General features: G+C 45.6%; 1 protein-coding gene and 1 long non-coding RNA gene across 4 annotated transcripts; one reads left to right on the top strand and one right to left on the bottom strand.

Moving 5' to 3' along the window:
- Nucleotides 1-160,141: 160,141 nt before the first annotated feature.
- On the bottom strand, nt 160,142-572,513 carry JPH4 (junctophilin 4). 3 transcript variants are annotated; one of them, XM_086923699.1, is made up of 6 exons: nt 572,486-572,513; nt 548,513-549,511; nt 459,806-460,604; nt 308,875-308,993; nt 286,335-287,128; nt 160,142-163,845 (listed from the first exon to the last, which is right to left on the bottom strand). In XM_086923699.1, the coding sequence occupies exons 2-6, from the start codon at nt 548,889-548,891 to the stop codon at nt 163,762-163,764; spliced, it is 2,175 nt and encodes a 724-aa protein (XP_086779825.1). In that variant the 5' UTR covers nt 548,892-549,511; nt 572,486-572,513; the 3' UTR covers nt 160,142-163,761. The 3 variants fall into 3 exon arrangements, with proteins under 3 accessions (XP_086779825.1, XP_086779826.1, XP_086779824.1); XM_086923700.1 differs by lacking the exon at nt 572,486-572,513 and adding an exon at nt 570,593-571,042 and having other exon boundaries at nt 160,142-163,842; XM_086923698.1 differs by lacking the exon at nt 572,486-572,513 and adding an exon at nt 570,593-571,041.
- On the top strand, nt 528,808-529,225 carry LOC147716754 (uncharacterized). Its single transcript, XR_015296043.1, has 3 exons — nt 528,808-528,861; nt 528,953-529,018; nt 529,114-529,225. It is a non-coding gene; the product is annotated as an uncharacterized LOC147716754 (long non-coding RNA).
- Nucleotides 572,514-576,716: the final 4,203 nt, after the last annotated feature.

Raw genomic sequence — 576,716 nt, 5'->3', positions numbered from 1 at the left:
AAAATGCAGGCATACAGTGTTTTAAATACAAAAATATACACCTCAAATATTCAATCTGTGCTGACGGTAGTCTCTTATATTTGCCTTCTCTTCATTCCTCATTAAAACCCTTTTTAGACACAGTATCAGAATATGTAATACTTTCCTGTTATAAACTTAATGCTGATAAACGTGATTTTCTTCCACTTAATAACTAATGTTTTAAACATGATTTTTCAACCTCAAAGTTTTTATGGTTTCCAAATAAAATAGGTAGGACTCTTGTTCACTACTACTATTAAAGACACCGTCTCAACGCTACTGCCCTAATTTCAACCCTAACTACCCATACAACAAGATGGAAGTCACTATTTCTTTCATTGTGGGGTAGGCTGGATTCTATTAAGATGAATGAATGAATGAAAATTGCACTTGTATAGCGCTAAACTACCCGGAGGCCTCGTAGCGCTTGTTACTGAATTTGCTTAAGATGGTATTAGTTCCTATAATCCTCTTTTATATCTCTACAATTCGAATCCAAATCCCAGTTTCTGTTTTTAAAAAGTTGTATTCTATTTTAAGTTTTCATATGGAATAATGAAAAATCTTGTATGTCTCAGCAGGAGCATCAACATAATAAATAAATAGGAGGTTTAGATGTCCAAGCTTACCATGCAGCCTTCTTTTGGAAACACTCAACTCATTACTATAATGATCATACTACACATGAAAAAACCTTATGGACGGACATAGAATTAGCATTTATCCAACCATGTTCTTTTTCAGAGTTTTTGTCTTTTACAGATAGACCTTCATTCTTGGCAATTCCTATCCTCAAAAACACATATAGATTATTACAGCCTGTCTTTATTTCAAATCTCTATTCTATATCAGTTTCTTCTATCTGGCATAATGAACATATCTAAATTTATAATAAGCCTATCTTTTGGAAAGGCGGGAAAAGGTTTGTTATGGGTTCCTCAACTATTCCACATAACCATTCCTCCATTGGGGGGCGTGGCCAAAGAGCATGGCCGGCAGAACGTGAGCTCTACCAGCTCCCGTCTGGCGGACCCGCAAAATCCTTCAATTACATCCTGCCCGGGCTCTGCAGTCCTAAAACGAGTGTGCCGAGACTTTGTGGTGGCCGGGGGACCCTCCGGCACGAAAAACGGCCGACGGACTCGGCGGCTCCGCGGGTGTGAGGTCCTGGTGTCCGGAGAGCGGCTGCTGTGTCAGGCGAGCCCGCGGTCTGGGCCTAGGTGCGGGAGAACGGACCTCTCCTGGGGAGGCCCGGAGCGCCACCGGGAAGAAGAAGCGGGGAGGTAGAGGCCCCCTATAGCTGGTTGATTGTCCCCCGGCACGGGGCTGTGGATTGAGGACCCAGGGGGCGGCGCCGGATGCCCGGAGCCACGGCATGGGGTGCCGCGGATCGGAGCTTCAACAAGCCTCGGTGAGAGGGGAGGGGCCTGTACGGCCGTGTGGGCGCTCCGGGGCTGGACTCCTTTGGCCCCCGGCCCGGACACATTGCCCCTGGAGTGGATGCGGGGTTGCCCGTGTCCAGAGGAGGAGAGGCGGGGTGCCCGGTTTCCGAGTGCGCCCCTCCCCCACTGGGCCACCATCTTGAGGCCTGAATTCCGGCGGGGGAAGGCCGGGCCTGCGGGACGGCGTGGGGAGGCCCTGGAGCTGCGGTGGCAGGAGCCAAATAGCACACACGCCGACAGTCCGGAGTGGTGGCCCTGGGGGGCTCTGGTGGTGAATACCTGGTCATCGGGCCCTGGGCTGCGGATGCGGGGCCGGCCCTTGTGAGACCCGGGCCTTTCCACAGCTGGCAGCACAGAGAGTTGGACTGACTCGCCTGGGGGCCCTGGCCCTGTGGCCACGGAGTGGGACACGGCGCCCTTGTGGATCCTTTTGTATTCAGAGACAGGTGGGTGCTCCCCGCGGTCCTGGGACCCCCCCGCCGCACCACAGCTGAGGTTGGTGATCAGTCTGGAGTGATTACTCACGGGGAAGGGCCGAGTACCTTCTTGAGGCCGACGACCCGGGGCGGAGGGGCCCCGCAACTGCCCGGAGGGGTCCTGAAGGAGTGGCTGACGGCCTTGGGGACCTGAGGGTGTTCTGCAGCACGACTGATAGCGTGGGGGAGCCGGCCTACTTCATTGGTCCAAGACACTTCCTTGTGCCAGATGCCAGGCGGCTGCCTGGCGGACGAGTTGGCGGAACCAGAGGGACCGAACGCCCACAGGTGGGGGACGGAGTAAAGGTGCTGCATGGAACTGCCTGAGACCGGGGCCCAGTCGGGGTCGGCCTGCCGCTGCGCCATTGGCGGGCTGTTGAATTGCTGGGGGCACACCGGCGATGCGTAAGGATAGGATGTCCCGTTCGACCCAGCCCAACACGATCACGCAATATACCACGCAAAGGCTACCGTCCCAGAGGATTACCCGCCAAACGGGCCACGACGGGGAGCCGGAGGACACTGGTGAACCCTCGCGGGCGGAGTTGCTGAAGGCAATCCAGGGCTCCCACTCAGCACTGGAAAGACAAATAGAGACGGTCTCCATTGACGTTAACCTCCTGCGGACGGACCGTCTGGAAGGTGGCGGACAAGGTCACGGATGCGGGGGGGAATATTGAACAACTACAGGGGGAGGTGGCCTCCCTCAAGAAGACAGTCACACACCTTACGGCTGCGACGAGTGCCCTGGAACGGAGAGCGGAGGATGCAGAATGGAGGGCGTGTCGCAGTAACATCAGGGTCCTGGGGGTTCCGGAGAGGCTGGAGGCTGGCAACCCTGAACGCTTCCTAGAAACGTGGATCAAAACGAAGCTGTGCCCACGAGATCACTCGGAGGTCTTTGTCATTGAACGAGCGCACCGAGCCCTGGTCCCTTCGCCGCGCCCGGGGGCTCCCCCACGAGCACTGATCGCCAAAATTTTGAATTATAGGGACCGAGACTGCATCCTTCGGGCGGCTAGGGAAACACCGAACCTAACCATTGAGAACAGTCGGATATCTATATACCCAGACTATACGCATCAAGTTCAGGAGAAGAGGAAGTCCTTTCTGGGGGTTAAGCAGAAACTCCGTGCGATGGAACTGCAATACATGCTGCTGTATCCTGCCAAACTCAAGGTGCTCGCACAGGGGAAGGCGCACTTCTTCGAATCTCCCGAGGAGGTGTGGGAATGGCTGGAGGTCCGAGGAGACGGCGTCCCGCTGGGAGAACGTGGAGGGCCCAAGGAGATGTGGGGGACCCGGTCCCGGAGGCGGCACCGGAGTAGGCGGAGACGCAGTTGGGGGTACTTGCAGGAGGTGCTCCGGGGAGTTGGATTGGGGCCCGTATTTTGCAAATGGATCGAGTTACTGTATAAGTCGCCTCGAGCTAGGGTTAAACTGGGGGCCGCACGCTCGGCCGATTGGGCATTGGGGAGGGGCACCCGCCAGGGGTGTCCCCTCTCGCCACTCCTGTTTGCCTTGGCGATTGAACCGCTGGCGGTTGCCGTCCGTACCACGATGTCTCAGTGGGGGATCAAAGTGGGGGACACTGTACACACGGTCTCCCTGTACGCCGACGATGCGTTATTTTATTTGACTTCCCCGCAAGACTCGCTGCCGGTGTTACTACAGTTGCTGGACCGCTTTGGCTCGGCCTCAGGCCTGCGCATTAACGCAGAGAAGTCCCTGATCTTCCCATTGGCGGGATTTGGGGTGGAAACACATGGGGACCTCCCACACCTGGGACTAAGATGGGAACTAGAGGCTTTCCGCTACTTGGGGATCCAAGTGGCCCCATCTGATGAGCAATTACTGGCCCGTAATGCGGACCGGGTGGTTAACGCCATACGACAGTCTGTGTCTTTTTGGAACACATTGCCTCTCTCGTTGATGGGACGCCTAGCGGTAACTAAAATGGTGATGCTACCGAGGATGCTCTTCGTCCTGCAAAATTCCCTATGTCCGCTTCCACCACGGATCTTTCGCACCCTTAATATGCTCCTTACGTCCTTATTGTGGGCGGGCAGGCGTATTAGAGTTGCCCTACACACGGTTGTCCGGAGCTGGGAGGAAGGGGGGCTGGAGGCGCCGAGATTCGACCTATACTACTACGCGGCCCAATTATTGCCAGCGGCCAGGTGGTTCGCCGACTCGGACGATTGGGAGATGCAACTCCTGGCGGGTAGAGCCGACGAGAGGACGGTACAATTGGCCCTGATGCATGGGAGGGGGGCGGATGGGGCACTGCTGTATATAGTGCGCCACACCGCGGCCATATGGCAGCGATTTGTGGAAATAATCTTACAGAGGGCCCCCTTTCATAGGGAGCTGCCACTATGGATTCTGGCCCCAGTGGTGGCCATGGAGGAACACATGTCATTCTGTGAATGGAGAGCGGGTGGCTGTGAGTTGTTGGAGGACCTCTACCCGGATGACGTTTTTGTGTCCGTGGAACGGGCTACGGAGACCTTTGGGCTAAGTGGGGGCCAGTATTTACAGTATGGGGGCCTTCATGAAATGGCACGAGATACTTGGCCACAATTTCCCGAGGCATCACCGACGTCCCGCACACTCAATATCAGCCTCTCCTGCGGTAGGGGTAAGAGGCTGATAACTTTATTGTACTCCGCCATGCGGCAGGACTCCATTCCACCAGTCCCACCGGCCTGGGCGGCATGGGAGGCTGACCTGGGGATGGCATTAGAACCAGAAAAGCGCAAACGAGTGGGCACCCTTACCCGGAAAGTATCGTGTAATGCGCGATTTAAATTAACTCATTTCAACTTTATGCATCGTACGTATGTGACCCCGGTTTCTCTGAGGTGTATTTCCCCGGAAAAGAGGGACAACTGTCCTCGGTGTGGTGCGAGAGGTGCAACCTTCCTCCATCTGGCCTGGGACTTCCCATTAGTTCAGGCCTTCTGGCGATCGGTGGTGGAGCACATTTGCACTATTACCGAGATCCGGATGGAGCTGACTCCCCTCCACTGTTTGTTGGCCTTGGTCCCCAAACCTAGGAAGTGTAAGCTCCCGTATAAAATGTTGCAACTGTTGTTGGTGTTAGCACGGAGAAGGGTCGCAATCACATGGATGGGGCAGAGGGCTCCGGAGGTTACACAATGGCTTCGGGATGTGGGAGAATGGTCCCTGGCAGAGGAAACTTTCATGCAGAGTGTGCGTAGGGATGAGAAACTGCAGGACGACCTCCTTGCGTGGAGAAGGACGAGAGTGCTGGGGGCGTCTGTCGTGGACTCAGATGGCACGAGTGCGGAGCTATTTACCCCTGAGGACTCGGGGTCTGACAGCGAGGGTGGGGGGAGGGGGGAGGGGGCCCTGATCTGGGGTAGGGCCTAGCCTGACACGCACATAAATGTTCCACCATGATAGTCATTGAGATATGTTGCCTAGAAGTTTCTCTCTTTTTCAGTATTGTCGCGTATTACTGTCGTATCTGTCCCTGGGAGTGCCATAATGAGGTGAACGGACTGTGTACACGTGTTCTTATTTCATGATGCCAAGTTGGGGGGGAGGTCTATCGGGGAGTTGGGGGGAAATAATAGGGGGAGAAAAGCCAAAAGCAGATCAGACATCCTGCCGTACAGAAGCCTGAGGATATCCTTCCTCAGATTGGATACGATGCCACCTTCTGCCGCCCGGCCCTCGGGATGTGGGCTGATGGGCAGTGTAAATAATGCTTATAGAACTGTTGAGTATAAGGATCAATAATGGAACTGTCGGCACAATTGTATGTTTACTATATGAATCTGCGACAAAAATAAAGTTATAAAAAAAAAACAAAAAAAAAACATTCCTCCCCTACTTTCTCATAAGCCCAATCATTATTTCGGTTTCCTAATTCATATAAATTGAAATGCCAATTTTTAAGCGCCGTAATCTCTGAAGCCTATTCTTCTTTATGTACTACTACCGTCTCATCACATTCTCTGTTACTAACATCTCCTTCTGCTTCTAAAATATATTCTCAACTTACTCCCATTTCGGAACCCAGACAAAAGACACCGCTGGAATTACTTTGGGAAGCAGACTTACAAATTTCTTTGTCAATTCCTTTATGGAATAAAATTTGGCTTAAAATCTGCAGAACCTTTTGTGCTGCAAATGCTACTCAAACACTGTTTTTCATCAATAACCACTTAATGATTACGAAGAGCGCTCTGCCTAAATTTAAAACCAGCATGTCGTCAACTTGTTGGTCTTGTCACCTCTCCAACTCCACTTTAAAACATACGCTCTTTGAGTGACCAAATAAATACCAATTTTGGCTTCAAGTCTGGTCACATATTACTCATATCTTTCAAACACATATCCTTTTTTCTGTACCACACCTCTTTCTAGGTAGCATCGCAGATGCCGGGAATAATTGTAACTTTAATATTAGGCATGGTGGTATGACATTTACTACAATCATAGATTGGAGAGAGACTATGGGCCATATGCATTAACACATTTTCCCATAGACACAGAATGAGTAAAACCCTTTGATGCATCTGGCCCCATGGGCCTTATTACGATGGCAATCAGTCAGACTGCCATCGTTTCGGGCAGGAACTGTCTGACAATGAGTCAGCAGTCCTACCCATCCCATTAGGATAGGACCGCCATGCAGGCGTTTGTAAAAAGCCTTTTTTCTACTGAGGCTTGTGCTGCAGCCCAGGAAAAGGTCTGCAGCACAAGCAGCAGTAGAAAAATGCACTATGTGCACATCCATGCATCGTGTGCCAGGCCCAATGTGGTATCTAGCACACTATGCATGGATTTGTGGGGGCCCAACATGTGCCCCCCGGCCCCTTAGCAGTGGCGGATGAGTGCCCAGCTTGGGGCCCCCCCAAGTCTGTTTCAGTCTGCCTTTTTATTGCGGTCGGACAGCCATGAAAAGTCAGTTGGAAAGGGACATCTAATCCCTACTAATCCCTACGGTGGTGCCTACGTAGGCACCGCCTCCATTGTAGGGATAGGAGTCAGACCGCTGCCCTGATGGGATCTTGGATCCTGTCGAAGACAGCAGTCTCCCCCCAACATTATTGCTCCAACTGCCTGCATCGTAGTGCCACAGTCAGACTGATGCCCTGTATGTCGGGCGACCTGCCACCAATGGCCTGTCGTCACAGTGAGGACCCATGTCCCCTCAATTTCCCTAGCAGTTATGAGGGAGCTTCTTTGGTCACCTGCAACATTTATGGACTCCTCTGCTTCGATGGCTAATTTGCATCACCCTCTTACTTTAGAGGTTTCAAAACCACTTTAGGCTTTCCATTTGTATTTAATTAGGCACATTTTCATAGTAATCATACATTTTCACTTACTTTTGTGCTATAATATTACATTTCTGTGCATTCTTTATTTCACTTTTATTGTATTGTTATTCAACTTGACGACGTTTTTCTGTATTTTCCCCCTTTCCCTTTTTTCTTTCTATAGGTTTCATATAAAGTTAAATAATCTTGTAGAGTATATTAAGTATAGTTATTTATAAAACTGTTCTATTGTACTGTAAAAAGTATTATTGTTTTATGTTTATTTGCTTTCAGTAACGCTTATTTATAAACTTAAAAATCCTTCTTTCCTAGTCGTATGGTCTTTCCCACCCCTGACCCTCTTAATATGATCCTGCCGAAGAAGGTTGTTGGAAAGATTCTAAACTGGTCAGTTGAGCGAACCGAGGGATCTGGCACAGGCAAGCTTTTGTTCTACTGTTGGGTTCCCCTAGCATCACAGTAGAACTGTCGGCTGCATTTCACGAGCTCTCTTAAAGACTCTGTCTACTGAATGTCAGGCCACCTTATCTGCTTATCATTCCAATGCCCCATTCAGTTGTCTCAGTTTATTTCCTGGATGGCATATTTAAAGGAGCTGCTATTTGGAAATGGGGTACCAGCACCATTTTCCTTTTGACTACTCGCTTGAATCATTTCCTGTTTGCTCACGAGTCACTCCCCCATCAGTTAAGGAAGGTTCCGCCTACTGAACTGTTCTATGTCTATATTGAGGAGCTTCATCTAGGTACTATTTGGAAATCTTGATATTCAGGAAGCCACTGTTATAAGTATATGTTTATCCTTGAGCTCTAGCTAGTGGCAGTTTGGTGGTAGTGTTGATCACCACCTTTGTGACTTCTCTCATTAGTTTGGCAGTATGGCTGTATGGCTGCTGCCTGTATGTCGCAACCACTCTCTTCTCAGTAAAGCTGGGGAGCATATAGTGATTTGTGAGGAGCGGATTAAATAATTTCAATCTTATCTTATTGTGATATGTGGTGAGAAATTTAGTACCCCCAGAACACAACGTTCTTCTTCATAACGTGGGATTCAAAGGCAGGTACATTTATGAGACCTGGTCAATGATACAGGAATTGGAGGCAAACCCCAATTGGATATGTAACCATCCATGCAACAAAATTTGAGGACCACTTGGAAGACAAGGTGTGGATGTGGTTTTGGAGAGACACATTCTTTGGCAAAGAGCAATGATGCTCTATGCAGGAAATGTGAGACAAGGACACATTTCATCAGATTATGCATGGGTATGCAGAAGAATGTTAATGAGATTGATGCTGTGGTAGAATAAAATAAGAATATTGTACTAAAGATTAAAGCTATGCAATCCACTGTACAGTAGCAGTGATGAGATTTCATTAGATGGGGAGATGGTACAAGTCTTTCTGGATTCCTGTTCCCCTTTCACATTGATAGAGATATTTATTTTATGGCAAATATAATATGTCATAGACGAGGCAGATATCAATCCATGGGTACACTAAAGACCGCATCCCCTTTGTGGGAGTAGTTTGAATGAAAATGTAATTCAAGGTTGACAAAGTATATTTTGGAAAAAAGGGTCTGAATATCTTAGGGGGGAGACATGAAAAAGAATTGGAGATCATATTGAATCCTAGTGCAATTGAATCTGTACTGTTGGTAAACTTTTCTTTATGCAGGAGAAGGGGTATGCAAAAATCCCCCGAAGTCTTCACTGATAAGTTAAGACTTTTATTTGACCTTCAATCCAAAATTAGACTTAAGTCATATACCACAACATTAGTGATTTAAGTTCGTCATGACCCGTACATGATGAAAGAGCCTTTAAGAAAGGAGTTTGACTGGCTTTTAAACCGGAAAATTATTAAACCAATAGAAAGTTCTCTCTGTGTGGCTCCCTTTATCACTTCCATGGTGGGAGAGAAAGCGTGTGTGTGTCGATTAGGAGAAGCTAGTAGCTTTACTGTACTGGACATATCTCCAGCATACCACGAGATAGGGTTATACTCAAATTCATGAGCCCTCCCTTTCTACATAATGCCTTATTAGGCTTTCCAATTGTGTTGCAAGCCATTTGGGTTGGCCTTTGTTGCTGCTTTCCAACGCATATTGCAGCAGGTATTGGAGGGCATCCCAAATGTAATTTGCCTTCAAGACAACATTTTAACCTACGGTAAGTATGGCAAGCTCCTATTCCACAAAATAAGGGCCAACCAAGATCCTTTCTGGGCCTTGCTTAGTATTATTATAAATCTGTGAAAAGCTTTGCCACCAAAGTTGAATCAAGTAGCACCTTTTTTTTTTTTTTTTGGTAGACCTTTATTGCACATAAAACATATACACAGCGGTGTGCCTACAACCCACTGGGAGGGCCGGCCACAACCAGTATAATCTCCAATGTTACTGAACTCGTAAGTAATAATCATTAGCAAGAGTACATAACATGGACAATTCTACCAAGTCATTAAGAGTCAGCGTTCTGGGTTCATTGTAATACTGCAGCCGTAACACCCTTATGGAATCCCGGTCTCATTTCATATTTTTTTAAACAATTTCAAATAACAGTAACCCCCAACTCCCACCCGGTCTTTCCTGGCTCCTGGTCACAGTGAGTATTCCGTGTCTTTAAGGCAGAATGGTAAAGATACACTCAACCCTTCGAGTGGCAAGAAAGCGAGCAAACAGGCCATACAGTCCTTCCTATCTATTCCCATCATCTTTCAAGAAACATCAGCTGTACAAATGGAATGTCTACTGTGAAAAATATTCAAGGCCTATGAGACCTTAATCAAGTAGCACCTTAGTCAAGAAAGGGACACCTTTTCTAGGTACTCATGAATACAATGAGGCTTTTTCAGATCATAAAAAAGTATTATTGAGGCACTGTCCTTAGCCAATTTTCATACACACCTCCAAACTGTTTTAATCACTGATGCCAGTACTAAAGGTTTAGGGGCTACACTGGCACAGTTTGACCGAGGTAAGGAAACAATGATAGCGTTTGTCTCACGCATGCTCACTTGTTCCAAAAATAAAAACTCTACTGTGGAAAAAGAAACCCTGACCCACTATTGCTCTGTTGGATATATTACTATGCTATTTATTCCCTTACAGAGAGGTTACCCAGCAGTCCTCTCTAGTTGTCACAATAAAAGTTACAAAGTTCAAAAAATGTCTATCATTATTCAGTTTCATGGAGTATATATTGTTTCACAATAGTTAACATCACTTATGCCAACAATACATTACTCACAGGGTGCTCCATGCACAGTGACAGTAGTGCTCATGCAGCGTGTGACTGTGTATAGTGGAAATATATCTAATTTAACAAACAATCATAATAATTTAAGTTAGGGTTTGGTCACAGAGACTCCAAATTAATTCAGCTGTGCAGGCAACATTATCACACAATTTGCATTCCAATGTAATGATGTGGCGACAGCCTGTTATAATCTGTCGACGTATCAACCCGTTAAAATGTATACTGTGCTATAAATACATCCCTTTGGGTCTGTATGACTACATCAGACCTTGTGTGTCAATAGTAATGACTAAACATGTTTACTCAGTGGGTAACAACTTACCCAATTGTTCTAGTGTGACTGGCAAATAATTCCTGTTTCTCTATTATCTTCTTATGGTTCGAAAGGTTTCAATGGATAGTCTCTGAAAGTAGACCAAAATGACTTCAGTGTACAACCAGACAGTGTCTGAGTTGGTAACAGAAAACCCTTAGGGGATACTCAACCTTGTATTTCTGGTGAATAGCAATTGAGAACCTTTGGACTTCTTATGCCTGTTCCCAACAGTCGCCTTGTCATAGTAATCCGTACCCCAATGCTATGAAACAGATGCACTTCATTCGTTTTTAATTTGCTCGAAGTTGCATCCTAAAGTGCAAAATAAAGGAAATGTGTATTAGCCCTGGAAGCATTTCATGTATATGTAGAAACAATGGAAAAATCGAGCGGTAGGGCTGTATGCACCCTGGTGTCCCTGACAGTGAAAAGATCAAGTTCTGGTCAGGGACGGACTCGAAAAATACTTATCAATGAGCAACAGCTCATCTGCTTGCACACTGATGGCTGAGGACTTCATCATGGTAACTATTGTGAAACGATATATACTAAATGAAATTGAATAATGATTGACTACTGTGTTGAATTTTGTAACTTTTATTAATACAACTAAAGAGGATTGCTGGGTAATCCCTATGTACGGATATGAATGTCATAGTAATATAGCAGACAAAACCGTATATATTGTGATAGGCCCACAGGGTAAGGCCATATATTGTTACGCTGACCTGCTATTGGGCAATAAAACGTTTCCTTTTGTTTGTTGGATATTCATTCCATTTACAATAAAAACAGCTCACGGGGTGGGAAAAAAAACTGCTCACAAACCCTGGGTTTTGGCCTCATCCTGTGGAGCGCGCTACTCCCCCAGAATTTCCTGACGTTATTAGAGCTGTAAGGTTATCATTTGAAGAAGGAATACGTTTCATGCTCACGTAGTCGTGTTGCTGAAGTGTTTATTCTGGCTACCCATTAAGAGTAATGATGTAAATGAGCAGCTGGATGATATTGCTCTGACCATATAATTAGAGGGATTTGACGAGGAAGAATGGGAAGAACGTAAGGAAGACGAGGAAACTTAACATTTCAAAAACTTTCCTGAAGGGTTGTGTACCTGAACAAGTAAAGGGATTTTGAGAAGTCAGGAATGAACTCTGTCTGATGGGCAATATGGCATTGCAAGCTATGAACACCGTTTCCCACCCAAGTCTACTACAAGATAAAACTGTAGACTTAGCACATGAGGTTCATATGGGCAGGAGTTTATCCAAGAAAGTTTTTTCACATTTCTGGTGGCCCAGGATGGAACAAAACATAAAACATAACACATTAGGGGTTGTACTGCAAGTGAAAAGTACAAATGCATCAGGAATATTACCTTAGGTGAAAGTACGGTTCAAACCCTGGACCAAGTTGGTTATGGATATCAAAGGCACTGTTCAGCAACCAAAGTTCAGAGGTAGATATGCAATTGAACTAGTAGACTACTACATCCCACGAGGGATCTCAGCAACCTTCTTGGAAGAGTTTTACTGAGAGACGGTACAACTAAAACTAATTGCTGACAAAGGAGTACAATTTACGCCAGAAATTATGCAGAGTTTTCTGCACAAATCATCAGTGGAACATCTCAGAATTGTGCTTTTTTTCCTTGGAGCAAATGGACTTGTAGAAAGAGTCAACTAAATGGTCAAGGGATATATATTTTTAGCTTGTACTTTGGATACACAGATTGATGCTGATACTTACAAGAAATGTGGTGCTCATACCGCCTAACAACTAATAGTGTCACTGGGTTGGCTCTCTTTGTGTCTTTGAATAAATAGACTACCTGGTACCAAATTGGTTCCCACATGGTATCTGAGAGCGTTGGAATGAGTGAGAATATAGAATGTGAAGTTATAATGGACAAAATATCATAATCAGCCAAATACAGAGTAAGATACCACAGAATGCATTCTGTTAAGCATCCTAACTGGAGTGTACAAGAGTATGTGAGGACAAAGAAGCCAGTTTTAAGGAAAAACAAAGTGTCTTCCTTCTCTCATATCTTAAAAATAGTGAAAGTGAGATGTAATGTAGTCAAATTGGAGAATGGTCAACTGTGGATGTTGGTCAAACGTTTTGAAGTTACTCTTGACACTTTACAGGAGACAAAGGACACAAAATTCAGTGATACTCTTAGTAGATTGAATCTTGACAAAAGAACAACGAGGGCTATACTTTCACCTATATGGCTTAAAGAATATTTGTTGAAATAAGTTTGTCCGTATGTTAAGTAGTTCTTACATCTAGTTCCTTAGATATAGTATTTCACATTTAAAATTCTTTCTTATTCCGCTCCTTCACAAGATGTGTTATGATGAATTCAGATTGTGGATTGTTATGGTCTTTTCCACGCCGTCCTTCATAGTATTGTCCTTCCATAGAAGGTTGTTGGAAATATACTAAACTGGTCAGTTGATATGACTAAGGATGCTGGCATAGGCACGCTTCTGTTTTAGTGTTGGGTTCTGGTGTTGGATAAATAAAGAAGGCATTCATCCCATCAACCTCATGTAATGTGGTTATATTACATGGCTCTATTTTGTAACACTTTTGTTTATATCAACCAACCTGTCCTATTTACACTTAAAACAGACGACCTTCTCTCACCTTCCCTCCTCCTTGATATCCTCTAAGCTGGATATGATATATTATCATGGACACAAGGTTAGGAAGGGTAACAGGATTCCCATAATTCTGATGAATGCACCTGACAATGAGGGTACCACAAGGGCAAAACAAGTCGCTGTACAGGGTAGAGATACAATGACTGGAAGGGTCCCAGCAGCCTGTAGTCCTCTTTTTAACCTTATTTTATGTAGACATCAAATAATTTCATGATCTACCACTACACTATTTTATTTCCTAGGAGACCTCCTAAAACGTACACATATTTTTTTTTGATAATCATGTTTATTGATTTTTAAAGGAACCACAAATTTACATTGGCAGCAAAAACATGCACAGTAACTGAATAATATGCAATTATAAGGACAATGGCAGAGACCTGTAAATAAATCTTCAGGAAGGATTCTCGCATGAAGGTACCATGACGCTTAAAAACACACATACACCCCTCACTACAGTAGATTGAACCATTTACCCAAAATCTTTTGGTATAGTTCAGGGCAACCCCGGGCCTCAAAGAGGGGTTCCTCCAGAGTTCCGCGTCAGTCCACCCCTGTCTCCACAGCCGTATACTAGTGCCGCTATGTCATGTTTCGCCACCGCCACAGCAGTCCCAAGGAAGCGTTTATCGACCCGAGAGCCATCCAGGCCATCAAACACACCCAGAATCAGATGTATTGGGTCATGGGGAACCATCCACCCTAGGGTCTGTGTTAGTTCCAGTTCCAACACCCCCGTCCAGAATGGTGCAAGGACTGGACTTAACCAGATAATGTGATGAAAATCGTTTGGGGCTTGGTTGCGTCGTGTACAGGTCGGGGAGGGCCGCAGTTGGGCCGCAGTTGGGCTCTATATAGACACGCAGGGGTTAGATATGCCATGAGTAAGTAGTAGAGCTGGGCTAGACGCAATTTGGAGGAGGTTGTTAAGGTCTTAGTAGCCATAAGAGCTTCCCTCCAGTCCGCATCCTCTAAGGGGCCCAGCCAACCCTCCCAGGGGGCACACAATGGATCTAGGGTAGCAGAGCCATTGTTCACGATGGAGCGATAAATCCGTAACCCCCCCACCCCCACCAACACAGGTTCCCCATCATCACTTGGGCCTCGAGGGGACTAAATTCAGGGAGGGAGGTGGGAGACGGAATATGCACCTTGAGGGTATGTCGAAGCTGCAGATATTTATAAAATTGGGAGGAATGGAGGGAGTAGCGCTGCTGCAAGTCAGCAAAGGTTCTGATGTGATGACGCCCCCAAGAAGTGAGATCCCAATGTGGTCCCACCGAAGAAAGTCCCAGAGAGTCGAGTCCTCTCACAGCCAAGTACCATGCCACAGGGGTGTCTGCTTGGTTAGTTTCTCATCCCATTTTGTGTGGCGCAGAGCAGTGCGCCAAGCCAGTAGGACCGTCCTAGTGATGGGGGGGAGGACCCGTGGTATAGGAGCCCCATACAAATAGGTTTGGAGCTCAACCCGGCCCTGGAGTCTTTTCGGAATTCAGGAGCGAAATGGCCCCATGTATCTCCTCCGGGGTGAGGGGGAGGTCCAGATTCTCTGAAATCGTCTGGGGAAGACAGGGCAATTGGGTTCCCATCTCCGACAACAGAGCAGCAAGGGAGGCTTCGAGAGGCCGGATCGCATAAAGGTTAGCATAATAGCCCGCAAAGGTTTGGGCGATTGCCCGAGAGGTGAAGTGGTGAGCGCCGACTGTATCGCGGACCTCGGGGATTATGCATTTGGCTTTGGGGTAAGAGACTAGGTTATGGTGTAGTTCGCAGTTTTTGCCATCCCAGCTGTATACACGTGCCACTGAGGAGCGCCATAGCATTTTAGCGGATTCCAGGGAGATCTGACAGATCTCTTCATAGAGCATTGCGAGCTGTCGGATGGAGTCAACACTTACGGTAAAAGCCTGGGCTGACTCCAACTGTGCAGCATGGGCCTCCAGCTGTACAAGGCAGGTGGACTGAGCTGTGCGCTTCGCATGTACCAAGCCTCTAACCACACCTCGTATAGTGGCCTTGCCAGCCTCCCACAATGTACCCGGCAAGGGAACCGATCCCGTATTGATCGAAAAGTATTGCCGCAATTCTTGCCCGAGGGCTTTGACGAAGTCAGTATCTTTGCAGAAACCAAGCGTTCATCCGCCAGGTCGTACGGACTCCAACTGGGGAACTCCCGAGACAGAGGGAGACAGGGAAGTGGTCTGAGATACCTCGAGGCAGGATATTGACCCTGGACATCAATTGACATTCGGGGGCCGGCAGCAAGAACATGTCAACGCGGGAATATGTATGGTGAGCCGCCGAAGTATGAGTATACTGTTCTCGGCAGGGGTTCCACACCCTCCAGTCGTCGCAGAGACCCAGGGTGGAGGACCAATCAGAAAGGCGCTCAGCAGAGGCAAGGCGGGACGCAGAGGGAGCATCCGTTGCATCGCGAGGAGGTTGCATAACAGCATTGAAGTTGCCCTGATGATCGTCAGACCCTGAGGGAAGGTGGAGACCACTAGCGTAAGGCGTCAAAGGGCAGAGGGCATTGTGGCAGGGGGAATGTATACACGCAGAAGATTTAGAGGAGGACCCTCAATCTTTCCAGTCAAGGCCACATGTCTGTCCTGCTCATCAGTCTCAGCCTGTATCAAGGTGAAGGGGAGACCCCTGGGAATCAGAATGGCCACACCCCGGGAGCCCCGTGTGAAACTGGCATGCCAGACCCTGTCAAACCCATAACAGGCGAGAAAGGTGCAGTGAGTTCCCAGAAGATGTGTTTCTTGTAAAAGGAGGATATCAGGCGCTTGGCGTTGGGCACTGCGAAGGACTGTGGTTTGTTTTATTCGGTCTAGTAGGCAATTGAAGTTCCATGACAAAATATGGAGGGGCCTATTAAGGGTGGACGTCATCAGAGTGGGCAATGTGCGTGAGGAACAATGCGGATAGACTCGAGTCCCAAGTGGGATAGCCTCCTACATCCGGGGTTGGGGGATAGAGCCCATGTGATCTGGTAGGTCTCAAGCCGTCCGTGGTGACGTATGTGCCTAAAATGCTGCCATGAAAAACAAGAAACAGGTGCCCGAAAGCGGCCTGAAACAATAAACAAATGGGAGACAACGGTCTTCCCACCCGCCCTTGCCCCCAACATCCCCCACCCTACACTTCTGGAAAGGAAGCATCTGCCGCCCTGAAAAAGAAAACAACAAAATAGAAATACAATGCAGTTGAGTGCTAAGCTAAAACGGTTAGCTGAACATGAGCGTGTCAGAGACGGACTCCTCCATGTAGAAGGATATGATAATCGTTAACAGCTGCAAGAGCAATTAATTAGCAGATCCAAGGACCTAAAGCAGGTGGGCTCAAAGAGTCAGACTCAGTCATCTTCTCCAGACCCCTGAAGCGCGGGGCTCCTTGACAAGTCAGAATCAGAGATGGCAGGGCGTAGTGTCTCAGAGGGGTTTGGGATCTGGCTTAGGTCAATCAGGGAACCAGTCAGGCTGAAGGTTCCAGTCAGCCAAGGTGTCTCGGAGGCAACAAGCAATTGGAACACTGCAGTTGGCGATCGGAAGACCCCGTCACGCCGGCTGCCCCCCCTGCCGGACCCCGCACAACGTCGCTGTGGCTTGGGGAGGGTCGGATGAGGATGCGTGGGTATTCGTCAACCAGAGGGGGAGGCAGGACGGGTCCGGAGAGGGCGCTCCTCCGTGAGCCAAGTCCAGGCCACCTGGACTTGGCCTGTCGAAAAATAGTGTCTTGCCCTAAAACACAACTCGGAGTCGGGCTGGAAAGAGGAGGCCATAGTGGAGATCCCAGGTTACAGAGCTTTTGTTTGACATCATCATAAGTTTGTTGTTGGACCTGTACCTCCTTAGTGTAGTCCAGGAAAAACATAACCTTGGTATTTTGATAAAGCACTGGACCGTGTGTTCTCACCGCTCTAAGGATGGTTTCTCTATCCTGGAAGTTGAGGACCTCAGGATGATGGTCCGGGGCGAAGCCCCCAGCGGAGGCTGCGGGGTCAGGGAGGGATGGGCATGCTCGACTGCGAACCATGGGGATAGGGACTCCTTGGGCATCCAGGATCTCACCCAGGTCTCCACAAATGTTTTGGTTTGACCCTGTTCGCCCCCCTCGGGAAATCCTATGAAGCGCAGGTCGTTCCTCCTTGACTTATTTTCGGCGTCTTCGGCCCGACGGTGGAGCTCCGAGGTCTGAGTTTGGAGATGGGCTACCTGGGTCTTAAGCTGGCTTATATCATCCTCGGCCGTGGAGATGCGCGACTCCGCCTCTGAGATCTGGGCCATGGCGTTGCGCAGGTGACGACGAATGAGGGCCAAGTCCACCCTCACCTTGCCAATCTTGTTCTCCACCGAGGCCTTCGACACGCCAATCGCCTGGAGGATAGTGGAGGTCTCCTCCCACAGGGCAGGTGTGTTAGACGCCCCCCCTCCCGAGTCCCGGTCACTGGTGGTATACTGGTCTATTTTCGTTTGTGTCTGTGGGGCATTTGACTTCGGGGCACAGTCCCTGCCCATCACTCCCAAGAGTGGGGTGGACGAGCCGCCAATCAGGTGAGTGAGACAGTCAAAGGTCCCAAGAGTGGAGAGGCCGGCACCCAGACCGTCAATTCTCAAGCCCGGATGTCCAGGCCAGATCCCCCAGGTCCCCGTGGGCCCCGGGGTTGGTCAATACGAGTTCACAAACCCCTTCTCCACCCCATCTGATGCGACGGTCGACACTGGGTGACACAACCGCTCAGTCACAGGATAGGCCACAGCGAGTTAAGGATGAGGGGGTCCCGGGAAGCCAGTCTGCTATTCTACCTGTATGTGGACAAAGCCCAGTCCTGAGCAGGAGCTCGGTGTTAGTCGCCGGAGGCGCCCTAGGGCGAACCGCAGGCCCCAAGCACCAGGGTATAGGTAGGATCAGGAGTTTAGACACTGCACAGAGATTCCCCTCTCCCCAGGCAAGCGGTGGTAAAGGGACCCGGAGCTGGGCCCCCCCAGAAGCAGCGGGTCGCCGCCAGCAGAAGAGGGAGAGGGGACAAGGCACCAAAGAAGGGGGACCAGGGGGCGCCGGGTGCATTCCCCCGCACCGCCGCCCAATACGGCAGCCGATCCTCACCCCCTATTCCACTCACCGGGAGCGCGCAGGCGAAGGTCAATAGGGCCTCTCATTGTCCCCAAAGGCCAGCAATGCCAAGGAGCCTGGGTGGATCCCCTGCTCCATCTTTTTCAGCGAAGGGCATAGGGGGGAGTCCAGACAGGGCCAGGTATGACCTCAGAGCAGCTATAGGGGTGTGCCGGCAAGTTGCGGGGTAAAGGCAGCCCCAGCGATTGAAAGCCCCACCAGGGGCTGAGTCCGCTGTTTCCTCCCCCCCCCGGAACTGGCCCAGCTCGACGTCCAGAAGGCAAAAGCGACCCTCCGCCTCCAAGCCCAGCAGATGGGTCACCCGGGCACAGATCTGGGGACACAAATGCAGTTCGGGGGAAAAGGAGCCAATGTCCGGCCCCCCAGGCCACCACCCGACAATGGTGGCCGGATCTGCAGGGCTTCACTCACCAGGCAGATGCAGTCATGCCAATCAGGGGCCAAGCCTCACCGGGAACAGCAGACGGATGCACAGCTCTCTGCGGGGCCAGGATGGAGTCTTCCGGACGATTGGGCCACGCTCGCTCCTCGGCTCACACCCCAGGCCGCGAAGCAAGTCCTCAGGCGCAGCCCCAGGCACTGCAGGTAAGTGCTGATGCTGCTTCAGGCGGGGGGGAGACAGGCGGGCCCCAGCCAGGCATCTCCATCGATCCACAATAGCCAGGAGGAGGCCAGGCAGTGGCCTCAGGGCCGCGTGTGAAGCGCAACGGAGGCAGCCATTTTGCAGGATCCAGGCCCCCGTGAGGTGAGAATTCGGATCAAAGCGGTGGGAGTCCAAATCTGCCAGCATTTGGGACCACAACGATGCAGGAAGGACAGGGAACCTCTGTAGATGGCCTACAGGGTCTGATGGCAGCTGTTGACGGGCAGATGTAAGGCAGATGACGGAAGGGATCCAGAGCACTCTCAGAGTGCGACCGCCATCTAAATGCCTCAGCCACTCCCCCAAAACGTACACATATTTTTACCTCGGATTTCATCAGTACTATCCACCAACTACTCTCCCAAATCCCAAAACACTCAGAAGAGCTCATTGATATCCCACCCTGCAGCATTTGTTGCTCGTGGGGAGCCAACCTCTGTGTTGAAGACTTCCTACTGATTGTGGGTATGAGAATTTTGTGTCATAAACTACCCATAGACACTAGTACAGAAATGGTACTAAAATGGTATCTAAAGTCCCTTCTTTTCTTCATAACCTTCAAAACTAAAAGTACGGTTACAGTACTTTTCAATATCAGGCAAGGTATACTGAAAACCCTACACCATCTTTCACTCCCCTTTGTTAGTCACATTATTGCATCCCTTTCCAGAGCTTTTGTCAGTAATGGGAGATTTGAAATGGGTCAGAGGGTTCAATTCAATGTATTAATTATGGATACCTAATGACTCTGGGATTAATCATGAGAGATGACATCAGGGTGATTAGTTTACACATCCTAATTTTCAAAGTATTTTAATCTTTGATTTTTTGGGGGGAATTTCCAATGTAGTTCCCATCTATAAAGGGTGATGGAGCTGATCCAAGCTGAAGATGGCAATCGACGGATGATCCGGAGCTCTGTACCCACCACAGGGGAACTGGCACCATCCTGGCCCAATCCTGTGCACCTCAGCCTGTGGGCTGGTGGGTCCTAGACGCCTGGCAGAAGTGGCAAAATGGCAGTTGAAAGGCCCGTGAAAACATTAGAAACTTGCGCACCTGACAGATGAGTCGAGCTGGGGCGTGGTACCTAGGCAAATGGGAAATCAGAGGTCACTTTGCACTTCTGTTAATACGCGTCAGAAGTAGGGTGGTCTTCCGCTAAATGTTTTGCCTATTCCTCCCCTATGTTTCTGAATTAAGTTTTGTTGGATTTAGGACGCACTGTACTTTACCACTGCTAAATCGTGCTAAAGTGCTTGTGCTCACTCCCTAAAACATGGTGACATTTTTGTACACCTCATTAGCATATTTAATTTACTTTTAAGTCTCTAGTAAAGTAGTACACCATATGTCCAGGGCTTACAAATTGAATGCTACTTGTGGGCCTGCAGCACGTATTGTGCCACCCACTTAAGTAGTCTCTTAAACATTACTCAGGCCTGCCATTTGCAGCCTGTCTGCAGTTTTAAACTGCCAGCTTGACTTGGCAAATAAACCGCTTGCCAGGTTTAAATCTCCGCTTTTATTACATATGTCACCTCTAAGGTAGTCTCTAAACAGTTCATAGGGCAGGGTGCATTGTATTTAAATAGTTGGTCATGTACTTTAAAGTTTTACAAGTCCTGGTAGTTAAAAACTCCTACATTTGTTTTTTTTCACTACTGTGAGGTCTACCTTTCACATAGGCTCACATTGGGGTACCTCATTACATTTAATAAGTGATAACTTTTGTTTGAGAGTAGGTAGAAATGTAATGTGTGGTGTCTAGGGAATTGTAATTTAAAATACCCTGTAAAGGTAAAATTGGATTTAAAGTCACAAATCTGAAAATGCCACTTTTTATAATGGCATTTTCTTTTCCTAACCATTTAGTCCCTGCAGCCTGCTCCCTGGATCAAATGACTAGGTGTAGTTGCCAGTTGGCCTTTGTGTATTCCTCCCAGAAAGCCACACAAAAGAGGGACTGACTGTTAGCAGGGTGGGCCATCCAAAGCAGGAGGGGGGGCAGAGCTGTACACAGCCCTACTTTTACTTCAAAGACACTGCCTCAGCTTACATGTAAAATACTTCACACTAGCCTACTATGACTGTGGACAGACTGGGCCCAGGGCAGGGAGGCAGGACATTCCAGAGACTTATTTGGAGGGAAAACTCCAGAAGTTTCTTCCACTCCAAAGCTGGCACCAGGTATAAAAATAGGACCATCAGACCCTCTCTTCAGTCCACTACTGGACCTGTGGAGAGTCTCGGAGGACTAACCTGCTTCCTGTGGTCTGATATGCACTTCAGTGTACTGCCTTGATGCCTGTCGCCTGCCCTGGGCTCTCAAATGCATATGCTCCTGCTTGTATTGTATAGCGTTTTAGGACCTTAGTGTAATTTTCCCGATTCATGCCCTTATATAGGTACAATTCATATTGCCCTTATATAGGCATAGAAATCATAGAAATCATACCCATATTTAGACATAGCCCATCAAGTCCAAATACAGGCATGGCTACTTCCACTAGTTCTAAAAAGCCACAACGATTTCTTGGAAAACTCGGCTTCGGCAGCTAGGGACTTCCCCTTGCTTGAATATTGATTTGTCCTAGAAATCGTGGCGTTTTCAAAGAACGATTGTTTGGTGACGTTATAAAGTCCAACTTTACGTCAAACCAGGCACCTTCAAGGTATAAATATGCCTACACTTGCACTAGCAAACACACGGTGGTTCAGGAGCAGCTCGACTATCTCCTTGCCCGACACAGCTCGCTACAGCAAGTGCCAAAGGAAGCCGACCCTCCAGCTGACGCACTGACAGAGAGGCTGCCTTTCTCTCGCAGAAAATCCAGCTCCAGTGTACCCAAGCTCCCCTTGCGGGGTGTTGAGAAATCGAGTCCGAGAGAGACAGAGACACCAGACCTCCTTCATTCTAAAACCAAGGTACGGAGCTGATTTATTTATTTGCGGGTTTATAACGCGCTTGAATCGACTCCTTACAGAGTATCTCTGCGCCCAAAACACCAGAAGCATGGTCAAGCAGTCAGTGAATAGCAAATTAGTTCTGCAACAAGAATGTTTTGAGCTTCTTCCTGAAGCTCAGATGTTCAGAACATTGCCTCAGCTCAAGAGGAAGTTTGTTCCATAGAGTCGGGTCAACTACAGATAAGGCCTTGCCACCCTGTCTGGCCCTTCTCACAGCTGGCACTCTCAGGAGAAGCTGGTTACTGGACCTAAGAGACCGAACCGGGTTGTAAAGAATGAATTTATCTTTCCAGTGTAAGGGCCCTAGTCCATTTAGGCTCTTGTGTATTAAACAGCAGATCTTAAATTTTACCCTGTTACGGACTGAGAGCCAATGCAATTTCTCCAAGAGAGGTTTAGATGATGTTCTAGGGGGGCGTTTAATACCAGCCTGGCCGCAGTATTATGAATCATCTGGAGTTTGGCTAGTACTCCATCGTTGGCCGATAACAGGAGGCCATTGCAATATTCAAAACGACTAAGTATCAGAGCTTGCACAAAGGTTTTCCTGGTGAAGTCCGGTAACAGGGGAAAGATCTTTCGCAACAAGCCAATGACATGAAAGCAGGAACCCACAATGATGTTACAATGCTGCTTGAAAGAAAGTTCACGATCCAAGCGCACTCCTAGATTTTTCACAACCACTTTGGGGTCTGAGACCGGGCCAAGGTCTTGCGGCCACCAGTCCGGAGTCCACAGGATCTTTGCTTCCCCAAAGAGCACAACCTCCGTTTTGCCTACGTTGCATTGGAGGCAATTGGAAGTCATCCAATTTGCTACCGCCTTCATGCCATTGGAAAAAGATGTTTTCACTTCGTCGGTAAGAGTTTTGAAAGGAAACAGGATTAGGCCCTAAGAGAAACTGTGGATAGATTCTTGGCTTAAACAAACTAAACCTATGCTACACCATGCATACTTCTTCTCCCGTACTAGACCTAGGTTAGGTACATCGGGGTAGGCGTATTTTAGAAGCACCCGTTGAGTACTTTTAGTCTTTGTTATTTATGTATGTATTTTATGGCTTAGAAACCATACCTTGCTTTTACAGTATTATTTCATAATACTCTTTTTACTGTACGCATTATACTTTGCAACCAGTATTACGATTGTAGCAGTTCATTTTACTTGCAAGAGAAAGAAGACTGTTCAATAAATACTTTTATTGAAAACGCCCATCCCTCTATTTCGCAGCAACTCTGTTGAAACGAAGCATGCACGATTGACTGAGTGAAATATCTATCTATTGTTTCTGCGACTCTAGAGATACTTTTTATTCTTGGGAAACAAAGTTGTCATGTTTATGCGGTTGTCAGAAACGAATCCCTTCTTGTTTATTCGAGAAAAGTTTCTAGTGACCTCTGAGCTAGCTGGCACTCACAATTAAGTCTAGTATATTCGATAGAGACCTAGTCGGCCTAAGTCATACGTCAAATCTATAGGATATATTATTCCAATGCGCAGAGCCTATTGGGAATATAGGAACTACACTACAGTGCGCCCAACGTTTGGTAAGGCACTCATTTAACGCTAGATACTAGAGTAACTCAGTCGTGCTTTTCACAGAGACCTCTTTTTCCCGTAAAATACTCCAATAGACATCTGGAGTGGGTAAAGGGATATAATATCCGCCATAACTGAGTTGGACAAAAATCCTATGTATTAGTTTTTGGTTTGTTCAACGTTGAAGGATACAGTGTTCCAAAATATTGTGCACCTTATCTTTGTTTCCTTGAAACTTGCTCTACAAACTTTCATTAAACAATGTCGGATAACGGCGACAATAACGCAACCGGGGGAACTGCAGCTGCAGCCCGACCGGGTTTTGACACAACAGGTTTCTAAGAAACATCAATGCAATAATCATCCCGAAAAAATTTAAGGAAAACTATCACTATAAAGCTTATAATAAATGTCCTATCACCAAGAGGTGGTAGGGTAATCTTTGTCATAGAGGCTCACGAATATCGGCAGACAGAGGTATTCTATTCATGGATTGTCTTCTGGAGTTCTGGACTTTTTTTGGTTCCGTCCAGAGGTGTCAGGGTACAACACCCAAAGACCCCGGAGTCCCACCTGCCTTGGTGCACAAATGAACAGAAACACGGGCTTCTCGATGGTGGCGTCAAAGACCAAAGGTTTATTACTGCAGGGACACAGAAATCACAGAATCTACACACGGGCAGAATCTAGGAGACTGTTCGATTTGTACAAAGTGGGTTGCTCCTTATATACTAAAAATTGTGCTCTAGGCAAATATTTCACATGTCGGTACATTCCCAAACCTTTGTGTCTCTAAACAATAAATATTTGGCGTTACACAGGAACTGTCGATAATATCTGATGCCAAACATCACGAAGAGGGGTTCCCACCAGTCCATCACAATCCCTTGTCAATATTGCATTCAAGACCCGGACCGCCTCATCGTAAAGTTCGTTACCTCCCCCTAATAAAGGCCCAGAAGGAAAGGAGCAGAGCCAGGTGCAGAAGATAGAAAAGCGGGATAAGAGATGTTTGTGGGTTGTAAATGGGCAAGGCTACCGGCTTCGGCCGCCTAATCATGATCAGGTACAATGGACAGGAAAACCAGTTCAGGTGGGCTGGCCTCGGGCAGAGGAGGCAGCCTTTGTCGAGTCATGCAGCTTCAGCGTGATCTGGTTTAAGGTGCACGTGTCATGTAAGAGGTGAATCTCCGGCTAAGGCTACGTGTCCTTAATCAAAGTGAAGTGAATGAAATGATCAGAGGCTATTGCATATGTGAGGGCAAGGAACCACAAAATGGCGGCCATGATCTTAAGATGGATGCCGTGTGTATATCAGAAATGTGTCAGTGGAAGGAGTGCTCTTGCTCGTAGCGTAGCGAAAACACTAGGATATACTAAATGGATCATTTGCGGTTCGCTGATACTAATTTTATGTATTTCCGACAAACTTGAAAACACGGGTTCAAGTCGTCACGGAACCGTCACGGAACCTCAGACCCTCCTTTTGCCCTTACATAGGCAATTACTCAATCTATGTCTGAATCTAGTTCTATGCTCATCAGGTCAGTGACATGCTGTTGTATCATCATCCTTTCTCGTGTCTTTTCTCCAAATGCAGGTGGTTTCCTAAAACAGGTTGTAGCACAAAGACTACACAGAGCAGGACCACACTGGATAATCAGACAACATGAGAATAGTAATATTAAGATGACACCAATGACCATTAGAACCTTCCATCCCCACGCTGAGATCAGAGTCCAAACCCACTCCATAAAGGACCAGTTTCCCTCATCTACATGTATGGAGTCCGAAATCTTGTGCAACTTAGAGATCGCCTCGTAAACTGTTGGAGCATTATTAGGAATAAAGACACAGCAGCTCGATTGGATCATTCTGCATACCCCACCTCGATCTGCAAGTATAACATCTAGAACCATACGGTTCTGCAATGTCATGAGCCTATCCGCCTGAAGCTCAGCTGTCAGATTGCTAAGGGCACCAGCAGTTTCGGTAATAGTAGATTCAACTACCCGTGTTAGCTGACGTATGTTTCTACTATTGGCCATAGGCCCCCAGAACGGAAGGAAGCCTTTGAAGAAGTCTCCAGCTTCCTGACCAGCTGTATCTTCCTTGCTGAAGACACCTCTCGCTACTCTTGTTCTGTGGTAATCAGGTGAAGCAGTGTATGTCGGAGGCAATAATCGAGCAATATAACATGATCCTGAGAAGTCGGCAGGCAACCATGTATAAGCTCTGTCTCGACAAATGAAATAGGTACCCCTAGCAGTAAGAAAGGCAGGGGAAGAGTTAGCCGGAAACACATAAGTCTCTACGCACTCACTCCTCCCTAGCTGAGCTCTCGGATTTCTCCCATTACCTTGCAAACAGACCTGACCTCGGTGAGGTACGACCCAGATTGGAGTTGAGCTTTTACGCTTGCTTTCTCCTAAACTAAGGCGATACTCTGAAGTATTCCAACTTAAATATACTCGCAATTCGTCTCTAGGGTAAGATGGAGTATTATTGACGTCTTTGACCATGTCAATAATTCCCTGGACTAAAGCTTTGTTGGCAGAGTTATATTTAGTGGAACGTGGTGGACGTGGAGGATAGGTCTCAAGAGCATAAGCAAAGATGGTTTGAAGGGCCTGAAATGATCCATTGTAGCTGAAAGGCAAAACCAGATAGGGAATACCTTTATCCATAGTGTGAGGTATCAAGCCACACACCCAGCAGTCTGTCGTGTTAACTACCAGTTGGTGTTGATGCAAGAGCTGTACAAAAGTATTATTAATGAATTCTGAGCGTCGAGCTTGCTCATGTTCCGGAAACGAGTGAAAAGAGTGTATAGAAGAAACAGTAGAAATAGCAGGATCAAGGGGAGGTACTGTAGATACTGGCACAAAAATCAAATTTATGCTAAAGACAATTCCACCCACCAGTGTTGCTAAAACAATCAAAAATGTAATGGCACATTGCATCAAGAAACATTTGCTATGAAGAATTCTATTTAGTCTGTTTCTGCGAACGTAAATCACATTCTTTCGTTGCAGCGCAGGAAGCTCCATCTTCTACAATCCGCTCGCGACCACTGATGATGTGTACGTAGATGAAAATGCCTCTGTCAGCCCTGGGAGTTCCCAGTACTAACAGAAAGATCGACCTTGTGTCAGACCCCTGCAAATTCAAACTAGGCACACAGCCACGACCCTACGGCTACCCAGACGGCAAGGCAATTTATTAAAAACAATAAACAATAGCAAACTTCCTGGCTGAAAAGCAAAAAAGTCCAATGTATATAAATATCAAAATCACAATATGCAGTTGCCTGCTTTATTTGTCCTTTTTATGGCTTCTAAGGTTGTATTTCTGCTTCGCTGGTACTGTCTGATCGGAAAATAGTGTATCACTAGCAGCTGTTGCAGAGTTTACGTTCGCAGATGGCAAAGTTTCTTCTGATGCTGGAGACAAATGTTCAATGTTCAAAGTAGTCTTTTCAGGAGGAGAGTCACGTTTCAAAGTGTCAGAAATCAAATCGGCATCGCTGAAAGGGACAAATTTTGGAGTTATTTCAGATTCGGAGGCACCAATTCCCTTCTTCACCCAGTCGTCGTAGGGCAGCGGCAGTGGAACACGCTTTACGTGAGAAGCGTGGATCCAGTTCTTCCGGCCAGCAACACGTACAGCTGTCCTCGTTGCCAGTAGGATTTGGAAGGGGCCGATGTAGCGAGGCTGAAGATTCTTTGTCCTCGCGAAGTTTCTGACCACCACGTGGTCGCCGGGTTTCAGCTGATGCCCTGGACTCTCCGGAGGTTTTGGCAAAGCATCAAAGACCTGTTGATGAATAAGACTTAATTTAGCAGTCAAGTCGTAAAGATAGTCTATCAACATAGGATATTCAATGGAGCAGAATTGTTTAGGCCTTGGCACACCCCAGATATTTGCCGGGCGGCCAAATACAATCTCATATGGAGAAAGCCCTATTCTAGAATGCACTGTTGCTCTCGTTGATAACAAGGCCAAAGGAAGTGCGTCTGGCCAAGCCAAACCTGTGGATGCTTGAATTTTGGCTATTTTAAGCTTGAGGGTGCCATTGTAACCCTCAACTAAACCAGCAGACTGGGGATGGTTCGCACTATGAAATTTTTGTTTCAATCCTAGACCAGCACACACACTCTGCATAACTTTCCCTATAAACTCACTTCCGTTATCTGACCATACAATCCGTGGCATTCCAAACCTAGGGAAAAATTCTTTGAGAAGAATTTTGGCAGTTGATAAAGCAGTGTTGTCCTTTAGTGGGTATGCTTCTATCCACCTGGAAAAAGCACAAACCACCACCAGGACGTATTTTAAATTGTTGCAGCGTTCCATGTGAATGAAGTCTAACTGTATTACTTCAAAGGGACAGGAAGGAGGAACAAAATGACCAGCTGGAGTTGGAGTTCCCTTGCCAGGATTATGCATCAAGCACACCATACAATTTTTCACCACTCTCTCTGCACACTTACTGATTCCCTCATTCTTCCAGACCGGAGCTAACATCTTACATATCCCTTTAGAACTTATGTGCGCCACTCCATGCGCCATCGTCACTACTGCAAGCACATATGCATCAGGCAACATCCAACGCTGCTGTTCTGTCAAATCGATCCAACATCCATTCGAGTCCAATTTGCCCGTACTTTCTCTCCATACGCGTTTCTCTTCCTCAGTCGCTTCTTTCTGAATCTCTTTCACACTTTCCATTGTGTCCTCACACATTCCAGACTCAGCAATCCATCTTGCAGACGTAGCAACATACATTCTACTCATCATGTCTCTAGCTGTCTGTTTAGCGGTTTCATCAGCAAAGGCATTTCCCCGACCAACATCATCCGTGATTGCTTTATGAGCACTGCACTTCACAATCGCAACTTCAGTCGGTAAGGTTAGAGATTCTAACAAGTCGTTAACTAGCTGACCATGTTGAATCTTAGTCCCATGGGACGTAATGAAACCCCTTTCTCTCCACAACCGGCCAAAACTATGGGCCACGCCAAATGCGTACTGACTATCTGTAAACACATTCACTCTCTTTCCCTCAGCTAAAACACACGCTCTCGTAAGAGCTATTAACTCTGCAGCTTGGGCAGAATTCTGACTCACTCTTGCAGTCTCCACAATCATCTTCAAAGTCGTTACCGCGTAGGCAGCAGTCACATCACCATTCTCCAATTTAAAACATGACCCGTCCACATACAGCGTACCATCTGGGTCGGATAGAGGAGTATCCCTCAAGTCGATACGACCTTTTGTCTCTTCCTCCGTTTTGAAATAACAGTCATGTGGCTCAGAATCACTCGACTCTTGATCAGTCGGCAACAATGTTGCTGGGTTCAATACATTGCATCTTTTGATCTGAATATGACTCGCTAATAACGTCAGCTCGTAACCAGATAATCTCGCACTAGTAAGGTGTTGTGTCTTCGTTCGGTTCATGAGTGTGTCCACTGCATGAGGAACCATGACCACTAGCATATTGTTCATCACCAAACCAGCAGATTGTCGAATGGAAGCTGCAGCTGCCGCTGTAGCCCTCAAACAACTAGGCAATGCTCTAGCTACCGGATCTAATGTTGATGAGAAATACGCACAAGGGCGTTGTTTATCACCAAACTTCTGTGTCAAGACACTCAACGCGCAACCTTCTCTTTCGTGAACGTAGAGCGTGAATGGCTTACTGTAATCAGGTGTGCCCAATACAGGAGCTGAACACAAAGCTTTTCGTAATTCAGCAAAACTCTCTTGACATTCATCAGACCATGGCACCGGACTCGGAACATTTTTCCCAGTCAAAGCTACCAACGGTTTTGCTAAAAGTGAAAAATTTGGAATCCACTGCCTACAGTAGGAGGTAATACCTAGAAAGGCACGTACTTCCCTCTGTGTGCGTGGAACACTCATTTGCATAATTGCTTTTATTCTTTCTGGGGTCAACTTCCTTCCCTCCTTTGATAAGAGGTGACCTAGGTAGGTTACTTCTTGGCAGCAATATTGCATTTTGGAAGGTGACACCTTATGATTCAAATTAGACAAATGATGCAATAGTGAAATTGTAGCTGCTTTGCAAGTTTCCTTGTCATCGGCAGCCACCAAAAGATCATCTACGTATTGTACTAGGGCAGAACCTGGAGGAAGGACAAAAGAATCTAACTGGCTTTTTAAAGCTTGACTGTAAATAGATGGACTTTCACAGTAGCCTTGTGGAGCGCGTTTAAATCTGAAACTGCGACCTCCTAAACAGAAGCCAAAAATATCTCTGCTTTCCTCGGCTATCGGAATGCTGAAAAAGGCATTCTTCAAGTCGATGACTGAGAACCATGTAGCTGTAGCAGGAATCAATGTTAACAAAGCAGTAATGTCTGGCACTACAGGAAACTGCGGAATTACAATCTTATTAACTTCTCTAAGGTCTATGACAAACCTATAGACTGGAGGCTTTGTAGGATCTGTTCGTTTCAAAATCGGCAATACAGGACTATTACAAACATTTCCTCGCGTTTCTTCAACCACACCTTTTTTAATCAAATCTTGCACAATCAATAAGAGTGCACGCTCACCTTCATTCGATATTTTATATTGAGGAATTCTTGGAAATTTCACATTCGCTTTCAAAGTTACTACATACGGTGGAATCTCTAGTAGACCTACATCATTGGGACCAGTCGCCCAAAGAGAATCAGGGAGTGAACGTAGCTCCGGCGGGAGTTTGTCCATTGACAAGTACATCGGAGAGGTGAGTCTTTTACCCAAAGTAAGCTGTACTCCTTCCGGAGAACAGTACAATGTCGCATATAGTCGTTTTAACAAATCTAAACCAAGCAGATTTTCATTACAACCTGTCGTCAAAATTAAGGGTGCTTTCAATTGACACGGTCCAACAGAAATAGACAAAGGACCAGATATCGGGTTGTACACAGGGGCGCCTGAAAAACCTACGGAAACATTTGTTGAGCCAGACAAAGGTGCGCCAGGGAGTTTCGCATGCATGATAGAACTTTTTGCGGCACCAGTATCCAACAGAAACGGTTCGACTACACCTGATGTTGCTACTGCGACATAAGGCCCACTCTGATCCACTGGAACTGATACTACTCCCTCTCTCTGTCTATGGCTGTCCTAGTACCCATTTTGTTGAAAACCCTCTTCAACTTCACAATAATCCTCAACAAGATATTGCTGAGATCTATTCTGTTGAGCTGACTGTACATTTCGCTGATCAAAGTGATTAGAAGGACGATCATTAGTTTGTGGAGGCATAGCACCTCGTCCCCGACCTCTAGAATTCTGTGCAAAACCACCACGACCTCTCTGAGCTGCTGCCGCATTATTTTGCGCTAAAATCTGACAATCATTTTTATAGTGACCCTCTTTCTTACAGTACGCACACTGATTCCACTGGTATTGAGGCCTGGTCGAATTATAATCTGTCTTTTGATACGAATTCTGTTGCATATTAGTCTGATTCGTGCGAGGCGGATACGCCTGCTGTAAAAGAACTTTAGTCTTTAAATCTTTCGTTTTCTTCTCTGATTTCTCCTTTTCCTCTTTATCCCTATTTTCATAGTACTGTGCAGTCGCAAGTATTTGCGCTGTCGTAGATACAGCCCACGCACTTTCTGAGTCTTTCAATTTATTGCATAATTCGGGTAACAAATTATGCACAAATTTATCGACAAACAATCTCTGTCCTCCTTCAGTGCTCATATCCTGACCACTATGGTCTACAAAAGTCTCTTCGAACCTCGTGAAGAAGTCGGAGACACTTTCGTCTTTCTTCTGCTTGCATGCGGATAATTTATCCCAATTAACACGCAATGCTGGCATCAGAGTCTTCATTAAATCTATTATTCTACCAGGAAGATTAGCAATTAGGGGTTCGGGTTTCGCACCACCTATTTGTTGAGCATCTGCTGCAGTGATAGCTGCCCAATCACCACCTAAAGCAGCCTGATGATCCTCTCTACGAATTTTAGCCCACACTGGTTGTGGAACTACATTACCAAACAACATATCAATGTCGGCTAAGTTCATTATACAAGCCTCAACTGTCTGTGTCAATTCCTTGTAATATCCGGCTGGATTCTTACGTGGATCTGGCAAGGCCTGTTTCACTGCTAACACTTCTGCTCGCTTCCACGGAATATGTATCCATACTCTTTGGAACTGTGCTGGAGCAGCTGCAATACCCGCATTATCATCACGTTGTACTGCTTCGCGCCAAATTGGAGGAACTTCCCTCATAGGATATTGGCGACTTAGCTTCATTCTACCTTTCTCTAAATCTCTCGGCGAACGAAGAGATGGATCATTCCTAAAACTCAAAATGAGTTCCATCGCTTCCTTTATATTATCGCCCACTATCATTCCAGCAGCAAACTCTTTTTGAATCTTAATTAAATCTTCCAAATCTGATTCGACATCGTCTTCTTCTATTTCCTCACGCAACAACGAGCACATCTCGTCGAAGACGTATCGCTGTGTTGGCTCTCCCCATTGCATAAATGTCTCTAACACATCTTTCGTACTATATCTTCTAACTTTTGTAATCCATCTGAGAGCTGTGGAGTCTAAAACTCCCCGTTCCTCAGTACTTGGAAGCTGACTCCGTCTCTGAACAGAGTCAGGAGTAGGAGTCTTAATCAAGGTTTTATATATAGGAGACAGCATATTAGTAACAGAATCAGTAATTCTTCGACGAACAGAAAGTGGAGTTAGTACACTCGCAGACATAGAGAACGCAGTAGAGGTAGGAATAGATGACGAAACAGTAGGAGTATCGAGGAAAATAGTTTGAGGACCAATAGGTACAGTGGTAGGTATAGGAGCGGGCAGTGCGGGAAGAGGAGGAGCTGTAGGAACATTTACATTCACCACAGGAGGTATAAGAACTTGATTCTGAGGAACAAGAACACCAGGTTGTCCAGCAACCGGCAATTGAACATCCGGTATAAGTGGAGCCGCAGCACCTTGTGCATACGGTGGAGGCGACCGTAACAGATAAGATAGCAGAGGATCGTTTTCGGAATCCTCCAGTATCTTAGCCATTTTCGATGGCAAGGCAGGATAGCACTTGTCAATCGCTAAGTTACGCTCTCTAATGGCTACATCTATGGCTTTCGCACACTCGTTAGCCTGCAACTGCTTAGTCGCTTGCTCTAGAGTTAACTCTTCTAGTTCTTTTTGCTCTTTTTTCAACCTTTTCATTTCTCTCTGTTTGGATTCTTTCCGCCAATAACGAAAAGAGTCAAACATTGCCGGCCGGGCTTTCTTCCTAAACAATTTCGCTTCTAAATTGTCGAGAATCTCTTGTTCAAAACTACCATGCAGTGGCCAACTAAGGACACCATCCTTCTTACAATAACGGACCCATATCTCATTATAAGATATAGGACCCACACCATACTTGCAATATAAATCATAAAGGGGAGTCCCAATCGGAGGAACCAGACAAGAGTCCTCTAATTGTGAGTCACTGTTGCAACTAAAACAAGACAACATTTTCCGACTTACCATTCTCAGTCCGGAACACAAAACAAACAAAACACGAAACAAATTGTGCACTTGAACCAAGAACTTAGGCCTACCAAAACGAACTGATGTATCGATACCCAAAACTGAACCAAATAGATTATCGTAACCAGAACAACTAGTGATAATCTTACAAAACCAAACCAAACCAAGAACCGATCAAGGATTTTTAACAATCCTCACAAAAGTAACCAGCTAGCTATCACTAAATACTTAACTGAGGTACTGAAGACGTCACCAAGGAGAAACCCGTCACGTTTCGCCGTACTAAGGACTGCACCACTTCGGGTCCAAGACAGGGCGACGGTCAAGGCAACGGCCCACTGCAGCCGTCCTGAACGGGAACCCTCGTGGAAGAGAACTTCAGGGCCACTTTTGCGATATGCCGGGATCGATGAAGTGGGGCGCCTCCCTCAGGAATCTTCACACGAAGCTTCTCGAACTCTTCAGGCTTTTGGACCGGTACCGAATGACGTCGCCCCACGTTGGGCGCCAATTGGAGTTCTGGACTTTTTTTGGTTCCGTCCAGAGGTGTCAGGGTACAACACCCAAAGACCCCGGAGTCCCACCTGCCTTGGTGCACAAATGAACAGAAACACGGGCTTCTCGATGGTGGCGTCAAAGACCAAAGGTTTATTACTGCAGGGACACAGAAATCACAGAATCTACACACGGGCAGAATCTAGGAGACTGTTCGATTTGTACAAAGTGGGTTGCTCCTTATATACTAAAAATTGTGCTCTAGGCAAATATTTCACATGTCGGTACATTCCCAAACCTTTGTGTCTCTAAACAATAAATATTTGGCGTTACACAGGAACTGTCGATAATATCTGATGCCAAACATCACGAAGAGGGGTTCCCACCAGTCCATCACAATCCCTTGTCAATATTGCATTCAAGACCCGGACCGCCTCATCGTAAAGTTCGTTACCTCCCCCTAATAAAGGCCCAGAAGGAAAGGAGCAGAGCCAGGTGCAGAAGATAGAAAAGCGGGATAAGAGATGTTTGTGGGTTGTAAATGGGCAAGGCTACCGGCTTCGGCCGCCTAATCATGATCAGGTACAATGGACAGGAAAACCAGTTCAGGTGGGCTGGCCTCGGGCAGAGGAGGCAGCCTTTGTCGAGTCATGCAGCTTCAGCGTGATCTGGTTTAAGGTGCACGTGTCATGTAAGAGGTGAATCTCCGGCTAAGGCTACGTGTCCTTAATCAAAGTGAAGTGAATGAAATGATCAGAGGCTATTGCATATGTGAGGGCAAGGAACCACAAAATGGCGGCCATGATCTTAAGATGGATGCCGTGTGTATATCAGAAATGTGTCAGTGGAAGGAGTGCTCTTGCTCGTAGCGTAGCGAAAACACTAGGATATACTAAATGGATCATTTGCGGTTCGCTGATACTAATTTTATGTATTTCCGACAAACTTGAAAACACGGGTTCAAGTCGTCACGGAACCGTCACGGAACCTCACTTCCCTGAAGCAAATCCAAGAAAACATGTGTTTCACTTCTACAAAGAAGAAGAAACTCCAGCGGAATACACTCCTTTCGAGGATGTTGAATTTCAATTAACATACTAAGAACACCAGCTCTGGTTTAAAGGCGCCCTACATCATCAAAATCACATTACCAGACTAGGTCCACTAGGTAGACCAGGAGCAACATGGTCGGTACTAGCCAGCTATACACCACATCCTGACATTAAGGAAATGTCAAATGCTGAACTATTAGTTCAGCTCAAACAATTAAAATTGGTTCAATATGTCATGCGGACTCTAACAGTCCAACCTCCTATAAGGATTCCACAACAAACACCTCACCAGGGGAACACAAATAAAATTACACCATAGACTATACAATCAGTCATTGGTAAATTGCCCGCAAAAAGGGAACAAATTTCATTCTGAATAGCTAAAAAAATTACTCAAATAGAGGCAGTATTTCCAGATAGTACACCTCATGAGAAACACAGGATTCGAACAATCAGTTTACCAATGGGGATCGCACTGTATCTGGAGGACTGCGACACTTGGGGTACAGTCTTTGCTGCAATCTACACAAAAACACATGGTGTTCTGTCCATGGCGGTAATACCAGACATCCTGAAACAGATTCAAAATGAATACGGGGCAGAGCCTACTTTGAATCTAGGTATGAAATTACTGAAAGATTTCAAACAGGTCTCAGCTATAATATTAGCTAATATTAAAGGTGAGGCAGCATCCGTGGCGATCCGCCAAAAACTAAAAGAACTTGATGTAACTGAGCAACCATATGAACTAGCCAGAATAATAGAAAAATCCAATGAAGAACTAGGTAGAGATATTTTGGGTGGGAAACCGGTTAAGCCCCAACTAACAGAGAGTCCTGAAAAGGTCTTTATTAAAAACACTCTCACTATTCCCTACTCCTAAAAAGAAGTGGGACAATAGTAAAGAAACTTCTAAAGAGAAGTGTTCTCAGTCCCGGAGTAGGTCTACTCAAAAGGAGCCCTTTGAAAAGAGGTATAACCTCAGGAACAGGGATAATTTGAGACAACCTGACAGATATCAAGAGACTGATACACGTTCCTCTCGTACCTTTCAGACTTCCTCACAGAAATCGGAAAGAAGAGGACGATCAGAACAGAAAGAAGAACGCGTGAAGTCCAAAGACGATCAACGTCCTAAAAAATAAGAAAACCCAATTCACCATAAAGAAGGTAGCAGGTCTAAAAATTTGACATGCTGAGGATCTTGAGGACACAACTCAAGAACGGGGAGTGGGCCCAGACAATGCTGGACAGCGCAGCAGAAGCTACCATAGCTCGCAAGATCCTGAAGGATCATCTAGAGACAGTGGACTTAAATGAGTACATTCAAGTTGAAACTGCGGACACCAGGGTTAGCGTACCCCATAGGTTATATGAAAAAACACTCAGGATAGAGGGGGACATAACTAGGAAAATAAGAGCACTCTGTTGGGAGAAGCTCTCAATTCTTCTAGCTGAAAAAAATGGGCCACCTGAATTTGTCAGGGAGTGCTCACATGGCGAAAACATCATTATGCCAGGATTCTCCAATCATATTCCAATTCACTTAAAATACACCTATGCCAGAAAATGGGCTGTAGCCCAGGCTCCAGCATTATATAAAAATCATGTGGGATGGGATGAGGATTCTCCTTGCCATAAAATCCAGTTAAAAACACAACCAACTGCCCAGAGGCAGTATCCAGTTAAGCAAGAAGCTAAAAAACAGGTCAGGGAGTTCTTAGATCAACTTGAATACCAAGGGGTGATTGAAACATGCACCTCGTCAATGAACAATCCTTTGTTTCCTGTCTCCAAACCAGACAATACATATTGTCTAGTTTTGGATTACAGACATTTAAACTCTTGTTGCAAAACCTTTGCAGTACAAAATGCACACAGTGCAGCACTAATGAATAATATTGTGCCTAAAAAATATAAAACTACATTAGATATTTCTACTGGTTTCTTCTGTCAAAATATTGCACCTGAAAGTAGGTACTTGACTGCTTTCTTAATTATGAGGACACAGCGTCACTTCTGTCGTCTCGCCCAGGGATTCAAGAATAGTTCAGGGTTATTTTCAGCCAGAGTAACAGAGTTACTACTAATGTATGATGATGAGTCATTATCTTATGTCGATGACATCTATCTAACAGACGATGACTTGGACAGGCACTTGAACAGAGTGAACACCATAATACTTGGCTTCGCTTCTGAAGGGTACAAATTCAACTTTAAAAAATCAAGAATTGCCCACCTCAATGTCCTTTTTCTAGGATACGAGTTGTCAAGTGAAGGCAAAAGCCTGGCAGCAAACTTTTTAGAAAAGTGTGCGCTGCTCCAACCTCCAAAAACGCTGAAAATTTTTCAGTCATTTCTACGTTTCCTGAATTTCGGATAAACTTACATTCTAAATTATGCAGAAAGGGTAAAACCTCTCTACGAATTAATCAAACCTGATTTCAAACAAAACTAATTGGGCTCAAAAACACACAGAAATTTTGCGTTCAGTGCAAAGATATGTTAGCAACAAAACATTTACAAACAAGCATCAACGTACGCTACATTGTAATCCGAATCATCCCAGGAAGATGCGGATTCACGTACTTAACCTTTAATGAAGGAGAAAAAGTATCCATAGCTTATAAATTACACTTGTACACACAAGCTGAAATGAAATTCACTTCAACAGAAAAAATTCTGACGGCGGTTAAAACTGCAGTAGCAAAAGAGAGAGGGTAGACGCATAATGGTCGTTACACCTGTACCTGCCTTAGAGGCAGTGACAAAAGCGAGCATTCCAAATGCAAAGGCTTTACATCCGAGATGGATACAATGGGTTAATTCTCTTGCTGCAACAGACGTTGAATACGTTTTTGACCACTACTTGAAAACACAAGAATTTCTCCAATACGAACAAGAATGTCCTCTGCCCACTGAGATTCTGCCTCTGGAACAGTCCGAATGTATAATCTATACAGACGGATCAGCACAGCCTGCAATTGGGGGTAAACAAGCTTATAGTGCTGCGTGCGCCATTGTTAAAGGTCACTGGTGCAATCGTATTATTGCGTTTAGTCTTACAATGAATACTTGCAGAACTGGGTTCAAACCGGTTTCAAAGATGCAAAAGGTGGCACAATCAAGCATAAGTTGCTTTGGAAACAAATAGTTCTATTACAGAAAGAACTACAAAAGACTCACGTGATTCATACACTGAGTCATCAGCGTGATGGCGTTCACGTTGCAGGGAATTCATTGGCTTATAAAGCCGCAAAGGCAGCTGTGTAAACGGCTTCCGTAGCTACAATCACTTGTTCTAAAACAAAAGTAGATGGTGAAACAATGCTAGCTGTCAATGCCACAAGCAAAAACAGCGGTGCAGCGTTACCTCTAAAATATCCACTCGAATATTCATACATAATTGACGCCAACTCCGTTCCTTTTGCTCGAATCCCTGGAGTGGGGGATAGGGTAATTCCAAACAGCAGACAGAGAGGTGCTTTGATACAAGAAGCACATATGACAGAGGGTCTGATACATCAAGGGATCTCTAAATGCATACTAGAATTAAAAGAGACGTACTGGTGGCCAGGGATGAATGCCCACATTCACGAATTTGCAATTAACTGCCATGACTGCAACAGAGATCGCAGCATAGAACGCCACCAGATACCTGTCTACAGTGTAGCCAGCCCAGTACAGACACCATTGTCAGACAGCATTAGACTGTCTACACGCAGACGTCACTATAGATGAATACGGTCCCACAACTATTAGGACAGAGTCATTTGGATGTGGCCTCAGTGCTCGGCTGACGCTCAAACTGTTATAAAAGATTTGCAAGTCTTTATCGGCACATACGCAATCGGCACGCTACATTCTGACCAGGGTCCTGTGTTTAGCTCTCGAGCATACAAGGAGGCTATGGCCAATTTGGGCGTTGCATTGCGGTTTTCAAGTCCATTCCATCCTGAGGGAAATTCGGTTGTTGAGAGAAAAAACCGGGACATTAAGCAATCTATAACAGCTAGGGTATTAGGCTCGGGTGACGGGTGGGTCAAACATCTAATAAGTCTCCAACGTAGTTTAAACAATCTGCCAAGAAATTCTCTGGGTGGGATCACTCCATATGAAATCCTTTTTGGTACTAGAATGCTTTTCGAGGACCCTGATCGTCACACTTTAGTGGTAGAAGAAAACACTTTGATATCAAAGACCGTTTGCCTGTTTCCCAGGACTTAAATGAAACAAGAAGTCGTCTAAGCAACACATTGCAGAAGCCAACGACCAATGAAGGGGAACCACCCGTCTCAGCAAGGCCTGTATGGATTCCAAAGATTGGGGATCTAGTCAGAGAAAAGATTGCGGATAAGAAGGAATTTGGGCCTTCTTACAGAAAACCAGTACCTGAGCTAGCAATCCGCGGATCAAGAACAGTGTTACTGCCGCCACTTGCTGGAAGAAAGAAAACCAGGTTCGTATCCATCGATCTGGTAAAACCACATAATGTGGCCGATAATAAGTAGTAGGCCGAGGGGACTACAAAGATGTAGCAGAAGACCAAATCTTGCTACTATCCAAGAGGTTCAAACTGAGAGACTCATCACCTTTGAAGAATCTGCAGTGCGAAAAGAAGGACTATGCAACAAAGCCATGGAACTTGTGCCTCCTGAGACCCAAATAACAGTTCGTCAAGAAACTCCTGCCTGCAATGATATAGCATCTGACTATACAAATATGGCAAGGGATAAGCAGCTCCAGTGATTTCCAGTAATTCTGATGCAATACCAACAATTGACAGAACTGCCTCTGGCTATTTCATCAACTTTGATATGTTTTCTGAGGATCCAAGTGAGCTTGAAATAACGCCAGCAAATAAAAGTTTTAAAGTCCAAGTAACAGCACTTTTCCATCAACTAGAAAAGACTTATCTAGTTTCACCATGGGTTGAACTTTGGATTGGGCTAGGTGTGTTTTTTCTCCTACTTTGGCTAATCCTTGTATAAAGTTTGGGAATGCTAATAAATGGAAAATATAGTAAAATGGACACAGCAAGTAAGAACATCATCTTACTCCTCAAGCCACACAAATCATCTCATTGTGAACAAAGAGACTTAACATCAGTGAACATCACAGCCGTTCCTTTACCTGGTGGTATAGCATGGGACAGAACTGATTACGACATGTATGGCCCTGCAGAGCTGTTGAAGATTCCACATCAATTCAAGGTTTCTCTGAGTGACTTTGTTTCACCCAGCCCATTTTCTGATGATTGAGACTTTGAAACTTATAATAATATGATGTCAGATTTGAGAATCAGAAGGCCCTGCTTTTTCAACCAAGATTTCTTCAGGAGGGTGCGGCTTAGGAACATGGAGGAGGCAGGCTAACGGCTGTCGCGGAGCCCTCCGCCTGAGCACATTTGGAGAAGCAGTTTTTATGCCCCTTACAGAGATCCTTACGAAACGAGGTTTTCTTTCTTTCTCCCTTATGTGCTAAACGAATGAGCTAATCTAACGAGCGGAGCTGAGGCGGGGTCGGCGCTAGGACCATGGACCCAGTGAGATGTCTAGAGTAAACGCATGCCGGAATGACGTGGAGGGGCTGCCGCATGTCATGAGACACGGAGCTGCAGATTCAGAAGCCGCGGGCGAGGAGTTCGAGGAGTTCGCGAGGCAGACAAGCAAAACGAAGATAAGTTTAAATCAGAGGCTGTGGAGTGGAGTCCGGGGGGGGGGGTTAACTGGAAGTGGGAAACTTGGCTGTGCACAAAAGGTGTTTACTCTCTACAACATTACAGAGGTCCGGTCTGCTGGGGGCATTTTTCAGTCAATAGATATCTATCCCCAGCTACCCCAGCTACTCCTGTTAAAGGAAAAGTTCGCATGGAGGCAGTCCTGTCTGTAGGAGCACCAGTTTTGTCGCGTCAGAGTGTAGTAAGCTCAGATATCCTACCTGATACTTTAACGCCAGCAGAAATACATTCGGCTACAGGAGTTTCAGAGCTTAAGGGGAAAGACGGGGCAAGTGGTAAGCAAGCCAAAAGTCGAGGGGAGGTGGTAAAAAATAGATACCAGTTGAGATCAAAACAAGAACTTAAGCAGCAGGGGGTTTTAGACTCAGCTGAATTGGGCGAGAAGGTAAGACTCTCACCTCTTATACCACACAAAAGTAAGAGGAAGTGGAGTTCTAAGAAAAATATTAGCAGTAAGCTCCCTCAGCAGATTTCAACACAAAAAAATACTCCCTCTCTTAAAAGCTATTTTAAAGTGGTTGAGAAAATGAATTCCCAAAAAGAGGGAGCCAATACGGACAAGGTCCAGCAGCCTACTCAGATTATTCATATTTACAACAAGGGGTGGTGAGGGACAGAGTCTCTGAATTAAGCAGAAAACTCTCACCCAGTCAAGAGATCAGGGCTAGATCCAACACCGTTTTTTAGCTCACTGCACCATCCCAGTTTCAGAACCTGGCTGTATGCAAATTAGTCTGTTCCTGTCCCAGTGCATGATGGGAACAGGGCAAACCAAACTACAAAAGCCAATTCTTACACTGGGAAGGAAACAAGCTCCCGGGGACCGGTTTCTGGCATTACAGCCGTCTTCGGCCCGGTTTGCTTGAATCCTGATGGTGCAATGAGCAAGGGACTCACATCTGAGTATACCCTTCCACGCTTAGGGTGGACAAAAATATTTACAACAAGGGGTGGTGAGGGACAGAGTGCATTTTTCTACTGCTGCTTGTGCTGCAGACCGTTTCCTGGGCTGCAGCACAAGCCTCAGGATTCAAGCAAGCCGGGCCGACGACGGCTGAAATGCCAGAAACCGGTCCCCGGTAGCTTGTCTCCTTTCTGGTAAAGAATTGGCTTGGTAGTTTAGTCTGCCCTGTTCCCATGATGCACTGGGCCAGGGACAGACTGATTTGCATATAGCCAGGTTCTGAGCTGGGATGGGGCAGTGAGATAAATAACGGTGATGGATCAAGCCCTGATCTTTGGACTGGGTAAGAGTGGTCTGCTCAATTCAGACACTCTGTTCATCACCACCCCCTTTTGTAAATCGATTTTGGCCACTATAGGTGTGGCAGGGTATACTCAGACATGAGTCCCTTTCTCACTGCTCCATCAGGATTCAAGCAAGCCGGGCCGAAGAGGCTGAAATGCCAGAAACCGGTCCCCGGTAGCTTGTCTCCTTTCTGGTAAAGAATTGGCTTGGTAGTTTAGTCTGCCCTGTTCCCATGATGCACTGGGCCAGGGACAGACTGATTTGCATATAGCCAGGTTCTGAGCTGGGATGGGGCAGTGAGATAAATAACGGTGATGGATCAAGCCCTGATCTTTGGACTGGGTAAGAGTGGTCTGCTCAATTCAGACACTCTGTTCATCACCACCCCCTTTTGTAAATCGATTTTGGCCACTATAGGTGTGGCAGGGTATACTCAGACATGAGTCCCTTTCTCACTGCTCCATCAGGATTCAAGCAAGCCGGGCCGAAGAGGCTGAAATGCCAGAAACCGGTCCCCGGTAGCTTGTCTCCTTTCTGGTAAAGAATTGGATTGGTAGTTTAGTCTGCCCTGTTCCCATGATGCACTGGGCCAGGGACAGACTGATTTGCATATAGCCAGGTTCTGAGCTGGGATGGGGCAGTGAGATAAATAACGGTGATGGATCAAGCCCTGATCTTTGGACTGGGTAAGAGTGGTCTGCTCAATTCAGACACTCTGTTCATCACCACCCCCTTTTGTAAATCTACTCAGATTATTCAGCTGCCCTCTTTACCTGCTTTAGCCCTGGATAACAGGTACTCCCCACTAGCTGAAACACAAGCCGAGGAGGTGTTAGAGGACTTAGAGAGTCCAGTTAACCCAGACAATGATATTCCAATATGCTGTAGCAATAGTAATATCAATAATCTCTCTGATAATCCTCTATCCCATCAAGACTCTACAAGTATACAGACACTAGAGGCCGCAGCATGCAGCCTCACGGAGACCGTGGACACCCCAAACAACGCAATCGCTCCAGCTTCTAAAACCCATGTCAGATCAGAAAACGATACCGGTCAGATCTCTACTCTTCCCCAGGAGCGTGATAATATTGGGCTCCTATTTCACTCATTGAGGAGTAACTTGCTGGAGAAATTTGAAATTTCCGAGACAAACCAAAAAAGACTACATGACAGGTTTGATCTTTTTGAAACTAGATTGGAAGGGATAGAGGCCCGGACAGTTAGCCTGGAAAAAAAGGTCTCTACCCTCTCAGCTACCACTGCAGAAAACAGCGAGGACCTCAGTACCTTAAAGAAACAAAATAAGGCCTTAATGATGGACATGGAAAGGTTGGAGACTCACTCAAGACGGAATAATCTCCGCATTTTAAAGATACCGGAGGTGGAAGAGGTAGGAGACATAAAAGCCTTTGTTTGTAGACTCCTTAGAGAGGGTGTTTTGAAAGATCGCTTAGATATAGATCTAGAAGCGGAGATACAGAGAGTACACAGAGAGTACACAGAGACCCTTTCAGACTACACTCGGATCGTAAGGGGCCCAGGAAAATGTTGGTCTATTTCCAGACCTACAACGTCAAAGAGCTAATACTGAGTAGAGCTTTAGCAAGTGCCTCTCTTCATTATCGGGCTAACCCATATCAAATCAGGTCAGACATAGGAGGAAGAACAGCTCAGAGACAATGGGAATTGGGTTCAAGAATGCCGGAACTTAGATCATTGGGAGCGAAAGTACAGATGAAGTTTCCAGCTCTGCTTAAAGTTATGTGGAATACCAAAACGTATACTTGTAACCAGCCGGAAGAGGTTGACGAACTATTACGGAATATGAGGGAGTAGGTTCTGTTGGAAGTATTTAGCTTCAAGTACTGAGCATACTGCGCATACTTAAACCTAACCTCTACTTGCACCTACTGATTATGATATATGGAAAATGGGGGAGAAAAAAGAGTCCAATTTAGTATTCTGAGACATAGATTAACTACACTAAGTTAAAAGAAAATCAAAAAGGGGGGGTTGTACAGCACACTTAAAAATAAAAAAAATAAAAAAAGGGGAAGGAAGAAAGGAGAAGGAAGGGGAAGGGGAGAAATTTACACTAATTCACACCGATAGCAGTCAACAGGGTTAAGGGATAAGATAGATAGGGTGCTGAGAGACGGAGAGCTCCATAGGGGCAAGACAACGCTCAAGATGAAGGGAGGGTTCCTTGGAGGAGGGAGCGGGAGGGGGGGGAAGGGGAAAAAAAGAAAAAAGTCCTCATTTGACCATAGAAATTCAAACAATCACATACACAGACAAATACAAACATATAAACACATACATAGACATGTAGACAATGCTTTCACTCTGGAGATAAGTTGGGAGGGCAATAACTGGTTATGGCGGTAAACCCTCACACAAGTAGTAAGATTATTTCCTGGAATCTCAATGGAATAGGAAGCTTTAGGAAACAACAGAGGGTATGTGACTTTCTAAAGAATCTAGAGGCCAGTATATATCTATTGCAGGAGACCCATCTGGAGGAAAAAGAGTGTAAGAAGGTCTTCGAGAAAAGGCGTTGGGTACAGGACATTTTATGCTTGAGGCAAAAGGGAATATCTAGAGGAGTTGCAATAATCACTAGGGCAAACAAGGGAATTAAAGTACAGAGCTGGGATACTGACCAGTCAGGGAGGTGGCTGGTAGCAGTGCTTTTAATTGCTAGCTTACCATATACATTTGCAGTGTTTTATGGCCCAAATGAGGATAATGAAATCTTTCTTCGTAAACTTGAGAGGGTTTTAATTCTTCGCTAAGCACCTCTCATTCTAGGGGGGGACTTCAATCTCATTTTAGACACTCAATTTGATCGAACCTCCAGAGCAAAATATATCTTGCCTAAAAGGTCTCTTTCAGTTCTCAAGAACATAATGAAAGAACATAACCTGCTAGATGCTTGGAGAACCAAGAATGGTAACCTAAGAGAATATTCCTTTTATAGTAAAAAATACAAACAATTCTCAAGAATTGATTTCTTTCTGGTAGATCATTCCTTCGAGCCAGTTTTAACTTCAGTCATTCATATCCCAGTGGGCCTTTCGGATCATTCAGTGGTACAACTAAGCATCAATTTTAAAAATATAGCCACTGAACGAAGATGGACCCTAGACAAAACTATCCTTCTAGATGATAATATTGGAGTTAAAATCAAGAGCAGCATAACAGAGTACTTCTTATTCAACGTGGGTTCAGCTTCAGAACAAACTGTCTGGGAGTCGTTCAAGGCCTTTCTTAGAGGTTTATTGGGCTACCATATGAGACAAAAAAGAAAAGAGATAAAAGATAGAGAAATTAAAGATTTGGACTCTATTAAGAAGAAAGAGCAGGAGCTTCAGCGAGCAGCCTTGGAGGAAAGAGACAAGATTCCAGAATTAGAAAAGGAGCTTCTAGAGCTGCAGCTGAGTCTCAAAGCTAAAGCTGGTAAACAGATCCATGATAGATGGGAGACTAGTAAATGAAAAAACTTTGAATATAGGGAGAAGTGTGGGGCACTTTTAGCATGGAAGGCCAGATCTGACAGGACTAGAAATAATATTGACACCTTGTCCTAAAGAACCTCGGGAGATCAGTTGACTAAAGATGAAGAAATCAGGGATGAAGCTAGGGGTTTCATGGAAGAGTTATACCGGGAAAACAATAAGACTGGAACAGAAGACTTGGAGAAGTGGTGGAACCAAAGGGCATTACCCCAATTGAATGAGGAAGATAAAAAGACCCTGTCGGGGGACATTACTGTTGGAAAAATTAGAGTACAGTTAAAAAAGATGAGTAGGAATAAAGCCCCAGGCCCAGATGGCCTACCAACGGAGATCTACAAAGATAATGAGGAAGAGATTCTTCCACACTTGTTGTCCCTCTTCAACAATATCTATCAGCAAACAGGGGGTATTCCACCCTCTTGGTTTGAGGCCACCATCACTTTAATAGCTAAACCTAACAAAGACCCAACGAAAATAGAGTCATATAGACCTATCTCCCTTCTAAATTCTGATCTTAAAATATTTTCGGGGATTTTGGCTGAGAGACTATCCAAAGTCGTTAAAACTATCATTCACCCAGACCAAAGGGGTTTTATCCCAAGGCGACAATTGAACGAGTTGACCTTTCAGGTCATTGGAGCAATTGATTATGTCGAAGAAAAGGGACTGCTACTTACCATCGTGTCAATAGATGCCGCGAAGGCTTTTGATCAAGTTAACTGGGTGTTTCTTTGGGACACTTTAACAAGGTTTGGCTTTCCATCACCCTTTATTCAGGCTGTTAAAAACCTCTATGGGAACCCACTAGCAAAAGTTCTAATTAATGGCTGCATGATGGACTGGTTCGAGATATCGAGAGGGACGAGGCAGGGTTGTCCCCTGTCTCCGCTCCTTTTCGATTTATATATCGAGTCTTTTGTGTCAGTGATATGATCAGACCCAACAATTACTCCCTTTAAAATGGGTGGGCAGGAGTTAAAGACCGCATTGTATGCCGATGATCTGTTGCTATACACTATCAATCCATTAGAGGCTATTCCGAAGCTATTTAAATTAGCAGAGGAATATGGAGTAGTCTCAGGTTATAGCATCATTAAGAACAAAACAGACATAATGAGTTGGAACAATCCGGTCCACATACCAGATACAAAAACAAAGATCAGGTACCTAGGTATACATATTACTCAAAAATTGCTAGACATACCCAAAATAAGTTGGCAGATAGTTGTCAAAGAGATAACTAAACTCCTTCAAAGATGGCCAGGTCTACCTCTCACTATATACGGTAGAGTCAATTTAATTAAAATGGTAGTATTGCCCAAAGTGACTTTCCTATTCAACAGTATTCCGTTGACATTTCAAAATAAAGACATTGCAAGCCTTCAGGGAAAGATAGGCTCATTTATCTGCGCCACCAAGTCACCAAGAATTGCTTGGAGAAAATTGAGGAGGGGGTTAAAAATAGGTGGACTAGCCCTCCCAGATTTGCTTTTCTACTGTTACGCATTTAAGTTAAAAAACTTTAGACTGCTGGCCAACAAGTTAGACTCGTCGTCACATGGTCGTTTGTTTCTAGCATTGCTATCCGACCTCCCTAAAGGTCTTGAATTTTTTTTGTTTTAATTAGGCGCCCAAAATTTTTACAAAAAAGTCCGCCTAAAAATCCTACTAACAGCCCTTAAATTGTGGCAAGCAGTTTGTAAAATCTAAAGAATTCCCTACTATAACTCCCTGGCACCAATCTGGGACTCCCCCGGAACACCGGAATGCCTATTAGATCGTCTCTCTTTTCCCTTGAGAGAGGCAGGCTTTACACGATGGGGAGATCTGCAGGTTAATTTTGAACTCCTAGACTGGGTATCCATATCTAACATGACAGGAAGATCCCTCACAAGGTTCAAATATTATCAATTATCATCTTGGTGGGGAAGTCAAAATTGAGCGTTAGAAATAGCGGACAGGGAATTCCTAGAATTAGCCAATAGACAAGAAGGATGGAAGGGTGAGGTTTCTGCATGGTATAATACACTAATAGGGGCTAAGGACAGACAGGAAGAAGAAATCTCGAAACTTTGGGGGGATATAATAAGAGATGGTACGGAAAAACAATTGGAGGTTTGGACAGACTCATTCATAATATCTCAAAAAACAATAAAACCTGCTAAACTCAGAAGAAATCATCTATACACAGCATACATGGTCTATTGGACTCCCTCAAAACTGTCAAAATGATCGGGAGTACTACATTCTTGTCCTAGATGTAAATATTCAGCGGCAGATGACCTACACATTTTTGCAGATTGTACAGAAATTAAAAACTACTGGTCATCGGTCTGCACTTTTCTAGAGGAGGTACTGTCTAGACCAGTCACCTGTAGTCCTAGACTGATTCTTATGGGCTTTTTAGAGGAATACGATATTAGAGATAGTACCACTCAGCTTATATTTTATGTGATTGTCATCGCCAGGAAGGAGATATGCAGAGAATGGAAATCTCCAACCCCCCTAGGCTTGCAGACAGCTTAAAAAATATCATGGCTATAAGTAAAACAGATTTGATGTGTGGGGGAGAGGATGCGGCAAAGATCTGGGCTCCGTTGATGAAATGGTCGGATAGTTAGACAACAAAAGTCCAATGATTATGCCAGGGGTTTGTGGTCTGGTCCTCCCCGGGATAAGGTACATTGACATCGAATAGGGGAGTTGGACTAATAGAAAGCCCACCTCTGGGAGATCTCTCAAAAGACTCCAGGGCGCACAGTTAGGTATTGTGTTGGTAGATTTGAGAGTTTCCATCTAGAGTCATTTCATCTGGTGGCATATATAGGGACAAAAAAAAAATATGATGTCAGATTTAGAAATGTCTGCAAAATTTATAAAACATGAGTACTTAGAAGGTTCATCAGATTATGAACAAATGTACTGTTATTATCATTATGGTCATCATTATTTGCACAGATCTGCAAATCCTAGAAATGTTTATACTTATAATTAATGGGAACATAGTCCAACGCCACCAAAGGGTAGCTCAAAAACATTTTATGAAAAATGTCCATACTTCTCAGGTTTCAATACCACAAATCCAGAAACATTTTACTTTAGAAATGTTAAACAGACAGGAATGAAAAGTATGTTGACCAATACAAAGCAAATTTATTCTGCAAACTTTTATGTCGAACTGTCCTCGTTAGGTTTCGACTTCTGGAGTGACAACATAGAAACAAAAACTGTCTGGGGCACAAAAGACTGGCAAGTACAGGGAATAGAAGCTTCATTTCAAGCCTGTATCATTCCTGAACAAATAGTGTTTTTGAATGACACTGTTGAACTGACATCCTGTCTTGGCCTAGCCAAGATAAAAGATTTGAACAAACCGTCCATATCCACACCTACATCTGCTAATAGAAGCATTTCAGAGGGAGGGGACGATGTAAAATTACTTTTACTTAAAAACAGAACTGATCCTGATTGGAAAAAATGGTTAATCTGGCCCACAGACACGAATAACTGTCAAGATAGATTCCTGAACAAGACACAAGGGTTTACAGTAACTCGGCCAGATCCAAGATATATCCAGAGACAACATCCACGGATAGTAACAACATACGTTGTAGGAAAACTGTGCCTTGAATGGCTACAAAAATGTACACTCACTGAGGTAAAACAACACTTAACTTTACTTAAAGATGGCGTTGATTTGAGAGACTTCCTACTAGGGCCTCATAAACCATGTCAGAAACGTTTCATATACGCCGGTATTTATGCTGCTTATATGAAGCATGGAAAATCACGCAAATGTAAACTGCAGACAGAATACAAGAAATTTATCGTATTAATTTAGAGAAAACTCTCTCTGTAGTTGACAATGGGTTAACCACTCTGTCATCCAGAACGTATTCTTTGGAAAGCATAGTATCCTTTGACATAGACATAATCGAACAGGACTTGCTCATGCTACAACATGGACAGTCACAATTACGTTCCATAATGCTGCTAGGCTGGACGTTACAAAATCTTCGTTCAGGCTATTTGCCTTGGCGTCTAATCAACACCACATCATTGTTTACTGGGTTTAACCTTACAGATAAACCAATCTCTTGGGCACAAAGGGTAGCAGACTATATGGTGCTGAGCATAGAAAAACTGGAAAGATTAACATTGACCGTTTCTGAGAAACCAGCAATAAGCTAAAAAACAGGTCAGTAAGACTTTAGATCAACTTGAATACCAAGGAATGATCGAAACATGCACCTCGTGAATGAACAATCCTTTGTTTCCTGTCTCCAAACCAGACAATACATATTGTCTAGTTTTGGACTACAGACATTTAAACTCTTGTTGCAAAACCTTTGCAGTACAAAATGCACACAGTGCAGCACTAATGAATAACATTGTGCGTAAAAAATATAAAACTACATTAGATATTTCTAATGGTTTCTTCTGTCAAAACATTGCACCTGAAAGCAGGTACTTGATCGCTTTCTCAATTATGGGGACACAGCGTCACTTCTGTCGTCTCCCCCAGGGATTCAAGAGTGGTCCAGGGATATTTTTAGCCAGAGTAACAGAGTTACTACAAATGTATGATGATGAGTCATTATCTAATGTCGATGACATCTATCTAACAGACGATGATTTGGACAGGCACTTGAACTGAGTGAACACCATAATACTTGGCTTCGCATCTGAAGGGTACAAATTCAATTTTAAACAATCAAGAATTGCCCACCTCAATGTCCTTTTTCTAGGATACGAGTTGTCAAGTGAAGGCAAAAGCCTGGCAGCCAACTTTTTAGAAAAGTGTGCGCTGCTCCAACCTCCAAAAACGCAGAAAAACTTACAGTCAATTCTAGGTTTCCTGAATTTTGGAAGAACTTACATTCTAAATTACGCAGAAAGGGTAAAACCTCTCTACGAATTAATCAAACCTGATTTATAACAAAACTAATTGGACTCAAAAACACACAGAAATTTTGCGTTCAGTGCAAACAGACATGTTAGCAACAAAACATTTACAAACAAGCATCAACGTACGCTACATTGTAATCCGAATCATCCCAGGAAGATGCGGATTCACGTTCTTAACCTTTAATGAAGGAGAAAAAGTACCCATAGCTTATAAATCACACTTGTACACACAAGCTGAAATAAAATTCACTTCAACAGAAAAAATTCTGACGGCGGTTAAAACTGCAGTAGCGAAAGAGAGAGCTCTCACACAGGGTAGACGGATAATGGTCGTTACTCCTGTACCTGCCTTAGAGGCAGTGACAAAAGCGAGCATTCCAAATGCAAAGGCTTTACATCCGAGATGGATACAATGGGTTAATTCTCTTGCTGCATCAGACGTTGAATACGTTTTTGACCACTACTTGAAAACACAAGAATTTCTCAAATACGAACAAGAATGTTCTCTGCCCACTGAGATTCTGCCTCTGGAATAGTACGAATGTATAATCTATACAGACAGATCAGCACAGCCCGCAATTGGGGGTAAACAAGCTTATAGTGCTGCGTGCGCCATTGTTAAAGGTCGCTGGTGCAATGGTAAATTCCGACCTATGGTCACAAAAACAAAATCTCTAGTAGATTGTGCAGCTCAGCGAGCTGAACTACAAGCTTTCAAGATGGTGCTTGAAAATACCGATCGCGAATTCCCCACACTCATAGTGTACGATTCGTATTATTGCGTTCAGTCTTACAATGAATACTTGCAGAACTGGGTTCAAAACGGTTTCAAGGAGCAAAAGGTGGCACAATCAAGCATAGATTGCTTTGGGAACAAGTAGTTCTATTACAGAAAGAATTACAAAAGACTCACGTGATTCATACACTGAGTCATCAGCGTGATGGCGTTCACGTTGCAGGGAATTCATTGGCTGATGAAGCCGCATAGGCAGCTGCGCAAACGGCTTCCGTATCTACAATCACTCGTTCTAAAGCAAAAATAGATGGTGAAACAATGCTAGCTGTCAATGCCACAAGCAAAAACAGAGGTGCAGCTTTTCCTCTAAAATATCCACTCGAATATTCATACATAGTTGACGCCAACTCCGTTCCTTTTTCTCGAATCCCTGGAGTGGGGGATAGGGTAATTCCAAACAGGAGACGGAGAGGTGCTTTGATACAAGAAGCACACATGAGAGAGGGTCTGATACATCAAGGGATCTCTAAATCCATACTAGAATTAAAAGAGACTTACTGGTGGCCAGGGATGAATGCCCACATTCACAAATTTGCAATTAACTGCCATGACTGCAACAGAGATCGCAGCATAGAACACCGTCAGATACCTGTCTACAGTGTAGCCAGCCCAGTACAGACACCATTGTTAGACAGCATTAGACTGTCTACACGCAGACGTCACTATAGATGAATGCGGTCCCACAACTATTAGGACAGAGTCATTTGGATGTGGCCTCAGCGTTCGGCTGACGCTCGAACTGTTATGAAAGATTTGCGAATCTATCGGCACATATGCAATCGGCATGCTACATTCTGACCAGGGTCCTGAGTTTAGCTCTCGAGCATACAAGGCGGCTATGGCCAATTTGGGCGCTGCGTTGCGGTTTTCGAGTCCATTCCATCCTGAGGGAAATTCGGTTGTTGAAAGAAAAAATGGGACATAAAGCAATCTATAACAGCTAGGGTATTAGGCTCGGGTGATGGGTGGGTCAAACATCTAATAAGTGTCCAACGTAGTTTAAACCATCTGCCAAGAAATTCTCCGGGTGGAATCACTCCATATGAAATCCTTTTTGGTACTAGAATGCTTATCGAGGACCTCGATCTTCACACTTTAGTGGTAGAACAAAAACCCTTTGATATCAAAGACCGTTTGCCTGTTTTGCAGGACTTAAATGAAACAAGAAGAAGTCTAAGCAACACATTGCAGACGCCAAGGACCCCTGAAGGGGAACCACCCGTCCCAGCAAGGCCTGTCTGGATTCCAAAGATTGGGGATCTAGTCAGAGAAAAGATCACGGATAAGAAGGCATTTGGGCCTTCTTACAGAAAAGCAGTATCTGTGCTAGCAATCCACGGATCAAGAACAGTGTAACTGCCGCCCCTTGCTGGAAGAAAGGAAACCAGGTTCGTATCCATCGATCTGGTAAAACTTCATAATGTGGCCGATAATAAGTAGTAGGCCGAGTGGACTACAAAGATGTAGCAGAAGACCAAATCTTGCTACTATCCAAAAGGTTCAAACTGAGAGACTCATCACCTTTGAAGAATCTGCAGTGCAAAAAGGACTATGCAACAAAGCCATGTCTCTTGAGACCCAAATAACAGTTCGTCAAGAAACTCATGTCTACAATGATATAGCCTCTGACTATACAAATATGACAAGGGATAAAGCAGCTCCAGCTATTTCCAGTTATCCTGATGCAATAGCAACAATTGACAGAACTGCCTCTGGCTATTTTATCAACTTTGATACGTTTTCTGAGGATCCAAGTGAGCCTAAAATAACACCTGCAAATAAAAGTCTTAAAGTCCAAGTAACAGAACTTTTCCATCAACTAGAAAATACTTATCTAGTTTCACCATGGGTTGAACTTTGGATTAAGCTTGGTGTGTTTTTTCTCCTACTTTGGCTAATCCTTGTATTAAGTTTGGGAATGCTAATAAATGGAAAATATAGTACAATGGACACAGCAAGTAAGAACAGCAACTTACTCATCAAGCCACACAAATCATTTCATCGTGAACGAAGAGACTTAACATCAGTGAACATCACAGCCGTTCCTATACCTGGCGGTATAGCATGGGACAGAACTGATTACGACATTTATGGCCCTGCAGAGCTGTTGAAGATTCCACATCAATTCAAGGTTTCTCTGAGTGACTTTGTTTCACCCAGCACATTTTCTGATGATTGAGACTTTGAAACGGTTAATAATATGATGTCAGATTTAGAAATGTCTGCAAAATTTACAAAACATGAGTACTTAAAAGGTTCATCAGATTATGAACAAATGTACTGTTATTATCATTATGGTCATCATTATTTGCATAAATCTGCAAATCCTAGAAATGTTTATAGTTATAATCAAAGGGAACATTGTCCAACGCCACCAAAGAGTAGCTCAAAAACATTTTATGAAAAATGTCCATACTTCTCAGGTTTCAATACCACAAATCCAGAAACATTTTACTTTAGAAATGTTAATAAGACAGGAATGAAAAGTATGTTGACCAATACAAAGCAAATTTATTCTTCAAACTTTTATGCCCAACTGTCCTTGTTAGGTTTCGACTTCTGGAGTGACAACATAGAAACAAAAACTGTCTGGGGCACAAAAGACTGGCAAGTACAGGGAATAGAAGCTTTATTTCGAGCCTGTATCATTCCTGAACAAATAGTGTTTTTGAATGACACTAGTCAACAGACATCCTGTCTTGGCCTAGCCAAGATAAAAGATTTGAACAAACCGTCCATACCCACACCTACATCTGATAATAGAAGCATTTCAGAGGGAGGGGTTGGTGTAAAATCACTTTTACTTAAAAAAAGAACTGATTGGAAAAAATGGTTAATCTGGCCCACAGACACGAATAACTGTCAAGATAGATTCCAGAACAAGACACAAGGGTTTACAGTAACTCGGCCAGATCCAAGATATATCCAGAGACAACATCCATGGATAGTAACAACATACAGTGTAGGAAAACTGTGCCTCGAATGGCTACAAAAATCTACACTCACTGAGGTAAAACAACTAAGTATGGGCGAATTTTGCGAATCTCGCGTTCGCAAATTTTGCGGATTTGCGAACTCGTAATCCGCAAAAATCCGCGAATTCTTGCGAATTTGCGGATTTTTTTTTTGTGTTCGCAAGGATTTCTGCCAGTTCGCGAGGGTTTCGTACCAGTTCGCAATTGCAAACTTACATTTTGGCGCGCAACGGTCGCAAATTATGTTGTTTCTACGTCTGGTTCATCATCACAGGTTCCCAGCACCCTCTGTTTCACCACTGCAACCCTCTGTTACATCAATGCCACCCTCTGGTTCATCATTACTGTAGATTATGGGGGGGGGAAAGCAAGCACACCAGCCCTGCTTCAACTGAGATGAATTAATTTGGGGTTAGTTTATTAATGTGTCACTGTTTTAAAATTCCAGTCTGGCACCTGCTTCCTTATCTGTAATTTTGCTTTCTGTTGCAGTGCATTTTTTTTCCCCAGGACCTTTGTGGCCTACTTGTAGCTATTCTATGAGCCTGCTGTGAGGGTCAGAGCAGGGTCATACAATTGTTGCAACTAGCAACTGAATTCTGGAGGGGCCCCAGTCAGGAAGCACTACCGGGAATTGTTACTAATGATAAGTTTGAACTCTTGCCCCTGCCGAGTGCTTTCAGTTTTGAAAAACTCGTTTTTCTGCAATTTCGCGGGGTTCGCGGGGCGCGAACACGCGCGAGATCGGATTCGGAAGCCGCAAATTCATGCGAATATGCAATTAGTTTTTTTTGCGGCGTGTCAGTTGGCAAGGTTTTGTGCGTTTTTGCGAGCCGCTCGTAGCGCAAGGCGCGAAGTTACCCTCACGGTCGTTCAAGGGCGCAGCCATCTTGTTTGCCTGACATATTTCCGTTTCCGGGCGCGAAGTGTTCGCAAGGAAAATCTCGCGCGAACTTACCCGCGCGGTCGTGAACGGGCGCGGCCATCTTGTTTCTCATTCATTGCTATGGTTCTGGGCATGGTCTTTGTATCCTCTGTCAATCTCTGCCATCCTTTGCTTGTTTGAAGTTTTTTTTGATCTATTTTACTTATTATCTATCCCTCTATTTTTCTAGCCCTATATTTTTGTGTTTACTGCTACTTTTGGTTAATTTTAAACTACTTTTGTAAACTCTTTTCTTTTCTTCTCTTCCCTATTCTATTTTCTTTATTCCTTTCCGCCCAGACCATGGTGAAGGGAGCCGGGAAGCATCCCGAGAAGGGGAAGGGTCCCGCACCCCGTGTCCGGCTCCCGTGCGGGCGTTTGAGGGGGGAGCTAGTGATGCCACGGGAGATCTTTACCCCGGAGGAGGTGGCCCAACTCGTTTTTTATGTTCAGCGCCGCCTCCCCAGGACCATCATGGGAGGCGGCAAAATCAGTGCCGGGTACGGGGCCCGGGAGCGCCGGAAGCGGTGGGAGAAGGTGTGCCAGGCCATTTACCACCACTCTCGGGTCTGGCGCACCTACAACCAGGCCACCCACCGCTGGACGGATGTCCTGACCCGTGAGCGAGATCTGCTCGACCTCCTTGGCCTTGAGATCCCCGGGCTTGGTGAGTGGTAGTAGCTATGTCTTTACTACTATGTTTTCTCCTGATGTGTTATTATATTGCAAATTTTTGTTTTTTACCAAGAGCAATAATGCTGCTCATTACATTGTAGGTAAATTTTATTCCAAAATCTTCTGTGCATTTCAGGAACACTGCTCTCCTTCTTCTCAGTAGTGTTGCTACTATGCTTATTTGTTTTAGATTTTGTGTTCATTTCATTGGCCTGTGAAATTATGTATGAGTGTAGTTGAAAGAACTGCGTAATGCTACACACTAAGGTTCAGATTTTTAATTACCCGCGCATCCCTGCAAAGTTGCAGGGATGCGCCAGTAATTGTGCGTCACACCACCATCACCCATGGTGCGCCGTATTTACAATGCGGCGCGCCATGGGCCCAAAACGTCACCAAAGCGTTACGCATCTGTGCCGTAAAGGCGGCGCATTGCTGGAGTTGCGTCGCAACGATGGTGCAGCTCCATCAATGTTCTGGGGTGCCCTATCTCCCCAATGCTGCATCAAGCCGTACGTTTGCTTCAAGCAGGCGCAGGGTTTGAGTCACGCATCATTGTCCTCAAAGTGACTGATTGAAATCTTGTAGATTTCCCTCAGCCACTTTTAGGATGCGTTCCTGCACAGGAACGCCCTCCCTTGCGCCGGAACGCCCCCTATTGGCGCAGGGCTTTACAACGTGATGCATCTCCCATATGCGTCACGTTGTTAATATACGCCGCACCATTGCGCCTCTTTTGTGCTGTCGCTGCATCACAAAAGTCATGCAACAATGGAGCAAAAGAGCCGCAAGGGCCTTCTAAATCAGCCCCTACAGACTCAAGTCCAGTCCTTCCTTTGTACACATGGCGATAAGAAGAAATAGTGGTGGTGGATTAATAGTTTGAGTATTTTAATGACTGGTTAATGTAGTAGGAAACTTTAGTGTTGTCGCTGATCTTCAATCACGATGGACTTTGGCTGTCACTTTGCGTGCTGCGGACTGCTGCCTGCCAATCCTAGGCAAACCTTTTTAGTACTTTGTTTAGTGAGTTACATAGGGTAGTTTCCAATTCGACGGTCCGCAAATCAAGCAATACTAAAGTAATGACGTAGTCGACCACATGAGATTGGTCAATAATATATCCCGTGGAGTCGTTCCCTATTTGCTATTTTGCAAAAATATTTTGTTACTTTGTTAGTTCTTTTGAAATGTTTGATTTGGTTGAGAAATATCATCCATGTTTTCTGTTTTTCTTTCTTTCATGTTGTACATCAGCTTCCCCCAGGGGCAAGAGGAGGACACAGGAGGAGGAGGAGGGTGCTGTTGACGATGCAGGCCAGGACCGGGCAGTCGAGGGCTCCTTTGCTGGCCCCAGTAAGTTTTAATTTTAATATAGAGTACTTATTTTTTCCTAGCGTTCCTCATTCGATTTTTTCTAAATCGTCTTTGATCTTCTTGTAGACAGGATCTAAATTCTTATCCTGCCTCGACTATGACTCCGTGTGGTATTACTAGATTATTCTTATTAGTCTGTCTGTGTAGCTAACTAAGATTGCACATTTGCCATTTCCATTGGACTCCCATTCTAGTCAGCAATAGCTCTATGCACTGAGTGCAGTCCTCTGGGATTGTCCATAATGTCTTTTCAAGTATTCTAAATGTTTATGCTTTGACCATTGCCAACAATAAAAAGGTGAATGACCACCACCAAGAAAGAATAAGATACTACTTTACTTTTGGTTTGGATAGGAGGACAATCCATTCTACTACTGTTGCAGGGACAAATCTGCACAAACAGAACTATGGACACTAAATAATGCATCGCTTAGCTTATCAATTATAATAGGTGCTGTAACTGTTAGACTTTCCACATACCTCAGTGATAACAGACTTTGTAGTTGAACCCCCAATCTCCTTACTGACTAGATAGTGTGCAAGAGTCATTTAGCTCCCAAAGTCACCGATGGCAGAGGCACGGACTCATGCTTGCAAAAATTTGAAAACCTTTAGCTCATCCACTCTAGTCTGGAGGACCAAAAACCACAGAGTCTATTTAAGTTTAAAAGCTTTATTAAAAGTAAACACATTTATTAAATTCAAGTTTGTCATAAAAGTGAACGTGTAACTGAAAATGGAAAAGTGCTTAGTGCTGACGATTAATTGGACACATTTCTTGTGGTCGAGCCGAGCTCTCACCTGGTTTGAAATTGATCCTGCTCGTGTTCTTAGAAGTCAAGGATCTGTCTGTAAGGAGAAAAAGTGGTGCGTGTTAAAAAGTAAAAAGCAAACATTCATCAGTTGTGCCAAAAAGTGCAGCAAGACAACAGCCTTCCCTGGAAAAAGGGAATTTTTACTCTAGAGTACACAGTCATAAATTATTAAATTGTACACTTTTTTCACATTTCTTTCTTCCTCCTAGACCAAATAATATATAGTAGTGAGTGGTGTATTCTAACATTATTAAATGTACTTTGTAGGTGGAACATCTGGAGACGGGGCCAGCGCGGAGGTGGTGGTGGCATTGGACGAGGAGGACAACTCTGGGGAGGAGGCGGTGCAAGTGCCGGACAAGGACATGCCTGTGAGGGTTCACACGGTGGTGGCGGGCAGAGGTAAGCTATACATTCCTTAGTCATTGAGATTGAAGACTGCAGAGTGTGCTTTCTGCACGGGTGTATTATAAAAAAAGCAGGTAGTAGCCTCCTCTAAATGTACTTTGACTTAGCTGTGAAGTTTTTGGCGAGAAGAATCCCAATCAGATCTGAGGTGAACTTGATGGATGGGATGAACGAAAAGCGAAAGAAGGGTGTAAGTAAGTGTGGAAGCACGAGAAATGTAATGATGACTGGCAAAGAAGAATGATATGTGTTTGCTTGGTCCCCGAGGTGGCTGGGAAGGTAAGAAAATGGTATGGTGCATGGCTGGGTGAATGATGAAGCAAGGATGGGTGGAAGGAGCACAGCCTGGGTGGGTGAGACAGAAACTGTATGTGTGCAATATACTTTGAATGGATGGATGCTTGGATCATTCATGGTACTATCTGACTCTTAGATAGCATATGTGTATCTAGAGAGAGTAGACGGTCACTGGATGAACTAAGTGTTACTTTGAAGAGCATGTAACACCGCACCCGCACGTCCGTTCCAGTGTAGGAAAGGCAAGGAAAAGAAGTTGTAACGTTGTCCAAAGACTACCATGAATAGTAGCAGTAGTTTGTATTGCAACTGCAAGCACAGCATATATCCGGTTATTACGGTGGACACTCCCTACCTCCCTTAATAACTTTAGTTTAGTAGTAGTACGTCATTCATGTGTGGGGGTATCACTGTTCACTCAATAATAAGCAAAGCACCTAAAGTCATCCCATATGTCATCAAATACATCCCATGTGAAGTGATAGATAATCAGATAATTTAGCTTCTTCATTTTCCTTTTCTAATACTCATTTGCACTGTAGGGTGAAAGCTAAATTAATTAAGCAGTAGCCCTTTTAACAGAGTATTCTCAGTGCCACCCGTAATAGAAAAGTAAGAGCTTCACCACCTGCATGTACTGGACCGGTACAGTAACGCAAGTCTGTCTCACTCACCATGGTGTGCGTCTGGTTTTCTCGGGTGCAAGTTCACTGTGCTGGCATTATGCCGGCTTGCATAAGATAACGTACCAATTTTCCTAAACAAGAGAGAAGAAGAAGAATAAGACTGGTGTACTGTCATAGTCGACTGTAATAGAAGTCCATAGTGCTTGTAGAATTTGTTCCTTAAACTCCCACTAATGTTAGAGCAAGGATGAAGAAGTCGGAGGTTACATAGATACTGTCCTCAATAGTTATGTACTGTGCTTTCAATTTGCTACTTGTACTGTGACAACTTTCTGCTCAATCATTTTGTGTTAATCTTAAGGAGCATTGGTTACAGACTATGTCTTTCTTTTTTCATGTAGTTGCTCCTTCCAAATCCAAGACACCATCAAGGAGGAAGGAGCTGGCTCGAATGGCCCGGCAACGGAGGCTGGATGCCACTGTCGCTGAACATCAGCGGCTGGTGGCCATTTAGGAGGAGGAGACGCAGTCTGGTACAACAACAACGTCCACTGGGACGGAGCCGGGCTACAAAAGCCAAACGCCACCGCCCAGCAGCAAAGAAAGCAGCTGCCCCTCACAGGATTTGCAAGGCACACCGGCGCCGCTTATCCCTCAGACTGTCCTACCTGGAGCAGGAGGTCCATAACTATAAGAACGTGGTGGAGGGCCTCCGCTTCGAACTTGCCACCCTCCGCAAGGAGCATGATGCCCTGGCTGCTAATTCCAACAGCACCCTGCCATAGTGTCCCTTGCCCCTTTTTTAGAGACTTTTGGGGGGTGTGAATTGGGATTTTTGGGGACTTTTGAAGGACAATCGTTGGGGTTAGGGAGGGTCTTGCGGGAGATTCTTTTGTTAGGGCTATAAAAATATACTTTTTGAAACTTTATCTGACCATACCTGTTTTTTACTGCTTTTGAGTCTGGTGGGTGGGGGTTTAACATAACAGTAAGTTTGTTTTCCTGAATAGTCCTAGGACTTTAGTAGTACTACCGTCAATCAAATCTCTCATGTCTCCTAATACTCCATTATACTACCTCCAACCAAACGCCTATCTTACCTGTAATTTCTGTTTGCAAGTAGGGCTAGGCCCAGGGCTGGCTCCACGGGAAACAGCAAATAAGGTTGGCAATCCTGGGCGGATAAAATTTCCTCATAGCGGTGGTACTAGTGGTGTGACACAGTGGCAGTTGCTTGCCTATGAAAAAAAAGAAAATGAAATCTGGTTTGTCCTCCTGAGCAATACAACGGTACAATAGAGAATATAGCAGGTGACAGAAGTACACTAGAACAGTGCCACATTGTAGCCTAACAAATGTTAAAGTATAACTAATTCGGTTGAAGTTCTTTGACATTAGCCATGGGTCTTTGTCAAGCAGAGTAAGAATATATCCTCGGATTTCTTCACCAGCCTGTTGCTATCACCTTATCCTCCCCAGCAAGTGTGTGGATTTAATGCTGTAATTTAGTCACACATCAATCAAAACCACACAGCCCGGGGGAAGAGGGTTAGGGTTTGAAAAATGGATGGGTACGGGGGTTTTTGGGAAAGGTTTTGGGAGACAAGAAAAAATAGCACAGCATGGACAAACAATTGTGAACATAAACAAATCTTTGGGTACAAACCTATCCATCAATCTTTGAAAGTGCATGCACTACTGGCTACTGCATGCATGTCAGTGAAAAGTAAGTAGTACTTTCGACAACTGTGGAAGAAAGAATGCGACAGTACAGGGCGTGGGTGGAAATATTGATAACTATATTCAACATAAGGTCTCTGTAGCCAGATACCTGAGAGCCTTGCTGGTCACTATAAATCCATTCACAACAACACTCAATGGGGTTTGTCTGGAAGGTATAGTAGATAGAAAAGGAGAAATTGCTTTTTTTCTAGGTGTCCCCTCACTCACCAGGGTTGCCCCTTGATGACATGCTTCATCATTGGGGCCATCCCAGTCCTCTACGGGCTGGGGCGTGCTGCGACTTGCGAATTACGTAGGAGCACTTACAAATGACTATGTGTGGTGCAGATGTGATAGTGGAGTGGACTAAGTGATGTGTTAAGGGATCAATTTAGAAGCAGAGAGAGATCCAAGAAATGCAGTCACAGTCAGAGAAAAAGGCAAGGGATACTGTATCTATGTTGTTGTAGTTGTCCTGTTGGAAGTGGTAAGTAAGTTGCCTGCAGAAAAAAAATCCTCTTATTAGCGGCACTCCTCCATTGCAGCCGACGCTTCGTCCATCGATGTTGGTCACCAGAAGACACCCTGTAAAAAAAGCACAGCATAGACAAACAATTGAACATAAACAATTCTTTGGGTACAAACTTATCCATCAATCTTTGAAAGTGCATGCACTACTGGCTACTGCATGCATGTCAGTGAGAAGTAAGTAGTACTTTCGACAACTGTGGAAGAAAGAAAGCGACAGTACAGGGCGTGTGTGGAATTATTGATAACTATATTCAACATAAGGTCTCTGTAGCCAGATACCTGAGAGCCTTGCTGGTCACTATAAATCCATTCACAACAACACTCAATGGGGTTGGTCTGGAAGGTATAGTAGATAGAAAAGGAGAAATTGCTTTTTTTCTAGGTGTCCCCTCACTCACCAGGGTTGCCCCCTGGTGACATGCTTCATCATTGGGGCCATCCCAGTCCTCTACGGGCTGGGGCGTGCTGCGACTTGCGAATTACGTAGGAGCACTTACAAATGACTATGTGTGGTGCAGATGTGATAGTGGAGTGGACTAAGTGATGTGTTAAGGGATCAATTTAGAAGCAGAGAGAGATCCAAGAAATGCAGTCACAGTCAGAGAAAAAGGCAAGGGATACTGTATCTATGTTGTTGTAGTTGTCCTGTTGGAAGTGGTAAGTAAGTTGCCTGCAGAAAAAAAATCCTCTTATTAGCGGCACTCCTCCATTGCAGCCGACGCTTCGTCCATCGATGTTGGTCACCAGAAGACACCCTGTCCACTGCCTGCCTGATGCTGAATTGGGGCTCGCTAATGTGAAGCCTGACTCCATCCTTTTTTCCCCATTGCAGAGACTGAAACCCGGCCTGTAATTATTCAACGAAAAACAGGAAGTGATATAATATTACAACACCACTGATAAATAAATATAAGGTATGTAGGCTGTGGAGTGCAAAAAGTCACAATTTGATTTTCCTAGTAGACAGTACAATATTTTTGAAAGTGAGTCTGAGTCACCTTTTGAAGGATAAATAAGTAGGGGCAAATTAATGTAGCGGATCTTTCCCCTCAAGCTAGGTGTACTGTAAACTGTGTTTTAGAACAAAATTAGATCTTCCTAGCAGTGCTCCCACCCAGACCCTTACTAAAGCCAGTCGCAAAAATGTAGAAGACTCCCAATCAAATCTCAAAAAACGAGGCCTAGCAGAAAACTGGTGACAAAACTTACTTTGAAAGTAAAAGTAGGCCGAAGTACCCCCTTACTAATTACCCCTTACCCACCGTGGATTGCATTCAAACCACTTGCAAGCAACCAAGCAAAAGTATCCATAGCCAGCATCGCTCCAAGACTCGAAATCCCCCCCACTCAAACACATGCAATAGAAATACTGCTAACCCTAACAAACCCTAAGTTAAGAATAGTGGCAAAGGCTTTCTTTAACTATGCCAAATCCCCCCTTTCCCACCATGGATTTTCTTCAAATGACTTGCAACCAAAATTACACATTCTCACGAGTGCTCTAAGACCCCAGAACTCAGTTGCAAAAATCTAGAACACCCCGAAACACATGCAATCCTGCTGCTAGGGCTAACCCTAACGAACCCTAAGTTACAAAAAGTGCCAAAAGGCTTTTCCGCGAGGATTTTGTCCCAACCACTTCTACCCGGTATTAGACCTTCCCAGGAATGCCACAAGACCCGCCAACCCACCCGCCAAGAAGCATAACACCCCCAAACAGGCCAAAAGCAAAATCTCATACTTGGAATATTTCTCGGCCTTCGGTCCAAACGCGCTGCGTAGCTTGGCCATAAGTCGGGGTTGCCACCACGGATTTCCTGAAAAGCAAATGCAATCAAGATTAGAGTGTCAAAGTCAAAGTCAAAACATACTTTATTCGATTAAATAAAAATCATAAAAGTATACTATGCAAATACATAAAAACATCATACAGAGCTGTTAAGAGTGTCCCAGCAGTGCTCCCAGACCACGAAACTCACCCACAAACAGACGGAACCCCCCCTAAAAGCACCTCAAAGGCAAGCAAGTCAGCAAAAACACTTTTATCCGGTATTAGAGCTTCCCAACAATGGTCCCAGAGCCGTCAACTCACCTGCAAAGAGGTAGAACAACACCCCCACAAGTGCTGAGTCTTTCTTCATTGGGCGTAAACCAGCCCTCTGGTTTGATGGAAATAGGAGTCTGGAGGGGGAGGATAGAGGAGCATGTTCTTCTGAACTTGTGAACCTGAGGAATGCAGACTGCGGCAACTTCAAATCAATTAGCAAACCAGTGAAGACAGTTCTGCTGATGGGCTTGTTTTTGTGATTATCTGATTAAAGTTTGAAATATATTAACTGTGCACAACAAAGAAAGACAGACACACAGGAATAAAAGTGAATAAGGACGAAAAAGAAAGTTATTGATTCGTTGTCTCATTTTCAGGGCTCGGTATCACGGTCCAGGAATGAGAATAAGGCTTCGTCATCATACTCTGCGAATTCAGGCAGGGTGAGCTCAGTGTCACCTGACAGAGTAGAAATTCCCTCATCTATGTTGCTGGCCACCTCCTCTTCATCCGGCACGCTTTCTCGTACTCTGAAATCTGGTGGTATGAGGTGCTGATTCATCTTGATCATTGTTAACCTCTCCACATTTTTGGGCGAGAGGCGGCTCCGTTTGGGAGTTACAATGCCACCAGCAGCACTGAAAACCCGTTCAGAAGACACGCTTGCGAGTGGGCAAGACAAGTAGTTTAAAGCCAGGTTGGTGAGCTGTGGCCACAATTCTTTTTTCCCATGCCAATACGCCAATGGGTCAGAATTAACATAGACCTCTGTTGAGTCATTCAGATAGTCCTTCACCATCGACTCAAGGTCCTCATCCACGGTTCCTCCACTTTGCTTAGCTCTTGCTGTGCCTCTGACCTTTTGAGAACCAAACCCACGCAGAGCTAGCCATCCTCTTCAGCCTCCAATGTTTCTGTTGTGTCTCGTGCAGATGATCCGGTTGCCGGTGTCTTTAACGGCTGAGAGGTCACTTGTGCCACAGCCACAGGTGCAGAAGTGGATTGTTTTGACTGGGGATGGCCTGCTGATGTACTGCCATTTCCTTCAATTTCCAGCCGTTCTCTTTCAAACCTCTTGGCTGACAAGGCTAGCCAATGTTTGTACTTTGGAACATGTTCATCATCAAAAGGAAAGAATGCTTGGCCTGCCAGCGCCTTTTTGTAGCGTGGACCCAGAATAGTAGCACAAATGTAATGCTCTTCTGAGTGGATTTTTTTAAGACGTTCATCACCTTGTAGGAGCTCTAATAATTTCTCAGCCAGAAGAAAAGAGTCTTGGTTTTTTACATCTTTTTCAAACACAGAACACACCTCCTTCAGTTGGTCCTCCAGCATGTACAACAATGGGATAGCTTTTCCCAAATTACAGTCCTCCTTGCTGACTGCACGCGTGAAGAACTCAAAAGGACGAAGCATGCGTGTCAGGCTTTGAACTATGTTCCATTGCGCCGCACCCATCCTCAGCTCCTCTGTACCCTCTGTAAGGAAATATTGATCGAGTTCCTTATACTGCTCATACAGACGCTCAAGCATGTAGAAGGTTGAGTTCCAACGTGTTACCACCTCCTGGATGAGTGCTTTCACTGGCATTTTACGTTGATATAGCAGGCTCCTCAGCTGCTTCCGCGCCTTAAAAGAATGGCTGAAATGCTTGCACATTTTTTGGCAGGTGTCCAATACACTGTACGCTGCACTGCCTTTATCACCCAAGAATTTTTGGACAACCAGGTTTATACAGTGCGCCAAACACGGCACTCTGAAATAGTTACCGTCCCTCATGGCCTTAACTATATTGGCGCCATTGTCCGTGGAAACATAACCAACCTGGCGTTTTAGTGGGGACAGCCAGTTAAGGACCTTTGTGTTAAAGACATCCAAAATGTTTTCTGCTGTGTGACGTTTCTCCAAACCAAACATGGCTAGTGTTGCATATTTCCGAGCAGCTTTAAAAACAATGTCCGTGTCAACACCTGTGTTTAGCTTTGCTTTAGCCCCTGAAAAAGAGACCCAGTGTGCAGTGATGCACATGTAATCAGCGCCTGCGCCACTGGTCCACATGTCTGTTGTCATATGTATAGTGTGAACAGCACTCTTCTGCAAAGCTGCCCCAATCACCTTCAGAACATCTTCATGTAGTGCTGGAACCGCAACTCGGGCAAAATAGAACCGGCTAGGAACCTTCCATTTAGGGCAGAGCGCTGCCACTAATTCTAGAAAACCAACCCCTTCTACAAAAGAAAAAGGGAGAAGGTCCAGAGCTAGCATTTTAGCCAGCTTAGTGTTATACAGACGCGTCAGTGGGTGGTTGCGTTCATATTGCGCTTCTGTAAACAACATCTTTTTAATGTTTTCCTGGACCAAGGATTTACGGGATGATGATGATATCTTCGACCCAGTTACGCTCGCTGATGAACTTTTCCGCATTGATGTCTCACTCTCTCCCACACTCTTAGTGTGCCTCACATGGGGTGTGCTGCTGACAGGGGTACTGGGTGTAAGTGAAGTGTTTGAATCGTCTTCTTCCTCCTCATCATCATCAGATGAAAAATCAACGTTTTCATTACGTGCAATTCCGGCTTCCTTGACCGCCTCTAGGTGCGGAAACAATTGGACAGGGTGCGCTCTCCTAAGATGACCTCTCTGGCCTCCGGTACCATAGTTAGAACCAAGCTTACCACGACTAACTCGAAGCTTACAAATGCTACAAATGGCTATGTTTTCCATTTTTGGGCAAACACTAAAGAAGTCCCAAACTGGAGACTTGAAATGTCTTTGGGGGCCGGAGGAGGCGGCGATACTGGTGGTGGTGATCCTGCTGCTAATGCCAGATGAAGTGAAGGATGTGGATTGCCGAACTTCAGTACGTTTTGCACTTTCACCACCACAAATTGAGGTGGAGGTGGGTACCTTCTTGCGAGGAAGAAAGATGGAAGCGGTAGGTGTTGGTGTACTAGTTAACTCCAAATCTAATGATTGTTGTGTTTCCATTTCCATTGCCTCCTCGTCGACATCATCATCACGCTCAGCAACTTCTCGGGATAGGGTCAAAATGTCTCTTTGCTGCATGGCCGCTGGGGCTGCAGTGACCTTTGTGATGACTGGCTCGTCGTCATCGTGAGAGGCTTCATCACCAGCAGTATCTGTCACTTCTTGTTGAGCCTCATCACACTCCATAGCTATGAGTTTTTCGACGACCTTCCTTTTACGCTTAGGTACCTTTGTCAGATCATGGTGTGCCTCACTCTTAGACCGCAGTGGTGGTTCCCAAGCTTGATCTGTATCATCAGAAGGAGGTGGGCTTGAAGAAGATGTAGACACCCCCCTTGATCTTTTCCTTGCTAGGGATGTGGAAGACAATGAATGATCATCAGGAGGAGTGGCTTCCAATGATACCTCGGCTTCATTGTCGATTTCCTGATGTGCCCCTACTTCGGGAGGAACAACTATTGTGGGCACTTGTGACCCTCCATGCACCTCTGCTTGCGCATCTCCTTTTGCTGCCTCTCCTTCCACATGTACTTGGGCGTGTACTTGCACATGGTGTTGTTGTTGCGGCTGTGGTTGTTCAACACTTGTCAGATGAGTTACAACAATCTGTGTTGATTCAGGGACATTGCTGCTACTTTCTTGCGATGAGCCAACATCACTGGTCGATGGTGATTGGAGAAGTACACTGACTGCCTCTGAAGCACTCAAGGGCTTTGACTTAAGTTGGCGTGGTGGTGGAGGCACTGAACCCAATGGAGCAGGGGTGCTGCTCCCAGCTTGGTCCCCAGCAGATCCTGCTGCTGCTGCAGGTGTACTTTTTTTTTTGCTCCCAAAAAACGTGGCAGTTGGCACACCAGCCTCCTTGGTAACTTGCTTCTTCTGCTCCTTACTAGCAACTTTCTTGCTAGAGGAGCTACGGAGAACTTTTTTGGGGGCCATCTTCTTCAGAGCAGGTCAGACAGCAGGCCGCAGTTGCACGAATTGTAGAGTTGTCTGAGGCCAGACGTGACGTCGCGTGACGTTATGCTGCACACACACACCGCTGCAGGACTTCATCCTGGCACTGGTGGTTCTCTTGAGTCTTGTGCACCTAAAAACAATGGAAGACAGAGGAACATCAGTTCAGTTATACACCACAAAAAAATCGGAAAAAAAACAGAAAAACAGCACAATCCCATTCCATCCATGCCCTCCATGATGTTTAAGTTCAAGACAGCCCACAGAAAGACTAGGCCCATGCTAGACTCAAATACCCCTGGTGAAAAGGCCACAAGTACAGCCCCAAAAAACGAAAATCACTGAAAAATCAGCACAATCCCAATCCATCCATGCCCTCCATGATGTTTAAATTAAAGACAACCCACAGAAAGACTAGGCCCATGCTAGACTCACTACCCCTGGGCATAAAGGTTGAAAAGTAGGCAAAATGGTTGAAGGCCTAACAACAAAGCCTGCATTCAAAATGGCCACTTGCCTCCCAGCACATAGCCAGTGCCTGTAGCAGCACTCAAAATGGCCCCCAGCCACATGGCCTGTCCCTCCCCATGAACACCCCCAAAAATCGAAAATCACTGAAAAATCAGCACAATCCCAATCCATCCATGCCCTCCATGATGTTTAAGTTCAAGACAGCCCACAGAAAGACTAGGCCCATGCTAGACTCAAATACCCCTGGTGAAAAGGCCACAAGTACAGCCCCAAAAAACGAAAATCACTGAAAAATCAGCACAATCCCAATCCATCCATGCCCTCCATGATGTTTAAATTCAAGACAACCCACAGAAAGACTAGGCCCATGCAAGACTCACTACCCCCGGGCATAAAGGTTGAAAAGTAGGCAAAATGGTTGCAGGCCTAACAACAAAGCCTGCATTCAAAATGGCCACTTGCCTCCCAGCACATGGCCAGTGCCTGTAGCAGCACTCAAAATGGCCACCAGCCACATGGCGTGTCCCTCCCCATGAACACCCCCAAAAATCGAAAAACACTGCAAAATCAGCACAATCCCATTCCATCCATGCCTCCATGATGTTTAAGTTCAAGACAGCCCACAGAAAGACTAGGCCCATGCTAGACTCAAATACCCCTGGTGAAAAGGCCACAAGTACAGCCCCAAAAAACGAAAATCACTGAAAAATCAGCACAATCCCAATCCATCCATGCCCTCCATGATGTTTAAATTCAAGACAACCCACAGAAAGACTAGGCCCATGCTAGACTCAAATACCCCTGGTGAAAAGGCCACAAGTACAGCCCCAAAAAACGAAAATCACTGAAAAATCAGCACAATCCCAATCCATCCATGCCCTCCATGATGTTTAAATTCAAGACAACCCACAGAAAGACTAGGCCCATGCAAGACTCACTACCCCTGGGCATAAAGGTTGAAAAGTAGGCAAAATGGTTGCAGGCCTAACAACAAAGCCTGCATTCAAAATGGCCACTTGCCTCCCAGCACATGGCCAGTGCCTGTAGCAGCACTCAAAATGGCCACCAGCCACATGGCCTGTCCCTCCCCATGAACACCCCCAAAAATCGAAAAACACTGCAAAATCAGCACAATCCCATTCCATCCATGCCCTCCATGATGTTTACGTTCAAGACAGCCCACAGAAAGACTAGGCCCATGCTAGACTCAAATACCCCTGATGAAAAGGCCACAAGTACAGCCCCAAAAAACGAAAATCACTGAAAAATCAGCACAATCCCAATCCATCCATGCCCTCCATGATGTTTAAATTCAAGACAACCCACAGAAAGAGTAGGCCCATGCAAGACTCACTACCCCTGGGCATAAAGGTTGAAAAGTAGGCAAAATGGTTGCAGGCCTAACAACAAAGCCTGCATTCAAAATGGCCACTTGCCTCCCAGCACATGGCCAGTGCCTGTAGCAGCACTCAAAATGGCCACCAGCCACATGGCCTGTCCCTCCCCATGAACACCCCCAAAAATCGAAAAACACTGCATAATCAGCACAATCCCATTCCATCCATGCCCTCCATGATGTTTAAGTTCAAGACAGCCCACAGAAAGACTAGGCCCATGCAAGACTCACTACCCCTGGGCATAAAGGTTGAAAAGTAGGCAAAATGGTTGCAGGCCTAACAACAAAGCCTGCATTCAAAATGGCCACTTGCCTCCCAGCACATGGCCAGTGCCTGTAGCAGCACTCAAAATGGCCACCAGCCACATGGCCTGTCCCTCCCCATGAACCCCCCCAAAAATCGAAAAACACTGCAAAATCAGCACAATCCCATTCCATCCATGCCCTCCATGATGTTTAAGTTCAAGACAGCCCACAGAAAGACTAGGCCCATGCTAGACTCAAATACCCCTGGTGAAAAGGCCACAAGTACAGCCCCAAAAAACGAAAATCACTGAAAAATCAGCACAATCCCAATCCATCCATGCCCTCCATGATGTTTAAATTCAAGACAACCCACAGAAAGACTAGGCCCATGCAAGACTCACTACCCCTGGGCATAAAGGTTGAAAAGTAGGCAAAATGGTTGCAGGCCTAACAACAAAGCCTGCATTCAAAATGGCCACTTGCCTCCCAGCACATGGCCAGTGCCTGTAGCAGCACTCAAAATGGCCACCAGCCACATGGCCTGTCCCTCCCCATGAACACCCCCAAAAATCGAAAAACACGGCATAATCAGCACAATCCCATTCCATCCATGCCCTCCATGATGTTTAAGTTCAAGACAGCCCACAGAAAGACTAGGTACATGCAAGACTCACTACCCCTGGGCATAAAGGTTGAAAAGTAGGCAAAATGGTTGCAGGCCTAACAACAAAGCCTGCATTCAAAATGGCCACTTGCCTCCCAGCACATGGCCAGTGCCTGTAGAAGCACTCAAAATGGCCACCAGCCACATGGCCTGTCCCTCCCCATGAACACCCCCAAAAATCGAAAAACACTGCAAAATCAGCACAATCCCATTCCATCCATGCCCTCCATGATGTTTAAGTTCAAGACAGCCCACAGAAAGACTAGGCCCATGCTAGACTCAAATACCCCTGGTGAAAAGGCCACAAGTACAGCCCCAAAAACGAAAATCACTGAAAAATCAGCACAATCCCAATCCATCCATGCCCTCCATGGTGTTTAAATACAAGACAACCCACAGAAAGACTAGGCCCATGCTAGACTCAAATACCCCTGGTGAAAAGGCCACAAGTACAGCCCCAAAAAACGAAAATCACTGAAAAATCAGCACAATCCCAATCCATCCATGCCCTCCATGATGTTTAAATTCAAGACAACCCACAGAAAGACTAGGCCCATGCTAGACTCAAATACCCCTGGTGAAAAGGCCACAAGTACAGCCCCAAAAAACGAAAATCACTGAAAAATCAGCACAATCCCAATCCATCCATGCCCTCCATGATGTTGAAGTTCAAGACAACCCACAGAAAGACTCAGTCCCCCCACCACTGAGTACCCCTGGGCAAAAGGCCCCAAAACAGCCCAAAAATCGAAAATTCCAAAATTTTAGTTGCAGCAACTGTAATGCCCCAAACAAACTTACTTGTAAAATTTCTAATCCAACAGTGATCCAAGGAAAGTCAAAAAGGCCTCAAATCCAAATATCCAGCAGCATCCACAAAAAGTAATCCTTCCAGCTCCAGATCCAAATGAAAAGTGACCAGGAGATGGACAAAGCACTGGGAGGAGCCTGCTGGACAGGAACAGGAAGTTGAAGACTGTGGGGTACTTCCTTCCTCCCACCCCCCTCCCCCCCTCCCCAAAATGGACTCCTCGCTAAAAAAGTGCAGGCAAATGTCAACCTAAGGAGTTATTCACATAAAAATCATCATTTCAAGAAGGTTTATGCTGCTTGCTGGTGGATTTCTTGTGCAGAATTGCATATTTGATATTTTCGCTTCTGCGAGATTGTTGCTGCTCGCCGCATCTCAAATCTCGCAATTGCGAAGTACCGCGAGACGTGATCTCGCCGTACTCGCGTTGACAAACTCTCGCTGTGCAAGTTGGCAAGCCGCGATGACGTAATCGCGCTCGCCAAATTCCCGCGGGATCACACAGCAAGATCCAAAATGGCGCAGCACTCGCAAAATATCGAGAAAAACAACTCGGCAAACGATGATAAACGCCGCGCGCCGCAAAAATTGTATCACCAACGACGCGAGCCGCAAAAAAAATCCGCTGCGTGCGAATTTGTGGATTTTGCGGGAAATTCGCAAATCTCGCGGATTGCGAATTTCCCAAAAATCCGCAAAATCCGCAAGCGTAACGGATTTTCCGCCCATGCTTAAAAACAACACTTAACTTTACTTAAAGATGGTGTTGATTTGAGAGACTTCCTACTAGGTCATACGCCGGTATTTATGCTGCTTATAATGAAGCATGGAAAATCACTCAAATGGAAACTGCAGAAAGAATACGAGAAATGTATCGTATTAATTTAGAGAAAGCTCTCTCTGTAGTTGACAATGGGTTAACAACTCTGTAGAATGTATTCTTTGGACAGCATAGTATCCTCTGCCATAGACATAATGGAACAGGACTTGCTCATGCTACAGCATGGACAGTCACAATTACGTTCTATAATGCTGCTAGGCTGGACGTTACAAAATCTTCGTTCAGGCTATGTGCATTGGCATCTAATCAACACCACGTCATTGTTTACTGGGTTTAACCTTACAGATAAACAAATCTCTTTGGCACAAAGGGGAGCAGACTATACGGTGCTGAGCATAGAAAAACTTGAAAGATTACCATTGACCGTTTCTGAGAAACCAGCAATAGAATGGATAATACATGGCACCATTACGTTGCCTGTGACGATTTTCCAGTTTCAATATTGCTTGAAACACATATCAGTAGGCCTGTATGAAAGGTTGGGTAAGGAATTGTCGGAAGGAAACCAGCGAGCATGAGGCGAAAGCAACACACCTACCGCCTTACAATGAGGGAATCACCTGGGAGAGAGAGGCACCATTCAAACACCTGGGTAATTCATGGTCCGGGTCTCTGTTACAGGACGTGAGAGGCGGAACCAAGAGACGCAACCAATCCGGAGACAGCCCAGAAGAAGAAAAGGCAGGACAGGACGCCAACGACGCCGTCGAGGAACCCGTAAGAGAAGAGGAAGGAGGAGCAGCGCGAGGACGCAGAGAAACGGGAACCGAAGAAGGACCAGAGCAAGACGCGAAGCTGGAGGTCTTTACGGACGAAAGCGGTGAAGCTGACGAGTGGTCCGAGGAGTGGTGGATACCATCCTCCCCCCAGGAGGGCGCAACTACCGCCGTGACTCAGGAGAGTTACGGCTCGGACGATGAGTGGCTTTGTACACGGGGCAGACCTGAGTAGTTGGGAGGGAAGCGGGAGGACTGACTAGGGAGCGGGGAGGTCCGGAGAGGGGTAAAAGCACTGCTGTAAATGCCTCCTCTGAAGCACCATCCCTCTCTTGCCTTTCTACCTATTGGTCACATGTTTTCCCTGCATATCCACTAAACGCTTGTGCACTTATCAAGTAGTAACCAAAGCAAGTACTATACGTTGTGAGCACGACCTGTCTTTGAGCACGACCCGACTTTGAGACTCTGAAATACTGCCACCTGACTTAGAAGCCCGAGCACTAGGTTGGTTTATCCACTATTTCCCTTAGCCGCCTTACTGGTCTACAACGCTCTCCTACACCGGGTGTGGTGATGGTTTTTTTCCCTTCTAACGACCAGAACATATCATAGAGACCAAATCACTTACCATCCTTTTTGTTCTCTTTTTATTCTGAGCATCCTGGGGGTTGAAGGACACACCAGAATACCAACAGCTCCAAAGAAGACGACAATGATTTTGCATACCACCTGCAACATTCCCTGGATAGTGTTCTTTTGAAATAAACACCACAATTGATAACCTACTAAAGCCTCCTAGTTTCTTTTTCCGCCCATCCCTCCCACAGGTGGTGTCAGAAGTGGATTAGGGGGAAATGGAGGCTGTTATGAAGAAAATGGCGGACAATCAGGAACAGTTAGGAAAGATTATGGAAAAATTTCTGGCAGTTACGGAAGAAGACTGCGATAAATTACATCGCACACTCACGGCCCAGAGTACCGCGCAGGAAACTGTTATTGGCAAGCTAGCAGAAACACTTGGCCAACCCAGACCACAAACCACCCTGCCTTCCGTAGTAATGCAAAAAATATGTAGCAGGGGAAGACCCGGACTTCTATTTTTCTAATTTTGAGCGCATGGCCAGGGCGGCCGCTTGGCCACAGGGCAAATGGGGGTAATACTTAGGCCCGCTACTTTCTGGCAACCTACAGGCAGCTTATCAGGCAGCGAATCCACTGGGACTTACTCCTTATGACGACATAAAAAGAAGTATTCTCGAATGTATGGGAATAGACACTGAAACTTATAGGATTCGATTCAGACGGATCAAGGAAGGGCCCGAGGAAACCCCAAGGGCCTTGTATTATAGAGTAAGAGATATAGCAGATAGATGGCTCAAACCAGCAAGTGCAACAAAGGAGGAGATTATGGAGAAGGTGTATCTTGAACAATTCCTAACCTCCTTATATCCACTTATCCAGAAATGGGTCAGGCAACACACACAACTAACCCTGGAAAATGCAGTTGAAATAGCTAACGCGTTTAACCGGGCACAAGAAAGTCAAAAAGGAAGAGAAGATGTTTCATGGAAACACCACCCAGACCGGGGCACTTCTACTCGAGCGGTTAGACCTTTGCCTCCCAAGAAACCTGAAACCGTGACCCTTACACCCGGACCTTTACCTGTTGTACCGAGACCACATATTCCCCAAGGACCTCAGTGCTACCACTGTGGAACGAATGGTCACATTGCACGACATTGTCCCCAAATAGAAGAACCAATAGAGATAGGGCTAACTCAATCATATCTCTGTCAGACCGAGGAAGACGACCCACTACCCTATCACCGACAAGTGTCTGTCAATGGAGAACCCCGAGATGCCCTAATAGATACAGGATGTCTCCAAACGGTGATACAACCCCAAACTCTTCCTGGAGGTGTTACAGAACCACAGGGCACTGTGAACATTATTTGTGTACACGGCGATCAAAAACTATACCCCACCACCAAGGTTACGGTACAACACAATCCCCAAATAGACCCTGTACAGATGGATGTAGGACTCATACCTAAGTTACCTGAACCCTTTATACTAGGAAGGGATTACCCATATCTAGACGATATCTTGAAAGAGGGGAAAACCAGCGAAGATGAGTGGAGAGAAACGGCACCTTTTTCCTTCCTGACAGATCAGGAATGGCCAGCTACGAAACAGAAGAAAAGCAAAAATCAAAAAAAGAAGGAAAAACATGAATGGACACATGTAGCATTGACAAAAAAAGGCAATGACTGTCTCTGGGAACGTGACCCGCAATTCCATGTAGCCCAGAGAGAAGACCCCACGTTACGAGAAGCATGGAACAAAGCAGTGGAAGTTGAGGACCCCCAAAAAGTAGGTCCACAATTTTTGAAAATAAAAGGTTTATTGTACAGGAAAGGAGGAAGAGACCAGAAACCCCAGTTATTGGTACCCCAACCCTTTAGGGAGAAAATCCTCTTTTTAGCCCACAGCCATCTTTTAGGGGGACACTTTGGCGGGGGGAAAACTGAAAGCACTATCCTAGCCCAGTTCTACTGGCCAGGAATATACCATCAAGTTAGGAAATATTGTCAGGAATGCCCCATTTGCCAGACAAACAGTAGATATAAACCCCCACCAGCCCCTCTTCAACCTCTCCTAATAATCGATGACCTTTTTTCCCCGAGTTGGGATGGACCTCATCGGTCCTCTACTACCCTCTCGCAGTGGTTACAGATACGTGTTGGTCATTGTTGACTATGCAACCAGATTCCCAGATGCCTTTCCGTTACGTCACCCTAATACCACCCAAACTGCCAAAGCAATGATTTCCTTATTCTCAAGGGTTGGATTTCCCAAGGAGGTTATCACAGACCAAGGGACGCCCTTTGTCTCCAAAATTATGAGACAGCTCCAGATCAAACAAATCCGCACTGCGGCCTATCATCCGCAAACGGATGGACTGGTGGAAAGATATAATGCCACACTCAAAATGACCTTAAAAAAGCTGTTAGATCTAGAATATCGGAAATGGGAGGACATGTTACCTTTGGCACTTTTCGCAATACGCTGTCAACCCCAGAAAAGCACAGGGTATTCCCCCTTTGAGCTTCTGTATGGCAGACAATCTCGTACTTTATTGGATATGGTCCGAGAAGATTGGGAAGAAGAGGAGAATGGAGCTTAAGGTTTAACAGAGTACGTTTGGACTCTAAAGACTCATTTAGCACAAGTCAGAAACATAGACCGAAATCACATGGAAAAGGCACAGGACAGTCAGAAAAGACAGTACGACAAAAAGGACTCAGAGAGAACCTTGAAAATAGGTGATATGGTCCTACTCATGATGCCTAGTTCTGAACATAAGTTAATAGGACAATGGCAAGGACCTTTCAAAGTCATAGAGAGGGTAACACCGGTCACATATCGCTTAGAATTAGATCCCAAAAACAAAAGGAACACCCAGATTTACCATGTAAATCTACTAAAAAAATGGTTAGGTCCTGTTCCTACTTTAGTAGCTAAAGCAGAGAACACCCTTCCGTTGTTCCATCAGAGCATAGATAGTGACCTATCCCCAGGACTATGGCAGGACCTTTGTGACAAACTCTCTTCCCTACAGGAGGTGTTTTCCCTAACTCCCGGGAAGACCTCTTTGGTACAGCATGAAATCCACACAATACCTGGGAAAAGAGTCCGGTTACGTCCTTATCGGTTACGGGAAGCAAGACGAGAAGCCATAGAACAAGAAGTCCAACAAATGCTCAAAATGGGGATCATTGAACCATCTCATAGTGAGTGGAACTCCCCCATAGTGATAGTACCAAAACCTGACAGGTCAATCCGTTTTTGCATTGACTTCCGCGAGGTTAATAAGATATCCAGATTTGATGCATACCCTCTCCCCAGAGTTGATAAGATGGTGGAAAAATTGGGTAGAGCACAATATATCAGCACGTTAGATCTGTGTAAGGGTTACTGGCAGGTCCCTCTTAGAGAGCAGGATAGGGAGAAGACGGCCTTCTCCACTCCTGGTGGTTTGTATCACTTCTTGGTTTTGCCTTTCGGCTTACATGGGGCCCCGGCCACCTTTCAGAGATTAATGAATCAAGTTCTCAGACCCTGTAGCAGTTTTGCAGCTGCCTATCTGGATGGTATCATCATGTACAGTAATTCTTGGGAAGAACATCTTCAGAAAGTGATACAGGCTCTCAGAGAGGGGGATTGACTATCAATCCAGCGAAAAGTCATCTAGCTGGAAGGTCAGTTAAATATCTTGCATACCTACTAGGAGAGGGGTACATCAGACCACAGGAAGAAAAAGTAGCTGCCATTGCCCAGTTACCTTTTCCACGCACAAAAAAGACCTAAGAGCCTTTCTCTGTATTTTAGGATATTACCGGAGGTTCATTCCTTCTTTTTCCTAGACAGCAACACCCCTCACAGATCTCCTTAGAAAGGACAGGAGAACTGAAAGAGAGCTACAGAACCCTTCAAGAGAAATGCAACAAGCATTTCAGACGTTGAAACAGTAGAACTATTCTTAGAGAACAAGAATTTTTTGACACACTTCCAAATGACGATATTTGATCTTGTCTACAACCTGAACAGTAATTATATATTCTGTCATGGAATGGTCTCAACCTTTTTTCTTCAGTATTTCAGAGCCATTTCATTCATGTTATTTCATGATTCATTCTGATAGCATTTCAAATTTCATACTATATGCTTTGAATAGTTCAAGTTCAAGTTCAAAAATTATATAGCGCACTACTCACCCAGAGGGTCTCAAGGCGCTTGAGGGAGGGGGGTGCTTTACTTATCGAATATCCAAGTTTTTAGTTGCGTTCTGAAGGAAAGGTGGTTCTGTGTAAGGCGGAGGTGGGTGGGGAGAGAATTCCAGGGTTTGGCCGCTAAGTAGGAGAAGGATCTTCCCCCCATGGTGGATCTATGGATGCGCGGAATTGCGGCGAGGGCTTGATTGGATGATCGTAGTTGGCGGGAGGGGGTGTAGAAGGACATTCACGTGTTGAGGCATTCTGGTCCTAGGTCGTAGAGGGCTTTGTGTGCGTGGGTGAGGAGACGGAACGTTATTCTCTTGTTGACAGGGAGCCAATGGAGGTCTTTCAGGTGGCCGGAAATGTGAGCTTGCCGAGGGATGTCCAATATGAGTCTGGCTGAGTCGTTATGGATGCGTTGGAGTTTTTTCTGTAGTTTGGCTGTGGTTCCGGCGTAAAGGGTGTTTACGTAATCCAGTCGGCTGGTGACCAGTGTGTGAGTGACCGTCTTTCTTGTTTCGGTGGGGATCCAGCGAAAGAGTTTTTTGAGCATGCGTAGGATGTTGAAGCAAGATGATGAGATGGCGTTGGCTTGTCTGGTCATCGAGAGAGAGGAGTCCAGGATGAAGCCCAGGTTACGTGCGTGGTCCGTAGGTATGGGTGCGGTTACTAGGGCCGGAGGCCACCATGAGTCGTCCCAGGCAGAGGGGGATGATCCTAAGATGAGGACTTCCGTTTTGTCCGAGTTTAGTTTTAAACGGCTGTTCTTCATCCACTCGGCTACTTCTTTCATTCCTTCGTGTAAGTTGGTTTTGGCGGTGTTTAGGTCTTTGGTGAGGGAGAGGATCAGCTGGGGGTCGTCTGCATAGGAGATGATGTTGAGGTTGTGTTGGCGCGCGATGGATGCGAGGGGGCTCATGTATACGTTGAAGAGAGTTGGGCTGAGTGATGATCCTTGTGGTACGCCGCTGATGACTTCGGTGGCTTCTGATCTAAAAGGGGGGAGGCGGACTCTTTGGGTTCTTCCGGCGAGGAACGAGATGATCCAGTCCAATGCTTTACCTTGTATTCCGACGTAGCTGAGGCGTTGTATGAGGGTGCTATGACAGACTGTGTCGAAGGCTGCGGAAAGGTAAAGTAGGATCAGGGCAGCTGTTTCTCCATTGTCCAGTAGGGTTCGAATGTCGTCTGTTGCTGCGATGAGGGCGGTTTCGGTGCTGTGTTTGGCTCGGAAGCCGGACTGTGAGGGGTCGAGGGACTTGTTGGATTCAAGGAAGGCGGTGAGCTGACTATTGACAGCTTTCTCAATGACTTTGGCAGGGAATGGGAGGAGCGAGATGGGGCGGTAGTTCTTAAGTTCAGTGGGGTCTGCTGTGGGTTTTTTCAGAAGGGCGCTGAGTTCGGCATGTTTCCAGCTTTCCGGGAAGGTAGCGGAGTTGAAGGAACAGTTGATGACATCGCGGAGATAGGGTGCGATGATGGAGTCTGCTTTGTTGAAAATGTGGTGGGGACATGGGTCGGTTGGCAATCCTGAGTGGATGGAGTTCATCAGGCGGATGGTGTCTTCGGTGGTGATTGGGTTCCAGGCGCAAAGGTTGTTAGAGTGCGGTTTTGGTTCGGAGGTGGGTGGAGTGGACTGGTCTTCGGACTGGTTTTCAAAGCTGTTGTGTATTTCGGCGATTTTGTTGTGGAAGAATGAAGATAGAGAGTCGCAGAGGTCTTGGGAGGGAGTGATGTCGTTTGTGCCGGCGGTGGGGTTGGTAAATTCTTTGACGATGTTGAATAGTTCCTTGCTGTTGTGGGCGTTGTTGTCGAGTCGATCCTTGAATGCTGATTTCTCGGTGGATCGGATCAGTTGGTGGTGTTTGCGGGTGGCGTTCTTGAAGGTGGCCAGGTTGTCAGTGCTTGGGTTTTTCTCCAGGCTTTCTCGAGAGTACGACAGAGCTTCTTGGATTTCTTAAGGTCATCGTTGAACCAGGGGGCTTTTTTGCTACCTTGCTTGATTAGATGGTTTTTCAAGGGTGCTAGTTCGTCGGCGCTGTGGGTGATCCATTGTGTGAGGTTGGTGGCTGCTTGGTTTGGGTCCGATGATTTGGCCGGGGGGTTTTGGTGAAGCGAAGTGAAGAGCTGGTCGGTGGTGATTTTGTTCCAATTTCTTCGAGGAATAGGTTGTGGGGGGTTGTGGGTCATGGTCTTTTTGTAGTTGAAGTGAACGCAGCTGTGGTCCGTTCAGTGGAGAGCTGTGGTGTGATCGAAGGAGATGTGCTTGCTGGAGGTGAAGATAGGGTCGAGCGTGTGTCCGGCTAAGTGAGTGGGGGTGTCAACAAGTTGTTTGAGTCCGAGATTGGCCAGGTTGTCCAGAAGGGTGGTGGTGTTTCTGTTGTTTTTCTTTTCCAGGTGGAAGTTGAGGTCTCCCAGTAGAATGTAGTTCTCGGAGGGGAGGGCATGTGGGCTGATGAAGTCAGTGATGTCTTTGCTGAATTGTGTGCGGGGTCCTGGAGGTCTGTAAATGAGGGTGCCTCTGAGTGTGGTTTTGGGGTCGGTGTGGATCTGGAAGTGAAGGTGTTCGGCGGTAGCGAGGTTATCGTCGGAGCTGGTCGTGATGCGGATGGTGTTCTTATGGACGATGGCGATGCCTCCTCCTGTTTGGTTGGTGCGATCTTTTTGGATGATCTTGTAGGCGTCCGGGATGGCTATGGCGATGTCGGGCGCTGATGAGGCGTTCATCCATGTTTCTGTAAGGAAGGCGACATCCGGCGATGTAGTGTCGAGTAGGTTCCAGAGTTCAATGGAGTGTCTGTGGACCGAGCGGGTGTTGAGCAGGATGCACTTTAGGTGGTTAGTGTCGGAGCTCTGTTTGAAGTTTGAGGATTTGGTGTGGGTCCTGATGCAGTCGAACTTGCAGGAGTGGCAGGTGAAGGGTCCATGTGTGTGTCCTGGGACCGCTTGGTAGCATTGTGGTGTGCGGCCGGGATTAAGGGCTGAGAGGGTTGCGGCGTCGTATGATATGCGGGTGGGAAGGGATTTGCGGGGGCCAAGGGGTCTGGCGCTGGGCGCGGTCCAGGTGCGGACGGGCATAGACGGGCTTACCTTTGGCGCGCATGGGGCGCGACCACTGCGCGTGAACGCTGCGCGCAAAAGCATCTGTCATAAGTGGATAGTGGAGGGGGGTGGGGCGAAGGAGGAGCAGCTGAGAGGCGGGAGCGGGGTGGAAAGACGGGCTGCGAGGCACAACAACAACAAAATGGCAGCAACAAAAAGAAAGCGAAACAGGGCGAGACTGGGGTACAATCTGAGGTGACTCCTAGGTATGGGCAGAGGCACAATCGGGCATAAATTACTTTCAAATTCAATGCGAGCAGAGCAATGCGAGCACTACAATGACAATACAGGCAATGGCAGCAATGCAGAGGAAATATAGTGCTAGGAAATCCCCAACAATCATAGCAGCAGAGCGAGCGGTGGTCTAAATTAGCCTGAAAGCGCTACGATACCACAGAGCCTCGGGAGCAGCTTGAAAGCGCTACGATACCACAGTGCCTTGGGAGCAGTTTGAAGCGCTACGATGCCACATAGCCTTGGGAGCGTGGGGAGCGACCTCTTCTGAGTGGGTCAGGAGAGTCACAGCGCAGGGATTACGGGCCGGTGTACAACTATCTGTGGGAGGGAGGAGCAGCTGGGAGGCGGGAGCGGGGTGGAGAGACGGGCTGTGAGGCACAACAACAAAAAATGGCAGCAACAAAAAGAAAGCGAAACAGGGCGAGACTGGGGCACAATCTGAGGTGACTCCTAGGTATGGGCAGAGGCACAATCGGGCATAAATTACTTTCAAATTCAATGCGAGCAGAGCAATGCGAGCACTACAATGACAATACAGGCAATGGCAGCAATGCAGAGGAAATATAATGCTAGGAAATCCCCATCAATCATGGCAGCAGAGCGAGCGGTGGTCTAAATTAGCCTGAAAGCACTACGATACCACAGAGCCTCGGGAGCAGCTTGAAAGCGCTACGATACCACAGTGCCTTGGGAGCAGCTTGAAGCGCTACGATGCCACAGAGCCTTGGGAGCGTGGGGAGCGACCTCTTCTGAGCGGGTCTGGAGAGTCACAGCGCGGGGATAGACGGGCCCGTGTACAACTATCTGTGGGAGGGAGGAGCAGCTGGGAGGCGGGAGCGGGATGGAGAGACGGGCTGTGAGGCACAACAACAACAAAATGGCAGCAACAAAAAGAAAGCGAAACAGGGCGAGACTGGGGCACAATCTGAGGTGACTCCTAGGTATGGGCAAAGGCACAATCGGGCATAAATTACTTTCAAATTCAATGCGAGCAGAGCAATGCGAGCACTACAATGGCAATACAGGCAATGGCAGCAATGCAGAGGAAATATAGTGCTAGGAAATCCCCAACAATTACACTGAGATAGCGCTACAGATAATGGCAGCAGAGCGAGCGGTGGTCTAAATTAGCCTGAAAGCGCTACGATACCACAGAGCCTCTGGAGCAGCTTGAAAGCGCTACGATACCACAGTGCCTTGGGAGCAGCTTGAAGCGCTACGATGCCACAGAGCCTTGGGAGCGTGGGGAGCGACCTCTTCTGAGCGGGTCAGGAGAGTCAAAGCGCGGGGATAAACGGGCTTAACTTTGGCGCACCTTTGGCGCGCATGGGGCGCGACCGCTGCGCGTGAACGCTGCCCGCAAAAGCATCTGTCATAAGTGGATAGTGGAGGGGGGTGGGGCGAAGGAGGAGCAGCTGAGAGGCGGGAGCGGGGTGGAGAGACGGGCTGCGAGGCACAACAACAACAAAATGGCAGCAACAAAAAGAAAGCGAAACAGGGCGAGACTGGGGTACAATCTGAGGTGACTCCTAGGTATGGGCAGAGGCACAATCGGGCATAAATTACTTTCAAATTCAATGCGAGCAGAGCAATGCGAGCACTACAATGACAATACAGGCAATGGCAGCAATGCAGAGGAAATATAGTGCTAGGAAATCCCCAACAATCATAGCAGCAGAGCGAGCGGTGGTCTAAATTAGCCTGAAAGCGCTACGATACCACAGAGCCTCGGGAGCAGCTTGAAAGTGCTACGATACCACAGTGCCTTGGGAGCAGTTTGAAGCGCTACGATGCCACATAGCCTTGGGAGCGTGGGGAGCGACCTCTTCTGAGTGGGTCAGGAGAGTCACAGCGCAGGGATAGACGGGCCGGTGTACAACTATCTGTGGGAGGGAGGAGCAGCTGGGAGGCGGGAGCGGGGTGGAGAGACGGGCTGTGAGGCACAACAACAAAAAATGGCAGCAACAAAAAGAAAGCGAAACAGGGCGAGACTGGGGCACAATCTGAGGTGACTCCTAGGTATGGGCAGAGGCACAATCGGGCATAAATTACTTTCAAATTCAATGCGAGCAGAGCAATGCGAGCACTACAATGACAATACAGGCAATGGCAGCAATGCAGAGGAAATATAATGCTAGGAAATCCCCGTCAATCATGGCAGCAGAGCGAGCGGTGGTCTAAATTAGCCTGAAAGCACTACGATACCACAGAGCCTCGGGAGCTGCTTGAAAGCGCTACGATACCACAGTGCCTTGGGAGCAGCTTGAAGCGCTACGATGCCACAGAGCCTTGGGAGCGTGGGGAGCGACCTCTTCTGAGCGGGTCTGGAGAGTCACAGCGCGGGGATAGACGGGCCCGTGTACAACTATCTGTGGGAGGGAGGAGCAGCTGGGAGGCGGGAGCGGGGTGGAGAGACGGGCTGTGAGGCACAACAACAACAAAATGGCAGCAACAAAAAGAAAGCGAAACAGGGCGAGACTGGGGCACAATCTGAGGTGACTCCTAGGTATGGGCAAAGGCACAATCGGGCATAAATTACTTTCAAATTCAATGCGAGCAGAGCAATGCGAGCACTACAATGGCAATACAGGCAATGGCAGCAATGCAGAGGAAATATAGTGCTAGGAAATCCCCAACAATTACACTGAGATAGCGCTACAGATAATGGCAGCAGAGCGAGCGGTGGTCTAAATTAGCCTGAAAGCGCTACGATACCACAGAGCCTCTGGAGCAGCTTGAAAGCGCTACGATACCACAGTGCCTTGGGAGCAGTTAGAAGCGCTACGATGCCACAGAGCCTTGGGAGCGTGGGGAGCGACCTCTTCTGAGCGGGTCAGGAGAGTCACAGCGCGGGGATAAACGGGCTTAACTTTGGCGCACCTTTGGCGCGCATGGGGCGCGACCGCTGCGCGTGAACGCTGCCCGCAAAAGCATCTGTCATAAGTGGATAGTGGAGGGGGGTGGGGCGAGGGAGGAGCAGCTGGGAGGCGGGAGCGGGGTGGAGAGACGGGCTGTGAGGCACAACAACAACAAAATGGCAGCAACAAAAAGAAAGTGAAACAGGGCGAGACTGGGGCACAATCTGAGGTGACTCCTAGGTATGGGCAGAGGCACAATCGGGCATAAATTACTTTCAAATTCAAAGCGAGCAGAGCAATGCGAGCACTACAATGACAATACAGCCAATGGCAGCAATGCAGAGGAAATATAGTGCTAGGAAATCCCCAACAATCATAGCAGCAGAGCGAGCAGTGGTCTAAATTAGCCTGAAAGCGCTACGATACCACAGAGCCTCGGGAGCAGCTTGAAAGCGCTACAATACCACAGTGCCTTGGGAGCAGCTTGAAGCGCTACGATGCCACAGAGCCTTGGGAGCGTGGGGAGCGACCTCTTCTGAGCGGGTCAGGAGAGTCACAGCGCGGGGATAGACGGGCCGGTATACAACTATCTGTGGGAGGGAGGAGCAGCTGGGAGGCGGGAGCGGGGTGGAGAGACAACAACAACAAAATGGCAGCAACAAAAAGAAAGCGAAACAGGGCGAGACTTTGCTTTAAAATGTGTACAGCACTAATGCTAATTTTCGGTACAACCTTTTCGAATGCATTTTATGTATTTTGGGAGGGATTGTTACACATCATGCTTTAGATATGTTTACAAATGCTTAGTATGTTGTAATGTCGAACATAATAAAGTGGAGCGGTTGTTGTATAGCGTTTTAGGACCGTAGTGTAATTTTCCCGATTCATGCCCTTATATAGGTACAATTCATATTGCCCTTATATAGGCATAGAAATCATACCCATATGTAGACATAGCCCATCCAGCCCAAATACAGGCATGGCTACTTCCACTAGTTCCAAAAAGCCACAACGATTTCTTGGAAAACTCGGCTTCAACAGTTAGGGACTTCCACTTGCTTGAATATTGATTTGTCCTAGAAATCATGGCGTTTTCAAAGAACGACCATTCCCTTGGGGTTCTTTGGTGATGTTATTATCTTCAACTTTACGTCAAACCAGGCACCTTCAAGGTATAAATATGCCTACTCTTGCCCTAGCAAGCACACGGTGGTTTAGGAGCAGGTCGACTATCTACTTGCCCGGATCACTGACACAACATCGACAGTCAAAATATCGACTGCAAAAATATCGACTTCCTATCTTCAAACAGGTAAGTACAAAAATATCGACTCCAAAATATCGAGTTTAAAAATATAGACTGTCAAAATATCGAATTTTTTAAATGTCTTAAAAGTAAATTAAAAGTAAAATAATAATACATTAAATTCATTTAAACATATTTAAAATACTTAAATAAACGTAAAATTGAGAAATAATTAATGTAACAAGAAAAATATATATATTTTAAATACATATATATATATATATTATTTACAAAACATATACAATATTGTTATCGTAGGATAGCAAAGGGTTAAATTTACTGTAACGACTCCAGTAAGTGCAACAGTAGGGAAAGCATAGGATAGCGTAGGGGTAAAAATGTACTATTCCCACTCCAGCGAGTGCAACAGTAGGGAAAGCGTTGGATAGCGTAGGGGTAAAAATTACTATTCCCACTCCAGAGAGTGCAACAGTAGGGAAAACATTGGATAGCGTAGGGGTAAAAATTACTATTCTCACTCCAGAGAGTGCAACAGTAGGGAAAGCGTTGGATAGCATAGAGGTAAAAATTACTATTCCCACTCCAGAGAGTGCAAAAGTAGGGAAAGCGTTGGATAGCGTAGGGGTAAAAATTACTATTCCCACTCCAGCGAGTGCAACAGTAGGGAAAACATTGGATAGCGTAGGGGTAAAAATTACTATTACCACTCCAGAGAGTGCAATAGTAGGGAAAGCGTTGCATAGCGTAGGGGTAAAAATTACTATTCCCACTCCAGCGAGTGCAACAGTAGGGAAAACATTGGATAGCGTAGGGGTAAAAATTTCTATTCCCACTCCAGAGAGTGCAACAGTAGGGAAAGCGTTGGTTAGCGTAGGGGTAAAAATTACTATTCCCACTCCAGTGAATGCAACAGTAGGGAAAGCGTTGGATAGCGTAGAGGTTTAAAATACTATTCCCACTCCAGTGAGTGTAACAGTAGGGTAAGCGTTGGATAGCGTAGGGATAAAAATTACTATTCCAACTCCAGAGAGTGCAACAGTAGGGAAAACATTGGATAGCGTAGGGGTAAAAATTACTATTACCACTCCAGAGAGTACAACAGTAGGGAAGCGTTGGATAGCGTAGGGGTTAAAATTACTATTCCCACTCCAGTGAGTGCAACAGTAGGGAGAGCGTTGGATAGCGTAGGGGTTTAAATTAGTATATCAACTCCAGTGAGTGTAACAGTAGGGTAAGCGTTGAATAGCGTGGGGGTAAAAATTACTATTCCCACTCCAGAGAATGGAACAGTAGGGAAAGCGTTGGATAGCGTAGGGGTAAAAATTACTATTCCCACTCCAGTGAGTGCAACAGTAGGGAAAGCGTTGGACAGTGTAGGGGTAAAAATTACTATTCCAACTCCAGTGAGTGCAAAAGTAGGGAAAGCGTTGGATAGCGTAGGGGTAAAATTACTATTCCAACTACAGTGAGTGCAATAGTAGAGCAAGTAAATACTTCTTATTTACATTTAAATAATATAAATAGTAACACCAATTACAAATTAATTAAAACATTTCACAATTGTGTTAAATATATTAAATAATCAATTTAAAATACAAATAAAAATTATTTAATAATACAAATTACCTACTAATACTAATTATTTACCTATTAATAATAAAATAATTAGCAATTTAAAAGTATTTTGAAAAATTAACTCAATAAACTTTTTATTCAAAAATGTAATTACTTACAGTTATATTACTTCACAAGCTATTCCCCTAAAAACACACAACCCACTACAGAAATTAATTTAATAAAAGTAACATAATTATCAATTAATCAATTACAAAATATATTTTAATTAATTACAAATTAATAATTAATTTACAATTAATTCTAAATAAATACCAATAACTAAAATAACATATTTAAATAATTATAATGAAATTACTTCCCACCCTATTCCCCTATAAACCCACAACCCACTACAGAAAATAAATTACTAAAATTAACATATTTATCAATTCTTCAATTAAATTTAATTACCAATTATATTTTAATTAAATGCCAATCAATAATTAATTATCAATTAAGACTAAATAAATACCCACAAATTAAATTACATATTTAATTAATTATAATAAAATTACTTCCCACCCTATTCCCCTATAAACCCACAACCCGCTACAGAAAAAAAATTCATAACATTAACATATTTATCAATTAATCAATTAAAATTAATTACCAATTATATTTTAATGAATTGCCAATTAATAATTATTTAACAATTAATTGTAAACAAATACCAATAAATAAAATAACATATTTAATTATTCATAATTAAATTACATCGCACCCTATTCCCCTATAAACCCACAACCCGCTACAATAAATAAATTACTGAAAATAAAATATTTATCAATTAATCAATTACAAATATTTAGCAATTATATTTTAATTAATTACCAATTAATAATAATTTAACAATCAATTCTAAATAAATACCAATAAATAAAATAACATATTTAGTTAATTATAATTAAATTACTTCCCACCCTTTTCCCCTATAAACCCACAACCCGCTACAGAATTATATTACACAAAAATTAATTATTTATATTAACTTAACTTAAATTCGATATTTTTGTTGTCTATATTCTGTTTAGTCGATATTATGTCCATTCTATATTTTTGATTCGATATTATTGCTATTCTAGTCGATATTAATTTTTTCTAGTTAATATTTTTGTAGTCTATATTATGTCTAGTCGATATTATGTCTATTCTATATTTTTTACTCGATATTATGTCTAGTCGAAATTAAAAACTCAATATTTTGACTAGTTACCCTACTTGCCCGACACAGCTCACTACAGCAAATGCCGAAGGAAGCCGACCCTCCAGCTGACACACTGACGGAGAGGCAGTCTTTCTCTCGCTGAGAATCCAGCTCCAGTGTTTCTGAGCTCCCTTTGCGGGGTGTTGGGAAATCGAGTCAGAGAGTGACAGAGATACCAGACCTCCTTCATTCTAAAACCAAGGTACGGAGCTGATTAGACCCTAAGAGAAATCTTGGATAGATTCTTGGCTTAAACAAACTAAACCTATGCTACACCATACTTACTTCTTCTCTCGTAGTAGACCTAGGTTAGGTACATCGGGGTAGGTGTATTTTAGAAGCACCAGTTCAGTACTTTCAGTTTTTGTTATTTATGTATGTATTTTATGGCTTAGAAACCATACCATGCTTTTACAGTATTATTTTATAATACTCGTCTTACTATACACATTATACTTTGCAACCAGTATTAAGATTGTAGCAGTTCACTTAACTTGCAAGAGAAAGAAGATTGTTCAATAAATACTTTTATTGAAAATGCCAGTCTCTCTATTTCTCTGCAACTCTGTTGAAACGAAGCATGCACGATAGACTGAGTGAAATATCTATCTATTGTTTCCGCGACTCTAGAGATACTTCTTATTCTTGGGAAACAACGTTGTCATGTTTATGTGGTTGTCAGAAACTAATCCCTTCTTGTTTATTCGAGAAAGTTTCTAGTGGCCTCTGAGCTAGCTGGCACTCACAATTAAGTCTAGTATATTCGCTAGAGACCTAGTCGACCTAAGTCCTACGTCAAATTTATAGGATATATTATTCCAATGCGCAGAGACTATTGGGAATATAGGAACTACACTACACTTGAGGCCTGCTTTTCTGCTTGAACCATGGATTTCCAAAGTGACTCCAAGGGTTGGTTGGCTGGCCTCCTCATCAGAATCTCAGGGGCTGAAAGGGCTTCAACCATCTTGAAACAGCTTCTGGAGTCAGTCTGAGTAAGTCTCGACCTTCCAAGTGGCGCCTCTCCAGTCTTAGGTCCTTAAAAGTGGTTCAATAGGTGCCTAGATAGTCTGAATCCAAAACTTGGTACTTATAACATTTTCTGCTAAAAAGTGCTTGAGATACAAAAGGAGGCTGGGAACGACCTGCTCACCGAGCCACCCAAGGTGCATCTCAGGTCTGCCTGCCTTCACGACAGCTCCTGCTAAGTTCTTCTCTGTATTCAAAACCACAGGAGAAACCTGTAGTCCCAGTAGAGACCTGAGTAGATATAATATCATGCAGCAATGTCTTAACGGGACTCAATGAGGGGAGAATGTTTTTTTATGAGTAAATTAATTACAATAGAAAAAAATAATAAGTAGTCCCAATATCAACATTGAATTCAATTATATTGTCAGCAAAAATATACAAATTAGATGCAAATGTGAAACTTTGTGCTCATGAAGAAATATTTAAAACGGCACAAGTGAAAAAATGAATACTACTACAGTGTGTTGGAGAAGAATTCAAAGAGAACTTATTCATGAGAAAATTCATAGGCGTGTCATAATTCATAGGCCAAATTTTGCTAGTACAAGTGAATGGCCTTTCAACCTTCATGTCTGGAGGTCATCATCAGGGCAAAGATATCACAACATAGGATGATTACTGCCTAATGGGTGAAATGAAAAATTATGTAAAGGTACAAAGAATAGCTCAGGGACTAGTAAAAATGTACCTGGAAGGTTTTGTAAGCACCTGTAGGAAGACAAAAAGAAAGACTAGCATTAGCCACTGCTTCCAAAAACAGGATTTTTCTCCTTAACCAGGTGTCCAGGTGGGGTAGGTTACTCATATTGGAGGATTCTGTCAGTGGATGAGATCATAGCTCACCGGCTAGCGTCCACAGAGATAAGACTATCCTCAATGGGTCAATTTCCACAGGAATATGAGCCACGAGATTGGCTCTGAGATAAGCTCCACCCGTAGGGGTGCACATATGTAGGTAAGTAGGTGCCCAAGGTACAAGGAATGAATCCATAATGTTAAGAAATTTGTTATTAGTGTGATCACGCTTTTATGAAAACGTTAGAGTGGAGGGAGTATCAAAAGGAACATACTAATCTTTTCGGGGAAATCCAGATCTCGAGCCACATAGCTCAAATGTAAATGTAAATGTAGGTATACTTATATAGCGCAACCTGTCACCACAAGGGTATCCTGGCGCTTGCCTAGGGAACCCGTCCTGATATTCCCCTGTGAGAAGCCCCGACAGGGTGTCCACAGGGTGAAAGTCAGGCATCCCGCCGCGAGGGGCCGTTGTGGAGATTAAGCAAGCTATTGCCCAGAGTCGCAGAGTGTGAACCCGAGAGTTGAGGAAGCACCGGGACGAGAATTATCGAGTCCGTGGAATTTTTAGCCCAAGACCCGCCGGGGCGGGGAATTGAACCCTGGTCCAGGACCGATCTCAGATTCCGGGTCTGCCGCCTCTAACCCCTGAGCCACACTTCTCCACTCAGCAACGTGTAAGCTCGGGCGGGGCCGTAACTCAATTACCAAAGACAAGACTCTGGGAGTGGGCGAAGAGGAAATCCGTTCTGGTTTGCGACTGCGGGAGAAACGAGTGCCGGGCTACTCTTATCAACTTCATGTATGTAGAGTTGAAATGCTGGGGTGGGCCGTGCAGCAAAGTCACGCGGCCACCGAAAGCCTGCAGCAAAGCCAGACATTATTGGTTAGGTCGAGACAGGAAGACATATTAACGTCTGCACAAGTGCATCCAGTGTGAAACACTGTCTGAAGGAGGTGCATAGGTCTGAAGCATCAACCCTGACTAAATCACGTATGAGGCTTCAATGTGAGCGGTATTGGATCGCTTAATGGGGCAGGAAAGCTGTTACAGGCGACAATCCTAACGTGGCTGTGTAATTTAATTGCATTTATTCTTGATATTGGTACTACTTGTTATTATTTTTTCTATTGAAATTAATTTGCTCATACAAAACATATCCCCCACATTGATTCCCATTGAGACACTGTTGCATGATATTAGGTCTTCTCTGCAGCAGCAAATCCTGTTCAGCAGCATCTCGCAGAAGGGGTATCCGGCCTTGTAGAGCCCTCATCGGCCGCGGCCTGCAGCTTTGTCCCAATGGAGATTTTTGACTTCCAAAAAGTCTGAACGCAAAAATTTTCCCTGTGACTTTGTCAGGTGTTCCCGATGCCACGCCTCCTTCTTGGACACCCCTGGCTGGCTTGCCGCGTTAAACTTTACCTTCCCAGACATTTTTCTTGGAAAAGTCTTCTATGTCCAAAGGTTAGCGGAGACCGGGCCCAATCCACTTCGTGTATCCACCACACTGTATTGCAGCTGGCCATAACTTTCGACTTTGCCTTGGTCTTGCGTGACTAGATGACCACAGTTTGCACATTGATGTTTTAGGTTTTATTTTACACTTTAAAAACTCATAATTGGTTCTTCTTATTGGATTTTTTGTCATTTTGGTGTCAAATAATTTATTAAAATGTACTCAATTCTTCTAAATTGGTGTGGGATTTTTCTTGTGTTGTGATTTCCCATTATTACTGTGTAAGTGCTGCATAATTACTTCACACATTGCCTCTAAGTTAAGCTTGACTCCTTTTGTGCCAAGCTACCAGAGGGTTAAGCACAGGTTAAATTGATGATTTTTGCCATTCACCCTGACAAGGATTGCAGTTGTTGCATGAGAAGAGCTCACACTCCCCTGCAACCAATAACCCAATTTCTCACAGCTCCTAACTTGTAGAGAAACAGGACCATTCCTGGAATAGGAAGACAGTGATGGGGTGCAGTGGACTCGGTAGAGATTTGGCTTTAGTTTTACTCCTGGGCCTTGCCCGGTGGTGTGGTAATTTGAAACCTGTATTGCCTCCAGTGAAGAAGTGCCCATGAAGCCTCTGATCATGTACAGAGGGGAAGACTGGGCACCAGTTTGAGGTTGGTGCCTGAGGGAGGGGCCTGCTGCCCTACAAGCAGCAGATGGAGACAATGAGACCAGACAGATGGGGCAGAGAACATTAGGAAGATAAAGAATACTGTTCATGATCCCAGAAGGTAGACTCCAGTGATTTAACCCTTTGCGTGCTTCGGATGGCCGCCGGCCGTCCGACGTCACGGTGGGCATGTGCGGAGGACGGCCAGGGGCCGTCCGAACCACGCCCAGTCATAAATCACCCGCACCACGGCAGAATGCGTGCTGCGGTGAAAAGGTTAACAGTTTCAGTGGCCTAGATTCCACCTTTGGAGGTGGGTTAAGGCCTAACTACTCAATACAAACAGAAGGATTGAGGGTTGTCCAGGGAGCATATAATGGGCCGTATAAACAGGGAACCCCTGCAGGGCCATTGTGGGCAAGTCTGCATAGGTGGTTCAAGCTGCCTACTCCAGATACGGGCCATGGCGGGGGATATGAGGGCACTAACTGCCTGCTGAGGAGTGCCAGTATAACTAATATTTCAGTATCTGGGTGGGGGTAACATAGGCCTGCTTTTGCATCGGGTTCGATTAGGACAAATGTATTCTGTATTTATAATGCTGAATTTAGACCCCACCATCCGTTCATCACCACCCCCTTTTGTACCACTTTTAGAAGTGGGCATTTCTGTGTGCTTATGACTCTTTGCGTCCTGCTTGGTTGTGTATACACTGTCTGGTTTTGGAGTGACAGGGACTGGGGATGTGCATTCACTGTAGAACATCACAAGGGGGTTAAGGTGTGTCCTGCCTTTACTGGGCACCTCATAGTTGGACTGAATAGGCCTAGTCTGGATTTAGAGTGGTGGGAGGAGTTTTGCTAGCACTGGAATAAGGCTGTGCCTGCCTTTCACAATTCTGTCTCCGCCCCTCTGTAGTGTGTCTTGAGCCAGGGCGAATGATTGAATGGGGGTGTTGTGCACTTCTAATGTTGTTTGAAGTGCCCCCAGAACAAAGTCTTTGTGGGCATAAGTGCAGGGGCTGTGACCCCAGGATTTTAGACACTGCCCCTGACTCTACAGACTACACCAGAGGATTGCTATGCATCAGGAGGAACCACCATTTGGAGTGCTTGCCTTGTTGGGCTGGTCTGCTGCCTACTGATTGTTGGGCTGCAGAAGTGACTGCCACTTTGCAAATGGTTGCCTTATGTGCTGGCCTGCTGCCGCCCTCTGCCTAAGCCTCCCAGTGCTCTCCAAGAGCCCTATGGCTCTTGCTACCTCAGCATTTGGTGAGCGCTTACTTTTGGTACTTAATGAAAGTCCCACACTTCCCACAGGCAAGCTGGGCTCAGCTGAATCAATTTCTTGTTTTGATTTGTGGTGTTCCCGGGAGTGGTTGTCCTGTGTGGTGAGCACTTTATTGACTGGAAGTCCCCTGTGTTTTACGTGAGGGGAAACTCCCCTAAGCACTTGGTTTTCAATCACTACAAAAGGCTCTGGGGGAGAAGAAGATGCATCAGCGCCTCCCACCACAGCCCAGCAAGAGAAAGGTTGCTTACAACCTTCGGTATGGAGAGCTGCCCTGCTTGATCCACCGGAGAATGCAGAAGCTAACTTGGGACTTCTGCAGCTGGTAGAGGCCTGTCGACATTGCAGCTCGGAGCTGCCAAAGCTGCCAGGGCTCCAGGGAGCGAATGGTGCTCCAGCGTGTCTGTTGGCTCCCCTCAGGTGCCGGCAGCCCTGAACCAGGATAAGGCAGTCAGTAAGCAACGAGGCTGCCGTGAGATGCTGCAGCCACCACCGCCACAAGAAAACTCTGACAGACCTGGGAGCAAGGACTCTCGTCGGACAGAAGGAGGCCGGAGATGGTCCTTGGCCCCTCTGCCTCCAGCACAGTAAGACCGGCAGCCCTCGAGGGCTCGGGCTGGCAAACACCCCGGGGACTGGGGGAGGGCCCTTCCCCACCCCTTGGTTAGTACCTCGCGCTGCAGAGAGGGGGCAGCTGCGCTTTCACCTATTGTTGAGCTCCTTGTTCTTGCCTCACGGAGAAGACCTCACCGAAGGACCTCAGTTGTGTTTTACAAAGGCTTTTCGAAATTACAGTAGGGAACTGACTAGGAGCCCAGGTATTCTGTTCCCTACGTTCTCAGGGTGATTTATGTTTTTCACCCCAATTGCCTGCCTTACGTGCACTGAAGTTATTACAGATTTGGTGCTGAGTCTTGCGCTTTCAGGATTTGCATATTTTTGCTCCGCACTGATGATTCAGGTATTTGTACTGTATAATCTGTTGCACTTATGCCCTGATATTATGATATATTTAAAAAAATAAAATTTGTAAAATTTTTATTTTGCATAGAACAAAAGGAAACACAGGAAAGGAGCACTGAGGTGCCGCACAGTTCCCCACGCAGGGGGAGCAATTCAAATCAAGAGGATGGCATTGTCACACCGCAGAGACAAGTCTAGTCCGGCCACACTGGATACCAGCAGGGAGAAGGAAATCACTAGTTCAAGCAATCAACCATCGGTGCTATACAGTGTAGACAAATTAAGTTCCAAAGCGAGCAGGCCCACGAGCCTGTGTAGCCAAGTCTGATGCACTTACTGACATTGTCGTGCACCTCAGTAGCCCAAAAAGAAAAAATAAGGAAGATAAATAAGGAAAATACAACTCCCATTCTCCCCCCCCCATGACGGTGACACACGCATACCACACTCATTCATAGAGCCGCACTAAACTTGGAAGAGGTGTAGAGATCTCAAAGATGCTGGGCACACAGCCGATGGCAAGACCTTAGATAGAAAGTTAACCAAGGGTCCCCATATGAGCGTGAAATTCTTATAATTACTGAGGAAGATGTCTGCCACTCTTTCCAAGCTCAAGAGCTTCCACAGTCGAGCGTGCCACAGAGAGATTGCTGGTGCCTCCCTCTGCTTCCATGCCGCCGCTAACGTGAGTTTGGCCGCCCCCAGGCAAAACCACAGAATTTTTTTGTCAGCTCGCGTTTGATGTTCAAGGCCAGGAACTCGCAGGCCCAACAGTACAGAAGCTATAGAGTCCTCTATAGGATATTGGAGGATATCCTTGATATGTGAGAGGATTTCCTCCCAATAGGGCGGGATCACTGGGCAGTCCCACCAGATATGGCGAAAGTCCCCTAGGAGTCCACATCCTCTCCAGCATTTATCAGAAGTCGCTGGGTAAATGCGGTGAAGCCTGGTCGGGCATAGGTACCATTGCGTGAGAGTTTTTAGGTGTGCCTCCCTCAGATGGAGCGAGTGATTAAATTGGGTCATATCCCGCCAAAGCGCCGACCATTCATTATCCGTGACATCTCTTCCCACCATCTCTTCCCACTGTTCCATATAGCGTGGCCTAGGCGACATTTCAGATTTAAGCAACAATTGATAGAGGAAGGAGATAACGCCCTTCATGGTAGATGTCCGCAGCAAAAAAGCTTCGAACGGCGTGGGGGGTCTCGTAGCTGCCTCCAGCATCCCCGGCGATGTGGCCCAGTGCAACAACTGTGTGTGCCGATACTGATCGGATTGCGGTACCTGATAGTCCCGCACACAGTTAGCGAAAGTTAGGGGGTCTGGACCATGAAACAGGTGGGTCAATGCCCTACAGCCACCCTCCCTCCAGGCGTCAAAGGCCCCTTCTCTAAGCGCTGGTGGAAAGGCCGGATTGAAATGCAAGGGTGTAAACGGAGAGGGGAATGTCGTCCACCGCTCATCAGCGGCCAAGGTATCCCAGACCTTCAATGTGGTACCCGTGGGGGTACTGATATAAGCGTTCAAGGGACGGTCCCTCTTCGGCTTCCAGGCCAGGTCCCATATCGACCGGCCAGCCACACTCCGGTCCATATGCAGCCAGTGTTTTTCTGATAGTTGCTGCGACCATTCCACCAGAACCCTCAATTGGGCTGCCTTGTAGTAAAGTTGCAGGTCCGGAAGTCCCACTCCGCCCTCCAATGTAGGCCGGCATAATACTGCAAAAGATAGGCGAGCTCGGCCCCCCTGCCAAATAAATCGCTATATTTGCGTCTTAAGTTGCCGAAAGTAATTGCTGTCTAGCGGTATGGGTAAGGCCTGGAATAAATACAGATATTTAGGGAGAAGAACCATCTTAATTGCGTGTATCCTGCCCAGCCATGATAGGAATTTGGGTTTCCATCTCTCCAATTCAGCTCGGGTCTTCGCCAGGAGGGGTGGAAAGTTGGCCGAGAACAATTTGCCCACTGTCGGTGTCAAGTGGACTCCCAAGTAAACAATTGACCCAGTGGCCCAGGCTAGAGGTGTCAGTGTCCATATGCGGTCCACTTCCGCCTGCGAGAGAGTCAGATTCAGAATGTATGATTTGCTATAATTCACCTTGAATCCCGCCACTTCTTCATATTCTAGTAGGAGCTCCCTAACGCAGGGCAAAGAATGTTCCGGGTCCGCTACAGAAAACAAGATGTCGTCCGCGAATAGCGTGATCTTATGTTGCTCTCCTGTAAACGGTAGGCCTCGCACCCCCTCATGTTCTCTCACCGCCATCGCTAAAGGTTCAATGCTGAGCGCGAACAGCAAGGGAGAAAGGGGGCAGCCCTGTCTGGTGCCCCTCGAGTGCGGGAAGAAGGCCGACATCTGGCCATTCACCACAACTCCCGAGCTGGGACTGCAAAAATTTGCCCTCACCATAGTGATGAATGTTTCTGAGAAGCCAAAAGCCGACAGCGTGTTAAACAGGAAGCCCCAGTCCACCCGGTCAAAGGCCTTTTCTGCGTCCAGACCCACAAGCACCGCCGGGATGCGGAACCTGTCCGCTTTTTCAATTAAGTGAACCACTCTGCGAGTGTTATCGTGGGTCTGGCGTCCTTTGATAAAACCGGATTGATCAGGGTGTATGATCGCCGGCATCAAATCCTGTAACCGGGACGCCAGGATCGCTGAATACAATTTAGCGTCAATGTTGAGTAGTGCTATGGGACGAAAAGACGCACAGTGCGCGAGATCCTTCCCCGGCTTCGGCAGGACCGTGATCCCCGCGTCCGCCAGAGATCCTGCAGAAGACCCGGACATTGCCATATCGTTAAAAAGGGACACCAGGAAGTCACATATCTCGGCAGCATACGATTTATAAAAAACAGCGGTATAACCATCCGGTCCGGGTGCCTTGTGTAACTTCAAGTTCTTAATGGCTGCAAGGACCTCCTCCCTAGAGATTGGCACCTCCAACAACTCATTCCACTCCTTAGATATCTGGGGTAGGGGCAGGCGTTGCAAATACTCCTTTTGGGCTTCTGCTCCCAGACTATCTCCCGTATAAAGGTCTGCATAGTAGTGTCCAAAAATGTCCGCCTTCGTTTTGTCCCGATGTTGCAGTACACCCGTTGCATCTCTAATGCCTCCTATATACTCTCGTTCCCTCCTATCGCATAATTGACGCGCCAGATGCCTGCCCACCTTGTTCCCACAAGAATAGGATTGTCGCCCCAGTCTCAAGAGCGTGAGTTCGGCCCTATTGGTGTAGTGGGCCCTCAAATTCCCCCTCACCGCCGTCAATGGTCGGAGGGTCACTCTCGAGGTGTTGTGCTTGTGGGCCCGTTCGAGCTCGACCACCTCAGCCTCTAGGGCCTCGCGGTCCTTCCTTCGCAGACTGTTGAGTTGCGAGTTGAGACCCAGACACGTGCCCCTGATTGAGGCCTTAAAGGCGTCCCACGTGTTCGAGAAAGGGGTATCCGACGGAGGATTAAGCTCAAAGAATTCCTTAATGGCAAGCTGCAACGCTTTATTGGAGGTATCGTCCCTGATCACCGATGCCGGGAAGTACCACTTCCGCTGTCCTGTACCGGACGACGAACAACGGAGGTTAAGCACCAGCAAGCTGTGGTTCGAAACGGATATTGGAAGAATGGCGGCATCCACGATATCCCCGCGCAGTGATTGGCCGAGAAAAATGTGATCTAAGCGGGAGTAGGAGTGGTGTACATGGGAGAAAAATGTGTAGTCCTTTGTGGTAGGATGAAAAAATCGCCACCCATCAATCAGTCCCAGCTCCCCCACCACCTGCTGCGTTGGAGTAGAGAACACTCCCGTACCTGCCCTGGGACCCCCCGTGCTGTCCATCTCCTTATCCCATACCAAATTAAAGTCCCCCAATAGAAACAGGTTCCCCTCAGCAAAATCCCCAATTTTTTGCAACAGGCTTTGTAAATATTTATTCTGACCAGAGTTGGGGAGATATACTACCACAAAGGTGCACAGCCGTCCCTGAACGAGCCCCTTAACCATCAACCAACGGCCATCCTTATCATTGCGCACCTCTACAGGTTGGAAGTGGAGTGCAGCGCGGAAAATGAGGGCCACACCTCTATGTTTCGTGGCAGTAGAGGATCTATAGATAATGGGATACGCCCTATGCCGCAGGCGCAACTCATCTTTCCGTGCCAAATTAGTTTCTTGCAACCCCACAATGTCCAGCTGGTGATCAACCACATACTTCCATACCTTCTGCCTCTTTTGCGGTGAATTCATACCCTTGACGTTCCAAGTCCCTATGCTAACCGGCATAATACATAAGAACCCCGGGACTCTCAGCTGCCATCTCATGAGTTCCCTCCCCCGTACTCAGGAGCCCTCCATTCAGAGGCAACGTCAGTGGGCCAACCATGTCTCCTCCAATGTATCCCCTAGCCCTCCACCAGCCTGCAGCAGTCGTGACTGCAACTCCACCCAGACCACACCCACCCAGAGCATTCACACACAACAACATCCAACCATTCAACAGACCCCCCTTGTCACCATCATGGAGCCCCCCCACACCCTGCACCCCAAACCCCCCAACTCCCGACCCACCCTGTAAAGGGAAAAACAACAGGAAGAAAAAACTCAAAGCATTAAAGTTGAAGAGAATACTCATCAGTTCCAGTAGTCCAAAGTTTGTGAAGGGCCTTCCAAACTGGAGGTGGGATAGGGGGACCAACTTGGTGACCCCCATGGCCATGGTCCGGGGTGTCTCCTCCAAAAGTACATCCATACCCCCAGACCGAAGGGCCGACGCCCCTCCAGCGCCGATCCGCCTTTAGATCAGGTGTCATGCCGCTCTGGAGCTTTGTTGTGAATCAGCCAAAGTTGCCGAGGCCACCGAAGCCACCGCGTTGCCCCTTTCCTGCAAACTAGTATTGCGATCCGGCCGCTGCCGGTCCGGGGATGCTCCCACTCTGTGCCAGGGGGAAGATCGGCGGCGCCTCCGAGATGGGGATGTGCTCGGTCCCTGAGAAGGTGGTACGTCATTCAGGCCCAAGATGTCCTTCGCTACTTGGAGAGAGCGAATCTGTGCCAGCCGATTCTGCCATCTGAAGATGATCCTGAAGGGATGACCCCATGAGTAGGCGATGTTACGTTCCCGCAAGAAGGAAGTCACTGGGCGGAACTCCCTTCTTTTCTGTAGCGTAGAAGCTGCTAATTCCTGATAAAGCTGAGGGCGGTGGTCCCTGAATTGCAGTGATGTGATGGCCCTGGCTTTGCGGAGGATGCGTTCTTTCACTTGGAAATCATGCACACAGACGAGGATATCAGGAGGGGGACCCCCTCCCCGCCTGGGCAACCCCACTCTATGTACTCTGTCCATCTTAATTTCCCGCACATCCTCCTCGTCCAAAATCTGCAAAAACAATTCCTGAACGTAGCCACGCAGGTCGCCCGCCTCACCATCCCACGGCACTGCCCGAATGCGGATGTTGTTCCTTCGGGAACGGTTTTCCAAGTCCTCCGCGTGTGTCTGCAAGTCCAAGTTCTGTTCTGTGAGACGGATGATATCTTGCTGTAGCAGGTGTACATCATTGGCCACACTCAAATCATGGTCCTCTAGGGTCGCCACCCTCTCGCCAATTCCATCCACATCTCTCCGTACTTCCCGTAGGTCAGACGCTAATTGTGCGCGGAGCTCAGAGATATCTTCCTTGATGGAGGCAAAAAGCTCAGACATAAAAGCCTTGGTCACAGGTGCCTCATCGTCCGACTGCTTCGACGAGCCACTGGCCCCTGGGGATGGCGGTTGCTGTGAGGACTTCGATGCGCCATCCTTCCCCAGACGCCCCTTGCGTAGCGTATTGGACATCGTGGCGGGCAGCACTCAGTCCGGATGATCTGCCCCCCTCAAACACTCAAGATCAAGGTGCTACGGGACCACCGGGTCCGCAACGTTCCCCACCGATCAGTTCAAGCGTGGAAGGGCAATGCAGCCGCCGTCCACCCACGCGCTGGCGATAGTCAACCAGTTACACCAAGAGGCCAAACAAAATGGCCCCGCGACGGTCTCTGCCGGGGTGCGCTCCTAGAACAGACGGGGCAGGGCTCGAGCGACAGAAGCTTACTCCACCTCCGACCCAAAGTTGGGGTCCGCGTTCTCAATGTCCCATCAACGCGTCTTCCAGGCCGCAATCTGTACTTCGAGGCGCTTCCGGCCAGCTCACGCGGCCCACCCGGCAGCACAGGCGCCCAGCCTCCACGTGCCTGTATGCTTTATGCTTCCCAATGGCCGGCGTAAGTAGCACCACATGTAACTGCAGACTTAGGCTGGACGGTCAAGGTTGCTGCAGCCATCACGCAGGCCGCGTCCACGATGCGTGCAAAGCCGTGCTCGGCTTAGCCCTCTCCGCCGACACCGGCTCCACACGCCTCCTCCAGTCCATTACGGGGCCCCCACTAGTCGTCGACTCACCCCAGCGGCCCTCGGCGTGCGCAGCTCCTCTAGCACCCAGGCGTCTCCAGGCGCCCCCTCGGGCGGACCCCGCGGTGTTTCTTTGCTCCGTCGCCTCCGGGTCCCTCTCCCCGCCTCAGGCCAGCACCACCGATCTCCCCCGGGGCGCACCGGCGACCAGATCCGCCACTTCGCTGGCAAAAGGCGTTCCTCCTCTCTCGGCCGGCGCAGGGGGGATCGTAGGCGGGCCCTTCCCCCTCAACAGCGGGCGCCGCGGTCCTCTGTGCCGGCCCCTGATCCACGTGAGGCCGGGGCTTCTTAGGCCTCAAAGCTCGGCTGCTCCTGCGACCGCTACAAATGCCGCTCCGCTCCACCGATGGCACCGGACCACTCCGCTATGCAAAGGGGACCTTCGCCACACTTTTGAAGCCAGTCCGCTCCCCCAGGATCGTGCTATAAGAAGCTACGTCGGATCGGCGCCGGAGAGGCTCGGAGAAGCGTCCTACTCCGACGCCATCTTGGCCACGCCCCGATATATATAATTTTGATTTGCAGTATCAAGATGAGAATAATTATTTCAGGATGTTGCATTGATGTGCACAGTGATGGTGTAGGGTGTTGCTTTTCATGATGCTTCATGACAAGCGCGCTCATAAGTGTTTACATTACGCACTACTTGTGATTATTCCCAGCTTCCATTGATCCCTCCAACCTAGCACATTAACACCTTTCTTTGCCATGTACAATTCAATAAACACTGTCCTGCTTCTGAAGGAAACATCTGAAGCCACATAACCCACAAGTTCTATTATAGAACCATCAAAACCTTATGCTATTGCATCTGAGGCACACAAATCCCTGAGTTAAAGTTCCATCAAAGTTCTCCTGGAAATAATTTTCAGTGATAATTGACCTTCGGCACCCTGAGTCAGCCATAAGTTCTAAGTCTTCCTCTAAGAACTGAACAGTACATTTAGGGGGTTTCTAAACTTCACTCTCCCCAGCACAGTATTTTTCAACAAACAACACAATCCCTGTCTTTTAGAAATAAAGAAGAAACTTTGCTGAAGTAAGTAGGTACGTTTATTTGACCGTCCACTCTCCTTACTGGCAGAAATGCCAACATTCCAAGGTAAGCTTCAGAGGGGTGAACCAAAGGGGAAAGCAGGAGAGGGGGAGAAAACTGGAATGTACCATTTAATATAACAGAGAATGTAACACATCTCCTTCCCTATGAGAACAGAAGCACACAGAGAATAAAGACATGCCAAAGCAATGCAACATCAGTAATATATATATATATATATAATGGAAATTAGGGAGGAACAATATCAAGGGACTCATAACATGTATGATTTTACGATTTTGCCACAGCTCCACCATTGTCCATTGTCAAGCTGTACAACGTTTTTTAAAGCCTTAACTATCCTGCATGGAGGGTAGAATTTACTTTGACTAGGTCCATCATTTACTTCTCCTCACTTGCACCACATCACCTGCTTCAAAGTTATAGACTTTTACACCGTTCTTTTGATCATACCACTGTTTATATCTGTTTTTTCACAACCTCAAAATCATTCTTATTCAACAGCATGAATGGGGAACAAGAGTGTGCAAACATAGTTATGTTTTTGTTATCTATTAAAACATCACATTTTGGATATATAGTATTCAAAGAATTAGTATTGTCTTTAAGTTGTAACACATACTTCTCTCCATTGGACACTATACATTTTATTTCCTTGTTAGGGATCCTTCCTACCTCTCTCTCACCATCTTTGTGGTGTGGATCACCTTCCCTGCATCCCCTTGCGAAATGTCCTCTTCTATTGCATTTCTTGCAGGTAACTGACCTTGCAGGACATTGGAAGTAATTTGCAAAATGATTATTGCTTCCGCATCTATAACACTTAAAACTCTTTTCTGGGTTAGTTATTTTCTTGCTCACATTCTCTTTATGTCTTACTTTGTACACATCACCTTTTTCCTCCTCTTCTTTAATTCTGACAACCACCTCAACATTTGGTTTCATTTCCTTTATGCATTTAGCTGTGAGCTCTACAGATTGTGCAATCTCTACTGCTTCTCTTAACCCAGGGTTCTTAGCTAAAAGTTTTTCCTGGATGCAAGGATTATTGGTGCAACGCACAAGTTGATCTCTTATAAGAGAGTCAGTGAGATTGCCAAATTCACATAACTGCGTAAGGCCCCATAATGCAGCAATGTAATTGGGAACCGATTCATGTTTCCCTTGGACTCTATCAAAACATTTGTGGCGTTCTAATACAACATTTACTTTATCACCAAAGTGTTTCTCTAACTTTCCCAAGGTCCGTGCAAACACATCTACCCCTTCCCCAATTTCTTCCTCCTTTTCTTGTTCTGGTAAAGTTGCATACATTTTACGTCCCTGCACCCACAAATTGTGGAGAAGAATGTGCTGTTTGTGCACGGAACAAAAGTGCTCCCCACCAATGGCTATGAGGTAAGATTCGAAAAGCTTCACCCACTACTTCCAACAAATTACAGGTTCGCCAATTTCATTAAAAAAGGGAGGCGGTTGGCTCATTCCTGCTACTGCCATGCCAGGAGGAGGGGGTAGCAGAGAGGTGGAACGGGAGTATGGAAATAATAAAATACAATGTCAGCTCACTAAGAAATGTACATGAATTCCTTGAGAAATAACAAGTGCTGTCCAACAGGCTAAACACATGTAAGTAGCATGTACATATCTATGTATAAGCAAATGCACAGAGAGTCCAGAAAGTCTAACAGCACATTTTTATGGATGTAATAAGGACGTATCCTAAAAGAAAGACCAGCCTACCGCTAAAGTTAATATCTCCCACCAGCTGAAATAGAGGTGGTAAGTCCCCAGGGGTAGAAGGAAAGGAAGAAGTGTGAGACTGGAACAGTGGAAAAGCTGAATTACAAATCGGGGGTTGCTCACCAGTGGAAATAAAAGATACTAATTCCGTTTATGCGCCTGACTGGGAAATGTCAGTACCCATCAACGTTTCTGTGACATCAAAAATACTGTCCGCCTGAGGGAAAAGAGGGCTGAATATCAGTGTGACTAAATAGCACCAGCAATTTCAGAAGAAAATCGGCCCTTTGAGGATGGTGCGCCGGACACGTACTGACAGGAACTGCAGTGCTGTTCTTATGAGGAGGGCGTCGTAAATTCCGGAGAAGAGAACAGCTGAAGGAACTGCAGCGCGGTCCTTCCTAGGAGTGCGTTGTCAATTTCAGAGAAAAGAACTGCCCTTAAAGGATGCTGCGCCGGGCACAGCTGGCAGGAACTGGAAACCGAATTTGTTGAAGGTGCGCAGAAGAATCTCTTACAATACACTTACAAGAAGAGACGGCCCAAAGAGGTTGATGCCCCAGGCACACTTTGGAGCTCTGAACTGAGGGAAAGGTGCGCGGGAGGGTCAAGTTGCACACCACATGGAGGAAGGTGTACAACGGTGTCATTCCACAACACTGCTCCCGACGTACTGCTTTTGCCTATGCTCTGCACCAGAGAGTCCTTAAGAGTCGAAGGTTCTTCCGATAGTTTGAAATAATCTCTGGTACATCCAAGGCAGGAAACCACATCGGACAGACGGCAATGAACTGTGGAAGCAGAAGGTACTTTTTCTCCGCCAGGACTTCACTACCTTTTCTGAACAGGAATCCGAATGTAGGCTGGATTAGACGGGAGAGAGCACTCAAAGGGGAGACGGTCAACTGCCCCCTGTGCAGAATCGTCGCCAGTGTTAGAAATAAAGAAGAAACTTTGCTGCAGTAAGTAGGTATGTTAATTTGACCGTCCACTCTCCTCACTGGCAGGAATGCCAACATTTCAAGGTAAGTTTCAGAGGGGTGAACCAAAGGGGAAAGCAGGGGAGGGGGGAAAACTGGAATGTACCATTTAATATAACAGAGAATGTAACACTGTCTCTTTCGTGGATACATTCTCTTGTTCACAAGCACATCTCACACATGAGACTTCATTAGTTGTGAAATTAACTATTCACAGCACAGCGCTTATAATGATCGCCGCGCTGATGTGAAACAAAGTTCCCCTCATTCATGGGAAACAAGGAAGTAGTCCCTAAATGACTACATAACACCGAGCAGCGGAACTAAACTGTAGTTAGTCAGTGCTGCTTCCTGAATAAGGGAAGCAAAACGGAAGTGACTCATCGGATTCCAAGCCAACGATAAGCCTGCTAACAAAAATGCCAGAGTTAAGAAATGGCAAGTGGCAGGAGAAACTACTGGCAATAGGCGGAGTTTAAACCACAATTACATGGTCCTTCGTAGAGGCAGTGCATGCGCAGCTCTATGCGAGACCTAATGAGAAGAATATAGACGAAGTGTGGGTGGTAACTTCTTCCCGCAGGTATTCCCAACCAAAGGAAGAGAACTGACAAAAATATCAGCTGTTGCAGATGTGATAGCTTTAACCATGTAACGTCAGAATGCATTAAATGTGGTAGGATAGGTCATTTTGCCCAAGTATGCAAGGATGATAAAAAGAAGGTAGTCACCAGGGGGAAGACTGCTCCTATCAGAACTAAAGAAGTCTCATGTGTGAGATGTGCGTGTGACCAAGACAATGTATCCACGAAAGAGACAGGGATTGTGTTGTCTGTTGATGAACTCTGTGCTGGGAAAAGTGAAGTTAAGAAATCCCCTAAATTTACTGTTCAGTTCTTAGAGAAATACTTAGGGGCTTATTTACACTTGCATGTCTTTTTTAACCCCTTCCACGCGGGCTAGTTTCCCCGCGGTACAGGGGGAGGGGGGCCGCACGCGGCGCCGAGTTGCTCGTGACGAGCTCAGCTCGTCATGCTGCACAGGGGAGCTGTGTTCTTGACGAGCTGAGCTCGTCATGACTCCACCCACTCAATGCCAACGCCGAAGACCCGCCAAAGAGCTGCCCGTCTGCGCCCGTCCGCGACAGGACGGGGCATAGGGGCCAGGGACTCTGCTCCCTCCATCTTGCCACGACTAGGTATGTGTCCACATCGTATCACCTACACAACCCACGCTCTACTAGACTTAAAACCACAGACTGCATGTGGTACTAAAATACCATGGCACACCATAGAAGGAGCCTTCTCATGTTTCGAATGTCATCACCGACTGCTCAGTAATAACGTCCCGCCTAAAGCAGTAGCCCCTGTTACAGGGTTGAAGGCCTTCCTCCTAAATGTAGGATCCCTGCCTAAACACCAGCATGAGGTATGGGACCTGGTAAACTCTATCCAACCAGACATATGTTTCATCACTGAAACTTGGATGAAGCCACACACCATCACAGCTGTAACAATGGGGATCCCAATCGGATACAAACTGAAACATCTAGATAGAGAAGGGAAGACAGGTGGTGGTCTAGCAATCATACACAAGGATGATTTAAAGGTCACCATATTTTCACAACACCAAGTCTACAACTATAAATAATGTTTTTTAAAATTGTCCTCACTAGCCATACTTTCTGGAAAGGAGCCCTTGTCTACCGCCCCCCAGGACCAAACCCTGATTTTTCCCTCCTTCTCCAAGAACTGCTAGCTCCCCAATTCAAATCCAATGAAGACTTTATTCTTCTAGGGGATTTTAATATTCATGTAGACATACCAACTTTATCTGAATCATATTCCCTAATCACTGACCTGTCAAACGTAGGTCTAGAGATAAAAAATACTGGACCCACGCACAATGGTGGCCACACGCTAGACCTTGTTCTCTCCAACTGTTCCATGGTCACTTGTCTCCCAGCTAGAGAGATTTTATGGACAGACCACTTCCTTCTAGAAATTATACTCTCCACTCCCAAAAGACCGGTAAATAAAGGACCCTCCCTTCCTACTTGGCGCCGTCAATGGCACAAAATTTCCCTAAACAATTTACAGGAAATTTGGGTACAACCCACCATATTAGCAGAAGATACAGTAGATGTAGCACTGGCAAAACTAACAGGCTCAATCAAGCTAGCCATTGACACTTTGGCCCCTCTAAAACTATACAAAGAGTATCCCGCCTCCAAACAAGAAAGCTGGTACACTCAGGAGTTGAGGGAGGAAAAACAAAAATGTAGGCAAGCGGAAAAAAAAAAAAAAAAAAAAAATGGAGGAAATATAAGACCGAGGAAACAAGAGCGGTCTTCCATCATGCTCAATCTCAATACTATAAAAACATCAGACAGGCTAGAAAAAATCGTCTTCTGCAACAATTAGAAGAAGCCACTAACTGTCCTAAGGAGCTTTTCAAAATCCTCCAAAACTTTATCAAACCCGCCGCATGTGAAAGCTCGGAGGAGTTCTCACAGACCCTATGCGACGAGATATCGTCCTTCTTTGAAAGTAAAATTAATACTATATATGAAAAAATAGTGGCTGCCAATAACGGTACGAATGGCACTAACAGGATCACACCTCTAAACCTCTAAAGACAAAAACAGTGCAAGTCCCATTTCACATCTTCCCCTCATTGAAAGTGCAGATCTCCCTCATCTCGTTACTTACATCAAATCAGGGTCTCCAAACGACCTCCTCCCTGCTAAGATGGTTCCCCCCCTGATTCCTCTCCTGGGCCCCTTCATACAGAAAGTCATTAATATATCTCTCACCAAAGGACAAGTCCCAGCAGACTAGAAGAGGGCGGTGGTAAACCCAATACGCAAGAAAGCTGCTTCCCCATGGACCGACCTTTCCAACCTGCGTCCCATTTCACTCTTACCATACATCAGTAAGATAGCCGAGAAGCATGTGAACACCTACCTGTCAAAACATCTTGAAGCGATGGAGGGCCTAGACTATTCCCAATCTGGTTTCAGGCCAAACCACAGCACCGAATCTGCCCTCCAAACAGTGACCAATAACATCAGAATGGCACTGGATGGGGGCAACTCTATGATTCTGGTGCTGCTGGATCTCTCCGCCGCTTTCGATACGGTGTCTCACAAAGTGCTTCTTGAGCGACTAAAAGACGTAGGTCTGGAGGGTACGGCACTGGCATGGATGGAAAGCTTTCTGTCAGGACGCTCTCAAGAGGTTAGGCTGGGCTCCCACAAATCCATCCACAGGGAGCTCAATAAGGGAGTGCCACAGGGCTCCTGCTTAAGCCCTACACTCTTCAACGTGTATGTGGCCCCCCTAGCCAACCTAGCTAGATCATTTGGGTTTACACCAGTGTCGTACGCTGACGACACCCAACTCCTCTTCCCTTTTAAAGAACTGACACCTGCGATAAAAAAATCTTTCGCAGAGGGAATGAGAGCAATATCTGCTTGGATGTCAGCAAACTGTCTCCAATGCAATATAGGAAAAACGGAGGTCATGCTGTTTGGACAAGCAGTAACCCATTGGACACCGGATTGGTGGCCTCTGGAATTAGGTCCTGTTCCTAGTCCCAAAAACACAGTGAGAAACTTAGGAGTGTTAATAGACCAAACACTTACTTACAAAGACCACGTAAACCAGGTGGCGAGCACCTGCTTCCGAGCCATCGGAATGCTAAGGAGAGTGTTTCCCTACCTGCCAGACTGCCATAGAAAAACACTGGTGCAGGCATTAGTAATCAGCAGAGTGGATTACTGCAATGGCCTTCTTTTGGGAGCAAATGAAGGGCAGCTAAAAAAGCTGCAGGTAATTCAAAACACGGCAGCAAGGATAGTCCTCAACGCCCCCCCCAGGACCCCCTCCCTCCCACTGCTGACCAAACTTCATTGGTTACCAGTGAGGAAGCGAGTGCATTTTAAGACCTTATGCACAATCCACAAAAGTGTGATAGGCAAAGGCCCCAAATATCTAACCAACATCTTCCTGCCTTACGCCCCCGAGCGAACCCTGTGCTCTGGTAACCAGCAGCTTCTGCAGGTGCCTAGAATAAAAAAGGCCAGACAAGGTGGGCGAGCTCTGGCCCATCTTGGACCAAAGCTCTGGAATTCCCTACCCCTTGAGATGAGAACACTGACTAACCATCTGACCTTTCGTAAGGTCCTAAAAACACATCTATTCCCCAGTAACTGATCCCCCTCTCTCAAAACGCTCCATTCACCTCTTCATTACCATCTGAGGATATTCTCACTGGCAAAGCGCGGAGATACCCCTTCGGGGGTCTATTCATGCGCTATAGAAGAATATAAAATAAAAAAATAAATAAATGGAACGACCCGCACAGGATGGAAATTAGCCCCGCGTGGGCGTTCCACGGCTGTTATGACGAGCGCAGCTCGTCATGAGCACAGCTCCACTGTGCCTCATGATGAGCTGAGCTCGTCATGAGCGTCGAAGGGGTTAACATGGGAAAAGTGAGGTACGGGTGAAGCAAGGGGCATGTAAATAAGCCCCTCAGAACTTATAGCTGACTCGGGGTCACCAAGGTTAATTATCACCGAAAAATATTTCAACGAGAAGTTTGATGGAACTTTAACTCAAAGGGCCCGATGTAGGAGCCTTAATACCGGTCGGAAACGGCTGATTTCGGCCGTTTCCGACCGGTAAATGGCCATTTGGTATGTAGGTGCCCGTTTCCAAGGGCATATGTAGGTAACTACACATTTACCGAATCGGTAAAATTACCTAATCGGTAAAATACCGATTCGGTAATTCTACCGATTCGGTAAATTCCTAATGTAGGTGGGACTCTTCTGAGTCCCACAGGTGTTACCGAATCGGTATTTTACCATGAAATACAACTTCATGGTAAAATACCGATTCCGGTGTGCATGCACATGTGTGCATGCACACCTATGCCATGTGGCAGGCAGACCTGCCCCTAGGGCATGTATGCCTGCCACATGGCACCCAAGCCTGTATTGGGGGTGCTAGGGGGTGTCAAAGTGACACCCCCTGCACCCTTGCAGAAATCGGTAATTTCCGAATCGGTAAATACCGATTCGGTAATGCCCTTTGATTCCTATGGGCTTCAAGGCCCATAGGAATCAATGGGGGATACCGATTCGGTATTTACAGAATCGGTAAATACCGAATCTTACAGATTCGGTATTTACCGATTCTGAAATACCCACATCTCCCCCCCTCCAATTTACCACTTCTCAAATACCGAATCGGTATGATTCGGTATTTGATAAGTGGTAAATTGGAGTTTACCTACATCGGGCCCAAAGTGATTTGTGTGTCCCAGATGTAATAGCACACATTTTTGATGGTTCTATAATAGGTCTTATGAGTTATGTGGCTTCAGATGTTTCCTTCAAAAGCAGGGCAGCGTTTATTAAATTGTACGTGGCAAACAAGGGTGTTAATGTGCTAGGTTGGAGAGATCAAAAGAAGCTGGGAATAATACTCAACCCCGTAGCAAAGAAACTGTGTTGGTACTAGAAGACAAAAATAGTGAAGCAGAAATTGAGTTTGAGTTTCCAGACGTCTTTGCTGAGAATTTAGGAAGACTCAAGGGTTTTGCTCATGTGATCAAGCTCAAACAAGGTGCACAAACTGTTAAGCAAAAACTGAGTAATATTCCTATCAATGTAAATGTAAATGTAAATGTGTGTGTCTTGTAAAGCGCACTGCTACCCGTAGGAGTCCTGGCGCTATAGACCGCTGGGGAACCCGTCCTGGCTTTCCCTGTGAGATGTTCCCTCCTGGGTATCTCCAAGGTGAAACCAGGCATCCCCAGCGTTAGTGGGGGGCCGTTGTGGAGATAAGGCAAGCTCATGCCCAGAGTTGCCGAGTGTGATCCCTGGTTAGATTAGGCACCAAGGCGAGAATTATCGAGTCCGCTGACCCTGGTTCACGACCCTGCCGCGTCAGGAATTGAACCCTGGTCTCGGGCCGTCCTCTGCTTCCGGGTCTGCCGCCTCTAACCAGTGAGCCACACCACTCCACCAATGTGAGAGGTGAACTGGGAGATGTTTTGAAGGAGATGTTGGATGGAGGAGTCATAGGAGAAGTAGAATGCTGTCACATGACAGCACTCATCACTCCACAGGGTTTATTCCAATTTAGGAGGATGCTGTTTGGTCTCCCATCAGTGGGGTCCATCTTCCAAAGGGCGAGGTACCATATCTTCAAAGGTATGGAAAGTTCTGTCAAATGTTTTCAGGACGGCATTCTTATATTTTCTCGCGACAATGCTGAACATTCTAGCCATCTGAGGAAAGTGCGCAATGTGTTGAGGGAACATGGATTGACTCTAAAGAAGAATAAATTAAATTTATACTGCGATTCTGTGGAATATTTGGGACACATATTGTCAAGGGAGGAAGTTGTAACAAAAAAATCTCTTGTTGATGCGATTTTGAAGGCTCCAGCTCCAGATTCAAGAAATAAACTACTCTCCTTCCCAGGACTCTGTGAATATTACAACCCTTGAGGGTATTGACAAGGAAGAATGCTGAATTCGTGCGGGGAGAAAGACAGCAACAGGCTTTGGAAAGCATCAGAGCTGAAATGGTGACGGCTCCTACTTTAAAACCTTTTTGTGTTAATATGAACTGCATTATAACAGTAGATGCTAGTTTGTATGGTTTGTGGGGGAGTTTTTTCATAACATGCTGGTAATGAAGAGTGGAACGTAGTGTTCCCTTCTCGCACTCCTAATGAAATTGAGATGCTATGTTGTCATTGAAAGAGAGTTACTTCCTTGTGTATGGGCAGTGGTACATTTCTGCAATTATGTTTTGGGGGGCTCGTTTTGTTTTAAGGATGGACCACAAGCTGTTGGTAGCCTTCTTGTCCCTGTGCGGTGGACAGGGAGCGACTGCATGCATAGCACGGTTAATATCCTGGATGCAGGAGTATAATTTCCAAGTGGAATATGTGCCAGGAAGAATTAATCTGATAGGGGGATTGTCTCTCTAGGTGGCCATGTGACATAGGTAATGAGAGGAGCGATGAAGAGGTTGTAGTCAGAATTGAGGAAGTGGTGTCAGGTAGATTTGGAACTATTACTGAGGGAATGTGGAGAGATGCCATGAAGGATGATCAATTGCTTGGTCAAGTGACAGAGTATGCTAGAGAAGGCTGGCCATCTAAGGGAGAGGTTACTGCAGATTTACTTCCTTTTTGTAAAGTCTCAGGGAAATTGGAAATGGAAGGAGATTTGATTTTCGGGCAAGGGTAGTGCATATCTCCCGTATCTCTTTGTGATCATATTTTCTCTGTGGCTCATGAGGGGCATCTGGGTATGTCCTCCATGAAGAGACTAATGAGAACTGTGTTCCGGTGACCAGGTTTGGATGGATTTGTAGATAGAGTAGTCAGGGAATATTATGATTGTGCTAGTAGTGAAAATATGCTGAAGGTCAGCCCTGCTCCTTTAGTGCCTGTATTAAGAAGCTGGTTTTCTGTTGCAGTAACCCCCCCTTTTTGCCAGAGTACTGATACACTTTGACTTGATGTGCCCTGGGTCCCCTGCCAATCAGGTTCCCAGGGCCTGTGTTCTTTCCCAAAAACTGTACCTTGTACCCCCAATTGGCACCTCTCTGGCCACAAGTCAGTCCCGCATAAAAGGTACAATGGGTATAAATGGCACTGTGGCCAGGGAAGGCCTCTAAATGCTGCAGCTCTTATTGTGCACCGTTAGAGGCCATTTACCCTCACAAACACACACTGCCATTGCAGGCTGTGTGTTTGGGAACCGAACACAGTTAATAGTCGACATGGCACACATCTCTGTGTATAAATCACAAAAGAGAATGTGACCCTCTGCACACCAATTTAAACCTTATATTAATTGTACAGGCTTTCTACTTAATCTTAGTACAAAAAGCGGTGCTTGCCACTCAAACTGACTGGCTCAGGTCAGTGCCAAACTAAACAAACAAACAGATACTGTTTGAGAGTGGCGCACTGTTCACATGCCCCCGTAGGGTGCAAATGTTAAACACTCCGTAATACTGTTACACATTTACAGTCTACAAAATGATAACCAGAATTTTTCTTTCAAATTCAATATCCATACAACAGTATGTTATATCCACAAAAACAAAAATTCAGTTCCTTGAAGACGTCATATTTTAATGACAATTTTCTTTCTTGATTTTTTTCTTTGCACATTACATCATGTACATATGTTCGTCACAGCATCATATTCAGTCAATCCCAATGCATTTCGGTATAGAAATACCTTCGTCAGGGGAATACTGTAATTGAAACCAACAAAACAAAAATTATCTAAACCTGGAAATCGGGATGTCCTAGAACCAACCCTTTGTACATGCAAACATTGTGTAATTTTGTCATAACAAGGCCCGAATCAAAATAGGTGCTCATATCTCCGTGCTCCTATCATGCAGTCACTGTGTTGTGCAATTAACTGCTAACCTGCCCAGTGTAACAAAATAACCTCATACCGGTCGATGCCACATGTGTTCATACCTGAACAACTGAGCCGTGTGAGTGCCGCTATATTCAATATACTTGGATTCCTGTCTGAAAAACGAAATGATGTCAATATGTCGTCGTCCTGAAAGCAACTGCCGTTTCCTTAGTTAACCTTGCTATCAGTGTTCCGCCTACCTGTTAACCACTAGTCGAGCCCAATGCCACTGGATGTCTCGATCGCCCTGCTTCCTCATGTTCACTCGCCGCTAGTCATTCTGAACTCTATAACCAGAGAGACGACATTATAGCCTACTCTAAGACGCCTGAATTCTACTGGACGCTCAGTGCAATAACGCGACAGCCGCCGCTTACCTAACTTCACCAACTCCGACCGGCCTCACTCCGTCTCTCACTCTCTGTTGAAAACTTCCTGCTTCCTATATGTTGCCACCTCCCTCACTCTGAACACTAAAAATGGACTCCTAGTCTAATCTTATGGCGGGCGCAATCTTGGAATAAATTGGTCGAAAATACCCGAATATTTCCACCATAACAGTGCTAACTTCAGGAAAAATATCTTAAAGGAACTGGTGTATATTAAACCACTAGGGGAATTATAAGGATAGACTCGACCCCCTGTAATGATAGTTCTATGTGGTGTTGCGTGTGTCTGACTGGCCCATAGTAATAGGTACTGCTGATGGCTCTGTATGATGTTATGTGTGTATCTAACTGGCACATTTTGATTGGTACTGATTTTGACAAAGTTACCATACATGACAAAATACAATATCTAAATTGTACACATTACATCATATAACAAATCATAAAAAGCACGTAAATTCAATTTTATCATTAAGACCACATGGTTCAAGCGTATTCAAACTCCGAATCCAATACGTTTCTCTTTGAGACAATTGGCGATTGGCATCAACATGTAACTTTTCATCAATGCTCTCCAACACAGTAAATCGCAATTGTGGTATAGTGTGCTGTCTCCCTTTCCAGTGCATTGCCAAATTGGACTTGTGGTTACAGGTTCTAATCATGCTTTTGTGCTCCGTGATACGGACTTTTACCTTCCTTGTGGTTTTCCCCACGTATACCAGCCCACAGGGGCATTTGATGGCATACACTACCATGCTGAGGTTGCAGTCTGCCGTGTGCCTCAATCGAATTTGTTTGCCTGTGTGTGGATGTGGGAAGACGTCCCCTACCATGACGTTGCCGCAATGGCCACAGTTGTGGCATTTCACCATTCCTTTGTATTGAGCTTTACCCTTTCTAGTGTGTTGTAGCTTCAATATTTCTTTCAGATTCTTTGATCTAGTATGGGCAAACATAGGTTTGCCTGAGAATACTGTTTTGAAATTTGCTTCCTGTTCAATGACCTCCCATCTATTTAAGACACAATTCTTGAATGATCTGCATGCCGTTGAGTATTTGATAACAAACACCTCCCTTTTTAGTGGTTCTTTGATGGTTTTGAACAGTAGTTCTTGTCTATCTTTAAGACTAGCTTTTTGCATGGCTTGCTTTAGTACCTCTTCCGGATACCCTCTGTCTCTGTATGCCTGTGCCATAGTCTTCATCTCTTGAAGACCTTGTGTCTCTTGAGAACAAATTCTGCGAGCCCGCAAGAACTGAGAGAAAGGTAAATGATTCTTCAAAGACATGGTGTGAAAACTGCTATAGTGCAATGCACTATTACGGTCTGTTGCTTTCTTGTACACTCTTGTGTGTAGTTCCTGACCCTGTTTTTCTATAAGAATGTCTAGGTAATTCATGGCTCTGGAGTGAATGGAATAGGTTATCTTAATCTGATCATGACACTCATTTAACTCAATCAAAAGGTTCACCAAATCGTCATGGGGACCGTTCCACACTATTAGAATATCGTCAATGTAAAGTTTTAAGTGTTGTGTCCAACGGTGGTTCTGCAAAATGTTTGTCTCCTCATACTTTGCCATAAATATATTGGCAAAAGTCTGTTCCCCAGTAAAACCCAATGGGTATAAATGGCACTGTGGCCAGGGAAGGCCTCTAAATGCTGCAGCTCTTATTGTGCACCGTTAGAGTCCCTTTACCCTCACAAACACACACTGCCACTGCAGGCTGCGTGTTTGGGAACCGAACACAGTGAAGAGTCGACATGGCACACATCTCTGTGTGCCATGCCTACAACACACTGCCCCTGCACAGGTCAGCTACCCCTCTAGCTGGGTGCACTATACCAGTGGTAACATTGTGACATTGTAAGTGCAGTAATGCCATTAAGAGTATATGGTGCTGGGAGTTTGTCATTACGTACGCCACAGCAAGATAATAGCTTTACTGAAAACTGGGAAACCCACACTGATGCCAGTGTGGATTTAATGAAAAATGCACTCAGAGCGCATCTTCGAGATGCCCCCTGAAACACGACCAGCCTCTGGTGGGTTCCTTGACTGGTACAAACCAGCCTGCCACCACAAGACATGTTTCTGGACCCCTGGGGTTGGAGCCTTTGCTCCCTGAGCCCAGAAAGCAAGCCTTTCCTGGGAGGAGGTGGCCACACCTACCCCAGGCCAGGAAGAGCCATCTGTGGCAGGGGAGCCTCAAAGGCCTTGCAGCCTTTGTAATGCGACTCTTAGCCTCTCCTGCTATCAGGAGCAGGCCCCCTTCCTGTCTCCCCTCCTTTTCAGCGGGAAGACTGACGGGAAAAATTAGCCAGCCCAGAAGGTGTGCCCACCTCTGCCAACCCCACTCTTCAGGTGGGAGAGGCGAGGCGAAGCCCACTCTTCAGTGCCCGCCATCTTGCAGATGGCAGGCACTCCCCAATCAGGAGTAGGGATTGAGCTCACTCCTCCACGTGGGGTAAGCACACCAAGGGTGTAGTCACCCTAAGGTCAGTAGCCCATTGGCTACTGACCTTGAGACCCCTAAAACGCCCCCTAAATACATTATTTAGGGGGCAGCCCTGAACCAAGAATACCGACAACGCACAATGCAAGTTCTTAGGGCGACTCAAACATAATATGCAACATGACAATGATCATTTCCAACGTAAGGAGGGACAAAACAGACTATGTCTAATGCAAAATACAAAATGTATTTTTATTAAAACAAGTAGATAATAAATCTATATACATATCACACGTAAAACAATTCACAGTCAAACCACAACCGTATCATCATTCACTCTTGTTGCACACTAATCTTTTCCGACAGACATCATAAATGGACAAATACAGTGTGAGACTGATGTTCATAAGTTTCTTGTTTATAAAATCAGGTCGTCTCTTTGATGATTTATGATTTGGTCATCAATAACAAGGAGCCTGATGCTCCTAAGCCGTAGATTCAGACTGATGAATAGGTTTGAAAATCGTGTCTTTATCAATGAGTGGCTGCAACCCAGATTCTATCTGAGTCTGACGACTCTGCACCCCTTGCCCACAGTTGGAGTGACCCAACTCCACGAGGTAGTTTCCCTGGCGATCCTGATCTGAGATCCAGTGATCCCTGACCCGCTTCATGCCTCCAGCCAACGCCTGCAGCCTCTATCCCGAGAGTCCCTCCAACTGCGACCAGGAGCTGCTAAGAAGATCCAACCCTAAAAAACACCCCTGCACCTGATGCCCCACGGCCTTGGGTGACCCAACCAAGGGTATCCAACCAACTCCCAGCATCCCAACTTACCTCTCCAAGTGGTGGTCGCTCCCATAAGACCTTCATCCAGAGGCTGCAGTGTGTTTGCAAACTGGAGAATCCCCACTGAAATAAACAGGGTACCCAACGCCAAAACAGCACCCTGCACCTGGCCGCACTAGTGCTGCTGTGGGGGCACCTTTGGTGCTTACTTGAACCTCCATTTGCCCTGAGATAAAGTCAAGGAGCTTAGTTCCCACAACCTTGTGGCCTGCCCGTGAGCAGCCACCAATAGGGGGCCCCCTATCCCCCATTGATAACATTGGACCTCAGCACTCTGCACCCGGCTGCCCTAGTGCCGCTGAGGGTGTTTTGAGAGGGCATCCTTGACCCTGGGAGACCCCTGTGTCTAACCCCAGAAAACCAACTCCTACAACAAAGTACTTACCTGTTAACCCAATAACTATTTCCTCTCTTAGGATAAGATTGACTGTTTTCTATAAAAAAGTTTCTAAGTGTGGAGTTGGAAAATCTATAGAAGTCTATACAATTGTGTACAAATAACTAAAACACATTTACTTACAATTATACATGAAATGTCCCAGTGTAGTATCCAGGTATCCTACACTGTGTAAGAAAAGTAATCCACAAAGCAATATACATGACCTACAACTGAAAGGTCATTACAAAGTACATGTACAATATTTCAAGGTACTGCATTTCTATTAACTTTACTGTAACCAAAACAAAGTATAAATACACAACTGCAATTCAAACTGTATTGTTACTGCAAAGTATAAACCACGTACCTGTGCCAGGCTTGCTTGGTTCTAAGAAATAAATATAACTAATATTTTTATACAAAGCAAATTGGTCTGAGTTCAGTGTTTGAGTGTGTGCAATCATTTTCTGATTGAGTGGGTACAAGAAATGCTTAACACTACCCTCTGATAAAGCCTTACTGCTCGCCAGACTACCACAAATGGAGAGTAAGTTGCTATGTACTTTTACCTCTGCCTACCTTTGCGGTACTCTGTGCACACTATACCTCATTTTGGTATAGTATATACAGAGCCATTTTCCCACATTGGTGGATCAGCGATGGGATATACAACTTTGCATTTGTTGGACTAACATGGTTACCACCTGATCACACAACAGAACTCTTAAATTGTCTTTAGAATTATGATTTTTGAATTGACAATTTTTTAAGTCCCTTCAGAATTTTAGAAACATAAAAGTTCACTTTAGCTAGGATAAGAGAGGTTAGAATTTTTTTTTAACAATGTCTCTTAACAAGAACCCAGCTGTGTGAAGATAACAGAGGAATAGGTTGAGGAGCTTGATCTCACCCCTTACCTCCACTTAGCTTTTAAGGAGTTAAGGTCCCTATGCAACATTAAAAATATAACCATGGTGTCCCATCCCACCAAACAAAAGCTCCAGGATCTGTTGGCTGGGTATGCTAAGGACCATCCCTCTGAGAATGGTGAAGACCTCTCAGATGAGGAAGAAGATAGAGGGGAGACGGATACCATCCACCCCCCTCCCACCACACACTTCATAGGGAGAGAAGGGGCCCAGTGGCCCTGGCTCGAAGAATAAACCTCTCAGCACCTAGAGTCCATACAGGTGGATCAGGTGCTAGTGAGGACATTGAGGACAGCCTCAATGAGGACGATAACCTGCTAGCAAGGTTGACCAAAAATAAATTGGATCTAGAGACCAGACTGGCGGCTCTAGAGAAAGAGAGAGCAGAGATGGGCCTAGCACCCATCAATGGTGGCAGTAATTTACTTAATAAGGATAACAAGCAATCTTATGATCCTAAAATCCCCGAAGCGAGTGTCCCTAAATATGAGGAGAGTGATACTATCTCAAAATGGTTCACAGCCTTTCAGAGGGCCTGTGAACTTAGAAAAGTGAAGAAGTCACACTGGGGGGCACTCCTGTTGAACTGTTCTCTGGTAACTGCAGGGACAGACTCCTGACCCTTACAGGGGTAGATGTTGGGTCTTATGACCTCATGAAGAGAAATTTGATTGAGGGCTTTGGACTCACAACTGAGGAATACAGAATTAGATTTAGGGGGGCTCACAAAACCCAAAATCAATCCAGAAGTGACTTCAACTACTCAGTTAAAACACTACATGTTGATTTACTGGACATGAAGTGCAAGATTATGATGGTCTTTGTAATTTGTTCATGAAAGAACACATATTAAGTAATTTCATTGATGAACAGTTGCATCAGTATCTGGAAGACCTAGGTTCAATTTCTCCCCAAGAATTGGAAAATAAGGCGGACCACTTGGTTAAGACAAGGGTGACCAGGAGGTCCACTGGGGGTGACCTAAAGAAAGAGGTTACAAAACCTCCCCAGAGAAAAGACAGTGAGATAAAAGTAAGGAGTCTCAGATAGCCCCCCAAAATCCTGTCCAGGAGGGTGGGCCCAAAGACAACTCACAAACTAAAACTGGGTATGAAGGTAAGAGTTGGGATCCCAATAAGGTTTGGTGCCACAACACCATACGAAGGATCCTAGCTGTCCTAAAAATACAGCCCCTAGTGTAGCTTCAGGAGTTGCCAGTGTAGCTTTGGAGGTTGATTCCCGGATGAGGAAGTCCTCTTAGCCTTCAACTAGAAGATGGTTCCAAAAGGTGAGTTGTAGATTCCAGAGGGGAGTAGACACTTTCACCACCTACCAGTGAATGGAATCCCAGCCACTGCCCTGAGAGAACGTGTGCCAGTCATACTGTGGGGCATGACAGGTTGGTACTCTCAAATCAGTATGTCCCAGGGAAAACAAAAACAGGATGTCACTTTTAGGCCTGTGGCAGTAGTGCCCCAAGAAATATTTGGGTCCCTTAGTTGAAGAAAGGTGGTAGTCAATAAAGACCTCCCCCTTGATTGCCTCCTTCGGAATGATTAACCACCCAGAGGTTGGTCTGAGCCAAAGAGAGGTACTGGTCCAGTGTCAGACCTCATCCAAGGAACCTGGGGGGTGGGCTGAACCTGGAGTTAGTGCAGCTAAGACCCAAAAGAGAAAGAAAAGATAGGGTAGGAAAGGTGGACAACTGTTAGCCACAGTTCCAGTGGGCCAGGGAGATTCTGTCTCAGTAAGGGAGAACTCCAAAATTGGAACTGATAAAGTCCCCCTTAGCCAACAAAAAGACCTGACTAATTAGGCAACTGTCCAACCTGAGTTGGTGGCTCCTCAGCTGACAGAACAGAGGGTGGAAGAAGGGTGATCACTGCCAAGTGTAGTGACCCCTTACCCTAAAACAGCAGACAGGCCACCACAACCCAAATCCTGCAAGTTAGCCACTTCACCTACCAGTGAAGAGATAAAGGTGTGGTTCTGGGCACTGACAGCTGTCAGTAGCCCCTGCTGGGTGTTAGCCTTCATGCAGCACTGTCCTTAGCATTGTGGCCTAGCCCCCTGCCAACCAGCAAGTTAGGCCCCCTGCCCCTATTTTCCATGTTGGGGTTACTCAAGCTGTAGGTAACCTCTGGAGGTAAGCTGAGTTTTTAGCTAGCTAAGTTATAATTTGCAGAGGTAGGCTACTGGTGCATGAGCCCTGTACCCCTACAGTGTCTAGACCAATTCCTAAATATTGTAAATGCAGTAATGCTATTAAGAGTATATGGTGCTGGGAGTTTGTCATTATGAACTCCACAGCACCATAATGACTTTACTGAAATCTGGGAAGTTTGGTACCAAACATCTCAGCACATTAAACCCACACTGATGAAAGTGTGGGATTTAAAGATAAATGCACTCAGAGGGCATCTTAGAGATACCCCCTGAAAAATGACTAGCCTCTGGTGGGTTCCCTGACTGGTACACACGAGCCTGCCACCATGAGACAAGTTTCTGGACTCCTGGGGTGGGAGCCTTCGCTTCCCGAGCTCAGGCAGAACAATCTGTGGCAGGGGAGCTTCAAAGGCCTTGCAGCCTTTATAATGGGACCCCCAGCCTCTCATTCTATTAGGAGCAAGACCCCTTCCTGTCTCTCCTCCTTTTCGGCGGGAAGACTGGTGGGAAAAACTAGCCAGCCCAGAAGGCGTGCCCACCTTTGTCAACCTCACCCTTCAGGTGGGGGAGGCAAGGTGAAGCCCACTCTTCAGTGCTCGCCATCTTGCAAATGGCAGGCACTCTCCAATCGGGATTAGGGATTGTGCTCACTCCCCCACGTGGGGTGAGCACACCAAGGGTGTAGTCACCCTAAGGTCAGTAGTCAAATGGCTACTGACCTGGAGACCCCTAACCCCCCTAAATACAGTATTTAGGGGACAGCCCTGAACCAGGAATACAGACAAGCAACAACCAAGAAGAAAAGAAGAAGGACCAAATAGCCGTGCCAAAACTAAGAAGAGGAGGACACTCACTGACCTGTCCCCAGCCCTACCCGCCTGTCCCCACCTCGAACCTGCAGAAGCGAAACTCCAGTGTGTCCTGTAGCCAGCAACTTCAAGAACCACAAGGACCTGCCCTTCCTTCCAAAGAAAAGACTTTGTCTCCTGTGAACACCGGATTTGTTCACCCAAGACACCAGCTCCGGCAAAATAAGCGAGTCTGCACCGCTGTGCACCCGTCTCCCACGGCCTAAGTTCAAGTGGCTCAACACCACGAAGAGGTTTCCCCGGCAATCCTGACCGAAATACAGTGATCCCTGACCTGCCTCAAGCCTCCAGCTGACGTCTGCAGCCTCAATCCGGTGGGTCCCCAACCGTGACCAGGAGCTGGTAAGAAGATCGGATACTAAAAGAAACCCCTGCACCCGACCCCGCACAGCCTTGGGTGACCCAACCAACGGTGTCCAACAAACCCCCAGCATCCCAACATACCGCTCTAAGTGGTGGTAGCTCCCAGAAGACCTTAGTACCGAGCCTGCAATGTGTTTGCAAACCGGAGAATCCCCATTGAAAGTAACAGGGCACCCGACGCCAAAACAGCACCCTGCACCCGGTCGCCCTAGTGCCGCTGTGGGTGTACCTTTGGTGCTTACTTGAACTCTCATTTGCCCTGAGCTAAAGTCCAGGAACTTAGCTCCCACAACCTTGCGGCCTGCCCGTTAGCAGCCGCCAACCGGAGGAGTGCGGAGTTGGAAAATCTATAGAAGACTATACAACTGTATAAATAACCAAAACATATTTACTTACCTTTATACAGGAAAGGTCCCAGTGCAGTATCCATGTATACTACATGGTGTAAGAAAAGTAATCTGCAACATAATATACATGACCTACTACTGAAAAGTCAATACAAAGTATATGTACAATATTTCAAGGTATTGCATTCCCAGTAACTTTACTGTAACCAAAACAAAATATATATACAACTGCAATTCAAACTGTATTGTTACTGCAAAGTATAAACCACTTACCTGTGCCAGGCTTGCTTTGTTCTAAGAAATATGACTAAATAATATTTTTATACAAAGGAAATTGGTCTGAGTTCAGTATTTGAGTGTGTGCAATTATTTGCTGATTGAGTAGGTAAAACAAATGCTTAACACAACCCTCTGATAAAGCCTTTCTGCTCGCCAACACTACAACAAATAGAGAGTAAGGTGCTATCTACTCTTACCTCTGCCTCCCTTTGGCATTCCACTGGACTCTGTGCACACTATACCTCATTTTGGTATAGTATATACAGAGCCATCTTCCTACACCTGTGGAGTGGCCTGAAGTTCCATGGGAAAAGGTGGAGTTTGATATCTCAGGGCCATTTAATTTTTTGCCTCACGATTGCAGGGTTGCTTTGGTAAGGGTTGATAAGCACTCAAAGTGGCCTGAAGTAAAAGTCTTGCCACAAGTTACTACATCTAATGCTATTGAATTTTTTAAAGAACTATTCGCTAGAGAGAGGTATCCTGAGGTACTCATTACAGACAATGGAGTGCAAATGAAGTCCCAGGAGATGGAAGATTTTCTTGCGTATTTTAACATTTGGCACATCACTACTGCCTTGTATGAGCCCCAAGGTAATAGTCAAGTAGAGAGGTATAACGGTTTTGAAAAAGGACATTCTATGGGCACGTGGTTTTGGAGTGGAATGGAAGGACGAATTAAAAGAAATTGTGGCTGTACCGCTTAACTCCTCGAATCACCACTGAGGTCAGTTTTTTTAACCTATTGAAAGTAAGGGAACCTATGTCCAAGCTGTGCCCGTGGTGGTTTTAAAAAAAACCAAAGTGAAACACCCTGTGGAAGAATTAGGGAAGAGGTAGCGGTAAGAGTGAAGAAAAAACAACGAAAATGTAAACATTGTTATGATGTCAGGATGAAAGTGAAGCAACCTCATTTTACTGTAGGGGATTAGGTCAGGATACGCAAACCTGGTATTTTGTTTAAAGGAGAGTCAAAATTTGGGAAACCCATCAAAGTAATAAAGGTCAATCTCAATAATGTTGTCACACAGGACGGTGTAGTGAGGATTGTCAGGAGAGTGGCTGTAGTGTAGTTCCTATATTCCCAATAGGCTCTGCGCATTGGAATAACATAAACAGCAGTTTAGACGTAGGACTGAGGTCGACTAGGTCTCTACTGAATATGTTCGACTTAATTAGGTATGCCAGCTAGCTCAGAGGTCCCTAGAAACTTTCTCGAATGAACAGGGAGGAGTTAACTTCCCTGATAAGACAAGAAGGGATTAGCTTCTGACAACCGCATAAACATGACAACTTTGCTCCCTCCATAATAAGGAGTATATCTCCAGAGTCGTGTGAAAACAATAGATAGCTATTTCACTCTGTCAATCGTGCATACTTAGTTTCACCAGAGTGCAGAGAAATAGAGAGACGGGCGTTTTCAATAAAAGGTGCCACTCATAGTCGCGGTTTGTGACCCAAGAGGTGTTCTGCTGCTTCCCTGCTCCCGTGGATTTGGACCTGCACATTGAGGCTGATTGCTGGGGGAAATTGAACAGAGCGGGACTGCGAGTCCCAGTAGTGACTGCGGCGCTCCACGGGCCGCACCTGGAGACTCTTCCCGCCTCCTCCTATTTAACCACGCCCACACCCGCGTTCGTGGGACGCGCGCGGGCAGCGCCGGGCGAAGCCCGGGCCAAGGGCGGGCCCGTTCTAGCCCGTTACAGACCGGGTAAGACCGGACCGGGCTACCCCTCTTGGCTCTTCCACTGGATCAATATTTGTCAACGTTCTCAATACCCACTGGTTTGCCGCTGCTGATCTCTCACACACCTAAGAACAATGACAGTGCGTGAAACGAGAAGTAAAGCCACAGCATCGACCACTATGGTTACAGGTACTTTGGATAACTTTTTAGTGAGAGCGAACTCCATCTTGAACAATGAAATTTTGACTGTAGAAGGGCGTCTTTCGCAGGGGATTGAAAACCTCAGAATATCATCACTGGGACTAATTTCAAATGCCAAAACCCCGGTGAAGGACGGGGCTCTACCTACTTCTATTCTAGACAGTATAGACCAAACAATTGACAGTGTGCTTCAGGATCTTAGGTCAACTCCTGAAAGGCACAAACAGACTTTATCGGTCATTGCTGAGATTAACCCTGTACCCCCAAATATGATTTGTGTGTCTCCTGAAGTAGTACATGAGGCTGCTACCCCTCAGTCACGTGGAACTAGGGAGGGCGCTGTCCCCAAGAGCAAAAGAGAGACCCAGGATAGGGGTGGTAAAAGGGCAAAAGTTATTCATGCCCCGATTACTGCGGCCCCTGAACCTTTTGGTTCAGTGGCAACCGGGGCGAGTATCTCCTTGCCTATGGGAACTAGAAACGTATCTTCCCAATCCCACCCTGTGATGCAGAACGAGGCAATTACACCTGGGGTACTTGTGACCATTAGGGATAACTATCTTGTCCAATCCTTGGAAAAAATTATGAAAAGGATGATTAATCCCCTAGTTACTAGACTTGATTGTATTGACCGTAGACTCAACAATATAGAAACGGTTACTGGGGGTTGGGAAGAGCAGCTGAAAGCAACAAATATCACCCAGAAGAACCCAGGAACGAGGAGTGGGGGCTCTGATCCATCTAAATTCCCTACTATAGCGATTACCTCTGCTTTGACAAACCCTCCTCTCACAGCACAGAGCTCTGAGAATGGTGCAGTGGCTATTAATACCGGGGCGAGTTCAGTGATGTGCCTGACCCACTGTCATGCATCCCGGGACGATGTATGGCTCAATGGTGCATGACAGCGGAGATAGCCGCAGCAACCCGGCATCGGCGGGCGGACATGGAACTACATAAACCAGCATGCATAGCGTGACTAGTGCGCACCCGGAAATGAGTATATAAGACGCACAGGACGACGGGACATCGTCGGATATTTTGAATACTTGCCGGCCTCCTTGCTTCGAGCAAGTTCCAGCGTTTTCCTTAGGAGCCCTACCTGAGCTGCTCACGGAAGGAAACGGAACCACAGTTCAAGGTTGGAGAATCACTGAAGGAGAGCAAACGAGCGGTGGCTCGTCTCGTTACAGATATTCAGGAGTCTTGGTCGAGTGTGGTTTATACACTCCCAGGACGGATTTGGGGCAGAGACGCACACCGAGGGAGGTGTTTGCCGCGTCTCTGCTTGGGCTTTGTTATTCATTACCGTAGGGAAAAGAAACCCGAAGGGTGTGATTAAAGGTAGAGCGGCTGCTCCCTCCCTGGTACCCCTCGGTAGAGTGCCCGGCCGGGCATTCCCGAAGGTACCAAGGCACAGCGCAGGGTCACCATCACCGCGCTGTTCTGCAGAGATCTTAATCTGCCCCATCAGCCGTCTTCGAACGGCATTTTCGGCCGTTACTTTGCACAGTGTCCTCTGTTGGATTAATATCGGGACCGGTATTATTGCAGAGGACGGTTGGAACTCAGCGCTTCTACGACCCCTTGGAACAGGTAAACAAGCATTGGAAATGCAATAGGTCTCGCATCATTAGAGTTAGTGCTTTTAGAATTGTTTATGGGTTTTTTTTGTAAATCTTTAGCATTTTTGTTTCCTGTAGCCAATGCAAAAGAATTACAAATAAAAAAAGCCATAAACATTTCTAAAAGCTCTAACTGAAATGGTCTGAGACCTATTGCACTGTGTGAGGGTGAAGGGTTGAGGGTGAGTGAGGTTGAGAGTGAGGGTGGGTGAGGGTGAGTGAGGGTGAGGGGTTGAAGGTGAGTGAGGGTGAGTGAGGGTGAGGGGTTGAGGGTGAGTGAGAGTGAGGGTGAGTGAGGGTGAGTGAGGGTGAGGGGTTGAGGTTGAGGGGTTGAGGGTGAGTAAGGGGTTGAGGGTGAGTGAGGGTGAGTTAGGGTGAGGGGTTGAGGGTGAGTGAGGGTGAGGGGTTGAGGGTGAGTGAGGGTGAGTGAGAGTGAGGGTGAGTGAGGGTGAGTGAGGGTGAGTGATGGTGAGGGTGAGGGGTTGAGGGTGAGGGTGAGGGGTTGAGGGTGAGTGAGGGTGAGGGGGTGAGTGAGGGTGAGGGGGTGAGTAAGGGTGAGGGTGAGTGAGGGTGAGGGTGAGTGAGGGTGAGGGTGAGTGAGGGTGAGTGAGGGTGAGAGGTTGAGGGTGAGTGAGGGTGAGGGTGAGTGAGGGTGAGTGAGGGTGAGGGTGAGTGAGGGTGAGTGAGGGTGAGGGGTTGAGGGTGAGTGAGGGTGAGTGAGGGTGAGTGAGGGTGAGTGAGGGTGAGGGGTTGAGGGTGAGTGAGGGTGAGGGGTTGAGGGTGAGTGAGGGTGAGGGTGAGGGTGAGTGAGGGTGAGTGAGGGTGAGGGGTTGAGGGTGAGGGGTTGAGGGTGAGTGAGGGTGAGTGAGGGTGAGGGGTTGAGTGAGGGTGAGGGTTTGAGGGTGAGTGAGGGTGAGGGGTTGAGGGTGAGTGAGGGTGAGGGGTTGAGGGTGAGTGAGGATGAGTGAGAGTGAGGGTGAGTGAGGGGTTGAGGGTGAGTGAGGGGTTGAGGGTGAGGGGTTGAGGGTGAGTGAGGGTGAGGGGTTGAGGGTGAGTGAGGGTGAGGGGTTGAGGGTGAGTGAGGGTGAGGGGTTGAGGGTGAGTGAGGGTGAGTGAGGGTGAGTGAGGGTGAGGGGTTGAGGGTGAGTGAGGGTGAGTGAGGTGAGTGAGGGTGAGGGTGAGTGAGGGTGAGGGGTTGAGGGTGAGTGAGGGTGAGTGAGGGTGAGTGAGGGTGAGGGTGAGTGAGGGTGAGGGTGATGGGTTGAGGGTGAGTGAGTGAGGGTGAGTGAGTGAGGGTGAGTGAAGGTGAGGGTGAGTGAGGGTGAGTGAGGGTGAGGGGTTGAGGGTGAGTGAGGGTGAGGGGTTGAGGGTGAGTGAGGGTGAGGGTGAGTAAGGGTGAGGGGTTGAGGGTGAGTGAGGGTGAGGGTGAGTGAGTGTGAGGGGTTTGAGGGTGAGGGTGAGTGAGGGTGAGTGAGGGTGAGGGGTTGAGGGTGAGTGAGGGTGAGGGGTTGAGGGTGAGCGAGGATGAGTGAGAGTGAGGGTGAGTGAGGGTTTGAGGGTGAGGGGTTGAGGGTGAGTGAGGGTGAGGGGTTGAGGGTGGGTGAGGGGTTGAGGGTGAGTGAGGGTGAGGGCATGCATGGCTCCCTCGGAAGCGCTCCAAAAGAACCTCGCGTCACAGAAAACCATATAAACTTCCACATACCTCGACAGTAAAAATAATTGCCGGAGACGGAGACAGGCCGGGGGCGAGTCCAGGAAACAAGTTGTGAGACCGAAAAGATGACCGTTTTCAGAGAAATAGAGGGCGTGCCTTCAAAGGGAAGGTTGTGGATTCACAAACACGGCTCACAGGTTGTGGGGGAAAGAGACGGAATTCAAGGGGCGTGGCCCACTTGTTTTCTGAGGGAAATGGGGTTTCAATTGGATCCCCGGAGTCTGATAAGTTGTGTTGATTTGTCTTGTGGCCAGGAACTGGAGCTGACGTCTTAGGAATGATGACACTGTTTGTTGCACAAGGCAAAACGTGCGGAACTGTGTGATCTCGGAAGAGCCAGTTAACGTCTTTTGTGAAGAAATTGTTGTGGTTCAGCGTAGCGTGCAGCGGGGATTACGCCTCGTCACATGAGTGCGCAGCGTGGCTAATGAGAAGGGATCGGGCTGGCTTCTGTTTTGAAAACAAAACCGAGCCCAGCACAAGGCATGCGGAATGGCACGGCCGGTGCGTCCTTGTCTGCTTTAAGAAATAGAGGGCGTGCCTTCAAAGGGAAGGTTGTGGATTCACAAACACGGCTCACAGGTTGTGGGGGAAAGAGACGGAATTCAAGTGGCGTGGCCCACTTGTTTTCTGAGGGAAATGGGGTTTCAATTGGATCCCCGGAGTCTGATAAGTTGTGTTGATTTGTCTTGTGGCCAGGAACTGGAGCTGACGTCTTAGGAATGATGACACTGTTTGTTGCACAAGGCAAAACGTGCGGAACTGTGTGATCTCGGAAGAGCCAGTTAACGTCTTTTGTGAAGAAATTGTTGTGGTTCAGCGTAGCGTGCAGCGGGGATTACGCCTCGTCACATGAGTGCGCAGCGTGGCTTATGACAAGGGATCGGGCTGGCTTCTGTTTTGAAAACAAAACCGAGCCCAGCACAAGGCATGCGGAATGGCACGGCCGGTGCGTCCTTGTCTGCTTTAAGAAATAGAGGGCGTGCCTTCAAAGGGAAGGTTGTGGATTCACAAACACGGCTCACAGGTTGTGGGGGAAAGAGACGGAATTCAAGGGGCGTGGCCCACTTGTTTTCTGAGGGAAATGGGGTTTCAATTGGATCCCCGGAGTCTGATAAGTTGTGTTGATTTGTCTTGTGGCCAGGAACTGGAGCTGACGTCTTAGGAATGATGACACTGTTTGTTGCACAAGGCAAAACGTGCGGAACTGTGTGATCTCGGAAGAGCCAGTTAACGTCTTTTGTGAAGAAATTGTTGTGGTTCAGCGTAGCGTGCAGCGGGGATTACGCCTCGTCACATGAGTGCGCAGCGTGGCTAATGAGAAGGGATCGGGCTGGCTTCTGTTTTGAAAACAAAACCGAGCCCAGCACAAGGCATGCGGAATGGCACGGCCGGTGCGTCCTTGTCTGCTTTAAAAGTACAAATGAGTTCACGCTTGCGCTTGGAATGCGATAAGAGGGGGCGGAGCGGGGAGAGGGAACAGACGGAGGGAAGGCCAGATAAGGGGAGGGGGGAGGAGAAATGCGACACGGCGGGCAGGGGAGGGGGCGGAGCGGGGAGAGGGAACAGACGAAGGGAAGACAGCTAAGGGGAGGGGGGAGGAGAAATGCGACACGGCGGGCAGGGGAGGGGGCGAGGAGTAATGCGACGTGCGGATGAGGGAACTGATGTGCACGCGCTTTTAAGCTCAATGCGCATGCGCATTGAGCTTAAAAGTCACGGGCACTGCAAGGAACCGCCACGATTCCTTGCAAGTTGGACAAAGAGTGGATAAGCCCCCATAGTCTCGCTTGCTCGATGCGCATGCGCATCGACAGGCGAGACCTAAAAAGGCCCGGGTCTACACGAAGGTTGACCTCAAAGGGGCATACCATCTTGTACGTATGCGGGACGGCGACGAGTGGAAGACGGCGTTTAAAACCAGGTTCGGCCTCTTCGAATACCTCGTCATGCCGTTCGGGCTCTGCAATGCCCCTGCAGCCTTCCAGTACTTCCTAAACTAAGTATTTCGCGACATCATGGATGAGTACGTGGTGGTGTACATTGACGATATTCTTGTTTACTCGAACACAGAGGAGGAACATGTACGACATGTAGACACAGTACTCCAGAAACTCAGAGACAACCTGCTGTTTTGCAAGCTCAGCAAATGCAACTTCCACGTCACGTCAGTGGAGTTTCTGGGGCTGATGTTGAGCCCCGATGGCAAGGAGATGCCAGAGCGCAAGGTCAGAGCGGTGGAAGAGTTGCCAATACCACAGGGGGTGAAGGAAGTGCAGTGCTTCATCGGGTTTGCCAATTTCTATTGCCGCTTTATCGAGGGGTTTTCGGGGTTGGTGGCCCCGATTACTCAACTGTTGAGAAAAGCGCAACCCTTCGTTTGGAATACGGATGCTGAGGCCGCCTTTGTGGCATTGAAGAAGGCGTTTGTTTCTGCACCCATCCTGCCTCATCCCAATCCGGATTTACCGTATGTAGTGGAGGCGGATGCTTCTGAAGTCACAGTGGGGGCCATTTTATCACAGAAACAACAGCACTCTGGAGCATTGCATCCCGTGGCCTTCATGTCCAGGAAGTTGAACACTGCAGAACGAAACTACCATATAGCGGAGAAGGAACTATTGGCCATAAAGGACGCATTCGCGGAATGGAGACATTGGTTGATGGGAGCCAGGCATGTTGTGACGGTGTTCACTGATCACCGCAACCTGCAGTTCATGACGGCGGCAAGACACCTTTCGCCTAGGCAGATGCGGTGGATGTTCTTCTTTTCAGGGTTTCACTTTCACATCCCCTACAGGCCTGGCACTGAAAACAGGAAAGCAGTCGCACTTTCACGTCAGTCATCGGTTCTGGCTCCCTCGCCTGCACCAGTACACTCCATCATACCACCGGGGGCGGTGTTGGGAGTGATCCAGCCGGATTCTTTTCTTAAGGGTATCCAGAGGGGGATACAAACCTTTGCCTGGAGGAGATGGCTCAGGAGTCACAAAGAATGGCAGGTGAAGGACGGTATTCCAGTGAATGGTTGTCGTCTGCTGGTAGCTACTCCAAGGCTTAGGAAACAAGCCTTTGCTTGGTGCCACGAGTCGCCATGTGCGGGCCATCTGGGGTTCGAGAAAACCGGGTCCGCCCTGGGGAGACAGTTCTGGTGGCCGTCTTTGCGTACGGATGTCCGGAGATGGGGAGATGACTGCTCTGTCTGTGCTGCCATGAAATCGGACCATCGGCGCCCACAGGGCCTGCTTCGGCCTCTTCCAAAGCCCAGCAGGCCATGGGAGAACATATCCCTGGATTTTATCGTGGGGTTGCCGGTGGATCAGGGCTGTACGTCAATCCTGGTTGTGGTGGACTACCTCACGAAGATGGGACATTTCATAGCCTGTAAACAGGTTCCCTCGGCGGGCCAGCTAGCCTTGCTCCTTCTGAAGAACGTGGTACGTCTGCATGGGCTACCCAGCCTGATCGTATCGGACAGGGGATCGCAGTTCACGGCCCAGTTCTGGAGGAAATGGTGTTCGGCGTTGCATGTCACATCTGCTTTGTCAACGAGCTATCACCCTCAGACGGACGGCCAGACGGAACGCCTTAACCAGTCCCTCAAGCAATACCTGCGCTGCTTTGTGAATCAGGGAACTGAGGAATGGGTGGATCTTCTTTGGCTCGCGGAAGTTGCGTACAACAACGCCACGCATAGCTCCACCAAAAACTCTCCGTTTTACAGCAACTATGGTCAACACCCCAGGTTTCTTCCATTCGTACATCCCATCAGGGACCTTAGGGTGCTGGAAGCAGCCAAGAGGGTGGCGCACATCAAGGACATGCTTATTCAGACCAAGTCGTTCCTGGAGAAGGCCAAGGCGGCGTACAAAACGGCGGCAGACAAGAAACGGCGACCTGGCCCTGTGTATGCTGTTGGGGATTTGTTCTGGGTATACACCAAGAACATGCGGTTCCGCAAACACAGCGTGTTTCATCCAAGGTACATCGGACCTTATCGCATCGTCAAGTGCATCAGCCCTGTGAACGTACGGCTAAGTTTGCCTGGACACCTGCAATCCGTCCGGTGTTCCACGTATCACTGTTGAAGCCCTCTGCTGCTGGCCGGCGGGCGCCGCCTGTGCCCATGTCAGTGGACGCCGATGTGGAATACGAGGTGGCCGGGATTTTGGATTCCAAGTGGCAGGGTACCAAGTTATGTTATCTCGTGGATTGGAAAGGGTATGGCCCGGAGGAGCAATCGTGGGAGCCCGCGTCGGGTGTTCACGCCCCTAGGTTGGTGTCCTCATTCCACAAGAAGCATCCTGCCCGCGCAGGCCCATGAGAAGGGGCTGATGGGAGGAGGATGTACTGTCAGGTATCCCGGGACGATGTATGGCTCAATGGTGCATTACAGCGGAGATAGCCGCAGCAACCCAGCATCGGCGGGCGGACATGGAACTACATAAACCAGCATGCATAGCGCGACTAGTGCACACCCGGAAATGAGTATTTAAGACGCACAGGACGACGGGACATCGTTGGATATTTTGAATACTTGCGGCCTCCTTGCTTCGAGCAAGTCCCAGCGTTTTCCTTAGGAGCCCTACCTGAGCTGCTCACGGAAGGAAACGGAACCACAGTCCATGGTTGGAGAATCACTGAAGGAGAGCAAACGAGCGGTGGCTCGTCTCGTTACAGATATTCAGGAGTCTTGGTCGAGTGTGGTTTATACACTCCCAGGACAGATTTGGGGCAGAGACGCACACCGAGGGAGGTGTTTGCCGCGTCTCTGCTTGGACTTTGTTATTCATTACCCTAGGGAAAAGAAACCGGAAGGGTGTGATTAAAGGTAGAGCGGCTGCTCCCTCCCTGATACTACGGTATCCCTCGGTAAAGTGACCGGCCGGGCATTCCCAAAGGTACCAAGACACAGCACAGGGTCACCATCACCGCGCTGTTCTGCAGAGATCTTAATCTGCCCCATCAGCCGTCTTCGAACGGCATTTTCGGCCGTTACTTTGCACAGTGTCCTCTGTTGGATTAATACCGGGACCGGTATTATTGCAGAGGACGGTTGGAACTCAGCCCTTCTACGAACCAGGGCGACGGCTGATGGGTATCATATACTTTCTATTTACTTTTACGGTGGATGTAAACATTCTCACCAGAGCGTGACAGTAAAGCTAACACTGCATCCCTTTGTTTCCTTTTATACTGTGTTTATTAAACAGTTGCTTTGTTGGCAAACATCACGCCAAGGCTTGTCGTGTATCTTTTAAGTCGTCCCGATCCCGAGATAATCGGAAGATTACACCCACCAGGCTACTGCTGCTGAGGGAAACAGACCAAAGACCCGTAAGGTAGTTAACTTACCCCCTGAAGCAGCTCCTTATGCAGTTGTTTTAGCAGGTGTGCCCGAGCTTAAAGATTCGACAGTAGAAACCTTTTATTCCTTGAAAAATAAGGCAGTAAATTGGCTGAATACGCATAGACCACTTCCCTCTCACATCACAAGTGAAATTATAATGGTCAGAAGAGTTCCATGGGTGGGATACATTCCCCAAAAAATTAAGGGGGACTGCATTTTGGTAAATTTTAGGAACACTGGAATTGTGTCCCATATCTGTAGCTGGGTGGGCGGAACGGCCGGCACTGTAATACAGGCACTCCCACTGGCCTTCTTTTACCCACCCCCAAACTCTCACACTGAACCAGTCTTTGAAGAGGGATGGACAAGGGTTGGACATGGGAATCCCTATAGGATTTACAGGAACAACTTCTATGATCACACTGTCGCCCAAGACTATACCCACACAAATACATATAGTTGCCACTTTCCTAGCTGATATGTCCACCTTTGGTCTTCAACTTCTGGTGAAGTCACCCACTCATGAAGGGGGCCATATATTGGATGGCATTTTTACTAATTTAGTGGGCTTACAAGTCACCCAAATTCTTCCCCTTATCTGGTCAGATCATCATGCCATCCTGGCGTCACTGGCTATTCATGACTCCGCCGCCTCTATGTCACGCCCCAATTCTCACCAGCCATATCTGGCGTGGGGTGACATCGATAGCTCCAGTTTGGAAACACTTCTGACAAACTCCACTCCTCTTCTATCAGCTGACCCTAATACTGCGACTACACAATTTTATGAGTGGGTGGGCTCTGCGACCACCGAACTGGTCCAGGTCAAACAACGATCTCGCAACAGATCTGCCCCGTCGGCCCCTTGGTATTCAGAGGTGTTACATATCCACAAACAACAGTGTAGGAACAAAGAGAGGCATTGGTGAAAAGATTATTCAGAAGAAGCCAAAACCAAGTACAAAGAAACGGTGGCTAAATATAAAACTCTAATTAGTGAGGCTAAGAAAAAGTACTACTGTGAGAGAATTGAATCAGTAAAAAATTCTAATAAAGCACTATATGAAACCACCAAGCAGTTAGCAGGATATTCCCCCAACTTGACACCTCCCCCCTCCCAATCGCTCTGTGACGCTCTAGCCGATTTCTTTTTTAGTAAAGTTGAAGACATTTATCGGGTCTTCGCTAATAACACCAATACCTTTACTAAACCACCTGCCTCCTGCACTGGTCCCATTTTTTCGCAGTTTGCAGATGTCTCCAGTTCCCAGATTCGGAACATCATATCCTCCATCAAATCGGGCTCTGCACTAGACCCATGCCCCCTGAAAGTCTTTCTTTCGGTCATTGAAGTGGTTCTCCCGGGTATCACTGCAATTTGTAATTCTATGTTTAGTACAGGCATATATCCAGATGTCCTAAAAAAGACCCTTATTAAACCGTTGCTCAAAAAACCAAACCTCGACATGGAAGAATTAAAAAGTTATCGTCTTATCGCTAGCCTCCCAGCATTGGCGAAAATAGCCGAAAAAGTTCTGAATCTTCAACTATCAGCCTTCATCGAGGAACATAATCTACTTGATGAATCTCAGTTTGGCTTTCGCCAATACCACGGAATGGAGATGGCCTTGGTTAAAGCGGCGGACGATATCAGATCCATCCGTGATGTTGGAGGAACAGCAGTCTTGATACTGCTTGACTTATCGGCGGCTTTCGACACGGTCGACCACACCATCTTGATCGATCGTGTCGAAAGCATGGGTATCCAACAAAATGCCAAGAAACTTCTAGCATCCTTTCTGGCGGACAGGTCCCAGGTGGTCACTATTGGATCTTTTCACTCATCCTCCTTGTCACTGCCATGTGGAGTCCCTCAAGGCTCATCCCTTAGTCCGACACTATTTAACATTTATGTGTCGGACCTTGCCAAGGTCATTCGTGCACATGGGATGAGCCTCACATCCTATGCAGATGACACCCAGCTGGTCCTCGCCGTCAGGAACGATGGCCATAAAATAGCAAATAACTTCAATCTGGGCATGCTGGCAATAGGGAATTGGATGGCCTCCAATTGTCTGAAATTAAATTCCGACAAGTCGGAAGTGGTCATTTTCGGACATCTGACCCCGGAATGGTCCTCCCTTTGGTGGCCGCTATCACTGGGTCCTCCGCCGGTACCGGTCAGTAAGGTGAGGAATCTGGGAGTCATGTTCGACGATCGTCTTACTTTCCTTCCTCACGCAAATCAGATCTCCTCTTCTGCCTTTCACAAACTACGGTTGATCAAAAAAATGTTGCCATTCCCTCCTGAGACAGCTGGAAAAACCTTGGTGAGCTCCTTGGTACTGTCTACATTAGATTATTGTAACGCACTGTTTCTAAATGCCCAAGAAAGAGTACTAAATAAAATGCAAATTATCCAAAACGCAGCCGCCAGGCTCCTTGGAAGAATCCCTAAACATCAATCTGCGTCAGAAACCATCAGAAAGTTACATTGGCTTCCAATTAGAAACAGAATCAAATTCAAGGGCCTCTGTATAGTGTACAAGGCTCTACTCGACGTGGGACCAGCCTTTTTCACCCCAAATCTTATTCCCTACAGTCCCTCTAGAACACTACGCTCCTCTAGTTCACATGAACTTGTGGTACTCCGTACCAAATCTGTTTTATGGGGAGACAGAAGATTTCTTGTAGCAGCGCCCAAACTATGGAACACCCTGCTGCACTCGATGAAAACAAGCCCCTCACTTTGGTCTTTTCGAAAACAACTTAAGACCTGGCTTTTTAATCTGTAAACTCAGGCTCCCCTTCTATGGTCAAATACTGCAGATATTTTTCAGCGCCGAGATGCCCATGGGCCTTCGTTCGCGCTCTATAAATGCTGTTAATAAATAAATAAATAAATAGACCAGGTGGATTGACCACTACATGAAATCGGACTAAGGCCACGATTGGAGGCCGATCCACATCGGTGCAGCGTTCTGGAATCAACTAGAAATAAGATTATTCACCCAGAGTCCCCATCCACTGCTCTACTAGGGTGTACTGGCAAATCCCCTGGTGAAGCTCAAGAGGTAATGAATGACTTGTCTTTCCCTCCTTCTGCTGAGGATCTCGTCCCACTAATTAAATGCTCCCAAACAGTTAGTACCGGATTAAAAATTCTTTCCTGGAATGTGGCGGGTTTAAACAACAAACTGGAGTGCTCCGGCTGGGGCTCCTTTATAGATAAGACCGATATATGCCTCTTCCAGGAAACTTGGGCAAGGGAAGAACAATTTAGAGTCTGCTTTGCTTCCTATTCAGTCCTTGCAAAATGGGGTGGGAGAGGAAGACGTTCTGGGGGGCTCACAATCTGGGTAGCTGTCCACTTGGGTTGCAGTGCCAGGGTCTTGCACACAGCATCGGAGGATGTGCAATGTGTTGTCCTAGAATGGCTCAAAACTCGCCGTGGTTAACATCTACTCCAGACCTGTGAGTATTACCTCGGAGTCGAGAGCTATAGAAGATCTGTCAGTCTTCCTTAATGAGATCCCAGAAGGAGTTACCTATATAATAGGTGGAGATCTTAACTCTCATTTTGAGCCACTGGAGGACCTCCTGGACGGTACATTCCCTGAAGACAAACACTGGAAAATCCCCCTGTGGATAGCCCCCCTGTCAGGTCATGGGCTCCTTTATCAGTACAAATTATGACCTTGACTTTGAGATATTCAATCAGGGCCTGTAACGGACGCTTAAAATCGGATATGCCCTCTAGGTGCACCTTTAATAAGCCCGGCCTCGAATCACGATTGGACTACATTTTTGTAGAAACACGTGTATGCCATAAGATTCTGGACTTCAAAGTGGTACCCAGAGGAGAAAGTGACCATAACGCACTGATCCTGGACTTCCAACACTCTAACATGCCTAAATCTTTTCCCAAAGAGCAACAGGGTGGTCCTCTCTAGTAATAGAAGGAGACTTAGATGGGACAAATTGGTCACATATCCGAAACTCTTGGCGGAGTTATATGCTCTAGTAATACCAGCACTGGAAACGGCTAATGTACTAGACCTCCAGTATCCTACCCCTGACGTACACTCTAGATTGGGTAAACTTAATCAGGATTTAACTAATGATCTTGCGCTGGTCTTAAACCCTCCACGCTCCAAAGTGAGAAACACTAAGCCCACCTGGTATAACAGGGCTTGCAAAGTAGCGAAATTGCAGCTCCTCGAGGCCCTGAAACATAACAACAACAGGGAACTTATTAAAGAAAGATCAGCTTATAGGCAACTAATTCACCATGCAAAGTTGGAGTGGGGGACCGAGAATTGGGAAAAGCTAACCACCGCACTGGCAACTACAGAAGTTCGGAAGTTCTGGCAGATTCTGACCACAGGCTCGGTTGACGATGTCCCAGGCATTCTGCCTAATATCGCCTCAGAGGTCTGGGAAGTGCATTTCCATACCTTGTATTCTAGCGAGGATTCCTCGGAGGACCCAGCTTCACTAGGAGCACCACATGGCTGTTTCGCTGACACGTCCACCTTTGACTTTTCAGAGGGTGAAGTCAGGGCAGCTATTGCCAGACTCCCCCCTGGTAAAGCTCCTGGGCTCGATGGTGTCCCTGGTCACCTTTTTAAACACGAGCCACAGGTGTGGGTGCCCTATTTACAGCTTACATTTAATGCAGTCCTGGGCGGCATGGCGGTCCCTATTACTTGGCTGGGAGCAGAGATAGTACCCATCTTCAAGAAGGGGTCACCCCTGCTCCCAGCCAACTATAGGCCAATTAGCTTCATTGATGTGTCCCAGAAGCTCTTCGCGAGGCTAATATTAGACCGTCTCTTAGACTGGATGGAGGATTCTGACATCTTGAGTCCCTATCAAGCCGGATTTAGGAAGATGGTATCCACCACCGACCAGATTTTTAGATTAAACATGCTCTTTTGGAAAACTGTGGAAATCGAGGTGGGCTCCTTATATACAGTTTGTGTCGACTTGCGAGCCGCCTTCGATTTAGTTCCCTGTCGGAAATTGTGGTGTGTCCTATCAGAAATGGGTATTCCTCTTCCGCTTCTGGGCATATTAGTACGCCTGCATTCTGGAAACTATGCGCAGGTGAGAAGCGGTAAGGAAGGCCTATTATCATCAAGATTCCCCGTTGGCCGAGGGGTAAGACAGGGTTGTGTATTGGCGCCTACCCTGTTTTGCCTCTACGTCAACGGGGTAATCGCGCACCTGAATGCGGTTCCCAATACCGACGCTCCAAAGCTTGCTGGTTCTAGGATCTCTGCGATCATGTTCGCGGACGATACCTTACTATTATCTAAGCCCCTATGGGCATCCAACGAGTGCTTGATGGTTTTGTGTCCTTTTGTGAGGATAGGGGACTAGAAATCAATACCCTAAAAACGAAATATATGATTTTTAACCCCCTACTACAACACGCCCGAGTCCAGTGATAGACAGAGTCTGACTCGAAAGAGTCAAGACATTCGTGTATTTGGGTCTAAACCTGAATGAAAATATGACTTGGGTTCAACACCAAAGATATTGTCAAGTGAAGTTAGCCCAAAAAGCGGGTGCCATCTTAAAGTTATATAACAAATCCATAGTTAAACCTGTAGGCCCACCCCTGGAAATATACAAACTGCAGGCCCGAGGTGCGGTTATATATGGGGGTGAACTGTGGGGCTACAATTGTGTGTCTACGATTTCCGTCGCAGAGAATAATTTTTTAAGACAACTGGCATCACTTCCTCCCACAACACCACTACTGCCACTTAGGATGGATCTGGGTCTCTAACCGATAAGTGAGGAATTAGGCACTAAACCCTTGATCTTTTGGAGGAGGCTGTGGGAAACTCCCGAACTCAAGCATTACAGTCAGGAGTTGCTAGAGGTGCTTAGCCTCCCTAATGCGCGAAACATCAGATGGTTTAAATATGTCAAAAAGGAATTTGACACACTAGGTCTTCCTTTAATGTGGTCTGAGCCAGAATGCGCTTGTTCTACCATCTCGCGCAAGCACATTCTTAACTTATATCATCAGAAGACTCCCAGTACCTCTGTATCAAATGCTAATGTGGGATCACTTTCTGGGTTGTTTTTAATGACAAGGACTTTTTTAAATTCGAAAGTGTATTAGACAATGTTAGTCCAGTCCTTTTAAGGAAATTATTCCTCCAATGGAGATATGGCTACCTACCGATTAGAGCATTCACGAGTAAATGGTGTGTACCTACACTGAAAAACTGCCCTGCTTGCACATCAGACCTCGAAAATGAATTGCACATTCTGTTTTTTTGTCCCGCCTATCACTTAACTCGAAAGAAGTGGATCGTCCCCATTTGTAGAAGCTAGGGGTTTAGCCGCTGCAACCAAACTTATAGAATACTAAAAACTGATCTCTCTCCCCTAATTGTTTTTCGCAGTATCTAAATTTCTGGCAGCAATGTGGAACATAAGGAGGAAACTTGAGAACCCTAGGGGAAGTGGTAATCCCTGATAACTGTGTTGAGTTTCTGAATGTCTCTCTTTTACCTAGTTTTAGCTGCTAGGGATTATTCCTTTAGTAAATGTATAATGACTATGTATTTATACCAATGACCGAAATGTCCACGATGATATACTCTGTTTTAGCTGGTTAATTTTTAATGATTATGTTTCATATTGTAAATCTTATTATATGTGGGCGGGCGGGGCTAAGCATGTAGAGGGAGGCGAGCCCCGGAGCTCCTCCGCGGTCGCCCTCCATAAACATCGATCCTGGCCAGCAATCCTGGAACCCAGCGCCACAGTCTGCGCATGAAGGTCCGGTGCCCCTTTTAAGAGGGTCGACGGAGCCTAGAAGGGCCGAAAATTGGGGTTCTTACCTCTCTCCCTGCTCGTGAGATCTGCAGGCGACAAGATGGCGCCCGCGACTGTCGAGGCTGGCGTCAGGCAGTAAGGGGACCCTTCGAGGCTGGCGGCAGCACTGGGAAAGCTGGAACCCAGCCGCTGGGACCGGAAGAAAGATTGCTGCTCCCGTTCACGATAGCGGTGAGGAGGTATCGCATGCCAGGGGGCGGGGGCCACCCAGCGACATCTGTATCCCCCCAGCTGCCTGACCCTAAGATGGCGGCGCCCGGGACAGGACGGACTTTTGCCATTTAGCGCGAAATCTCCTGCTGAGGGCCCTACGAGATCCCCACTTAGGACGGCGGAGCCCCCCGCATCGCCCTGGACCCAGCACCAAGAGCAGAACGAGGTCAGAAATGGGAAAAGCAGCCGAACCAACACGGACCCAGACGAACATCATTCTGCCTGACCCCCAAATGGCGCCCAAGTTGGGTCTCCACACTGAAAAAACATCTCTGTATTCCCTATCTGCCTGGGAGATAGAGGGGTTTAAAGCACACATCCTCCCTCCACAGGACTTACAGGGTTAACCAATCCTGCTATTTCCACGCATTAGAATTAAGATGGAAAAATTGTGCTGGGGGAATTTATGGCCTTGAGAAAATCTTTCAAAACAACGAGGTTTCCTGAAGTTTGTCACGTGACATGACCAGTGCGAGCCACCTAAATCCATAATACTAGACTATCATCAAGCGCGGAGAGAAACTTGGAGACAGAGAGCTTACTTGTTTGCTGCTGGGATTGAGACCTCCGTCATGACTTCAAACAAAGTAGTTGTAAAGGGACAGCTGAAATTCCAGGAGCCTAGTCCCGACAGGTCGACGATTTCGAAGGGCTGGAAGAGGTCCCCCGCTACACGGTGGAGGAGGGCACTGGACATTCCAGGAGCCTAGTCCCGACAGCTCGACGACTTCGGAGGGCTTGAAGTGGTCCCCCGCTACACGGCGGAGGAGGGCACTGGACATCGAATGCTGTCTTATTTAAAGCGCTTTGATAACCTATTCGGTTCAAGTTACTGAAATGTGCAACGTAACTGATTCTATGTAAACTGCTGTGTTAACATGTAACGAAACTTGTGCTATGTAAAGCGCTCTGATAACCTAATCGGTTCAAGTTCGCGCTATAGAAAACTCTAAAAATAAAAATAAATAAATAAACTCTTTTATGACATTATTGTCGAAATAAAGAAGATAATGAATGAATGTTATTTATTGAGCAGTCCTCTTTCACCTTGCAAGAGAAGTGAATTGCCACAATTGCAATACTTGTCATAAAGGAAAGTGCGTACAGTAAAAGGAGTATTATAAAATAATACTGTAAAAGCATTGATATGGTTTCTGAGCCATATGATACTTAAAACGGATAAAATATATACAATTACATACAATGATAAAAGTTGACTAAACGTACTCAACTGGTGCTTCTAAATACGCCTACCCCGGTGTACCTAACCTAAGCCTAGTACGTGGGAAGGAGTAAGGGAGTGGCAAAGTGTGAGAGTGCCATTTCACAACAGATTAATTATTTGATATGATCATTCTCATTTATGGAATTCTATTTTCCTATGTATTTTTGTAGGGAAGTTTTGTGGGAAGACTTGTTTTCTTATTTTATTTAGGAGGGGAAATATGTTGCATTTGCGCATAATTATCCCTTGCCCCTTTCCCTTTAAGATTTTGTATATCTTTGATCCTTGCTCATGTCAGCTAGGGGGTGGGGTTCTAAACAGAACAGAACTCTGCCAGATGACTTGACTGCTAGCTGCTGTAGGGTACTGGGCCATTGAAGATGAAACTTCTTCCAACTAACTTTAACTCCGCTTATCATTTTGGAAATTTTACAAGTTCTCACAATATTCGGCCCCCATAAACTTGTTCACAGCTAGCCAGTTAACTTGCAGGCATACTGATTCCACCATGAGTGGAGGGACATAGGAAATATCTTGAACAGCCAATAAGAAAATCGCAGTATAGTGTCTTAAATTATCAAAGGCCCATGGCGTAGATACATTCTAAGCACACTTTTATAAAAAAGCTGTACCCTTGTTAGTAGATGACTGAAATGATCTTGAGGGCCATCCTAACCTAATTATGATAAAGGCCTATATCAATCGTGGTTCGTAAACAGACCCAACAAAGTGGCAAATATATAGACCCATCTCACTTCTTTATCTGGATGTGAAATTATTTGCCAAAATACTGCCAATGAGACTTGACAGATTACTACCAGACATGATCCATTCTAATCAAACAAGCAACATGACTGTGATGGAACTAGGAGACAGTACAAAAATACAAAGAAAATACTGCATATTATAGATGTGGCATGAAGAGTAGACAAATCTAAGGTCTGGTTGTTACTGAATGCTGAAAAGCATTTGAGCAGGTAGGCCAGACCTTTCTGACAGAGGTCATTTGAATAGGTCCCCATTTTATCTGGGGAAACATTGTGCAGTATTGAAACCCGAGTGCCAAATCATGGTGAATGTCTGGCTTATTGAGAGAATCAATCTAAAAAGAAGAATGAGACCAGGGTGTCCCCTGTTCCCCCTATTGTTGCATTGATTGTTTATCCATTCCAACAGTGAGTGTGGGACATCAGGGAAGTGAAACTGGAGCCTGATCATTTTAAAGGGACGACCGTTGTTGATAATGTATTGCTCATCTTGACACCAGAGAGGTCTGTTCCAGCACTGCTGACATAACTATGGGAATTCCAGATGGTATTAGGATTCAAGATTAACCTGACAAAGTCAGAGGGTCTAAATGTTAATGACCATACAGTGACAATACAAACCTTACAGACTAAAACTAGTTTTAAATGGATGAGGAGAGACCTGGAATGTCTCCAGGTATAGTGATTGCCAGAACCTTAGCGGGGAATCTGAACATGGTGAAGACAGAATTGATGTCATCACAGGTTTCTTGGGTGAGTTTAATGGCAGGGTATGGATGCCAATCTTACTGAAAATACCTACCTGGTCTGTGCTTTCTTACAGAAAGTCTTAAGCAGTCATATACAAGCACCACAAGCCCGCATATGAACTACATATGGCAAGGTGAGAGGGAGAGATAGGGCGAGAACGGAAACTGTTTTACTGTGATGTGGAATTGGGTATTACAAATGCCCTTAAATACTACCAAGCCCCCCATTTACAATGCTGAAATGATCACACATAGAAACGCAAAAAAATGATATTATTACAACTGCACACTCTCAGACAGATCTATGCAGAAGGTTGCATGGTTGACAAAAATACAGAGTGAATCCCCCGCTTTACATGCCATTGGCGATTAAATCCACACTGAAGATCTGGTGCAAACTGGGAGCTAGGGGAGCCCCGACATCCTGTCCAACATTGTTTATTCACCTGTTGTACAACACTGATTTCACCCCAGGTAGGAGCGACAATGGCAGGCTTTAGGGCAGTGCGACTGGTGCCACGGCACCCGATCGGGGGGAGGGGGGGGGGCTATTAAGTTTTGAGATATCGTATGAGGTTAAAAGCACCTGCTGCAGAGTTCGTTGTGTGTACAGCAATTTTCAGACAATAATAAAAATATCAAGATAATCTCTGGTGTTTAATGTTCCTGCTGGGGAGAGATGTGAGTTTTATCTAGTGGCAGTTTTGACTTATCGTAAAGTTGTGTAGTAATATACCTGCTGCAAAGCATGGGTACTATGCAGAGCACAGAATAGTATTTTATGTAGATAGCTCAGTTGGTTACTGCTTTTGTCGGAGAGATCCTCTTGTTAATTGCAGTTCATAAGTTACACCCAAGTGTAGCCTAGTAAACTATGAACTGCCATCAAACAGCTGCATACAGCTAGCATGATAAGGGTTAGAATTTAGTTTTTCCTGTCTTTAATGTTCCAAATGTTGCTAATAAAGGGTTTGTTTGGGTAGCAATACAGTTTTATCGGGCGTGGTCAAGCGCCGCAGCATATGCGGCTCCAGCAATTCAGCAAAGCGCCGCAGCATGATGGCGGCTTTCGGCTGAGCTCCGCATGGACGCGGAGCTCTTTTCCGATTTACAGCCTCTTCCTCATCGTCGGAGTGCGGAGAAAGTCGTCCCGATGCCTCCGAATTGCTGGAGCGGATATGGAGCCTGTCTTACTCCGTTTCCTGCCTTGTATGGCCCGGCATCAGCGGCGTTGAATTTCCTCCCAGTGGTTGCGAGCGCCCGCGATTTTGTGCCTGCCGCTCGCTGCATTTGACCTCCTGCTGAGGTAAAACCGGCGTTTTGCTTTTAAAAGTGCAGCAATCTTTTTTTTTTAACCTTTTTCTTCACATCCAAGACCAGTGTTATTATGGCTGTATCATCTTTCATCAGTTTGGCTTTGCCTATTTCACAAGGCGCTTTTTGACTTATTTAGCCTTCATCTACAGCCTAACTCATGAGGGTGCCTTATGTTTTAGCATTTTATTATCGCATGGACTCCCCCTACTACGAAGGAGTGGAAGGGAGGGGAATTAATTTTTTTTCTCTCTCCCTTTCCATCTTTCCACATATCGGCTGACTAACTTTTTTCATAAACCAAGAGGGGATGTGATGATGCTTTTCCTTAGTTGATCTGCATTTTTTTTTTCAGCGGGCCATGCGCGCTTTCACACACTGTGAATTTTGTTTATTTTTAAAAAGCTATATGACATACACAGCAGTACGCCTACAACCCTGAGGCCGGCTGCACTAGCACTTAAGGCACATCTCAAAACAGCACTTCCCACATCCCGGAGGCTGGTCAACGCTGTACATATAATTGCAGTGCCAGTCAATTTAGTAAGCAAAATCGTTGCATGTCAATGATATCATATGTATCTCAATAACATTTAAAAAAAAAAAAAAAAAAAAACAGTGAGGTTGCAAGTCCGACATGCAACATTAGGACTCCAACACATATGCATTATCACATCTATGAGACTCTAACTCTGTCTTCGACCCCCTCCAGCTCCCCCCACCCATCCTCGTCCTGCTCCCCCTTTGTGGACTCTACATTCCTGCACCACTGCCAAACTGAACTCTGCGTTCCCCTCCCCCCCCCCACCCCACCCCCACCCTCCACCCCTCAAGTATGTAAAAGTTCTTCGGCCTGCACCTCCGAGGGAGTAGTTCACTAAAGTTTTCTGATTGTGTGCAGCAATAAAGGACGTCGCGTGACGATTGCGGTATAGTGAGTAAGGGTCCTCTCAGCCAACACATAGCTACACTGGGTTCTGCTTTGCCATCAGCAGCCCCATATCCACCAGTCTGCGAGCAGAATTCGGCAGCTTCCTAGAGTAGCCCAGGAGCGCTACCACCGGGTCAGGGTGGATGTCCAGCTCCACTATCGTGCTTATCTCCCGAAATATGTTTTCCCAGAATTTAAAAACTCCAGGACATCCCCACGCTAAATGGATAAAGTCCGCCGTTGGGAAGCGGCCTCTTTCACAAGCTCCGTCCTCTCGAAGGCCATACCTGTGCAGTCTCTCTGGTGTGTAATACACTCTATTAATATATTTAAAATGTATCAATCTATGTCTGCCACGAAGAGAGATGCGCTTCGTATTGGTGCAGCAATATGACCACATATCATCATCTATCGTGATGTCCAAGTCTCGCTGCCAGGCTAGTCTGGCTTTAGTGTACTGGTTGGCTCACTGGGTTATAGCCAATTTATATAGATTGGAGACTAGTTTGTGGGGGGATTTCGATTTGATGGGATACGTCAGCTCTCGGACCTCAGGAGGTTCATCCATGTCCTCCCATTGCATTGCGCTGTGTACTCTGTGAAACTGGAAGCTTTGCAGTAGCGTGGTAGTATCTGCCAAACTGCCGACTTCTTTCCACTTTTTAGCAACACCGTCCGAGAACAGGTACCCCATTTTGTGGATGCCCAGCGTACGCAGCGCCTGCACCACCCCCCTGTCACTGCAGGGGGCCAACCAGATTGCCCAGTCTATAGGCATTTCCGGAGAGTATGACAGTGCTCTCGCTATTTGCTGCAGTATGCAGTGCCACACATGCCGAGTCACGTTCAGAGAGTCTAGAATCCCTGTCCTTTGGTCAACCGGCTCAAAAATAACAGCCGGGAGAGGGAGAGTCTGCAAACAACTTCAGAATCGGGGAAGAACTACCATCTTCATGATGGAGACTCATCCGATTAGAGATAGTGGGAGGCCAATCCATGTTTCCACGTCATCCTCCAGCTTGTCTACCACTGTCCCATAATTTTCTCAGAAAACTATTTCCGAATCCGTGTGTAACCTGATACCGAGGTATCTAACTGAGTCATCGGACCACTGCAATGGGAACTCCATCTCAAATGGAGAAGTGGATTGGGTGAGCGGGAAGGCAATGGACTTCGCCCAATTAACCTTCAACCCAGAAAGTGCCCCAAAGTGCACCACCTCTCGGAGGACCAGGGTTAAATTGTTTTTGGAGTCCCTCACATATAGCCTGGTGTCGTCGGCGTATGTGGAGACTACAATTTCATAGGTGGGGAATCTGACTCCCCTATGGCCGTGGTACTCCCTGAGAGCACATGCCAAGGGTTCGGCAATCAGTGCGTATAGCGTCACTGACAAAGGGCAGCCTTGGCGCCTCCCCCTTGATATGGGAATTGCATCAGTGACCAGGTCCCCCAACTGGATTCGTGCACTAGGAGTGTTATATAACACTCCAATCATTTGCAAAAAGATAGGGCCTAGTCCCATTCTGGTCAGCACGTGCCGCATAAAGAGCCACTTTACCGAGCAGAAGGCCTTCTCCATATCCAAAAAGACTGCAATTGCTTTTGTGTCCTGTCGAACATATTGCATTGTGCCAAAAACCGTACGCAGGTTTATAGGTAAGGTTTCTATCGGGGACAAACCCGGCCTGCTCAGGGGCTACAAACTCGGGGGCCAATAGAGCCAGATGCGTAGCCAAAATTTTCGCAAACAACTTAGCATTCACGTTTAGCAGGGAAAGCGGACGGTAAGATCCGCATTCCTCCAGGTTTTTGCCCGGCTTGGGAATGGTGACCAAAATGACTTCCCTCATCGACTGTGGCATCTCTCCCTTAATACACATATCATCGAACAACTCCAATATATACGGGAGCAGAAGGTCTATAAAAGTCTTATAAAAGTTCACTGTAAGACAGTCTGACCGAGGGGCGCTGTTAGCCTTCATTCCCGACAGTGCCTCTAAAATCTCATCCCTTTCTATGGGGAGTGATAAAAATTCCCTATGTGTGATAGAAAGGGTAATCTAATGTGCTCCAAATACGTTAGGATTTCATCACCAATATCTAACTGCTGTGAGGCGTAGAGATCAGAATAAAATCTCTGAAACCTATGAGCAATATCCGCTTCTTCCATGAGAAAGTCACCGTCTTCTGAGCGGATCGCGGTAACGGAGGTCTTACCCCGACTAGCTTTCAGGATATTAGCCAGCACTGACCCCGGCCTGTCGCCCTCCCCATACGCGGGTACTGTAGCGTATTTTCCCAGATGCTGCACTTCGCTCTCCGCCGCTTCATGATATTCCTCTAGCAAAGACTTCATTACCTCTGTGGTGTCCCCGTCCAGTCCTGACTGCTGACTGGCCTCCCCCCTGTCGAATTCCCGGCAGCAAACAATAGTGCTTAGACATAGCCACCCCCTTAATGTACACCTTAAACACCTCCCACACCGTCTGAAAACTATCCACCGATCCTACATTGGTAGCCAAAAACGTTTCTATCGCCTCCGCAATTGTTTCTTTAAAAAGGGGGTGCAGCAGAGAGTAAGGGGGGAATCGCCATGTGAATGGGGGAATAGTCTTCTTAGGAGTGGACAAGAACAGAGGGACCGGCGACTGGTCCGACAGAGTTCGCGGTAGTATCTGAGATGAACAGATCTGGGACATAAGGGGTGTTGCTATTAGCCAATAATCAATACGTGTGTGCAGGTTATAGTAAGCCGAGTAGTGTGTAAACCCGCCCTCCTCCGGATGAGTTTCCCTCCATACATCCGCGAGGTCCTTGCTAAGCATTGCCCTTTCCAGAGCTCTGACAGCCGACCCTGGTCCTCTCAATGGTCCACCCGACCTGTCCAGGCACGGATTCCTGATCAGGTTAAGGTCGTCACCGCAGAGCCTTCACGCAGTCCCATGACTGCTCACAGTCATAGTTGGGGCCATAGATGTTCAACAGTAGCAAGTCGAGTCCCTTACTCTGACATCTGGAGATCACAAATCTGCCACCTGTATCTGAATCAGTAGCTGCAGTTTATAGTCAGGGGTTGACCCATGTCATGACTCCCCCATGCGTGGGTCGTGAAGCCTGCTGCGTTAACGTTCCCCACCAAAACCTCAGGAACGTATCATTGGGCTTTGCAGTGGGAGGTGCATCTCCTGTAGGAAGGCAATGTCTACTTTATGTCTATTGAGGTAGTTCCGTACTTTGCGCAATTTGCAGTGGTCATTAAGGCCCCTCACGTTCCACGTTAATGCTCTAAGAGAATCAACTGGCCCCTGCCCAGTAGACTCTCTAACCATCACCATCCTGCCCGTCGAATGTCCTATAGTGTTGTTCGTCCAGTAAACAACTAATGTGCTGTACAATATTTACCTTTGTTGCTGACCTCACAAAACTCCCAAAAAAACAACGAATCACAACTCTACTGCCCCCACCCACTGCGGACCACTCACAACTCGGCTGCGCTGTATCCCATAAAGAGACTTCCTACACCTCCCGCCGCCCACCCCCAACATAAGCATCTGTAGTGGTGGTTTTCACTTGCGGGCGGAGGTCGCTCTATTCGCTATCACAAATGCAATGCCTATTTATTCCAAGTCCCGACCTCCATGCACAGACCACTATTATCACCCTCACCCCACTTTCACATTCCGTTGCAACACACCTCGAGCACAGCTCCCTAGTCCTGTGTCGCACACTGTCTACACAGTCGCGCTTTCTATTGAGCCTCACCCATGGCCCTACTCGGCTTTCCACCTGAGACTCCTGGTCACTGTACCACCATTGAATACCTAATGACCCCATTTAGTCTCTGAGAAGACATGTACAGCAGTGCGCCCACGATCAATCAAGCCAGCACAGCATTAGACATAGAATACCGTCACCCTACCCATCTCCCCCTTGCCCCCCAACACAAAGAATACTTATCAAGTGTCCGCTACTGAACCGGCCTCAGTCCTGGTCCTCCAATGATCCCCCAGTGGCTTTGTTCAAAGGCTGCCACTCCGTGCTCTTCTGCTGGTCTCTGTTCCAGTCTTTAAGTGCCTTCTGCAGAGCCTTAGGGTCTGTAAAGATGTGGGATCTTCCCTGCCTGTTTACTCGCAGATTGGCCGTGTACAGAATAGCATAGTCGAGACCCAGCTCCCGCAACTGCTTCTTAATGGGGACAAATTGCCAACGAGCCTCCTGAACTCGGGCGGTGAAATCCGGGTAAAGCGATAAGTTCGACCCCTCCTATTGCAGCACTTGTTTGTCCCTTGCCGCTCTCAGTGCCGCGTCTCTATCACAATAGTTCAATAGTTTAGCGATGATGGGGCGTGGCGGAGCGCCCGGCTGGGGTCGGGGTCCCAAGGAGCGGTGTGCTCTTTCCACCACAAACATATTCGAGAACACCTCTGTCCCCAATAGGTCAGTCAGGTGTTTCTCCACAAAGCGTTCCATGTTTCCCGTTTGGGTCATCTCTGGCAGGCCCGTGATTCTGATGTTGCAGCGTCTCGAGCGTGCTTCGAGGTCCTCTGTTTTGTCCTGTAGCACCTGCATAACCCCTTTATAGTACGTATCCAACGGCATCCGCGCTTCTTCCATTTCCGTTAGTCGTCGTTCGGACATATCGAGCCTCTCCGCATGCTTGTCAAGCCGTTCCCCCATTCTGTACATCCTGTACGACAGAGCGTCGATTTTGTTACCCAGAGCCAAGATGCCACTCTGCAACCCCTTTTCCATTGACATCAGTAAGCTTTGGATATCTCGCTCGGCTTCTAACGGGGTGGTCTGGTTTCCTTCCCCGAGGCAGGGTCGTGGGACTTAGAACGCTTCTGTTCAAAGGTCAGCTTGGACTGAGTCCTGTCCGCTTTGCCCATCTTCTTCTCTTATGTGGGACGGTGATGCTGAAGTAGGTATTGAAGACCCCTCCTGGTGGTTGCAATCAAGAGCTCAACTGCAGGGCCCCCCTTGAGATGTAGGTCGCAGAACCCTCAAACCTTGAGGATGTTTCCAAGAGAGAGCCGACTTGGCGTACAGCAACTCCGGCACAGGGGACACAACCCGGCGCCACCCGCCGCACTGACCAGAATCGAGCCTCTTCCTTCCCTGAGGCTGCACGCCGGCCTACTTCACCTCTCGCTGCAGAATTGCACAACCCGGACAATCCTGTGGATCACTCTGTGCCACTCAGTGTCCTGCACTCCCACCCTGTAGGTGCTCAGACAAGATGGCGTTCCGTCTTCTCAGCGCATCGGTGTGTCTGTAGAAAGTCCGACTGCCGGCAGGGGCCTCCTCCCAGTCTCTCACCTTTGCCTAGCCCGGCTTAGTTCTCTAGGGGCCACCGCAGCCTCACCGCTGCGCCGGAGTGCTCTTCTCCCCCTATTGACAGCAGTGGTCCCAAAACGCGTGTTCCATTTAGATCTGTCCCACTCAGGTCCACAAGGCTCTCACATAGCGCAGCATCTAGAGTCAGCCAACGCACCTATAACAATGGAGTGCTCATCAGCTGCCGGCTCTGGTCGTGCTGCATCCCCTGCTTGTACTCGCAGTTAGCTAATTCCTACAGAGCCGATATTTCAGCAGCCTGGGGCCCCTGCCACTCAGCTCTCTTCTGTGCAAGGCATAGAGATTTTGGCACAGGCTGCCCAAAGCCTTTAAATCATTGCCCTTGTATGGCGCTCTCTGGCACCTCCCCTCCAAAATTGACAGCTCACACTGTGCACTGTGCAATCCAAGGGTGTGCGCCCCACAGCAACCCTCTGAATGTCCGGTGCCCAATGGTCACCCGGCTACACACAAAATGGCGGCTCCGCCTTCCCCTTCAGCCCTATCTCTGCCTGCAAAGCAGCAAAGGCCAACTTGCTCCTCCTGGGACAGCACTATAACTCCAGTTCATTGCCCGCTAATCCATTACGGGCATACCACGGGGGTTGCAGATGCTCCGGCCACTCTGCTCTCGAGGGGGGGGGGTGGTCGCGAGCCCTTATGCTGGCTCCGACGCTCCCTCAGCGCCCCCTCCCACCGCTTTGATGTCAGGCTTGGGCTCTCCTGTCCGGTCCGCAGCAGCTTCTCCCCCGATTCCAGTGGTCCAGGCTGTATTCCGCTCCGGTACTGGGTCCTAGACTAAGGAGACTGGTGCGTCAGCCGCACTCCTCGCTGCCCACTCTTACGTCGCTCTGCTCCGCCCCACTTTCACTTTGTACTCGGGGATCGGCGGCCTGCTGTTCCGCAGTTGATGGAGCCTGTAACTTCGCCAAGGGAGGGGCCAGGATGTCCGGGGTCTTTCGCAACCAATGCGGCGACTTTCCGACGGCAGTGTAGCTGTCCTCTGCCATGATGTCTGTGGTGGGAGGGAGGATTATTGAAGGATTAGTTCTCCGTGCTGTGGAGCTCTAGGCTCAGGCAGCCATTACAGTCGCGAGCCAAGCTCCGCCCCAGGGTTGATCTGCATTTTCTCTGCTTCACTGTCCGCTTTTGCAGTGTGCTTAATTAATATGTGGGGAGGTTGTGACCTCCTTTAATTTGCATCAACGGTCTGTTATACCGTGGTCTCTACTATCGGTCCAACATTGTCCTCGTGCTGGTAACAACTTATGCTTTGTACCTGTTGCGCGCATTTTCAAGTCTTCTGTTGAGAGAGGCTGTGTGTTTTTCACCTCATATGGGCAGACTGAGATCTCCATTAAAAGTTGTATATTGTCCAGTCCCACGTTCCAAGATGGCTAGTGACATTTCTCCGCCTGTCAGAGCTTCATCATCTGGTACAAAACCCAACAAAGTTAAAAATAACCTCCCTCATCCATTTTGTCATCGCATAATCCTGCCCTTGATACTATTCTTGATGAGGTGAGGGGGTCTGAACTCTTTTATGTCCTCTACGAAGGAGAAGCTTCAACAAATTGAAGATAGGTGAATACCTATGGAGGTGAAGGTTTTTGATAGGGAACAGCACATCAGTGATTTACATGATGTCTCCACTAAAATTCCTATACTGGAAAAGGAAATTCAATGTCTTAAACTTCACACTGAGGATCTTGAAAACCGTACTAGAAGTAATAATCTTCGTCTTTATGGCTTTCCGGAAAATTTGGAGGGTCCAGACCTTCTTTTTCTTAAGAGGTTCCCACCTGAGCTCCATGATCTTCCATCTGAGCCATCATTAAACATCCAACGTGCTCATCGCCTTGGACGTATTCAAACAAACTCTATCAGACCTGGAGGTATTATTATGTTATTTCTGGAGTTTACAGACCTTATGCATGTACTTCAAGCAGCAAAAGTAAAGCGTCGCCTTGTATCGTCAGGTCAAAAAATATATCCGTCACAGGATATCTCCAATGCTACCAATGCCAGAAGGAAGGAATTTCTGGCCCTTCGCCCTCAGATGAGACAGTTAAATATTCGCTATGGCATTTTGCACCATTGTCTGTGTAAAATTACTCACAATGGTTTCTCTCGTTCATTCGATGATCCTGCTATATTGAGGTCTTTTCTCCACAGTCTCTCTCCGACTTCTGTGGATAATTCTATTCAATGTCTCTAACTTTTTTTATTTTCTTCTTTCTTCCATTTTTCTAGCAGATTTCGTATGGCTGTTCTTTTTCATACTTCCTATTATCTCTTCCGCTGCAGTTTCGTTTGTTCTCCGTGCTGTTGTGTCCCATGATCACTTTGTTTCCTTTTTTATAGATCTGGATCTCTTTGCTTGATCTACCTTTTTTTCTTCTTATTTTCTTCTCTTTATCTATTCTCTTTTGATTGTTCTTTCTATTTGACAATATTTATTATGATGCATTTGCTTTTTGTTGTTATCTGTTGTTACATATGTTGTTTTTCGTATTCATAATAAGTGATGTTTTTCTGTTTCCAGCTGTTCTCCTGAAGTGTTTCATCTCCATTCATGTATTACCTACCCCTTCTTCCAATATGTGTAATGTTGTTACGTGGAATGTTCGTGGTCTTGGACACCCCGTCAAAAGATAAAAGGTATTTTCTCATTTGTCTAAACTAAATTGTCATGTTTCGTTCATTCAAGAAATTCATTGTACTTATATTGAATCACTTAAGCTAAAAAGACAGTGGGTGGGTCAAGCTGTCTATTCTCCAGTCTCCAATCGGAAAGGTGGTGTTGCTATATTATTTCATAAGTCATTACATGTGCAAATTGTATCTACACAATGCAATACCGATGGACGTTGGGTAATGGCTAAGGTTGTTATACACAATAAACAACTTGTTTTATTGAACATTTAGGGTCCTGTCAAACCAGATCCTGACTTTTGGAATAATATCAAGATCTAACTTTCCTCTATTGATGATTGCAATATTATTGTTGCTGGTGATCCCTTCTCTGATATACAGTCTAAATGCAAATTTAATCCAGATAAATCTCATAGATTAATTCAATCTGCCATTGCTCCCCGTCCACTATTTGATGTTTGGAAGACTTGTAACCCCGATTCCCATGAATTTATATTTTTTTGCAATGTCCATCATACCCGTTCTAGAATTGATTATATTTTAGTTAGTAAACCCTTACTTCCAACTATTCACTCCTCTGAGATTGGATCTATTTTTATTTCTGATCATGCTCCTGTCCTCTTTGCACTTGATCTCTCCCTGAGTTCTCCAAAGTTTGTTCGCTGGAAATGTAATCATTTTTTGTTGATAGATACTGTTTTAATTTCTGAAGCAACTGCTTTTATTAACACGTTTTTTACTATTAATAATCCTTCCGATACTTCCATTGTCAATAATTGGGTTGCCTTTAAGGCCTCCTTTCATGCTTTCACTTTTTTCATATTCAGCAAGAAAGAAGAAAAACGCAAACGCCAAGTACACACCTTTATTACAACATCTCAAACTGCTGGAACACTATTACTTTACTTCTAGACCTTCCTCTGTTCTTCATGAATGAATTAAAGCCAAATCTGATCATAACAAACTTGCTACAGTTGATGCTTGTAATGTCCTTCTTAAAATTAAGTCTAAATATCATGGGGGTCAAAATAAAGGCGGCAAGATGCTGGGCAATTACTTAAAAATTAAATCTGAACGTAAAAGTATTGGTCCTATTCTAAATGAATTTACTAATAATTTAGCGTCCTCTTAAGAAGATATTGCTACTGCATTTCATGATTATTACCAATCATTATATTCTGAGGACAAGAATCCCTCTAATCAAAATTTACACACCTTTTTTTCGGGTCTCACTAAACCCCCTTCACTTCCTGATGAATTTGAATTACTAGAAAAAGAGGTTACTCTTTAAGAGATAACAGATGTCATTAAAGCCTTAAAAAATCGAAAGCACCAGGCCCTGGCGGTCTTTCTGTTAAATTCTTTTTCCTCTATTTTTGCTTCTGGCCCTTTTTAACGGATTTCTTGTTGATTCTAAAGCTTCTGGTTCCTTTATGAAGGCCTTGATTGTCCTTATTTCCAAACCTGATAAAAATCATTCCCTCTGTAAAAACTATCGTCCCATTTCATTAATTAATTATGATTGTAAGATATTTGCTAAAATCCTTGCCTCTCGACTCGAAAATATTATTCCACTATTGGTCAAAACTTATCAAGCAGGTTTTGTTAAAGGCAGATTGGCTGCGGATAATGCTTGTATATTTGCTAACGTTATCTCCTTCGGGAGGAAGTACAAGTCTCCACTTGCAGCACTGTTCTTAGATGCCAAAAAGATTTTTGATCGTATAAATTGGCAATTTATGTAAAATACACTTCAATGGTTTGGTTTTGGTCCAAATTGTATTTCTTATGTTAACCTGTTAAATTTTTTTCCTCGTGCTAGTATTTTTGTGAATAATCGTTTTTCTAAATTCTTTCCCTTATATAGGGGTACACACCAGGGTTGTCCCCTTTCCCCTTGTAATTTGCCTTTCTTGAGCGCATTCGTGTTAATACACTTATTTCTGGCTTTACACATAATTCTATAGAAACTAAATTGTCAGCATATGCTGATGACATTCTGGTCTATATGTCTAATCTCAATACCTCCATCTCTCCCTTTCTGGATGAGGTTCAGTTGTATTCCAGTATTTCTGGGTATAAGTTGAACTTTTCTAAAACAGAAGTCTTACCCTTGAACTCTCTCTGCTATCAATATATGTTTAATAATACTAATTTTACCTGGTGTCCCACAAAAATCAAATACCTTGGTATTTGGTTCTCCTCTACTTTATCTACCACAATTAGTTATACATTTAATGCACTAATCACCAAAATACAATCACTTCTTCTTTCTTGGTCCCCTCTTTATTAGTCATGGTGGGGTAGATTAGATACTATTAAAATGATGATTGTGCCCCATGTTCTTTATACATTATCCATGCTATCTTTTCGGATCCAGGTCTTATATTTTTCTAAAATTAATTCTATTTGTACAAAATTTTATGGAATTACAAACACCCCGGCATTGCTCTTATGAAACTCGAAATGTCCCAAAACAGAAGGCGGTGTGCATTTTCCTGACTTTAAATCTTATCATTCTGCATTTTTATTTTGTCAATTTTTTGCCCCAACTTATGATTTTGCTGATACCCCTATCCCTCGACGGATTGTTTTTGAGCGTTCCTTTTAAAGGTTTTTCTTTTCGAAACATAATCTATGTGTCTAATTGTACATTCATATCAGATAATCCTATTTTAAAATATTCCCAACATTTATTATATAATATTTTGTCCGATGGTCTAGATCAATATCAATGTTTTTTGTCCTCCATTGTCTGGTATAATAAATTTATCAAATATAAACATAAATCATTTTATTACAAACATTGGAAGGAGAAGGGAATTTCTTTTTATTCACCAATTCATTCAACATAATTCTGTTATTCCCTTCCATGAGTTACAATTACATTATAATTGACCTGATTAATTACTTAATGAGTACCTTTTAATATCAACAGCTTTGCAGTCCGATTTACCTTCCAACAATTTTCCTTCAGCTTTTTACTCACTTATTCCACCCACACCGTCATATTGTGTTTCTCAGGAACAGAGGCCTAAGGCTGCTTCTATTTATGAGATGTTGTTATCGCCTGTTACTGAACGACCCAAATCCCATACAGAATTACTCTGGGAGCAGACTTATCTTTATCGCTTTCTATCTCCCCTTGGGATAAGTTATTTAAAACTTCTATTTCCTCCCGTATTACTGAATCCCTATACTTTATTTAAAGTAAAGCTGTTATTACTCCTGTTTGTATATCCAAGTTTCCCCTACTTCCTCGTCCCTTTGTTGGTCCGGTTCCAATGAGATTTTAATTAATCAACTTTATAATTATTCTCATGTATTGAAGTTTTGGCAATCTATTTGGTCTAAATGTATGAAAATATTTCAATGTAATATTTTATTATCCATGCAAAATATTTTTCCAGGTTCCTCTTCACCTGTTTTGGATGTTTCTACTCCTGTTTCTTTGTTGTTTGATCTATTTATTGCTCTAGCATTTAAAGTGATTTTGTACTGCTGGATAGGTAACTCTCAATTTTCATTGTTACCTTGGTGGAACTATATTTGTGATGAACATAGAATTTCTAATGTTTCTTCTCTCACTCTTTCTCAGAAAATTAAATCTGATCTACTCTGGCTACCCTTTACTTCTTATCTTTCTACATATGCACCTGTGTCCGAATTTCTAAGTTCCTTTTAACCTTTCTATTTTCATACATCCTTCATATATATATATATATATATATATATATATATATATATATATATATATATATATATATATGCATGCTCGCTCCTACTCCCTTTTTTTTCCACAAAGAGTTGAAGCACTCACAGGTAGAGTTTTCAGATGTTGTTTTTATTATCACAACAAGTAGACAAAAGCGTTTCGGTATTCCTTCTTCAGTGTCTACCATCAACACTGTTTACGGCCAACGGTGTAAAGATCAGGATCTTAGAACATCAATGTGCCATCGCAAATAAAGATTTTAATTACCAAGTGGCCAGACACTTCGCTATAAAACATAAAAGCAACAGGGACCTGATGCAATATTTGGCCGTAGACCATGTACCAGCTAACCCCAGGGGTGGGGGCCAGGTACAAAATTGCGGCTACTGGAGTCTCGTTATATAATTGATCTAGGGACAAAAACACCCAATGGATTCAATAAAAGCGAGGAATTGTGAGTACATCTGGGTAAATAGATACAGCATTTATATTTTCATATATTTGACTTGTTCCAGAGTGTCAACAATTTAAAGTGAATGAAATGTGCCAATACATGGCAAGATATTAGAAATAGGATACAGTGACAAATGCCGATCCACGTCTTAATAATGTAACCTGCTTGGGGAGGTCTCGCGAGACTTGATGAGTACCGCAAATGTTGTATTTATGTGTTTAACGAGATGGTATACTCCCATGAGGTCTTGTATCATATTTAAATTTTAGAATTCAGAATTAGGGCATTTTATCTGCCCAAAATGGGAGTAACAACGAATGTTTGAAACTATGTGGAAATATGTTTTAATCAATGCGGAATAACCCAAGCATACTCAGAATATACCTGATATGAGCGAATTAATTAAATTTGATAATGAAATATTGCTTTTAAAGTATTTGACTATTTAAAGTTGGTGGAAAGTCACTGTAACCTAATAAGCCTCTTGTCTATGTTCATGAAAGGTGATGTCACACTCTTTAAAATGGCCGTAAACAGTGTCGATGGTAGACACTGAAGAAGGAATACCAAAACGCATTTGCCTACTTGTTGTGATAATAAAAACAACATCTGAAAACTCTCCCCGTGAGTGCTTCAACTCTGTGGAAAATAAACGGAGTAGGAGCGATAATATTACATGGGGCACCGCCACGCATAGCACCCGTCCAGGAGTGATCCGGTCTTGGTGTAATCTTGGAGCGAGTATATATATATATATATATATATATATATATATATATATATATATATATATATATATATATATTGAAGGATGTAGATGTATATATTTATATATGCATATGTATTTATGTATGTTTTATATCAATTATTTAATTGATATATTTGCGGATATTTGCACAATATAGAATTTTATAATGCGGATGAACATAATAAGAGGTTGTAAATATAGTATTTTAATAATTTTGTGATAACAGAAATGTGGGCTGTTATGCGAATGCCTATAACAACTTTGTTTTTCAAAAGTACAATTTAAAATATGGCGAAAGTCTGTTTTTTATGTCAGGTGACTTGCACATGCACTTTATAGGGGGTGGCTTAATTTACAATGTCATGTGATCAAGGGCTCGAGGGCCCGAAACGCGCCATGGCGGTGATTGTGTTGCACATGGAATAAATATTGCAAACTACCTGAGCAGGTCCGTGTTCGTTTTTCCTGGCAAAATCTGGAAGGTGTAAACAGAGTTCTTTGGATATATATATATATATATATATATATATATATATATATATATATATATATATATATATATATATATATATAGTATTCTTCCAAACTCTGTTCGGTTTCTCCCTGCACTGCAGCGCTCCTCAGCGGTGCGTTCTCCTGCGGCAGAACCATGCCGCTTCACATTACAACATTTTCCCTCTTCGAAGGAAAAATGGCCCGCACTCCAGAAGTGAGATTTAACACTTTCTTTTATTCTTTACATAGATTTAAGGGGATGATAGCGTATTTGATCAACGCGTTTGGGTGTTCCACCACACCTTGTTCACGATCAATAAGCCCCCCCATTGGCTCACATTTTAAAACATATACAAAGTTCATGACATCATTTCCTGTCATCTGTTCAGCCTCAGGAATTATGGTCCTTGTAGTTCTGTTTTATCTTTATGATTGCAACTCGGACTTTAAGCAACTTGCGATTCATTCATTGTTTAATTAATTGATCTTAAACAAGAATCTACCTTATTTCACGAGCATTTCATGCCCACCTTTAATTTTCTATCCACATTACTTCCCTTCAGTGGGACTACTCCAAATAGGGGTCAATCGAGTATTTTAATATACCAAGGGAGTAGTCCCACTGGAGGGAAGTAATGTGGATAGAAAATTAAAGGTGGGCATGAAATGTTCGTGAAATAAGGTAGATTCTTGTTTAAGATCAATTAATTAAACAATGAATGAATCGAAAGTTGCTTAAAGTCCGAGTTGCAATCATAAAGATAAAACAGAACTACAAGGACCATAATTCCTGAGGCTGAACTGATGACAGGAAATGATGTCATGAACTTTGTAAATGTTTTAAAATGTGAGCCAATGGGGGGGGCTTATTGATCGTGAACAAGGTGTGGTGGAACTCCGAAACGCGTTGATCAGATACGCTATCAGCCCCTTAAATCTATGTAAAGAATAAAAGAAAGTGTTAAATCTCACTTCGGGAGTGCGACCCATTTTCCCTTCAAAGAGGGAAAGTGTTGTAATATATATATATATATATATCGTTTTTCTCTTTTTCTCTCTTTTCTACCTTTCTTCTCTATCTCTTTCTATCCCCTTTTTTCTTTTTTCTTTCCCCTTTCTCTTAAATTATAAACTCATGTTTTTCCTTTATATATTAATTGCTATATCTTTCATTCACAATGTGTCTATTTGCTTGATATTGTCTTTCTTTTTCTGAAAACTTAATAAAAAATTATTAAACAAAAAAAGAAATACATTTTTATTATTAAAGCCACAGTGTTATGTTTTCAATCCTGCTTTGTGTTTCTTCAGACCAAGCACTCTTAAAATATACTGCCCAGCAATATGAGTGACTCGTACACTTTGTAGCCCTTATTGTCTTATGTAACATTGCCTACACTCGTATGATTGTTTACCTTTGTACAATGTGTGGATGATGTAAAGTGCTCTGACACCTTACACTGGTAAGAGTAGCACTATAAAACAAATGACATACTTGAGAGAGGAATTATGGAGAGATGAGGGGCATTATTGGAGGGTAATAGTGAGGGGATCTGTGAAGAAGGTCTTTGTAGGGAAGGGGAGTGCACCACCAGAGATTGTCACACCAGGCACCACCAGCGATCTAGCCGGCCCTGTGAGTGATTGGCTTTATGAGCTGGAGAGAGAATGGCTGTGTTACAATGGGTGAAATGTTTTACAGGGTGGGACCAAGACTTTCCAACAGCTTAAGCAAGAATATGGGCTACAGGAGAAAGATACTTGTAAGCGACACACTAATTTATGCAACATCAGATTTGAAAGGTGCTAAGTGTCAAAACATAAAGGAAGAACAATCCCAGTAATCTTGGGAGACTTGCGGAAAGGGATTAATATGAATATAAATGTGGATAATTTGTAGTGGGTCCAATGAGAGGGATGGATTTAAGTTTATTACTATTAGAGAAGATGCTTCAGTTACAAATGCCAGTAGAAAGACTGAAACTACAATGGGGGAGACATCTGGAGACCTCTTTCCTTAATATCCATTCACTCTATGGTTTACTTTTCTCCCTTCTCCACACCATACCACAACCTTTGACATGACCCTTTTCTGTACTACTTCTCATTTTCCTGTCAAATTCTGTGCAATTCTGGAGACCACATGATGTGCCTTTCAGCAAGCCTAAACTGGTGTATTATGTCATTTTAAGGAGATCCTATTTAATGCATGCTGTACAGGTTTGGTGACCCAATCTAGAGTGTTGTCCAGTCTTGGAGGCCTAACATCTAAAAAGGACACAGACAGCTAGGAGATAATCCAGAAAAGTTTGAACAAAAGTGGCCACGATTTGCCTCATAAATTATCTGAGGAGTGGATAGATGCTTGAGATTAACGTAAAACTATTACAAGAGAGGTTTCCAACCTCAATGTTTACAAAAACATTGAGGTTGGGAACAGAGTGATGGGGAATCTATAGCTGTGAAAAGGAACTAGTCAGACACCAATAAGACACTAGGCCAAATTCTGTAAAGACACTTTATTAGGAAAATTCAAAGGTACCCCTGACAGAAACAGGAAATAAAAAGTCAATCTGCTGTTATTAATTGTCCTCATGCCTTATGTTACCTCAGTCCTCTGCCAACTTACTTGCTCCTAACACTTTTGCTTGCACTCTCTCTCTTCCCGCTCTGTCCACTGTGTTCTCTCCTTTCCCGTTTGCTAGCAGCTTCTACCTTTTGACAGTTTTCGCTCTCTTATGCGCGTTCCACCTTCCAACCCTTTCCACCTATGCATATCTCTCGTATGCCTGTTCTCTGCTCTCCCCTATGTCAACTGCTACTCTTCTCTGGCTGACCTCTTCACTCTACTTACTCTCTCTTCTCTACTATGCCTACTCGCTCTCCTCTGCCTCTTTGCTTACTTCTCACTTCTGGCCAGTCTAGCTTCTGTCTCCTCTCTCCTCTTCTTTCTGCCTACTCACAACTATCTCTCTCTCCATTGACCACCACGCTTTACTGCTCCTACTTCCCCCTCTGTCTACTCTCATCTCTTTGCTCACTCTATCTTCTCTATTTTCTGCTCCCTCTGCTTCATCTTACTTCTACTCTTGCTGGTCTCATCTGTCCTCTGCACTTCCAGTCTGTTCCCTCTCCTCACAGACTGTTGAATCTACTCACCACCTTGACTTTCTCCAATCAATCTCAATTCTCCCCCTTCACCTCTCTACTTTCACATCACCCCTCTCCCCACAGCTTTCAGCACCGTATATCTTCATCAATGTTATATCAGTTCTCATCTCCGACTAGTACTCTGCTCTATCTCACACCATGTGCCTTCTTCCACCACTCTACTTCTTTTCACCTTTGACCATGTCTCCCTGTGTTTCCTGTTTTGTCAGTGTGTGGTTCACATCTTTTTGATGGGAGACACCAGGCTCTCCCCTCACAAGCCAATACATGCAGATCACAAACAAATTTCAGCCAGTTTTTTTTTTTACTTTTTTACAATTACTTAAGAATTTAAACCATTCAAAATCCATTTTTTAAATATTTTAGAGTATTTTTAAACATTTTTTTAAAATAATTTTTCTTAGAAAAAATGCATTTATTTTCAACGCAAGCCTTTGAGACGCAGCAGTTAAGAAACCAAAAGCAAATTTCTTTTTTTGTAAATTCACAAGAGACAAAGGTAAAAATTCATAACATAAACCATCAATCAAATCAGGAAAAGTGGAAAAACACAAAATAATCAAGAATTTAGTTGTTTTCCGCGTGAAACATACACAGAACATTCCAGAAGTCAAGAGTTTTTTGCTTGGATTTGAGGATTTCATGTCATGCGGGAGAAGTGGGTGCAGACAAGGATATTGGGGAGATCCCAGCCGCTGACTGTGGTGTGGGTGCAGGGCGTGCAAGAGCTTGTAATGGGGGAGTGAAATTGGACAATAATAGAAATTTAGATGTCAATAAATATTTTCCCCTTAGTTATGGGATATATTTTCTTCTAGGACATGAAGGATTAATCATGTACTACTATATTTACTGTCTCGTATAGCAATAGTACCGTCTCAGTGGAAAATATCTTCTGTAATAAAGAACTCATCTTCCAATAGAATATTTTCTACTAGAATAAACAATTTATATTTTAATAGAATAACTAATATTGTATTCTAATATAAGTATTTTCTCTATGAATAAAAGGCTCCTCTCTCAGGCACATCCATAGTTTTGTTTTTGCAATAGGATTCCTGCCCCAAGGGAATTCATATTTTCCCCTAATGTAAAAGTATTGATTGCCAATAACCATTTTCCCTTGTAGCATAGATTCCAATAGATTTAATAATATAGGCATGGAAAATTATTCAGATTCTGTAAAAATAGGATATTGAAGGATAAGGGAAAGGTGTTCACATGCATTCTATATAACATTTTTAGAAATAGTGGATCCCATCTGTCTCCAGGTGATTGAACTGTATCTAGGAATAAAGGCTTCATCCTCCAGTAGCTGTTATAAACAACCTGTAGTGTAAGCAAGGGGGTTGTGAGTTATGGTCAGCCTGACTTTTGCTGGCCCTATTTTACTTCAAGGGAATGGAATGTCCTACTTTGCACATAAAAATGGCAATAATTTGATAGACCATGGTCTACAAATAGGCACCGTTTCTTTTTGTATTTGAACATGAACAATGTGAGTAAGTGTGTGTGGCATTGGCAAGCAGATGCCTGTGGGGAAAAGAATGTGGCAGAAATAGAACCAAGGGTGTGCATTTCCTGGTAAAGAAAAAAAAAACAAGCACGCTACCGATCAATTTACAGTGCACCACCGATATAGGCCTCGATAACCGTGATGGCCAATGTAAGATGGTGGCGTTTAATAAGGTAATACCAGAGGTTCCACCTCCATCACACAAGTTCCCCAATGGAGGTCACTTCAGCGGCTGGGATAGTCCCCGAAGAGTTTCCGCTTACATTACCAGGCAATCATAGGCAGCATTTCATTCCAGGGTCTTTAGGGTGGAAAGAGGGTGGAGGTGATAAGGGAAAATACGTTCCCCTTGGTGATATTTTTTGAGTTTCAGTTGTTTTTCATAGTTTGAGTCCTTCTCTGTCCTCTTCGTTCCACTGAAGGCATGTTAAATTGCAGCATTCTCCACGCAAATCGCAGGAAGGCGCTATAACCACCATCTGATGTGCTCAGTCTGCAGGAAGTTGGGAAAGGGTCAGAAAGAAATATGAAAGGGGGTAGAGAATGAAAGGGGGTGTAAAGTAAGGAAAGTCTTAAAGGCCACAGATTGGGGGCTGAAGACAGATAGGGGGTCGAAAGAGGGGCACTTTCGGTCAAGGGGGTGGGGGTGTAAGGAGTGAGTTCTACCTCATTTGCATCAGAATTTGCACTTGGGAATATTGGGAGGTTACATAAAAATTGTTGGTAGGGGAGGAAGAGTTCTCCAACACCCAAAAAAGCCAGTAGGTCTGTGCAACGTCAGGTCTCACCCAGCTACCACACTAAACCCATGGGCACATCCTCCTGTCGTGATCATGATAATATCCCTTCAAACAATGCCTCCACCCAAGTGAAACTGCCCCTACCCATCCGTTCTGGTGAAAGCATTCCATCCTGTTGTGCTACTCCACCCTTAACAGACACCTGCCATTCTACCCCACCTTGTGAGCAGTTTCTGCTGTTAGTGCACCTTAACTTGGTGAGGGGACCAATGATGTCAGCAGTCTAATCGGATTAGAATACCCTGAGCTGCCTGCATTTCATTCTGGTGAAAGCAGCCTCTTCCGTCAATGTCGCCTGCCTTCATGAGAGTTCCCACGGCTGTGCTACCCTGGTGACAGCAACCCCACCATACTCAGTATGCTTTGTCGGGGACATGGACCGAGATAATATTCCCTGGCGCCCCCCTCCCCTACCTTCCTCCAGTGTTAATGCCTAACAGAACATTATTTTTAAAAAAAGGAAAAAATCCCCAAATATATCAGGGTTTTTTCACATTCCAGAGATCAAAATCTCTGATAAAGAGCCCTTCATATGTAAACAGTCTAGAGTAGAGAGAGGGGCAGGGGAAAGGGAAAGAGAGGGGGAAAGGTTGGAGAGAGGTTTAAGAGGGGAAGAGAAGGTGTTGTCTTCCTCACATCAAGTCAGAAAGTGGGAGAAGAGGCAGGTTAGGCCGATGTTGACGAACAGCACAGCAGCAACCACCAGGGGACTGGCCACCTGCTAAGAGAGAAGATGAGAAAGCAGAAAGATACATTGTTATAGTTTGTCTATGAAATGTCCAAGTGCTAATCTCTGCTGGTCCCAACAAAAATGAGACCGAACACAGCGGAAAAGAAAATAATAACAAGCATTTACATTTGAGCTATTGGTGTTGCATTATTTAGCAATGCCAATAGCTCAAACTTTAATAATGTGAGACCTATTGCATTAAAAATGCTTGTTTATTATGGTCGTTCAGTTGTATATAATACTTTCGTGGTCATATATAAGGTAACAAAAATGCTTCTGACAGTTCTTTATTATTACTTTTTAGCATGCTGCAGACGTCTGTACAGCACAGCTTAAAGACATAGGCAAAGTCAATATCACTTGCTAAACACGTACAAGGTCCCAAAGGTGAGACCTATTGGCTATGCCAATGCTTGTTTAAATGGTTCACGCGCTCTTGTAAAACTCTCAGCCCCCTTCCTGGCAGTCCCATCTATCTCTACATCAACCCCCCACCCCTCTTCCGCTGCCATACATCAGCCCCTCCCCCACTCTCCTCCCCCAGCAAACAAGGTGGCATCAGCACAATGGAGCTCATCTGAGAGTCAGGTGAGTTGGAGGGGGGGGGGGGGGGGGGGGGGGGTGAAGGTGTTTGTGCTCAGACGCCAGTCACTGCTGTTCTTAGCACTCAAAAGTGCCCCCCCCCCCTGCCTCATTCTATTCAGCAGCTGAGGTGCCACATATGTGTCCGCCCAGGGCGCTATCCGAGCAAGGGGCGGCCCAGCCTCCTCGTGATATGAGCCGAGACCCCCAGAGCCCTCTCTTCATAACTTCTCCTTTCGAGGCAAACCCTTCGCAAACATCTCAGGAATGATTAGAGCCCGAGGCGCGGGCCCCAGAGACAGGCGCGCTCATCACAGCCCTGTCTGCTCATAAGATGCTGTTATTAGCAGCAGCCTCCACCGGGCGCGAGGATGCGCGAGGCTGCGCGCGCTCCCAGGTAAACGGGGCAATTACTGCACGTGGGACACTATCACTTCTGGTCCGTGGGCACTTCGCATTTAAATTCAACAATTACTCCCAAGTCCTAACCCGCCCCCGGGTCCCCGTCTGGGTCCAATCAGAGCGGAGGGCTCGTTCAGGAGTGTTTGCTTTGGAACAAAATCAGTTTGAATTATTAAACTTAAACTGTATTTACCAATATTGCCGCTCCCTGCTGCTCATGACGTATAAGTATTGCTGGCATTTCCCAAACATCTGGCTAAGTAATATGCAATGTTGGATTCAGATGCAGGAGTGGCAGTGTACAGACCAATCAGTAAATTACTCAGGAGACTCGAGGCGCTACCTAATCTGTCTGCTGCCAAATAAATAATTACACGCACCGCATTTGAGGTTTTTGTCCAGGCTTGTTGTGACTATGTGATTGGTCAGTCCGAGATGTTCTTTTCCTGCCCTCGTCTGTGATTGGTCAGCATTCACGATGTTTCACCTGTACTGTGTCACTGACCAGTGGCGGCTGGTGACATTTGAAAGTGGTGTGCCGGCAAATTATTGCCGGCTCGCATGGCAGCAAGCGAGCGTAGAAAGTGAGCCTGTACAACCTCCGGGGCCTCGGGGGAGAACATATTGAAACGAGAGAGCTTTCAAAGTTTACAAATTCCAAATTATTAACAAAGCGGAAATAGGACTCCAAAAAGGAAAACATTATGGAATCCCTAAAGGCAAAAAGACTAATATTGCATTGCGAATTCGAGGGTGCCTACCGCTGTTGCCCCCAAAAGAAATCACCGCCGCAGCCCTGCTCCGTGAAAACCGGAAGTCAGGCACTTTTGGCCGAGACGGGGGCGGGGCCTGTAATCCAGCAGGAAGTTCCGCCCGCCGCCGCCGAGGAAGCAGTGAAGCCGGCCGACTCCGACCAGCGCTGCAGAGGAGACACGCTGAAAGAGCCCGGTGAGTGGGAGGGGAGGGTGGTGTACGCGTGTGTGTCTGTTCGAATGTGTGTGCGCGTGGGTCTGCGTGTGTGTATGCAGTGTGTGTGGCTGGGTATGTGCGCATGCGTGACTGTGGAGTGTGTTTGCGCAAGGGAATGAGACACGAGAGGGGCAAGGCGACGTGCGCGCCCACGAGGTGAAATCCGCGTCTGCGCTCGTGCCCCTCTCGTGTCCACTCTCTCAAATACGGGCAACATTAGTTGTCTTCGCTGACAGCTTGCAATGCTTCGCATTGCAAGCTACGTCAGCTCGCCCTAAAAACTATAATTTCTCCAACTCTGTATGAACTATCGTTCAAAGAGTAGCTTAAATATGTTTTGGATTTTCGGTCATTTTGTTTTCAAATACGAGCATATTAAAATCCTCCTACACTATACAAGTTGAGTTCGACCTTCACTATAGTAAATTATTCTGTAATCTGCAATTCCTACATGCCCTGACCCCCCTGCAACATGGGACTGGAGAACTCATCCAAATTTCACCCCCTGAAAGCAAAATTGCTAGATGGGGCTTTGGGGGACCACAGAGTATCACCATTATACTGCACGATAATACACCATACTCCCGACACATTTGGGGCCCTCCGCTCAGCCTGGACGAGGGCTGACCTGTGACACCGAACATGGGACATGGATTCAACAGCCTCCCTTGACTACTTTTGTTGCCTAATCCCCTGTGGGGACTTACCCCATACAACCAGGAGCTGCCCCAAGATAGCCCTTCTGGAACCAGGTGATTTCATGCCTAAGTGGGGGTGCAGGGATGGCACGGACCACTGAATCCCAAACTCACCATCATACACATCAACACAACCATGGGCTGGAATAAACACAAACGATCACTCCTCTGGCTGGACTCACAGTGGTCAAGCGAGACATTGCCCGTAACGGAGAACATTTAATTGGCTGGGGAATGGATTTTTGTATGAGCATGTGAAGGGGAGTCTACGAAGCTTGAGGATGGCCCAAGAAATACATTACAATATGGGGACCATGGGTAGACTATCGAGGGATCACAATTACTCATACCGATTCCCTTGACATAGAGATACACAAATATAAGGGACAACCATCTCAGCCAAGTCTTACTAACTGGAGGTAGGACGCGCACGGTGAAACACATACTGGACATACAGGGTATGGGGACACAGTGGAGATATGCCGAGGTGCATCTACATTCCTATGGTTTCCGTTCTTTTGTTTATGCTCACTGTAGCGACATCTATTATGACTGCTACTGAAATTCAAAACTCAATATAATGTGTAATACAAAATATGAGCATATTGGTTTCTCAGAAAACATTTTTCTATAAAATATGCAGTTTCTGTTTTGGATTAACACACTTTGGGTTAACACACTCAAAAGAAGTCTTGTCCTTGAAAAGTGAGCCTCTTGAATATGAATAGCGTAGACCCTCTGAATTAGGCACTGTGCTGGGCTGCAATTCAGAGAGCTACTTTCAGGGCACTGGCAAGCTACCAGTAGCGCCTGAGCTGCCTGTCTGGAGACCCCTGTTCTAGACACAGACATAACAACCTATGAAACTGGTGTGGAAATCTCACACAACTGTGAGCATAACTTTTGGATGACACACAAGTACATCTTTATCTTAGTAAAATACACATCATTTTTAAGGCCAATGAAATAATGCAATATGTGGCCAGTCCATATTCCCTTTCATTACACTTGCCACCACTTGCCCCATATATCACAAATTTCCCCCTAACCCCAAAGAAATCCAGCTGCTGACACACAAAGCCTTGCACACAGGGGAACCAGAATACCTGGCCTCCAAACTCAAGAAAGCCGGACAGACAAGAAACCTCAGGAGTTCCAACACCATGCTACTCATCCACATGAAAACACGCAAACAAAAAACTGCTGCACGGTCTTTTGCGGGAAACTCACCAAAAATCTGGAACTCCATCCCAGCCGATATCAGAACTATCACTTCCTTTTATAACATTCAAAAGACTCCTAAAAGTCCTCTACCTCAACCGTGTCTTCCCAAACCAAGAGCCGCAGCCGAAACGCACAAACTTGCACTCCACAGCCCCAGGATAATGTCCACCTCTATCCTCCTCCTCAGGCACCCTACAACCCCTTGACAATGCTCAACCTCATTCTACCGCTTCCTTCTTCCCCGATCCCCCCCTTGTTACCTCCTCCCGGAATGAGGCTGAGCCCAGGTCAATGTGCGCTCATCGAGGCTATCTCAGGACTTCCTCACCTCAATGACACACAGCTCACTGGGTTCTCTGAACATTTATGTGGGACTATGCATTTCTTATGTGATTACAGCTCAATTTCTGTTGTAAAGCCCCCCGATACCCCCGGGTCTGGCTAGCGCTATATAAAACTTCTAAATAAATGGTTCAAATATTATTAAAATGGTGCACAAAGAATGCAGTCAACTGGTAATGTTTCAGTTTTTGGTCGCCTAATTCGCACAATGAAGATGTGTGCATTTTCCCCGATGCTATTAATATCTGCAGCTGATAGACTGAGGAGGGGTTTTATCTGCCACATGACATAACAACCTTACATAGTTAAACGTGATTTAAACAGTATGGATAGAAGGTTTTCTTTGTCATGAAATGTTTAACTTCTCAAGCAAATACCTGTTTACATCACAGACACTGTTATCAAAGTAGGAGTTAATTCAAGAGGGCACTCTGAGTTTTGAAGAATGCTAAACATTATGTATTTTTATAATCATTGCCTTTAATTTGAAAGGGCTTTCTAATAAGATGTTTTTAAATATGTAACTTACAGTATTCTTCTGCAAGTCTGTTTCTTGACAGAAATACAAGCTTCAAGGAGCCTTGTGACCTGAATACAGATTACACTTAAACCAAAGACGGGTTTTAAAACACAACGTGGACACGCTGAATAAGATATTTGCCTATAGTGTTAAAAGAACAGTTTGTAACATCCTATATGACTTAAACAACATATTTTATTCTGACGGGTAAGAAAGACAGTGCTAATAGAAATGCATTCCTTGGGTTTCATGCAAGAGAACATAATTAATGGTTGGTGAACAACAATTTGAATGTGTATATATTTCTTTATTAGGGAACCTATGTATTTATGTAGTATAGGGCTACAGGGTGTACTCCTTAATTTGGCCCTAATCGCATAATATGTACCATACTTTGCCTTTCTGTGAAGCATACTTACTGTTTCACAATTCCAGTGACCCTTATGATAGTTTGTCAGTATATGCAAAATGCAACCTGACTCACCTCGTAAAAAATGAAAACGACTTTATAAAAAAATATATTTTAATATTAAGGCTGTGAATGTATTCTAAATAGTAAGACTTCATAGCATTTTGCTAAGCTCTCATGAAGGAGATGGCAGTCTCCTAGTAATAAATAAAACAGGCATACTGGTAACCTGAACAGCGAAGACGTACTGGCTTTTATGTGATGCACAAATTTCATTCTAACTGATGGGTGGAACAAATTCAAACTAAAAACAAATATGCTACAATTAGTAGCATTATAGAATAATGTTGAAATACCACTGGAATGCCACGAGGAAAAACATCAGTTTAACAAAAAATGTCCAAGTAGACAACCTCCACACAATCTGGAGGTAAGTTATTGGTTGAGGTGTATGATTTCTGAGGCTAAGTTGATAAATTGAGCTACGCTACTTCTCAGTAGAGTGTCTTTACGTTCATCATGCAGAGAAAGGCAGGTCTCAGCGACAGCCCTTTTGAAAGGAGGTTCAACTATCTGCAGAGACCCACAAAAAAAGATAGTATGGTCATGCTGAAAGAATTGTCTTGTATAGAAGAGTGAAAAGCTGAAAAGTCAGAAAAAGTGTCTCTGACCAACCACCCAAGAGAACATTTCCTAGAATCATTTTTTGAAGTACCTTTGATACAAAGTATTAGTATTTTGGCAAAAAAGATTGCTGTTTTGTTTGGTACAGTTGGAAGCAGATTTCACAGATCCTCATTCAGGAATAACTGGGAAATGTGGAGAGTTTGAGATGGGAAAGTGTGATACATGTGTGACGTTTCAGTGGGTCTGGGGTCCAGAACCTTTTTGGTTCTGTATCAAAGGTGCAGCTCATAATCAATAGGCCATATACTAAGGGGGAACACAAAATACAGTATTTGGTGTGACGATAGCTGCATAAAAAAGTACAGATCTGGCCTTTTGTTTTATTATTTAAAAACATAGTGCAGCAGGAAAGCGGGAGTGACTCACAATGGATGGTGCAAAGAGCTGCAGATGCCCTCTGTTGGGTTCTGTGATATCTTTGACTGCAACTTGGCTGCTTCTACTTCTGGAATCTGGATTGTGGATTCCAAGAAGGAGAACTGGAGACAGCTGCTGAGGATCAGGAATTTAAGGGGTCATTATAAGGAGCTGAATAAACCTTCTTCAAATCTCATGCCCTTTGTGTTGTCATCTGTAAATTGGCGATGAGGATAGGATCCTGAAAGAAGAGAATACCTTGGAGAAGAAGGACTTGTTCAAAAAGTCTCTTGTGAGCAACTGAGCCATGAGACGAAAAGTCCTGAGTCCATGTGTGAGAATGTCCTTGACAAGTTACAACCTTCGTGACAAGTTGTTGCAGGTATGGACAATTTGGTGTGAACATAAAGGAGTTTGCACCAAATCACTGGGGCAGGCGCAAGCTCTACACCATTTGCAGCTCAAGGAAGCCTGTGTGCTTGGAAATATGTTGCCTTAGTGCAGAGCGTGATTTGGCATGTGCATTTTTTGATTGCAAGTGGTGCGGGGACTACAAAGTGCATACATTTCAAAGGAAGTGTGCGGCTGCACTCTGTGATCTGGCTTGCCAGGAGGTCTGAGGCAGAAATAGAGCCTCGGGAAGCAGTCACAAGTGGGAGCGCATGCCTTTGCGGAGTTTCACTGGCGTAACAAAAAGTGAGGGGCCTCCCTGCACAGTACTTAGAGGGGCCCCCTCCGGGCTCAATCAGGAGCTCTCTGGCCACAGTGCAGTGCCGAGGGGGCCCCTTGAAGCTAGAGGCCCCTCGCACCACCGGGGCTGCGTGGGCCTGTGTTACGCCCCTGCAGTGTTTATAACATGCGAGGACCCTCATGTGGTGCCAGCCGAGTGGGTTGGCAAAGATCTTTGGTGAGGTGTAAAGTGCAATCTACATTTGAAGAGTGCGGCTCTCTGAAGACGAAGCCATGGTTAGCCAAGTTTTAGCAGTGCAGCTGCATGAGGCAGCATTTGTGGTGCGTTTCTTTTCCTCTTTAGGGGCCCAAAGATATTAAGGCGTGTATTCAGCCTCAAGTGTAAGGTAGTGCATTTGTGACTGGTGGCGCATTTTAACTTTATCATGCCTCAAGTGTGTAAGGCGCATTTATTTGTAACTGGTGGTGGATTTTTACTGGACTCAACGGTGTAAGGTGGGGAATTTGAATTTACAACGTATTGTAACTTCACCTCAAGCTTGGCTGAAATCCTTGATTGAAGTCCTCACTCGAAGTGGAGAGTTTGCTGGGAGTTGATGGAGCAAATTCCATTGGACGAGCTGTTACTCCGCCTTTTCTTTTTCCAAGCGGAGAACTTCATTGGTTAGCTGAACTGAGTTCAGTGATGTTAGCCGGGAAATTGTGGGCGACTGTAATGCTAGCCCGAGGGTTGGTTTCACATTGTTTTGGGCTAAGTATTTTGGATGTAAGCTATAGAAGTATAACAAACAGTACTTGCAGGGAAATTTGTGTTTTTCCCTCTCAGTATTGGAAACCCAATTTATACCTGCACCTCCATCATTAGAAGAACTGGGGCATCCATATGTGGGGTGGGAGGACTGGAAGGAGACATTTCAGGCATACGTGGAAGCTATAGGATGGGATGTTTTCATTGCTAAAAAGAATTTAGCCATTTTAAAGCACAGTTTGGGTGTGGAAGGCAGGAAAGATGTGGGGTCGGAGGCCCAGGAAGATGATGAATCTGAATGCGCTTTAAAGGCATTAGAAGAGAAGTATGGGAGAAAAGTGAGCATTGTGGTCGAAAGACACAAATTATTGTCTTGCATACAAATGCAAGGGGAGACCGTAGAACAAGAGGTTAGCTATTTCATGCAAATTCAGGGTCCTCCGCAGTGAAATCATAAGGGATCAATAGAACAAGTAATCTGAAAATCCAGGTGAAATTGTTAGGACTGAAAGACTCCACATTAGAAAAAACTATAGATGTTGGTAAACATATGGAGAACACCTCTCCCTATGTTAAAGAATTAGGAGGCACAACATACAAAGGTGGTGTGGAGCGAAGAAGCGTTTGTGATGCGAATGTTGTGAATAAATCCACACGGAGAATTAGTGATGCGGAGAAGAAGGGGGTGAAAGGATGGGTGGAGGGAAGCTATTTTGGAAGATCCTGTGTTAGTGTTGTGATAGAAGCATTGCCATGTGTGCAGGGGTTGAAAATGTCAGAGGTGTTAGAGGTTTTCAAGAGTGTATGGGAAGAGATGTCAGTGGTGGATGGTCGTGTGAGAAGGAGTGACAGGATGGTTGTTTTGAGTAACCTGCAGCAAAGACTATTGAGGTTGCTACTCCAAGGTCATGGGTGAATGTTGGCGATTGGCGAGGAGAGCCCAAATTGACTTTAGGTGGCTGGTCATTTTCTCCCAACAGTCAACTTGGTAAACTAACAATAACATCATTGTACAAGGAGGAACTGAGTATGAGTGAAGAAGATGAAGTGTTAGTGGTGTGTGGTGTCCAGCCACAGCTTAGGGACCATTCTAATGGGATAGGTGATTTATATTACCCTCCAAAGAGCCCAGTCAGGAAGGATGGTAAGGAGTACAAGCTTCACGCTGATAGACAAATCCAAATGATAAGGTTTTAACGAATGCAAATTATGTCCCACAGACTTAGAGCCCAAATGGTATTGCGGAAAGAAGCTGCCAGTTTTGGGATAGTCCTTGGTGGAGTTGGAATTTCAGGATAGGAAAGCAAAGGGAAAAATGTATGTGGTCGAGAAGGGAATGACTCTGTTAGGATGAAAGGCGAAATGTTCGTTGGGGATGATCTTGGACTCAAATCATCCTAGCAGGTACTGCTAACAGCTTCCCATGTAAAGGATGAATGGGTCGCCATGTTTCCAAACTAATTTAACATTTAGGTGGTTTGAAGAAAATTTAACACCAAATTGTGCTAAAGAGGTGCACAAGAAGCGAAACATTCCTCTTCAGCCTGATGGGATTGTTAAGGGAGGAACTGCAACAGTTATGTAAGGAGGATTCAATCGACCTGGTAGAGGCCTCATAATGGTTGTCATCACTAAAAAGTCCAATGGCAGCATACGCATGTGCCTTGACCTAAGGGATTTGAATGAATGCATAGGGATAGAACGCCATCCTCTTCCCAGAATAAAGGAAATAATGATGTGTGTGATTGGCGGCAGGTGTTTTACTACCCTAGACTTGTCCAGTGCTTGCCTCGGGTATGGTTGCCCTCTGAGTCCAGGCATTTGACGTCTCTCAAAACACCCGAGGGGGGGGATGGGTACCAATTAATTTATCTGCACTTCGGTCTGGCCTCTGCATCAGCAGTGTTCCCGATGGTAATGCAGGATGTTTTGCAAGAATTGTCAAATTTACTGGTGTTCGAGGATGATGTATTAGTCTGGCTAGTGAGCAAGGAATTACACTATGTCATATTATGGATGGTGTTGCAAAGAATGGAAAAGGCAGGGCTTGCCATTGATCTGGAGCAGTGCAAGTTTGGCATGGAGGAGGCAGAGTACTTGGGTCACACTTTGACTCATGAAGGTGTTAAGCCCAAACTCAGCTTGGTGGAAGCGATTGAATAAGCACCTTCTCCTCAGGATGAGGAACAGTTAAGATCATTTTTGGCCCTTGAGGAGTATTACTCTAAGTATGTGCATCATTTTGGTGAGAGAGTTCATGGGTTACAGGCTTTAATGAAACAAGGTGTAAAGTTTCATTGGACGACAGTGTGTCAACATGCATTTGAGGTAGTGAAGGATTTAATCATTAAAGCTATCGCTTTGAAGCCACGTGACCCAAATGATGAAACCATCATTGTAACGGACACAGGTAATTATGGGCTAGGAACAGTGTTGGTACAGGTGCACAAGGGATGAGAGAAAGTGATTGCATTTGCTTTGCGTACTCTGACAGGAGCAGAAATCACATACTCCACTGTAGAAAAAGAGGCGTTGGCTTGCAGGTGGGGAGTGAAGCATTTACGAATTTTTGTGTGGGGAGTAAAATTTGAGATACCCACTGATGGTAGACCATTGGTGGACTTGTTCTCCACAGGAAGGGACAGTAAACCTACTCCACGCATAGCTACGTGGCTTTACAGTCTCCAGGAGTGCATGTTCTCCATCACGAGAAATGTCACTGCGGATTGCTTATCGAGATTGCCCCTAATTATTGATACCTGTGTTGAGGAGGATGAATGTATGGAAGCGGACTTCACTGAAGTATGTGAAGCTATTGGAGAAGATGAGTGGAGAGAAACTATTTTTGAAGATCCTGTGTTAGTGGAATTGAGAGAAGCATTGCCGCATGTGCAGGGGTGGAAAATGTCAGAGAAATTAGAGGTGTTCAAGAGTGTGTGGGATATGATGTCAGTGGTGGATGGCATTGTGAGAAGGAGTGAATGGTTGGTTGTGCAGAACACGAAACCCTAGACCAACAAAAACCAAAATCTATACAATACAACTTTTGTCAGTGAATTCTTATATATTGTACCTATGCAGAAGGACCTCTGTCCCGTAATTATGTATATACACATGTATTATTTTTCACAATCTTGCTTAATACGCTCTGAGTAGGTACTAGTATAGTTTACAGACAATGCAATTTTATATTTAAAACAATTACATTTACTGTAAACTATACTAGTAACTACAGAGATGTTTTGGACATTCAAGCTTGTTTTGACAAATGTATACATTGTTTGAATTGATAAAGTACGATTGGGATTTGATTGTGTGTTTTGATTTGAGTCGGTCTGGGGTGGTGGTGCAGTTGTCTCTGAGAGAAGCACTGCATGTTTATTTTGCAGATTCTGTTTCGTTGTGTTCACCATTTACCTAGAATATATGTCACAAATACATATTCATGTGAAGTATGATTCAACTTATGTTAAACAAAAATACTTGGAGAAAAAGAAACTCTATTTACAATAGATTACTGTTCTTTTAATAATATATATGTAGTTGAATGGGTTACTAAACAATATGGCTCTAATGTGATTGTGAAATATTCCGAGATGAACAAGTTATACCACTGGGTAATCAGTAGAGTAGGCAGGCTGTAATGTTATTATTCTGCAGGACCTTGGCCAATGAGTATCCGACTTCAAGAGGACGTTGTTGGATAGAGCTTTGCATTGCACGAGGATTTCGAAAAAAAAAACCTGGGACATGATTCCACTTTGAGAGTTTGTTTTTGTCAAACAAATTCTTTGGAAAAATGTAGTGAACAGCCATTAAAACCGATATAGTTTCAAAAGAATGAATCAAGTCAGTTTTTCAAATAATTCAGTTTAGGAAATGCCAAGATGCATACGTAACTCTTGTAAATCAAAGTTATCTATCTCATATTAAAATTCGAATGTGCTCTCAGTGAAGAAGAAAGAAGTGTTACGGTAGGATGGGGGTGATAAGGTAAGTGTGGAATGGCGGGATACAGATCCACCATCAGGGCCTGACTATCCTAGCGACCCGTACAGGCGGATTGATAACGCCCCCTATGAGAATAATAATATTTCAGACGACATTCAGAAGAACCAGGAGATTGATACTCGGTTCCATCCAGACCCCACCTCAACTAACCGAGCAATGGAGGAGCTAGTGTAAAGTCCAATACAGACGGTCATTGAGAGGAAGTTCTTCAATGTGCTCCTATATAACTTCGTCCTGATGAAGACTCTAGAATGAGGCACAAACAGCCCTTTAATCGAGCGGAGTCGAAACGTAGACTGACTACACTGCTGTCTCACATTATAGGACCCACATATATCGAGATATCCATCCTATATGTGAAGAGACATAAGGAACTATGGATCGTATTAGACTGTAAAGGTCTTTTCCTAACGATTTTGTGATTGTGTTAATGTCACACCACCTTTACCCAGTCCCACACTTACCATATCACCCCCATCCTACCCTAACACTTATTTCGTCTTCAATGAGAGCACGTTCGAATTTTAATATGAGATAGATAACTTTGATTTACAAGAGTTACTTATGCATCTTGGCATTTCCTAAACTGAATTGTTTGAAAAACTGACTTGATTCATTCTTTTGAAAACAATATAATTGCTTTGTTGATTCTCCAGAAAAAAATATTTTTGTCTATTAAATATGAAATGTGATGTAGCATTGTGGTGAACTTTAGAAATTTGTGTTTTTTGCTAATTTTGTTACATTTGACAATGCTTAAACACTGACCCATACCCAACCTACTTACTCTCAGACCCAGGTCAGGCAGTTTTTAGGGTATACCCCGTTGAAACTCAACATTAAAAACAATAACAGCCGTCCACCAAACATTTTGTACATTGAAAAGAACCACTAAGAATGGGTTCCTCTCAATGTACAGAGATGACTGCTGGCCCAACAGTCATCTCCTAAATTTGACGGATGATAGTGCATCGGGAAGGCAGAGGTTATGGCAGTAGTCAGAGGGGAGTCTGTCAAACTATAAATCAGGCCAAAAGCCAGAAGGTAAAAACTTTGACTGGGACGACCACTTGGTCTATCTGACCTCAACTCTACCATGGTCGGCCTGAAGTCACACCTAGGTTCTGGCCAAACAGGAACAGTGACTACTGATTGGCATTGTACTATTCTTTGGTCCATTTTTGATATAACTTTAAAAATTCATATCTCTAGTTTCCCTTGTTGGAGTTTAATAATTTTTGTGACATTTATCTTATTTAAATGTACTTGATTCTTAGAAATTGGTTGAAAGATTTGTATTGTGTTGTGTTTTGACTTTTAACTGTATTGGTATTGTTAAATGCCTAAGTTAAACTTTCTACTCTATGCCATGGCTAGCATGGGTTCAGCCAGGGTTTAAATTATTGAAACCGTGCGTTCAACTTGTCAGGATTTCGGACTTGCATTGCTAAAAGTAACACATTCAGGTAACCGAAGTAGATGCCGAACCAGAAAGACCACAGGTTTCCATGACAACCATTACTCAACTTTGGCTGGAGGAAACAAGATAGCAAAATTATATCTAAGCTCAAGTTTCTAGCATGCAAATGATATTTCCCTAGTTAGATCCTGAGAAGTAGAACTTTAAATCTTTCCAATTACCTGAGCAGAAAGAGAAAGAAACAGAACTGGAAATTAGGGCTGATATATTCTTAACATTTGAGTGGTAACTGGATATACCCATGGTATGAAACATGTTCATCTGTCATTCAGACAAAAATGACATTGCTTTTCAGATGCCCAAAAAAGACCTGAAGGAAGGACTTAAATGCCAATTGGACTCATCAAGGAATGCATAGGCGTTTATTCTTTCCTAATTGTCATTTGGAGGAAGGAGAACGGCAATGTGAGATTGTTTTTTTGGTACCACCAACACTACAGTAGAACTGTGCATGGTCAGTTCACAACTCCTAGAACTGATGAAATCTTAGACTGCTTAACAGAACGAAAACTTTTTTCTACAACTCACGAGAAGTCTAAAGTGAGATCCTCAATGGTTCACACAATAAGGAGAAGACCTCATTCATTTGTCTACTAGATTTTGCAAATTCAGACAAATGCCACAGGGGATATCAGGAACAGCAACATTTTCCTGTGTGATGGCAAAGACTATTAATAACATGAATATTTTGGAAGTTGTTGTGTATCTTGATGGCATCACTGTGATTGGTAGGATATTAATAACACACAAGAGATAGTTGAAGGTGCTGGTTTCTAGTTAGACTGAAACAACATACACTAAAAATTGCCTAAAAAGTGCAAAGTATATTTGCTATAACATATTAGTAGAAGGCAAATGTCTTGATCCTGCCAAAGTGGAAGCACCTCAGGCAAATACCTTGAAGGATAGTATTGAAGAATTTTATCAGAATTTGCAAAGATATGAAAACTGCTGACAGACCATACAAAAGGATATCCACCTGCAAGAAAGGATGAGATCTGAAAAGAAATCTGAAATACCTTACCAGAAGGTGTAGCAAATGTTTGCTTTTAGGTGGATTAGAAAGCATTCAGAATGAGTATCAACAATCTTGCACCATGCCTAATATTAACTTTCACTGATACAGTTACTGTACATTTCCTATGTTGAAAAATACATCATAACATCAAGCAGATGGGCAAGATGGCATCTGAGTGAGGCCACCACTCACCTCCCTCCACTCCTGGCGGAAATCTTCCTGAATTACGGAGAGGGTCATGTGCTGGAGCTGTGGCCGGTTCAGGAATCTTCAATAGATGATTCCGGCTGGTTGGAGAGTCGAGTACTGGGCGTGCTCTCGCTGTGGGGGGATCGGATTTAGCTGTGGTTGTTGGGAGGCTCTCACAAGGCTTCTACTGACTGCAGCGGCGAAGGCTGCGCATGACTGTGGTCCGCCCTGGATGTGTGCAGACAGTGATTGCTCGCAGGGAGAAGGACACCCCTACACACCAGTCTGGTGGTGGAAACAGCAACTAGTGACCTCTGTTTTCCTGATAGGCTTTCGGATATGCCAATTGATAAGGAGGTCGATTTGACACCAGATTTAGCAAGTGGTGACAGACCCTGTGCGTCAAGGGGAGCTGAAATTGAAAGAAAACCACTGATGCAGGATGTTTGTCCCTGGATTCTCTCGCAATGTTTTTTCTAGAGGTGTCCGATACAAGTCTATCTGCTATAAGCAAAGGCGGGCCTCCCCATCAAGCAACAGTAGCCTGCAAGAGAAGGTTGTCATTCCCAAGAAGCCCAATGGGATATCAGGGAGAAAAGCCCACAAAAAGAGCCTGTGTGGTATGCAGTCTTATGGTAATGAGTCTTTGGAAGCACTGGGGTGGGACTATTCAACTACACAATTGTTACCCCCCAGAAACTGTAAGTGAAAAGGAGAAGCTATCAATTGGGAATCCGGGGGGCGATGCAGAGCTATCAAATTGGCAGGACCTTCGCTATCTTTAATACTACAATCCCTGCGATAATTTCAGGAGGATGTTAAGTCCAATAATCAACAGGCACGGTTGGCTTACAAAAAACCCCAAGGGTCCTTACGGAAGATCGGGAAAATATGCACTGAGAACATGGTTGAAACGCTAGCCGAAGCACTTGAAAATGGAGTTGAAATGCTCAAAGTTCAGGCTACATTACAGGAGGTTATTATAAAAGATGTTATGTGGAAACTTGAGGATTATGAAAACCGCCAGCGCCTTAACAATTTAAGACTGCTTAGGGTCCCTGAGAACTGTGAGGGTAGCGATATAATGACATTTGTAATGAATATGTTGAAATGTTCCCTCCCCAAACTATCCATTTGGGATTGGGATATTGAAGTCCAACGTGTCCATCGATTAAATCTGTCATTGTCAAGGCAGGCATCCAGCGAGCTGGCATGACCTCGTGCTATACAGATTTATTTTAGGTAATTTTTTATTGCGTCAGGCAGTTTATGATTTAGCCAGACCTAATGCCAAAAGAAGCTTTGAGGGATTCTCATTCTCCTCTAGACCAGATTTTGCACATGCCACTGTGGAGAGGAGATGGAGGCTTAGACAGCTTATAACTCCTCTTTACTCTGCAGGAGCAGTAGTATTTTTACAAAAGCAGTTTATCATGGTCAGAATTTTAGTTTCACATCTGAAATTCAAACCCAGACGCTCCGAGATGATATTCTAGCAAGGGCCCTTGGGGGCAAAAAATAAGTTTGAATATGTGTAGGCCTCATGTTGAAAGGCTTTATGAGGAGATAGCATCTGTTACTGACTATTAGAGGTTAAAAAGAAAAAAAGAAGAAAATGATGGGGCAGAGAGTGGGGAGGGAGGTGGAGGGAGAGGAGGAAAAGGTCCAGACGTCCTCACGCAGGCTCATGATTGAGCCAGGTTGCCAAGGTTTTGGTGGCAGGGGGGAGGGGGGAAGAGAATGTGGAGGGAGGGGACCCTAAGACGAGTGACAAAAACAAATGGTTTATTGTGTTCTATTTCACTTTTTTATATGTGGGTGTATTTGGGGGGGAATGGTTGTCAGAGTCAGGTTAATAGGTATAGGTAGACTTATAGTGGTCACTTTTAACATTTGTGGTCTAAACGACGCTAAGAAAATACAGAAGGGTGCGGAGGGGCTATAAATGTTTGGTGCAAATATTATATGTATCTAGGAAACACATATTGAAGGGTCGAAATTGCATTTATTAAAATCATTGGAATAGAGGTTAATCAGTGCAACAACACAGGGGCTAGGATTAGGGGTGTAGCCATTTTGGCCAAAGGAAGTGGGATTCAATTTACAAGATCATGTTCTGAAAAGTATGGCGGGTGGGTCATTACTGAGTGTCAATTAAGTTTGGGAGAGAAACTGACACTATGTACTCTGTATGAGAGTAATAGTGACAACCTCTGTGTCCTTGACACCATTTCTATTGAACTTGCCCATTGGCCACTACTACATATTTTATGTGGGGACTGTAATATTAATTTACCTTGTGATTGGTCGCTGTAGGAAGGTTAGCAGTATACGGGTAGGAAACCAAAGGTGTTTCAGGCATTGAAAAATTTGTGCCAGCTTCATGGTCCGATTGATTGCTAGCATATGTTAAAACCGAACAATTTAGGATCTACTTATTTTTCTAATCCGCATATGACCCCGCCAGACTTGATTATATGTTTGTGTCTAATACATTAAGATCAAAATGCAACATAGAAGCTACCACAGGTTTTATCAGACTGAGAGAACGTTGCTAGTAAATGAAGAATATTATACACATATGAGGCCATGGACCCCTATGTTTCTGGGGGATAATCTGGGGAATACATCCATTGAGACAGTGTGGGACGCCTTTAAAGTGGGTATCCGGGGGGAAACATTGAGATACTCCCTGAATCATATCAAACATGCTAAGCAAACAATGAAGCATATACAGGAAAATTTGGTGGCGGCTGATGAGGGTCTAGTGAGGGCTCTTCATGGGGAAGGGATTCAGAGGTAGAACAACGATGGGTGATGAATGCCAAAACCGTTATTGTCAATATCTTGGTGGATAAGGCAATGAGCAAATTGACAACTCAAAAAGAAGCAGCGCACAAGCTCAGTGAACAAATCTGTCATCATCTGGCAATACGGACCAGGCAACAAATAATGTCTAACCTAATCTGAGATATTAAAGGCCCGGTTTTAGGACAGATTACCGATCCAGATCTGATCAGGGCTGCATTTAGGAGGTATTACCAAACCCTATATATGGCCTGCACTGGGACTGAATGGAGTGATATTATGAAATATCTCGACTTAGCTCCATATTCAAAATTCTCCTAAAGAGGATCTGGAAAGTCTAGACAACTCTCCACAATGAATTGAGATTGTATTGTCCATAAATAGCTTAGCAAAGGGAAAGCATCCAGTACAGATGGTATCCCAACAAAAATGTTATCTCATTTTTTCCCCTCAGTTAAGAGGAATTATAACTGAATGATTCTTACATATCTTTAATGGTGGACGACCCCCTTGTTCATGGTCCTCAGCTAAAATTGTGTTTAAAAAAAACATGCTTGCATGATTACCCTTATAAATGGTGACTCAAAAATGTATTCCGAGATGTTGGCTATGGGACTTGCACCAATAATTTATAAGACTATTTCGGTACGCCAACATGGGTTCATTCTCGGGAGGTCTACAAATGATCATATCCGGAGAGTTATATCACTTTTTGATGTTACCAATGTTGCAGGAGACCCTATGGCTCTCATCCTATTGGATGTAGGGAAAGCCTTTGATAGGTCTCTTGTCAATACCTCTGGATAGCAATGTCTAGAATCGGTATTAGGGATGGGTTTATACAAGCCGTTAAAATGCTATATGTCGACTCCAAGGCGGCGGTGATGGTAAATAGTATTCTCTCCGAAAAATGTTTTATCTCCCGTGGAACCACGCAGGGTTGTCCTTGCTCTCCTCTTTTATTTGTGTTTTTATCAATCCATTTAACCCAAGTTTAGAAAGCAATAATCAAATTCCGGCAATATGGTTGCAAAATTGGGCAACTAAAACACTGACCTATGAGGATGAAATTGTTCTTGTAACATCAGATCCAAGCTCTGCCATAGTGACAAATGAGGAAGAGGCTGATCGCTTTGGGTGTATTTCCGGTTATGCTCTGAATAGAGATAACAAAAGAGACACAATTGATGGACGGAATGCAGAACAAATCAAAACATTCATCCCCAGTCAAGAGATCTGGGTGAAATCCATCATTCTTTTGATCACCATGACACCCCAGTTTAGACCTGGCCATAAGCAAATCAGTCTTGACATTGTGCTTCATGGGAACAGTTCAGCCCGAACAGAAACGGGTCGTAGGATGCTTGTTTCCAGTCCAGTAAGGACCTGGCCTCGCAGTTCAGGCTGGACTGTTCCCATTGGGCGCAGGCTCAAGACTGATTTGCATGTGGCTGGGTTCAAACTGGAATGGCATGGTGAGCAAAAAAAACAATGTATTTAGGTCCAGATCTCTGTACTGGGGTGAATGTATGACATAGTTCTGCATTCTATTTGCCAATTGTTCTTTTAGCATTTGTCACCCCGAGTGGGACGGGTATGCCCAGACGTGGTTGCCGAGCTCTCCATGCCACTGGAGTTAAGCTATCTGATGAGGGGTGAAACCCCGAAACCGGTCACAGGATGCTTGTTTCCAGTCCAGAAAAGACCTGGCCTTGCAGTTCGGGTTGGACTGTTCCCATTGGGTACAGGCTCAAGACTGATTTGCATGTGGCTTGGTTCAAACAGAAATGGCATAGTGAGCAAAAACACTATGGATTTAGGCCCAGATCTCTGTACTGGGGTTTCACATAAGACATTGATGGCACAGTTCCAGCTTCTATTAAGGAATGGCTAAGGCTAGGTGTGCCTGGGAGCCCTCTACGCTTCTCTGAGGTGTTTTTGCTCACCTGCGCACACTTTAAGAAAACTACTTTGGGCGGAAGGGCACTTTCTGTTATGATACCACAGATCTGGAATGGTCTTTTGGAAGGTTTAGGGAAAGAAACTACTCTCCTTCCCTTGCGGAAGAGACTGACAACTTTCCTGTTTAAACAAGCTTTCAGAAGAGATTCATACTTCTCATCTTATCAATATCGGTAGTAGCATGTTATCATAACCCTTGGCCAAACTTCAGAGACCAGTGGAATTTGTGCGCTACATAAGTGTTATTAACATAACGTAACTGGCTCTATTATACCATCATTCAGGAGTTTTCTAGTTCATTGTTTTTTTCTTCCCTCACTCATAGGTAAGTTCTATCTTTTATCCACTTTTGGTGCAGCTCCCTCCTTTAGCACAATTTTATGGGGAAATCCCTTAAGATTACTAATCTTCCCAGAAAATATATTTGGAAACTCTGGCAAGAAAACTTTCCACACTACATCCCCTTCATCCAGCACCATTGCTTGTTCTGGGCTATTCAGGTTCAGAATAATACTCAAGGCTCTTTTATCAATCCACCCAAGCACCGATGGGCCTTCCTCTGCAACATAATGTTTTCCATATGCTTGTGTGTTTTTAACTCAAATGAAACCTTTCTTTAACCCACCATTGTGATAGGTTCACCATTGAAACTTTCTGGTTAGACATATGGTGGTAATAACTATTCACGTAAAACTTTCACAAACTTGACCTTCCAGGTACATATATTAACAATGGCATACGTGGACTCCGAATACACAACAATCAACATCTCCATGCGCCCCAATTAAATTTTACAAACTGGTTTGTTCCTAGACTTAATGCTCAGTTCATGCACTTTTCCATTATCACTCTGGGAATGCAGTCATTATTAGATTCAGAATCTGTACTTCCCATCTCAGAGTCAGAAGGCAGTTTATGCTCTTTTACTACTATCACCTTGCCCTGATTACTCCACCAAAAACTAGCAAAATGACCTATAATTCCATAAAATTAACCTTTCTATTTTTTAGCAAGGTATGATTTAGCATAAACTAAGTGTTCCTTACTTCCACATCTGTATAAAATGTTTCCGTCTCCTTTTTGTAATTCTATTTCCGTTTCCTTTTCGTAATTCTTTATCCTTCCTTTGACTGAGTATTTGCTTAGACTCACATTGTATTTTTATCACTTCCTTATGCTTACATACTCTTTTTATGTCCAACTTTCCCAACAACTTTTTTTTAGCATTAATAACAGCTTTTGCACATTTGCTTTTTAATTCAGCTACTCCATAAATCCATAACCTCTATTGAACAGCTTCATGATTAACATGCATAATCTAGCCTCATGAACGTTTTCATGTAAATTACCGGATCTACAGGTAGGGGCTAATTTTTTAAGCGCAGATACGTAATCCTTTGTGCTTTATTAACCTTCTTGTTTCCTATGAAAGAAGTTATGCATATGTATAGCGCTACACACATGGCGAAAAATAATCGTCTACGTCTAACAAAGCATGAGAAAATACATCCCTGTCACTCCTTGTTTTTTCCATGCAATTATACATTTTAAAATCTTCTGGGCCCAATGAATGTAATAGGGTCTTTTTCTTCTTAGGTGAAATATCCTCTTCATCTATTGCCTCAATGTAATTCATAAAGTATCCCTTCCCCTCTGGCCACTTATGGGTCAGCCGTCGTTGGCATAAATGATAATGGAAGAGTCAGTGAAAATGTCTGTACAGCACACATGTCTGAGGTTAGGTAAGGGAGTAGTGGATAGGATGACCAACCGTCGTTAGTTTTCATGGGCGGTCCTTACATTAGCCCTAATGTCTTTTGTCCGTGATAAATGTCAACGGATGGCATCTGTCCATAGTTTTAGCCTCTCCACTAACAGACATAAGTTATTTCCCACACTTGTGATTCCCCAGTTGAAGTGGAAGAGAGTGGATTTCTTGTGCTGCATTCTAGAGGGATGGGCAGACAAATAAAAAGAAAAAAGCCTTTTTACCAAAGTGTCTGGTTCCCCAGAGAATTGCGCATGTGTACAATCAGCAAATGTAAAGGCTGCCCTAGAGCTGGTATAGCCTTGAATAGATGGAGTCACTTAAAGCTTCCTGATAACAAAATATTTTCTTTTTGAGCGGTACTGTAAGGGTGTGCCAAGCTGAGCGGCTGAGTGCATGCTTTAATTTACAGTTATAAAAAAAAATTCCAAGAGCTATAATCTGTATATTACTGAAATTTATAAGTTAAAAGTACTTTTTATCTTTAACCTAAATTTCTATGTGCATTTAATGCAACCTATATTATACTGGGTGTAATGCACGTTTAAAATAATGACTTGATACATTCACAGTGCTTTCAGGGATCTCCTAGCACTAAAAATACACAAGTCCCTGTTCCATGCTGCACCAAACAGTATTTAATTCTGCGGACCTCTGGTTGCATATATATACATCTGTATACGCATTAACCAATAGAAGTTTCATAATATACATTAGAACATTTTCCACTGATTAGTTTAACTTTTATTTATTTTTCAGTTACAGTGCGCATTATTTTATATGAGAGTTACCTGATGGTGAGGGATCAACAAAATAGTTACAAAATATTTTGCTCTCTTTATCCATACCTTTGATTCCACTTCCAATCTCACTGAACCTGTCCAGAAGGCAGTAGCAATACCTTTTTTTTAATGTACTTCATCTGCTGCATTGAATAGCTTTGAGGTGGGCGAGCCAACAAATTAACAAGGTGAGCCAAGCCATGGGTCTGGCTTGGATCTTACAGCCCATGCACGAGCCAAGCCCTGATATTTTTGCTATGTAAATCATCTAACAAACATCATGTAAAATATGATAAAATTCACGGGAAGTATATTTCTTCAACACGTGAAGCATTGACGTTAATACATCATATTAAAGCATATTACATCAAACACAATAGGTTTTTGTACAACTGGTATTCAGAACTCATGTTTTTAAAAGTGCTTTCATACGCATTAATGGATAAAATGTTGGTGAAGTAAAATATTTGCCTTGGATTAAACAATGTAAGTAGGGAAGCCATGAATTGTCCCAGTTTTCTAATTTAACTTTGTAAAATCTGCCAAGAAATGGGTATTTGTCTTTTCTTATGTTAAGGCTTTGTTTTTACTCCTTTGTGCATTTTTCTGCAGTTTTTATACAGCGTGAACTTGACCCAAAGCTTTTGGAGCACTTCACATTAGCACCACTTACATTAGACAAGGTCACATACATAGTTTATAGGGAGATTAAGTGGTTTGCACAGAATCACAGGATGTTGAGCCACTGCTGAGATTCAACCTTGGTTTCCCAGATCCAAAATCAGCAGCCCTGGCCCTAACACCACACCCTGGGTAGAGGGAAGTTGGCACGAAGAAGTCACCTGAAATCTCAGCTTGTTATGAGCTTAAGGTTCCAACAGGAACTTGAGCTGGGCTTCATGCTCAAACCTGGCTCAACATTTCAGTGTTTCACCACATCTAGAATAGCTCTATAATGTCTAAAAAGTCAGTGATATTAGCATATGAAATACTGCCTTCCCTTACTTTCATTATGGACCTTTTTTTTAAGATATTGTGTCCGATTAGTGTGCGATCTGTATTTATTTAACACAGTATTTTCTTCATCTTACAGAATTGTTCAAAACACTATCTTTTGGTTTTAAAGTGGATTGAGAAAAATAAATTAATCTAGTCAGTAACTTAAGTGAACTATGTATTGCCAGGAAGCATGGGTTCAAATCCCCGATTTCCTGCATGGCTAAGTTGTGTGATCTTAGTCAAATCAATTTACGTCACGTGTCAGTCAGTCAGTAAATACCTTTTATGATTAATTAAAATCATTACAATGTCAGTGCAAATTCTCTAAACAGAAGCAATACATGAAACGTGGATAAAAAAGCAATATCTGAGTATGTTTCTAATGTACTTGATTGTGACATTTGAGAGCACTTTCAAGTAATTCAGTTTAAGATGGACTGTGTACAAAAAATCACTTGAATGTTTTATTAACCGGGAATGTTCTACCATCTAGAACAATAACATTGGCGACGATGTAAGGGACACCAGATAATTGTTTCACTTTGTTCAATCCTGGTTTAGTCAATAGGAAGGATTAGTGAATGTTTTAAAGTTCATGCCTAGAAACTTTCAGTTCAAATAAATCGCAATGCAATGTTGTGATCTAATGCACTAAAACTGACACACTACCAAATGTTTTTTTTAAGATGTTATTGTTGTATGTCAAAAGAGACTACATAGCATGATAGTAGCCAGGTATGTAGCAACAGATTCCATCAAACAATTACAGAAGATGGGTGCTGGGCAATTTATGAATAGCTAGCACACAATTTTAAACATTTTCTTTGTAACAAACTGAACATAATACATAGTCCATCCCCACCCCCATGCTGAGTTGCCGCTGATTGAACTATTAGCATAAGGAAGCAGAGCAAGGAACCCTGTGGTGCTTAGAAGAAAGTGTGCTAGAGGGAAATCATCACACTGTGTCAGAGATAGATGCCCTTGAACTGCCTTTGAGTAGTTGTCTAAGTGTGGCAAGAACAACTACTATATACAAACAAAGAGTGCATGTGTCGGGGTGGATTATGGTAGGCGAGTATCATCCTTGGTGGAGTCCTTAAAGCTCCACCCTGTGTAACAGGATGCTCACAGAGTGAGTCCTTGTTCCAACTTGTGATAACCAGAAGAAGGGAATCTTTCCAGAGCAGTGTAATGTTGCATTTTGCTAGTAGAAGAGCCAGGTCGAGGGTTTTGTGAACTTAAGGTGGGGGAATACGCCCAACAGGGCTGTTTCTGGATAATTTGTTAGTACACGGCCCATCATGGACAACAGCACCTCCAGAACTCTCCGCTAGTATGCAAGGAGTGTGAGGCAAGACCAAAGAATATGGAACAAACTGGCATCAAATTGCATACAGCGAGGACATGCAGAAATGACTCACTGGTATATTTTGTTCATTCTGGCAGATGTAAGTTAGGCATATTTCAGAACATTAAATTGAATGTACTTAACACGGGGCTGTGAGATACTTTGTGGGGATACTTCAATATTTTAGCCCTTTCCATATCATGCATAGGTTTGGTCATGTCAATCTCCCAAATAGTATGGCAAGAAGATCTATAGTGGTTCCCATGTTGCAGGAAAGCTCAGTACACCCATATTATCAATTTACCACCAGTTCCTCTGGTGTAGAGCGTCTAGTACACTTCATGTGGGGGGGTGGGAGCAGATATGAAATTTGGGCATTTAATGATAGTTTAAGGTGTTCGTAAGAAATGAGTTGACCTGGGTGAAGATTCTAGTCTGCCAAAATTGTTTGGAAATCTAGTAGCTAACTGTCAATAAACAAATCCCCCAACTTTGAGAGGCTTGCAGCATGCCACTGATGGTGCTGCCCTGAGCAAATCCATCCTGTGTGAGTGGGGAGGCCTAGCAAAGGTATTGGAGCAGCCTAATGTTTTTCGTGTTAGTGAGTTTACAGGTTCTAGTAAGGCAAGGGAAAGCTGTGTGGGATAACCCCAGGTGGCATTGTGTAGAACGGTCGGTAGGAAACAATGAGTGGTGCAGTAAGCCCTCCTTAAAGTCTATACAGGTAAACTTTTTTTATGCAGGGGGCGGCCAGACAGTCAGCGAGCCATCAAAGGAGCTTTGCAGCTCCATAACAGCATTCTAAGTCTGGAAGGGCTAATCCACCAGCAGTCACAGATAGCTTTTGAGTGGTAAGAGCTACCCGGCGGCTCCCTGGTCCCCAAATCAGATGTGGGATGTGTCACAGTGTCTGAAGAAGGAACGAGGGATGAGCAGGTGAAGGTTTTCAAAATAATACAATACTGGGGTAGCACCACCATCTTCACTAGTGCCACATGGCTCATTACTGAAAGTGGAAGAGAAGATCAGAAAGCAAACTGGGCTAGGTATTGAAAGGTAACTGATTCCTGTTCAATCTGGGGTCTAGTTGTACAGAAAGGGAAAAACACTACCATATGTTAAAGAAACACTTCTTACAATTTAAAATCTTTATCATGTTCCTAAATATTTCTTTTATAACTTACATCTCAAATATTTTGAAAATTCTGCATCTTCTTTATTATTTAAGGATGAGCCAGATCATTAGTTTGGCCTTGACTCGACTGCAGAATCATTTGAAGACATAGAGATAGTGGCCAATTGGCCAGCACAACCTTCCGTGAGGTCTGGTCCCAGCTCATCCGTCACAAGCACAATCAGCAGCTCATTGCAACAGCAGAGTTTGCTGGGGTGGGTGTTGCTTGTTCCTTGTTTTCTGCTGAGACAAATTCCCAGATACACAATACTTTTCGACACTCATGGCGGGCTCCTCTAGTCTGAATTTAGGAATTGTCCCACCTTATTCTTTTCTTCCTTATGCCTTCAGTTCTTAGCAAGAATCAGTAGCTGTGGATCTCCCTTCTAATCTCAATTCTGGATTCTCAGTTCTGAGCTAAATATAGTATCACACACTCTATTGCTATGACACTACTGACAAGTTGTGTGTATTAGGTGTGAGAGTGTCGCCCACATTATCTGCTCTGCCTCTTTAATTTCGTTTTACAGTTTGTTGACTGACGATTAAGGTGAGGCAGATGTTTTTGTTCAACTTATCTAACCTATCAGATGGTCACTTACCTTAATTTTTCCCCAACTATTGGCCATAGTTTTTAAAATGTTTATAAACATCGAAATTTGCAATTTTGCTGTTGCTTTCGCTCCAAGAAAGTTTGGGTAAATCTGGATAGGGGCGAAGTACTTAATGCCATACTCAAGGGCATTCATTTACTATTGAACAAGGACATAATGTAGCACCTGAATGTAGCATACCTAGAGGCAATCACCTAAGGACCATAGCATATTGAATATATAGTGCTATGTAGAAAACAGTAAATACATGCACTGATAAAATAGTGTGCATTCAAAATGCACACTCTTAGGTATCCTAGCTTTAATATGGCTGCCGAGTGACAGAACAACTAAATGCCTGTTTAAAGATGGCCCCTACACACGAGCGTAATGCATCATTTACGTGCATACATCATCAAATGCAGGCTTTCATACACACGCTACCTAATGACAGCAAATTGAGAGCTCGTGTGTGTCTCCCAAAATCACAGAGTGGTCCTACGATGACCCCGATCATCGATCACAGGCTTCTCATGAAATCCCATCTGTGTTGATCCAAAGCTGGTAGTGCACAGTTGACCCAAAGAACAACTGAAGTTTCTGACTGACCAGAGCAGCAGAAACTGGTCACCCTCCTCAAGCACAATGTACTCTAGGTCTGTCAAATTCCTATCTGCCGGGTGCAACACTTCTCCTCATCGCCAAATTTTGTACTGATGCTCATCCGAGCAGCCCTAACAAGTACCACACATCGTGTGTTAGACTAATGCATTTCAGTGTGATGGTCCGCATCACTGCACTAAAATGCAAAGTCATGCATATTAGTGTCTCTTCAGCTGTGCCTGTCAAGCTCTGCGGCCTGGAGAGTGCTGGCTGCTTAATTAATTATCATAACCTGCTGGAGAGTCAAGTGTGGCAGGCAGTATACGCACTGCAGCTCGCCAGACTTCAGGGCTGGCTGAGCTCGCAACATAAAAAAGATGTGTGCCTAGCCTTGAGAGGCATAAACATTCAGTTGCAGGCTGCATTAGGGTAATGCTAAGAAATCTGCACGCTGCGCACACATGATGCCACACTCACAACACGTGCATTGCCTACAATTGCTGCAAAAAAGTAGGTGTGCCACCATAGACCTAAAGTTAAGTGAGGGGCATATTCTTTCAGTTGCCAGAGGAATTACAGGGTATAGATGCAGCGCTTTAGGTTGCAAATGAGCACAATGCCGCACTCACATCGTGAGCAGTGCCAGTCACATGAATACTAGTGCTCTCTGCTACAGCAAACAGATGGCACAGTGGACCTCTCTCCGGTGTGAGAATGTGCATGATCTCTACATGTAGCCTTCTATTATTTAGGGCATGATGAAAGGAGCGGTGGTCGGACCCAGAGTAGTAATTTTTAGGTTGAGCATTCGAGCTCTCTTGTACAAACTTTAGAATTTACTTTTTGTGGACTCTGGAGATCAGCCCTAGGACTTGTATGCTTCCGCTTAGGGACTTTTTTTTCTGTTCAACTGCCTCTATTTAACTGTCTTGATAGAGAATGACCAGCAGAGGTCAGTAAAACACCAGAATTTCTATCTGCTGAGGGACTTTCTATTTTTTATTTTTAAGGCAACTGCCTCTATTTAACTTTCTTGATAGAAAAAAACCAGCAGAGGTCAGTAAAATACCTGATCCACTTTAGCATTCTCTAGATTCCAGTCCATAGAAATTGTCTTCCACGAGCACCCGTAGACAATAATCTTTTTTTCAAATCTTGAATTTTCAGTGATATGAGGACCGAACAGTGCTATGGACCATACCATTTCCCGCTGAAAGGTAATATTTCTCTCCATGTGTTCGGTGCGTCACGCAGTTTGGTGCTTACTTTCCCTCCATGTTAAAGAACAGTAGATGTTTCAGCATCCAGGCTAATGTGCTGCATAGCTTAATACATATAAGGTTCCATAGGCGAGACCAATTGCATTACAAATGCTTGTTCTAGAAAGTTGAAACCGTTAAGTTTATTCAAAGTTTGTGTCACCTCTGTCTGCAAAGCCAGCATCAGCCACGTCGCATGTCTGCAGAGAGAGTGGGGCTTTTAAGATGCGCATAACGCGCAATAGATGAAATGAACAAACCTGTAGTTTTGTTTAGAACAACTACATAATATGCCTCAGCCTCCCTCTCCTGAGGCTTGCCCAATGCTCGGTGCAGTCTGCGGCGGCTCGAGCGAGTCCGAGTCAGCTGACTGTTGTTGACAGACTATTAACTTATGTCATGATTAGGCCGGCTGAACCCGTGTTGCCGAGGCAGCCACTACGCCGTCTAATTGCTAATTGCACTTTGAAATGTCTTTGCCTTTTAATGAAGCGTGTCCTTCACAGCTTGTCACATGTGAGAATACACCTGATAAGAAACAAGACCCACAGAACCATTGTTCTAACTCTTATGTCATGACCTGAATCCGGATTTGGGCACAAAGAGTTTTAGGCCTGTAATATATACTATATTTCTCCTGAGACTTATCACATTACAGAATACTCCTCTTTGTCTAGAGTCCTGCATACCCCAAATCAGAACACGCAGTTCTTCTTCAGAAGCCCTGGTTATCCAGCAGCAGAACACTCCATAAGGACAACAAAACCAAGTGCCAGGATGTGCCTAAACATTCGGAAGAGAGGCCATTTCAAGACCTGCCCAAAAGCACTTCATTGGCTCCTGGTGAAGAGGAGAATCAAACTAAAGGTTCTCTGTAACGTGCATACCGCACATTGGCCCCTGGCAAGAAACCTGCTCCCCGCAATGACCCAGACTCTGTGATCCACAGCCGCATACTTGATCGGTCATTCAGCCGCTGAAAAACAAAGGACTGCGTGGTCCTAAGTTGTGGACTGCCCTTCGTAAAATCCTTAGCTCAGAACCAAACTGTATGCGTTTCAGAAATAATTTAAAAACAACTTTTCTAGCTAGCCCACAACTGAGAGGATGTGGTCTTACGACTAGAGTGCTGACTTTGGAGCTGGGAAACCAAGGTTTGAGCCTCTGGGTTTTTATTTATTTAATTATATATATTATATTAATGCAATTTTATATAGCGCGAACGTTACCCGAAGGTGTCAGAGCGCTTTACAAAAGAACCAGTTGCAAAACATAAGGATTACATGAGTTACATAAAAGATACAAACAGAAAAAATTGCAAATGTACAAGATGTAAAGTCGCACAAGGAAGAGATACAAACAGAAAGAAAAATGGCAAATGTACAAATAGTAAAGCCACTCAAGGAAGAGATACACATGGATATACTCTAAGAGTCACATAGGAATGGTAGAGAGTACAAAGGTCAACTGCATATACTAGTGATTAGAGTTATCTCTATATAAATATATATATACACATAGTAGATTTTCTCAGGTCATGACCCAAAAAAAAACCAAAACAGAAGAGCAGAGTTCCATTAAGTGGGGCCGGAGGGGGGACGCAGTCACAGCACCAAGGGAGGGTGGGAGGGATACAAGGGTATGGAGAAAAGGCAAATCAGAAAAGGGAAGAAACATTTGAGGATCGTCAAGGGGGAAACGAGGGAAACGGGTTAAAGGACGAAGGAATGGACAAGATACTGATTCTGGGCAAATCGCTTGTTATGTTCTCTTCCATGGGGGTTTACAGTAATGAGGCAAACTCAGTTGATGGGGGAAAGACAGCTTTATTCCAAGTTCTGTGCAGAAAGAGCGCCGAGCGTCTCGCTTTGCCGGCACTCACGGAGCTCTCGCACATGCGCGTTCGCTCCCGGAAATGGCGTCTTTGCGCGTTGCGTGGTGACGCAACCCGCGAAGACTAGAGCGCGACTCTACATATCTCCCCTTTTTATACATATTCAAAGAGTCCATTTGGGACTTAACATCCCCCCAGTTCAAAGTCTCTGAAACGATGGGGTGTGACTACCACTCTGCCCACGCGTGTGCGTCTTACCGAAGCGGAGGCTTCTCGGGTGCAGTTTTCCGCAGGACTCACCATCCTGTCTCTCTGATGGCTCTGCTCCTCTCTACTGGGTGTCATACTCTTCTCTCTCTGCATTTCCTCTACGCCTTGCATTTCCTGATCTCCCCCGTCCTCATAAGATCTCACTTCCTCCTGGCGTTCCTCTCCTGCGGATATACTCCCTTCACGTTCCCTTAGCCCTTGATCTTGTTGAGATCTCTCTTCCTCCACAGGCCACTGTAAGATCTTGTTGATTTTTGCCATGCGGTCTTGGGACCATACGTTCCCGTCGCTAAGTAATGCCGCTCTGTCATATACTTCTTCCACTTGCAGGGGCGGGCTATACTTGCTCTCTCCCTTCCTTTTCAGCACTGCCAACTTGACTCTCACCCACTCCCCTCTTTCAAGAGCTGTCTCTCTCACATTTCTTCTTCGATTATAGTGTTCCATATATACTTCTGAGCTTTCTCCAGGTTGTGCTGTACGACTGCTGGAGACCATTTGCTAGTGATGGTCTTTTCTCTCCAGACGACGTTGTCTTTGGTAAAGGGGTGTCTGCCCATTAGGATTTGGAATGGGCTATACCCTGTTGATGTGGGGGTAATCCGGTAAGCCCATATCATATTCATGATTTCCTTTTCCCAGTCCTTGCCTTTCAGGATGGCCGCTTGGATGGACCCCATAATGACCCGATTAAATCTTTCCACCTGTCCATTGCTCGCTGGGTGGTATACGGAAGCGTTTTTGGTTTTGATCCCATTTTTTCCGCATACTTATACCATTTCTCGGAGGTAAATTGTGGGCCATTGTCACTCAGGATCGTTCTCGGGATCCCTTCGCTTAGGAAAACCGATGTGAGGAACTTTATCACAGTTTCAGAGTCCATTTCTTCTTGGATGTGGACTTCCGGGTACTTCGAGTATTTGTCCACCAGGACACATACGTATTTGTGCACTCCTTGATTGTCTAACACTGGTCCTAGAATGTCAACCGAGACATCTTCCCATGGCTAGTGCGGCTGGTCAAATTTTCCCAAGGCTGGCCTCAGGGGTTTCAATATCTTGTCCGCTCCTTGGCATTGATCGCAGTCTCTCACATGCCTTTCCACTTGTATGTTTAGTCCAGGCCACCAGTACATTTGCTTCACTCTCATTTTGGTTTTTACGATGCCAAGGTGTCCCTCATGCAATTGTTTCAGCAGGCATGGAATCAGCCTCGTGGGAGGTACCACTTTGTCTCCTCGGTATAGAAATAATCTGGAGTCACTCACAGACAGTTCCTCGCGGACTTCAGAAAATTTCCGGAGCACCTCCTTCATTCTCTTCTTTTCAGGCCACCCACTGACTATGTGTTTCTTGACTTCACAAATCTCTTCATCTTCCTCATATGCCACCGCCCATTCTTGCCTGCTTATCACTTTTTCTGAGTCCTCCATTGCCGCTATCATCTCGTCACTCTCAGCCGAGAGGTCTGGGGCTTCTTCCATGGGCTCTGCTCTGCTGAGGTAGTCAGCTACCTTGTTGCGTGTCCCCGGTATATATTCCACGTCATACCTGTGCTCCAATAGTTTCAGCATCATCTTGGCTATGCGTGGAGTGGCGGTCGCGTGTCCACTGGAAGTTAAGACTTTGACTAGTGGTTTGTGGTCCGTCTGCAATCGAATTCTCGTACCCCACAGGAATTGCCTGAACTTCCCCATGGCCTAAACTGCCGCCAGCACTTCCTTCTCAATCACACTGAACTTCTGTTCTGTAGGTGATAGAGCTCTTGATGGAAAGCTGAGGGTCTCCACTGTTCCGTCTGCTCGCTCCTGCGCGAGGACTGCCCCCAGTCCTTTCTCACTGGCATCTGTCGTCAGTATGGTCCGCCCTAGGGGATCATATCCTTGCAATGGTACCGCTTGACTTATGTCCCTTTTCAACTCTTCAAATTCTCTTTGTGCCTCCTCATTCCACTTGAACATAGTCTTATCAACTGCCTCAGGTGATGTGTTTTGGTGGCAAAGTGCTGGACGAACTTACTATAATACTCGGCCATGCCCAGGAAGGTTCTCACTTCTTCTTTGCTCTTGGGGGCTCTGGCTTCACAGATCGCCTTCACATTCTCTGTCTTCGGAGTTATTCCGTGCCCTCCTATCTCATGTCCGAGATACGTGACCGATGTCATTCCCAGCCGACATTTCTCCCATTCTGCTGTCAGGCCTTTTTCTTGGAGTATGCCCAGCACCTCGTACATTTTCCTGTCGTGGTCTTTCCTGTCCATCCCCCTAACCAAGATGTCATCTTGAAAGTATTGGATGCCTTCAATGTCTTTGAATAGACGGTGCATTAGCTTTTGGAACACCGCAGCAGCCGAGGCAAGACCAAAGGGCATCCTGCGGATCTGATAGAATCCAGAGGGCGTTATAAAGGATGTGAGTGTCCAGCTTGTAGGGTGCAGGTCTATTTGGTGATAGGCAGAAGTGAGGTCGATAGTGGAAAATCACCTTACTCCTCTCAATTCAATTCAATATTTATTTATGATTTTGGAACTCACATGAGATCCACATAAAAGAATAACATAAAAGATAAATACAGTTACATTCAAATACGGAAGAGAAACAAAGAAGCAATTTCATGTCCACTTATATATATCTAAAAAGCTTTTTAAAAAGTTAAAAAATTTGTAGCAAAACATTTCATTAGGCGGATTATAAATGGCATCCATTAAAGAGCTGGCAGTCAAAATACTTAATTTTAAGCAAATTGGTCTCAACCACTTTCGTCGGTATAACAGAAGGGCCGGGCATACAAAAAGAACATGAGCAATGTCCTGGATCGAATTATTGCACTGATTGCACATTGCTGAGGAACCATACCATCTGGATAATAAATTGTTCAAAGGGAGAAAGTCCTGCCTCAAAAGGAACCAAAAACGCTGTATACCATGAGGAAGGTTCCAAGAAACATAAGGTTGCATGTTTCTAATTAGATAGGAATCAATGACCGGAGAAACACCTTTCTTTAGGATAAGGGTATCCCTATCCATCCCAAAACTTACATTCCATTTGGCCAGTTTTAGGGTGGACTTCAACTGGTGTGTAGATAGCGTAAAGAGAGTTGATTCTTCCAATTGCAATAGAGCAACAGCCCTTCTAAAATTGTTTACGATTAGAGAATGCTCTTTTAGGGATCCCAATAGTTCTTTTTGTATAAGGTATCTTAAAGTATCCGGTCTTCCCTTTGCCAGACATGAGACCCTTACTCCTCTCGTTTTAGCATCTCCTCTATGCGGGGCAACGGGAATTTCTCCACAATCAGACATTTATTGAGTTCTTTAAGGTCTACGCATAGACGCACCTTGCCATTTGGTTTTCTTACCACGACTAAGGGCGCCAGCCACTCCGAGCTGTCTATGGGTTTGATTATTCCTTGATCTTCCAGTCTACGCAATTCTTGTTGTACTGCTTCCTTCACTGCTAGGGGCACGTTCCTGACCTTGTGGGATACAGGATGTGAGTTCTCTTTGAGCAGGATTTTGTGTGAGAATTTTTCCCCCGAACACTTTTGGGAAGTCTTGCTTCATTTTCTCCAGGTCCGGCCAGTTCTCAGGGGCGGTCATCAACACTTGATTTATTCCTCCCGGGTCCAGTTTTAATCCTAGGTCACTCTGATCTATCCAACCTAGAACAGATGGGCCCTTTTCTGCCACGTACAGCTTGCACTCCGCTGTCTTCCCTCTGAATTCAAACGTTAGAGGTCAGTAACCAACTATGGGAATAGGTTGGCTTGTGTACGCCACTGGTCGTATGTCTGGTGGTGCCAATCTGGGTCCTAGGCTGGGCTGAAATTCTTCCTCCTATACTGATCTTTGGACTATGGTGTACGGGGATCCCGAGTCTATTACAATTTTGATCTTCACCCCTCCAATCATCATGTCACATTGTGGTTTGCGGGACCGCTTGCCATCTATTCCCAAGACCTTCTCTTCTATACATAGGATGTGGTCATCCTCTTCCAGCTCATCTTCCTCTCCTTCCAGTTGGTCTAGTGACATGTACTTCACTACAGGTCTCTTTATTTTCCTGGGACATACTTTTTCATAATGGCCTATTAGGCCACAGAACATACATTTCGCCCGGAACGCCGGACAACGTTTATCCTGGGCAGCATGGGCCGGGCTTCCGCACCTGTAGCACGTGGATTTGCTTTCCACCGACTGCTTCCCTGGCTGTCCCGATTTTTTCGCCCATTTGTGTGTTCCTTTACTTTCTCAGAGCGCCGTTCTATTTCTTCCTGGAGGATCCACGTCTCCCACCCTGTTCACCATGGTCTTCTGGGCAGTTTCCCTTTTTGCTGCTTCGGCACACCGTTTCAATAACTCTGCTTTCTTTACCATCGCTATGACTTCTTTCAGCGTCGCTTCTCCATGTGCCCATAACCAATCTTGTACAGTCTTGTTGGTGGTGTGCATGACGATTTGATCTTTTATAAATTCGTCATGGAGGGCCCCGTACTTGCACGTCATCGCCAGCCTTCTTAGCGCAGCAACGTAATAGTCTATGGATTCTCCTGCTTCTTGTTTCCTTTGCTGGAAATTGTAACGATCAATGGAGACACATACCGCTGGGCGGTAGTGATTGTCCAGATCCTCTGTGGCATGCTTAAAGACGTCGGTGTCTGCTTGTGGTCTGGTCCTAGGCACTAAGTTCGTGAACACTCTTATCCCTTCCGGGCCAAGGTTGGGAAGACTTCTCCGTTTTCATCTTCCAGGGCCTCGAGATAAATCTTGAAGTATTCCCTTCAGTCTTCCCATTTCATCTGGGGTGCTCCTGTTTTGGGCAAGAACGGGATCGGCGCTGTGAGCGATGACGCCTGCGTGCTCATTCTGGCCTGCTCTTCCGGTTCTGCTCCCTGGTTTCTCGGACTGCCTGGCGCGTTTGTGTTCCCACCTTGTGTCGGATCCTGTCGGGGTTCTCCTGTTCCCGCATCTCTGCGGTCTTCCAGTTCCGCCAGGGCCTCTGTGGAGTTGTATCCTCCCCTTGCCACGCTTATCTTCTTGGTTGCCGCCTTCTGGCACTGGTGCACGTGGTGGGTGCTCGCTGCTCTTTTGCGCCTCTGCCGCGCTATCCCTGCTCTTTTCCAGCACCTTTATTAATGTTGCTTTCCTCCAGCGTCGTCCCCCTTCAAGGCAGGCCACTGTGGGAGTGTGTTTTCCTAGCCTTGTGTTGTTCCTCCGTTTTTTTTCTTTTTTCTTTTTTTTGATGGTGTCTCCTTCTTCTTTTTTTCTATGGGGGATCCCACTCCTCGTCGCCACTGTTATGTTCTCTTTTATGGGGGTTTACAGTAATGAGGCAAACTCAGTTGATGGGAGAAAGATAGCTTTATTCCAAGTTATGTGCAGAAAGAGCGCCGAGCGTCTCGCTTTGCCGGCGCTCACGGAGCTCTCGCGCATGCGCGAGAGCTCCCGGAAATGGCATCTTCGCGCGTTGCGTGGTGACGCAACCCGCGAAGACTAGAGCGCGACTCTACATCGCTTAATCTCCCTCTACCTACACAAAAACATAAATGTGTCCTTGTGTCACGGAGCAGATGCTCATGTAAAGCGCTCCAATACCGGCTTTGGGTCGAGTCCGTGCTATATAAATCTGCAAAAATAAAAATAAAAACTCTCTCGAGGGTTTAAACACAATATCAGAATGAGGCATCTCCTTCGGTGATTTGGGTGTTGTCTTCTTTCTACTCCATTTAATTTTGTTTCTGTCCCAGCCTTGGCGCTCCGAAGTAACCAGACGATTAAAGCGTGCTTTACAAAATTCCTTAATAATTAATTTACGCTGATCACCAAAATCTTTCTAGACACGTCTATGCCACTTTATAATAATTTAAAGAGCAGTTTTGCAGATAGCCACAAAGTGGCGCTATATACATGCACGAGAAACTGAAAGCTTCGCCACAGACGTGGAAAACATGTACATAGACTGGTGTTGTAGTGGAAGTACAGCACAGCAGTGTAGGGGCATCATTGGTAGTATATTTCCCCGCAAAGGCGAAGCAGCGTTTTTTGCCTTCTAACTTTGTTATGGGGGACATCTGTTGTGTGCGCAAGCGGTGTTACGGGGCTAGTGGCCCTAGAAAGCCATGTAGGAGTAAATTACTTTTCAGTTCTCAGAGGGGCCGGTGGAATATAGTTCTCATCCTATGAGCACGTATGACAGGGGAATGGTGTGCAGCCCGAAAACGCCGCACTGACCCGGCCCAGCAATCTTTCTGTCACCACGTGTAGTCCTTTACAAAGAAGTGTAGGAGAATCCCTCTCAGTTCAGCGACACTACGTTTATTAGCAGCTTTATAAAGTACTGCATGCATGTCACCACGTTTCAGTTAGTTCAGAGCACTCAACTAAAAGAAAGTACTGCTGGTTGACTGGGTTGGAAGTTGGAGTCCAGGCAGAAAAAAAAAAAACGGTGTCTGTTGGGTTGACCTAGGCCTGTCTCACGACAATGAGGTCTGCTTAAACCTGGAGGGTCGCACCAGGGCTGGATTGGGATTGAAATTAGGCTCGGGTAGTCCGAGAAAAAGTGACCCACATTTGTGGATCAGGTCTCATCGGGCTCATTTTTAGAGAAATCTTTGGTAACCTATGTATTTTAAAGCCTATAAAGACAGTAAGATTGGTAAAAAGTAGAAGCACTGTATTTTTGCCAGGTGGACTAGGAGAAATAAAATGGCCCGAGTGCCACAACACCTGATCTGGCTTGGGTTGCCATCAGGACATTTTCTTTAATCAATAGGATTAGTATTTTAATATTCTGTTCTGTACAAAAATCAAATAATTCACCAAAAGTCTGTATTTTTTGCTCTGATCACTATGTATTTTAAACATCCAAGGTAAGGTGAGAGTCCTTTAAAATGTGTTCTAAAGCTGCTTTACTCATTCGTGAGTAATAGTTAAACAAAGACAGAAAAGCCATGTTCATTTTAAAAAAGAATATGGATATTTTTAAGGGGAAACATCCTTAACGACGACATTTTAATAACGATACCTGAACAACGAATCTTGTACAACGACCAATCCTTAACAACGACCATTTTAAACCACCACTTTCCTTAACCACGGGTCCCTCCCCTCCACTCCTCCTAACGTGACACGATCTTCGCCCCATGGCATTGCCTCGGCAAAGCTATCATCAGGAAGACGGGCTGCGCACGGGGAAGCAGCCAGCCTCATCCTGCCTGCCAGCCTGGTAATGCGTGGCACTATATCCGTTCGTGTAACCAGCATCTTAAAAAACATCTCAAGGGTGTTCCTGTCATCGGAGCGAAAAAGATCATTAGCCTTTGAAGTGCACGGAGATAGAGAGCAGGAGGGCAAAGGCCGCTCTTGCCTTTCTGGTATTACAGATAACAGGGGAAGACAAATCAATCACTTTGTCATAGAACTGCATCACATTAAGAATTAGTAAAAAATTAAAACATGTCGATGATTACAAGTTTGAACTACTTTAGCTGCTGCCATCCATTCAGTTTGGGACCAGGATCAGACGGGCATATTGGGAAAACGAGCAGTGCCAGATGGGACAGTCTGTGGTCAGATTTATAGAAGTGTGTGGGCTGCATTCTCAGATGGTCATTTTGCGTCACACACAGGTAATTGTTATTACAATACTGCCATCTATTGGCCAGTCACGAGATGTCGTTTTTCGTGGTTAAGGGACTCGTTGTAAAAAATCTAGTGGTTTGGCATTCCTTGTTGTTTAGCCTTCGTGGTTGAGGAATTCGTGGTTCAAGCGGTCGTTATTTAGTCATACATCCATTTTTAAGAGTGCTCTCGAATTATGCTCTGGCCCTTACAGAATATTATAACATGAATAAATGTTTCTTTTCTTAAATTAAAAAAAAAAATAGTTTTACATTGGGTGAACTCGGCGCTAGGGCATTGGAGCAATTTACATATGGACCAGTTACACCACACAAGGCCAAATTCATTTGTACTTTAGGTCATGGGAGATTAAGTGATTTGCCCAGAATCACTGGATCTTGAGCAGACACTGGGAATGGAACCTGGTATCCCACTTCCAAAGTCAGTAGGTTTGGCTGTAACACCACCTCCTCCCTAGTTTATTAAAACTTAATAAAGGTTGCCTCACAGCGAGATTTATGCAGGTACACATGCCCCACAGGAAGAATTCTCTTCAGGGGAGGGGACAAGAAAAAGGACACAGCTGGGCGTATTGAGGGCGAGGGGCGTTTGTTGAGATGTGTGTGGCCCATAGCCAGAAAATCACCTGGCAGGGCAGGAATGAAGCAGAGGCCTTTTAAAAAAAACGGCCCACGTCACCCGATCGCCCAATGCCCAACTTCCCAATCCGACTCTGCCTTGATCTGGAGTTAAGTGACATGAGCGCGGTGGTATGTTTGGTAGAATCACTAATACGTACAGGCCTTTTTAGGTCTGGAGTTAGCCACGATCTTTTGTCTTTTTAAAAATAAGAATCTTAAAAATATAACATACATAGAGGGGCCATAGGCAAGTGGTTCTCACCTATTTGTCTGTTAAACTGTCATTTGCATTGTGCCTCCACCCACCACAGTCTACATGGGACAGTGGGCCTGCCCACTCCCGTCACTGAATCTTCTCACTGTGAGTGACAGCATTTCGCTTGTGCATATGTTCTACATTTCTCCCTCTCTCAAAGATTTGGCCTATGGCACAATAGTAGTGTGCGAAGTTCTCATATGTCTGGTCTCGAGTTCGATTCTGATATCCTCTGTGACTTTTTTTCTTCTTAAATATTACTAAGTGCCCTTCTCTTAATGTCTACCTTTGCACCAATTCTTTTTTTTTTTTAATAGTTGTGCGTGAAGCATACTGTGCTTGCATACTTCCTATCGACGTTTTAGTTGCCTCGAACTCAGTCATTCCACTGAAGTCAAGGCGCGGGTCTAATACCCGAGCACTTCATTCTTTTCTTCTCGTATTTCGTACTCTAGGGTCCTCCGAATCCAGCTCTTTTCACTGCTGTGCAAGTTTGTCTCGGAATTATGGATTTATTGAAATCACACCCTAATTTATTTCCTTCATCATCAGATCGTGCGTGCACTGGTGTTTTCCATTTAGCATTGTATCGCTTTCTATGGCCACAGTGTCGCATTTTGGCCTTTTAAATAGCCGCTTTGTCATATTTCTATATAGTTACGAAACGCTTTGTCGATACATATCTTTTAATCGGAATACTAATGTTTTACAGATCAAAATCCTGAATATAAATGTACAAAATGAGAAAGAATTTCTTTAGAAAAAATATACCCAACATCCTAGAGTCCTGCTCAGTGATGCAGTTTATAAAAAAAGACTATGTGGTCTTCCATTAAGCAGTCAGCAAAAAAACCCTAGCTAATGGGCTTCTCCAATAAAAAAATAAAGAAATAAACATATCCAAAAGTGCAGAAAGGATCCTTGGGACATTGAATGGTCGGTGTTGTTTTATTGCAAAATTGAAGGGATGACTTTGTGTCATTTCCAGAAATTTCAAGCATCTAATTTAGCAGACAATTCAGTACTTAATTTGTAGAGATTGCTTGATTCTAAAGATGTAAACATTTTCACAATTATTTTTGTGGATATTTCCTGGCAGTAATGTTGCAAAAATGTATTATTGGGTTTAAAGAGAAAACATATGCATGTAGTCATTCCACCCATATGATTTAATTGATCATCCTACCTCCTTTGGCAAAATATATGTAACAACTGGGAAGCAATTGATTATTTTTAGAGAATTGGTAGTGTAAGGTTGTCGACTCTTACTGGTTGTTGCTAGCTTTGCATAGACATTCAGTCAAGCATGCCATCTTAAAGAAATGTGTGAATTTATTTTAGACCTCCCTACTTTGAGAATACTGTATGTCATGCCTCCTGGAAATAGCATGCCCAAAGTTGTAGAAATATATTTATTTCTCCACACAGGTCATATGTTGCATGTGTGCTGCATTGTATAGCACATACCGAATGTGTTTTACAAATTGTCTAGAGATAGAATGTTGTACTGGAGGGCTATGCTTCCAGTACATAACATATGCTAGACCATGCAGTCCCCTCTGTACCATGGTGTAAAGCTGTGTGCTAGGCAGCCTGTTTGTGCACAAGTGCAGGTTGAAGAGAGCAGCAGCAGGCCATGTTTTGTAAAGATGACTGTGTTAGTACACTTCTGCTCACTGTTCAGAAATGGACAGTGTACTAGAACAAGCCTATTTACTGTTTGGTGAGGTCCATGGTTCATACATAAAGTAACTGGAAACAGATGCACCATGCGTTCAGACATGCTGTTTCAGGTTGGCCCTATGTTGCTTCTCAGTTCACTAATGTTAGCTGAAAGTTTAGCCGATAAGATTGCTGTAACTTCTGTTATAGGGATTATATTTTGTCTCCATTTTAGTTTTTCCTTTTTAACTTAGCATCATTTTAAGATGGTGGTTCGCACATGGTTTACACTAACATGAGAGAATGCCACATATGCATTTATTTTTAATAGAGATTGTAGTCTGCACTGTTAGTTCCAAAAACACACATACTAGAACGCAATCTCCTTGCTTCATTATGTGCTTGTAGGAGACATCTCTTGGTTGTATGACTAAACAACTATCACTTAAACAACGAATGCCTGAACCACGAAGGCTAAAGCAGTACCAAAGCCAAACCACTACTTTCTGTACAACGAATGCCTAAACCACGAAAATAATCATTTTTCATATATCCTGAATTTACCACTACGTTTTAAAAATCGCATGTTTGATTCATGGATAACTTACACATTTTTATTTTGATAATCTTTAAATGTTCAATCTAATAATCGTTTTTTACATGTGCTGTTCAAGCATGCTTGCCCCCACCAAGTGATTGTCCTAAAGGTCAGCCAGCGATTCCAAGCATACTGCAAACTTCTCCCTTATAGAGATCAATAACGATTATTAGTCATGTGGCCAAGAGACTCGCACCCCGTTATGTTATGTCAGGAGCGTTTTCAAACTTGTTTAAGACTTTAAACATCAGATCCAGGGGACGCTATATAATAATAGTTAATTAAGAAACAGTTGTAAACTCATGATTGAACTTTGGTGGGTAAATGTATTTTTAGGTGCAACTGAAAACATGTTTTGTTTTAATCAGATTTGTATAACTCCAGCGGCCATTTCACAAAATGTCTCTTAGAACATTGTTATTTTTTTTAATCGATTGCACTACAGAGTTTTTTGTTTTTTTAACTAATTCACATAAATTAAACATAGAAAAAAACGCACATCCACCGTTTTGTAACTTTTTCAATTTTTACAAGCAGAGATAAGTCGCATCGTGCACTGTTCTTAAAGCACATCACTGTAAAACTAACCAACACTGCCATCTATTGGCCTAACACGTCAAATTCTAACAAACTAATATTTCTACATCGTAATTAAAATCCTGAAATGCACAAATGAATCTTACACCTTCCTAAATTATTAAAAATAGAAGTCGTGGTTCAGGTGGCCGTTGATAATGTACAGTAGTTGTTAATGAGTTTGTGGTTCTGGTAAAGGTCGTGGTTAAGAATTTGTTGTTTAATACACTTGTTGTTAAGGATTCGTAATTCAGGCTGCTTCCCTATTTAAACATCCACTGTTTTGAATTCAGTGAGAGGCACTGCACATCGGAGGTATCATGAATGTTGCAGAGAGCTGTGAATGAGATACAGCCCCACCGCCCATCATTCATCATAAGAAGGAAGATAGCTACACAAGCAAAGATATGTGTAGGTGTTGGACTTGGCCCTTTGTGGCTAAAGTTCCTTAAACCTTTTTGCCTTCCTCCTAGACTTTTTTCTGACATTATGTTGCTGACTTAGATGCTTTGAAAAAAATTGGTACTGAAGGGGTCAATCCACTTTTATTTCTCAAACAAGAAACAATTAATTTTCTTGTGAGTAGCAAATTAAATCAAAGAAGCATATCTATAAGTTCATATATACATATATGGGCGGGCAGCCAGAGAGGCACAACAGACAACAATTTATATACAACACATCACATGTACATTCTATACAAATTTACAACATATATAATATCAAAAACACTTTTATGTACCCTAAGGAAAAAAATATATAAGTACAAATGTATATATATACACCAATTTACATATGTATCTCCTCTTACGATCTAATGGAGTATACAAAAAAGGTAGTCCCAACAGACAGGCACCAGGGGGTTAACACATATACCCAACCTATATTTGTGTAGGTGCATCAATGAATAAATCAAATCTTTGTTGTATTAAACTAAGGGACTCCGTTCAAAGCCAAAGGTGTTGACGCAGTCGCGGTCGCATTTCAGCCAGATGATATAGGCTTCATCAGGACATGGGTACTCTAATAACAACAAACACATATATTATTTTATCCTCTTTCTTACCAAAACAAGGAAACACATTACATTACAGCTGCAAAAATTCAGGTAGAACAATCTATCTCCCCCACGAGTGTGGAAATGCAGTGTCACTAGAGGACTCTATCAAAACAAGAAAAGAAAGAGATCTAACCAGAACAAGTGCACCAGACTAAATCAGAGATCACTTCAACATCAGAAATGATATTCAAGAGAAAAACCAAAATCAAACAAGGGGAGGGTTGAGAAACAAGAAACCACACCCACACCTAGAAAGGGTGCATCACACAACTATGTGATAAGGTCAAACCAAAAAGATACAATAGGTATTTTTCCTTTATATCCCAGAGTGTACAGAAACATGCGCAGATCAAGAAATCCATCACATCTCTAAAGTAAGAAATAAATACCTCATTTGCACGGCCCTGTCCAAATCTAGGGCAAATATACTCGGTCAACCCACAACCCACCCAGAAGGGTGGGGTAGGTGCCACCGTCTCGGCTCAAGTCTCGAGAAATCTGCACGTGCCAATCACAAGAACAAGCAAATCAATCATACGAGCACGTCCAAAGTCACAAGTGTATTCATACTATAGAAGATAGTAGAGTACCATTACTTTAGAGATCACCACCTCCGCAAATGGAGGTGGTGATTTTACCTTTGTGGTTGAGGCTCACGAAGTATATAAATGCAAATTTTTGTATTCCTGGGTTACTTTTCCTGCAGTTGATGCAAATTCACCTACATTTCACACATATGATGAGGCTGCTTTACCAGCAGCATGTAGACCTTATGAGTACTGATAAATACCATTAAGTTACCAGGAACATCACAACTGGTTCAAAGGCACCTTCCCACATACACATCAGAATGTAAAACTGAGCCCTCTCAGTAATGAAGGGGCTACCTGTCCGGTCTTGAAAGGCTTTACACCTTTTCTGGAAGCAAATGTATTAATACAGTGAGAGAGGCTTTCTCTCTTGCACCATTCGTTAAACTGCATCAATATCTGATACAGTACATTAAATACTGCCCCAGAAAGGGCTCCTCAAGTTGCACAGGTGCAGGTGGCTGTGCCTGCAATTAGTCAATCACCATTAATGCCATTATGGGTAAGATCCCAGCCAAACGTGACGAGATTGCATGTTGGATAGCACACCAAACAAATAAGCTTGAGGCAGTTTTTCCCATATGGGACTCCAAAATAAATTCAGAATTCTCACTATGTGTCTTCCACTTGGTATGGTTCCCCCAGCTGAGGAGTGTAATACCTAGGGAACTGTATTTGCTTCTCTCTATACTATTACTCATGAAACTCCTTCAACTGCTGTTTTGCCTGAAGTGCCTAAACAGGTTCAAACTGAACATTGAGCAGCTCCTGCCCTAGATTTGGGGATGAAACATATTGATCACTTTTCCACAGTGTCCTCAATTATTTCAAGTAATATCAGAGGGGAGACAGCTTCTCTGACAATATGTCAAAGGCTCGCTTTAGTTCCTGCTGTGGATCAGGAATGTGAGCTACCTAAAATAATCTTTGAAACCTGTACATCTATAAGTTAGTTATAGTTTGGGAACCAGATCTAATAAGCCACAAATTGAAGGCAAGTCAGAAGCAGATACAACCAAGCAGGAACTCTAGTCTTTTAAAAACGCTGGAATAAAAATAAAGACCGGGACTATAACATGCAATAGATCTCCGCAATCGCAGTCTTCTGGGAACCGTTATATTGTATGTAACCATGATAAAATTACAACTTATAGCTATCAGTATTCCTATACATGTCTCTCTCATTTCCTTGCAGGACTCTCCAGACAAGCGGTGAGAGAGAGGGGGTTGAGGCGATTGCAGACAGGAGGAGTATGTGAAACCAAAGGCGGATTCACAATTCTCCTCTGACATCTTTATAAAATAGGAAGAGAAATGTCCACAACAAAAAGCACTGTTTAATAAGAAGATAGTAACAGGTATTTCCACTAAAATGCCATAAATGCTCAGAACTCTTCTTCAGAACAAGACAGCAGCGAGAACACTTCTTAACAGCGCAGCAGAGGTCACAATAGTTCACTGGACTCTCAGACTCCTAGAAAATTCTTGGTGGTGAGACCGACTCAATATGTACAATTGTACAATATGTACAGGTTGAAAGTCCAGATCAGCGGTTTAGCCCTACAGATAGAAATTATAATTTGGACATTCAAATTGAAGGCGATATACTGCATACTATTTAAAAAAAAAAATCAAACTCTTTTTATTGAAACAATGCTTATCATACAGTACATATAATCACAACATCTGCTATGCCATTGTACATACATGGCTGTCAGATATACACCGTACTAATAAATTAACATTGTGGCAGACTTTAACCACTGAATATGACATTCACTTGGCTGAGACTAAGTGGCAGCCGGAGTTTGTTAAAAATGTTTTACAAAGGGAAGATGTAATGATACCTTCCTTTTCAATTCATATTCATAATAGGTTTCCATCCAACCGCTGTATTATGATACTATTCAGAAAAGGGGGTGGTGATGGACAGAGTATTCTGAATTAAGCAGAACACTCCTACCCAGTCCAAAGATCAGGGCTTGATCCATCACACTTTTTTAGCTCACTGCACCATCCCAGCTCAGAACCTGGCTACATGCAAATTAGTCTGTCCCTGGCCCAGGGCATCATGGGAACAGGGCAGACCACACTACCAAGCCAATTCTTTCACTGGAAAGGAAACAAGCTTCCGGGGACCAGTTTCTGGCATTTCAGCCGTCTTCGGCCTGGCTTGCTTGAATCCTGATGGTGCAGTGAGCAAGGGACTCACATCTGAGTATACCCTTCCACGCTTATGGTGGACAAAACGATTCTGAAAAGGGGGTGGTGATGGACAGAGTATTCTGAATTAAGCAGAACACTCCTACCCAGTCCAAAGATCAGGGCTTGATCCATCACCGTTTTTTAGCTCACTGCACCATCCCAGCTCAGAACCTGGCTACATGCAAATTAGTCTGTCCCTGGCCCAGTGCATCATGGGAACAGGGCAGACCAAACTACCAAGCCAATTCTTTCACTGGAAAGGAAACAAGCTTCCGGGGACCGGTTTCTGGCATTTCAGCCGTCTTCGGCCCGGCTTGCTTGAATCCTGATGGTGCAGTGAGCAAGGGACTCACATCTGAGTATACCCTTCCACGCTTATGGTGGACAAAACGATTCAGAAAAGGGGGTGGTGATGGACAGAGTATTCTGAATTAAGCAGAACACTCCTACCCAGTCCAAAGATCAGGGCTTGATCCATCACCGTTTTTTAGCTCACTGCACCATCCCAGCTCAGAACCTGGCTACATGCAAATTAGTCTGTCCCTGGCCCAGTGCATCATGGGAACAGGGCAGACCAAACTACCAAGCCAATTTTTTCACTGGAAAGGAAACAAGCTTCCCGGGACCAGTTTCTGGCATTTCAGCCGTCTTCGGCCCGGCTTGCTTGAATCCTGATGGTGCAGTGAGCAAGGGACTCACATCTGAGTATACCCTTCCACGCTTATGGTGGACAAAACGATTCAGAAAAGGGGGTGGTGATGGACAGAGTATTCTGAATTAAGCAGAACACTCCTATCCAGTCCAAAGATCAGGGCTTGATCCATAACCGTTTTTTAGCTCACTGCACCATCCCAGCTCAGAACCTGGCTACATGCAAATTAGTCTGTCCCTGGCCCAGTGCATCATGGGAACAGGGCAGACCAAACTACCAAGCCAATTCTTTCACTGGAAAGGAAACAAGCTTCCGGGACCGGTTTCTGGCATTTCAGCCGTCTTCGGCCCGGCTTGCTTGAATCCTGATGGTGCAGTGAGCAAGGGACTCACATCTGAGTATACCCTTCCAGGCTTATGGTGGACAAAACGATTCAGAAAAGGGGGTGGTGATGGACAGAGTATTCTGAATTAAGCAGAACACTCTTACCCAGTCCAAAGATCAGGGCTTGATCCATCACCGTTCTTTAGCTCACTGCACCATCCCAGCTCAGAACCTGGCTACATGCAAACTAGTCTGTCCCTGGCCCAGTGCATCATGGGAACAGGGCAGACCAAACTACCAAGCCAATTCTTTCACTGGAAAAGGAAACAAGCTTCCGGGGACCGGTTTCTGGCATTTCAGCCGTCTTCGGCCCGGCTTGCTTGAATCCTGATGGTGCAGTGAGCAAGGGACTCACATCTGAGTATACCCTTCCACGCTTATGGTGGACAAAACGATTCAGAAAAGGGGGGTGGTGATGGACAGAGTATTCTGAATTAAGCAGAACACTCCTACCAAGTCAACAGATCAGGGCTTGATCCATCACCGTTTTTTAGCTCAATGCACCATCCCAGCTCAGAACCTGGCTACATGCAAATTAGTCTGTCCCTGGCCCGGTGCATCATGGGAACAGGGCAGACCAAACTACCAAGCCAATTCTTTCACTGGAAAGGAAACAAGCTTCCGGAGACCGGTTTCTGGCATTTCAGCCGTCTTCGGCCTGGCTTGCTTGAATCCTGATGGTGCAGTGAGCAAGGGACTCACATCTGAGTATACTCTTCCACGCTTATGGTGGACAAAACGATTCAGAAAAGGGGGGTGGTGATGGACAGAGTATTCTGAATCAAGCAGAACACTCCTACCCAGTCAACAGATAACAGCTTGATCCATCACCGTTTTTTAGCTCAATGCACCATCCCAGCTCAGAACCTGGCTACATGCAAATTAGTCTGTCCCTGGCCCGGTGCATCATGGGAACAGGGCAGACCAAACTACCAAGCCAATTCTTTTACGGGAAAGGAAACAAGCTTCCGGGGACCGGTTTCTGGCATTACAGCCGTCATCGGACCGGCTTGCTTGAATCCTGATGGTGCAGTGAGCAAGGGACTCATGTTTGAGCATACCCTTCCACGCTTATGGTGGACAAAACGATTCAGAAAAGGGGGTGGTGATGGACAGAGTATCTGAATTAAGCAGAACACTCCTACCCAGTCAACAGATCAGGGCTTGATCCATCACCGTTTTTTAGCTCAATGCACCATCCCAGCTCAGAACCTGGCTACATGCAAATTAGTCTGTCCCTGGCCCGGTGCATCATGGGAACAGGGCAGACCAACCTACCAAGCCAATTCTTTTACTGGAAAGGAAACAAGCTTCCGGGGACCGGTTTTCTGGCATTACAGCGCCTGTCGGGGGGGCGAGCGGAATTGTAATCTTAAAATGGCAGTGGAGCCAGGCTTGGCTGCGCTGTTGGGATCAAGATGTCGATTTCTGCCTGTCTTTTCATGGCGGTCTGCCCGCCATGAAAAGGTAGGCAGAAAGTAACTTTAGGGGTCCCTAGAAGGGCCCATTCCCTCCTGGCCCTCCGCTATGGGGCTTGGGGGGCACCTAAACATCCCTGCGCCATGGTGCCTGCCACAAATGTAAATGTGGTATACTTGTAAAGCGCACAGCTGCCCACACCAGGGCGTCCCAGCGCTGTATACCGCTGGGGAACCTGTCCTGGCTTCCCCTGTGAGATGGTCCCTTCTGGGCACCGCCAAGGTGAGACCAGGCATCCCCAGCGTTGAAGGGGCCGTTGTGAAGATTAAGCAAGCTATTGCCCAGAGTTGCAGAGTGGAGCCCAGGGTTAGAGTAGGCGCCGAGGCGAGAATTATTGAGCCCGCTGACATTTTGACCCAAGACCCTGCCGCGTTGGGAATCGAACCCTGGTCCCAGGACGATCTCAGCTTCCAGGTCTGCCGCCTCTAACCATTGAGCCACACTTCTCCACAAGGTGAAGGGATGTTTGAAAACATCCTTGTTTCTAGTGCAGCTTGTACCGTTGCTCTTTGCTGGCCGCTGCACATGCTGCAATAGAAAAATGTATGATTCTGACTGCCCATAGGGTGGGTGGAACCGCCGATTAATAATCGGGCGGTTCCATTCCCGCTACGGCGTCCAACTGACATTCTAATAGGTTCCTAAATTTGTAAAAAAAATACAAAACATCATTGGACAAGGCAAATTTTGACCGATTTCTCGCCATTAGGAGTCCAACGTAGGTTCTGTTGACTCCCACAAGAATATAAGAACAGTCCAGGGCTGTTTGCAGCTAGAGTGATGTCAGTTTTACAAGAAATTTTCTCAGAAGTTTGTCTTATGTTGATGATATTTACATCATGGACGATGATTTAAACACACATTTGGCCAGAGTGGATCATATTAATCTAGGATTCACTGACCATGGCTATAAATTGAATTTTTCCAACTCTAAAATTGCCTTTCTCAGTGTCTTATTTTTAGGGTATGAATTATTGAACTAAATAAAAAGTCTGGCACCACATTTCTCAGAGAAATGTGCTATTGCAACCACCAAATGGCTTAAAAAAGCTTCAATCGGTTTTAGGATTTCTACATTTTGATAGAACATACATACTAGATTACGCACAACGGGTTAGACAGTTGTACGATTTAATTCATCCTGACTTTTCTAATAAATATTGGACTTCTGAAAATACTAATATTCTTCAGAATTTACAGGCAGACATGCTTGAATCTAAAACTTACATACCAGTGTTAACTCTGTTATTTCAGTGATCGCCATAATTGCAGGTTCTAGAGGGTACACATATGTTTTATTTAATGTAGGAGAAACAATGCCGATTGCTTATAAATTGCATTTATATTCCAATGCGGAAATGCGTTTTGCATTGACAGAAATGATTTTGACTGCAGTTCAAACATCTGTACTGATGGAAACTCCATTGGCACAAGGGAGACGTATAATTGTAGCATCTCTAGTTCTGACCTTAGAAGCCATCATCAAGGCCAGTGTCCCAAAATGCGAAAGCCTTATATCCTAGATCTAGTGGGCCTCTCCTTTGACCCAAATATAAGAACATATGAATATCTCAAGTATAAACAGAATACCCCATGTCTAATGACATTTTGCCTCTAGATCAGCATTCTTTCATAATCTCTACTGATGGTTCAGCCCAGCCTATGATGGGTACAAAGTATAAGTACTCAGCTGCATGTGCTGCGGTTAAAAGTGTCGCACAAGATGGAGTATTTCAGGCACTAACACACATAAACAAAACTTTAGGTAACTGTACCACTCAGCTGGCTGAATTGAAAGTGTTGGTTCTGGTTTTACAGAATAAGGATTCACAATTTCTCACACTTATAGTGTGTGATTCTTATTACTATGTGCAGGCCTTTAATGATCATTTACCATATTGGTGCTTGAATGGATTCAGAGATTCTAAAGGAAATGATGTAAAGCATAAACTTCTCTGAGGAAATGTGGTTGCTCTAAAAGATGCTTTGCCACAGGTTCATGTGATTCATGTATTGAGCCATAAACATGTTGGTATACACTTTGCAGGGAATTAATTGACTTCTGAATCTTCCAGGTGGCTGTTAAGACTGTATATGTGGCTGTGTTTACTCGTTCACATATGAGACTAGATGATGGCAATGGCTGCAGTTCCTGCTTCGGGTGATGGCGAGCCTTTACGTAAAGGCTATTTAGCTAAGAATCCTATCTATTGAGTCCTCAAAATGTTCCCTTTGTCTGCATTCCCTGGGTATGTGATAAAGTGCTACCCAACCGATCACAGGTTAGAGGTAATAACTGAAGCTCGTGGGGGATTAGTATCTGCCCATGCAGATTTGGCGGCTACAGTTTTTTAATTACAGAAACTATATTGGTGGCAGGGCCTTTTTTAGCAGACCAGAAAGGTTGTACTTTGTTGTGACATTTGTCAACAAATTAAAGGCTCCACCGTTTCTCGCCCACCGCATACACCACTTTTAGTTTCAAATAAGCCATTACAATGTGCCTATTTAGATTACTGCGGACCACGCTATACGGATGATGCCTTCAAATATATCTTGGTGGATGTTAATTCTTCTTCTTGTTTTCTATGTTTATGGCCAGAGTGATTGGCTGATGGTCAAACTGTCATTAAAGATTTGCAAATCGTTTTTGGCACATATGCAGTGGCAGCATTTCACTCTGAACAGGGCCCGTATTTCGCCTCTAAGGCTTACTAGGACGCTATGGGCACTGTGGGTGTTGCTGTGCATTATTCCGCTCCCTATCATCCTGAGGGAAATTTGATAGTGGAACAGAAGAACCATGACTTAAAACAGTCCTAGTTGTTATGTTATTTTGATTTGTATAGTGCACTAATCACCTGAGAGGGTATCCAGGCACTTGGGCAGATGTGTAGCTTTGTGGTCCCCAAGCTGCTTATACGTAAAGCCAGGTCTCCAGCTTCTTGCCAAACTCAAGAAGTGAGGAGGAGGCTCTGATGTTTTGAGGGAGGTCGTACCATATCTTGGGTATAATGTAGGAGAATCACTCATCTCCTATATTGTATACAAAGAGCTTCAGATAATCTGCCTAGGCGAATGTTGGGTGGTTGGACTCCATATGAAATAATATTTGGGGTTCCAATGGGGTTACAAGATCTTGATACCTCTGTTGCAATGGTAGAGGATGCACCCTTTGACATCAATTAACATTTTACTGACTTACAGGTATTACAGAACTTCCCAGATGAGCACTCAAATTTAACTTCTAAACAATCTGCAACAGACAAGGTGAAGGTACAACCAGTGGTTTCTGGCTGGATTCCTAAAGTCGGGCATATACTCCAAGAGAAGATTGCAGATAAAAAAGATTATGCTGTCCTATCATGCACTGGTGCCAGTCCTTGACATCCAAGATACTAGAATTGTGATTCTGCCAATGCTTGCTGGTTGTAAACAAAAACAGCAAGTTTCAATTGTTTGATCAAGCTACACCATGTGGGCAGCCCTTCATAGTAGGCCACAAAGGTTTCTGGGTAGTTTGTTGGCACCTCTCCCCACCCTGCAAGAGATCCCTCTACCTGCAATAAGTAGTTTGAATATTGCTGCCCCACAGCTTGGCTTTTCGGATGCTGAACTTTCGATTCTTCAGGTTGATGATGGAAACACAGGGTGTGTTTCTGACATGAGTTTGCCGTTTTCTACTGCTGCTCCTTGCACTGGGTTGTGTATTATGACCCGCCTTTGGAGGCGTCAGCTGTATGTATTTTCTCATGCTGAGATCCCTGTTTTTTCTCACACTAATACTGTGGGTGGAACCACCGACTAATAGTCTATGATTGCATTGTATGGGATAAAGTTCCCTATAATATTTTTGGTCCCTCAGAAACATTGCAAATTCTGTATATGTTTCAAGTTACTATGGATGATATAATTACCCCAAGTTCCATTTCCGATGAATGGGATGTCATAACTGTAACTAGTATGCTATCTGAATTAGAATCATACACAGTATTTGAAAAAGAGAATTTGCATTGGAATTCTGCAAATTATGGTGAAAAGTTTGTTACCATCATTATGCTCATCACTTTTTACACAGAGCTAGTACTCCACATGCTGTTTTTCATTATATGCAGTGGAAACACTGTTTTACATCACTTGTGGGTAGTTCTAATGCATATTTGAAGAAGTTCCCTTATTTTATTAGTCATGTTCCTATAGACCTGGTTTTATATTATTACCAGCTTATGCCTTCCCCACCGAAAAAGAACATACTCACGCACACAAAGATGATTTATTCTGACTCGTTAATTTCACAACTTTCCTAAGGAGTTAATGAGTTTTGGAAAGATAATATTGAACTTAAATCAATTTGGGGAACATGCTATTGGCAGGTTCAAGGTGCTGACGCTTTATTTAGGGCATGTCGTAATCCCTCGACAAATGATTTTTTTAAACAAAACAGTACACCATACTACATTTCTTGGATTTTGCGGTGTTAAAATGTAAATACACCAAGCATTCCCTCTATTGCCTGGTTTCATAACTGGCAGCAGTTGGTTAATTTCACAAACAAAACAGCTTAATGAAGTGGTGAAGAATAGAACATACAACTCTTCACTTTCTGGTTCAGATGGGTGGTTATTATGGCCAGTTGATACAAATGGCTGTAATGCTCGTTTTTTTAACTCCTCAAAAGGGGTTAAGGCAAGCAAGCCATACCCCCGGTATATTCAGCCATTACACCCAGGGGATCTCACTATATACAGTGTGAGTAAGCTATGCCAGCAATGGTTAGAACACTCAACATTGTCAGCAGTTAAAAACCACTTATCCCTTTTTTAATGGTCTGAAGTCTCCTTATTGTAAACATTTTTTATATGGCAGTTTTAATAAAATTTGAAAATTTCTCAACAAAAAGAAGCTGAACGTTTAAGGCAAATTGATAAGGGCAATTTAGAGATGGCTTTGGTTGTTGTCGATAATGGCATGACTACATTGTCAACTCGTATTTATTCAATGAATAATATTGTTGCATCTGCATGTGATATCATACACAATGACATGTCTATGCTTTAGCATGGCCATAGTCAGTTGAGATCGATTTTGCAATTGAGCTGGATTCTGCTGGTTTAAAAAATCGAATGGAGTGCCACAGAATCACTTAAATGCATTAGAGTTATTTTTGCCTTTTAATTTAATAAGTATGCAAAAATGAATGACAAAAAAAGAAGCAACCTACACTATGCTTAATATTAAACGTTAAGAAAAAGTTTTCTTTTTAGTTGCTAAAGCTCCCTCTGCCATTTGGTTAATTCATTGTTTCATTTCTCTTCCAACTTCCATGTTTCATTCCACATCATATCTTCAGCATTTTCAAGTAGGCAGAAATTAAGGGATGGGTACACATTTTTTACACAAAGCTTGGTTCCGCCCTTTTCAGTACAGATGCAAGCACAAGAACAAAGAGGCTTTTGTTAGTCTACATGATTGTGCAGATTTTTTAGGTCACTAATTTGTCTGCAGAGAGATTGAACTTCATGGAGTATGTAATGCCCTATTTGAGGGGTGTTCTTGTGCAATTGATCAACAATTTGTGTTGCTTTCTGAGGGAGGTTATCTAATTTTAAAAGAGCAAGGTAATCACTTGCTGTATGTATGTTATGTATCATTCCACACACACTATTAGAGAAGTTACTTTGTGGCCCAAGGTCCCCATAGCTGAAAAACGATTTGATAGGTTGGGCAGACTCAAAGCCTTATTTTTTCAAACTGATGTGGCTCTTACATCTGCCTGAGAAATGTTTGATCACCAAGTAGCACATGCCTCGTCAGAAGTGCAATCCCTTTTACAAACTCAATTGCCACAGCATTTCTGTGAGTTTGTACATTGTATATTTAATGCTTCTAATACACCTGGAGTTGCACACTTTTGAAAAAGGGTTTGGGTCTGTACTGGTTTCTACGTTCCAGACTGGCGTTAGAGTTATTTCGCCTTTCTACACACTTGTTTTCAAGCGTGGTTGGAGTATTCTGACTGTACTATTGCTACTTGTTGCTGTTTTAGTTCTATTTTTGGTGCTCTGCAATGGATGTCCCACAACGAGGCCAAATGGAAATGGAACTACTGCATGTCCTTTTGTGTCGTGAATGCATAATACAGGAATTTGGACAGGTAATGTTACTGGAACTGAATGAGAACTGGCCTCTGTCCTTCTGGCCCATATGTTTTCAGAGAGTGCACCCTGTGTTTCCCTGTCTACTGTGTTCATTTGTGTGTGATCCCGACTTTTGCCTTTGTACGCAATTGTCGTAGTTTCCTGATATTAATTTTCTTTTTTTTAATGTTTTATTAAGAATTTATCGTTTTTCTGCACAAGTACATTTCAAGTTACAGCACACATCATGAATTTTTACATATCCAAATAATTACAATATATACATATATATAGGAGGGGTAAAATATTAAACCAGAATAACAGAGTAAATACAAATAACCCGGGTTGGAGAAACCTATGTACACTTAGTATTGTATCTTATATAGCCATTGCCAAGGCCTGCCCTTCGTCAGCCCTACCATTTTTCCAACTAGTTATAGGTTGCCATATCTTCCGTCCTAATATCTTAGCTCTTCCTATCATATATTGCTTTTTCCAGGTTATACATAGCAAGGAGGCTTGCAATCCATGTTTGGAAAGAGGGGGAAACTTATCCAACCATGTCCTTGCTATGCAAATACGATAGATGCCATAGAAACAAACAAAACTTTCACTGGTAATCCCTCTACACATTCCCCCACCCCCAAAATAATTAGTTCATCTGTGAGCTTCATCTTAATTTTAAGTGAGATTTCCAAAAATTCCTCAATTGCGTTTTTTAAAGTATACAACTGTGGGCATTGAGCAAACATATGCACAATGTCTGCCTCATTAGAGTCACAGCGAGGGCATAATATTCCGGACGTGCCACCCCATTGTGCAATTCTAGCTGGTGTATGATATAGTGAGTAAATAGTCTTATAATGTTGAGATTGTAATGTGGCTGAACAGAGCACAGTTCGCCCCATATCGAGGGATGCCTGGAAGCCTTCTGGGTCGAACCCCAACTTTTCTATCCATTTTCGGGCATATTTCCCCTGTCATCGATTTTGATTACACTGAGTTCAGCATAGAGTTGCCTAATTGTGCAGCAGATGGAACGTTCTATATATTCCATTACTTTATTCTGACCAAAGCCTAATGGGCCGCCCTGCTTTTGTAGAAGAAAGCTTCTTACTTGTAAGTACTTAAAAAAGCTGCGTGCTTCTATTCCAAACTTAGTTTGTAGTTCCCCAAATTGTAGTATACCCCCCTGGTTATCCAGAAGGTTACCAACCTTTACAATCCCCTTATTATTCCAGTCCTTCATAGTTGTATCTCTGGTAATGAAATATTCGTGTACAGCCTTGTATAATTATTGTACCTACCTAGACCCAGTTTTTTTTGATATCGCTCTCCAGATCATATAAGCCGCCCTTAGTGTCTTAAAACATGTATGTTTAAAGTAACTGAAGTCGATTGTATTTAGAAATCCATTCTCCGCCCCCTCACCCAGTAGTGCAGTATATACATTAGTGAATCCTAACCTACCCTCAGTTTGCCCTAGACCACTACCCCCAATCAACCCATGAAAATACTGCAAGCAGGCTGCCAAATAATAAAGCCTGAAGTCTGGTGCCCCCCAACACCCTTTCTCTCTAGATAACGTGAGATACCGATAGGCTCTCCTTGTCTTCCCCTGTGCCCATATGAGTCTGTTTAGTATCCCTTCTAATTTATTAAACCAATTATGATCAAAATATAATGGGATAGCTCTGAAAAGATACAGAAACTTCGGGAAGTTTACCATCTTTATTACATTGATACGGCCCATCAGAATCAGGTGTAGAGTGTGAATCCTTTCTGTGTTTTCTTTTACTTTTGCCAAGAGTGGACCCATATTTAGCTCTACCAGTTTATCTAGGTCAGCTGTAATTTTTATTCCTAAGTATACCGCTTCTGTGACCACTCTTGTGTCTTGATATGTTACAGAGTTATTCTGTACGATCTGTGTCTTCCCTTTATTTATTGAGTATCCTGACACCCTGCCAAAGTTTGCTGCTTCCTGCTCTATTTCGATTATTGCACTTCCTGGGTACTGTGTAATGATCGCTAGTCGTCTGCGTATGCGAATATTTTGTACTCCTGCCCGTGGAGTTTAACTGGAAGGATATTATTATTTCCCTCGAGTCTTCGCAGCAAGGGATCAAGATATAACGCAAATAAAAGTGGCACTTGGTACTTCGGAGGTATAACCTTTATTAATCCTAATTCTTGCCAACGGTTCCACATATAGAGCCTGAATAGCCTTAACAAAACCTACGCCTATGCCCGACCATTCCAAGACCTTCCACAGATAGCCCCAGGAGACCCTGTCAAAGGCCTTCTCTGCATCCAAGAATACTGCAGCGACCGGGTCCGCTGCAGCTCCCGCAGCGTCCAAGATGGTAACCATTTGTCTTGTGTGCTGTGTAGTCCCTTTCCCCGAGATAAATCTGTGCTGTGCGGTATTCACTAGGCTCTCAATTATCTTACTTAGCCTCTGAGCCAGTGCTTTAGAATACATTTTTGTGTCCGCGTTCATAAGCATTATAGGTCTGTAAGACCCCGGCTCCAAAGGTGACTTATTCTTTTTAAGGATTACAATGATGTCTGCCCACGCCCAAGTCTGCGGAATATTCTCCCCCAACTGTGCTTGTTTTAATGTCTCGAGCATATCGATCCCCAGGATATCCCAAAAGGTTTCATAAAATTCAGCTGTGATTTGGTCAGGACCTGTTGCTTTCCCTGTTGGTAGCAGAATTACTGCGTTTTGAACTTCCTACAGAGACAGCGGCATCTCTAATGCCTCCTTTTCTTCATCTTTTAGCTCTACATGTGGAATGCCTGCCAAGTATTCCTCTATTTCAAGGTCTCTATTGCTAAGATCGTGATCATACAAAGTTGCATAAAATTTCCTGAAAACTTCCCGTACCTCTTCTACCTTATTTACAACCCTACCCCTACCATCTTTAATTTCTTTTATTTCCCCAGCTGCCATATTTTGTCTGATTCGCACTGCTAGTAGATGGCCAACTCTCTCATTAAATTCATAGCATTTTTCTTTTTTGGCCATATAAATACCTGCAGTTTTCCTTGCCATGCTCTCACTAGCCTCTGATTTCTTTTGTTCTATCCTCAGTAAAATGTCCTCCAAGGACTCTTGATTAATAATAGCCCGAATAAGTTGATCTTCCAGCTCCGCCTGGTCACCATAGCCTTCTAATTAATGATAATTTCTCAATTTTAGCCCTATATAGTGTATAGCTTAATGTTTCTCCCCGCACCCCGGCTTTAAAGGCATCCCAGACGATCCCCGCTGGTGCTGATCCTCTATTGATTTCCCAGAACTGCCTAATCCAAACCCTCATCTTATTAACATAATCTTCCTCGCTTAATAGCCCTCTCTCAAACGTCTAGTTATATTCTACTCGTTCTCCACTGGTGGTCTGGGGAATAGTTATTATAAGAGGGTTATGGTCTGAGAATACCCGGGGAAGCCTTTCAATCTGGGTACCAGCAACCAGGGAGCTGGAGATAAAGAAGTAGTCTAATCTAGCGATCATCCTATGTGGCGCTGAGTAAAAGGTACTGCCTGTGCCTAGTGGGTTGTTGACTGCCCAGATGTCCACAAGTGCGTTATGTTGTGCTAGATTATGGATGGCCCTGCGTGATTTTCTTTTACGGTCCCCCTGGGCCCCCCCGTCATGCCCAACCCTGGCAATCCATTTACATGGAAGTCCCCGCAACTGATCACAGGTTCTGGCCAGAGAGCTAACTTCAAATCTAGGAGATCAAATAACTCGGGTTCATCATCGTTTGAGCCATATATAGAAACAATTGTGTAACATCCAGCGCCTGTTTCTGCTTCAATCATAACCCATCTCCCCTCTTGATCTTCCTTCCTTTTCTTGACCTTTATTACTCCCTTTTTAGCAATTATAGCCACACCTCTTGTCTTAGTATCCTGCTGTGTATGTGCGAGGACTTCAAAACCAAGTTGTTCCAAAAGGTATTTGCTCTTGCCCTCTATGTGCGTCTCCTGGAAGCATATAACATCTAATTTTAATGATCTTAGCATTGCTGCTACCTTCTGTCTTTTCCCTCCCTCGTTTAGGCCACATATATTAATTGAGGCAATTTTTAAGGCCATCTATACACAATGCTGTTTCCCTTGTAAAGTGCCCAATCCATTCGCCCTCCTCCTAGTACTAAGATATGTCCATGTGTCTTCTTCTCATGTGCTGTAGTTACCCGCCATCCATCACCGCGCCCACGTGCCCCCCCTCTCCTCCCCTCCCCTTGGCTGCCCCACCCCCCCTGCTACAGGCAAATAGGTCATTCATGACCTATGTGTGACTGCTCCCTGCTTTAGTGTCGCCTCCCCCTCCTTTCCCTTTTCCTCGCAAAGCAATCTTCTCCAAGAGTCTAGCCATAAGTCTAGATCCCGCACAAGTATGTTCTATGTTACTCTAACTAACTCAGTGCCTCTCTTATTTATATTCCTATGGTTCTCAGTGATCTCCGCTAGGTATTCGCCTGCCTTAATTTCTGAGAAAAACATTCTAGTTTGAACCCCCGTGATAACTTTTAGTTTCACAGGGAACATTAAATATGCCTCAGAGCCCTGTTGCTGGAAAGGTGTGATCAATTGTCTAAGTTTCCACCTTCTTTCAACTGTCACATGACAGAAGTCAGGCCTTGCAAAGAAAGTGGTTCCGTCATATGTTTTCTTAGCATCAGGCCTGGCCTTTATCATTATTTCTTGCTTCGCAAGAACGTTTCCTAGAAAAACTAGCATAGCCCTCGGCAAGATATCCTGATTCCCACCTCGTCTCTTCTTCTGCGTAAGTGGGATTCTGTGGGCTCTCTGAACCTCAGTCTCCCATTGCCACTGTGCCTCTGGGAATACGCCTTTCAGCAGCTTGACCACATACCCTCTGGCATCCTGCCCTTCCACTCCCTCCTCCAGTCCAAGAAGTCTGACGTTATTTCGTCTCTGACGATTTTCAAAGTCTTCTACCTTCCATTGTAGATCTTCAACAATATTCCCATCCTCCATTTTATATGACTGCAAGTCTGTGAACTCGTCCTCAAGCCTGATACACCTGCATACACTAGGGTACACAATGGGTATGAGTACCCTTATGATTGGTACGACCCCCCGTATAAGGCACAAGTGTGTAATAGTGATTACAACAAACAGGGGCAGCCCTGCACCCCAAACCTGGGGCCAATAATCACTATGCAAGCAACAATGGTTCCGGGAATAATAAAAAAAACAAACATTGTAACATATAACTACCCAACACATGAAGAACAATTTTACAGAAAATGAAAGAAAATAAGGATAATGTATCCACATTTGTTTGTCAAAAGAAGTTTGCTAATGAAAAAGTACAAAATACACAAAAACAATAAACAATAATAAACTGGTGCTCACAAGGTTACACAAACATAGGCAATTAGGAGAGTATAAACTTAAGTGTAAATGAAAAAAACAATGGCAGAGGGAAAATTAATACAGAAATAAAATTTTCAAATGACAAAAACAAAACACAATATATGGTTCCTCTTGACTTTGCCAAAAGAAGGCGTCAACGACGTTTCAACCTCGTTTCTTTATAGGTCATCATCAGGAAAAAAACAAACATTGACAGCAACCATTAATTTTCAGTCTGTAAATGAGGACAATTACTTTAAAACCGGTACCAAAAAATTTGATTATAACACATAAATGGAAACATGACACGAGACCACTCAACTAGGTGTTGTACATGCCATGGTAAGGTTTAAAGATAGAAAGCCACTACATAATAGTAGAGAGCTTTCAACAATTGTACATTTATTTTACACAACCAACAAATGAAATAGTGAAACTTAGAGCAATAACCACAGGGATACAACCACAGGAATCATGTTTACCATGTGGACTCTGGAAGATGGTGTAAACTAATATACAAACAAGAAAGAAGACAACTACATAAGAGTCCAAGTCACCCTATAGAAAAAATAATTGTAAAAGTTATATTTACTGATGCTTATCACTGCTCAAGAGAATTTTAATGAGAGTCTCCAATATAAATCAATTGATCAGGCTGCCTTAATCTCAAATGCACATTTATACAAACTATAATGCAGCTGCTCTAAGATTTTACAAAATGCCAATAGTTAAACAAGCAACTCACAATTATCAGAGAAAAACACAGCATAGCGTGGCACAGGGAGGTCCAGAAGAAGAGTGTATCAAAACCAACTCCCAGCTAAAGTTCCTTAATCCTTTTAGATACTATCAAAAACAGGACAGAAATATAAATAAAACAAGCATTGGAAATGCAATAGATCTCGCATTATTAAAGTTTGAGCAGTTGGCATTGAAAATGGCAATGTTGTTAGTGCTAGTTATAGAATTGCAATTATACTGAAATACAATCACATGTAATGCGTAGGTGTATTAAAAAGTTAAATGATAGACAATGTTGTTGAAGAAGTAGTGTCTGTTAGGAAATCTTTGTGGTGAAGTGGGAATGCGGACTCTTGGGAGGCAGTTCATTAGAAGTGAATTGATAACGTTGAATGTGAAGCAAATACGTTTTTTATGCCATGCCTCAAATTCACTCTAGTGGGTTTTTTACACACAATTTTTGCCAAGTAAAGCCTGGTGAAATTTGTACAGAGAAGTAACATGCCAAGGTTTGCAACTCGGAAGAAATATTCATAAAATTAAGTGCGGTACAGGAAGATGGGTGTATATCATGGATAGAAAAATAATCGATACACTCAAGAGTTTCATATAATCTGACAAAGTGCAGGATCAGATTTAGGAAGCACAACAAGCAGGAAGGCACAATAATGCAGGAAGGAAGAGGAAAAAATTGAAAATTTGCTGAGTTTTCCATAATGAAAGAATTTCCATGCCACAAAAGCAGAAAGACAGTAACTCGTGCCTGAAGTATGTAAAAGAAAGAAGCCAAAATATAGAAATTAATTTGTATCTATCTAGTTGGTGTTAAAGAATGATTTTACTGGTTTAGTGGTATGCGCATTTGCATAGTTTGCTTTTGTGTAATTAAACAGAAATCCACAAAACAAAATCACAAAAGTACACGAAATGCAGAACCAGTATTTAGTACTATAGTATGCATGAAATGCATCCATGTATCTATTTTGGGAGGAAGGATGCATCCCTGTATCTATGTTGACAGCACGGACACATTTGAAACAGAAAAACCATGGAGGTGCGAACGACAGCCTCTCGTATGCTGGCCGATTACATTGTTCCTGTGTCCGGAGCCAAAATTGTGGCACAGGCGTAGAGTATTTATGCTGTGAAGTGTGGTTTCAGTAATGTTACGTAACACAGGTAACGTGAAATTAGTAAAATGATCTTAGATTGCGCCAGCATTACAGATATGTCGTTGGGTCTAGCTAGAACATTTGAAGGGTTGTTAAGTAAATGACGAAAACATTGGGTACACAGTCCGTAGGCCTTAATGCATGCTAGTTCTCAAAAGTGAATTTGGCGTTGATAAGCAACAGGTCTCTCATCCCTCCACCCTACACATTGCAGCAAAATGGTTGCTAATTCAGAGCCTGCCCCTTTCATCTTCCTTTCCCAAGACAGGAAGCCTTTCCAGAGGCAGAGCCTGGCATGCCTTCTCCGTCCCCTGCTAATGACGGGGAGGAGGCAATGAAAACATCCGATGGAACTTTGCTCCAGCAAGGACAGCTGTCAGGAACAGACCACTGCAACATCAACGGAGGTCGGAAGAGGAGTGAAAGTGACGGGGAGGGTCCAAGTCAGAAATAATGAACATTGCTTGCACTGGGGAGTCTGGGAAAATCCTGTCACTGACTTGCAGCCCCTGGGTTTCTTCTTACAGAGCAGGCTTCGTGAGGACATTAAAAAAGAATGAACAAAAAATTGTGTTATACAACATTCAGGAGGGCTCAATTACAGTGATATCTTGACCAACAGGTTGTGGACAGTTCGCTGATAGAAATTAAGGAAAAAATAAACTAGTCAAACTAGATCTGGGAGCTCTTCCCTCCTTCTTCATTTTCCGGATAATAAACCCATATGACTGTTAATGTACCCAAATGCACCAACTAGCTGGCTGATACCAAAATATTTCTTTGGCACTCGCCATTACACGACTTTGGGCATTATCCCTGCATTCTGGAAAACAAAATAGAAGGGCTCGAAGGGCGTAAAGTCAGCAAACCCTAACATGTTACTTTGTTATACACCGTGGCCGGCCCTCGGCCATCCCTCCAGCTGCTCCCTTCTTCACCATGACAGCTGTTAGGAGCATCCCACTCTGAGTTTCACACGGGACACAGTGAGAAGAAAGCGGCTCCCTTCAACCCGGAACTGCTACCCGTGTAAAAAGCAAAGACGGACACTTGAGCACTGTAAAATCTGGTAGAAGTGTGGTCATTTTGGAATAATTGTAATTCAGACACGGCAAAAGGCTTAGAAAAACAAAATTACTTAACAGAGACTTACAAAGAAACAAAAATGAATGCAAAGATGCACAACATTATGCGACCCTTCAATTACAGATAGCATGTAAGGTAGCAAAGGCCATGTATTGAGATGTTATGTACATATATTATTTCTGGAGAGTGACCGGGTATAGGTGCTGGAAACCAGGGTTCAATCCTCTGCAGGATGCCCGAGGTCCCTGCAGGGGACCCCATAGGAGGGCAGACCCCGTAGTAGGTCCGTGGGCAGCCGGCCGCCCATTCCGGGGATGGGGGCGGGGAGGTGGGGTGTCACCAGAAAGGCGGGGGTGGGATGAGGGGTGGGCCCCGGGCTAGGATATAAGGGTAGCCCCTCTTTGCTGCTGCCCCCCTCACTAGTTAGTCGCTCTCCTGGCTGCTCCACGAAGCAGTAGGGTCTTAGACTGCCCGCCCCCCCCTCCCCCTCCTCCCGTCGGATGCGAGGCCCGTACTTTTCAGCTCCTCAGGTAAGCAGATTTAATGCCTCCCCCTGGGCCCCGTCCTTGGACACAACCCAAGTCGACAGGGGGGGGGGGGGCTCGAAATCCGTGTTGTACGATGTGGCTGGGGCCTTTTGTGGGGTTTGTAGATATCGCTTGGTCGTGTTTGAGCTCCGATTTGGGGACACGCGGCTAGCGTTGCGGGGTGACAATATAATTGCAAGCGGCCGCGGCGGTGTTAGGCTGTAGACCGTCGGACCTTTCATCGAGGTGCCGGCACTCAGCCATGCGGCTAGCATTGCGGGGGTGGCAGCGGAAGTCTGCAAAGGGAGCGCAATAGTTTCGTATTTGCGAGCAGCTGAGGCGGTGGTGTGCCGTTTGCCGCTCAGGGCTCTGTCTCCTTGCATCTTTGTTGGAGTGGCCGGGCGCCATTGCGGGGGGGGCACTGGGGGTCTGCGGAGGGAGCGCAGTGGATTCGCATTTGCGAGCGGCTGAGGCGGGGGTGTGCCGTTTGCCGCTCTGAGCTCTGTCTCCTTGCATCTTTGGAAGAGTGGCCGCGCGCTGTGCCTTGTTCAGCCGTTCGACTGGTCTGCTGTGTGGGGTTGTCGGCTCAACGAGGGAGCCTCCCCCCACCGGGCAGAGGATCTCATGCGGGCGGGCATGCCTGTGAGTATGGAGGCAGCGGGAGCGGCGCCACGTCTCGGCCATTTTCCAGCCGCCACCCCCCCTTCCCCGACGTGACGGGCGCGGTGTTCTGCAACACGAGAGCATTGTGTGGGCCGCACACTGCCCTGAGCGAGGCTTATCGGCGATGAATAGCCTGCCTCAAGCGCTCCTCCCGAGCAGCCCCGGCAGGATCACATAATCTCCCTGTGACTGAATGTGCCCTTGTGTAACGTAACTGGAGCTCATGTAAAGTGCTCCAATACCTTCAGGTAGAGTTCGGGCCACAGAAATCTGCATTAAAAAACACTGTCCCAGCCTGCCTCAAGCGCTCCTACCGAGCAGCCTTGCCTGCCAATCACAAACTCCCCGTGCCTGAATGTGCCCTTGTGTAATGTAACGGGAGCTCATGTAAATCGCTCTAATACCTACAGGTAGAGTTCGCGCTATAGAAATCTGAATTAATAATTATGTAAATGTGAGCGATTGGCGTTGCAGATGCTAATTTGTTTTTTTCCATTTCAAAGTATGCCAGCAGAACGCAAAGAAATTTCTTTCACGAAGGAAAGGGTGCAGGACCAGAGAGACCTAGAGACAGCCGGAGTTACTGCACCCTTTTCTGGCATTCTTTGAAATGAAATACAAATTTGCATTTGGAATGACAATAGCAGGTCTTTTTTACTAATACGAGTGGTATTGCAAAGCAAATGCTGTGAGCAGCCTCCTGTGTGGCTTCAGCAGTGAATATATCATTGCGGCAGGAAGCAAAAAAAGAAGAAGCACGAGCGCGCGCCACTGCAAGCCATGTGTTTCTATTATCGCGCCCGTGTGTGCGCGCTAATAGAAATCACGTAACAGCCTATTGGTGTCTATTACGCGCACCAAGCGCGTAATAGACACCAATAGTCCGTGGGAGGAGCAATGCTCGCGCCAAAAGCCAATAGTGTGAAGTCTTTTATTATCGAAAGAACGCAAAGGCCAATGAGGTAACACTAAACAAAAAAGCACACGCACAAGCGTTTTACAGTCCAAAGTGACTGCTGAAACCCCCTTATTCGATTACAAAATGCCTCGCGCAGTGCAACGCTAGGCACGAGACATAAAAAAGGAAAAGAATACAAATAAATCAAAACCTAAATATTTAAAAATTCATATCTCAAATTCCCTACGTTATGTCCTATTGTTATAAATTGGTGTTGGATTTTTATTGTGTGTTGTGTCTTAATTATCTACTGAATTTTTGTTTTTAAATGCTTTACATACCTGTCTCTGAAGTTAAGCCTGCCTACTCACAGCCAAGTTACTAAGGGCTGAACATGGGAATAACGAGACCGCTTCTGAGCCCTATATTGTGTTAGAGGCATTATTGCAAGTGGTAGATATTTATTTACCACTACTAATAATCCATTTCTCACATTACCAATTGCATTTCGTTGCATTTGTGCCTTCCAAATGCAAGTCAGTGTGCAAGAAAGAAGATATTTTCAAAAATGACCTCTAAATCATATGCTGGTACGGGTACCCGCAAATTCTATGTCAGGACCGGAGGCTTCAGATTATGCTTTTCTCCCTTCGCTGTTATTCCACAAAAGCACATAGCAGCCAGAAAAGCACTTATTTTCTTGCAAAAATATATGTCAAGCACCCAACACGGGTCGAGCATATCAACATAAGAAAAACACTTGGGATAAACTACAACTCCCATCAGTCCAAGAACCATAGTCCTTTCATAGTGTCCATGACATTAAGGTAGGGCGTCCATCTTATGCTCCCTTCCTCTTTCTTCGCTACTTCGCAGCCAGTTAAGTGCCTTTTTCCCTCTCTCCACTTATAATTCTGTAGTGGGATTGTTTGGGGTGGCACTGTGTGGATATTTCTTGAGTTATTCGGGGACTCTTCATTGCGGGTTTTCACATATGTGTTTCTTCCCACAGAGCCCCGTAATTTCTTACTTTTGTCGCGGGGACGTTTTCGCCCCTGACGCAACTGTCCCCGCTGTTGCGGCTCGCATGCATTGCCGATAGAGGGTGCAGTCGCGTCTCTTTCTCCTCGACGTGATTTCCCCTGACGGCAGTCGCGCTGAGGAGGATGACAGCGTCGGAGCCTTTGATTGCCGCCTCACCGTGACGCCCGATCCTGGGTTGTACCCCCCCCATTTCTACTTGATGCCCCGCGCGGGGTCTGTATCAGCGGGTTACCGCTTCTGACGCCTACGGGCTGTACACTCAGCACTTGCCGTTGGACGGCGGATTCCTGCAGTTTGTCTTTCAAGTGCGCTTGGGAGGTGGCAGAAGGCCCGGTCTTTCTAAGAGGGCCTGCGCACTTTCAGAGGGGTGCTGCCTCTTACTTTCTGGGTTCCCAGATTCAAAATCCTTGCTAGCCTTGGGTTGGCCCATACCTACTGGTACTTGGAACCACTTCCAAACTCCTATCCCTAACCTCGACCTTGACTATGGCGGAGGGCTTCTACGTGGTAGAGGAGGAGACCCACCAGTACCTGGGGGACGACAAATTTTACGAGGCTGTTGACCAGTCTATTTATAGGTGTGCTCAGGAGATTGTGGGCCCGATGGAGGATAGACTCTCGGGCCGTATTGTCAAGGAGTGTGTGAAGCTGGCCCCAATTCCCCTTGCGGCCCAAGGGGCCTCCCCCCCTCTGCTGAAGGTAAACCCCCGCACCTAAAAGGGCATGTAAGGACGGGGGTTCGGGACCCTCACAGGGCGTGGATAAGGACGCCTTTGAACGCCTCAGAGACGGGTTCCTTGCTAAGGCGACCGGACCCGAGCCCTCTGGGTCGCTCCCGAACCCGGGTGCCTCAGCGTCGACAGCGACAGACCCTTCCTCACCGGGAGGGCTCTCCCCAGCGGACACGGACGATGACGATGGCGACTCGGTGCACTCGTGGCATCCGTCTGGATCAGCGACCGAGTTACCCCACAACGCTTCAGGAATGCTATACCCAGACGATATCATTCAGTCGCGAAGTTCGTGGCGGGTCGTCTACGTAAGCCACTGGAGAAAGAGGCACGAGCTTGCCTAAGAGGAGAGTGTCCGCGGCCGACGCTGGAGTGCAAGGTGGCCTTGACCCCCGAGTTAAACGGCAAAATGGCCACCTTTATGGCCAAGTTTGTCAAGGATCCCCGCAAGGGCATTGATCGCTCGTGGCGTTCATGCCAAGATAAGTTGTTGGATACCATAGGCCCTTTGACCAAGATCCTCGATATGGTGGAGGAAGCCAGGTCTCAGGTTCCGTCATTTCCCCGGAGGTCCTATCCAATTGGGCGCAGAGAGCGGTGATCTTCTTGGGGAATGCTAACTGCACCCTTTCGACTGAGCGTAGGCGCTCCTTGTTAATCAAATTGGATCCCAAATTAGGAGATTTGGCCTCCTCGGAGGCAGGTGCGGCGGCACAGGGCGGTCTTTTTGGAGACCCTTTCATAAAAGAACTTGGGAAGTTCGTCTCCACCTTCTCGTCCCTGGATAAGGCCCAATCCACCATTAAGAGGGTGTTCAACCAGCGTTTTTCCAGGGGGGCTGGTCGCGGTAGGGGCCTCACGACCGGCCGTGGCGATCAGAACCAGCAGAACAAGGGACAAGGCTCCGGCAGAGGTCAATACAATTCCTCCGCCAATTATACCAACATTTACCCTTCCAGAGGGCAACGTTTCAGAGGAGGCCGCGGAAACTACCGGAATGACGCAGGAAACGGAAATTCCCACTGTGAGTGTAATCCCAGCGGACAATGTCCGAATAGGGGGGAGGCTGGCTTGTTTTCCAGACGCTTGGTCAGCGCTCACGCGCGATGCATGGGTTCTTCAAACCGTGCGCGGTTTCCATATAGACTTCTACGACCGACCATGTCAATTAAGGGGGCCACGTCCCATTCTTTTTTCCCAGGAGGATGCCCGGTTGATCGACGAGGAAGTCTCGTCGCTATGCCGAAAAGGGGCCATCTGTCGATCGACAAGGCATCCTGCAGGTTTCCTCAGCAATATTTTCCTAGTGGAGAAGCCGGACGGTGGAAAGAGACTGGTGATAAATCTCCGGGAGTTCAATGGTTGGTTGGTTTACAACCACTTCAAGATGGAAGACATCCATCTTTTGAGAGACATACTCCTGACCAACGACTGGATGGTCCGTCTGGACCTCAAGGATGCTTACTTAGTGGTGCCAATCTACCCGCCGCACAGCGATTCCTTCAGTTCCTCTGGCGGGAGCAGGTTTACGAGTTCACGGTCCTTCCTTTCGGGCTCTCCTCGGCCCTGTGGTGTTTCACCAAGCTGTTGCGACCAGTGGTGGAGGTCCTTCGGAGTCAGTGCATTCGGATGATTGTCTACCTGGACGACATCCTCCTAATGGCGCAATGTCCCAGCAAATTGACCCTTCAGCTCAACCAAACGATAACCTTGCTGCAGGACCTGGGGTTCATCGTCAATCAGGACAAGTCTGTTTCCAGCAGATGGTGTTTCTGGGGTTCCAAGTGGACTCGGTACGGGCCACTTTGAGTCTGCCGACGCGGAAGATGGCCAAAATAAAACACGAGCTGCGGCAGACTATCACCAGGTCACACACTTCCCTACGTCAGATCGCCAGGTTGGTAGGCCTTCTCTCGTCCTCCATCCAAGCGATCTTTCCGGGCCCACTACATTATCGGGCCCTTCAGCGCCTAAAAGCATACCACCTCAGACGAGGCCTATCCTACGACCAGTCGGTTCCACTATCCGACGAGGTGAAGGAGGAGATGTCCTGGTGGCTCACCCATATGGAGGCCTGGAACGGTCGGGCTATTTTCGGTTCGGTGCCGGACCTGATCATAGAATCAGACGCCAGCAAATCGGGCTGGGAGCCCGTTGCGGCGATTTCTCCACAGGCTGAGGCTGGTCATCCGAGGAGCAGCAACTCCTCGGATGATAATGAGGGCGGCGGCCCTTCTTTGCCGCTAGCAGGCGGAAGTCGTGATAGTGACGCCATGGTGGAGGTCTCAAGTGTGGTTTCCAGTTCTTCTGGAACTTTCTTGGGATTCTCCAATCCTACTACCCCAGCTCCCTCACCTTCTTCTCAATCCGGAAGGGAACCCGCATCACCTGGTAATGCAGGGCTCTCTCCGCCTTATGGCATGGAATCTTTCCGGAGACGCTGGTCGCTCCCGGGCCTTTCGGGCTCGGCTGAATCCTTCCTGTCAAAGGCGTGGGCTGATAGTACCGCGAAGAGATACCGGTCAGCATGGTCCAGGTGGGTTCGTTGGTGTGTTCGACGGGACCTGGATCCCCTGGTCGCAGGCGTTGTTCACATTTTGAACTTCCTGGCGGAGCTGGCGGCGAGTGGCCTAGCGGACCATCAATGCTATACTTTGGTTTGTAGGCTCCTTAGGGTGGTACGCCTTAGTCTGCCCCCGGAACCGAGATACTCCGTCCTTTGGGATGTTAATGTGGTTCTGACTCGCTTTCTGTCGTGGCAGCAGAACAGATACCTTTCTTTGAAAGAACTTTCAGCGAAACTAGCCATTCTCTTGTGCCTGATATCTTGTCGCAGACTATCCGATGTCCGAGTTTTGGACATTTCAGCAAGAGTGTTTTCCCCGGATGGGGTTACCTTTACGGTGGGTCGTCGTACAAAATCCGCGACGAGATCTATATCTTATCCGGCTTTTGCGGACGTCCCCAAGCTTTGTGTTGTTCAGTGTCTGAAAGCGTATGAGGATGCGACATTGGAACTTCGTCCTCCGGGCGAACGGCAACTACTGATTGCTTTACGTAAACCGCATAAGGCGGTGTCTTCTCCCACCATAGCCCGTTGGGTGCGGTGGGTGCTGCAGGAAGCAGGTATTGATACCAAACAGTTTGGAGCACATTCGGCCAGAGGGGCCATGGCATCGAAGGCTTTCTCCTTGGGAGCGCGTTTGGAGGACCTAATGCGTGCTGCGGATTGGTCCTCAGACTCCACGTTCAAACGATTTTACTTTAAACCAGTGGTGGATTTTGCGAGTCTGGTGGTCAGTCAGCTTTGAACAAGCATAATCTGAAGCCTCCGGTCCTGACATAGAATCGAAATTTGCCTAGCATAAGTAACAGTAAGTTTCAATTCTATTAAGGACACGGAGGCGAGGATTATCCCACCCTATTTCCTACGGACTTTCCCTCTCCGTATTGGTGTAAGTAGCCTTTTTCTATTGACCTGTGATGATTGTCTGTGCCTATGCTTTTGCATTGTCTGAGTTGACTTCCATCCAGTGGACTTTACACCGCTGATGCTGTGATTGTTTTCTTACTACTAGGTAACGAGGGGAAACAGGACCGAGGTTGAGATGGCGTGTCTCGCGCGAAGAAAGAGGAAGGGAGCATAAGATGGGCGCCCTACCTTAACGTCATGGACACTGTTAGACCTGTCTGGCTTCTTGCGTAGTCCCTCCAATTTATTATTTATTTTGTCCCCTTTTTGCCCCTCATACCTTTAATAATTTTTGTCCACTAACTTTTTCTAGGTGTTGGTCAAGGGGATAGGTGTTTTTTTTCCCCCCCCTCATAGTTTTTCACCTCATGCCTAGAGGCCTGTTCTGTCAGGAAAATGCGGTAGTTCACAAAATGGAGGGCCCTAACTGTTTCCAACTGCCACATCCTAGACTGCCCCATAGGATAACCTTAGGCCTTCCAGAACTTTCTGGACCCTACTGGACTCTGTGTGGGTAGTCTATAAAAGGGCAGGGGTCAGGAAGCCATTTTGTGTAGTCTAGAGCGTGAGAGGAGAGAGGCAGTAGTGTGAGGAGGAGGACGCGCTAGAAGAAGTTAGTTGGTCTACTGGATTGACAACATCTTTCAGAAGACGTTCCCCCTTGTGCTCCTGACCAAACCCTTTCATTGGTCTGACATTAATCTGGGTCAGTCAAGCAATCAAGAACTTTGGACATCTTCCTGTTTTGGCCTGTGTCCTGCATCCACCTTCAGCCCCCATCAGTTTAATAACTGGTGCCTTGCCTTCCTTCTGAAGCCCCTGCCTACCCGGTCTTGAAGTACTGAGCCCGGTGTGTTCTGGCATGTCGTGCTGCTGAGGCGTCTCTAACTGGGAGGCGCGAGGGGGCGTTGAGGTGTGCAGTCCGTGTAAGAGTGGCGCTGCCAGCTGTCCAAGCCCCGCGGTGAAATTGAAGGTGAGGCGGGCAGAGCAGCGGCGAGACACTGTTCCTCCGCGCAAGGGCAGAGGCGTGTACTTCCCGGGTGAAGGAGGCGGCGCCGGCCGTGTCACTGATTCCCCCGCGCCTGCGCAGCTGAGGCCTGCGTCTGGAAGGAGCGAGGGGCTCCCAAGCGGCAACGCGTCTCCGGTCTCCTCAGCGTTTCCGATACCGGGGAGAACGGGGGCGAAGGTGCAGCCCACATCCCCAGAGAAGCGGGGATCTTGGGCCACAGTCGGATCAGAGGCAGCGCGTCTGGCGCCTGCCTCAGACAGCAAGTGAGCGAACGAAGGGCCGCCGTCATCGATCCTCCTCACACCAGCGCCAAGGTTAAGAGGCTGGCTGGGCGGGGATAGGCGTCCGTTACCGCTGCCGGTGTCATCTACAGCGGAGCCGACTGTCAGCCCCTACTCCTGGGGACTGGGGCAGGACAGACACACTGACAGTAAGGAGAGTGGGGGTGTGGAGGGAAAGTGCTGAGCCCTCTCTGGAAATATTAATATCACGAGTCCTAGTGCCTAGAAAGGTGCCCAGACATCCTGATTGTCTTTATTCCTGAGCTGTGCCCTAGTAGGTGGGTAAAATAGTTTCATAACTCCAACTTCATTGGGACAAGTCTGAGAAAGGCCACTCCTGAGCCAGAAACCAGGGGGGACTGAATCTAAAGTCAGAAGAGCGCTGACAGTTCCTACCAACTGAGGAGTCCCCTTCAGTCATTTATTGAGGTAGTTGAGGCTCATTGAGAACTTGTGAGTTCCCTACATTCCACACTGGGTGTGCATTCACTTTGTGTATAAAGGTGCAGATAAGGGAGGAAAAGATTTTAGCACTATAGTAAAGACAAAGCCAGTGGATTTGGCAGGTTAATGTAAAGAAATGTATTGTTGTAGCTGATCATTAATGCAAGGTAACACTGCTGAAAATAATCCTACTGAGATAATTTCACATTCCTAAAAGTAAGCATTTCTGAATTCATGACAACTGAATGTTTTGAACTGAAATTGATCCACAGACAGAAAAGTGTTATTAACTTCTCCTGATCAAAGGTGTAATTTCCAATTGTGAATACTGAGAGCTAAAACAAAGAATATATATTATTTTTATAAATCAGTACATATTTTCCTAACAAATTGGTGTAGTGTCCTTTTTGAGTGTTATTGCGTGGTTTTACTATTGGGTGGTTTGCAACCTTCACACTGTGCCTCTAGGATTGCATATCTTACCCCTAGGCCAGGCTACCCTAGGTGACCTGACATCCCAGGTTCCAACAGATTGGTGCCTAGCGGTGGGATCCTAACTTGGTTGCAGCTACTCAATAGTAATTCAACGTAATACACTAAACCTACACCAGGAGTTTTCTCCTTGCGGCCCTCCTAATTTGTCTTTTTATTTTTCCAAATTTGTTCCTGGTGGCGGGTGGAGGTAGCTTTAGGTTGCCCTTGCAACTCTAAAATTTCTGGTGTGTGTAATCTAGGTTTGCCTATCTCAAAATGGAGTTTGCCTTGGAAAACCTAGAGGTCTATTCTGTGGCTCAGCTGAAAGAGTTCTGCCAGCAAATGGGGGTATTTTTCAAGCATGGTGCCAGGAAGGGGGAGCTCCAGACCAGTCTCAGGGCTTGGGTGGAGGCACACCAAGAAAGGAAGGAGGATGAAGGGGTAGACCGGGACACGGTGGTGGAGATAGATGGGTTATTCCACTCTGAGGGGGAAAACTTACTCCCAGGACCAGTGTCCTACTCCAGAAGGGGCAGTAGTGCCTCTGGGGGAAGCTTAACTGAAGCCGAGCTCACTGATAGGAGGGATAAAAGGCAGTTGAGATGGGAGTTGGCTAAGTTGGAGCAGGAGAAGGAGGAGAGGAGGATGGCCCATGAGTTCAGGCTTTAGGAATTAGAACTCAGAAGCCTGCGACGGGGGTCCTCTCCTGAAATGAATGGTGGCAGCGAGACAAAAGAGACAGCCAGGTAGTCCAGACCCTATTTACCGAAAGACCTTACAGCTAGCTTCAGTCAGGGGGACGACATAGCTAAGTGGCTGGCTGCTTATGAGGTCTCCCTAAGAGCCCATGGGGTGCAGGAAAAGCACTGGGGGGTGGTTTGTATAAATACATGCCTCCTGCTGGTCGGGACACCTTGCTGGCCCTGGAACCAGAGGAACAAACCAACTACCCCACCATGAAGCTGGCGTTGTTAAGGAAGTTTGGGCTTACCCCAGAAAGGTACCGTCAGAAGTTCAGGGGGAGCCACAAATTAAGCACCCAGAACTGGATGGACTTCCTTGACTACGCCAGAAAGGCCTTAGAGGGTTGGGTCAAGGGCAGTGAGGTGAAGGATTATGAGGGGCTGTATAATCTATTTTTGAAAGAGCACCTCCTCGAGAAATGTTTTCCCGAGCTGCGCCAACACCTGGTGGACAGCAAGCTGACCAATCCCCGGAAGCTTGCAGAGGAGGCGGACATCTGGGCAAGTACCCGGGTGTCCTCAAAGGGGACTGGAGGGGATTCTCAAAAAGCCAGACAGGGCGCCCCCCAGAAGAAGGAGGGGGGAGAGAAAAAGAAGGAGTTCTCTAAAGGTCCCCAAAATAATTTCCAAGGAAAGGGAGCAGGTTTCACCCCTAAGGCAAACCCGCCCAGAAACCCTAATCCTGGCCAAAGCCAGCTGCCAAGGGTTCTCCACTGTTTTGAGTGTGGTGGTGTTGGACATTATAAGGGAGATGTCAGATGCCCAAAGAGACCAACCCCTCCCACCGGAGGAAAGTCACCGGGAGTAGCTAGTGTAGCGCTCGGGGAGGAGTTGCCCTTAGATAAGGGGGGTGAGTGGGCGGGTGTCACCTTAGTGTCCCTGGGAGAGCGGGAGATGGTTCCAAAGATCCAAGTGCCCCCAAATACTACAAAGTATGAGCAGTGGGTCACCATCAATGGCCAGAGAGGGGAGGCTCTGAGAGATACAGGAGCCAGTATGACTATGGTGAGGAGTCAACTGGTGTCTCCAGAGCAGGTGGTTCCCAATGTACTCCACCCCGCCGCGATGGCTGACGGCAGAATGGGCCACTATCCAGTGGCTGAGGTTCCCTTTGAGTGGGAGGGGGTTGCAGGTTCACTTCGAGTTGCCGTAAGCCCTGCCGTGCCAGTCGATTGTCTGTTGGGAAATGACATGGAGCACAACACTTGGAGAGAGGTGGAATACCGGACGCATTCTGCGATGCTGGGTACACCTGACTGGGCCTGTGTGAGCACACGGTCTGCAACTGCCCGGAGAGGGAGTTCGCCTGGGTTGGAGCCTGGAACAATGGCCCAACCCGCTGCTAAAAAGGGACAGACCCGGAGACAGGAAGAGCCTGCTCCGGCTTCCACACCCCATGTGACAGATCGGCCACCTGCGGTGGTGGACCAGGAGTCCGTGGAGGGGGAAGTAGACTCTCTGGAGGATTTACCCATCCCTGCTGAGTGGCATGTGGAGGGAGGTCCTACCAGAGAGGAATTCTGTAAGGGGCAGAGGGAGTGCCCCACCCTTGAGGGACTGAGGCGACAGGCTGAAGCCCAAGCAGCAGGTGATGTTACGGGACAGTACCATATTTACTGGGAGGATGGACTCCTCTACAGTGAACCCAAGGTACCCTTGCCTGGTTCATCAAGGGCCTTGGTAGTCCCGCAACAATACCAAGCCTTTCTGCTGGAATTGGCTCATGCTATACCCCTGGCAGGACACTTAGGCCAGGACAAGACCTTTGCACGGCTTGTCCTCCACTTTTACTGGCCTCAGATGAAAGTGGCGTCCAACACTTACTGTCGGACATGTGTAACCTGCCAGGCCAGTGGGAAAACAGGGGTGAAGCTGAAGGCTCCCCTGGAACCACTTCCAGTCGTTAGCACACCCTTTGAGAGGGTGGGCATCGACATTGTAGGGCCTTTAGATCCACCAACCACAGCTGGTCACAGGTTCATCCTGGACCTGGTGGATCATGCCACACGGAACCCAGAGGCAATTCCTCTGAGGACAGTCACTGCACCTGTGGTGGCTAGAGCCCTAATGGGGATCTTTACCCGAGTGGGATTCCCCAAGGAAGTTGTGTCCGACAGGGGGACCAACTTCATGTCAGCTTACATGCGGGCAATGTGGAAGGAGTGTGGAGTGACCTACCGGTTCACCACTCCTTATCACCCCCAGTCAAATGGACTGGTTGAGAGGTTCAATAAGACCTTGAGGGGCATGATCAGAAGTCTGCCCGAAAGCCTGCGGAGGAAATGGGACGTCCTCCTACCCTGTTTGCTTTTCTCTTACAGGGAAGTGCCACAGAAGGGAGTGGGCTTCAGCCCCTTTGAACTTCTGTATGGGCACCCTGTACGCGGTCCTCTCAGCCTGGTGAAGGATGGTTGGGAGAAATCTCCCAGGAAACCCCCCCAGGATGTGGTGAGCTATATGTTGGCCTTCAGGAGCCAAATGGCGAAGTTGTGGAAGCAAGCTTCTGACAACTTGGAGGCCAGCCAGGCAGTCATGAAAGAGTGGTATGACCACAATGCTCACCAGGTGGAATTGGAGCCTGGCCAGAAAGTGTGGGTGATGGAGCCTGGAGTGCTTAGTGCCCTCCAGGACCGCTGGACAGGCCCCTTTGAAGTGTTGGAGAAGAAGGGTAAGGCCACATACTTGGTGGACCTTAAGACCCCTCGACAGCCCCTACGGGTGCTCCATGCCAATCGACTCAAACCCCACCATGAGAGGCCCGAAGTCATGTTGATGATGGTGACTGACGGGGAAGAGGAAGCGGAAAGCGAACCTCTCCCTGATCTATTCTCGTCTCAAGAGAAGGATGGGTCAGTGGAGGGAGTGATTCTCTCTCCCACTCTAACTCCTGAGCAACGGGAGGACTGCCGCCAGATCCTGGAGCAGTACTCTACGTTGTTCTCCCTTGTCCCGGGAAGGACTCACCTGTGTACCCATGATGTGGACACAGGGGACAGCCCACCAGTGAAGTCGAAGACCTACCGGCTGTCCGACAAGGTGAAGGCTAGCATCCATGGAGAGGTTGCCAAGATGCTAGAGCTGGGAGTTATTGAACCTTCTAACAGCCCTTGGTCCAGTCCGGTGGTGCTCGTGCCAAAAGCCGCGCCACCAGGCACCACACCCGAACTGAGGTTCTGTGTGGATTACCGAGGACTGAATTCAGTGACAAAGACTGATGCTCATCCGATCCCTAGGGCGGATGAATTAATTGACCGGCTAGGAGCTGCCCAATATCTGAGTACCGTTGACCTCACTTCGGGGTACTGGCAGATCTCCTTGACAGATGGAGCAAAGGAAAGGTCAGCCTTCTCCACGCCTGAGGGACACTTCCAGTTTTGTGTGATGCCCTTTGGGGTCAAAAATGCCCCTGCCACATTTCAGCGGCTGGTGAACCAGGTCCTCTCTGGACTGGAGAGTTTCTCTGCTGCTTACCTGGATGACATTGCTGTCTTCAGTAGCAGTTGGGAGGACCATTTGCAGCATTTGCAAGCAGTTCTCCAGGCCCTGAAACAAGCTGGATTGACAATCAAGGCCAGCAAATGCCAGATTCGGCAGGGGTCGGTTGTGTACCTTGGACACTTGGTGGGTAGGGGGACTGTGCAGCCCCTGCAGGCGAAGATTGAGGCAATCATGGCCTGGGAACCCCCCAAGACACAGACTGAGGTCCGAGCTTTCCTGGGCCTCACAGGCTACTACCGTCGCTTTGTGAAGGGGTATGACACTATTGTAGCGCCCCTCACAGAGCTCACCTCAAAGAAACAACCTCGACGGGCAGTTTGGACGGGAGCTTGTCAGCAAGCTTTTGAGAAATTGAAGCAGGCGATGTGTGCGGCACCGGTCCTGAAGGCCCCAGACTTCTCCAAGGAGTTCATTGTCAAAACAGATGCATCGGAACATGGCATTGGGGCAGTGTTATCGCAACTAAATGAAGAGGGCCTGGATCAGCCTGTAGTCTTCTTATCCAGGAGACTGCTTCCCCGGGAACAGAAGTGGAGTGCAATTGAGAGGGAAGCTTTTGCGGTGGTGTGGGCTCTGAAGAAGCTGCAGCCATACCTCTTTGGCTCGCACTTCCTGGTTCAGACTGACCACCGACCCCTTCGTTGGCTGATGCAAATGAAGGGGGAAAATCCCAAGCTGTTGAGGTGGTCCATCTCCCTACAGGGAATGGACTTCTGGGTGGAACATCGGCCTGGAGTGGACCACGCCAATGCAGACGGTCTCTCCAGGTATTTCCGCCTTAGTGATGAGGGCTCCCAAGGGGTTGGGTAGTTCTCCCCACTTTCAGCTGGGGGGGGACGCGTGTTAGACCTGTCTGGCTTCTTGCGTAGTCCCTCCAATTTATTATTTATTTTGTCCCCTTTTTGCCCCTCATACCTTTAATAATTTTTGTCCACTAACTTTTTCTAGGTGTTGGTCAAGGGGATAGGTGTTCCCCCCCCCCCCCCCCCCCCCCCCCCCCTCATAGTTTTTCACCTCAGGCCTAGAGGCCTGTTCTGTCAGGAAAATGCGGTAGTTCACAAAATGGAGGGCCCTAACTGTTTCCAACTGCCACATCCTAGACTGCCCCATAGGATAACCTTAGGCCTTCCAGAACTTTCTGGACCCTACTGGACTCTGTGTGGGTAGTCTATAAAAGGGCAGGGGTCAGGAAGCCATTTTGTGTAGTCTAGAGCGTGAGAGGAGAGAGGCAGTAGTGTGAGGAGGAGGACGCGCTAGAAGAAGTTAGTTGGTCTACTGGATTGACAACATCTTTCAGAAGACGTTCCCCCTTGTGCTCCTGACCAAACCCTTTCATTGGTCTGACATTAATCTGGGTCAGTCAAGCACTCAAGAACTTTGGACACCTTCCTGTTTTGGCCCGTGTCCTGCATCCACCTTCAGCCCTCATCGGTTTAATAACTGGTGCCCTGCCTTCCTTCTGAAGCCCCTGCCTACCCGGTCTTGAAGTACTGAGCCCGGTGTGTTCTGGCATGTCGTGCTGCTGAGGCGTCTCTAACTGGGAGGCGCGAGGGGGCGTTGAGGTGTGCAGTCCGCGGAAGAGTGGCGCTGCCAGCTGTCCAAGCCCCGCGGTGAAATTGAAGGTGAGGCGGGCAGAGCAGCTGCGAGACACTGTTCCTCCGCGCAAGGGCAGAGGCGTGTACTTCCCGGGTGAAGGAGGCGGCGCCGGCCGTGTCACTGATTCCCCCGCGCCTGCGCAGCTGAGGCCTGCGTCTGGAAGGAGCGAGGGGCTCCCAAGCGGCAACGCGTCTCCGGTCTCCTCAGCGTTTCCGATACCGGTGAGGACGGGGGCAAAGGTGCAGCCCACATCCCCAGAGAAGCGGGGATCTTGGGCCACAGCCGGATCAGAGGCAGCGCGTCTGGCGCCTGCCTCAGACAGCAAGTGAGGGAACGAAGCGCCAAGGTTAAGAGGCTGGCTGGGCGGGGATAGGCGCCCGTTACCGCTGCCGGTGTCATCTACAGCGGAGCCGACTGTCAGCCCCTACTCCTGGGGACTGGGGCAGGACAGACACACTGATAGTAAGGAGAGTGGGGGTGTGGAGGGAAAGTGCTGAGCCCTCTCTGGAAATATTAATATCACGAGTCCTAGTGCCTAGAAAGGTGCCCAGACATCCTGATCGTCTTTATTCCTGAGCTGTGCCCTAGTAGGTGGGGAAAATAGTTTCATAACTCCAACTTCATTGGGACAGGTCTGAGAAAGGCCACTCCTGAGCTAGAAACCAGGGGGGACTGAATCTAAAGTCAGAAGAGCGCTGACAGTTCCTACCAACTGAGGAGTCCCCTTCAGTCATTTATTGAGGTAGTTGAGGCTCATTGAGAACTTGTGAGTTCCCTACATTCCACACTGGGTGTGCATTCACTTTGTGTATAAAGGTGCAGATAAGGGAGGAAAAGATTTTAGCACTATAGTAAAGACAAAGCCAGTGGATTTGGCAGGTTAATGTAAAGAAATGTATTGTTGTAGCTGATCATTAATGCAAGGTAACACTGCTGAAAATAATCTTACTGAGATAATTTCACATTCCTAAAAGAAAGCATTTCTGAATTCATGACAACTGAATGTTTTGAACTGAAATTGATCCACAGACAGAAAAGTGTTATTAACTTCTCCTGATCAAAGGTGTAATTTCCAATTGTGAATACTGAGAGCTAAAACAAAGAATATATATTATTTTTATAAATCAGTACATATTTTCCTAACAAATTGGTGTAGTGTCCTTTTTGAGTGTTATTGCGTGGTTTTACTATTGGGTGGTTTGCAACCTTCACACTGTGCCTCTAGGATTGCATATCTTACCCCTAGGCCAGGCTACCCTAGGTGACCTGACATCCCAGGTTCCAACAGACACTATGAAAGGACTATGGTTCTTGGACTGATGGGAGTTGTAGTTTATCCCATGTGTTTTTCTTATGTTGATATGTTCGACCCGTGTTGGGTGCTTGACATATATTATTTGCAAGAAAATAAGTGCTTTTCTGGCTGCTATGTGCTTTTGTGGAATAAACAGCGAAGAGAGAAAAGCATAATCCTCGCCTCCGTGTCCTTAATAGAATTGAAACTTACCGTTACTTATGCTAGGCAAATTTCGATTCGGAATTTGTACAAATAACCGCTGCTCCTAAACTACATATGTTGTTCCCATTTCAGAAATACATAGAGATTTTTTGATACATTTTTCCACTCTGCATATTTCACTATATGAATTGGTCTATGCTCAGTACAAAAAGAAAAGCCATGTTACTGTGCAGATCAGTTGTTAGGTCTGGGTACATTGGGTTCTTGTAGACGCTACAACCCCTATATATACCATCAACGAGAAGTGTCTAGCTGCTGTAATCAAATCAAACATTGTGACAGAAGTTACAGATGAAAATTTTGTCAAAAATTTCCATTTTTTCCTACTCATTTTCAATATTTATTATTTCAATACTTTATATCTGTGGGAAAACCGTGTAGGATCTACAACTCTGACTCGCTGCTGAATTCAAATGGTCTTCTTAGAAATCTATAGCTTTCCTGGATCACCCATGGGTTTTACACTGGTTACCACCACAAACTGGAAGTAGGTTGAGGGCATCAAAAAAAGGAAAAATGGGCTACCTCTTTGAAAAATGCCAAAACTGTGATAAAAATATAGTTTTTTTATTCACTTCTACATGCTCCTGAAAGTTGGGAAGATGGTCACTTTAGCACAGAAAACTATCAGTTGATGCCATTTTTAGGAAAAAAAATGCAACCTGAGCACTTTTTTCCTATTTTTCCCCCAAACTCAAAATCTAGCTATATTTTGCCTATTGTCTTGGTCCCCGCCAGGAGATTCCCCATTTTTGGGTACCTTTAGAATCCCCAGTGTGTTGGAGAAAAAGGACTCAAATTTGTCTTGGATAGCTCATGTGGAAAAACGTTTTGGAGCCCTAAGTGCAAACGACCCCAAAAAGCCAAAAAAAAACTCGGTGGGGGGAGGGGAGCATGGGGTGTAACCTAGCAGTTAAGGAGTTAATTGAACTGGTGTGTGAAATGCATGTTTTATAAATTCGAAGTATACAATGAAACATGTATTAGAATTTACATTGTTTCTATATTGCCAAATTCTAAATGGAAACCCTAGAGAAGATCCTCCATCTGATCCGGGTTTGGGAATTCCCGGCATCTATCAACTTACAGGGTGCTTACCATCATATTCCAGTCTGTTGCTATTACTGGAATTCACCTCACTTTGGCTTCCCAGATCAATCCATCCCCTTTGGGTTGAAGATGGTGATGCATGTATTTACCACATATTTGAAGCCTCTGGTATTCCTTCCACTTGAGTGCTGGGTTCCAACATCTCAGGAATTTCACCAGGCAATGTGTGTCAAGGCATCTTGAAAGAGCCTACAATGGATGTTGCATCCTGCTATACTTCCACAAGGTATATTATAGTAAGAGCCTTGCCAATAGATTGGGACAACAGATGCCAGAAGCGTTGGGTGGGAAGCCAATCTAAAAACCAAAAAGACAAACAGCTGGTGCCAGAGCATGATATAACGCAATCCTCTAAATGGAGGGAACTGGAAGTACTTGACGGGGCATTATTGATGTTCCATGATTTGATAAAGGACGTTCCATTGGTGGTGAAGACAGACAAGGCTATGACAAAATTATATGCGATTCCTTCCAGAAATTGTGAAAAAGATGATGTAACAGGCAGAGGCTAATCTATTGTGCATTAGTGATGTATATAATATGTGGGGAAAACCTGACAGCAGACAAATTAAACAGATCCTTCTGATCATACTAATATTTAAGACTGATAATGAAGATATAGCATATATTTTGAAAGAGTTTAGAAACTCCAGCGGTGGATCTTTTCGCCATCGATTCAAATGCACAAACATTGATGTACTTATCCAGTTTCAGCAGCCAGAAGGAAGCAGGTATGGATGGACTACTCTTTTCAGGGTCACTTTTGTACACTATTTCTGCTCATACCACTTTCGGTGACACAGATTTTCTTTTTCTACTGAGCACATCCCTTGCTTGTAAGATTGCTTGTGTGTGAGATGTATTTGTTTTCAGTGTGCGTATGTGTCACATCTCTTTGCCCAGAACTTCAGGTCAGATTCCAGTGTCAGCAATTAGGGGCAAAGGGTCAAGAAATATTCAAGAACCTGCCAGATTTAGAAGACTATTGTAATGAAGACACATCCCAATCTTTGAATGATTTTGAAATCTCCATAAAGAAATTTGTCAATCATTTCTTGCTCAAAGTTTCTACTTTTCTGCAAGACTATTTCTTTGGAAAAAGGAAAGCAGACATTGAGCCAAACTCCTTGTCAGGGTAAGTCAGATACACAACCTAAATTAACCTGTGCTCACCCTCTGGTAGCTTGGCTTATGTAAAGTATTTGTGCAACACTTGAATGACAGTACCACACTGAAAATCCTCAAAGACTTCACACCAGTTTAGAGACTTTGAGAATATGTATACGAGTAAAACAAGACCTAAAAGACAAAACTCCAATAAGGAGAACTTTAGATATGAATGTGTAAAGATTAAATGCAGCTTAGAAGTCAGTAGCGGTCAAAAAGTTACTCGAGGTCGCGAGGGACTGGTACAAATCCAAAGTTCAGGCCGACCACAATGGAGGACAGGCTGGCTACAGAACCCACACAGGGTTTGCTAAAAAAAGTTCCTTGTAGGTAGCAAGCATCTGCGTCGAAAGGCTTGCCTGCTTCGATTCTGATCCACGCAGTCGGTCGATGTGTCGGAGTCCAGCTTCGCAGTTGGTACTGAAGAATCGGCACTACATCATTGTCGCAGTTGGGATCCGCCTCATTGTCGAATTGGCACTGTGTTGGTTCCAATCGGTGCAAAGGTGTAACAGTGTCGATTTTTGCAGAAAACAGCAGCATTACCGACTTCGAGGCCCAGGACTGGAGAGGGCATCTCAGGCAAACGTATGACTCACAGATGGCAGAGTGCATCAGCACTAGGAGAATTGCCAGAAGTCTTTTGCTTCCCTGAAACATCAGAAAACAGGAGGCAAGGTGGCAATCCCTAGAAGAATCTTGGGTTTAAGGATGTAGAAAGCAGGTCAAGTCCCTCTTACTCCAAGGCAAGAAGCAGCAGGCCAACACAGCAGAGCAGGTGCAAAATGGCAGTCCCTCCTACATCATAGCAATCAGCAGGCAGGAGGCCCACATAGCAATGCATACAGCAAAGTGGGAGTCCATTCAACAGCACAGCAGATCTTCTTTCAGGCAGAATGTACTTGGTTGCAGTAGAGTTGTGATTTGGTGGTGTCAGGGGTCCAGTACTTATACCCAAACAAGCCTTTGAAGTGGGGGAGACTTCAAAGAGGCCTTTGAAGATAACAAGGTGCTGCCTTTCCTGCCCTGGCTCCGGACTCACTACAGGGGGGTAGGCAGCTCTTTGTGTGGGACAGGCACAACTCTATTCAAGTGCATGTTCCTCCCAATTTACCTCAGAAAGGCCCATCAGCCTGGAAATGGGCCATCAAGATGCAAATGCCACACCCCTTCTCCCTTTGTGACACTGTCTTTGAGGGAATGTACAAATCTCAGCTGTCACCCAACCCAGACGTGTATTCAGAGACCGGCAGAGGCACAGATTGGTTAAAGTAAGAAAATATCAACTTTGACTTACAATTTAAAATTCACCTTCACCATAAGTTGTGATTTTAAATTGTGAATTCAGAGAAACGAAACTCCAAATCTCTATTGTTTCTCCGTTGGAAATTACACTTAAAATATGTTTTAAGCAACCCCAATGTTAACCTATGGGAGAGATAGGCCTTGCAGCAGTGAAAAATAAATTTAGCAGTTTTTTGCAGCCAGAACATGTAAAACGCAAAAGTACATGCCCTTCCTTTTAAATACACTGAACCCTGCCCATCGGGCTGCCTAGGGCCTACTTTTGGGGTGACTTGCCATGTTTAAAGGGCTTCTGTAGTGGATGGCACAAGCAATGCTTCAGGCCCACTAGTAACATTTAATTTACAGGCTCTGGGCACACACTGATGACTTTATTCTGGACATATAAGTAAATTAAATATGCCAATTGTGGATAAGTCAATGTTACCATATTTAGACTACAGAGCATGTGCACTTCAGCACTGGTTAGCCGTGGTAAAGTGTCCGAGTCCTAAAGCCAACAAAAACAAATTCAGCAAGAAGGGGAGGAGGAAGGCAAAATGTTTTAGGGTGACCCTGCAGAAAGGCCCATTCCCAACAAAGTAGGTGAAGAATCCGTAGACGATTTTGCCACTGCTCTTCACCAGTTAGCCTCTACATGTAACTTCAGATACAGAGCAACAGATTAGGGGTCAGTTTATGTTACATTGCAAGAGTGATGAGATAAGAGAGAAAATTGGGAAAATTCAACAAAGTTCTAGTTATTGTCAAGCAAGCTGAGCACTCCAATACATGTATACAGGAATTACAAAAATACAAGGAGTTGCTTTTTTGTGTTCATACCATAGTCACTAAAAAAAAATCAATGTTGAATGTCCTAAGAAGGAAATAATACTATTATTGGTGCGGTAATCATCATTTTGAAAATTTCAAGGATTGCCATGTGTTAAAAATGGTCTGTAAATTGTGAAACAGTACCTTTAGTGTGCAAGACGCTGTAAAGAAAGAAATGGACCATTTGTGCACTGTAGGGATAATAGAGAATGTTGAAGCTTCACAATGGGTGGCACCTGTTGAGCTCAGGAGAGATCAGACTTTTCATAGACCTTAGGCATCTAAACAAATATGTATTGGAGGATAGATTTCCTTTATCCAACATTATAGAAATGATTAGCATGTTGATAGGGGCATATTTTCTTCCAATCTTGATCGTGTCATTGGGGCTGACTGTGTGAGGAATCTGAAGATCTCAGTTCATTTATAACATTGTTTGGAGTCTTTAGGTTTCTTAGAATTCCGTTTGGACTATGTTCTGCAGCGTCCATTTTTCAGAGACAGAGGTTTATAATCTTTCTTTTGCTCAGGATAATGTTTTGATTTTACCAAAACTATAGACTCTCAGATAAAGAAAGTCAGAGGAGTACTGAAAATCTTACTCTAAAGCCTAATTTTGCTGTCCTCAAATGATATAGTTAGGCTATGTTGTCACAGTTGATGGAATAAGGCCTAAAGATGATTTACTGAGAACTTTATTTGATTTACCCAGTCCTACCATTAAGCGGAGGTGCAGGCCTTCCTGGTATTGGCAGAGTTTTACATTAGATTTATTCCCATCTTTGGCAGCAATTTCAGTATTATACTGAAGTTACTGAGAAAAGGAATGCAATTTTCTCAGAATGATGATTGTCAAATTGAATTTCTGGATATTAAGACCTGGCCTTCTAATGAACACAGGCTAAAAGGTTTTATTCCAGGTTTGCCCTGCTAGATTGTCACTGATGTGAGTGATGAAGGACTAGATGCAGTTCTGAAGCAAAGGCATGGTAAAAGGATGTCACTTTGGCCTTTGTATCCAGGGCTTTTAAGAATGCGGAAATCAGATATTCCACTATCGTGCAGGAAGCACTACCTACTGGGCCAAAACAAATGTAAGTAGTTTCTAAGGGGTGTTAGATTTAAAGTCCAGAACGACCATAAGCCTCTTTAAGAAGTATCTGGAAAGAAAGGTTGTGAATTGCATGCCATCTTGAATGTGTAAGTGAATAGTGGCTACTCAGAACTAACAATTTGAAGTCACATATATTACAGGTGATGACAACAAGGCAGCTAATTGCCTTTACAGATCAATAGGGCATGTACAACTTCATAAAGTGGATGATGAAGTTTGGTAGAAATAAGATGAGGTTAAAGTGTGTGCCATTACTGAAGGTTGTGTGTAAGAACAGGAATATTTGATTGTATTGGAGAAATACGATGGGTACTTTTAACGGATGCAGCAATTTTAGGGTATGTTAAGGTTATGGATTAACTTTCTGTCTTCTTCAGGTGCTTAAGGTTGGTGCCTCCTGTTGGGGTAAGAGAACATTTGTAAATGAGGGGCATCATGAAATTTGTATTACTAATGAAGGTTCAGGTGTTTGTACTGGTGGTCTGGAATGGATATTCAAGTTGAGAGGATGGTGAGATATCTTCTTTATTGCAGATGGAGTGTTAAATCTCGGACGGTTAGGACAGCACCCATGATATCACAGGATCTTCCCAATGAAGTTTGAGAGGAAGTGTGCTCCTGACATTGTATTGTATTCTGGAAATTCTCACACATATTTGCATGTGTTGATAAACATATTTTCCAGGTGTCCAGAAGGTGACATAATTCACAATATCACTACTTCCCCAGTTATAAAGTTCTAGTCCGTGGTATTGTCCAAAGAAGGACACCTCATGCGCTTGTTTACTGACAATGGGATGCAATTGACTTCCAAGATGATGGAGAAGTTACTGTATGAAATAAGTATCTTGACAAGAGGTGTGCACTGTATCATCCCTAAACTAGCTGAATGGTGGAGAGGTTCAATAGGAGGTTAAAAGCATGGTTAAGCTAAACGGGAAAAATATTAAATATGTTCATTGTATTTCATTGTTGATTTCCTTATTTGCCAGGACTTTCTTGTGGCCTGTGATTTTGTTTCTGTCTGCCCTGTTGATAGTGTCTGGTAGAGTTGTCACTTTTTGGGGGAACATGTCTTTTGATTTGTATGTAGTAACGGCTTGTGTATTTTTACTTAAAGAGGGGATATGTTGTAGGCCTCTCTTATACCCTCCTCTGTATATAGTTAGAATGCCCAGCTGTATACTTCACAATGAAATGTTCTATTAGGAATGTTTTGAATTGAATAGTAAAACTGTGCGACAGTTGTAAGCAGCACTGCAATAAAGATGATTTATTTACTGGACACTGTTGTTTGCTAAGTGTTGAAGTTAAAACTCCACAGAGAACCTTAGTCCCTTAAGCAGACAACATACTATTTCTTCACACAAACAATTGCCCTGGCCCTGTCTTTTCTTTCCACTTCTCTCCCTACCCCATTTTTGGGCGTCTACTACTATAAGCCTTTTTGTGACTTGGTATTTACTGGAGGTAGTGCTTTTGGGAGATGCCTCCTCTCCATCCCTTAAAGGTATATGTCATGTGAATACCCACACATAACTGGGATATTCTTTCTCACAATCACTATCACCCTCAAACAAAGAATTACTATGTTTATCTGCTTTCTCTCTCTTTCAGACTTCATTGATCTCTGTCCTTTCACTCTGTCGATCTCCCTCATTTATTTTCTCCATTTCATTATCTCCCTTCTCATTGTTTACCACTACTTGTCTTCCTTCCCCTCCCTCTCCTTTTCCATCTCTCACCGACACTGTTTCTGTAATGCAGAGAAACAGATGGCTGCATGCTTCCAAAATTCATAAACCAGAGCACAATGTGTTCAGCTGTTCATGCCAACTTTTAGCAAAAGGCGATATTAACGAGAGGAGAAAAATAGCGATAAAGAGAAAGGAAAGGAGGGGGTGGCCTGACAATATCTTAAGGAGCATGAATTGTTTAAACAATGCGGAAATGTATGGTTCAAATGTAAAGAATATTTTCTTTTTCTTTCTTTCGTTCGGGAATATGCCATTACCTTGGAAAAACCAAGTCATATAAGTAACAAATTACCAGGCTGGTAAAAGGATCCTTTACTTCTTGAGACAATCGAAATTGGTTTCTTTTATTTGGTAGCTATGGCATGAACAGAAGGCAACTCCTTATATTTTTGTAATTCCTGTACACATGTAATAGAATGCTCAACTTGATTGCCAATAAGTAGAACTTCATTGTGCAGAAGATGCAGTGAAAGAAAATTTCGCTGCTCAACCGTGCTTTTGGGCACCATAAGTAGACCCTGCTAGAAGCCTTATTCTTATAAAGTAGAGGAAAAGGAAGATGAAAAAGATAACTGAGGAGGAGGTTGAGGGGTAGGACACGGTCAAGAGGGCAGGTGCTCAGACTGACTTTACAGAATGGTGGGTTGCTAGAGTGATGGTCCTGAAGCTGGGAACTGGCTTGTACTGGGGCATACAAGTCTGTGAAGCCTTCGCTTAAAGGATGACTAAGGCTGCCTGAGTCACTTTAAATGTATCTCTGAAATACAGTGGTTTCTATCAATGTAATTTTAAAAAGGTTAAAAAGTTAAATGTTACTGTATTGGTGTTTATACAGCACATCCAGTCATTTGTGTGAATAAAAGCCAACAATGAACATCCGGTTTTGTCAAAGCTTCTTTGAGGATAGCCTCCCATCTGCTGTCAACGTCTCTTTGATGTTTTAGCATGCTAAAACCCTGCAATGGATAGTGACAGGTTTGGGACCAGAAAACATTGGTTTTTGATGTGCTAAAACCTACGAAGGTACGGCAAATACTTTTGACAAAGGGCTAGTATTTTCATTGCATCTTTAAGAAAGCCTATGTGCACACACATCTTGCCTTTATGAACAAAAAAACATAACAGCGAAGTAAAACAATTGAACATGAGAGCAATTGACAACACTGTCTGTAAGACAGGTTAAGTCATCTAGTCAAAATGGTTTGTGTTAGCAAAGTATACACGCTGACTTTCGATAACTAGCAACATAGCACATTGTATATTCAGTCTAATACCTAATGGGAATACAAATGGTATACTGTAACCATCCACAAAACCCCATGGCCTTGGGGAACAGCCCATCCACGCAATTGCAAACTATGATAAACTCATGAAAGCCAAAAACTGAATGGGACTGATACAAAGCAAACCTCTGTACTGTGTGTAGAATTTGTGATATGAAGTAACATGACAGCTAATGCTATCTGAAGCCAGACTTAAAAAGGATGTGACGGGATCAACTGCTCGTTACGACATTTAGGGGTCGATTAGGATCGCGGACGGACTTGCGTCGGTCCGCGACCCCAGAGCAGGAGGGAACCTCCGCATGGCATGCGGAGTTCCCTCCTGTGCAATTAGGATGTGACCGCCACCCTGGCGGTCACATCCTCTATTTTTAACATTGCAGCGGGTGCAGCTTCAAGCTGCACCCGCGGCAATGTTAAAAATGCACGCATTGCATTTGCATGCAGAAAGAGGCAGGCACCGCGTGGTGCCTGCCGCTTTCTGCATGCAAATGCAGGGGGGTACCATAGGTACCCCCCATGTGCACCCCCCTTCACCTAGGGGGCCCGCAACGAGCCCCCGCAGTGAATATCCGTATGCTTTTCCACGGCAGAAAACCCGCCGCAGAAAAGCACTTTTTAAAGCCCATCCTGATATGGCGGACGGTGTCTGAGAGACACCGTCACCATATCAGAGCTTTTCCGCCGCGGTTGTAAGCCGACCGCGGCGGAAAAGCTGCGGACGGAAACCAGGACCCACCAGCCATCCTAATGTGGCGATGGGTCCTTGGTCAGTCCGCTGCGGTTTTTCCGCATCCTCTGGCCCGAGGATGCGGAAAAACCGCAATCATAATCGGCCCCTAAGTATGCTGAGATATGAGTATTGTATTAGTTGTAAAAAAAAAAGCTACCCCTTTTTTAACTGTTTCTAAGAAATAGGACACTTTGAGGCACAAACAGGAAAAACAGGTGGGACCAAACACATTAGAAATCAGGAATTCAGCTGGACATTCCAGGCGACGACTGATTCATATAGTCATTTAATTTTCCATTGAATTCTGAAATTTGTAAGTTTGATGTTTTTATTAAAAGAAAAAAATGAAAAAATTGCACTGCAAACCAAAATAGGAGTAGAAATCGCAACATTGCACCGCTCTTTTTGCTTGTGATAAAGTGTTACTGGCAATGTGATACATGACACACTATATCTTTAAATAGAGTTTAAGCTGACACAAGTAAATAAGCGTCACACACAGTGAATTTAAGTCAGTTTAGTTGTGCGATCGACCGGAGGAATCCGTATATGTCTCATAATGTGTGCAGACATCACACTTAACACTTAGGCACACTGCAAACATACAAATCACAAATGTGCATGCAAAGAACTGCCAGCTATGCTACCATACAAAGGACATTCCATTGGAAACCACTGAATGAGTTGATGGCTATTTTGATGGGTGTTAGTATGACCGACTATAATAAAATCAGGTACAGATTTATTAAGGAGTTGCGTTGTCCTTGCATGTGCAAGGGGATGCAAGGCAGTGCAAATCCAGATCGCAAACCTACAAAGCCATGCATGGGGCAAATTGCGTTGTCTTGCGTACTTTGTAAAAACTATACAGGCAACGCAGCTGCTCTGCGTTATGTTACATTTTGAGGTGGGAGGCGTTCCATGGGTGGAGAATGGGCATTCCAGTGCATACACTCATGGATTTGACGTAATTCCAGATTTAGAAAGGTTTGTAAACCTGGGATTGTGTCAAATTGGCGTGCCTCACAGAGGACTGCGTAATGAGGAGAAACACCTTTTCTCATGTTGCATCATGAATAGAAAGAGGAAAATGCCTCTTTGAATTGTTTTTTGTACAGAAAGGTATGCCTTCCTGTGCAAAAAGAATCCTGCCCAAAACACAGGCGCCCTTGCGCTATGTGTAGTGTCTTGGCGTGGACACGTTCTAGTGTTCTGGTGTAATGTAACACACTCTACACCCACCCACCACAGACGTCATGGTGTCACATGACGCTGCCAATAAAAGAGGCTGAGCGCACGTGCTCAGGACCTTTCCTACCACTCGTTCCTGGTGTCTGTGTCATCATTGCTGCACCTAACATGAGGGCCCAGGGCCCATAACTTTCACCATTACAATGGCGACGAGGTCGGTAGTGCAACCCATGCGTGCCACTACCCTACACTGAGGAAAAGGGGGAGAGAGCTGCCCGCCCGAAGGGCACCCCCTGCAGCAAGGCACAGCGAGCCGAGAAGCCGGTGAGCACGTCGGAGCCCAGCAGCCACCAAGAGGCCTACAGCAAGCCGACGGTAGCCACCCGCGTCGACTGCCACCAACGAGTGCCACCAAGCAACAGCGGACCGCCCAGAGCCCACCTGCGACGACCGCGAGGCTGAAAAACCCCACCGGAGAGGGGCACGGGCCGGGCCCACCCGCCGCGACCGCGACGGAGCATCTGGCCCGCCGGCTGAAGGTGAGCCCCAGGGGTGAAGTGCCCGCCATGAACTGTGCCAATCATAAGCAGGACCTGCAGAGCCTACCCGCGGCCTGCCTGAGCCATCCCCTGCCCCCACCGTGCGTGTGACTGCAGCGGCGGGGCCCAGAGACAACCGCCTGTGCGAGGGAGAGTGCGGCCGGACCCACAATTAACAAAATCAACGAGGGGGAGGGAGCGGAGTAGCTAACCGTCTCCCGACCCCCCTCGCTACGTGGTCCAGGCCAGCGGAGTCCACCCGCGACCTGCCGGCGGCACCCCCAGCGAGGACAGACTCAGCAGCGACAGCGGAGCCCACCCGCGACCTGCCGGTGGCACCCCCAGTGAGGAGAGTACACTGCAGAGCCTGCGGAGCCCACCCGCGGCCTGCGAGAAGCATGGCGAGTCTCCGCCGCGCAGTGAGTGCTTGTTGAAGCTGCTGCGGCGGGAGACCGGCGAAAGTGGAGCCAGCTGGACCAGAGAACCAAGAACATTCGAAAAGACAGAGCCGGCGGAGCCCAACCGCGGCCTGCATCAAGCACCCCCCGCCCGCGTGAGTACTGCCGAGGCGGCCGCGGGCTGGGAGGGGAAGCAAGGGAGGAAAAGCGTCTGCATGCGGCCAGCGCTGCCAAGATCAGAAGGCGCCCCCTCCTCGTGTGCTCCGTGTGAGGAGCAGAGTGCAGGGAAGCAGGGGAGAGCGTCTGCACTTGGACAGCGCCGCCGTTATCAAAAGTGCCCCCTCCTAGTGTGCTCCGTGTGAGGAGCAGAGCGCCGGTAAGCGGTCAACACCGCCAAAGATTAAAGGAGCTCCACCATCAGCAAAACGGAAAGTGTGTCCATTGAACTTCTAAGTGTGCGTCACGCGGAGCCTGCACACCACGGTACTGCCTCGCCATCGTGCCTGCATTCCTACCCCAAAAGTACACAATAACAGGGAAGGGACTCACCAGAAAGGCAGTGTGGGGGCCAGGTTCCTAGCGGCTGCTCCAGCTCCAGCCCCCTCCCCTGTGCACTGAAAAAGAGACAACAGTAGAGTTCACCCAGAAGGGAAGACAAGACCCACAAGACAGGCTGCTAACAAATCCAGCAACATTGCCATCTAGTGGCCAAAAGCAAAAGTGCACTTACATCCACCACTACTAAAACAAGCATTGTACAACGCAAGAGAAAGTAGCAGCATCTAGGGGCAACAGACTGAGTAGCGCCCCCAGGGAAAGCATCTGAACTTCCGCAGCAAGAAAGCGCGCAACAGCGCAGAAGACACACACACGCACCAGCAAGGAGTCGGCAGACGCCACTTCCAGAGTGACGTGGGAAGAGGGGCGAATGTCTCACTTAACATCAACACCTCCCCAAGCATCCAAGCAAGGACAAAACGTCTGGAGAAAACGACTGCCAAGCACTGGAGGAACGATCAAGGAAAAGACTGCCGCGATCAGAAGACGGAGAGAGCAGTGTCTCCTAGTGGCCACAGGTGTTCACCGCAGCATCAACTACTCCCGCCAACGGTCCGAAGCAGCAAGTACCTGACGCCAGCCAAAGCAGCAAGTACCCAACGGTCCAAAGCAGCAAAGTACTGGACGTCAGCCGAAGCAGCAAGTACCTGACGCCAGCCAAAGCAGCAAGTACCCAACGGTCCAAAGCAGCAAAGTACTGGACGTCAGCCAAAGCAGCAAGTACCTGACGCCAGCCGAAGCAGCAAGTACCTGACGCCAGCCAAAGCAGCAAGTACCCAACGGTCCAAAGCAGCAAAGTACTGGACGTCAGCCGAAGCAGCAAGTACCTGACGCCAGCCAAAGCAGCAAGTACCCAACGGTCCAAAGCAGCAAAGTACTGGACGTCAGCCAAAGCAGCAAGTACCTGACGCCAGCCAAAGTAGCAAGTACCCAACGGTCCAAAGCAGCAAAGTACTGGACGTCAGCCAAAGCAGCAAGAAATCGACGCCAGCCAAAGCTGCAAGTACCAACGACACGCAACAAGTGTCCGAAAGCCTTGAAAAGTACGGGCGCAGATAACGCGCCACGTGGCAAGGCACAGCCCCCACAAGATGGAAGAAGGGCATAGGTAACGCCACAGTGCAGAACAGTTACCGGAGACGACCACTAAGCGTGGCGCCCCCCCCAGAAGCCGATCCACAGAATGATCGCGTACCAAGTATGACCCGCGACGGATTCCCCAAACAACACCAGACAGTGCTAACGCACCAAGTCCGATAGGACGACCGAAGAAGCCTGCCAGAATCATCAGCAGGAGTGGACCGCCAAACGGTCCAGGACGTTCAACCTGGTCAAGGTCTGTGAACACCATCCCACGAACGTCACCAACAAGAATCTAGAGAAGAGGGTTCGCGACACCAACTCTGGAAGCTGAGGAAGAAGGAGGAAGTGTTCCTGTTGGGGACAAACCAGGAGTACACATGCAGCGGGCGCGTCCTGCATGTTGGAGCCAGGTCAAGAGAGAAGATGCAAGAGCGGACCAAGTGATGTCGCGAAACAGGAAAGAAGAAAAGGAGAGATCCGAGTGGCACGCCTGCCACTGTGGAAAGAAAGGAAGAAGAGGAGAGAGCTGTGTGGCACGTCTGCCACTGTGAAACAGAAAGGAAGAAGAGGAGAGATCCGAGTGGCACGTCTGCCACTGTAAAAAGAAAGGAAGAAGAGGAGAGAGCTGTGTGGCAAGCCCGCCACTATGAAACAGAAAGGAAGAAGAGGAGAGAGCTGTGTGGCACGTCTGCCACTGTGAAACAGAAAGGAAGAAGAGGAGAGATCCGAGTGGCACGTCTGCCACTGTGAAAAGAAAGGAAGAAGAGGAGAGAGCTGTGTGGCACGTCTGCCACCGTGACAAGAATGGAAGAAGAAGAGAGATCTGAGTGGCACCCCTGCCACCGTGAAAAGAAAGGAAGAAAAGGAGAGACAAGCGGCACCTCTGCCACTGCTAGAGCGGAAGGAAGTATATTCCAAGTGGCCGTTGCCACAGTTGAGAATGGAAGGAAGTATATCCACGTGGCCGTTGCCACAGTTAAGAATGGACGGAAATATATATCCACGTGGCCGTTGCCACAGTTAAGAATGGAAGGAAGTAAATCCACGTGGCCGTTGCCATAGTTAAGAGTGAGGAAGAAGTCAGTGCGAAGCAGGTCCCCACAGTGAGTCCAAGGCCGGAACTGGTACGTAACCATCACCCCACGGCGAACCATAAGAACTCCAACCGCAACCGTTACCACGGAAGTCAACTACAGAAGGACTGTGAGGACAAAGGTGCTACCCAGTCGGCTACAGACTGTTTCCATCGTGCACCACCTACCGGTGCCAAAGCGGACTAAGGTTCCCCGAAACAGATTGAACTCCATCTGCCAAGTACAAGCAGCGGCGGAGGGAAAAGCATGGCGGAACTGAACACTTCACTGCACCCTGAGACATGTTATTTTCCCCAACTGTGAATGCTGAAGTTTGTTCTTTTCAATGATTAAAAAGGGGAGTGATGTAGTGTCTTGGCGTGGACACGTTCTAGTGTTCTGGTGTAATGTAACACACTCTACACCCACCCACCACAGACGTCATGGTGTCACATGACGCTGCCAATAAAAGAGGCTGAGCGCACGTGCTCAGGACCTTTCCTACCACTCATTCCTGGTGTCCGTGTCATCATTGCTGCGCCTAACATGAGGGCCCAGGGCCCATAACTTTCACCATTACACTATGGTGTAAGGATGCCTGAGGTGGTGCTAGGCAGCACACATTGCTCCAGCGCAAAGAGAGACCAAGAATTCTTCATAGCTTTTTAATTATGAAGCATTTCTGCTCTCTTCCTTTCCTGACAACTTAGAGGAGCAAGTTCCCTTGTTGCGCCGCATTGCGTGAAATAATAGTACATGTACCCCTCAGTGTCTAAACCCTCAAATGAAGTTCACCCGATAGGTGCGGGCATGTGGTTTCACCCTCCTGTGCTCCTGCATTTGCCAGTGGACGTAGTTAAGGTGTGAGATGCAACAGAGGATCTCGTATCGAACTTGTCATTCTCAAAGCAGCCCGTAGGCGATTCTTGGAAGAGTCTGCAAGTGCCTCGCCCCGCAACCTCTCCCTCCCCCGCATTAACAGCAGACATATGTTGCCTCCCATCACCATGCTCGCCTGTGCGGCTCCAGTTTTTCAGTTGTTTTCTATGAATACATTCTGGATCCATGGCTCAGTCCCTGGCAGCAGAGACAGCCTTAGCAAAGACAGTGCTTGGAAGACACCAACCCCCCCTCTCACTCCCACCCGCCCCCACTCTGTTCTATCTCCCCATTACACTTTAACCTTTTGTAAGTGCGGTATAAAATAAGCACACGAAGAAGGTACACCTCTCATCTTGCTATCTAATAGTGGATGGGGGATGAGGGGAGCGTATGTAAAGGACAATGTAGTTAGTTGGTGAGAGTTATGGAAAGTCTGACACTGACCTTATCTGCCTCCTACCTGAGGCCTTTATGTTCACCTCTTCAGGAGCTAAGTTACAGAATTAGAGGTGAGAGGCAAAGGGAAGGTGGCAAGGGTGAGAAAGAAAATGATTGAGGGTGAGGGCAAACTGAGAAAGATGGTGGGGAGGGAACAAGATCTTTTGTGCAGGGCATGGAGTAAGGAACAGCTACGAGCAGCCTATAATGAAAACAAATGAACTGAAGCAAGTTTCAAGCCAAGCTCTGTGTGCCTCTCTGAAACCAGGCACCCTGCCTGAAGCTGACCCTGCTGGTCTGCCTGGTCTGGTTAGGCCTGCCTTCACTTTTAAATGCACCTCTTTCCAATGGCAAGCACGGTCATTAGCCAGTGGCTAGGAAAAGCATAGAAAACAACTTCATTACTGCAAGATCCTGAGACTAAATGCAGCACACGGAGGCAGTACCACATCCCGAGTGGTGACCATTTTATAATCCTGCCGTTTACCAACCCAACCTGGGGCATTGTAAAAGACTCAAGAACACCTAAACTTCCCCTCCGCATAATCAACTGTAGTAATCTTCTTTACTTTGAATCAAACGTTCCACATCCCAGTCATAACCAGTGAGTTGGCCCGCCCCATAGAAAGTCTAAAACCGTCAGTTCGAGCAATTGTTAATCCTACTTCTGTTTCACACTTCCCAATAAGACCCCTCCCTCCTGCTGGCATACACTGTTGTCACAAGCACAAAGTACTAGCTGTGCCCTATACCAGAGGAGGACTAGGACACAAACTGGGACGAAGAGCGTTTGATTCAGAGTAATGAAGATTACCAGTAAGTATTAGGTTGTCAGTGCTCCTTGTCCCAGTTAGAAAAAAGCCTCAAAGGAACCAATAACATTTTCTCAAAGAAATTTTTTTACCCACATATTATTTTTTTTATAACAAACAATTACTTTATTGCATCTCTAACCACACCTTTACGAGTCATCTTTATTTAACTCCAACAACAGTGCGACACAAAAGTGCTATGTGTGAACTAAGTGGCTGCCCTACATATCTCCTCCAGAGAAACCCCAGCTGATTCGGCCCAAGAAGTAGACCATGACCTGGTCAAACATCCTTGTAAATTCTCCAAGACTACAACCCAGCTTGTGATCCTGTGGCCGTAATGACCTTCTTTCCCTTAATCGCAGCACTATATGCTACAAACAGAGTATTAGAAGAACAAAAATCATTTGTTCTTTGTAAATAGGTCAATTATGTCCTATTAATATCTAAGAATGGAGGAAAACATATTTTCTGAATTGTTTGTAAGTACAACTAACACAATCTCCAGCGAAAAATTAAAATGGTTTTGGACCTTTGGGTTGAATTCAGGACCGGACCTCAAGAATCGCCTAGCTGGAAGGATAGAACCTAACTCACCTAATTCTTTGGCTGACATTTATCAAAAAAGAGACTTTTTCTGATGACGAGAAAATGACTGCCATATCCAAAGCTCAAATGATTTCTCCTGTCAACACTTTAATACAAAAGACAGATCCCAGCAAGAAACTGAAGTATGCACTACTGCCCTTTTTAGGTTTTGCCTAGCAAATGCGTACGAAGTACGAAGTACGCATGTGCTAGGAAAACCTTATGATTTTCTCTGTGGGGTCGGGTATCCGCCCCCTCCTCCCATTGGCTAGCTCCATAAATGGAGGCTAGCCATTGGGAGAGGGCTCTGTCCGTCAATCTCGGACCAGATTCGGGGGCGTTCCCGAGAATTTTTCTCTTTTGCCTACGTCACGCTACGTCAGCCAAAAGTCCTCGGGAACACCCCCGAATCTGGTCCGGCATTGAGCCGGCACCCGCCTTCGGTGGGCGGGGTTTATTTATTTTTTTCCTCAAGCCGTGCTTTGTTTACTCTCGTCCTGCCTTTTGCAGGAGTGGGCTGCGCGATTTATGGACCACACTTTATCTGCTAAAACTAAGTCAGATCCATCTGAAAACCAAGTTTAACCAGCGAACAGCCTGTGTTCCATTTCTCGCTAACTTTACCAAGGACCGTGCATCTGTGGGAGAGAACATGACAGAGCCACTCCTGCGCAGAGCCATGCCGACGGGGATGGGGAAGAAACGGGACAGACTGGAGGTCTCAGGACCGCTGCAGAGAAATGGGGCAATAGCTCCTCTCCAGACTCCCGCCCCCTAACCTCTCCCCCATACGCTCTTCCATCTGTGCACAGCGCCAGGCTCCACTGGCGAGAAACTATTACTGAACCCTTCCCGTGCGGGAGGTGCAAGGGCTTTCATATTCCACTTTAATGGCAGCGCGGCGCACATCGTGTATAGAGGCCAGAGATGTGCTGTGCTCCTTGGGGTCTCTCCTGCCTCTCCCTCTGAGCACAGGACACTTCGCCACAAAAAATAAAATACAAGTGCAGATCGCGTGACCGGGAGCAATCGTCCACCGCGACGTGAGCACTGAACACACCGCCATGTGTGCTCTGGTGCACGCACTGAGCCCATCTCGTCCATAATCAGTAAAATAACATGCAACCCGTGTGAACGGGAGCAGTCACCCGTTCTGTGAGCGATCTACACGTTAGCATGTGTGCTCCGGTGCATGCACCAAGCAGGCTCGTCCATAAGCAGTAAAATAATGCACATCCCTTGTTCACAGCTCTATGAGCGCCGTACCGCCACCATGTGTGATCTTGTGCACGCCCTGAGTCCACCCCGCCCATGAACAGTAAAATTGCGTGCAGCCCCTATGAATGGGATAGAAACTAGGAATACCCTAACCTTTTCGCACAGGACACTTCGCCACAAAAAATAAAATACACGTGCAGATCGCGTGACCGGGAGCAATCGTCCACCGCGACGTGAGCACTGCACACACCGCCATGTGTGCTTTGGTGCACGCACTGAGCCCATCTCGTCCATAATCAGTAAAATAACATGCAACCCGTGTGAACGGGAGCAGTCACCCGTTCTGTGAGCGATCTACACGTTAGCATGTGTGCTCCAGTGCATGCACCAAGCAGGCTCGTCCATAAGCAGTAAAATAATGCACATCCCTTGTTCACAGCTCTATGAGCGCCGTACCGCCACCATGTGTAATCTTGTGCACGCCCTGAGTCCACCCGCCCATGAACAGTAAAATTGCGTGCAGCCCTAATGAATGGGATGGAAACTAGGAATACCCTAACCTTTTCTTACTGCCCTTCTTCTGTACTGCCTCCTTCCCTTCTGTTTCTTCATCAACCATATGATTCTCCACTCGCCTGTCTCTTCCCCCAACATTCTGTTTTTCCTATACCCTTCTCTATACCCTTGTCTCCTCCATGCCCATCGGTCACTTTCCTTGCCCGTCTGTTTCTTCCCAGCCTTTCTGTCTTTAATACGGCTCCTGTTTCTACCTTTCCCTTCCTTCACTCCACTTGCCCTTCTGCTTTTCCCCTTGCCCTTCTGTTTCTCCCCCTGCCGTCCTGTCTTTCTGTCTTTACTTGTGTTTGGTCTGCACTCCTGCCCTTCTGTTTCCCCCCGTGACCTGCTAATTCTGCCCTGCCTTTCTGTCTTTCCTGTGCTTCCGTCTCTGCCTCTGCCTCCGTCTCTACCTCTGCCTTTCTGTTTCTCCTCGACATTTGTATCTTTACCCATGCTTCTCTTTCACCCCTGCACTTTTGTCTGTTCCCCTCCTATTCTGTTTCTCTCCGGGCCTTAGTCTTTACCCATGCGTCTGTCTCCACCCCTGCCCTTTTGTTACCACGCCCTTCTGCTTTAGTCATGCCGGTCTATCACTCCCCTGACCCCCTGTCCAGGGCACCAGTCCTAACCAAGCATTTGCAATGCAATAGGTCTTGAATTTACACAAGTTTAAGCTATTGGCATTGTAAATCACAATGCCTTTTATTTATGTTTTAAAAACGAAAACAAAAATAAAAGGCATTGTCGTATGCAATGTCAATAGCTCAAACTCTCAAAAATCCGAGACCTATTGCATTGCAAATGCTTGTTTTGGTTTCTTGATATGTCTGCTTTCATAACATTGTCTGTGAATCTTCTCCTTGATGAACTGAGACACAGTAATAGTGACATGAAATGTCTTCCAATAACAAGTCAGTTGTTGGCAGTACTCTTTCCCTGATAGTTTCCCAAAAACATGTTGGGGGCCAGTCGAGGGAGTGTCTGCCAGGTGTGTATGACACATTGCTATAAGTGGGCCAGGACCAGGCACTGGCAAAAAATTAAGGGATACAAAAAAGTGATTAATGGAATGCATTAAATTAATCTCAGCCACCAGTATTTATTCAGTGCAGCATGCCAGCCCATCGTTTTTCTTTTTTCACACCATGCCACCTTAATTTAGACTCATCTGTATGCACGGAAGTCATGACCCTGTTCCAATGGGAGCAGTCCGGCCAGAATGCCAAACCATGTCATCTCTGAACCGGAACACAAGGGATACAGTGTGCACAAGCCCCACGTCTAGGCTTACCGGTCACACTTAAGGCGACACATCAAAGTATACAACAAGCATTGGTAAATGCATTAGGTTTCGCCTGTGATTAATAGGAAGCTATTTTTAGGTTTTGCCTAGCAAATGCGTACGAAGTACGCATGCGCTAGGAAAACCTTATGTTTTTCTCTGTGGGGTCGGGTATCCACCCCCTCCTCCCATTGGCTAGCCTTTTGCAGGAGTGGGCTGCGCGATTTATGTTGACGTTATGTGTGCTTGCATAAATGTGTTTATTTTCTTTTCACCAGGGATATCCGTTGGGTCCATTTGAGTTTCTGCACTGGGACTTTCAATGGCCCGAGTGTGTTCTTGCCGCTGTGCTCAAGTCTTTGTCCATCTTTGTGTATTTGCTGCTGTATGTGTATTCTGTTGCAGTGTCTCTATGTGCCTGTCCTTTTATTTGTATGACTGTCGGAATGTGTCTCTATGTGCCAGTTTGTGGATTGAGCCTGCTTGATTTTATATTTCTGTGTCCGTTTGTTGGCGTTTCTCTGTGCCTGTCTTTGCTTGACTTTGTGCCTTTCCCAGTGTGTGTCTGCCTCTTTGTGTTTTTGTGTGCCTGTCCGATTGCGTGTCTCTGTGCCGTTTTCTGTCGGTACCTGACATGAAGTATTTCCCTGAGCCCAAGGTTGTGCTTGGCGATGTGCGGGTTGGCCTGTTGTCCGTTTACCAGGATACTTATTTTGCCTATCTTATAATGTGCGCAAGAATTTATGTATATATTGTGTGCAGCAATTTTGTGTCTATCGTGTGAACGAGTTGTGGTGTACTCGGGTCTACTGATCTTGTTTGTCGGTTTGTCGCTTCTTGTCTGGCTACATGTGTCATTTAATTTCTTCATATATTCTTGCGAGCATGTTGGGCTGCATTGTTCCTTATGGTGTGTGCACAAACCATGCTTCCAGGTGTTTGTGAGGTTGTCTTTCTGTCTGAGTGTAACTGACTCTGTTGTGGACTGTGGTATGCATGCGAGTCTGTCTCTGTATTAGTTGAAGCTTGTTGTTTTAGATTTTGATTCCTGATTGCGACACAAGTACACGGATCTCAGCGGGCTGAGTTCTGAGAGTTCCCAGTTGATAACTAGTGATTGTGGAACGGTGAAACCAGCTATTACCAGCGAGTTTGGGTGAACTGTTTGGTAAGTAGCGCTCAGGACTTGAGGGATACCCGGGGAAAATGAAATAATGATTACCCCTTTAGGGAACCTGGGTTTGCCATCCGGGCTTTGACGAATGTGCGGTTCTGATTCGAGGCACATGTTTGTTTTTATCTGTCCCTCTTACAGAATTTGTCCCCTGTGACTCTCCTTCATGAGTTTGACAACTCACCGTTGCCTTTGAGTCATGCCCTAAACCCAGGAAGCTGATACAGTGAGTGCAGATAGTGCTTACTCTGTGAGAAGAGGTGCCGAGTCTCTGAATACTGTTTTTGAGAGCCGAAGGGCTAGTTGGGGTTATGTGCCTTAGCTCCTGACATCTTCCTTAACCTGGTTCACGTTGTTGTATGTGATCCCCTGTCACATAATTCGTTGCTCCACTGTCACATAATTCTTTGCTCCCCTGTGATGCTGTGTGTGTGTGATGCTGTGTGTGCGTGATGCTGTGTGTGTGTGATGCTGTGTGTGTGTGTGTGATGCTGTGTGTGTGTGTGATGCTGTGTGTGTGTGTGTGATGCTGTGTGTGTGTGATTCTGTGTGTGTGTGTGTGATTCTGTGTGTGTGTGTGTGATGTTGTGTGTGTGGCTGTGTGTGTGTGTGTAGGGCTGTGTGTGTGTGGGGGTGGGCTCTGTGTGTGGCTCTGTGTGCGTGTGGCTGTGTGTGTGTGTGTGTGGGTGCAAATGCAATAGGTCTCGCATTTGCAAAAGATTAAGCTATTGACATTGTAAATGACCATGCCATTTATTTATCTGTTTTCAAAACTAACACATAAATAAACAATTTGTCATTTAAAGTGCCAATAGCTCTAACTTTGTCAAAGGCAAAACCGTTCCATTGTAAATGATTGTTTAACCTGAAACTTTTTAATAGTCTAGTGCAATGACCTTTGAAATCTCACCAGATGCCTCTCTGAAACCTCCAAAACTGCCCACTGGGAGAACAAGCTAGACTTTCATGGAGACGGCCCTTTTCCAATGGACTCCTCTATTTTACGAATAAACTTCTTTTGGTCATACCTTGCGTTCATGTATGGTCATTCACAACATATTGGCGACGAGCTATATCGGTTGAGCTCTGCCGGTGGAGCTCACGCTGTGACCCTGTTGAGGAATTCTGCTGTTGGCGTGTGAGAACTGCCCAGGTCTTGCTGTGCAGATTAGCACCTTCTGAAATCTCTCTGGAGAACAACTAGCATGCCCTGAAGATGTGTGCCAGTGTTGGAGCAAGGATTCATGAAAACGAAACTTGCTCGGAGAAATCCCTCATTAACTTTTACTAACCATTAAAAGCTGTAGAATGAGCTGAAAACGAATGTACACCAGGCACTGATATGCGGGAGAAAGCTTAAGGCGTGCTTAATTAACGTAAAATAAATGCAATACGACTAAGACTCGCTTTAACTTGGAAAAAGCTTTGGCCATGTGCAAACTTGAATTAGGTAGAAGTAACATGACTAACTCACTTTGAGAGGGAAAGCTCTCACAGAAGCGCCAGATTGACTAATATGCGGTCTTGAGGCACTGCATGCCCGGCATCTGCTTGCTTAAACTAAAAGGAATGCTGCTATTATTAATGCGTTTGCTCAAGAGAATAATAATAACATGGGATATAGTAGAAGTGGATAGTGAACAGTGAAAACTATATATTTGACAAATTAACATCTGTTTATGATTCCTCTATTGATAGTGAACATTTGGGCATGCTATCGTACATGACTGAAAGAAAATGGCGATGGATCAATTGGGAGCTGCGCATGCTCAGTAAATTCATGATGTGACACGATGACTGAAAGAGCTGAATGACTACCAAAGAACAAGGACAGAAGTCGTGAGAAAAGGAAGGCGTGTATCCCTCGTCCATGGAGTCTGTATTAAACCTTAAAAAATATTGCAACAATACATGTATGATAATTAAAGTAGTGGATGAGCTACATGGGAAGGGTTTGCGGAACAAAAGAACTTTGATAAAAATAAATATGTCAGCTTGGTATGATGAAAACTCCACTAAAATATATATTTTATCATTCCGAGTTCAGGCATACCAAATTCAAATTCCTGCAATGTTACCTGGGTCAGTTAGGATTTTAAGATGTTATATTCAAACTGCCCATTCTGGCGTTTGAGGACAGGTAGTCTTGCAATAGTGAAAAACATAAATGGCTGTAATTCACTACCAGCACATGCCACACACATCAGGGCATGTCCTACCTCTTACATACAATGCACCCTGTCATTGGGCCTACCTTAGGGGGGTGTCTGATATGTAGAAAAAGGAAGGTTTAGGGACTGGCAAGTGGGTGCACTTACCAAGTCGACATGGCAGTACTAGACTGCACACAGGCTCTGTAGTGGCAGGCCTGAGACACACTTTACAAGCTGCTTCTGTGGGTGACACAACTAGTGCTGCAAGCCCACCAGAAGCATTTGATTTGCAGGCCCTGGGCACACATGGCGCACTGTACTAGGGTCTGACAAGTAAATTAAATAAGCCAATCATGGAGTCGCTAATTCATTATATCAATTTAACATAGAGGGTTCTTGCACTGTGGCACTGAATAGCAGTGGCACAGTGCCACAAGCATCTAACCAGCAAAAACATATCAAAAACAGAGGAGAAAACAGCAAAAAATGGAAGGGAGACTCACGCCAATGGTTCCAGGTCTAACAGAACCCATAAGAAAAAAAGCTTTACTACTTAGTCATTTAGGCCAAGAAGGGCAACACATTTTGCATAATCTTTCAGAATTTGATACACCTTTGGATCGATTTGGGATAAGTAAACAGAAGCAATTAAAAGGTAAACAAATACATTTTCGGAGGAACCATTTGTTCTTTTGGAGAGATTTAACTTTTTCGAAAGAAAACAAGTGACTGATGAAAACATTGAAGAGTTTGTTTCTACTCTTAGGCTTCTAGCTTCTACTTGCAACTTCAGAAATACTTTAGATATGTATGTGAGAGATCAGCTTATTTATGTTTGTAGTGAGATAGAAATAGAAGAGCAGTTATGGGGTGCAGGGATCCTACTCTTATTGAGGTTATAGATATTGCAAACGGTATCAAGCACTCGCTGGTTTCATCTAAGCTTATGGCTCAGGATCAAACAGCACTTAAAGTTAAAGAGTCTGATACTTTTAATACAGTGCAAGTAAAAGATAAGAAGTCAGGCTTCCAGCATGAAAAAAATCTAGTTTTCCCTGTTATCGCTGTGGTTCAAAATCACATTTAAGTAATAATTCCAATTATCCTGTGGTAGGGAAGCACTGTGTTAAATGCAAGAAAATTGGAGATTTTTTAACAGTGTGCAGAGGGGGACAGAAACAACTTAGGGTTAACAATGTGGGTATGGAGATTGATGAAATGGCCCAGGACATATCAAATGAAGTGTCTAGTATTGTTTTATTGAGCTGAATAAGGTACAAAGTCCAATATGTTAAACTTTTTTATAGCAGGGTGAAATCAGTGGCATAGTTGTAAACCATACAATATACAGCAGCCCTAGCAGGCAGATTATCTTGTCGCAATCCCACAGCATGTTACATAACTACAACTAACTTAGAACAGTTGTCTCCGATCCTTCCATCCCTCCCTTCCCCTGAGTCAGAATCAAAAGCTCATTGTGTGATATCTCAGTTGGTGATGCAACACTTAATATGATGGCAGATTCTGGTGCTCATAGTAAGAAATTAGAGCCTCCAGATGTGAATCCCAAAGCCTTCAAGGAGCAGGACAACAATAGTCTTGTGTATTTTGTGGATGTTTTGACATGCATGGGTAGGAAAGCCAGTGCTAATATATATGCAGCATTAAAAAGACAATCTGGTGGGATGGCAGGATTTAGCCAGATTAGGATTAATGGTGGTTCTGTTATGGTTGCCCCACTGCAAATTTCATTTCTGGGAAAATCATCTGAAGAGAACACAGAAAAAATCACATTGGAGTTTTCAGAAGTGCTTAATGATTAAGTTGGTCACATCACAAAAATTGAACCCCACATTCGGTTGAAATTTGACGCTGTTCCAGTAATACATAAGGTAAACTCTGTTCCTCTAAGTGCACATGATGAATTTAAAAAAAAACACTACAAAAGGTAATTAAAGATGATATAATCACTGAAACCAATTCATCTGAATGGGTCAGACCCATTCTCATTGTCAGAAAAAGAGCAGTAGAGGTTTGGTGTGTGTGTATTACACACACTTAACAAATATATCAAAATCATTTGTCATCTCCTCCCTAAGAACAAGAGTAATTAGCAAATTTGGGCCAAGCTAATTTCAGTCTCTAGATTTAAGATCAGCATACCATTGAATTCCGCTTCATATCACTTCACAAGAATTAACCACGTTCATCACACCTTATGGTGCCTCTAAGTTTCTGAGAATGCCATTTGGATTGGCATATGCTGCCAGTGATTTTCAGAAACGTATGGATACTATTTTAAAAGGCGTAAAAGGAGCACAAGCTTATCAAGCTGTTTTCATTTTTTTTCATTTTTTGTATTGAGAGTTCATAGACATAAATAAAAGGTACAAACGCGTCTCATATGAAATTCCATCAATATAAAGTGGAAGAAGTTATCAAAACACTTATTTACATGCAGAATAAAAATGTACTCGATAGTACAGTCACGATTCCTATGGTCAAAAACAAAGGATCATTTACATTAAAGTGCAATGTGCTACATCAAATACATACATTTTTAAGAGACAACATTTCTTTTTTCCCTATAAATTTCAACATACTATCTTCAAGATCTTGTTTAAATAGAGTAAAAAGAAACCCCAAAGAACCTAAGGTTCAAACACAATAATGCAATCGCAATTCCTATAAAGGGAGAGATCGATCTCATTAAAAGTGCAAAAAGTACTGAATCAAGTACGGATATTCATAAAACATCCTAGACCCTCCATTAGTTATAATCAAAATTTTGTTTTTAATAAAAGTGCAGGGAGACACCAGAGGACCTAGGATTCGAACATGTTCCAGTACTTCTCATATTTTCTTACTGCTCCTGATCTTAATGCATATTTCTTTTCCATCCCTTGTATTTTAGATAGTTTTACTCGCCATGCATTAAAAGTAGGTACTTTGTCTATTTTCCAGAGTTGCAGGATTAGGGATCTTGCTACTAGAGCTGCAATAAGTAAACTTTCCTCATGCATCGAGGCAGCAGAAGAGCAACCCAGAGTTGCAATAGATTCATTAAGTGAGATTTGGGGATCTTTTGTACTTCTGAGTTATTTCTCGATCTCCTCCAATAGATTCCGGATTTTTGGACATTCCCACATAATATGTGTCCAATTGCCCTTCTCTACACAGCAAAAGCACTTAACTTCTATTTGCGGGTATATATTATGGAGAAAAGAGGGTGTTCTATAAATCAACCGTTTCGAGTAAAATTGCATACGTTTAATATTTGCTCCTCGAAATATTACTGCATTGAATTTATTTATTTATTCCAGGTTGATTTACTGATCTGTATGCCTTCTCTATTTCTCCATCTATCCTTGATCTTTTCATACAGCAGAGGAGATGTATTCCCGCTAAAGATTTTTATCCAGATACTGACCTTCCGTTGTATGGGGTCATTGAGGGCTTCGCTAATGCCAGTTTTATACCGCAGATTTTCCATATCTAATTTTTCCAGTGTAGCATTTAGTCTAATAAAAGACCATTTTAAGATTATTTTAGAGTGTTGAAGCCTCATCTCGATCTCTTCCCATGTTTTCCAGCAAATCCCCTCAATGAAATCCTGAATCTTATCATATCCATTTTCTTTCACAGTCTCAATGTATTTTTATCCAAAATGCCCATTTCTCCTGTATACATGTTCTCAAGTCTAGTTGAGTTGTTGATTCTTAGAATGTCATAGTATGCCAAAAGCTGGGATTTTTGTTTTAATAGCCATTGTACGGTCTTATAGAGTATTTGGTCACTCTTGAGGGATCGATAATATTAAGTTCCCTTAAAATCTTTTTCATAAAAAAATTATCTGGTTCTTGAGTATCTAAAAAAAGAAACCTAACACTGTGATGTGCAAATGTTGCATAATAATAATCTCTAATGTTTGGAAGAGATAATCCTCCTTCTGCGACCGAAGAATTTAAAGTGCTAAGTGCCAATCTTGGTATCTTATTTGCCCATAGGAAGAAAGAAAACATACTATCTATCTGCTTAAAAAAGAGAAGCCTGTATTGCGCAAGGAGCTGCACTAAAAAGGAAGTTAAAAATTGGAAGGATAGGAGGAGGAGCTTAGCGTGCATCCAAGATGGTCGCGGAGCCGAGAGCTCCTGAGACCCTCACCGCCTCCTACATCTATCCTGTCACGGAACCTGATTTGAACAACGGGTTATTGTGGATATAACCTTGCTGAACTAATTGCCCTTTTCAAAAATTGATTTGGACGCCGGGAACCGGAAATACTCCGTCCTGACAACTGAAAGCCTGCACCGGGAGTCAGCCTGGGACTCGAGCACCTGGAATACCCGTGGGGCAGTTGAACAACAACGGCTGTTGGAAGAAGACTGCTGCCCCTGGACTACTTTCGGTTTAGTTTTTTCGGCTCTCGTCCACTAAAAGACGGCTGCCCGCTGTTCCTGCCGGTCCATGATACAACTTGATCGGCTGCTCCTGTAGGGCGCCCTGCATTTTGATTTTTTGCAGTTTTATCCGTGAGGAGCCATTCGCACCAGGTCCCAAAAGCCCCCTTGGGGCACACAGCTCAACATGGCGGGCAAGCCTGAAAGCGACAAACGGACGATCAAGAACACGTCTCGAGGTTGTGCCACTCAATCCAACAACATGGATCGCTATACGCGGCCCAAGGGTTCCCCTAGTGGGACTGGTAAAACTCCGGAGGACCTTGGAGGTGGCTCCCAAGACACGGAAGAATTGACTCTGCGGGACATCATGGGCGCCATTGCGAGCATGAATTCATCCATGGGCCAGAAGTATGAAACGTTGGCCTCCAAGATCGACACAGTGGCTGTTGATGTCAGTTTGATCAGGACAGACTTGGCTAAAACTAATGAGAGGGTCAAGTCGTTGGACATTAAAACTGCCAGTCTTACAACTGACGTGTCCGATCTCCAGACTGAAGTCCGGAACTTGAGAGCATCGAGTGAACAGTTTGCCCGCCGGCTCGAGGATTTTGAAAGCCGCGCGAGGCGCAACAATGTGCGAATTATCGGAGTTCCGGAGACGTCTGCTGAACAATCGACTGATCTCCTGGTGGAAGATTTGATCGTAAATCATCTCGCTCCTAAGGGCCTTAGCAATTTCTTTGCGGTGGAGCGTGCCCATAGAGTTCCGGGCGGAAGACACAAACCAGGCGCCCCACCACGGCCCATAATTGCTAGAATCTTTAATTTCAGGGACAGAGATGCTATCTTGCAGGCCTCGAGGACTAGCGGCCCCACGAAATTTGAGAACGCGCCCATCAGTTTCTACCCAGACTTCACCCAATCAGTACAGAAACAGAGAACGGGATTTACCGGGTTGAAACGCAGACTAAAAGACTTGGGCCTGAAGTACGCAATGCTCTTCCCTGCCCGGCTGCGGATTGAACATAATGAACGCATACTCTTTTTTGATCGGCCTGAGGTGGCTAGTGACTAGCTGGACACTTTGTCGACACATCGGGACCGGAAAGAGCAACCTGGAGGTGCGGAAGGCGGCCAGACGGAACAGGAGGAGTAAGGAGACCAGCGTGTGCAGCTCACATACTGTGCAGCGGTGGTTCGTTTTAATTTTGGGTCGATGAGACTTTATGACTATAAACCCTGAGGCAGCGGGGGGATTGGGACTCTTCCTCCTCTTGGGGTGTTCCTCTTTCTTCTTGTAGACTAGTTTTTGGGGCAGGGCGACAGGCACACTGCAAGTTGGGGTGGTTTTTTGAATTATCGCAGAGGTGCAGGGAGGGGGGGTGCGTGTTTGGGGTTTTCCGGGGGAGGAGGGCGTTTTCTTGTTCCTTTTTGTGTTGTTATAGAGGCTACGTATCGTTGTACACTTTGACTCTTGTGTCCTTCTTAGCGTTTGGGGGATTCTGCCAGTATTCATGGGATGGGGGGTAGGGGGTTGAGAGTCTTAAGTTGGAATGTCAATGGCTTATGAGACAGGATAAAGCGGGGGATAGTATTGCAGTACTTGAAACGCCATTCCCCTGTTGTGGTACTATTACAGGAAACTCACTTGGTGGGGAACACATGTCACGATATGAACCGAAGGGGTTACCAGTTGATTGCACACTCAGGGTTCACCTCTGGATCGAGAGGGACTGGTGTTCTTGTTAGAAACTCCCTCCCCTTGGAGGTTGATGATACGGTTCTGGATGATAGAGGACGGTACTCTGCCATTGTTGGTAGGTGGGAGGGTAAGACGATCTCCATACTCTCAGTGTACGTCCCTCCGGGCTTACAAACCACAACGTTTGCTGACTTGGGGAAACTGGTGTTGGGATTTTGGTTGTGGGAGGAGACTTCAACTCTGTTATTTGCGGTAGGGAAGATCGTAACCCTCCCAAAGATCTTACGCAATCGCAATCCTGCCTTGGTGGCTTTCTGGATACACTGGGTCTGGTTGATTGCTGGCGAATATTACACCCCGGACAAGCCCAATACACCTTCCATTCGGGTGCACACAGAAGCCTTGCGAGGCTCGATTACGTCCTCATGCCGGCAGCACAGACCGTATCGGTGAGAGAGGTCCGACATTTGCCCAGAGGCATCTCGGATCACTCCCCACTATGGCTTCTTATTGATATCCAACTGGGAGCCGGGGGTCGGGTTGCCCCGATCAATCCTTGGCATCTCCGTAACCCTGAAATCCGGGCGGGTGTGGTCAAGGCTATAGACAATTACTTTGCTGAAAATGAGGGATCGGTGTCTTCGTCTATATCGTTGTGAGAGGCTTTCAAAACTGTTATTCGGAGCCAGACACTGTCGCTGATTGCCTGTGCCAAGAGACGTACGAATAAGGTTGTGAGACTGGAATCTGAAATCACTGCCCTAGAGACAGACCTGGAGTCCGGAGTCACGCAGGACAAGGTACATGTCTTGAATCTAAAGCAGTCTGACTACAGAGCCTTGGTGACAGACGCTGCTAAGGCCATGAGTCGCGAGCAACAAGGCCGCCTGTATGATATGGGTGACAAGGCTGGGAAATTGATTGCATGGCTGGATAAGAAGGAAAGATTGAATCGAGTGGTGCCAGTGGTTGAAAGAGCGGATGGTGTGCGTGTGGTTGATCCGCTGGAGATAGTGGAAGGGTTTGCATGTCACTTTCACACGGTGTATGTGCCAGTCTCGGACAGGCCTGAGGAGGACTCGCATCTTCTGCTCAGAGATATCGCACTGCCTAGCTTGTCTGATTCTGATAGAGAGCTTATGGAGGCGGCGTTTTCCACCGATGAAATAGCGCTCGCTATTCGCTCCATTCGCTCGGGAAAAGCCACAGGCCCAAATGGTATACCCATCGAGTTGTACAAGTTGTGCCCCAACAAAATGGCGCCGTATCTTCGCGCAATGTTTCTGGAGTCGAGTGAGAAGGGTTCGCTTCCCCGAGATCAGAGATTGGCCTCCATTGTCGCAATTCATAAAGACGGGAAACTCCAAGACTTGTGTACCTCTTACAGACCTATATCACTTTTGAATGCCGAACCTAAGATTCTGGCGAAATTATTGGCAAATCGATTAATTAAAGTGATTGGAGACCTGATACACCCGGATCAGTCCGGATTTATTCCTGCCCGCAATACTGCCTTGAATTTACGTCGCATTCACGGCGTTCTTGCGAGGGCGGGGACTTTGCGTGAGCCGGCCATTTTGGCCTCTCTAGATGCCACTATGGCCTTTGATACTGTGGAATGGCCATATCTCTGGGCGGCCCTTGCGAAGTTCGGTTTTGGCCCGGTGTTCATCAGTTGGGTCAAACTTCTCTATGAGAGGCCGCTGGCTCAGGTGGTTGTAAATGGTAGGGTCTCGGAGCCTTTCACTCCCAGGAGAGGTACGCGGCAAGGATGCCCCCTATCTCCGTTACTGTTCGCGTTTGCCCTGGAACCCCTGGCCGCATGGTTGCGGTGGGAACCATCGCTCAAAGGTATCAGATGGACTCCCGACTTTGAAGACCGCATATCGCTGTATGCGGACGATATTCTCCTGTACCTTACTTCCCCTCGGAAATCGCTGGGAGTACTGTTTGATGTCCTTAGCTCCTTTGGTAAAAACTCTGGTCTGGTGATCAATTGGAATAAGTCCTGTGTCTACTCACTTACTGGTGAGATACCTCTCGTGCCGCGTAACTGCCCGATACAGATCTCGCACACCGGCTTCAAGTACTTGGGGATACACATTTCGCTTGACCCCGTGATTCGGTATCAGCGTAATTTGCTCTCTCCACTAGGCGGCCCTATTCAAAATGATGTCCCTGCCCAGATTTTTGTACGCACTCCAAAATACACTAGATCTTGTGCCCACCAGCTATTTCCGCGAGATCGAATGCCTTCAGAGGAAGCTACTGTGGGGCGGACGACCCCGTATTGCCTTGACTAAGTTAACATTGCCTTGGTATGACGGGGGCATTGCGTTGCCTGACATCAGACGTTATTATTGCGCCTCCTAACTGAGCGCAGTTAATCACGCTATGTACGGCCCTGAGTCCAACCCAGCCTTTGCTATGGATAAATGGCTGCTCCCAGGAGGGGACTATAACAGGGCGCTATATTCCAAGCAGCCGGGTATGACGTTAACGGGACCCACCGGAGTTGCGGTGCGGATTTGGTATAGTGCGAATGCAGCTATGGGCTGGTCGGACGTTGTGACCCGAGCGGCTCCGCTCTATGTCACTGAGAAACTAGGCAATTTATGGACTACCAAGGGTTTCGATAAGTGGGACCTCATCGGTATCAGTAAGGTTGGGGATCTTTGGATCGAGGACAGGATAAAGACCTTCGATGAATTAAAAACGGAATATGCGCTTAAGGACAGGGAGTACTTCCGGTACCTACAGATCCAACATGCGATTGGCTCGGCCTTCCCGGACGGCACCCTCATCCCGGAATCTTCCCCTCTCAAAGATAGAGTGCTTGACGGCCACGTCCCAGATAGTACCATCTCTCTAATATATAAAAAAACTCATAAGTGACCGGACGGATCTTCTTCTACAACTGCGAGAGGCTTGGACCGATGATGGACTGGAGCTAGATGATGAAGATTGGCAGGCTGCGATATCCCCTCCTAAGGAGGCCGCTATCCCGGCACGTCTTCGACTGGTGCAATTAAAGATACTACACCGTGTTTATGTGACAGGCCCCCGATTGTTACGTATGGGTTACTCTGTGGATGGGCTGTGTAAGCGTGGGTGTGGAATGATGGGTACCTTCCTCCATATTATATGGGAATGCCCCGAGGTCGTGTCCTTCTGGAACCGTGTGCATGATGTCATGAAGGAAGTTACGGGAGTTTCGATGCTGCCTGAGGCCCGGAGGTGCCTGTAGAATGAGTGGGAGCCTAATGATTATACGGCTCAGATACAATCGGTCACTTTAGGGAATATGGTGGCCAAAAGGGATATTGCACAGTTATGGGGGTCCTCGAGTGCACCTAGGCCCTCAGCCTGGACAGAGAACATGGACTGGTGCATGTTTCGAGAAAAAACGGCATATCTCGCATGGGGTAGGCCCAAGAAGTGGGGGAGAATATGGAACCAGTGGAATCTGTACCGCAGAGAGATCTGTACTCCCCCTTTTGTGAATCCACCGGAGGTGCTACAGTCCCCTTAGCCTGATGTTCCTTCTACAGTACTGGGCTTAACTGATACCTTGATTGCTTGCTCTCTTTCCCCCTTACCCCTCCCCCCCCCCCCCCCCCCCCTGCTGCTTACATCTCTATCTACTGATTGCATAAGAATCTTCGGATGCGGTTCACCCCCTTCCGGGAGGGACACTCATGTATATAATTCCTGATTTGCCTTGCTATTTTATTTAATTTCTCTTTTTGTTTGTTTACACTTTTACAAAACAAGAAAGTAAAACCTTGATTTATTCTGTGTCTAAATGTATTTTGCTATGACATGTAAGCTTAATCTCCGCCTGACCCCCGGGTTGCCGGCTGAAGCGCTGTGTAACTTTGCTCTACACTGCATTTGTCTGTGTTGGCGACGGCGGCCCTAGTGGTTGTAGGCTTGCCACTGTATTATCATAATTGTCAATAAAGGTTTTCAAAAAAAAAAAAAAAAGTGGAAGGATAGACATTCGAATTAACGCAACCCACTCCATTATTGTCAATGGGAGTTGATTCCATCGTGTTAGCTGAGAACTCACCCTTTTAAGTAATGGAATATGATTTAGTGAATAGAGATCTTCCACTTTTTCTGATATGTAAATTCCTAAATATCTCTTGGGACGGGTATTATATGTCTGTCTAAGTTCCGTTAGCGTATTTACAGTACAATTACATAGTATAATTTCTGTTTTGGTTTTATTTATTTTATACCCACCTATTCTTTGGAAGTCCGTAAACACTTTCATCACTTCTGACTGAGTGGCTATCTTTGGGTTCAGAAATAAAACAAAATCATCGGCATAAAGTTTTAGGTTAGTCATTCCTATAACCGGCGCTGTATGAACTCTTTTCTCCCTAATTGCAATTGCCAGTGGTTCAATGAATAAAGCAAATAAAATTGGGGAAAGGAGACAGCCTTGCTGTGTGGCTCTGTTTATTTGACATGTTCCCACGTTTAATGAGTTGATTAAAATCTGTTCCCAGAGAGTGCCTATAGAGTTGCTTTCATAAAAATACAAATTCGTTCGGAAAATCAAACCTCTGCAGGGTCGCGAAAAGACAGTTCCATGAGACAAGATCAAAAGCCTTTTCGGCATCTAAAAACCAGATCTGTGCCTCTACTTTGTTAACACTAAAAAAATCCAGAGCTTCCCGTAAAAAATTTGAATTGGTATGGAGCTGTCTCCCTGCTATAAAACCACACTGGTCTGCCCTAATGAGTGACCCTACCATCTTATTTAATCTATTTGCAAGTAGTTTGGTAAAAATTTTGTAGTCAGTATTTAATAAACGTATTGGCCTATATGAATTTACCTTTTCTCTATCTTTATCTTTTTTCAGAATACTGACTACTACTGCAGTGCGAAAGGATTCCGGCGGGTCCCCCCCTTGTAGTAGGTAATTAGCAAATATTAAGAATTCAGGGATGACTATTGCAGAGAATGCTTTAAACAATTCCCCTGGGATACCATCATCCCCAGTGGCTTTGCAATTAGGCAGGGAGCTGATAACCAGGCCTAACTCTTCTTTTGTAAATTCCGCTAGGAGCAGCCTCTTAAAATTGCTTCCTAACTTTGGAATTTGTAGTTCCTGTAAAAAGTCGTGGATTGTTTCCAATGTAACCTGTTCAGTTGTCTGATAAATCTCTTCATAATGTTTAAGAAACATCTCACCTATAGATGGTGTGGTCTTCATGCGAACTTTGGTTACTGTATCGTATGTACAGTCAACTCTGTTGCAGACTTGATTTTCTTTTGCTTGCCAGGCTAGGAGTCTCCCCGTATACTCGCTCTCTTCATAGTGGTATAGCCTACTAGCCGTATCCCCTAATTCATAAAAGAATTCCCTCATTTTTGTTTTAGCATTAAATACCTCTTGTTTGGTCGCTGGGGTCCTATTTCTATAGTGCTCTTGATTTGCATGAGCCAGTCTAGTTTGTGATGCCATTCTCTTCTCCCTTTTAGCCTTCTGTTTGGGTATTTCTTTGGAGGTAATTAGGCCTCTCAATGCAGCTTTAAAAGCGTCCCATACTATATTAATTGGGGCCGAGCCTTTATTTAAGTTAAAAAAGACCCTTATCTCATTCTCGATTTCTGTACACCATTGTGGTTCTGCTAGGTTTATTTTATTGTAGTACCATCTTCTTGATTCTTCCTTTTCTATATTACCTATGTTTATTTCCATCTTGATTAGTGCATGGTCTGCGAATGCATTTACTCGATGCCTGCATTTACTAATTTCGAGACTATGTGAGATAAAAAAAAAAATCCAGCCTGGATGGCGGACCATATTTTGCAGAGTGGCAAGAATATTCGCGTTTAAGCGGATTTTGAAAACGCCAATTATCCAATATGTCTAAGTCTGTCTTGCATTCCTGTAGGGCTATAGCAACTTGTGGTTTATTTTGCCGCCGATCTTTTTAGGTAGAATCAACCCTGGGATTTTGTAAAAAATTAAAATCCCTTTCCCCGTATTATTTGCCATGGTATACCTGTCAACGCTTGTCTTAATTGTAAGATAGGGAGCGGATCATCAATAACTGGCGCATATATCGTAGCAAGTATTATGTTTACCTGGTTAATTTTCCCAAGTAGGAATACCCATCTACCACTCATATCTGAGTGCGAGCCTTCAATGTGAAACTGAACGTGCTTGCCTATAAAGATATTCACACCCCTCTGTGATGTTTTCATTTTTGAAGACGCTCTGTATGAACATGAACGTGCTCAGAAAAGGTATGAAATTTGTTTGGAAGACAGTGAGAAGGTCACACATTTGGTTTCTGCCCCTGCTCTTCCATCTCTTACTGCCAGTAAGAAGTGTATGTTGACCGTTGCTGCTAGTCAGGTGGGTGTTGGGGCAGTTCTCTCACAGTGGATTGATGATAAAGAGGTTACAGTTGCTTTCGCATCACGCTGCTTGAAGCCACCTGAGACCAACTATAGTGTAATTGAAAGGGACTGCACATGGGCTGTGGGACGATCGTTTTACCATATATACGGATCAAAAACCTCTTGTTAATCTTCTCAAAAGTAATGAAAATGTAAGCGTTTCTAGTTATCTCAGACTAGTTCATGAAATTTGTGTACCCACAAAGCTTAAAGATTTTGCTTGGTGGAACTTGTGGGGAAAGTCAAGAAGCGTATCAAGGTATCAGCTTTGGCATATTTACCCTATGACTGCACAAAAGGAAAAGATTGTGAATACACGTTTGGATTTAATATAACTCGAGTATAGGAGGGATAGAACTCTTTACAATTCTATACTGATTGGACTGATATATAACCAATTTACTTCAATAAGAGATGTGGCATTTTTTAACTCAATGTGCATGATCCCCGATGAAGTTCAAAATAGATGTTTTGAACAAAACAAGTTGGCTTGATGTTCTTTTTATATTTATGGACTTAAAAGTGAGGAAGGAATAATAAAAACGATTTTTTGCAAACATTGCATTCAATATTTATGGATCAGAATGATTTCCCGAGTGCACCTTTCCACATATGGTAATAAGATTATTATTTGTATTAATCTACAATGTTATATGGTCAAGAATTTTTTTTTTCTGTTTATAAAGGGAAAGGTGTGTTACGTGCTCTAGAGCATGTATTATGTCATTGTGAGAATATTAGTTGTTGCGTGTTCTGGAACCCTTCTTCATGCAAGATTCCACTCAACAGTTATTTTGTCAGTTAATCTGGGACTTTCATGGAGAAGGTCCTTTTCCCGTGGGCTCCACTATTTCATGAATAAACTTCTTTTGATCATACCTTGTGTACATGTATGGTCATTCTAAAAAGAGAGGACTTTGTGAGACATGCAAGAGATAAAGACAAGTATGTGTTGAGTAGGGTGGAACAGGAGCAAGTGAGACTCAGGAAGGAGAGTAACCAGCAGAAGCAGTAATCAGCCTATGTCTCTGAAAGCACATATCTAGCACAGTGACTCATGGATGTGAGGTGACAGCCTGGGATACAAGCGGATAGCGCTAGTGTGGCATGTGGGCAGACTAGTGTGGACAGGCTCACAGGATTCGGAACAGACATGTGGCATGGCGGTATCACCAGTATTACCTAACTGATGCAGAGGAAAGAACTGGTATGTTGGGGCTTATCGGATTCAGCTCCAATTGTTGAATTTTCTGTTCCTGTAACTTTATTTTAGGGACTTTCCGCCTGTTACAAATACATGACATTTAAATGTTTCTCAACATTTAAAAACAATTGCTAAAAAGCAGTTCACTTCTGCATCCTGCTCTTCTAATTTATCTGCACGACGAATCAAAGACAATTTAGTACAGATGACAAACTACTAGTAATCCACATGGTTACATGCCTCGTCGCACGGTGATCCGGCGAAGAGTCACTGTCACGCTCCACTATGTAGATGTAATAAAAAAACATTTTTATACATATACATAGTGTTTTTTTAAGAAGCAGAAATGGCGTGAGGAAAGGTAAGCCCACACCCTGTTTCATTCAGCACAGTGGACCAGTAGAACAGAATCTCTCCAATAATACCTCACGAAGCAATAGTGCGCATAGGCAATATAGAGATGACAAGGGACAAAGACAAGAAGGATAAGCGAGGTAAGGGAATGAAAGAAACATACAACACATTTTCACATTTAAAAAGTTCCTTAAGCCCAGGAATATTGGAAAACCAAGGAGGAAGAAGACCTGGTTATACCAAAAGAGTAAAAGTCGCATGCAATCCTTGAGTTCATTCAAGGAGTCCTACTCCTCCCCCTCAGCTTGACCAATGTAGAAATGGAGTGCCTTAAAGTCTCAATTACCCCACTCACACCACCGGTACACCACTTGTCCTTCTGATGCCAGCCAATGCTACAAATATTTTTGAGTCTGTGCTAGAGCATTTTGGTCGCCTCACTGGCCCTCATATAAGTGATACATTCCTCTGTCCACCTTCTCCATGGACTCAGAAGGTATTCCTTAGACTGAAAAAAATTTGAGGGTGAATCAAAGTGCATGCTAGCAAGCAGGAAATGATGCACAGCACTAAAGTCTAACAGCCACATGCATAAAAAAAAACGGTGGTATTTTTGCATTTGGTATCCATCATCCCAAAAGCAAAGATAGCAATTTAAGTAATATATTAATTGCGATTACTTAAATTGCGATTGTATTCAAGGAATCGCAAATTGAGATTCCTTAAATGCAATTCATTAAGGTAAAAATATCTGCAATTTCGCTAATAGGGGGCGCAAATTACCACGAAGTTGAACTTCATGGTAATTTGCAAAAACTTTGTGCATTTTTCAAAGTTTCTTGTTGCGCACACACATGCTCTTAGGTCATGTGTGTGCGCAACATATGTCCACAGATCAATTTCAGGGGGTGCAACAGGGTGTCCTTTTGACACCCTTGAAATTGCATTCTCAATTTGCGATTCACTAATTGAGAATCGCAAATTGAGAATGTCTACCCATTCATTCCCATGGGCCTCTAGGTATTACTTAATTGCGAGTCGCAATTAAGGAATGTTTAGAAATTACTATTTTTTAAGCGATTTCTACATGCATAGGCTTTTGCGATTCCTTAATTGCGATTCCTTAAAAATTGCAATTAAGAAATCGCAAAAGCCAACATTGATGCATGTGCCTGTAAATTCCCAAGAGCTTGCATTTGTGATATACTTCTAAAGTTTATGAATGCATATAACATGGAAACCATGGTGGCATATGAAGAGGTTCTCACATATGGATCCACCACAGTAATATGTGTTATAGTCAGTAAATCCTGACCGCCGATTCCTTCACCAGTTTGCCCAGCTTCAAGCATAGTCACCAATACTCCACTTACTATAGTAATTCTGAGATAGAACAGTTCCAAACCTTGCACCAGGGCGCCAGATATTGGGACCGATCATTGTTGAGCCATGCTAGCGCTGCGACTGATGTACAGACAGGTGATTGTTTATTGGTTTATTGCAGTTGGAACCAACATCTATGCTGAACAAAGGTGCAGTTAGGCACCATCCTGCACTCCTTGTCACATTTTAAGAAGTAGAACCGATGCAAGGTGGCGTGAGATCACACCTTGTTTTATTCAGCACAGTGTCCAGTATAAAAATAACAGTGTCCTAAAGAAGCTCCACAACTCCACCTCATGCATCAGAAGCGCACATAGGGCATTTCAAAGATGACAAAGGAGAAAGACTAGAAGAATAAATAAGGTAAAGTAAGGAAAAGAAACATGCAACATATCGCTTGGCGCTGTGCTATCTAATTGACTAGCATATTTTCAAATTCAGAAATCTCCTTTGAGAAAATGGTAGGTTCCATACAGTATCTATTTTTTATTCACTATTCGGTTTTTATAGTTTCTTGAAAAAAATGTGAAAGTTTTGTTAAAACACCTTTGTTTATCTCCTCGAAATTGACAATTGTGGTGCTTTAAGAGTCACAGAGGAGTGAGGTATTTTTCTCTTTAGGTGCAAAGGCATACCACGTCCAGTGAAGGCTAAGGTAGTCAATCAATATAAGGGGATGTGCGCGTGTGCAACTCGGGGTATTATTTTAATTTCATTTCAAGATCTTTATTTCGATTTGGTAATCATAAAAGATATACAGAAGTACATAAAAGAAGAAAAAAGAAAAAATTAGGATGAACAGTAAACATAACCTGGTCTATTTCCGATTTGATAAAATAAATACATATTTTAGCCTAAAAATAATGCATAAGATAATACTATCTAGGCATTGCAAGGAAAATTTCATAAAACATGCTAATCGGTATCATAATTAATGCCCCATCACTAAAAACATTAAAACTTGAAGCCCAATCGCTTTCTTACAATGGCAACAAAGAACAGGTACCTACTTACACTAAAGACAACCGATTGAGTTGTTTCTGCTCTTAAAATTCTTTCTGCTTCCCAGAAGCGCACAAACCCAAAGAGACGACAAACGGGTTTATCCATTTTTTCCTCAAGTGTGTATAGGCAGGACAAAAAAATAATATATGCGCTACATCCTCTTTGGCGTTTGTACAGCACAATTCGCATTTAATTAGATAATCCTTTACTATGGTACCCTTCTTACACATCAAGATTCACATTCACATCAGCACTCTTGTATCTTTCATACTCGTGGTGAAAAAATGTATTTACTCAGTTGTAGTAGTCAAATAAACTTTTACAGTATACATAAAAAGTGATGATGTATCATACTGACAAACTTGGAATAATAGAAATATTTTGAAAAACAACAATTTCATGAGAATAATGAAATCAACAAACTAAAAGTTTATTTGACTACTACAACTGAGTAAATACAATATTTTCACCACGAGTATGAAAGATACAAGAGTGCTGATGTGAATGTGAATCTTGATGTTCAAGAAACACGTGTTGGTATCCATATTTAACCCTGTGGCTCAGAAAGGGAATTCACATCAAGCACCAGCCACATTTCCAAACTTTATCAACCTTACAAATTACAACAACAAAGATATTCGAGTGCGGAGTCAGTTTTCCAATTGGCTTTGACCCTTCTTATACAGCCATCTCGAGGTATTAGATTTAATCTGTAAAATACCATAACGAAATTTTAAATACAGCGATTTCACTAGAACTGGTAAAATCTCATCCATGAATGGCTCAAATCTTCTCCATCTTTACATTAAGAAACTTAAGAGAAAACGAACCCAAATCAGAACTATGTAACTTAGAGTTTCGGATGAAGTCCCAGTATTCTCCTTTAGTTGTTTTTTGCAGTTTAGTGTAAGGGACTCCGGATATGACCAGTAATGGCTTAGTCCTAAATTGGTTAACCAATCCTCAATGTGATTCAGCCATACCAATTTGGTTAAATTTTCTTTTTAAATAATTTCCTTTAAAGCCTCTCTATAATCTACTAATTCACTTGTCAACCACACGCGAATCCAATACAATAATGGACGTAACGCACCGTGGTCATCAGTACGGTGGATGTCCAGATCCAGCATCAAAGGAAAGAGGGGTGTACGTTGAGGAAGTGCTAGAATATTCCTAAAAAAGGTATTCTCATGTATTGCGAATGCTTGGTTACCACAATGTCCCCATAATTCTGCTCCATATAATGAAGATGCCTGTGCTTTATATTTATATAATTCTAAAACCGGTGAAATTGCTTTAGTATAACTACTCTTGTATTGTCTTACTATAGGAACCAAATTCTGAGTTAAAATTGTCTTACTCTTGTTTATTTGCGGTTTCCAATTAAGTAATGCCTAGATAATCAAAACTAGAAACATACTGTATTTTTTCTTCATTGACCAATAGTGTTTTTCTAAAACTCCTATGCGGATTAATCGCCATGTACTTTGTTTTCGACCAATTAATCTCAAGACCCTTATTCATAGAGTAACTCTCAAAGGTGTCCTGCAAATTTTGTAACCCTCGCGGTGTCTGAGAAATTAAAATAGTATCATCTGCGAATAGCAGAGCAGGCACATAGTCTCCACCCAACTTAGGAGAGTCATGCTCGCAGCCCCAGAGGGTCTCTGGTATGTCGTTTACATATAGAGAAAACAATGTAGGAGCCAGGAGACACCCTTGCCTGACACCTTTACTAATATTAATACGCTCTGTCAATTCGCCATTAGGACCCCATCTTACCCTGGCATAGTTCGCCTCGTGTAGTCTAACAATTTGCCCCAAAATCTCCCCAGGGACCCCCATGTCCCTCAGTCTCAACCATAGGGCATTTCTGGGAACAAGGTCGAAAGCCGCCCTAAGGTCAACAAATGCCACGTAAAGATGCCCCCTCTTAATTCTGGTGTATTTCCTGATGATACATTAAAATCTAAATACCTGGTCAATTGTACTAATCTTCTCTCTAAAATCCGCTTGATACTTAGTGAGAGTACTAGTTTCCCCCATCCAAGTACTTAGCCTACTTAAAACTTGTCTCGCAAATACTTTTTGAAGAACGTCCATAAGACTAATGGGTCTGTAATGGGCCAGATTCGTGCGGTCCCCCTTTTTAAAAATCGTAACAATCTCAGCGCCCTGCCAGGATTCTGGAATAGGTGCGCCATTTGCAATTTTATTGCAAAGACAATTAATATATGGGGCCCAGTTCATATATATTCTCATGTTTCCATAAGTCTCCAGGGATTCTGTCCAGTCCTGGAGCCTTGCCTGGTTTTAATGTCATAATAGCATTAATAGTATCAACCATATTAAAGCATAGCGGTGTTGAGGTTAAATTAATTCCTAGTTCATCATTGGAAGGAGTTGGTTCGTTAATACTAAGTGAATATAAATCAGAAAATGTGAGACCCACCTGCTAGCTTCCAAAAACCTATCCCTACTTGGGGTGCCACAACTAGAACCTCTAGCAATCAGGCCCCAAAACATAGCCTGATCTTTCCTTTTGCATGCATCCAGAAGATCAGACCTTATTTTCTCGTCCCAATTTCTCTTTGCCGCACTAGTTGTAGCCTTATACTGCTTCCTTTTTTCCCTTAAGGCTACTGCATTATTCATTTTAGAAGCTATTATGAGTTCCTTTTTTGCATTGCGGCATTCTTTATTATACCATCTATTACCCTTAGCTGCAATTTTCTGACTATTTGAAAGAGGCTTAAGAGTTTTAGTCAGTATATCACCAAGACCCAGGGCCATATCTATATGGATCTGCATAATAAGGATCTCTTGTGCTTCAGTATCAACAAACGGAGACATCAGATCCACATAGAGATCATAGATTTTTTTGACTATGACATCTTTCCCCAGGACTATTGGCCATTTAAGAGTTCTACGGTTATTAGATGTCAGAGGGTCAATGGTGGAACTGACTGGAACATCTCTAGTTCTACACTCCAACTCAGGGTATTAACAAGTGTATTCCTTTTCATGAGAGGTGCTGAGCAAAAGAAGAACAAACCTAAGGGTTAAGAGAGAAAGAGAAGAGAACATGATCCCGAAGTCATTAATACACCTGCACCAAACACAGCAGTGGCTCTACAGAGAGCAAACAAAATAGGTTGACTCGTGCATCTATTTCTTTAACCTCATGCGCGCTATTTGAATTCAGCACCTATGCTGAGATTTTAAAAAACCCATGTTACATGACGAGCTGGGCTCGTCATCAGCGTGCGAGGAGGCTACACCATGACAAGCCCAGCTCGTCATCAGCGTGGAAGGGGTTAAGGACACCATATTGAAGCCAGGTGTTTTTCGTACATTAAAAGTGCAATCTAGATCTTTGGTGGAGTTGGTTCAGTTGAGCTGAACAAGGATTACATCTCCCAGGTTTTTAAATGAAGGCTAGGAAATGGAACTTGGTGTCCCAGATGACAAGGAGTAAATATAATAACCTTATATCAGAAAATGTTAATACTGGTTGAGAGTAGCTCGCTTTCCTCATGCAATTGGCACAGTTATGTACGCTCTCACAGAATCTGAGACTTATGGCCTCATTGAGATTTTGGTGGACAGGGTACTCCGCCACAAACATGGTGGATTATCCTGTCTGCCAAACTAACAGTCTGCCTGTTCTATTCAGAGTCGGGTGGACGTCATGTTTCCTCCGGTGGGAACTTTTAACAATGGCTCAACATACTTGGGGCCTTTATTGTAAGTACCTCAGATCATGCACTATTTACTAGGAAAAGCCTAGTGTTCCTGAACAACAACAAAATGAAATATCTTAATATGCTTAGTTTTTAATATTTTCATTTCTTTTATACAGTGATGATGTAAGCAGGCATGGATTCTTACCTGCTGCACAATGCTCTCTGGGCACTCTGGATTCCTGTTCCCCGAATCTGGCATGCTCAGGGTAGTGTCCAGCTGGAGTACGGGCCGGTCATCTGTTCCTAAAGCCGGACCCTCAGGCTTCAATCCTGCAGGTGCGCGGCTGTTCTGTCCATCCTGTGCTCCGGGACCCATGTCGCCCACCTGTGAGGCCTCAGTCCTGCTGGTATCCTCTTGCCCATTGTTCTCACAGTCGTAGAACTCTGCTGTACCTTCCCCTGGCTCCTCCACCAAGACCTCTGCATTTTCTCTGAAGTCGCAGTCATCCTCCTCAAGTCCATCGGGCACTGGGTAATCTTCCAGTTCATAATTACTGAGATTTTCCTCATCCTGCTCCCACAGCCCATCATCAAAGTGTGGGAAGGGAGGGGGTCTGGTGACATATTCTCCCCTTCCTGGTCTGTACCCGCCCCCACCGCTCAGCACCCGGCCACACCCATAAATGGCCCCATTGGACCGCCGCATCCCAAGCACTGGACTCTCTCGTTCCTTGGCCAGGGGCCAGTCCTCAGTGTCCGAGAGGTCGGCAGCCAGTTGATCATCCAGTCTGTTGTGGCCACGCTCGCCGTTCTCCAGAATAGGACGAGGGTGGTGATGGGCAAGTCCCCGCCAGTGCTGAAGTGGTGTGGCAGGGTAGCTGGGTGGTAGGCTGGGATCTGGTGTCACATCTGAGGGTGTCAGCCCATTCTCGTAGGGACTGTCATAGCCATCCAGCAGGTCAGCATCAGTCTCTTCTGAGTCCCGGTGTTGGCGTCTGCCTGTGTAATGAAGAGAAACAGGTGGTTAATTTCGCCCCCATTTTCTGCCACTTAGCTAACCAAGCATCTGGCAGTCCAAGAAGTAGAAAGAGGACTGTACAAAACAGCATGCTCGGTAGTGTCGTCCTGCAGATCTGAACACCTTCTAATCTTCATATTTCAGTAAGCGACCATGAGCAAAGAGCAGCAGCTACAGCGTCACCAAACATATCTCTAACGTCATCAGACCTTGAAGCCACTGTATCCTAAAGTTGCTTGAATCCATAGGCATCAAGAGACCCATATAGCAAGGTGCAACAAAGAGATGTCCGCCGAGAACCAACAAATCACCTAACTACCATGTCTGTCTTTGTCACAGCCCATTCATATCAGATGTGTCCATACCCTGGCGTCAGACATGAAACTGTCCCTGCCAAAAAAGGTCTTTCCTTGTGCTTGAGTAAGGCACTTATGATGCAAAAAAAGGTTTTTAATTGTGTATCCAGCAATAAGGAAATGAATTGTACGTGCAATAAAACCATGTTATACATGTTTCAAGCAGGAACCTGAAGACAAACTAATTTACGGTAAAGATCAGAGGCAAGCTTTGCCACAAGGGTAAGTCACCAAATTCCACTTCCTAAATATTCTAAGCAAGCTTGCTGTAGAGAATTACAGACTCTGTGCTGGAATGTAGAGATAGGATATGATACTGCATAAGGGCGGACCAAGTCCATTGACCATATTGCTTGCAATGCAGACAGTTATATGGGATTTGTTTATTGAACAGAAAACCAGTGCACTGTGGACAGTATAGGCAATAGGGGATCTTCATGCACAATTCACAAGATTACCTAGACAAAACCTGTCCACACTGTCGATGAAGAAGCCACAGAAATTGTAAGTAAAGTAAACCATTCTTTGTAGTGTTACCATTTTTGGTGCAAATAACCAATCCCAGATTGTGTGCTATCACAGGGCCAGAATGTGGGACCAGAGGTGGGCACCATCTATAGCTGAGCTGCCAATCTGAGTCAGTTAGACCCACAATTGAAATCTCCGTCTTAGGTTCAAAGAGTTTCTTCTACGTTTTGTCCTTCCAGCAGCTAATAGCAGTCAGTTAGTAAAATTGTGCCTTGATTCAGCAGAAGCAAATGACAAATATAAGGAGATGAGGGGGGGATGATGTGGCAGAATGCATCATTTCCCATTGTAGGCCGGTCCCTCTGCAGTGTGAAGTTCGAAGAATAGCTCCAGCTGTCAACACACACAGGGCTGCATGCTGCAAGGACTGAATGAAAACCATCCAGTGCGCACTGCCGATCAGTGAGTCAATGCTGCCTCGTGATGCATTCTAAACTGTGGAAAGCATTCGGCTGGGCCACTGAGTAGTGGTGGTTGGAAGCCCCTCTTGCCTTGCCAAGACGTTTTGTGAGCATTCGACTGCAGTGGTCATCTTTGAATGGACTCCCAACCTTAGTAAAACAGTGTGGAGGTCCCATGAAGTAAGGAAGATACCAGCCATTCTAGGAAGTCTGCCACTTTTACCCCTGAGCCCTCAAGTCTTGAGAGACAGCCAGGAACAAACAAACAAAAGCAATACGTCCATCTAGGGATGGGTCAACAGACATAAAAGGAGTAGCATGCGGCCATCTTGAAATATGCCCCTTGCAAATACATGAGAGGAAGTATACCTACCCGTATAGATAAAAGTCTATTTATCATTAATATTCTCATTGGTTTTGTGAGGTGAAATAGAGAGGAGCCTCACTGTGGAAAGCCAACCAACTGCAACTGGAACTTAAACAAGACCGAGAAACAACTGAAACTGACTGCATGACGGGCCATCTTGAAATATGCCCCTTGCAAATACATGAGAGGAAGTATACCTACCCGTATAGATAAAAGTCTATTTATCATTAATATTCTCATTGGTTTTGTGAGGTGAAATAGAGAGGAGCCTCACTGTGGAAAGCCAACCAACTGCAACTGGAACTTAAACAAGACCGAGAAACAACTGAAACTGACTGCATGACATGTAGGTCGAAATAAACAAGCAGACATTCTTGTAGTTGAAAATTCCCGAGAAGAGCATCAAAAGGCCTTAAGACCAGTATGCCGGGTGCTTTTAGAAATTAATTACTTACCTGTAAATCCAGTTCTCCAGCGTTGGTATCTTTCATATTTTCATGTGCTTCAATCATTCCCTCTTGTCAAACTGGGAATCTCTTGTAATCTTAAATAGCAGTAAACTGGGTTCATATGGCTACAGAACTCAACAACAGAGTTTTTAGTAGAAAATCCACTTCATTTGAAGCATCCAGAGCTTCAGCCAATGAGATGAAGTTCCAGCTCTACTACGCTACTCCCCCAAGAGGCTGCCGTAGCCTAGATTTCATAGCACAAATGTGAAAAGAGTATGTAATGAGTGAGCCTCTGACTGGAAGAGAGTGGAGCTACTTGTGAATATATGACCGATATTAACTCTAGAGAACTTGAGTAACAGAAACAAACCCACTTTCTTCTCTAGTGCTGGATCTTTCATATATTCACACGGTTGATTCAGAATAGTAAGCAGTTCATAACAATTATAATAACTATTAGAAAGCAGGAAGTAGGCTCGGTTTTGGAGGACTACCTGTCCCACAGCTATGTCAGCTTCTGTGTTCACATCGAGGCAGTAGTGCTTCGTGAATGTGTGCCTGCCTATCCAGGTGGCTACACAAAGGATGCCTTACCAGTGTACACCAGCACAGAGTGCAACAGTTTTAGCCATGATTCTGGTGGAATGCGCCCTCACCCTTCCCTTGAGCGGACACATGGTTTTGCTTGCGCAGAAGGTGATGCCGGCTGAGAGCCAATGTTCTCTTCCTTTTTTGGACAGGGGTCAACTCCTTCCAAGCTGGCCAAAAGGCACAAACAGTTGATCTGATGAATGTATGCTATTTGTCTCGTTGATGTAAAACCTGATGCATCTATGAACATCTAAGGAATGCAACAATCTTTCTGCTGGCTTTGTTGGATTTGGGAAGAAGGAATGGAGTATGACAGTGAAAGTCAGTATGGACTTTGGGTATGAATTTAGGATTGGTTCTAAGGATGACTTTGTGAATCAGAGAAACTATTCCTTGATAGTGAACACTTGCCTCTCCCCTACCCCCCTGTTGATATAAGCCCTAAGAGAAGGAAAATGCTACTTACACAGTATGCATCTGTTCTTCACATGTAGAAACGGCTCTGATTAAGGCCGCTGACGAAATAAGAACCACTATGGACAACGATGGACAGGCTGTTTTGATTCTGCTGGACTTGTCGGCGGCTTTCGACGCGGTCGATCACTCTACCTTGATCGGCCGTGTCGAGGCCATCGGTATCAAACACAAGGCCAAAGACCTTATAGCATCTTTCCTGGCCGACCGTAAACAGGCAGTTAAGCTGGGCTCATTTACCTCCCCGACATTCGCCCTTCCTTGCGGTGTTCCACAGGGCTCCTCGCTGAGTCCGACCCTTTTTAACATTTACGTGTCGGACTTGGCGAGGGTAATAAAAGCGTACAATATTAATTTGACCACTTACGCTGATGATACCCAGCTGGTATTATCTATTCACAAAAACGGACCCACTATAGCGGCTAACTTCAAAGACGGCATGCGGGCCATCAGCTGCTGGATGGCCTCTAACTGTCTTAAATTGAACTCCTCTAAGACCGAAGTTATGCTGTTTGGTAAGGTTCAGCCGGCCTGGTCTCCCTTATGGTGGCCGGAGGAAATGGGCACTCCACCTGAACCAGTCAGCAAAGTGAGAAACCTGGGTGTTATATTCGATGATAAACTCCATTTCCATCACCATGTGAATTCTGTAGTTTCATCGTCATTCAACATCTTGCGAAAAATTAAGAAGCTTTTGCCATACCTTCCTACCACCGCTGGCAAAACTCTTATTTCAACCCTAGTGTTTTCTCGTACTGATTACTGTAATGCCCTTTTCCTCAACGCTCAAGAAAAAGTAATTTCCAAACTGCAAATGATTCAGAACGCCTCCGCCAGAGTTCTACTTGGGATCCCAAAATTTACCTCTGTCTCAAGACAATTAGCTCAACTGCATTGGCTCCCGGTGAGGAGCCGCACTAAGTTTAAGTCCTTGTGTATTGTATACAAGGCAATAAACAACATGGGACCCAAATTTCTTAGAAATTCCCTTAAGCCTCTACCAACCCCCAGAACGCTTCGTTCCAACACCGCCCACCTGCTTCAAACCCCCAGAACAAGGAAAATCAACTGGGGAGACAGACGTTTTAGCATTGCAGCAGCAAGATTGTGGAATTCCCTTCCTCTCAACATTAAATCTAGCCCCACATTGCTTATTTTTAGAAAGCAACTTAAAACATGGCTGTTTTCTCAATGAACTAACTAGCAACTTCAGATATAGAGCTCTGTATCTGCTCTCTGAAACACTGGTAATAGATCTAGCTCCCAGCGCCGAGACACCCACGGGTAATTGTTGCGCTTTAAAAATTACATAAATAAAAAAATAATAAATAATAATAGAGCTGTAGATTCACATGCTTTGCATAGCCTGCCATCTAGCATTGGGTCCGGATGTTTGAACTTTGTTTTTCTTTGAAGAAGTCTTTTCTAGTCACAAGGTAGGTGACTCCTCCTTTTGGTGATAGTGCGCATGGACATCGACTCCATTGGTAGATTGTTTTCCCGCAGAGGGTGATAATGGAGTTAGTGAGAGTAGTAGGAAGAGATGTCCATGTAAATATGTATCTAAGTAAGATGTCACTACAACAGGTAAAGGTTCTCGGGGAAGCGGGTGGGCGCATGTGAAGCTCCAGGTCTACACGCCAAGAACATATGCATACTGGTTAAGTAGCATTTTCCGTTCGAGGCATGTGAGCTGTAGATCACATGCTTTGTATAGACTATATAGCAGATATCTCCCAAAGCAGTGGCTAACCTGTAGCTGTTACAGTTGTATGAAATAGTGTACGTAAAACTGCTTGACCCACACTAGTTTGCTGTCTTGCTAACACATCTACATAATAGTGTTTTGTGAATGTGTGAGGTGTAGACCATGTTGCAGCTTTGCAGATTTCATCTATGGGTATATTTCCTAAGAATGCCATAGAAGCCCCTAATTTGCGTGTGGAGTGCGCTCTTGGAGGAATTTTTAATGTTCGTTTTGCTTTTGCATAGCATGTTTGAATGCACTTGACTATCCACTGTGTAATGACTGATTTTGATATGGGATTGCCTTTATGTGGTGGAGCAAAAGCCACAAATAGTTGGTTTATCTCACAAAAAGGTTTTGTCCTTTCTACGTAGTAGAGTAATGCTATTTTCACATCTAAGGTGTGTAAAGCATGTTCTGCCACTGAATCTGGTTGAGGGAAGACACAGGCAACTCAACAGATTGGTTGATATGAAAGGCAGAAATGACCTTGGGTAGGAATTTTGGGTTGGCCCGAAGAACCACTTTGTTTTGGTGTACTTGTAAAAATGGTTCTTCCATGGTTAGTGCATGAAGCTCACCCACTCTCCTCAGTGATGTGATAGCTATGAGGAAAGCTACCTTCCAAGTGCGAAATTGCAGCTCACATCTGTGCAATGGCTCAAAAGGTGGACCCATCAGTCTGATCAGGACAATGTTGAGATTCCACACTGGAGCAGATGGAAGTCTTGGGGGAATGATTCTTTTACGTCCCTCCATAAATACTTTAATGACAGGCACTCTGAAGAGAGACAGATGTTGTCTATTCTGGAGGTAGGCAGCTATTGCAGCAAGATGTAAGCGTATGGATGTGTACGCTAAATTTGAATGCTGCAGATGTAATAAATAGCATATAATGTTTTGAACTGAAGCATCAAGCGGGTTGATTTGATTGTTACTATAGTATATCACAAGCCGCTTCCACTTTGCTGCATAGCAGGCTCTTATATTAGGACGTCTAGCCTCTTTGATGATGTTTATGCAGTCAGGTGGGAGATTAAGGTAGCCAAACTCTAAGATTTCAGGTGCCAGACCGCAAGGTTGAGATGACTGGAATATGGATGTCTTAGCTCTCCACGGCTCTGCGTGAGGAGATTGGGTGTGTTTTTGGTGAGGAACTACTAAGAGCTCCAACAGGGTTGTGAACCCATGTTGTCGGGCCCATGTGGGAGCAACTGGAATTAGTGTCAGGGAAACTTGTCCTAGTTTCCGAACCACTAATGGAATGAGTGGGAGAGGCGGAAAAGCAGTTAGTTAGTTAGTTTGTCCGAATTGGAGAACCTTCAATTGATAATGCTGGCCTGCTACCATGAAACTGAGGTATTTGTTGTGAGCAGGGTGCATTGGGATATGGAAATAGGGGTCCTTTAAGTCCAGAGTGGACAGAAAGTAGCCTTGCAGAAGGAGCGGGAGCACTTGTTGGAGTGTCACCATATGAAAATGGTCAGAATGAATGTATAGATTTAGTTCTCTGAGGTCTAGTATAGGCCTGAGAGAGCCGTTCTTCTTGGGAATTAGGAAGTACAGGGAGTATACACCGGCCCCTTGATATTGTAACGGGACTGGTTCTATAGCTCCCTTCTCTAACATAGATAGAACTACTTGCTTGAGAAGGGTGAGATGTTCTTGTAACATTACGTGTGATCTTGGAAGAATGTTTGGGGGAGTGTCTGTGAGTTCCAGGCAGTAACCATATTGGATACATTGTAGAACAAGTTTTTCTGTAGCGATTGTATTCCAGACAAGTAGAAATTGAGAGTGACGTCCCCCGACAAGAGTGGAATGTTGAGGAGGTAGCAGAAGAAAGTCACTGCTTGTTATTTGCGGGGGAAGTGCGTGTTTAGTTGCTTCTGCATCTTCCCTTACCATTGTTTCCTCTACACCCACCTCTAAAATAGCCTCTTGATGAAGGTGATTGGTTGTTGCCCTTGTAAGAGGAGGAGGGATTCCCTGTGTATATATTCTTGGAGCCACCCCTGTAAAAGGAGCGACTAAAGGATCCTCTATTTGAAGGTAACTGCAAAGCCCCCATGGACTTGGCAACCTCAGTGTCTTTTTTCATTTTTTTCCAGCGAAGTGTCAACTGCTGGACCAAAGAGGTGTTCTTTGTCAAATGGTTTGTTGAGAAAAGAGGCTTGCACTTCAGGTTTGAATCCTGAAATTCGGAACCAAGCATTTCTGTGTAGCAGTACGCTGGTGTTTACTGACCGGGCGGCTGTGTCTGCTGCGTCTAATGCACACCTGATGGAGGTATTTGTGATTAGTTTGCCCTCCTGAATAAGGTCATTAGCCTTTGATTTATGCTCATCAGGTATAAATTGCATGAGCTTCTCTGACTCATCATAATGAGTCCTATCATATTGAGCTAATAAAGCTTGAGTATTAGCAATGTGCCAATGAATAGCTGCTCGTGATGCTACCCTTTTGCCCAAGGCATCAATTAATTTTGACTCCTTATCAGAAGGAGGGGCCTCACCTGTAGTCTGTGGGTTAGCTCTCATGCAAGCGTTGGAAACCACAAGAGAGTTCAAAGGCAGCTGACCCTTGATGTAGGCAGGGTCAGTAGGTGCAGGTTTATATTTTTTCTCCACCCTGGATGTAATGATTCTTGCCCTCACAGGATCTTTAAAAGTCTAATCTGTATGCTTAAGCAACCCTTTAAGCATTGGCAGTGTATGAATAGCTCTCTGAGAGGAACTTAGTGTTTCAAATAAGAAATCCTCTTCTAAAGCCTCCTTATGCAGCTCCACTCCATGTTAATGAGCAGCCCTGTTAAGTAGCTCAATATATTCTATATTGCCGTTGGGTGGTGAGGGTTTGGACGGATATAAATCAGGGTCATTATCCGTGTTTCGTTCAGTGTCATAATCTTCCCATGGATCTGTATCCTGTGGCCTATCCTCATCCACATCCACATCCCCTTCATCCTGTGGGTCAGGTGCTAGTGGTGGTGGTGAATTTATGGGTGTGATGAGTAAGTTTGGATCAGTGGGCGAAGGACAGGGCCGGACTGGCCATAGCGGGCACCGGGCAATCCCCCGGTGCGCCACACAGGTGGGGGCCGGTTTGGGGCCCCTGAGGGCCATTTTTGTTACAAAATCGGCTGAAAACCGGCCCCGGCAAAGAGCTCAGCGGCACTCACAACCCTCCGGGGGAAAAGGCCGGTCGAGCTCTTTGCCAGGGCCGGTTTTGGTTCCCAGTCCGGCCCTGGAGAAGGAGGTGGAATGTAAGGTAGAGAAAGGTTAGTATCCATATTTTTCAGATAAATGTGGTAATACTACTGCAGGCCCATTTTCCTTTTTTTCAGGCAATTTGGCATGGATATGTCCAGTGTCTGGATTTATTACCAGTTCTCTGTGTTTTGGATCCGAAAGTGGAACGTCGGACCAAGGCTCTTTTGGTGGAGTCTTTTTGTCTTTGATCTCCGTTTTCGCTGTGGAAAGTTTTGGCTCCAAACCCTTCAGCTCCAAAGACTTACTCTTCGATAATAGTGGAAGGGTTGCCACAACATGCTTTGGTTTCAACACCGAAGGTTTCGGCTCCGACACCGAAAGTTTCGGTTCAGAACCAGCATGGGGCCGACTTGATCCCGAGCAGGAAGGCTTTTTCTTGTGTTTCGGTGCTGGGCCCGAGGGTGGGGCGCCCAAAACTGTATATGACCTTGGCCCGAAGGCAGAGGGAGGACCGGAGCCTTTTTAGTCTTGTGTTGCTGGGACTCAGCACCACCATGGGGCCGACTTGAGCCCGAGCCGGAAGTCTTTTCCTTGTTTTTTCAATGCCAGGCCTGAGGGCGGGGCGCCCAAAACTTTTGATGACCGTGGCCCGAAGGGAGGGGAAGGACCGGAGCCTTTTTAGTCTTGTGTTGCTGGGGCAAGGGGGTTTCTGTACTCACGGTACGCTGACCCGGTGTAACTTGGTCCTCTTCTTCCATGCCAGAGTCGGCCTCGGAAATGGGGGTATGTTCTACTTCTTCGGCTCCATGAGCATATAGTTCTTCTGTGTCGGAATCTTTGCCGATCAATGAAGAGCCGCACTTATGTCGCGTTTCATGATGTCGAGACAGACGGTCACTGAGCGTCTTATTCAATCGAAACAATCGCCACAAGTCTCAGTCTTTTTTGTTGTGTTTTGGGGATAGGCAAAGGTTGCACACTTCCTGCATGTCAGTGCGCGGAAACTTAGTGCAACACACGGGACAGAGCTTGAATGGAGTCCCTTCCAGTGACTGCTAGCGAGCCCGGCGTGGGTAGGCCCAATGGTCCACCACGAGTTTACTGATCAAAGGTCTTTGAGTCAAAATAATACCAGGAGAATGGGAAACGCGATCGAGAAACAATACCATTGAGGGTAGTGGATTGATCATCGAAGGGGAAACTAGAAACGGTGCCAAACGGGCGCGCAGCAATTCACATCCGAACCCGATGGCGGAAAAAAACAATCTAACAATGGAGTCGATGCCCATGTGCACTATCACCGAAAGGAGGAGTCACCTACCTTGTGACTGGAAAAGTCTTCTTCGAAGAAGAACAAAGTGCAAACATCCGGACCCAACACTAGATGGCAGGCTATGCAAAGCATGTGATCTACAGCTCACATGCCTCAAACTCAAGGAAGACAGCACTCCAGGACAGAATTTCTGCCCACGCTCACAACAGTAAGGAACTCAGCTGTTTTCCATGTAATTTACATATGCTTTGTGGTTGAGTTCTAAAGGAGGTTGACTTAAAAGACATTATTAAGCTCCCATGACACTGGAGGGTGTGGGACAGGTGGAAACACTTAAAAGAGTCCCTTTAAAAATTGGTTTATGATACTCTGCGAGGACAGAGTGGATAAGGCCTGTTATGTTTTTCTACACTTGATATTACCACCAGACTGACTTGCACAAATGAATATTTCACATCCTTTTTATCCAACAAGTATGAGAGTATCTGGTGAGCTTGCATAAATATTGGATGAAACCCTTGTCTTTTCACCAGACACAGAAACACTTCCATTTGGCCTTCTATGTCTTTACAGCAGCTGGTGATCATGATTGTGCTAGGATGCTCCTACAGTCTGCTGGCACCAAGTAGCCAAAGTCTAGGTGATCAGGTACCATGGTGACAGCCCCAATGACTTGGGGTTATAATGAGTATCAGTTGTCGGCCTTTGGAGAGGAGCTTGGAATGTGGTTTCAGTGGGATCACCAGAAGAGCAGAAAGTCACAGGAGCTCACTGTACCAATACTGGCAGTCTAATGAGAAACAGAGTGCCATTATCTGTCTTCACTTACCTCAAAGCCCTGGGGATCAAGAGAAATTGAGGAAAGGGGTACAGAAAGCAGTTGGAGCATCTGATCAAAAGGCATTGCCCATGGTCCCTAGTAGCCAAAACCTGCTGGCAAAGCATTAACATTGTGTGTTGCTCTGGGTGGCAAATAAATTAATTGTGTGCTAAACCCATTTTTGAAAGATGTAGTCGACTTGGTCGTGGTGGAGTTCCCACTAGTGGCAGTCTGATAGTTGTCAACTTAGAGAATTTGCCTAATCATTTTTGTATCCTGGCAAGTGTTCCACAGTAATGTTAATTTTGTGAGGAAATAGCCTGGTCTCAGAGAAGTCTAAGCTCTTATGAGAGAGGCTGAGCTCAGGTCCCCCATTTCTTGCTATGTAAAACATAGATGATGTATTGTCCCACCTGATGAGGACTGCTGGACCTGCTAATCTTGGTAAGCTACACTTGTAGGCCCAGTCTAATAGTTTTAAGATCTAGTATGTTGATGTAATAAGCAATGTCTACATCTAAGCAGAGTCCGCTGGTCAACAGCTCTTGCAGGTGATCTCCCTAGCTTTGCATGGATGCATCCGTTGTAAGCACCACTCTGTCTGATAAAGGCTGAAATGGGAGACCTGCCTTGAGGTTTTCATGGAATTTCCACCACAATAGGGCTTGTTTAAGTCATCTGAAGACTCTGATTATGTCATCCCATGAGATGTTGATTTGTTTCCATTGAACGTCCAGTTCATGTTGGACGGGTCTCATGTGAATGTCTGAAAAATAGAATATGCCCTATTCCTCATTACATTAGGCCCAGTATGGACTTGTACTGCCTGACCGTGATTTGTCTAGTGGATAGGTACTTTACCATGCTTTGAAGCTTCAGCACTCATTCTGGCTAAGGGTATGCCATGCTGAACTGTGTATCGAGTGTCGCTCCCAAAATCTGAATACTCATGTGTGGCTCTAAAGAAGATTTGTTTTCACTCAGTGTGAAACAGAAACTCTGAAATAAACTGATGCAGACAGCTATAAAAGTATTTGCCTCTCCTTTTGTTGGATCCTTGACGAGTCAATTGTCCAACTATAGGTACAGTTAGTAACCCTGCCATCTGAGGAAAGTAGCAACTGGAGCTAGGCATTAAGTGAAAAAAGAGGTGCTGATTTGAGATGAAGGGGAGCACCTTAAATGGGTAGTGTTTCCCCACCACTGAAAAGCGGAAGAACTTGCTGTGCTTTTGGAGGACAAGTATACATGGAAATACATGTCTTAAAGGTCCAGGGATGTCAGGTAATCTCCTCATTTGATCATCAGATGGACTTCCTGAAGCTTGACCATCCGAAAAGACTGCTTATTCAGAAACTTGTTCAGTTATCTGAAGTCTAGATTTGGTCTCCACTGCCCCGTTTTCTTTTTTAACAAGAAGAATCTGGAATAAAATCCCTAGTTTCTCTGGGATTTGGGATTCTTCACAATTGGCCCATTGAGGAGGAGAGGAACATTTCCAGGTGCAGCTCCATTAAGTGGAGATGATGTTTCTTTTTGGGTGGGCAGACAGGTGGGCTTTGTACAAATTCCATATATGTCCTGTGTGTACTATTTGCCACACATGTTATAGACTCCCATCTAGAGCAAAATGGGAAATTCTCCCCTCCACTTTTTGAGATTGAGATGGAAAGTGGGGGCAGCAGGGGAAAGTCATGCTCTCTTCTGGTTTTTGTTCCAGTGAGCATGATTGGGTGGAGCTCCACTCTCATCCAGATGATCTCCCTTATCCTTGTCTTTGGTTACAGTGGGTTGTATATCCTTGGTCATAACTGGTTTGCTGTTGAGAACAGTATGGGTGTCCTTAACCTCCATATTGATTGAAACCTGTCCTGTAAGCTATGGACATGTATAAGCCATGAAAAGTGGCCGAGCCGGACCTTTGGTATTGCAGTAGTCCTAGTGATTTTGCTGTATTTGTGTCCATATTGGTACTTTGGAGGGCCTAATCAACATAATTCCAAACAAAGAGAGACCAATAAATGGAATGTCAATTTTATTTGATTGTACCTCTGCGCAGAAGGCTGTTGGTTCCAGCCAAGTTTGTCTTCTCAAAGCGGCTGCCCCTACTAGCTGGTGAAACCCTGTGTGCGAAACATCTATAGCTGCATCATTTATGGCTGCTGATTTTATTTTTCCTACTTTGGGAATTGACTAAGCAGCCTCATTTTTGTCCTCTGGAATGAGGTCTAGCAGTGGCAAAATCTCATGCCACATTTGACAATCATGATGTCCTAAAATTGCTAAAGCATTAGCAACCTTAATGGATGTTGCAGTCAATGAACTGATTCTACGGCCAAATACTAATTTCGTCTGCTGCCTCTGTCAGGAGTAGCAGACAATGGGGAATACGGTACTTTGATGTATAGTGGAATGCCCATGCTATCACAGAGTCCAGTTTAGGGTGGCAGGTAAGGCAGGATGGGGCCATAACCGTGGCCCTGTGCTTCTCTAGTTGTAGAATTACTGCTAGGACTGTCGCTGGGATCTTCATTAGGTTTATTCGTTCTGACCAGACAAAACCCAGTATTGGTGTGGATTTTATGGTCTTGTGTGGCTGCTTCTTGCAGTCATAAAGGAAGCATTGTTGTTTTAACAAAATCATTGGTAAATTACATTTTTTAGTATCTCTCTCCATTAGAGCATGAAATTGGGCTATATCATCTGGGGAAGAATCTGGCTCCTTAAGTATGATGTAGCCCTCCCACTCTTTATTTCCTCCATCATTTCCTGGCAGACATTCCTGTTCCTCCTCATCTCCGTCTGAATTCACAGATTGCGGTGAGACTTCCTCTCCCATGTCCTTCGGAGTTGGTTTGTTAACAAGTATGGGAGATGGTTCCTGTGAGAAGTTGGCCTGATATATGATGCTCACTAGTTCTAGTGATCACCTTGTATCAGTCCAAACAACCCTTATGGTGATTAGTTGTAAGTCAACCTTATAGACCAGCTATCCTAGTAGCGTGGACAAAAGCAGTCTTTAGGCTAAACTCTGAATGGCATGTGAAGCCATCTGTTTTACCACATATAACCCCTTGAATACCCAGTGAAAGGACACCACCCAGGTTTTTATGAAAATAAACAGATATTTATTAACTAACATACACCTCTGAACTCTTTATGAGGTCAGAGGGCTAAGCACATGACAATACTCCAATGGAAATACGAGTTCGCACAATATTTACAAGTGCGCCTTAGGGGCACGACAAACCATATACTCAAAACAATGGAATGCGAGGAAGGAAAGTACTGTAAGGATATCCAGAGGCTGGAGGATCGCTGGGCCTACGCTACAAACTAGGTAAGTAATGAGCAGGAGGCCCACGGGACTCACGTGCAGAGTGGAAACTCTCACACGGGATGCGTACCAACATCTATGGATCGTACAGTTTAGAAAGTTACGGATTCCGGACGAACCCGGCTGGATGGAGGGAAAACAACAGTGGACCTGGACACTGGGATAGTGTACACAGATTTCAGCACCTAGAAGCTTTAGTTACCTAACCCACAGGCTGCGGGTGCATAGGGCTGAAGTTGCGTCTGGTTTGCTGCGTTGATCCCGGTGATGCCTGAAACTAGGAGTTGCTGGCAGGCAGCCAGATGGAGGAGTCCGGTGGTTCCAAGGATGGAACTCAGAAGAAGGAGTCCTGAAAGGGAAGGGGACAGAGTCTCGGACACTAGCCAGTGACGGTGCTGGAACCAGGAGGGAACCAGATGCTGTCGCCGCAGTCAGGCGAAGGAAGGGTCGCTTCTCTCTGTAGCTGCGCGGACCAGGAGCTGCTCTTCATGACCAGGCTGGAGGCACGAGCTGTCCCACGTAGTCTGCTGCTGTTGCCGGTGTCGGATCGTCGATCTGGACAACAGGCCTTGGCTAATGCAAGCCACGCGGTGGAACAAAGATGGCGTCTGGTGTGGACCAGGAGGGTCCGGGTGCTTCTCGTTCACAGGGAAGCAAGGACCAGTCTGGGGGACCAGACCAGCAGTGTTAGATTCTTCGGGTCGTCGTCTCAGAGGTCACGAGCCAGCCGGCAAGTGACCAGACAACAGGACAAGCAGCAACCAGGCAAAAGGGCCCCACGCAGATCTCGTGGATGCTGGGGGGCTGGCCTTTGGTGCAGGAGCTGCGTCGGTGTGGGGCTTCTCGGACCCCAAGGCACTCACTCGAGGATCCCTCAGCGGTCCTGCTGGAAGCGCTGTGCAGGTTTCGCAAGATGGCCGTCTCCACGTTGCTCATCGCACCCACGGGTCCCAGCTGTGCTGTGGATGTGGGTAGAGGTCAGAGAGGTCTGGAGGTCCGGGTCGTCGAGCTGGGTCGTCGGATTCCGGGATGGAAGGACTCTGCAGCAAACCGCACAGGAGCTTGATGGTGCCTGCGAAGCAGGATGGTCACTCCCTGACCATAGGGGAGATTCTTCAGTCTTCTGGAATCAGGAGGTCGAAGGTCAAGAGTTTCTTCGTGGAAGTTGTCAAGATTAATCTGATTTGGAATGGGACCAGCTCCTACCTTTATTCAGCTAAAGGGGGCTGCACTACGACTAGGTCCCTCCTCTGGGTGGGACCAGGAAGGGGGGTGGTTATACCCCCTTTCCTTTGTCCGGTCTTGCGCCAGCTCTGGGGCTGGGGTGCCCCAGGAACTGGTTTAGACCGGCATATGCACAGGGACACCTTGTGTGCCCCAGGCATGTCTCATTCCTTTCAGCCTGTCCTACCTAATACACAAAATCCTGTCTGGGGTGGTGCTAGCACCTCCCAAGGCAGGAAACCCTTTGTCCAAGCCTCCCTCGCTGGAAGGACTCCCAGCAGCAGGAGGTCAGACTTGTGTCTGTGGTGGCAGCATCCATTTTGTGATGCCTTGGCTGGAGTTAACTTTAACCGGGGTTCACAGTTACATACATGTTGTGTCCCTCTAGAAGGGTGGAATGCTAACCCCGTCGCCAGAATTGGTGAGGGGTTAGTATTCCAATTCGTATGACACCTTACTCGACATGTTTTGATAATGCTATGCCAAAGTTAGCATTTGACCGCGAGGTTCATAATACACTTAAGAGTATATGGTATAGCGTTATCATGGAACAGCTATTAGGACTTGGTTCCGCAAGCTGCAAATGGGCTCAGCTCATGCCAGAGCACCATCTCACATAATTCCAAGCACTCTGCCTTCAGGATTGTTAAGGCCTGCCAAAGGAGTGACTGATAGGAATATATGTGTCCATTTTAGGGTTAGATATAGAGATACTATATCTAAAGCAAAGGGTGATTACACCACCTTGCCCCAGCTGTCGTGCAGCCAGTTGTGTCAGATTTGGATGGCCAGCCAGGGGTGGCATAATACATGCTTCAGCCCCTGGTAGGCCCTGGGTACACCTAGGCCCTGGATACCTAAGTTATGCTGTACAGGGACTGATAAGGTGGCCCAGTACCAATTGGTAAATGCACCTAAGGTACATGCTTGACAATTTAGAGAGAGAACAGCTAGGCTGTGGGTCTGATTAGCAGGCCCACAGCCAGGGAAACTCGTAAACCAGTGAAGCAAAAAGCAAAAATCGGGGGTGACCATAGGATTGCAGACCCTACTCTCCTACAGTTCCTTTGGAGGTGATGGAGGCGCAGGTATCCGAGGAGGCATAGATGGCAGAAGAGGAGGTAGGGTAACCACAGCAGGCAGTGCCGCAGGAATATAGGTAAATTGTACCGTAGGGTGCTTAGGCAATAATCTTTGAAAAGTTTATTGTAATGTAGATTATAAAGACACAGGCACTTGTAAGACCTCTGGCTCTTTAATGTAACCAGGAGGTACATATGAGTGTCGATTGTCTGGTATAAAATCTTGTTGATATTTATACTCTTGATAAGGTTCCTCTCATCTTTTATGTCCTCAAAGTTTGGGGTGTAGCTTATCAAATTGTGTGTCCAATTGCATAGTACCGTAGGCAGTCTCTGAGGCAAGGTTGCAGGCATTTTTCTCTGGTTTCGAGACCAGTATTTGGGTAGGTAAACTTGCTTCACATTTATTGGTGAAAAGGTAATTGAATAAAAAGCTGTCATCGACGGCAAGGTGTCAACTTCAAAGGCATTGTTGTCATCATGAATATCGATGGTACGGATATCAATGGTGGAAGGAGTGACTTTCTTGGATCGGTTGTCTACAGCGTACTGGTTGCTAATAATATAATTGTCATCGAAGTTGAGATTTTCTTCATGATAGTCGTTGACTAAGGGATTTCCACCAAAGGTGACAGTCTTTTGTTCTTTAAGATGGCTGTTCTTCAGAGGAACAATAGGTTTGTGCAGCTTTTTTACACAGACAGGTTTCCTTCTTTCCTTAAGTGTTTTTCTGAGGATACTCCACAAATTTCTTTCTGTGAGGGGGTGAATACAGGAGCTTTTTGAAATAAGTCCAATTTAGGAAACTCCTTTTCATACTGCTTTCGTGGAAGTGCTTGGTGGGGCACTTTTCACAGAATGATCTCCAGATAATGGGTATTCCTTACTACTTTCCAGTACTTAAACCTCCTCTCCCTGTCATTCAGGGTTTTAGACACAACGTGAGGCCTCATGAGTATGATAAAGGCAGTAAATACATTAGTCATGTGGATCATCAGTATACATCTTTTCATGTGCACATGTAAAATAGGATTTGAATAAATATATTTTCTCTCTGTGTTGGTCCTAGTGACAGTTGGTGACAGAGAAATAAAGGGTCTCTATGGCTGAAAATAAGGAATTTACTCTAAAAAACAACTCACAGTATTCTGGAAGCTGAAGGTCAGGTTGGTTTTATCCCAGGGTATCCTAGAAAAGGTAACAGGATAAGGTCACTGAGAGGTTTGAGTAGAACTTTGCTTGAGGACACCCTCACAAACAGCGTGCAGTACAAATCGGATCTCTAGTGATCTCTAGGGGGTGTAGGAGAGCTGCCACTTCCACCTCATTGGCTGAAGTTTGGGTTGCTTTAAATGACGTTGCTGTTTTACTAAACAAACATTGTTGGTGAGGCCTATGGCAATGTTAACACTATTTACAGCTATTTAAGTTTACTGTGGAGTTCTAACCTGATGAGAGTGAATGTTTCAAGTGTGTGAATATATGAAAGATCCAATGTTGGAGACGATGCAAACATCAAAGCTAAAATGGTATGGTCACATTTTCTATGACAACTGCAAGTGAACTAACCCGGACTAGGTAGGCTTACTAAGCAAAACCATGGCCCCCTTGATGCCCTGTGCTCTGATCATTCCTAGCATGCCCAGCTACTGTGCTCAATACATTAGGAACTATGCCAGCATTAGTGTCGCCATAAGAACTTATCAAGTAAGGTAGTGCATTCAAGTCAACGAAATGCTCAAATAATGAAGATGAAAGTGCAGATACAAAAGACGTGGCAAGGCATCTAAACATGTAGACCTGCAGCACTTCTTAAAACCAGGGACCTGGCTCAATCAATAAAGTGCTTCTCTCTAAGAATAAATGGTACATCCATATGAAAGTGAGCTTTATTTCCAAACGCATGAGTGGCCGTCTTGTTCAACAGATGACTTCTTCCCAATGATAAAGGTAACCCCCAGGAGTAAAGTGCTCAATGATCTGTTCAGCAATAAGGTTGTTTCCAGGAATGTGGAATAACTGAATATAATGGCTTGTTTTCATACTTTAGTTGGCAGGGACTGGGGGCAGTAAAATTACCTAGCTGGGATATGGGATGCTCATGGTAATTGGGTAGATATAGAACAGGATTCACAAGAATAGAAAAAACATGCAAACAAAAGTTTGGGAAATATTAAATTACATGACCTGGACCACATTTTTGCCAGACAGGGTATCTCAGATATTACATTTGTATTCCTTTTATACTGTAATTCCCACTAAAAATCTTCTGCCAGGAACTAGGGTGCTCTTCGTGATTGACTCGGAGTAAAACCATCTCAAAATGTACCGCAGACCCACTAAACACTTCTTACCTCAATATTGAATTGTGGCGATTGAATTGTTTCCTGTGTAATGCCGGGGGTTAGCTGCACAGAATCTTGCAGGAACAGCTCAGTCCACATGGCTCTACAGCTCTGAGATGGCAACCAGTCTTCTCGGCAGCCAACACTGATCAGCAGTGTAACAATCAGAAGGAATAGCATGGCACGCTGCTTATTTCTCTTGGGGTGGTTACTACCCATGTTTGATCTATGTGTCTGGTTGTAGCACTGAGAGGCCGCTAATGATTGACGGTGTACCAGGGGAAATGGTCTGGGAAGACATGGATTCTGTCTCATTGAACCTGTGGTGTCCAAATAGCCCAGCATCTGTGAACTACTCTGGCCACACTAACGACAACACATTTTAACAGCCGGGAATAGACGGTGTGGGCTTAGGGTGACCAACTGGCATTGGTGCAAATTCAGGACGGTGAGTGCAAAAATTCAGGACAAAGGGTCAAAATTCAGGACAGGAGGTCAAAATTCAGGACAAAACTTCAGGACAATAGGTATGTTTTACAGACACATCAGAGGTCGCGCAATAGTATATAAGTAAGCCCAGCCATTTCCAAACATATTCAACCATTTGCAAACCTATCCATCATGTATCCTTCCATCTATCATTTCACTCATCCATCCCTTCATCCATCCCCTCATCCATCCTTTCACTCATCCTCCATTAACCATCCATCCACCCTTTCACCCTATGCATCTGTACACTTATCCATCCACTCTTCATCCCATCCATCCATTCACTCATCCATTCAGCCATTTACCCTTTCACCAATCCAGCCATCCTTTCACTTACTAATCCTTCCACCCATCCACTCTTTTAGTCATCCATCCATCCTCCCTTTCTCTCTCCATCGACCCTTTCACTTAGCCTTCCTTCCATCCATCCATCCACCCACCCATCCATCCATCTACTCATCCACTCATGAATCCATCCATTGCCCCTATCACTCATCCATGTATCATTTCACTCCTTCACACATCTATTCATCCTTTTGTCCATCTACCCTCCCTTTCACTCACTCATCCATCCTTACACCCACCCTTTCACTCATATCTCCATTCATTCACCCTTGCACTTACCCACCCTCCATTCACCCACCCACTCATCCATCCATCCATCCTTTCACCCACCCACTCATCATCCATCCATCCTTTCACCCACCCACTTATCCATCCATCCATCCTTTCACCCACTCTCCATCCATCCATCCTTTCACCCACCCATCATCCATCTGTCCTTCCCCTCATCATCCATCCATCCATCCCCTCATCATCCATCCATCCTTCCCCTCATCATCCATCCATCCTTTTCCCTCATCATCCATCCATCCTTTTCCCTCATCATCCATCCATCCTTTTCCCTCATCATCCATCCATCCATCCATCCATCTACCCTTCCCCTTATCATCCATCCATCATTCCCCTCATCATCCATCCATCCTTTTCCCTCATCATCCATCCATCCATCCTTTTCCCTCATCATCCATCCATCCATCCTTCCCCTCATCATCAATCCATCCTTTCACACCCCCCTCATCATCCATCCATTCCCTCATCATCCATCCATCCATCCTTTCACCCACCCACTCATCATCCATCCATCCACCCTTCCCCTCATCATCCATCCTTTCACCCACCCCCTCAGCATCCATCCATCCATCCATCCTTCCCCTCATCATCCATCCATCCATCCTTCCCCTCATCATCCATCCATCCATCCTTCCCCTCATCCATCCTTCCTTTCATACATCCTTCCCCTCACCCATCCATCAATCCCATCCATTTATCCTGCCCCTCATCCATCCATCCTTCCCCTCCATCCATCATCCTTCCCCTCATCCATCCTTCCTTTCATCCATCCTTCCCCTCACCCATCCATCCATCCCATCCATTTATCCTGCCCCTCATCCATCCATCCTTCCCCTCCATCCATCCATTCATCCTCCCCTCATCCATTTATCCTTCCCCTCATCCATCCATTCTTCCCCTCCATCCATCATCCTTCCCCTCCATGCATCATCCTTCCCCTCCATCCATCTTTCCCCTCATCAATCATCCAGCTACCCTTCCACCCATTCATCCAGCTATTTACATTTTCTCTCCCTCCTTCCCCTCACTCATCAATCCATCTATCTTCTCTCATTATCCATTTATTCAATCTTTCATTCATCCATTCACCCTTTCACTAATTCATCCAGCCATTCACACATCCCTTCACTTACTTACTCGCACACCTTTCCATATTAATTTTGAGCTGAGCCCTTTTGAGAAGAGGCCCATCAAGAACTTCACCCTTGCTGCAGGGGCCGTTCCAGGACTGGGACAGAAGCCACCCAGGGCAGAGACAGGATCCACCACAGGGGGGGACAAGAGCCATCACAGGCGGGGGTGGACTGGAGCCACAACATGGGGGACAGGAGCCATCACAGGCGAGGGGGGGGTGGACTGGAGCCACCACATGGGGGGACAGGAGCAGGAGTCATCACAGGAGAGGGAACGTGATCCACCAGGGTGGGCACAGGGGTGGGCATGCAGTATTCTAGTATCATCTTGGGATTCTTGCCCCCTCCTGCACAAGACAACGAGAAGACAGGCTCTCTGTCCAAAATGCCATCCCCCACTGTGATATACAGTACTTACAGGAGATACTCTAAGAGAACTGATTGAACTGATTGTCCTCCATACTTTGTTAATCAGTGTGGGTGCGATTGTGCCATTTCTGTATTGTATTACATTATGCATGTTTGAAGAACCGAGGTTTGCTTACAAATTAGTGACAGTAATTAAGCTCGGTGAAGAGAAGCAGGTGCTGCCTCGGTGTAATCAGGGGTGTAATCTGGCTGAGTCTAGGATGTTTGGGGCCCTGGGTAGAAATGGAATGTGTGAGCCCCCCTCTAAATAGCAGATACAAGACGCATTCAGGGCTGTTTGCATGTGAATGGATGCCCCCTGCTCCTGAACCTGCAGCCCCTCCCTCTGTCACCTTCAAGCACCTCTTAACAGCTCGTCAAGGGCTGGAGGTGTGAGGGTTGCCATCCCGCTGTGCCTCTACAGTGCTGCTGGGGGTCTGAGCCTTCATACAGCATCGGAGTCAAGAAGGGAGGTGGGGGCAAGCTGTGCCCGGTTAAAATTACGGACAAATGGCGTCCGTTAAAGAATCCTTCACGGACAACGGACAGACAGCCAAAATTACGGACTGTCCGTGAAATTTACGGACGGTTGGTCACTCTATGTGGGCTTCGATCCCCTTCGTCTAAGATTCCATCTCTTTGGGACAGACCAGGAACTTTGGGCATTAGAGAAGGTACTGAGACTGCCTAATTGTGATACCATCCACAATAGCAGTGAATACCCAAAATTGAGCTGACCTCAATAGGTATGTTCCCAGGCTCCACCCAGCATGCAAAGGCCACCCTTTCAATTCCCACTTAGCCACAGTCGCATTAGGTCCCTCCCACAACTCTATCTCCGACTCCCCCTCTTACCTGGCACATCCAGTAACAATTCCAAGTCCTGGGTCATGATTTTAGCCATCCGACAGGCTTCCATGGCTCGCTGTGCAGCCAGCATTGCAGCATCGGCCTTCCGACGAGCCTCACTGGTCCTGTGGAAGAGAGAATCACAAGGGAATCAGGCTAAAGCGAGGGCACCCCCCATCTCATTCATTTTAATAGATGGACCTCTCACATATATTCTCAAGGCATTGATATAAAAAAGTGAGACCCTCAAATAGCCTATGAATAGCCTATGAACAGACCAAGGCCGGGATGACATGAAACTATTCACATGGCCTGTGACACGTCGGAAGGCCTAGCTGGCATATTGCAGAACATTAAAATAACTGGGAGCTATTGCTTTACCTTTGTACATCCATAATTCTCTCACATATCCAATATTCTGCATTTAACTATTAGACCATTCAAGAACTAAGTTTCTTACAATTGTACTACTGAATATCGAGGCTAAGACTACTGAGATACAAGAATATTGTGGCCATAATATGACAGACACATAAAGAAGGAATTCCTAACTCTACATCTGCATACCTGGAAGATATATGTATATCGTCAAGGTACATATAATTGGAGTTAGGTATAGAAAATCTGTACTTCCCTTTTGATATTTTTATCTTGTGATTTGTATCCCTTGAGATTCTAGTTTCGATATTTAGGGTGCATGCTAATGTTTTACACATTATATTATCTCAAGGAATTTTCACCAGAAGAATGAGGATGTCGTATTCATTTTAAAGGTTTGTGAAGACACTGATCCTGATCAGGGGTATGTGAAACTGCATACTTTTTTGTTTCAAAATTTCTGAAATTCCATGGAAGTTTTACAAAATAAACTTTCATAGCAAAATGTTGTTTACACTTTTTAACCAAGCACTTGTGTAAAAAAAGTATCACAAGGTACCATCGAATACAGGTTTCAATAGAATTCTCTCAGTGAGGCATTTTCTGTGTGAACTAATCTTCTGCTGGTTTCTTGCAAGACTTTTGTTCGCAAGATGTGCATTCACTTAAAAAACATTACACAACATTGTTTAATTTGAAATTTCATGAACATCACAGATGTATTTAAAATTTTGCCCAAGCCTGCTGGTAAACTCCAAGCGCATGAGGTGTGTTTCTTCATTTCTTTGGCAGTGTATAAGAAAGTGCATCTCAAAGTCCTGGTCACACTGTAGACAAATATTGTCTGGGTCTGCTTTCAGCATCTGTCTATACCTTCCCCTTTCTAGTCTGTGATTGCTGACTTTGTACTTTTTTGTTTTTGGAGGTTCTTCACATTGGTTAGATGTTCCACAACATTTCATATTTCATTCAGGTTAGTATCTCTGTTTTCCAGCCAGTTTTTATATGTTTGTTCATTCTTTTGCCAGCTGGGTCAAGTAGTGTCTATCTGGGTTGCTCATGTTTTTTTTTTGGGGGGGGGGGGATTGTATGTCTCATTCTGTCTCCACCCTGATTGCTAAGTCTCCCTATGCTAAAGTATAGAAAAAGTCAATAGGTTTATTCAAGTCGGAAAAAGTTTCTTAATATAATTGTTATGTACAATATTAATGTAAACTAGTTTTATATATTTATTTTAAATGTAGAACTAAAATAAATATTAAATTACATTAAACATATTTTTCTCAACATTAAATCAATAAATTCATTCCCCATATGTTTTTCATTCTATGCATTAATAATGATTAAAAGGGATACATAGTGTTCGAATATTTTAGAATTAAATTAAAAAGTATTCACTATTTTATATATTTGTTTTAATATTAAAATGTATGTATTTATATCTTTTACTGTGTAAATTAATTTAATATAATTTAACTTCATTAACAATTGGGTTTATTTTAGTCCCAAACTCCTTTAATTTCTATGGGAGGGTTTTGCAGTACTTGTGGTTGGCCAAGTGTGGTGCTGCACTTATTTCAGTTTTGAGCTGCAGTGTTTTACTGCCATTGTGGGTGCCTTTTTGTTTGTAGTAACTTTAGAAGTGCAGTTTGTGAATAGGAATGGGATTACTATTTTGTGGGTGAATGGACACCCCTCCTAAACCCCTACCCTACCCTCCTTTAACTCCTCGGTAATCCGTCACGTTCCCTCTGCCTTAGTAATTCGTATTTACGATGTTCCATTCACTCCCCTCTGCTCCTCCCACATTTATTACTGAAATATTAACTTTTTTTGTGCAGAGACTCTGCACTTGGTGTGGAGATCTCTGCACAAAAAAGGTAAGAGTGGCCGAGGTGTAAACTCTGCATGTAGGTTAATGAATAGCAGTTTCTAGTTCGTTTCATAGTACCACAAAACGGATCACTGACATGATATCGAGGGACAGAATATTGACTATTAAAAATATCGTTGACAAAATATCGACAGACAGAATATCGAGTTTGTATCTACAAACAGGTAAGTACAAAAATATTGGGTAAAAAATATCGTTTTCTAAAATATACTTTATAAAAATATCGACTTTATTAAAAACAATGTTAAATTAAATTCATTTTAAAAATTACTAAAATATACTTAAAAATACTTAAATTAACTTATAATAATTAAATAATTAATGAAAGTTATAAAAAAATGTTTAAATCATATTTGTTAAAACATATACATATAGTAACATAATATAATTAAATAATATCCAATATTATTACCGTACAATAGCGGAAGTGTAAAAATTACTATTCCCACTCCAAAGAGTGCAGTCGTAGGGAAAGCGTTGGATAGCGTAGGGGTTAAAATTACTATTCCCACTCCAGAGGGTGCAACAGTAGGGAAAGCGTTGGATAGCGTAGGGGTAAAAATGACTATTCCCACTCCAGTGGGTGCAACAGTAGGGAAAGCGTTGGATAGCGTAGGAGTAAAAATGACTATTCCAACTCCAAGGAGTGCAACAGTAGGGAAAGCAATGGATAGCGTAGGGGTAAAAATTACTATTCCCACTCCAAATAGTGCAACAGTAGGGAAAGCGTTGGATAGCGTAGGGGTTAAAATTACTATTCCCACTCCAAAGAGTGCAACAGTTGGGAAAGCGTTGGATAGCGTAGGGGTAAAAATTACTATTCCCACTCCAGTGGGTGCAAAAGTAGGGAAAGCGTTGGATAGCATAAGGGTAAAAATTACTATTCCCACTCCAAAGAGTGCAACAGTAGGGAAAGCGTTGGATAGCGTAGGGGTTAAAATTACTATTCCCACTCCAGTGGGTGCAACAGTAGGGAAAGCGTTGGATAGCGTAGAGGTAAAATTTACTATTTCCACTCCAGTGGGTGTAACAGTAGGGAAAGCGTTGGATAGCGTAGAGGTAAAATTTACTATTCCCACTCCAGTGTGTGCAACAGTAGGGAAAGCGTTGGATAGCGTAGGGGTAAAAATTACTCTTCCCACTCCAAAGAGTGCAACAGTAGGGAAAGCGTTGGATAGCGTAGGGGTTAAAATTACTATTCCCACTCCAGTGGGTTCAACAGTAGGGAAAGCGTTGGATAGCGTAGAGGTAAAATTGACTATTCCCACTCCAGTGGGTGCAACAGTTTGGAAAGCGTTGGATAGCGTAGGGGTAAAAACTTACTATTCCCACTCCAGTGAGTGCAACAGTAGGGAAAGCGTTGAATTGCGTAGGGGTAAAAATTACTAGTCCCACTCCAAAGAGTGCAACAGTAGGGAAAGCGTTGGATAGCATAGAGGTAAAAATTACTATTCCCACTCCAGAGAATGAAACATTCAGGAAATGAAATACTTCATATATTATTTAAAAAAATATAAATTAATATCTATAAAAATGTATTTAAAAGTAATTACCAATTTAATATAATAATAATTAATCTATTAAAATTACTAATTAACATTAATTATTACAATTAGTTACCTATTAATACAAATTAATTACAAATTAACAATTGATTTAATAATTAAAAATTAATTAACAATGAATTCGAATTAAATACAATTAAAGAAATTTAATTATTTAATTAATTATAAATAATTTACTTCCCACCCTATTCACCTATAAACCCACAACCCGCTACAGAAAATAAATTAGTAAAATTAACAATATTAGCAATTAATCAATTAAATTAAATTAATTGGCAATTAAAATTTTATTAATTACCCATAAAAACTTAATTAACAATGAATTCAAAATAAATACCAATAAATAATTTTACATATTTAATTAATTGTAATTAAATTACTTCCCACCCAATTCCCCTATAAACCCACAACCCGCTACAGAAAATAAATTAGTAAAATTAACATAATTAGCAATTAATCAATTAATTAAAATTAATTACCTATGAAAATTTTATTGATTACCAAATATAAATTAATTAACAATTAATTAAACATTCATACCAATAAATAAATTTACATATTTAATTAATTATAATTAAATTACTTCCCACCCTATTCCCCTATAAACCCACAACCCGCTACAGAATTAAATTACGCAAAAATTATAAAAACAAAATTCATTAATTAAAATTAATTATAACATAAATACACACTTTTCACATATATAATAACATAAAAAACACAATAAAAAATTCGATATTATTAAAAAATCGATAATTTTAATAACCTATATATTTTAACTTTCTATATTTTTAACATTCGATATTACATTACTTACCTTAAAAACGATATTTTTGATGTCTATATTCTGTTCATTCGATATTTTGTCCATTCTATATTTAAAGCTCGATATTATGTCCATTCGATATTTTGGACTCGATATTTTGACTGTTCACCCCACAAAACGTACTACAAAATGCAATTGGGAATAAGCCCCTAAATGTACAGGATTCTCAATTATGCCATTTTAATACAATTTGCTATATAAACTTCCATTACCTTCCAAAGCGTATTATACCATAGGCTTACTCTAGATCATCTTAATAAGAACAAAATATACTATGCATAGGTTATACTATACACCGGTGAGACTAGAGAAAATGGGCAATCGCCCTCCCCCATTGTACTTAGGATACCGAACAGAAAAGGGAGACTTTTTTCATGTGACCTAGACATGCACAGCAATATGCAAATACTAGGCCTCTACCACACGAATCTTAGCAGAGGTAACTCAACTCCCCTTAGCCCATAACCAAAATTAACACTACAAGGCACAAATCCATTTCTGGCAATGATTATCGGTAATGTTTTATAAGTGTACATCAATTCATGGGCAATCATTTAAATTTTGCTGAGTGAAGGTGGATTCATTTGCCCAATTGGGCGGGATCTGCTTTTATGACATGATTAGATGGTGTGTTACTGCTCTTTACAGAGAATGGATTTAGTGCCAAGACAAACTACCTTTGATGATGACCCATCATTTACTTTAATGTAAATGAAATGTTCCCCATGTATATTGTAAACTTTATCTGTCAACAGCAATTGCATGTAGAATATGGAATTGATTGTGAAGAAAGAATCTGTGATTTCAAATGAGTCTTCCATTTGTATTGTTTTGCACAAAGCCATTTTTAAAAAGTGGATAAAGAGGGTAACCCCATCCAAGAGGAAGGCTTGTTTTGCCAGACCTAAAACGCATAGGTCCATGGCGGTCTGCCATTCACTGTTGATTGTGAATTTAACACTCTGATTTCCTGCACCAGAACTAGGCTTACAGTGGTTTCTTCTTCTGTGAGGGGCAGGAGAGTGGGATTTTTTTTCAGATATATATAGGAACGTTATAGTCATGTGATTTTATCAGTGATAATGTTAACGTTTTAAATTTATAAAAAACATGGAAATTCCCAAGTTATAGTTAGCAGAGCTAACTATCATTTGCACCACCGCCGTGCACTGCTTAAGACCTCACATATTGCATCACTCATAACATGTTCTATTCTTTGAAATCATTTATAACATCACTCATAAAATCATTGATCACAATTGATATTAAGCCCTGGGTCCCCATCCCAAAGAGCCACTCATTTAAATAAAGTGGAGGGCGATTGCCTGGCCTCCTCTTTGAGTCGTTATCCGCTCTGGGGACTGCTTCTCCCAGGGCCTCTCATTTAAATAAAGGTGAGGACGGTCCCCTGGGACTCTCATTGCTTAGTTGATATCAGGAGGCGGACCCCTCTGTATATAAGGCCTTTAACCCCTTCGGTGCTCATGACAAGCTCAGCTTGTCATGAGGCACAGTGCTCGTTTGCTCATGACGAGCTGAGCTCGCCATGACCACTCCCATTTCTATTATGGTCCAGCACAGCAGGGGAATATCTTAAGCACCCAAGGTGTTAAAAGCCCCTGTGAGCCTCCCAGGGACCAAGACTACTCAAAATGGTGTTTGCTTCCGCTGGGCAGGAGATTAAAAAAGGCTCCCACCAAACGGGAGCAAACATTGGCTTCCATGCCCACGCAGGGAAACCGCTACGTCCCGGGAGTAGGCTCCCCAGGTCCTAGCATGTGAGCCTTCCCTGGGGGACGGGGGATCCGAGGCCATTAACCGCTCAGGGAGGGGACCACGTGGCCCGCCTCCCTATATAAACCAACTTCTGCCCCAGGGGTGGGGAACCTGTGGCCTCTAGAGGTTCGGGAGGGGGTGCCAAGTGACCCCCTCCCCATATCAACTAATTTGCGCCCTGTAGATGAGGTCTCCTGGGCCTTTAATTGCTGGGGGAGGGAGGGCATGCACCCCATACTCCCATTTATGAATACAGCCTGGGGTGAGTTCCTCGGGGTATAAACGTAATAAATGACGCCCAGCAGCCCTTTTTTCCGATTCCACAGGAGTCCGACAGGATTGTTGCATTTATTGTCATTTTGTTTTTGGCTTTAGTGGAAGTGTTCCTCTGGTTCCCCCCATGGAGCCTGTGGGACCAGGGTATTCCTACCCTGTCCCCTTATACTATTTTTATTTTTTGGGCTTCAGGATAGGGGACAAAGTCACCAAGTCTCGTAATGGCTGCCAACAACATTTTTCCCATGTTGCTGGCAGCCAATCATAGCGCTCGCTCCTGTGGGAGTCTAATTCCCGTGGGAGCAAGATGGCCGCAGGGGAAAAAAGCTCCCTGGCCCAAGCAGACGTTCTATTTTGAAATTGGCGGACCCAACCATCCAGATATACAATTATTTTTTACCCTTCATTTTTATAACTATTCAACAGCTTTACACCAAATCACAAAAAGCATAATCTGTGGTCCAAGATCTAACTTCTTGACAAATTTGATGTAATTCCGTTTAGCAGTTTTTGCGGTAGCCCGTCTTAAAGAAGTATACAGAAAATGCATGGAGAGTTTGCGTTTTGGGACCTCCTTCTTTTCTCAGCCCCTGCTTGATGGATCTCACTGAACCGTCAAGCAGCACAAAATAGTCCAAAAGAAGCACCTTTTTGGAAAGTTTCGTGCTGATTGATTAAACAGTGTCAAAGTAATAAGCACCACAAAAAGACAATCCTAACTAGACCTACCTAGTTGTGATATATGTACATATATATTTTTTTGATTTCAAGTAAGAACTTTATTTCGGCCATTTAGGTCATAAAAGTACATGGAGGACAAAACCCACAATCTGACATAAAGATTTGCAATATTTACACTTCCATACTATATACACTGTTTAAAAGTACAAACTTACAAGTTCAGTTTGCTAAAAAGATGTAAAACAATCATTGCACTCTGCTCTAAAAAGAACATCGGGTTTTGTCAAATAAATCCTCACCTAAGGTTGCTTTAAAAGTCTTCTCCTAGTATACCACATGGCTTTTAAAAACCGAGATACTGCAAATACAATTGAAGGATTAGTATCGTATTTTAAAACTCTAAAAGCCTCTGTACAACGTGTAAACCCTAGATTTTTACATATTTGGATTATCCAATGTTTGCGGAATGGTGCATAGGCCGTGCAAAACAACAATACATGCAGATCAGTTTCAGCCGTTGTTTTACAATTGGGACACATACTTGAGTTCTCAGGAGCCCATGAACTGGTGTACGCAGCCAAAGGTAAATTCCCCAATCTAAATTGCAAATACAATTTCCTAGCTATAGGTGGCTGGATTGCATCTAGAAAGGGTTCCTTCATGTACACCTCTTTGACTTGAAAAAATCCATTGTCAGCCTGCCCTCTTTGGCGCTCTCCTGTAGAGACAGCAGATGGAATTGCCTGAAATGTTGTACAAGATCCGCCCTAGATGTCGTGGAGCAGGATGACTCAGGAGACAACCATAGCTCGGGCCTCCCAAGCCTGTTCAGAAGACTCCTAATATGGGCCAGCCACGGTATTCTGCTGGGATTAAGTCTAGGGAGGAGATCCTTCAGCTCCTCTTTGTACGGGTTCAGCTCGAGGGTTGTTCATAGCCTCCTTCAAAATGTCAAGGGCCGGAGGGCAATCTCTTGGTCGATTGGCCTCATGGCCAAGTCCATGCGGAGGGGAACTAGAGGAGTACTGCGTGGTAGGCCTATGAGCTGTCTCATGAAGTTGTTTTCTAGCTTCACAATGTCCATAGAGGAACTATGCCCCCAGAGTTCCTCCCCATATAATGTTGCCACTCTTGGGCTTTATACATCTCCACTACAAGGGCTGCTGGCTTGAAAACGGATGTTCTCAACATTTTCATTATCCCCCTGCTGTCTGAGTAAGCCTAAGCCATGCTTTAGTCATCTGGGGGCCCCAGCCAAATTGATCAGACAATGTAATGCCCAAATAGTCAAAGGTCCTAACTTTTTCAAGGAGGGTACCATTAAGAGAGGGGTTTGGACGTGAGATCTTTGAATCTTAAATAGATTAATCTCCGAACCTCTCATGTTACAAAACTGTACAAACCCATCCAAGAGGCGTTGAATGCCTAGGGGGGACTTGGACAATAACAAAAGTATTGTCTGCAAACATCAACACAGGTATCCTGCCAGTGGCAAGCTTTGGGGCATCATTGTCTTTTATATTGTTTAAGAAGGCAATGAGCAATGTTGATGTATAGAAAAAATAATGTGGGGGCTAGTATGCGTCCGTGTCTGACCGCCTTTCTGACAGGGAAGCGCGAGGAGAGTTCCCCATGTTTTCCACATCTAACTTGTGCACAGTTGTCTGTATGTAACCTCACTAGCACATTGAGGAGGTATGGAGAAGTGTGGCTCAATGGTTAGAGCGGCAGACCCTGATTTTTTTTTTTTTTTTTTAAATAATTTTTATTGTAGTCATACCTGTACAGGCCATTACATTTAGAAGTAGCATCATAAAATTTAGCAGATACACAATATACTTCGTCAATCAGTACACAGCCGTCCGGCCCACAACCCGGGGGTTGGGCGGCGATGAAGTCTCTGCTCTTCCATGCCTGACGTTCAGTACAGAGAAGTGGTTAGTGTCCGGATTGTGTGTATGACTACTTTTATAGCCCTACTGAACTACGCGCTAATCCCCAACTCCCCTTCCCTGCGCCAAACCAAAACCTCCCCCCCCCATCCCATCCCACACACCACCACCCGCCTAAGGCCACGCTGCTACCATCCCTGGATTGCTGCCGTCAGTCTCCCTACATTCCTGCCGCTCCTAGGGCCTCACCTCGCCTCCTCCGTCCCCTCCACCCCGGGAATCTCCTCCTCTGCGTCAGCCTCGCTGTCCCTGAGTGCCTGCACCATTACTTCCCATGCGGTCGCAGTGTCAGCTGCTGTCTGGCTAGGGGTCCTGCGCGCAAGTTGGTATCTATGTGTGCTGTCAGCCGTAGCCCATTTTAGAAACTCCTGCCGTCACCTCCGTGGAGTTGGCCCCACCCTCGCCTTCCAGTTCCTGGTGATCTCCCTCTTAGCCACCATCAGTCCCATGTCGATAAACTTACTCGTGAGTTTATTTTTGGGGGTATGGGGGAACCAGTGCAAAAGACATTCCGCCGGTCCGTATTCTATAGATCTTTCAGTCACCTCATTCAGCACTTCCCCAATGTCTTGCCAATAATCCCGCAGGGCCGGGCATGCCCATAGCATGTGTACTAATTCAGCCCCCTCTTCCGGGCACCGGGGGCAGGCTGCCGTCCCATCGCCAAAATACCGCTTGATTCTACCTGGGGTCATATACGCCCTATGCAACACATAGTAGTGGATCAGCTGGAACCTGGCGTTTCTCGTGCTGTTGCGGGCCCTACGGACAAGTTGTGCCCACGTCGTGTCAGGTATGTCCCTACTCAGATCCGCCTCCCATTTGGTTTTTAGGGATGTGAGAGGAGGGATATTCTCCCTAATCATCCGATTATATAAGCACGTTACTGCCTTGATCGTGCCCGCTGCCATCATGGTGTACTGGCACGCCGCTGCCGTCCCGGGTTCCTCAAGTCCCGTGCCCCAGTGGGCCTGCATCGCCCTGGTCACTGCTGCATGCAGCAGAAATCCCCCTCTCGGGATGCCGAAGCGTTCTATTAACTCCTGGAACGGGAGCAGTGCGCCATTTTCAAAGAGGTCCCCAACTACCTGTATCCCCGCTTCCTCCCACTCCTGTAGTTGCGACCAATCGCCGCCATGCGGTAAGGCCGTTAACATGCCCAATGGTATCTCAGGCGCTTAATGGCGCTGGGTACCCGCTCTCTTCTGGGCCCTGTTCCAACATTGACGGTACGTGCGCTGCTCCAGCGACAAATCCCGACTGTCCAGCCGTTGTTGGAGGGCTATATATGCCAGGACGTGTCTGGGCGTCCCCCGTGAGCTTTCGTCCTCTGGGCCCCGAAACACCCTCGCTACCTCCTGCGTGAAGACTTGCAGTTGTGCCGCTAGGTAATAGAGCTCGAAGTCTGGCACCGCCAGACCCCCCTCATCTTTCGGGCGAGAGAGCGTGGCCAGCGCTACTCTGCACCGTCCCGCTCCCCAAATGAACGTTGTAATTTGTGATTTAAGGAGCCTAAAGAAGGAGCCAGGTATCCAGATTGGGAGCGTCCGGAAATAATACAGTAATCTCGGTAGGGCTACCATCTTCAGTAGGGAAATCCGGCCCGCCACCGATAGTGGTAATGTGGCCCAGAAGGACATGCAGCCCTTCAGTCCACGTACGCACCGCCCCAGGTTGCCCTCAAGCAAGTCCTCCGGCTTATGGTAGATATGGACCCCCAGGTATTTCATGCAGGTAGGGTTCCAGGTCGCCTCCGAACGGTGTTGTGGCTGGGCAGCGCCCTCCAGCAGTGGGAACAAACTCGTCTTGGGCCAGTGAACCCGCAGGCCCGACATCTCTCCGAAGCTCTCCAGTAGGGCTTCCGCTCTCCGTAAGTCCTCTCCCCCATCGCAGAGGAACAGTAGTAAATCATCGGCATATAGCGAGATGAAATGCTGTCCGTCTCGGGCCCGCACTCCGCGGATGTGCCGCCCCGTCCGGGCCGCAGCCGCCAGCGGCTCAATAGCCAGCGCAAAGAGAAGCGGCGATAGGGAGCAGCCCTGACGAGTGCCCCGCTCCACTGGGTAGCGGAGGGACACCGTCGGTCCCACCCTCACCCTCGCTATCGCCTCCGCGTAAAGGACCTTCGTCCAGTGAATATAACCAGCACCTAGACCGAAGCGCTCCATGACAGCATAGAGGTAGTCCCACTCGAGGCTGTCGAAGGCCTTTTCGATGTCGACCGAGAGAACCAGTTCCGTCCCTGCTCCGTCGTTCAGCCCGTCTATGAGACGGATAAGCCGTCTGATATTGATCGTGGTGTTTCTCTTCGGTATAAAGCCATTCTGATCATCGTGTACAAGCCCCGCCATGTGAGGTAGGAGCCTCGCCGCTAGTATGGAACTCAGGATTTTGTAGTCTGCGGTGAGCATAGAAAGTGGTCGATAGGATGCAGGGTCACTACTCTCCCTGCCGGGCTTCAGTAGTGGGACCACTAATGCCTCCCGCATCGACTGCAGCAGCCGTCCCGTCGCCTTGGCCTCCTTATAGACAGTCAGGAGTCGGGGTGCTAGTACGTCCAGATATTTGTTATAGAACTCTATGGGGAGTCCGTCTATCCCCGGCGATTTGTTCCTCGCCATGCGCCGCACCGCCGATCGTATCTCCCCCACGTCAATGTCCGACCCCAAGTCCTTCGCCTGCTCAGCCTCTATCCGGTGTAGGGGTAGATCAGCCAGGAAGGGTTCCACCAGTCCCGTCCTGTCTCCCGGGGCACTCTTGTACAGGCCCTCGTAATACGTCTGGAAGCCGTTGACTATGCCCAGCTGAGTATGTTGTATCACGCCCGCCATATCCCGCAGTTGGAGAATGGGAGCGCATCGTTTGGTGGGGTTCGAGAGCCACGCCAGGAGGGTGCCCGCCTTATCGCCGTCGACATGGGAGCGCAGCACATAGCGCTTGTAGTCAAAGGCTCGTAGCCTCTCCACTTCAACGGCTACCGTCTCCCTGGCCGAACAGAGAGCCTCCTGGAGTTCTGGGTGTCCGGGCCGCCCTCTCTCCGCATCCCTCAGTCTAGCATCTGCCTTAGCCAAATCGCCCAGCAGTACTTTCCGTACGCCTACATAATCCTTGATGCAGATACCCCTCACCACTACCTTGAAGGCGTCCCACTCCGTCGCTCTAGAGGTCGCCGTCCCTTCATTCTCCGTGAAATACAAGGTCACTCCTTCCGCTAGGGCCTCCCCAAAGAGGGGGTCCTCCAGGGTCTCAGGCCGCAGTTTCCAGAGCGGAACCCTGGGCTTCTCCGCTACCCACGCTAGCCGGATCAGGAGCGGATTATGGTCTGAGATTGTTCTCGATAGGTACTCTGAGCCAGTGACGCATGTTAGCACCTCCCGGGAGCAAAGTATGGTGTCCAAACGGACATGCAAGTCATGGAGCCCGGAGAAAAAAGAATAATCCCGGTCAGTCGGGTGTTGCCCTCTCCAGACATCTACAAGTTCCCAGCTCTCCTGCCATTCCCTCCTACCTCTAGATAGCCTGTAAACCGGGGAGTCACGAAGGGGGGGGGGTGAGACCTGTCCAGTAAGGGGTCGGCAATGGAATTAAAGTCGCCCCCTAGCAGGACCGGGCCTGCTAGGGAGTGGGCTAGCGTCCCTGACAGTGTCGCGAGAAAAGCCAACTGGTCCGTGTTTGGGGCATATATGCTAGCCAACACTATATCTCTACCTTCAAGCTTTCCCTCCGCCACCACATACCTCCCTTCCTGGTCAACCCATTGGCGCGTGAGTTGGAAAGGCGTGCCTGCCCTAACCCATATGAGTACCCCTCGCGCATAGGCCGAATAGCTGGTATGATAAACCTGTCCCCGCCATTTCCTCTGTAGCGCCTCCCCCTCCTGTCGTGTGAGATGCGTCTCCTGCAGCATTGCGATGTGTACTCCCCTCCGCACTAAATAGGCATGTACTTTGTGTCTGCGTTGCATAGTGTGTAGGCCCCGGACATTCCAGGTAATACAGGTCAGCCCATTTACATTAGCCATTATCCCAGCAATCCGGTCGAAACACTCCCTCCAGGTCCAACCCGTCGACGGTGGTGGTGCCCCCCCTGAACAAGACAGAACTTCCCAACATCCCTACCCATGGTACACCCAGGGTCAACAACTTCAAAAAAGGCAAACAATCCCCAACTGTGGAACCCCCCCCCCCCCCCAGAACAGGCCCCAATATCGAAATATCAGTCCCCATCCAAACTCCCATACCTGATGACCCAGGTCTCAACTACACAGCCGTAGCTGTGGGTGCCTTAAGGGCCTACAGAGCGCGGCCTTGTCCAGAGGGAGGCTGCGTCGCCCATCTCCTCGCTCCCTCCCCAGTCCCTCATGGCCCCTCTGCTCTGAGCTCCTCTGTGTGCCCCGGCCCCCGCTATGTGCATAGGCAATGGCCCCCCTCACAGCTCATCAAACATTACCCACTTTGCATCGACAGCAGTTCATATATTTAGGATCTCGTCCGCCGTCTGCGGCGTCACCAGCGGTCCCTCCGTGCGGTGTATCCCCGAAAGGTCCGACTCCGAGCCAGAGGCCGATACATGAGTGTCCGAGTCCGTGGCCCCCCTAGATCCGGGACCCTCTGCTCGTCCGAGCTTCTCCACCTCCAGCAGCGCGACCTGTCGTTCCGCTTCAGTCTGAGAGGCCGATGGTCCAAGCTTCCCCCGCCCTCGTTTCCATAGTCTCTTCGATTTCCGCAGCCGTTTGGGCGAGCGTTCCCGCTCTTTTTCCCGCTCTTCTCTTGTCTTGGCACCGTCAGTCCCGGCCTTGTATGTCTCCCACCAGTCCCAGGCTTCCGCTGATGTTGCAAAGAAGATCGCCTTGTCGTCCACTACCACTCTTAGCCTGGCTGGGAAGAGCAAGGAATAGGCAATCCCTTCGGTCCGCAGTTCCTTCTTGATTGTGAGGAAGGAGGCCCGTTGCTTCTGCGTTTCGAAGGTGAAGTCCGGAAAAAGTGTGACTCTACTGTTCGCTATCTGGAAAGGGCCATCCTCTCGAGCCTTCCGTAGGAGCAGATCTCTGTCCTTGTGGTGTAGCAACTTGGCTATGATCGGTCTGGGTGGGAGCCCGGGCTTGGGCGGTCCTGAGGGGACCCTGTGGGCACGCTCCAGAGTGAAGAATGGCGAAAGTCCTTCCGGCGCCACCACCGATTTCAGCCATTCCTCCATGTAGGCAATCATGTCCCCCGCCCCCTCCGTCTCCGGCACACCTACGATCCGCACATTGCTGCGGCGGCTTCTATTTTCTGCGTCCTCCGCTCGCCGTTCCAGGGTGCTTATGCGGTCCAGGGCCTCCGTCAGCTTACTCTCCATCGCCTTGTGAGCCGGCGCCATGACATCGAGCACCACTTCAGCATCCTTGACTCTGTCTTTTAGTTTGTCGTGGTCCGCCCGGAGCAAGCCCAGCCCCGACGCCACCTGCGCTATATCGTTGTGGAGCGCGTCTCTGGTGGCCGTTATGGCGTCCAATATCCGGTCCTGCAATCGCTGCAGGTCCGTCTGCTCAGCGGGGCCCCCTTCCACCACCTCCGACGTCGCCGCCTCCTCCACTCTGGCCCTCGGCTTCCCCATCGTGGCCGGCCTCACCGCTCTCGCTTTCCTCGCCTGCCTGCTGTCTCCGGGCCTCGGCCACGCGGTTAGTTCCTGCGCACTACTGGGTCTCGCTGCCCGACCACTGCGCCCCAGAGGGAGCGTCCGTCGTGATGGTCGACCCTCGGGTGCCGCGGGGTATCGTTCTCTCTCCCCCGGGGTGGCGCGGTAGGGAGTCCAGCGCCGCCAAAGTCCCTTCACTGGCCCTCGGGCTCCTCCTTTATGCCCCCATATGCTGCACGGGCCTCTGCTGCGGGGGCGAGGGGGGGCCCAGGATGCGCCGCGACGTGCACCGTCTCCCGCGGACCCCCTCTCAGGGCGGCCCCCGCTCACCTGTTGGGTCGTCCGGTGCTCAGGGCTGGGCTGGAGCTCTGGTTCTCGCCCTCTCGGCAAGGAGTCCGTCCGGAAGCCCCGCCCGCAGGAGCGGGCCCGGGCGGCCGCCACCGCCCGCTCCCGAGATCGCTGCACACCGCAGCCGGGTTTCAAGGATCGACCCTCGCTGTGTGGGGTCCGTCGCTGCCGGCGGCTGCGACTCTCCTGTGTTCGCCGGCAGTGTGTTCTTCCGGCGGCCCACCATCTTTCAGGGCTCTGCCGTGGCAGCCATCTTGCTCGGCGCCGCTCACCCCTCCGCTCCAGTGGCCGCTTCGATCGGCGGCCGTTCTCGGCGCTACGATGCCGCCAGCAGCCCAGATCTCGTCCGATCAGTCACCGCCGGATTCCCAATCGGCGCCGGGGCACACACGGGCTCTCCGGCCCTTCTGTCAGGATTCTTGTGGGGAAGAGGCACGGAGCTCCGGGCTCACGCCGCCATTTCCCTCGGCGCTCAAGCCACGCCCCCCCAGAGCGGCAGACCCTGATGCAGAGGTCTGGCCCGGGACCAGGGTTCAATTCCCGCCTCGGCGGCTCTTGGGCTCAATTTCCCCGGACCTGATAATTCTTGCCTCAGTGCCTATTCTAATCATGGGTCCCACTCTGCAACTCTGGGCAATAGCTTGCTTAATCTCCACAATGGCCCCAACAACGCTAGGATGCCTGGCTTCACCTTTGGGGTGCCCAGGAGTGGGCACTTCACAGGGAAAGGCCAGGAAGGGTTCCTCAGCGGTATTCGTACAAGCGCCGAGATGCCTCATGGTGATTCGTGCGCTATACAAGTACCATTACATTACATGGGGGAATGCCAAGTTTCCCAAGCACTGCCCACAACTTCTTCCTTGGCACAAGGTTGAAGGCCGACTTCAGATCAACGAATATAAGATAGAGGCTGCCACCCTCCATCTTAACCATTTTCCAGAAAAGTAGCTGGAGTCGGAATATCTGGTCCATGGTTGATATACGTGATCTGAAGCCGGCCTGGTAGGGGCTCAAAATTCCCTGCTTCTCCATCCACGCCTGAATGCGGACCAATAGAACCCTGCCCATCAGCTTTTGGGTGTTATCAATTAGGCTGATGGGTCTGTAGTTGGTAGGTAAAAGAGGACAACCCTTTTTAAATATGGGTACTATCTCCGCACCTTTCCAGGTGTCTGGAGGGTTCATCCCCTTCAAGATAGCATTGAATAGGGCACACAGGTAAGGGGTCCAAACAATGGGCTCCTCCCGAAACAAATCCCCCTGGAGTTTGTCTAGACCCAGTGCTTTGTTAGGTAATAAGCTAGTTAACGCACCTTAAACCTCCATCAATGAAATATCCCCATCTCCCTCCTGCTAGTTCTCCATGATGTTACTCGAGATATCTGAGCTTGAGGTGCCTTCCACCTCACAGTCATATAGAGACCCAAAGTGTGATTCCCATGCTTCGGGCACAATGTTTGGCTCTATAGCTGTGCGAACACCCTTCCTCCCCAGAGCTAACTAGCCTCCAGAACAATTTGAGGTCGTTATACTTCAGAGCAGTCCCAATGGCCTCCCACCTTTCTAAATCCCATTCTTTCTTTTCCTGGTGCAAATTCTTCCTGTGCTTTATTCTGGCTAGTTTAATTGTTAGCCTATCTTTTGCTTTAACTGCTTGCACAAGCTCTTGTTTTGCATTGCAGCATTTGCTATTATACCAGGAGCATTTGGGTCTATCTAATTCCCTCTTGGCTGATACCGGGTAGAATACATCTGCCAACTTTGTTACTAACTCCTCATGGATCACTTTAACTTTATCTCTGTCCTCTATGTGTGCCTCTACCTGTCCCAGCTCCCTCATTCTAGCTATCATGGGTATTGCAAGATGCTAAACCTCTGCCAGTTTAGGGGGAGATTGCTGGACACTGTTCTATTTGACTTTCCTTTAATTGTTAGTGGTTACTAAGTCACCTGTGCTAGTTATCGGGTATGAACAAGTAGTAGATAAGCCCAGACTCCCCAGTTTCAATGTAACAACCAGAGCATTATGATCACTGTCCTGCCTCTGTTGTACATAGAAGTCTTGAACTTTCTCCCAGGATCTCGTTTCAACCATAATATAATCTATTAGCGAAAGCTGACCATCGCTTTTGAATGTGAATTTACCAGGACGGTCGGACTAGTCCTCCCGTTACAAGCCCTCAATGAATGGGACAGAGTGAATGAATGGATTTGCATGGCTAGAGGGGACCAGACTTTGATTAGGGTGATCTGTGTATCGGGAATTGACCCATAAAGTCTTCTTTTGAGGTGACCTCCTGAAAATTGTCAATTAAAGGTTCGAATTGACAATTGAAGTCTCCTTCTATGATCATCAGGGTTTCTGGATCCACGTTTTGATATAGTGGCCGAGGTGGTCTATGGTAGCAGATTCTAGTCTGTTAATCACCGGCCTAGAATAGACATTAATTAGGGAAATGTTCTTATTGTCAAGGAATGTCAGCAGAACACATTGAATGTCAATAGTTGGAGTTACCAACTGTTCTACCTTGCACCCGAGATGCGTGCCCACCCAGATCGTGAGTCCTCTAAACAGGCGCCCCTTCCCCCCCTTGGTAGCAAAGATGTTAAATGGTGCGAAGCCTACCCTCTGGTGTTCTTCACAGGCCCAAGTTTCTTGGAATAGGCAGATATCTTGGTTGTCCACAAAAGAGCCCCAGTCAGGACATATTAACTTGTTTCTCAGTCCTGCTAAGTTCCAAGACAAAATTCGTAGATCGCTACTCCTCAATCCTACCCCTTTTGGTGTCTTCCGGTAGAGGGAGAGGGGGGAGGTAAGTGCATCCTGGTAGATCCCGGCTTGTTTTGCAGGTTCTAAGCTAAGTGCTCCCATATCAGTGTAGCTTAACTGGGTTTCGGGAGGGATGGGAGCGGCCTCCTCGCTCAGTGGACCACCCTCCAATTCTGGGCTATGCCAGTGGTCTAGTATCCCACCACTAGCTCCATTCGTACCTCTATCAGGACAATTTTGTTCAGTGAATTTGTCGGAATGCTGTTTCTCACAAGTATTACCAGTAAGGTGACCCCTCTGTAGTCAGTCAACCTCTTCCAGATTCTCAAATCTATTGCTTACTGCAATATTATACAGAGGGCGCCTGCTGGGGTTACTCCACCTTCCTTCCATGTGTGGGCCAGGGCCCCTCGGGTAGATTAACGGAAATGCGTTGTCTTCATGGTTGGCGTTTGGTTGAGGGTACAAATAATCCAACGAGCGAAGACTAATTCCTGTTGGTATATGATGCACTGCATTGGGGTGGATAGCAATCTACTTGCAGTATTGAGGTTGTTAAAGTTAATCACGACGCACTCCCCTGCCTCAGTTTTTCGAACAACGCCCAACCAGCCTACTCTACGGACCATGATTATTTCCCCTGCACGGGCGTACTCAAAGTGCTTAAACCTTGAGAGCCAGAATAAACACTTATTCCTAAGGTCAAGCTGGGGTTCTTTAGTGTTGTGAGCAATTGGGGGGATGCCAGTCATTATGACGACGTAGGGGGCACATGCTGGCGGAAGATTAATGCTAGGGAGGAGAGACATCTTATACTCACTGTTGGCAACCTGAGTCAGTGGTGCAGCTTAATTACTAATAGCCTCTCTATTTGTGGCCTCAGCGTTAACCCCTCCACTTGCTTCCGTTGTGCTCCTCATATGACTGAGCTCTTGGTTAGCTGTTGTGGTTTTGGTACTCGTTTCCCTTTGTGGACCACTAGCTGTGTGTATGTTGGACCATAGGCAGCCTCTGCATTTCCAAACACAGACCCTCCCCCTGCTTTCCTGGTCACAGGGTCGGTTTGCACTGTGGCTCCTGAGCGCTCCCAAACTCTTTCCAGTCTCTCTAAACAGGCTACTAAGGGAGCTATTTCTTCTTTAATAGTAGCTCTTAATTTCATTACAAGCTCAGTCATTAAATTATTCACCCACAATGGATGTTCTGCTACTGGGTTTTCAATTTGGGATTTGCCCTTTGTCTGCTCAGATTCTACAGGCCCTGGTGCGTCAACCTGGTTTGTAACACATGATTTTTCAGCCCTGTACCAAATGCTGCTTTGCGTTACCCTTTGTTTGAGTTGAGTTAGCAAGAGAATTATCCCTAAGTGGTTACTTTCTGGTATGAACAGGTCATATATATATGTGCTGAGACTCCAAGTTACCACCTCCAATCCCATAGAACCGGCGAAGCAGGAGAGTGGAGACAGACCACGAACTTCAGGTAACTGATTTTTATTTGCAGATTTTTCTGGTGCAACCAACCATGACACGTTTCGGGCTATGCAGCCCTTGTTCACATGCAAGGAGTAGCTACATTTGGTGATATTGAAAGTGCAATTTGCTCTGCCTCCTAGTCGCCTCCCACCAGGTCATGTGACCTGCTAACACAAACAATAGACTTAGTGCGCCTGAGTTCGAAATTAGACAACATAGTTGTATAAAACAGTCCATGTTTGCTATTAATTGAAAACAATAATATGCAAAAACAACAATGTAGATTATTTGAAATTATAGCACTTAAAAATATATACTTTGCAGGAATGCATTTTTAGGATATAGACACCATTGTGTATAGCTCATCATAGAGTTCATGCTAACAAATGAATGAAGGATAACCGGATAAATCCGTTTTGTCACCATAGACATGACTGAACAACATTAATGACTGGAATGGTGTCTATGCTAATAATTTCAACCAGACCTCTGGGCACTTGCACAGAGGATTGGGCAGCTAGGTGTGCAAATGAGCAAAAAAAGTGCTATAGTGTCAACCACCGAAAGCTAATGAACAAGTTACTTACCTTCGGTAGCGCTTTTTCTGGTAGATACTATATCTGCCTGTGGATTCCTCACCTTGTGAATATCCCCCTTGCGCCAGCAACATTCGGAAATTCTTTTTCGTAGCCTCGCGCCGACGTGGATAGGACGTCACAGAGACACGGCTCCGCTCGCGACTCCGCTGACGTCACCGACGCCTATAACAGGCCCACGCCGGCGTGATGACATCAGTTCCGCCTTTTTTCCGTGCCATCGAGGCACACGGACGGACCAATGACAGTAGATATATACAAAGCATACACAGTATACAATAGTCAAGGCAAAACACACAGTGTAAAGCAAATGCAGGAAGCAAATGAAACATTTCCTTGACATCAAAATAAATATACTTTAAAGTACAATAACTCTGGCATAGAAGAGTGGACAACGGGGAGGCGGGTGGGTCAGTGAGGAATCCACAGGCAGATATAGTATCTACCAGAAAAAGCGTTACCGAAGGTAAGTAACTTGTTCTTCTGATAGATACATCTGCCGTGTGGATTCCTCACCTTGTGAATAGAGTCCCACAGCAGTCCCCACTCCCGGAGGAGGGTGTCCACTCTTCTAAACCAGGAAATCCTGAAGGACAGAGCGCGCAAAGTGGCCGTCCCTCCTGACTTCCGTATCCAAGCAGTAATGCTTCGCGAAAGTATGGAGGGAAGACCAGGTTGCCGCCCTACAAATGTCCTCCACAGGAACACCTCTAGCCAAAGCAGAGGTAGATGACTTAGCTCTAGTGGAATGAGCTCTAATACCCTCCGGAGGCTCCTTACCGGCCAAAGAGTAGCAGATCTTTATGCACAGAACGATCCATCTCGATAAAGTCCTTTTATGGACCGCTCTTCCCTTCTTGCAGCCAGCAAAGCCAATGAAGAGTTGATCGTCCAAGCGACAGTCTCTAGTTCTGTCCAAATAAAAAGACACCGCCCTCTTAGGGTCCAGACGGTGCAACCTCTCCTCCTCCTTGGAAGGGTGTGGGGGAGGATAAAAGGTAGGGAGGGTAATGGATTGACCAAGGTGGAAAGGAGTCACCACCTTAGGAAGAAAAGCAGCCCTGGTCCTTAGAACCATCTGATCAGCATGTATGGTCAGGAACGGGGGCTTGGAACTAAGAGCTTGAAGCTCACTCACCCTCCTTGCCGAGGTAGTTGCAACTAGGAAAACTGCCTTAAAGGTTAAAAGCCTCATAGGACATTTATGAAGAAGCTCAAAGGGAGAGCCCATCAGAAAAGTCAGAACAAGATTCAAGTCCCACTGAGGTACAATAAAAGGGGTAGGAGGAAACTTATTTACAAGACCCTTCAAAAATCTCAAGACAACAGGTGACTTAAAAAGAGAGGGCTGATCAGGCAAACAAATAAAAGCTGACAGTGCCGAAAGATAGCCCTTAACTGTGGCAACTGCCAGCCCCTGTTGAGCCAAAGAGAGAGCAAACCGGAGCACATCTGATAAATGGGCTCTCAACGGGTCAATATCATTCTCACCACACCAAACAACAAACCTAGACCATCTATAAGAATAGACAGTCTTAGTGGAGTCACGTCTAGCAGACAAAATGACATCCACCACATCAGGTGTGAGAGAATAGGAAATCAGGTTGCCCCGTTCAATCTCCAGGCATGAAGGTGCAATGTCTGGAGGTGGGGGTGTAGAACCTGCCCCTCCATCTGAGAGAGGAGGTCTGCCCTGAGAGGGAGACGGAGCGGCAGGTGAGAGGAGAGGTGGAGTAGATCTGTATACCACACCCTTCTTGGCCAATCCGGGGCGACCAATATAACTTGGGCCCGGTCTTGGCGAATTTTCCTCAGAATCCGAGGAATCAAGGGTATGGGAGGAAACGCGTAAAGGAGTTGATTTCCCCAACTCAACTGAAACCCGTCCCCCAAGGCTCCTTGCATCGGATACTGGAGACTGCAGAATGATGGGCAGTGAGCATTCTCGCGAGTGGCAAACAGGTCCACCCGAGGGGTCCCCCACGTCCGAAAGACGTGACGAACCACCTCTGGATGAAGCCTCCACTCGTGGTCGGCAGAGAACTGCTGGCTGAGACTGTCCGCACGTACGTTCAGAACTCCGGCCAGATGATTTACCATCAGGCAAATCTGGTGGTCCTGAACCCAGGACCAGAGACGCAGAGTCTCTCTGCAGAGACACTGCGACCCCACTCCTCCCTGCTTGTTGATGTACCACATCGCGGTCGTGTTGTCCGTCAGGACTTGGATCGACTGACCGCGAAGGGAAGGGAGGAAGGCCTTGAGCGCCAAACGTATCGCCCGCAACTCTAGAAGGTTGATGTGAAGCAACCTTTCCTCTGGAGACCAAAGACCCTTGACCTCCAGATCCCCCAGATGAGCACCCCACCCTAGAGTGGATGCATCCGTAATCACCGTGGCCACAGATGGAGGTAGATGGAAAGGCTACCCTTGCGACAGGTTGCCTTCCACGCTCCACCAAGACAGATCCGCTGCAGTTTCTCTGGAGATCTTCACCGACTCCCCGAGATCTCCGTTGTGCAGATACCACTGCCTGCGGAGACACCACTGGAGTGCCCTCATGTGCCAGCGTGCATGGTTGACCAGGAGAATGCAAGAAGCCATCAGACCGAGCAGGCGAAGGACCTTCAGGACTGGAACGACAGCTCCAGGGTAAAACAAAGGAATCATTTCCTGTATGTCGCGAATCCTTTGAGGAGGAGGGAATGCACGACAAACAGTAGTGTCCAGTACGGCACCTATGAACAGGTTGCGCTGGGAGGGCACCAGGTGAGACTTGGGTACATTTATCGAAAAACCCAACCTGAACAACAACTGAGTTGTCTCCTGCAGATGATGGAGCACCTTCTCCGACGACTCCGCTTTGATCAGCCAGTCGTCTAGATACGGAAACACAGGTATCCCCGATCTCCTGAGATGAGCTGTCACCACCGCCATCACCTTGGTGAAGACTCGAGGCGCAGTAGTAAGACCAAACGGAAGGACCGCAAACTGGTAGTGCTGCGACCCAACCGTGAAACGGAGATACTTCCTGTGCGACTTCAGGATTGGGATGTGGAAATACGCATCCTGCAAGTCGAGCGACACCATCCAGTCTCCTTCCATCAACGCTTGAAGAACCTGAACAAGGGTGAGCATCTTGAATTTCTCCTGCTTCAGATAGAGATTCAAGATCCTGAGGTCCAGGATAGGACGAAGCCTGCCATCCTTCTTGGGGATCAGGAAATACCGGGAGTAGCATCCCTGACCCCTTTCCTGCTCTGGGACCACCTCTAACGCACCCTTTCGTAACAGAGTTAGAACCTCCTCCTGCAGAAGAGACAGATTTTCCTGGGTGCAAAAACCTTGACAAGGAGGGTAAACAGGGGGGAATTCCCGAAAGGGAAGGGCATACCCATTTTCTACAAGATTGAGAACCCAAAGATCTGACGTAACCGATTCCCAATCCTGTAGAAAATGGGTAAGCCGACCCCCAACCGGACCCACATGATCCTGAATAGCGGATCTAGGGCTGCTTTTCTGCGGCAGGGGGGTTGGAAGAGGTGGAGGAAGAGGAGGGCTGACGTCCACGAGGACGCGCTCTTTGCTTTCCCCTGTACGATCTGTACATAGAATTTTGCTGCTGCTGCTGTTGGCCTTGCCGGAAATTCCGAAAGGAGCGACCAAAGCCCCTGAACCTTCTGCCGGAAGAAGCGCCCCTGATCTGGAGGCCCAAGGACTTCGCTGTTGCCCTGCAATCCTTGAACCGCTCAAGAGCAGTATCCGCCTTTTTCCCAAAGAGACCTGAGCCATCAAAGGGGAGATCAAGCAGAGTCGCCTGAACATCAGCCGAAAAGTCCGATGACTTCAACCAGGCAAATCTCCTTGTCGCAACAGCGGTGCCCATAATTCGAGCCACAGAGTCAGCAGTGTCCAGACCACTTTGAATTACCTGGCGGGCAGCCGCCTGAGTGTCATTAATCACCTCCTCAAAATCCTTTCGGTTTGCGTCAGGAATTTTAGGGGCCAGGATACGTAAGGAGTCCATCAGGGCATGAACATACCTCCCCATTAGGCATGTGGCATTAGTTGACTTTAAGGCCATACTAGCCGATGAAAAGGTCTTTTTTGCCACCTGGTCCTGTTTCTTTGCCTCCTTCTCACAAGGAACCTGCGGAAAGGCACTAAGACTCTTCTTTGAACAGGCAGCCTGAATGACCAGGCTCTCCGGCGAAGGATGTGAAGAGAGAAAAGCCGGGTCCTCAGGGGCAGCCCTGTACCTCCTTGCAACACTCTTTGATACCGCAGGAGCAGACAAAGGTTTCTTCCAGACTTCCATAATAGGATCAGTCAAGGCATCATTGAATGGAAGTAAAGGCTCAACCACCGAATTTGGAGAATGCAAGACTTCTGTGAGGAGGTTAGACTTGAACTCCACTGTAGGCAGAGTCAATTGAAGAAGCTCAGCAGCTTTTCTCATAACCAGATGGTAAGGCTGGATATCCTTAGATGGAGCACCTGAGCCTGAGGGCAACTCCCACTCTGGAGAGAAATCAAGGGTCCCAGAATCCGCCAATTCCTCAAAACAGCTCTCCTCTAGCTCACCTTCTTCAACGTCAGACTGAGAGCCCATATAACTCTGCTCCTCCAGAAGGCGTTGTGCTTCTCTTCTGGATCTCTCCTTTACACGCCTCGCAGCCGGATCCTCCAGCGGCTTCGACGGATTCGGGGCCGGCGCCGATATCGAATCCGACGGCACAGAAGAATGCCCTCGAGGATGAACAGGAGCAGGAGACGCCGGAATCGGCGTCGACGACTTCGGCGGAGCCGGGAATTGCCAATGCGGCGTCGGAGCCGGCATGTAAGGCATAAACGGAGCCGGAGGAAAGGAGTGAGGAACTCCCAGGCTGAAAGCCAAAGGACCCATGGGACCCGAAGGTGCGCCAGAGGGGTACCACGCCCTTGAGAAGACACCATACATTGCGTTAAGAAACGCTGAAGGGTCCTGGCCTGGAGCAGGAAAGGGCGGCTGAAAACCATCAGGCCGGTCCTGAGGAGGGTTCGAATCCGGCTCATCAACAGGCGCAGGAACCACATCCTCACCGGCCTCTTCCTCTTCTCGGGATGGGGACGGCGCCGGAGACGGATTCGGGACCGGTGAAGCATTCGGAGCCGGAGATGGAGACCGCCCACGAGAACCAGAAGCGAGGCCTCACCTTCATGCTCGGAGACTTCGAGGGTAACCACCTTCGAACGTACCTTCTTTGGTGACCTCGACCTCGACTCCTTACCAGAGCGACGTCGGGACTCATGCCTCCTCTTCTTGTGCTTCTTCTTCGACTTCGAAACATGATCCGACGCCGACTTCGAAGACGACCTCTCTCGAGAAGCAGACCTCGACCTCGCCCTGGACTTCGACCTCGCCCTTCGAGAACGAGACCTCGACGACTTCTCCTTTCCAGCTTTCACCTTCGCAACCAGAAGTTTGGCTTCTCTCTCCCTCAGGGCCTTCGGATTCATCTTCCGACATGAAGAACAATCCTCCACATCATGGTCGGAACTCAAGCACCAGATGCAGTCTTCATGGGGGTCGGTAATGGACATCATTTTACCGCACTCCCTGCAGGGCTTGAAGCCGGTCTTCTTAGATGACATTTTCGAAGAAACAGGATACAGAGAAGCAGAATTAACCAACAAAATGGCAACAATGTACCAGTAGGCTACAGAGATTCCCGATAACCGTTAGCGTCGACGACGCGGAAAAAAGGGAACTGATGTCACCACGCCGGCGTGGGCCTGTTATAGGCGTCGGTGACGTCAGCGGAGTCGCGAGCGGAGCCGTGTCTCTGTGACGTCCTATCCACGTCGGCGCGAGGCTACGAAAAAGAATTTCCGAATGTTGCTGGCGCAAGGGGGATATTCACAAGGTGAGGAATCCACACGGCAGATGTATCTATCAGAAATATATATATATGTGCGCACACTAAAACACACAAACACACACACACAAACACCCACACACACAAATATTAAATAAAAAGAACTGTTGTGGTACAATAGCAAAATATGTCCTCTGCCATCATGTAACCTCCCCTCATAGCAATGATGAATATAAAAAACACCAACAGAGAGATCAGGGGATAACAGGGAATGGGAAAAAGGAATAAGGGTAGGAGAAACCCAGGACTGGACTTCCTCAGGTTGGAATCAGTTCAGTGCTTTGAGCAAGCTGCTATTTTGAGGAAACCTTATGTGGCATGAGGATTGGGGGAAGCCAACTAAAGGGAAAAGGAGATCAGTTAAAATGATGGTCACAACTGGAGGAAAGATATATACAGATTTCAAGTAAGTTCTATGGTGGATTGAGCTGTGATAAGCTCCGAACAGACACCAAAGCAAACATTAGGTAACTGCTGAGAAGGAAGCATAATTAGAAGAACATAAAAGGGCAAAGATAATTAGAAACCAAGGGATAAAAGGAATGGACCCTAACCGCAGGAGCAAGGAAGGAAGGAAACAACAAATGTGAGGGTTATGCTGCCACCTTAAGTTGTTGCAGTGCTTATCCCTGGTCTGCCCACTTGAGCACAATTCTTCCTTGGTTAATCTGATAATGGGTTGTATAAGGGTTGAGAAGTCTTGGATGAATTGCTGATAAAAATCGCTAATCCCATAGATCTCTACACCTCAATCAATGATTTTGGGGGTGGCCATTCCAATACAGATTTAACTTTGGAGAAATCATTAGGGACTCATTCTCAGGAAATTGCAGGGCTTAAAAAGTAGACCTGGGACCTCAAAAAGGCACTTGTCAGCCTTAGCATAAACAAATGTTTGTACAATCAAAGAACTTCTCATAACATATTCTCGATGGTATTTCAGATTGTTTGAATAGCTAAAGAGGTCATCTAGAAATACCACCATAGATCTGTGAATATGTAATTTACCAAATGCTGAAACCCAGCAGTGGCACTGCAGATATTCAGATTGTGTATAGCATGCTTTGAATGTGGTTTTCCACTCGTCTCCCTCTCTGAATCTCACAATGTTGTAGCTCCCCTTCAGTCAAACTTGGTAAAGATCTTCAGTCTTGTTCAGAGAGTTCTCTATACTCAATACATGGTCAGAAGGTACCTTTTGCTTTTAGTATAAAAAGAGGGAGGCCCATGCTTGGGACGCAAAGTGTCTTATGAAACCTTTTTCTAGATTTTCTTGCAGATACTGGCTCAATACTTTACTGTAAGAGAGTGAATGATCCCATATAGTGCCATCTTGTCAGGAATTAACTCACTGAAACAGTCATAATCCTTGTGTGTCAAGGGGATGTCAGCTCCCTTGTTGCTGAAGACATCCAGGAACTCTTGATAGTCTTCCTGTAATGTATTATCATACATAGTTTATTTGCGATATAGGTAGTGGTGGATCTAATGGGGAACAACACAAAGGCGTACTCTTTATGACTCCATATGCCACCAAACACTGTCTTTGGCAATATAGGGAATAAAAGGTAACTAAGATAAATCCCAGTTGATTCGTATATTAGGTACTCTAGGTCAAGTGGTCCAGTACAATAGGGAAAGAAGAGGAATTGATTAAATCAAATTTAAACTGTTCCACATATCCTGCTCGAGTAGCCGTCACCAGATGGGTGGTTTCCTTTGCACTATCTCCAGGTGATAATGCAATCCCAGCCGTTCCTATAATCTTTCCATGTGCAGTCTTCGTGGCATAAGAAATATACATTTGTTTCTGTAAATCATAGACCGTAAGCGGTGTACAGACAAAATATCGACTCCAAAATATCGACTGGACATAATATCGAGTTTTAAATATAGACTGGACAAAATATCGACTGGACATAATATCGACTACAAAAATATCGTTTTTCAGGTAAGTGAAGTAATATCGACTGTATAAAATATAGATAGCAAAAATATCGAATTTTTAATAATATATATTATTTTATAGTGTATTTTTATGTAATAATATGTGTGAATAGTGTGTATAAATGTTATAAAATATTTTATTAAATGAATTTTGTTTTTATAATAATTGCGTAATGTAATTCTGTAGCGGGTTGTGGGTTTATAGGGGAATAGGGTGGGAAGTAATTTAATAATAATTAATTAATTAATATATGTTTGTTAATATTTTTAATTAATTGATAATTAATTAATATTAGTTAGTTAATTAATTAATATAATTTTGAACATATTTTGTATTAGTAATTAGTTGTTAATTAATTATTTGTAATTAGTTAATTACATTAATTAGAGTAAATTTTTAATATTTATAATTTTGTGTTATTTTTAAGTAATTAATTTTGAAAAAATAATATTAATTATTAAAATAATTACAGCTAATGTTCTAATATATTTACTTTATTGTTATTGTTAATTAATAATTAATTGGTAATTAAATAATATTGATACATTTTGGGTAAAGGAGCATTTTTAGGGTTCAGGGTCAGTTTTCAGTTTTAGGGTAAAGGGGTATTTTTGGGGTTCAGGGTCAGTTTTCAGTTTTTGGGTAAAGGGGCATTTTTAGGGTCAGGGTCAGTTTTCAGTTCATGGGTAAAGGGGTATTTTTAGTAAGCATGGGCGAAAAATCCGTTACGCTCGCGGATTTTGCGGATTTTTGGGAAATTCGCAATCCGCGAGATTTGCGAATTTCCCGCAAAATCCGCAAATTCGCACGCAGCGGATTTTTTTGGCGGCGCGCGGCGTTGGTGATACAATTTTTGCGGCGCGCGGCGTTTATCATCGTTTGCCGAGTTGTTTTTTTCGATAGTTTGCGAGTGCTGCGCCATTTTGGATCTTGCTGTGTGATCCCGCGGGAATTGGCGAGCGCGATTACGTCATCGCGGCTTGCCAGCGATAGTTTGTCAACGCGAGTACGGCGAGATCACGTCTCGCGGTACTTCGCAATTGCGAGATTTGAGGTGCGGCGAGCGAAAATATAAATTTGCAATTCTGCACAAGAAATCCACCAGCAAGCAGCATAAACCTTCTAGAAATGATGATTTTTATCTGAATAACTCCTTAGTTTGACATTTGCCTGCACTTTTTTAGCGAGGAGTCCATTTTGGGGAGGGGGGCAGGGGGGTGGGAGGAAGGAAGTGCCCCACAGTCTTCAACTTCCTGTTCCTGTTCAGCAGGCTCCTCCCAGTGCTTTGTCCATCTCCTGGTCACTTTTCATTTGGGTCTGGAGCTGGAAGGATTACTTTTTGTGGATGCTGCTGGATATTTGGATTTGAGGCCTTTTTGACTTTCTTTGGATCACTGTTGGATTAGAAATTTTACAAGTAAGTTTGTTTGGGGCATTACAGTTGCTGCAATTAAAATTTTGGAATTTTCGATTTTTGGGCTGTTTTGGGGCCTTTTGCCCAGGGGTACTCAGTGGTGGGTGGACTGAGTCTTTCTGTGGGTTGTCTTGAACTTAAACATCATGGAGGCCATGGATGAATTGGGATTGTGCTGATTTTTCTGTGTTTTTCGATTTTTGACCTGTTGTTGGGGCCTTGACCAGGGGTAGTGAGTGGTGCATGGGCCTAGTCTTTCTGTGGGCTGTCTTGAACTTAAACATCATGGAGGGCATGGATGGAATGGGATTGTGCTGATTTTTCTGTGTTTTTCGATTTTTGACCTGTTGTTGGGGCCTTGACCAGGGGTAGTGAGTGGTGCATGGGCCTAGTCTTTCTGTGGGGTGTCTTGAATTTAAACATCATGGAGGGCATGGATGGAATGGGATTGTGCTGATTTTGCAGTGTTTTTCGATTTTTGGGGGTGTTCATGGGGACAGGCCATGTGGGTGGGGGCCATTTTGAGTGCTGGTACAGGCAGGCCCTGGCCATGTGCTAGGAGGCAAGTGGCCATTTTGAATGCAGGCTTTGTTGTTAGGCCTCCAACCATTTTGCCTACTTTTCAACCTTTATTTATGCCCAGGGGTAGTGAGTCTTGCATGGGCCTAGTCTTTCTGTGGGTTGTCTTGAATTTAAACATCATGGAGGCCATGGATGGAATGGGATTGTGCTGATTTTGCAGTGTTTTTCGATTTTTGGGGGTGTTCATGGGGAGGGACATGCCATGTGGCTGGTGGCCATTTTGAGTGCAGCTACAGGCACTGGCCATGTGCTGGCAGGCAAGTGGCCATTTTGAATGCAGGCTTTGTTGTTAGGCCTCCAACCATTTTGCCTACTTTTCAACCTTTATTTATGGCCAGGGGTAGTGAGTCTTGCATGGGCCTAGTCTTTCTGTGGGTTGTCTTGAATTTAAACATCATGGAGGCCATGGATGGAATGGGATTGTGCTGATTTTGCAGTGTTTTTCGATTTTTGGGGGTGTTCATGGGGAGGGACATGCCATGTGGCTGGTGGCCATTTTGAGTGCAGCTACAGGCACTGGCCATGTGCTGGCAGGCAAGTGGCCATTTTGAATGCAGGCTTTGTTGTTAGGCCTCCAACCATTTTGCCTACTTTTCAACCTTTATTTATGCCCAGGGGTAGTGAGTCTTGCATGGGCCTAGTCTTTCTGTGGGTTGTCTTGAATTTAAACATCATGGAGGCCATGGATGGAATGGGATTGTGCAGATTTTTCAGTGATTTTCGTTTTTTGGGCCTGTACTTGTGGCCTTTTCACCAGGGGTATTTGAGTCTGGCATGGGCCTAGTCTTTCTGTGGGCTGTCTTGAACTTAAACATCATGGAGGGCATGGATGGAATGGGATTGTGCTGATTTTTCTGTGTTTTTCGATTTTTGACCTGTTGTTGGGGCCTTGACCAGGGGTAGTGAGTGGTGCATGGGCCTAGTCTTTCTGTGGGGTGTCTTGAATTTAAACATCATGGAGGGCATGGATGGAATGGGATTGTGCTGATTTTGCAGTGTTTTTCGATTTTTGGGGGTGTTCATGGGGACAGGCCATGTGGGTGGGGGCCATTTTGAGTGCTGGTACAGGCAGGCCCTGGCCATGTGCTAGGAGGCAAGTGGCCATTTTGAATGCAGGCTTTGTTGTTAGGCCTCCAACCATTTTGCCTACTTTTCAACCTTTATTTATGGCCAGGGGTAGTGAGTCTTGCATGGGCCTAGTCTTTCTGTGGGTTGTCTTGAATTTAAACATCATGGAGGCCATGGATGGAATGGGATTGTGCTGATTTTGCAGTGTTTTTCGATTTTTGGGGGTGTTCATGGGGAGGGACATGCCATGTGGCTGGTGGCCATTTTGAGTGCAGCTACAGGCACTGGCCATGTGCTGGCAGGCAAGTGGCCATTTTGAATGCAGGCTTTGTTGTTAGGCCTCCAACCATTTTGCCTACTTTTCAACCTTTATTTATGCCCAGGGGTAGTGAGTCTTGCATGGGCCTAGTCTTTCTGTGGGTTGTCTTGAATTTAAACATCATGGAGGCCATGGATGGAATGGGATTGTGCAGATTTTTCAGTGATTTTCGTTTTTTGGGCCTGTACTTGTGGCCTTTTCACCAGGGGTATTTGAGTCTGGCATGGGCCTAGTCTTTCTGTGGGCTGTCTTGAACTTAAACATCATGGAGGGCATGGATGGAATGGGATTGTGCTGATTTTTCTGTGTTTTTCGATTTTTGACCTGTTGTTGGGGCCTTGACCAGGGGTAGTGAGTGGTGCATGGGCCTAGTCTTTCTGTGGGGTGTCTTGAATTTAAACATCATGGAGGGCATGGATGGAATGGGATTGTGCTGATTTTGCAGTGTTTTTCGATTTTTGGGGGTGTTCATGGGGACAGGCCATGTGGGTGGGGGCCATTTTGAGTGCTGGTACAGGCAGGCCCTGGCCATGTGCTAGGAGGCAAGTGGCCATTTTGAATGCAGGCTTTGTTGTTAGGCCTCCAACCATTTTGCCTACTTTTCAACCTTTATTTATGCCCAGGGGTAGTGAGTCTTGCATGGGCCTAGTCTTTCTGTGGGTTGTCTTGAATTTAAACATCATGGAGGCCATGGATGGAATGGGATTGTGCTGATTTTGCAGTGTTTTTCGATTTTTTTGTGCTCTATAACTGAACTGATGTTCCTCTGTCTTCCATTTTTTTTAGGTGCACAAGACTCAAGAGAACCACCAGTGCCAGGAAGAAGTCCTGCAGCGGTGTGTGTGTGCAGCATAACGTCACGCGACGTCACGTCTGGCCTCAGACAACTCTACAATTCGTGCAACTGCGGCCTGCTGTCTGACCTGCTCTGAAGAAGATGGCCCCAAAGAAAGTTCTCCGTAGCTCCTCTAGCAAGAAAGTTGCTAGTAAGGAGCAGAAGAAGCAAGTTACCAAGGAGGCTGGTGTGCCACCCGCCACGTTTTTTGGGAGAAAAAAAAAAAGTACGCCTGCAGCAGCAGGATCTGCTGGGGACCAAGCTGGGAGCAGCACCCCTGCTCCATTGGGTTCAGTGCCTCCACCACAACGCCAACTTAAGTCAAAGCCCTTGAGTGCTTCAGAGGCAGTCAGTGTACTTCTCCAATCACCATCGACCAGTGATGTTGGCTCATCGCAAGAAAGTAGCAGCAATGTCCCTGAATCAACACAGGTTGTTGTAACTCATCTGACAAGTGTTGAACAACCACAGCCGCAACAACAACACCATGTGCAAGTACACGCCCAAGTACATGTGGAAGGAGAGGCAGCAAAAGGAGATGCGCAAGCAAAGGTGCATGGAGGTTCACAAGTGCCCACAATAGTTGTTCCTCCCGAAGTAGGGGCACATCAGGAAATCGACAATGAACCCGAGGTATCATTGGAAGCCACTCCTCCTGATGATCATTCATTGTCTTCCACATCCCTAGCAAGGAAAAGATCAAGGGGGGTGTCTACATCTTCTTCAAGCCCACCTCGTTCTGATGCAAGTGATCTGTCTTGGGAACCACAACTGCGGTCTGACAGTGAGGCACACCATGATCTGACACCGGTACCTAAGCGTAAAAGGAAGGTCGTCCAAAAACTCAAACCTATGGAGTGTGATGAGGCTCAACAAGAAGTGACAGATACTGCTGGTGATGAAGCCTCTCACGATGACGACGAGCCAGTCATCACAAAGGTCACTGCAGCCCCACCGGGCATGCAGCAAAGAGACATTTTGACCCTATCCCGAGAAGCTGCTGAGCGTGATGATGATGTCGGCGAGGAGGCAATGGAAATGGAATCATTAGATTTGGAGTTAAGTAGTACACCAAAACCTACCGCTTCCATATTTCTTCCTCGCAAGAAGGTACCCACCTCGTCCTCGACCTCAATTCGTGGTGGTGAAAGTGCAAAACGTGCTGAAGTTCGGCAATCCACATCCTCCACTTCATCTGACATTAGCAGCAGGACCACCACCACCACCAGTATCGCCGCCTCCTCCGGCCCCCGAAGACATTTCAAGTCTCCAGTTTGGGACTTCTTTAGTGTTTGCCCAAAAAAGGAAAACGTAGCCATTTGTAGCATTTGTAAGCTTCGAGTTAGTCGTGGTAAGTTGGGTTCCAACTATGGTACCGGAGGCCAGAGAGGTCATCTTAGGAGAACGCACGATGTCCAATGGTTTGCGCACCTACACGCGATCAAGGAAGCCGGAATTGCACGCAACGAAAACGTTGTTTTTTCATCTGATGATGACGAGGGGGAAGAAGACGATTCAAACACTTCACTTACACCCAGTTCCCCTGTCAGCAGCACACCCCATGGGAGCCATACTAAGAGTGTGGGAGAGAGTGAGACATCAATGCGGAAAAGTTCATCAGCGAGCGTAACTGGGTCGAAGAGATCATCATCATCCCGTAAATCCTTGGTCCAGGGCAACATTAAAAAGATGTTGTTTACAAAAGCGCAATATGAACGCAACCACCCAATGACCCGTCTGTATAACACTAAGCTGGCTAAAATGCTAGCTCTGGACCTTCTCCCTTTTTCTTTTGTAGAAGGGGTTGGTTTTCTAGAATTAGTGACAGCGCTCTGCCCTAAATGGAAGGTTCCTAGCCGGTTCTATTTTGCCCGAGTTGCGGTTCCAGCACTACATGAAGATGTTCTGAAGGTGATTGGGGCAGCTTTGCAGAAGAGTGCTGTTCACACTATACATCTGACAACAGACATGTGGACCAGTGGCGCAGGCGCTGATTATATGTGCATCACTGCACACTGGGTCTCTTTTTCAGGGGCTAAATCAAAGCTAAACGCAGGTGTTGACACGAACATTGTTTTTAAAGGTGCTCGGAAACATGCAACACTAGCCATGTTTGGTTTGGAGAAACGTCACACAGCAGAAAACATTTTGGATGTCTTTAACACAAAGGTCCTTAACTGGCTGTCCCCACTAAAACGCAAGGTTGGTTATGTTTCCACGGACAATGGCGCCAATATAGTTAAGGCCATGAGGGACGGTTACTATTTCAGAGTGCCGTGTTTGGCGCACTGTATAAACCTGGTTGTCCAAAAATTCTTGGGTAATAAAGGCAGTGCAGCGTACAGTGTATTGGACACCTGCCGAAAAATGTGCAAGCATTTCAGCCATTCTTTTAAGGCCCGGAAGCAGCTGAGGAGCCTGCTATATCAACGTCAAATGCCAGTGAAAGCACTCATCCAGGAGGTGGTAACACGTTGGAACTCAACCTTCTACATGCTTGAGCGTCTGTATGAGCAGTATACGGAACTCGATCAATATTTCCTTAAAGAGGATACAGAGGAGCTGAGGATGGGTGGGCCGCAATGGAACATAGTTGAAAGCCTGACACGCATGCTTCGTCCTTTTGAGTTCTTCACGCGTGCAGTCAGCAAGGAGGACTCTAATTTGGGAAAAGCTATCCCATTGTTGTACATGCTGGAGGACCAACTGAAGGAGGTGTGTTCTGTGTTTGGAAAAGATAAAAACCAAGACTCTTTGCTTCTGGCTGAGCAATTATTAGAGCTCCTACAAGGTGATGAACGTCTTAAAAAGATCCACTCAGAACAGCATTACATTTGTGCTACTATTCTGGATCCACGCTACAAAAAGGCGCTGGCAGGCCAAGCATTCTTTCCTTTTGATGATGAACATGTTCCAAAGTACAAACGTTGGCTAGCCTTGTCAGCCAAGAAGTTTGAAACAGAACGGCTGGAAATTGAAGGAAATGGCAGTACATCAGCAGGCCATCCCCAGTCAAAACAATCCACTTCTGCACCTGTGGCTGTGGCACAAGTGACCTCTCAGCCGTTAAAGACACCGGCAACCGGATCATCTGCACGAAAGACAACAGAAACATTGGAGGCTGAAGAGGATTGGCTAGCTCTGCGTGGGTTTGGTTCTCAAAAGGTCAGAGGCACAGCAAGAGCTAAGCAAAGTGGAGGAACCTTGGATGAGGACCTTGAGTCGATGGTGAAGGACTATCTGAATGACTCAACAGAGGTCTATGTTAATTCTGACCCATTGGCGTATTGGCATGGGAAAAAAGAATTGTGGCCACAGCTCACCAACCTGGCTTTAAACTACTTGTCTTGCCCACTCGCAAGCGTGTCTTCTGAACGGGTTTTCAGTGCGGCTGGTGGGATTGTAACTCCCAAACGGAGCCGCCTCTCGCCCAAAAATGTGGAGAGGTTAACAATGATCAAGATGAATCAGCACCTCATACCACCAGATTTCAGAGTACGAGAGAGCGTGCCGGATGAAGAGGAGGTGGCCAGCAACATAGATGAGGGAATTTCTACTCTGTCAGGTGACACTGAGCTCACCCTGCCTGAATTCGCAGAGTATGATGACGAAGCCTTATTCTTATTCCTGGACCGTGATACCGAGCCCTGAAAATGAGACAACGAATCAATAACTTTCTTTTTCATCCTTATTCACTTTTATTCCTGTGTGTCTGTCTTTCTTTGTTGTGCACAGTTAATATAATTCAAACTTTAATCAGATAATCACAAAAACAAGCCCATCAGCAGAACTGTCTTCACTTGTTTGCGAATTGATTTGAAGGTGCCGCAGTCTGCATTCCTCAGGTTCAGAAGTTCCGAAGAACATGCTCCTCTATCCTCCTCCTCCAGACTCCTATTTCCATCAAAGCAGAGGGCTGGTTTACGCCCAATGAAGAAAGACTCAGCACTTGTGGGGGTGTTGTTCTACCTCTTTGCAGGTGAGTTGACGGGTCTCCGGGGCCATTTCTGGGAAGCACTAAAAGTGGTTTGGACCAAATCCGAGGCGGAATTTTTTTTGTGTTTTTGATGACTTGCTTGCCTTTGAGGTGCTCTTAGGGGGGGTTCCGTCTGTTTGTGGGTGAGTTTCGTGGTCTGGGAGCATTGCTGGGACACTCTAATCTTGATTGCATTTGCTTTTCAGGAAATCCGTTGTGCCAACCCCGACTTATGGCCTAGCTACGCAGCGCGTTTGGACCGAAGGCCCAGAAATATTGCAAGTATGAGATTTTGCTTTTGGCCTGTTTGGGGGTGTTATGCTTCCTGGCGGGTGGGTTGGCGGGTCTTGGGGCATTCCTGGGAAGGTCTAATACCGGGTAGAAGTGGTTGGGACAAAATCCAGGCCGATTTTTTTTTTGGCTATTTCTGACATTTTGCTCTATGTAGCGTTTTCGGGGGCCTGTTTGGGGGGCTTCCTGGTGTTTGTGGGTGAGTTTCGTGGTCTGGGAGCACTGCTGGGACACTCTAATCTTGATTGCATTTGCTTTTCAGGAAATCCGTCGTGGCAACCCCGACTTATGGCCTAGCTACGCAGTGCGTTTGGACCGAAGGCCCAGAAATATTGCAAGTATGAGATTTTGCTTTTGGCCTGTTTGGGGGTGTTATGCTTCTTGGCGGGTGGGTTGGCGGGTCTTGGGGCATTCCTGGGAAGGTCTAATACCGGGTAGAAGTGGTTGGGACAAAATCCAGGCCGATTTTTTTTTGGGCTATTTCTGACATTTTGCTCTATGTAGCGTTTTCGGGGGCCTGTTTGGGGGGCTTCCTGGTGTTTGTGGGTGAGTTTCGTGGTCTGGGAGCACTGCTGGGACACTCTAATCTTGATTGCATTTGCTTTTCAGGAAATCCGTCGTGGCAACCCCGACTTATGGCCTAGCTACGCAGTGCGTTTGGACCGAAGGCCCAGAAATATTGCAAGTATGAGATTTTGCTTTTGGCCTGTTTGGGGGTGTTATGCTTCTTGGCGGGTGGGTTGGCGGGTCTTGGGGCATTCCTGGGAAGGTCTAATACCGGGTAGAAGTGGTTGGGACAAAATCCAGGCCGGTTTTTTTTGTGGCTATTTCTGACATTTTGCTCTATGTAGCGTTTTCGGGGGCCTGTTTGGGGGGCTTCCTGGTGTTTGTGGGTGAGTTTCGTGGTCTGGGAGCACTGCTGGGACACTCTAATCTTGATTGCATTTGCTTTTCAGGAAATCCGTCGTGGCAACCCCGACTTATGGCCTAGCTACGCAGTGCGTTTGGACCGAAGGCCCAGAAATATTGCAAGTATGAGATTTTGCTTTTGGCCTGTTTGGGGGTGTTATGCTTCTTGGCGGGTGGGTTGGCGGGTCTTGGGGCATTCCTGGGAAGGTCTAATACCGGGTAGAAGTGGTTGGGACAAAATCCAGGCCGATTTTTTTTTTGGCTATTTCTGACATTTTGCTCTATGTAGCGTTTTCGGGGGCCTGTTTGGGGGGCTTCCTGGTGTTTGTGGGTGAGTTTCGTGGTCTGGGAGCACTGCTGGGACACTCTAATCTTGATTGCATTTGCTTTTCAGGAAATCCGTCGTGGCAACCCCGACTTATGGCCTAGCTACGCAGTGCGTTTGGACCGAAGGCCCAGAAATATTGCAAGTATGAGATTTTGCTTTTGGCCTGTTTGGGGGGTGTTATGCTTCTTGGCGGGTGGGTTGGCGGGTCTTGGGGCATTCCTGGGAAGGTCTAATACCGGGTAGAAGTGGTTGGGACAAAATCCAGGCCGATTTTTTTTTTTGCCTATTTCTGACATTTTGCTCTATGTAGCGTTTTCGGGGGCCTGTTTGGGGGGCTTCCTGGTGTTTGTGGGTGAGTTTCGTGGTCTGGGAGCACTGCTGGCTATATATACTTTACTTTGCAAGAGGTTTGAAGCAAATCCATGGTGGCAGAGGGGAGTTAGGGCCTAGCTGCAGAGCGCGCGCGGAGTGATTTGGGAAATTTGGGAAAAACTGACAAAGTCCCCATTTTTGTACTTTTGCTCTTTGGCTGTTTGGGGGTCTTCTACTCGTTTTCTCCTGGGTTGACGGCTCTGGGGCCATTGCTGGGAAGCTCTAATATCGGATAAAAGTGGTTTGGACCAAATCCCAGGCGGAAAATGTTTTGTGTTTTTGATGACTTGCTTGCCTTTGAGGTGCTCTTAGGGGGGGTTCCGTCTGTTTGTGGGTGAGTTTCGTGGTCTGGGAGCATTTCTGGGACACTCTAATCTTGATTGCATTTGCTTTTCAGGAAATCCGTTGTGCCAACCCCGACTTATGGCCTAGCTACGCAGCGCGTTTGGACCGAAGGCCCAGAAATATTGCAAGTATGAGATTTTGCTTTTGGCCTGTTTGGGGGTGTTATGCTTCTTGGCGGGTGGGTTGGCGGGTCTTGGGGCATTCCTGGGAAGGTCTAATACCGGGTAGAAGTGGTTGGGACAAAATCCAGGCCGATTTTTTTTTTGGCTATTTCTGACATTTTGCTCTATGTAGCGTTTTCGGGGGCCTGTTTGGGGGGCTTCCTGGTGTTTGTGGGTGAGTTTCGTGGTCTGGGAGCACTGCTGGCTATATATACTTTACTTTGCAAGAGGTTTGAAGCAAATCCATGGTGGCAGAGGGGAGTTAGGACCTAGCTGCAGAGCGCGCGCGGAGTGATTTGGGAAATTTGTGAAAAATTGACTAAGTCCCCATTTTTGTACTTTTGCTCTTTGGCTGTTTGGGGGTCTTCTGCTCGTTTTCTCCTGGGTTGACGGCTCTGGGGCCATTGCTGGGAAGCTCTAATACCGGATAAAAGTGTTTTGGACCAAATCCCAGGCGGAAATTTTTTTGTGTTTTTGATGACTTGCTTGCCTTTGAGGTGCTCTTAGGGGGGGTTACGTCTGTTTGTGGGTGAGTTTCGTGGTCTGGGAGCATTGCTGGGACACTCTAATCTTGATTGCATTTGCTTTTCAGGAAATCCGTTGTGCCAACCCCGACTTATGGCCTAGCTACGCAGCGCGTTTGGACCGAAGGCCCAGAAATATTGCAAGTATGAGATTTTGCTTTTGGCCTGTTTGGGGGTGTTATGCTTCTTGGCGGTTGGGTTGGCGGGTCTTGGGGCATTCCTGGGAAGGTCTAATACCGGGTAGAAGTGGTGTGGCAAAATCCTCGCGGAAAAGCCTTTTGGCACTTTTTGTAACTTAGGGTTCGTTAGGGTTAGCCCTAGCAGCAGGATTGCATGTGTTTCGGGGTGTTCTAGATTATTCCAACTGAGTTCTGGGGTCTTAGAGCACTCGTGAGAATGTGTAATTTTGGTTGCAAGTCATTTGAAGAAAATCCAAGGTGGGAAAGGGGGGATTTGGCATAGTTAAAGAAAGCCTTTGCCACTATTCTTAACTTAGGGTTCGTTAGGGTTAGCAGTATTTCTATTGCATGTGTTTGAGTGGGGGGGATTTCGAGTCTTGGAGCGATGCTGGCTATGGCTACTTTTGCTTGGTTGCTTGCAAGTGGTTTCAATGCAATCCACGGTGGGTAATGGGTAATTAGGAAGGGGGTACTTCGGCCTACTTTTACTTTCAAAGTAAGTTTTGTCACCAGTTTTCTGCTAGGCCTCGTTTTTTGAGATTTGATTGGGGGTCTTCTACATTTTTGCGACTGGCTTTAGTAAGGGTCTGGGTGGGAGCACTGCTAGGAAGATCTAATTTTGTTCTAAAACACAGTTTACAGTACACCTAGCTTGAGGGGCAAGATCCGCTACATTAATTTGCCCATACTTATTTATCCTTCAAAAGGTGACTCAGAGTACGCACTTTCAAAAATATTGTACTGTCTACTAGGAAAATCAAATTGTGACTTTTTGCACTCCACAGCCTACATACCTTATATTTATTTATCAGTGGTGTTGTAATATTATATCACTTCCTGTTTTTCGTTGAATAATTACAGGCCGGGTTTCAGTCTCTGTAATGGGGAAAAAAGGATGGAGTCAGGCTTCACAGTAGCGAGCCACAATTCAGCATCAGGCAGGCAGTGGACAGGGTGTCTTCTGGTGACCAACATCGATGGACGAAGCGTCGGCTGCAATGGAGGAGTGCCGCTAATAAGAGGATTTTTTTTCTGCAGGCAACTTACTTACCACTTCCAACAGGACAACTACAACCACATAGATACAGTATCCCTTGCCTTTTTCTCTGACTGTGACTGCATTTCTTGGATCTCTCTCTGCTTCTAAATTGATCCCTTAACACATCACTTAGTCCACTCCACTATCACATCTGCACCACACATAGTCATTTGTAAGTGCTCCTACGTAATTCGCAAGTCGCAGCACGCCCCAGGCCGTAGAGGACTGGGATGGCCCCAATGATGAAGCATGTCACCAAGGGGCAACCCTGGTGAGTGAGGGGACACCTAGAAAAAAAGCAATTTCTCCTTTTCTATCTACTATACCTTCCAGACCAACCCCACTGAGTGTTGTTGTGAATGGATTTATAGTGACCAGCAAGGCTCTCGGGTATCTGGCTAAGTACAGAGACCTTATGTTGAATATCGTTATCAATAATTCCACACAGGCCCTGTACTGTCGCATTCTTTCTTCCACAGTTGTCGAATGTACTACTTACTTTTCACTGACATGCATGCAGTAGTGCATGCACTTTCAAAGATTGATGGATAGGTTTGTACCCAAAGAATTGTTTATGTTCCATTGTTTGTCTATGCTGTGCTTTTTTTTACAGGGTGTCTTCTGGTGACCAACATCGATGGACGAAGCGTCGGCTGCAATGGAGGAGTGCCGCTAAAAGGAGGATTTTTTTTCTGCAGGCAACTTACTTACCACTTCCAACAGGACCACTACAACCACATAGATACAGTATCCCTTGCCTTTTTCTCTGACTGTGACTGCATTTCTTGGATCTCTCTCTGCTTCTAAATTGATCCCTTAACACATCACTTAGTCCACTCCACTATCACATCTGCACCACACATAGTCATTTGTAAGTGCTCCTACGTAATTCGCAAGTCGCAGCACGCCCCAGGCCGTAGAGGACTGGGATGGCCCCAATGATGAAGCATGTCACCAAGGGGCAACCCTGGTGAGTGAGGGGACACCTAGAAAAAAAGCAATTTCTCCTTTTCTATCTACTATACCTTCCAGACCAACCCCATTGAGTGTTGTTGTGAATGGATTTATAGTGACCAGCAAGGCTCTCAGGTATCTGGCTACAGAGACCTTATGTTGAATATAGTTATCAATATTTCCACCCACGCCCTGTACTGTCGCATTCTTTCTTCCACAGTTGTCGAAAGTACTACTTACTTTTAACTGACATGCATGCAGTAGTGTATGCACTTTCAAAGATTGATGGATAGGTTTGTACCCAAAGATTTGTTTATGTTCACAATTGTTCGTCCATGCTGTGCTACTTTTTCTTGTCTCCCAAAACCTTTCCCAAAAACCCCCGTACCCATCCATTTTTCAAACCCTAACCCTCTTCCCCCGGGCTGTGTGGTTTTGATTGATGTGTGACTAAATTACAGCAATAAATCCACACACTTGCTGGGGAGGATAAGGTGATAGCAACAGGCTGGTGAAGAAATCCGAGGATATATTCTTACTCTGCTTGACAAAGACCCATGGCTAATGTCAAAGAACTTCAACCGAATTAGTTATACTTTAACATTTGTTAGGCTACAACGTGGCACTGTTCTAGTGTACTTCTGTCACCTGCTATATTCTGTATTGTACCTTTGTATTGCTCAGGAGGACAAACCAGATTTCATTTTCTTTTTTTTCATAGGCAAGCAACTGCCACTGTGTCACACCACTAGTACCACCGCTATGAGGAAATTTTATCCGCCCAGGATTGCAAACCTTATTTGCTGTTTCCCGTGGAGCCAGCCCTGGGCCTAGCCCTACTTGCAAACAGAAATTACAGGTAAGATAGGCATTTGGTTGGAGGTAGTATAATGGAGTATTAGGAGAGATGAGAGATTTGATTGAAGGTAGTACTACTAAAGTCCTAGGACTATTCAGGAAAACAAACTTACTGTTATGTTAAACCCCCACCCACCAGACTCAAAAGCAGTAAAAAACAGGTATGGTCAGATAAAGTTTCAAAAAGTATATTTTTATAGCCCTAACAAAAGAATCTCCCGCAAGACCCTCCCTAACCCCAACGATTGTCCTTCAAAAGTCCCCAAAAATCACAACTCCCAATTCCCACCCCCCAAAAGTCTCTAAAAAAGGGGCAAGGGACACTATGGCAGGGTGCTGTTGGAATTAGCAGCCAGGGCATCATGCTCCTTGCGGAGGGTGGCAAGTTCGAAGCGGAGGCCCTCCACCACGTTCTTATAATTATGGACCTCCTGCTCCAGGTAGGACAGTCTGAGGGATAAGCGGCGCCGGTGTGCCTTGCAAATCCTGTGAGGGGCAGCTGCTTTCTTTGCTGCTGGGCGGTGGCGTTTGGCTTTGGTAGCCCGGCTCCGTACCGCTGGAGCACTGCGCTGGCTGGCAGCCCGCACGGAGGAGGATGCAGCTGTCCCATTGGACGTTGTTGTTGTACCAGACTGCATCTCCTCCTCCTCCAGGGCCACCAGCCGCCGATATTCAGCAACAGTGGCATCCAGCCTCCGTTGCCGGGCCATTCGAGCCAGCTCCTTCCTCCTTGATGGTGTCTTGGATTTGGAAGGAGCAACTACATGAAAAAAGAAAGACATAGTCTGTAACCAATGCTCCTTAAGATTAACACAAAATGATTGAGCAGAAAGTTGTCACAGTACAAGTAGCAAATTGAAAGCACAGTGCATAACTATTGAGGACAGTATCTATGTAACCTCCGACTTCTTCATCCTTGCTCTAACATTAGTGGGAGTTTAAGGAACAAATTCTACGAGCACTATGGACTTCTATTACAGTCGACTATGACAGTACACCACTCTTATTCTTCTTCTTCTCTCTTGTTTAGGAAAATTGGTACGTTATCTTATGCAAGCCGGCATAATGCCAGCGCAGTGAACTTGCACCCGAGAAAAACAGACGCACACCATGGTGAGTGAAACAGACTTGCGTTACTGTACCGGTCCAGTACATGCAGGTGGTGAAGCTCTTACTTTTCTATTACGGGTGGCACTGAGAATACTCTGTTAAAAGGGCTACTGCTTAATTAATTTAGCTTTCACCCTACAGTGCAAATGAGTATTAGAAAAGGAAAATGAAGAAGCTAAATTATCTGATTATCTATCACTTCACATGGGATGTATTTGATGACATATGGGATGACTTTAGGTGCTTTGCTTATTATTGAGTGAACAGTGATACCCCCACACATGAATGACGTACTACTACTAAACTAAAGTTATTAAGGGAGGTAGGGAGTGTCCACCGTAATAACTGGATATATGCTGTGCTTGCAGTTGCAATACAAACTACTGCTACTATTCATGGTAGTCTTTGGACAACGTTACAACTTCTTTTCCTTGCCTTTCCTACACTGGAACGGACGTGCGGGTGCGGTGTTACATGCTCTTCAAAGTAACACTTAGTTCATCCAGTGACCGTCTACTCTCTCTAGATTCACATATGCTATCTAAGAGTCAGATAGTACCATGAATGATCCAGGCATCCATCCATTCAAAGTATATTGCGCACATACAGTTTCTGTCTCACCCACCCAGGCTGTTCTCCTTCCACCCATCCTTGCTTCATCATTCACCCAGCCATGCACCATACCATTTTCTTACCTTCCCAGCCACCTCGGGGACCAAGCAAACACATATCATTCTTCTTTGCCAGTCATCATTACATTTCTCGTGCTTCCACACTTACTTACACCCTTCTTTCGCTTTTCGTTCATCCCATCCATCAAGTTCACCTCAGATCTGATTGGGATTCTTCTCGCCAAAAACTTCACAGCTAAGTCGAAGTACATTTAGAGGAGGCTACTACCTGCTTTTTTTATAATACACCCGTGCAGAAAGCACACTCTGCAGTCTTCAATCTCAATGACTAAGGAATGTATAGCTTACCTCTGCCCGCCACCACCGTGTGAACCCTCACAGGCATGTCCTGTTCCGGCACTTGCACCGCCTCCTCCCCAGAGTTGTCCTCCTCGTCCAATGCCACCACCACCTCCGCGCTGGCCCCGTCTCCAGATGTTCCACCTACAAAGTACATTTAATAATGTTAGAATACACCACTCACTACTATATAATATTTGGTCTAGGAGGAAGAAAGAAATGTGAAAAAAAGTGTACAATTTAATAATTTTTGACTGTGTACTCTAGAGTAAAAATGTCCCTTTTTCCAGGGAAGGCTGTTGTCTTGCTGCACTTTTGGCACAACTGATGAATGTTTGCTTTTTACTTTTTAACACGCACCACTTTTTCTCCTAACAGACAGAACCTTGACTTCTAAGTACACGAGCAGGATCAAGTTCAAACCAGGTGAGAGCTCGGCTCGACCACAAGAAATGTGTCCAATTAATCGTCAGCACTAAGCACTTTTCCATTTTCAGTTACACGTTCACTTTTATGACAAACTTGAATTTAATAAATGTGTTTACTTTTAATAAAGCTTTTAAACTTAAATAGACTCTGTGGTTTTTGGTCCTCCAGACTAGAGTGGATGAGCTAAAGGTTTTCGAATTTTTGCAAGCATGAGTCCGTGCCTCTGCCATCGGTGACTTTGGGAGCTAAATGACTCTGCCACACTATCTAGTCAGTAAGGAGATTGGGGGTTCAACTACAAAGTCTGTTATCACTGAGGTATGTGGAAAGTCTAACAGTTACAGCACCTATTATAATTGATAAGCTAAGCGATGCATTATTTAGTGTCCATAGTTCTGTTTGTGCAGATTTGTCCCTGCAACAGTAGTAGAATGGATTGTCCTCCTATCCAAACCAAAAGTAAAGTAGTATCTTATTATTTCTTGGTGGTGGTCATTCACCTATTTATTGTTGGCAATGGTCAAAGCATAAACATTTAGAATACTTGAAAAGACATTATGGACAATCCCAGAGGACTACACTCAGTGCATAGAGCTATTGCTGACTAGAATGGGAGTCCAATGGAAATGCCAAATGTGCAATCTTAGTTAGCTACACAGACAGACGAATAAGAATAATCTAGTAATACCACACGGAGTCATAGTCGAGGCAGGATAAGAATTTAGATCCTGTCTACAAGAAGATCAAAGACGATTTAGAAAAAATCGAATGAGGAACGCTAGGAAAAAATAAGTACTCTATATTAAAATTAAAACTTACTGGGGCCAGCAAAGGAGCCCTCGACTGCCCGGTCCTGGCCTGCATCGACAACAGCACCCTCCTCCTCCTCCTCCTGTGTCCTCCTCTTGCCCCTGGGGGAAGCTGATGTACAACATGAAAGAAAGAAAAACAGAAAACATGGATGATATTTCTCAACCAAATCAAACATTTAAAAAAGAACTAACAAAGTAACAAAATATTTTTGCGAAATAGCAAATAGGGAACGACTCCACGGGATATATTATTGACCAATCTCATGTGGTCGACTACGTCATTACTTTAGTATTGCTTGATTTGCGGACCGTCGAATTGGAAACTACCCTATGTAACTCACTAAACAAAGTACTAAAAAGGTTTGCCTAGGATTGGCAGGCAGCAGTCCGCAGCACGCAAAGTGACAGCCAAAGTCCATCGTGATTGAAGATCAGCGACAACACTAAAGTTTCCTACTACATTCACCAGTCATTAAAATACTCAAACTATTAATCCACCACCACTATTTCTTCTTATCGCCATGTGTACAAAGGAAGGACTTGAGTCTGTAGGGGCTGATTTAGAAGGCCCTTGCGGCTCTTTTGCTCCATTGTTGCGTGACTTTTGTGACGCAGCGACAGCACAAAAGAGGCGCAATGGTGCGGCGTATATTAACAACGTGACGCATCTGGGAGATGCATCACGTTGTAAAGCCCTGCGCCAATAGGGGTGTTCCGGCGCAAGGGAGGGCGTTCCTGCGCAGGAACGCATCCTAAAAGTGGCTGAGGGAAATCTACAAGATTTCAATCAGTCACTTTGAGGACAATGATGCGTGACTCAAACCCTGCGCCTGCTTGAAGCAGACGTACGGCTTGACGCAGCATTGGGGAGATAGGGCACCCCAGAGAATTGATGGAGCTGCACCATCATTGCGACGCAACTCCAGCAATGCGCTGCCTTTACGGCACAGATGCGTAACGCTTTGGTGACGTTTTGGGCCCATGGCGCGCCGCATTGTAAATACGGCGCACCATGGGTGATGGTGGCGTGACGCACAATTACTGGCGCATCCCTGCAACTTTGCAGGGATGCGCCGGTAATTAAAAATCTGAACCTTAGTGTGTAGCATTACGCAGTTCTTTCAACTACACTCATACATAATTTCACAGGCCAATGAAATGAACACAAAATCTAAAACAAATAAGCATAGTAGCAACACTACTGAGAAGAAGGAGAGCAGTGTACCTGAAATGCACAGAAGATTTTGAAATAAAATTTACCTACAATGTAATGAGCAGCATTATTGCTCTTGGTAAAAAACAAAAATTTGCAATATAATAACACAGCAGGAGAAAACATAGTAGTAAAGACATAGCTACTACTACTCACCAAGCCCGGGGATCTCAAGGCCAAGGAGGTCGAGCAGATCTCGCTCACGGGTCAGGACATCCGTCCAGCGGTGGGTGGCCTGGTTGTAGGTGCGCCAGACCCGAGAGTGGTGGTAAATGGCCTGGCACACCTTCTCCCACCGCTTCCGGCGCTCCCGGGCCCCGTACCCGGCACTGATCTTGCCGCCTCCCATGATGGTCCTGGGGAGGCGGCGCTGAACATAAAAAATGAGTTGGGCCACCTCCTCCGGGGTAAAGATCTCCCGTGGCATCACTAGCTCCCCCCTCAAACGCCCGCACGGGAGCCGGACACGGGGTGCGGGACCCTTCCCCTTCTCGGGATGCTTCCCGGCTCCCTTCACCATGGTCTGGGCGGAAAGGAATAAAGAAAATAGAATAGTGAAGAGAAGAAAAGAAAAGAGTTTACAAAAGTAGTTTAAAATTAACCAAAAGTAGCAGTAAACACAAAAATATAGGGCTAGAAAAATAGAGGGATAGATAATAAGTAAAATAGATTAAAAAAAACTTCAAACAAGCAAAGGATGGCAGAGATTGACAGAGGATACAAAGACCATGCCCAGAACCATAGCAATGAATGAGAAACAAGATGGCCGCGCCCGTTCACGACCGCGCGGGTAAGTTCGCGCGAGATTTTCCTTGCGAACACGCGCGAGACTGTACTGGCAAGCCGCGGACTTTGCGAGATTACACTTCGCGCCCGGAAACGGAAATACGTCAGGCAAACAAGATGGCTGCGCCCTTGAACGACCGCGAGGGTAACTTCGCGTCTTGCGCTACGAGCGGCTCGCAAAAACGCACAAAACCTTGCCAACTAACACGCCGCAAAAAAAACAAATTGCATATTCGCACGAATTTGCGGCTTCCGAATCCGATCTCGCGCGTGTTCGCACCCCGCGAACCCCGCGAAATTGCAGAAAAACGAGTTTTTCAAAACTGAAAGCACTCGGCAGGGGCAAGAGTTCAAACTCATCATTAGTAACAATTCCCGGTAGTGCTTCCTGACTGGGGCCCCTCCAGAATTCAGTTGCTAGTTGCAACAATTGTATGACCCTGCTCTGACCCTCACAGCAGGCTCATACAATAGCTACAAGTAGGCCACAAAGAAGGTCCTGGGGAAAAAAAATGCACTGCAACAGAAAGCAAAATTACAGATAAGGAAGCAGGTGCCAGACTGGAATTTTAAAACAGTGACACATTAATAAACTAACCCCAAATTAATTCATCTCAGTTGAAGCAGGGCTGGTGTGCTTGCTTTTCCCCCCCATAATCTACAGTAATGATGAACCAGAGGGTGGCATTGATGTAACAGAGGGTTGCAGTGGTGAAACAGAGGGTGCTGGGAACCTGTGATGATGAACCAGACGTAGAAACAACATAATTCGCGACCGTTGCGCGACGAAATGTAAGTTCGCAATTGCGAACTGGTACGAAACCCTCGCGAACTGGCAGAAATCCTTGCGAACACAAAAAAAAATCCGCAAATTCGCAAGAATTCGCGGATTTTGCGGATTGCGAGTTCGCAAATCCGCAAAATTCGCGAACGCGAGATTCGCAAAATTCGCCCATGCTTAATTTTTAGGGTTCAGGGTCAGTTTTCAGTTCATGGGTAAAGGGGTATTTTTAGGGTTCAGGGTCAGTTTTCAGTTCTTGGGTAAAGGGGTATTTTTAGGGTTCAGGGTCAGTTTTCAGTTTTTGGGTAAAGGGGCATTTTTAGGGTTCAGGGTCAGTTTTCAGTTTTTGGGTAAAGGGGCATTTTTAGGGTTCAGGGTCAGTTTTCAGTTCATGGGTAAAGGGGTATTTTTAGGGTTCAGGGTCAGTTTTCAGTTCATGGGTAAAGGGGTATTTTTAGGGTTCAGGGTCAGTTTTCAGTTCTTGGGTAAAGGGGTATTTTTAGGGTTCAGGGTCAGTTTTCAGTTTTCGGGTAAAGGGGCATTTTTAGGGTTCAGGGTCAGTTTTCAGTTTTTGGGTAAAGGGGCATTTTTAGGGTTCAGGGTCAGTTTTCAGTTTTTGGGTAAAGGGGTATTTTTAGGGTTCAGGGTCAGTTTTGGGTTTTTGGGTAAAGGGGTATTTTTAGGGTTCAGGGTCAACTAATAAGATTGTAAAAAATTATTTTTATTATTTTCATTTATTATTTAATTATTATAATTTAATTTAAGTAGTTTTAAGTATATTTTAGTAATTTAAATTTAATATTAATTTAATTTAACACTGTTTTTAATAAAGTCGATATTTTTTACATCTATGTTATTGTTAACGATATTTTGTACTCGATATTTTTGTACTTACCTGTTTGTAGATACAAACTCGATATTTTGACTGTCGATATTTTGTCCACGATATTTTGGCAAGTCGATATTTTGTCCGTCGATATTATTTCAGTGATCCACCGTAAGCATCTAGAAGCACCTGAATCCACCAAAACTACATTTTGCAATCAAGACTTGAAGGTGGAAATGAGCTTTATTAGTAACGGCCAGTTGAGTAATTACTTGGCCCATTCCTGGCCAATTCTTTAGGAAAGGGCTGGTTTGTTTCCTGACAAGTGAGCTTTTAAAAAATGCCCATTCTTGTCACAATAAAGACATACTCCTGTTTTGTATGTCATCCCCTTCTCAGTGAGTTATTTCTTAGATTCCCCTAACTTCCATTGATTCTTACGAGATCTTTTCAGCCCTTACCATCACTGGTTTTTAAGACTATTATTTCAGAATTTCTCTTCTTTCTTTCTTTTTTCTCATTAAGGGATTTCTTAGATTTCTAGACTTCCATCGGTTCTTCTCACATCTTTTCAGCTATTCGTTCTATATGTCAGTTTTTTAATTGGCATTTACTTTGCAGCGTTTAGTCAATCTGTGGCAGTAATAGAGTGCTTCACCACTGACAGCAATTTGCCTATAAGGTTTTTTAGAGGCCTTGACAGAATGTAACTGCATCCTTGCTCAAGCTGCCTCACAAACGAGTTGCTGAAAATAACTAATGTAGGCTGTAAGGTGTTTCTGACCCTGTAGTCAGCAAACACAAATGTGTCTCTTGCTTGCTTTGCCGCTTTCCAAAAATGGGACCGAACTGGGTTACAAACTGATCTAAATTATTTAGTGTAGCCCAAGTAATAGCATCTTTCATCACATCACATATGAAAGTGCAGAAGCTGCCTTGCCTGAATCAGTAGCACAAAACGGAGCCAGGCCAGGAAATGCAATTGACATCAAGCTAAAAAAGCTTGGAACATTAATAGGTAACCTCCAGTCTTCCCTGGTGGTGCTAATGGTAATGAATGGAAAGGATTTGTTCTCACTCTGGCCAATGGACCAGAATCTGCAGCACTACTGCCAGTTACTGGAACAACATATGTGGCCTTCGTAGGGCTGGATGTTGAGGTTGGTACTGAAATCTGGTTAAAACAGGTTCACAGAAAAGACTTCCCTTGATAGGTGATTTCTCACTCCTCTTATATGCTATGAATGGCTTGTGACATTGTCAAAAGTGGATTCTCAGGCGGGTCCATTTAAGGTCTGGCAAACTGTCAGGTTCAGAGAATGCAGACCCGCTGAGAATCCTCTACCATCCGATAACCTCTCTGTTTAGTAATAATGAATATAAAACCCCAACAGGGACGAAAGCTGGAATAACGGTAGGAGAGAACCAGGACTGGACTTAGGCGGGCTCAAATCGTCTCGGTGCTGAGAGACACTATTCTCAGGATTCTTCACGTAGCATGAGGACTGGGGAAACTAACCAAAAGAAACAGGAAGCTTGACTGTTAGAAAGATGGTCACACAGAAAAAAAGGTGAATACAGCTGTGAAGTAAGGCTTGCCCATTTCTCTCGTGTATGGTGCAGTGATTAGAACCTGCCAGGTTACCGCTTAAAGGGAGCACAATTGGATGAATACCTTTTTTTCTTGGTGGAGCTTGCAGAAGTGTTTGTCCATCTGCTTCTCCCCAATCTACTGGTTATACCTCTCAAATCATATGTGCACCCTGCACTTTACACAATATAATATGAACATCCTCACATGCTTGTTGGTCCACTCCTGTTGCTTCCGTTACATCTCTTCTGCCACACTTAGCAATATTGTGCCCTTCTATGCCTCTACTGCTGCTCTCTTTGGAAGGCATCTGGTGTATACTTTCGCATGCTTAGACTCTATTGGTTTTCACAGAGTTGATGTGCTTAAGGATTAGTGACCTCTTGTCCTCCAGCTGAGCTTTATCTCACAGAGACTGGATGCAACCCATTGTGGTTTCATTTTGTGCTCCCTTTCCATATGAGTGAAGAAAACTCATAACATGGACTGTTTTCTTTTTCTCTGGCCTCACCAAGCAACTGCACATCTTCCTTCTCTTCCTATGCAGATCATGTTCTGGGAGATTAGCCTTTCCAGATTTTGCTTTGGTTGGACCTAATGGTGCGGGAGTTGACAGTAACACCTTGTACGGTATCCTGCTTCCCACAAAATGGTGCCTATGCCTTTTGTTGCCAAGTGAAATATGTGGGAGAATGATACCTGAGATGCCACCCAATTGTAAAATGTAAACTAGTCTGGTGACAATAACCGATTATACAGGAACTTTGCTGCTAGGTGTGCCAGGCCTGCGGTCTTGCGAGAGAAGCTGCAGACCCGTTGCTTAAAAAAAAAAAATCACTGATTTAACGGGCCCCCTATAATTGAAAATAGTGTCAGGGCAGATGTAAGTGCGCCATTCAAGGTGATAAAAATGTAGTTTTGTTTAGCTTGATGTGCCAACCAAAAGTATTGGTGGCCTTGACACTATTTTATGGGGCAGTAAGCCAGTCAGACTTAAAATAGCAACGGCTAACTGAGGCCTAGGCAACTAGACGATGTACTCTGCCAAACATAGCGCATCTAAGTCTGTAGCCTCAGTACCATGCCTGTGGGCAATGCAAGAGTCCAGTGCTTAATTTGAGCTGGTGGGGAGCACCAACATTTATTTTTGTGGAACAGCACTTATATTTCTCTTATGAGATATTTACCAAGTGCAAGAGAGGGACAAGCACACAGATCGGAAAGATGGAGGAAGACAAATGCGGCAAAACTATCACAAACAGAAAGCAGGAACCCGCAAGTACGAAAAAAGGGTCAGGGTGTTTCTGAGAGGGGATTAAAGACTACGGGCCTTGGTAATTGATGTTTAATTGCACGGTCTGCCAATTTCCATGCAGAGCTTTGGGCACTGGCACTCTTCACGAATTAAGCACTGAAAGGGTCCCAATATCAGTCCATTTAGTCCATGGCTTTGGCATTATATCTGCAAATTATGAGCCACAGACTTCAGAAGACTGTTTTTTGTGATCCACAGTCTGCTTTTAAAGGCCACAGACTATAAGCGCCATTTTAAGGCTACCCAATCCGAAGCCTCAAAAAATGGTCTGCAGACCACAGAACCCACTTTTTTGGTACTTAGAAGTGGGCTTTTTAGGGTCTTCTACATAAGCCCAAGGGTAATGATGTGCCCACCCTGCTACTTTATCTGGTTTTTTTTATTTGGGGGATGCGGGGACCATTCCATGCATGCCTTACTAGTAGCTGCTTCAAGAGATAATTTTCTTTTGCGAGCCATCTAGTCAGAGCCTTTGGATCCGCAGTCTCGTCTTTTAGTCCACTGGCCTAAAAATAGACAATAGAAGAAAAGGCTTCCTTGTGATAATATTGGAAAATATGATATAAATGCACGTCATGAAATATGTACGTATAATAACAAACTCTTATCATTCTTGTTTTTTTCACCCAGTATGACCTCCCCCTCAACCCCGAGTCAGAATTATGTTGTCAGCCAGGCTCTGCGACCTAGGCCTAAAGCAACTGATGGACAGATCACAGGTGGGGTGACAAGTAACCCTTAGACAAACACGCAAACAGGGAAAACTCAGATCGATGCCACAGATAGGCAACAACACCACAATGGTTTTAGGAGATTGGCCCCAATAAAACACGTTTGGCAGGAGGGACGCGCATTCCCAAAACACCATAAAGTCAGGTGTCACACTAAGTTACGAATACCTAGCCAGTCAGAACATAACATGCACACTACATGCAGTCATGATGACATGTGGTACGTAGGGCACGTGATGACATGTGGTCTCGTACCCGCTGGCCCCACACTGTGTTCAAGCAAGGTTGAGCCCCACCGGCGCTTCTTAACTAATGACCATATTTATAGCCCTGTGAGTAGGTCCAGATTTCTGTCTCCAAAGGAATGTACAAATTACTTCATGTAATGTATAAAATGACGGCCAAAACCAATATGCTTTGAGACATCCTTCAGACCCCGAATCGGTCACCTGCTCTCCTGGCCGTTGTGTTTACTTAAACCAACTGTTGCTGTTTCGCTAAACGCCTCTTGTCTTTTATTTTCTCAAGGAAAATTCCCATTTGAGTAACACTTGTCCAATAAGAGACCTTTAGTTTTTTTAATTTTAGTCCAAGGACAGTCCATGGACCTGCCATCGACTAAACCAGCCATGATTTACAGAAGAGTTAACCTTTAAAGACAAACCGGAGCCTGTTTCAAATGCTACTTTTTTTTAAAACCATGAACAGGTTTACAGGAAACTAACCAAAGCACGCTTTGTGAGTACAGTTCTATCTTCATGGCAGGTTTTTTGTTTAACTTTTCTTTACATCCACGGGTAGCATTGCAGACATCTTAAAATACAATTCATCCCTGCTGTGTCTGATTTGACATATTTTGTGTTTAAGGATTAAATCACCATACGTTGGTTTTTAAAATATATTTTTTTGTGCTCAGGGAAGAATTGTATTTTAATGTGTTTAGTGCCCACGTTGTGGGTGTAGTGTGTTTGCCTGGTAACCAGCCCTTGTCCCCCTTTTTGAAGCACAATACATTACCTAGTGTGTTTTTATAATTAGGCCAATAGTTGTGGTAAGGGCGTCCTTTCTAATATTTGGTTGCCAAGACCTTGATTGCAGACATCTTCAATGTGATTTGCGATTACAGTAATAATACGTTAACCATTATTTCTGGGTCAAAATTACACATCACGATCTTCAGCATAGCGGTTTAGTAAATACGCCCCTAATGAGAACCAACCGTGTCTGGGACCTCTAATCCCAGTATTCCACAATGTTCACTCGTTTGTCTATTTCATCGAGGTTAGACCATGATTCATGTGCCCTCATCTCATTGGTCAGACTCTGATGTTGATAACAGTCTGTCCATTGCTGAGCTTTGTGGGTTGGCAGTCTGCCTGTTGGCCCCCCTTTGTACCACTGCCCTCTTTTCATAAATGTCAGGAAAGGTGCCCACGTTTTTTAAAAATGTATGTGATGTGCTCCAGTTTAGTGCTGTCAGCTTTTCACGTGCATAAATGGACCATACTTTAGTCCACCAGACATGCAGTGCAGGGTTAGGGCTTGTTTCCAGAATTACGCCACTGATAAGTGAGCTGCCAGCAGTAGGTGAATTGTGACTTTACCTATTGGGGTTGTTAGTAGATGTATACAATTCTCACCCACGGTCCCCAACAAAAGAACTTCACTCCTATTACCACCTGCGACATCTAGATCACCGCTTCCCAGTAGGTGCATACCTGTGGACCGGACCACCAAATGTGGACCATATCTCGCCTCTCCCCACATCCTCTTTAACAGAGGTCAGAACCGCCATTTCTTGCTTTCAGTCTGGTGGGGTAAGGTACCACCTGGTAAAGATTTTTATGCATTTTCCTTGTGTTGTACACAAACAAAAGATGTTGTCGGCCTGGTTCACATTTTTTCCCAAATGTCATCTGATACCTCTTAATCCAGATCTCTACTCCGGGCTGATGTATAGCTGGGGTGGTTGGTCAGTGTGTGATTGGTTTATTACTGTGTAAAAAAAGTCCCTTTTTTTGGTTTTATTATGTTCATGGCACGTTTAATGCAAATCAATGCAATGCTTTGGCGTAAGGTGCAAGTAAACTTTCCTATGGGACCTAAAATGCAAAAATACATCCTTTTTAACTTACCGCCTTAAAATGTTTTTCCTTGCATGGAATTGCATGACATTTGGTATACCTACCCTCACTAACTAAACTAAGCAAGTACCAAATCTGATGAAGAAGGATTCATGGGAGCCAAAGTCGACTGCCACTCTATAAAATATATCTATTAGGAGAAGTAAATAGATATGTGTAAATATCACCCAGTCACTACTGGGTGATTATAGTTAGGTCAGCTGTTCCATAGGAAAAATGTTTTTGTGTTGCTAATAATTTTGGCCCAGTTTCATTAATCTCCACTAAACTTTCCAATAAGGTGCTACTTTTTGACTAGCTTGTGCTTGGAAAGTTTCAGGGTTATTGTCAAGCGGGGACGGGAAAAAAAGGTGTTCCCAAAACCCAAGAATATTGCTGGCAGCCATTACAGGAGTTAGGGACCCCTGTCCTGATGTTTCATCAAAATAAAGATATGAGGGGGCAGGGTAGGGATACCCTGTCTCCCTTAGGCCCCCTGGGGGTGGGGACCCAGAGAGACCCCCCCCCCCCGTCACCCCGGCCAATTAAAAAAAAAACTACTGCTATTTTTGGCATGGTCCTGCAGGGCTCTCGCTGGATCATAAAAAACAAAAAGAAAATGGCGACTAGGGGCTATATTGGTAAATTAAAGGGAGTGGAGTGCGCTGCCGGGCCATTATAGTCCTGTGGAGCCCGTCCCAAGGGCTGCAATTCATAAGGGGAGGGGGCACGAGGCCCCCCTTCCCAAGCCATTATAGGCCCAGGGGAGCTCAGTCATGGGGACTAAATGTTCAAAAAAGGGGAGAACGGCCACTTGACTCACCTCGCCAAGCCTTGAAAGGCTCTGGGGTGCCCACCCCCAGTGCCGATTTATATAATTAAAGGGCAGGGGTCCAAGTGGCCCTCTTCCCCAAGCCATTATAGGCCTCTGGTAGCCCACCCTTGGGGCCAGTAGTTACCTAAAAGGGGAGGGGGCAAGGTGGCCTCTTTCTAAACCCTTTTACGAATCCTTTCCCGCAGTGATACAGGCAGGAAAACAGATCAACAAATTGCTCTTTCCTAGAGGTGAGCAGCATAAATAACTGCTCCCTGTGGGTGGGAGCAATGCCACGTCCCACTGCATGCGAGAAGACGGCTGGGACCATGGGCCCTGGGGCTACCCCTGTCTCAACCAACATTGTGTATGGTGGGCGCACTAGGGCACCCACCTATATTAAATGCAGGCCCTAGGGAACGGTGTGCCCGTATCCAGAATAAGGTTAGGGAAAGAGGGTACGCCGCGCCCCTTCCCTTAAAAAAATGGCCCTATAGGATAGGGTCCCCAAGGCCTTTTAAGGGCTTGGCAAGGGGTGGGGTCACTCAGCCCCACTTCCCCTTTTAAAAAAACATGCCAAATCACCTACAAGCTCAGCTCGTTGGGCCAGCCCTTTCTATGCTGGCAGTGTGCAACAGAGTTCCGCCATTTTCCAATCTGATAGAAAGTGTCTTTTCTTCACAATTTCATATTGAAAAAAGATCTGAAATCCTTGAAGGACGTGAATGCATTGTTGATTCTTCGGAGTGCAATATCTTCTTTAGTGACTGTCCAAGACGAGTATGTTCTTTCTTGTTGTCTCATGGTCTGAGGCCAAAGTCCATGGTTTCTCCCTTTTAATTGCTGCTTAGTATGCAAAGGCGTCAAATCACTTATTTATTTTATTTTATTTTATTTATTTTAGGATGTTATATAGCGCACAGCTACCCCCAACGTGTATTGATAAGCAGCGAGACTCCCAAGACTTTCGATGCCACTTGGTGCAAACCACCTCTAATTCACCTTTAAGATTAAAGATCAAAATAACGAGGCAGGCACTAAAAACTGGAAGGTGAAGAACAAGTTTATTGCTCTAGAGGAGAGCACATCACATCGGACACCGGGGCTATCGTCAGGAGGTGCTCTAACTGCATCTCTGTGGCTCGGCCTTATATACACAGGTTCGTCACTTTATTACATGGTCAAACATTCTTGGCATCAGTTTATTGCATGGTCAAACATCTTTGGAATCCCCGCCTCAAGCTAGTTCCCACACAAACCCAGCAGCAATCGTCCCTCCACCCAGATCTAACAGATGATCGCTATCTCGCAGTTGGACATTCCGACAGGATCTAAAACATGTGGGATCGGTCAGATTTAAGGGGTCCTGTCACTGATTATATTTCGGCCCCTTTGTTGGTGAAGCAAGCTCTGTTGTATGCGGGTAATAAACTATGTCCGCAGGGGCAGTTAGTGCCTGGGAACGGATTGAGTAGCCAGGTGCAGTGGAGGAGGTTATCAAAGGGGCCTGCCCGTGCGCGGAGGATGAAAGGACAAGTCGGTTTGGCGCAGGAAGTGACTCCGGGGCACTGTCATGCTAACATGGTTTTATGACCCCAGTATATGTGCTCGGGCTTAGTCAGAGTGCAGGGGATGATAGCGAGGTCAGGGTGACACACAGGTGACTAGCATTGTACGAAATGGCCGTGGTATCTAAAATGGTTGCCGCTATCGCGCTCGCAGAGGCCTTCGCTAAGCAAGATGGCGCTGGCAATGTTCATATTCGTCGTTTTACATTTTACACGGGGGTGTCCGGCGCTGAAACAGACGGCAGATGAAAGGTACAGAGTGGGAGACTAAAGGCAGGCGAACAGCCAGGTTTTTAGGGCACGATGAAAGATGGGTTCCGACTTAGAGGAGCGAAGGGAAAGTGACAGGGCGCTCCAAATTTTGGAGGTGATCCCTGCAAAGGCTCTGCCACCCATTCAAGACCTGCGAAAATGGGGGGTAGCAAGGAGACGGAGATGGTTGGATCTGAGGGTCCGGCTCTGTTGATAGTGCTTGAGTCGCACTCTCTAGCAAGCAGGGCCATGTCCTTGGAAAGCCCTGAAAGCCAAGGTGAGAGCCTTGAATTCAATCTGTTTAATCTATGGAAGCCAGTGGAGCCTACTCAGATGGGGGAGATCGAGTGGCAAAAAGGAATTTTACAGATTACTCTGGCTGACGCGTTTTGAACAATCTGTAAACGCCTAATCAGGTAGGCTGGTACCCCAAGATAGAGACTGTTGGCGTAGTCTAGATGGGAGGTAATTAAAGCATGAATTATGGTCTGGCGGGACTCCAAAGGGAGGAAGGGAAGAAATTTACAAAGCATGTGAAGCTTCTCAAAACAGGAGGAGGACACCTGTCTAATTTGAGTATTGCAAAACAGATCATTATCAAACCGGAAGCCAAGGTTCCTGGCTGAGTTCACAAGCTTGAGAGGAGGATTCATCTCGGGTGGCCACCAGAGAGACGGAGGGAGATTTTTTGGTTAAAGAAAAGCACCTCAGTTTTATCAGAGTTTAGCTTAAGGGTATTCAGTGACATCCACGCCCAGATGTTACTCAGGCAAAGTCTGAAATTAGAGAATGCTGCCTCAGAGTGTTCTTCAAAGGAAAACACGTCATCTGCATAGGAGATCACCCTCACCCTGCAAGATTCAACCATAGCCGCAAGGTGGGAGAGGTAGACATTGAAAAGGAGAGGACTCAAGGCAGAGCTTTGGGGGACCCCACATAGCAAGGGTTTTTCGTCGGAGACATAAGGAGGGAGGGAAACTTGTTGGGTCGGACTGCCCAGATAGGACCGGATCCAAGACAGGGGTGCCTTGAATCCCCAGGTGGTTTAATCTATCTAGAAGGATAGGATGGGAGACCGTAAAGAACGCCGCAGACAGGTCGAGGAGCACTAGCATGGCTGCTTTGCCTGAATCCATGCATTCACATATGGTCTCAGAAACTTCGGGGAGGGCGGTCTCAGTACTGTAGCCGGTTCTGAAGCCGGACTGAGAGTCATGAAAAAGGTTATGGGATTCCAAATAGCTGGAGAGTTGTTTCTGAACTAGTTTTTCGAGAATTTTAGCTGGTGCAAATATAAGGGAGATAGGTCTATAATTTTTATATACAGTGGGGTCGGCATCTGTTTTTTTAAGAATAGGCACTAGAAGGGCCTGTTCCACAGTGAGGGGAAGGTGCCACCGCAGAGGGAGGCATTCCAAATCTGGTTTAATGGGGTATTGATGACTGGAGCTAAGGTATTGAAGAACTGAGCTGGGCAAGGATCTTTGGGGGAGCTGGATTTGCACGTTAACAGTTTATGGAGTGGGGTATCAGAAGAGATGGGACGAAAGGTGGTCAGAACATCATTGCCGGCCGGCTTAGTGGTAGGGGCTGGGAGGTGAAGTAAAGGGGCAAACGTTGAATAGATATCAAGAATTTTGTCTTGGAAGAAATCTGATGACCCATTGCAAAGATTCAAGGTAGGAGGGCCTGCACTCATGGTGGTGGTAGGCTTGGTAAAGTCTTTAACAATTTTGAAAAGAGTTATAGCCGAATTGACTGCAGAGTGGATTTTATTAATAAAGTAAACTCACATCGTAGAGGGTTTAAGGTTGTGGAAATTTTTGGTGATATAGTGTTAAAATTCTAAAAGGATCTTTATGCTGGTAGGACGTCTCCTCCATCGGAGGAAACGCATGATTATCTTGATGATGTGGCATTGGGGTAGCTGTTCAAGGCCCATTGCGAATACTTGGTACAGCCTTTTGGTGAGGAAGATGTTCGGGATGCTACAATGGCCTTGCCCACGTGTTAAACCGCTGGACCGGATGGTCTACCAAGTGAATGTTACAAGTGGTTTGCAGCAGTATTAGCTCCACGGCTGCTGTAGGTCTACGTGGAAGCGTATGATAATGGGACTCTGCCACCGTCGCTCCAGGAGGCCCTGTTGGTCACCTTGCTGAAACCGGACAAACCCCCTAACCAGTGCGGATCCTAGATGGCCACTATCTATCATTAATATTGACACCAAAATATTAGCAAAAATGATAGCAACCAGACTCCAACCTCTGATACCCTTCCTGGTGTTGCCAGACCAATCCGGCTTTGTTACTGAGAGATCCACTACGCATAATCTGCGCACATTGTTTGCATTATTTTGAACCCGACTTTCAGGCCGTTGCTGTGTTACTGGACGCAAGAAAAGGCATTTGATTCCGTGCATTGGTCATATATGTTTACGGTCCTGAGTAGGATGGGGTTCCCACCCTTCTTTGTGCTGTGGCTTCGGGTTCTATATATTGAACCGGTCGCCCGGGTGCGCGTCAATAGCAGGGTCTCGCCCTTATTCCCTATAGAATGAAGCACACGGCAGGGATGTCCCCTGTTACCCATGCTCTTGTCACTGATGTTGGAGCCTCTTGCTTGCAAGCTCCACCAAAAACATTCTGCTGCGGCTTTGAGGTTCCGACAGTGCCTGCTGACTGTATAGCTATACGCGGACGATATGCTGCTCTATGTCCGGGAACCATCTGTATATCTATCGCCTTTATTGAGAGAATATGTCAAATTTGCAAGGCTTTCTGGACTGAGCATTAATTGGTCCAAATCTGTAGTTTTTCCAATAACGGCGCATATGAGGGAAGTTGAGCTAGATTTTCCGCTGACCTAGTCCTCTGAGCCCATGAAGTACTTGGGGGTGTGGATCCACAGGGATCCAGCTGTGGTGGTCACCGAGAACTATTGAAGCGCCATTATGAGCATGACAGAGCAGGCGGAGCGATGGGCACGTCTTCGTTTGTCACTGACGGACAGGATCGCTGTAATAAAAATGGTGTTCCTGCCCAATTTGTTGTACTTCTTTATTAATATACCTATTAAATTGAATGTAGCAGTATTCCAAACGTTGCAGACGGCACTGCTCACCTTCGTCTGGGGGGGCAATAAACCTCGGTGCAGCTGGGACCTATTGTTGCAGCCTTTAAATCGGGGTGGTTTTGAAGCTCCGGACCTTTGCTTATATTACATCTGCGCGCAGGCTCATTTTGCTCATTATTGGCATTTCCCACAGCGCTTTCAGCCACATGTTGCTATTGAAGCGGATGCCGTCCTTCACAATTTGGTGCAGACTTTGGTTCTGTCGGGTGGCTCCCGCCAGGAAATAAACCCCCCTCTAGGCACATCTAGGGCGTGGCTGGCTTTAGCTGCCAGGTTGCAGCTTCCGTATTTAAAGCACCTCTTCTGCCCATTGCCCCTCATCCAGGGATCTCTGCTGCTCGGGGAGCCCGCTGCATTAAAGGAGCTAGCAGCAGCTGGTATTGTTAGGATGGGGGATCTGTACAAGGAAGGCCGTTTCAAAACCCTTGGAGAAGCCCAAAGTGGAGTGAATCGTAATTTTATGTTTCGCTTCACGTATGTCAGGGTCCGGCAGGCCGTTCGGAATGCTTTTCCGAACTTCACTGAGGAGCCTGCAACTCTTCGGGCACTGCAGGCAGGGGAGAGCCGCAAAGGGCTTATCACTAGGCTTTATTCCGCTTACCAAAGAGAGCACGATTTTGAGAATCACCCGTCACGCCAGCGCTGGCAGGTTGCAATAGGCAGTCCAATCTCGATGGTGGTATGGACGGCGTGCTGTCAACTCACAGGCCGCCTTACAACCAACTGCAATCTTAGGATCATTCACTTTAAATTTCTACACCAAGTATATTATTCACCTCTACAACTTCATAAGTATGGCCTGAGAGATACGGCGAGCTGTGTGTATTTTTATCATGTTGCATGGTTGTGTGGGTGGGTGTTAGCATTCCGGACTGAAGTGACTCGTATATTGTCAGAAGTGGTGCTGTGCTGGAGCCTGTGGCCTACCTGCCTGAGTTATGTCTTCTGGGGGTATGTGAAACAACTGAAGTCGGCTAATAGACGCCTTGTGGGGGTTTCCACTTTGCTTGCAAAACGGGCGGTGACCCAGAGATGGGGATGGAGGTCTGCGCCTACTATAAAATTGTGGCTCAAGGAGCTGGACTATTGTAGGGACCAGCTACAAGTGTATGAGGAAGAGTTGCCGGAATCCTCCCACCCTAATGATTTTTGGAGCCCCTTAACAGCGTATTTTATGGCTCATCCTGATTTATTCTGAGGTGTTATATTCCATGAGTTATTCTTATGTGTGAATTTCTACTACACTTTCAAAGGTCTGGGACTAAGCTACTCTTGGACTTAGAGATGCCCCATTTGTTTGTGTTCATGCTTTCTGACTTTAACAGACCACTAAGCTGTGCATGTTCCCATTGAGTCGCCTTGATAGGGAGTAAGCAGTACATTTGTCGCCTGGTTGAGGGTTGGGATGAGGTGGAGAGGGTTGGGTGTAGTTTTTGGGAGATCTTTGGTTTTTCCTTTTGCTTCAGTTTGCACAGAGATGCTTTTCAATTGTAATGTAATTGCTGGTTTCAGCTGACGTACACTGTGATTGTTGAATGTGGTAGCAATGGAAGTAAGATGTCTTTTGGTACTATCGAAAATCTAATAAAAAGATTTTTTTTTAAAGTTTGTGGAAATTTTTTAGGGCAGCTTTATACACTAATTTAGCTGTGGGGTCGTAGGATGATCGCCAGCTGTGTTCCAATTTTTTACAATGACTTTTCACTACCCGGAGCGTAGAAGTAAACCAAGGGGCTGATGGTTTTTGTCTAAAAGACTTCGAGGTTTTCAGGGGAGCAACAACGTCTAGAGCGGAGGTTAGCCAGCTATTAAAATGTATGGAGTCAAGATCAGGGTCACCTGACAGCTATAGAGGGATGGAAGACAGTGCAGGGGATATGCTGTTGTTGGTAATTTTGAGCCATTTCCTTCTGCTTTCCAAGTTATGGGAAGGACTGGAGGTCTGTGGAGGTAGTAACAGACTGAAAGGAATTAGAAAAAGGTCGGACCAGGTAAGTGGTGAAGGGGGAGCTGAGGTCAGGTTTGGATTATTTGTGAAAATCAGGTCTAACGTGTGCCCGGCCGAGTGCGTAGGGACATTAACCAGCTGGGTCAGATTTAGGCCATCCAAAGTATTGACAAGTTGACGGGCTTTGGTGCAGCGGGTGCCGTCTGTATGTATGTTGAAATCTCCGAGGATCGTGAAATGATCATGTTTGAGCGAAAGGTCTGCCACCGCATTATAAAGTTCAAGCAGGTGATTGGGAGGGGAGTTGGGGGGTCTGTAGGTCCGAATTCCAGCCATCACTTGGTTCGGGGCCAACGTAATGCAAAAGTAAATTCAGAAAGAAGCTCAGCACATACCCATATATTCAGAGTATCAAGAATCATACGGTGTCAATTACAAGCTTAGTAATTATACTCCCAAAGAAAATCAGTTGACCGGAGACTTTTGATTATATGAAAAACTTTCTTCTTTCTTTATTTTGATAGCCGATATTTTCATTTATTTAAAAGACATGATACATAATCATAGCCGACGCGGCGCGTTTTGTCTCCACAAGACTTCTTCAAGGCTTTGATACGTGGTCTTTTATTAGTAATTTCAGTTTAGTTCTGCTTCCATAAGTACCCAGAAATTGTTTTGCTTATTTCTATCCCTTGATTAGGTCATGTTTTGACAAATAACCGAAAGGAGATGGTGCCCCCAAATGATGTAATTCTGCCTCAGCTATTGTATGTAGAGCGAAGCATTCAGTCCAGTGACCGCGTAGATGAGAATACAGGCATTACATGGCTTCTAAGAACCCTACGTTAGGAAGTTTCCTATGCGGGATTTCCCAACTTTAACGAAAGACCATGCTACTCCTCCTTCTGGTTTGTTTTCGGCCCTATTGACCCCCACAATCCAATAGCCAGTTGAAATGGCTAGGGTGTTGTCAGGATTAGGATGGTCCTTGGTCCAGGTTTCGGTCAGGAATATTAAGTCCCAAGATTGGGTTTCTAGGGAAGGCCAGATGTCATTTGAAATGCAGGGAAGGGATCTACAGTTTATCAAGCAAGCTTTTATAGGGGGGCGAATAGTATTCTGATTCGAATAGGTAGGGGGAAGGGTATGGCCGGGAATGGATGAATGGGATCAGCAATGAAAGTGAATTGACAGGAGCGACATTTAGACAGGGAGAGGAGTCCTGAATGCACAGGATTTAGAAGATGCTCACATTTCCCAGCCCTCAGGTTTAAGAGTTGAGCCCTGGACCAAAAAATAGGCCCATCGGAAGAGCCACTGGCAGCGTGGCTGGCGCTGGCCGCGGGAAGGATGCGGACGGGCGCAGACGGGCTTGCTGTCGAGAATGGCATGTGGCAAGCTTTGACCATTTGGCCCTGCCCCTTTCACGTTAGAATCAGGCAACAACATTCCCTCCATTTTCCAGGCTGATTGACAGTGTGTTTTCTCTAAAATTGCGCATTGAAAAACAATCTGAAATCCTTTATGGAGTTGAATGCAACATTGATTTATTGGAGCACAATCACTTCTGTAGTGAATGTCCAAGACAAGTGGGTTCTTTCTTGTTGTCTCCTGGACTGAGGGCAGAGTCTACGGTTTCCTCTTTTAATTTCTGCTGAATATCCAAAGGCCCGAAATCACCTACAAGCTCTACCAGTTTGTCCCCAACCATTTCACATTAGTAGTATGCAACAGTTTCCTGACATTTTCCAGGGTGATGGACAGGGTGTTTCTCTACAATTGTCCGTTGAAAAACAATCTCAAATCCTTGATGGAGGAGAAACATTGTTCATTTATTGGAGCACAATCACTTCTGTAGTGACTGTCCAAGATGAGTGGGTTCTCTCTTTTCATCAACTGGTCTGAGGGCAGAGTACACGGTTCTCCCTTTTAATTGTTGGTGAGTACACAAAGGCATCAAATCACCTACAGGTTCTGCCAGTTATATCCCGCTTTTCCACGTTATTAGTATGCAACAATGCTGGCCAGCTCTGGGTGGGTTGGCCACAGTGCTGGGTGCAGGCCAGGTCCTGTCGCCAACCGTCTGCTATGCACATCTAAAGGCTGTGTGCAGTGTGGATTTTGCTACATATGAGGGGTTTGCCGAAAGGAAGACAACCTAATTTTTTTTTGTTTAAATTTGTTTATTGGGTTTTTGTTTGCATTTTACAACCAACATGACAGTGATTATACGGTATAGTAATGCATGACCATAAGTACACAGTTCAAGAAAAACGCTTAGTAGTCTTCCCCATTTAGTAATCACAGGTCCTTCGACCACACCTACCTGTGCGGTCCAGTAACGTTTACCATATAGTCCCCTGCAGGGCCAGTTGTTCACCCCTGAGAAGAGCAAAAACTGTCCGTGGTGAGCGGTCTACTATTCTAAGCAAGGTAATGACCTCATGGTGTGTTAATTGTTAATCTAAACTTTCTAACTTTTTCAAAACTTAGGGGTGAACTTGGTGGGGTGTGGGGGGAGTCTAGGGGGGCAGCGGGGGGTGAACTACTGCACCGGGGTGCGGTGTCAGCGCTCCTGGGTTGCAGGGTACGACAGCATGTGGGGAGTTAGTGGCGCGCGTCAAGTCGCAAAGGTTGCGGGCGCGGTTTTTTGCGATGTTCGGGTAGTGTTTGTGGCTGTGTCATTGAGGTGCGGGGGCTGGTGTGGCTATTAGTGTCTGGGATTGCGAGGCCGTTGGTGACTCTTGGGGCATGTTGCCTGTGTAAAGAGGTGTGGCTCACTGGTTAGAGGCGGCAGACCTGTAAGCAGAGAACGGCCCGGGACCAGGGTTCAATTCCCGACGCGGCAGGGTCGTGGACCAGGGGTCAACGGACTCGATAATTCTCGCCTCAGTGCCTACTCTAACCAGGGAACACACTCGGTAACTCTGGGCATTAAGCTTGCCTCATCTCTACAACGGCCCCCCACAGACGCCGGAGATACCCAGAAAGGGACCATCTCACAGGGAAAACCAGGACGGGTTCCCCAGGGGTCTACAGCACCAGGACACTCGGGTAGAGTAACAGTGCGCTTTACAAGAATCCCACATTTACATTTACATGTGTACATTAACTGGGCCAATTCTAAGGATATAGGATGTTTGCCGTGTCCCCTCACTTCCTCCTACCGGAGTATCTCCTCCTCCGCTTTGCCCCACTTATGCATCGCGCCTATCCACGCCGCTTCCGGTGGTCCCCTGGGGGACCTCCAATGCATAGCTATTCCCCGTTTTGCCAAAAGAATGGCTAGTGAGAGGAAACGATACTGCACTTTCTCAGTTTTACGCCTGCGGAAAATCCCGAGCACGCATGCTTCTCATGTGGACATGGTTGTGATGGCAGTAACCTCTTTAAGGGTTGGATGGACTGTGCCCCTGAATTCTTGAAGTGTGGGACAATCCCAGAACATATGCCTAAAATCCACTCCCGGGGTTTGACATTGGGGGCACTCAAAGTGTGTATCTGGAAAGAAGCACTGCAGTCGGTGTGGTGTGAGGTAGGCTCTATGGAGGACGTTGAATTGTATGTTACGGAATCTTGCGTTTCTGGATACTCTTTTGGGGTATTCCAGGGCTGTGCTCCATTCTTTATCGTGGACCACTCTGCCGATGTCCGTCTCCCACTTCTGTCGTAAGGGTTGAAGGGATGGGAGGAGTAGTGTACGTACCGCCTTACAAAGCCAAGTTACCAGGTGTCGCCCCACTCCCATGTGTAAGATTGTGTGTATCACTGGGTGTGGTGTGGGTTCCCCTGTGTTAGGATTCCAGTGCCTACGACTGCTATCTATTAATTGCCTGTGGAGTAAGAATTGCCTGGGGGGGGGGGAGGAGAGGGAGGGGGGAGATCAAATTGCTCAATCATCTGATCGTATGTTTTCAGCTGTCCTTCTTCGACTAACGATTCTACCTCTGTGACTGACAATTCTGTCCAGACTCGAAGTGTTCCTTGTGTATAGTATGTGTCTCCTCGTGGGAAGCCCACCAGTGGTAACAGGGGCGAGCACGGCGGTTGTGTTTTGGACATACGGTGGATGCGCATCATGCAGGTGCGGGCAATGGACAGTTGTAGGGGCCGAGCCCGTGTAGGTTTAGTGCCCGGCAGCAGCATTCGATGGATCGCTGGTTGTGGAATAGGGCCGTCAGCAGTGATGGTCTCCCCTATGTGACGCCCTGCTGTCCAGTACGACAGCCATTGGAGCTGGGCCGCCAGGAAGTACGCCTCGAAGGCTGGTGCGCCCAATCCCCCATCCGTGGGAGGCAGGTAAAGTGTGGATAGCGCTACTCGTCGCCGTCCTCCGCCCCACACCAGCTCCTTTAGGAGGCTGTTCAGTTCTTTAAAGAACGATCGTGGCGGAACCACTTGGAAGTTCACAAAATGATACAGTAGCCTGGGGACCATGACCATTTTTGCCAGGGCCACTCTATACTACTAGTATAAAGAGAGAACAGAAACCTTTTGGCAAGGTAAACACGGGAACCACAGCGCCAATCTACACACCCAATACATTGTTGGAATCCTCAGGGTGTGTAGATGGACATAGGCGACATAAAATAAAAATAAAACGTAAATTAAAAAATTTACATTTCAAAACAAAGTAGTCCCCTAAAATTAGCGCCGGCCGCGACATAGCGCTGACCGCGACCTAGACGTGATGACGACAGGCGGGGAGGAGCGGTGACGAGCGGCGAAGAGTGGCAGTCCGGAGCGGGCGGCTCAGGTAAGGCAAAGGCAGGCGGGAGGCGGGCGTGAGGCGGTCTGGGCAATGTCGGGGCGGGCGGGAGGGATGGGGTCTGGGCAATGTCGGGGCGGGCGGGCGTGCACAGAGGCATAAAATGCTGTCCCCAGCCCCCTTCTCCCCGGGGCGGGCTGCTAGTGTATATATATAATATATATATATATATATATATATATATATATATATATATATATCATCCTTGTTTCTTGATGTTTAGCGGCTCGTCCGGCCGCGGTGAAGCCCCGCTGCCTAACATTGAGCGGATCTGAATCGCTCGCAATCTCGAGCGTTTGTCAGAATAAGGAGGTCATTGTTGCAGACTACATAAGCAGCAGGAGCAGGCATGCTGTGCCCACTGGGGAAAAAATATTTTGTGGACTATCTAAACAACAGCACCCACAGGGGTTTGTACTAAGGTGGACTACAGGTACCAGGAGGCATTCTGTGCCGACACCCATCAAGGGCGGGACTTGGGTGTATTTAACATGTGCTCCACTAAAAGTCTGTTGTTTCCTCTTGCCAAACAGCCTGTGAACAAGGACTCGATGGAGTTTGAAACGCGTCTGGTGATAACTTTGGCAATTGTACTCGAAGTGTGATGGTGTGCCATACCTGCTGCCTTCTGCAATAAAAGGGCGTTAACTCCTCATGTGCGGCTTCTTCATTTGGGCAACCTTGGTTCTTGATGTTTAGCGGCTCGTCCGGCCGCGGAGAAGCCCCGCTGCCTAACATTGAGCGGATCTGAATCGCTCGCAATCTCGAGCGTTTGTCAGAATGAGGAGCTCATTTTTGCAGACTACATAAGCAGCAGGAGCAGGCAAGCTGTGCCCACTGGGGAAAAATATTTTGTAGACTTTCTAAACAACAGCACCCACAGTGGTTTGTACTAAGGTGGACTACAGGTACCAGGAGGCATTCTGTTCCGACGCCCATCAAGGGTGGGACTTGGGTGTATTTAACATGTGCTCCAGTGAAAGTCTGTTGTCTCCTCTTGGCAAACAGTCTGTGAACAAGGACTCGATGGAGTTTGAAACGTGTCTGGTGATACATTTGGCAATTGTACTCGAAGTGTGATGGTGTGCCATACCTGCTGCCTTCTGCAATAAAAGGGCGTTAACTCCTCATGTGCGGCTTCTTCATTTGGGCAACCTTGGTTATATATATATATAATATTTTTATAAACCAAAACGTATTTATTTTATTAATTATAAAATAAATTGTATTATCATTGTGATTCTAAATCATGCATTTATGCTGCTATAATACTCATGTAACAATTTCTCATGGCACTGACTTATATAGAAAAAAGACTGCTTAAGCCTAAGATGTGTAGTGTGTCTTTAATGTTTACTACCACGTGGTTGTGAAAAAAATGCCCGGGAAAACTACTTGCATTTAAGCCATTGTGATTGTACTGACTAACGATCTGTGAACAAGGGCGGACGCCCGAAACGCGTAGGATCTGGTGGCTTGAGCGCTAAATAAATTGTTTTGGCCCATGACGAACGTTGGAGTGGCGTGGCTTCTTTCCGACATTGCTGTGGCGGCGGCTGCGATAATTTCAAGAAAGAGCTTCACTTTGCGCATATATATATATATATATATATATATATATATATTTATATATATATATATAACTCCTCATGTGCGGCTTCTTCATTTGAGCAACCTTGGTTATATATATATATATATATATAAAATGTTGTCACCACCAACTACTCTCCCACACAGAAAATGACGATGAGCAGACCCAATTCTTGGTGCACACTTTTAAAGTGCTTTATTCGTGCCCAGCCTGTCCCCCATGACGCGTTTTGCTTCCCTTGAAGCTTGATCACATGACATGTTGCAAGTGGTCAGGACCACTATTTAAAGTGCTAGTGCATTCGAGTAAGACTCAATCAGTGCATGTAAATGTAAATGTAAATGTACAGGAATTTATATAGCGCAAATCACCAACCGGTCTCTAAGCGCTTGCTTAGGGAACCCGTCCTGGTATTCCCCTGTGAGATAACCCCGGCAGGGTATCCGCTAGGTGAAAGCCAGGCATCCCGTCGCGAGGGGTCGTTGTGGAGATTAAGCAAGCTATTGCCCAGAGTCGCAGAGTGTGAACCCGTGAATCGAGTAGGCACTGGAGCGAGAATTGTCGAGTCCGTGGACATTTTAGGACTCAAGACCCCGCCGAGCCGGGAATTGAACCCTGGTCCCGGGCTGACCTCTGCTTCCAGGTCTGCCTTCTCTAACCTCCTCCTCTAAGTGCATTGTAGGCATAAACATAAAATAAACACAACATTGTTTAGTAGCTACTGGTAACACATGAATCTGACATTTCATGGGGCATGTAAACATAAATATTAAATGATTAATATTCAATATTTAAAAACCAAGTTCACATTTAAAAAAATCACATCTTTGATTTAAAATGTTTTAAAATACCTTGATAAGATCTTAAATATGTACAGCCCATTCAGTGCAAAATATCTGCATAGTGCAAAAATAATGACCATATGTAGCTACATCTAGTAGTAATTCCAGGAGTTGCCAAACAAACTAATATATATCCCAAGTGGCCAAAGAATAAAGTGCACTGTCTTTCAACTCTGTGGAAACATTTCAATATAGATAGTCCTGAAGGATCAAATGTGGAATGTGGTGTACCCAATGTGCAAAAAAATGCAAGTACAAATATAAATCATAAAATAATCTAAATCTCATATCCAATTAATATCCATTAAAACCATTGAATAGACCAGAGGCAAATTATTTAAAATTATGCAGTTTTCATAATAATCATATTGATTGGTATATTAGTACAGTGAAGACCCGTATTGTATAGTGCAGATTGTAACAAGAAAGCCCTCATATATTGAAATCTTACAAACATGTATAAAGGTCTTCGCTGGCATTCAGCCTATTCGGATTTTTACTGTCGAGCTCCAGTATGTAATGGGTTTCGAGGAGGCGTAATTTGGCTTCACGGTCCCCTCCTTGTTTTAAAGGTAACACCATGTCGATAACATAATACTGGAGATGGGCTGGGTACGCTTCATGTGCGATTTCGAAGTGTCTAGCTACTGGGTAAGCCTGATCCTTGCTAGAAATAGTCCATTTGTGGCCGGGTAACCTGGTGCTGCCAACATACCTCAACCCACACGGACACTCCAGCACATAGACTGCATGGTCAGTTTTACAAGTCAGTCTTTTGGTAATTTCAATTGTTTTTTGTTTAAACTGACTGCTATAGCTAGTCTTGTTACAACCATAGCGACATGCTTTACACTGAGGACACTTCTTAAACCCTTTACTGAGGGACATCCATGTACTGGAGATGGGGGTTCTAAATTGTTTTTAACCTATGCCCTAGCCGTTGAGGGGGACCTTCTGAAAGTGAGCGCTGGTTTATCTGCTACACTCTGACCAATCACGGGATCTCCTTTAATGAGATTCCAATTTCTGTTGAAGATTTTCCTTAAATCTGAATGTTGCCTGCTGTAAAATAGAATTATGCAAGACTGAGTCCCAGAATCATTGAGAACATTAGATCTTTCTTTGACTTTAGACATCAATGCTACTTGCCTAGGCATATTCTGGGTTCGATTAATAGCAGACTCAAGATTTTCATTGGAGTATCCCCTGGCTAGGAACCTAATTCTGCTGGCCTCTTGTGCAGCAACACATTCGACCTCCGAACTACATATCCTCCTAATGCGCAGCATCTCACCATAGGGGATGCTGTAGATGAGGTGGTGCGGATGATGACTAGCCGCATGCAGAATGGTATTTCTGGCAGTTGGTTTCCTATATAATTTAGTAGCCAAGATGTTATTCTCTACATAAATCTCCACATCTAGGAAACAAATAGAAGTAGCATCAATATGTAAATCTTAAATTTAGATTGTTGTTGTTTAACTCATTGACAAATGCCCTGGTGCTTTCTTCCCAACCCCTCCAAACAAAAAACAAATCATCTATGCACCGAGGGTACAGAATTATGTTGTGTTCCATAATCTCTCTGAGTTGTCGCATGAAGACCTGTTCCTCCCACAGCCCCATGTGTAAACATACGTAACTGGGGGTGAAACAGGCCCCCATGGCAACTCCCCTGATTTGTTGAAAATTGTGATTGTTGAAGAGGTAAAAATTCTGCTCTGAGCACATTTGCACCATAGTAAGTAACATTTTGTTATGTGCTGCAAAATTCATCGGACGTTTGTTAACAAAGTGTTCAATAGCTTTCAATCCATCATGGTGCCTGATCGATGTACATAGGGCAGATACATCCAAAGTCATTAAGAGCATGTCTGGGCCCCTAATCACATGTTCTATCTTACGTATAAAATCAGAGGTGTCCTGAACATATGAAATCAATCCTTTGACCCAGTCCTGTAGGAAATAACCAATGTATCTGGAAGTGTTCTCCATTGAACTATTGATGGCCGATATAATCGGTCTGCTGGGGTTTTAATGTTTTTGTGTATTTTTGGGATCAGGTAAAATGTGGGGGTGACGGGATGTTCTTTTCTCAGGAAGCGAAACTCCTGCTCGGAAATCAAACCCCCACTTCTCCAAGCCTGGAGTTTTGAACGCTGATCCATCCAAGCGGCCTTCACTATTTGAATGTTACTTTTTCTATAGCACAAAGGGTCCCCCCGTTAAAAATTCAGCTTCCTCCAGGTAGAGTTGACAAGGCCACAAAACTATGTTGCCACCTTTATCCGCTTGTCTGACTATGATGTTGCAGTCAGACTCAAGCTTGCCAACTAGTTGTGTGTAACATCGATTTTGTTTACTGATGGCAAATCGCTTTTTGTTGGTGGCAATATACAGTTTTTTTAGGTTCTGGATGACCATATCCTGGTAGACATCCAAATTGTCATGTACCATGACGGGCAGGAAGACTGACTTTGGCTTGAAGGGGGTTATACATTTGCTTGTGTCATCGGCCAGTGATCTTTCCGCCACATTGGTAATTTCCCCCTGTTCATTTTGCATAGACCATATTTCTTCGAATGCTTCTCGGCCCCTTCACAGTAAGAAGGGAAGGACTAATGATGGCTTCAGAAGGTGCCTTCTTTTTTGGTAATAGGCAATGAAATTTGCTAAGTTTGAGTTTTCTAACAAACCTGAAAGTGTCCATTCTGGTATAGGCGTAGTTGAAGTTGCAGGGAGGACAATAGGATAGTCCTAGTCCTAGTACTGATTCCTCTCCAGGGGTCAACTTCAAGTCTGCTAAATTGATTACTGCGTTGGAGTTGTTGTCTGGGCCGTGTTGCGGTTTTGGAATCGATTCCAACGGCCCCTCGCCACCTTCTTAATCTGGTTTCACTTTCTTTTGTTGCTTCTGCGACTCTGGCCGTGCTTGTAGTTTTCTCTTTGATTGTGTTTCCAGTAAGTACTCGGGGACGCAGAGTGTCCCGCCGGTCCTGGCATAGGCAATTCACTTCTTCTGCCAGAGATAGCTTGATAAACACCGTGTATTTGACCATAGTACGTCTTGGAAAGAATCCCTCTATCAGGAAACTGTTTCAGGAAACTGTTTCAGTTGGAACGTCTGTGAGAACGGCGCTTTATTTCATTAACGAGAAACCTCATCGAGATTAGGTCCCGAGGTTGTCTCCAGTCCCGATTGAATGGTCCTTTATGGGTCGCATGAACAGTCTCACGTACTGTCTACCTATCCGAAGAAATTTGACGACCTTGGCAGCGTCTGTATGGCAACGAAGCTACTTGAATGATTGAACTCGCTTACTATCACATGGAAATTAATTACTCCACCAACCATGAATTCCTAGCGTACCCTTGGGTTTCACATTCCTAGTGTACCCGTGGGTTTCACGTTTTTTTGTCCTGAAGAAGACCCCGGTGTAAGGTTTCAACTACGCCTACAGTTGTAGTTTTGGGGTCAAAACGTCGATGGCTACTCTCTTATACATCAGTTGACGCCGCCCCTATTTCGGATATTGAATACCAGCGTCATACACATGATTATTGATCAACTGTTGGAAATTAGTGATTCCATTTTGTGGCTCAGGGATCTGAAGCCAATTTAGTTTTGCATTTTAATTTTGAAATAATCTGTGGTCACATTAACTATCTTTTCTCACACATCCTCTCCCTTTCTTCACAGCATCACGGTCCTTCCCGCCTTTTTTCTCCTCTTGGGACACTATGATGAATGTATTATTATTATTTTTGTCTAATGTATTGTAGTTTTAGCCCATTGTGATTAATTGGCAATGTGCTCTGATGAATGTATGTATTTATTGTTATTGTGAATAAATGTGATTAGTTCTTCATGGTTCACTGGGACCCCCTTTTTGTATACTATATAGCACCCAGGTCCCCAGTGACTTATTTGGGTAAAAACCCCTTATACTGATCACATTATTCTCTGTAACAGTCATCACTGAAAACAGACTCATTGTTTTCTACTCGTACCTGGTGTTTTCTACAATTCATCAAACACCCCGATTTGGAGAAATACCATGATTGGGTAAATGTTTGTTCACATTTCATCCGTGAAAAGAAAATTTATAATAATAATTTTAAACATGTGAATATATATATATATATATATATATATATATATATATATATATATATATATATATATATATATATATATATATATATATATATATATATATATATATCCAACAAACAAACGACGCTGAAGACAACTTTGCAGTTCCAATGTTTTATTATCCAAAGTGCAGCGTGAAATCCCTGACACGTTTTGGCTCCGGTATGAGCTTTGATCACATGTGGAGGAGTACAGCTTGTTAAAAGGACCCGCCTCTAAATGCAGGCATTAATTACTCAGTTGTTCTCATAAAATACATAGCCCAGAATGCATCAAAATAAATGTTAAATACACAATGCCACAACGCAGTATTTCCAAATGTCGGTGAAATACCATTGTAAACTGCTGTGACTTAAATGTTGAAATACGGCATCCTGGTGAATTTTAGAACAGTTCCCTGCATTTGCAATGCTAATTTGAGGTGTCAAGGAAGATGGACTCTCGGGCAGATCTATTAACTGGGGCAATTTCGAGATGTTTCACCATATGCACACCACAGTCTAAGCCACATTGGAATACTCGATAAAATGGGCAGAAGGAGTGGTGAAACACCTGGGGATGGTTCTACACCAAGACACAGAGACTTTGGTGAGGTTAAGCTATGGACTAGTGGTGGATAAAATGACTCTCCAGATTGAGACCAAGATAAAGCAGCCTCCCTCCCTGACTGGTGCTTATCAAGATGGCAGTCATTCACAATTTCTTATACTGATTCATGAACATACCACAAGAGTTACTTTCAAAACCTCAGTTCACTGTAGGCTACACTTGTCCAGGGAGAAAACAGCCACAAACAAATTGGAAGACCACGGTGCTCATCTATGAAAGGAGGAGGTTTGAGGTGCCAGACCTCAAACTATTATTTAGTGGTTCAGTGTTCCTTTGCCAGGTTATGGGACCATCCAGAGAAGTGTCTTCCCCACCTATGCTGTGGTGATTGCCAAGACCCAAACGGGAAATAACCACAATAGCAACCACCTGCTAGATGTGGTCAATTTCGCTTAAGTGAAGCCAGTTATCTTTTATGTACTAACAAACTATACCCCTGGCCCAAATCTCCTTTAATATCCCACAGATCCTAAGGCAACACAAATTGTGTCTAAAGCAGGTCTGATTGAAATAGACCACCTTTATATTGAAGGGATATGTTGGACCTGATAGGTTACATTTTCCTAAACATTGTGCTTTATTCTCTTACTTTTTGCTGGTTCTCGTGTGGAGCCTCGAGACTCTGGGTCCCTTCTCACTGTACTGAAGTACAGTACACGTTAAGAAGTGGTGCGAACATGATGTTTGTTAAAGTAGGTCAGGCCTACATTTGCGGCCTGGGTGCGCACCTGCAGGGCTGGTATGGCTTACCTACGTGTCCTGCCTACTATTGCACGCTGGTGTGCACACTCGCACGGACTGTACATTTAAACATGTGTGCGACCTGCCACAGCAGGTCTGTTAGAGAGCATGTACTTTGGCTGGCCTGTCAAAAACCCTGCCCAGCTGGAGGGGGGGCCTTTCACCTCCACTCGGATGGTAGGTGATGGGCTGGGCAGGCACCCATGGGTGTTCGCTGCCCAGGTAGTACGGAAGACCCACGAGGGTTCCCCTACCGAGGAGGCTTACTCTTCCCTTGAGTGAGCCTGGGGAAGGGATTGCCTGTATTTCAAGCTGGAATAATGGATTGCAGTATCAAAGCATTGTGATGTTTCCAATCAATGGATTAACTAGACTAAACCTGTTCCAATGGTAACGGTGGGCTTGGCATATCTTGCGTTGAAATGCCACGTATAGAACGTGGACGTTTTCAAGCATCATCTCTTTCTGTGCCATGGTGCTTGGCGCCGGCCGTATGGGCATATTTAGTGACAACACACACAGCGGGGCTGCGGGGTCGGAAAGACAGGGCTGCCGGAATGACAGATGCCCCTTTGAACGAGATTGTGGTTCCATCCCTTTAGGGCCAGGTATGCTAGTAATATGGCCCACTCACCCAGCATGCCAAATAAAGCTGGAACTATTGTGAGAGGGACCCGAGCTAGCAGGGATGCGCCTCCTCTCTCCAGATATTTCCCTACTGTTATTTTCCTTTCGTAGACACAGGATGAGAGGCAATGTGTTGTACGTGTTTACAGCATATGAAGTATAGTCTAAACTATCATGATATATAATTAGATGTATATACCTGTGTTCCACTGTAAGTTACTGAAACAGTAAAAATAAAAATCCAGTGAATCTATACTTACTTACATGCACAACTCTTCATAATATTTTGGTTCTCCAAATGTAGGTCTCAATATTTGTACTTATATTTCGTCCTTAATATTTTGACATAAATTCATCTTTTTTACTGAGGAAATGTGATCCGTGAAGCATTTTTTCTGCTTCTTTTTTTGTGGTGCATCATATCCAGATAAAATGGAGATACGTGCGTGTACACACAGCGATATAAAGAGGCTATAATACCTATCCAAATATAAATATGCAAATGTGGGTACATGCACACTCAGACACGCATTGATTTTCCTAGCTGGGCTCGATGCACTTGCTCCAGACAGCGCCCGCTGCTCACCTGTTTCCATGACATCCAACAACCAATCACCTATCAGGAACCAGTTACCTAGGAAACCAGGGAACCTCTCCAGGCGTTTCTGTGCTGCATGGTACCCAGAAACATATCATTCCCCGCTCAGCACTCCAGTCGCGCTCAGTGCTTTACTTTATATCACCAAACGCCCATTAGTTAATTCTGTCAGCAGTATATCAATACACTGAACAAATTACACCAAGCTTGACACATCCCCTCCATGTGCACCTCACACTTAGCACATTACGCAAAGCGCAGCACCTCCCTCCTAGACGTCATTAACGTATAACTCCGGGCCAGGCACGTCACCTCACACTCAATAAACAGCCTCAGGTGTCTTCTCTCACCCAACGATAAAGACATGATTCTACATTGAACAACTCACTCCACGTTTTGAGGTTGGTCACAAGCTCAGTTTACCAGTTCACGCAGAATGTTACTTTATCCTCAGCAAATCAAGCCTGAAGACTACAGTACAAACCCCTTTGCGCAACAAAGACCTCCGTGTCCAGCACATCACCCACACTTAGCACATCACGTTTTTGCATTATGATTATCAATCAGTCGAAGCACAGAACATAATTTCAGGCTCAGTCATGACTTTGTGCACCACATCCCTGTACCCTCAGCAACACGTGCCCCGGAATTCAGAACAACCTGTTTGTAGTTCAAAACTCTGTGCTCATCGCAACACAGTACTCGTAGTACACCACCACACACTCAGCACATCACTACACGCTCAGCACAACACTACATATGCTCGGCACATCAGAACACGCTCAGCATCACTACATGTTCAGGACAACACTACAGATTAGCATATCACTACATGCTCAGAGCAACACTACATGCTAAGCTCAACACTACACACTAGGCACATCGATACACGCTCAGCACAACACTGTATGCTTAGCACAAAACTACATGCTCAGCACAACAAAACACGCTCAACACAACACTACATGCTTAGCACATTGGAGCACGCTCAGCATCACAACACTTTCAGCACAATACTACACGCTCAGCGTAACACTACACGCTCAGCACAATAGTGTATGATCATCAAAAAAACTACAAGCTAAGCATCACTACATACTCAACACATCACAAGACGCTTAGCACATCACTACACTCTAAGCACATCACTACGCGCTCACTGCAACACTACACACTCGGCACATCATTACAAACTCAGCGCAACACTACAAGCGTGGCAAAACACTGCACGCTTTGCACAACACTACATGCTCAGCATATCACAGTATGCTCAGCACAACACTACACGCTCAGCACACCACTACACACTCAGCATCACAACACGCTCAGTACAATACTACATGCTTGGCACATCAGAACACGCTCATCACCACGTTCAGCACAACATTACACGCTCAGTTACATCACTACATGCTCGAACCAACACTGCGCGCTCAGCGCAGCAATATACGCTCAGAACATCGCTACACACTCAGCGCAACACTACATGGTCAGTACATCACTACATGCTCTACAAAACCCTACATGCTCGGCACATCAGAACATGGTCAGCATCACCACGTTCAGCACAACATTGCACGCTCAGTACATCACTTCATGCTCAGCACAGCACTACACACTCTGCGTAACATAAAATGCTCAGTGCATCGCTACGCGGTCAGCACAACACTGTATGCTCAGCACATGACCACACGCTCAACATCAGGAGCGACCCCTGACCCTCCTGGTAGGTCGCTCCCCCTCCACGCAGCTCCGACTGTCTCCCCCTCTTGTGTCTCGTTTTCTGCCCTCTGTTCCATCTGTTTTTTCCTTCGTTTTTTGTGCCTTTCTGCCCTCTGTTCCACCTGTTTTTCCCTCGTTTTTTGTGCATTTCTGCCCTCTGTTCCGTCCGATTTTCCTTCGTTTTTTGTGGCTTTCTGCCCTCTGTTCCACCCATTTTTTCCTAGTTTTATACCTTTCTGCCCTCTGTTTCACCAGTTTTCCCCTTGTTTTTTGTGCCTTTCGTCCCTCTGTTCCACCCTTTTTCCCTCGTTTTTTGCGCCTTTCTGCCCACTGTTCCACTCGTTTTTGGTGCCCTTCTGCCCTCTGTGACACTCATTTTTACCTCGTTTTTTGTGCCCTTCTGCCCTCTGTTCCACTCGTTTTTTGTGCCCCTCTTGTCTTCTGTTGCACTCGTTTCCCCCTTCGTTGTTCCCCCTACAGCCCTGCCCCCCTGACTGCCCACTGCCCAATCGCTGCTCCGCCTCCCAGCTGCTCCTCCCTCCCACCTCCCCATATATGCCGGACGCTGCACGGTGAGGTGAGCATCCTCAGGTGACCCTCCTGGTAGGTAATGGTGGGGTGGTGATGGACGGAGCATCTGAATCAATCAAACACTCACACCCCTTTTGTACTGGGTGTGACTGTTTGATTGGTTCAGATGCTCCGTCCATTACCACCCAATTTTGTACCACTTTTGGCCGCCATAAGTGTGGCAGGGTATGCTCAGACGTGAGTCCCTTGCTCACTTTGCCACTGGATTCAAGCAAGCCGGGCTGAAGACGGCTGGAATGCCAGAAACAAGTCCTCAGAAGCTTGTTTCCGCTCCAGGGAATGCATGGCTTGGCAGTTCGGGCTGGACTGTTCCCATGAGGCACAGGGTCAGACTGATTTGCATATAGCCATGTCTGAACTGGGGTGGCAGAATTGGCTAAAGAATGGTGATGGATTAAACCCAGATCTTTTGACTGGGTGTGAGTGTTTGATTGGTTTAGATGCTCCGTCCATTACCACCCCTTTTGTACCGCTTAAAAGAAAGACAGCAGATCTTAAAAAAAGATTTTTTTTTCACTGGGAGCCAGTGCAATTCTTTAGGTAAGGGAAAAGATGGGGATCCTGGGGGGCGATTTAGAACTATCCTTGCTGCAGTGTTTTGATTCACTTGAAGTTTAATTAACGTTGTCTCACCTCCTTCAGCCAGCAGCACGTTCCCATAGTCGAGCCGACTCACAACCATTGCCTGGACTACTGTTCTGTGGTGTTCTAGTGGCAGATAGGGGAGTATTCTACGTAGTAGATGGAGGCTATAATAGCAAGCCCCTGAGATGTTCTTGATGTTATCTTTCATAGTAAGTTTGTGATCCAGTTGGATTCCTAAACTTTTCACTTAGGAGCAGGGGGTAGGGGCTTCACGCAACTGAGAGGGCCACCAGTCAGCTGACCAGGAGTGAGCGGCTTGACCTAGGAGCATGAACTCCGTTTTTCCTGGATTGAGCTGGAGACAACGCTCCCTCATCCAATTCAAGATTGCTAACATTCCACCCGGGAAGCGTAATTTCTCGTCAGTGGAGTTGGAGCTGATTGGAAACAGCAGCTGTGTATCGCCGGCATACGAGACTATCTTGAAGCCGAATTGTTGAACAATCTTGGCTAGGGGAGCCATATACACATTAAAAAGCGTGGGGCTCAGGCACGAGCCCCGAAGTACACCCTTATCCAGCAAAAAGTTTGGAGATACAAACGGACCCAGAATAGTGGTTTGCCATCTATTGGTTAGAAAGTTCCTCAGCCACTGCAGGGCAACGCCCCTGATGCCGCACTCATGCAGTCTCTCCGCCAGCAGTCTATGAGAGATAGTGTTGAATGCCGTGGAGAGATCTAAGAGGATCAATATCATGGATCCTCCGGCATCAAGAGTTAGTCTCAGTGAATTAGTTACAGCCAAAATGGTCATTTCTGTGCTGAAGCCCAGGCGAAAGTCCGACTGTGAAGGGTTGGGAATGTCATTAAGTTCTAAGTACTGGCTAAGTTGTTTATTTATTACTGTTTCCAGCATTTTACCAAGCAAGGGCAGCAGGGATATTGGTCTGAAATTACTAAGCAGCTGGGGATCTGCAGATGGTTTCTTTAGGATGGGACTAACGTATGCTTCTTTCCAAGTAGCCGGAATAAGACCGGTCAGATTAGAAGAGTTAAAAAAAATTGTATTTCAAAAGTTGGAGAAAGGAGGGCTATTGTGCTGGGGGGGCATAAATCAGCCGGTGAACCTGATTTCGGTGCCAACAGTAAGTTGTTTGTATCCTCAAGCGAAATGGTCTCAAACTGATTGAGGTGACAGGTGATGGGTATAAAATAATGGTCCAGATTCGTTGTGAGTCCAGAGTTGTTAACGCTCGTGACAAGGAAATCAGCATAGATCATATAAATAGACCTTATAAATTGTTTCTTGGAAAAACTTCACTATTGAGTCACATAATGGTTGGGATTCTGTTGGTGACTGTTTACACGCTGGAGGGGTGGAGAAATCCTTAACAATGTTAAATAGTGCTTAAGCAAAATTTCCAGATTGTTCGATTTGGTAACAAGGGTATGAACATCTGGCCATTTTAATTAATTGATGGTTGTGGGATAGAGAGGATTTGTAAGCTAATTTATCTGCAGGGTTTTTTGTACTTCTCCAGCGTCTCTCTAAAGCTTTACATAAAGACTTTTTGCTTTTCAAATCGCCAGAATACCAGAGGGCAGAAGGTCGTCGAATAACTAGGTTGCTCTTTTTCACCGGGATAACAGAATCAGTCTTTGCTAAGGCAGAGTTAAAACTGGCCAGCATGGCCGTGGGGTTTTGGCAGAATTGCCCAGGATCCACCCTAAGTTGGGAGAAAGTCTCATTAAAGGCTTCCAGGTTTAATATTTACCAGGGCCTGTTCTTACTGCTTTTCAATGGCTTCTGATTGCTCATTTGGATTGACCGGGCTTGGGGCAGGTAAGAAAATTGGATCATACAATGATCTGTTCAGGTGAGGGAAAACGGGGGGTGTAATCTTAACCATTCTGAGTTTGTAAAAATAAGATCTAACGTATGGCCTGCACAGTAGGTTGGTCCACGCACCCTTTGTGATAGACCAATGTCGTTCAGACTGGAAATGAGCTTCCTTACTTCTGGGTTCGACACATCTTCATAGAAGTTGAAATCCCCCAGGAGAATAAAGTTACTGGAGGCCAAGACCTGCATGGCAATAAATTCCGTCAGAAGGTTGGCAATGTTTGTTTTGGGTCCGGGTGGCCGGTAAAGCAATGCCCCGTCCCAAGACACCGACGGAGACATGGCAACTTTAAAAAGTCCCAGTTCCATTGCTTTGTTGCAAATTGTGGAGAGCCATTGAACTTTTAGATGATTTTTAAAAGCGATCCCTATACCACCTCCTTATTTCCCCATTCTGTCTAGAGGGATACATTTATAGTCGGTGGGTATTGCAAGATTATTAGCGGGATGATTAGTGGGGGTTAACTAGGTTTCGGTTAAGCAACATAGATCAGGAGAGTAGGTGGAGATCAAATCCCAAATCTCAATGGGGTGTTTCGCGAGGGAATCTAACATTACATAGGATATAATTTGGGCTGTTGTGGATTTGAGTGGGATATATTATGGACTCATTTGTGAGCAAGCCAACCGAGGTGCACCGAAACCTACATGGCATGCATGTTACAGGGCCCTACAGCATAGCAAGGAATGAGATGTAGTAGCTACTCGCAGACCCATGCTTGTTGGATGCAATAGATCTTATTTCGCGCAAAGTGGCCCCCGAATAGGTGCAGCGCAAAGAGGATGGAACCTCTGGAACAATTTGGGCAGCATTTCCCGCCTCGGTCTGGCGTGGACGGGCGCGGACGGGCTTGCCTTTGGCGCGCCCGCTGCGCGGCCGGACAGGTGAGCTCATTATATGCTGATATGGTCAGGTGGTGCCAGGACAACTAGCCCGCCAACCCAAAATCACCCCCAAGATGGCAACTCAAGGTGTGGACAAGCCGTTCTTATCCCCGTCGCCAGACAGCGCCTAATCGGCTGAAATGGAGGAGCAGGAGGTGCATGAACAAAGTGAATGTAAAAAACAATAAAAGAAGGTATAACAGTTAAAACAATGCTTTCCTCAGGTTCCCTGCTTCCGCCTCAGGAATCCCGTAAAGGTGCGTGCGTGCGTCCTGGTTCTGTATTTATGCCTATGGGGCCAGGTGAGCCACGACAACTGGCCCGCCAACCCAAAATCACCCCCAAGATGGCGGCTCAAGGTGTGGACAAGCCGTTCCTATCCCCCATCTCCAGACAGGGCCTAATCGGTTGAAATGGAGGAGCGGGAGGTGCGTGAACAAAGTAAATGTAATAAACAATATTTTGTTAAAAAAGGTATCGCAGTTAAAACAATGCTTTCCTCTGGTTCCCGGCTTCCGCCTCAGGAATCCCCTAAAGGTGCACGCGTATGTCCTGGTACTGAATTTATACCTATGAAGCCAGGTAGGCCACAACAACTAGCCCGCCAACCCAAAATCACCCCCAAGATGGCGGCTCAAGGTGTGGACAAGCCGTTCCTATCCCCGTCTCCAGACAGCGACTAATCGGCTGAAATGGAGGAGTGGGAGGTGCGTGAACAAAGTAAATGTGATAAACACATCACTACACGCTCAACATCACTACACACTCAGCATCACTACACGCTCAACACAACACTACATTCTCGGCACATCAGAACATGCTCCGCATCACCATGTTCAGCACAACATTACACACTCAGTCCATTACTCTGGAATCAGCGCAACATTACACGCTCAGCACATTGATGCAGGCTCAGCACAAGAACTGTATGCTCAGCACAAAACTACATGCTCAGCATATCACTACACGCTCAGCATCACTACACGTTCAACACATCACTGCATGTTCAGCACCTCAATGTATGCTAAGCACATCACTACATGCTTAGCACATTACTACACGCTCAGCGCAACAATGCATGCTCAGCACAAAACTACACACTCAGCACAACACCAAATGCTTGGTAAATCACTACACGCTTAGCAAAATACTACTTCTCAGCATACCACTACATGCTCAGCATTTCGCTGTACGCTCAGCACATCAAGAAACGCCGAGCATCACTACACACTCAGCACAAAACTACATGCTCAGCACACTACATGCTCAGCACATAAGAACGAGCTCAGCAGTACTACACGTTCCAACAACACTACTCGCTCAGCACATCACTACATGCTCAGCGCAACACTGTATGCTCAACAAAACTACATGCTCAGCACAACACTACATGCTCAGCACAACACTGTATATTCAGCAAAAATCTACATGCTGAGCACATCCATCACTACCGGCTCAGCATCACTACACACTGAGCACTACACTACACGCTCAACACAACGCTAAACTCTCAGCACAACACTACATCCTCAGCATATCACTGTATGCTCAGCATATCACTACACGCTCAGCACAACACTACACACTCAGTGCAACATTACACACTCAGCACATCGCTACACGCTCAGCTCAACACTGTATGCTCAGCACAAAACTACATCTTCCTCAGCACATCACTACATGCTCAGCATCACTATACGCTCAGCACAACACAACACGTTAAACACATCACTGCATTCCCAGCACATCACTACACGCTAAGCACATCACTCACTACACGCTGAGCACAACACTACATGCTCAGCACATCACTACACATTCAGCACGGATCCATGCTCAGTAACTATGCCCCGCCCGTCCCCAAGCATAGCATGTCATTTTACACGCAGTGCATGACCTCGCGAAAAGTGAGAGCACCAAGAAGGGAAAGTCCGTAGTGCTTTCTACAGAACTCTTCAAGAAATCGCCTCCTTTCACCGTTATTCTCTGCCTAGGGTTAAATTTTGTTCCTTGGCAAAAGAAATGTTTAACTGTTTGGTAGATTGTGAGGCACTTTGTGGGTGCGCAGAGCTGTGGAACACCCTGCCCCTCTCTGCAGTAGAGAGAATTTACAGAACAGACAGGACCACACCCATGGAAAGTACACGCAACGGAAAACAAAAGTGGACTATATACAGAAGTGACAGGTCTAGGACAAAGAGACTTAATGGAGAGGAATTAAAGGGGACTACACTGCAGTGATAGATTGAGATAGACCATAGCTCCTGCTGGTACATGAGTCTTGTAAACAAAGAATCTCCTCTCTGGCTGAGCTAATGTGGCAGCCATCCGGGAACGGTTGGAGTCAGTCAACAGTCCTGGATATCTCTTTCAGTCTGGCCAGCTGGCCCACCTCGGGTGGCCAAGAATTCCCTCTTATCGGTCCAATTCTACTTGCCTTCAAAACGCCTGTGTCTCTGCTTAACCAGTAAGACCTCCCCACTGGTTTTGCTACTACGGCGCCATCTAAATGCCCGGAGAGCAGCCTTTGCCCGGAGTTTCGATCCAGGTCAGGATAAATGTCTCCACCTATCACTGTGATCCTCTAAGGGACTCCCATTTCCATGCTGATCTCCATACTGGTAGGTCCTAATCCCTGGGTGGTAGTTTTTGGCCCCGTTATGATCCAACTCCCTCTCCACCACTGGAGACAAGCTAGCCTTCTATCCCTCCGGTATGATGGTTTAGAGGGGAGTTGGACCAGAGTCCCTGGCCCTGCATTTCTAGTCGCCTTTTTGGATTATTCTCCCTCGACTTCTGGAAAATGCGGCCTCCGCTTTCTATTCTACTTTTGTGCACTATCGCTACCCTAGTGGCCCCACCCCTCCCTATCATGGCTTCCATTCGAATTAAGTCCGGAGTTAACTGCTTCAAAGTCATTTATCCCCCTAATCTGTCCAAAGCAGCAGTAAAACGGTTCAAGCACAACACCATTGAACAGTTCCCCGATTCCTTCTTTGTTGATCAATTCCATAATGGGTGCCTAGGGAAGCAAAAAAATGACTTAATTTTTTACACTCACTATATCCCTTACTGGTCCACCAGCTTCTTCAATTCACTCAACGTCTCCTCCTCCTCATCTATCCTGAATGTAAAGAATATAAAAATGTCTCCCTCAGCCAGCTTTAATGGCTCTCTTACCATTACACTTTACAATAATGGCACTGTCATGATACAAGCTACAGACTCCTGTCTCTCTCTCTTTGACCATCTCTTCCACTCCCTTCGTCCAACCCACTCAAAAATGATCTCCCTAGATTCTTCCTTGACCTCCTCTCCTTTCTCCCTTTCTCCCCCCTAACTCGCTGATACTCCATCAGGCCGGGTTCCCGGGTGTCACAGGCCTACCCTTTATTTCCCCCCTACTTTTTCTCCCTCATCTCCCATACTTCCCTCTTCCCAATATGTTCCTCCCCCTATCCCGTCTGCTTTGCCTCAGGCATCCACTCCCCCTCCCCACCCTGCACCTGCCCGAGTCACTAACTCTTTCGCCTCCCCCCTATTCCAACCAAACGCCCCCCCCTTCTTATTCCACTTGTTTTACAGCCAGGTCTACGGATCAACTTTCCTTACCTTCCCCCTTCCCTCCCCCTCTCACCCCATCCCTTTCCGCTCTTCCCGTCCCCATACCCTAAATTCTTTTCTTCCACCTTCCTTCTCTCTTCATCCTCCCCTCCCTCTTCCTCTGCTTCCCAACCATGTCTCACCCCCTCATCTCATCCCTTTTCGCACTTCCCCATCTCCTGTACCCTAAATTCTTCTCTTCTGCCTTCCTTCTCTCTTCAACCTCCCCTCCCTCTTCCTTTTCTTCCCAACCATGTCTTCCTCCTTCCATCTAGCCCAATCTCCCCCACTCCATCTGTTAACTGTCCCCCTTCATACATCGTTCATAACCTACAGTACCTGTCCAGCACCTTCCTCTCTTTTCTCCCCATACTCCTTGCCTTCCTGGGACCCCTCTCCTTCCCCCGCCTGTTCAGCCCCTTCTGCTCTCTTCTCCACGTACCTTTGGCATTCATCTAACCCCTGTCCCCCTCTCCCTGTTCAGCCTCTTCTCCTCTCGTATCCCCTTACCCTTGGCCTTCATCTGACCCCCCCCTCCTACTCCTCAACGTTCTTTTCCTATTGATGATCTCTACTCCTCCCCTCTGTTCAACACCAGTATATATTTTTCCCTTCCCACCACTCTTTTACCATCCACTCCTATCGCTCACCACCTTCCCCCACCTTCTACTCTTGCTCCCCAAATCCCCACCCCTCCCCTCCCTCCCTCTCACTTCCTCCTTATCTCGTTCCCCCACCTAGCCCTGTCCTCCCTCACTCCCTGCTCTCCCTCCTGTTTTCCACTCCTCCATACCTCCCCGTCCTCAATCACCCTCTGCACCACCTCCCTTATCCCATTCCCCCACCCTTGCCGTCCCCCCTCACCCTCTGCACTCCCGCCCTTATCCATCGTGCCACCCAACACTACGTGCTCAGCTCTACTCTCCCTGGAAAACAAACTTGAATCTCTCATCTCTTCTATTTCCCAGCTTGTAGCACACATCTCACTTTTAAGCACCAAGTGTTCCCCCTTCCCTAATATCCTCCCGAGGAGTTCCGTGCTCCCGCGCCCAAATAAAGCCAACCACAGTCTGTCCTCTACAGACATCTCCAACTTACTAGCCAGCTACAAGACCACCAGCGGCACCCCCCTCCACCTTCCTCTCCTAAAAATTCTACGCAGTTCACTATTCAGACCATCTACTCTGTCAGATCCTACCAGCCTCCCTCGTACCGGGCACCCTCACTCAAGAATCTCATCCCTATCTCCCTTAACAGCCCTAACACCCCCGTCACCAAAACGGTTGCATCAGAACTGCACTGCTTGCTCCACAACTGCAGATCTGCAATCAAACACAAATTGGAAATTTCTGACATTATCACCCTCCAAAATCTTGACATGCTCTTCCTCACTGAGACCTGGTTTAATGACTCCTCTCACACTCTATTTGATCTTCTGGTACCCACTGACTACTCTATCCTCAGAAATGACAGATCAGACAAAATTGGGGTCGGTGTCGCTATCATCTTCAGGAATTCCCTTCAAAGGAAAGCCTTCCCTACCATCCTTTTCCGTACATTCGAATGCCTATCCATAGATCTGCAAATACATCATGGCTCACCCTTTAGATTCCATGCCATCTACCACCCGCCCGGTAACTGCTCTGCCTTTGTGGAGGAACTCACTGACTTCATCAGTGACCAATTTTCTTAAAGTGACAGGCATATCTTCCTGGCTGATCTTAATCTCCATTGGGGCTCTTTGGAAGACTCGGCTGCCAACAAGCTTGCCACTTTTCTCTCACCTAACGATCTATTCCAACATTGCTCGGAAACCACTCATTCTAAGGGCTCAATTTTGGATCTTGTTATTTCTAAAGCAGGCCTGCTGACTACTGCTCCCCCTATCCATTTAGACTGGTCTGACCACTTACTCGTTCCCTTCCGTTTTCATCTTTCGCACGTTATAACGCTCGGTCAACCTAAAAGAGCTACTACTTGGTTCCATAACACAAAAACATTGATCTTGACTTTTTGTGACTCTGCTATGTGGTCACTTCCTATACTTGACCCTAACACGTATGTCAACGTTCTCACCTATCAGGGCCTTCCCAGTCCTAGCTGTCGAAATTGACAAGGTAGCTCCACTCCAAAGCAAAAGGAAAAGACCCTCCCCCTCAGCACCTTGGTTCAATAAAGCTCTCTACGATGAAAGGAAAAACATTGGAAGCCTGGCGAAACATTGGAGAAAATCTCCTTCCACCTCCAATCTCTCTCGGTTACCTTCAGCAAGCTCCAAATACTACAACCACATCTTCCACGAAAAAGCATCACATTTCAGATCCCGCCTTGACTCAGCCAAAAACAGACACAACATTTTTTTTTTACCTCATCAAAAACCCTAACTGTTCTCCCCTAACTACTAAGCCCGAGGACTCCACAAAGAGAGCAGCTGATTTCGCTATTTTCTTTGATGAAAAGGTCAAAGCCCTGGTGAATCAGGTCACCCACGCCACCCCCTTTGAGGAGCGGAAATCCTTAGTCACCTGGCAACAGTTTGACGTCATCTCGGAAGATGAACTCCTCAAATGCATTCTCGAAACCAAACCATCCAACCATTCTTCTGACCCCATCCCTAGCGTCTTCGCTATCGATTTCTACACCCACACTCTCTTTTACGGGGCCAGGCTAGTTAATCTCTTCCTCAGTCAAGCCACCCTCCCAGTCGCTCTTAAATCAGGTCAGGTTACCCCTCTTCTAATAAAACCTCAGCTGATGTGAACAACCTCAACAACGTCCGCCCTATAACCAACCTCCCTTTTCTTTCGAAAATCACTGAAAAATGTGTTCCAAAACAACTTGTCCTACATATTATGGACAATAATCTCCTCGACGTTTACCAATCTGGCTTCATCCAAAATTGCAGCACTGAAACACTCTGCTGCAAGTGATTGATGATGCGCTGCATATACTCGATTCTGGGGAATCGTGTGTTCTGATTCTTCTAGACCTCTCTGCAGCCTTTGACACTGTTAATCATAGCACCCTCCTCAACATGCTTCAACAGAGAATGGGATTGGATGGCACAGTGCTGAAATGGTTTGCCTCTTTCCGCTCGGAAAGATCCCAAATGATTAAGATAGCGAACAGTCTTTCATCTCCATTGGCTGTAGGTCAAGGCGTCCCTCAAGGTTCTATCCTGGCAACAACCTTGTTTAATCTCTACCTGGAACCATTGGAGAACCTTCTAAGCAAATCTGGGATCCATAGCCATCTTTATGCGGATGACACTAAAATCTACCTCAAGGTGTCTTCCGCACACGATCTCTCACTACTCAACTCTACTCTCAACTCCATTCACAACTGGTTGTTAGCTCACCAACTCATTCTAAATCCCGCCAAAACTGAATTCCTCCTCCTTCCTACCTCTCTCTCACCTCCTCTCATTCAATCATGGATGGATCAGCTTAATTTACTCAACAACAAACCCATCATTGTCGACAGTGCTAAATCCCTAGGTATCATACTTGACAAAAGACTCAACCTAATCTCTCACATCAACTCTATTGCCAAGAACGCACGATACCAGTTGCGCCTTCTGTGGGGGATTCGTTGATTTTTCCAGGAGAAAGCCTTAAAAACCTTGGTACAATCGCTGGTTCTCTCAAGACTGGATTATTGCAATTCTCTCCTGACTGGTCGACCGAAATCTCACCTCTCCCCACTCAAATCCATCCTCCATTCAGCAGCTCTCTTCATTACAGGGTCTAAACGAAGTGACCACATCACTCCTATCCTGTCCTCTCTTCGATGGCTTCCGATCAAGGCAAGATCTATCAACAAAACTGCCTGCTTCTTGCATAAAGCCTTGCACCCCGTCCTCCCCTCGTTACCTGGCAAACAAACTATGTCGATGGCACAATCCTTCTCAGGCAATGCAGTGAGAATCTGGAACTCACTTCCCCCCATTTCTCAGTGCCACCTCCTCTAACTGGATCTTCAAAGTTGATCTCAAATTTCTCCTCTTTCAAAGACACTTTACGAACTAATACTTTCATGCTCAGGCCCCTCTTGGAAGTTCACTCCTCATTGTACATTTGTATTTTTTTACTGTAAATTCCTCACTCCTGCGTGCCTTGTTGGATTTTGTGTCTATGTAACCTTCATTTTTAATCTCCTGTTTTTCTTTGTAATGTTTGATTGTGTTCCACTGTTCTCTTGTAACGTAACTGGCTCTATTGTACAGCGCTCTGACACCTTTGGCTAATGTCCGCGCTTTATAAAAATGCACACAAAAAAAATCCGACTGGAGCCTCCCCCTTTCACCATCCGCGCGCCTTCGGTCCCCGGCAGGCTGCTTCTCTCCTCCTTGGGTCTCACTCGATCCCTCCCTACCTCTCTCCCGCCCTCCGCCTGCCGGCGCACTTAGATTTACAGCGGTGATCTCAGAGCTGACTCTGCACCCCTTTCCTCGCATTGAGGTGCCAGCTGGTGATTCAGCCCTCTTTGGCCTCGTGACAGGTCTTGCATCAAGGCCTGGTGCTGGGCCAGGGAAGAGTGCCGGCGAACACCGGTGCCAGCCCTTCCCAGCTATGGCCGCGGTGAGGGTGCGTGAGGAGGTGAGACTGGAGCACCGCGGCTGCCCTGCGCGCGAGGGATCCCTTACCGCTCCCGTTCACCTGGGCTTCTCTTATCTCCTTCTTACTCCGGCCTTTCTTTACTCCTCCTTCCGTCCTCCCATCGTTATTGCTTTCTCACACTTCGGCCTTTTCCTCACACAGGAAGTTCCTGAGGCAATAATACATGTAAGCCCTTGCCCTCCTCCTCGACGCTAGACCGACTGCCGGCTTCCTCTGCCCCTTTTAGTCCACTCGCTTGTTGCGGATACCACTCTTGCTAACACTTCCACCCATCCTCGGCAGGTTGTAACCACCCCCTTGATATATACGGTGACCATATTTCCAGAGCCCATAACCGGACCTGACACAGACATAGCAGTAGGACTAAACGTCGCCACGCATCAGGGATGCTGCAGGTCTACAGTACAGCGTCCCCAAGTAGTAGTAGAATGCCACATGCCACAGACCTATAGAAGGACTACAAAAACAGATGCGCATTTTAGGGGTTGTTCACTTTTTGTTCCATTTATTAAAAACCCTTTAGCCACAAGTGAAATGAGATCTTAAGTTGCCTCTAGTCACACTTGGTCGACTCATTGAATGGAGATTCCTTAGAATTCTGAATTTGGATTCCATTGGAGTCCTGGCTGTAGTATAATGGCAAAGCAAGACAGCAGGTACCAGAAAGCAAATTAAAAAGAGGCCTGGATAAGCGTGCATTTGTACTTGTAGTGAACGGCCGAGAGATTCCCAGGGACCTGCGATGGAATTATTTTCAATCTGCAGTGCTTTTAAAAAACAAACGCCCTCTTTTTCCAGCTGATACATAGACTTGTTCCGGTGACACTGATTCACTCTTCCTTGGAACCTGCTGTGCTGCATGAGTGAGGTGTGGCAGCACAGCAGGGCACTCACTCCTTGAAGAAGCATCGAATGTCCCCAGTGGGATGAACCTAAGCCTGCACCCACCATGCTGTAATTAATGTGCGCACTCACCTCATCCTCTCAAAAACCAGGACATTTAATTAATCAAAAAGTGTGGGGTATCGGGACAGTCTTTTCAACTCAGGGACTGTCCAGAAAAATACGTAATGCCTGGTCACCGTACTGTTCCAGAGGCCATCAGCTGATCCAGACATCCCACCCAACTTTTTGTTTGTTTGTCTTAAGTCTGTTTATTGTTATACAAACCAAAGATCAGTGGTCAATGAGATAGTAAGCCTTGTATGAAGGGCAACAACACAAGTCATATTCCAGTGCCCAATAATACACGCTTATCTAATAATGCACGGACGGAAATGTGCATATATTATATCAAACTAATAACATTGTCACATCTAAGGAATGGGGGGAAAAAAGAAAAGAGATCGAACTTCACATCGAATCATGCAACAAAAAACAGATATCACACCCAACTTCAGCAAGGCAACTGAGCAATTTGTATGCAAACCACCTCAGAACTGCTCCAAAAATCCCTGCTACTTCACTGCCACCAGTCAAGTTTCATGAAAGGGTACAGCATCAAAAACCGCGCTAGGCATATACGAAACAATACTGGGAGAGTAGTCAATCACCCCAGTACTATTAGACCTATCAGCAGCCTTCCAAACAGTAGATTGCTTTGTGATCTCGCCTGATGCACTCCTCAACAGCAGTTCAGGGAGTCCAGTTCTGCCCTCTCCAATCACACAACCAAGACCTGGACAGTGGAGTCCACCTGGGCTCCTCGCTGTCTCCAACCATTTTATACACAATAGTAATTCTTATTACCAAATTAATCCAGCGCTTCTGGCTTGAAGAGCAGATGTTTGTTGTGGCGGCCCATAGAGTGTCCTAAAGGACCTAGGGCCTGTAAAGCCTAGAAATGATAAGGACCTCAGATCCTGCATCACACCGCAAAGGTGGCCCACGGGTGTGTACCTCTCCACATCACTGCATTCTGGGGAATAGTGGAGCACTACATTCTTCTCCAACTTTAACAAAACTCATATCAAACCAAAACATTCTAAACCATAGGTTTTTGTTACAACAGAATATAAACATCAATGCATGTCAGCACATTTCACACTGTTATCACTCCGCCGGCTCCAGCTCTTCAACAGCATCTTCTTCACACTCGAAAATCAGCCAGTCTGGAAGATGGAGCAGGGTTGCACCTTAGGCAATACTTGGAATAGTCACTGCGGCCGCAACAGGTCAGCAACTGGGAGTCAGAGGTTCCATTTTCAGAGAACACCCCTGGGAAACGGTCTGAGACTTCAGATGTCGAGTCTTCAACCCCGGGCAGGCTTGGAGATCCATTCTGCGGCGGAGACAGAGTCAGGCATTATGTCCTCCTCACTGAGACTAGTTTCATCCACATGATCATGGGGCCTTCCGCTTCCTCCATGAACTTTCTTAAAAAATGAGACACTGCAAGTGACTTCTTTCTCGCTTTGGCGGGCAGTGACCATTGTTCCTTTTCTGCCTGTCACCATCTATGGGTGTTTATCAAAAGGAAGGTGGAACTGACTACTGGGATGGCGGTCCTTGAGGTACACTAGATCTCCATGGCAAATTGATGATTGACCGGCTCTAGCACTGGACAGATCATTGGTATTCTTTCTTTTGTTGAGCCCCGTCGCATCATCGATGGCTTCCGGAATCCACGTCAGGTGATGGGGAATTGTATCCAGGACCACTCGCCCCATATTGGCGTACCCTGCGCCTCTTCCGGTTGTCACAAGTGGAGTCATACGGTATTTGTGCAGAAATTTGTAGATAGCTCTTTCGATGGAGGAGTGGTCAGCATGGGCTATGCAGATCACCTTGTTAAGGATCTGCATGAAATGCTCTACCTCCCCATTCGCCTGGGCCACCTCGGGGTCATCATGCAATGTTGGGTGCCCCAGGAATTCAGATACTCTGCGAATTCCTGGCAATGGAAGGGAGGGCCGTTGTCCGTCCTCACTAGCTTGATTATGCCATGGGTGGCAATGACTTTTATTACCTTGGCTATGACTTCTTTGGCAGTTTGGGATCCCACAATCTCCACCTCCGGATATTTGGTATAGTCTTCAATGATGACTAGGGCGTATCGCCCATCGGGGAGTTGTCCAAAATCCATGCTCACATGTTCCCAGGGAGACTTTGGACTTTCTTCAGTGATCACTGGGGAAGGTCGATCCGGGGTACCTAACACCTGACATCAGTGACATGACCGGACCGCCTGTTTCACTGTTTCATCCATTCCCGGAAACCACACCTTGGCCTGGAGTAGACTCTTCGTTTTGAAGATCCTTTGATGACCTCGATGTGCTAGTTGCACCTGCACCACCTGGGATGTGAGGCTTGAGGGTATAACTAGTCTTGGTCCTCTAAGGAGGCACACACTGTTGTCAGTCGACAAATCCTGCCGCACATGTATTCGGGACTCTAGCACTTTCCTTGCCTCTGGGGTCTTCATTGAGAGAGATCTCTCATGACAGGTTTCCAATCATTCAACTTAATGGCGGTCATTGCATCTACAAGCACTCATCCCCCATGTGGCGTCTCTCAGTGATTCTAACACCATCATGATGGGGTGTGAACATTCTGTCATTAGCCTCATATAGGCTTCCGTTGCTTCTGCAACCTCAGTGGAGGTGGCACTCCTGGGGTGGCGTGAGAGATAGTCAGCAGGACTGGATGAACTGAGGCAATACTCGACTCTGCAGGCGTAGTCTTGTAGTTGCAAGAGACACTTCTCGATACATGGTGGAGGCTTGGGTTAAGATCCTTGAAAGAGCGGTATGAGAGGCTTGTGGTCTGATGAGACAACAAAAGGGTGGCCATACACATAGATGAAGAAATGCCTGCAGGCCCAGTGGATTGCTATGGCCTCGCGTTCTATCTAAGAATAACGTTGGTCAGTCTCTGTTAACGACCGGCTGGCATAGGCCACTGTGGTCCAGCACTCGTCCTGTTGTCGCTGCACGAGGACTGCTCCCAGACCATGAGTGCTCGCCTTTGTCGGATCAAAGTATAATAGGGTGGTGTCAGCAGATGATGCCTCTTTGGTTCTTTGGAACAACATTCACTATTCAGGGCCCCATTGCCAGAGTGTCGATGACTTGGTGAGTTTGTGGAGAGATTGAGTGAGATTCTTTAAATCCGGGATGAACCTTCCGCAGGAAATCACCATCCTAAGAAAACTCTGTGGGCTGGATCATCTTGGATGAGACGCACCTTTTCCGGGTCCAGAGCGGTGCCCATTTCTGAGTATACGTAGCAGAAAAAACAGATTTTCTGTTTTAGGAATTCACATTTCTCCTTCTGCAGGATCAGACCTGCCTCCTTGATACGTTGCAGCACTCCTCGTAGTTGCCAGTGGTGTTCCTTTAGTGATTTGGCATAGATGAGGATATCATCAGTCAGGTTTATTACCCCAGGTAATCAGCTCAGTAATTCTCTGATGGTGATTTGAAACACCTCTGCCACACAGGAGATGCCAAAATTGAGGCAGCAATATTGGCAGAGACCTACATGTGTTGAGAACGTGGTAATGCCAGAAACCGGTCCCAGGAAGCTTGAATCCGGTCCAGGGAAGGCATGGCTTGGCATTTCGGGCTGGACTGTTCCCATGAGGCACAGGGTCAAGGCTGATTTGCATATAGTCATTGTCTGACCTAGGGTAGTGTGGAGTGCAAAAAAACGATGGATTTAGGCCCAGATCTTTGTACTGGGGTGAATGCAAGACATTATTCTGCATTCTGTCCATCAACTGTGTTTTTTGCAATTTTCACCCCGAGTGGGCTGGGTATGCTCAGACGTGAGTCCCAGGCTCTCCACATCACTGGAGTCAAGCTATCCAGGCTGGCTGATAGCCAGAAAACCGGTCCTTGGATGCTTGATTCTGGTCTAGGAAATACATGGCTTGGTAGTTCGGGCTGGACTGTTCCCACAAGGCACAGGGTCAAGGCTGATTTTCATATAGCCATTGTCTGACCTAGGGTGGTGTGGAGTGCAAACAAAACGATGGATTTAGGCCCAGATATTTGTACTGGGGTGAATGTAAGACATTGTTCTGAATTCTGTCCATCAACTGTGTTTTTTGCAATTTTCACCCCGAGTGGGCTGGGTATGCTCAGGCGTGAGTCCCAGGCTCTCCACATCACTGGAGTCAAGCTATCCAGGCTGAAGAAGGCTGATCGCCAGAAACCGGTCCTTGGATGCTTGATTCTGGTCTAGGAAAGACATGGCTTGGTAGTTCGGGCTGGACGGTTCCCATGAGGCACAGGGTCAAGGCTGATTTGCATATAGCCATTGTCTGACCTAGGGTGGTGTGGAGTGCAAAAAACCGATGGGGGAGTGTTACCAAACTTATCTGCTGCCGCTGGTAAGCCCGTGAGGAGAGTTGCTGCCCTGCCAGAGACGCCGTCTGCCTCCCGCTGCCTCGCTCCCATCTCCACCTGGGGAGCGCCGGCTGCCGAGCGGAGTGTGGGACAGGGGACTGCAACCCCCAGCAGACCACGTGACCCGCGTGACCACATGATAGCGCCAGGAGGCGCATAAAATTAGCGTCAGCCCTGCAGAGTGGGGGGGAGTGTTTCCAAACTTATCTGCTGCCGCTGGTGAGCCCGTGAGCCCGTGAGGAGAGTTGCTGCCCTGCCAGAGTCGCCGCATGCCTCCCGCTGCCTCGCTCCCATCTCCACCTGGGGAGCGCCGACTGCCGAGCGGAGTGCGGGACAGGGGACTGCAACCCCCAGCAGACCACGCGACCCGCATGACCACATGATAGCGCCAGGAGGCGCATAAAATTAGCGTCAGCCCCGCTTCGCGGGACGCCGGGCGAAGCCCGGGCTAAGGGCGGGCCGTCTGTGGCCGTCCAGGGCCAAACGAGGCCGGGCTGGGCCCCATCCCTAACATCCTCATAAAAAGACTGCCACCACCAAAAAACTGTATGAGGACCCTTTTTGTTTCATTGTGACTGTTAATGCTTGGGGACTAGTTGTTCTATTGTCCGTATTAGCAAAAGCTGTTCATGCACAGGCTTCATGGGGAAACGTAAATTGATGGAGGGGGGAACGGATCTGGTAATGCCGCGAAGTTCCGTAAAAGGAAGAAAGCATCAAAGAAGTCAAGCGAGTCTGCCGGTAATAGTGTAATGGACCGTATTGATACTCTTGTGGACGAGTGCAGGGAGATCCTTGTGGCTGATCAAGTAGATACCAGCGAGAATACCACGAGCGATAAGGGAGGGGTTTCTTCAAAGCCAGCATATGATCCTATTGAGCTTCTAACAATTCCAGCTATGTTTAAGGCAAAAAGGAAACCTAAGAATGTCATGGTTAATCCTATTGGGGACTGTTTAACTACATCTAATGAATCTCTTAGTAATGAAGGTTTGACCATCCACCTTGATCCCGAGAGTGAGAACCTGCCATCGCCACCTGTCCCCCAGGTACTTCTTGGTAACAGGTTCGCGGTCCTGGCTGAAATTCATAATGAGCCCCCTGCCCCCTCAATTACCAATAATAGCAGGGACAAGGCAATGCCCGTGGATGTTGGTACTTTGACTAACCTTGTTATTCTATTACGGGATGAAATAGAGTCACTGCGGGCACTGATTATTAATTTAACCTCCATGGTCACTGATAAAGTGAGGGTTTACCAAGGTCCATATCTAATGTGACACTGCCAGTACGAAATTTCTTACCCATAAATACTCATGAAGTAAGCAAAGCACACCTAGCTAAAACCTTGAATAAGTATAGTGACCAGAGCACGGGGAAAGTCACTGGTTTTAGTCCTGGCCTCCCACCCCTGAAAGACAGGAAGGAAGGGCTGCCTACCCAACACTCTAGAGGAGAGGGAAGTGGCCAATAGTTAAGACAAAAAACCATTGGTCTAGCCGGTTGGCAAATGAAAGCAACAGGGGTGGCTGTGGGTTCGACAACTGTAGAGGCCAATAACCTAGGGAATAAAGGGAATACCCTCTCTAATAAAACACAATCCCAAAGGAACAAAATATATATGACTAAAATTCCTAAATTGGGGAACGCAAAATTTGGTAATAGCGAACACCCACATTCTCTAACTAACAAAGCCATCCATGGGCTGCTCTCTGTTAGAGGATGCCGCTCGGTGATTAGGAAGGATATCTTAGAGGCAAAAAGGTTAAGTTCCCCGAATTTCACATGTGACTCTATAGAGTTAACTTTGAAATCTGCATTCCTTGCCGATAACCTATTCACATTGGAGTTTAGACGGAAGAACACAGAGAGTCCGCCGGACACCGTACAAGTCAGAGGCCACCGAAGTCATCTGCGGCGTCCCTCAAGGATCCTCGCTGAGCCCTACCCTCTTCAACGTCTACATGAGCCCCCTCGCGGCCATCGCACGCCAACACAACCTCAACATAATCTCCTCTGCCGACGACACCCAGCTGATCCTCTCCCTGACCAACGACCCCGCCGCCACCAGAGCCAACCTGCACGAAGGGATGAAGGAGGTAGCCGAGTGGATGACGACCAGCCGCCTGAAACTGAACTCAGACAAGACGGAGGTCCTCATCCTGGGCTCCACACCCACCGTCTGGGACGACTCCTGGTGGCCCCCCGCACTGGGCACCGCACCCAAACCGACAAACCACGCACGCAACCTGGGCTTCATCCTGGACTCCTCCCTCTCCATGACCAGGCAAGTCAACGCCGTCTCCTCAGCATGCTTCAACATCCTGCGCATGCTACGGAAGATCTTCTGGTGGATCCCCACGGAGACCAGGAAGACCGTCACCCAGGCCCTCGTCACCAGCCGACTGGACTACGGCAACGCCCTCTACGCCGGAACCACCGCCAAGCTCCAGAAGAGACTCCAGCGGATCCAGAACGCCTCAGCCAGACTCATCCTCGACATCCCACGAAACAGCCACATCTCCGGACACCTAAGAGACCTTCATTGGCTCCCCGTCAACAAAAGAATCACCTTCCGTCTCCTCACCCACGCACACAAAGCCCTACACGATCAAGGCCCGAGCTACCTCAACACCCGAATCAACTTCTACGCTCCCAAACGTCACCTCCGCTCAGCCAGCCGCGCTCTCGCCACCGTCCCACGCATCCGTAGAGCGACAACAGGAGGAAGGTCCTTCTCCTACCTGGCCGCCAAGACCTGGAACTCCCTCCCAGCCGACCTGCGCCTGACCCAAGACCACCTCTCCTTCAGAAAGAAGCTCAAGACCTGGCTGTTCGAGCAGTAACGGCCCCCCCCCCTAAGCGCCTTGAGACCCAAAGGGTAAGTAGTGCGCTCTATAAATGTCACTGATTGATTGATTGATTGATTGATAGATCCAGTGCTCCATCCCAATCACAGATCTAATTAAGGAAAACATGTCCCCACATTCTGGTGCCCACTTCTAACACCACAGGAAGAGTAAGTGTGAGGAAATGCTCTGGGTTAGACAACAATGATTGACAAACATTGGTCTCTCCGATAGCAGACAGTGGTAACTTGGTGGTCCTGAATGGTGGGGAATGTATGGAAGCACCAGAAATAACAAAGGCAGCAGGGATTGTACTGTGGGATGCTGCCTCTCCACTGAGCCTCAATTTAGAGGGTGACACCAGGAGTAGGGTTGGTTTTGAAATCAATCGATATCAAGGGATGCCATGCGAATTAGACCAAGGACAGCCTACAGATACCCCTGTAATTATTACATCAAAGTCGCCCGATGGTACTAAGAATGGTGTGGGGAAGTTAGTTTCATGGAACATTTCTGGGTTGCGTTCTAAACAAGATTCCCAGGATTGGCTAAGCTTTGCTAACAGTTTTGATATGTGCATTTTTCAGGAGACATGGCTATGTGAACATCTTTTGCCCAGGGATACTTAAACTACTCTGTGCCTGCATCCAAGGCTACAAAGGGGAGACCTATGGGTGGCCTAACTATTTGGGTCCGCCAGAGGCTTCCGTTAACTATTAAGGTGTTAGACACCAGAAATAGAGATATCCAACTTATCAGAGTAGATTCAGATATTCTGGGTCAACTAGATGTCTACAATGTCTATGCAAGAGGTAACAGGGGTGGGAGGTCAGAGGTTTTGGCGGCCTTGGGTTCCCTCCTTGAAACCCATTCCCAAGAAAACAACATTGTGATTACTGGTGATTTAAACCGAACCTTTGAACCCCTGGCTATTGACGAGGATTTCCTTGGGGACGAAGAGGATAGGCAATGGGGAGTCCCTAAATTAGAGTTGAAACCAATTTCCCGTTGGTCCGAGGATGTCATCTGTCTGAACGCCATATGCCATGAAAATGGTTTAAGAGCATTAAATGGGAGGACTCTGAGCAATAAGGTTGGGACCAGTACATTTGACAATGGGCGGCACAGAAGTAGAATCGATTATGTCTTATGCAGTTTAAAAATATGGACTCTGGTTTGCGACATGGAGGTTAAATGGAGGATCGAAAGTGATCACAACCCACTGTGCGTAGAACACAAATGGTGGACACCTACAAATATGGTCACATGCACTGAGGGGGTTGTCCCACCTTCGATTGTCCCTACAAATGACATGCGCAGGTTAAGATGGGCACATGTTGTGACTAACCAACAGGCCATTGCTAACATTAACACTGAGGCTGACAAAGCAATTTTGGCCATTGAACAAATTAATCTGTCCAATCCTGGAACGATCAGTGTGACTGTAATTCATGACACCCTTTTTTGTGCCATCAAGAATTATTTATTGAAACCTGTGAAAAACAATGGAGGGGGACCCCGTAAGAAGGCAAAATGATACAATGCCCAATGTCGGAAGGCACGATTAGCTCTAAGTACTGTTATCAAAGGGAGACAATCTATGGCTATTCGATCTGCCAGAAAGGAATATAAGGATAGTGTACCAAAGGCAAAGAAAGCATGGGACAAGCTCCATTGGTTAGAGTTAAAAGCAGCTAGCGATAGGAAAGACTCCAGGTATTTTTGGAACATCGTAAAGTGGGGCAGTGAGGAAGTACCCGAACCTCCTAATAACAACGTACCCGAAGAGGAGTGGGTCAAATATTTTAAGCCTCAGTATGCTGAGACTCAGCATGCCACCATGGCGGTCGACTCAAGTCCTGTTTACTATAAAGATAACTCTTTTAGTACCAATGAGGTAATGATGGCCCTTAGCACAGTGTCCAGTGGCAGAGCCTCAGGACTAGATGGCGTGCCAGCTGACGTTTTTATTAACGATAAAGAGCGTTGGTGTAAGTATATTTATCTTCTTACCAACGCAATTGCTTGGGGTGCAACTGTACCAACATCCTGTCAGGGTGCAGTAATTATACCTGTATTCAAGAAAGGTGACCGATCCCAGCCGGGCAACTACAGGCCCATAAGCCTTATTGATACCATTCAAAAGGTAGTTGGTCGTCTGGTTGTAAACAGGCTCCTTGACTGGGCTGAGGAGAACAACGCCCTGTCCCCATTCCAAGCAGGATTCCGAAGGTCTACCAGTACGGTGGATCAGGTTTTCCGCTTCACCTTACTACAGTGGAGGACCGTGTTGCTGGGCGGGGGCAGCCTGTACGCGGCCTTTGTCGATTTGCGGGCTGCCTTCGGCCTAGTACCTAGGTCCAAGCTGTGGCTGGTGTTGAGGAACTGGGGCCTACCAGGAGAGCTACTGACAATGATAATGAGGCTCCACGAAGGAAACTTCGCTAAGATTCAGTGGGGGGTCAGGGAATGGTGACTGCAGACTTCCCGGTGGAGCAGGGTGTCCGGCAAGGGTGTTCGATGGCGCCCACACTTTTTACACTATATATCAACGGGGTTGTTGCTCGTATGTTGTCTTCGAATGTGGATGCCCCCTCATTAGCTGGCACAAAAATGCCTATTTTAATGTTTGCAGACGACACATTGATTTTATCTAAGACTCCGAGTGGACTACAGTGTGCTCTGTCTATCTTTGACCAATTCTGCGGGGAGCATGGCCTAGAAGTTAATGTGGCCAAAACAAAACTTATGATCTTTAATCCCCACCGCAGTTTTAAATCCAAATTAACTATGAACTGTCGCTCTTTAGAGGTAGTGAATGCCTTTACATATCTGAGAATCCAGGTATCTAACGATCTCAGATGGTCCCAGCATATAGATATTGCTACATTAAGACATAGGCAATTGGCTGGCGCTCTTGGTTCAGAACACAGAAAATCTTTGACGAAACCAATAAAGCCAGCATTGCAGGTATATGAAGCAAAGGCTCTCGGCTCCGTCCGCACTTTACGGTGCTGAGCTGTGGGGATTTGAGAAGGTAGCGGCACTCCAAACATCGGAAAACAAGTTCTTCCGGGCTATTACCGGTGTCCCTAAGAGTACCCCACTGTTGCCTCTTAGGTACGATCTGGGCAGAAAAGCGGTTGCAGATCTGGTTAGGCTTTCCGATTCTGTATTGGCGAAGGTTTTGGACTACGCCTGAGCTTTCCCATTATGCTGAGGGGTTCCTAGATATCATCAAAGCAGGTGTGTTTCACAAAATCGGATGGCTTAAATCACTTAGAGTAACTCTGAGTGAACTTGGTCTCCGGTCGCTTTGGGTAGATCCAGCGGGAACCACCTTTCCGACTAAAAGAATCATAAAAGAAATCTACTGGGAGAAGGTAGCCGCTCGGAACTGGAGTATTTCTAGTGCAGCGTCTATGGCTGGAGGATTCTTAGGAAGCCAAGTTGTATCCTTGCCTTGAACCTTACTGGGACGCTATAACTAGACCAGGTGACAGAAAGCTCCTCTTCCAATTAAGAGCAGGCGCACTTCCCCTTAGATCTCCGACAGGAAGGTGGGGAGACGGACTCAATGATAGCTGCCCCACTTGTAGTGCTGCTAAAGAAACAATTGGTCATTTCCTATTTTCCTGTACATCCTACTCTGCTCCAAGACGCATTTGGCTAACACCAACGTGTAAGAACTTAGGTACCACTAGTAGTACTGTAGCTCTACGTATTATATGCACCAGCACTTTAATGCCCCTAGCAATAGCTACAGCTAAGTATCTTGGATGGGCGTGGTCTATTAGACAGAGACTGTTAGTCACTTGATTGTCTTTCTCTTTGGTAGTCTGTCTGCATTTTATACTTAAAAACTTTTTATTCATAACATTTTAACTCTGTACTACTATGAAATTTTATCTACAAAATTTTATTTTGCATTGGTATTTAAGTCTTAATCTGTTATCAGTAATCAAGTCTTATTTTTTAACTGAAAGTTTCTTCTTTTAACAGAAATTATTGTTAGTTTGATTTTATATTGTTGAATGCACATGCTTTTATGAGTGAACCTCGAATAAAGCATTATTTGACTTGAAAAAACGATGGATTTAGGCCCAGATCTTTGTACTGGGGTGAATGTAAGACATTGTTCTGCATTCGGTCCATCAACTGTGTTTTTAGCACAGAATTCAAGCAAGCCTAGCTGAAGACGGCAGTAATGCCAGAAACCGGTCCTAGGAAGCTTGAATAAGGTCTAGGGAAGGCATGACTTGGCAGTTCGGGCTGGACTGTTCCCATGATATTTACAACAAGGGGTGGTGAGGGACAGAGTCTCTGAATTAAGCAGAAAGCTCTCACCCAGTCAAGAGATCAGGGCTAGATCCAACACCGTTTTTTAGCTCACTGCACCATCCCAGTTTCAGAACCTGGCTGTATGCAAATTAGTCTGTTCCTGTCCCAGTGCATGATGGGAACAGGGCAAACCAAACTACAAAAGCCAATTCTTACACTGGGAAGGAAACAAGCTCCCGGGGACCGGTTTCTGGCATTACAGCCGTCTTCGGCCCGGTTTGCTTGAATCCTGATGGTGCAATGAGCAAGGGTCTCACATCTGAGAATACCCTTCCACGCTTAGGGTGGACAAAAATATTTACAACAAGGGGTGGTGAGGGACAGAGTCTCTGAATTAAGCAGAAAGCTCTCACCCAGTCAAGAGATCAGGGCTAGATCCAACACTGTTTTTTAGCTCACTGCACCATCCCAGTTTCAGAACCTGGCTGTATGCAAATTAGTCTGTTCCTGTCCCAGTGCATGATGGGAACAGGGCAAACCAAACTACAAAAGCCAATTCTTACACTGGGAAGGAAACAAGCTCCCGGGGACCGGTTTCTGGCATTACAGCCGTCTTCGGCCCGGTTTGCTTGAATCCTGATGGTGCAATGAGCAAGGGTCTCACATCTGAGAATACCCTTCCACGCTTAGGGTGGACAAAAATATTTACAACAAGGGGTGGTGAGGGACAGAGTCTCTGAATTAATCAGAAAGCTCTCACCCAGTCAAGAGATCAGGGCTAGATCCAACACCGTTTTTTAGCTCACTGCACCATCCCAGTTTCAGAACCTGGCTGTATGCAAATTAGTCTGTTCCTGTCCCAGTGCATGATGGGAACAGGGCAAACCAAACTACAAAAGCCAATTCTTACACTGGGAAGGAAACAAGCTCCTGAGGACCGGTTTCTGGCATTACAGCCGTCTTCGGCCCGGTTTGCTTGAATCCTGATGGTGCAATGAGCAAGGGTCTCACATCTGAGAATACCCTTCCACGCTTAGGGTGGACAAAAATATTTACAACAAGGGGTGGTGAGGGAAAGAGTCTCTGAATTAAGCAGAAAGCTCTCACCCAGTCAAGAGATCAGGGCTAGATCCAACACCGTTTTTTAGCTCACTGCACCATCCCAGTTTCAGAACCTGGCTGTATGCAAATTAGTCTGTTCCTGTCCCAGTGCATGATGGGAACAGGGCAAACCAAACTACAAAAGCCAATTCTTACACTGGGAAGGAAACAAGTTCCCGGGGACCGGTTTCTGGCATTACAGCCCTCTTCGGCCCGGTTTGCTTGAATCCTGATGGTGCAATGAGCAAGGGTCTTAAATCTGAGAATACCCTTCCACGCTTCGGGTGGACAAAAATATTTACAACAAGGGGTGGTGAGGGACAGAGTCTCTGAATTAAGCAGAAAGCTCTCACCCAGTCAAGAGATCAGGGCTAGATCCAACACCGTTTTTTAGCTCACTGCACCATCCCAGTTTCAGAACCTGGCTGTATGCAAATTAGTCTGTTCCTGTCCCAGTGCATGATGGGAACAGGGCAAACCAAACTACAAAAGCCAATTCTTACACTGGGAAGGAAACAAGCTCCCGGGGACCGGTTTCTGGCATTACAGCCGTCTTCGGCCCGGTTTGCTTGAATCCTGATGGTGCAATGAGCAAGGGTCTCACATCTGAGAATACCCTTCCACGCTTAGGGTGGACAAAAATATTTACAACAAGGGGTGGTGAGGGACAGAGTCTCTGAATTAAGCAGAAAGCTCTCACCCAGTCAAGAGATCAGGGCTAGATCCAACACCGTTTTTTAGCTCACTGCACCATCCCAGTTTCAGAACCTGGCTGTATGCAAATTAGTCTGTTCCTGTCCCAATGCATGATGGGAACAGGGCAAACCAAACTACAAAAGCCAATTCTTACACTGGGAAGGAAACAAGCTCCCGGGGACCGGTTTCTGGCATTACAGCCGTCTTCGGCCCGGTTTGCTTGAATCCTGATGGTGCAATGAGCAAGGGTCTCACATCTGAGAATACCCTTCCACGCTTAGGGTGGACAAAAATATTTACAACAAGGGGTGGTGAGGGACAGAGTCTCTGAATTAAGCAGAAAGCTCTCACCCAGTCAAGAGATCAGGGCTAGATCCAACACCGTTTTTTAGCTCACTGCACCATCCCAGTTTCAGAACCTGGCTGTATGCAAATTAGTCTGTTCCTGTCCCAGTGCATGATGGGAACAGGGCAAACCAAACTACAAAAGCCAATTCTTACACTGGGAAGGAAACAAGCTCCCGGGGACCGGTTTCTGGCATTACAGCCGTCTTTGGCCCGGTTTGCTTGAATCCTGATGGTGCAATGAGCAAGGGTCTCACATCTGAGAATACCCTTCCACGCTTAGGGTGGACAAAAATATTTACAACAAGGGGTGGTGAGGGACAGAGTCTCTGAATTAAGCAGAAAGCTCTCACCCAGTCAAGAGATCAGGGCTAGATCCAACACCGTTTTTTAGCTCACTGCACCATCCCAGTTTCAGAACCTGGCTGTATGCAAATTAGTCTGTTCCTGTCCCAGTGCATGATGGTCTCCTTTCTGGTGAAGAATTGGCTTGGTAGTTTGGTCTGCCCTGTTCCCATGATGCACTGGGCCAGGGACAGACTAATTTGCATATAGCCAGGTTCTGAGCTGGGATGGGGCAGTGAGATAAATAACGGTGATGGATCAAGCCCTGATCTTTGGACTGGGTAAGAGTGGTCTGCTTAATTCAGACACTCTGTTCATCACCACCCCCTTTTCTGTATCGTTTTTGGCCACTATAGGTGTGGCAGGGTATGCTCAGACATGAGTCCCTTTCTCACTGCTCCATCAGGATTCAAGCAAGCCGGGCCGAAGAGGCTGAAATGCCAGAAACCGGTCCCCGGTAGCTTGTCTCCTTTCTGGTGAAGAATTGGCTTGGTAGTTTGGTCTGCCCTGTTCCCATGATGCACTGGGCCAGGGACAGACTAATTTGCATATAGCCAGGTTCTGAGCTGGGATGGGGCAGTGAGATAAATAACGGTGATGGATCAAGCCCTGATCTTTGGACTGGGTAAGAGTGGTCTGCTTAATTCAGACACTCTGTTCATCACCACCCCCTTTTCTGTATCGGACTGTTCCCATGAGGCACAGGGTCAGACTGATTTGCATATGGCCATATCTGAACTGGGGTGGCTGAGTGGGCTAAAGAACGGTGATGGATTAAACACAGATCTGTTGACTGGGTGTGAGTCTTTGATTGGTTCAGATGCTCCGTCCATCACTATGCCCTTTTGTATCGCTTTGTTCGCCATAAGTTGGCAGGGTATACTCAGACGTGAGTCCCTTGCTCACTTTGCCACTGGATTCAAGCAAGCCTGGCTGAAGACGGCTGTAATGCCAGAAACCAGTCCTAGGAAGCTTGAATCCGGTCCAGGGGAGGCATGGCTTGGCAGTTCGGGCTGGACTGTTCCCATGAGGCACAGGGTCAGACTGATTTGCATATGGCCATGTCTGAACTGGGGTGGCAGAGCGGGCTAAAGAACGGTGATGGATTAAACCCAGATCTGTTGACTGGGTGGCAGTGTTTGATTGGTTCAGATGCTCCGCCCATCACCACCCCCTTTTGTACCGCTTTGTTCGCCATAAGTTAGCAGGGTATGCTCAGACGCGAGTCCCATGCTCACTTTGCCACTGGATTCAAGCAAGCCTGGATGAAGACGGCTGTAATGCCAGAAACCGGTCCTAGGAAGCTTGAATCCGGTCCAGGGAAGGCATGGCTTGGCAGTTCAGGCTGGACTGTTCCCATGAGGCACAGGGTCAGACTGATTTGCATATGGCCATGTCTGAACTGGGGTGGAAGAGTGGGCTAAAGAACGGTGATGGATTAAACCCAGATCTGTTGACTGGGTGTGAGTGTTTGATTGGTTCGGATGCTCCGCCCATCACCACCCCCTTTTGTACCGCTTTGTTCACCATAAGTTGGCAGGGTATGCTCAGACGCGAGTCCCTTGTTCACTTTGCCACTGGATTCAAGCAAGCCTGGTTGAAGACGGCTGTAATGCCAGAAACTGGTCCTAGGAAGCTTGAATCCGGTCCAGGGAAGGCATGGCTTGGCAGTTCGGGCTGGACTGTTCCCATGAGGCACAGGGTCAGACAGATTTGCATATGGCCATGTCTGAACTGGGGAGGCAGAGTGGGCTAAAGAACGGTGATGGATTAAACCCAGATCTGTTGACTGGGTGTGAGTGTTTGATTGGTTCAGGTGCTCCGCCTATCACCACCCCCCTTTGTACCACTTTGTTCGCCATAAGGTGGCAGGGTATGCACAGACGTGAGTCCCGTGCTCACTTTGCCACTGGATTCAAGCAAGCCTGGCTGAATACGGCTGTAATGCCAGAAACCGGTCCTAGGAAGCTTGAATCCGGTCCAGGGAAGGCATGGCTTGGCAGTTCGGGCTGGACTGTTCCCATGAGGCACAGGGTCAGACTGATTTGCATATGGCCATGTCTGAACTGGGGTGGAAGAGTGGGCTAAAGAACGGCGATGGATTAAACCCAGATCTGTTGACTGGGTGTGAGTGTTTGATTGGTTCGGATGCTCCGCCCATCACCACCCCCTTTTGTACCGCTCTGTTTGCCATAAGTTGGCAGTGTATGCTCAGACGTGAGTCCCTTGCTCACTTTGCCACTGGATTCAAGCAAGCCTGGCTGAAGACGGCTGTAATGCCAGAAACCGGTGCTAGGAAGCTTGAATCTGGTCCAGGGAAGGCATGGCTTGGCAGTTCGGCTGGACTGTTCCCATGAGGCACAGGGTCAGGCTGATTTGCATATGGCCATGTCTGAACTTGGGTGGCAAAGTGGGCTAAAGAACGGTGATGGATTAAACCCAGATCTGTTGACTAGGTGTGAGTGTTTGATTGGTTCAGATGCTCCGCCCATCACCACCCTCTTTTGTACCGCTTTGTTTGCCATAAGTTGGCAGGGTATGCTCAGACGTGAGTCCCTTGCTCACTTTGCCATTGGATTCAAGCAAGCCTGGCTGAAGACGGCTGTAATGCCAGAAACCGGTGCTGGAAGCTTGAATCCAGTCCAGGGAAAGCATGGCTTGGCAGTTCAGGCTGGACTGTTCCCATGAAGCACAGGGTCAGACTGATTTGCATATGGCCATGTCTGAACTGGGGTGGCAGAGTGGGCTAAAGAACGGTGATGGATTAAACCCAGATCTGTTGACTGGGTGTGAGTCTTTGATTGGTTCAGATGCTCCGTCCATCACTACCCCCTTTTGTACCGCTTTGTTCGCCATAAGTTGGCAGGGTATACTCAGACGTGAGTCCCTTGCTCACTTTGCCACTGGATTCAAGCAAGCCTGGCTGAATACGGCTGTAATGCCAGAAACCAGTCCTAGAAAGCTTGAATCCGGTCCAGGGAAGGCATGGCTTGGCAGTTCGGGCTGGACTGTTCCCATGAGGCACAGGTTGAGGCTGATTTGCATATGGCCGTGTCTGAACTGGGGTGGCAGAGAGGGCTAAAGAACGGTGATGGATTAAACCCAGATCTGTTGACCGGGTGTGAGTGTTTGATTGGTTCAGATGCTCTGCCCATCACCACCCCCTTTTGTACCGCTTTGTTCGCCATAAGTTGGCAGTGTATGCTCAGACGTGAGTCACTTGCTCACTTTGCCACTGGATTCAAGCAAGCCTGGCTGAAGACGGCTGTAATGCCAGAAACCGGTCCTAGGAAGCTTGAATCCGGTCCAGGGAAAGCATGGCTTGGCAGTTCAGGCTGGACTGTTCCCATGAGGCACAGGGTCAGACTGATTTGCATATGGCCATGTCTGAACTGGGGGGGCAGAGTGGGCTAAAGAACGGTGATGGATTAAACCAAGATCTGTTGACCGGGTGTGAGTGTTTGATTGGTTCAGATGCTCCGTCCATCACCACCCTCTTTTGTACCGCTTCCTCTACTTGTGGCCTCATGTGGAAGGCAATGCGCCAACGTCTCAATGCCGCAGGCTGTATGGAATGATTAATGTGTACTTTGATTTCCTTGGTCTTGAGGCATCCGATGCCTTTGAAGTCTTCACCCAAGATAGTCACAAACTCTTCTTCTTATATCACTAAGGCGGACAAGATTAGCCCTACTGTCTCCACAGTCGCTCCGCTTACAAGCTTGCCTTGTTCCACTTTGGGCACATATGCCTTGGTACCTGTACTCTGTTTCTGGTGAAACATCGTGAATGTGAAACAGTCCAGGAGAGGAATGGGTGTCCTCTGCATATATGTGAATACTCTGATCTTGGCTTCCTTTAGCGTGGACTTGGGTCCATGGCCCAGTAGGTATGCGCCAAGATCAGTTCGATAGGCGCACCAGTACCGATCGTGGCGGAAAATTGCTGGTTGTCTGTTTTTATGTGGTAGCAAGGCAGATAGTGACGTTTGGAGGAAGAATTCCGCACCGCAAGGACATAGTGTACTGGGTAGTCTTCTGCGTCATCGTTCATGTCCTCTCTGTTGGCTGTGTCATCCACCAGACCATGTGCTGCTTCTTTCAGTGGTGTGGATGATCTGCATACCTTGGGGAAGAGATTGTACTGTAGTGTAGTTCCTATATTCCCAATAGGCTCTGCGCATTGGAATAATATATCCTTTAGATTTGACGTAGGACTTAGATCGAGTAGGTCTTTATCGAATATAATAGACTTAATTGTGAGTGCCAGCTAGCTCAGAGGTAACTAGAAACTTTCTTGAATAAACAGGAAGGGATTAGTTTCTGACAACCGCATAAACATGACAACTTTGTTTCCCAAGAATAAGAAGTTTCTCTAGAGTAGTGGAAACAATAGATATATATTTTACTCAGTCCATCGTGAATGCTTTGTTTTATCAGAGGTGCAGAGAAATAGAGAGACGGGCATTTTCAATAAAAGGATTTATTGAACAGTCTTTTTTCTCTTGCAAGTAAAGTAAACTGCTACAATCGTTATGCAGGTTGCAAAGTATAATGCGTACAACAAGAAGAGTATTATAAAATAATACTGTAAAAGCATGGTCAATCAGAGAGAATTTGTATAGCGTGCTACTCACCCGTTAGGGTCTCAAGGCGCTGGGGGGAGGGGGAGATGCTACTGCGTGAACAGCCAGGTCTTGAGTTGTTTCCTGAAGGAAAGATGGTCCTGGGTTCGCCGTAGGTGGGTGGGGAGGGGGTTCCATGTCTTGGCCGCCAGGTAGGCGAAGGATCTTCCTCCGGCAGTTGTTCTGCGGATACGTGGGAGGGTCGCGAGGGCGAGGCTGGCGGAACGGAGCTGGCGGGTGGGAGTGTAGAATGTCAGGCGGCTGTTGGGGCATTTGGGGCCCATGTCGTGGAAAACCTTGTGTGCGTGGGTGAGGAGTCTGAACGTGATCCTCTTGCTGACGGGGAGCCAGTGCAGGACTCTCAGATGGGCAGAGATGTGGCTGTGACGGGGGATGTCCAGGATGAGTCGCGCAGAAGCGTTCTGTATCCGTTGGAGTCCTTTCTGGAGTTTAGCTGTGGTGCCAGCGAGGAGGGTGTTCCCATAGTCCAGTCGGCTGGTGACGAGGGCCTGGGTGACCGTCTTCCTGGTTTCGGTGGGGTTCCAACGGAAGATCTTTCGGAGCATGTGCAGGGTGTTGAAACAGGATGACGAGACAGCGTTGACTTGCTTGGTCATCGTGAGGGAGGAGTCCAGGATGAAGCCCAGGTTGCGTGCATGGTCCGTTGGCTTGGGGGCGGTTCCCAGGGCAGGGGGCCACCAGGAGTCGTCCCAGGCAGAGGGGGATGGTCCCAGGATGAGGACTTCCATCTTGTCTGAGTTCAGTTTCAGACGGCTGACCTTCATCCATTCTGCGATGTCTTTCATTCCTTCCTGGAGGCTGGCTCTGGCGGTGGTGGGGTCGTTAGTGAGGGAGAGGATCAGCTGGGTGTGGTCAGCATAGGAGATTATGTTAAGGGTGGGCTGGCGTGCAATGGCTGCGAGGGGGCTCATGTAGACGTTGAAGAGGGTGGGGCTCAGCGAGGGGCCTTGTGGAATGCCGCAGATGACTTCGGTGGCCGCGGATCGGAACGGGGGGAGGCGGACTCTCTGGGTTCTGCCGGTGAGGTATGGTTTCTAAGCCATAAATAAATACATACATAAATAACAAAGACTAAAAGTACTCAAATGGTGCTTCTAAAATATGCCTACCCCAATGTACCTAACCTAAGTCTAGTACGAGGGAAGAAGTAAGTGAGATGTAGTATAAGTTTAGTTTCTTTCTGCCAAGAATATAACCAAGATTTCTCTTAGGGTCTAATCAGCTCCATACCTTGGTTTTAGAATGAAGAAGGTCTGGTATCTCTGCCTCTCAGGACTCGATTTCCCAACACCCCGCAAGGGGAGCTTGGAAACACTGGAGCTGGATTCTCAGCGAGAGAAAGGCAGCCTCTCTGTCAGTGCATCAGCTGGAGGGTCGGCTTCCTTCAGCACTTGCTGTAGCGAGCTGCGTCGGGCAAGTAGATAGTCGAACTGCTCCAGACCATCGTGTGTTTGCTAGGGCAAGTGTGGGCATATTTATACCTTGAAGGTGCCTGGTTTGACGTAAAGTCGGACATAATAACGTCACCCAAGAACCCCAGGGAATGGTAGTTCTTTGAAAATGCCATGATTTTTAGGACAAATCAATATTTAAGAAAGGGGATATCCCTGACTGCTGAAGCCGAGTTTTCCAAGAAATCGTTGTGGCTTTTCGGAACTAGTGGAAGCATCCATGCCGGTATTTGGACTGCAAGGGCTATGTCTAAATATGGGTATGATTTCTATGCTTATATAAGGGCAAGGTGATTTGTACCTATATAAGGGCATGAATCGGGAAAATTACACTAGGGTCCTAAAACGCTATACAACACCCACTCCACTTTATTATGTTCGACATTACTAAGCATTTGTAAACATATCTAAAGCATGATGTGTAAATATCTCTCCCAAAATACATAAAATGCATTCAAAATGGTTGAACACGAAAATTAGCATTAGTGCTGTACGCCTTTTTAAAGCAATGCTTTCATTCAAAGCATGTAGTACGACATTTAGAAATGCTATCCGAATGAATCATGACAATACATTTATGAAATGGCTCTTAAGTACAGAAAAAAGGTCGAGACCATTGCATCACAGAGTATATAAACTGTTTAGGGTATGGACAAGATCAAATATTTTCATTTGGAAGTGTGTCAAAGAATTCTTGTTCTCTAAGAATAGTTCTACTTTAAGCAGATTACTTTGTGCCAAAAAAAAGTCTAATTTGGGAAAAAGTCTAATCGTAGAAAAATTGAGTTCTGTAGTTGGAAGTTTTGTTTTGAAAAAATGAAGGTCGAAGACAGAGTCCCGTAGAACGCTGTGTGCTTACTTCAAAAGTCATTCTCGTTGTTAGGAGAAAACATCAAATCTTCTAAGCTGGCAAAGAAATCGTCTACCATAGTAGGTGAAAGTTGGACTACTTCATTAAGCAGATCAATTGTACACAGCTGTGAAGCATCACCGTCAGCGTCAGACGCATTAGCAATGTTCGCAGTAGATGGTACCCGTGTGCCTTTTGTTCCACGTATCTCACCGTCAGCCGATGACGTCTGTGAGACCTCAACGAATGCCGTCATCAGGATTGGTAGCTGCTGGGGACAACACAATGCATGAGCCGTTACCGAACCAAGCAAGGTATCAACATCCGTTGGCAGTGCTGATGGAAGTATTAGACAGATGTCTAGCACGCATTCTTCTCCACATGACAGGCATCGTAGAAGGGGAAGATGCAATCTTGCCAGGTTGGTCTGAATGACAGGAATCACGTGGTATTCAGATCTCTCAAACGAGCCAAGCCCAAGATCTGTATCATGCGCTCACGGCACTTCATTGCCAGAAGAGTGTTCTCGATGGTAATGTGGGCGTCGCTGGTGACTGGACTTGCCATATCGGAGCAGGAGAAATAAGAATAGTATTCCAACTACGAGTCCCAAAATGAGAAGCAGGCCGCCAAACACAGAGTGCACAAAGTTTGCAAATATGCCTAGGACTGCCTTAAAAGGTGCTAACAGTCCCAAAAAAATCATCTAAAATACATGATATCACTGATACCACTGGTATCAGACATGTTTAAGATACCACCCAACATTTCTACGAAATGTATGGGGCAGTTTGTTGATAATAGGGCATGTATCTCCACAGAGGACCTTGAAATGAAATGAAATGAAATGAAATTGAATTTATAAAGCGCATGGCTGCCCGTAAGCGTCCCAGCGCTACCATGCAAAATTAAAAGGCTCTGAGGAGGGGCAGGGGAATTTTAAGAGGCTTTGGGAAAAAGAAAGAATTTAAGACATTTGCGGAATTTGCTAAGGGAAGGTTCAGTGCGAATGTGTCTGGGGAGGGCGTTCCAGGTCTTTGCCGCGTTTACCGAGAAGCGACGGCCTCCCGAGCGAGCTTTCCTGACTCTGGGGACAATGACCAGGTTTTCAAGGTCCGATCTCAGGGCTCGTGAGGGTCTGTAAGGGCGTATCAGACTGCTTAGGGCTTGGGGACCTTTACCTTGAAGAACTTTGTGGATGATACATGATGATTTAAAAGAGATACGTTCACGCACTGGGAGCCAGTGCAAGGTTTTCAGCAATGGTTTTGCTGATGCTTTTCTTGGGGCACCCAAGAGCATCCTGGCAGCAGCGTTTTGTACTCGTTGTAGCGTGTTGATAGTGGCTTCCAGGGCTGCCAGGAGCAAAGCATTACTATAGTCCAGTCTGGACAAGATCAGTCCCTGAATTAATAGTTTTCTGGACTGGAAGTGTAGTAGTGGCAGGACTTTCCGCACAGTTCGGAGCAAGCCGAAACATGTGCCTGCCACTTTCTGGGCATGTGCCCTGAAGGTCAGTTCGGGCTCGAACCATACCCCCAGGCTCTTGATTTTATCTTTAGGTGAGGGCACCTCTCCCATACACGGGGGCCAAGATGTAGAAGGTAGAGAGGAGAGTTGATGACCTAGCATTAAAATCTCGGTTTTTGCTCCGTTTAATTTGAGCTTGGAGTTGGTCATCCAGGAGAAAATTTCCGAGAGGCAGGCTGAAAGGTTGTCTGAACATCCCGAATTTTGCGTCAACGAGACGACAAGTTGGGTGTCATCAGCGTAGGTGACGCATTTAATCCCGAACGGGGCTACTACCTCCTCAAGTGGGGGCACATAAACATTGAATAAGGTAGGGCTCAAGGATGAGCCCTGGGGGACTCCACACTGGAGGGGAGTAGATTTGGACATAATGCCATTTTCCCAGATCTTAAATGCTCGTTCGTCCAAAAAGGATTCCAACCATTTCAGGGCCAGTCCCGTGATCCCGAGTCTTGCAAGACGGTGGACTAATATTTTGTGGTCCACCGTATCGAATGCAGCGCTTAGATCCAGGAGGATCAGAACTCCAGATCCCCCTGAATCCAAGATGCATCTTGCCTCCTCAGTTACCACTATGAGGGCTGTGTCCGTGCCCTGACCCGGGCGGAAGCCCGTTTGCGAGCCACTCAACAGGTCATTGGTTTCTAAAAACCCAGAGAGCTGTTTATTTACAATTCTCTCAGCAATTTTTCCTAGACCAGGCAGCAGCGAGATAGGGCGATAGTTGGCCAAATCGTCCATGTCTAGGCTTGGTTTTTTCAAAAGGGTCTTAATTCTTGCTTGCTTCCAGCAACTTGCAGATCATACGTCTCTTTGGACGAGGTCAGTGGCATAGTTTTTTGTAAAAGAATGTCTTTCATTCTGCTTAAAGTATCAATTCGAATAGAAGAGATATTCAGTGAAGGCCATAGCAGCGACTCCCTGTCTGTCTTAGTTTTAGGAAACAATACTTGCATACAACAAGTGACCCTGGCTGACACAGTTACGCGATAAGCTATTCCTGGCATCATTCCACAACAGCTGTGATCATTCAACATAATGTAGCTCCCATTGGAAAGCTGCCTAAAAATTGGATCTATTACTGCTGCTGGAGAACCTTGCAGGTGGCAGGATTTCGAAGAACCATCACAGGCTCCATGTAAATGAATACCCTGACATAAAAGTGTACCGCTTAGTGCCCTGTTACATTGTGTACCACTAAGAAATACTTCCTTTCCCCCACTCCAACATCTCTGTGTGTATGGTAAATACCAGGTTGACTTTATGTATTCCTTACCCAACCTTTCCTACAGGCCTACTGGTATGTGTTTCAAGCAATATTGAAACTGAAAAATCGTCATAGGCAACGTAATGGTGCCATGTATTATCCATTCTATTGCTGGTTTCTCAGAAACGGTCAATGGTAATCTTTCCAGTTTTTCTATGCTCAGCACCGTATAGTCTGCTCCCCTTTGTGCCAAAGAGATTTGTTTATCTGTAAGGTTATACCCAGTAAACAATGACGTGGTGCTGATTAGACGCCAAGGCACATAGCCTAAATGAAGATTTTGTAACGTCCAGCCTAGTAGCATTAAAGAATGCAATTGAGACTGGCCATGTTGTAACATGAGCAAATCCTCTTCCAATATGTCTATGGCAGAGGATACTATGCTGTCCAAAGAATAAATTCTGGATGAGAGAGCTTTCTCTAAATTAATACAATCAATTTCTCGTATTCGTTCTGCAGTTTTCATTTGCGTGATTTTCCATGCTTCATTATAAGCATCATAAATATTGGTGTATATGAAACGTTTATGACGTGGTTTATGAGGCCCTAGTAAGAAGTCTCTCAAATCAAAGCCATCTTTAAGTAAAGTTAAGTGTTGTTTTACCTCAGTAAATGTAGATTTTTGTAGCCATTCGAGGCACAGATTTACTATACTGTATGTTGTTACTATCCCTGGATGTTGTCTCTGGATATATCTTGGATCTGGCCTAGTGAATATAAACCCTTGTGTCTTTTTCAGGAATCTATCTTGACAGTTATTTGTGTTTGTGGGCCAGATTAACCATTTTTTCCAATCCTTTGTTCAGTTCTGTTTTTTAGTAAATATTCGTACTATCAGGTGCAGGTGTACGTATTGACGGATTGTTTAAATCTTTTATCTTGGCTAGGTCAAGATAGGATGTCTGTTGAATAGTGTCATTCAAAAACTTTATTTGCTCAGGAATGATACAGGCTCGAAATAAAGCTTCTATTCCTTGTATTTGCCAGTCTTTTGAACCCCAGACAGTTTTTGTTTCTATGTTGTCACTCCAGAAGTCGAAACCTAACAAGGACAGCTGGGCATAAAAGGCTGCTGAATAAATTTGCTTTGTATTGGTCGACATACTTTTCATTCCTGTCTTATTAACATTTCTAAAGTGAAATGTTTTTGGATTTGTGGTATTGAAACCTGAGAAGTATGGACATTTTTCATAAAATGTTTTTGAGCTATCCTTTGGTGGCGTTGGACAATGTTCTCATTGATTATAAGTATAAACATTTCTAGGGTTTGCAGATTTGTGCAAATAATGATGACCATAGTGATTGTAACAGTGCATTTGTTCATAATCTGGTGAACCTTCTAAGTATTCATGGTTTGTAAATTTTGTAGACATCTCTAAATCTGACATCATATTATTAAAAGTCCCAATCATCAGAAAATGTGCTGGGTGAAATAAAGTCGCTCAAGGAAACCTAGAACTGATGTGGAATCTTTAACAGCTTTGCCGGACCATAAATGTCATAGTCAGTTCTGTCCCATGCTATACCACCAGGTATAGGAAAGGCTGTGATGTTCACTGATGTCAAGTCTCTTTGTTCACAATGAGATGATTTGTGTGGCTTCAGGAGCAAGTTGATGTTCTTACTTGCTGTGTCCATTTCACCATATCTTCCATTTATCAGCATTCCCAAAGATAATACAAGGATCAGCCAAAGTAGGAGAAAAAACACGCCTAGCACAATCCAAAGTTCAACCCATGGTGAAATAAGATACGTCTTGTCAAGTTGCTGAAAAAGTTCTGTTACTTGGTCTTTTAAAGTTTTATTTGCTGGCATTGTTTCTGGCTCACTGGGATCCTCAGAAAACGTATCAAAATTGATCAAATAGCCAGATGCAGTTCTGTCAATTGTTGGTATTGCATCCGGATTATTTGAAATCGCTGGAGCTACTTGATCCCTTGTCATATTATTATAGTCAGATGCTATATCATTGTAGGCAGGCGTTTCTTGACAAACTGTTATTTGGGTTTCAAGAGGCACAAGTTCCATGGCTTTGTTGTGCAGTCCTACTTTTCTTACTGCAGAGCATACAGTCATATGCTGGGCATGTAGTGTTGTGCTGATTGAGTAGTGATGCTGAGTGTGCAGTGATGTGCTGAGCATGTAGTGTTGTGCTGCGTCTGCAGTGATGAGTATCTCAGTTTGAACCTCTTGGATAGTAGCAAGATTTGGTCTTCTGCTACATCTTTGGAGTCCACTAGGCCTACTACTTATTATCGGCCACATGATGTGGTTTTACCAGGTTGATGGATACGAACCAGTTCTCCTTTCTTCCAGCAAGGGTCGGCTGTAGCACTGTTCTTGATCCGTGGATTCCTAGCACAGGTACTGGTTTTCTGTAAGAAGGCCCAAATTCCTTCTTGTCAGCGATCTTTTCTCTGACTAGATCCCCAATCTTTGGAATCCAGACAGGCCTTGCTGGGACAGGTGGTTTTTCTTCAGTGGCAGTTGGCTTCTACAATGTGTTGCTTAGACTTCTTCTTGTTTCATTTAAGTCCTGCAAAACAGCCAAACGATCTTTGATATCATAGAGTTTTTGTTCTAAATGTAAATGTAAATGTTTTTGTACTTGTATAGCGCACAGCTACCCGCAGTGGGTTTCCCAGCGCTTCTACGAATACCGCAAGGGAACCCTTCCTGGCTTTTCCTGTGAAGTGGCACTCCTGGGCACCCCCATGGTGCAGACCAGGCATCCTTCGCGTTGTGGGGGCCGTTGTGGAGACTAAGCAAGCTATTGCCCAGAGTTGCAGCATGGGACCCATGATCAGAATAGGCACTGAGGCGAGAATATCCGGTCAGGGGAATTAATGAGCCAGAGACCCGCCGGGGCAGGAATCGAACCCTGGTCCCTGGCCAGAGCTCTGCATCGAGGTCTGCCTGCTCTGACCATTGAGCCACATTTCTCCACTGAAGTGTGACGTTCGAGGTCCTCGATAAGCATTCTAGTACCAAAAAGGATTTTGTATGGAGTGATTCCACCCAGAGAATTTCTTGGCAGATTGTTTAAACTACGTTGGACACTTATTAGATGTTTGACCCACCCGTCACCCGAGCCTAATACTCTAGCTGTTATAGATTGCTTTATGTCCCGGTTTTTTCTTTCCACTACCGAATTTCCCTCAGGATGGAATGGACTTGAGTACAGCAACGCAACGCCCAGATTGGCCATGGCCTCCTTGTAAGCTCGAGAGCTAAACGCAGGACCCCGGTCAGAATGTAGCAAGCCGATTGCGTATGTGGCGATAAAGACTCGCAAATCTTTTATAACAGTTCGAGCGTCAGACGAGCGCTGAGGCCACATCCACATGAATCTATCCTAGTAGTTGTGGGACCGCATTCGTCCATGGTGACGTCTGCGTGTAGACAGTCTAATGCTGTCTAACAATGGTGTCTGTACTGGGCTGGCTACACTGTAGTCAGGTATCTGGCGGCTGTCTCTGCTGCGATCTCTGCAGTCAGAGCAGTTAATTGCAAATTCGTGAATGTGGGCATTTATCTCTGGCTATCAGTACATCTCTTTTAATTCTAGTATAGATTTAAAGATCCCTTGATGTTTCAGACCCTCTCCCATATGTGCTTCCTGTATCAAAGCACCTCTCCGTCGCCTGTTTGGAATTACTCTCTCCCCCACTCAAAGGATTCGAGCAAAAGAAACGGAGTTGGCGTCAATTATGTTTGAATATTCGAGTGAATATGTTAGAGGTAACGCTGCACCCCTTCCTTTGCTTGTGGCATTGACAGCTAGCATTATTATGCAGTCTATTTTTGTTTTAGAACAAGTGATTGCAGCTACGGAAGCCGTTTGCACAGCTGCCTTCGTGGCCTCATCAGCCAATGAATTCCCTGCAACGTGAACGCCATCACGCTGATGACTCAGTGTATGGATCGCGTGAGTCTTTTGTAGTTCTTTCTGTAATAGAAATACTTGTTCCCAAAGCAACTTATGCTTGATTGTGCTACCTTTTGCATCTTTGAAACAATTTGAACCCAGTTCTGCAAGTATTCATTGTAAGTTTGAACGCCGTAATACGAATCGCACACTATGAGTGTGGGGAATTCGCGATCGGTATTTTCAAGCGCCATCTTGAATGCCTGTAGTTCAGCTCGCTGAGCTGCACAGTCTCCTAGAGATTGACTTTTTGTGACCATAGGTCGGAATTGACCATTGCGCCAGAGACCTTTAACAATCGTGCACGCAGCACTATAAGCTTGTTTGCCCCCAATTGCAGGCTGTGTTGATCCGCCTGTATAAATTATACATTCGTACTGTTCTAGAGGCAAAATCTCAGTGGGCTGAGGAAATTCTTGTTCGTATTATAGAAATTCTGGTGTTTTCAAGTAGGGGTCAAAAACGTATTCAACGTCTGTTGCAGCAAGAGTGTTAACCCATTGTATCCATCTCGGATGTAAAGCCTTTGCATTTGGAATGCTTGCCTTTGTCACTGCCTCCAAGGCAGGTACAGGAGTAACGACCATTATGCGTCTACCCAGTGTGAGAGCTCTCTTTTGCTACTGCAGTTTGAACCGCTGTCAGAATTTTTTCTGTTGAAGTGAATTTCATTTCAGTTTGTGTGTACAAGTGTGATTTGTAAGCTAGGGGTACTTTTTCTCCTTCAGTAAAGGTTAAGTACGTGAATCGACATCTTCCTGGAATGATTCGGATTACTAAGTTGCGCATATTCACGCGTGTTTGTAAATGCTTTATTGCGGACATGTCTGTTTGCACTGAACGCAACATTTCTGTGTGTTTTTGAGTCCAATTGGTTTGTTTAAAATCAGGTTTGATTAATTTGTAGAGAGGTTTTACCCTTTCTGCGTAATTTAGAATGTAAGTTCTTCCGAAATTCAGGAAACCTAGAATTGACTACGTTGTTCAGCGTTTTTGGAAGTTGGAGCAGCGCCAGGCCCGGACTGGCCGTAGTGGGCACCTGGCAATCCCCCGGTGCGCCGCACGGGTGGGGGCCAGTTTTGGGCCTCTGGGGGCCGATTTTGTTATAGGTCCGTTTTTGCAGCATAGCTGCAAAATCGGCCCTGTAACAAAATCGGCCGAAAACCGGCCCTAGAAAAGAGCTCGGCGGCACCCCCAACCCCCCGGGGGGAGGGCAGGGTGGGGGGCGGCCGAGGATGTTGCCAGAGCCGGTTTCGGATCCCAGTCCGGCCCTGAGCAGCGCACATTTCTCTAGAAAGTTTGCTGCCAGGCTTTTGCCTTCACTTGATAACTCGTTTCCTAGGAAAAGGACATTGAGGTGGGCAATTCTTCAATTTTTTTAAGTTGAATTTGTACCCTTCAGATGCAAAGCCAAGTATTATGGTGTTCACTCTGTTCAAGTGCCTGTCCAAATCATCGTCTGTTAGATAGATATCATCGACATAAGATAATGCCTCATCATCATATATTTGTAGTAACTCTGTTACTCTGGCTGAAAATAACCCTGGACTATTCTTGAGTCCCTGGGGGAGACGACAGAAGTGACGTTGTGCCCCCATGATTAAAAAAGCGGTCAAGTACCTGCTTTCAGGTGCAATATTTTGACAGAAGAAACCGTTAGAAATATCTAATGTGGTTTTATATTTTTTACGCACAATGTTATTCAATAGTGCTACACTGTGTGCATATTGTACTGCAAAGTTTAAATGTCAGTAGTCCAAAACTAGACGATATGTATTGTCTGGTTTGGAGACAGGAAACAAAGGATTGTTCATTGATGAGGTGCATGTTTCAATCTCCCCTTGGTATTCAAGTTGATCTTAGATCTGCCTGACCTGTTTTTTAGCTTCTTGCTTAACTGGATACTGGTTGATTTTTTAACTGGATTTTATGGTGAGGAAAATCCTCAACCCATCCTACATGATTTTATTATAATTCTGGAGTCTGAGCTACAGCCCATTTTCTAGATACGTGTATTTTAAGTGAATTGGAATATGATTGGAGAAGCCTGGCATAATGATGTCTTCGCCATGTGGGCATTCCCTGACAAATTTTGGTGGCCAGTCTTTTTCAGCTAAAAGAATGTCATAACCCTTATAGAGTTTCTCCCAAAAGAGTGCTCTTATTTTCCTAGTTATGTCCCCCTCCATCCGGAGTGTTACTTCATATAACTTATGGGGTACACTAACCCTGGTGTCAGCAGTTTCAACTTGAATGTACTCATTCAAGTCCACTGTCTCCAGATGATCCTTCAGGATCTTGCAAGCTATGGTAACTTCTGCGCGGTCCAGCATTGTCTGAGCCCACTCCCCGTTCTTGAGTTGTGTCCGCAAGATCCTCGGCACGTCTGATTTTTAGACCTGCTACCTTCTTCTTGTTGAATTGAGGTTTCTTATTTTTTTGGAACGTGTTGATCATCTTTCGACTTCACTCGTTCTTCCTTGTGTTCTGACCGTCCTCTTCTTTCTGATTTCTGTGAGGAGGTCTGAAAGTTAAGAGAGGAACGTGTATTAGTATCTTGATTTTATCAGGTTTTCTCAAATTTTCCCTATTCCTGAGGTTATACCTCTTTTCAGAGGGCTCCTTTTGAGGAGACCTACCTTGGGATTGAGAACACTTCTCTTTAGGAAGTGTCTGTTTAGTGTTTTTCCACTTCTTTTTAGGAGTAGTGAGCTTGTTTTTAATAAAACCTTTTTCGGGATTTTCTGTTAGTTGGGGCTTAACTGGTTTCCCACCCAAACTATCTCTACCTAGTTCTTCATAGGATTTTTCGATTATTCTGGCTAGTTCATATGATTGCTCAGCTACATCAAGTTCTTTTAGTTTTTGGCGGATCGCCACGGATGCCGCTTCACCTTTAATATTAGCTAATATTATAGCCGAGTCCTGTTTGAAATCTTTCATTAATTTCATACCCAGATTTAAAGCAGGCTGTGCCCCGTGTTCATTTTGAATCTGTTTCAGGACATCTGGTATTACCGCCATAGACGGAACACTGTGTGTTTTTGTGTAGATTGCAGCAAAGACTGTACCCCAAGTGTCGCAGTCCTCCAGGTGTGGTGCGATCCCCATTGGTAAGCAGATTGTTAAAATCCTGTGTTTCTATCTGGAAATACTGCCTCTATTTGAGTAATTTTCTGAGCTAACCAGAATGGAATTTGTTCCCGTTTTGCAGGTAATTTACCATTGACTGATTGATTTGTCTGTGGTGTAATTTTATTTGTGTTTGTCTGGTGAGGGGTGTGCTGTGGAATCCTTTAGGAGGTTGGCCTGTTATAGTCCACATGACATATTGAACCAATTGTCTATGTATTTTAATTAGTTGTTTTAGTTGAACTAATAGTTCTGCACCTGACATTTCTTCAATGGCAGGATGTGGTGTATAGCTGGCTAGTACTGGCCATGTTGCTCCTGGTCTACCTAGTGGACCAAGCGTGGTAATGTGATTTTGATGATGTAGGGCGCCTTTAAACCAGAGCTCATGCTCTTGGTATGTTAATGGAATTTCAATATCCTCGAAAGGAGTGTATTCCGCTGGAGTTTCTTCTTCTTTGTAGAAGTGAAACACATGTGTTACTGGATTTGCTTCAGGGAAGACAAATCATGAATAGAATACCTCTGTCTGCCGATATTCGTGAGCCTCTATGACAAAGATTACCCTACCACCTCTTGGTGACAGGTCATTTGTTGTAAGCTTTATAGGGATGGTTTTCCTTGAGTTTTCCGGGATGATTATAGCATCCGGGTCGTTTTGTTGGAAACCTGTAGTGTCTAAACCCGGTTGGGCTGTAGCACCACCATTCTCGTTTTCAATCATTTTGTTGACTGAAAGTTTGCAGAGCAAGTTTCAAGGAAACAAGGATAAGGTGCACAATATTTTGGAACACTGTATCCTTCAACGTTGAACAAACCAAAAACTAATACATAGGATTTTTGTCATACTCAGTTATGGCGGATATTTTATCCTTTTACCCACTCCAGACGTCCATTAGAGTTTTTACGGGAAAAAGGGGTCTCTGTGAAAAGCACAACTGAGTTACTCTAGTATCTAGCATTAAATTACTGCCTTACCAAACGTTGGGCGCCATGTAGTGTAGTTCTTATATTCCCAATAGGCTCTGCGCATTGGAATAATATATCCTATAGATTTGATGTAGGACTTAGGTCGACTAGGTCTCTATTGAATATATTACACTTAATTGTGAGTGCCAGCTAGCTCAGAGGTCACTAGAAACTTTCTCGAATAAACAAGAAGGGATTAGTTTCTGACAACCGCATAACAACAATAGATAGATATTTTACTAAGTCAATCGTGCATGCTTCGTTTCATCAGAGGTGCAGAGAAATAGAGAGACGGGCGTTTTCAATAAAAGGATTTATTGAACAGTCTTTTTTCTCTTGCAATTATAGTAAACTGCTACAATTGTTATGCAGGTTGCAAAGTATAATGCGTACAACAAGAAGAGTATTATTAAATAATACTGTAAAAGCATGGTATGGTTTCTAAGCCATAAATAAATACATACATAAATAACAAAGACTAAAAGTACTCAACTGGTGCTTCTAAAATACGCCTACCCCAATGTACCTAACCTAAGTCTAGTACGAGGGAAGAAGTAAGTGAGATGTAGTAGAAGTTTAGTTTCTTTCTGCCAAGAATCTAACCAAGATTTCTCTTAGGGTCTAATCAGCTCCGTACCTTGGTTTTAGAATGAAGGAGGTCTGGTATCTCTGCCTCTCAGAACTCGATTTCCCAACACCCCGCAAGGGGAGCTTGGAAACACTGGAGCTGGATTCTCAGCGAGAGAAAGGCAGCCTCTCTGTCAGTGCGTCAGCTAGAGGGTCGGCTTCCTTCGGCACTTGCTGTAGCGAGCTGCTTCGGGCAAGTAGATAGTCGAACTGCTCCAGACCACCGTGTGTTTGCTAGGGCAAGTGTGGGCATATTTATACCTTGAAGGCATTTTAATTACCCGTTTTACCTGTTTGGTTAAATTTTTAAATGGACACGTATTCCCTGCTTTTAATCCTGTGGCCTCGCATACTTGCACTGCTGTCACCCTTACACGCATATAAATGATAAAAACGCACCGCATTTTGTGGGTCCCTGCCCCTGACTCGTGTCGGCCATATTGAGTGGGGTTATTTTGCGTGCTGTAGTCCTTTCTCTATTTCTCTAGGTGGACTTAAAGGTAGCCATGCTGACGCGCAGCGGCCACGCGCAGCGGGGACGCCAGACTGACGCCGGAGTTACGCCAGAGTTCAGCCCGTCTGCGCCCGTCCGCCAGGATGGGCTGCGGGCTGGCCTGGACTCTGTGCTACCTCCCTTCCGCTCGCCTGTTACAAGGTATTCAAAGTCAGATTTTCTTGCACTTAGACCGGCCTCTTTGCCCTGTTTTCATCGCTATGCTCCTGAGGGGATTCTGCACGCCTCCAAGTGTAGGGCTTGTTCGGCCTCTCTGGATTTCTCTCGCATCAGCACTGTAACTCCTTATCCTTCGCCCTTACTTCCCGATGTGCTCGTGAGATCGGACTTCTTGGTTAACGCTCGTTCGCTCATCAAACACAACATCGCCTTTCACGATTTTGTTGATGAGCGACAGCCAGACTGGGTCTTCATTACAGAGACCTGGGCCTCAGACACCTCAGGACATGACCTGATCTTGGCCATCCCTGATGGATATTCTCTTTACAGGCAGGATAGACCTCTACGCAGAGGAGGAGGTATTGCCATTCTTAGTAAATCCTCCTTTCCCTGTTTGATAAAATCTATTTCAATGCCCTCAGATGGGCACGAAGCCCTATATTTTTGTATTACCCTCTCCCCTTCGGTCTCTTTTTCGGGGATCTTGGTATACAGGCCCCCTGGTCTCAGAGCCAGTTTCCCTTTAAAACTACTGACACTCTTGGAACCCTATTTCGGAAAATCCGCCTTTACCATCCTGGGTGATTTTAATTTTCATCTGGATGAGGCTTATTCAAAGGACACTATATCTCTCGTCGATTCATTAGGTGCATGTGATCTTGCCCAGCTTGTCAATAGTCCTACACACAAGGCCGGGCATATACTTGATGGGGTATTTTCTAACGATCCCAGGCTTTCTACTGGCCCCCCTCTTCCTTTGGTATGGACTGACCATTTTGCCGTCCCACTGGAACTCTCTCTTCCCGTTACCTGCCCTATCAACATTGAAACCTCTCCATTCATTCCCAGGCGAAATTTTAGGAAAATCTCGGATGAGGCCCTTGCTCCTTTTGTCCCTTCTTCCGAATCGCTATCTCTCAAAGATGCAGCTGCTGCAGCTCAAGACCTGACAGACTCTATTGCTAATGCTGTGGAACAACTTGCACCATCATCTTTGCGCTACGTCGCGCGCCGGAAACCTACGGCACCTTGGTTTTCTGACCAGCTGCGACTCTTGAGGCGGGGCTGTAGGAGCAGTGAGAGAAACTGGAGGAAATCGTGGGACCCAAAAGACCGTGAGGCCCACAAGTCTGCACTGCGGGAATACAAACGGAGAGTGGTGACAGAGAAGCAGGAGTACTTCTCTAACCTCACAAGCTCCCTCTCCTCCTCTAGGGAGCTCTTCAAAATCGCAGACACCCTATGCTCCCTGCAACTACCAGATCCCGTAGTTAGCTCGCAAGAACTCTGTAATAACATCTCCGATTTCTTCCACAATAAAATTCTTGATATTCATACCTCCTTGGAAGCTCAGTGCCAGGCGCTGGATCAAACTGTTCCATCCGTTATTTCCAGCCTGGACTCCCTAGCTACAGATTCCTCCTGCTCCTTTGCACAATTTCCCTCTTTATCTCTAGAGGGACTAAACCTGTTGCTAGACAAGACTAAATCTGCTTCCCCCCTGGATCCTATACCTTTGAAAAAACTTAAAGAATGTAGAAACTGCCTTCTTCCTCCCATGCTTGAGGTAATGAATAAGGCTATTATCCAGGGCTCTTTTCCACCGGTATGGAAGAAGGCTACTGTTAAGCCTCTCCTCAAGAAGCTGTCCCTCGATCCGGCCCTTCTGAAAAACTTCAGGCCAATCTCCCTCCTGCCTGCCCCCGCCAAGATGTTTGAGGCGCATTTTAATCTGCATTTATCTTCTTTCCTTGAGTCATCCGGATACCTTGACAACACGCAACATGGCTTTAGAAAACACCATAGTACCGAGTCCGCCCTCATCTATGTAGTCGATAATATCCGACGCAAAGTGGACTCCGGCCTTACCACGGTTCTGGTTCTGTTGGACCTCACGGCCGCGTTTGACACCCTATCCCCGGCCATTCTTACATCTCGGCTTAGGGAAGCTGGTGTCACGGGGTCGGCCCTGAGTTTACTCAACTCCTTCCTGCTGAAAAGAGAACAGAGAGTGATGCTTGGGAACCACCTCAACCCTGCTAAGTCTTTGCAATGTGGGGTGCCACAAGGGTCGGCATTGAGCCCGACCCTGTTTAACATCTACGTGGCCCCCCTTGCTAGACTAGTAAGATCGCAGGGGATGGAGGTGGTGTCCTATGCAGATGACACCCAGATAATGGTGTCACTGGCTCACTCCTCCGTCAGGTCATCAGCTGCCAGCTTCAGGGTATGCATGCAGTATGTGGCAGACTGGATGACCATAAACTCCCTGAAGCTTTCCGGCGAAAAGACGGAGGTGCTGATTTTTGGGAAGGACCAAGATGCTTGGTCTGATGAGTGGTGGCCATCCTCGCTTGGCGTCTGCCCCACCCCCTCCCAATCTGCCAGAAATCTGGGTGTAATATTTTACATCTCGCTCTCTATGACCCTTCAAGCCAACAGAACCGTGGCTACTTGCTGGGGAGTGATTAGAATACTCAATAAAATCCGAAGGTATCTTTCCCCCCAAGCTCGTAAACAGGTTGCAGTTGCCCTGGTAGGATCAAGGCTAGATTATTGCAATTCTCTTTATGCGGAAGCCAATAAAAGTCTTGTGCACCGACTGCAGATAGTGCAGAACGCGGCAGCTCGGCTTGTTCTGGCTCTCCCTAAATCCTCCTCCGCCACTGCACCCAGGAAAGAACTCCATTGGCTTCCTGTCCACCACAGAATTTCTTTTAAAATTCTGTGTCTGGCTTACAGAGCTTTGGCAGAAGGCCCCTCGAGCGCCATTGGTTCCCTTTTGACACGCTGCGTCCCTACACAAGACCTTCGCTCTTTCGGACTTTGTCAACTGGTTGTTCCTCGGACTAAGTTAGCCAGATGGGGAGCCAGAGCTTTCTCTGTGGTTGCTCCGAAGCTTTGGAACTCTATCCCTATCCAAATAAAAACCCTTCCCTCAATGGAGACATTCAAAAAGGCTCTTAAAACCTACCTTTTCAGGAGGGCATACCAATGAGAGAAGGTTGTAGAAGGGGGGACATTGCTGCTTTATTTGATTTAGGCGCCATGACGCCAGTTTCGGGCTAAGTTCGCGCACGAAAAGACCCGGTTCATTCAAGGTGCCTTGTTTGACGTAAAGTTGGACATAATAACGTCACCAAAGAACCCTAAGGGAATGGTAGTTCTTTGAAAACGCCTTGATTTCTAGGACAAATCAATATTTAAGAAAGGGGATGTCCCTGACTGCTGAAGCAGAGTTTTCCAAGAAATCGTTGTGGCTTTTCGGAACTAGTGGAAGCATCCATGCCTGTATTTGGACTGCATGGGCTGTGTCTAAATATGGGTATGATTTCTATGCTTATATAAGAGCACGGTGATTTGTACCTATATAAGGGCATGAATCAGGAAAATTACACTTGGGTCCTAAAATGCTATACAACAGTACTTTCCGCAAACAGAGCACCACTTCCCTTTAGCTGGGCATCCGCTCATACAGTGCGGGGGCCCTCCACCATACCCACATTCTTTCTTCTGTTTAGGTGGACGCCTTGATGGAGCGGGTGGTAGTCATGTCTTTGTGACACTGACTTGCTCCGTCTTGATAGGGCAGTGAAGTGCAGTCACCATATGCGCGGCCCTTGCCGTAGCCAATTTTTTGGACCGTCCTAGTGACAGGATGTCTTGCAATGGTTCTCCAGATTCCTGAAGTATAGTTTCTCTGAGTTTTGCAAAGCAGCACCCTTAGGTTACTTGAGCGCAAATTTCTTCTTGCTCGTCCTGGAACAAGCATATGCTTGTGAGTTCCTTCAGTCACCCATGGAACGTGTCTAATGATTCATCCAAATCCTGGCAAGCCTGTTGGAATACAAAACGTTCATAGTCCCTGTTGACCATGGGGTCAAAGTGAGCATTTAAGGCATTTAAGAGGGTGACATACATCTTTGGAGTGGCTTCTACCGGTGTTTTGTATATTCTATTGATGTACTTCCTGCCAAGGTGGAGCAGTAAGCCCCTCCTCCTCTCGCAGGCAATACCAGCCCGTTCGAAGTAGAATTGCAGTCTGTCCAGTCTTTCCACTTTGGAGCTAAAGAGGACGGTGCACCATCTACTACAAAAGGCTCAACGGCCGGTATGGCTGACATGACCCACTGGGAATAAGATGTGGCCGCCTTGCAACACGAGCGCTGTCACCCCTGTCCAGGTGGAAGGTCTTCGGCCAGACCAAGGGAGGTGATCCTGGGTGGTGCCCTTTGACACTGGCCCACGGAGGGTAGGATAGCAGAGTTCTCTTTTGACGCCCGCTTATGGCAATAGTGGGGAGATGGGCACACCACACCTTTATGCAGCAGTGGAAAATGGTAGTCTCAGGCCAGAAGACTGCTCTGTCCAGCACCGACTGTAGTGATTTGCCTTTTTTTTCTTATGTTTGATTAATGATTGTCCTACATCTCTCCCTCGCGTTATTCTGTGCCTTTTTATTTTGTTGTTGTTAATGGGCCTCCATGAGGCATGACGTAGCAGTCACCTGTGGGGAATGGTAGGCATTGGGCACAACTCGCCGTACCAACTGGCGAGTTGTCCGCGGCAGAGCGAGCCACGCCCTGTCCGGCCTCTGCATGGGAAGACACACTCTTCCTTTCGGTCCTGCTGGAACCCGGCTGTGCTGGCTGCCTCCTCGTAATGACAGCCACTCCACAGAGGGGAGAGGTACGCTACCAGGTCACGTGGGTGTCAGGTGCTTTTCGCACTGCGACTCACAGGATGCAGGAGCTGCGGCTTGCCAGCGACAGGCAGGGGCACCCAGATGAGCAGATTATCATACTCCGTGGTGGGGGCCGAGCAGCAGATTTCACCCATGGCCAACAGGCACCACCAGCCAGTGGGTGCTTGGCTTCGCATGTGGGGCACCGCAGCTGTGGGCCATACTTGGACGCCAGGGTGCCCGTTACTTTGGTGGCAGCGAGGTATACAACCAGCCTCGTCCCCAGTGTCATGGTGGCCCACAGAGGGTAAGAAAGGCCCTACGGCCTGTAAAGCCTAGAAATGATGAGGACATGTATACGTCATATATTTAGAGGGGCCGCTACATAACTGCCCAAAGTCACTTTCCACCTTTATTTTATATTCTCAGTTCCTGCGTCACACCGGGTGCTACCACTGAAGGTGGCACGCGAGTGTGTACCTCTCCACACCCCGCATCCTGGGGAATAGTGGAACACTACACTGTTCACCGATGACATAGCTATTCATGCGATCCTAAATACGATACAGAATAGGGGGTCCCAGTGAAAAGGTATCACAAGTAAACGCACAAAACACTTTGGGAGACACAGTATAAACAAGTCACAGACTATTAATTCAGCGCACTGTTATTTATTCACAATGTGCCTATTCAAATTACTTATGCCAAATTAATAACACAACTGTCATAGTGCCCCAGGGCAGGAAGGGGTAAGGGACGGTGTTTGTGTGGGGGAGGGATGTGCAGGGTAGGTCATAGTGACAATGATATCAATATATGATTCAAAAACTATCAATACACTATCAATACAACTGGCTTCAGACAACTGAGCCAACTCAATGAAGGAGTTGGCTCTGTTTTCAAGGATGAGTGAGAACATTACATGTTTCCAGCCTACTATTATTGACAAGAGTTGATAGAAGACTATGTTGGTTGTTGCTTCTCTTCACAACAGTAGTGTATAGAGGAATCTGCACAAAATGTCTAGGGGGTTGGGGAATCAGAGCAGGAAGCCAGAAAAGCCAATGGTCCTCGTGCGGCTATTGTTCTAGTGTATTTGTAAAGAAACAGCTTTTGAGAAAATGACTGCATGCTGAGCAATACTCTTGTATGATTGTAGTCCTGAATACGGAGGAAATTGGTAGACCAAATTTGATCGGTCCGAGAGTTTTTTGTGCTTCAACAGTCCTTTTAGGCTGTGCCAGCTTCTTTGGAGCCGATGTTTTTATAGTTTCGACAATTTTTGTTGATTCGATAGTCCCCTTATGACTTTGTAGCATCTTCGGAACTGGTGTTTTCGGAACGATGCTTTGCTGTCTCGGCTCGATGCTTTTCTTCGGGTCGATTTTCTTCGGCTCGATATTTTTTTGTTGCACATCCATTGCACATCCATTGGTTTGTCGAATCTCTGCTTCGGTTCGATAACCTTTTTCGGATCGAGTCCCTTCTTTGTGTTGTCGACTGTCGACGCCGATTTCTTCAGTTCGACGGCCTTTTGTCTTTTAGAGTGGATGTAGATGCGCCGGCCTTCGGCTCGACGACCCTTGTGTTTGACTACGATGGATCAACATAATTTGGTCTGAAGACCGTATTGTCGACGATTTTATTTGGGATCGATTCCGATGGATCGACGTAGTTAGGTCCGAAGACTGTGTTGTCGATAAGTTTCGGTTTCGTTTTTGGTTCCATTACTTTTGGTTTCGATATCAACAACTTTGGGTTACTTTGATTTGATGGCTCTTTTGTAATATTCTTAGCTGAGCTGTGTCGCGGGGCTATGGAATGTGTTTGAAGATCTTGGCTAAGGCCTTCTTTAATGCCTCGACCCGAGACTGTCGAACCACAGAAGTATATGTTTGGGCCGTTGTACTCACGGTTGGCCCCGATGTAGTTGGCCCCGTTTCATCACTGGAGTCGTCCTCGACGGCCCCGATCCTTTGTTCGTCGTCTCCTACCTCGACTATGTCTTCGTCGTCGTCGACATAGTAGTTGGAGTCATAGTCTGAATCTTGATCCGACTGTTGTTCCGAATCTTCGGCCTCGAAGAGATCTTGTTCATCGTCGAAGATATTTTCGGGCTCTGGCGCTGGTTTCTGCATGATTTGCCTTGCGGCCCGTCGAACCCGAAGTGTCTTTTTAGATCGAAATTGCGCACAGGCTAGGCAGTCTGTTTCATTATGTTCTGGGGATAAACACTTGTTACATACAGGGTGTTTATATATATGTGGGTATTTCGAATTACAAAGAGGGCATCTTTTGAATGGACTTCGTTCCATCGACGACCGATCTTCTTGGTGTCGAGAAGGCCTACGGCCCGAGTCGACGTCCTGAGTGGAATGAACTGTAGATAAAGTTGTCGGCACCGATCGAAACAATACCGACGAGTCCAAAGGCCTTTTGGCCTTTTAGAAAAGTTTTTTACGATTCCGAACTTCGAGTAAAGGAAAGTACATCCGAACCCAATGGCGGAGAAAAACAATCTGAGGATGGAGAGGATGCCCATGCGCACTATAGTCCAGGGGAGGAGCCACCTATCTCGTGATACTTCGAAGACTCTTCCAGGACAACAATGTGCAATCATCCGGACCTAACACTAGGCGGCTTTCTATGCACAGATATGAATTCAACAGCCCACATGCCTCGAACGTAAATGATTTCTTGAAGATAAAAACTTACTTTTAAACACATAATAAAATGTATGTTACATTTTTTCAAAAATAAAAAATACACAAATATTTGATTAATAATTACATTTAAATATATAGAGGTTTAAACACTCCCAACCCAAACTACTACAAAATCCAACATCCCAAACATAAAACAAATAAACTTACAATATATCAGGTAACTCCTTCACCATTTTCTCATAACGTGAGAAAGAAAAGAGCGCGAACCACGATAGCTGGTTATCTTGTCATTAGTTTATTTCCACCCGAGGTACAACAGCAGCCATGATGCGTTTCGTCCCTCCAAGGGGGACTTGATCACATATATATATATACCTCTAAGGTAAAATTCTTCATTCTGGAACAAATCTTGAGAAATCCCAGAGGAGGCAACAGAGTGTTGAAACTGAGACAAAGAGAGTCCAAATACATAGTTGAGTTTCAGTCCAAAGAACCTGGGGGGTTGAACCAGGATGAAGAGCTTGCAATACATCTTAGGGAATAGTCTGGTTCCATACTTGGCAATAATATTTGGAACTTCTTTTTGATAATCTATATATGTGTAATTTGTTTTGTAACAACTACTACTTGACATGTTTCTAGTAGCAGTATACACACTGTCGAGTTATTCGCAATGCGCTAAAAGTTAATATATACTTATGCACTTTTCTTTATATCATAATATTCCTCCATGTTCAGTGTTTGTATGAGAATTGTTTAGTTTTTAACGTATTTCATGCTGGTTACAATTATTTTTTCTTTTCTCAACAGGGATAATGATTTGGTCCATTCACTGTATTTTTTGAGCACGGGCCATTATATTCTATTCTTCATCACTTGAGCACAGCGTTTTTTATGATGAACATTTGGCAAAATTTGATTAATTCTAATGACACTAGTGTTGTGTCAAACATGGACTAGAGATACAGACTGTGTGTATTTAACATGGTTGCTGGTTTTACACCGACTGACACGAGTATACAAAGAGGAACTCTATGCTTGCACACTGTGCCTTTGTTCAACTTAGACTTGGTACAAATCTACTATGTGTATTTAACATATTAACTATTTTATTATGATTATATCACTGATAGAGGTTTAGCTACAATCATGGTCTATGCTAGTAATTTGCGCGTCATGAACTTTAAGACAACACTTTAGCAATTAATCTTTGATTGTAGAGACTATCAAACTGGCTGTATATTTAATGAAAGCCTTAACTCTCTATACTTCAGCAGTGCAGACGTTACTGGATAAATATGAAATGCCTCTTCGTTACAAAATGAATTGCGCTTAGTCGGGCTTTCTGCAAAGTATGTGTGAATTTCGAATCAGGCAATTTTGTATATAAGATTTCGTACGTCCTAGTACTGACTTGTAAATATAATTGTATATGCACAGTAACAAACGGACTCTGTTTTAGCGCAATGAGTGCATCCTTGCCCGTTCCAATATGGCGGCTCGTATCCAGTTTGGATTCTATGATTTTTCAGTCTTCTTTTCATGTTTACAATTTACATGTTCAAAAAATAGGAGTTAAGAGGGATTTCAGGGACTAGGTAGCCCTCCACTCATGCAGTCACCAAACATAAAAATAAAAATTGCCTGGCTTTCTCTGATGCGCAAATTGCAGCGATTCTAGCAGGCCCCTCCCTCTTTAGCGACAACCCTCTAAAAGGGACCAACAAAGTAAGGGAAGAATGGGAAAAACTAAGTAATCTAAAAAAGAAACACATAAGGATCGCTCTACATGGAGCCCTTATGTCAGAATACTATCAGGCAGGAGCTTCCCCCGCGAGCCTCATAGTTAGAATCGAGCCCCGAATCTTCCTGGACGATAAAAAATTCCGTTGTGATTGGAGTTATATCGCCAACAAGTGTACAAGGGACTGGTTGATCCTCATTATCAGTACAGCTCAGCGCCTGAGTGAGGAGGTCTTGAAGGAGATCGCTGAACTAGAGGAAACTATCAAACGGGACAGTAGTTTTACTGATGCCAAGGAACATCTAGAGAAAATAAATACAGACCTGGATGAATATAAGGAATACATGGTGACACAGAAAACCAGAGGACTACAGCGTAATCTCCAACGTTACACACACGAGTGGGCTTTTCCATACACTACTGACACGTACTATCAATCAAATCAAGAACAACAGCCACAGAACAGTAGTAATAGAAGCGGTAAGACACCACGTTTTCAACAACGGAAAAGAACACCAGCAAACTGGTCTTTTGCCAATACATCAAGTGAGGAAGACCTAGAACCGGGTCCTAGTACCAGTAGAGTTAGATTTAATCAACCAGAAACCTCTAACACCGATTTGAACACCTTGCTGAGGAATTTTTTAGAGCAGGGTCAAGCTTCCAACAAAGGCCCTGGGTTCCAACAACAACAAGGAAGGGGGAGAGGACGCGGAAATCGCCCACAACAACAATGGCAAACCTCCTCACCACGACTGACGCGGAGCAAGGGCAAGAAACCGCTATAAACAGCATTGTAGTGAATCTATCTAACTACCACTTGACAGTTGCCGAAGAGAAGATGCTGAATAAAGGGCTGGGCTTTGTGCCCACACCTAATCACGATGCTTTTAGGTGCCGAACTGAGTTTTAAGAAACTATGCGTAGAATAAAACTCAAAAAATTCTTTGCGAAACAAATATCTGAAGAACCAACTGGTTTTCATTCAAACTTAAGAAAACCCTCGTCGTTTTGCCCAACCTATGCATCTATTGGCCCTGAGACCGCAGTGTTCGAAGCCAAAGTCCTGGAAGAGATTACAGAAATTGAAAACAAAAACAATTCCGGCTGTTTCAAAAACATGACAAAAGACGACTGGGAATCGATCAAGTCCCTCCAGAACAACGATGAAATAATCATAAAAAGCGCCGATAAGGGCGGCGCCATTGTGATTTTAAATATGGCTGATTACAAAGCAGAAGTTCGAAGACTTTTGGATGTTAGAGCCAATTACCAACCTCTAGTTAGAGATCCAACACCTGAACTAAAAGAGACTATCACCCAACTAGTGGCGAATGCAAAAGAAAAGAAATGGATAAATGCTAAAGAGGCGGAGTTCCTCATCAACACCAACCCGAGGACTCCGGCCTTTTATATTCTCCCGAAGATACATAAGCCTGCCAGGCCCCCCCCTGGCAGGCCTATTGTGTCAGGGATCCAATCCATATTGGAACCTTTGTCTCAATTTGCAGACTACTACTTGCGTGAATCAGTCATAACCCAAAACTCCTTTGTAAAGGACACCACAGATATTCTGAACACCCTGGATTCCATGTCATTCAATCCAACAACAGAATATATTGTAACCATAGACATTGAGTCTTTATACTCCTGTATCCCTCAGGAAGCAGCACTCATGGCAATATCAAGAGCCTTCAATAAACAAGAATGGTTCTATGACGCACCACAGAGCTTCATATTACAGTGCGTTGAACTAGCACTGACAAGGAATTATTTTTGCTACAAAAACGACCTCTTTTTACAAGTTACCGGAACTTCTATGGGTGCGACGATGGCACCTAGTGTAGCCTGTATCTACGTAGGTCAGTTTGAGGAGCACGTCATCGAATCTGACAACAATCCTTATAAAGAGCATTTGCGCCTATGGAAACGTTATATCGATGACGTGCTCCTCATTTGGTCGGGTGAAGAAGACTCACTTGTACAGTTTTTAAACTGGCTAAACACCCAGGACATGAGCCTTCGGTTCACATGGAAATACCATCACACAAGCGCTGTCTACCTCGACCTTGACATAGAAGCCTGTGAAGGGAAATTCGCTACCAGTGTACATCAAAAACCCACCGACAGAAACTCGCTACTAGCCTACCACTCATACCACCCGAGGGCACTAAGGGATAACCTCCCAGTAGGCCAATTTATGCGATACAGAAGAAACTGTTCCTCGACGGATGTATTTACAGAACAGGCAAAAGAACTTAGCAGTAGACTACAGGCAAGAAATTACCCTAGCAAAGTAATTCGACAAGCGAATAAGAGAGCCTTAAACACACCACGAGCAGCCCTCTTGGAATCACATGCGAAAGAAAAATCAGAATGCCTCCCAGTTGTCATGACCTTCGATCCAGTGGCATCCAAAATCCGTCAAGCCATCAGGAAACACTGGCATATTTTGTCGACACAAGAGCACAAGATGCCACCACCTCGCTTTGCATTTCGCAGGGCCCAAAATCTAAAGGACAAATTAGTCCACAAATTAGTCCACACAAGGATGATGAAAACCTCCACTGAGAATACCACCGTACCAAACGGGCATTACCCGTGTGGAAGTTGTTCGGTCTGCCACCTCACGGGAAAAAGCATAACAGTTGTACTAAAATCTGGCAAGATTTGGACACTGAACCACTTCAGCAACTGTAACACCACAAATGGTGGTGTATAGACTCACTTGTGAATGCGGCCTTGAGTATATCGGATTAACTACGCGCAAGATCAAACTCCGTATACAAGAACATTTAAGTACCATACGCCAAGGCAAACTGACCACAAAGCTTGTGCAACACTGTCATCGAAATAAACATTCATTCACCTGGGTGGTACTAGAGAGAGTTTTGGGGGAGACCCAGACTATGGAAAAACGTCTACTGACAAAGGAAGCACGTTGGATATTTCAAGAGCAGAGTGAACAACGGGGACTCAACGAACTGTTGGAATGGAACAGGCTACACTAAAACCAAGATATAGGTGTTCCTTGGCACAGTATTCTGAGGTCCTACATGACATCATCTGGCGTGGTTTCCTCGCTGGGCCTCTTTCTCTGTTCTCGCTGAGGGGTTGACCTGTTACAAAGATTTCCCCTTGCCTTATCTAATGAATTGCTCCACTAAGAAAGGGGGCTTTTTAGAATGGCTAATGATAAAATGTTAAAACAACAATTCTTTTAACTCCCATTGCCCAGGGTTTATAGTGGTTACTCTGTCCATTCCACTTAGCACCATAATAATATCGATTTCTGTGCCTACCAAGCGCTTTTATACGTTATCTCTTGCCACTGGGATGATGGAATCAACCGTCTAGTTAGCGCAGTATGAATACGGAAAGATCACGTTTTTCACACCATACAGGGCACCGGCTTCAAACGTGGCAGTCGAGTATTAATGATAATTACAGCGATCATAGTTAGCCCTTGTTATGCAGCTCCCACGTACACGACTTCAGTTTGTTTACAATTGAGGGAGGCACTACCCAAACATACTGACGTTGACACATCACAATACGTTGGCCCAATCAAACATAAGGGTCCTTTCGCCTTGCGATGTAAGGACCAATAGAAATGGGCCTAATAATATAGCTCTATGACGCGGTACCCACGTGACGCCATGAACCAATGGGTAGCAGAGAACAAAAATAAATAGTACGTTCCCCAAACACTCGGCGATCCGGTGTTGAGAAGACGCCGCCTGTGCCTTCTCCACAGGTAACCGCCGCGTGGTGATAGCTCCGCTCTGACAACAGGAGTCCCGGTAAGATTAGACAGGCGATCTCTAATGTCGGCCCTCGCTGGCTTTTTGTCTCTCCCTGCAACAGATACAAGTTAAGGGAGCACGAGACCACACTTACCGACTGGAAGTGGGTCTTCTGACGACCAAAGACGCGATCATAAGCGGTATGATAGCACAAGCCCAAAACCAGGTATTGACCATTTCCCCCCGTGGTTGTGATAGAACAGTACACGGCATAATCAAAGGCAGCTCCTTATACATGCCTTTCTTGATTTACAGCACGCCCAACATAGTACTGCTGGCAGTGGCTTCCTTTAAAATCATTCGCCCTGAAGAAATTGCCTGAAAACCTACCATGGCAATGAAACATGTCGGCAATGAGGTGAAAGCGAATCGATAGGTAGTATTCGCTTCTCTCCTCTTTTATGTTTATGTGTTTACTGTTGCAGACAAGAAGATACAAATAAAAAGGTCTATGTTTCTTGCATGCATAGTATATGGTCTTGTTATATGTTGAATGTTGTTAGTCCTTGTCACATATAAGTTTGTGTACACTGCACCATTCACTGTCTTTTTACTTTTGGGAGTCGGACACGTTTGCGTGAAGCTAGTGGACACCGATGATGAGAACAGGGCTAACCTGGTGAGTACCAACCAGGAGCCCCATTGGTGGTTCGCCCGTGAGGTGTCCTCTAGCTATTCACACATTTTTTCAAATGTTGTCTTTCTAGTGAATGTTAGTACTGTGTTGTCTAATGTTTAGATGTATCAGAGAGTGGCTACTTTTATTAACTATTTTTGGCAAGTTTCTTGAGCATGACAACTACTTCTATCTTTAGAAGAGTAATTGGAACGATTTATTGACAAATCCAAGCATGCCCATAGTTCTACAGAAAGTATTGCCTTTGGGACTACAATTTACATGTGACTGTTGTGATTGCAGAATGCTTTATTAACACAGTTGTGAGCACTATTCCAATTGACGTGAACAAGGCTTTTGGTAAGCCGAAACATGTTGTTTCTTTTGGAATAAACACCCCTGGACTATGAGTTGACTTGTGGATACTTACTGAGAGCATACTGAAGTGCTTTTTGATCTAAAGGAATTATTACGGGCGTGCTCCGCCGGTTGTGTACGCCAATTCCCTCGGGGCAGCAGGAAGTCGGAAGGAGCGCTGTTCGGAATATATATATATATATATATATATATATATATATATATGTATAAATATATATTTTACATTTAGTAAAATATTACATATATATTAATACATAAAAAATAAAACTATCTCAAGAGGAACGCACTCACTTCGGACAACCTCTTCCTTAAATTATCTAGCTTAATGGAAAAAAGAACACCTAACAAAGCTTTTTCAGGATGAGCACTAAGGGTACCTTCACTCCTCCCACAATTCGGTACCAACCCCCTTCTATAAAGCATTCAAAAAGGAGCAGAAGTTCCTTCTATTGCAATGTAACTACTAACCTGACTACTCTAGTCTGGATGTTCTGTCCATGCTTCGACTCAACATCTGGATGCCAGACAACTGAGGAATATGATGTCTCTACCGACTAAACATAATTTTATTAGTTTCCACAGACTCTATACAGATGTGTGCTTCTGGATCTTTTTCTAAACGTGTGCTACCAACACTGTTGCTATGTTTACTTTATATTTGTATGCATTGCTGCTGACATTCCTTATGTTACTCATTTATGAGTCGATATAACATTTTGGGTCTAGTACGTGCTATATACAACCTCTACATAAATAAAATGTGGAACAGGCCACTTGTGTTTCTGAGTTTGGCAGCTGTGGCTGACGCTGGGCTGAATTGGTACCCTTTCTGTGTTGCTGTAGTAACAATTAAGTACATTTGAATCCCCAGCTGGAGCGCACTGTTTGTATATTTCCTCATTTGTTCGGCCTGTCCTACCACATCCTCCTTCTATAAGCCTCTTTCACTAGATGACCCTGATTTGGGCCTTTTTTACCATTCCCTTCTTCTCTCCCATTTTCCTTGAAGCTCCCTCCATCTCTGGGCCTCTCTTCAGTAACTTTTCTATCACCCCAAAGTGGTATTGGTCGGCCTGACAGCCAGTGTCACCTGCTGATTGAAATGAGCTCAAAAGACTGAGACTCCTTCCAAAGTGAGTCAGGACTCAGAATCCTATATAGTCTTTCTAAACAAGAGAACAACAGGAAAAAGAAACCAACACCTAAAGTGATTGTTGGTGAGACTCATAAACAAACATTGGATTCCTATCAAAGTATTGTAATGATCAATTTTCTCACTTGGTCATCCAGAATGGGATGGTATGTCTCTTGATCATTGAGACTCTCTCCATGCCCAAAACGCTGGGTCAAGCCCACAATCACTTCCGGACCTTGAGAATTGAATGTAGATGGGAACATGTGCAGGTTCTGGTTTCTGTTTACTGTTGTTCTCTTGTTTAGAAAGACTATATAGGATTCTGAGTCCTGACTCACTTTGGAAGGAGTCTCAGTCTTTTGAGCACATTTGAGGTTTTCGCTAGACCCTCGGGTTTTCTTGTTATAAATATTAGTTGTTAGGGGATACTAACCTGGGAAGGTCTTTAAACATCCCTTAGACCCTTCCTTCTCTGTGTTTTTGTTTGACCTGGTGACTGAAGGCTGGTCCATGTCCCCTATCCCAATCTCAGAGGATTTACTGAAAAGCTGGGATCATGTGTATGAATTTCTTTATGAAAATCTGGGGCAGAAACGGTACACATGGCACACAAAACTGTGCACTTACAATGTACAACAGGTTGTAAAGGAATTGTGGAGAGATATTGTTAAGAGAGACTTTACAAGATGTTTACAGCTGTTGCATCAGCATGATGCATCTGAGTACAGCAGAAATGTTTATGGAGTCCTCTGTGCCCAGGAGGTTGAACTGGGAGGGTAGATCCAGCAGGGTGGGCTTTGGTTGTAAGCGGATCTCCCAAAATCCAGGGCTGGGCTGGCCATCAAGGACACCGGGCAATCCCCGGTAGGCTGCTGGCTCGGCCTACTTTCAGGGTTCTTCTACACTCATGCTTGAAAGCTGCCCTCCGGGACTGTTGCTCCCTCTCAGCCTTGCAATCTATATCAACCCCGTCGGATAAGCTGACGTCCTATCCAGGTTTGTACTAGTGCTTTAGAATGCACGAGCCACGCAGGAGTAAAGTTATGCTTACATATGCTCATTTTAACTGCAGTATCAGGCCTTGCCAGGAGGTTATCAGGATGTTAGCAGACTCCATGGACAAGGTGACCTGCCTAGAGGGGCAGAGCAAGTCTAAAACATTTTACTCCATGCCAAACTCCTCTGAAATACACTGGACACTGTCTGACGTGTGGTGTAGATTACTCCTGAAGGCAAACAACATGTTTGCACAGAAGGGTGGAGAAAGCGGAGTCCGAACAGGCACCACCAGAATGCACTCCATTGATTGATTGGACTGCTCTGAGTTGAGAACCAGCCAATCAATTCCACTTACTTCTCTGGGAGCCCAGCGCAGGAGAGGGAGACAGAAATCCCCATGAAACCAGATAGCTGGAAGAGGAGGACGCAGAGGGAAATAACAGCGAGTACTAAGCATGCACGTGGATACACGGTTTGAGGCAGGAAGATAGCAGTTTAGCATGCTTTATGTACAGAGCAATGGGAACATGGGCATGGGTATGGTGCTTTATATTTTGAGGCATTGTGAAGGCTGTCCTGACTGTGGTATTTTACAGACTAAACCATTGTACATACTGGAGTGCCACAGTACTTTGTATACATTGAAAAAACTGGCCAGGGTAAAATGCCATGCATACTGGGTGATTATTAATACCTCCTTAGTTGTGGTGTTTTACATTTTGTGGCATTTTGGAAACTGGCCTGACTATGCTGTTTTAAATGCTTGCATAACAGCAACAATCATATTTTATTTTCTGACACATCAATTTTGATTGTACACGAGCTGGCAGAGAACCAGCGATGGGAAGTGAGTCATGGCATTGGTGTTAGACGCTTGAAATATGATTTTCAATTTGTGGATGTACCATTGGGCCACAGCGTCAGACAGGCCAAGCTTCTCCTGCAGTTCAGATACGTGCCTGTTGTGCATCAAGTGTTTTCTGTCTGACACCAAATTCTTTTATTAAGGCATAAATGGAGAACTGTTGCTCTCGGGTCCTATGTAAGATTTTGAATTAGAGTATTATATCAGTTCAATTTGAATCTTTATTCGACTTTAAAAAAAAAGTAGCCATAAAAGTACTATAATATTTAATGTAAAAACAGTTTAAGAAGGACAAGTATAGTAATAATTATTAAAATCAATTCATTTCTTACATTATATCAGGGTACATTTTCACGTTAATAGGCTTCAAGAATAGGCATGGCAGCATTATAGCTTAGAGGGAAATACTCTACGAGATTAGTAAAATCAATTCAATTTTTACACTATAGTTGTATGCTTTTCCTCACATTGCTCGATTTCAGAATGAACAAGGCAACATTGTAACATATCAGGGGGTCACCTAGTGTCACCAGGAATTTCATTGTTGCTTTATGTGACCTAATGGTATGGGCGACAAACAATGGTTTAACCTCTTGGCTGCTAATGACAAGGGTAACTCGTCATGGACTTTCCATTGATTTCAATGGAAATTAAATGAGCAGAAGAATAATGCCTTAGCAGCCAAGAGGTTAAGATAAAAACACCTAAAATTATGATAAAAGTACAAAACAACATTAAGTGCAATGTGCTCCGTTTACTTATGTTATCGCAAGGACATGGTTCTACAACAGATGGATGCGTCCTCATTTTTGGAAATGCAACGAGGTGATGAACAATGCTCAATCTTAGTAGCACAAAATGGTGCTGGACATAGGTCACATATGACTAGTAGTTATTAGCCCCCTCCTCTAAGTTATAGAATTTGCACAGGGCGACAGTAGGTTTATTCCGCTCAGCTGTAGAACCGGCTTTTTGGAGACCCCTCCCTCACTAGAAGAGTCAAAGGCAGCAGTGCAGGGGAAACCTAGAATCTACGGGTTCTTCTTGCTTAAATCCTACATTACCAAAGAGACCAGGACAACCAGCTGTGGAGGGAAGTAAGTTATTTATTAGCTCGAGCTAAGGACAGGTTAGACAATTCTACGGAGACTGCTGCTTCAATCCGCAGCGCACACACACTTATAGTACTAGCCACGCCCATTTGCACAATACATATTTCCACATTTTGAAAAGTTCCTCTGACAAGTTCTTCGTCAGTCTTGTGGTGCAATCCTGGCCAGGGGACATCTGTCTCTGATTGCACAATGTACACAGCCTCGTGCTTCCTTGCTCAATTGTGTGGTCACAGGGTGCAGCCTCGTGCTTCCTTGATCTGATGGTGTGGTCACAGGGTACAGCCTCGTGCTTCCTTGACCAGATGGTGTGGTCACAGGGCACAGGAGTTTGTTGTGAACGTATCTAGGACCTTAATTAAATATTCCCGATTTATGCCCTTATGTGGTTATAACAAATCATATCCTTATAAAGGCATAAGCATCATATCCATATTTAGTCATAGCCAATGCAGTCCAAATACGGCAAGGCTACTTCCCTAAGACTCCTAGAAAGTAAAACGCGTTCTTTAAACAAACCAAACCTCCAGCAGCCCGGGAATCCCCCCTACTTTTGTTTTGATTTGTCCTAGAACTCCTGCGAGTCCTGAAAGAACTGCCAGTTCTTAGTGACAGTTCTTATTGACGTCTTATGTCCAAACTTACGTCAAACACGGCACCTTCCAGGTAAAAATATACCAGCATTTGCCTTAAGCAACACACAGTGGTTTGGAGCAGAGCGGCTATCTACTTACCCAAAGCCCAGCTGATGCGAGTGCCGAAGGAAGCCGACCCTCCCATTTGACGCACTGAAAGAGACGCTGTCTTTTCTCCTGCCAAGAAATCCAGCTCCAGTGTTTCCAGTCACCCTCGCGGGTTGCTGGGAGATCGAATCCTGAGAAAGAGATACAAGACCTCCTTCATTCTATAACCAAGGTACGGAGCTGATTAGACCCTTAGAGAATTATTGATTCAGATTCTTGGCAAAACTTACTTAACTTAAACTGCAGCTCATTTACTCCTTCCCACGTACTAGGCTTAGGTTAGGTACACCGGGGTAGGCGTATTTTAGAAGCACCAGTTGAGTACGTTTAGTCAACTTTTATCATTGTATGTAACTGTATATATTTTATCCGTTTTAAGTATCATATGGCTCCGAAACCATATAAATGCTTTTACAGTATTATTTCATAATACTCCTTTTACTGTACGCTCTTTACTTTATGATAAGTATTGCGATTGTGGCAATTCACTTCTCCTGCATGAGAAAGAAGACTGCTCAATAAATAACAACTTTTATTGAAAACGCCCGTCTATTTCTCTGCATTCTGGAGAAACTAAGCATGCACGATTGACTGAGTGAAATAACTATCTATTGTTTTCACACAACTCTGGAGATATACTCCTTATTCTGGAGGGAGCAAAGTTGTCATGTTTATGCTGTTGTCAGAAACTAATCACTTCTTGTCTAATCAGGAAAGTTAACTCCTTCCTGTTCATTCGAGAAAGTTTCTAGTGACCTCTGAACTAGCTGGCATACATAATTAAGTCTAACATATTCAGTAGAGACCTAGTCGACCTCAGTCCTACGTCTAAACTACCGTTTATGTTATTCCAATGCGCAGAGCCTATTGGGAATATAGGAACTACACTACAAGTTGGTCGTGATCGGCTGAGTTACCAACAATGGATAGGATGTGGCTAAATCTCTGACACAACTGGGGGGTGAGGCACACAGGCAGCTTCTCGGAATCGGCTCGACCACAAGGAGGAAGGAGGGTTGAGCAAGCTTCAGCAGGGACGTGAAAAGTAATTCTTCATCAGGTTGCCGAGAGCATGGCAACACAAAATGGAGTCTTGTGGGTCATTTTAATTACAGTTCAACACAGCCTTTGATCTCAAATTCAGCCTAGACTGTAAAAAGGAGTCTCTGATCTACTTCTTTGTATGGGGCAATATTTTTGATGTCTGTGGCCATACTGATATCTTAAACGAGTTTTCTAAAGAGAAATTAATATATAATAGCCACAGAATGTTTAGTGCATTGTGCAAATTAAGACAGTCTAAAATAATAGATTTGGTAAAAGCAGTTTCTTTCCTTTTCCACATTAAGGCCCATAATAACAGTGGTCTGACCAATAAAAGGTCTTCTAAAAACTGGAGACCCATCTTGTGATGTACAATAGAGTTTGAAGCAGATGGCGGTAAATAGAATAAACGTTTTAGGAAACAGTTTGCTTGCGTTTGCAGGACCTTGCTCTTTAAGTGGGCCCAAACTCCAGCCCCGTAAAGGGCTGTTCTCGCTCCTTTCACTTTATATATAGCCACCATTTCGTTAATAGGTCGATTCCCTAATTTTGAAGAAAATTTTAAAATCCCTTGGATTGCCCTGCTCATTTTAGCTCTATTGTTTAAAATATGTTGGGACCAGGAACCGTTATCTGAAAATAAAATGCCAAGATAACAAAAGGAATTAACAGTATTAATTGGGGTACTGTCAATAAAAAAAGGTTTGCTGGGTTTTAGTTTGAGCCCACAGATCATGGTAAATGTTTTTGATGTATTAATTACCATTTTTTTTGGTGTCATAAATGCTGAAAACGCATCTATCAGTCTCTAGAGGCCTACCGGAGTTCTTGCTAAAAGTACAGCGTCATCCCCATATAATAAGACGGGTATCGGACGACATGCACCCTGGGGCATCAGCCTTTATTGTCTGTAGATAATTATCTACCCCATTAATAAAAAGGGGGAATAACATTGATGCTAATATGCATCCTTGAAGTATCACTTGCCCCACATTAAATTTAGGTGAACATTCCCCCTGAGGGCCAAAACGAACATGGCTACTTAAGTTCTCGTACAGAAGAAAGAGAAACCCAATAATCGCCCTTGGTGCTCCCATAGACATCAGGGTTGGCCAGAGTAAATTATGGTCGACCAGATCTAATGCACTACTTAAATCGGCAAAGCATAAATATAGGGTACCTACCATGTATAGTTGTTGATAAGTAGCTCTAAATTAGTGCATTGCTCAATGGTCCCAAGTTGTTTCCTGAACCCAAACTGCACCGGGGTTTAAACAAAGTACTGCAGTGCCCATTCCTCGAGTCTTAGCAACAAAACCCTGCTCATCATTTCCAGGGCAGTGTCTAAGAGTGAGATGGGGGCGATAATTTCTAGGATCTGTTTTACCTCTTTTTAGGTCGAGCCTAGCGCAGTGCATGCGATGCACAAGGAAAACGACCTCTTGCAATCACTTCAGCTTTCGTAAAGGCTCAAACATGTGGGGCTCACACGCCATTGCCCTTTGCATCTGGCTTTATTACGCAATTGGCCAAAGGTGTGTGGATGTCCCAGATTCTTTTAAAAGGTTTACTCCCAAAGCATTTTTCTCTCGGGAGCCAGCAGCGGTGCGCAGAGGCAATTTGTGTTTCATCAGCGTGGGCGCGCTTGTTAATTATTGGTTTCCACCAGTCGCCTATTGCACCCTTCTGCTTGTTTACTTTGTCAAAGATTTGGGGAGTTCAGTTCAAGGGGCCATTAACTTTTAAAACTTGTATATTTTCATTGGATAATGTTAGTTTTGTTTTTAAAAATATAATTACTGCCTGTATTCGAAGGTGCAGCTTTGTGTTCAATACCTTTGGCTTGAGTTTCCTTTGTTCCTTTTCTGTTCTTTTCTTCACCTTCCTATTGCATGTATGTTTGTTTGGATTTTTTGTTTTCCACTCGTAGAGTTGCATTTGAGCTGCAATGTTACCATTGTTTTTGACATGATGGAGTTTTGTTTTTACCACAAACTTCGTAATTCAGACACGCAATATATTGTCACGTGCAAAAAAAACTGGCGCAAATGACATTTATGTCAGATATAGGTCGGAGTGTTTCACCAAATTGATTCCTCTGTCATAAATTATTATTTTTCATGTTATTGAGATATTGTAATATAGTGCCTACACAAGGCCAGGCGGCATCAAGCGCTTTACATATGAGTATCGTACCAGCGTGCAGAGAAATAACGAAAATAAATCTAGCGGTCAAATCAGGGGTAAAATTTACAGAGGGTGAAAGGAGAAACACAGCATTAAAAGTAAGATCCGATTGATGCAAACAGTGATTGTAGATATATGCAGAGAGGGGGTGCAAAAAAAGCAGCTTAAACGGAGGGGAGGAATATTGAGAGATGCACGTACAATGTACAGGAGGCGGAGCAAAACAAAGCGCAAATGTTCCTTTTTTGGGAGGGTGGGCATTAAAAGAGGAGTGAGGGGAAAACAGTGGTTGAGGCGAAAAAGCGTTAGGACAATTAAGATGCACACATGTTTTTGAGGATGTTTGGCAAACATTGTGCTCTGCTTTTCAGTGTAGCTGGCACCACCAATTAAACCTGGTGGGAAAAACCTTGGCTAAAACCACACCCAGCACACATGTCGCTTGGGTCCTCATTGGACAGGTTCTACAACCAGCGCAGATTGAATGCACGCTTCAGTCATCCTGTGGTCTATAGCACCTATTTGTAGGAGGGGGCCTTCTGAGCCTAGTGCCCCCTCAAGGGCAAGGTACCAACCACGACACCCGACCTGAGACCATGGACGCCTGGTGTTTGACGCATTGTCAGGACATATTTATTCCCAAATCAAACAACAATCGGCAAGGTGTGGGTCACTTTTTTATGCACCCGGTCCGATTTTAACTCTGAATTATTTTTTTTAATAAAAGGGGATTGGTAGGTTTATGCTGAAGTACAATGTCTGCAGCAGCACTCCCACCACCTTCCCCAGCAAGCCCACTCCGACTGCCCATTTTCACCTTCTACAGAATAACAATGGTCTTTGGGGGTCACAGCTTGTGGCACACCGCCTACATTCCGGGCTCAGGGCACTTCAGGGCACCCACCAGGTGAACATCTGCAAGCAGCAGAGTTCGCAATCCTCTACCAAGGAAATAAAAGGTGTGTGTATGACGAGTGGACTTGATGGGGTTCTGCTTTCATCTCCTACAGCAAACTTAGTGCCGCAAGATGGCAACCACCCATTCCAGGTCAGTTGAGAAAAGTGAAAGAGAATCAGAGAATCAAGTTTATAGAAATAAACATGAAACTGTGACCTTGAATGCAATGTAGACAGGGTCAGTAGGTGTAGGCAGAAGGCAGAGATTTGGCTAAAATGAACAAAATGCCTTGTAAGCTATTCTGTTTGATTTCACCTACAAGTAACTGCATATAATATATCACGCATACAGATTAGAAATAAAGACAAGTTAAACTAATCTATGGAATTGCACTCTGTTCGGGTAGGAAAGCTCAGCTCGTAAAGTAACCACTGTTGATGTCTGTGTGTGAGATTATCACAGTAGCACCAGAGTACTTCACAGGTCTTTAAAAGACCATTGATATGTTAACGAGGCTTTGTTTAGTTTTTCACCCCTTCATCTCCACATGGCGAAAGGTGACAAATCCTTTCTTTGACAACGGTCACCTTTGCCTACTGTTCTGCTGTGTGGATATTTCTTTTTCTATGCAGTACAGGAGAAAAGTTTGTTTATTCCTATTCCCCTTTCCTAACACCAGCCGCTGCTTATCACATCAGGTTGTGACACAAAGTTTGTTTTATGGAGTAGGTAAGAGAATGTGTTACTATTTGTTTTTCTTTTTTAAATCTGCACAGGCCCAGCAGGACACATACTTCGTGTGCGCTTCATTTGAACATCTTTTATCATTATCATGGCTGATGCAAGACATCAATAAGACAATACAAAATTCCCAGAGAACAATGGTTATTAATGATCCTGCTGGAGAGCAATCATTTGTCTGTTAATAGTTTTTCAATGCAGATGAACTGTATTTTATATGGAAGCTCAGTGGGTTACTGCCTTTGTCACAGAGATGTTTGTGTTACATGCAGTTTTGAAGTTACAATCCTAACATAGGACAGTGAACAATTAACTGTCACCAAAGAGCTGCATACAAACATGAATGGTATAGTTAGAACTTCGCTTTTTTTGTTTTTTGAACTTCCTCAGTCTTTCATTATTCTAATGTTGCTAAATTGAGTATTTTTGGGCAGATATACATTTTTATCAGTAAGCTGACTCCCTTGGAATACTCTTTAAATTCTAAGGTTGTGCTTCCCCAGACCAAACCCTCTTAAAATATACTGCCCACCAGTATGGATGACATGTGATTCCTACACCTAGTTATCTTCAGTGGCTTGTGTGACATTCCATGTAGACTGATTTACATACCTGCATGATTGATTGTCTCTGTATAATGTGTGCATGATGTAAAGTACTGTGACACCCTACACTGATATGAGGAGCTCTTTACAATAAATTAAATACATATGAGGGAGGGGCTACAGAGAGATGAGTGGCGCTGGAGGGGGTGATAGTGAAGGAGTCTGAGGAGGAGGTCATGAGGGGGAGGGGCTACGGAGAGATAAGGGGCACTGGAGGAGGATGGTAGTGAGGGAGTTTGAGAAGAAGGTAAATGGGGGGCTACGGAGAGATGAGGGGCGCTGGTGGAGGGTGGCAGTGAGGGAATCCGAGGAGGAGGTAGTGGAAGGGGCTATGGAGAAATGAGGGGCACTGTTGGAGGGTGACAGTGAGGGAATCTGAGGAAGAGGTCATGGGGTGGAGGGGGAGCTAGGGAGAGATGAGGGGCACTGGTGGAGGGGGTAGTGAGGGAGTCTGAGGTGAAGGTCATGATAGATGAGGGGCACAGTTGGAGGGGGACAGTGAGGGAATCCGAGAAAGAGGTCATGGGGTGGAGGGGGAGCTAGGGAGAGATGAGGGGCACTGGTAGAGGGTGGAAGTGAGGGAGTCTGAGAAGTGGGTCATGAGCGGGAGAGGCTACAGAGAGATGAGGGGCACAGTTGGAGGGGGACAGCGAGGGAATCTGAGAAAGAGGTCATGGGGTGGAGGGGGAGCAAGGGAGAGATGAGGGGCACTGGTGGAGGGTGGCAGTGAGGGAATCCGAGGAGGAGGTCATGAGGGGGAGGGGCTATGGGGAGATGAGGGGCACTTATGGCATGTGGCAGTGAGGGAATCTGAGGAGGAGGTCAATAGGGGAGGGCCATGGAGGGATGAGGGGCACTGTTGGAAGGTGGTAGTAAGGGTATTTACAGAGAAAGAGGTAATTGGTGTGGTGCCAAAATAGACTTTCACATCAGTGCTAAAGTCGGCCCTGTCATGGCCTTTCTGTTTTTGTTTATTTAATTAGCAGTCGGGTCATAAGGGCTACTGTGGAACATACTTTAAAGTGTGTGCTAATTATATTTACTGCTATATTCAATGTTTTAAGTTTGAAGGTGATTTTACTAATGTTTTTACCGGGAAAAATGAAAGTGGAGCCCGATGGTGCCTGATATGAGGCTGGGGCCCAAGGTCAGCTGTGAGATGAGGTGCACTGGAGAGGAGTAGTGGATCAAGCCTGTAAGGCAGTGAGTGCGTTGCAGAGTCCGGGGTCAGGTGGAGGTAGTAATGAAGAGGGATTCTCCCTGAAGGCTTGTACAGAGGGAGCCCGAGAAGTGTCACCTGCCTGATACTCCCACCTCAGAAACCTCCTCTTCCCATCAAAGAACATTACATGGAAAAAACACTTTTTGAGAGTGATAATATTTAGAAAGAGATTTGGAAAAGAGTGTGTTTTACTGGGCCTTGTAAGACTAGGAAGAGATAAAGGAGGACCCTGAAGCAGGCATGCCCAGACATATTTGAGAAAAATTGAGCCCGCAGTGGCCTACCCAAATGCACCCTTGGCCCACCCAAATAAAAATTCCTGGAGCCGGGCCTGAGGGTAGTGAGGGAGAATTGGTGGTTTGGGATCCACTGATAACGAGCAAGACCCTCCAAGTCTTAAAATGAACAGGGCACACAGTTCCTCGAAAGTAAATAGAAGCCAGCCTACAAGTAAACATGATCCTCTGAGAACCTGTCGGCCAATGGGCAGTGAGAATCACGACGAATTAGCAGAAGCTTTAGGGCCTACTACTACTGGCAACGAGTGGACTCTAAAATCTGTGAGTTAGCAAGGTTGGCAGAGATTCATAGACCTAAAGATGAACAGCAGGCGATCTATGAATGAGCTGCAGTAGAAAAATATTTTTCCCAGTCTTGACCAATGTTACTGACCCCACAAGCTGTAAATTGATTCGTGTATCACAAACGTCCTCCAAAATTAGCTCCAGTAGTACCAAACATTTCTTTTCAAAAGGTTGTTATCCTCAATGCGGGACACTTTTTGGGGGGGAGCCAGAGCCTATTTGTGGTCCCAATCCGACTCAGGCTGGGATGTAAGGATTATAACCGATGGAGCAGAGTCAGAATATCACGAACTAGAGGTTGTACCCTTGTAGACCTCTCTAACTTCCAGAGCCGGAAGACCCCTTGCAGAACCAGATCATGCAGAACCAGATCATCTGCGGGATGCACGTAGTGCCAGCATGTTAGGTGGTTCCCATAGGTCCTCTTTCACCCCTCGCCCTCCTTACCTTGCTTGCGTCATTTCCTGCTTCTGCCGCGCCGTCGTCTCTGCCCTCTGCGCCGCGTCCACCGCCCTCTCCACCTTTTCCTTGATCTTGCTTCGCCGCAGCGGGATCAGGTTCTTCACCTTACCGCTCACCAACGCGTTCATCTTGTATTTGCCCTCCTCCCGCGTGCCGTCGGGGAAGGTCGTGCGGCCGTAGCCGTGCCGCCGGTTGCTCAGCCACTCGCCCTCGTAGCGTAGCCCGTTGGAGCGCCGGCTCACCCCGAAGCCTGTCCGCCGGTCGCTCTTCCATTCCCCCGCATACACCTCCGTGGCCGAGTCCTCCAGCGCCAGCTCGGGAGGTTGGGGCACCGGCAACAGCGCCTCCGGCTCCGTCTCAGCAAAGCTGGTGGTGGAGTTGACTTCACTGGCAGTGGAGCTGACCGAGCTGAGGCCCAGCTCGCTGCGCACTGAGCCCCGCTGGCTGGACAGGGAGCCTTTGGATTCCACCCGCCTCAGTTTCAAGCCGTGCAGGATGAGCGTGCGGCGGAAAAAGCCTTTCTTCTTTGATTTCGTAGCCCTAGCCAGGTCCGACGGGCCCTGCACCTTTAGAACAAAGCCTCCCCGGGAGCCAGAGGCTGGGCTGCCAGACAGCACCACGGGGTCGAGGTCAGCCGTGTCCGTGGTATGGACGGTGTCACTTCTCAGGGAGTTGAGGGAGACCTTCCTTGGGGAGCGCAGCAGGGCAGCTTGCTTGTAGGGCACGCTTTGGCGTACCCCGTAGCCGTGGCGCTTCCCTGCCTGCCACTGGCCTTGGTAAGTGCCTAAAGAAGGGAAAATAAGGATAATTAGAACAGAAAGGTATATACTATCAGAAGAGTTAGAGAGATCACAAAAACGAAAGAGTCAGCGTTAAAATAAGCAGCCATAAACAAAGAGCTAATACAGGAGATTGGAAAATAAGTGTCATTCAATCTGGTGACTTGTGTTTTTAGGCCAAGGGCCGCGTTCCTTCAGACCTGTTGAAGGTTCATATTGCCACGAGAGAAGCTGAGAGCACATTTTAAACAGCATTCTGTACCCCCAATGTGTTGCATTGAGCCTGTAACACATGCATATAGATGTCACCTGTCAGGAGGAAGGAGGCACTTTGATCTTATAGAATAAAGGAGGCAACTGAATGCACAACAATGGTCTTCCAAGCCTCAATAGCCAGGGTTTAGAGACCATCAATGTTGACAAAATAGACTAGTACAGGCTTTAAAGGTCTTTGTGCAATGTAAGTAAAACCTGATGCCTATGCTAAAGTCCATGTTATGAAGAGCCTTTGCAGCACCTGCAGTGGCCTAAAGAACCTTAAAGGGAGCCCCCTGCAAGGTACAAGAAGCACCCCCTATGGACTTAATCAGGAGCTCTCAGGTCAGGGTACTGTGCTGAGGGCACCCCTGGAGCTTGGGGGGCCCTCCGCCTCGGGGGGGGGGGGGGGGGGGCTGCAGAGGCCTATGTTACGCCAATGCTCACCTAAAGAAAGCTTGCAAATAATTCAAGATGAAATTTTTTTCCATTTGTGTCAAAATCTGAGAGGACCCCGGGCAAGAAAATAGAACGGTCTCTGGTACACACTTTAACTTTTGGAACACTTAATAGTTTATGAGAAGAAATGGATTACAGCCCATATCCTCCTAGCTGATGTCACAGTAATTTGAAATACAACCTCTTATGGTTCCAGGTAATGTCAATGGAGGCTATAGCTTCAACAGCGTTATGAGTCTGGAAACATCATTTTCTGACTGCAGGCAGGCTAGATGTCAACTAAACCTAGGGTTCAGCTGGGAAATCCTATCCAAATGCCTTTAAATGCAATTTCAAAAAAGAAAAACACTGGGAAAATTTGTATGGGTGCCTTCTACAGCCAGATAGGGTCCATTAAGCTAACCTGGATCTCTACTCTGGCCTAGTATGAAACAAATATAACATTTTTATCAAAACTGCATGAAAGTTGTTCTATTTCCATTTTCAATGTCGGTGTTACAACCTAAGCCCTTTGCTCTTTTACTGATATTTAGTGAAATACCATAGTCGACCCAATACACATGATGATCCCAGTAGATAAGACTAAGGTTACTAAAGTCAAGGTTTGCGACCCAGGTAGAGAAGCTCAGATAATGATAGCAGTGGTGGAGAAGCTGGCCATTCTCATAAGATACAACACCCCCTTTCCCAAGAGTTAAAAGCATTGGGGATTTCTTTGCATACTCTTACACATGATGCCTTCAGGATAAACAATATAGCGCCAGGACACCCTTGGGTAATCGCTGCGCTTTACAAAAGTTACTAACATAACATGATGGACATTTATTAAGTGCGGACCCCCACCTAGCAGGGTATCTTGGCACTGAAAAACCTGAGACTCTAAATTGGATGTGACATCTGGTAGCAGTACGGATCAGTGTACAACGTAGACCTCTTTATGACTTGTGTATCAAGGAGCGGAGAAACAAAGCTGGGAGGATGGCATGCTACAGGAAGAGGAATGGATCTCCAGGGGAGAAAGGCTATATGGCCATATAGGGATTCATCTCACAGCACTGTGCAATTCTCTTGTAGACAAATCTCTTTCACAAAGCATGCTCCTATGGCAGAGAAGATTAGAGAGAGATCGCTGATCTGAACAGTCTTATCTGCAGGAGTGCACAGATAGTGCTCAATTAGACTATCCATGGATGCTCACCAACCATACTCCGACGAGTGGCAGCTGGAGCAATGGATATAACCCTGGATGACTAGAATGCCCTACTGCAAGATACCGTTTCTCCAGCGCTGCCTACAGCACTGCATAAATGAATGAATTGTGTCAGGTTGCAGTGCGAAGGCTGTGGAATCATTCACCAGAATGCAAAGCCGAAAGGTAATGATGCCCTCTAAAGCAGAGATATTTGCCTAGCAAGGACACAGTGTGCCCTGGTGCAAGCAAGGACAATGGGCACTCTGACATTCTCTACCAGTTGGGTCGCAGTGTTACTGCACTTGCTGCACCAATGATAACTATGCGCCTCAGGAGACACTACCTGGCATCCTTAAGGGAGCAGACCCTCATTAAGCTAACATGTAGGATGCAGTAGATGTGCAACCCTGTAAGGAGTACTGGATGCCACCACTTGTTACTTCATCCCCAGATCTGTGTGTGTGTGTGTGTCCTACCTCCTTGAGGATCTCCCATAGTTACTGTTAGTCTACAGCTTAACTCTCATTGTGACCAATTACTAGTGAAGGACTGGTGAACTTGTGCCTGGGAGTTGGCGAGTGGGGATCTTTTCCAGACGACGCTCCAGTCTACCTCTACCGAATGCGCATGATCAGCTCCAGATGTGCACCTATAGTATGTAGGTTTCTGACTTTCATCATTCAAAGACAGAGAACCATCCATGCATTCCTGTGGCCAGATGCTAGTGCAAGATGTTGAAAGGTACAATTTCTATGATCAAAGTCACCAAAAAGTGAAGTAATCCAGGAATCATTAATAAAGCCTTTTTGAAACACTAGTGAGTCATTTTCTTGATAGTTAGGAATTGGAGTGTATCAGTAGTGCATTTTCCTTGCTTCGTCATCTCACTTCTTTCTCCAGTGTGCTCCAGAGTTAACCTATTTACCTTTGGAGTGTTGTCATTGTAAAAGCATGAATGAAGTTCCAAACTTTGCAGTGTTTCAATACTTTTTTTCTCTTTGCAGCTCAAAATCAAAGAGCGATAGAAGAGGCAGCTGGTTTATGATCTAGTGTTCTTTAATGTGGTACATTTTTAAATCTTTCTTAAAGTGGAGCAGCATTGGGGTGGTCCTGATTGATACAGGGATGTTGTTTCAGATCCTTGCTGCATAGATGGAGAAGACCTGATACCTTGTTTTTTTCTTTTTTCTTTTTAGTGGAGTGGCTCAGTGGTTAGAGGCAGCAGACCAGCAGACCCGGAAGCAGAGGTCGGCCCGGGACCAGGGTTTGGTTCCCGACGCAGCAGGGTCTTGGGCCATGGTCAGCGGACTCGATAATTCTCGGCTCGGTGCCTACTTCAACCATGGGTCCCACTCAGCAACTCTGGGCAATAGTTTGCTTAATCTCTACTAACGGCCCCATCAGCGCCGGGAATGCTTGTCTTCACCTTGAAGATGCCCAGGAGGGACCATCTCACAGGGAAAGCCAGGATGGGTTCCCCAGCGGTATACAGCGCCGGGACGCCCCTTTGCTGGGGCAGCTGTTTGCTTTACAAGTATACAACATTTAACATTTAACACTTAGTCTACAGTCTGAAGGTGTCCTGACTGCGGGTATGATATGAGCCACCAGGGATGATGATGAGCTTGTCTGCAAGATAAGCAGGGGTGTGAGTTCTCATGGCTTTGTTAATGATGCAATTGGTTTTGAAGATGATGTGGGCAGGGAAGGAGAGGCAGTGGAGTTCCATCAAGATGGGGTGAAGTATTTATATTTCTTGAGGTTCTAGAAGAGGCATGCTGCAGTGTTTAAGATTCCCATAGGAAGTTCCAGTTTGGAGTCTGGAAAGCCATGGGGCACGCCGGTATAACTGTCCAGAAGGGAGACTATGAAGACTTGAACAACAGATATAAAGTCACTTTCTGAAAGAAATTGTATCACTTGCTTTAGAAGAAAGAGCTGGTAACAGGCTGCCTTTGTTTTTGACAGTGTGCCCCTTGAAGATGTGGATGCTGCCCAGTGACTTGGCATTTAGTGAAAGTTGTGGTTCTAAGCTGTAAAGGTTGATGTCATTGAGCAATATTTGTACTGTTTTTGTTTGATGTTCTTTGCTAATGACATAATTCTATCTTGGTAGGTTTGCACTTTTGATAGGAGCTCAACATTCAGGTCAGGGTGGAGTGCAGTCAATGTTTGAAGCCTTGGGTGTCTGAAGCAGAGAAGACTTTCAAGTAGAGTTGTGTATCATTGGAATATTGGTGGATTTCGATGGTGTTATCTGTGGGTAGAGCACCAACTGACTCCATGAAGAAGTTGAAGATGACCGAGGACCATATGGAACCAAGGGGGACTCTGCAGGAGATAGGGATCTTTTGGGATCTGAAGGAGACCATGTAAGCAAATTGGAATCAATTGGTGAGGTCAGAGAGCCAGTGATGGACATTGCTGTAAACTCCATTAGAGACTCCAGGATGCAATTCATGGTGAGATGGTTGACTATGTCGAAAGCAGGTCAGAAGTCCAGCAGTCTCAGGCGGCAGGGGTTATCTTTATCTATGCTTGGGAGGGCATTGTGTGTGAAGTGGAAGGTAGGGTCTCCGCGCTGCATTGTGATCTGTAACCAGACTGATAGTTGTGCAGGGGATAGTTAGCATTTAATGTAATCTTGGAAATTAGTTGAACATAGACTGATTTTTCCATGATCTTGCCAATGCATGGTAGATGGGTGATGGGCCAATAGCTAACAGGGTCATCATGATCTAGTGTAAGTTTCTTCAACCCCTTGGCGGCTCGCTGTGCTTGTGACGGAGTGGTTCTGTCACGGCCCCGCCCTCTCACTAGAACGGCTGCGCAGGCCCGGAATTCCTGCATGGTGGGCGGGGCGGGCGCGCCTTGACGGAACCACTCCGTCACCAGCACAGCTCGTCCGTGGCTCGTGACGGAGTGGTTCCGTCACAAGCACGGAAGGGGTTAAAAGTAGGAAGATATGGCCTGTTTTGAGAGCTTATGGAAAGATGGCATGAGTGAGAGAGATATTGACAATGGGGAGTAGGGGGTAAGGGAGAATTCCCAGAGACAGCTATGAAGAAGGACAATGGTAAGACATCATCTTTTTTATTACTGGCGTTGAGGCAGTTGAGTATGTCCGCGAGATCTGCAAGATATAGGGCTTTGAAGGATGATTATTTTGGGATTCTACAAAAGTTGTGAGCAGGTGAGGAAGTAAGCTTGGTGTTGTTCATGTGTTGGAGGTTCTGTATTTTTTCACTGAAGAAACGTTTGTATTGCACTTTTCTGTGGAGTTCAGTAGGATGTTGGTGCTGTGTTTGATAGTCTTGAAAAGTTTGAAAAGTGTTCTGCTTCTGTTGGTGTCTTCACTTATGGTGTTGGTATAGTACTTTGATGCAGCACACTATCTGCGTGTTGTGTGGAGGGAATTCAGTATGATGAGGTAATCAAGAGTTTTGTTTTTCTTCCATTTTCTTCTCTTTCTGAAGATGGGGCACTTAAGGTCAGGGGGCGTTGATGGATCTGAAGCATTGTTTTTCATTTTTGGGTTGAATTTGGTTTGTTGGTACAAAGCTGAGCAGGGAGACAGGGATGGCGAAGTGTTTTGGTTAGTCCAGGGTTATGGGTAGTTTTCATTGGATTGTTGGTGGTGTTGGGAAGACAAGACAAAGGATGTGGCCTTTGGAGTGTGTTGGTTGTGTGGCATGCTGTAACCTGTTGAGGCCATCAGTCAGGTTGAAGAGGGCGTTTCTTGTTTTTTTAGCGTGTCTTGTCTGAAAGGTTGAAGGTACCCAAGAGGGTGGTGTGGGTATGTCGGATGGACATGGTGGTAAGGAGATCTGGGATTTCATCAATTAAGTCCTTGTTCTGCCTGGCTTCTTCTCTTCGAGATGGTTCTGATGGGAACCCAATGATGTGAATAACAACTAAGACAAGATGTTCCACAGTCTTTGTTAACACCGAAGCAAAGTACCTTTTATTGTCAGTAAACTCTTACACCCTCTCTGGGTATGTTGTTGAGGCTCTGAAACAATGCAGAGTGATGGGAATTATCAAAACTAGCAGAGAGACAAGGTAACAGGAGTGACTACAATCCATTTAATTTAACAGCAGTTTTAATATCATCACATGTGATGATCATTGCTGCTTTGTTGCCTCAACCCGGAGGGAATCCACTTTGGTAATCTGAGAGGATATGATGTTCTTCTATGGATTTTGATATGTCTCCGGAGGTGAACCTTTCAATAGGTGTGGTTATGAATAGACTATTGGATACTGGAACAAAGTTAGCAGTGTCTGTAAGGTTGACGCTTTGCTTTTTTAGATTCTTTTTGATGTGGGGGATTTTGAGCTTGGTAGTTAAAATGCCTGTCACTGAGGAGTGGTTGATGATGGCTTTGATCAAAGTGGCTTCATATGACAAATTCACACACCTCACATAAAACCCCTATCGGCCCAAGCTGCCACACACACACCTGTGCAACCATGCAGACTGAAAGAGCGCACGGAACCCATTGTTAGTTGGAGGGCTTTAACCTCATCAGAAGTTTGAAACAATTCAATTCTACAATCCAGTATGGGTTGGGATTTTTTCTTTCCTGTTTTTTACCTTACAATACGATATGTCATATCTATTAGTTAAACAATCATAGCAGAAAATGGCTTCTAGCAGATATTAGTTGTGCCCTTGTCGATATTCTCCTATGTAGGAATGGAACATTTCTGATCTGCTTTGGTAATGAGAATTACAGTTGGGGAGAGCAGTTGGCCTAACAGTTAGGGCTGATCATCCTGTGATTCTGAGCAAATCACTTAATATCCCCGTGCCTAAAAAAATGAATGTCCTCATGTAACGCAACTGGTACTATGTAAAGCGCTCTGATACCTGATACCTTCAGGTCAATTTCCGGCTATATAAAACTCAGTGGGAACTATTATTTTGTCAATACTCAGCCAGTCTTCTTAAGCCTCAATAAGGCTCTGGTGCATCAATCAACATATGGGATAGTAGCATGTTGCAGAAGGAGTATTCATCAGGCTACTGTGGACTAACACCAGTGCTACTATCTGCAACCCGCTGTCAGTGGAGAAAGGGAAAGTACAAAATGATCCACCATCCCTGCCCTTAGTGGTGGTAGAGTTTTAAGACTATTGGTTCTGAGGACACCAACATCTCAACTGGAATGGTTGGTGTGGTGTAGGGCCATATCCAACAGGGGTTCTGCATGGGCTCTATGAATATGATAAAATTGACCAATAGACTGACCCCCTAAGTGACAGTGATGTTGGAAACAGATGGCATGTTCTCATAAATAATACATCACCAGGACACCCTTGGGTAATCGCTGAGCTTTATAAAACTTACTCACATAACATAACATGTATGGGAGCAATCAGTGGGTAGACGTGCCAGCAACACAGGCCTATTCAGAGCATGTCACTGTCTCTGAGGCATAGCCAGGATTCCCGGGCAATACAACAGTGAAATCCTACATTTTAAACCAATGTATGCCTGAGGGGACAACTGTGTGAAGTATTGACTAGCCACAGGTGCAGTCAATCTATCACCTTTTGTTAGGTCGATCAAAAAAGGAAGCAGCTCTAGAATTGCCCAGCCCTCTAACATTCATATCTTCCACGTCCTACAGAAAAGAGTCTCCTACATTCTGACATGTTAAATCTGCTGGAGCATACCAGCAACATACTGGCAGGGTATTGGTCAGAATCTTTATTGCTTCAACAGCTGGAAAATTATGCTGGGGGATCGAGGGGAAAGATTCCCATTAGTTGACTCCAAACATGATGTGCCAGAAAAATTATTGGAACAAGAAGTACTGGCATCAGGTAGATTTGCCACCTTGGAGAAACCCATGGTTGAACAATTGTGCATCTTCCCATCCAATAACTGAAAAAGTCCTTTCATGGTCAGGAGAACTTGCCCTGGAAGAACAGGTAACAGTTATAGAAGGGTTTGTGAAGGACGATGTTTGTTTATATTCTGTTTCTGTGATGGAAGAGGGATGGCACTGAAGAAATATGTGTCCCAGAAAAGAGGGTTTTCAAATTACCTCCCCCTTGTAAAAATTCCACCGAGCTTATATTTACATAATGTGGTCAGGACTACAAGCACAATGAGGGAGGGTTCAGGCATAATTTAAAAAAAAGGGGCTGCAGGACAAGACTGCCATCATTTGAATCCAGTGACTTATGGCACAACAGGGAACTCATGAACTCCACGAACATTATTGTGTACAAGTCAGATGACCTAATGATCAGAAACATACGAGGAAACTTAAAAATAAGAATATGCCCCACTTGTCACACCCTCACAATGTACCCCCAATAAATTCCAGCAGGTCAAACATATGCTGAGGGGAAAGCCCAGACAAACAGAAACAGGCATTGACAAAGCCAATAGGTCTCGCCCGTCCAAGAGCTATTGGCTGAACCAATGTGTTTTAGCCAGGTTGAGCACCAGCGTGGATGCTGTTCAGCATGGCTAAATGTTAGTGGCATAGAGGATAGTGTTGTGGATTGTTGTAGAGTGGAATGGCAAAGAGTGAAGTCAAGTATCGCAGAGTGGAGTGGCATGGAGTGTCGTCTATTGGAATGGCATAGAGTGGAGTAGAGAACAGTGGAATGGCATAGAGTGGACTGGTGTAGAGTGCTGCAGAGAATAGGTGCAAAGAGCACAGAGGCATATAATTTAGCAGCATACAATGCAAAAGTCATAGAATACAGAGGCATAACTTACAGTGTTGCATAGTAGAGTGCAGTGGGTAGAGTGCAGAGTAGAGTATAGTGCTGTGGAGGGCAGTGGCATAGGGTGCAGTGGAGTAGAGTGGAATATTGCAGAGTGCAATGGAGTAGAGTGCATTGGCATAGAATGCAGTAGTGTGGAATAGAGTTCAGTAGCGTAGAGTAGAGTGGTACAGACGAGAGTAGAGTGCAGTAGCGTAGAGAGGCTTGGAGTTGCATAAATCAGATTGGACTGATGTAGAGTGTATTGTCGTAGTATGTAGCAGAGTATAGTGCCATAGAATGCAGTGGCATAGAGTGTTGCGGCATAGAATGCAGCATCATACAAGGCAGTGGCAAATATTAAAATGCATAGTAGAGTGCAGTGGTGCATATTGTAGTGGTATAGAGTAGAGTGGCATAGAGTGCAGTGGTGTATAGAGTAGTGATGTAAAGTAGACTGGTAGAGAGTGCAGTGGCGCAGAGTAGAATGGCATAGAGTGGAGTGATGCAGAGTGCAGTGGCATTGAGTGCAGTGATGCAGAGTAGACAGGTGCAGAGTGCATTGGCATAGAGTGCAGTATTGCAGAGTAGAGTAGTGAGAGTGCATTGGCATAGAGTGCAGTAGTGCAGAGTAGAGTGACGAAGAGTTCAGTGGAAGAGAGTGCAGTGTTGCAGAGTAGAGTGTCGTAGAGTGTTGTGGTGTGGAGTGCCATAGAGTGCATTGGCGTAGCGGGAAGGAGACTTTAGTGGCGGAGAGTGCAGTGTTGCAGAGTACAGTGTTGTAGAGTGGTGTGGTGTAGAGCAGCAGAGAGTGCATTGGCATAGCATGCAGTGGTGTAGAGTAGAGTGGAGTAGAGAGCAGTGGCATAGAGGGAGGTAGTTTAGAGTAGAGTGGCATAGAGTGAAATGGGATAGAGTGGAGAGACACAGACTGGAGTAGAGTGGTATATAGTGCAGTGGCATAGAGTGCATAGGTATATAGTAGATTGTTTCCGAGTAGAGTGAAGTTGAGTGGAGTGGAGTGGTGCTGTGGCGTAGAGTTCAGGGGTATAGAGTCCACTGTCGAAGAGTAGAGTGGCATACAGTGGATTGGCATAGAGTGCAGAGGCCAGTGGCCCAGAGTAGAATTTATCGGCATAGAGTGCAGTGTTGCAGAGTGGTGTAGAGTAGATTGGCTTATATTGGAGTTGTGCAGAGTAAAATGGAGAGGCCTCGACTGGAGTGGTGTGGGGTGCAGCGGCGAAGAGTGAAGTGATGAAGAGTAGAGTGGCGTAGAGTGCATTTGCATAGAGTGGAGTGGTGCAGAGTAGAACGGAGTGGCATACAGTGGAGTGGTGCAGAGTGCAGTGGCATGGAGTGGTGTAAAGTGGAGTGGTGCAAAGTAGAATGCAGTGACGTGGAGTGGTGTAGAGTTGAATGGATAGAGCTGAGTATTCACAGTGTGGTAGACTACTGCCACTACAGACAACACATTTTCATTTAAAATGATCATCATATTTACACAAACATACAATTTCACCTATAAAACTATACAGAGCACAAAAGATAATGGAAATGACATCACTTAGTATATTGATCTGTTTTAATTGTGTTAAAATATCTGTTTCCACCACACACCAGAATTACAAATAAATGTGCTTCATTTGTGCTTTCCTAATTCTGATACATTCTGAAATACTTCATTCTGAAATACTTGCACAGTTCATTTAAATGTGTGCTAAAAAAAAAACCTTTCCTACCCCCAGTATCCAGCAAGATTGTCACACAAATCCTCTCCCTTTAAAGTCAGATAAAGAAAAGTAAACACAAAGGGCTAGATGTAGGTAATTTAGATTTACCGATTCGAAAATACCGAATTGTACCGATTTGGTATTTTCGAATCGGTAAATGCAATGTAGGTAATTATTCAGTAAAAAATACCGAATCGTTAAGATTCGGTATTTACCGAATCGGTAATTACCGATTCGGTATTTGCCATTCATTCCTATGGGCCTGGAGGCCCATAGGAATGAATGTCAATTACCGAATCGGTAATTACCGATTCGATAAAATTGGAAAAAAGTCAAGGCTGGCAGGGTGTCACTTTGACACCCTGCTGCACCCCTGATTAGTGCTTGTGTGCACATGTGGCACACATACATGCCCTAAGGGCATGCGTCTGTCACATGGCACAGGTGTAAATGCACATATTTGCATTTACATAGGAATTCGTTATTTACCACCAACTATTAGTTGGTGGTAATTAACTAATCCTCAAAGCCCAGAAGCACTGTTTACAGTGCTTCCTACATCTCATTTACCGATTCGGTAAATACCGAATCGGTAAATAATGATTCGGTAAATACCGAATCGGTAAATACCGATTCGTTATTTACCAAATTGGTAAAAAAGCCTCCTACATAGGAAAAGTCTAATACCGGTCGGTAACGGCCGAATTCGGCCGTTACGACCGGTAATAGCCTACCTACATCTGGCCCTAAGCTCCTTTCGAAGACAGCACCTGACCTTTGACCTCTATCTTTGAATGCACAGGACAAACTCATGCTGGACAACCTAAAACAAATATAGCCAGCAAATAGAAAGCCAGAAAATGTGAGCTACAAACAACAAAGCTGATAGTAAGCAATGTGCAAAATTTATTCCCAGGGAAGCTTTCCTAATGTCCCAAAAACGTCTTTAGCAAACCTGACAGCTGTGCTGTCTGGTAGGCTTCAAACTAAAAAACAAGTAAAATCTGTGTTAAAAGACGATTAATCTCTAAACGCTCCAAAGGTGGCCATAATGCCTCGAAAATCTTCTCTTTGCTACATACATCTTCACCAAGACTCTTACCACAAACGCAAATTAAATGGAAAACTTGAATGGCTCAACAGCCAAATCGATATCACACATTCAAACTGGCCACAAATCTGAAAGTCCCCTTTTCAAAAGATAATTACACCATCTTTAGCCCAGCCTAAATTTCTTTTACTCCACAGACCATTCTGAAAACCTTGCAAATTAGATAGCTTCTGACTCAGGGAACTACAATAAGGAAACTTGCAATTTAAATAATATGTTAGCTGCCGTTTCCTTTTAGCTATTTTGAAAGAACATCAGCAATTCCATGTATGCTGTATTCAACATCAAATTTCCACTAAATTTCTCAACAATTGTATTAGATCCTTGCGCAGACCTCATATGCCCCCAGAAGAGCAAAATAGATCACAAAATGACTGGAAAATTACTTCGAAGTTAGGCATAAAATCAGTACTTTGCAACTGGAAAACTTGAACATTGCATTTCACACTTGGATGAAATGGTTAAAGTACACTAGAGACTCAGGCAACATTACATTGCAACAAACCAGTTGGAAGCCATGCACACACCCTATCAGAGAGAGAAACTTGATATGGGCCGTGCAACAATTAAACCTCCATAAATGTTCCTCCTTCACATTTTCAAAATCTTGCCCTTAGATATATATGATATATGATCAACCTATTACCCATGATTATGATCACAATCACATATTATTTCTCTTTACATATCACTAGCATAGGAAACTTGCCTCATACTACAACATACACTGTATTTTTCTATGTCCATGAAGATCTCATTGGGGAACATCATTTTTGTAGCATCCTGCTACAAGGAACCACAGACACAGGTGCCGGATTATCATAAGCTTTATTGCTTGCTTCTTATCTCTGCCCTGTCCCTACTCTAACTGCCCTCATCCTGTCCTGACTCCTCCTCTTCCCCTCAGCCCACCTAGCTCCGCCCACCCCAGCTACTAGACTGTCAACTATATTACATCTCACCCCTTCTTAACAAAATGAGCTTAATGTCTTCAGTGTTCGCAATTCTTCAATCCACCACACGGGTCGGCGGACAGCCTGTTCTTCAAGCCTCAGTAGTGTCGAATCAATGGTGGGCTTGGTTTTGGTCAATCTTTCCGTTGCCTTAATCAGGGCATTATTGACCACGTTGCGTGTGAACTGTTTACTCCCACACTCCACAGTCATCATGTTCCCTTCCTGTGGTGTAACTGTTGGTTCAGATGCTCGGTCCCTTTCATGAGTGGATAATGTTCTGGTCCTCTTCTGGGCACCTGCATCTACTTTTACTTCCTGTTGTCTTGTCCGGTCGAGGGCAACACTGTCCTCCAATTCAGGGTCATGTACACCAGACAGTACGGTGTTATCTGGCGAGACTGTCTTGGTTGGGTTCGATACCTCATTCACGGCCTCGGGTTGTCTGGCGAACTCGTGGGCTATCTGTGCATAGGCATGTTTCTCTCTCATCTGATGATCTCTCTCTACTGACATGTCCGGCTTTCCTTGCGGAGTGGCTGGCTGGTCCCTTCCCGTCTGGTGACTAAGGTCCACTGTCTCTGTTTTCCTTTTGTAGGTCCTTCGAGTCAGCCTCGCGGACCCCTTCAGGGGTGACGGTGTCTGATCTATGTCCGGATATACTTGTGATTGACATGACAGGTTGTCTTGTAGCGTGACTGAGTATTCAGAGACCTTAGTGTGTGACATGTTGCTCTTGACGGGAAGGATGTCCTTTGGTTCCATGGTGCGTTCGGGTGGTCGACGCCATGGCTGTTGTCGGGACCATGACTCGGTCGACTCACGGGATCGAACAAACGTGCTCTCTGGGTCAGAGAAGTCTCTTGTCAACTTCCAGGATCGGACAGACGCGCTCTCTGAACCAGAGGAGTTCCTGGCCATAGACGCGCTTTCTGGGTCAGAGAAGTCTTTTGTCGACTTCCAGGATCGGATAGATGTGCACTCCGCGTCAGAGAGATCCTTCTCCCCATTCCTTCTCAAATGTTTCTTTGAGACTGTCTTTGGTAATGGATTTTTGAATTCCGTAGTCTTCCAGGATCGGATAGATGTGCACTCCGCGTCAGAGAGATCCTTCTCCCCATTCCTTCTCAAACGTTTCTTTGAAACTGTCTTTGGTAATGGATTTTTGAATTCCGTAGACCATGACAAATTGCTTTTCCCCTTTGAATTGTCTTTGAGATGCTTCTCCGTTTGCCTTTGTTGGAACATCTTCAATGCTGTCTCATTTGGGAGGTTGTTTGATGATCCTGTGCTTGTTCCTTGTGCTTGATCCCAAGCTTTTGCCTCTTTGTCCTTCTCGTCTGAAGTTAACAATTTCCTCTCCATTTCTTCGTACACGCGGGAGCCATGGATGCATGAATCTTTTCTGGTTTGTTGCTGTGGAGGATCAGTCCTTCTTGTGCGACCTGTTTCTCCTTCTCGCTTGTTTGATGCTCTAGCACCTCTGATTTGGGGGTGATGTGTTCTCCTGCCAGATGTTTCCTTGGGCTCGTCTTCACTGCTTGGCGACTGATGTTCCTGCGCGGACTTCCGGTGTTGACCAGTGCGACCCCTTCTTCTATGGTTTGTCTTTCTCTCCCACTTGTTGTGCGGGATGCCTTCTTGCCCAGGAGTGCGATCTGTCCCACTTGACGCTCTTTCCTCATCAGAGTACTGTGTGTCATACTTTGAATGACTCCTTGAGGAACTCCTGGGGGGTGAATAACTCCTTGGAATTGTCTTTTGGATGGTTGACTCTGAGTCATCTGACTCTGAGTAATCCTTGGTTGACTTTGAGTAGTCGGACTCTGAGGAATCTGACTCTGAGTAATCTGTGTTACTTTCTTTGTCACTGTATCTTTCCCGTTGTCTTTTTGCTGGTCTGCCTTCCCTCTCTCTCCTTTCAGTTCTGTTTGTTTTCTGAGTTCTATCTTCCCAGGTATCTTGATGGTTTGCTCTCAGGTGCACGTCCTTCAATCCGTCTCTTGCTTTGATTTGCATTCCAATTTCGGCCTTCTTGATGATTTTCTTTAACGACCAATGCCCTTGCAGGATCTTGCGCTTTGTGTCAGGGTTTGTGCAACCTTCAACTATCCGAAGTCGAACCGCATCCTCATTTGTAAAAGAGTTGAAGTGGCCGCCTCGTACCATACTTTGCAACCAAGGGATAAAATTTGGCAACGGTTCACCTGGTTCCTGCCGTGCTGTATTGAAAACCATGCGATTATGATCCACATCTGTCTGTGCGTTGAGCTGGGCACAGAGCTCCCTTTGGAGTCTTTTATAGATTTCTGTATCCTCTTTGGAAAATGTCCTGATTGGGCATCGGCCTTCCGGACCCACCAGATGGAGGAGTAGTATCAGACATTTTCTCTCTCTTTGCTCACCATTGGCTTTTAAGAAATCTTCTAATGCTTCGAGGAACCAGTGTCGTCTGAGATCCAAGATCCAATCATCAGTCTGCATCGCTGGGGGCGGTACTTCACTGTATGGAGTGACCCGCTGTGCTGAGTCTCCTCCGGCCATGAGAGAGGGAGATTCTGGTCAAGGTCTTTGGTCTGGTCGTTTGCTTAGAAATTGATAGTCTTTGTAACCATCACAGTATGCGCCGGTGAATGAACTTGGGTGGTTCTACTCTCTCCGGGGTCCTCTGTAGGACTGCCCTCCTCTGGGTCTTCTGCAGTTCTGCCTAGCAGCTCTTCTCTCTTCGGTTTGTGCTCAGTGTCGTCTTTATCTGTCTCTTGCATTTGCTTATGCTTGTTCCATTGTGCTGCTGTCTTTGCTTGGTCCTTGTGTTCGCTTGTGCCTCTTTTATTTTATAGACACGTGTTACTTCATTACATTCGCCACTGCGCATTCGCTTGCGTTTCTCAATGTTCGCATTTCCACCCGTGCTGACATTTGTTTTTGTCACTGCATGTTTGGTAAGTCACTCTCATGGTTGCTCGTGCTTGTTAGTTGATTCACTCTCGTGTTTGCATGTGCTAATTCTGTTTTGGTTGCCAAGACTTGTTCATTGTTGTTCACACGCCGTTATCCACGCTTATTTATTTGCCTTACCAATGCCTATTTCTTGGCATTTACCAGTGCATGTTTACTTGCACATACCAAGGCTTGTTGACTTACATGTACCAATGCTTGTTTATTTGCGTATACCAATACTTGTTTGTTTCCTTTCGCCACTGCTTGTTGGTTTCTACTCGCCACAGTTTGTCTGTTGGCTCTTGACAGTACGTGTTTGTTCTTCGCCAATGCTTGTTTGTTCTTCGCCAGTGCTTATTTGGTCTTCGCCAATGCTTGTTTGGCCTTCGCCAATGCTTGTTTGGTCTTCGCCAATGCTTGGCTGGTCTTCGCCAACGCTTGTTTGGTCTTCGCCAATGCTTGTTTGTTCTTCGCCAATGCTTGTTTGTTCTTCGCCAGTGCTCGTTTGGCCTTCGCCAATGCTCGTTCGGCCTTCGCCAATGCTCGTTTGGTCTTCGTCAATGCTTGTTTCTGTTATGTCCGCCAATGCTTGTTGCTAAACTCAGCTCGCCTGACCTCAAAATGGCCGCCTACAATTTGCACAGGGAGGATGTCCCAAAAGTTGCCTGACTCAAAGATGGCCGCCGTGGTTATCTGCAGGCACTACTTTCTCTCTCTTCATTCGACCCGATTCTTCACACAGGACTCACCGGCAGTTGCTCCCAGGGTCAGCATACTCCTGATTTGGCTCCCTCTGGTCAAGGATACAGTCAGGTGAGGTTGGGGTGGGCTCCCGCCTTACTTTGCAGGGTCCTTCGGCGGCGGCGTGCCAAAACCCACGCATCCAGCGTGAGGTTTTCCGACGCCGGGCTCTAATTTTACAGCGCTCAGCAGCGCTTGGCAGTGGACCTTCACGTGGGCAGTCCACATCAGGATTCACTCTCTTTAGGCCACAGCAGACATCAGGTGAGCTTGGGGTGGGATCCCAGCTCACTTTTGCAGTTCCCGCTCTCTCTTACGCCGACAGCATGCCAAACCTCACGCATCGGGCGTGAGGTTTTACTTTCACCGGTATTCAAGCTCCGGTTTTGGCGCGTTCGATCGCGTTCGGCAGTAGGCTCTCGGGGGCAGCGTCCTCCCCACTCGGGCACCCTCTACTCACTTTGGGGTGCTGGACAGGGTCGGAGTGGGCTCCTGACTCCTGTTTCTTCACGGATGCCAGGCACCACGCATCCAGCGGGGCTCGCGTTTTCGGCGCGAGACGATCTCTGTTGTGGAGCGTTTCAGCGCTCGGTGTTTCGGCTCCCTCTTGAGTCCCTCTCGACTGCGGGGGGGGAAGCACAGGGTCTCGGGCAGCAGCTTATTACATTCGGCAGCGTTCCTCTGGACGTTGCCTGGGACAGGGTGTCTTCTCTTGGTTCTACATGCAGTGGGCTGGCTCATCCCAACCTCGTCGCCAGTTGTAGCATCCTGCTACAAGGAACCACAGACACAGGTGCCGGATTATCATAAGCTTTATTGCTTGCTTCTTATCTCTGCCCTGTCCCTACTCTAACTGCCCTCATCCTGTCCTGACTTCTCCTCTTCCCCTCAGCCCACCTAGCTCCGCCCACCCCAGCTACTAGACTGTCAACTATATTACAATTTTCAACGCAAGCCTTACAACGCATGCCATTACAACTCATTGCGCTGGGTGGCGCTCTAGGATAGGAAATAGATTTAATTTACTATCCAACACCTTCCCTACTATCCACGGGGACTGGAATTGGAATAGTAAATTAAACTATTCACTATCCAGCACCCCTCAACACTATGAGTTGTAACAGCATGCGATGTAAAACCTGCGATGTAAAAGCATGCGTTGTAATGTCATACATCCGATCTCATTTCGCTTTAGACTTCTTATTTTGTATTATATATTGGCTTTATTTTACTCACTTAAAAAAAAGTATTTTAAAATTAAAAAAAAAATTTAATATGGGATATTTAGTAAACGTAGTAAAGACTTCCCTTGAAGTAATTGTATGTACCATGTGTGGTAAGAACTCCACTCTAACCATAACATTTAGAATAGTTCCCAGGTGCCAGGCTGTATCAAGATTCTTGTCAAAGCAGTGCTTCTATACACTTGTAGGTGGTTCCATGCGGTTCTGTGCTGGCTTCATTCTGCCCCAGAAGAGACGGAGTAAAGCCCTATATAAGCAACAACCCTAAGATTCAAAGGCGAATCCTGATCTCCACTCCCTCTTTCATAAGTCTTTCACAACTCCCAAAACAATGAAAGCCAGTGTGCAAGGGAATGATACCCCCACCTAAAATGGCAGGTTTTAAATCATGCTGTGAATGCAGTAAACAGATGTTGGTCATGGACCCATATAAGGGGTGTCTTTGATGTTTGGGCACAGCGCACAACTCCTAGTTGTGTGATGAGTGCTCCCTCATGCATTTGACAACGATCTTGGATCGGGAAGAAAAGCTTTACTTAGTTAAGCACAGTAAGAAGTCATGGGCAACTCCCGCTTTACATTGACGGCGTGGACCTGTTCCTGCGAGAATAGCAACAAAAAGAGATGATCGACGGAATGCTGAACATTTTCAAACATTCACACCCAGCCATAGATCTGGTTTAAGTCCATTGTCATCATCAGCCAGGCTAGCTTGAATCCAATGGCAGAGCAAGCACAAGACCCACGCCTGGGCATTCACAGTCTAGGTCCTCTGGGAAGTCAAAGTCCAAATGGAAACACAAGAATACGAAGCGAGACTCAACCCCATCCCACTGCTCTCGATCTAAAGAGAAATTGCAAGGGTGTCAAGATGTCACTCGGTCTCGCCCCTGATCTTGATTGAGAAGGCAATTCCACAGTTGATTCTGATGCACTTAGAGTTCCCAAGGGCATAAGCAACTCAGCAGAAAGTTGAGGCATGTAAGGAGGTCATGCTGCATATATATGCACTCTTCTGGCTTCCTCTGGTGCTCCTTCAGCCCCCAAGGGAGCTGCAGGAGCCTTCAGTTGCATTACAGCTGGTGGTTCTGTCATCAGTGCCAACCAGGGGCGGCCTTAGTCATGTGCAAGCTGTGCACCTGCACAGGGCCACCAAACCTCAGGGGCCACCACGCCAATATATATATCCTTAATATAATAATCCTCTGAAGATGGATACATATTTGCGTGGCGGGCTCCGGCTCTGTTCCACTTCCAAACACCCTGACCCCCCTCTTCACTGGCCTCCGCGCTCCGCTCCGCCCTGCCGGACCCCCACTTCCGGGGCCTCCTACCTACGCTCCCTGCCCAGGGCCGCCATGAGCCTAGAGCCGCCCCTGCGCCATCTGACTCTCTTGAACATATCCTGTGCTGCATACAATCTCCAGTGCAGACTTCCTCTCCTTCTTCATGACCTACATCGCTCCCACCTTCATGAATGTTGGTATCAATTCTGTTGGCACCATAGGAGGGACCATCGCCAGTTCTGAAATCCAACCTCAATCCTGTTTCGACATGAGGAGGTTGCACTGTGAATCCACTAAGGTGCAATCAGTCACCACTCAGTCTCAGGCTATTCCTGTGTGGACGCACACTCAGAGGCTACATTATCTTTTTGGCTTCAACTCTGATTTAAGCCTGCCACCACCCAGAGATGATGATAATGATAAGGATTATTAGCCCCTTCATTACAATGATCACTGTCTTTATATTGGCTTACAAGAGGCCAGTAGGCTTGATACTTCCCCTGATAAAGGGTTTAATTCTCCTTTTAGTCCTCCAGTGGAAGAGAGCGCATTATTTACTGTGGTAGTTCAACAGGAAGCTGAGTCCCTAGACCTTCAGCTACCCTCCATGGAGTTTACGAATAATGTCCTAATGGAGGTTCTGCAACCTGGGCCAGTCACTTCTGAGCCTAGCTCCTTTTCATTGAAGCTCCACCGACACCTTGACGGACACCTGATCAAAATCCTGCTTTGCATGCCACTTAATAGGCAGGTGGTCTGGCGAATCACAAATGAAGTCTGCATTCCAAGGTGGCACAAGGCATCTTATACTAGTGAGGAGAACTGTGGATAGATCTTTTCACAACAGTCAAGAACACGCAGAATCAAAACGTTTGACTGTTGGAGTTCCCGCAAAAACTCTCGCAAGGAGGTGCTTTCTGGCTTGAATGGAACACAGGATTCCTGAACGCCATACTGCCTTTGCCTCTCCTGCCCCAAGTTCTTAAAGGAGATCAGGAAAGGCCAGGCCCAAGTCATCCGAGTGGCTACAGATTGGGTCAGGAGAGTGTGGTACCTGGAACTTCTGGGCATGAGCCTCTGCCCCCTGATCAGGCTATCATTTTGTGTGGCTCTTCTGTCGCAGCAGCAGGACAGAGTTCTGCAACGGAACCTGGGCAATCTACACCATCATGTATGGAGATTGAGAGGCAGCAGTGGCCAACATATGATCTACCACCTATGGTTGTGGATGTAATCTTCGTTGCCAGGGGTTGTTTAATGAAGTTCATTTATGCCTGCCGCTGGGGCAATGTTGTTGCCTGGTATTACACCAAATTTGGCAGAAAGGTAGCTGTTGGTCCAGAAAGTGGCCTTTGTGTAAATTGGTGTAAATCCGTTCAGTAGTTTGGGAGATATTAAAAAAATAAAAAAACTTGTATATATAGGGACACAAAGGCTCCGCCAAACCCTCCCGATCTGTTGAGATCTGAATGACTGTCAACACTTTAGGCCCTTAGTATCAATAGTGGAAGTCCAAAATCTTCAGTGGGGCAAGGCTGAAGGTTTAGTCAAGGAGGGCTCAGATAGACACTGGGCTAAGTTTGAATGAACCTCTTGGGTTTTGACAGGAAAACTCCATGAGGGAGACATTTGAATTTGGTGTCCAGAGAAGACCCCTCGCCAGCTGGATTTCTCAGTTTTCTCTTAGTCACTTTTGTGGTGCTCTTATCCCTCTAACAGGGCAAGGCTGCAGGCTCTAGCCGATGAGGTCTCCACAAGACCTGGTCTCTGCTAGGTCCTGTGGCATGGAATAAAAACCTGAATCTTCAGCCCAGCTGCAATGCACTTAGGTCAAATTGGCTTGGCAGGTTTGTTCTGGTCCTCTAGAGGTCATTGAAGCCACATGTTTCTAAATCCCAGGTTTTCAAAGTTGGTAGGAGATGTAAAGGGGTCAATACTTACTACAGCAGAGGCCAACAGCAGGATCCAGGGCAGGTTCACTTGGAACTGATCAGCTGGGAAAGTGCAGAAAAGGACTTGTGTAACTTGTTGTGTCCCTGTAGCTTGGAACAGGAGTTCAGCCAAGTGACCCTTTGAATCATTTCATTGTCCTAAGTACAAGAGAAAGCAGGTCCTGTACTTCAGGGCTATTCTCAGGTCATAGCCAGCAGGTTTAATTTTCTTCTGTTCTTTCTCATGTCCAGAAAGTATTCTAAAAAGGGTGCCAGTGGATATCACATTTATGCCTGGCATTAGCTTGTAGGGTAGGGGGACTCCTGGCCCCACCATAACCAATGTGGTAAAAGCACATAGGAGTAACCCTACCCCTATTTGCAGCAGTTCGTGTCTGCCCTACTGCAAACCATCCCACAGTGCTCCTCTCTGCCTTCATCCAAGATGGTGAAACCTTTCACCCCTAGTGCAGAGCATGCACATCCACCCAGAGGTGTGGACAGGGTAATGAGCAGCCCCTCCTCTGTGGGCACTCCAAACAAGTCCTGGTGGAAGCTCCCTACCACTTGGTGGCTGCCTTAGGGGAGCAAATATAAGGGGCCTGTCTAGATGTTGTTTGACATTTGTCCATGACAAGTTAGGCCCCTTTAAAGAATGTAAAATCCTGGGCAAAGCCAGAATGCTCATCTGACAAAGGAACAAAAACAACTCCCCACCGCCAGACCTGTGTCTCTGGTTTGGGAGTAGTTTTCACACTTCATTCAGGGCCATTCACTCAAAAGGCCGAAGCAGGAGGCTTATGCAAATTAGTCTCCAGAGGCTTTAGGCAGGGAAAATCTTTTCCTTAATATATATAAAAAATCCAACTTCACCATTGTTTTCAGTTTTAGTTTTAATAAATATTACCAAGCTTTCTTAAATGGTGTTTCTAGTGGTTCCCTAGCCAAAGATGATGTTATGTGGGAATCTAGGACCCTAGTGTAACTTTTCCCGATTCATGCCCATATATAGGTATAAACCATCCAGTCCTTATATAGGCATAAAGAATCATTGCCTTATTTAGTTATAGCCGGCACAGCCCTAATACGGCATGGCTACTTCCACTAAACTCCGAGAATCCACATTGATTTTGTGGTAAAACCAGCCCTCAGCAGTCAGGAACCTCCCCCTGCTTGAATACTGATTTATCCAAGAAATCCAGGAGTTTTCAAGGAACTAAGGCACTAGTGACGATATTATGTTCAATCTTACGTCCGACTCGGCACCTTCAGGGGTATAAATATGCCTACATTTGCCCAGTCAAACACACGGTGGTTCCGGAGCAGATCGACTAACTACTTGCCCGACGCCTTGCTGATGAAAGTGCTGAAGGAAGCCGACCCTCCAACTGACGCACTGAAAAGACGCTGTCTTTTCTCCTGTCGAGAAATCCAGCTCCAGTGTTTCCAGGCTACCCTTGCGGGTTTCTGGGAGATCGAGTCCCGAGAGAGAGATACAAGACCTCTATCATTCTAAAACCAAGGTACGGAGCTGATTAGATCCCTAGAGAATTCTTGAACAGATTCTTGGCAGAGAAATACCAAAACTTAAACTACTCCTCACTTACTCTCACTCGTACTAGGCTTAGGTTAGGTACACTGGGGTAGGCGTACGTTAGAAGCACCAGTTGAGTACTTTTAGCCATCATTTTATCACTGTATGTATTTTATGCAATTTATGTATTCTATGTTTATGGCTTAGAAACCATATCATGCTTTTACAGTACTATTTTATAACACTATTCGTATTATATGCCTCGTACTTCTTAACTACCATTCTAATTGTAGCAGTGCATTTCTTATGCTTAAGAAATAAGACTGTTCAATAAATATTTTTATTGAAAATGCCCGTCTCTCTATTTCTAAAGCAACTCTAGTGAAACTAAGCTTGCACGATTGACAGAGTGAAATAGCCGTCTATTGTTTCCGCGGCTCTAGAGATACGTTTCATTCTGGGGAAACAAAGTTGTCATGTAATATGGTTGTCAGAGACTAATCCCTTCTTGTTTATTCAAGAACGTTTCTAATGACCTCTGAGCTAGCTAGCACTCACAATTAATTAATATATTCGGCAGAGACCTAGTCGACTTCAGTCCTACGTCTAAGCTGCAGCGTATATTATTCCAATGCGCAGAGCCTATTGGGAATATAGGAACTACACTACATGGCGCCCAACGTTTGGTAAGGCGATAATTTAACGCTAGATACTAGAGTAACCCAGTCGTGCTTTTCACACAGACCCCTTTTTCCCGTAAAAACTCTAATGGACGTCTGGAGTGGGTAAAAGGATAAAATATCCGCCATAACTGAGTAGGACAAAAATCCTATGTATTAGTTTTTGGTTAATTCAACGTTGAAGGATACAGTGTTCCAAAATATTGTGCACCTATTCTTTGTTTCCTTGAAACTTGTTCTGCAAACTTTCATTAAACAATGTCGACTAACGGCGACAACAACGCAACCGGTGGAGCTGCAGTAAATGCAAACCAACCGGGTTCAGACGTTACAGGGTTTAATGAAAACAATGATGATGCTGTAATCATCCCGGCAAATATAAGGAAAACCATAACTATAAAACTTAGAGAAAATGGGGTATCATCGAGAGGTGGTAAAGTTATATTTGTAATAGAGGCACATGAATATCAGCAGACAGAGGTATTCTATTCATGAATTACTTTTCCACAAGCAAATCCAGTAACACGGGAGTTCCACTACTACAAAGCAGAGGAACCTCCAGCGGAATACGTTCCTTTCGAGGACATTGAAATTCCACTAACTTACCAAGAGCATCAGCTCTGGTTTAATGGCGCCCTAAAACATGAAAATCACACTATCAGGCTCATTCCACTAGGTAGACCAGGAGCTACATGGCCAGTACTAGCCAGCTATACACCTCATCCAGACATTGAAAGGATGTCAGATGTAGAATTATTAGCTCAGCTAAAACAATTAATTAAAATACATAGAAAATTAGTTCAATATGTCATGTGGACATTAACAGTCCAACCTGCTATAAGAATTCCACAGCATACCCCTCACCAGGGGAACACAAACAAAATCACACCACAGACTATACTGTCAGACATTGGTAAACTACCAGCAAAACGAGAACAGATTCCGTTCTGGTTAGCACAAAAAGGCAGTATTTCCTGATAGTACACCTCATGAAAAACACAGGATTCTGACAATCTGTTTACCTATGGGGATTGCACCACACGTAGAGGATTGTGACACTTGGGGTACAGTCTTTGCTTCAATCTACACTAAAACACATGGTGTTCCGTCCATGGCGGTAATACCAGACGTTCTAAGATAGATTCAAAATGAATACGGTCCAGAACCGGCCTTAAATCTAGGTATGAAATTACTGAGAGATTTCAAACAGGTCGCGGCTATACTATTAGCCAACATCAGAGGAGAAGCAGCATCAGTGGCAATCAGCCAGAAATTAAAAGAAACAGACATTTCTGAGCAACCTTATGAGCTTGCCAGAATTATTGAAAAATCCTATGAAGAACTCGGTAGAGATAGTTTGGTTGGGAAACCAGTAAAACCTGAATTAACAGAAAATCCTGAAAAAGTGTTTATTAAAAATAATCTCACTACTCCTAAAAAGAAGTGGGAGAACACTAAACAGACACCTCCTAGAGAGAAAAGTTCTCAGTCCAGAGGAAGGTCTCCCCAAAGGAGAGATAGGTCTCCTGAACAGGGAGGTAGGTCTCCCCAACGGGAACCCTATGAAAAAAGATACAACCTTAGAAATAGGGATACTTTAAGAAAACCTGATAGATATCAAGATAATGACACACATCCCTCTCGATCTTTTCAGACTTCTTCGCAGAAATCGGAAAGAAGAGGACGATCAGAACACAAAGAAGTACGCGTCAAGTCCAAAGACAACGAACCCGTTCACCAAAATATAAAGGCTCAATTTTCTAAAAAGAAGGTAGCGAGCATAAAGGTCAGACATGCCGAGGATTCTGAGGACACAACTCAAGAACGGGGAATGGGCCCAGACAATGCTAGACAGCGCAGCAGAAGTAACAATAGTTCACAGGATCCTGAAGGATCATCTGGAGACAGTGGACTTGAATGAAAACATTCAGGTTGAAACTGCTGACACCAGGGTTAGTGTACCTCACAAGTTATATGAAGTAACACTCCGGATGGAGGGGGACATAACTAGAAAAATAAAAGCTCTCTTCTGGGACAAGCTTTCCAAGGGTTATGACATACTTCTAGCTGAAAAAGACTGGCCACCAGCAGTTGTTAGGGAGTGCCCACACGGCGAAGAGATCATTATGCCAGCCTTCTCAAATCAAATTCCAATTCATAAAAAATATACATATGCCAGGAAATGGGCAGTGGCCCAAGCCCCAGCATTATATAAGAATCATGTAGGATGGGATGAGGACTCTCGTCATCACAAAATCCAGTTAAAAAATCAACCTACTGCTCAAAGGCAGTATCCAGTTAAGCAAGAAGCTAAAAACAAGTCAGGGAAATATTAGATCAACTTGAATATCAAGGGGTGATTGAAACATGCACCCCATCTATGAACAATCCTTTGTTTCCTGTCTCCAAACCAGACAATACATATTGTCTAGTTTTGGATTACAGACACCTGAACTCTTGTTGCAAAACTTTTGCAGTACAAAATTCACATAGTACAGCACCAATGAATAACATCGTGCGCAAAAAATATAAAACCACATTAGATATTTCAAATGGGTTTGTCTGTCAAAACATTGCACAAAGCAGGCATTTAACCGCTTTCTCAATCTTGAGGTCACAGAGACAATTTTGCCGTCTCCCTCAGGGATTTAAGAATAGTCCGGGGTTATTTTCAGCCAGAGTAGCAGAAATACTACAAATGTATGTTGATAAGGCATTATCATATGTCGACGACATCTATCTTACAGATGACGATTTGGACAGGCACTTGAAAAGAGTAAACACCATAATACTTGGCTTTGCTTCTGAAGGGTATAAATTCAATTTTAAGAAATCACGAATTGCCCACCTCAGTGTCCTATTCTTAGGATACGAGTTATCAAGTGAAGGCAAAAGCCTGGCAGCAAACTTCCTAGAGAAATGTGCGCTGCTCCAACCTCCAAAAACGCTGAAAAACCTACAGTCAAATCTAGGTTTCCTGAATTTTGGAAGAACTTATGTTCTAAACTACGCAGAAAGGGTTAAACCTCTCTACGAACTAATCAAACCTGATTTCAAACAAACTAATTGGACTCAAACACATACAGAAATTTTACGTTCAGTACAAACAGACATGCTAACTAAAACAAAATTAGATACACGCAATAACGTGCGCAATCTGGTGATCCGGGTCATCCCAGGGAGATGCGGATTCAAATACCTGACCTTTAATGAAGGAGAAAAGGTACCAATTGCATACAAATCACACTTGTATACACAAGCAGAAATGAAGTTCACTTCAACAGAAAACATTCTGACAGCAGTTCAAACTGCAGTAGCAAAAGAAAGAACTATGGCACAGGGTAAACACATATTGATCGTTACACCTGTACCTGCCTTAGAGGCAGTAACAAAGGCTAGCATGCCTAATGCTAAGGCTTTACATCCAAGATGGATACAATGGGTTAATTCTCTTGCTGCAACAGAAGTTGAATGTCTTTGACCCTAATTTAAAGACACACGAATTCCTACAAAACGAATACAAATGTCCTAGGCCGACCGAAATTCTGCCTCTAGAACATTACGGTTGTATAATATATACAGATGGATCAGCACAGCCCGCAATTGGGGGTAAACAAGCCTATAGTGCTGCGTGCGCAATCGTTAAAGGTCGTTGACGCGAAGGTAAATTCAGACATATGGTCACTAAAACTCAATCACTCGGAGGCTGTACAGCTCAGCGAGCTGAACTACAGGCTTTCAAGATGGCGCTTGAAAATACCGATCACGAATTCCACACACTCATAGTGTGCGATTCGTATTACTGTGTACAATCTTACAATGAGTATCTGCAGAACTGGGTTCAAAGCGGTTTCAAAGACGCAAAAGGTTGCACAATTAAGCATAAAACGCTTTGAGAACAAGTAGTTCTTTTACAGAAAGAACTACAAAAGACTCACGTGATTCATACACTGAGTCATCAGCGTGATGGCGTTCACGTTGCAGGGAATTCATTGGCTGATGAAGTCGCGAACGCAGCTGTGCAAACGGCTTCCGTAGCTGGGATCACCCGGTCAAAAACAAAAATAGACAGCGAAATAATGCAAGCTGTCACTGCTTCAGTCAAAGACAGTGGTAAGACACTCCCGAAAGGCTTTCCAGTAAAGTACTCATATATAACTGATGAGAATAATGTTCCTTTTGCTCGAATCCCTGGAGTGGGAGACAGAGCAATTCCAAACATGGAACACAGGTTAGGACTAATCTTAGCAGCACCTGAAGGGCTCGCCTCTACACACGCAGGAGTTTCCGCCACAGTATCTTTATTAAAACAGAGATATTGGTGGCCATGCATGAGGAAACAAACTAGAAACTATGTTCTAGAATGTGAAATCTGCCAAAAAATGAAAGTTTCAACAGTAAAGCGACCTGCTCAGACGCCCCTTCTGATTTCAGATAAACCAGTAGCGTGCGTTTACCTGGACCACTATGGTCCCTTAACAAGGGATGGTAACTATAAATATATCATGGTCGCAGTGGATTCCTGCACAAGATTTATTTGGATGTGGCCCCAGCGCTCGGCTGACGCCAGAACTGTTATAAAGGATTTGCGAGTCTTTATCGGCACATACGCAATTGGCACGCTACATTCTGACCAGGGTCCTGCGTTTAGCGCTCGGTCTTACAAGGAGAATGTTAACGCACCAAATCCAGGTGTTGATAAGAAATAGTGGATGTACCTTTAGTGATTGGTTATCAGCTACTGCCGGATTAAGTCAGCTTGTTGTTTATCGCCCTGTCCTGAAGAGGCCAGACCTGTTGGAAGGCCGAAACGCGACCGCGTCAACACTTTCCATATGGAGGAGTCCCTATATAAAAATTGATTTTGGAAATTAATGCCTTGTGACACACATGTTGATTTAGGTTCTGTAAAATTTATGCATTGAACCTATGTTGTCTGACTACCTCCTAGTGCACCCCCTAGACCTAATGGGAGGGCAATTAGCCTTTTCTACAATCTTTTTCTAAGGGTGAAAAATTAACTAGTTTTTTGTTTTTTGTTTCATTTTTGTCTAAAGTGTTTTTGTTGTGGGTTGTATGTAGGTGTGTATATATGGATGTATATAGTGGTATATGGTGTATGAAGCATTGATACTAAAACATATATATTATTTCTTGTTGTTTGTTTGAAAGAAAAAAGACTATACGAAATAAGATAAAAATAATTTATGTGCTGATTACAAAAAATAAAATGTGTAATCAAGTCCCCTTGTGCGAGTGATGATATACAAAATGCTTGATTAACTTCACAGTCAACATTTGGCATGAATATAGGTGAATTAATTGTCCCCTATTTTGAGAATAGCGCAGAATTTGTTCCTCCTTTTTCCATCGTTGTGTTTTTTGAATCGGTCCTACAAGGAAACCATGGTTAGCTTGGGCATTGCATTGCGGTATTCTAGTCCCTTTCATCCTGAGGGTAATGCGGTAGTGGAAAGAAAAAACAGTGACATAAAGCAATCTATAACAGCTAAGAGATTAGGTTCGGGTGATGGGTGGGTCAAACATCTAACAAGTGTCCAACGTAGTCTTAATAATCTGCCAAGAAATTCTCTGGGTGGAGTCACTCCGTATGAATTAATGTTTGGTACTAGAATGATAATCGAAGACCTCGATAGTCAGACTTCAGTGGTGAAACAAAAACCCTTTGATGTCAAAGATCGTTTGGCTGTTTTACAGGACTTAAATGAAACAAGAAGAAGTCTGAGTAATACCATACAGAAGCAAACGCCCACTGAAGAAAAACCACCTGTCCCAGCAAGGCCTGTCTGGATTCCAAAGATTGGAGATCTGGTCAGGGAGAAAATTGCAGTGAAGAAGGAATATGGGCCTTCTTACAGAAAAGCAGCAACGGTCTTAGCCGTCCATGGAACAAGATCAGTAGTACTACCGCCCCTTGCTGGTAAAAGGGAGAACAGAGTTGTATCTATCGACCTGGTCAAACCACAATCATGTGGCCAATAATAGGTAGTAGGCCCAGTGGTCTCCCGAGGAGTAGCAGATGACCAAACCTTGCTACAATCCAAGAGGTTCAACCTGAAAGACTTATCACTTTTGATAAACCAACAGTAAAAAAAGAAGGACTATGCAACAAAGCCATAGAACTTGTACCTCTGGAAACCCAAATAACAGTTCGTCAAGAAACACCTGTCTACAATGATGTACCGTCTGAGTGTACAAATATGACAAAGAAAGAGAAAGCTCCAGTGACTTCAAGTAATCCTGATGCAATCCCAACAATTGACAGAACTGCTTCTGGCTATTTTATCAACTTCGATAACTTTTCTGAGGATCCCAGTGAACCTGAAGATTGGCCAGCAAACAAAACTATCAAGGAAAAAGTAACAGAACTCCTTCATCTACTAGAAAAAACATATCTGGTTTCACCATGGGTGGAATTTTGGATTTGATTGGGTGTACTTTTCCTCCTGCTCTGGCTCGTGCTAGTATTGAGCTTGGGAAGGATGATTGATGGAAAATACAGTACCATGGACACAGCAAGTAAGAAAATCAACTTGGTCCTGAAACCTTACAAATCATCTCATCGTGAAAAAAGAGGACTGTCTGCAGTAAACATCACAGCTGTTCCTATACCGGGTGGTATATTATGGGACAGAACTGATTATGACATCTAAGTTCCGGTTGAGCTTCTGAAGCTTCCACACCAATTTAAGGTTTCTTTGAGTGACTTTGTTGCACCCAGTGAATTTTCTGATGATTGGGACTTTGGGACAATTAAGAACATGATGAAAAATTTGGAAATTTCAGCTAAATTTACAGAACATGACTACTTAGAAGGGTCATCAGATTATGAACAAATGTATTGTTTTAATCATTATGGTCATCATTATTTGCATAGATCTGCAAGCCCTAGAAATGTTTTATATTACAATCAATGGGAACATTGCCCAACACCGCCAAAAGGCAGTTCGAAAAAATTCTTGGAAAAATGTCCTTACTTCACAGGGTTTAATGTTACAAATCCAGAAATGTTTCATTTTAAAAATAGAAATAACAAAGGAATGAAAACAATGTTGACCAATACTAAACAAATTTATTCCGCAAACTTGTATGCTCAATTGTCTACTTTAGGGTTTGACTACTGGAAAGACAACATAGAGCCAAAAACTATCTGGGGCACGAAAGATTGGCAGGTACAAGGTTTAGAAGCACTATTCAGAGCCTGCATTATACCAGAACAAATTTTGTTTTTCAATGACACTGTTCAATAAACCTCTTGTCTTGCCTTAGCTAAGATAAAAGATTTAAATAAACCGTCTTTACCAAAACCTCTACCTGACAGTAATAATGATTCGGATGAGGAGGTAGGCGTAACTTAAATATTAAAACAGAACAGACCTGATCCTAACTGGAAGAAGTGGGTGATCTGGCAAACAGACACTAATAACTGTCATGAAAGATTCCTGAACAAATCACAAGGATTCAGATGGAATAGGCCAGATCCAAGATATTCCCAGAGACAACATCCAGGGATCGTAACTACTTACAGTGTAGGGAAGCTTTGCCTTGAATGGCTTCATAAATCTACACTTCCAGAAATAAACCAACACTTGTCTTTACTTAAAGAAAGCAATGATTTGCAAGATTTCCTAATGGGACCTCGCAAGCCAAGGCAAAAACGTTTCATATACGCCGGTATATATGCGGCTTACAACGAAAAGTGACGCAAATAGAAACTGCAGAAAAAATACGGGAAATTGATTGTATTAATTTGGAGAAAGCACTTTCTGTAGTGGACAATGGGTTAACGACTCTGTCCTCCAGAATATATTCTATGGACAGCATCGTGTCATCTGCTATAGACATCATAGAACAAGACTTACTAAAGTTACAACATGGTCAGTCTCAATTGCGGTCTATCATGCTGTTAGGCTGGAAGTTGCAAAATCTGCGTTCTGGCTATGTGCCATGGCATCTAATCAATACAACATCATTGTTTGCTGTATTTAACCTTACAGATAAACAAATTTGGCACAAAGAGGAGCAGACTATACGGTGCTGAGCATTAAAAAACTCGAAAGATTACAATTAACAGTTTCTGAGGAACCTGTGATTGAGTGGATAATTCATAGCTCCATTTCGATTCCAGTCACGACATTCCAGTTTCAGTATTGTCTGGAGCATGTACCAGCGGGCCTGTATGAAAGCTTGGGTAAAGAATACATTAAGTCGACCTGGGTTTTACCACATACACACAAGTGTTGGAAAGGGGGACATGAAGTTTTCCTTAGTGGCAATAATTGCAAAAAGACACTAAGTGGTACACTTCTGTGCAATGAAGCTAATTTACACAGTGACTGTGACGGTTCTGCAAATAACCTTTCATGCCACCTACACGCTTCGCCCTCTCCTACGATAATACCGGTTTTCAGGCAGCTATCCAATGGCAGTTACGTTATGTTGAATGATCACAGCTGTTGTGGCATGTTGGCAGGAAAAAGTTATCTCGTAATTGTGTCGTCCACGGTCACTTGTTGTATGCAAGTATTGTATCCAAAAACAGAGACAGAAAGGGAGACGGCTCTATGGCCTTCACTGAATATATCTTCTATACGAATTGATACTTTAAGCAGAATGAAAGCCATTCTTTTACAAAAAAATGTGCCACTGACCTCGTCTAGAGAAACGTATGATCTGCAAGTAGCAAGGTCTTCTGCAGAGATACATGCCTTATTATCAACAAACTGCCCAGTGCATTTCGCAGAAATGTTAAGCCAAATCTTAAACATGTCTGATACCAACGGCATCGCACATGTATTTAAGACAGTATTTTTGGGACTGTTAACACCATTTGAAGCAGTCCTTGGCATTTTTCCTAATTTCGTGCACTCTGTGTTCGGCGGCCTGCCTCTCATCTTGGGACTAGTAGCAGGAATCCTATTTTTATTCATTCTGCTCCGATATGGCAAGTCCGGTCACCAGCAACACCGAAACTACCATGGAACAATGCCCCCTTGCAATGAGATATCGTGAAAGGATTTCACAGATTCTTGGCTTGGCTCTTTTAAGAGATCTGAACACGACCTTGTTTCTTTCGTTCAGACCAATCTGGCAAGGTTGCATCTTACTTGTTCTTCGATTCCTGCTTTGCAGACAGGAATGCGTGTTGGAGATTTGTCTTACACTTCCATCAGTACTGCCATCGGATGTCGACGCTTTGCTAGGTCCTGTAACGGTTCATGCATCGTGTTGCCCCCAACGGCTGCCTATTCTGATGACGGCATTCATTGAGGTCTCACTGGCAAGTCTGACTGAGGGTGAGATACGAGAAAATACAGGCCCACAGGTACCATCTACTATGGACATTGCTAATGTATCAAACGCTGACGGCGATGATCCACACTTCTGCACTTTTGATCTGCTAACTGAAGTGGTTCCACTTTCACCTAATACAGTGGAAGGTTTCTTTACAAGCCTTGACAATATGATGTTGTCTCCCGACTCTACTGATTCTCCTGAGGATAGTTTTTGATTATTTCACACAACGTTCTCTGAACTCTGCAATTCGGCCTTCATTTTTCAAAACAATCCAATAATTTTAACTTTTGGCACAGAGTAATCTGCTTAAAGTAGAACTATTCTTAGAGACCAAGATTTCTAGCTTGTACTTCCTATTAACAATATTTGGCTTCAACCTCGATTACAAAGATAGTTAGACAATTATGCTATGGGATTGATCTCAGGTATCGATTAATGACTGTATTTTCGTTTTGTATAATGTGAAGATATATGCTTATAGTTTATATCTGATTTTATGATGCCTATGATTTTTACATGATGTATACTCCCTTCATGCAAACAAGCCTATTCGCAAATGCATTTTCGTATTTTGGGGTGGGATTGTAAACACTTTGCTTTAAAATATGTTCAGTGCTTATGTATTATTGAACCTAACAATCGTGGAGTGGGTGTTATGTGGGAATCTAGGACCCTAGTGTAACTTTTCCCGATTCATGCCCATATATAGGTATAAACCATCCAGTCCTTATATAGGCATAAAGAATCCTTGCCTTATTTAGTTATAGCCGGCACAGCCCTAATACGGCATGGCTACTTCCACTAAACTCCGAGAATCCACATTGATTTCACGGTAAAACCAGCCCTCAGCAGTCAGGAACCTCCCCCTGCTTGAATGCTGATTTATCCAAGACATCCGGGAGTTTTCAAGGAACTAAGGCACTAGTGACAATATTATGTCCAATCTTACGTCAGACGTCAGACTCGGCACCTTCAGGGGTATAAATATGCCTACATTGTCCCAGTCAAACACAGAGAGCAGATCGACTAACTACTTGCCCGACGCCCTGCTGATGCAAGTGCTGAAGGAAGCCGACCGTCCAACTGACGCACCGGAAAGACGCTGTCTTTTCTCCTGCTGAGAAATCCAGCTCCAGTGTTTCCAGGCTACCCTTGCGGGTTGCTGGGAGATCGAGTCCCGAGAGGGAGATACAAGACCTCTATCATCCTAAAAGCAAGGTACAGAGCTGATGAAATCCCTAGAGAATTCTTGAACAGATTCTTGGCAGAGAAATACCAAAACTTAAACTACTCCTCACTTACTCCTCCCTCGTACTAGGCTTAGGTTAGGTATACTGGGGTAGGCGTACGTTAGAAGCACCAGTTGAGTACTTTTAGCCATCATTTTCTCACTGTATGTATTTTATGCACTTTATGTATTCTATGTTTATGGCTTAGAAACCATATCATGCAGTTACAGTACTATTTTATAATACTATTCGTATTATATGCCTCGTACTTCTTAACTAGCATTTTAACTGTAGCAATGCATTTCTTATGCTTAAGAAATAAGACTGTTCAATAAATACTTTTATTGAAAAAGCCCGTCTCTCTATTTCTAAAGCAACTCTGGTGAAACTAAGCATGCACGATTGAGTGAAATAGCCGTCTATTGTTTCCGCGACTCTAGAGATACGTTTCATTCTGGGGAAACAAAGTTGTCATGTTATATGGTTGTCAGAGACTAATCCCTTCTTGTTTATTCGAGAAAGTTTCTAGTGTCCTCTGAGCTAGCTGGCACTCACAATTAATTCTAATATATTCGGCAGAGACCTAGTCGACTTCAGTCCTACGTCTAAGCTGCAGAGTTTATTATTCCAATGCCCAGAGCCTATAGGGAATATAAGAACTACACTACAATGGTATTATTAACTTTAATGCCACATCCCAGTGTTTCTCTCTGGTGCAGCCAGCTTTTAGATGCTAGTCACTGTAAGGACATGTTAACACTCCCACTAAATGTATTCACTGAGAGTTGGAAAATGTCACGGTCCCATCAAGCTACCTGCCCAGGTTGTTCATGCCCTAGTGAGTCCTTACCGCATTTTTTGTTAGTCTGTAAAGCTTATAAGGGGGCTAGAAGAAGATGGCTGAAACCGTTATGTAAAGAGTTGGGTTTCAGACAACATAGGATGGCCCTGCGCATCCTCACATCAGATACAACATCTCTGACCATTGTATGTGGGGTTGCAAAGTACCTGGGGAAGACCTGGCAGATACATACAAAGCTGATAAAGAATAATATTATTTAGACAATTGTAGTCCAATCAGATTAATTGTACCTGATCATATTGCCAACGCACTTTAGGCCCTCTGGGGTTTTTTTTGTATTTATTGGCTGTATTTGGATATATGAGTTTTATGGTTTGTTTTTATGTTCGAAAATGTACCTACTTTTATGATTAATTTTTTATTGAATAAAGTACTACAAACACAGACATGTTAACATTACATTTGTACATATCCTACTTCTAAATACGGTGCACCCTGCCTTATGGAGTAAAAGGCCTACAAGGGGTGACTTATTAATATTTAAAGTTTGAAGTTTTAACACTGGTACAGAAAGGCTACAATGGCAGGCCTGAGTCAAGGTTTGCATTGTTAAAGTAGTGGATGGCAAAATAGGTGCTGTAGTCCACTAGTGTCACATACACATACAGGGCCCTGGGTACACCTTCTAAAAACAAGGCTTCTATAAGTGTGACAGGTGTAGAGCCTGCACTTTTGGGAACACCAGAACTGCCTTTTACCCCCTCATATAGACACACCAGAAAGATAAAAGAACACATACATTGAGAGTACACATGTAGTTCATGTGCTGGAATGTGACTGTGGTAACAAAAAAACATAGGCAGCACAATCAACAAACTGAAGCTTCGGATACCCCAACATGTACATGCAATCTCCAACAAGGATTTCACCTATGTGATTGCAAAGCACATTTGGGATGAGCATAAAGGTAATAGAAGTGGTTTATGCTTCTATGGAATCCAACATATACTGGTGAATCCTAGAGGTGGGGATTGTGAATTGAATCTAAGGAGAGCAGTATCAAGATTAATCATCATAATTTGAACTGAAACCCCATGGGGCTCGAATACTGATGCTAAGCTTCATGTTCTTTTTTAGGATCTGGTGTACTAAACAACCACTCTGAGGCAGCTGTGTTGTATAAAAGTATTATCTCTTTCTGGTCTATGAATCTTGATATTTGTGAGGAAATGATAAATTTGCAGAATATCTGAGTGGATGTGATCTAATGTATGTAGGATTTTTGTTTCTATGCATATTCCTTTATGTCTTCGTATTTTGTTTTTCTGTTTAAAGAGAAAGGGGGTTTTATTGAGTTGTCAAGAATGGTATGATTGGTGAAGAATTGGTAGCAGAGTCATATTCTTTAATAATGATGTACTTCACTTTAATCTTTGGAGTGTTCATAATCGAAGTGCATGTATTCTATTTGAACTTTTACTGGTGAGTCTTAAAGGGTATGTTTCAACAGAGTCAGGATTTTGCAACACATACATTTTTGTTTTTTGATAAGCACTTTACCTTGAATGCTTTCATTAACCTGACAGGCACTCTAAACTGCATTTTATTAGTAAGGACTTTCATGCCAAGCACAAAAATAAGAAGGAAATCCGCAAGTCATCATTAATGTTTAATCATGCAAAGGGGACAGGTGTAGGATGTTTATAATCTAGAGAATGTTTACAAAAAGCACAAAATGCAGTTTAATATGGACCCTGATATACCAAAATATGGATATGTCAAATATTTCTGTTCATAAAACAGAGTTGATAATTATTTGTAGCCCTCAGGCATGCCTATCAATCCGGTCCTTCAAGCCTGGCTATCAATTAGATCTGTGACTTGTAAGCTATTTGTAAATTTGATGAGATACATTTAATGGTGTGGGTGATGCAAAAGCTCTGACATTGAGAATACGTATCCAGACTTCACTGTGTTAGAAAATAGAGCACTTTAGATGATATATTAAATACTATTTGAGTTTCTTTGGTGACAACTCATACAGTAATTTCCCTTGTTGAAATCAAATGGAATTTGAAAGAAGTACTGTATCAGGGGACGCATTGTTAAATATGATGTTGAGAATTAGATAGACAGCTTCTAGTTTGTTTGGGCATTAAGGATTTAACAATGTTTTTACTGGGGGATATTTGACATGTAATTGAGTTTATTTATGTGAAATTGAGTACTACTTGGTGTACTTTACCAAGTAGGAAATGTGATAAAGAAATGACAGTAGATATGATAAAGCATAACTAAATGATGAATGTATTAGGTCATGTGCCTTAGGAAGCAGTTAGTACTTCTCTCAATAAATTGTATTATGATGCCATAAAAATACATCTTCCAAAAATGTAATCCTGTATGATGCAAAAATCAAGTTGAAAGATACCTCTGAAACAAAAGTAATCGGTCGAGCGCCTGCATTTATCCAAATTTATTTTTTGCTGTTTTTTCCTGTATTTATCCATTTTTATTTTGTGTTTTCTGTATAAATGAAGCTGCAATGGGTATTTTTCCACATTTATTTGACTGATAAATGCATTTGAATTTCCAAAATGTTTCAGCAGTATACAGTGCAATAGCGTTATCTGAATATTTATTTATTTATTTATTAAGTGCAACATTCACCCGAATGGATATCACGGCGCTGACGGACAGCCCTTTACAAGTGAGAAATACAGTAGTGAGGGGTATTCTATAACTTATCAAGCTTCGGTAAATAGGTGTATTTTCAGCTTTTTCCTGAATAGCGGGTGGCAGTGGGTAAGTCGAAGTTCAGATGGAAGTTTGTTTCAAGATTTTTCCACCAAATAAGAAAAACAGCGGCCCCCTAGTCTAGAGTTTTTAAAACGCTTAGTGGTTGCCTTGGCCAGATGGCATGATCGCAAATTCCGATTGGGAAGATAGAACTTGACTCTGCCATGAAGAATTTTCGGTCCGGCATGATGCAGGACCTCCTTGTGTGCAGGGCTTAATTTGAGCCGGAGCTTGCCGGTGCTCAGCACTCGCACTTAATTATGGGGGCCGGATCTATCACGCAGCATTAAGTGCACCTGTGCTCCTGCCTTAGATTTTGATTTTTTAAAGTCGTGACTCGTGCGTGTGTGTCACTGGTGACTCGCACACACAGAGAGTGCTGTCAGTGTTGTGGTGCACGTGCACCGTGCCAAACTTGTTGACTGACTCACTGACCAGGTCCGACGTCGTCGATGATGCATGCAGTACTTACTGCTGTCGGTGGTGACGTCACGTGCCTGCTCCCATTTCCACTACTTTCTCTTCAAGTCAAGATTTCCCGGCCTCGGCGCGGATCAGGACCCCAGTGGGCGGGACACTGTTTGTGTTGTTGCAGGGGCCAGGCCAGGCACTGGGCAGGGCTTTGCTGCGGGGGTTGGGGCTATGCGCGCCAGAGGAAGCGACGCGTGCGCAGATTGCATCCAATTGAAAGCACGCGCATTTTCTCTGCCCGCCCCAGCATACCCGCACCTCTCCCCGCCTCGCCGATTATCTAGGAGTTATTCTGCCGGCCGCCTTTCAAAGTTGCTGGACTCGGTCGGAGTTGGGACTTGGGAGCGCTCAGCAGGTGAGGGCGAGGCGTGAGCGAGGCAGGGTGTTACGGTGATTAATTTACTGGTGGTCAGTCAGGTTTTTAAAATCATCCTGATTGGTCTACCAGCAGCGCTGCGGCCTGGACAAGATGGCCTGGGGGTAGGCCGGCTCCGGCGGCGGCCAAAATTATCATCATGAGCTACTCCAGTCTCACCTGCAGGTGATTGGTGATCGATTCTTGTGAATAGGTATGTAAATTAGTACCCGGCGAGGGGACCCTTAAAAAAAACACGGACGTTTACCCCCTGGGGAAGCAGGCGTTCACTCTATTCAGCTCACGGTACCCAAGAGCTGGGATAGCCTCTGGGGAGGGGCGGGAAGGGGCGGCTCGAGGGTCTCACACATGCCTCGACGCCCCTTCTCGGAGCAGTGTTTACACTACGAATATGAAAGGGATGCAGCACTGTGGTGCCCAGCCCCACCCGGTCTTATTAAAGGCCTGCCCTCTGAGCCGCAGGGGCCTCGAGATTGGTATCTAAGAAGTTGAACACGTCTGTGGCACCCAGGTTCATTAATGGTACGACGTGCCTCCGAGCAGGAACATGGCGCCACCCCTCACACCACCTGTTTTAACCGAGAGCGCAGGCCGGCGGGATCATATTTATGGCCTAAAGTGGCTGCAAAGGAACCGTATCACGCGCAGCACCCGTCCCAGTCCTGGCTTTTTAGACAAAAAATACACGTTGCAGTTTTTTGACTTGGTCCATAGCCAAGTAAATGTGGGTTATAATAATTCACCAGGCAAGGTGCTTTTTCTGTCCACAAATCCAGGATCGACTAAACGTGTGATAAAAAGACACGAGGCCGTGGAGAACCTTGGAATAATATTCAGACTATTTATGATTTAAAAGTTATCAGTGCGGCGCCCACAAATCAATAAAAGTACCGTAGCGGTCAACAAACCCCTTGGGCTGCGCAGGCAGGTGAGGCGAGGCAGGGCACTGAGGGCAGGGCAGCCGGCAGGGCCTGGGGGCGGCGGGGGCCGCAGGCAGGCGCAGGATTACGTTTTTTAGAGATGATCATTGTTGATTGGTTATCTTAGTTTTTTATCTATCATTATTATCACATGATGATTGGGGCCTGGGATAGGCGGCGTAGGCCGGCACTGCAGACATATCATGAATTAACTAATATATCTGCGCAGGTGAGGCCTACAGATTTACTTTTTTATGTTCATCATGGTCACGTCACTGCTTAAATGTTGTCCCTGTGTTTCTGATGCCCTAGTTTGATCATCACCATGTGCACAATCATGTTTTGTTGCCAGCAGTGTCTGTGCACTGGCTATTTGTTGCGCAGTTGCGGGCCGGACTGCCTGGAATCAGTACTACAGGATGCAGGCCCAGGGCAGGATTCAGTTTCGTTTTAAGGGCAGGCCGGGCACGCTCATAAAATCTGTCAGTGGGGATTGGGGCTGTGCAAGGCAAGCAGCGTGCGCAAATGTTCTTACACAATCATTAACATTTGCAAAGCAGGGCTGGGGATTTCTGAAGCAATGGATATGGCGTGAGGTGAGAGAGACACACAAACCAAGTACGCACTGAAGGCAGGAACAATGGTGGCGATAGCGCTGTTATATTGCAAGGTGTAGTCATCAACTAGGGAGGGAGGGACACACTAGAATTGAGAGAAAGTGTCCTTTCAGTTTAAGCAATTTTGGTGCTAATAACCCCCATGACCTCCTCCAGTCCTGTCAATACAGGTGCCTTTTACAAGAGAGAGTTAGTGGACTCATAGCCAGAATTGCCTAATAAGGGGTTACTGCTTCTGTCGGAAAGATCCTTTTGTTACTTGCAGTTTGTAAGTTAAAATGCTACCATAGAACAGCAAGCTATTAACTAGTCTGTCTGTCATCATAGACCTGCATGCAAACGGCAAGTTATATATTTACAGCTATATGTTTTTTTTCAGCTAATCTTTCATTATCCTAATCTTGCAAAAAGGGTCTAATGTGGGTAGAAATCACTTCTTATTGAAGAGAACCCCTAACAAAGCTGGTATGTTTTGAATTCTGCATTTGCGCTTTTTCAGACTTTGAACTCCTAAACTATATTGCCTACAATGACAATCATGTATGACATGTGACTCCTATACCTTGTAGTCCTGTCTGATGTAACATTCCCTCTATACTGAGTTACACACATAGGATTATATTTATGCAATGTGTGAATGATGCAAAGTGCTCTGACACCTTAAACTGGTATGAGAGGCGCTATTAAACTAAATTAATGTAAGAAACTGGGTACTCCGCTACATAATGCTGCCAAACAGGGCGTTAATATAGTAAGTGGGTGGAGCCAGTGGATGAAGTGGGCGGGGCCAGGGAAAAGTAGGTGTGGCCTCTGACAAACATTTGAGCACCTGCACTTCCTATTTTACAAATTAAGCACTGCTTGTGTGCAATTCACAGTAATTTAAACATGGCCCTCTGTCTCATAGGGAGCCTGTGTAGGGTATTCATGCATTCCGAGGCTGAGCTATACTTCTTCACATTGCATACTGCTTTTGCAGCCGCATTCGGGACTAACTAGAGTCATACCTACAAAAAGAGCATTCCTATAATCCAGCCTGCTAATAAGCAGTACCTGAACCAGGGTCTTTCTACACTCCAGCGGAATCCACTGGAATGTTCTCTTTCTCATTTTTAGGATAGCAAAACTTTTTCCGCTGAGTGCATGTACATAATTCTGCATGGTGAGCACGTCATCCATGAGAATTCCCAAATTTTTGTCCACCTGTTTGGGAGCCGGAGGTTTACCCAAGGTAGAGGGCCACCAAGTTGTGTTCCAAACTTGATGAGCACCCCCAAACAATAGAATTTCCGACTTGTCTGCATTTAATTTCAGACAGTGGTCCGACATCCATGCTGCCATTTCTGTAAGCCAGCTGGTAAGTCTAGTCCTAGTGTCATCTTGTCCATCTAAAGCAACCATCAGCTGGGTATCATCTGCATAGGAGCATATACTGATGCCCCACCTTCCACATATCTCTGCCAAAGAGAACACATAAATATTGAAAAGAGTGGGGCTCAGCGATGCACCCTGTGGTACACCTTATTTGATGGTAGATGGAGTGGAAGAGAAAGTACCCAGCTGTATGGTTTGTGTTCAGTTGGTCAGAAACGAGTGGAGCCATTGTAGAGCTTTGTAATGTATGCCCTGGGTAAATAGTGTTTTTAGCAATTGTGTGAAACAGTATCGAACGCTGCGGACAGGTCCAATAGTATCAGTGCAACAGCTTTGACCTGATCTGCCACACATCTGATGTTGTCCAATACTGCTAGGAGTGTTGTCTCAGTACTGTTATTAGTTCTTAAGCCTATCTTTGAAATATCCAGAAGTACATTGGCTTCAAGATACTGCGTGAACTGTCTGTTCACTAATTTCTCCATTACTTTAGACAGATAGGGCAGTTGCGATAGTTCCCTGGATTATGGCCGTCGGTGCCTGCCTTTTTTAACAAGGGAATTAGTGTGGCAGTCTTCCAGATCTCAGGAAATACAGCAGTACACAATGATTGATTGAAGACTTGGGTAAGAAGGGGGCAAATAATTGGGGCAATACGAGAGAAAATATAATGGGCACAGGGGTGTAGTGGGGATCCTCATTTAACTTCCATCATGGTTTTTTCAACCTCTTGCTCGGTAAATGGACCAAAGATATCAAGGTGGACCGGTGTATTTGGTTTGGAATTGAAAAACTCCTGTTTTAAATCATCAGGTTGCTGCTTATCATACAAAGAGGTATAAATCCCCTTGATCTTGTCCACAAGAAACCTACTAAGTCAGGGATTGCGACATACTGGCTGGATTGGAAAGCTCTTTCACAATTTTAAATAATTCTTTGGACGAGCCGCTATTCATAGCCACGCGATTGGAGAAGTAGGTCTTTTTTGCATTCTTTATTGCAGTGTTGTAACTTTTAATTTTGCCCTTATATGACTATCTGTCTATGTCTGTTTTAGACATCCTCCATTTACGCTCAAGAATGTTACATTTTCTTTTCAGTATCTTGAGATCCAAGGAGTACCATTTTTCTGATTTAATCTTAGCCTGATGCTTGTTTCTTATTTGGGGGGCACAGAAGTCAAGGGTGTTTTGAATTTTATCCTGGAGATTATCTGCACTCAGCCCTCCTACTATTGATTCGGGGTCATCACAGTCCCCAGAGTTAAAATGCCGCTCAAATTTCTCTGGAGTAACCTGCCTCCAAGCCCTCTTTACTCCTGCTACCGGAATTTGAGAATGAGAGGACTTCTTTGGAAGACTCCGGGAGAAAGTAATCAGAGAGTGGTCTGTCAAAAGTAAAGGTCCAATTTTATTTCTTGTAATCGACTTTATGTTGGAAAAGACCAGGTCCAGTTGTACACTTGTATTGTAGAACAGCATAATTAACTGTAGGTCTACACTTAATTGGGACATCTTTTGTCTTTTTTCATCTTCCCTATCTCTCAATTTGTATACCTGCTGACCTGGCACTCATGATTGACAGTAGATAAAATCATCAAAGAAGACTCTTTTTCCGTATTTTTCTGTATTTAAATACAGACAGGAAAATAAATTGTTTTCTATCAGTATTTATCTGTAACAATCAGTATAAACTGAAAACTGGGCGCCCTAGTTATAATTAGTACTGGGTTTCCATGGGACATTGATTTTTTGGTTTGCTAATAACGTTGGTGCTGTTTGACGAATCTTCATGCAACCTTTCACAAAAGAAGGTTAAACTAACTCAACTCCTTAGGGGTGATCCTGTCATGTGGAGGCCATCCACTGCTTGTGACCTCTAATACTGCATCACGCATGACATGTTGTATGACATAATTGAAATATGTATATGTACATTACGGTTAGTTGTCAGTTATAAAGTAACATTTTAAACAATTATAGCTAACTTAAGGAACTATAGCTCTTGCCCCCGCCATACACAGTGTTGTCATCACTGATATTATTTCAGATGGCATCAGTGATGTTATCAATGATGTCTTAGAACATTTCATGAGTGATCTAATATGTGAGGTCATAAGCAGTGCACGGCAATGGCACAAGTTATAGTTTCAACAGTTATCTATAACTGATGAATTTCAGTGGGTTTTTGTTTAAAATGTTACGTTTTTACTGCCACTTTCACCTAAGTGTAACATCACTTTAACCTTTGGTATTTTTCAGTGACTTTAAAGTTTTTTGTTTACATTGTAAAGTAATATATTATTACCATACCTAACAATAATGTCACTTTAACTTTTGTTTTTTTCATTGAATTTCAGTTTTTTTTAACATAAAGTAAGATATTATTATTATACATAACTATGCCAGCCCGTGCCTCGCATGGCCTTTGGTCGTGCATGGTGTGGGGTTAGCCACAGGGCCTGGCGTGTAGCTAGGCATCTACACTCAGCCCACTTACAGGGTCGCCAACCCCTTGCTTTGCACAGCTTTCAGCCGTGCTTGGACCCAACCACCATGGACGGCCAAACCCACATTGCACACAGCCCTTTTTTCCCAATAATTTTCCCATTTCCGCTGGACTCTTGCGAGTCTCTTGGGAGCCAGCGTGTCCACCTGTGCTTCAGCAACACTCTTGCGGAAGCACAGGAGGTCGCACTGGCTCCCCAGAGACTCCTGCAGGATTACAGCATCCTAAAAAAATAATTTTTATCAAATTCGACCTGGGACTTCCTCTACAAGGACTAATGGGTCATAGTATCCCTCCCCTGCCCCCTGTTCCCTGTTCCCTTATACCTTAATTATTTTTAGTTTTCAGGACACAGGGACGGAGTTCTGTGAACCGGAGGGTCACCGAATGGCATGACTAACCACTAAAACAGAGATATTAAGTTTTACAAGCCCAAGTAGGATTAGATAATCTTGTCTACAATCCTCGGTGCAAGGTGTGTGGGCCCGTCTTGAGCAATAATTCAGATCATGGCCTTTCACATTGACATGCCCAGCCCGCCAGTGATTGCCCCATGCACTGTGAAACAAGGAAGGGCGCACAGAGCGGCTGTTGAAGATACAAAAAACATGTAATCTCCAGTACGAAGTGTTGCCAGGTGCAGGTTTATAGTTGCTAAATGGGGTGGTTACCTACTAGTATGTAGGAAATACGCATGTGAGTTAAAATTGGTAAACTCAATCTCAAATGTTCTTTTCACATTTCTCTCTGTGTTAAAATCTATTTTGGCTGGCTCTAGATGCTCACATGACACCTGTAGCCTCCCTTTCTCCAATAATTTGTGGAACCTAACTCAGGGCACCCCACTGTCAGAATTCACCGCAAAATCTATGAAGAATATAAAATTGGCAACATAATCTCTAGTCTGCAGCAGAGCACTTTGTTCTTTCGCAGAGCACCTTCTATCTCCCAATGCAGCTTCTTCTCCTCCTGAGCATGTAATTCCCTGCGAAACACTTTATTTCCACCAAGTGCCCTTAACTGTGACATAGAACGTATTTATTCAATCTGCGAAAACATTTATTGGGCAGCCAGCCCTCCCCATTACTGTTGCACCAGATCACCTAAATATTAACTTTTTCATCATAGAAAAGCATTATACGTCCGTATAATGCTTAACATTTAGGCTGCCTGAACTGCAAGAATATCTCGGGTGGTTCACGAGGTCCCAAATAAACACCTTCTAAGGATCGGAAACTGCCATCAGACAGCAGTCCATCGTTCTGGCCAGGAGGTGCACTGAACACTAATCACGTAAATGGACGGCTTGGAAATTAGTGTCTCCTAGTGACCCAAACAACCCAAATAACCATAGCTAGCCCAACAGAGGTTCATCTACAGAGAGCCAGAGCAGAGGCACAATCTGTTACTTGATACTAGTAGAAAACCGGTATTAGCCAGTTCCTTCCAAACGGACATCAAAATAGACCAAAGCAAAAGAAATGGATTATTAATTCAGAGAGGTGCACGTTTGTTGAATCGGTATATGCTTATCTCAGTGGCGGCTCCTCTATTGGGGCATGGAGGCGTCCCCACACTGCTTTCTCGCAGTGCCAGAAGCAGAAACATAAAATGATAAAGCTACCATTTTATGTTTCTGCTTCTCGCACTGCGAGAAAGCAGAAATGCCTGGTTGAGGGCGGGTGGGTGGGCGGTCCCGCCTGACGGCATGGGGGAGTGGCTTGCCCACTGTTGTGGGTACTGAATGTTTGGTAGGACCAAAGCAATCATGCACACTCAGCATTTTCTCTATGTAGGCTGCATGAAGCCTACATAGAGAAAATGGCCTCCCTACAGGCGCCCGGCTGGGGCGCTGTCCGCTGCACCGCGCCAATCACATCGCCGCCAATGCAGGGTTGTGATTGTACTAGGGTAGGGAAGGGAGGCTGCCAAGGTAAAATGTGGCCAGGAGCAGCAGGAGATGAGGCGGTGGCGCGTGATCTGGAAACGAGCGGTACGTTATTAAATTTAATTACCATTTCCCATGCGACCCTCCCCACCTGCCCATCTTGCCAGTCGCGACTGTCAAAATTATGTACATTTCAGAACATCTCAAAAGTCCCTAGTCGGGGTGGTCCTTATCAGCAAGACTGTTTTCGTTCCTGGGACCTTGATATGGCTATAGCCGAGCGAAGCAACTGTTTCCTTTTTAGGTATTTCACTTTTCTTGTCCTCATAGTAAAAAAGGGATCCCGCATTGGTGCCTCAGCCAAAATAGAAAAACGTGGATACACATGGCGCCACCATGATGGCGGGCAGTGTAGTGGGCTCCAGGGGCTGCACAGGCTTCTGTATCCTTATGCCGGTCCGGCATTCCTTTTGCAGGCAGCCGTTTCTATATGCATATCTGTCTTTGCTGCACATTACCGGGTTGAGAGCCAAGCCTAAGGGACTACATCCCCCAGGCCCCCCCGCACCATTTACGCTGCTTCCTGCTCCCTGCTGGTTCCTGTGCCTGGAGGCGCATAAACTAATCCACAAGCTCCCGCTGCGAGGGACGCTCGTCTTTGCTGCACAGTACTGGGATGAGAGCCAAGCCCAAGGGAGTACATCACCCGGGCTCCCCTGCACCGTTTATACTGCTTCCTGCGCCCGGAGGTGCATAAATTAATCCACGAGCACCCGCTGCGCAGGACGCTCATCTTTGCTGCACAGTACCGGGGTGAGAGCCAAGCCCAAGGGACTACATCTCCCAGGCTGCCCCACATCATTTACGCTGCTTCCTGTTGGTTCCTGTGACCGGAGGCGCATAAATTAATCCACAAGCTTCTGCAGCGCAGGACGCTCTTCTTTGCTGCACAGTACCGAGGTGAGAGCCAAGCCCAAGGGACTACATCCCCCAGGCTCCCCCGCAAAGTTTACGCTGCTTCCTACTCATTCCTGCACTCGACGGCACATAAATAAATCCACAAGCTGCTGCGGCGCAGGACGCGCCCAGGCCTGTCCTTGCCTATCATAGTCAGGGCAGGGCCACCCCTATTTCATCGGGCCCGTGGACAGTGCCATGGTCTGACATCTGTTCCTTGAGGTACTGTACTTACGTCCTGTTTTCGCACGTGTAGGTTCCACACAGAGACTAGCTGAAATACCACTGACTGTAACCACCTTGGAACCGTACTTCAGCGCCGCTTGACGCTGCCCGGAGATTGCCCTTGTTTAATTCCATTGATTAGACCACAAATTACTTTGTTGTTTATTGTTACTGTCATTTCTTGTTAAAAGACATATTTCTGTTATGGCCAGAAGCATGGGAAAGAGAAAAACTATGGAGTGAAACAGAGGTGGTGGTGGTGGGGGTAACGGCCGAGCTGACAAGGTAAAAAAGGCCAGGAAGTCACTTAAACACGCAGGTAGTAACTGCGTTCTTGATCTAATAGACACTTTAATTAGTGAATGCGAATGCATCTTAGAGGCCGAACCAACTATACACCACACTCCTGGCCAGTCCCCCATTAAACTTACTAGCCCATCTTGCCCAACCACCATCCCAGCAATGTTTCAAAAATCCACCGAAAGGAGGCCCCCACATCTAATAAGGAGGCATTATTAGTCCCAGTTAGGGCCTGTCAATCCCCTCCTCTCCCCCTGGTTTTACCACCCACCAGTCGGGACTTGCCATTCCCTGCGCAAATAGGTTCTCTCCCTTGTCGGACTTGTCCGGTGACTATAGGGAAGACATGTCCCAGTCGCCTCTTGTACCTAGTGCAGGGCTTAGCACAGGGCCTTACTCAAAACCCCAGGAAACGCAACAGCTTTTTAACATGCTTAGATCTGAGATAGGAACTATGAGATCCATGATTGAAGGCCTAACCACTCTGGTCAAATTAATACTACAAAAGGATCCCCCTTGCTTGCAGTGCGCTAACCTTATGACAGATAACCATCCACAACCTTGTCATGATTATCATATAACGCACAAAGCAGCGATTCAAGGTAGGGGAACTACAGCCCATGGCTCTACCTTGCAACCCTCTGCTGTTTCCACTCACAAGCAAGCTCCACCCCATTCTATGGCTAAGCATTCAAATAATTCCAACATTAATTTCCATAACGATCATTATATCACAATAGCCACGCAGGACTCCGCAAATCGCACTAGACCCATTATTTCATCTCTGGCACAGCGTCCTTTGCGGAATGCCCAACATCAGTCGAACCAACTGCACATATATTTGGCCCATGCCCTGAAAATCTTTATGGTTAATGTCCCCAAGCTTGGTTCAAGGAGTGGTTTTGAGAGCGAAGACTCCCTGACCACCAAAACTATTCATTGGATTTTCCTTGTCAGGGGCTGCCTGTTAGACCTAGGGGTATCCTAGCCAACACGTGGATAGCCTGGCAAAAGAGGAAGACTAATTCCAAAGGCTTAATATGTGTTAAGCTTGCGTAATGACCTCTCAGGAACTCAGCGCCCATCCATTCCAAAAATGATACTACACCTTGTTAGGAAAATACGGTTCGTGCTTTATAAAAATAGACTCTGTTCTCTATTTTCGATAGTGTTTTTGTCACATTAGTACATCACTTTTTAAATTACTTCAGTTTCAGCTCTTAATACACTTTCACATCATGTTTCACGAATAATTCACATGTCCCTCCTTTTCCTTAGAAAATCAAGTACATTACAGTTACAACAATAGACTTAATGAGCTTGGCGATTTTCACAGTGACTCAGTGTATACTTTACCCCTAGACATGCAGGGACACCCCGATTCTAGTCTCACTGACTTGTAATGGTTTGCCACTAATCTGCACAGTTGTAACACTAGAAGATAATAGGTAAATTAGTAACACATTTCATTTAATCACTAGCAAAATCCCTTTGTTCTGTAAAGGAACTCTTGTAAGCTCTAGAGCACACTTTTCGTGGTGATGGGACTCTGGTTACACTCTACCCCTTTTCTCAAACTCAGACTTTGGTTCTCCGTGAAGTTGGTCTGTTTCGTTTATTAAAGTCTTACTCCCTCCCAGCTCACACTACCCCACCACCATAGAATCGGCAGTACAAGTGTGTCGACCCCCAAGCTCTTGAATTATTAAATAAAGTGGGGCAGTTCAAACATCTGGGGGATCTGGCTGGTCGGTCCACTGCGGAGTTCACTCGGCACCCCCTGAGGCACAGCTTCTCACAAAACTGTCTCCGCCCTTCTCCCGTGAAAGAACCCACTTACTTTGTTCTCCGCCGGTATCTTCCCTCATGCGAGGGACAGTTCCATTCAGCAGCCTCTCTTCTGGGGGACGCCCAGGTCACTCAGCTGTACCTCTGTCAGCAGCGACGTCAGGACCCGACCCGGCCTCACACGACCTCTTCACTCAGGCCGGCGCTGCTCCTCCTCCAGCGTAGGACCGCCTTCTCTGTTGACACCGGGCTCACCTCCGGAAGCTCTTCCGCCGCCCCGCCTTCACTGGGTCGACGATGCAGGTCAGCTCCACACGATCCTCTCCTTCGGCGCAGGTCCGCCTCTTCCCGCGACGTCACCACTGCAGCTGGGCCTCACCTCCTCTGAGGCCGCATCCGCAACACCGTACGGGGCAACCGCTTTCCTGATGGGGAGACGCTCCGATTGTCACTACTCCTCACACAGTGAGTACGCCTTCTGTGACGCTTACTGCGCTATCATGGATATTCCCTCAGCATGCCTTTTTCTCCTGTAGCGCTGCGCCAAGGGGGTGATCCGGTCCAATACTGTCAAAGGTTATCTTTAGGAACGGCGAGCCCTCGTGGTTTGCTGTAATTACACCGCTAAGATCTCTGGTGGTTTAAAAGGGCAAAAACAGTTTCTGGTGCACAGATGGTCTGCTGACTCAGCGAGGCTTGGTCATCTCCAGGGTGGTCACATCCAGATAGGGAACAGCCGGCCCACAAGTCGATCGTGTTCCTATCGGTGCAAAGCTCTCCTCCTGTAGTCGCCTCCCTCTACGCTGGTCAAGGCTACACAAAATGGCTCCCTGGTCACTGGCCTTATATAGTCTCGCCTCAGTTCATTAGAACCCACTGGAGGGTTCTAGAAACTTCCACATAGTACCCAATGGTCCTGCCTGCCTAGAGTGACCGGTATGTCAGTTGATGGACTCCATTTTAGGTTCCTATTCTGTCCTAAATTTTCAGGAGGATGACTAGGCCTCGGGGGGGGGGGGCTTGGGGGGTGGTGAAACGTCTTACTCAAGGAACACCTAGCCCCCCTGTCAATGCTAACCACAAAAATTCCGGGTGGACATAAAAAAAACTAGTAACACTCAGAGGCCAAAGGGGACAAAATAAATCATAATTGTGAGGGGACTCGCAGGAGCAGACAGGTCTAACACGCTTCCCCCCCAGCTGAAAGTGGGGTGAGCTACCCAACCCCTTGGGGGTTCTCATCACTAAGGCGGAAATACCTAGAGAGACCGTCTGCATTGGCGTGGTCCTCTCCAGGCCGATGTTCCACCCGGAAGTCCATTCCCTGTAGGGAGATGGACCACCTCAACAACTTGGGATTTTCTCCCTTCATCTGCATCAGCCAACGAAGGGGCGGGTGGTCGGTCTGAACTAGGAAGTGCGAGCCAAACAGGTAGGGACGCAACTTCTTCAGAGCTCAAACCACCGCAAAGGCTTTCCGCTCGATGGTACTCCATTTCTGTTCCCGGGGAAGTAGTCTCCAGGACAGGAAGACCACAGGTTGATCCAAGCCCTCATCATTTAGTTGCGATAACACTGCCCCAATGCCATGTTCTGATGCATCTGTTTGGACAAAGAATTCTCTTGAGAAATCAGGGGCCCTGAGTATTGGAGCAGTACACAATGCTTGTTTCAAAGTCACAAAGGCTCGCTGACAAGCCTCCGTCCAGACTACCCGTCGGGGTTGTTTCTTTGAGGTAAGTTCAGTGAGGGGTGCCACAATGGTGCCATACCCCTTTACGAAGCAACGGTAGTATCCAGTGAGGCCCAGGAAGGCTCGGACCTCGGTTTGAGTCTTGGGGGGCTCCCAGGCCATGATAGCCTCGATCTTCGCCTGGAGGGGCTGCACCGTCCCTCTGCCCACCAAGTGGCCTAGGTTCACCACCGAACCCTGCCCGATCTGACACTTGCTGGCCTTGATTGTCAAGCCAGCCTGTTGCAGGGCCTGGAGAACAGCTTGCAAGTGTTGCAAATGATCCTCCCAACTACTACTGAAGACAGCAATGTCATCCAGATAAGCAGCAGAAAAAGCTTCCATACCCAAGAGGACCTTGTTCACCAGCCGCTGGAAAGTGGCAGGGGCGTTCTTGAGCCCAAAGGGCATCACGCAGAACTGGTAGTGACCCTGAGGCGTGGAGAAGGCTGACCTTTCCTTTGCTCCATCAGTAAGGGAAATCTGCCAGTACCCTGAAGTAAGGTCAAAGGTACTCAAGTATTGGGCAGCTCCCAGCCGGTCAATGAGTTCATCCGCCCCTGGGATCGGATGAACATCAGTCTTCGTTACTGAATTTAGTCCTCGGTAATCCACACAGAATCTCAATTCAGGTGTGGCGCCCGGCGGGGCAGCTTTTGGTACCAAAACCACCGGACTGGACCAAGGGCTACAAGAAGGTTCAATCACTACTAGCTCCAGCATCTTAGCGACTTCACCATGGATGCTGGCCTTCACCTTGTCTGACAGCCGGTAGATCTTAGACTTCACAGGTGGGCTGTCTCCTGTGTCCACATCATGGGTACACAGGTGGGTTCTTCCCGTGACAAGGGAGAACAGTGAGGAAAATTGCTCCAGGATCTGGCGGCAATCTCTCTGCTGTTCAGGAGTCAGGGATGGTGAGAGAATCACTCCTCCACCGACCCATCCTTTTCTTGAGACGAGAAAAGATCAGGGAGAGGCTCGCTTTCCTCTTCCTCTTCTCCATCAGTCACCATCATTAAGACAACCTCGGGCCTCTCATGGTGTGGCTTGAGGCGATTGGCATGAAGCACCCGGTGGGGCTGTCTCGGGGTCTTAAGGTCCACCAAGTAGGTGGCCTTACCCTTTTTCTCCAATACCTCAAAGGGGCCTGTCCAACAATCCTGGAGGGCATTTAGCTCTCCAGGTTCCATCACCCACACTTTTTGTCCAGGCTCCAATTCCACTGGGTGAGCATTGTGGTCATACCACTCCTTCATTACTGCTTGGCTGGCTTCCAAGTTGTCAGAAGCTTGCTTCCAAAACTTGGCCCTTTGGCTCCGGAAGGCCAGCATGTAGCTCACCACATCCTGAGGAAGCTTCCTGGGAGTCTTTTCCCATCCGTCCTTCACCAGGCTGAGAGGGCCGCGTACAGGGTGCCCATACAGAAGCTCAAAGGGGCTGAAGCCCACTCCCTTCTGTGGCACTTCCCTGTAGAAAAACAAGAGACAGGGTAGGAGGACGTCCCATTTCCTCCGCAGGCTCTCAGGCAGACTTCTTATCATGCCTTTCAAGGTTTTATTAAACCTTTCCACAAGACCATTGGTCTGTGGGTGATAAGGAGTGGTAAACCGGTAGGTAACACCACACTCCTTCCACATAGCCCGCATGTAAGCTGACAGGAAGTTGGTCCCCCTGTCGGACACAACCCCCTTGGGGAAACCCACTTGGGTGAAGATCCCCATCAGGGCCCTTGCCACTGCAGGTGCAGTAATGGTCTTCAGAGGAATTGCCTCTGGGTACCGTGTGGCATGATCCACCAGAACCAGGATAAACCTGTGACCAGCTGAAGTTGGTGGATCCAATGGCCCTACAATGTCGATGCCCACCCTTTCAAAGGGGGTGCTAACGACCGGTAGTGGTTCCAGGGGAGCTTTCAGCTTCACCCCTGTTTTCCCACTGGCTTGGCAAGACAGACACGTCCGACAGTAGGTATCAGACGCCACTCTCATCCGAGGCTAGTAAAAGTGGGGGACAAGCCGGGCTAAGGTCTTGTCCTGACCCAAGTGTCCTGCCAAGGGTATCTCATGAGCCAGTTCTAGAAGAAAGGCTCTATAACATTGAGGGACCACCAAGGCCCGGGATGAACCATGTCCGGGTGCCTTGGGTTCACTGTAGAGGAGTCCATCCTCCCAGTAAATCTGGTAGTTCCCTACAACGTTCCCTGCTGCCTGGGCTTTGGCCTGTCGCCGCAGTCCCTCAAGAGTAGGACACTCCTTCTGAGCCTTGCAGAATTCCTCCCTGGAAGGACCTCCCTCCACATGCCACTCAGCAGGGATGGGTAGGTTCCCCAATGGAGTAACATTCTCCTCAGTGGACTCCAGATCCACCTCCGCAGGTGGCCTATCTATCTCATGAGGTAGAGATGTTGAGGCAGGTTCCTACTGCCTACTGTCCTTCTCTTCTCTGGCAGCTGGCTGGGCCATTGTTCCAGGCTCCAGCGTAAGCGAACTCCCCCTCCGGGTAGTCGCGGACCTTGTGCTGACATAGGCCCAGTCAGGTGTACCCAGCATCTCCGAATGAGTCCGGTATTCCACCTCCCTCCAAGCATTGTGCTCCATGTCATTTCCCAACAGACAATCAACAGGCACGGCAGGGCTTACGGCAACTCGAAGTGAACCTGCAACCCCTCCCCACTCAAAGGGAACTTCGGCCACTGGATAGTGACCCAATGTGGTGTCAGCCATCACAGTGGGGTGGAGTACATTTGGAAGTACCTGCTCTGGAGACACCAGATGACTCCTTACCATAGTCATACTGGCTCCTGTGTCTCTCAGAGCCTCCCCTCTATGGCCATTGATGGTGACCCATTGCTCATACTTGGCAGTATTTGGGGGCAACTCAGTCTTTGGTACCATCTCCTTATCTCCCAGGGACACTAAAGTGACACCCGCCCGCCCCCCCCCCTTTATCCAAGGGCATCTCCTCCCCGAGCACTACACTAGATATTCCCGGGGCTTTTCCTCCAGTGGGAGGGGGTGGTCTTTTTGGGCATCTCACATCTCCTTTATAATGTCCCACACCACCACACTCGAAGCAATGGACAACCCTTGGCTGCTGGCTTTGGCCAGGATTAGGGGTTCGGGGTGGGTTAGCCTTAGGGATGAATCCTCTGCCCCTTCCTTGAGAAGTATTTTGTGGACCTTTTGAGAACTCCCTCTTGTTATCTCCCCCTCTTTCTTCTGGGGGCGCCCTGTCCAGACCTCTGGGAGTCCCCTCCAGTCCCCTTCGAGGATACCCGGGTACTAGCCCAGATGTCCGCCTCCTCAGCAAGCTTCCTGGGGCTGGTCAGCTTGCTGTCCACCAGATGTTGTTGCAACTCGGGAAAGCATTTCTCGAGTAGGTGTTCCTTGAGTATGAGGTCATATAAACCTTCATAGTCCCCTACCTCGCTGCCCTTCACCCAACCCTCCAAGGCTTTCTTCCCGTAGTCCAAGAAATCCACCCAATTTTGTGTGCTTAATTTGTGACTTCCCCTAAATTTCTGGTGGTATTTTTCTGGGGTTAGTCCAAACTTCTTTACCAGCGCCACTTTCATTGTAGGGTAGTGGGTTTGCTCATCCCGCTTCAGGGCCAACAATGTATCCCTACCAGCCGGCGGCATGTACTTATACAGTCCACTCCCCCCAGTGGGTTTCCAATATCCCATGGGCCCTTAAGGAGACCTCATAGGCGGCTAGCCACTTGGCGATATCATCACCTGGGCTATAGCTAGCAATAACATCCTTGGGTAAGTAGGGTCTGGGTTCTCTGGTGATCTCTTTGTTTTCGCTGCCACCATTGTTAGGATTGGGGGACCCTAATGTTAAGGCTTTGAGGTCTAGCTCCTTCAATGTTAGTTTGTGGGCCAACCTCCTGTCCTCCCTCTCCAACTCCAATCTAGCTAACTCCAATTTCAGTTTCCTCTCTTCCCTCCTGTCTTCCAGTTCAGCTTCAGTAAAACTCCTCACTGATACACTGCTGCCCTCCCTTGAAAGTGTCCTGGGACCTGTCAGCAGGTTCCCCCCTTCAGTTTGGTACAACAGCCCTGCCCCAAGGACAGTGTCTCTATCACTCTCTTCTGTTTCCCGTTCCTCCTCTGTATGAGCTTCCACCCATGCCCTCAAGCTTGTTTGCAACTTGCTTTTCTTGGCACCTTTCTTGTAGAACACCCCATTCCGTTGACACTACTCCCTGAGTTGGGCCACAGTATAGGTCTCTATTTCTTCAAGATTCAATTCCATTTTTCAAATATGGTATCAAATGGGCACTCAGGAGAGAACTAGGAAGTGTGTAATGTGAGGACAACCTCCACCCACCACCAGGAGTAAATTTGGAAAATAAAAATGTAAATTTGGGAGTCCGCTTGGAGAAAACTCCAGGTGTAGGCCTATGGTGCACCCTGAGTTACTGCAAGGTATACGCAAGCACAAGTTGACTCCCACCGCTGAAACACCAATATGTTAGACCTAGGGGTATCCTAGCCAACACGTGGATAGCCTGGCACAGAGGGGAAGACTAAATCCAAAGATTTAGTATGTGTTAAGCTTGCGTAATAACCTCTCAGGAACTCAGCGCCCATCCATTCCAAAAATGACACTACACCTTGTTAGGAAAATACGGTTCGGGCTTTATAAAAATAGACTCTGTTCTCTATTTTCGATAGTGTTTTTGTCACATTAGTACATCACTTTTTAAATTACTTCAGTTTCAGCTCTTAATACACTTTCACATCATGTTTCACGAATAATTCACATGTCCCTCCTTTTCCTTAGAAAATCAAGTACATTACAGTTACAACAATAGACTTAATGAGCTTGGCGATTTTCACTGTGACTCAGTGTATTCTTTACCCCTAGACATGCAGGGACACCCCGATTCTAGTCTCACTGACTTGTAATGGTTTGCCACTAATCTGCACAGTTGTAACACTAGAAGAGAATAGGTAAATTAGTAACACATTTCATTTAATCACTAGCAAAATCCCTTCCTTCTGTAAAGGAACTCTTATAAGCTCTAGAGCACACTTTTCGGGGTGATGGGACTCTGGTTACACTCTACCCCTTTTCTCAAACTCAGACTTTGGTTCTCCGTGAAGTTGGTCTGTTTCGTTCATTAAAGTCTTACTCCCTCCCAGCTCACACTACCCCACCACCACAGAATCGGCAGTACAAGTGTGTCGACCCCCAAGCTCTTGAATTATTAAATAAAGTGGGGCAGTTCAAACGTCTGGGGGATCTGGCTGGTCGGTCCACTGTGGAGTTCACTCGGCACCCCCTGAGGCACAGCTTCTCACAAAACTGTCTCCGCCCTTCTCCCGTGAAAGAACCTGCTTACTTTGTTCTCCGCCGGTATTTTCCCTCATGCGAGGGACAGTTCCATTCAGCAGCCTCTCTTCTGGTGGGCGCCCAGGTCACTCAGCTGTACCTCTGTCAGCAGCGACGTCAGGACCCGACCCGGCCTCACACGACCTCTTCACTAATACCGGCGATGCTCCTCCTCCAGCGTAGGACCGCCTTCTCTGTTGACGCCTAGGCTCACCTCCGGAAGCTCTTCCGCCGCCCCGCCTTCACTGGGTCGACAATGCAGGTCAGCTCCACACGATCCTCTCCTTCGGCGCAGGTCCGCCTCTTCCCGCGACGTCACCACTGCAGCTGGGCCTCACCTCCTCTGAGGCCGCATCCGCAACACCGTACGGGGCAACCGCTTTCCTGATGGGGAGACGCTCCGATTGTCACCACTCCTCACACAGTGAGTACGCCTTCCGTGACGCTTACTGCGCTATCATGGATATTCCCTCAGCATGCCTTTTTCTCCTGTAGCGCTGCGCCAAGGGGGTGATCCGGTCCAATACTGTCAAAGGTTATCTTTAGGAACGGCGAGCCCTCGTGGTTTGCTGTAATTACACCGCTAAGATCTCTGGTGGTTTAAAAGGGCAAAAACAGGTTTCTGGTGCACAGATGGTCTGCTGACTCAGCGAGGCTTGGTCATCTCCAGGGTGGTCACATCCAGATAGGGAACAGCCGGCCCACAAGTCGATCGTGTTCCTATCGGTGCAAAGCTCTCCTCCTGTAGTCGCCTCCCTCTACGCTGGTCAAGGCTACACAAAATGGCTCCCTGGTCACTGGCCTTATATAGTCTCGCCTCAGTTTATTAGAACCCACTAGAGGGTTCTAGAAACTTCCATATAGTACCCAATGGTCCTGCCTGCCTAGAGTGACCGTTATGTCAGTTGATGGACTCCATTTTAGGTTCCTATTCTGTCCTAAATTTTCAGGAGGATGACTAGGCCTCGGGGGGGGGGGGGGGGGGGGGAGGTGAAACGTCTTACTCAAGGAACGGCTAACCCCCCTGTCAAGGCTAACAACAAAAATCCCGGGTGGACATAAAAAAAACTTGTAACACTCAGAGGACAAAGGGGACAAAATAAATCATAATTGTGAGGGGACTCGCAGGAGCATATAGGTCTAACACTGCCGTTCAGTTATACGGGACAAAATTACCAGGGCTCCGAGATGTACTTTTCCAGCCCAGCCACTAGATTGTATTGAGCTCAACTTGAATAGGGTTGACCTGGCTGAAAACCTCCTTGCCCTGGAATTTCATACCTGCCCCCCTGAAACCTCTTCTTTACATCTTAGGCGAACCCCATTTGTCAGCCAGAGCAGACAACCGGCTAATCAACCACCTACTCCTTCAGCTGAATGCACTTCACTGGAGGCCATTGACTGACTGCAAAGTGAGCCCCAATTGCATCCCAGTCCACATTTCACTCCACTAAGGGTTAGCCCCCCCCCCCAGCATCCCGGTACTACGCATTGCACCTGATCCTATGGAAGACAGATCTCGGGGGTCACAGGACAAAGTAGCTCCTCCATTAACACCCAGGGAATGCCGGGCACAATATATTTTTCACTTTTAGATCTTCAGGCAACATCCCAAGCCATGCTAAGCCAAAACACTCCAAGTAGAGACATTGCACCTGGTTCAGCCTTGTATCATCAGCTGAAGATAATATCATGGAACGTGGCTGGGCTAAGCAGCACTGGAAAAGCAGCACTGGGACGAACTAATTGAGGGGTTTGACATTGGCATTTTTAAAGAGACCTGAAGTTTCGTCCCCCTACAAAAATCAGGTTATACTGGTTTCCACTCTCCAGCAACAACTGTAGGGAGAGGGTGCCCGTCAGGGGGACTGACTATTGTGGTGAACATCGCCCTGGGCTGCCGAATTACCTGCCAATCAAAAGCTTGTCCATTTATCCTAAGACTTAGGGAGGGGGGGGCACAATTGACTTGTTTAAAGTTTACATAAGAGGGTCCAAGGGAGGTAGACCATCACCTATTATTACAGTATTGAGAGAAAGCTTAGCCAGATGCTCGCCCCACTCTAGAGTTGTGGTGGCAGGAGATTTTAATTGCACCTTTGAGCCGTTGGATGCAGAGGACCTGCTCGGGGTTGAGGACGATGACAATAAATGTGCTGTCCCCTTACTAAACTTACCTCCACTCAAAAGATGGACACAGTTAGCACTCCAACTTAATGCCCTCACCACAGAGTTTGGTTTGAGGGCAGCTAACGGAAGAACTCCATCGGATAATCTGGGCGCAAACGTTTATAACAGAGTTAGCTGGCCGTCACATATTGATTATATTTTACTGGATGTAGGTTTTGGGGAGATATGATAGATATGAGTGTGTGCACAACCACCAACAGCGACCACAACCCACTCTGCACAATTTTGAAGCCCCTATAGGAAGCTTCTCATCAGCTTGAGAGCATCCCATCCTTAACCACCACTAGAGAAATAGTTTCCTCCAACTGTAAAAGATTCCTAAAATGGCGTAAGGTAGCCCTGCAAGAATCCAAGATCGCTGGCATATGGCAAGTCCTGGCCCATAGTATTTCTGATCTCCAGGCTAACGCTTCTGACCCACAGGGATTGGCAGATGTACTTTCTGTCCATTCTCGCAGTGGAACAACTGAGTGCATATTGTCTGGCCCCCAACAAGGGCAGTAAGTCCAGTTTGCCTTCTAAAGGACCTTACTCATGGGATAAAAAAGTCTGCAGGTGTAAACAATTGCTCCTAGCCATAACTATCAAATATAAGAATTGCCCTCTGATTAAAGTTGCTAGGAAGAACTATTGAGCAGCTTCGCACCAAGCAAAGATAGCATGAGGCGAACTCAATTGGCAGCAACTGAAGGAAGGAAGCATAGCCAAGGATTCCAACTTATTTTGGACCCTAGTTCCCTGGGGCAACAAGAGAGATGTACGCTCACCCCTAACCACATTCCAAGCCATGAATGGCGCAGCCATTTTTGGAGGCTCTACTCTGCACCTGAGGACATGCTAGCTGCAGAGCATTGCGATTCTTACGACCTTTCCAATGCTGACAGTGAGTCCTTCGACCTGGCTGAGATTGAGACAGCTTTAGGGAAAATAGTGTAGACAAAAGCAGCTGGACCAGATAGTCTGCCTGGTGACCTATTCCTCGCAGACATTCCGAATGGGGCATGCTACATTCTCCTTATAGGTAAAGCTATTGCCATCGGTAGAGCATTACCGGGATCCTGAAAGGGCGCTGAGGTGGTCCTGAGTTATAAAAAGGGTGCCAGAGAAGACCTCTCAAACTGTAGACCAATTAGTTTGATATATGCACAGCAGAAGGTCTTCGGTAGAGTCTTGTTGCAGAGGATACAACATTGAGCAGAAGACAAAGCTATCCTTTCCCAGTATTAGGCTGGTTTTAGGGCTTGTACTGGAACAATAGACCAGGTTTTTAGGCTGCTCCTCATTTACAGGAAAACAGTGGAAATTGGCAAGGGCAGTCTTTACCTCGCATTTATCGATCTAGTGACTGCTTTTGACCTGGTACCCAGGAGTACGCTGTGGCACACACTCAGAGACATGGGTATTCCCCATTTCATCCTCAATTTGTTGGTCCGGCTTCACAAGGGCAATTATGCTCAGCTGAGAGGGGGGTCACAAGTCCAGCTGACAGAGCGGATTTCGGTTGATAGGGGAGTCCGTCAGAGTTGTGTCATGGCTCCCACCCTGTTCTCTTTATATATGAATGGGGTGGTTAGTTCCTGCAAGAAGACCCAGTGGAAGCACCAACCCTGGCAGGCGACAAGGTACCAACCCTCTTGTTTGCTGACGATACCCTGCTGGTGTCTAAGACCCCAGCAGGATTGCAAAAACAACTCAATAGTTTTCAACTGTTCTGTGACTCCACAGATTTGGTCATCAACACCACTAACACTAAGTTTATGACATTCAACCACCACAAATCCTTATGCTGGGCTGAGCTCCCCTGGAAAGAGTCTGCAGGTTTGATTATCTTGGTGTGCGACTCTGATAAAATGTCATGGAGGCCCCATCTAGCAAAGATGCTCATGGGGCATAAACGTGTGGCCGGAGCACTAGGAAAAGAACATCGTTCCTCACATAGTAGGCGAGTCACACCGGACCCTATAGTCTATACGCCAAAGGAGCCAGCACAGCTCTCCACGGAACCGAGCTATGGGGGTTCGACAATGTTGATGATATCCGCAGATCTGAACATAAGTTCCTGAGGGACCTGGTGATGTTGCCTCGCAACATACCTCTTACATCCTTCATGCTTGACATGGGCAGGCGATCGATTGGAGACACAGCAAGATTGTGCCCACTGCTTTTTTGGGCTTGCATCAGGAGGACCTCTGAACTCTCTAAGTATGCAGAAGCCCTTACCAAGGTCATATAAATAGACGTTCCATCTGTTATTTCCAGCCTGGACTCCCTAGGTATAGATTCCTCCTGCTCCTTTGCACAATTTCCCTCTTTATCTCTAGAGGGACTAAACCTGTTGCTAGACAAGACTAAATCTGCTTCCCCCCTGGATCCTATACATTTGAAAAAACTTAAAGAATGTAGAAACTGCCTTCTTCCTCCCATGCTTGAGGTAATGAATAAGGCTACTATCCAGGGCTCTTTTCCACCGGTATGGAAGAAGGCTATTGTGAAGCCTCTTCTCAAGAAGCTGTCCCTCGATCCGGCCCTTTTGAAAAATTTCCGGCCGATCTCCCTCCTGCCTGCCCCCGCCAAGATGTTTGAGGCGCATCTTAATTTGCATTTATCTTCTTTCCTCGAGTCATCCGGATACCTTGACAACACGCAACATGGCTTTAGAAAACCCCATAGTACCGAGTCCGCCCTCATCTATGTAGTCGATAATATCCGACGCAAAGTGGACTCTGGCCTCATCACGGTTTTGGTTCTGTTGGACCTCACGGCCGCGTTTGACACCCTATCCCCGGCCATTCTTACATCTCGGCTTAGGGAAGCTGGTGTCACGGGGTCGGCCCTGAGTTTACTCAACTCCTTCCTGCTGGAAAGAGAACAGAGAGTGATGCTTGGGAACCACCTCTCCCCTGCTAAGTCTTTGCAATGTGGGGTGCCACAAGGGTTGGCGTTAAGTCCGACCCTGTTTAACACCTATGTGGCTCCCCTGGCAAGACTAGTAAGATCGCAGGGGATGGAGGTGGTGTCCTACGCAGATGACACCCAGATAATGGTGTCACTGGATCACTCCTCCGTCAGGTCATCGGCTGCCAGCTTCAGGGTATGCATGCAGTATGTGGCAGACTGGATGACTATAAATTCCCTGAAGCTTAACGGCGAAAAGACGGAGGTGTTGATTTTTGGGAAGGACCAAGATGCTTGGTCTGATGAGTGGTGGCCATCTTCGCTTGGCATCTGCCCCACCCCCTCCCAATCTGCCAGGAATCTGGGTGTAATATTTGACATCTCGCTCTCTATGACCCTTCAAGCCAACAGAACCGTGGCTACTTGCTGGGGAGTGATTAGCATACTCAATAAAATCCGAGGGTATCTTTCCCCCCAAGCTCGTAAACAGGTTGCAGTTGCCTTGGTAGGATCAAGGTTAGATTATTGCAATTCTCTTTATGCGGAAGCCAATAAAAGTCTTGTTCACCGACTGCAGATAGTGCAGAACGCGGCAGCTCGGTTTGTTCTGGATCTCCCTAAATCCTCCTCCGCCACTGCAGCCAGGAAAGAACTCCATTGGCTTCCTGTCCACCACAGAATCTCTTTTAAAATTCTGTGCCTGGCTTACAGAGCTCTGGCAGAAGGCCCCTCGAGCACCATTGGTTCCCTTCTCACACGGTACGTCCCTACACGAGACCTTCGTTTTTCGGGACTTTGTCAACTGGTTGTTCCTCGGGCTAAGTTAGCCAGATGGGGAGCCAGAGCTTTCTCTGTGGTTGCTCCGAAGCTTTGGAACTCTATCCCTATCCAAATAAAAACCCTTCCCTCAATTGAGACATTTAAAAAGGCTCTTAAAACCTGCCTCTTCAGGAGGGCATACCAATGAGAGAAGGTTGTAGAAGGGGGGACATTGCTGCTGTATTTGATCTAGGCGTCTTGACGCCCGTTTCGGGCTAAGTTTGCGCACGAGAAGACCCGGTTCATTCACGTTGGCCGCAGAATCGGATGGATTTCTAAGATCAGGAAAGCAGTGTCAGCCCTGGGTTTTTGAAGGACTTTGGGACAGGCAGGAACCACCAAGCTAAGAGTAGCTCAAACGGTCATACTGAGACGTGGTGGATCGTCAGGAAACCTGCAGACTTAATGTCGGCAGACTGACAGCTGAATTTTATCTACACAGGCAGACTATATTCCTTGAGCCCTATTTAGATGTATAAGTCCAAGTCCTTTGCACACGTATCTGTGTATTAGGTTCTAGAGTTAAAACCAAATAAATGTAACCATATTTGAAGAAAAAGTAACAAAGGTCGACATCCAGGGTTACATATAGAATAGATTTATAATTCAATCTTGGTCAGTACAAATGAAACAAACCAGTCGACACGTGTTTTGTCACACCGTGGTGAAGATGTGACGCTTCAGGGCTGGGAAGGACATAAAATGAAAATAATAAACTTACAGAAATGAAAAATGAAAAATCCACTCAACATAACGGATTTGAAAGAGTGAGCAAAGTGAAAACTCGAGAGGCACCCATCTGGCAGTGGAAACCCTATGGGGTGCAAGTACATGATAAAGTGACATCATAACATAGAAACCAATTCAACCCAGTGTGGTGATATGTGCTTTGAAAATTACATGGCGGAAATAATAGGTGGACTGTGTACTGAGAGGAAAATGAGTCTAGAACTATACATAAGTAAATTGTGTTCTCCCGGAGCATAATCTAAGAGAAGAGAAAAGAATAGACAAATACATCCTGCAATATTGCGTGTATACGAGTATTAGTAACAACTGAAAAGACTGACCGCCCGGGTTTCGGAGAGAAAGCAGCACAAGGCAGATATTTCTTATGGTAAATAGGCTAAACTAGAGCATGTACTAACCGTGACAAAATCAAAGATACACTCTATATGTGTGGCTAAAAACGATGCGTTCGATGTATAAAAATGCCATACTGTTTGAGAGAGAACACCATCACTTATTGAATACATAATTATGCGTTACAAAGCAAAACAAATAAAATGAAAACAATGCATATTGAACTGTATATAACCATCATATATTCGCAAGAACTGTGAGATTACCAAAGTTCCTGCGAGTCAGGAGGACAGACTTAAAAGAGAGACATGATCTCAACATTGACCACGAACTACCATATTTTTTGGGTTCCTAATGCCTTTTCCCTTTTGTCAACATTCAGACTGTGTCATCCAACAATCAGGTCACACTTGTTGCTGTTTGATATACACTCAATTAATAATGTCATGCACATTTTCTCACCATATACAGTGTAATATTCAATGTTTCTTTTTCTCGACTGTGTATGTTAATATGCATTAACTATTTGTTTCTTTGTATCTTTAAGTAATTTTGAATTTTGCATGTCAATTTTAGGCACGCTTGGTCCAATTTAGATAATGTACCCGCTGTTTTGTTTCACCTTCTCAGCCTTTGATTTCCATATTTTCTCTAAACACTTTCAAAAGAAAAGAAAGACAGTGGAAGCTTCCTAATTGTATCACCTAACCCAAATCACTCCCAAATTTTAAGTCGCCCCCGATAGTTTATATGGGCGAAGTGTGTGCACACTGGTTAACACCCACTGTCACAGTGATAGTTCAACCAAGAACTCAAGTAATCAATACATAAACGCAAAGGTGCACCACACAAATACAAAGCTACAATGCCAATAATCACAGACGTAGGTTTTCTTAGTTGTGATTTTCTTTATTCCAAAAGGGGGGAAATCAAAACACGGGTGCTCGCAGCCGACGCGTTTCGTCCTCAAGGGACTTCTTCAGGGCGAATTTTTTAAAGTATGGATAGTCGTCGTAATGGGTAGATAGTTTCTTTGTAACTCAACGTCTCAAAGGATCTCTTAGTTAATAATACCGGGATGCCACATAATTATTGTATACGCAAACAAGTAGTCAAAATAAAAGTCGTCTTCAAAGATTTGGCAAGACGTCTATGGACAGTCCTCTTTAGTTACTATATATACGAAGGTTCAGAGGGAAATGGTTTTAACTCTAGAACCTAATACACAGATACATGTGCACAGGACTTGGACTTATATATGTGGTGTGAGGTTTACCCACACCTTTGCAGGGGTTTATTTTTGCCTGGGTTTGTTGCCCCTGACCTGTTGGCACTCTGTACTCCGAAACTACGATTCCAACTATAAATTGCACACACCAGAGCGCCAATTCTTCCTTTAAATAATCCAAACCCTTCATCGTTACTTTAACCTGTGTCTTTCAGGAAGGGCAGCCACACGATTTTTACATTTTCGCAAAGAAACTGTTTCCTTCTAGGTACACACAACTTTGAGATCTTCACCCTTTGATATGGATAGGGATAAGGTCGCCTCTGAGCTTTTTGATAGCTTAGCAAAAGGCATTCCATTGGTCAGTACTGCCAGTGGAAGCAATACCCTAGGCAAAGAAGGACTAAAAGAGACATTTATTAAACGTGAAAGACTAAGAAAAACAGGTTGGTGGGACAGTGCAACCTTGAAGCAGTATCTAAGGCTTAACAGAGTCCCGAGAAGACTACGCTCCCAAATATTTCCCACGTTTGATGACCTCGACGACGACCTCCTGGGCAAATGGGAGGAAACACTGACCTCTAACTCAAATACTATAATCCAGATACTAATAGAGAACGCCGAAAGGAAAGTAACTAAGCTGCAATTAGAAATCTCCGCCCTAGAGAAAGAAATAGAAGAACTGAATCTTAAAGAACCCACGGAAAAGAATTACATCATTCTGAAAGAGGTAGAGTAGAGACAGCTTTTGCATCCTCCAGCACTTCATCTTTAAACACAGTGCAGACAAGTGACAGCGAATCAGAAAATCAGGGCCAGTCCAACCAAAAAGCAACAACATCAAATTTTTTACGAGAGGTACAAACAATCAGATGCTTGAACAGAACTCAACAACGACAGGGCACAGGAGACAACAAAACCCACAGAGGGAAAAGAGCAAGAAAAAGAACAATACAAAAAGAAACTGAGATCAGGGGACGGGAAGAAGCCGTAGTGGATACAGAAGAAGTCCAAGTGATCAATCTGTCATCCACACCACTCACCAACGACATGGTATCCCTTCTAAGCAAAGGACTTAGTTTCAATCCCCATGAGTCAGGAGACTTGTGCAGATCCCAAATTGATTTATTTAAGTTCATTAGGGGCCTCAAACTGAGGAAACATTTTGCCAACACACCTATTGCCTCCAGGAGCGCGATCAGTGTATTTCAATACTAACGTCTCTAGCATCCAGACCATCAATGACATTAAAGAAACGCATCTACTTCTGTCTATAACCGACGCCGATGATCCCCGCGTAGTATTGATCTTCAATTACAAGATTTAGACATTGACTCCAGCTCCACGATCCCTAGTGGGCTTAAGACAAAGTCCAAATGGACACCCACCCTTTCCGGTGGAAATCCCATTGACATTTTCTACAATCTTGTGTTAGATGACTTGGATAAATATGAAATAAAAACCCACGCCAGTTCCAGCCGAATTAGAGACAATCTGACAAGTGGAGAGAGACAGGCACTGAATACCCTTAGCAAGAGGACAACATCATCATAAAAGAAGCAAATAAAGGGGGCAACGTGATCATCATGAACCGCACAGATTATCACCATGAGATTATGAGACAACTACAGGATGATTCCTGTTATGAACCCTTAAACAGTAACCCGATGGGCCATCTTACCCTCTTGATCAACAAGAATCTTCAAAACCGGCAAACCCAAGGCCTATTAGATGAAGAAGAAACTCTTTACATGAAAGTGGTCAGACCCACTTACCCTTGTCTGTACACACTTCCTAAGGTGCATAAGCAGGCACCTTTCCCTCCTGGGAGACCCATCATCTCGGGGATAGGGGGCCCTACAGAAAGACGGTCTCAATATGTGGACCTATTCTTGAATCCGATGGTTAAAAACTTACTCTCTCATATCCAGGATACAAAACATATATTAGGGATACTTACGGACGTTCAGTGGCAACCCAATATGATCAGTGGAGTGGTGTGGCTCACTGGTTAGAGGCGGCAGACCCGGAAGCAGAGAACGGGCCGGGACCAGGGTTCAATTCCCGACGCGGCAGGGTCGTGGACCAGAGTCAGCGGACTCGATAATTCTCGCCTCGGTGCCTACACTAACCAGGGATCACACTCGGCAACTCTGGGCATTAGCTTGCCTCATCTCTACAATGGCCCCCCACATTCGCCGGGGATGCCTGGTTTCACCTTGGAGATACCCAGTAGGGACCATCTCACAGGGATAGCCAGGACGGGTTCCCCAGCGGTCTACAGCGCCACGACGCCTCAGGGCAGCAGTGCGCTTTACAAGACCACATACATTACATTACATTACATTACATTACATCATGGCTACTCTGGACGTGGTATCTTTATATACCTCAATCAAACCTGATCTGGGACTTAAGACAACCACACATCTCTTACATAATAGACCAGCAACACTGTGGTCAAACTCTAACATGGTCATCTCAATGATGGAAATCATACTTAATAATAACTACTTTATTTACAACCAGCAATGGTACAGACAAATAAGAGGAATAGCCATGGGCTTGAAGTTTTCACCATCATTTGCTAACTTGTACATGGGGGCCCTAGAAACCGAATGGATATGGGGCACGAAAGGAGCACAATGGACTGAATACATCATCTACTGGGGGAGTTACATCGATGATTGTCTCCTCCTTTGGTCCAGATCTCAGGACAAACTTGATTCCTTTTGCACATACCTGGACTCAAATAATATGGACATGCAATTTACCTGTCATTCCAGTCCTTCCTGTATCTCTTTCCTAGATATTGAACTTTATATCAAAGAGAATATCCTTCATAGTAGATTGTTTCACAAGGAGACCTCATGTAATGCTATAATCCATGCGGAAAGCTCGCATCCCTTCCATCAAATACAGACTATCCCATATGGAGAATTCACCAGAGCAAGAAGAAACTGCAGCGAAGACGCAGAATTTGACAAATGCTTATCTGATATGAAACACAGATTTGCCAAACATGGATACAGACCAAGAACCATAAACAAAGCGGTGAAAAGGATTGGGACACTGAAAAGGGAAAACACATTACTAACCAAAACCAAGAATACTCCGGCTAAACCACCTGAAAGACTCATCACATATTATAATGAAATAAGCGTCATTATGAGACAGAGCTTCAACAAACATTGGAAAACCTTACTATCAGACAAAACACTCAAGGAATGCATAACCACGAGACCACAAATCACATTCAGGAGAGGAAGATCATTGAGGAACAGACTCAGCCCTACCGTCCCACACTCTATTTCTGTTCCCTCCTGGCTTACTACCCATTCCATTGGCTTCCACAAATGCGGCTGCTGTGGAGCATGCAGATGGGCTCGCAATGGAACTAAAGAATTCAAAGACTGGAAAGGACGCGAGTACCAAATCACTAGAAACATCAACTGCAACACCAAATATGTTGTGTATATATTGGAATGCACATGCAAAAAATACTACATGGGCAATACCATCAGAGCCCTAAAATAACGAGTCTTGGAACATGTGAGGGCAATGCGCAATGGGGATGCGAGATACCCTATGTCCTCACATATCAAACATGCACCACACAAGGACCCAACAAATGTCTAACTTTCTTTGGAATGGATGTCGCAGAACCCAGTGTAAGAGGTGGCAATCGCGAACTTAGACTAAGCAGACTGGAAGCGACTTGGATAATGCGTCTACAGTCTGTGAAACATAGTCTCAACATTGACCGCGAACTACAATATTTTTTGGGTTCCTAATGCCTTCTTCCATTTGTCAACATTCAGACTGTGTCACCTATCTTGTGACTTAAACCAACAATCAGGTCACACTTGTTGCTGTTTGATATACACTCAATCAATAATGTCATGCACATTTTTTCACCATACACAATGTAATATTCAATGTTTCTTTTTCTCGACTGTGTATGTTAATACACATTAACCATTTGTTTATTTTTTGATTGTTAGTACGAAACTGTGTATCTTTAAGTAATTTTGAATTTTGCATGCTAACTTTAGGTATGCTTGGTCAAATTTAGATAATGTACCCGCTGTTTTGTTTCACCTTCCCAGCCTTTGATTTCCATATTTTCTCAAAACACTCTTGTTTCCTACAACACCTCCTTCGAACTTTGCACTTATGCCTCTCCTCTGCACACAATTTGCCTTACACTAGTTTCTTTCCGTATTCCCCAGTGATTTATCGCTGTGTCAAGCCCCATGTGGGTGATCTAGCACACTTCTCGCTCTCGAGAGGTCTATCTCACGTTTTGCTCTAGCATTTGACTTTCATTGCACTCTCTCTCTCCGTTTGGTAGGCATACTGTCACGATTGTGATCGGCATTGCTCTACCCCTTTTTTTAATCACTTCTGGTTTTTTGAACTTTCAGTTGTGATACGGTCTAGTCGTTTAGTACCTCTGGCCTTTGGCTCACTTCCGCTCTCGCCACCTGCCCTTTACGTAATGCGCGGACTAACGTCAGTGCATCTACATTTAAACCCAGCTACCCGGCGTTTCTGTTCTCCACTACCTGGATTGACAGAACGCTTACTCCTCGTGCTGCACAGAACAGTAGGTAAGTCACGGCTCCCTTTATCCCCCCAATCCTTTCCGCAGTAATTGACAGTTTAGAAAGTACTACTCATACTTTCCCTGCCCATTTGCAGATTCCTTCAACCTTGGACACACCCGTCCGGTGTCTTCAAACTCCACGTAGCTAAACCGTACAATAGGTAAGCCACGGCTCCCCTTTTTTCCCCTGTCTCTTGCCCCATTACTCTGACCCTTTTAGGAAAGTGTTACTTAACCTTTCCTTGCCTATTTTCAGATTCCTCCAACTTTGGACGCATCGTCCTTTGTCTTCGATTTTCTGGACGCAGTGGTGGAATCAATTACTCTTCCCTTCTACTAGGTCTTTGAACCTTGACCCTTGCCGCAGCCGCTTTGGAATGTACACCGGTTTTGCAGTGAGCTTTTTATTATTATTTCCTTTGACTCAGGCACTCCTTTACTTTACATGTTGCTGCAGTAACCGCTCCTTTTCCTGACACAATCCAATTTTCCCACAGATTTCCCGACCTACTCTACAAATGCTCAGGTACAGATCTCGTCACCTCACCAGTGCCCTGTACATTGTTTGTTGCGCTGTTTGCTTAGCGGGATTACTTGCCCCTTTATACTGTTGCCTTAACAACCTACATCTCCAGTTTTCCTTACATGTGCTCCTGTGCACTACTGTCTGTCCACTCTCTCTTTTAAATCTGTCCTCCTCACTCGCAGGAACTTTGATAATCTCACAGTGCTTGCGAATATATGATGGTTATATACGGTTCAATTTGCATTGTTTTCATTTTCTTTGTTTTGCTTCGTAACGCATAATTATGTATTCAATAAGTGATGGTGTTCTCTCTCAAACAGTATGGCATTTTTATACATCGAACGCATCGTTTTTAGCCACACATATAGAGTTTATCTTTGATTTTGTCACGGTTAGTACCTGCTCTAGTTTACCTATTTACCATAAGAAATATCTGCCTTGTGCTGCTTTCTCTCCGAAACCCAGGCGGCCAGTCTTTTCAGTTGTTACTAATACTCGTATACACGCAGAATTGCAGGATGTATTTGTCTATTCTTTTGTCTTCTCTTAGATTATGCTCCGGGAGAACACAATTTACTTATGTATAGTTCTAGACTGATTGTCCTCTGAGTACACAGTCCGCCTCTTATTTCCGCCATGTAATTTTCAAAGCACATATCACCACACTGAGTTGAATTGGTTTCTATGTTATGATGTCACTTTACCATGTTCTTGCACACCATAGGGTTTCTACAGCCAGATGGGTGGTTCTCGAGTTTTCACGTTGTTCACTCTTTCGAATCCATGATTTTGAGTAGTTTTTTCATTTTTCATTTCTGTAAGTTTATTATTTTCATTTTATGTCCTTCCCAGCCCTGAAGAGTCACATCTTCACCATGGTGTGACGAAACATGTGTCGGCTGGTTTGTTTCATTTGTACTGACCAAGATTGAATGATATATATATTCGATATCAGGGCTCGAAAAATCCCAAAAATTGTACTATACCTGCAGGACTAGTACTTTAAAAAATGTCCTCGACCTAACTTCAACCTACTTGACCTCCGTCTCTGAAAGCGGAGCAAATGTGACAAGATGACAAGATTTAAAGGCATCTTTATTGCTCATTAACTTTGTGAGCAATAAAAATGCCTTTAAATCTTGTCACATTTGTTCCGTTTTCATAGACAGAGGACAAAAGTTGGTTTGTTTTCCTACTCGCCATAAAGGGCGAGTAGGACCTAAAAACAGCTTGACCTTGTTAAATTTAGCTCGACTATGCGAGCGGTCGAGTGGAATTTGAGCCCTGTATATGTAACCCTGGATATCAACCTTAGTTACTTTTTCTTCAAATATGGTTACATTTATTTGGTTTTAACTCTAGAACCTAATACACAGATACGTGTACAGAGGACTTGGACTTATATATGCGGTGTGAGGGTTACCCACACCTTTGCAGGGGTTGTTTTTTGCCTGGGTTTGTTGCCCCTGACCTGTTAGCACCGTGTACTCCGAAACTACGATTTCAACTATAAATGGCACACGCTAGAGCGCCAATTCTTCCTGTTTATAATCCAAACCCTTCCTCGTTACTTTACCCTTTTTAGATGTAATCCAGGTCCCGAGGGACAGGACATTGTATATCCATTTTAGGTTCAGTACGCTCCCTGTCTGCGCGACAACTGTAAAATGCCATTCACCCAACCAGACATCAGGGGATTGTCCATGCTGAAGAGCCCTGATGGAAAGTGTTGCACATGTTATGTTTGCTTGTCTGGCTTATAACGCTCCAATATCTTAATCGTTAAAACCAATTTGCCAACAACTGGGCACACAGGACCATTGGGTTGCCCTGCGCATTCTTATGTATGATTCCTGACCTTTTTTGTGTGTGGTGTGGCCAGGTTTCTCAGTCATGCATGGCTAATTCGGCAGAAAACCTTGTCAGGAGTAGCCCTACATTCGAATGCCTAAAGATGTGATGAAATTGTGGTAGTGCCTGATGGCCGTTTAGCCTTCCATTGAAACTACACCTCATGCTCTCACACTTTATATCTGACTCCTCATGTTGTCACACTAAGAGGGCTTTACCCGCTTCTACCACGCGTGCATTGGGGGCTTTATATTGCGCCTGTCATGAGGCCCACACCATGAAAGATTGTTTGTTGCTATTTTATTGTAGCTATTTTTAGTACAAACCTTTTAATGCTTTTATCAATGAATTGCATAACACTGTTTATCATGTAGCTTTCGACAACTGTATCGCCTATTAAAGGAGCAACGGTGTACTTTTACGGACCGCTTGCATTTACCACTTTGATTATGTTGTTATATCTTATGTTATCTTGTATTTAATTATTTTCCTTATTAATCTTTTTTTACAGCTTTTATGACACTAGTTGTCAAAATAAAGCATATACAATACAATATGCAAAAGAGTCTTGGACAGGCCTTCCAACTTTGCAAAAAAAAAATCACTGTGTGAGAGGAGGGTGCATGGAGTTGGTGGATCGTAGTGGTGGTGGGGCGGCCTTGAGCCCATTATGCTCACTAGCCATAAAAGGGTCTTTTCACGGACAGGGGCATGGGATTTTTAATTGTTTCATTTTTCAATATATAACGTACAGTTAATCATTATACGATTGTAGACGTCAATTTGCAGACTGTATTATTGTAAAATATAGTTGGTATGCACCAACTTCTCCCCCACATGCCAAACGTTCCAGCTTAATTGGTGGGACCTGGGTTGTATGCCTGGCTGCCCTCGTGTGCCACCGTGAGGCGAGTAGATATCCTCGGAGAGGTTCCCATGTGTCCCGTGGGTGAGAAATGGCAGCAGTAGTGCAGCATAAATTTTGGATTGGTCATTACTGTACAGTAGGTGGTCAGCTCAATCAGCTGTTGGTGCTTTCCGGGACTTGCCCTCTCCCCCACAAGACGCTTAGCCATCACTAACGCCTGAAGTCACTTGTGATGTCTCGGACCCATCCTATAGGTGTAATCTGCGCCGTTACCTCGATAGGAGAGTCCAGTATTAGTTAAAAGGTGTGCTACAGTGAAATCCAGTACTTGTTACTCATTTGACATTCCCATGTAAAGTGAAAAAAAACCTGCTTTGGCTGTCCTATACCTCTCACAGTTAACGATCTACCTCCCCCAGTCCACGTCTGCATAGCATTGCCGGGGTATAATAAACCAGATGCAAGAAGTGACAGTGTATCTATCAATCTAAGTTAACTATTGGGTAGGAGCTGTCCAGACTGAGGAAAGCAATATTCATTCCCACTCTGTGTCAGAGACGTAGGGCCCCAAATCCCCCCCAATCACTCTCTAGCAGATGCAGGTTGCTTTGACATCACCTCCTCCACCTCTGTGTGCAACGCAGTAATTAGTTGCATGGGGTTCTCAGCTTGCACGAGGAGTTGCATCGTCATGAATCGTGCTGGTTAGGGGGAAAATCCTGCGTAATTCTTTTTTTGATACATTTGAGCTTATAATAGAGAAAAGTATCAAGTGGAATGGTCGCAGCGTGCGCCACAAATCTGTCTGGTGTAGTGTATTGTCCCTCTTCATGCATATCTCCGCTTTTCGTGATACTGAGTATAGTAGTGCCCTTAGCTCATAAATTACTATCGGAGGCCAAGGGTATAGGTTAACTTCTTTATTTAACAGAGCGCTGGGGAAACACGTTTTCTCCACTCGGAACCGCGGCCCTTCCAAGATGGCCGCACTTCCGTTTCCGGTTTCGCGGCACCAGCCGCAAAAACAACTAGACCGCCACTACATATCTCCCCCCTTTAACAATACTAAAGAAGTGTTCAGGACTGTGAAAGTCCGTGCAGCCCTATAAGTGTGCATGCCAAAATCTGAAACAGTCTTACTTGGTTTCCATGCAGAATCCTTCGAGTCTCTTCGGGACCTTGACTGCTATGCCAGACATTGTTCTAGTAGGCCCTTGATCTTGGTGTTCACTCCTGGACCTCCCCGGGCTGCTTGGTCTACCTCTTTCTTTGTCGTTTGTGGCTCTTGGTCTTGGACTGCTCTTTTCTCCTCCTTGGCTCCTGGATACTGGGGATTTTCGCAATGCGCGGTGTGGCATGCGCATGTCCACTGGAGGTGAGGACTTTCACCAGTGGTTTATGGTCGGTGCGCAGCAGGAAGCACAAACCCCACAGGAACTGCCTGAATCGTTCCATGGCCCACACTGCCACCAGCATTTCTTTCTCAATTACGCAAAATGTTTCTTCATTGGGTGCCAGCGATCTTGAGGCAAAACTGACTGTGGAGATCTCCCCTTCTTTGGACTTTTGCATCAGTACTGCTCCAAGGCCTTTATCGCTCGCATCCGTAGTCAGCATTGACAGGGCTGTTTGGTCGAAACCCTTGAGGGGTACTGCATAGCTGATTTCACTTTTTAAGGCATCGAACTCTTCTTGTTCTTCTGTTTCCCACTTGAACCCATTTTTTTTCTTTCAGGAGTTGTCTGAGGTGGTGGGTCTTGGACGCGAAATGGGAGATGAACTTGCTGTAGAACTCAGCCATTCCCAAAAATGATCTGAGGTCTTCTTTCTTGGTGGGTGTTGGGGCATCTCTTATCGCCGCAACGTTGGCTCTTTTCGGCTCTACCCCTTTTTCACTGATTTCGTGCCCCAGGTAAGTTACTGATCTCACTCCGAATCTACACTTCGACCATTCAACAGGACAGAAACACTAAGGGGTGCCCGCAGACTGAGACTTGCTCTCGCGGCCAAGGTGATTTTCAGCTTATCGACCTGACCTTCGTGGCGGCTATGTGTCTCAGCTGGGGATCTTCAGTTGGCATTTTGGAGGTGATCTATTGATCAGAGGACTGGCAGGTAGGAGTTGGAGTACTGCGATCAGGTCAGATCTAATTGGTTGTCTTTTTTGGGTGTTGTATTGGTAAAAAAAATATTTGCAAATGTTTTTTGCAGGTAATGTGAGAAATTTTTCTCATCTTTTGGTTTTGGTATAAGAGTCGCTTAATGGTATTATCTGGTAAACATGCCGGTTTTGAGCACTCTTTGTGCACTATGCTATTGTTGCAACAAGAATAGTATTTTGGAAGAAGATAGCCAGCGCCTTTAGAAGGCACTCCGATTTATGAAATGTACATTAAATATAGTATTTGTTCCATACTGCTTAGTACATTGTGGAACAAATATATGAAGGCAGATGCCAGTTTACAGTGGCCACTTAAATGGTACCTTTGATTTAAATAAACTGCAATATGTAGAAGAGCAGCTCTTTAAGAGAAAAAGTAGGCCGAGTATATTTGATGCTGTAGGGTTATGGAGAAAACAAATTAAACAAAAACAGATTAAAGAAGAAAAAAAAGGCTAGGAAGAAATTTGAAGAACAGAAAATTAAAGAATTACAATTAAAATAACAAGAAGAGTGTAGAAAGTGATGAGAGAAGGGTTAAACTTTAAATGCAAAAAGTATATGTGGCCATGGCATTTCCTGGTTGCCTGAAGGCTGTGGCAGCAACTGCCATTTCAATCAGACAATCAGCAGGACTTGTACTGGATCATAAAGGGACGGTTTTTGTTCCCCATTGTATTATTGAATCATACTAAGACACAACATTTGACGAGTGCTCGTCTTACCGGGTACAAACTCACTTTGTTAGCACCACATTACATTACTACACTGCATACAATTGTGGAGAAGGCATGGAGAGTTAGTTCAAAATTTGCTGATTGCATTAACACTACCAAAGTGAATGGCTATAGTCAAGTGTAGTGCACACCAGAAATTGGTAGATGTAAATTATCAGATTCCTGATGAGGATGTACATTTTAAAATGGCCCACCAGAGATAGCTATAGCAGAAATGACAGTTGAAAATTACGTTATGATTTGAAAGAAATAATAAACACAGAAGTTAGGGAGTTCACAGAGAAAGATGTCAGAATAATAAAACATGCAGAACAAGTCTCATTCAAATTAGAACTAGATGACGTGTTCAAGAACACCATCAGTTGCATACATTTTACTAATAATTGGAGATAAACTCAGTAAAGGATTTTTGATGGAGTTGATTGAAAGTTTATGCAACTTTCTGATCGCAGGTTCACAGAAACTAAATGAAAAGAACAGAATAATGCAGACTAATGCAGGAGAGTAGCAGTATAACTTTTATAGGTTGCCCTATCATTCTTTGGCAGTAGCAGCATTTTGCTATGGGTGTCCCATTTACCAAGCATTACCTCAAGTATGCCAGTATGAAGTATTAGTTCTAATATACCAGAAGCCAAAATGTTAAAATATGTGCCTGCCTTGCTAAAAATTACCTCTAATATGCACGTACCAGCCTTTTGCTATGGGTGCCTCTATAAGCCAAGAAATACTTTCAAAATGCCAGGGCCAATAGTAGACTCATAAGCATAACCCTAAATTCTAACTCAGGCTTACTTATGTTCACTCAATCACCCTCGTTCTCTCTCACATTCACTCACTTTCACTCGCCTGCATTTACTCGCTCTCATTTTTGCTCACTTACTTGTACCCAACTGAATCACTCATTCTTTTTAACTCACGCTCACTTCCACTCACTATTACTCTCAGTTACTCAGTTTCACTTATCCGCGATCACTCTGAATCACTTTTCCACCCTTGGTTACTAACTCACCGTCACTCACAAACACTCATTCTCACTCACTCTCCAATACTCCCTCACTCTCATTTTTACTCATTAATTTTCACTAATTTGAAGTCACTTACTCTCACTCACGCTCTGACAGTCACTATCACTCATTATAACCACTGCCTGTCACTCTCAATCACGTTAACTCGCAGACACATGCTCACACACACACGCTCACCTACACATTTGCAGAAAACAGCACACATTTATAAGCATTTTCTTTCTTATACCTCAGCTGCCATGGAATGTCCAGTAGCAGCTCATCTTGGCCCATTTTTATTACATTAATAGTGAATAACAGATTCGTATTCATTATCTATACTACTATAATAAAGGAAGAACTTTCAGCCTTTGAGGCGGGTAAACTTGGGAACCACAGCACCAATCCACACACCCGATACACCGTTGGAATCGTCAGGATGTGTAGATGGTTATAGGCTATATAAATAAAAAATAAAACATTATTTAAAAAATTTACAGTAAAAAAAAAGTAGTCCCTACTAAGTAGCGCCGGCCGCGACGTGCGTGATCACGTCAGGAGCGCGGGGAGGAGCGCGGGGAGGAGCGGCGTCCAGGAGCGCGACGAGGAGCGGCGGACATGGTGCGGGGGAGGAGCGGTGACGTGAGGAGCAGCGGACAGGCCAGCGGCGGTGCGAGCAGCGGACAGGCTGGAGGAGCGGCGGCTGAGGTAAGGGAGCGGCGGACATGGCGCGGGGGAGGAGCGGTGACGTGAGAAGCAGCAGACAGGCCAGCGGCGGTGCGAGCAGCGGACAGGCGGGAGGAGCGCTGACTGAGGTAAGGGGACCCATGTCGGGGCAGGCGGGGGACGAGCCGGGCGGGGGCCCGGGCTGCTGGACAATGTCGGGGCGGCCGGGGGTTGGGGAAGGCTGTTGCTCCCGGACAAGGTCGGGACTGGCTGCTAGTTAGTATAATAAAACATGGACAGGAAAAAAGAGGGTGCACCTCCAACGTCAATAACAGCACTGATTTCGCCACCACTAAGACCAGGGATCGCACAGGCAGTGTCAGGGGTGTCAAGGGGACAGCCAAGGGCCGCAAGTACGACCCCTAGATGATGTTCATGTCTTTAGCCACAGCCTGTGCCTTGACATCTGCACCTTACAACCAACTGTTAGATTATTCCAGATTCCTTCCTTGCACCCTTACCTCTTCTGAGCTCTTTACCTGCCAAGAAAAGCTTGCCCATACCCATTCCAAGATTGCCCTAAGCACCCACCTTCTAACAGATAACAAAAACAGTAGGCGACCACTTAATTGCACTGTATCTTCTCTGCCCATGGCAGTAACAGATCACTCGGAAAACTGTATCATTTATTTTAAGCGCACCATGCCTTTTACTCTGTAATATTTTGCACAGTAGTACACGTATGCTCATCATTCACTCTCGAAAATCTACATTACATACAACTTGTTCTAAAAACCTGTCCTAAAATCCATCTTCGATAACTGCACAGAATATCTAGTAGAAATGTACCTGCTTGTTTTTCAATTAACAATCGTTATATTTAACTAACCCAGTTTTTTGACTGACCTTTAAACATAAACAAACACAGACAGAAAATAATCCGTTTCCCTGTCTGCATTTATTTAATAAAAAGTGGACAACAACTGAATCGGTCTTGCTTTGGCAGGCTTGTAATGCTAGTATGTCACTCAATTTCAAAAATCATTAGTCAATGGCCATCCACCATAAAAAACAGCAAAGTCGTCATGCTGCATCATGATATAAGTTGACATGGTGGCCATTTTTGATTGTGGATTGAGTAACCGATTGGAGGTGGTAAGAGGATATCTGGAGAAAAGGAGAAAAATGGAGCACTCCTATGGAGTTCTGAAACCAACATTTTTTAAAAAGTTGTCCCTTCACATCTTTAGTGGAAGAGTACAAGTCAGCCGATCTAAGTTATGGTAGCGTGTGTGTGATGAGCTCTATTAGTGGAAATGGCATTAACAACGCGGGCTCAGCCACACATGATGCTTCCCCAGAAGTTGAACCATGCATGCATTTCCCAAGCATATGCCTTAACAACGCATATGTGTGGTTAAGGCAATGCGTATTCTAGTTGCAGAGAGATGAGCGGGCACAGGAAGAGGAAGGATCAGGAGAGGACGGGACGAGGTAAGTGGGGCTGAGTCCAGATCTTGGGGGGCTGGGAGTAGTTTTCAGGGCTCAGGAGGGGGTCTGGGTTGTTAATAGGGCAGGGAGCAGGAGCTGGGATCGAGGTCGTTTTTAGGGCATGAGGAAAGTGTTTAGGGCTTAGGTAGGGAAAAAGAGACAGATTTAAGTGCTGGGGGCAGTTTTAGTCCAGGGAGGAGGGTGGTTTGGACCGGGTGGGACAGGCATGCGTTGTTCAGGCATGCATTGTACCATCATACAACCTTTTATTAGTGGTTGAAAGTGTATTTGAAGGTTTGCACGTAAGTAGAGTGCGAGTGAGCTGTGCACACGAGTGGGTATGGAATGTGTGAATAGATGTGGGAAACGACCCAGACATGAATAGTATGCTGACTAATCTACTTTTTTTTAACACAGGTTTCGATGCAGTGTTAGGATGTAGTCAGCCATCTTGTATGTCCCTTGTGAGGCTGTTTGCCACAACTGTGCTTATTCCAGCATCTACTACAAGGGTGATAAGCACACCTTGCAGCTTTAAATGATGTTTAGTCAAGCACAGGCATAAAAGTAAGGTGTGTACACTCATGCCTCTTTCCTACGGTGATAGGCACACCACTAAAGCCTATTTTTCAGTTCAATACACTGCACTCTTAGGCCTTGGTACATCTGATGTACTTAAAGTAGCAACCTCGACCTTGAGAGGAGAACCACATATGCGGTAGGAAATTCTATACTTAGCAGTGCTTTTTTACGAGAATCAGTTACAGTTTGTTACATAACTAAATATTTGAACAAATATTTCCAGAAATATTTATATTTTGAATACATAGCTATAGTTTGACTGTTAACGTATTTTGAAATATTAATACGTAGTGCATCTTTAACCATTACTATATACACAAAGTAATAGTATCCTCATAACATATTGCAATCCAAATGTCAAGTATTGTACCCCACTTACATTGTTTCAGAGTGCATGGGAACCACCATGGACTGGGGTACATGGCTAAATATGTTTTAGCTTATGTAGGAGTGCTTGGACACGAAGACTGCATTGTGCCATGTAAATTGTCCCTACTTAAACACTGTCTGGGGGTTCACGGCCTTAAAGACTTCAAAACGCTACCTCCTTTGCCTTATCCTGGTGACTTAGATGTTTTTGCCTATACAGAAAAAGGAACTAGGCATAAGATATGGCAAGAGAATTAGCACAGTTAAGGAAAGGCCTAAATTGTTTTCCAAGAAATCAGGAATGTACTTGTAAATTACTAAAAGAAACATGGTGAAATGTTGAAGGAGCTCTGCTAAAAACAAATTATTGATCCTGTACAATCACCTGAATATGTATCTCCAGTCGATATGTCTTTGATGACCACTGGGGATTTAAGATTTTGCATTGATTTAAGAAGTCTAAATGACTCTTTTTTTACATGAAATGGTTTCAACACTGGCTGCAGCTCAAGTTTTCTCAACTTTGGACTTAACCACTGCTCATCACGAAGTTGTCCTGGCTGATGGATCAAAGTACTTGACGGCTTTCATTACTCCCAAATGTATGATTTGGTTCCTTAGGATGCCATTTGGGTTGGCCATCATGGCCTCAATGTTCCAAGAAAGGATGAAGGATTCCTTGGAGAGGCTACATGGAGATGTGGCCTTTCAGGATGACATTTATTTTAGTGTTCGGGTTCGACCAGGAGGAAGATTATAACAACCTTCACGAAGACGTGCAGATATTATACCAGTGTAGTTTGCTCTGTTATAGAGTAGGAGCTGTGTGCATGTGCTTGAGCTGCAGAACATTTTATGTAGTTTTTCTTGGGCGGCGAAATTAATTTGTTGTTCTTTTGTCCTTTGCTGCCAGACTCCTGAGGCACCTCACCTTCTTGACCAGCGGCCGGGCTTGGCTCCGCCACATCGTTCCTGAAATCGACCGTCCGGGATTGGCTCCGCCGGTCGAACTACAATTCCCAGCAGCCTTCAGGGGGAACTGACAACGCCAGTAACCAGCGCGCCAGGAGGCGCATAAAGCACCGGCAGGGGCCGAGTTCCCCGTTGTTCTTTTGTCCTTTGCTGCCAGACTCCTGAGGCACCTCAACTTCTTGACCAGCGGCCGGGCTTGGCTCCGCCACATCGTTCCTGAAATCGACCGGCCGGGCTTGGTTCCGCCGGTCGAACTACAAGTCCCAGCAGCCTTCAGGGGGAACTGACGACGCCAGTAACCAGTGCGCCAGGAGGCGCATAAAGCACCGGCAGGGGCCGAGTTCCCCGTTGTTCTTTTGTCCTTTGCTGCCAGACTCCTGAGGCACCTCACCTTCTTGACCAGCGGCCGGGCTTGGCTCCGCCACATCGTTCCTGAAATCGACCGGCCGGGCTTAGCTCCGCCGGTCGAACTACAATTCCCAGCAGCCTTCAGGGGGAACTGACGACGCCAGTAACAAGCGCGCCAGGAGGCGCATAAAGCACCGGCAGGGGCCGAGTTCCCCGTTGTTCTTTTGTCCTTTGCTGCCAGACTCCTGAGGCACCTCACCTTCTTGACCAGCGGCCGGGCTTGGCTCTGCCACATCGTTTCTGAAATCGACCGGCCGGGCTTGGCTCCGCCGGTCGAACTTCAATTCCCAGCAGCCTTCAGGTAGAACTGACGACGCCAGTAACCAGCGCGCCAGGAGGCGCATAAAGCACCGGCAGGGGCCGAGTTCCCCGTTGTTCTTTTGTCCTCTGCTGCCAGACTCCTGAGGCACCTCACCTTCTTGACCAGCGGCCGGTCTTGGCTCCGCCACATCGTTCCTGAAATCGACCGGCCGGGCTAAGCTCCGCCGGTCGAACTACAATTCCCAGCAGCCTTCAGGGGGAACTGACAACGCCAGTAACCAGCGCGCCAGGAGGCGCATAAAGCACCTGTAGGTCCCTCGTCCCGCGAGGACACGCGTCGGACGATGCCCGGACTAAGGGCGAACAGTCTAAGACAGTCCGAGACTGGCAGAGACTGGACTGGGCCAGCTACTCTGCCCGTATTCTCAAGGTGAGACTTTGACATTGATTGAGGACACCCCTGGACACTATTTGTTATAGTTTTTGTAGGAACTGTGGCTAAGCTGTTTAGAGGGTCTCTGCTATTCGTTGTCCTCGCGTTTACACAGTGTACTTGAGAGGGTACTGTAAACTGGTGAGCTATGTCTAGTGAAAAGTTATCCCCGGCAAAAAATACCATGGACAATTACCTAGTCCAGGTAGTTGCTAAAATCAATAGCGAGAGGAGATCCTCACTTGGGTTAGGTGTATCTCCCAAATCCCCTCAATCCATTTTGCCGGCACCTGACCTGGCCCAACTCCCTGATTCAGACAACAGTAGTAGTATTGCTGCAATATTTGACCCTGCTGATAATGTTATTTCGGCTCAGATTAATGGTATAGCAGAAGATAGCGATAATGAGGAGGAGGATGGTTTACACACAATTGAGGAAAAAGCCCCTACCCCAGTTCCTGTGCCGCGTACCACCAGAGGCGTAAGAAAGGGCCAGCCTAAGCGTGGAGGGCTTCGATCAAGCCGGAAAAAGCCTGTTTCTCCACCTAGTAATTTTGTTGTGGTGGAGGAAGAAGGGTCAATTGATGAAGTTTGCATGTCTTTGACTAATGAGCAATTTAAGAAGCTGTTGGGTTTGATAGACACGAAGATTAAGGGCATTGTAAAGCCGTTGGTAGGCAGGATAGAGAAGCTCACTAGTGAGGTTAACCGATTAGGGGACCTATTGAATAAAACTCTAGTTGAAGTAGAAAAATTGCCTGACGAAGTCACAAATAGAGTTGAGCTGAAGAAGGGAACCTCTAGATCTGAGGGTGGTGGTGGAGTTTTCCCTCTGTTCAATCAACCGGTGGCTCTTCAGGTAGCCACAGTGGATGGAGAGCAAGGGGGAGTTATCCCCCCAGTTGTACCCACGGTTCCGGTTCCTGTGAAAGGTTCGGTTGAGCTCATAGTTGAGGCTTCTCCTCTAGTCCTTGTTCTAGCTAACGTCCCCACATTGGCTCCAGGACAGGAAGAAACTACCTCATCCCTGTTGTCCAAGGCCCTACATTGGCTGACTAACAATATGGTGATAACTCCCTGGGGTAAGCAACAGTTGGCAGAAGAATTAGTTATGGCCAGGAGGGTGGAGTGGATTGGAAGTAGTCCAAAAAGATTTAGGGGTGATTGTGTTGTTCTGAATTTCTCAGACCCTGATGTATTAACCAACATACTGCCCAACCTTCTTCTGCCACAGCGAAGATCCACTGACATTATCCCTCTCACTTTAGACTTTTTTTACTATTGGAGTGGGAGGGGTCCTAACCGGTGTACACTAAGAACAAAGTGGAATGTGGTTTCAACCAAGGGGAGGAGGGTTGCCCAAACCACTGAGTGGGGACTAAATCTGGAGAATAGGTTCTCAGCTCTCTCTAATTTAAATGAATGCGATTGACTTCCTGGTGGCAAAACTTCCACAGTATCAGCTCCAACTGATCAGAGTCTATGCAGCTTGCCTGCCCAGAATGGTAACTGTGACAGAAATTAGACGGCGATAAGGCCTGGGACCTTGTTCGGCCAGAAGCATCCTCAAAGGGCCACGGCCTTATCCTCTCTATGCTGTAATCTTGTAGATGGCTTGCAGGGGGTAGATATTAGTGATGCCATAAGCAACGAAGCCCAGATAAGTCCTGCGGTGATAGTAGCAGGTGAGCCTAGTATCCCGAACTTTACACCTGAAGAGCAAGCTGGCTCTTCGACTGGGGTGGGGAACCTAATTTCTTGGAATCTGGCCGGGCTGGGTTCTAAATTAGATTGTGGGGACTGGCTTGGTTTTGTTAGTCAATATGACGTATGCATATTCCAGGAGACTTGGGCATGTGAACCTGTTTTTGTGCTGGGATATTTAAATTTTCTGTGCCAGCAATAAAGGGTCCAAAAGGGAGACCAATGGGGGGTCTCACAATTTGGGTCCGACAGTCCCTTAAACTTACAATCAAAAGTATAGGGACTAGCCATAATGACATCCAGCTGATTAGAATTACTAATGATACTTCCGGGTCATTCGATATCTATAATATATATGCTAGAAGTGCTAAGGGTGGTCGATCGGAAGTTTTAATTGCCTTGGGCAACTTTCTTGATACATATTCCCAAAACAACAATATTGTTGTAGCAGGCGACCTTAATCGGACATTTGAGCCTCTGGTCACGTATGAGGCTTTCCCTGGAGCAGATGAGGACTCCCATTGGGGTATTCCTGAGCTAGAACTGAAGCCAATCACACGTTGGACCGAGGACATAATAGATCTGAATGCCATGTGTCTCGAAAAAGGTCTGAGAGCTTTGAATGGTAGAACAGCACTGGATAAAAAAGGCTCTATGACTTTTGACAACGGGAGACATAAAAGCAGAATAGACTATGTAATCTGTAACATGATGCTATGGCCATCTGTCTGTGACATGGAGGTTGTTGTGAGACCCGAGAGTGACCACAATTCCCTATGTGTGGAGCATAAATGGTGGCCCGCTGGGACTAATTTAACTTGCCAGATTGTTCCACCTTTGATCATCCCAGAAAATAATATGTGCAGGCTCAAATGGGCTAGCGTAGTGACCGACCAACAGGCCATCGACAACATTAATCAAGAAACTGACAAAGCTATATTAGCTATGGAATCGATTAGCGTTTCTTCCCCTGGGTTGGGGGATGTGGTTAACATCCATGATACCCTCTTTGGCAAGATCAAAAAACACTTTTTGAAACCTGCAAAGCGCAATGGGGCAAGAGTTTGTAAAGATGCAAAATGGTATAATGCCGAATGTAGGGCGGCACGACTTGCTCTGGGCCATGCCATTAAGAAGAGGGCGCTTGAGAACATCCGCCTAGCCAGAAAGGGTTACAAAGCATGCATAGCTAAAGCCAAGAGAGCCTGGGATGAGCAACATTGGTGTAAACTGAAAAAGCTAGCGACAGAAAGGATTCCAGAGTGTTCTGGAAGATTGTTAAATGGGGTAGTGAGAGAGTTGAGGAACCCCTTAACAACAATGTACCACAAGAGGACTGGGTAGAAATTTTTAGCTCACAGTATGCTCTTAATACTCAGATTACAGGTGAGGACAGTATTACTATGTCTTTTTCACAAGGTAATCTTTTTACTTATAAAGAGATTATGTCTGTCTTAAATGCAGTGAATAGAGGGCGAGCTCCTGGTTCAGATGGCGTCCCTGCCGATATCTTTTTAAATGACAAAGAGCAATGGGGTAAATATATTCATTTACTTATTAACTTCTTCGCTAAGGGTGCCGAGGTCCCGGCTTCGTGGAAAGGAGCTGTGATCATCCCAGTGTTTTAAAAAGGGTGACCGTGCACAGCCAGGTAATTACAGGCCAATAAGCCTTATTGACACCATGCAAAAAATAGTTGGTCGTGTGGTTGTTAACAGGCTTCTTGACTGGGCAGAGGACAATAACATCTTGTCACCCTTCCAAGCGGGATTCCGAAGGGCTACAAGCACAGTGGACCAAGTTTTCCGCTTTCAATTGCTACAATGGAAGACTGTGGTGTTGGGAGGAGGCAGCCTTTATGCAGCTTTTGTCGATTTGAGGGCTGCCTTCGACCTGGTGCCACGGGTTAAATTGTGGCAAGTTTTACAAAGTCTGGGGGTCCCTGTGGAATTGTTGACCTTGATAATGCGCCTCCACAAGCTTACTTTCGCTAAAATTCAGTGGGGCGGCCATGGGATGGTTACAGTTGACTTTCCCGTTGAGCGGGGGGTTCGACAAGGGTGCTCAATGGCACCAACCTTGTTTACTCTGTACATAAACGGTGTTGTCCCCCATATGGTACCAGCGCCAGTAGATGCTCCCTCTCTTTCAGGTCTAAAAGTCCCTATTTTAATGTTTGCGGACGACACGCTTATTCTATCAAAAATACCCAGTGGTTTGCAGCGTGCTCTGTCCATTTTTGAAAATTTTTGTGGGGAACATGGTTTAGAGGTGAATGCAACTAAAACTAAACTCATGATTTTTAAGCCGCACCGCAGTTTCAAGTCTAAAATTGTCATGAGCGGACGGCCTCTTGAGGTGGTAAATTCATTTACGTACTTGGGTATCCAGGTTGCAGACAACAGGTAAATATTGCTACCCTGCGACACAAGCAATTAGCCGGTGACATAAATTCAGAACACAGGAAGTCTCTGACCAAACCCGTCAAGCCAGCTTTGCTAGTTTACGAAGCAAAGGCAATTGGGTCCGCACTCTATGGTGCGGAGATGTGGGGCTTTGAAAATTTGAATCCCCTTCAAGCCTCAGAGAACAAATTATTACGGTTACTCACTGGTACCCTGAAAAGCACTCCATTGCTGCCTTTAAGATATGACCTTGGAAGGAAACAAAGGATCTAGCCAGATTACGATCAATCCTGTATTGGCGAAGGCTCTGGACTACTCCCGAGCTCTCGCACTATGCTGAAGGTTTTATTGATGTCATTAAGGCGGACTGCTTTCACAAAATTAGCTGGCTCAATTCACTGAAAGCAATATTGTATGAGCTTGGGTTAAGTTCAATATGGCTAGATCCAGTAGGTGCAACATTTCCCACCAAGTCTGTCCTAAAAAATATATTCTGGGAAAACGTTGCTAGTAGGAGTCTTAGAAGTTCTAGCAATGGGTCCATGTCTGTGAGCTTTCTTGAGGTCAAATTATATCCAGCTCTGGAGTCCTACTGGGATATTATTTCAAAGCCAGGCGACAGAAAGCTCCTATTCCAACTGAGAGCTGGAGCCCTCCCCATAAGATCTCTGACAGCTAAATGGGGCACAAGGGGGAGTGACACTTGCCCAGCCTGTGGAACGGGGAAGGAAACACTTGGTCACTTTTTGTTTTCCTGTAAAGCTTATTGTGCTCCAAGACGTGTTTGGCTAGCACCTATGTGTAGGAATCTTGGGACCACCTGTAGTTCTGTTGCCCTCCGTATTATATGTTCAAGCCCACTTACATAGATACTAATAGCCACAGCAAAATATATTGGATGGGCATGGGCGATCAGACAGAGACTGCTAGTTAATTAACTATTCTCTGTCTGTACAATCTGTCTCCATGAATTTGTTATAATTGCTTCTTAGACCGTTAATGTTTTGTAAACAGACAGAGACTGCTAGTTAATTAACTATTCTCGGTCTGTAAAGCTGTCCCCATGAATTTGTTATTAGTGTTTTTTAAACCATTAATGTTTTACAACTTTGTCATTTTTTCTAAATAATGTTTTAATAATGTATTAACCTTTTTAAAACATTCTACAAATACTGTGAGAAACTTTTTAATCAAGTGTATTTTATGGATTCAATAGTGCACTGTCTTTGTGATTGACTGTAAATTTTATTCTATTTTAATATTTTGTGTATGTTTTGCTTTTATGAGTAATTACTCGAATAAAGCACTTTTGAATTGAATTGAATTGAAATTAATTTGTAGCACAGACCACAAAGTCATCGTTCAGTATTTTGTTCCCAGGAGGTGGGCCCCTCTTGACGGCTATGTTGGTCAGATTAGATTCAATGTTATAAGGCTTTCAGTATAAAATTGAGTTGGTGCCCGGTAAGGTAATGTTCATGCTGATTGCAAAGTCACAGTTGCCAGTGGAGGGGAATGGAGTAGCGCAATGCCATGGGATGGAATGTGAAGTACCCCACACATTTAGAGATATTGTTAAATGTGTTAGTACTGATGGTGTGGAAGCTGTATCTGAGGATGGGCAGAAGGTTGAGATGGAGAAGGATGTAGTCATCAGTGCAATGGGACAGTACGTTGGTCAGAAATGGTCCCATGAGCATAATGTCAAAGGCTGGCGTCTTTATGTAAAGTGCTCAATGAGTTATCCATAACCATGTTATCTTGGTAAGTCGGGACAAAATTGCTCCTCTAGCTAGATTGCAGAAGAAAATGTTCAAACTGTTCCATCACGGCCATCCTAGGGTGTCAGTTAATCCTGGAGTGTCAATTACTAAGAGCAAGGCGTGCAAATTTTATTGGTGGCCTGGGATGGATTTGGTCCTAAATGCCTGGTTACGTGGAAGTTCTACATGTGCACACAGCAAAATGCCACCAGATAGTGTCAGATATGGGGCAACTGTGTTTTCTCTTTTCCTGAGGACATGTTTTGAACTTCGAAACAAGTCCTAGGGGCATCTGGGACTTGGGCCCGTGAAAATCTTTGACATACCTGTTTTTTTGTTTAGTTTAGAGTTCATTCCTGTTCCTTTGGAGCCATCAGGCCACCTCCTACTCAAGTTTCAGCAAAGTCAGCAATATGTTTCTTGGGTACCGCTGGGTTCCTGCTGCCTCTGCGACATGTGGAGAGAAGATCTGGGCCGAACTATGAATGCTCTTGATGAAGCCTAATTCGTTGTAAATGCACAAGTGTTTGTATCAAGGTTCAACTCTTTCACAAGAGTGTATTTTTGCATTAGGAAGATGTAGCAATAGCATTAAAATACATCTCAATTCCAACTGCCAGTGCCACTTTATCAGTTAAATAAAAGTGAAGTTATCCTACTTGCAACTTCATATATTACCATAACACAAGAAATATGGATAAATACCAATAAGATCTTCAAAACGTAAATGTGGGCAGACATAAAAAACACAATGAAACTGGGAGTGCTAAGTATGTTCATTAAGTCAGCACACCAGACCACATATGGCGGGCTCATATATCTGTTAGTGTGGGCCCACTGCTTGTGGACCGACCAAGGCCCTTTTAAATTATCGTCCCTATCCATATGTCATTTTAAATAGCATGGTTAACCTTTGCTGAAGGCAGGGACCCCATCCCTCATAAATTGGTGCCCAGTGTAACCAAGAGAATCACTTAAGCTTTTTCAACACCAATGTAAAAGTATCAAAAGAGCACATTAAGAGTGATTAGGGAGGCCTTCTCTGGGGTAGGTTTACAATGCCTTTTCCCAAAGTGACATTATTGCTTCAGGGAATTCAGCCCCGTGAAGGCAATTGAGGGACTATACCATATTGTGAGCATTGCCAACAGGTCTGCGACTATCTAAGAGCATCTCTAGAGTTTTGTGTCTATTTCTGGAGGCCATGACTGGAATATCGTAGGCAGCTCTGGCAAACACATCTAGAGCCTTGTGTCCATACCTGCAGAAGGTTCATGAAAGGCTTGGCTGACAGCAAGGCAGAGGCTATCAAAATCAGACATGGCTTAAACCACAAGCCCTGTGAAAAAAAACAATAGAGGGAGCAAAGGTAGAGGGAGGGACAGAGGGAAAGATGTGGGAGTTAGTGAAAGAATGAAGAGATGCATGGGTTGGCATTTGCCCTCACTCACCACCATCTGAGTATGTCTCCATGCCATAGCCATCTTGAAGGCCATCACTCCACGCACCCTCGTACTTGGCCCCAGAGAGGCTCTGGCGGACCCCACAGCGGCCTTTCAGTCCATGGCTCCACTCGCCCCGGTAAACCCACTTGCCTTTGGCTTCCACGCCAAGACCGTTGCGCTTGCCCTGGGCCCAGCAGCCCTGGTATGTGTTACCGCTGGGCCAGGTGTAAACACCAAGTGACTCAAAGCCGCGGCACCACAATCCACTGTACTCGCCCTGGCGCCCAGGGCCTGTGCACACCCCATAGCCGTGCGCCCGGCCGTCTTCCCAGTCACCCACGTAGCATCCGCCATCGTCAAATTCAAACTTGCCCCCGTGTGACATGCATGGGCCGTGCTTCCGCCCCGTGGGGGGCTCTGTCTGGGGGGACGCAGGTCACTCCCCGCTCCCCAAGTGTTGCAAACTCATCCCCTGCCCATACAGCACAGGAGCAAAAACCTCACATCTGTAGCATGGTGCCGTTTCCGGTCTGTGGCAATCTTTTGTAGCAGACTACTGCCCACCACAAACCTTGCTGGCCCGGTGAGTGTGCACCACTAGCATTGAAGGGCAAGCCAGTGTCTGATGCCTGAGCTGTGCTGTGAATCTCTGTCCGATGGCTGCCTTAGGTTTTGGAACTTTCTTCACAGTGGGCCTGGAGTTGTGGTTGGTTGTCTTCTTTTGTGTCGCGTTTGCGCTCTAAGTCCCCTTTGGGCGTTGGGTTGTGGCTTGATGTCTGCAGCCAGTGTTGGAGTGCGGCTCTGCATCCACCTTCCACATCCAGTTGTTAGGCTCTTTTGTCTGAGTGTTGCCACACTTTCTCTCCTCAACAATCTTGATTCAGACGATGATGCATTTGATAGAACCACTCTTGCACATGCCCGCACGTGGAAGGAAGAGGATGTCAACACAGTCTTGCCCAGTAGGAAAGGCTTGGATAATTCCAGCTACTCGAGGGCATTAAGCTACAGTGGAAAGAGAAACGGAGAATTAATCAGGAGCAGGTGAAGAGCAATTACACCTTCTTTCAAACAATCTAGCACTACACAACTGTCTGAAAAATGCAGCGCCGCACCACACTCGAACCACATTGTTATTGCTATTTAGTACTTGTATAGCTCCTAATATGTCATCTGTGTGGCATAGCAGGGCCAGTCAGTTGAACAGGGTATGACTTTCTAAGCACTTCACTTGCAGGCCATAGTCTGATTCAGTGTTGTAAAGGTATGCGATCAACAGGGTGAGTACATCAGTTTTTAAGGCTGTGTAAGACTGACACTAGTGGGTTGAACAGCACTACACTCCAAGGTGTCCAGATAACCACACACTTCTTCACAGGGGGGCTTTTAATACTGTGCCACCTATTGTGCTTTTGACGTTATTTGTAGTTTCCCAGTGCTCGTATTTAATTCTAGAGGCAGAATTCAGCAGACCTTTTCGTTTGGTCTTGTATGTCTGTGGAAGCTTTACTTATAGTCTCCACCCCTCCCATCTTACTCTGTTCTTCCTGCTGCTAAGTCTGTGAGCACCACTGCAGGCCGGGTTCAATCAGTCCAGATTGTTTGTAACCTGGACATACGCATATGAATCCGCCCTCCTTAGAAGTCACTAGGGGCAGAGAAAGGGAGCGGGGTGGAAACTGCACAATATCCGAGGCTCTGGCCATTTTGGGTGAGGAGAAGGTGGAGGGCTAGCTTACTAGCGCTAAGCCCCTCCCGCCCTCCCGCCCTTGACAGGATAACAACCATAGAGAAACCATTCCCCCACTGATTGCTAGTGTGTGTGGGATGGTGTAACTGGGCGCTTGAAGGCATTTGAAACCGTTTTTATCATTTGTCCTCTGCATTTTAAAAATTGTACTTTGCACAGAAATTTACTGCACTAGTAAAAAATCGTCATTTTAAAAATTGCACAGTGTCCTGAGGCAGAAAGACGGGACCTGCATTCAAACATTGTTGGCAATTTTAAAACTGCATTAGGGTTTTAAAAGCACTTGCACTTTGTTACTGACCCGATTGTAGCCGAGTAGGGGCTGCTCGGGCCGCCATTTTGGGTGAGGAGAAGGTGGAGGGCTAGCATACTAGCGCTAAGCCCCTCCCGCCCTTGACAGGATAAAATGGCACCCTTATATAGGAGGCGCAGCGGACAGGCGCAGCGGGGGCGCCGGCGGGGCGCCGAAGGCGCGCCAAAGGCAAGCCCGTCTGCGCCCGTCCGCGACGGGCCGGGACCAGGTGCCACACCCCCTGCCCAATTACCTACAGGGGGTACTAACCGCATTACCTCGTACTCCAGCAGCGAGCTCAGGAGTCAACTGCTTAGGGGTAAGAAAGACTGCACAATGTGCTCGAATGGGACCACTTGATACTATGGGCCCTTTCTGTTGTCGGAACTGCCGATGGGGAAGTGACACAGGGACAGAAGTCAGTCTGATAAGATACCCCAAACCTGGCCCTTAAATGCATTTACCTCAATGCCAGATCCCTACCCAAGCACGCGACGGAGCTATGGGACATATTGACCGACTTCAAACCTTATTTGGCTTTTATAACTGAGACCTGGCTTGATACCCACAGTACCCCAGATATCGCGACAGCCCTTCCAGCGGAGTACAAAATACTTAACTTGAATAGAGTGAAGAAAAGAGGCGGAGGGGTAGCTTTGCTATTTAGGGAATCCTTCACCTGTAGACAAGAAGCGATCACACAGTCCAACAGCCATGAAGCAATGGCGTTCTCAGTATCCATAAACACCAACATTCTATTTGGTGGAGTGATAGTTTATAACCCCCCAGCCAGCACATTAGACTTTAGCGCCCAACTCTTTACTCAAATTTTGCCGGTCTGTCTTGAAAACAAGAATATTTTACTGATAGGGGACTTCAATGTACATTTTGATAGTAGTAATAACCCTCTAACTAAACAGCTAGTGGAGGACATGGACATTCTACAGCTGACACAGAGAATTAATCAGCCAACACATAGGGCAGGACACATTTTAGATCTCTTGTTTTCTAATATAGGAACCATTGACATTAATGAGATGAAACCAATGATATGGACTGACCATTCTATGATCGTGTTTACTATCAATGTACTTACTAAACATTCCAAACCTTTGGCTTTAGCAGCAGCATCAACAAGGAGCTGGAATAAAATTTCTGTAGAAATATTCCAGCAATATTTTACACATGTATCCACAGGAAATACTAACATTAATGACGAAACAGAACAGCTCCAGAATAACATCAGGAGCGCACTGGAACATTGCTCAGCCCCACATTCTAAACACAAACGTAGAGGCACAGTCTCAGAGAAATGGTATGGACCTGAATTAAAATCTTTAAAAAGGAAATGCACATCTTGTGAACATAAATGGAGACTTAATAAAACCCAAGAAACGAGAGCCATATACAAAAGAGAACTTGCGCTTTACAATAAAGCTATTAGGAAAGCAAAGAAAGATTATTTCTCACGGAGGATAACAGAAAGCAAAAATTCATCGAAAGAATTATTTAAAATAGTCAAAGAGCTATGTAGCCCTGCCAGTCTCTCACTGGATCTTATTCCCTCGCAAGAAGGCTGTAACAAAATTAATGAATACTTCTGCGAAAAGATTGATATGATCTATGCCTCCTTTTCCAACACTGAATTGAAACAACTACAACCCCGTGTATCATCCCTAGCTCAGGCTAGCTGTCCTAGATTCGGCCCATTCTCAGAGGAGGAGGTGGGCAATGCTATGTTGGAAGTAAAATCAGGCTCTCCATTGGACCCATGCCCGCACCATATTTTCTCACAGTTAACACCAATAATTTGCCCGGTTGTAACCAAAGTTTTTTATATCTCGCTGAATTCTGCTGAATTCCCGAAGACTTGGAAAAGCGCCATAGTCACTCCCTTACTAAAAAAGCATGGTCTGATATTAACAATGCGGCAAACTACCGGCCTATTTCTCAATTACCATATTTGTCTAAAGTGATGGAGAAATTAGTCAACAGGCAGCTTTCCAATTTCTTAGAAACCAACAATTTATTGGATATTTCCCAAACAGGGTTCCGGGCTAATAACTGCACCAGGACAACACTCTTGGCAGTGATGGACAACATTAGAACCAAGGTAGATCAGGGAAAAACAGTTGCCCTGATTTTATTGGACCTCTCGGCGGCATTTGATACCGTTCCACACTACCGACTCCTGGAAATCCTTGCAGCCAAGGGTATCCGGGAAAATGCATTAGGGGTGCTGCAGTCCTTTCTGCAAGACAGAACACAGTCAGTACGGATGGGTGATTTTGTTTCCCCTCCCCGGAATATCAAGTATGGGGTCCCACAAGGGACCTCATTGAGTCCAACCCTATTTAATGTGTTTGTCTCATCACTAGCCGAAATAGGGAGAAAGTGGGGTATCGAGATCTGTTCTTATGCAGAGGACACCCAGCTGATGATTACATTGGATGAAGAAGATGACCCTAAGGACAGGTTATTGAACTGTTTAACTGAACTAGCCAACTGGATGCACAACCATTGCCTTAAGATAAGCGCAGATAAATCTGAAGTACTGTTGTTTGGTAGACATACACAGCTATTGGACAGCAGCTGGTGGCCCACAACTCTGGGCACCGCTCCCAGTCCAGCAACAACGGCCAAGAATCTAGGTGTGACTTTACATAACACCTTGAGCATGGAAACTCATGTATCTACAATCTGTGGCAAAGGCTTTGCGCTACTTAAGATGCTCTGGCAAGTTTTCCCATGGATCCCTATTGAGTGTAGAAAAATACTGGTCCAGTCCTTATTAATGAGCAGGCTGGATTATGGAAGCTCTCTGTTCGTGGGAATGGCTGACTATCTTTTTTCCAAAGTACAAGTCGTACAGAACGCTGCGGCGAAGGCAATCTGCAATAAAAAAAAGTACGACCCAGCCAAAAGCTGCCTGCGAGAGCTTCATTGGCTACCAATGAGTCAGAGAGCCACTTTTAAGCTATTGTGCATAACGCATAGAGCACTGCACAATACGGGTCCTCGTATCCTAAAAAATAAAATCTGATTTTATGCTCCTTCCAGGAACTTGCACTCCCGTACGGCAGCTAAAGCAAGAAATACTCGTGTGAAAACAGCTAGGATGGGTGGACGGGCGTTCTCCCACCTGGCGGCAAACAGCTGGAATGAGTTGCCTATGGAACTTAGATTAACAGACTGTTACTTGTCCTTTAGGAAGCAATTGAAAACATTTCTTTTCCCTAAATCTGATTAAATTATAATTACAACCCTGTTATCAGTCAACCACTCACTACTGTCATGATAGCGCGGTGATATCCTTTTTAGGATGATTGTTTGCGCGTTATAAGTACCATTGACATTGACATTGACATCACAGAAACCCTGCTTTCAGATCACCCCTTCCCCAAAGGAAGTAAGCTATGATTCCACGCTCCCTTGAAACCGGAACAACTAAATGAGCATATGGAATGGATGGCATAATGTGCACACCCTGAAATAGCTACTGGAAACGTCGGTGCATCAAGCTTTTTTCCCTTCCTAGCACATAAAAGGAATATGTTGGTGTCAGAAGTCATTCGGGGGTCACAGGGCAAGCAGAGGGTGGTACTGGCCCCCAAGCATGGTAGTTTAGTGCCTTTTACCTCCTTCGTCAAGGGGCCTGATCCACCCTGGTCCTGCACACTGAACACCACGCACACCTCTTCAGCGCTTGACTGACAGCGGCAGTGAGATGCGCGGAGCCAGTCTGGACACAGACTAACAACTCAGCAATTATGCAACAAGGACAATAATTACCATCCAGTCCGGTGCTTCTTTTCGTCACAAATACAAATATTTGACTGCACTCCACAATGCAATAGTACATACAGAAAAAACATAGGCCTACGGTTTTAAACAGGCACTGCTGGGCAGCTCCCCTACTTTAGTTCTCTGTGTTTCAGTGCACTGGTTGGAGCTCATGGGAACGTCTTTTATCCGCCAAGGGACGTTGCCGGTGTGTTTTGTGGAGACCCCAGCAGTTGACAGTTAACACCAGTCACTTCAGCGCTTGGCAGTGATGACTCTGGGGGGACCCTGTGCTATGAGGGGATCAGAGCAGTTGCCCGGTCCTCTGAGGGGATCAGTGGTCGCCCTGTCCTCTGGGGGGATCAGAGCGGTTGCCCTGTCCTCTGGGGGGATCAGAGCGGTTGTCCTGTCCTCTGGGGGGATCAGAGCGGTTGCCCTGTCCTCTGGGGGGATCAGAGCGGTTGTCCTGTCCTCTGAGGGGATCAGAATGGTTGCCCTGTCCTCTGAGGGGATCAGAATGGTTGCCCTGTCCTCTGGGGGGATCAGAGTGGTCGCCCTGTCCTCTGGGGGGATCAGAGTGGTCGCCCTGTCCTCTGGGGGGATCAGAGTGGTCGTCCTGTCCTCTGAGGGGATCAGAATGGTTGTCCTGTCCTCTGAGGGGATCAGAATGGTTGCCCTGTCCTCTGGGGGGGATCAGAGCGGTTGCCCTGTCCTCTGGGGGGGATCAGAGCGGTTGCCCTGTCCTCTGGGGGGGATCAGAGCGGTTGCCCTGTCCTCTGGGGGGATCAGAGCGGTTGTCCTGTCCTCTGAGGGATCAGAGCGGTTGCCCTGTCCTCTGGGGGGATCAGAGCGGTTGCCCTGTCCTCTGGGGGGATCAGAGCGGTTGCCCTGTCCTCTGAGGGGATCAGAGCGGTTGCCCTGTCCTCTGGGGGGATCAGAGCGGTTGCCCTGTCCTCTGAGGGGATCAGAGTGGTTGTCCTGTCCTCTGAGGGGATCAGAATGGTTGCCCTGTCCTCTGGGGGGATCAGAGTGGTTGCCCTGTCCTCTGAGGGGATCAGAGCGGTTGCCCTGTCCTCTGAGGGGGATCAGAGCGGTTGCCCTGTCCTCTGGGGGGATCAGAGTGGTTGTCCTGTCCTCTGAGGGGATCAGAGTGGTTGCCCTGTCCTCTGAGGGGATCAGAGCGGTTTCCCTGTCCTCTGGGGGGATCAGCGCGGTTTCCCTGTCCTCTGGGGGGATCAGAGTGGTTGCCCTGTCCTCTGGGGGGGATAAGAGCGGTTGCCCTGTCCTCTTGGGGGATCAGAGCGGTTGCCCTGTCCTCTGGGGGGAAGGGAAGGGGGCAGGGGGGTCAGAATGGCTGTTTGTCGCTATTAGTGTTTCAAGACACAGTTGATCCTACAAGTTGGTGTTGGTGTCTCAGGTCACAGTCGATTGTAGCTGCAGCTGCTTCAGGTCGCGGCCACTCTTAGCCGCAGAACCCTTGGGTGTATCCATAGAGCAGCGGTCACACCTCCGGCAGGATGAGCAGTTGACTTGAGGTTAGGCCGGGGAGACTCGGAGACCCATTCCAAACTCTGGTCGGGGCATACTCCTTACGGCAGTCTGCAATTTCTGAGGCTCCTCCAATGCTCCTGCGGCTCGGACTCTTCTTGGTCGTCTTCCTGCTGGCAGCAGCCGCCCTGACCTTTTCTCAGCAGGCCAGCAGCTCCAAGGCCAGAGGCAGACCCACAGGTCCTCTCGGAAATTGTGCAGACTTCAGGGGACTTGATTACATCTCTTAAAGACTGGCTTACCAAGACATTCGTCCTGTGTCAGAATTTCTTCAAGTAATCCTCAGATTACCCCCTCTGTTAGTCAAAGAAGAAATTAAACCCAAGTGGGAATGTTTGGGTCCCACTTTTGTACTACATTTTCCAGACAAGGGATGACGATCCCACTGTAAAAGGGTTGGAAACGATTTGGGGAAGATCCTCCTTTTTGGTGTTTTCCAGCTCCTTGGAGCAGACTTAGTTTTGTCTCTGGTGCAGCTCTTCTCAGTAGGCTGTGACGAACAAGGGGTGTCTCAACATAACCTTCCACAACATCGGCACAATAAAGTGTGAGGCTGTTAACAGCCCTTTTGGGAGTGGTACTAAAGGAAAGGCAAAAAGGCAGGCCTTGCCTGAAATGTTCTTTTTACACCTGAAAAGAATCTTCTGACTAACCAGCTCCTGCTCCCTATCATCTCTGATGGCTAAGGCCAGGGAGAGATAATCTGTAGGTGCTCCATAAAGTTTACTATTGCATTTCTAAAGCCGCCCAGCCTCCATCTTACCACACTTCAGTGTCTGGGGCTGTGCCCTCCAACCCAGGAATGCCATTAATAGATGTCCTTGTATTGTGCAATGTTGTACCAGGGGCCTACCAAAATGGATACTACTGGTCTGGTCAAATGTACACTCACAGGGAACATAGAGCACTGCTAACAGTACCACTTATATACAGTAGACACACACATCCACTCTGGATGTCAGCGCAGGGTCTGGAAACTACATTAAAGTGGAACTTCACATGAGTGAGACAAGTAGGCACCACACTCTTCCTGAAAAGGAACAAGGCTTGTTTATGACTATCAGTTCTAAATCATACAATCCACTATTGTTAGAAATTGGGTTTCTGATTGGAAGAGGCATGCAAACTGTCCAAGCAGGAACAACAATCCTAGTCAGGGTAAGTCAGATACATACCCTAAATTGCCCTGTGCTCACCCTCTGGTAGCTTGGCATAGAACAGTCACGCTTAACTTAAGAGGCAACGTGTAAAGCATTTGCGCATCACTTGGAACAGTAAAATAGGGAGAACTCACAAAAAAGATATCCCACCTGGATAGAAAACTGAACTTCATTTATTGAACAAAACATGACCATAATGACAAAAATTAAATAAATAGAACCAACTATATGAATTTTTAAAGAATATTTTGAAATATAGTGCTTAAAGCAAATGTTAATTTATTTGACCATATAATCTGGAGAGGGATGTCACATAATGATTGACACCCCCAGACATTATTTTCTTGCCCCACGGAGAAGCATCTCTCTAGAAAAAGCGATCCATAGGCGTGTATGAGAGTGCTTATTGCTTGCCTCAGTGTGTTAAAGATAAGCTGGTGTGATTTTTCACTAATGAATGCAATGTATTGAAATTCATGTTTCATTGTTTACTTTCTTCCAATTATAAGAGTTTGCACAATGTATAATCACACTTTTATTATTTGTACTTAATAAGTGTATCTTTGAATGTATCAGACATAATTGAAATGTTTAAAACAAATGTTTTTTGAATATGTTAATCATGGCGCAATGATTAAGCCAGGTCCAATGACTATATGCATAGGCCCTTAGTCTGTTGAAGTAAATAGCAGCATGTTTAAAATAGCAGCCAGGTTCTTTTTGTCTCTTTAAAACTTTAGTATGTCCTACCTGGCTACCTGTATGGACAAACCCCCCATTAGATACTCAACTTTCTCAAAGTGGCATTTTCAGCATTACAATTTAAAATCTGACTTTACTGTCAAATACACTTATAAGATGGAATAGGGTAATCCCAAAATTAACCTATGGGAGAGATAGGCCTTGCAGTAGTGAAAGGGGAATTTAAGAGTTTTAAACTAACTGGACATGTAAACCTTAAAAGTACATGCCCAACATTTTAAATACTCTGCACCCTGCCCTTGAGACTGTCCAGGGTCTATCTTAGGAGTGCCATATATATTAAAAGGAAGTTTTGGGCCTTGCAAGAGGGTTAACTTGCCAGGTCAACATGGCAGTTTAAAACTGCACACACAGGCTCTGCAGTGGCAGGCCTGAGACCTGTTTTAAGGACTAGTAAAGTGGTTGGCACAACCAGTCCTGCATATTCACTATTAGCATTTAATTTACAGGCTCTGGGCACAAGTGGTGCCCTTTACTTGAGGCTTATAAGTAAAATAAATATGCCAATTGAGAATAAGCCAATGTCACCATGTTTTAAGTGCAGAACACGTGCACTTTAGCACTGGCTAGCAGTAGTAAAGTACCCAGAGTCCTAAAGCCAGCAAAACATGAGGTCAGAAGGAAAAAAAATCAGGGGAAACCATGCCAAGGATGCCAGGTCTAACAGCTACCGCTTCTGGTTAATGTATATGTCCCAGGACAAAACAGTGGTTTTATATTAGCTCGGAGATACACTTGGTGCTCCTCTCCAGATCATAGAGCCATGCTCTCTTCTGGTCTCACAGCTTATAGGATCACTATATCAGGCACGCTTGATGCTTATGCATGCTAGGCCGAAAGAAAAATGTCAGGATATTAGATATCATGCAACAGGGTTATTCATGTTAGGGGTTCCATGTCTGTGTTACCCCTCAAGGGACATTCCTATCCCAAGAGAGGGTCCTTTTCAAAATATCTTATTCTTCAGAAACTGGGCTGTTTCTAGATGGACTCAAAAGAGTGTCTGTCCAACCATTTAGAAAACTCTGTAAAGAATATAATGTAGCCTTTATATTAGCCTTTGTGTAATTGCATAGCTATAATCAGTTTTTCCTTGTATTTATTTCACTGTAAGCTCTTTGTAAGTAAAACGTCATCGGTAAGTGTTAAAGGTATGCAGGTTTTTATTATGCACAGTTTCCAAACTACAAGAGGACTTTTAGGCCAAATGATCGCCTTCAGAACTCACAGAGCTATATACTCAGGACTACCAGAATATATGAAAGTACCACTTCACACCGAAGGGGGCTAAGAATACCAGGTCTGAAAGAAAGAATAATCTGAGAAATCCCCTCACCAGAGAGGAAAACTGCTGAAGAGACCTTTCGTTGCCTAGCATCCAAACTCTGGAACCAATTCCCAAACACATAACAACAATTCCTGATCTTCTGACCTTCTGTGACTATCGCAAAACTCACTTGTTCAAGCTATACCTTCCAACGTTTCATCACTTTGAGCTATGTAATGGAGGTGTATATAGCTCTGTTGTATGACTGATATTTGATGTTATAATGTATCTTTAGATTTTACATGTATGTCACTTCACTGCAACTGTGGCTCTGTTTGCACTTTGTACATGCTAGAAATAAATAATAAATACTCAATCCTGCACAAATGGAGCTCACTGAAACGTATCCCCCACTGACGCTAATCGCACTCCTTTCTTCAAAAGTATTGATCACATATAACCCAGCCTCCACTACCATGACACAACTCATATCTACCAACATCACAAGAACTCATCCCTAGGTAGGAAAGGGTGGGGGTATCAAGGGTGTTTGGGGGGTGGGCATTACCTAGGTGGGGTAAAAATGGAAAAAAATTCACAGTGGCAAGTAAGCGTTTACACTCCAAGAAACAAAAAAAGATAAAAAAAATGTTGGTATCAGTCCGCAGTTAGTTTACCTTCTTTAAGGATGGCACTGTTTGTACTTAGAGGATTGATATATTATTTCAACAATGCCTCGTGATGGAATAAAAATGTGTTCATTTAATGTCTCGGGTCTTAATAATTGGGCAAAGTGACAGAAAGTGGTTGCGGAATTACGACAGATTCAGCCCGACATACTGTGTATACAGGAGACTCATATACCTTGGGTCAAGCGAGATATAATGATAGAATTGGGATTCTCGATAATATCCGCGTCAGGTCAATCAGGTATGACCCGTGGAGTAGCTATTCTGGCCAGAGGCAATCATGTTATTTTTGGTCGGGCCTTGGCAGACAAACTTGGCCTGTGGGCTATAGCTGAATGTGGGTTTGAGGGAAATAAGATAACGCTTTGCACCATTTATGGGTCTAATTTGTATGATCCTGGGATTTTAGTTGAATTAAATACTGAATTAGCTACATGGCCATACCCCTTGGTAATTTGTGGGGATATTAATATTAATTTGACCAATCAGGCTCTTCAAGAGGGCCCCCAGAAATATGATGGACGAAAACCAAAAGTCTTTAAAGCACTTTATGATTTAACTTGTGACTATGGCTTAGTGGATGTTTGGGGCAAATTAAAGGAACACGATATGGGTTTTACTTTTTATTCTCACATACATAAAACATTTGTCAGGTTGGATTCTTTTTTCGCACCTACTTCGTCTCTAACTGATGCGTCTATTCAGGTATATCCGAGGATTTCATCGGATCACGCACCCATTGTCTTAGAACTAGCGTTATATAGGGGTAGGTCTTAATGTAACTTTTTTTTTCTTTTGCCCGGAAACTTTGTTTAAATAAAGATTTTAAGGAACATATGGGTTATTGGATTAAGGATTTCTTCTTAAATAATAATGTGTCAGCACCTATTACTGCTATCTGGGATACTTTTAAGGCCTGCTTCCGGGGGGAAGTTTTCAGTTTTAGCTCATATCAACAGAAGAAACGCAAGTTGGAGCTGGCTCGACATTATGAGGGTCTGAGAGAGGCAGAAGGTGCTTTAACTATAGGGATTGCTTTAGGTGAGACTGGTGTTTCTGGATTAGTGAATAATGTGGCTAAATACTGCGCAAAGGTTTTGGGGTTTTGGAACGATGAGAATGCTAGGAAACTTTTAACATCGAAACAGCAAATCTACGAATTTGGGGAGGCTATAGGAAGACGGCTGGCTTTGCGGCTTCGCATGAAGGAATCTGCTCGAACCATTCAGGTGTTGAAGGATCAGAGTGACGTATTGCACTCTGACCCACATCAGATACTTTCTATTTTCCAGCAGTTCTACTCTACTCTTTATACTCACCAGGGAGGGTTGACTGGGGGTGAAAGTTTATTTCTGTGGGAGGGGTTGGTTTAATTAGACCCTTCTTTAGCTGAGCAACTGGACACCCCAATATCTATGATGGAATTAGAAAGAGCAGTAAAAAGCTTGGCCGCAGGGAAAGCGGCAGGACCAGATAGGATTCCTGTAGAGGCTTACAGACTGTTTTTCCATCTAATTAAAGACAAGATGCTGAAGGTGCTCCAAATGGCACAGTTGGGGCAGCCACCCAAGTCCTGGTCAGAAGCTACGATTGCAGTGTTTTGTAAAAAGGGCAAACCTCCGGAGCTGGTGGGATCACATCGCCCAATTTCCTAAATAAACTGTGACAGCAAAATGTATTCCAAAATGTTGGCCAATCGCCTATCCACAGTTATTACCTCTTTGGTTTCTTTAAACCAACATGGTTTCATTCCTCAACGTGGAACCACTGAACACGTTAATAAAGTTGTAACATTATTTGACATTGCTGATACAGAAAAGAGGGAGTTAGCGTTCATTTTATTGGATGCTGAGAAAGCGTTCGACCATGTTGAATGGGGGTATTTGTGGCAATTGTTGGATCGAAGCTGTTTTGGAGATAAATTTATTGTAGCTCTGCAAGCCTTGTACGAAGCCCCCTCTGCTAAAATATCTGCAATGGGTTTGTTATCGGAGGCGGTATCTATAACTCGGGGCACCAGTCAAGGCTGCCCCTGTTCTCCCCTTTTATTTGCCCTTTATATAAATCCTTTTATAGAACAATTATCCAATAATGTTCGTATTCCCCCATTCTTGGTTTATGACTATCAGTTCTGTGTGTTTGCTTATGCAGACGATATAGCTGTGACAACTGTGGTTCCCTCTCTTGCTATAGAGGAGATTGAGCGGTTAGCCACAGAATTTGGATCTATTGCTGGGTACAAGCTCAATGTGTCAAAAACGCTAATTTTGTGCTCGGACAATATTGTCTGGACTGATGAGCGGGTAGTTAAAGAGGTGACATATTTGGGCATTCAAATTCGATCTTCTATGTCCGAAGTGATGGATGTGAATTGGAATTTATTGATTCGTAGTGTTAAAGATTCTTTGGACAGATGGGGGCGATTATATTTTACATTGATAGGGCGGTGTAACATCATCGAAATGAAGGTTTTGAAGTGGATGGCAGCTACTTCAAACGAACGAGATTTAAAGTTTTGAATAGTAATTATAAAGTTTGGAAACTATTACATATCCCGATTATAATGGGAACAATTTCATATTATACGCCCCTGCATGCACTGAAGATCCTAACGGGTATATTTGGGGATAATATAGCTCAAGCCTGGAGGAAAAGAGGTATTAAGAACTTAGGGGATTTTTATTCTGTTGATGGGGTGTGTAAATCTTTTGATGAATTAGTTTTACAATATGGTGTACCTAAAGCGCAGTTTTTCACATTTTTGCAGATTAGGGATTTTTTATTTCGGACTATTGTCAATATGGCACCCCACTCTCTTATAGAGATGGTTAGACGACAGCCTAAAATTGGAGTTGTATATCAGTCTCTGCTAGCCGATAGACTAGATGATTTGGATAAATATAATATTAAATGGTCTAGAGAGTTGGGAGAAACAGACATCGTGGTTGAGAAACTTATTGCACTCTCTAGGGAGACATTAATGTCAGCTAATCTGAAAGTTCCATTTTTTAAGTCTCTATACCCTTGCACGAATGGTTAAATGGGGGTGGGGTCTGATGGAAAGTGTTTTCGCTGCGGGGATGATAACGCGGATAGTTTACATATCTTCTTTAGCTGTGATAAATTGTCTAGATTTATAACGGATATAGAATTTTTTTTATCTTTGGTTATGAATTTTCGTTTGACAATTACACCTGCCATGATGTTAATAGGGAATCTGCCTGAAAGCAGCATTTTGAATACATTACATCTACATCGACAGTTGATCTTTTTCTCTATGACTGTCGCTCGTCTCTGTATTGCCAGCGAGTGGCTCCAGAAAGATCCCCCAGTATTTGAACTATGGCGGGCAAAAATGTGCAATTTATGTAAGTTAGAATGGGGATTATTTTTTGTTAAAGGGCCTAAGAAACGTCAGACTAGTATAAATATCTGGGGTGCTTTTCGTGAATATGTTGAGGGTTGACTTATTCATCTATGTATCTATTTGTTTATGTGTTTCATTTTATCTTTCCATTGAAATATATTGTATACTGTATATTGTTCTATGTAATCTTGCTGCTGTGAAGCTATAATTAAAAAAAAGAACTCATCCCTGTCACTATATCCTCTAGCACACCCACCACAAACATTAACCCCAACTCCATCTTACGCAACTACCAGGATCCTCTCAAATCCACCCTCACTTCCCCATCAAGCACCCCAGTCACATGCGCCACCACCGAAAACCATCATTCCCAAGCTTACACTCCCATCGAGTCTTTCAACCTCTTTGTCCACCACCACAACTTACACTCCTCATACTCCATCCTCCACCAACGTTCACACCCTATACCTCAGGACCTTGCATTCACTATCACCAACAGCCCGCTTCTTCAACCATGTCATACATTCCAAACTTTACTATTATCAAAACACCTCATATCCCGTCTATAAGCCAATACTGCTGACTTCCCCCACCACTCTCACATCACAAACAACCTAGCATCCACTACAGTCACACATCCCTTTCTACTTGTCCTCCACCACTGATATTCTTCAGGCGCTGTCCTTCACTATTACATACATCCCTCACACAAGATCATCTACTACCAACACAAATTACACTCCCTCATGCACCAGTGCACTGTAAAGCCGAGCCTACGATACTACCACAAGTGACATCGCTCATACCCATCCTCCAACAGATTTATTGACAGCACCTAATCCTCCTAATTTACACCCCTCCTATATTCCCCAGCATGACATCCTCACCAAAACCACCATCATCCTCACCAAGACTACCATCATTTTCTACTAACCACCACACCTCATTCTGCACTAACACCAACAACCCTAACAGCCGATCATCCACTGCCACCGATAGGCCTTATAATCTATCATCCACCACCGACAACACTGTCAGTTCTCTAACCTCCCCTCCACCACCAACTTGTTTCAAACTTCACCCTCTGTCAAGTGGCACCCCTCATACTCTGCTGGCAACCCCATTCCCCATAACACATCGCTCACCAGCAACACTTAAACATAACTCAGTCTTCTGAAATGCCTTCTGCAACCACAAGTAATTATTGCATCTTCTATCACTCACACTCGTACTCTATAACCAAGGCACTTAACTCCCTACCATACACTCCGACTAGCTTCCATCCTACCCCGTTCTGTAACTGTATTGTATTTATATTGCGCCTAGTACCCCTGATGAGGCATTGAAGTGCTTATTGAACCCAAAAAGGATTAGGGGGTGGATTAATATAGGGAAATGTGAGTTCACTCAAGTGCTGGACATGATTGTCTGTTAGTTGGATTGAGTAGAATAATGGAGGAATAGAAGAGGGAAGAATTTAGAAAGTGTTTATTTGGGAGATCATAGTAGTAAGATGAAGTTTGGGATGTCTCAAGTAGAGATTCACGAGGGAAGAATTTAAAGAGCGTTGTTTTGGGAGATCACAATACCAAAACAAGGCTTGGAGTGAGGCAAGGATGGATAGAAAAAGGAAAAGCCCAAAAAGGTCCACCCTGGAGATTACAGCAGCAAAACTAGGCCCGGGATGAGTTACAGAGTACAGATAGAGGACATATTAAGAGACTAATCTTAGATAAAGGCAGCCGGGTTCTGGAGGATTGCACTGCCCAGTCAAGTCACGTAGATTCCAAAATATTGCCCACCTCAGATGGCCAGCTGCCACTTGACCGCAAAGTTGAACATTCATTCAAGAGGTATGAGAGGCAATATATATACAAAGTAAATCACAAAGTCTGTGTTTAGAGAAAGAAATGAGTCCATGTTGCTGTTTGTAGCCTTGGTGTGTCTTTAATACAGATGTGCTTGGTTTTCATAGATGAACAGCCAACGCGTTTTGCCCAAACATGGGCTTCTTCAGGGCTGTAATATCATACAATATATTTACATATTTAAAATCCCAAAATTAACCAATTATTAAGTGCAGGATTAAGGTGACATTTATCTAAAGTGCTCAGGGTGGAAAAGGCACAGGAAAAGAGAGGGGAAGTGTATACTAAGGGAAGAGAATCCTTTGGAGAGTAAGTAGAGAAACCAATGCTGTATCACAGCCGGTATGAGAGTTCAGGTTTGAAGCAGTATGAGGAAGGGAAAATCCAACCCTATGACAAAAAAGTGTCAGTTTAGCCCAGAACGGTGCACCAAACCAAAAAGTGGAAGGCTAACCCGATTGGTCGGCTAGCTTGAGTATATGTGAGGAAAGGTGGGTTTATCAAAATCCATCAAGTGCTCTCACTGTGCTAGGAAATACACCACTAGATCCCATTGTGAAATAATTAAAATGCCACAAAGAAAAATATTGTTTCTAGAGTACGCTTACCGATTTGAGGATGCTGTAATCTCGCCAGGGAAGTTTAGTTAGGTCTGCAAGTGTTCATGTCTGTGTCGGGACATAGGTAATGAGGAATTTACCTAGGCAATGGAAAATTTGTTTAAATAAGGAAAATCCCTATTAATGCGCAAGGTGAGATTAGTGAGTAATCATTCTAACAAAACTCTTATTGAGAAGGACTATTGGTTCATTTAGTGAGAGACCATAGGTCTCTGTCATATAGGTCCATGTCAGAGGCAAGAGGTGTCTGTGAAAAAAGGCCTGAGATAAGTACGTTGTTGTAAGCGGGCCACGTAGGTTATGCAAGAGAAGGCTACATAGTAGTATAAACATATGGGATCCCAAATGAGTAAAGGAAATCCGTAAACGCTAACAATTAGCCCATTAAAAGTCAATTAAATCCTAAAAAGCGGCATGTAGCTCGCCGTAGCCCAGAACCGTGGTGCGCTATTGAAAAAAGTGACTGGTATGTTGACCGGTAGTGCGTGTCCTGCCCAGTATCCAGTTACAATAACACTAAAGCAATTCAGAAAACACAAGCGGTTGTGCTATATTGTGGCGCGCTCGTGATGGGGTGACTAGTATGGTACGCAAACTATCAATAATGCATGTTTTGGGTAATTACAAGTAAATGAACATGGTACAATCTAGAAATTAATTAATTTGCGGCAACAGTCTAGTTCCTCTGACACTCACAAAGATAAAGTAGAAACGGCTATGGTATCAGTAAGGCATTGGCGGCAAGGACCTAGTTCTCCGTGCTGCCTGCACACCCACAGACAGTACTTTTACGATGAGGATAACAGAAGCTGCTGCGAAAACAGTTAATATGCCAACTCATTAAGAGCTGGATCCCACAACAACCACTCTATCTGCGGCTGATGGAAAGCCCAGGAGTTCACCCATGCTGCTAGCACAGTGGCTCACCCCCTTGCTTACTTGCGTTAATTGCTTTGTATGCGGGCCGTGTCCGGTGGCGTCTAGTCCTGGCGGGAGGGAGTGATCTCTCTTAGTCATCCCGATTCCTGTCTATGTAATAAACCCATGTAGCACTTCCGGGTTAAAAATCACTTCCTATGCACGTCTGGTCCAACAACCCAGTGTCGGAAGGCGGCCATGTTACTAGTCTCAAAGCCAAGAGACCAATGATAAAAGTTAAAAAGCGTCGATCTGTGGATAAGCGGTGTACTAACAAACACCGAAGAAAAAAAAAAGAAAAATTGTTATCTACCAAAGAGCTTCAAAAAGGGCAAGTGGTAAGACTATGTAAATAATTTAGTAGAGTAGGAACGCAATCGGGAAGTAGCGGTGGTCTACAAGAACGCAATTGAAAAGGTTGCGGTGGTCTAAAGGAATCAGTGATTTGTAACGTGAATGATTAATTTAACATAATGTTGAGCTGACAGGAAAGTAATCATAAGGCATAGAGAAACGGAGACAGGACAATAATTTTCTATTAAATACAACTGGTGATACGGCAGACAGAGTCATAATACAAGAAGTACATGTATGTAGTTGACCGTTTTGTGGTTCATCATATTAAATACATTATTGGAGTGCAGAGATCAAGGAACTAGTTGACCATCTGGTGGTCCATCATATTCAATACATTATTGGTGAGCAGAGATGGCAGAAATTGCAAGGTTCGAAAAACACCGGTACAGATATACAAACGGCTGTTATATGGTCCAAAAAGGAATTAAGACAGAACATGCAAGAGTTTCTGAGGGTATGCAATTCAGACAATATGGTAAATCAGCAGTAGCTTGATCAGTCTGTACATGACAAGACTTAGTGAGGAAAATTGGTTGGAAACCAGATCGGAGCACAATTAAGGGTATGTCAGTTAGTGTGTTCAGTGTGTTGAAGGAGTGGTTCAATTGATGTGCACCTTAGCTATAAAGCGGGGACAGATCCCAGGAACACAAGGTGGTATATAGTACACAAGTACAGTAACGTAACATACTGGTGCTAAGGAGCAATCCTGATAATCAGGAAGCCCAGGGCTAACAATCTCATAGACTGGGCTGACCTGTACACTGTTCACAAGGCATTGGGGATACATCACGGTGAGCCAGACCCATAGCAGTGAGACCCGACTGCACCTAGGTTAATTCTCCATCTATGTGGAGCACTCATATATGTATCTCAGGGTGGTGCATTGGTGACACATTTATAAGAAGTAGTGGATTTCATTGTCACTTTTAAGACCCAATGTGGAAGAGAGTAGGATGCAAATCCATCTGCGTTGAAGTTGTCTGAGGGTCAGTTCCCTGTCTCCTCTCTTGCTGGCCATCACAACATCAATGCCATGGAAGCGAAATTTAGTTCTGTCAACCCCACACTTGCAATCTTGTGAGACTAGAGCACATGATGTGTCCCCATTCAAGAACGCTCTGCAGTGTTCCTGCATGCGGGTTTTGAGCTGTCTTACAGTGCTTCCCACATATATCTTACCGCAACCACAAAATATTATGTGGATCACAAAACTTGTAAGGCAATTGATGAACTGACATGTCCTGTGTTGTGTTCCTGTGTTGTATTTGTAGGTGGTGGTCTTGTTAAACCCTAGGTTGCAAATATTGCACGAGCTGTAGGTGTAAAATCCTAATGGTTTGTGCCGCCAGCTTTGTTGCTGTGGTGTTTTACATAATGTATAGCTGGGGCACATCGAGACCCTGACAGTTCTACTCTTCCTGAAAGTCAAGGATGGTCTTTGGGTGATAATGTTGTCCACTCATGGAGCCCCCTTCAACAGTGACTAGTGTTTGCCTAGTATCTTGAACACCTCATGGTTGAGTGTGGAGTGTGTTGTGATGAATGAGAGTCTGTCCTTTCCCATTCTGGTGTCCTTAGCGTTGCTCTTTAGTGTATCCCTTCTCTTGAGGTTCCTAGCCCTGTTTTTAGCCATGGTCAGCACACTTTGTTCGTAGCCCTTTCTACTGAGTCTGTTCGAAGCCAATTTGGCTTGTACTTCAAAGTTGTCATCCTCACTACAGTTTCTATGGATGCATACCAATTCCCCATATGGGATAGCCTTCTTAGTTGATGCTGGGTGAGAGCTAGTGTAATGTAAGATGCTGTTGACTGCAGTGTCTTTCCTGTACAGTGTACTGTGTATTCTGTTGTTCCGGACATACAGCTTGAGGTCAAGGAAATGTATTGTAGACTGCAACATCTCAAGGATGAAGGTGACATTAAGTGTGTTGGTGTTGAGGAAGTTGAAATATTCCGTCAGCTCATGTCCTGTGCCAGTCCATATGATGATGATATCATCTATGTAGCGGCCCCAGAACTGGATGTATTCAGTCCATTCTGAGGCCGCTCTTGACCATGCATGGGTATGCTCTACCCACCCCATGAAGAGGTTCGCGGACGAGGGAGCACGTTTGGATCCCATCGCAGTCCCCTGTTCTTGTTTGTATCAGGTCTGATTGAACAAGAAAAAGTTGTTGTCCAAGATGAGATCGATCATTGTCAACAGCATTCGATTGCGATCAAAGAGGGTTGCCTTTCTTTTCGAAAGAAAAAAGTTAATAGCTATCCTCCTGAGATACCTCTCAATGCATATATATAGTGATTCCACGTCGAGCGTGGCTAACCACATTTTGTCATCCCATTCAAGGTCCTCAAATTTGTTGAGTATATCAGTGCTGTCTCTGACATACAAAGGCAGGTTGATCACTAAGGGCTGTAAAAAAGTGTCAACAAATTTTGACAGGGCTTCTGTCATAGAGCCGATGCCAGAAATGAACCGACGTCCAGGTGGAAAGGGCTGTTTCTTGTGGATCTTCGGTAGAAGATAGAGACAAGGATACCTAGGGTTATGAATGAGGAGGAAACTGCACTCCGTATCAGACAAAAGGACCACTTCCTTCCAGTGTAGGAGCTGACCATTACTCAAAGCGGTGGCTGTATGGCATGGATTGTTAGTGAGTCTAGCATATTAAGAGAGGCAAAGGATGAGACAGAGTAGTGCACTTGAGAGAGTCAAAGGTTTTTTCCTTTAATACTTATTATTTGTTCTACAGTATAAGTAAAGCAGTAGACACGCAGCTACACAAACACACAGAGAGGGTATGCATATACAAGGAAATCAATACACAGAGATTCAAAGTTGTATTGCCTAAACTCAGACCTCCAAGTGCTGCGCTTGAAGCCAATCCATCTATGCATTGTTTTCTCAATCCAAACCAACTGAGCAACTTCCACGCAATTTTCCACCCTCTGACATAGCACACACTTCATCTTCAATAACCACTGACAGACACCACTCACACCGTATTGGCTTATCACCCAGAAACCCCTCACACCATATACACAACCAACAATCCACCCACATCCACTCTTATGCAATCCCCATACCACTCCTAACACGCCGGCCCACAACCGGTCTTCCACCCCAACGCACCTTAAATTCTGTGCAGCGAGACTTCTACCAATCACACCAGTGTACCCTTGCCTCCCGGATAAACACTACACTGAACCCTCTGCCAGTAACTCCTCCCACCCCATTCTCCACCACTAGGAACCCTCTTGACACCTCATCCTCCGCCATACCTACCTTCTTACATCCCATTTTAACACCACACACGCCCCATCCCCCACCACCCAGACTGATACCATACCACCACCATCGACACCCTCACCCCTCCCCCATTGCTGAAAATGATTAACCCCACCCCCGCCATTCTTCATGGTGTTCACCCAACACTCAAACTCATCCTTCACAACTACTCACAGCATACACGACCAAACCCCCAAGACTGCCCTCACATCACATCCCGTGACAGCATCACTGACACATCGTTCCAAATCTTCCGACAGACAACCCTCACATACCATTCTCCAGATCTACAGACACGAGTTACCCTCTTACCATATCCTCCCACGACCCCACAGGAGTAAGACCCCACTGCATGCCACCAGCCAGCACCCCCAAACAACATCTCATCTCTTAAAGCGAAGACGACCACTCACCGACCGTGTGCCCCAGTGGAACCACTCTATGGAGGCAGGCGAGGCGAGCAGGGATGGGAACGCGGTGCTGGAAAATGTGATATTACATTCGCAGACCACCATCCCCACGGTCTCATTCGGTGATAGATGCGCGCTTCTCACCCTGCGCAGGGAGGGCGGCCAGGGGCGCACGGTCCATCCCGGGGACGTGCGCGCGTGGCTGTGTTTACAGCCCGCAGGAGCGCCCAGACGCAGAGGGACGCGGAAGGCACCGCTAGATGGAGTAAAATGAGACTGGATAATGTGACCCTGCGACCCGATGATTTTTTTGGGGAAAATAAGGATGCTGTTTAATTAAAAAAGAACAGGTATTCGATGGACAGATGGAGGATAACAGTCATTAATTGCCGGGTAGGTTGAGCGCTCTTGGCGACGGCAGGTGTACGATGGGTCCCCCCACCTTCCGCTAGGAGGGCTCATCCTGGAGCAAATCAATGGCGGTGTTAGAGCGGCGTCACCAGGGGGTGGGGGGTTGGCGGGAGAGGAGGGACCCGGGCCGTCCCTTTGGTGTAGGGGCCCACTGGGAGTGCCAGGCGAGACGGCGAGGGCCCATTGCTGTCACTGTGGCGTGTGCCGAGAGCGCGCGCACACGCGCCGTCAACCACCGTACGCTGCGTACGGATGACTTCCGCAGGTACACGTAAATACTTGCGGGCAGACAGACTACGTCCACACGTGCGCGCTACGTGCAGAGTAAGACTGCTGAGGCTCGTGCACTGTACTGCCGTGTGTACATACACAACGCACACGCTGCTACCGCGTTCCTTCCCTCCGTGCGCCAAGTGCTGCTATGAAGAGTCCACGTTACTCACACTAGCTGCTACTACATTGAAATAACGCACACACACTGCGCTCGTACTGCCTTGTGCACATAAAAACTGCATTTGTACCTCTGCCATCCTTGAATACTGCTACTACACATATGCACGTTGCGCACGCTACTTCACAAACATGGTTACCACGCGCACTCAGTGCATCCCAACATGCCGGCTTCGTTACATCCTCTATCCCCACGTTACCGATTTATGTGTACACTGCGTGCACACAACCATCACACGTAGACAGACGTAGGGGCAAACACTCCAGTGCTGCGGCTGTGCTCACTACTGTAAGCAAGGACATGCACACCGCTTCCGTCATTTGTAAGCACTTACCACCAAGGCTCGCTCAATGCAATGCATGCAGCTGCCACGCATACCACTCAGACTCATATCACGTGTGACCACTGTTACCAGACATACACAGAACCTGCTAACTTGCATCACAATTTCTACCAGGCGTCCGCACTGCACACACATACCTAACTTACTTATTCAGTGACTAACTGTTGCAACTATATACTCACACTACACTACTTTCACTGCCTCTAACACATATTCACACAGGTACACACACACATCGTAGGCATTGTGTACAAACCTGTTACTACGCGCCCATACTCAATATATTCTAATACCGTACTTCGTGCATCAGTCTGCCGCTATGTACTTTAACAGTGCTTCCAGACGTGCTAAAGGGGGCTACACATGCACACTGCCACCACACCTGCACACTACTGTCACGTGTGCGCCTGGTTACCATTTCTACACTGAGCAACCTCCCCTTTCGCTCGTGTATTCCCCGCACTACTCTAAATTTACTCTGCTCGACCGTTTTCCTTTCTCTTCCACAGCCTTTGCAATATCCTTTTTTCCCCAGTTAATTTCTTCATTCTTTGCCCACCTCGCTTCTCTTCCCTATCTTTTCCTTCCTTCGAGTCGTCCTTCCTCTACTTCTCCCCATGTACCCTTTTCACCGATGCCTTCCATTCCCTCCCCACTCTCTCAATCCATTCCGCCTTCTCTTCACCCATACCTCCATTCCTCATTGCCTTCCATCCCGGACTCCCCTTCCCCTCCTCCTACTACCTCCTCCCTTCTCTCCCTCCTCCTGTCTCTGGGGACCAGCATCCTTCCTCAGCAGCATCTTCCACTGGTTGCCATGGTAGCAAAGAGGAGATTGGAGGCGGTGGTGGTCCAGGAGGGAGTGATCGGCCCTGTGCTGTGGTTTTCACTGTAATTCTACACAGGAAGGGAGGCAGCTGGTGAAATGGTAGGCATGATCCGGGAGGAGGGGAAACGGCCTTCTAGCACTTGAGTCCACGCACAGCACCGCCCCCCCCTCCACCCCCTTTGGAGGAGAGTCAACAGGGCCCGCCTTTAGCATGTACGAGCTGGACCCAAAGAAACCATGGACATGCCACGCACACAGGGGCGTAGGAGACACTAAAATTCTGGGGGGGACAGGGACAACCTTGTGGACTTTCCAGTGACCCTATACAAATCACTGCCCGTTAAACAAATACAATCGCATACTTTCGAAGTGAAATATTGAGAAAAGCAGGCATGTTGTCACAGTTTTCATGTATGCTTTATTGTTATTTACATTCATATAGTAATCAGACCAAATGTTAAAGAACCATGTATATGAATCTTGCTGCACCAAGCAACATAGGTCGCTTACTTAGGTTGAGGGCGTCGTATTTGCAAGTGCATTATGATTTGAAAAGTACCTGCTTCTGCATTCCTGGTCTCCAGCAATTTTCAGGCAACAATAAAAATGTGAAGATAACTTTGGTGATTAATGTTTTTTATTGAGAGAGATCGAAGGTTTGTCTAGTGGAAGTTTTGACTCTTGGTGAGGTAGACACAGTGGGTTAATATGCCTGCTGTAAAGAATGTGTAGCACGCAGATAACAAAATGCATGTCATGTAAATTGGTCAGTGAGTTACTGCTTTTGTCTGAGAAATTATTTTGGTATTTGCAGTTTATAAGTTAAAATCCTAACATTTAACAGTGAGCTATTAACCGTCATCAAAGAGCTGCATGAAAACTTCAAGGTATAGATTAGAATATTATGATTTTTCCCCAGTCTTTCCTTATCCTAAAGTTGGAAAATGGGTTCATTAGGATAGAAATCAATTCTGATTATTAAAGAGAAACCCCCCCCAACCATGGTGTTATGTTTTAAATTCTGAGTTTGTGCTTCGTTAGTGTTGCAAAGCCATCCTGTGCCCTCCCCAACGTTTTGCTGACTGGTACTGGTGGTACCTGACGCTGACTGACCCTGGCCTCTGCCTGAACAGGCACAGGGCCAGTGCTATTCTGAAAGAGACACTTAAAGATACTGTGAAACACCTACATACACTAGGGTACACTATGGATTAGGGTACCCCCATGATTGGCATGACTTCTCCTATAAGGCCCTAGTTTATAATAGGGCAGGGAGATTAGAACTACCTTTAAGTCCCTAGAATATAATAGGGCATGGCAGTTTAGAGGCCAGCAGCCCTTTCTGTGTTTGGATGTGTGCACTGCTGAAGCCTGAGGTCAATTTAAAAGTAGCCCTGTGTTGTAGGACTGCGTTTAAAATACAAATTGTGCCCAAACTCGACTTTTGGGTTTGGGAAACTTAAAAATTGGTCAACTACAATGCTGGGGCAAAATTAAGTCAAGTGGAAATTTTTTTCAACTTAACTATGGCTGTATCATATTTGCCACATAATACATCATCTGCTGCATAATCTAACAATTTGACCCAAAACAATTTTGTAGCTCAAACGGATCAAAAATTACTAAAAGAAATGTGACTTATGTTCTGTGAAGTGCAGGGACCTTTGCAAAGGTTGACTGGTCACCTTTCCCTCTTCTGCATATGTATGTTACACAGGTACTAATGAGACAAAAGCTTTGCAGAGGCTGTTAGTATGTATAAATATGTTAAAATAATAAAGTATCATAAAATGCACCACATCACACTGCAGCCTTTTTATTGTTGCATCATTTAGTCAACACTGCAACATAATTTTGGCCTCCGTTGCTGCATAACTCCAGTGGCCCGAAAGAAGGCTGCACATGTTAAAAGTGTTTGTGCATGAAGTAGAGACCATGAAGTTTGCAAATTTAGGGGCTGATTACGAAGGCAGGTGGACTTCAGTCCATCCGCCATCGAATCGGGGAATGGGATTGCTGGCCTTCAAGGAGGTGGCCCCCACAATAGGCATTACAATGCGACCGCCTCTATGGCGTTCGCCGTGCCTATCTTTTACATTGCAGCAGGTGCTGCTGGCTGCATCATCTGCCGCAATGTAAAAACTGACATGTTACATATATCACTGCACTAAGTGGCAGGCACAATGCAGTGCCTGCCACATGGTGCAGTGATATGTAGGGGGGCTTCTTAGATGCCCCTCAGGTCCCATGTCTGGGGGCTGGGGTAAAGGGGTCCACTATGGGCCTCCAATGTCCCTTTCCACCAAAATTTCATGGTGGGTGAACTGCCATGGATAGGCTGGTGGGTAAGTGGTATCGTAATCCTTACTGTGGTGCCTGGTAGGTAGCACCAGCATTGTCGGAACCACGAGCCCCTCCACCGCACTGCCGGGCTCAAGGAGCCAGTCAGGTGTGTGGCGGTTGGTCTTTCCGGCCACCAGGAAACCACCCGCCATTGTAATATGGTTGGCGTAGATGCAATCACCGATGGCGGTGGGACCGCCACTGACGGGGTGATGTGGCGGTTCCACCTCCATTATAATCATCCCTGAGTTTGGTGTGCATGCAAATCCTACATTGCCAACCCCTGGTAAGTTGCACCACTACTGCTGAAAAAGGCCAATGGAGGAACCAATGGATGCGGTGGACTGGCCTCAAGGATCTTGTGACCTCAGTGACAGGCACTGTCAATCTAGGGCAGGGGTACTCAAAGTACGGCCCGCGGGCCAGTAGCGGCCTGGCAAGCCTGCCTTGGCGGCCCGCGGACCTTGAGACATGATCGCACCTGTGATCTTTTTCTAAACTTCAGCAAACACCGCCGGTTGCAGCAGGGGCCAGGCGATTCCAGCCACAGTGAGAGTGGAGCTGCAGGGGCGCTAAGAGGTGAACACAGCCTCATTAAAAACAAATGGTCTTTTAAAGACCTGTGAAGTACTGAGGTGCGGCTGTGTGTGTGCCCCGGAGGCTGACACACACAGGGGAGAGGGTGGGGGGGGGGGGGGGGCAGCAGGGACTGAGAGCCTGGTGAGGTGGGAGGGCAGAGCAGGGAGTGAGAGTCTGGGTGAGGTGGGAGGGCAGCAGGGAGTGAGAGCCCAGTGAGGTGGTGGAGTGCAAAGAAGGGACTGAGAGCCCGGTGAGGTGGGAGGGCAGAGCAGGGACTGAGAGCCCGGTGAGGTGGGAGGGCAGCACGGAGTGAGAGTCCGGGTGAGGTGGGAGGGCAGAGCAGGGAGTGAGAGCCCAGTGAGGTGGTGGAGTGCAAAGCAGGGACTGAGAGCCCGGTGAGGTGGGAGGGCAGAGCAGGGACTGAGAGCCCGGTGAGGTGGGAGGGCAGCAGGGAGTGAGAGTCCGGGTGAGGTGGGAGGGCAGCAGGGAGTGAAAGTCCAGGTGAGATGACAGAGGGCAGAGCAGGGAGTGAGAGTCTGGGTGAGGTGGGAGGGCAGCAAGGAGTGAGAGCCGGGTGAGGTGACGGAGGTCCGAGTAGGGAGTGAGAGTCCGAGTGAGGTGGGAGGGCAGCAGGAAGTGAGAGCCGGTGAGGTGGGAGGGCAGCAGGGAGTGACAGTCGGGTGAGGTGGGAGGGCAGCAGGGAGTGAGAGCCCGGGTGAGGGGGAGGGCAGCAGGGAATGAGAGCCCGATTAAGGTGGGAGGGCAGCAGGGAGTGGGAGCCGGGTGAGGGCAGCAGGGAGTGAGAGCCCGGGTGAGGGCGGTGGGAGGGTAGCAGGGAGTGAGAGCCGGGTGAGGTGACAGAGGGCAGCAGGGAGTGAGAGTCGGGTGAGGTGAGACAGATAGAGATAGAGACAGATAAAGACATATAGAGACAGAGACAGATAGAGGCAGAGACAGGGGCAGACAGAGCTAGATAGGGTCAGAGACAGGGACAGAGACAGATAGAGGCAGAGACAGATAGAGGCAGAGACAGATAGAGGCAGGGGCAGGCAGAGCTAGATAGGGTCAGAGACAGGGACAGACAGAGACAGATGGAGGCAGAGATAGCTAGATAGAGGTAGAGACAGCCCGCAATAGAGACAGACCGCGATAGAGACAGACCGCGATAGAG

This window comes from Lissotriton vulgaris, chromosome 5, assembly GCF_964263255.1.
Source record: "Lissotriton vulgaris chromosome 5, aLisVul1.2, whole genome shotgun sequence".
In the NCBI taxonomy this organism is placed as follows: Eukaryota; Metazoa; Chordata; class Amphibia; order Caudata; family Salamandridae; genus Lissotriton; species Lissotriton vulgaris.
Note: the sequence above shows the minus strand (reverse complement) of the source record. Positions and strands in the feature narration are given on the sequence as shown.

Excerpts from the sequence above, each read along its gene's own strand:
- JPH4 (XM_086923699.1), bottom strand. The coding sequence starts at position 548,891 with ATGTCACACGGGGGCAAGTTTGAATTTGACGATGGCGGATGCTACGTG. Across the intron at positions 460,605-548,512 it reads GGAGACATACTCAGATGGTG|GCACTTACCAAGGCCAGTGG; the intron begins GTGAGTGAGGGC and ends TCCCTTCTTTAG. Across the intron at positions 308,994-459,805 it reads CAGGAAATGACGCAAGCAAG|GACCAGTGAGGCTCGTCGGA; the intron begins GTAAGGAGGGCG and ends TCTCTTCCACAG.